Source organism: Stegodyphus dumicola, chromosome 2 (genome assembly GCF_044657685.1).
Source record: "Stegodyphus dumicola isolate Sdum_Otavi_A_Nest chromosome 2, ASM4465768v1".
Lineage (NCBI taxonomy): Eukaryota > Metazoa > Arthropoda > Arachnida > Araneae > Eresidae > Stegodyphus > Stegodyphus dumicola.
Genome location: NC_140769.1, coordinates 130,075,159 through 130,651,874, shown reverse-complemented (window position 1 = coordinate 130,651,874; position 576,716 = coordinate 130,075,159). Strand labels below are relative to the sequence as shown.

General features: G+C 33.6%; 1 protein-coding gene and 1 non-coding gene across 5 annotated transcripts; both read left to right on the top strand.

The window, feature by feature from the left end:
• The first annotated feature begins 79,439 nt into the window (after positions 1 to 79,439).
• On the top strand, positions 79,440 to 79,521 carry TRNAS-GCU (transfer RNA serine (anticodon GCU)). Its single transcript has one exon. It is a non-coding gene; the product is annotated as a tRNA-Ser (tRNA).
• Positions 79,522 to 128,351: 48,830 nt separating this feature from the next.
• tup (LIM1_Isl and LIM2_Isl domain-containing protein tup) lies at positions 128,352 to 419,607 on the top strand. Of its 4 annotated transcripts, none has more exons than XM_085811104.1 (7): positions 128,352 to 129,081; positions 199,888 to 200,077; positions 223,738 to 224,024; positions 266,612 to 266,904; positions 324,515 to 324,565; positions 363,452 to 363,649; positions 416,493 to 419,607. In XM_085811104.1, the coding sequence occupies exons 1-7, from the start codon at positions 129,060 to 129,062 to the stop codon at positions 416,670 to 416,672; spliced, it is 1,221 nt and encodes a 406-aa protein (XP_085667230.1). In that variant the 5' UTR covers positions 128,352 to 129,059; the 3' UTR covers positions 416,673 to 419,607. The 4 variants fall into 4 exon arrangements, with proteins under 4 accessions (XP_085667230.1, XP_085667231.1, XP_085667229.1 ...); XM_085811105.1 differs by having other exon boundaries at positions 223,738 to 224,033; positions 363,452 to 363,640; XM_085811103.1 differs by having other exon boundaries at positions 223,738 to 224,033.
• Positions 419,608 to 576,716: the final 157,109 nt, after the last annotated feature.

The following is a 576,716-nucleotide window of genomic DNA, read 5'->3' as shown; positions in this document are numbered from 1 at the left end:
GCTGATCACTAGGTGAGTGATAAGAAAGTGTGGCTGCATTTGCCAGATCGTGTTTGCATTGCACGAATGCTGCAGATGCAGATTCAGTCCAAGGGACAGCTCGTTGATCTTTTTTTTTTTTTTTTGCTATTCTTCAGAAACTCATGTAGGCAAGCTTGTATTTTTGCGGCATTTGGCAGAAAGCGTCGGTAGAAATTTAACATTGCTAGAAAACGCTTCAGTTCAGAGATGGTTTTGGGCTGAGGTAGGTCGTTAATTGCTTTGACTCTTTCCGGTAAAGGTTTGACTCCATTCTGGGTGATAAGACATCCAAGAAAGGAAACTGAGGGTTGACCAAGTACACATTTGGATGGATTTAGTTTTAATCCATGATCTTTAAGGCGAGTGAAAATCTGACGCAGATGTTGAAAATGTTCTTCCGCATCTGTAGATGCAACCAGGATATCATCAAAATATGGGATGCAGAAATCGAGGCCAGACAGTACTTGGTGTATGAAACGCCGAAATGTTTGGCCAGCATTGCGAAGGCCAAATGGCATATATAAGTACTCAAAGAGACCAAATGATGTAGTCACTGCGGTCTTGGGCACATCTTCAGCATGCACTGGTATCTGATGATATGCTCTGGCAAGATCGAGGGTAGAAAATATGTTTGTTCCATGAAAAAGATGGGTACAGTCTTGAATATGTGGGACTGGATATCTGTCAGGGACTGTGACGGCATTAAGTCGACGATAATCTCCACAAGGCTGCCAGTCACCATTAGACTTTTTAACCATATGAAGTGGACTGGCCCATGGACTTTTAGATGGGCGAATGGTTCCCTGTGCTAGCATGAGTTCAAATTCTTTGCGAGCAGCTTTTAGCATCTCTGGAGAAAGACGACGAGGCTTGGAAAATACAGCTGGGCCATGTGTTTCAATGTGATGATACACTTCTGGCTGATGAGTATGCTGCCCTGATTTGGATGGATTTAAAATGTCAGGGAATTCTGCTAATAACCGATGAAACCGTGTGCTGCCCGATACAACACTTATGTTGGTAGGTACGTTCGATATGTGAGAAGCTTGGCCCTGTGATGTCAGCTGAGTTGTAGCATCAATTAAGCAATTATTCTTGACATCCACTAGAAAGTGGAAATGTGTCAAGAAGTCGACACCAATAATTGCTTGAGTTACATCCGCAATAATAAAAGGCCAGTTGAAAGTCCGGCGCAAGTTTAAATCAAGTGTCAATAGTTTGGTGCCGTAGGTTGCAATTTGGGTACCATTGGCTGCATACAGTACAAGTTTATTAAGTTGGTGAGCATTTGTTTTAGTTCTCGGGAGCACTGATATGTTAGCTCCAGTATCTACTAGAAAACATAACTGAGTTGAACGATCAGCCAGTACTATTCTGTCGATGTGGCGGACATTCTGTTGGCCAGCAGAAGACCGCCCATTTAGTTTCCCGCTTGTTCAAAAGTGTATGGAGGGGCACACTTGCGAGCTTGAGCGCCAAAATTCATATGATAAAAAACATATGCCACTTGTGGGTTCTTTGTACTGCGTTCGAGTATTGTGACGAGATCGACTCCTGCTTCGGGCACGAAATTTATTACGTGGGCCCTCATTTGATCGATTGTATCTCCGTGAAGCATGAAGACTTGTAGAGAGTTCAGATACTTTTTTGGTCAATTCAGCCACTTGTTATTCGAGGGATGAACTGGAAGGTGCAGCATTAGCAGCACTGACATAAGCTGGAGTAACAAGTTCATTAATTTTGTCAGCTATTGCTGCTAAACGGGTTAGATCTTCATTGGAAGCAGCAAGAATTATTTGTATGTTATTAGGGAGACGCGAAAGCCATAGTGACTTCAACAAGTCGTCACTAAAATGGCTTCCTGCCAGATCACGCATTCGTGACAGCAAGTATGAAGATCGCTGATCTCCAAGTTCAAGTCCTTGTAGTAAAGTACGTATTTTTGAAGATTCACTTTCTGAATAGATTTCAATGAGCCGCTGTTTCAGTTTGGAGTATTTATCACAATCAGGTGGTTTGAGAATTAAGTCATGCACTGAATTCAGAATATCAGACTCAATTGCTGCAACTAGATGGTTGAATTTTGTAGAATCCTCACTAATGCGAGCGATAGAAAATTGTGCTTCGATCTGAGCGAACCACAATGAAGGAATATTTTTCCAGAAAGGCGGTGGCTTCACCGCAACGCGTGATTTGTGGCTCTGGTGGAATATCGTCGGGCATACTGATAGATAATTTTCACTTTAATTAATAAACACTTAACAGCACAAATATTGTAGCATGAGGATACACTATTGATATTTTACCATGATAACAATAAATATTTTAACCATGCAGAAAAAATTTACGTAACGATACACACACAAATAAGACAGGATCAGCAATTACACACACAAATAACATTTTACCGAAATGCATTTGAAAAGAAACCCTTATTTGAGGGAAAAAAAAAAAAAATGATGCGTTCATTTTGTATTGCGCACACACAAAATCACCACATCACACTGCTAAAGCACTTTCGAAGGAAAAAGGAAATCACTCCTGTAGCACATGGGAAAAAAAATCTCTACTTTCGAACACTGAGGGAAGAATTTTGCCGTAGCACATTGCAGAAAAATTACTGATGTAGCACATTTAGCGAAAATCACTATTGTATCACATTTGTCACAAAAGTTGAATAATCGAAGAATTATTGCACGACTGGCGAAGTCAGCGGAACGGAACAGATCACATTGGTGATTTGCTGAAGCTCCTTGCGATGATATGCACGACTTTGAAAAAAACACAAGCAATATATATCAATACTTCTAGAAATAATTGAAGGGGTACGTTGTAGCATACGTTTAATGTCCATATTCGTTGTTATTTTTAGTCAGTTCTTCAGAATGCCTTGCAGTGGCGTAGCGACAGGGGGGCAAAAAGGTGCATGATGCCCCGGGCGCCGCTCGTAGAGGGGCGCCAAACGGTCTCCAAACAAGATTTTCCCGAAATTTTCAGTTTTTATTTTGTTCGATTTCTGGAAAATATATTTAAAATTAATAACTATTGTAATATAATTAATTATTTATTTTCTTGATTTGTCTGATAAAATGTGTAATAAAATGTTTGCAGTACATCAACCAAAACGTCCTTTCTGACCATTTTATTTCTCCAAAGTAGAGATATATTTTTATTTTTTTAAACGAAATGCACGCATATCTCTCGCTTTTTATTTTAAAACGATAACACGACCTTCTCCCGAATTTTTCAAACATATCTAGTTTCCAAAATCCGATTCCATAATCTGGAAATAACATTTTGGGAAAATCCTAACGCTTCCGCTTCAATGGATTGCATTTGACTCTCCTGTAAACGACTGATGGCCTTCTAGTCTACTCATTCTACTAAGTCATCTTGCTGAGACATCGGACTGCAAACAGTCAACTCTTGTCAATTGTTTTTAATCTCCTACTACAAAAGGAATGCTGCAGGTCGCTTTTCATTCCTCATCTTAAACTCATAGTTTTCGACGTCACAGACTAAATTTGCATATTCCCAACTTTTTAAACGTTATAATTTCCCTTTATAATCTCTTCTATTTCCTTTTGTTCAAAAAGGTTATCGATTATATGGTTTTCATACCGAACCCACAATTTCCCCTAATTGTTTTGAGCAGTGAATGTTACTTCATGACGTTACTCCGCAGTAGAAAAGAAACGGAACCTAAAATTCCACTACAGATCTATAGAGAAAATGTTTTTCCAAACCTAAGAGTCGCACTTTAAATACTACTTACTATTTCGTTATCAAATGCTAGCTATGAACGTTCGTTCAGCAAATTAAAATAAATTTTCACATATTTACAATCAACGATGGGCCAAGATCCCCTAAGTCATCTAGCATTTTTAAGTGTGGAAAGAGAAAAATTTGAAAGGATCGACTTTGATGATGTAAATGATAAATCTGCTTCATCCAAGGTAAGAAAAATGTATACATAGTAATTAATTGTATTCATGTATTATACTATTATTAATAAATATAAGTGCTCGACCATGTCGAGGTGCACGTGATTGAAGCGAGATGAGAGCAAATTAAAATTTTTAAGTTGGCTGGTGGTGTGTCTGACAATTTTAGATCTTTGGCACTCCAAGCACAAACGTGTCCGGTTGGCTATGTCCTTTTGCGGGCTAGGCCATACGTTGCTGTATCAGTTTCCTCGAAGCCTTGATGCCAGGATGTGACAGACGATGTAACTGACTAAAAATGGCATGGCGAAACCTGGAGGGAACATAAAGTCGAAATCTTGAATCCTGAACATTACAATAAAGTGATTTTCCAGGTGACAGCTGCATAGGCTGCAAGTTGAGATTGGTGGAAGATTTGCTTTTCAAGAGGGTTTGTAGTTCTGAATCCCGGTGTTGTTCATCCGCAAGGGCAGCAAAGTTTATTGGCGAAGGAACGGCTAGTTGTTCAATACGAGACAAGGTGTCTGCAACAATATTCTGCGAACCCTCAATATAACGGATATCTTTTGATATATATTGCTCGTAGCATATATGTCGAAAATATTTGACAGCTTCATAGATTCCTAATAATTTGCGATCGTGAGTGCTGTATCTGGTTTGTGCTGGTAAGAGTATTTTAGAAAAATATGAAAGTGGTCTCCATAATTCTTGATCTTTCTGTTGTAAAACTGCTCCTATACCTGTTGTTGATGCATCATCGTATAGAGACATTAGGTTATTTTTTGTAAGCAGCAGATATGAAAAATATGCAACGGCCTTCGCCGGGGATCGAACCGCGGACCTCTGGAGTACTGGCCCAGCGTGCAGAACCACTACACCACAAAGGCACGCTAGGAAAGCGGGAGAAATACCTTATAAACGTAGAGTGAAATTGTTTAGATGCGGAAGGATACTGCAAATTTGGTGCCGAAATTAAATCATTTTTGCATTTTTGGAACGCTTCGCGAGATTCTGTGGTCCAGGTTATAACACGTTTATCGTTTTTCTTGCTTCCAACCGAAAAAGAATTTAAAGGTGCTTGTATGGTCGCTGCATGAGGTAAGAAACGTCGATAAAAATTGAGCATGGCAAGATTCTTAAGTCGTTCACTGAAGATGGTTCGGGTATATCGTGGATAGCGGTGACTCTATCTGGAAGGGGTCGAACGCCATCAGCGGAAACTTCATGACCAAGAAAGGATACTCTTGGTTGGCCAAAAACGCATTTGGAAGGATTAAGACTGACATCGTACCTTTGAAAACGTTCAAAAACTGTTCTCAAATGTGATAGGTGTTCTTGCTCTGAAGAGGTGATTAAGACGTCATCAAAATAAGGTACACAAAAGTCGAGGCAGATTAACACCTGATCTATGAAGCGTTGAAACGTTTGAGCAGCATTGCAGCAGTTTTTGGAATATGAGCTGGGTTAACGGGCACTTGGTGATACGCCCGCTCAAGATCAAGGGTTGTAAAAATAGCTTTTCCGTCTGAAACTTGCATACAGTCTTGAATGTGCGGGACTGGATAACGATCAGGAATTGTAGCTGCATTTAACCGACGATATTGGCCACACGGGCGCCAGTTACCATTTCGTTTCCGAACTAGATGGAGCGAACCGGCCCATTAACTTTCTGAATGACGGCAAATTCCCTGTTCCATCATGTATTGAAATTCCTCTTTGGCGGCTTTAAGCTTGTCCAGAGGTAAACGTCTTGGTTTAGCTGCAGTTGGAGGTCCGGTAGTTTCAATATAATGTAGTACATCGTGTTTGGATTCGGAACTACCCATAACTGGGCGCGTGTTTGTAGAGAATTCTCTGAGAAGTTGACGCCATGGGGAGTTACCCGAAATCAGTTTAATGCTCAAATCTTGACTATTGTGAATTACTCCCGGATAAGTTAAGTTGGTTGTGGAATCTATCAAACGGCGATTCTTAAGATCGACAAGCAAAGAAAATTTTTGAAAAACGTCAGCGCCTTGAAATGAATGGCCATTGGATGTTGCGGCGCAATCCTAAATCAACAGATATCAGGCGTTCACCAAAAATTTGAATAGGAGTTCCATTTTCTACATAAAGTTATAGCTTGGTAAGGCCCTTTTGTTCGTGAAAATGTGGTGGAACGACAGAAACATCAGTCCCGGTGTCTACAAGAAACCTTAAGCCCGAATTCTTTTCGACACAGTGGGTGGCATTTGTTTGCCTTGTTTCCAAATTTGTGGTGGTAAAAACAAATAGCCGTGTTACGAATACCCGGCTTTCATAACGTTTCCTCAGTGGGCTACGACGTGTATTTCGACCACGGGATGTGGAGCGGTTGCGCTGAAAAGGTTCAGCTTGGATGGCTACTAACTGAGCAACCTGTTTGGACAAATCATCAATTTGAGCCTGTAACGCCACAGTACCTGGACCAGGAACCTGCACTGCGTGTATTTGCGCTGGAATGGCCAACTTGTGAATTTTATCAGCGATTTCGGGAAGATTTTTAAGTGGCTCCCTGCTGGCCGCTAAAATGGTTTGCATGTTAGATGGGAGTCTATGTATCCATAATGTTTTAAGAATGTTATCCGTTAGCTTACCGGTGGCTAAGTCTGACATTTTAGACAGCAATTGAGAAGGCCTCCTATCACCCAATCGTAAATCGTGCAACAACTGCTTGATTCTGTCTATGATTCTTCACAAACAGAAATTAATATTTTTTAAAGATTTGTATTTGTCCGTCGCCGGTGAATTCAAAATTATTTCACGAGCTGATTGCAGTACCTCTGATTCTAACACGGAGATCGCTGTATAAAATTGAGTTTCGTCGGCAGTAATGTGACTTAACTGCGCATCCAATTGAATGAACCATAACGATGGGTCTCGGCGACAAAAAGGTGATGGCTTAACTGCCACTCGCGCCAATTGTGAAGCAGCATCGTTGTCGACCACTTTATATCAATCAAATACGCACAATAATAATATGTATAGAAAAATAATCAATATGTTTATAGTGACACAGTTTCTTGGTACTTGAAATCAGAGAAATTGACGGCTCAAATGCTGTAGACGATACATATGTATAACCACTGAAATTATGACAGAAATATGTTGACTCACCGGAATGCGGCACAACGCTTTAAATGACAGGTGAAATGTTACTTGCATCTCATCACACTGGATAACTTACTGCTGCTCAGAATTTTGACATATGAACTCCATATTCGTGCAACATTGAAGGTTGCTATTCGTAATAAGTATGTGTTACCAATTATGATAGTACAATTTTTTTGAGACAGATCATTAAATAATTATAACAATTGAATAGAATAAATATTATTTTGTTCTTTGTTGCTATGGGTTACCAGACTGGCAGCGTTGAGTTGTAGTAGGCAAGTTGCTACATATCTATTTATCTATAATGTATATTAAACTTTTAATTGTTTAAAACCTGCACTTTTTAAAAACACTTATAACACCTTTTGAACTAATTCTAGATCATCGTAAGTCTGATTTTTCCGCCGACACAGATGCATTTCCGAATCCAAGGATAGTGTAGTTAGGTAGTGTTTATTCTTAATATATTTTTGAGTATTTTATGGCAGATTCAGCATTTTATTATAATTTGCATTATTTTCTTATTACGAATATATTCTATACATTATATTACTGAAATTTTTTATTGTGGGGGGGGGGGGCGCCAAACAGGTATTTTGCCCCGGGCACCAGTCATGCTTGCTACGCCACTGATGCCTTGGATGCAAGTGGCTTAGGGTCGTTGAAAATCCATTGTCAGTAGCGTGCTCAGTCAAAAGGTCACCACTTTTGGTGGTCGTGTGTGCTTAATGCATGATATAATTAAAGAAAATAAGAGTAGACAATCTCCTATAACAAAAGAATATATTAAGTACTAAATTACAATTTAAATTACATTGCAGAGATCAACGCAGAGCTCGGAACACAATTCATGCTACCGTCGCGTACAGTTGTCTGACGAGAAGTCTGAGTGAGTAATGACGTTGCTTTGTTGCTCCGATTAAGAACTGGATTTTACACGTGGCGCCATCTCATGAATAGAAGTTGAAGTATCCGTCGGAACGTCACATATATAATCCCCACGTACAGTATTGTCATTGCTCGCTTTGAAATCGTTGAGTTTGTTAATCAAAAATTCGTTAAAATGTTACAAAATAAGAAATCGATAATAAAACAAATTTCGAATTCTAAAATAGGGCTTCTAGATGCACAACGCCACAATGACGTCTCTACATTGATAACATGTACTCTCTTTAACAACCATGTTTGCTCATGTTATTATTTTTTTATAAAAACCATAATAATGTTGACTATACTGTCATCTCATCCATTTGCCAAGATTTGGCCAGTGATAAATCTGCTCCGATGAATAGGTGATAGTCCCATGTGATCAATATTCTAGTCGGGAGCATACTCAGGGATGAGCAGTAGTAGCAATCTAGCCATTAATAGATTACCAAGCTATTTCAAAGATTCAAAATTCTCTCTTTGGCCAGCAGAAATAATTTAGCTTTTTTTTTTTAAAAAAATATTTATTAAGTTAACGTGTTACGAGGAGTCGAGTCTGCGGGACTCTACTGCAATTAATTTCGATAGTTACTGTTCAGGTTTTATCGAGTACCGTATATTCCAGGGTATAACGAGAACTTTTAATACAAAAATTAAGATCGACATTTACGATGCACATTATGCGCCGTATTTAAAAAACAATCCATTTAAAAATAAGGAAAAAAAAAAAAACATACAGAAATTAGATTTCTACGTGTAAACTAAATGCTGTTTATTTAAAAGAAATGACACCTTATGAACTTAAAAATTTTCCTCATCGAATAATTTTTCATATTGGATAATTTCATTTGCATAAAGTATATTTATTATGCTCTCACCCATTCAGAAAAATATTTGATTCCTGATTCCGCGAATTCATTTGGGTCGGAATTGCGTTATTACCCCCAAATTATGCGAACAAGTATTAATTTAGAAAGCACACAACAAAAATCAGCGTTATATTTGCAAATCTTCACAGGACTGTAAACCTTATAGTCAAACCGGAACACCTCGGCCCCCTTTGGACGATTGTCCAACATCATTTGGAAATGGGAGTGGACTGATATTGGAGACGGCTCGACGAAAGAGATTCATCAGCCTCAGCCGAACCATCAGCTTCAGCTGCCAAGGCACAAATAAATGGGATAAGATATAATAATAAGATAAGATAAGAATGACTGGGAAGGAGTTAAGCTACTGGCGCCGTCTATAGATGAAACAAGAACTAAAACATAATTTCCTTAAAAGCTGAAGGCAAAGAGGGATTGGATTTAGTGTCGTTAACTAGAACAGAATTTTTTTTTAATGTGAAATGTCTTTGGAAAATCTAATTTACCAATGGAAGATGTTTTTTGAATAATTTTGGCTGCAGAAAAATTGAAAGTGTAATTTTCGGAAAAACACTGCAAGAATTTTTGCTGCTGAAGAACTGCAAGAAGAATTTTGTGTTTCCTTTTTTCTAACATATGCTTCATGTTCCTTAAAGCGAAATTTTAAGGTTGTCTTAGTTTGACCAATGTAAATTAAACCACACTGGCAAGGAGTCCTGTAAATACCCCAAGAATTCATATTCGGAATGGTGTCCTTGAATATGGAACTCGGAATTTTATTGATAGGAGAATAAACGACCCGAAAGTTAAATTTCTGTAAAATACGTGCAAATTTAGAGATGATTGAAGGAAAGAAAATTCTTTCTTGTCCGGAGAGTCTCCATTGGATTTTTGATTACAACCATAACAACGTCAAGCACCCACAAAAAATATTGTCGGCGAAACAGTAAGAAATTGTGCGAACTTTGACTACAATTTATTGAAATTTTTTTAGAATACAAACAAAAATACCTAATGTGGAATCTGTATGCACCTCAGGTACGTAATATAACATTAATATACTAATATACACAATCATACTCTCGCAAGTAACCGTGAGCTTAATTCTTTAACATACACCTAAGTATCACTTTGCGTGCCCCCCCCCCCTTCCCGGCCTAGAGATACTTCACTTTGCGGACCACTTGATTCAGGAAAAACATTTTCTAGTTCCGGTTTCTTCATATCTGAAATAACCTCACTTTTGCTAGTGAAGTCGAGGTTGAAATAACTTTTACATTTGATGGTGATGCTCTAACACGTCTTAGCAAAGTCGAAATTTTATCAGTATTTATTTGCAGTTAAGTGTCACTTTTGCTACATTTTGCTTAGAATTCCCAGCTTCATGTTCAGCAAACAACACAGAAATATAATGAATTCTAGCTTTTCAATTACGTACCCTGCATTGAAAGCTCAAATGAAATATCGCTCGTATAGCAAGCTGCGAACCCCACTCCTAGAACGTCAAGTGTAGTTGTTTATGTAGTATAAAGGGAGGGAGAAAACCCTTTATAAAAATTGGGGGTAGAGATTTCCACTGGAGTGGAACCAGAGCACGCTTCATGACCGCTGTCCCTGAATCACTTGACCGCTCATTATGGTCAAGTGAACAGAATTCGACACTTTGCTTTCGCAGTCGTGGAGGAGAGAAAGGAAATTAGATCAACTCCCTCGCACACAAGCACGGAACTAGGGGTCTGATTAACTTCAGAAATTAAGAACTTTGGGGAGTTTTAGGGTTGCTTGATTAAGGGGCTGGAGGGTCTGATTGCTTGCGGACGAAGTGTGTGACATACAAATGTTAGTTTACTAGGAAATGTTGAACCACCACAGCAGATAAGAGTTTGTCCCGATGAGCTGATTAGTCTACAATTGAAAATAGTAACGTTAGTTGTTTACACTTTTACAGATAATATATTCTGGCAGAAATATGCTAGAGTAAAACAAATGTTGAATTACCACATTTACTGAAATCTTAGTTAGTAGAAAATTAACATATTTCTATTACATATTCAATGTAATGCTGAATTTTAGCCCACCTCAAAATTTTGAAGATAATTTATTAAATTATATTTTGAATAAAAGACACTCTTAGAATTTCATTTAGTGTCTTCTGTGTGATTTAATTCACATGGCTTCTGAGGGGAGAATCATGTATAAAAAATGTGAAGAGTTCCAGGCGGAGTTTTTTTTTTTCAAATTAAGAAAACAAATGAAAAATTCCTCTTATTCCTCGAAGTATTCCACGACGCTTACAGATCTAAGTAAATTACTAATAGTGCAAGTAGATACAGTTCAACAATAAAAATATAATATTTATATTCAGGAGACAGCAAAGAAAAAATATAAAATACAAATAATACTATAATAAAAATACTGAAACATATCTTTAATAATTAAACCATATTAATACTCCTATAAAACAAGTTATATATATAAAAAAAAATTAAAGTCAATTCCTGCTTAGGTCAACAAAAAAAAAAAAAAAAAAAAAAAAAAAAAAAAAAAAAAAAAAACATTAATTTTAGTTACTTTTTATTAACATTTTTTCGTTTCTAATTTATGAAGCTGATGGTGGTGTGTAGTTTCTCATTCTATCCGTCTCTTGTAATGCTTCATTATTGCAAGGAAACTTTCCAGTGAGTTTCGAGCAGTCCAGTTCTTCAATTAATATTCCATCTAATGATCTGCCACAACACAAAGTGACATATGCTTGATCTGCTGCGAAGAGGTTTCCTCCTACATATATTACTGCATAATCTACAGTGGTATTTATTTATTTTAATAAGCAAGGGACATTTTAAAGGGTTATATTTTAAACATATATTATTATCACGTTAACATAGAAATATGTGAAGAATTTTCGCTACATTAATGGGACATAACATCCGCTTCATCCAACTCTATAAAACTACAATTTAATAATTCCATACACTTAAAAATCTTTAGAACTCTGTCTTACTGTTGCCACTTATTTTTGTTAAATATTACAATCCCTTTGATCACAGTCCTGTACTATTATTTATAAGTTGTTATAAAATTAATTTTTACCGCACTTGAGAATTCTTAATAAACGATCGTTATTTGTAAGTCTTATAATATTGTTGCGGTTTTTTTTGGGGGGGGGGACATCAGTTGTTACGTTATTTTCTTCCTTCCCGTTCGTACGGGGTTCGTGTGGATTTGGAGTGAATAACAACGACACTTGACGGAATATCGAAACACACTTTATTTAGACAATATTAATCAGGACAGCTCCAAAGTCACGTTTCACAGTCGTGGAAGATCTACTATACACTCGCTGGAACAATCAGCGAAACAGCCTTCAGGTTATCAGGCTATAACGGTGAAGACAGCTTCACGGCAAAGCACCAGAGTACAGCTCTCGACTCTTCTTGGTTGTTCTCAGAACCCCACGTAATCTCGTGACTCTCCACGCTACATCTCGCGAAGCACTCGACGACACACAGAGCATAGCTCCCGACTCTTCGGTTCAGTCGTTCCCGGAGCTCAACACACTCTCTCGACGATGCACTAACCGCGATACAATAAGAGACTCTTCGATGCACTCGACGACCAACTCGGCGCTAGACTTCGAGACACTTGCTCAATGACTGACTATCAGCTCGCTAGACGAGGCACATTAACTGACTGCGGACCAGCAGGGTTTGTATAGCTTTCGGCTTGTGTTCGAGAACATTCTGGGCTAAACCTGTAAGAATCCGTCCATAGCATATCGCCAATTTTGTCGCCAAATGGGCGATTTCTCGCTAAATGTGGCAACCCTGCCTTGCCTTGTCATTTTATGGCAACCCTAAACCTACTTTGCAGGGAAGCTATCTCACCGGGCCTGTACATTTCGTAACAATATATTAAAAAAAACAGCTTATCTTTAGTTCCTATAAACAGGAATATATAAGTGGGAATTCACTTTAATATGTGAAAAAACTGTATTAACATCAAATGTCATCCACTGCAAGTTTCAAAAAAATGTATTTAAACTTGAACGAATGATTAAAAAGTACTTTATTAACGATTGAAAATTAGAACAAGATATAGGAAGAGTGTGAGCTAATAGTAGGAATTTAAAAAATAAACCAACGTAGACGGAGATCTGAACCAAAAAACTTCTGTTCTCGGAACTCAATGTACTCTCGAGACTCTCCACGCTAACTCTGTTGCTTCCGAAGAGCTATCTCCTATAATTTCTAAAGACGAGAAATGGAGATCTGATATTACTGAAAAAGACTGAGTTGTGTTAAGGTTTTTAATATGAATAATGGGTCCTTCGAAAATCAACTCCTTTTTACTTACAAATAGTTCATCGTAGTCCTAGCGATTAAGAATCTGAACAAAATGCTACTACTTCAGAAAGTAAATTTCTGATAATTTTTAACGGAAATTTTATATTAGTCATTCATCTATATTTTTATAATATTGCCGTCTCAAATTTCTACTGCAAAATTCCAACTATTCCTTTTATCATTTCAATTATTTATATACGAAATTATTTTAATTTAAAATAATTTTAAATTCATAAATTTTCTCTGACATATTTATTACTCGAATGAAGACCACTACAAGTTCTTTAACATCATGTGTGATATTTTTCTGTCTAAGATTAAATTTTATTTTTATGAACAACGTAACAAAAGACTGGGAATGAAAATTCTGTCTTGTTCCTTCTTTTTCAGCTAACGCTCGGATTCGGTGAAATTTTGTTCTTCTGTCATATTCTACTTGCAGCTAGAATTATACTGAGAGAAGATCGTGGTCAGAAAATGTTGGACATTTCTGTTTTTGTTTTTATACCTACAGGCCATACATTAAAATTTTCTTCATATTCTCTTACTGTTTATAACTTTATCTCCAGTTTAATTAATGAGGATGCAACAATTTTAACGTTTTTCACTGTTTTGTTGGAAAAGGAATGGTCTTCATTTCTATCATCCCTTGAAGTAGTACGTCATAAGCTTAAATTAAACCCGAGACCGGTTGAGCTATTTCTTAATTTTTGTGAGAAATTATAATTCCTGCCGCAACACTAAATAAGTTAAGGTCCAATACTTTATTTTAATATTTAATAACTTTTATATTTTTAATTATCTCTTTACATTTTGTTAAATCTTAATATTGATTGTTTAATTATTTTAATAATTAATTATTTAGTTTTAAAGATTAATTATCAGTCCAAAGGGGCTTTGTTCCTGAGGGACTGTTGTTTTCGTTTTGCGATTTTACGTCGAATCACTCTGAATGTCCGTTTCACTTTTCAAACTGTTGCCACCAAATAATATTTCCCTGTATTATATTTGAAGAAATTAATAATGAAGAATCTGCATAAATGTATGTATCTTTCTCGCATTGTGGTTTTCCCCGTGTGTAAAGCGTATACGAGCCATTTCCCTTATAAAGTCCTCCACTAAGGCTTCCCTCCCTTTAGGTACATAGCCCTCGAGACTTTGCCATAATCACACACGCACTTTCTCGCATTGTCATAAAACAACGGTTCCTAGAGCCATCAAATTTTTAATAACGTAATCCTCTTGCGTATATGGGCATCTGGAAGTCCCAATTTCAAATTTGGAATTTGTTTTATTATCGATTTCATGTTTTGTAAAACGAAAGTTTGATTAACAAACTTAACGATTTCAAAGCGAGCAATGGCAACGTTGTACAGAAAAAACATTTTTATCTCCAGCGCGTGAGACTGTGTATCTGAAATTCTAAAGATAGGCTCATTTTAAAATTATTTTGCAATATTGCTGTTGAAATGAATTTTATGGTTTAAGTGCGAAGAACATAATATTTAATAAATAAATGTAACACACAAAATTTTAAAAGAACGTTAATTTGGACGTAATTTAAAATCTGAAAGATTTCAGATTTTTACTTCCTTGTACGAAGTAAAAAGGAAGTATTGTAATCGCGAAAAGTTTCAGGCAGCATATTTCAACGAAAATATCCATTTTGATCGCTATCGAATGCAATTTAAGGATGTTTTTGCGTGAAATCTGTACGTAAATGCAGAATAAAAGACTCTTTTCCTTCAAAAAAATTATAAAACTGCTTTAAAATGAATTCGGAAGAGAATTTTTCGTGGTGTCTGTACGTACGTACGTATCTGGCATAACTCAAACACGAGTAGCCTCAGAACGTTGAAATTTTGTATATAGGACTGTTATAACATGCAAATGTGCACCTCGTATTTTGGTTGCAATCGGCCGCACCAAACGTATATAAGCAGAGCAGTGGAGCTACTAAAAAGGATTTATTCCAAAAGAATTTTTTCGGAAATACTAATATACTTTTGTATAAAGTTTTTTTCGCATTAAACAAGAGCTTCAATGGTCTGTTTCGGCGAAACGCGCAATGGTGTTTAGCCTATTTCGTAGATCAGTTTTTTTCCCTTGAAAAGCCAACTGAGAGTGCGAGTGGGCTAATATACCATTTTTCCGCTATTTAATTATTGTTTTTGTAGCTAGTTTTTTATGCTTTTAGTGTCTTTTTATTATTTTTTTAATTTTGATTTTAATTTTTATGTATTGGCATATTATATATTGGCAATTTTAATTTTAATTTTTTATGTATAGGCATTTTATATATTGACATTTATAATCCTTGTTTTTGTAACTTCCTGATATATATATATATATTTTCCGTCCATCTTTTTTCATGTGAGTTAACTTTTCACATTACACAACGGTCAGATTAATTAATTTTTTTCGTGCAATAGCAAGTCTTCCAGCACTAAAATTTGGCAATTTTATCTCGCTTATACAGTTTTTCCAGTTTACCAGGCAAATTTCTTATTGTCTATGTAGTACTATGTTACAATATTTCGGCTATATGTTACAATATATATAGCTACAGCTTATATATATAAAGTTGTATGATTTTAAATTCATTTAGTGCGAAAACAAGTTACTACTACTTGCGCAATTGCTGCAAAGTTAGTTAATAATAATTTATTTCCTAAATAATATTGATTAATTGATTATATTACCTCCTAAGTTTAATTAAAGTAGAATTATTTTAAAAGAGTGAATCCATACTGGTAAGTTGTATTTTGAAAGATGTTTTGAAGTAATTTGAAAACAAAATGTTAATAAAGTTTTAACGGCGACTGGAGTTAAATCATCATGAAGAACAAAATTTCAATTGTAAAAGGAAAAATGAAAAGCATGTAATCATTGTCATTGATCGGAAATTAGTTGACTTTTCAAAGGGAACAAACCAACTCCCGTTCAATGAACAATAATTGATAAAAATACGTAAATACGAAGGTGTTTCGCCTTTACTCGAGTTATAAGGTAAATCCAAGCCGGCAATTCTAGTCAGGCCAAATATTTCCGCGAATAGAAGGGATAACGAATCAATGCTGATACTCAACTTATTCTTATGAAGCATTTTAGTCAATTCAATTTGGAGTAAAAAGCAATTTCTGTAGAGAAATCCGAAAAAACTCGAGTAACCGTCCCCGACACCTTTATGTTTATGCATTTGAGTTCTATATTATTTGTAAAAACTAAACATTGGAAATTGTCGTTATGAAATAGAATTCAAAGTAAAGTTGAAATAAACATAGAAGATTACAAAATAAGATAAATAATGCAAACTTTGTAAAAACAAATAAAAAATAATATAAAAATAATATAAAAATAATATAAAAAATAATATAAAAATAATATAAAAAATAATATAAAAAATATAATAAGAATAGTGAATGTGCATGAAGATATAAAGGCCAGAAAAGGTATTAAGTAACTTACATTCTTTCTAGCGGGGAGTTGGCAAAGTGTTCTCTTCGTGTCTGACTCATAAGTGTAGGGTGTCCGAAAATTCTTAGCTGCAGTGGGGGCTTTGAAAAAAATCAGTCGGTAAGACTTGGGTGAAGTAATTTATGGTAGTGGGTGGGACTCTGAATTCTTGAGGTATGTATTATGTGGAGTTCTTATTTGAGTGAAACTGTCTGTTAAGATTTTTTTGTAAATACTAGTGAATGGAAATTAATTAATTTCTGGCTAATTATCGTGTCGCAATGATTAAGAATTTAAGAAAGAAAAAAGGAATTTTCACTGTCCAAGAGCTATTAGACAGACTAAAGTCATGAAATAGGCCCATTTTTTTAGTAACAGCATAAGTCTGAAGACAATTAGCTTTTTACAATATATACAACTGAGTAATTACGCTATATACAAATCCTTCAACTGATAGTCATCCAACTTATACCGCCTTCTCAGGTTTAGGAACAAATTATCATATCCCTATCAGTTAAATGATTTAGATTAAGTATTTAAAGCCTGCTCTTTTAAGGCAATGGTTGATAAATTGAATGGGGATTAGATTATTTTTGAGAATTTTAATAAGGAACAAAATTTCGCGTTGTAAATCTATTGTATCTGTGCATATAATTTTAATTCGTTGTATTTGATTAATTATTGTATTGTTAATTACTTTTTTGGATATGTTGGAGTTCCAATTTATTAATTTGTTAGTATTGAAATTGAAGTTTCTTGTTTTGTCAAAAAGTAAAATTTTTTTGTAGTTAATGATTTGAAGATCTAGAAAGTCTATGCTATTTTGTGAATTATTAATTTTATTAAGTGTAAGACAATTCGGATAAATCTCGGACCACTCTGTTACACTCAGTAACCTCAGTTTCGTTAGTCTTATATGCTTGTAAATTGTGCATTTTTTGCTTTAAAAATGATTGACTTCCCTGCTAAAAATGCCCTGTAGAAACCCATAAAATTTTTTTACGGGGAATTAGCCTACGGGTACCCGTACAGCTCTGCGGGTACTCGTAGACCAAATCCCCGTAAAAATCCACAGACAGAAACCCGTACAACTGTACGGGTACCCGTAGGCCAAATACCCGTAAAAACCCATAAAAGAAACCCGTACGGTTGTACGGGTACTCGTAGGCCAAATACCCGTAAAAACCCATAGAAAGAAACCTGCATGGCTGTACGGGTACCTGTAGGCCAAATACCAGTAAAAAACCTGCAAACAGAAACCCGTACAACTGTACGGATACGAGTAGGCCAAATCTCTGTAGAAACCTGTAGAACTGTAGGCACTATAAACAAAATCCCAGTAAAAACCCATAGCAAAAAATCAGAACTTTATATGCATATCCATTGGCCAAATTTCCATTAAAAAAATGGATATTCCGTAGGTCTATGCCTTGTAAAAACCAGCAGACAAAACATGTACACCTATACAGGCACCCATACGCCAAATCCTGTAAAAACCCCTACACAAAATTCCACAGACCAATAAAGGTACCTCTTGGAAAAATCGCTGCACAAAACAGTAAACAAAAACCCATAAACAGAACCAATAGCATTATACCATAGTGGAGTATCCATACATAGAATCGTACATAGAACGCGTATCCATATACAGAATCCCTATAAAAAACAATACACAAAAATAGAACTGTAAATCAAATTTCCATAAAAACATAAACTAGCAGAAGTACATAATTAGCACTGATGAAATGTACAGAACTAAATGGCGGAGAAAGCATGTAAAGTAATTTTAAATAAAATTCAATGCGAATAAATAAAAATTTTAAAATATCTAGAAGCCTTCGAACCCCTGTCCTTCTTAATGCACGTCAATATCTATAAACATATTACAAAATATTTGTATAAATTCTCTTTACAAAATTTTAAACTACCTTTATATAATTTTGAAAATAAAATGAATAGAAAGATAATAACCAAAGTCATGATTCACAACCATCGAATGATGTATGTACATATATACATGTAAGAAAAATAAGGAATAAGCAAAAGATTAAATTAGCAGCTTAAAATTAATTTTCCTTCTCTATTCTAAAAACAGTAATCTTTCTGCACTGCATCATTTCCAGATTAATTCATGTCATATGACTCTTACATAATATGATGTTGTAAAAGGAACTAAAACTCAAACAGCCAATAGTAATTTTACCGCAGTATTAACTATCAAATACGAGTAAAAATGCATCGAGAACCAAAATTAACTCGGTCTGAATTAAGATTTCACCCTTAACATAACGCATTTGCTTTTTACGCTTTGGCCTAGCTGGATTGCATTCTGTCTGCTCCTTGTGTCTTACTGCACATTTATCAAATATGTTAATTTTTGGAATAGGCATAAATAATGTGCCAACTTGTTTGTGGTTGCAACATATTTGCTGAAAGAAAAGTTGAATTAAATCTACCTCGACTGCCAAATTTCTTATTCATTGTGGATTGTGGATTCATTGTGGAATATACAAACACTGTGTCGACCCCTTATTACAATACTTTGAATGTTACCTGTATCTCTCAAAAGATAAATGAAACATGAAGATAACATATAATAAACTTAATAATACCCAAAATACAATAAATTATATTGTAACAAAACGAATTTTAAAAAATTTACAAGTCTCAACAAATACCAATTCTCAACGCACAGTTCGGGAATTAAGGAAATGTTTTATTCCGTATCTCACTTTTAGTGCTATATAATCTTCCACAGATTTTATATAAATAAAATCTATAACATAATGGGTATTTATACTGTATGTAGTTCTTGATGTAAAAAAGATCAACTTTCGTACTGTAAAAATTCCATTTATGTGAATAAGTATGAATATAGTCATATACACTTAATTATACTAAATAACTAATTTAATGAATAAAATTCCCATAGAAAAATGGGGAAAAGATAGAATCGCCCACTGCTTGGCGTGTTTTTAAGAATTGCACATACTCGGTATCCATGTACATATGACGTATTTTTACTTAAAAAACATCCCAGAATTGCAGAAAAGGGTCATTGCGCATTCCTTTGAATTTATCCATGTACACATCAACCTATTTTAAAAAACCTATATTAAAAAGTCAAAAGAAAATTGACAAAAATCTAATTCTTTTTACTTTAGTAAAAAGTGCCAAATAAATAAAAGGCGATTCTGCACTTTACCCGAAAAAATATATAAAAATACCATTTACCTATATATATTAATAATTTATTATTACACAAGGATTTTCATATATCATCTCAAAGGAACATAAATTAAATTAAAGTGATGCATTATTGGAATAAATTTAGTCGGTGTTTTAGGTGTAAGTTATTTAGATTTCTATTGTAGAAAGAATAGTTTAGAAAATGTATAGAAATACTATTTTGAACCATAAAAATTCTAAATAGTAAAATTTAAAGTACTGAAAAGGTAGCTATTGTTTTTGACAGTAGATTATATAATATAAAAATACCTCATGCTGAACGTTTTCTGAAATTACAATGCCAAATGAAATTTATATAGTGCAGTATTTAGCAATAATAACTTTTTGTAAACAAATGTAGCTATATTCGCTTAATTGTAATGACAGTAATTTTAACTGCATTTGTATAAAGCTGCGCAGAAGATTTATTTACATGGGTTTTCATCCGCAGAGAACAACCGGATTCTCTGTAGAAGTGCTTCCGAAAATAATGTTTAAATATTACTCTAACTATATTTGAAAGCAATGCTATAACAGTGCCCTTATAAGACTCATGAACCGAAAAGCTTTGGTTTTAATTGTCTCGTAAAACCTTTCAATTACTTCTGCAAAATTCCTACCCACGTAAAAATTACTACATCGAAGTCAATTGATTATACAGCAAAACGTTCCTAAAACAATCAACTCCGCAATTCAAGATAATGCCAGTTTCCTGTAGCCTGACAAAACTATGAGTAATTTTTTAAGTTCTGTTATTTAATTATTGTCCTGACAAATGTGCCATTATCAGAGGTGGTCGTTTAAGAAAATAACCACTATATGAGGCTATATACTTTATGTAATTTTTTTCAAATAAATAATTCAATTTTTATACTCCCAAGACTAGTACATTTAATATTACACAAATCTTATTCACAAATCTATTTCTATTTCAAAAGCAATTTATGAAAAACACATTTGAAATTTTCATCATCAAACTAATAATAATGAAAATTAAAGTATGCATAAAAATGATTATATGTGTTTTAACAAAATAGCACAAAATGTTGAATGTAAAAATGTGGTTCTAGTCTCATACTCGTAAAGAAAAATAGACCAAAAAGAAAAAACAATGTAAGCTACTATGATCATCTAAATTTTCACATAATTTTAGTAGTGGAAAAAAGATTCCTTAAGTTTGTATGTCTTGTCTACCCCATTCAATAAGTAATAAATACATTAAATATTTCAATGTTTATTTCATTAATAAAACGTACCTTTTTTGCTCGCGAAATATAATTAGTACATTTTTTAGAACTTAAAAAAACATTCTTTTTGCTCGGCCACATCACATTAGTCGAAAAATTGAAAATTGAATCATGCAAGATCATTTTTAAGTAAGTTTTTAAGTAAGATATACTCAAACTTATTAGTACATAATATTCAAATGATAAAGCATCTACACGAACAAGCTTTAAAAAAGTATTTCTAAACTGTAATCAAAAAAATAAATTTTCCAAAATCCAGTTTCACTAGAATGCAAAAACTATATTTCTGCATCTGATCACATCTGCATCTGCACACTGAACCAAATTATCAAGTCTGAAATTATCACTTTTCTGTCTTTAAGCACATTGTTTTTCAAGATAAAAGTAAAGATGGAAAATCAATTTCACGCTCAGAAACTCCATTTCACAACTAGTCAGTTATCAGCAACGTTCTCTCAAACATTAGATTACACGTGCATGCAGGACTTAAAAGAGAAGAGCTAGCTCATAGAGCTTTTTCCCCTGAAACAGGCAGCGGGGAGTGATGACGTAGCCATAATGACACTGAACGCGGAGATGCAATTGACAACATAGAAATTAGTGTTTTAAATTTGAAGAATCAGCGTTTAAAATGAGCTGTGTGTGAAAGACAGTTATCATTTAGAAGAGACAATGTTACTGTAGTATGCGTTTTACACTGAACATTAAAAAATTTAATTTAACAAATTTTAAAATAACAAATAAAATACGCTACTCTTAACATAAAGTTCCTTTTTTTTAATTTGCAGGGATTGTTTTTAAATGCCTGTTTATTTCTAATCATTTCTTTATCTGAGATTTAATTAAAAGAACTCTACTACTGCTTCTAAGATAACTATAATAACAGCTTTTTAAAATTAATCAAAAAGCAACCTTAAATTGGCATAGTTCTCAAAATTTCTGCTAATCTGAGTTTCAGCCTAATTGTAAATTTTACATTGGTATATTTCCCGATTCAATATAATAACATATATATTTTTTAATAATTTTGTAACTTAGGCTTACATCAATATTACATTTAAATAAATGCATGTAAGATTGTTATTTTAATTTAGACAAAACAACTTTACTCACAGTACCTAAAAAAAAAATTATTTAATTTTTCAAAAGTGGGGGTTAAGGAGGCAGGTCTTCTTATGTCAATTACTTTAATTTTATATTATTATATTTTATATAGAATGCTAAGCTAGCACAACATCGAATCAATAATAACACAGGATACAATAAAAATAGCTTTAACAATAACTTAACAAAATTAGTTCTCATTTGAAATATGCTTTACGCTATTAACTTTTAAAATGTCATCTATAAATACTTCAAATCAAAACATATTATATATGCTTTCTTGTACAGTCACAATGCAACTACCTCTGCAAAATAAGCGAATTGCTTCTCTGTTAACTTCAGGATAATGTTTCTCCAGTTTATTAATTAAAGAGCCAATTACATGCTTCCCTTTATAGTAACCTGTACCATGAACTGCACAAAATATATTTTCGAACTCGTAAACTGTATTCATCTATGAATGGGAAGGTGTAGTCAAACCTCCAATCTATTAATAAGTCCAATATTTTAATTAAGAATGAATAATTTAATCCATTCTGAATTAAAATATTGGTTCATCAGCACTATTTTTAGATATTGTTCCCAATGATGGGTCTTTGTTTCGCACACGGTAGGCAATATAACCTGCAACATATGTTAATGCTTCTTTTTCGGCGGTCGAAAATTGTCTGGCGGAATTCAATTCTAATTCCCAAGATATAGGAGAAGGTTCCATAGGAAAAAGTGGAAGCCATAAGAAAAAGCGGTTTCTCAGTAATTTGAAGCAGTGCGCTAAATCTGCAAAAACCCATATTTTTTTTTTCGTTTGCAATACTGTATTTGGAAACTGAGAACTATTAATCGAAATCTGTAACTCTTTACACAAAGTACTAGATCATCCTAAATCAGACACTATTGCTTTCCCTTCTACTCCAGATGATTGTGTTTGCGTGTGTGATTATGGCAAAGCCTCGAGGGCTATTTGCCTAAGGGATGCCCTCGTGGAGGACTTTCTAAGGGAAACTGGCTCGTATACACGTTACACATGGGGAAAAAACCACGAAAACGCCCATGCAGCCAGCCCGTTCGCGGGATTTGAACCTCGGACCGAACTACCAGTGTTCAGCGACTTTTCCGCCCAGCCGCTGGTGGGCCCAGATGATTGAATATGTCTTTTTCATTCGAGTGTTAAAATCAAAAAATTTTGGTTGTTTCCACTGCGAAATGAGACCTCTGATTAAACCAAACTGCACTTTTTGAAAAAGGACCGAGAATTTGGTCCAGTTTAGAGTCATAGCTAAGTTTAGAATCTATATGCATTTCGTCGAAACCGAGAACGCATATTTTTTCTACAGAGTTTAAATATTCGCATCGTTCCTTCATTACAGGAAGAACATCACTCTGAATTCTTGAACTACATGAAAATTTAGCGCACCATCTCCTTAATATGTTAGTGCTAGGTAAAGAAATTCCCAATTTTTTCTTACCAAAAACGTTCCTTATAGATGACAGAGCTCTTATGACAATGCAACGTGAAATATCTTCACTAGTCCACCTGATTTTTTCCTTCTCTTCTAGCAATGCGTTAATCTGCGTCTTTGTAAAAATATGCTTTAGACCGTTTTTCCTAATTCTCCGATCCGTGCTATTTTTTCCTAAATTTCGCTGTTTGGGATTTTAATTTCTAAATTTCCGATACAAATTTCTTTATAGATGTCGTCCACCTTCTTTGTCGCTGAGCAAACATTCTAAAATTTTTCTTTTCTCTATTTTTCAATATTTTATTACAATTTTCTAAGGATATTATTTTGTTCTTCAAATTATCAATACATTCTTGTTTATCTTTACACTTAGGGCATTCAGGGATATTTTCACTTAGGACATTGTCACTTGTGAATTTTATTTCAAAATCATTGACATTTGATTTATTATTGTCAGCTTCAATTTCGTTCTCAGCTTCAAAATAAATTTTCTTTGGTATTAATTCATGTAGTTTTTCAAAACCACTCTGCATTACTTTTCTTTTCAAATGTCTCCGATTTCTTGGTGTTGTTTCGTTTATTGCATACGATAAATTTACTTTCGGCACAGTATTGCATTTCAACAGTTTCTTTTGCGGCAATCCAAGCAAGCGATTTCTTATGTCATCTTCATAATCACTGCACAGAAAATGTTCGCCATAAATTCTTGCGTTTTTCACATTAATAGAATCCTGTCTTCGACATTCATGTATCCATTCTTTCGTCAAAAGCAAATTGTCCTTTGGGAAAGCATGAAATACAATATCTCTTCCTTTCGTATTTCTATAAGCGTTACGGCACGTTGCTACAGCACAAGAAGCCATATTACGTAAAGGATACTTTAAATATAGAATTTAAAAGGAAAGCTGACTAAAACTATATCTATATATATACAAATTATTAAATATTTGCATTATTAGAAAACAAATATGTATGATTAAAATTAATTTGGGATATGCGACCTCCAGAAAATAGTTTCGCAAGTGAATGAAAGTACAGTTTTAAACGCGCGAAATCAGAGCAGGTGCAACACAGACACGTCAGGTTACTTCCAATTCATCCCCTCCATGAGGCTCGCGTCGGCGAGGAGTCGAACAAAGAAATGACCTAGCCCTTCTATTTATCCCTGAGGTGCATGGCTTTAGTGGTATATTCATAGTCAGTGCTGGTATTTTATTATTTATTACTAATTTCTAAACAGTAAAACATAGTAAAATTTGTAATACAGTCAATCATAGTAAATAATGTATTGCATTACTACAACCACGAAGAAAATAACACCACCCTCGCACAACAATAACTAGATCGCCGCCATATTGCTTGTTTGGGAAACTTCTGAGTGTGGGGGAGGGAGCATGGGAAGGAGGGGGAATTTTTTTCCTCACGTCAGCGTTAACAGGGAGAAACGTTTTGCGATTGTGAATGAACTTGTTCGCGTTAAAGAGATGTTGGTTGATACCGGTGTTTATTTATAATATCAGAAATGTAAGTGCTTATGTGTGTGTATTCAGAGAACCAACTCGTAGCAGTGGCTGGTCGCCTTAGAGAGATTCATTTCGTAGATGCAATCTCCCTAAGACGACCACCTCTAAAAGATAAACGTATCTCTGAGAACGTAAGTATATATTGGTATTGAGCATCACCTCTCTAAGGCGACCACTTGCAAAGATGAATTTTTATTTGCGGCTGGTTGCCTTAGAGAGACCTCGTTGTGTGTGGTGTATACAATTACTGTTATTGTTTCCGAAAAAAAAATTTTAATCAAATAAATAAGCATATTTAGTAAAAACCCTCTCTAAAACGACCACCTGCGTTTCCAGGTTACTCTGATGGTCTTAAAGAGATCATATTTTCATTCTGTTAATTTTATTGTTTACAAGAAGTCTATTAACGTCAGATAAAAAAATAGCATAAACCCATATAAACCAACAGAAGTTTTATTAATATATTGATACCAGTAAGAACACCAGTAAAAGTCAATATAAACCTATACAAACCAGTACAAAGTTCTGCCATTGAAATGTTGGTTGTATGGGTGTCAAGTGATACCAGTAAGAAAAACCCACAGAGATCATTAGAAACCAGTAAAAGTCAGTAGAGACCATCAAAAATTCTATAGATACCAGTAGAAAGTTTTACTGGTTTCTATGGGTCATTTTGAAACCAGTAAGAAAAACCCACAGAGACCAACAGAAACCAGTAAAAGTCAATAGAAACCCATAAAATCTAATGGGTACCCATAAAAAGTTTTACTGGTTTCTATGGGGCATTTTTAGCAGGGTTATGTTGTTCTTATCTTCCGGTTAAGGTTTTTATGCCTTTAGGAAATCTGCAAGCAATATTTGTAGAATTATCAACAATTTAAATGCGGTTAAGCCTAATTTTTAAATTGCCTGGTGGACATCTTTGTTTACATTTGAAACACCATAATAGTGGATTTGTTGCCAATCTAGAAGGATTAAGCTTCGCAAAAGCAAAGATAACGCATTTATTTTTTTATTACTGCGAATTAAATCATGCTTAACCCTTTATGGGATTTTTTTCGAGGAAATAAGCGTTTAAGATTTACTTCGTAATTTTTAATATAGATATTTAGAGTTTTTATATGTTTTTGCCTTGTCGCGAAGTGAGAACTGAATTAATTGAATGAGAAATACTGAATCGTCTGTGAAAAACTGTCTCTTTTTTTGAATTTCTGTTATACATCGTTCTAAATTTATTATAATATTCGAATAGAACATGTGGCAACGATTTAATAATTCTTCAAATGATTTTGTGCATTCTGAGTTATAATAGGAACGAAATGTAACGCTGTTAAGTGAACCTAGCGCCAGAGTCTAGCTATGGTAAAAAGATATAGTGAATTTTAAAGAGTGCATTTATTGTATTGTGGTTTATGCGTTATGGACGATGTAGATTTAATTCAATCCAATAAGTTTAAATGAAATGCAAGAAAAAATGCGTTATAATTTAATATTCCGTACAAGAAAGTCATGTGGTGTACATATCAGATTTTTTTATTATTATTTTACTAGTTAATTAATTAATTAATTAATTTATTTTTGTTTTTCTTTCCCGAGAGTCTTCCATAGGGCTCCGCACTTGTAATTTTAGAAATTAAGCTATGTTATAAGTGTTAAAATAATTAGACTGATCTGGAAACCTGCCTTGTTGGCAAGGCGGCTTGAGGTAAGAAAATTAGAATGCACAAAATCATTTGAAGAATTATTAAATCGTTGCCACATGTTCTATTCAGCATAATTCTAAACATTCCAATCTAGCTGAAATAATGCTTATTAAGAAATTTGACTCAAACACTTGTAGGGATTTATTTTAAATAACCAGTTAAAGTTTAAGTTATATTATCTTTCTTATGAGCCTTCATCTCCCTAATTGTCAATGCCAGAATATTTAAATTTGGTACCGCGCGTGAAGTAATGTAAATTATACCTTGAGGAGAAAAAGTTTAAATACCTGGTTCTAGAAGGTAAAGTTAGAGATTGTTGGCAAGCGCTGTATCTCTGTAGCGTGAGCTTTTGATTCTGCATTTATTGCTGGTTAAAGTAGCGTACTAGCTATTACTTTGCTGCTACTAGATTTCGACGCGGTTTTAGGTGGCAAGATTATCTCATCCCTGTAGAATAATTCTACTGCTTGTTAATATGTTCGAATTTCTAATTTAGTTCTTGTTATTTGAGGTTCCGCTTGAGTGAGGCGTAGTGGTATAAGCATCAAGTCGACTTATTGTGAATTTTAAAGAGTGATAATAAAGCGTTCTCTTTACCCTTCTTCTGTGTAGTTCCTACACGTACTTCAGTTGTCACATTAGAAGATAAACAAGTAGATATTACACAATGGTTAAAAATTTAATATGTTAATTATCTTGTAGAGATATTAGGCTATTTTTTGAAGAAGAGAGACATGAAAAATGAGCAATGCCCTCGCCGGGATTCGAGTCATTGACCTCTCGATTACGCGCCGAGTGTACTGACCACTACACCACGAAGGCACCATAAGTATGCCGGAGAAATATTTTATAATCTTAATAAAAGATTGTCAGTATGCTTCTTAGTGTTATTTTATGTTAAAGAATGTCTGCAGAATTAAAGTTATTGAACTGAATTAGTTTTGAGTTTATATAGGGGTGGGTCAGTTAAGAGGCAAATCGACTAATTAATCGATTGAAATTTTATTTGTTTATTAAATTTCTCATTAAATAATCGAATTTGAATTGTTTTGAAAATATGTATAATATTTTCTAACTGCTGCAGAAGTATTTTATCAAACTTTATATTAATGCTGCGAAAACACAACCTGTATGTTATTTTAATTTTTATTATGAAGATTTCTTAATGTGGGATTTTATGAATTACATGTAGCTATAGCATTAGATGTAAGATTTAAATTCCCGCAATATAGGTATTACACAAAAGAAGTATGATGAAACCACGAGAAGAGATACAATGCAGTTAAAAATAGATCCAGAAAAGCTTTTAAGAAGTAGACGAACAAAAAAAGATAGCTGAAGGCGATGAGAACTCATCGTTGAAAATGACCTTTCTCCAGGCATTTTATAAGGTATTTCTCCCGCCTTTTTTAGCATGCCTTAGCGGTGTGATGGTCAGCACACTCGACGCGCTTCGAGTTCGACTCATGTTTCCTGCTTTCACAAAAAATATCTCTACAGTGGCGCGCGAACTAAAACAGGTGGTGGATAATGATTCTCCTTAACCAGGATTTGGCGATTGGGTCCCCTAATCCCCAGTTCCCTTTAAGAGCGTGAGTATATAAGGTATTTCTCCCGTCTTCTTAGCATGCCTTCGTGGTGTAGTAGTCAGCACGTTCTGCGCGTATTCGAAAGGTCCGTGTTTCGAGTTCCGAAGAGAGCATTGCTCATTTTTCGTTTCTTCTGCTTCGAAATAACCTAATGTCTCTACGGTCTAAGACTCACGAATAGTCGCGACTTCTTCAATACAAATGTACATCATTGGAGATGTATTTTATGATAAAAAAGGCAATATCTGTAAATTCTTAATCCATCTTTACTTGCTACTTTACCTTAAAATAGCGCGATAGATCTATATCTTTATGTTTGAGTCATCTTGAGTCAGAAAGGAAAATAGTGGATTTTTAGCCAAAAATTCTACCCCCCAATTTAAGGAACATGTGCAAGTAATCAGTCTCTGGCCTTGAATACAGCTGTGGCCTGATTCCCTGTATATCTTGAGACCTCTATTTAAGACACTAGAAACTGTCAACATTTTCATCTGAAAGCAACAAAAACTTCGCAAGACTAGTCTAATAAATTTAAGTAAGATGAAAATTAATCAGTAATATTTTTTTATAATTTATGCCTATAATTTTAATGTTGAAATCCTCAAGGTATGATACTATAAGGTATTTTCTCCCTCCTTTCTGTATGCCTTGGTGGCGTAACGGAAGCATACTCGGCCCGTATTCGAGAGACCCAAGTTCGAGTCTCGGTGAGGGCACTGCTGCTTTTTCATATCTCCAGCATCAAAATAGCCCACCAGCAGCCGAGCGGTAAAGTTGCTGAACACTGGTAGTTCGGTTCGAGGTTCGAATCCCGTGAACGGGCTGACTGCACGGGGCGTTTTCGTGGTTTTCCCCATGTGTAACGTGTATACGAGCCAGTTTCCCTTAGAAAATCCTCCACGAAGGCATCCCTACCCTTAGGCAGATAGCCCTCGTGTTCTTTGCCATAATTAAATACACCACACCAGCATAAAAAAACCTAATGACTCTAGAATATGAATTGCTTCAAGTGTTTTGCGCCATCTTATGCATGAGATTTTATTTATATTTTCCTGTAAATCCTCTCAGTCTGATCGTAAAAAACATTTTATCTGTTCAAACTTCAGAATATTATGGCTGACGTTCAAGATAAAGATCCTTCACGTTCTAAAGAAAACGAACATTATAAGAAATGGTCGTTATAACGAAAATACATCTAACATACGGTCATCAGTTTTGCTTTTTTTTGCCCCGCCATTCTAATGGAGCTGTCGCTATATAATATTTAACACAAAATTGAAATACTTTTATGAAACACCCCAAGAGCATTTATTTAACCAATAATTTGTTTGTAATTGCACATAACACTAGTTTACGAGCAGAACGTTGGAATTAGGAATTATCAATAGAAACCGCAAAATGTCGTCAAATTCCTCTGAAATTTGCTCTGCGAACACTAGATTGCAGAAATGACCTTCCCATATATGGCGACTTCCAAGAGAGCATTTTCTGAATCTTCGTGACGTCACAAAGGATGGAGGGTTGGACGAAGACATCCATTGATTGACCCATCAGTACGAACTTGCATCAATCAGATCGTTTGGTTTGGAAGAGTGAACTGAAGAATGGGGTTGAAAAGGGGGTAGAGCCGAAAGCACGTATTTAATCACCCTGACAAGCGACGCGCGACTACATTGAACCCTATCCCTTGCACCCCATCCGCTAGAATGTTACCCCGTCTCTCTTTATGCTCCGTTTGCTCTAGGCTGACCTTTAAACTCTAGACTTGCCAACAATATTTTCTTCAGAAAATTCATTCCGTAAAGAGTTTTCGTTCTCTGGCTCATGGTATTTCCACTGAAAACATGCATCGATAATTGCCTTAACTAAACCTTTTCTTAAAAAGTTTAACTAGGCAGTGACACATTTATTTTATTAAATAAAAAAAAAAAAAAAAAAAAAAAACGAAAAATTTCAGATTTTATATTACGCCCATAGGAGCTTTTTTTTTTAACGTTTTGTGTGTTACCTTTACTTACTAAATATCATGCTCTTCGCTTTTCAACCATAAAATTCAATTCAACAGCAATATCGCAAAATAATTTTTAAATGAGCATATCTTTAGAATATCCTATAAACAGCCTCGCGCTCACGCGCTGGAGATAATATTTTTTCGCACAGTGTTGCCATTGCTCGCTTTGAAATCGTTGTGTTTGTTAATAAAAATTTCGTTAATATTTTTAAAAGTATGAAATAGATAATAAAACCAATTCCAAATCTGGGCTTCTAAAAGCCCATATTCGACTGGAGGATTACGTTATTCAAAATTTAATATCTCTAGGTACCATTTTTTTTTTTTTTTTCCATAGTGCGAGAAACATACATACACTCATGCAGATTCTTTAGTATTTAATTTCTTTAAATATAACGCAGGGCTCTAATATTTGTTGGTAACAATTTAAAAACATGAGATGCTGTTGCTGTTTATAGTGAATTAACGCAAAATACCAAAAGGAAATTAATAGCCCTTCTGGGCAAATTGCTCCTTTGGGTTAAAAATTGGAAAGTAAATAAATTAAGAAATTTAGGTCTTTTCTCATTGTTTTTTTTGGTAAGTGTTTCAAGAGAAATAGTATAATATTAGTAAATTAATTTCATATTTTATTTAGAAGTGATATTTTGCTAAATTGGGATGATAAAGAAATATGAAGAGATACGTAATGTGTGTGATAAAAACAAACTTAGAAGTAATGACGAGCAGAATTTTGATGGCGTAGAAATGTTGATCCATTAATGAATAGGAAACTGGAAGCAAAGGCAGATTAAATCTTCATTTTTTAAAATTTTTGCATCATGTTGCGGACACAAACAAGTTGTCACATTAAATGTGCCTATTCCAAAAAATTTACATTTTAGATAAATTTGCAGTAAGAAAGAAGGGGCAGACAGACTGCAGTCCAACTAGGACAAAGCGTAGAGAGCAAGTGCGTTATGTTCAGGGTGAAATCTTTATTCAGACTGAGTTAGTTTGTGTTCTCAATGTATTTAAATCAGATAGTTATTACTACTGTAAAATTACTATTGAACGTATAGAACGTAGAATTTTGAAATGCTGATCCATAATGAATAAGAAACTGACAGCCGAGATTTTCAAGATGTTTACATTTTTATAGCTTTGCAGTAAGAAGAGACCAGCAGTCCAGCTAGGCCGAAGCGCAGAAAGCAAGTGCTTTGTGTTCAGGATATCTCAGCTCGGTTAGAAGGGAGATTAAGGTCCAGTCGCCAAGTGAAGTGAACTCACGCCAAATCTGGTAACCTCTTGGCTTAAATACGAATCAATACTTTTCGATCATTTAGTGCTCATTTACTGTTTATTACAATTTCTTAAATTTCGTGATAAAACGCTTTACTCCATTTTGCTACTGTCTTAAAAATGTTATATGATATTATGAAAACTTTTAATATTGTTGATCCTATAAAATAGATAGTTATTAACTTTCAAATACTTTAGGTAATGTGCAAAATTTCTGTCAATTTTTTTTTTTTTTTTGACTTTTTAAGTGAAAGTAGTTCCATGTGTACATGCATAAAGTCAAGGGAGTGCGCAATGCCATTTTTGTGCAATTCTGGGATGTTTTTTTAAGTGAAAAATTGGTCGATGTGTACATGGATACCGAGTTTGTGTAATTCTTAAAAACGCGCCAAGCAGTGTGTGATTCTGCACTTTCCCCCTTTTTCGTTGTTTTTCTTGAAGTCCTGTTTTAGATATTTTTGCATGTTTACAGAATTAATTCAAATTCGCAACCATCTAATATGGCGACATGATGAGTTAGCAATTTTCTAAAACGCGCGAAACAACCGTTTTGGCGACTTGGCAATTTTTTTAAAACGCGCCAAACTGGACCTCAATATCCAGTTTTACCCTTAATTCAGACTGAATTAGTTTAGTTCTTAATGCATTTTGATTGAATAATTAATAGTGTTGTAAAATTATTATTGCCTATGACTAGTTTTAGTTCCATTTACATCATCGGTGCTATGTAAGAGTCATATGACATAGATTAGTCCCGAAATCACGTAGTGCAGAAAAGATTACTATTTTTAGAATACAGAGGGGAAGTTAAATATTAAAGGCTATTGCTAATTTAAATTATAATTTTTCATTTATATGTTTTAAATTTTATTATACAGATATGTTTATATTATTTTACAACTAACTATCTTATTAATTTAACGGTTTTTATTTACGAAATATTAATTTTAAAAATTCTAAAAAATAAATGAATAAAACAATCAACGAAATTGATATTTACATACAAATTAATATTTCTGTAATAAAGTAGGGGATTTTCATCCCTTGTCTATTATTCTTTTAATAAAGTGTACAAGAGAAACAAAAAATCGTCATAAAATAGATTATTTCTTTACTTTTTCGAAAAAATACGTAAATGTTGCTCTACGTTTCTGTTACAGCACTGATTTCTGTAGCTTGAGAAGTAGTACTCATGTCCTTAAATAAAAATTTATGACACTATTGTTATGACTTATTTCACTTGTCTGATAGCAACATCAGAACAAGCCCACGAAATTCATCACGGTAAGAGTGGAAGACTGCCCTGTAGTTGACAAGAGCCTTGAGCACCATACAGTTGACAGTATAAATTTGCTCAGTTCCACCTCCAATTTTGATGGAGAACAACCCAGGGGATGAATCTCAGGGTCTCTCACCCTTCTTCCTCTACCACCAACCTCTTGACAGGACTTTCGGCTCGCCGCATATTTAGAGCGCCCCCATGCCGCACAAACACTATATATTTACAAATATCCATGCTTTCTCCGTTATTCGAACCAGGGCCATTCGGAACGGCAGTCAGCGTCTCTAATCACTATCTCTATCACTACCATTTATGACACAACGGTAGGAAGTACAAAGATTGTTAGGCAAAAACACTTCAACAAATTTTCTCTATCAAACAAGGGAAAGAAGATAAAAAGGAATAAATGAGTCCAGTATTGTCAATCTATTGCTATTATTTTGAAAATAAAAATCTCTAAACAAAAAGGGTTTTTAGAGCAGCATCGGGTGCTTTTCGCCTAGATGAAAGGTTTCTTTAGAATAAAACCTTCTCCCGCCTCCTTAGCATGCCTTCGTAGTGTGGTGGTCTGCACGTTGAACGCGTATTCCAGAGGTTCATGGTTCGATTTCTGGCAAAGGCGTAGCTCATTTCTCACTTCTTCCTGTTTCAGAAATAACTTAATGATATCTACAGTGGCGACCGAACTAAAAGGGTGGTGGATGATGACTCTTCACGGCGACTGGGTCCCCTAAAACCCCAGTATATAAAGGGGAAGTATATAAGGTATTTCTCCCGCCTGGAATTCTTTCAGGTTACTGGGAAGTACTGCTTTTATGTAGTAGAAACCCAGTATAACCCCACTAGTATCCAAGTATCTTAGTATGCCTTTATAGTGTGGTCGTTTGCACGCTGGGTGCGTATTCCAGAGGTCCGTGGTTCGATTCCCGGCGAAGGCGTTGCTTATTTTTCACTTCTTCCTAATGACTCTCCAAAGGAATTTCGTAATTATTTTTCGTTACTTTAGATTGTAACCTGAAATTTTTAGATAGTAAGTCATCTTTTATTTTTACTTTTCTTGAATGTATTCTATAAGATACTTTTTGTCTCAAAGTTAGGCGAAAATACTTTTCTTTGTTAAAAATGCTTATATTTTAATCTTTAATATTTTCTTAATATTTCCTTAATGTACATAATTAAAGAAAACTGCTTGAATCATTTAAATGTTTCATCTCGGAGATTTTACTCATCGTATCTATTTATAGTGAAAATTGCTAAACATCGAAAAACATTTTTGAAATACTGAAAACTGGTATAATACTGAAAAAATGATTTTTAGTATTAAACCATGTTTTTAATACTTTCCCATAAATGCAAAAATTTTTGTAGAGATGATACTTCTCGTCTGCTGCTGTTTAAATTTTATGCATAGTTCTTTCTATATATCAGTTCTTTTACGTAAAGTATCTACTATAGATTCAGAAACTGGCTACGTATGCAAAGATGGAAAAGCAATCTTTTTCTGCCTGCTATATATGGATATTATGTTCCAGAATAAGTCTAAAACTCCTATCCCGCACGGAAAAAAAGAATACCAAGCACAGACTAAACAAAAGGGTGAGAAGGAGGGAAAGAAATGAGCTCTCAAGACCAAACGGAAAGAGCGAAAAAAATTCGACCTTGCGGATTTCATTCGACAGCTTTAAATCCCTCCGCTTTTAGTCAAGAGGGTGAAAAACAAAACAAAACCAAAAAAAAAAAAAAAAAAAAAACCTTGCTGTTTATTTTACTAGAGATTTACTTTTACTTGCCGCCCTCAGAGGATGGGGGAGAATTATGGGGGAGGAAAGTGCTTGATAAGTCCCAGCCATGCATTGGTAGCAGAGCTTCGTTTCCCATGCTTCTTAGACGATGGTTTTCCACATACACTCAATCTGAATAACGAGCTAATTTGTGTTCCGGTTTTTGCGAAGTTTTGCCCATTAGACTTTGGTATTTCATATAAGAAAGATTCTGTAGTCTAAAGACGATGCTTCGGGGCCAATTCAATGGTAATTTCGATACAGTTACTCAAGGGCAGTCGTAAAACGGGCTTAAACTATTTAATGCACTGCTTTTAAATTGTTCAAGAATATTCAATTCGCTTTTAGCAAAATCAAAACCCTTATGATCATCTACTTAAATAAAAATGCAAAACTTCGAGTGAAACGATCTCAACAATATCAACTTTACTGTATTTACGTAATCTAATATTGTAAGGAGTATACTTAACAGTTTGTGGTATACTTATGTAACTTTGCCTCCAGTGTTACTTAGAAAAAGCATAGCGGTTCATTCCAGTTTCTCATATTTAGTTGGTTAGAGTATTGGGGCAATGACTGTTCAATTCTGTCGTGAAATCTTTGTTGCTCACGCACTTTTACCTGTTTATTTTATTATTATTATTATTATTATTTTTCCAATGCCAGATTTTGAACAATTACAAATGTAACCCAGTCCATTAATGTATACAAGGACAGATGTGGTGGTCTCTTTATTATGAAAGCACCAAATAGGTGGGCCACCATCGCCTTTCCTATGAAGGGACGGACAGTTACAACCATGCCTTCTCCGGGATTCGAACCCAGGCCCTTCGGCATCACAGTCAGCTTCCTTGACCACCTCCATTATACCTCTGCCGCTTTGGCTTGAGAGAGGATGGTAACTGTGAATGTGGGGAGGAGGGTCATCCACATCATTTTGTGTTCTCCTGCCCACACACAGAACTTAACAGCCTCAAGCAACAAGGAGCCAGATTTTGGCCAAATTGGTTCCAGAATCTACAAAGTAACAGAGTTTCCCAGCGGAAACTGAAAACAATAATTGACTACTGTACTAGCAATTACTCTTCTGACACTGGAAGATAGTAGTCATAAAAGTCTATATAAGCTAGTTCAATATGTCAGCAACAGAGTATGTGATATGTATGTTCAATATGTAATTTTGTATTTAAGCTGTGCCAGGTTCTCATACATAAAGTTCGTACTGTATCTGAATGCTGTAATGTATCTGTACATGTTTATGTCTTTTATTTATGGTACCTAATTTATACTAAGGATCACGCGTACCTCAATGGCATGCTTCTTGTAAACTTTAACTATCATGATAACGTATATATGGGTGTATATATCAATATGAGTTGAGAGTATGTATACTTTTATTTGTTTCGGATTATCTATGTATGTAAGTGTGTATATATCTGTATATGCGTTGTATTTATATGTATATACATACTCTTCTTCAAGTGCCTTGTATGCACATGTATATATTTCTTTGTACATTGTTGTACTCTTCTTCAAGTGCCTTGTATGCATATGTATATCTCTTTTGTGGATTTTGTAACTGTCGTCTGCTCAGCCGGAGCTGCCCAGGGCTGCGGCCTGGTAGCTAGTGGTTGAGTCCCGCCGAGTTGGTAACCAATTCTTCATGTATATATCTATACCTGGGTCGGAGCCAACTCAGCGGTTTACCTTACCTTATCTTCCCTGACCACCATACCGACTGGGAGGCTCTTTTACGTATTTATGGTGAGCAGAAAAAAATGTGGAGTATGTTTTTTGTTACCTAAGTAGAAAAATGATACTCAGCTGACTTGAATAGCAGAAAGATTCTGTCTGGTCTTGTTTTAACAGTGAGGGTCATTTCTAGATTTGCTGTTAACAAGGATTATTTCCAAGTTTTTTGCAGTTAGTATTGTTTCTGGTTGTGAATCTTTAGTGCACTGATGTTTTCACGAAGTCTCTTTCGTATGTTGCGGTTAACATAAAAATGCTGGTATCAATTAGCGCGTATAGAGAAAAAGATTAAATGTTTTAAGGTAGTTTTTTCTTAGCCTAAAAGGCGTTAGCTCAGAAAGGCTATTAATTTGTTTTCACCCGAATATGGGCATCTGCAAGCCGAAATTTGGAATTTCTTTTATCATTTATTTCAAATTTTGTAAAGCATTTATGAGGTTTTTTTTTTTTTTTTTTTTTTTTTTTTTTTTAATTAAGAAACTAAACGATTTTAAAGCGAGTAGTGGCAACACTGTACGGAAAAGAGAAAACATTTCTATTTTCCGCGCAAAGCTGTGTATCGTGAATTCTAAAGATAGGTTCATTTTAAAATTATTTTGCGATATTACTGTTGAATTCAGTTTTAAGTACGAAGAACATGTTATTTCATAAATAAAGGTAACACACAAACCGTTAAAAAAAATGCCTCTTTGAGCGTAATATAAAATCTGAAAGCTTTCAGATTTTATTTTTCGTTTAGCTGTTGTTTTTATCTTGATTGCATCTTGCTATGTTTTATTCTACGAATAAGTGTTGCAATAAAAAATTAATAAATAAATTAAACATTACTAAACTATCATAACTGGCCGTGCATATTATTGCATAGTAAGATAGTATTTTATGCTAGTTATTCATTTGCAATTTGCGAAAATTTGATAAGCAATGGCACTTAACTTTTGTTCGACACTCAAATGGCAGTCTCAAACAAAGAAAAATGCTCTTAAAAAGATGCGATGTTAACTCTTTCAGCAGGCTTTCAAATTAAATAAACTGTTTCAAGAGTAATCGGATACTTGCGTTGAAAAATCACCTTGGGACATATTATTAGTATGAATGAAAATTTTCAAGCAACAATATTTTGCATTCTTGCTTAAGAAAATTCTCGAATTTAAAAACAGAGCCATTTGTCTAAGAAATTCGATATTCATGAAAAACCCATACCTCAGTATTTCACTAGATAAATGGCATTATAGATATTGCTCACAAATCAGAAATATGAATGAAACTCGATACAGACGCACATGACATTAGACAACGAACAACTGCTGGAAGTAATGGGAATCTTTAGTTTGAAGATACCACTTACTGATCCTTACGTTTCAAGGAGTGGTATTGGAAAGTATTTAAACGTGAGTCGCCTAGACGGATAGGAGAGGTAAATCGCTGAGTTGGCTTTCGACCCAATTATAGATATATCCATGCAGAATTGGTTATCAACTCGGCGGGACTCAACCTCTAGCTACCAGGCCGCAGCCCTGGGCAGCCCGGCTGAGCGGACGGTTACGTGGTCAGAGCGGACGTGGTCGTGGCCTTCGAGATAACATGGCCTGGTTAGCTACTAGTGACGTCACGAAAGGCGTCCGATTCTTCCGTGACTTTCTTTGCTTCAGATTTGAATGCGAGCGTTTCGTTCGATGTTTAGAGTGTTTTGTTTTTAATAATGCATAATAATTAAATTTCCAGAGACTTGAAAACGTATATAAAAGGTCGTATATTCATTTGCAGTTAAAATTAATAACTTAATGAATATTATTTTTTTAAGAAATATTCACGAAATTTTCTATGCCATGTTTTAGGTTATCTTGTGCATTTTTTTTACACTGTATTGTAATAATTTGTTAGGATACACTCAAAAAAGAAAGTATTGAAATAAGTAAATAAAAAGGCTGTTATTTATTAACATAAAATTGTCTTTACAGTTTGAGAAGGAGAGGAATGAAAGGAATGAAAAGATTTAGAAATATCAATAATTCACTAACAAATGTAAATATAATTTAGCAAATTAAAAGACATAAGAAATAATTTTTCCTTAAAACTATAAATATTTCAGAGCTTCCAAACATTATGCAAATGTATTTTTAATTCATTTAAATTACTATCTAATAAAATGAACAGAAAAGCCACAGAAAAAATTTAAATCTCAAAACTTCGTAAATTAAGTAAATTACAATTTTGCTGCAACATTACAGAAAACGAATAATTTTTACATATTTATATGTTATATATAGCAATAATTATAAGAATATTTACATCATTTAATAATATTTACATTATTAGTTATATGTAGATGCATAATAAATAATACATTTACAAATAAAAACCATCCATATAATGTTTCACAAAAGCGTAAAATCGATAAATTTGCCAACGAAAACCTCAAAACAACTATACATAGAACAGACCATCATTTCTGTCTAATTAGGAAATACTGTGCAAGTTGTACTAGTATACTGAAGCAATAATTAATCGCAATTGATAATTTATTTTGAAAAATTATGAAGTATTATCAAATAATAAGGAAACAGCAAAAGGATTAATAAATTTAAATGTAAAAGATACATTATTGAAAATATATTTGAACTGCATCATATTTAGTACACTATTTTTAAAAAATAAAACAATGTCATTTACATACGCATATCTTTTCATCACGTATTCTTGATTTTTTAAAGTTTCCTTTCATCGATTTTTGTATGCATATTATTTTGAAGAACTTTAGTATAATTGTTTAAACAAATATTTGAAACGGTCCTCATTATTTTTTTAAATCTGCTAGAAAAGGGAATTCCACACATTAAACAAGTTTCATGAACATCTAACATGTTAATGTTTCGTACATATATCTCGGTAAGTTTGACCAGTAAAGAATGCTGTTCAACTTCTTTACTGGTTCTTCTTTACTTTCAACTGGAACAACTTTATCTCCTAGATAATCTGCTACATCTATATGAAGCGATACAAAGATACTTTTTTAATTTTAGGATATGGATGAAAACTGAGCAATAAAATATAAATACCAGCAACAGATTTGTGTAAAATAATATTTGAAGTATTTGAAATATTTAATTTATTTGGTAACGTAGAAGAAAAATCCTCAAATGATGCTATGTTGCCCTTTCTCAAAAATTCATTAAAAATATGCTTCTCCATCTTAGCTCTTTTTTCCTCCCTGCTCATCCTCTGAGGGGTTGGACTTTCAGATAAGTATTTTGGACAACCAGAAAAAAATGCATGGGTAAGCATCGTTATTTAATTTAGGATGCCCTCTACACATCTGAATAAAAGTACCTTCGTTTGTTGGTAAATAATCATAGCTAATAATATCTTCTTTTCGAAATGTTTTTCACATTGAATTCATCTGCGATCACTTGAAATAAAATTTTTCCTTGGAATTTTTTTGATCCATAAATCCCGTTTTACTGTATCTTTTGGAAATTTGAATACTGATACATATTCATTAGTGCCATCGTAATTAGATTTGCATGCTGGAACGCAATATCGTGCAGGCATGATGAAGACAGCTCTACGTAGACATCGATCGTTATTCTTGTTAACAAATAAGTTAACTAATAATCTCAATTTAAAAACGAAAATATCCTTAACACCATTACTTAAATTTAGCAATAAAAAAGACACGAATAATAAAAATATACAGCACGCAATCAACGTAATAAGAAGTCTTCGCTTGCAGTGTACACACAATGCAGTGCGAAGGGTGTAAGTTCAGACGCCTTACGTGACGTCAAATCACGTGATTCTGCAGCTGACCAGGCCATCTAATCTCGAAGGCCACGACGTGGTTGGAGCGGACAGTGGCTACAGCGGACACGTGAGGGTAACTGGGTGGGTTAGAGCGAACATTTTTGCACCTATTGTATTGTTTACCTAATTAGTCACATGTCACCTATTATGTACTTTCGAGCTTTGCACCTGCTGTAGAGATAAGCCGATATTTTAAGAGTAAAGATTTTTCAGTGGATGTTTTATCCTTATGAAGTGTGTATGTCATTTTATAGCCTCGAAAAAGTCTGTGATGAAACCCATAGCCATTTCAACAAAATTACTCTCTACAAATAAAGGAAAAGGATATTTAGTTGTAGATGATTAGCCACGCCGTTTACACCGAAAATATAAATTAGGAATGAGCTGGGTATGTAAGACAGATCGTTGTAAAGCAGGGATGTCAAACTCATAGGTACACTTGGGCCAAACAAACAAGGTTTAACTTTAGGCGGGCCGGAAAAAAAAAAAAAAAATCAATATTCATAGAAACGTAGATTTATTTCGAATAATACAATAATAAACTTATATATATATATTTATATAGAAAAGAACAAGAAAAATTTAATGTTTACGTCCTGATACTTGACATCTCTTCTCTGCTATTATCTTTCCTATTTCGGAAGAAATTTTGTTTGCAGTGATAACTTTCAACGCTGACCCAAGGTGAGCATCATTAATACGGTTTCTAATAGGAGACTTATTACCTTTCATGACCGAAAATAACTGCTCGCACCGATAAGTGCTACCAAACATGGAAATAATTTCATATGCGAATTTTCGAGTATTTTCAAACCTGGCTGGTAAATATTTGTAAAATTCAGGAACGCCCACTTCAATGAATTTTGCTTTCAAATTTGAGTTGCATTGAATCTCGATCACCTCCATTTGCATATGGCTGGGTACTGAATACTTATGGAGAAAATCGAAGAATTAATAGTATTATTAATAGTACATTAATAGTATTATTACATATCAAGCAGATTATTTTATCTTTTATTTCACAGCAAAAATATTCTAATTGCCATTTTACTTGGAATATTCTATGTTCGTCAGCGATTTTTCGTTTAATTTTACTACCACTTGGTTTTGATATAGACATACTGAATACAAAGTGCTGGAATAAACACGGTTAACGTTAAAAAGCTAACAAAAATTTATTCTTTCCACAAGAGATAAATCAAAATGCTGAAATATTTCTTCAAAAATATTCTTACAATATCACAAAATGTCAAACGTTTAGCAAAAATCAATTCAAAACAGAGAAACTAATTCTATCTCACAGCAAAATCGCTACAAATCAATCACAGTATTAAGTAAACAAACAGTTCGCTAGAACTACAGCTACTACTGAGATGAGTTGTTTGTTCTCGGCTTTTATAAGCTTTATAATTAATTTCTCGAATATACTGGAAACATCTATAAATATCTGCATTTTAACTATGAAATCCGTAACAATATTAATTAAGTAATAATTAATAATAAAGCAAAGTGCATGCACATGCATGCACCAATATATCGTACAAAACTATGATTGGAAAACTGAGACCATGAGTTCGGCCACATTCGGCTATCGGTGGATGCGTACAAGTTCTGAGTGCACGTGTCCCCCAAAAGCCGAAGGTAGCTGAACGCAAGCTACTCACACGCATTTGTAATTTAAGTAGTGTGTGTGTCAGCTCGCTGTGAGTAATCTAACAACACTGAATAAATTATCGTTAATTACTTAGCAGTAAACATTTCATTTTTTTCTTCGTCGATATGTTATTTTATTATTATATATTATTATTTGCCGATATATTGGCCGGACCGCAAAAATATTTGTTGTGGGCCGCATGTTTGACATCCTTGTTGTAAAGGAAATGTAAAGACAAATTTTCAGAACGATATACTGAAGAAAACTGAACATTCCTGCGTGCCCAACGTTACTGAGATGGAAGTTAAAAGGAAGTTAGAGACTTTCAGAAAAAGAGTACGAGAAGAAACGTCAGTTCCCGTTCCCAAGATATTTCAAGAACTTTCAGAATTATATCAGAAAGGTTATGATTTCGTCACTAAAACACCGACATACTACAGTGCCAAGAGTAATTCCAGTGCCTTGTAATTCGATAATCGAATGCGAAAACAGAAAACTTCGGTAAAAAAAAAAAGTTATCCCACTTGAAAGAGATTTGCAACTTAAATTACTGTTTAAATTATATTATGGATTTTTAAAAATATTTATTTACTTATTTATCTGCACCCTTTGTCTGTTCTTGGGGAAAAAATGTGTCCGCTCTAACCACGATGAGTTTCGTAGTGTCCGCTCTGACCACGAAATCGTTTGTGTCCGCTCTGACCACGTCCGCTGCAGCCACACCACCGAGCGGACGACATTTATAAAAATGCAAAAAAGAGGTATACATACGCATACAAGGAACTTGAAGAAGAGTACAACAATTTACAAAGAAATATATACATGTGCATACAAGGCACTAGAAGAAGAGTACAATCAAAGTACCGGGTGATCAAAAAGTCAGTATAAATTTGAAAACTTAATAAATCACGGAATAATGTAGATGGAGAGGTAAAAATTGACACACATACTTAGAATGACATGGGGTTTTATTAGAACCAAAAAAAGTTCAAAAAATGTCCGACAGATGGCGCTAGACAGCAAAACGTCAGTGACTGCGCATGAAAATCGTGTATAAAAGGAGCTGTAATGAGAGAGAGAATCAGATGCACCAGCAGTCGCAGCATGTTCACGTTATCTGAAAAGGCTCTTTTTGTGAAGCTCTGTTATCAGAATGGGGAATGTGCTAGTTGGTTCAGCGTTACGATCCTATCGCCATAGGAAGGGGATTCGAACGGGTAAACGTCCGTTGACAAATGCAGGTGTGGCGAGAATGATTTGGAAGTTCGAGGCCACGGGTTGTTTACAAGATAGACCCCGTAATGGCCGACCGAGCACAAGGCGTAATGCTGCTGAGACAGTTCAGGAAGAATGGAGACTGTAGCGGGTTCGTCTATGCACGGGGAAGTCAGCGCTCGTGCAGTCGTATGTCGCAACGGCATTCCATACACTACTGTTTGGTTGGCACTTAGGCGTACCCTCCGATGCTATCCTTACAAAATCCATCGGCATCATGAACTGTTACCTGGCGATTTAGTGAAGCGGATGGCATTTGCGGTGTGGGCGTTTCAAAAGATGGCGGAAGATGACGACTGGTTGAGTAACGTGTTGTGGACCGATGAAGCTCATTTCACGCTTCGAGGGTCTGTCAACGCCCACAACTGCAGAATTTGGGCTACCGAAAATCCTAGAACTGTCGTGGAAACTCCATTGCACGACGAGAAAGTCACGGTATGGGTTGGATTTACCACATCTACTGTTATCGGGTCTTTTTTCTTCGAGTAAATGCGTGATTCTGGTTTTGTAACTGCTACCATGACGGGTGAGAGGTACGCCGATATGTTACAGAATCGCATCGTCCCCAGCCTGGCTGATAAACACCTGCTGAAACGTACGATTTTATGCAGGATGGCGCTCCACCCCATATTGCTAGACGCATGAAAGATCTCTTGCGAGCGTCGTTTGGTGATAATCGTGTGCTCAGCCGCCACTTTCGTCATACTTGGCCTATCAGGTCCCCAGACCTCAGTCCGTGCGATTATAGGCTTTGGGGTTACCTGAAGTCGCTAGTGTATCGTGATTGACTGACATCTCTAGGGATGCTGAAAGACAACATCCGACGCCAATGCCTCACCATAATTCCGGACATGCTTTACAGTGCTGTTCACAACATTATTCCTCGACTACAGCTATTGCTGAGGAATGATGGTGAACATATTGACCATTTCCTGTAAAGAACATCATCTTTGCTTTGTCTTAATTTGTTATGCTAATTATTGCTTTTCTGATCAGATGATTGCTTTTCTAATAAAACCCTATGTCATTCTAAGTATGTGTGTCAATTTTTACCTCTCTATCTACATTATTCCGTGATTTATTAAGTTTTCAAATTTATACTGACTTTTTGATCACCCGGTATATGTATATACATAAAAATACAAACTCATATAAATACAAACTAGTATAAATACAAACGCATATACAGATATCTATTGAATTGGCAGTGGGACGGATACTCCGTGGAAGTGAGGTAGGCCTGAACACAGTATTCATCGAGATTTTGCAAGCACCCAGATGAGTGAAGGTCTTTGCGAAGCAGGCATGTGTGTTAGAATGCCTCTAATGCTGCTGACGATAGGACTGCGAGAACGAATTCCAGCTATCGCAGCGAGGTTGACTCAGCCTCAGGCTGAGTCTGTGTAGATGATATTGTGCACTGTGGGATTATTCTTCAGGTGGAGAACAGCTGCTCTGATTGCTATGAGCTCCGCCAGAAGCGGACGGATAGGGGAGCCTACTACGGTACCGAAGGGCCCGGGCTCGAATCGCTGAGAAGACATGGATGTTTGTAAATGTATAGTGTCAGTACGGCATGGCGGCACTCTAAATTTGCGGCGAACCGAAAGTCCTCTCCTGTGGATTGGTCGGAGTGAGAGGGATGGGAGTTCCTCGGATCCTTCCCCGGGGTACTCTTCCTCAAAACTGGGGATGGAAAATAGAAGTCCAACTTCTCTTCGGAGTAGGCTCTGGCAAACATTGTTCCTTGTAATATGGACACAACAACGTATCGTACCATATTGATATACTAGTGACACAAAGGCCAAAGAACGGGGTGAACCAATTCCAGATTTTCTTGAATTCGAATCTAAGCATTCAAAAATTCACTAATCTCTTGAATAAGTCAAATCCTTCAAACACAAGAAAAGGTGACAAAAAGGGGGAACAAATTTAATTAACATCAAAAAATCTTTAAGCAATGGAAAATTTGAAATCTGAGTTTGATGGGAAACAAATTTAAGAATATCATCTACAAAGACTGGGGATGTGTAGATGATATTGTGAATGATGATGTGTGTGATGAATTTTTTAAAAAACACTGATATTTATTAAGATACAAATAAAAGTAAGCTAAGTTAAAAGCAACTCTTCCTCAAAAGCAGCAGTTAAAAATTCGACAGCTGTGTTTAAGTAGTCCAACTAGTCCGCATAAACTGCAATTCCAGGTGTAGAGCTTCCTTTTTTGTCGCTCTTTTAAAAATTGTGGATTCTTATAGAAAACATAGGGGCTTGAATCTACTTGTGTTTTGTCATTATCAACAGCTTTCATGGTCTATATATTTTTACCGGTGGACATAATTTCACGTTTTTCCGTCATTTATATACACATAAGATGTTCTCATGAAAATTTTGTTTTTTAAGTGAAAACGGAACTTAACGAAACCGCAATCAGTTAAAAAAAAATTCTAACGAAAGAAATATTTATTATCATCCGGACAAATAATAATATGGGCATTATGTGAAATCCAGGAATCTGCAAAATTGTGGGTTTAAATGAAAAACGTCTTTAAGTATTGGGATGTACTTGGTTTCCAGAAATATTTTTCTAACAGAATATGCACGAATTCTTTCAGATATTATAAAACTTTTAAATAAATAAAAATACATTCTTAAAGGAATGATTTTAATAGATTTACAATAATAAGTAGTTCTCACCTAATGCATACAACTAAACTAATTTGTTTTCCTAATTTCATACTTATTGTTCCTCCAGAAGTGACGTGAAATTCCGAAAACTGCAATCTGCAATTTTGCAGTTTTCAGTTTTCAAGTAAATTCAAAATGCCAGAAGCTAGCAGGCAACCATGTGTCACAAAACATGGGAAAATGTGTAACGTCTATGGCATAACGTTAAGTAAAATTCCTCAGTTGTAAACGTCAAGTAAAATTCCTCAGTTGCTGACGGGAGATGTACTCGAAAAGCAAGGAGAGAGGGAGTCAAAAATATTGCTAATGTTATAAAGCATGTCTCCCGCCTTCCTAGCGTGCCTTCGTGGTGTAGTGGTTCTGCACGCTGGGCCGGTATTCAGAGGTCCGTGGTTTGATTCCCGGGGAAGGCGTTTGTTAATTTTTCATCTCTCCGGCTTTTCCAATTAACGAAAATTATTTTGCACTATTGCTGTTGAACTGAATTTTATGGTTTAAGTGCGAAAAACATGATATTCAATAAATAAAGGTAACACACAAAATGTTAAAAAAATGCCCCTTTGAACGTAATTTAAAATCTGAAACCCTTCAGATTTTCTTTTTTTTATTTTTTATTAATCTTAATTCCTTTCATGTTCTTGAAATATTTTTATAAACTTTAAACTTCGAGCTCACGTTGCTTAATTTCCTATCTACATCTTTTAATTAATGTTTAAAAGTGTAAAGAATATAAGAATTTTGAGTTTTACTACAATTTTGCGCAAAATTTGGTTGTTAAATTACTAATTACATTCTTCTTTACGAAGCAACGTTGCTATTGCATACTTTGACGGGTTCCAGCCGTTGCTTGCGGGCAAGATAAAAGCCCAGATATAAGTTTTCAGAAGCCTAAACACTCATAAAAAGTGACGTTAAGATAATTATTCTTGTAGGGGGGGAAGAGGTTCGATGTGTGGCACGAGCCGCGTTCCGATGATCGACGCGACGAGGCGACGACGTGATCCCCTCCGTGGGTGGTCCTATTTTTGCTGGCGACTTTTCCATTTTCTTTCTTTTTTAAAGAGTTCTGATATCATCATCAAAACATTTCCTCCGAACTCGCGACTCGAAGTACGGCGACTCCCCCAACTTTTTGGTAAATAACGAGGAACGGAATTTAGTCATAAGATAATGAAAGAGTAATATATAAACATTTTTTTTTATTTTTTATTTTGATTTTTTTAGGGCAGTCTTGTTCACAAGGGTTATTAAGATGCTTTGGAGTGCAATACTGTTTATGACATCATTAATTAATTAGATTGGCTGTGCAGTCTTTTGGCTCCTTTTAATTTAGATGCTTAGTTCCGAAAGATGGTGAAAAAATCTGTTCTTATCCCAAGAAATAAAACAAAATGCTGAAATTTCCTCAGAGTTATTCGTACAATTTCGCAGTAGTTATATTTCAAACTACTAAAACGTTAAATAGACCACAACTGAAACGCAGAGAAAGCTAATCCGATCTCACCGCGAATTCGCTACAATCAACAACAAGAACTAAGTAAACAACTGAAATGAGATATTTTCCTCCGGCTTTTATAAGCTTTTTAATCATGAACGAGAACATTCTGGTATTTTCTCGATTTTTCCGGAAAACAAAAGAGTGCAATTACGAGATATCTATTTATTAAATGTTAAATGCGTGTGCTTCTGTATTTTTACTTTTTCGGCGTAGCTTTCTCTTAAAACGCTTCGCGCGCAGCATTGCACGGGGGAATGACACAATTTAACTGCAATTCTACAAAAATACAAAAATTGTAAAAATATTAATAATTTACATCCTTACTTAAATTAATTGAGTGTTCGAAACAAAAAGAACACAGTGTAAATAACAAAGAATAAACACCATTAGGAATGAAAACGTTATGTTATAGTGTCATTAATGAGGAATACTTGAGTGTCATTTAGCTAAATTCGCGTAAGAAGTTTTTTTCCATTTTTAAATTTTTACCTTCCATCAACCAATGGAAATAGGTAAGGGAGGTAATAGTTTGGGTCTAAAAATTCGATCAGTGAGTAAGGGTGAAACAACATGTTTATTCCATTTTTAAAATGATGCCTGCCCGTATATGTGTACCGGAAGTGGTATTTTACTTAAAGCCCATAACACTTTTAATTAAAAAACTATACTAAATATAATCAAAAACTTTTAAATTTTAGTATTTACGATATATCATTGAGGACTGAATATTATATTTTGACTGAAATTGATAAATTGGAAGTGACACTTTACTCGAAGCTCGGAACAGACTTTTGTAAATAAATACAGTGAAATAAGTTTAACACGAAAACTCTTAAAACGAAATATCGGTTAACACGAAATAATACAGCTGTTCCGATAAACTACTATGTAATTTCATGCATTTTTACTTCCTTGTACGAAGTAAAAAGGAAGTATTGTAATCGCGAAAAGTTTCAGGCAGCATATTTCAACGAAAATATCCATTTTTACCGCTATCGAATGCAATTTAACGATGTTTTTGCGTGAAATCTGTACGTAAAGACAGAATAAAAGATTCTTTTCCTCCACAAAAAATTATAACTCGCAAAACTCAAAAACGAGTAGCCTAGAACGTTGAAATTTTGTATATAGGACTGCTGAACGCTGCTCAAGTGGACTGCCGCCCTTAACTATAGTAAGCCTTACGGTATTTGTTTCCACTTGGCAGATGCTGTCCAATGATGACTCGCTGATCCGACAGCATTTATTATTTCAAAATCTTAGGTTTCATAATCACTCATTATTTTACATAGGTTTTAGTTTCTATAACTGCCTGGTTGTTAACTCAAGTTCTATTTTAACTTCTACGCTGCTAACTATACTACACTACTTTAACATGGGCAATGTTGCTATAATTCCTTTACACTACAATATTACTTCAATGTTTTACACTAGACCACACTACATTTTACACTGAGTACTATACATTGTAACAATATCATATATAAATGCAAGACATAGAAGAATATATTAATGCAAGACATAGAATATCCTATATAAATGCAAGACATAGTAAACCTGGTTATAAATATAATACGATAATATTAGATCATTTTTCTATCGCACAATTTCGAGTACAATACAATGCCTACGAAACTTTACACTCTAGTACTATAAGCTACAAAAGTACAAACTCGGTTAGAATTGCATTTTACATTGGGTACATTACATTGTGATTCTATTATATATATGTACAAAATTTACAAAATATAAAAGCATTAAAGTCGCATAACCTCATACTACTACTTATACAGATATACTGAACAATTACTGTAAATACAGTAGCTCTATATCTTGATTACTATTCACACTGTACTAGTTAGCCATATTATTGCAAAATTAAGAAATAATATACAATGTTAATCAAACCATACACTGTTATTCATTATTGATGCAGGTACCCAAAGATAATAATATAAATGAAAAATTCTAAGGTTAGGTTACAATACACTTTTCAAAACCATTCCTAGTTAGCAAATACAGTGGAACTACCAACAACATGATAAACATTGATATTTCAAGCATAAAGCATAATCCATTTTATATTCTGTACTCTAGCTTTAAAAAAAAAAAAAAAAAAAAAAAAAAAAAAAAAAAAAAAAAAAAATTCTTTTTTTGGTAACAGTAGGTTATGCCTCCATCTATGCTGAGTAAATAAATAAATATAATTCTGCCAATGATGGGATAGAAACAGTTCAACAATGATACAGTTATATAACTAGTAATTTTTACAATACGTTTTAATGATTCTTTCAGTTATGGGACTTATTAATTGTAGGGTAATCTAAAAGTCACAAAGATGTGTACAATGAAAAATTAAGAATCTATACACCAATGTGGTTAAATCACACAAACATTGTACAGTTCAAGGTTCTGCAATGGTAATAAAGCTAATGTTATGTCATTCACAAGGAAGTCTTTACCCTAAGATGATCCTTTAATTGTGAGCGTACAAGGTACAGATGTGTGCAGTAATTGTCAATTATTCTGAAGTGTTCGCTCTGTTTATGCCTGCATGACTCTGTGCACAGTACTTTAAAACCTCATTCAATTTGCGTTTAGCAATACTATTCTTGCAGATTGTTTCTGCCCATTGTGGCCAAAATAAATCACTTGGTCTCCTCAGGTGATAAGGTTTGGTGGATGCACAATGGAAGAGATAGTGATCTGGATCACCTACCTCTCCACATTCACAGAATTCTGTTCCGCTTAAGTGGAACCTCTTTAAATAGGTAGGGAATGGTCCATGTCCAGAAAAAAAGTGGGTCTGTGCACCATTCGTGACTTTTGCTACAGTTCCCACTTTTGGAAAAAAAGAGTAGGTCCTTCTACCCGTGGGTGCTGAGTCCCACCTTTCCTGCCACTGGCATAATAAATTTTCAAGAGTACTTCTCTTGAGATAAGAGGTTGGGAGTTTCACAGGATATTCTCTCAGGCTTTTATCATTTGCTGCCGATTTGGCAAGCTCATCTGTCTTTTCATTGCCTGTGATGCCCACATGAGCTGGGACCCAGACCAAGTGTGGACGTAAGGAGGGAGGGCAATGCAGAATAATTTTTTTGAGCTCTTGTACATAAGAGCTCCTGCTTTTATTTCCTCTAATCGCTGCCAGGCTAGAGGCCGAGTCACTGAAGATTGTTGCTCTGAATCTAAGTGAGTAAACTGCAAATTTAATTGCTGCCTTTAGCGCTGCAACCTCTGTCTGAAAGACTGTATTTCTAATATCTAGTCTTCTTTTCCATGTTTTAATAATAGTCTCCCCTTGTAAAGCACAAAATGCACTACCGGCGCCTCGCTCTGTTTTGGATCCATCCGTGTAGAGGCTGAAGCTGTTCTTTTTTGAAGATGCGTACACAAGTTGGATGTTATCGGACAAGTCTATGTCTGCGGGGTTCCCTAAAAGAACTGGTTTGTGCTTTTCATAGTCTGTGTGATAATAGTTCTGATTCCATAATGTTGCATTCTCATCTAGTCTCAGCACTCTTGCCAATAGGGATTCCCGTTCTGCTTGTAAGTCTAATGGTGGTATACCAGCAAGCACTTGAAGTGCTGCTGTAGAAGTGGTTCTGTATCCTCTGCATATAAGTAATAATTGCATTCTTTGTATTGTGAGCAATAGTTTACTCATATGTGAGGAGATATTTTTCCCCCAAATTGCTGCACCATACAAGATAATCCTCTCGGATATAGTACGATACCAACTTCTCAGAATATTGGCTGGCGTTCCCCACTGTATTCTTGCTGTTTTGAGCATGTTATTTGTAAGGCTGTTTATTTTCTGTTTCACCTCCTTCAGGTGTGGAACCCAAGATAATTTATTATTAAAAGTCAGTCCCAAGTACTTCAGATTGGGCGCGCATTTGATCACTATACTGTTCATTTTAATGGACGGATTTCTTTTTGGAATACCTTTCCTACCTATGTAGAGCAATTGGGTCTTCGTTGCAGAGATGATCAGTTTGTGACTCTTGGCCCAGGCTGCAAAGTCGTCGACTGCCTTTTGCGCCTTCTGTACCAAGTCTTTCCTGCTAGTAATGACTAGAAGAAAATCATCTGCGAAGGCTTGTATATTCACATTTGGATTATTATCAAACAAAGTAAAGGCTGTGTTAGCCACCAAATTCCATAACGTGGGTTTCAAGCAGGAACCTTGGGGGCATCCTCTTTGCAGTTGGTAATTGATAACCCCTTTATTCGTAGTAACCTGTACTCCTCTATCTTGCAGATAACTTCGCAAGAGCTTGATTATTTCAATAGGGATTTGTGCATTATCCAGGCATTTAATTACGTCTGGCCACCATAACGAATCGAATGCCCCTTTGATATCTATTGCCACTACTATTGTGTATCTGTCATTGTTCCTGTTGGCTTCGATATTCTCCAGAAGGTTCTTAAGTGCCCCCTCCGTAGACTTCCTCTCACAGAAACCAAACTGACTTTTGTTGATGTAATTTTTAATCTTAAGAATGTAGTTGAGCCGCGCTAAGATGACCTTCTCTAGTACCTTGCTAATGGAAGGGAGAAGACTAACCGGTCTATATGCTCCCGGATCCGATGGATCTTTACCTTGCTTGTGGAACAATGCTACTTCTGCCCACTTCATGGCCCTAGGAAAGTGTCCTATTTTCCAACAAGCCCTACATAACGAAAGAAAAAGTTGAGGGAACTCATGATGAATATATTTGATCATAATATTATCGATGCCATCCGGTCCCGGAGCTTTCTTGTTTACGAGGCCTTTGACTATTCTAGTAATTTCCTGAATGGAAGGGAGCTGATGGTCATTCTTTTTGCTGGTTCAAAGAATGTTTCGAAACTTATATCTTGTTTGCCCATGCTCATCAAAGTCTTCCCTTACATCATCCTTGGGAAAGATAGTGGTGAGCACTGACAGGATGTCATCTGATATGCTTGGTGCCAGTTTTGCGACCAGCTGAGTTGGGCGAAAGACTGTATCTTTTGCGATTTTTTTCACTGGGCCATAAGTCTCTTTTAGATTGGAACAATATTTTTTCCAAGATTCAGTTTTCGCTTTCTGTATGCGCTTTTTGTAGAGAGCACGTTCTTTCCTGTACTTTAACATTTTTACGGATCTTACTTCTTCTTCTTGTTCTGCCTGTGCCAGCCTACTCAAGGCCCGTACTTTGCTTTTATGTGCTGTGAGACTGGGATTCCACCAGGACAATGGTTTGTCAACTTGAATGGCTTTCCTTTTGTAGGAAGTTCTGCGCATGTCAGCGGCCATATTGGTTGTGGTTTTGTGTGCTCCGTTAAAAGTGCTAAAATCTTGGTAATTATACCACTTGTGTTTGTGAAAATGTGATTCTTCCATGGATTACTAGTTCCGGTTGCGATATTTGTGGTGTTTCTCTGCGAAGAAGGGAAATCTCCGAGGATAGGAAGACTTTTAAAATTGTTGCTGTCCGCCGCCCTCATTTGCATATCCTGAGTAAGCATTGTCTCTCAAGGCTTTTATATACTGTGCTAATAACTTTTGAGTACAAAATAGGATTTTATATCTGTTTCTCTACCTATTTTTTGAAAATTGTGATTTTGGTACATGTATGAAAAATGTTATATGCATTTGTAATTCTGAGTAAGCGTTAGGCTTAGTGTGGCGGATATATGTTGACACAACGAATTTGGTGCATCATCCACAGAAGTCTTTCTGCCCGCCGAGAGAGTGAGATCGAAAACATTTTGGTGCACCGAAGTCTTCCTACCCGTTGGCCGATTTGTTTAATTTCCGTCAGATAATTCAAATTTCTGCTTAAAAAATTATTTTGGAACCATTTAAAACACAAAGCGAGATGGTTCGTCCAAAAAATAAAGAGCCTAATGGGCAACGCCCCGACAATGAGACGCAGTCGGCCAGTGCTCCAATAATAGATAAGACACAGAAACAGAGCAGTACACGACAGCTAGACGTTGATATAACTTTGGTAGATGCCAGTACAGAGTATCAAGAGGCTTCAGAGTGCTATACTAATCTAATTGGATATTTAAATAGAGACGACATTTCCACAAAAGCAAACAAAAAGATACGAGGTTTCTTTGACCATATGTTAAGAATAGTCTCGAAGCACAGTTACAAAATTGCCAATTTGGAAGGACAAATTGAACAAACTAAGAATATAGAGACATACATACAAGGAATAGTCGCCACTCAAAAGCTGTCTTTTGCAGAAGTTGCAAGATCTCGACGGCCATCCAGAAGTAGTTCTAGATCTAGACGATCACAATCAAGATCACGGCAAGAGACAGAGCATGTATTACTAGTCTATCCTAAGACTGAGGGTAGTACATCCGACGAGGTAAAGGAGAAGCTGGTGAAGTACATAGATCCAGGAAAACTCAAAGTAGGCGTCAAGAATATAAAGAGAGTCAACAAAGGAGGGCTCCTAGTAGAAGTTACGAAAAAGGAAGAACTGGCAATACTTGAAGAGGCCATAAATGAAAATCGGAAGCTGAAGGACGTAGTGGAGACGAAACATCCACAAAAAAGAAACCCCAGAATAATAGTCTACAATGTCAACGAGAACATTAATAAAGACGAGATAGTAAACTTCATTAAAATACAGAACACCGACCTAGCAGAAAGTGAAATAGAGATTCTGTTCGCCATGAAGGCCCGCTTTGGACAGCACTGGGTTCTATCTATAGACCCAGTAGCTTTCAAGATCCTTATGAAAACGAAGAAGTTGAACATACAATGGTCAAGATATAACGTAAGGGAGTTTATAAAGGTTTCGCAATGTGTCAAATGCCTTGGGTATAACCACCCAGCAAAATATTGCAAGGAAGATAAAGCCTGTGCCGGATGCGGCTCCACACACCACGAGAAGACCAACTGTGACCAAAAAGCAGTCAGCTGTGTCAACTGCACAAAGGTGAATAAACGATATAATACAGGCCTCGATGCCCAACATGATAGCCGAGATAAGAAATGCCCATGCTACCTAAAAGAGCTCGAAAGATTAAAACAACGAACAAATTATGGATAGTATCCAAATAATCCAGATTAATCTTAAGCACTCCAGGAGTGCAACAGAAAACTTAAAGATAAATTTTGAACAAAACGACAAACTCAAAGTAGCATGTATCCAGGAACCGTACACAGTACAGAACAAACTGTACGGATTCCCCACAAAATATAGGAAGTTCTACTCTCGAACAGACGCAATAACTGCAGTGATTATAGCGGACTCAAATCTCCCAGTTCTGGAACTTTTCAGCTCTCCGGAGATTATAGCGCTTGCAATAGGCAGTGACTCAAGATTTATACTAATCACGGTATACTGTCCTCCATCGCGAGATATTGCACCAATCCTGACAACCCTGGAAAGGTTTATGCAGGACAATAACAACATGACTACAATAATTACCGGAGATTTCAATGCCGAAAGTCCCCTATGGGGCTCACATAATACGGACACACGAGGCCTCAAAGTATGCGAATTCATTGCCAGCACTGGACTATCGATAGTTAATGAAATAGGGGATACGCCAACCTTCGCAAGAGTAAGTGGTAACAGCTGGATTGACCTCACACTTATCATAAGTAGAGACAGAATCCGGATCGATAATTGGAAGGTAACGGACGAAGCAAACAATAGCGATCATAATAATATCTATTTTGACGTCTCCAGCATTCATTACCCAACATGGAGAAGATCGAAAATCAATGTACGACATACCGACTGGCTAAGTTTCAAAAGGTATATCTCAAAATCTTTAGCAGACCCTAGAAATCTGACAACTATCGAAGAAATCGATAAATATGTAAGAGAAGTTACCACTAGTCTTCACGAGATCTATCAAAGAACAGTCCTCTCACATAACTCGAAACCAAGATCGCGTACCTGTCCATGGTGGACAAAAGATCTCACTATTCTCAGGAAAAAGGTCAGAGCAACAAGGAAAAGATTCCAAAAAACAACTGGAGAGGAAAGGACCCATAACAGGCTGCTTTACCAGAGGGTACGTGCACAGTACCGGCAAAAGATGTATAAAGAAAAGAAAAAAGCATGGGACATGACATGGAACAAAATCACTGTTAGCTCTCCGTTCGGAACATACTTCGATCTAGCTAAAGGGAAGAACATGGATCCATTACAGATAGGTTCAGTTCAAAAAGAAGATGGCACAATGACGAGCACAATTGAGGATACAATTAGAGAAATCATGAGGTTCCATTTTCCAGAAGACGACCCCAACGAGGACTCTACATACCATGCAGATATTCGTTCCCAATCAACCGAGATTCCAAACTCGGAAGACGATCAGCCGTTCACACTCGAAGAAATGCAACGTACGATAAACTCAACACGCCGAGGTAAAGCTCCTGGGCTGGATGGCCTCACGATTGAAACCATTGAAGAGCTTAGGCTCGCGGACGACAAACAAATTCTAGCACTCTTTAACAAGTGCCTTGAATTAGGTTATTTTCCAAAGGAATGGAAAAACGCAGAGCTAGTATTGTTCCAGAAAGAGGGAAAACCAAAGTCCATGCCCAGTTCTTACAGACCTATCTGCTTACTCTCAGCGTGGGGCAAGGTCCTTGACAAGATGCTTACGCAGAGATTAACGTATTACCTGGTCAAAAACAAACTACTAAACCCCGCCCAATTCGGGTTTACTAAAGGGCGGAGCACCACCGACGCCCTCAACCGTGTTCAAGACATCATCTTAAGTAACAGACAAAATAACCTCCATACGTGTATAATATCGCTTGACGTAGCTTCCGCATTCAATAAACTATGGTGGCCAGCGCTCAAAACAAAACTAAAAGACCTGCGATGTCCAAAGAATCTTTACCAACTGATCGCAAGCTACCTCACAGAACGTCAAGTGACCTACAAAAGAGACGGCTTAAATATCACGATGAATTACCACAAAGGAGTCCCACAGGGGTCTAATATCGGACCCATCTTGTGGAACATAATTGCAGACTCAGCGCTGAACATCAACTTTGGAGACAATGCCAAGATACAAGCTTACGCCGACGATATTATACTCATAATAGACGGAGGCAATAGGACAACAATAGAGCGTAAAGCAGACGCAGCACTCAAATTGCTTGCAAAATGGAGTCAAGACAACAAACTGTGTTTCAGTATTGAAAAGACACAGATGATAGTCTTTCCAAAAAGTTCAAAAATAGACGCGAATCCACCACGCATAAAGTGGGAAGGGCATCCATTGCGACGCCAGAATACCATTAAATACCTCGGATTCACGCTTGATAAGAAGCTCACGTGGGTATCACATCTTACGGAAGTCCGAGATAAGACGCATCGAATCATCAATAAACTAAACAGGATAATCACAGACAAGTGGAGCCAAAAGGGGCGCCTGTTAAAACATCTATACCTTAATGCAATTGAACGCATGATCCTCTACGGCTGCCCAGTCTGGATGAATGGCACAGCAAGAATATGTCAAAAACTACATCAAATACAGCGAGTAATCCTGTTAAAAATCACCAGTGCGTATAGCACCACATCAACCGCAGCACTTCAGGTCTTAGCTGGCATGCTCCCACTCGACCTAAAAGCAGAATTAGAAAGATCAATCTATCGACTTCTACATTACAAAGAGGACCTTCACACTAAAAAAGATTTACATCTATCATATGCCAGCATAGAAAGTTTCCAAGATTCCCCTAACTTACACCCAGGAGATCTACCCATCCTTTCCTGGTGCAAATCGCCACCCTCAGGACAACAAAGAGAGAATTTTTCTGACGGTTCAAAAATTTCAGGACGAGTAGGGGCAGCGTTCACGGTCTTTTCGAACAATGAAGAAATTTATCAAGCACAATTCCGTCTAAGCGATCATGCTTCAGTCTTCCAAGCCGAGTCCCTAGCACTCAAAGAAGCAGCACTATGGTTAGGTACACAACCAGCAGCTCACACTTCATTCTTCACAGATAGCATGAGCGTTCTGAATGCGCTGAATTCCTTTCCTCCAAAACATCCGCACACGGCAGCACTTAGAGAGATCTTCTTGACGTTAGGCTCTTCCATACCTTTAAAGATCAACTGGATAAAAGGACATACCGGGCAGAAAGGCAACGAACGAGCGGATGAACTAGCTAAGACTGCAGCTCTCAAACCAGAAATTGACAAGGAAGTTCCGCTTTCCGCAGAAGTTGCAAAAAGGCTCCTCAAGACAGCATTTCAAGAGACATGGGCATCACGATGGCAGGAAGAAGAGACAGGAAGATTTACTTACAACATCTTCCCAATACCTTCTCTCAAGAGGCTGAAATGCAACCGACTCTTCCTCCAAGCCTGTACCAACCACGGGAAATTCCCAGCGTATTACAGACGTTTCCTCAGACGGGACGTCAACTGTTCTTGCGGTTTTCGCGGGGAAGACGCGGACGCACTTCATTACCTGCTCTCCTGCCCTCTGACAGAGCACCTTCGACAGCAGTTCTTTCCTTCCGACTACATCACATATCCTGTGAATAGACTGTTCACGGACTATTACTGCAACAAGGGCATCTTAGAGATAATGAAGCAAGTGAATGAAAATAATTATATCCAAGAAACTACAGATTAAAGTAAAATGTAGAAAGGCGGCCTAACCGTCAGATTGCTAGCAATGAATAGGATAACTTCCTAACCCTGTAGTGCCATTAACTCAGTTTGGCGGAACAGGTTAAGTAAAGTGACCATATTTCCTTTTGTAGGAAGCACTTGCTGCCTGAGTGATATTCTTTACTAGAGTATCATACGCCTCATCTAGTTGGACTGGTGTGGTACAATTATTTAAATTTTCTTGGTTAATTACGACATACGGCCTGAGCTTTTCTAGAAATTTCTTGTGTCCCCCAAAGCAAGTCTTAAATCTTTGTTTTGTTTCGAAAGACACTGAATTTACCACTTCATACTGGATTATCTGATGGTCTGATGGATATATAGGACTGCTATAACATGTAGATGTGCACCTCGTATTTTGGTTGCAATCGGCTGCACCAAACGTATATAAATATATTTATATATATATCCACTCTGTTACCCGGCTCAGGGAGCTCAGTTTCTTTAGTCTTATATGTTTGTAAATTGTGCATCTTTTCCTTTAAAAATGATTGAATTATGTTGTTCTTAACTTCCGGTTAAGGGTTTTATGCCTTTAGTAAATCTGCAAGCAATATTTGTACAATTAATCAACAATTTAAAAGTTGTTTAAGTGCTGTTATGCCTCAAGTTTTAAATAATATGGCGGACATATTTGTTTACATTTGAAACAGCAGAATAGTAGATTTGTTGCCAATCTAGAGAGACTAAAATTCGCAACAGCAAAGATAACGCCTTCATTTATTATCGCGAATTAAATCATGCTTAATCCTTTCTGGAATTTTTTCGAGGAAATAAGTGTTTAAGATTTACTTCGTAATTTTTAATACAGATATTTTGAGTTTTTATGTATTAATCGCGAAGTGATCGCCTTATCGCGAAGTGAGAACTGAATAAATTGAATGAGAAATACTCAATCGTCTGTGAAAAACTGTTTCTTTTTTGTTTTGTTTGCTTAATTTCGTTTATACATCGTTCTAGATATATTAGAGTATTTGAATAGAACATGTGGCAATAATTAGATAATTCTTCAAATGATATAAATTTTGTGCATTCTGAGTTATAATATGAACGAAATATACTGTTAAGTGAACCCAGCGCCAGAGTGTCGCTAGAGTATACAAATATAGTGAATTTTAAAGACTGCATTTATTCTATTGTAGTTTTTTGCGCTGTCGACGAAGTAGATCAGTTAATTCAATCCAATAAGTTTAAATAAAATGCAAGAAAAAATGCGTATAATTTATATTCCGTACAAGGAAGTCATGTGGTGTACACATCAGATTTTTTTCTCTTAACACGAAACGGAAATTCTTTAACACGAAAAGATTTCCTTTTTGGAGATGAAGAAAATATGGAAAACACCGACCTCGCAGGCGAGATTTAAAATGGGTGTGAAATGAAGGAGAGGTGGTTTTCGTAGAATGTTTCGTAGAAAGGAGGCTAACCTGGCTTTGAAATACCCCCGGAATAGTTTGTGACACAAGCCAGTTTTATTTATATAAGCTACTTTCACCATCTACCTCTACAAATGGCACACAAACATCTCATCTCTCGTCAGTTGGGTTTGGAATTCGGTGACGAGTACATCGCAGTGTGAGTAAAGATCAATGAGTTTGGTTCATATCTTGCACTCTACATGTCTCTTTCTTTTCATATGTTACACTCTGCATGGAATTCAGTGACTCCAAGGACGACTGAAAATTGTTTTCTTCATGCACGATTCTCAAAAGTATCAGATTCTTTGACGTCAAAAGAAATGGCAAAAGAGGATATTGAACTGAGCCAACACTTAATGAAATGTTTGAGAAAGTTTCTGTATTATTGGACTGTACGACTGTATTATCGAGAGAATTCGTTGCAGTAGATGATGAATGGTGAAATGAATAACAAAATGGACGACATTGAGCAATTTGTGAACAATTTGATGCTAAAAAGACAATACAAAAACAATATTAAATTATTTTCCGAAAGCTCAATAAACGTTTTGCTTTTAAAAAACCTTGAAAATTTTGTATTAAATTAAGTTCTTGTGGATGTTTTTGTTTTATTGGTTTTTATTAAATACATGCATATATAAATATCTATGCATATAAAATGTACTCTAATAAACTTAATTTTGTGGTGTAGAGTTCCTCACTATGTAATGCTAAGTTACTGTTGGAAGTGAAGAATCTTAAGAACTGATAAGCGAATAATCACTTGAGTTCGTGTGACAGGAAACAACAAGAGGGAAGGGTAAACTAACCCTTTATTATTCCAACTAAGGTTTAACAAAACTCCGTCTTGGAGTGTACAATAAAGCCGACACTTCGGCTTAAACTTAAGAAACTAAGACTAATACTAAACTCACCTTAACGAAAGAGATTATTGCCGAAGCTATCAAAATTCTAACAGAGTTGGCTCCTTAACGTTAATAGACTGCTAAGCTATCAAGGGCCTAAAGTACGGCCAAGAGTGATAATAGCTTACGAGAGAGTAGCCTAAAAAGGCTGACGCGTGCAGACAGAATACCTGGTATCTATGTTCTTAAGAACGAAGAACTTGGCGGTTAAATGCAGCTCTTCCTTATTACGTGTTCAGACGTGATTCTAAAACTACGTTCTGGCCGGAAGTTGAAGTTAAGAATCGATAGTTGATAAAATAACATAATCCTTACAGTGGAATATAGTGTTACGGATTCGGTATTTAAATAGCTAATGTTAGTTGAATTATAAATTAAACTGTTTTATTCCCCGTCCAATGCAGCGCGTGATGAATATTAACATTTAATAAATAAATATCTCATTTTGATTTCGAGAAAGTTCCAGAAAATTCTCGCGCGCGATTTAAAATATTATAAAAGGAGGAAAATCTCTCAGTTTGTGTGATTTTAGTTAGTTTGTTGTTGTTTTAAGAGTTTGTTTAGAAAACTGCTCTTGTTGATTGTAGCGAATTAGCGGATCAGCTTTCTTTAGCTGTTTTGAATTAACTTCTGTTGAACGTTTGAGTAGTTAAAAGATAATTTCTGTGAGCTATTATAATACTGAAAGAATATCTGAGGAAATTTAAGCATTTCTGTTGTAATAATAATAAATTTTGTCCATTTTTCATCGGCATTCAATTCAAACGAACCCATACGCACGCAACAAGATTTCCCTCCCCCCCATATCCCTTAATGCGAAATTCTTTTAACACGAAAAAATATTTCAGTCCCATCAGTTTCGTGTTAAGCGATTTTTACTGTATATTAAGAGATAATTTAAAACTTCTGAAATTTGGTATTTGAAATAAGTACACTTTGCACACACACACACAAAACAAAACAACAACAACGAAACAAAAAAAAAGGGGAGGGACAGTTCTATATCTCTCTTTCTACTGGATCGATTGTCGAAATTTAGTTTACGTTTTCCATATCTCGAAAGCGCGATTTAAGGATGTAAGGTTTATGCTCAGTTTATTTTTAAGTTTATGCAGCTTTCCTATCTCTCCTAATTTGAGCTAACAATTCCTTACCATAATGTGTTTTTAGAATCGCGTTTACTGTAAATGAGAAGGTATTTAAGTCGAAGTTCCAATGACTTTGATAGAGAGAATCAGAGTTTCTGAATAGCACGCGCTTGCCTTTTGGCTACATCTCTCTAAACTGTTACTATCCTCGTCCGTATTACCTGCCCTTGATATCTTCGCTAGATAATTCGATATTTAGGGCCAACTAGTTTAGATGTGTGTTATCTTCTGCTAAATCTCTTTAGTTAGTCATAATTTAAGTTCTTATTTCTTATACTTTTGAGTTCAAGCCCAAGTGGAGGCTTTGCTGTACGCCCTGAGAAAGGTGCCAATTGTATATTTTTATTTCGAGCAATAAAGGGTAATTAACCCTTCTTGAGTTTACGTTTCTTTTTCTAAACTTAAGCGATTATTCGCTTTGCTTTTCACTAGGTTCCTCAACACTGAGTTTATAGTTAAAGGGAGGAACGAGATATATATTAGATTTATGTATAACATTGTTCTAATGCAGGTATTCCGGCACGAAATCGGACTTTTTCTGAAATAACATACCAATTTTTTCCCATATTTCGATTCTACGACTCAAATTTTGCCAAAGTGCCAAATTTCGTAAAAATCGCCCGAGTAGCTTTTAAAAATTAGGTCTCAAAAGTTTAGCTACTTCATGTTAATTCAGTTTGGTATATATTTATTAATATCTCTTTTTTGTTAAAGGTATTTGATTCTTCCTTTCACATTTCGAAATTTAGCTTCATTCCAAATTAAATTCGCCAATTTTTAATGATTCATTTTTAAAATGTGTATTTTAAAATAATTTTTATAAATTTTTTGAAAAAAATTTTGAATTATAACCTATAAAAGTTCGCCAAATGAATGGTTTAAAAATTTATTTTGGCGCATTTTCATCAGTTTGCGTCAAGATAAATTATAAAAATTTTCCCTAAATTTCTCACCAAAAAGTACAAAATTTAATATCTAGGGATAATTTGAGTCCTAGAATCGAAATATGGAAAAAAAATGGTATGTTATTTCAGAAAAAGTCAGATTTTGTGTCAAAATACGTATGTTAGAACAAAGCTATATATAAACCTAATATGTATCCTAAGTCGAGCTTTCGAGACATGGAAAAAGCAAGTTAAATTTCGACAATCGGTGCAGTAGAGTGAGAGATATAGAACTGTCCTTTTTTTTTTTTTTTTTTTTTTCCCTGCAATGTGTACATATTAAGAACAAAATTTTATATTTATAAGCATTAAATGTAGTCCTGGAATTATGCTAAAGGCGACGAGAATAAGCTCATTATGAAGACTTGCTCTTGTTATAAAGAAATTAAACGTAGTAGCTTCAGTCCTCAATTTTGGGTTCGCCTAACTGTGTCAAATGTTTTTTCGTATAAAAGGATGCTGCCACTGTCGCTATGCATTTTTTTTAAAGAAATAATATAGCGAATATAAAAAGGAATGAGTGGTAACACTTAATACGCTGTAGGGATTCTAACGATATGCTGCTTTTAAAGATTTTGCTGTAATTAAGTGTACTGATTTGTGAATACGAAACACTATATGACCAGATGAAGTACTACGATAGATGCGATATTTTCAAATGAAAGCATGAGAACTGATGTATATTTGAGCACATATAATTACCTTTTTCCATTGTACGGGAAAATAGTATAACAAAAAATAAGTAGCGGTAATAATTAACACTGAGTAATAAAATTTATAAACAAAATAAGATTTTATTTACAAATGATCAACTGGAAGAGATAACTTATAAGGTTTTTCTCCTGCCTTCTTAGCATGCCTTCGTGGTGTAGTGGTCAGCGCACTCGGCGCGTATTCGAGAGGTCCAAGGTTCGAGTCCTGAAGAGGGCATTGCTCATTTTTCCTCTTTCCTGCTTTCAAAAAATATCTAATGCCTCTACAAACTTACTTAAAGTTTGTTGCTGTTCTACCAATTCTATGTCTTAATATGGAATCTGCTGCCCATATCAGATCACGGGAAGTCATCTGCTGAACATATCAGAGTTTTGTTCATGTTTTCGGTACTTTTTTCATTACTTCAAATTTTTTCTTTCCTTTTTGTTTTTCTTTTTTGAATGGGCCCTGTTAATCTGCTTCTGTTTAAGCTGGAAGTTCATTGTATTACGCAGTTCTGAATAAATAGGCCGATTTATGAAGCAGAGATCCCACTCTCTTCAACTTTTTGTGGCCCCTCATTAAAAAAAAGGGGGACAGTTCTATATCCCCCGTTCTATTGGGCCGATCGACGAAATTCAAATCACGTTTTTCACGTTACGCTATATAATAGATTTATATATAGAATTGTTCTAATATAGGTATTTTGATACAAAATCGGATTTTTTATGAAGTAACATATAATTTTCTTTCCATATTTCGATTCTACGACACAACTTATGCCTAGATATTAAATTTTGTAATTTTTGCTGAGAAATTTATGGAGAAATTTAAAAATTTATCTTCACGCATTTCTTTCAGTTTACGCCAAGAATTCACTTGGCATAATTCTTAATTTACGGTAACCTACTTCCCCCCCCTTTTTTTTTGTTTCAGTGACTCACGAGAGGAATAAAGCTTCGTCGTTCCTTCTTCCAAATAATTTTAACAATGTGCGTAAACCACATTTTCGTTATTATCGTTTATATTAAATACACCAAATTTCAAAACACGCCAGAATGTAAATTGATGTAGTACATCTTAGGAAATTTTGAATAAAAATCTCTCATTTTTTGCACATACGTTTAGAAATACATCTATTTTAAAATGATGCTAAAAAATTCGTAGGCTATATTACAAAAAATTTTTCAACAAATTTATAAAAAAATATTTTAAAATACAAATCTAAATAAATATTTTGGAAGAAGGAACCAAATAAGTTTAATAAAAGAAGCGATATTAATAAATATATATAACTCAATTGGCATAGAGAAGCTAAAATTTTAAGAGCTAATTTTTAAAAAGTACTCGTAGGATTTTAACAAAACTTGGCACTTTGGCATAATTTGAGTCGTATAATCGAAATATGGAAAACAATTGACATGTCATTTCAGAAAAACTCCGATTTTTTTGTCAAAATACAATCGGGCCAGTAGTGAGAATGAAAAGTAGAACGGGAGATATAGAACTGTCCGATTTTTTTTTTTTTTTTTTTTTTTTTTTTTTTGTCAGTGTACTTTCTTTTTATGTAAATGTAATGATCACCGGTTTTTTACTTTTCCACTTAACAATGTTGCTTATTTTTCACTAATTTTAAAATTAGAACTTATTTTAAGAAATTTTAATATAAGAGCGGTTTTTAAACTAAGGAATAGGAATACTTTTGTATGGAAGGGAGTTAAAAGCATGTAACTCAGCTCCCCAGTTTGTTTTTTACGTGTGATATTTTGAAAAGACGTATTAAATTTCAAGATAGCATACAGTAGTTTTCATTTGCCACAAATTTTTACTCGACAGCATTTGCAATTTTTAAAAGTTCTTTGTTGAAATCGTTATAGAAATATGTCACTATAGTCTGCAATATTTAATAACTGCCAAAATTGCAGGTACAGAAGACTGAAACAGATCTTTCGTCTCTGGCTGATATGATTCAGCCGTAGTTATGCATCTTAAGTTCTTATATTCTGTGTTTAAGTATTCAGCAGAAATCCATCCCGGGTCAACCACGCTCATTATACGCAAGACAGAGTAAATGAATGAGGTAAAAAAAAATTAAGCAGCAGAAGGCACTGTGAAACGATTCTCCTTTTCTTCGACACAGAGGACTATACAAACGATTTTATTACCCATAGTCTAGTATAGAATCCCTTCTGAAGATGTCTTTGTTTCGATTGTTACCCTGCTCGAAGTACACGTGACAATCCTGTAATAGAATATGGTCCCCCGGTCAGCGGTGGCTCATAGGAAACGCAAGAGGCCATATACTAATGCAAGCCGACAGACGGCAGGTAATTTGTAGAAATCTGTCTCACTCTGTCGACACCCCTTACAGGGAGGAGAAGGTCACACATACAGAACACTGAAAAAGATACACCATTCTGTTCCGTTTTTCAACCGAAGATGATAGGATTAGGCTTAGCGTCTCGAATGAAAATTTGAGCGGCGTATTGTGTACAGAAAGGGGGGAAGGGGGTTTCGGAAGGATACTTTTTTTTTTTCCTTCTGTTTTCGATATTTCTTTTCCTACCAGACTACTCTAGAGTCTGCATTTGGGGAATTCTTTACTTTTACCTTCCCTCGAAGGCAAAGAAATGACGTTATCTTTCCTCTGCCTCTCGCTACCAGGTGTCGTTGGCGTACCTGTGTAGTTCTCAGTACATCCCTGACACAATAAATAATATTTGGAATTTATGTCTGTCTCACAAATACAATGAGACTTCGATTTATCGTTTTTCAGAGAAATGTAGGCACTCGAAAACAGACATGTTATACTCTGAGAAACTGATACATTGCAAATAAGAAATATATTATGACATAAATTATTTTCAGCATGATTATACTGCATTAAAAAAACTACATATTAGCTAAAGAAGCCGTACAACACTGCCTTCGATTCTTGGCTGAATTCTGCCTTACTTCAAAGTAAGACTTTTTGAGGTCCACGTCAGTTCCACATTGCACGTTGAAAAGAGCTGTAACTTCTTTAGCTTCGGTAAGTCTCGATGAAGCTCGACACCATTTCCTGTTCACTTTTATCTTCACATCTTTGTTGATGTTCCTGCGACTTATCTTGCTTGTCTGACAGTAACATTAGAACAAGCCCACGAAATTCATCATGGCGAGGAGAACAAGATTGCGCCTGTCGTTGGCAAGGGTCTTGAGTACCACACAGGTGACAGCCCGACTTCGCTCAGTTCCGCTCTCAATTTTGATGGAGAGCAACCTGGGGGGGGGACGGGGCAGAGTGTCTCCCATCTCTCTTCCCCTACCACCAGCCTCTCGAGAGGACTTTCGGTCCGTCATATATTTAGAAGGTCCTCCCATGCCGCAAAGACGTTATACATTTACAACCATCCATGCCTTCTCCGGGATTCAAAACCGGGCGCCTCGGTACCGCAGTAGGTTCCCTAGTCACTATACCATCTGGTATAGTGGTTAGGGGGTGTATAGTAGTTAGCTTGAAGTATAGTGTTAAGCCACTATATTTCAAGCTAAAAACCAATAGAAAATAAATTTTACTGCAATTTGTAACGAAATAGCATTCGAAAATCAGGGAAGTAAAGAGGATGCGGAATTGAGAGTCGTGTAAGAAGTTTTACTGTGTTGTCAGCTGTATAAAAAGAGGAGAAATAAACAAATAGAAGAAAAAACTAAATACATACTTTCCCTCACTATCCCACCATTAAATGTTCCCTACTGGAACTGTCACTTTTTTTGGAAAAATGATTTATAAATGATTAATATGGTAAACAATAGTTCAGGGAGCGGTGAATATGGAAATAAATAACGTAATTTAGGTAGAATGGTCGCGAGCGAATTATGGTTCTTTTGCCTTTAAATACGTGGTTCTGGAACGCATCTTAGACAACATTCTTGGTGATATGACGATTTAAGACGCACAAAGCTACTCCCGACAAATTGTTCCAGAATGAATGTCGGGCTATTAAAAAATGTAAATGAAGAATATCCAGGTTGAACATTTTACTACTACTTCTGAACTATAGAAGGCAATTTGTCACAACTGTGTAGAGATATTAGGTTATTTGGGAGCAGGAGAGGGGAAAAATGAGCAATGCCCTCGCCGGGTCTCGAATCATGGACCTCTCGAATACGAGCCGAGCGTACTGACCACTACACCACGAAGGCATGCTAATAAGGCGAGAGAAATATCTAACTACTTAGGGAAAATGCACAAAGGCTGTCTCCTAAGGGAGAGATGCCTTCGTGAAATGTTTTCTAAGTGAAAATGGCTCGTGGCACGAAGGGGCGACGAACCAACAGCTTAACTACCTAAACGCCCATGCGGCTAGCCCACTCGCGAAGATTTAAACTCGGTTGAAGTACTAGTCTGGAGAAAGAAAACGTGTTCGCCTTTTTGTCCTGCAATTTACATTGATATCACATAAAACAGTTATCCGACAGGGCTGAACCAAACCATGCGTTAGCCGCAGGTTAGAATTTAGGAAAAGTAAAGAACACCTAATAGATTGACTAAGAGCTGCAGCTTGATATTTATATTACGTATTATGCGACACGGTCAGGTAAACAGATAAGAGTGCACGAGCACCAAAAACTTCACTACAGACTCGAACATGTATTGCTCCAATACACAAACAAGCTAGAGTTTGAAAATTGGAATTGACCGAATGACTCTTCTTGTAAGGAACACTGGAGTTATACATCGGAGTTGTTACATTTAAACATGAGAGGATAATAGCATAAAATTAAGCAAAGTTATAGCACAACACAAACTGTTGAGTACAGTCATTACAATATTGATTACGTAAAAGTATGCCGCCCAACCGGTATAGTGGTTAGCGTTGCTGACTGCCGTGCCGAAGGACCCGGGTTCGAATTACGGAGAAGACATGGATATTGTAAATATACAGTGTCTTAGCGGCATGGGGACGCTCTAAATATGTGGCGAGTCGAGAGTCCTCTCCTGTGGTTTGGTGGTAGGGAACAGGTGTGGAAGACCCTCGGACCCCCGTCCCGGAGTGCTCTCTCTCAAAACTGAGGTCGAAGAAGAAGTCCATTTTCCTCGAGGCTCTGGAAACGATTCTTCTATGAAACATAAGGACAAAATAACAACAACAACAACTGAAATAAAAGTACTGAAAATGGAAGAATATGTCTAATAAAAGACTTTTATAAAATCCATTCTAAGTACTTAATCTCGGAGAAGGCATGGATGTTTGTAAATGTATAGTGTACGCGCGGAATGGGGGCACTCTAAATACGTGGCGAGCCGAAAGTCCCTTCGAGAAATTGTGGGTAGGGGAAGAGGGAAGAGACCCTCGGACCCGCCCCGCTTCGGGGTGCTGTCCATCAAAAGATGGAGCTGAGCTGAATCGCCCTTTCACCTGTAAGATGCCCAAGCGACAGGCGTAATCTTGCGCTTCTTACCACTGGGAACTTGGTGGGCTTGGGCTGACTAAAAGTCAGACAAGTGAGCATTAGTCAACAACAACAACGACGTATGAGTATACCGTAGCAAGATTTTACTTCAAATTGGAACTATATTTCAAAAGTAAAAGTATTGCTTGTATTGACGCTAGTTGCAGTCAAGGACCCAAAGAGTCACAGTGGTTGTTTGGCCCCAATGTGGGCATAACTGATATGTTATTTCATTTCAGAAGAAATATTCAATTATTATTATTTGAAATTTGTCTCCGTATATTTCAGAGATATTAATTTCCAAAGTACGTTAACGCCAATTCCTAATTATAAACTGTTTATTCTAAATGCTGCATCTTTCGCGAAGGGTTTCCCGAACAAATAAATAAATAAATGTTTCTCAAGCAAAACCAACATAATGCAAAATTTCTTCCGTATTCCCCTTGTCGCACAATGTTTGTAGAGCGTTATCTTTTCTGTCGCCCTCCAACGTTTGTCCTGATCCTTGATTTCTTATTCCCCAGGAACCGTATTGTAGCAGATTAGTTCACTTGAGCGAATTTAATCCTATAGGCTATCGATCTACGCAACAAAAGCTTTCCCAACTAATTCCCTGTTCCGAAAGAAATATTCGCTTTTGTGACGTTTGAATTCGAGCGATCATGCATCGGTACGCTTGAAGTGGCGTAGCAAAGCGTTAAAACTCAAGCAAGTACCCGGATGAATGTTGTTCTTTAACTCTGGCTGGGGTTCTCACCTTGCTTACTTTTTTCTCTTTTCCCTCTTGCTCATTGGTGAGATAGGTGTATCCGTTTGGCTTTGGAAATTTTGGTAAACTTCCTCGATTCGTGTGTTCAAGAGAGTTCGCGTTTTGTCAGTTGCTGTATTTAAGGTTCGGTTAATATTTGCTGCTTTTACAAACTTCAGTTTTATGATAAAAAATTAATCTTCATTGCATTTTCTATTTTGAAAAAATTCTGCAATGAATTCTGAAGTAGAAATGTTCCTGTTGACTGGCCGACCCACCAGCGGTCGAGAGGTAAAAACGCTGAATACTGGTAGTTTCAGTAGTTCTATCCTGATTTCGATTCTAGGCGAACGGGCTGTGTGCTTGGGCGTTTTCGTGGCTTTCCCCATTTATAACGTGTATGAGAGCCAGTTTCCCACAGAACGTTTTTTACAAAGACATCCCTTTCATTATAAGCAGATAATTCTAACGTGCTTTGCCGTAATATCAGTAAACCAAACCAAACTGCAACCACACTTACAGCAAAAGTACTTTCCCCTCTTTATGCAGAACATAGATCAAGTAATTATTAGGCATTTCATATATATTTTTTTAAATACAGATATACTAAATTTTAATTTTGCCATAATCTGATACATATTTTACCCCATAAAAACACAAAATTTCAATAAAAAATTCTCAACTTTGTTCTAATCATTTTAAATAACATGAAGATACCATCAAACAAATTTCGTAAAGACATACTGGGGGAGCCTTTTGAAATATCTCGCACAAAACAGGGGGAGGAGAAAGGACGCTTTTTAATAAGTTTTTCTCAATATAAAAATCATCATTAATAGGATTTTATGATTTATTTATGATCTATCTTGCTAGTCCAAAGGGCTAGGAGCTATTAATTTCGTTTTGGCATTTTGCGGCGCTTCACTATAAACGGCGTTTCACTTTTCATATTGTTGCCATCAAATATTATGGCCCTGTATTATATTTAAAGAAATTAATTAATGAAGAATCTGCATAAATGTGCGTAGACGTCACTGGAACTTTTTAACAGCTTGCAGTCTTAAACGGCTGAGGGGAATGGCAGGAAGAAAATGTTGGCACAAACCAAGTTTACTTCTACGGGCATTAGAATCATTCTTCGTAGACAATATACCTTTTTGAGCATAAGCAGTTACAATAATTTCATATACGCTGGGTTTCATAGGTATCACGTAGGCATTTTTAGCAAAGCAAGGCAGCGCGGTGATGGCAGAGCAGAATTTAGGAAAAGGAAGATGACGCAGTTACTAATGAGCGGTATTTATACCTAGTAGATGCAGAAAGTACTAATAGCCGTGATTGGTTAATTTTAGGTTGTTATGTAACTTAAAAAGATCTCGAATTTGGGAAGACAGAGGAATTTATGGGGAGAACATACAATTGAGAATAGTTAATTTTGAGGTGGCCAATTATTATTAAAGCAGCCATTGTATTTTGTTATATCTTACATGTATATACGTTTCTCGCATTGTGAAAAACAACGGTACCTAGAGACATCAAATTTTAAATAACTTAATCGTCCAATCAAATATGGGCATCTGGAAGCCCAAATATGGAATTTGTTTCATTATCAACTCCATATTTTGTAAAGCCTTTACGAGTTTTGATTAAGAAACTCAACGCTTTCAAAGCGAGCAATGGCAACACCGTACGAAAGAAAAAATTTTACCTCCAGCGAACGAGACTGTATCGGAAATTCTAAATATATACACTTTTTTAAAATTATTTTGTGATATTGTTGTTGAATTGAATTTAATGCGATGTAAGGGCGAAGAACATGATATTTAATAATAAGTTAAAAAAAAAGAACTCTTTGAAATTTTTATATTACGATGGACGTAATATAAAAATTTGAAAACTTTCATATTATTTTTATTTTTTAGACCAAAGAGGCTATTAATTTCGTTTTGGCATTTTGCGTCGACTAACTTTCTGCGTTGATTTATTTTTCAAAGTGTTGCCACCAACTATTACAGCTCTGTATTATATTTAAAGAAATTAAATGATGAAGAATCTACATAAATGTATGTGTGTTCTTGCATTGTAATAAAACAAAGGTACCTAGGGCATCAAGTTTTGAAGTCCTCCACTCGAATATGGGCATCTGGAAGCCCAAATTTGGAATTTGGAATTTGTTATGAAAATGAAATACAAAATATGAAATAGATTATTTTTTCATACATTAAATAATTTTTGATTATCAAACTCAACGATTTCAAAACGAGGAATGGCAACACTGTACGGGAAAAAAAAATTATCTCCAGCGTGCGAAACTGTTTTGGAAATTCTAAAGATATGTTCACTTTACAATTATTTTGCGATATTGCTGTTGAATTGAATTTCATGGTTTAAGTGAGAAACACGGGATATTTAATAAATAAAGGTAACAGACAAAACGTTAAAAAATGCCCTTTTGGACGTAATGTAAAAGAATCCGAAAGCTTTCAGATTTTTTTAAAAAGTTTTATTTATTTTTAATTTTTAATTTTTTATTTTTTATTTTTTTTTCATATAGTATTTTGAATGAAGTTGCTGAAACGCAAGCACATCTAGAAATAGGATGAAACTGATTAAGCAAAAATAGCTGGATATCACAAGGTTTTTTTAAATGCTTGTTATGAACGTGAGCTTTAAATATGGGAAATTTTCTCGTCTGTGATTTTTATAACTTTAGTGATATTTCTTGAACAATTTGGAATATTTTCATGCGTTTTTTTTAAATGCGCTTAAATATTATCAATGTTCAAACTATAAGACATATTTTTTTAAGAATATTCTTTTTTTTTCCTTCTGTTTAATGGTCTTGAGATTCCTTAAAACGTACCTAATTAAACATTTAGAAGTTCCATCTAAATTTATAAGACTTCAAGCGGATTGAAGAAACAATATCAACCATAAAAAATCGCATGAAACCTCATACTCTGAGACGTAGTTGCATTCCATATAACTTCGAATGAGATTCTTCGATCGAAGATAGGATACAAACCCACTATCTTCTCCTAAACCAAAAGCAATATTCCAACGCTATGAATACTTCAGTAGAGAAGATCCAGTATCTCATGTCTGGAAACGGAGATTTCATTCGCTTTTGCCCAACAGCAACTGCTTTACCTCATCTTCCGGTTGCCGGATAGTTATTTGCCGGATACCTGTAGGCCCCCGAGATTGAGGCACGAACCAGAACTACGCGGTGGCTTAAAGTACTCTTAAATTATGTAAGGGACTGGGAGTACATGTAGAACTCTAAAACGTCGTTCGGTCTGCGATTTGATCATCAACTTTGGACAATCGGAGAGTCGGATGCCGAGGATAAGGTTTTTCCTGTTTTTTCCTATTTTTCCCTTCTTTGTTTTTCACTTAGATGAGTGAACGTGATGTATAGTTTTAGTTTTTTTCTCCTGTCTTTATCGCTTTTATCGTCGATTATTTTCTCTCTACCACCTGAAGATTTTGTAAGGAATTCTACCGAAAAGTGACTTTGTTGTAAGTCTAATGCAGCAGATTTTCCCATATTCAGTTGATTTTAACCAAACGTGCAGTCAAATATCTTTCTCAGCACTCGTATTTTTTTTATTGAAAATCACTGGTTTTGTAACATTTTTCATTGCGAACTATATGCAAGTAGTATGCATTTTTTACAGTAATGTTTATTTCATGATACATGAAAAGCAAAGCTTTTATACATATGCCTGTAAAAAATGGCATAATAAAATAGTTCTATGTCAATAGTATAGTGTTGAAATCCAGCATAGAAATAAGACTAAACTTTCTCAAAGAATAAAATTAAATTACTTTAGAATAATAAAAAAAAAGAACTTTTTATTTGTTTTCTGTTAAAAAAAAAAAAAAAAAAAAAAAAAATTGTCACATTTCCTTCCTATGCAAGTGTAAGTATTCTTAAATAATCCCTTTTTGTTTTTGAAGTTTATATCGTTCTGTAATTTTTACATTAAATTTTTACGCAATAACTTTTACTTTTTTAGTATTGTATTATTGTTTATACATGGTGTAACTTTCTTACTCTAGAACTGCAGTATCAAATATGCTTTTAAGCTATAGCTTTTTAAAACTTTCCTCTTCTTTGTAAACATTTAAAAATTTTGCAGCTCAATGCACAAAATTCTTGACCACATAGGTCTCTCCTGTTCGTGTACTACTTTCTACCTTTGTATTCTTAAATAATAATATAACACTTCAAAAAAATCTGAAAGGTTTCAGATATTAAATTACGTCCAAAGAAGCGTATTTTAACGTTTAATGCGTGACTTTTATTTATTAAATATCTTGTTCTTCTCACTTAAACCATAAAATTCAGTTCAACAACAATATTGCAAAACAATTTTAAAATCAGCATATCTCTAGAATTTCCGACACACAGTTCCGCGGACTGGAGATAAAAAGTTTTTTTTTTTCTTTCTTGTAGAGTGTTGCCATCGCTCGCTTTTAAATCGTGCAATTTGTTCATCAAAAATTCATTAAAGTTTGACAAAATATGAAATAGGCAATAAAGCAAATTCCAAATTTGGGCTTCCAGATGCCCATATTCGGGTGGAAACGTACGCTACTCAAAATTGGATGTCTCTAGGTACCGTTGTTTTATCACAATGCGAGAAACATACATACATTTATGCTTCATTATTTAATTTCTTTAAATATAATACAGTGCGATAATATTTGGTGGCAACATTTTCAAAAGGGAATCGGACATTTATAGTGAACCAACACATAATGCCAAAACAAAAGTAACAGTCTTTCAGGGCATATTTCCCCTTTGGACTAATAATAGATCTTATTGTCTGTCTCGGACTTCCAAAAAACTTATTTGGAACACATTTGAAGTAATTCGAAGGTGAGATTCTTCGTTTTCACAGAAAGAAAGTTCGTTCATTTTTAAAATCAATTATTGAAAAGCACATGAGGGTTTCTCACCTAGAGAAAGAAATACTACTGTCAGGAAGGATTACCTAAAGAGAACTGGTTCGCTTTCCTTTTATGCGTTCAGAAAACAAAGAAAATATCCATCTAGGCATCCCAGGAGTCGAACCTGCGTCGACGTATAGCAATATTCATTGAGTTTACTCAGTCGATCACTGCTTAGTGAAAAAAATGAGAGAAAATTCACTCTATCACAAAAACAATATATGCACTCAGAAGGAAACGAAGTACAATCACGAAACCTAACCTCTATGTGGTGTATGAGGAGATAAACAAATGATTACAAATTCAGAACAAAAGATCGTTTTATTAAGAAGTTATGACAGGTAAAACATTACAAACAAGTAAGTAATATAGCCACCTTTGGCAGCTATACAAACCGAAACGTGGCATCGAATCAGGTAGGTCACCTACGACTACCTGCGGATGATCATGCCATAATCTTTGCAACTGGGAAGTTAATTAACCCATATTCCGGGACGGCTGCAGTTGCCTTCCAGTCACGTCCCAAACGTGCTCTATTGGCGAGAGGTCTCGTGACCTAACAGGCCAAGGGAATACGCCATATCCTTGATGAGATTGTTGAGAGAGTCGCGCAATATGTAGACGAGCGTTGCCTTGCTGGTAAATGGCACTGGGCACTTGATAGCATAGGCAGCAGTACAAAGGGCGTCAAAATGTCGTCCGCGTAACTACGAGCTCTCATAATGCCTTTAAGGAAGGCTAGATGTAATCTTGTGTCCCAACAAATCGCTCCCCCACATTGTCACACCTTGTTTAATCGCCGTATACCGCTCGACTATAAAACCCGGATCGGACCGCTGGCGTATCCACCTCCACACGCGTGTGCGTTGGTCATCAGCACTGAGACTGAATCGGGATTCAACGCTCAAGATCACACGCTTCCAGTCGGTCACACTCCAACTGTCCGAGTTCCATAGAAGCCTAATCGACACTGCTTATGATTTGGGGTCCGTGCTAGGCGTCTTAATAGAAGTCGGCCCATATACCAGCGTCTGCCAGCCGTCTTCGAATGATTTCCCTTGATAACATCAAATGTCTGGAAGGTGGTAAATGGCTTGAAATCAATACTAGCGACGTTGTTGTTGCGGAAATGGCCGCTCTTATGATTGCGCTATCCTTGCACTCATTTCCTAGGACGCGCTGACCATTCGTGACAGTAGACTATCCCTTGCGTGATCCATTGTCGCTAAAACAGAGTAACTACCATATCGCTTCGGCAGTGGTGGCGGCCGATACGCCTATTCGACCAACCTGCTTCTCTGAGGTCCACTGTATGCCCCTTCTCAAAATCCGACAACTGTTCGCACTACTACTTCGTTTGTTGTTGTTTGTCTGCTTTGGGTGTGCTGCGTTAACCATGAGGCCGATTAGTGTCGGCTAGGAAGTTTGCAGCATACTCGTAAACTAAACTAAACTAAACTGTTCGTACCCCCGCCGGTTACGTCTCAAAGGCATCTATAGTCACAGTACCGTCCATCCAAGTCGACAGATTCATTTGAATAACCCTACGGCACGAGCAATCACAATTTTAAACTCTCCCAGCTGCGCATCTCATATATGTAAAGCGCGCTTACCCTTGTTTCATTGAATTCAAAATTTAAATAATTTGCATACCTCTTACCAGAATAAATTCATGCCAAGTTTTTTGACAGTGGCTGACAGCTTTTTTTTTTTTTTTTTTTTTTTATTTGGGTACATATACTTTTTGTGACAAATTGTATTTTAACTCCCAGAAAATTTTGATTTTTTTAGTACAGTGTTAGAGATGTGATTTTAGTTTAATGCATGTAAATTTCTTTATTAGCAAAAACATTTATAGATAAAGAATTACATAAATCATAGCTGAAAGTCTTTGATATAAACGAATGTAGGGTATGCAAAGTATGATGGAAATAACAAAATTCTTTTATTATACGTATAAATTTCGAATTATTTACTATATTTTTAAAAATTTAGTATTATGTTAAATTACGCATTTCTAAAACTTTTGAATATATAGCAAGATATTACTAATATATAAGAGGCATGCCTAAACCAAGATGCTTTAAGTGTGGCTCGAATTTTAACAAACAGCAGTTTTATTCTCTAATCTTTAATGAAAGACAGAATGCATGAGTATAATTTTAACATCATTTGAGCACCATATTTACTTATTTAGGATTCCGATTCGTTGCGATAATCAATTACGAGCTACCCCAAGAACTGAGAAGTAGCTGAGCCGGGCCCTTGTGGGCTGGGCGCAATTTAAGCTCTGCGCGCTTCAAATTTTAATGAGAAGCAATAATGTACATAACTTTATTTGAGAAAAATAAGATTAAATGAGAAACTACTTGTGCGATTTTTTACAAAACTTGGTAGTTTGGCAAAATTTGAGTCATAGGATCGTAGTACGGAAAGAAATTGAAATGTCATTTAAGAAAAAGTTCGATTTTGTGTCGAAATACCTATATTAGTTTAATGCTATATATAAATCTAATATATATATTAAGTCGCGCTTTCGAGACAAGAAAAACGCAAGTTGAATTTTGTCATACGGCCCACTAGAACGCAAGATATAGAATTGTTCACCTATTTACCCCCCCCCTGCAGTGTACATTAAAAGATAATTTTTAAATGCTACCATGGGACTGTGTATTTATTTAACATTACCTATGCTGAAACAGCTACCAGGAAAAGAAATTTAGAAAACTGAAATTAATAAAGAATTAGTCTGAAGAACGTCTTTCTAATTTGTCAGTATCAACAAAAAATAATATTACAAATATTTTAGATACAGGAGATCGAAGTAAAAATTTTGTAGCTGCTCAAACTAGAATAAAAGTAGTAGAAGACAAATCCTATAAACTAATTTAATATATTTACACTATAATTTAAAATATTTAAAAATTTTTAGGTAGCTGGGGAAATTTTTTTTATTTAGATGATTTTATTTATGTATACATTGGTACATTTTGTATTTAATATGCTGATAGATAGTTATTTCTTAGAATTAATGACTTTTTAATTTGAAAATAACTAGTATTTTATGGGGGCGCTGAAATACAACCTTGCACAATTACACCTCCTACCGTTACCACGGAAACAACAAGACCTGCGTAATAGATATAACAAACCGTCACGGTTGTTTCCAGCTACACGTCGACGCCACGGAGAAAAGTTCAGCCGAAAATGTGTAAGGCGTCAACAAACTTTACAGGTGTAAAGACAGGCCTTGAAATTCATCTACTATTGCAATCGAAAATCACCAGCAACATCTGAGAACCTATCAGAACGCTATATTGAATGATTTAAAAATGTGAATTCTTTACGTAAAACTTTTAATTTTTTATTACTTTCATATTAGAAATACCTTTAAGTTGCCAGCTTAAGTTCGTTAAAAATCCATTTCGTGACATGAATAGGCTCCCCCCTCCCAAAAAGAATGTGCAAGCTTTCAGATTTTACATTACGCCCAAAGAGAACTATTCGGGTGAACTATAGTTCACGAATAGTTCACGCCCAAAGAGAATTTTTAACCCTTTTGTGTGTTACCTTTATTTATTACATGTTCTTTGCACTTAAATAATAAATTCAATTCAACAGCAATATCGCAAAATAATTTAAAAATGAGCATATTTTTAGAATTTCTGATACATAGTCTCGCGCGCTGGAGATTAAAATGTTTTTATTTTTTCATGCAGTGTTGCCATTGCTCGCTTTGAAATCGTTGAGTTTTTTAATGAGAAATTCATAAAGGCTTAACAAAATATGAAATAGATAATAAAACAAATTCCAAATTTGGGCTTCCAGATGCCCATATTCGGGTGGAGACGTACGTTATTCAAAATTGGATGGCACTTGGTACCGTTTTTTATAATAATGCGAGAAACATACATACATTTATGCAGATTCTTTATTATTTAATTTCTTTAAATATAACGCAAGACGATAATATTTGGTGACAACAATTTGAAAAGGGAATCGACATTTAAAGTTTTCAACGTAAAATGTCAAAATGAAATTAACAGTCCTTCTGGGTTAACGCCCTTTGAGCTAAAAAAATTTAACGAACAATTGAATGGAAACTCTTATTAGAACATTTTATTTTATAATGATAATCCAGACTATTAAGAAAATCAGAAATTTGTATGTCAGTATGAAGTGTTTTCATGCAGTGCATTACTTAACATTTTCATGCAGTGCATTACTTACATAAACAAATGTAGGGTATGCAAAGAATGATGGAAATAACAAAATTCTTTTATTATACGTATAAATTTCGAATTATTTACTATATTTTTAAAAATTTAGTATTATGTTAAATTACGCATTTGTAAAACTTTTGAATATATAGCAAGATATTACTAATATATAAGAGGCATGCCTAAACCAAGATGCTTTAAGTGTGGCTCGAATTTTAACAAACAGCAGTTTTATTCTCTAATCTTTAATGAAAGACAGAATGCATGAGTATAATTTTAACATCATTTGAGCACCATATTTAAGAACCGATGATTGCTCAAAATTTTTGAAAACTAAACCTCAGTTAATCCATCAGTTTCCGAAATAATAATAACGTTTGTCACAAACTTTAATAATCTTAAAAGCCTCCTTCTAAGAAAACCAAAATAACATCTGACAGAAGCAATTCCATATTTACTCCTATCTTAAAAACTAAATCCTATTCGAAAGCAGTTAAACACACTAACCTCAATAAAAATTTTATCGAATTCTTTTGCACAATGAGAAAGCTCAAAAAAATCTTCAGAAGCACTATATTATCCTTATAAGCATTTCTTATTAATAGACACTTACAACGGCGAAAAAGTGTTGTAATTCCGCCTGTTTTAATTTGACTTTCATATCGGAACTCGACCAGCTGAGAGCCGAAAAAAGCCGAAAGCCGATCGCTCGCTGTTTGCCTAAACCAAGCATTCAGTGACGCGTCAGGAAACGACGAAGTGGCCGAGTGGTTAAGGCGATGGACTGCTAATCCATTGGGCTTTGCCCGCGTGTGTTCGAATCCCATACTCGTCGGAGTTGTTAGCCCGGTAAAGCATTTTAACTTTTTGGCATCCATTGTTTCATGCGGTTATTAGTAACTTAAATTCGCATAACCACTGAATGTGTAAAGTATCCATTGTTGTGTTAAGTCCCAATCGCATATGTTTCCGCTACGAGGGACTTAGACGTCGAAATAGACATTCTTAGAACCCGTAGATTTCCACGAAACCTATGCAGCTAGGTTACCATTTTTACTTACTAAAGAGACTTGAACGCCAAGCACTAATCGATTATCGCTCAGATTGGGATCACGTCATACTTCAGAAGCAGAAATTTCGTCTGATTGGTTGAGCTCTACCCGGGACAGAGCTGCAGACCAAACATTTTCGGCAAGGTTTCAAAAAATCCCGCAAACCGGTACATAGTTTTCGTAGCTAAGCGGGACTTCGCTTCCAGCGGAGATGTTTTTCTAGGAATCGTCCTGTTTAAAACGGTGCTACGAGAATTTCCTTTCTGAGAAAAATCTCGTCTAGCAGGGACCGTAGCTAGATGTGATAACCTCTTTGCGCACGTCCAGTCTGTGCTTATTCTTGTCACACCAATGGAAAAACACTTCCAACCTGTCAAAATAATATTCTTAGACAAATTTCTAATGCACCGTGGTACGTAAGGAATAATAAAATACATGAAAAATTTATTTTATTATTTCTTAATACATGAATACTGTACAATTACGACACCATTACTACCACCTTGCAAAAAAATTTCAGGAAAGACAAAAAGCCATTAATAACTTGTAACGTTGCGCGCTTCCAACCTGCACGCAGCAATAGTGGTGACTGCTGAGAACTGGAAAGGAGACCAAAGTCTTGAGAAGAATTTAAATCCCATTTTATTCAACTTTAGAAATTACAAATGCGTGCTCTTGATGCTCACAAACTACGCCGACCTGGCGGTAAAATAAAAATAAGAAACTAAGAAAAGAATAGTAACAAGTGACTAACTACGAGGCTCTCTAAACGTAACTAACTCACCGCGTTCTAAAATACTGCTGATAATTCAGCAAACTCTGAATATTACGTTGAAATATTAACAAACTGCGGAGGCAAGCACACAGGCCGAAACGCGTGGTTCTTCAATTTCTAACTAGCCACCTCCACGCTCGTGAAGTAAGAAAGCACACATTCGAACTCGTTTCCCTTCTATTTAACTCAGATTACTTCCGCTGATAATTTGAATCCTTGCGCGTTCTACTAAAATTTACATACTCTGGCATTGGCAATTCTAGGGGAAAGTAAGGCTTGACAGGAAAGATAGTTTAAACTTAAAATAAATGTTAGTTAAAATAAATATAAACCCTACATTTGCCGGTGCCAGAATTTGGTAAACTTTTAAATTTAACGATTTTTCAACAGGTCCTAGAAACGACCTATTGAAAAGTTTCCACAATTCTGAACTAAATTTTAAGAGCCTCGTTTACATAGAAAAAATCTGTTATCTCACAAAAGGTAGAATAAATTTCAGTACCTACTTATTTAGTTCTCTCTTCTTACAGCAACCTTTCCTGGACTTCAGCAATCAATCTGTTTTCTTCCTTCCAGCATCTGGAAGGAATAAGTATCAGTATCTTTCTAAATACATTATAATTTACACTTTCCTGACACTGAATAAGTTTTTGTTTTTGAACGATTTATTTTCCTTAGTTACTGCTTAATTCACATTTATTCAAGTATTCAAACATGAATTTAACTTTACCCTGGCTCTCCACCATGCGTGGTGTCAAACGGGAATATTCGTGTTTTAGTATTGCAACACTTCCCCTAATCACAATGATTTGTTAGAATTCAACGACCAAATAGACACACCTTACTCGACATTCTACTTTCGATGAGCTACTTTAACATTCTTAAAATTCAAGTGTAGGTGGAGAACCCTACAAAACACATTCATTCTAGCTTCTCCCTCATTCATCTTTAGACATGCAGGCTTTCGCTCTAAAGCATGATTTTATCTACAGTTTAATACTTAAATTTGAATTCATTGCTTTTGAGCATTTACTTTTAGCATCTAAAATTTTATGCTTCTAGACAAAATTCTACTTTTACATAACTTTCAAGTATTTACGTATATTTACAAAATTCTAATACATATGATTTTTACAATTTACCATAAAATGGATAAGAGTAAAATAAATTTTTACTTTACTAATTCTTCGCCAAGCTGGCGGCACTGAAACTAAAGTTCTTATTAATACAAGAATACGAAGTTATTTTTATCTTCGGCCAAATTTTGGCTTTAACATAACAGAATTAGTCTTTCGACCAACAGAAACTGCTTATGCTTAGATTTTATACTTAAAGAAAATAATATTTTTGCCTTAGCTAAATAAAGTAAAACAAAACTAAGTCTCAACCGAGACACATTGACTTCCGTCAAAACATAGAACTTCGTATTTACTCATAACATTTCGGAACAAAAGGAAAAAAAAAATTATAGAAGATTTTAACTTATCTTTGAGTTTTCGATGATTGGAACTCCGACATTCTCTTCTGGCAGAACTGCTCCCACGTTATAGGTTTCATCGACGTCAGTCTTCTCCTTAGTGTCCTCCGAGTGTCGTCCACGTTGCTTTTTCTTTTTCGCCCTCTGCATGCTGGCCTCTTGGAGTGGTAGTCGTCGGGTTGCTGTCTTTTCCGTTTTCCCCCTGGACGGCTGGTCTTGGCATCCTCCGGTCTGGAGTCATGCTTGAATTTCTTCTGTTGGTGGTGGTCTTTTCGTTCCTCCTGCTGTCTTTTCGTTCTCTGGAATGGCGGCCTTGTTTGCACCTGACTCTCTGGCCCTGGAAGCGTTCTCCTCGATGTAGAATTTCTACTGCGATACGTTGTAAGTGGTGTTTTCCTCTTTACCAAGGTTTCTTTACGCGGCGGCTTTGCTTTCATGTATTTCCTAAATGCTGGGGTCTGAAAGTTTTCGTTTCTTCTTTTCGGTACCGTCGCATGGGTTGTAGAAGGGCGATGTTTCTCTTCAGTTCTCTGCTTCTTGGGTGGTGGAACGGGTGACGTTACTTCTGGACCTTCTACTTCTTTTACGCTTGAGTCCTGCAAGAAGCTTTTAAGGATTTCAAAATCATTTTGATTATAATATTTTTTCACCTGGTCGGGACTTGCTTTACAGATTTTCCCTCTCTCGTTCTTAAGGTACAATACGACTCCCTTGATTTCCTGAATTACATAGAGCCTTCAAATTTTGGAGCTAACTTTGCAGTAAAATTGTCTGGGGCTCTTGATAAAGAAAATTTCCGCTTCAACACTTTATCCCCAACTTTAAAATCTGCTTCAAGGCGTTTTCTATCATAATGTAACTTTTGTCTATTTCTTGCCATATCCAAGCTTTTAATCGCCTGGTCAATAAGTGTTTGCAGATCTTTCTGTTTAAATTCTTGCTAAAAAAATTGAAGAATCCATCTTGAACATAGTGCATGAATCACCTCAGACAAGTACAAGAGATATTGCACGTCGTCTGCAGCTGAGTCATTCCACCGTTTGGAGAGTATTGCATAAAAATGGTTTGCACCCATACCATTTGCAGAGAGTCCAAGCGTTGCAAGAGCCAGATTACCCTCTTCGAGTCCATTTCTGTCATTGGTTCTTGCAGTAGTGTGCGGCGCAGGCGGATTTCCCATCGAATGTGCTGTTTACGGACGAGGCAACTTTCTCACAGGACGGCATCTTCAATAGCCACAACATGCACGTGTGGGCAACTCATAATCCACACCGCACACTTCCACATGCATTCCAAATGCTTCTCCGTGAATGTGTGGGCGGGTATTGTTAACGACTACCTCATAGGCCCATACCTCTTACCTGCACGTACAAATGGCTTATGTTATCATATTTTTCTGCAAGAGGTGCTACCGGCATTGCTGCAGGATGTTCCGGCTGTCGTTCGTGATCACATGTGGTTCCAGCATGATGATGCACCAGCCCATAACCACGTGCGGGTCCGCAATTATTTAGATGGGACATTTCCAGTCCGATGGATTGGCCGTGGTGGACCCGTTCGATGGCCACCCCGTTCGCCATATTTATCCAGCTTAGAATTTTTTTATGGGGGCCATTTGAAGAGCATCATTTACGAGACTCCCGTTGACTCACTGGAGAACCTTGTTGCACGACTATCCATTGCGGCTGCAAGCGTGCGCGAAATGCCTGTCGTTTTTCAGAATGTTCGTCAATCCCTTCTGCGACGTTACCAACCATGTATTACTGCTGGTGGTCGCAATTTTGAACATTTATTGTGAATACTGTATTACTACAAATAAGCACTTTCCGTTGATTTTGTACATAAACACATTTTCCTCTCCTGTCTTTTTTTTTTTTTTTTTTTTTTTGTGCGTTCTTTCCTTAACTCTTCACTTTAGACCCTGCCTTCCTATAAAAAAATGCATGCTTTAGTACGCTCCACCACCCCTCCAAGTTTGTCTCATGATCTATGAAACACCCTGTATAATGTTAAAATAATAGTAATCATTTATCAAATATTTAAGTACGAAAAGGAAAATTGTGAAAAGAATTTTTTCGTGTAAAATAATAATTAAAAAAAAAAAAGGCTGAGGTGCACACCATATGGTTTCCTTGTACGAATATTAAATTATAGGCATTTTTTTCTGCATTTCATTTAAACTCATTTCCTCAAATTTCATTAGAAATATATTTCTCATTGAATTAATTCAGTTCTCACTTCGCGGCAAGGCAAAAATACATAAAATCTGAAAATATCTTCATTAAAAACCGAATATTGAAAAACATAAAACATCAAATACAGTTAAAGCAATTTTTACAGTTAAAATTAGTTTCTACGCAAAAACAAGCAATTCGACAGCAGGCAAGGAGGCACATTTTTCGGTGTACAAAACTAAAACTTTCCTTTTGGCCCACTCGGCAAAAAGACACTGACGGTGCAGAAATAATTAATTCACTATTCTGCTAAGTTTCAAATGGAAATATATATGGCTGCTATGGTAAAAAAAAAAAATTAGGCTTAGCCGCACTTAAACAACTTTTAAATTGCTGATAATGCTAAATCTAATTTAACTTAACACAGCTCGAAGCTTTGCTAATGAACATTTTATTTTAGCCTTTACTCCTTATAAATAGACAGTCCTTAATCCTCAGACCCTCGAAGTAGAAGACTGATGCACTACTTTTCAGCGAACACTTCCTTATAACGGACAAAACCTTGGTTTTATAAATTTCTGCTAACTGGAAGTTCGAGTGCATTGAGGCGTTATCTTTGAAAATTAAACTTTTTTTTTTTTTTTTTTTTTTTACAAAAAGGCTTTAAAAATAATAAAATATTGTTGCATGCGTTCGGGTTCGTCATAGATTGAATGCACAAGTCCGATAATGGGTTAATAAAATTTATTTTTATCAAAATTAATATTTCAGAACTCCGGAATTTTCCACAGAAATATTTTTACAGGTGCTCACAGTATCACACCCTACAATCAGTCCTTGCACTTCAAACTACTAAGAAGATTAAACACAACGCAATGCAAAGTGCATCTAAAGAGAAAGCTAATCTGATCTCACGCTGAACTCGCAACAATTAACAACAGCAGCTAACAAAACAACTGAGAACAGATGCTCTCTCTTCGGCCTTAAATAGTTTTGAACCGGCCGCGAGATATTTCTAGTACTTTCTGCTTCTCGAAATTACTGGAAAGCAGCATGAGGGTGGAATTACGATTACAGCTGACATAGTGATCAATTACATTTATTCAATTTAATACATGTTATGGTGATATAGGGACCGGACCAAAATGTCACCAAATGGTCGCCAAATTTGGCGACTTTTGGCGGTATCTTGCCAAATTACCAAGATATCCATTTAGTCAGTGTTAAATACACTTGCCCCTGTATTGTTACTTTTCCAGTATAGCTTTCTCTTAAAATTTGTCTCACGCTATATTACACAAAAAAATACAATAATTTTACTTATAATTGATCTAAAATTACCTATTTAAGTACAAAATTCGTAACAATAGTGATGAATTGCTTTGATGTCGTTCATCTTTACATTATGAAGTCCAACTGGGCTAAGTGTATAATAAAAATATAGCAAAAATTTCCTTACATAAAATACTAGAATACTACTACTAACGAAAAAAATTTGCAAAAGAATCGATACCTTGTCAGACACAACTAAAAGTTTATAATACGCCATTTGCGATTCAGATTCATTTGCAGTCAGAAGTTTCAAATCCGGAATCGAATAAATTTGAACACAATGGGCAGCATGAAGCGGCGCATGCGCGCTCAGGTTACGTAACGAGCTTTTCGCCGCTATTACCGTACTCGACTTGATATGTAATCACAATCATCCAGGCTGAAATCTAATTTTTTAGGTGATTCCACCTCTTCCGTCCTCATCCAGACACTGCCACCAGATCCTAACAAAAAGCAAATACGGAAAAGGAAAGAAAGAACTAGATTGGATTGCTAGAAAGTCAACCCAATTTCGAATTCCACCCTCCCGCATTGCACCCTCTCACTACCTTTTTTCACAAAGCACTAAATGTGCCTGAAATTGGTCTGACTGAAACCGCATTAACTTTAGCTATTAAGCCCCGGGGCTAGAATAAACAGGAGGCTCTTATTTGCACTTAGGATGTGGAGAGATTTCAAAAGCTGGAACAGAAATTTTTTTTTTTTTTTTTTTTTTTTGCTTTGTTTGTTCATTTGATTCTTTTCGGAGTCCGTCTGTGCCTGGGGCTTTACATACCCTCCCATCTCTTCAATTCCCCTTTCAGAACAGGAGGATATTGTCGGACCGCTGTTGTATAAATTTAAATGTTTACTATTATTTACATCAACGGTAGGAGGTTTGGTGTAGTTTTTTTATTCCTTCCCCTCCTCCACCCCTTATTTCTATTCCTATTTCGTTTATGGAGAGTTTTCTCCAAGTTGGTTCAAACGCGAGGTAAAAATTTATTTTCCTTTTGAATTTGGGGAAGATTTTGACTTTTATTTATGTATTAAAGCTTTAAAATGAATCGAACGAAAAGAATTTTCTAGCAAAAATGGCTTTCGATGGGTCGGAAATAGTCTAGTTGAGGATGCTGCTTAAAAAGTGATTTGCCTCTTCGATAACATACCTAAAGTAATTGATAGCCTCAAGCTATGATTTGCTATTGCTATCCAAGCTACTTATGAGACTTGAAGAAAAGCAGAGCATTGAAAGGATCCTACAGAACTGAATAAATCATTATCAATGAGTTGATAAAATATATGGTTCCAAATGTTATTTTTATATTATTAATGTTGGTTGTTTTGTTGAATTTTGAAATAGTTTGCAAATCGAAGAAGATCTAAGACTGGTAGCTGATATTTTGGATTTAGGCTTTTGAATAATTTATAACCTTTTATGAAATATGTAATTTAATCAAAACCGGAGCTAGACAATAATGCTTTCCTAAATTTGCGAGAATTTGCATTTTTAATATAAATTCGTTTTAAAATTTCTGAATTCGATTATGACAGAGGATGTACGCACATTTTTTAGACGATTTTCACTGTAATTACAGAAATATTTCACCAAAAATTTTTATCTTTTAAATATTCTATTTGATAGCCTTTATTCTTCATTATCTTTATCCACCGTAATTTCCAAGACAATAAAGTCTTTTGTAGTACGGAAGAGGTATTTTATCCCGTTGCTCTCGAACAGTTTTCCAAAGTTTAAGGAGGTTGTAGGTCGACGTTTGGACAACCCCTTTTTTAAAAGTACAGAAGCATTACATCCCTTTCACAATCAGAGCTCCACAGATATGCACTTGTAAGCTTACATATTCGACACTGAATATTTCCATAGTTATTAAACTTCTGAGGCGGCATAATTAGTACCTTGGTCCAATGATTTTCGTAAAAATAGATATAATTTGAAATTTTTCTTAATTTTGTAAATGAATGTATTTCTACCTCCATACTTAAGACGTAATTAATAGCAATTGGGGTTTAGATAATGGAAAATTATCTACGTATATCAGATTGGCTAGCCCCTTTCATATTCTCCTTATGGAATTTTTACCTTCAAAAGTTATTTACGCTTATCTGAACTCATCACAACAAATAAATGCTAACAATTAAGGGTAACAAATCAATTTTGCCAGGTTATAAGGTATTTATTCCGCTTTCCTAGCATGCCTTCGTAGTGTAATGGTCAGCATACTCGGCGCGTATTCGCGGTGTCCGAGTTAGAGTCCCGGCGAGAGCATTGATCAGTTTTCATGTCTCCTGCTAGTAAAGTAACCTAATGACTCTACAAGGTGATTATCAAAAATATTCAAATTATAAAATGTCGTCAAATAATTAAAAAACTGTAACAGCAAATTTTGTTTTTCTTGAATTTAAGAATTGAAATAACCCAAATAAAAACATGCAAAAGTTTCGTCAGTTTAGCATTTGTAGCAATTGAAACTGTTATTATTAAATGACTTAGAGAATGAAAATAATGGAAGACTTTACAAAAGCATTAGGGTAACAGAATGCTTTCGTACCATTTCTAGCTAAGTATTTTGGCAAGAAACAGAAAAATCTGGCATGTATCATTTTAAGTGAACTCGTCGACATGGCTTTACAAGCATGGCTCTTAGGCAAACAGAAAGGGAAAATTTGACCTTGAAAGATGGATAAAAGAATGATAAATTCCTGCGTGAGTTTTCTTGAAGTGCTATTAATTTTTTTCATTTTGGGATTATTTTATTACTTTCATTTGCAAGTTCGTCATAAGCATTATAAATAAGATAAGATAGCTGATCCAGTATTTGTATAAATTCTCTAATATTAAGTCGGAATTTAATCAAAACCATCTTAAACCTTTAATGCGCTCGCTGAGACCACTCGTATTCAAGACTCGTATTTCCCTTTCAGCCGAGTTAACGCGTTCCATATTAAATTTCCATGTACAAGTATCAACTGAATAACCTTGCTATGCGGTTCTATATGTGTTTACTTCCAGTCTGTCTAAATTTAAATATGCACACATTCGCTTTATCACCACTACAGACCACGTTCTCCGATCTGTTTGCATATGTTTTGTTCACGTTCGTATGATCTCAAGGTTTGTTTATAACAGGATAATTTTTGTCATACCTAAGATTGATATTTTCTTCATCCCTAAGCCTAAAACTCAATCACATTATGTTTCGGCTACGCGGAACTTGACGTCGAAAGGAACAATTCTCAGAACCCGCACAATTCCAGGAAACCCACGTAGCTAGGTTACCATTTTCACTTACTACCTAGACCTGAACGCCAAACTCTAATCGATTATTGCTCAGATTGAGATCACGTGATGCTTCAGAAGCAGAGCTTTCGTCTGATTGGTTGTCTCAACCCGGGACAGAGGTCCAGCCGAGACATTTTTGGAGGTTTGAAAAAATCCCGCCTGTTTCATGGTTGAAGGTGTTAACTCCAGCCATATAGTGAAAAGTATAATCTAAACAATGATAAAAATTTTGAAGTTATGAGTGCTGCTAGAAATTTAGAATAAACATTAAGTGTGCGTGAGACCAGTCGAGAGGTGAAAATGCTAAAGCATCTGGGAAATTGTTGGAGCTGGTGACTTGAAATGCTGTAAGAGAGTTTCTTAATACATGAGAGATAAGGCAGTACAGACAAAGAATATTTATTGTTAACAAGAAAAACTTCGCAGTAGCAGCAGTGGCTTCCTTCGAACGAAAAGGGAAACAGCTGCGCATGCCTGAAATATCTGTCGCCCCAAAGCACCAAAGCTCGAAGCTGATGTCGAAGTTCGAACAGGTTCGACAGTCACGTTTATCAAGAGTTTAAAGCTGTGTGACTCCATTTTTTCCTCCATATTGACGGATATAAAATCAGACATCAAACTGCGATATGAATAATGCAAGTTCAACAGCCAGTGAAAATGAAACTTTACCTAATTTTCCTATTCATCTTAACCCGTGTTCCTCAATTTCTTGATCACGTAACGGAGGAAGAAAATCTCGGCCAGGTCCGGTACATCACAGAGGGGGAAATTCTCGCCAACAGCTTCAGTCGCCAAATCCCTTGGCGAATTTTCCCTCTTCTTTCTAGCGGTGTAGAAGACTAACTGGTTTACATTACGTCTATGAAGCCTTTCCTTCTTTACATAGACGTTCTTTGGTACGGAAGCATTCGGGGAGATACAAATTGGGAATTAAATTAAGTTCATCAGTAAATACTGTAAATTAAGACACTGGTAATATAACTGTATTTTTAAGATGGACAAAAATTTACTGAAATAAGGGGAGTGAGAATCATAAGCTATGGCAATCTACAAGAGTGAAAACCAGTAACCAGCCGAGAATATAATAAGTTATTTGTCAAGGTACATACATAATAATGCTAACAAGATATAGAATATATATTTTTTAAAACCTTATATGTAAGAAATATTATACGCTGGCATTACTTTGCATAAATATTTCTTTAAATAGGTTAAATAATAGGAAAAGTTTGTCGGTTGGGTTTTCCGTTGATTGAATCTCTGGCATTTTGGCAGAAATTTTCATAATTATATTAGTTAGTGAGAGTCCCTTGAACAAATTAGTTATTTCTTTAAGAAGTTTGAAAACTTCACCCCAAAAATACCGCGTTTGCAGCAACATCGCTTACGTTGCTCGCTTCAGGTTGGGCTCTTTTTTTTTAGGAATCCTCCCTTTTAAACCAGTGCTACCAGAATCTCGTTTCTCAGGAAAGTCCTGTCTAGCAGGGACTGTAGCCATGTGTGATAACTTCTTAACATATTTTAGGAATGAGGATCCAGAATCAGCGGAATCAGAGTTAAACTGCATCGGGGTGGGCTGGCAGAAATGAGCCCTCTCCAAAGAAGTAAATGAAAAATGTCCTTTTTTAATACATGTGTAGTATATGTACCGTACATGCACCATTTTTATATTAATACAATACTGTATTCATAAATCACTTGTATGTTCCCAAAGTTAAATAATCACATAAAATTTATTGTTATAATTATTTGTCTCCGATCACCCACACAAGAAATGATAATTTATGCCAGCAGGACACTTCTACCTTCCTCTGAATAGTGTCCTGTAGCACTTTAACTCGCCATTTGGTTACACAAAGTACCTACCGCTTATTGGAATCACTTCCGTTCAAAACTATTTGAGGCTATTAAATAAACGGAGGTTGAGTTTAATAATTAAAAATTAATACTAAAATTTTACGCAAATTTTAATTAATTTTTAATTTTTTACCAAAATATTTTATAATTACTTTTCTTGATGAAATTTTATCTCTTACGAGCAACTATTACATCCGTGTTTGTTTCATATTGTTCAAAAACAGTTTTTCAATTGTATTCTCAGTTTCTTAAAACTGCTGACAGCATTTTCGATCAGAACCTTTCAGTTCAAGAACTTTTTTGAATTTTCACTGCTTTTCAAATTGGATTGATGATGGTATTTCATAAACTTTTTTTTCTGTATTGCTTTCGCTGTTTATTTCTGGAACCCTTTAACCATTTTCGTGGTTAATTTTTGTACAAGTAGTATTGTTTTAAATTGACACAACATACGAGATGCGACACGAAAAAACGAAACTAATTGTGTAGCTTGAAAACAGAGTGGAGTTGGCAACAACTATTTTGGTGACGTTATGCCGTATACCTACTCTATCCAAGCGTCCAGTTTCGACTTAACCGACCACGCCAGTGGGGAGTTCTGCGTCATTGAGTGAAAACGTGCAGCTGCATTCTGCCGGAAAAATGTCTAATATAAAAAACGAACAGAGAAGCAACATCAAGTTTCATGTGAAACTTAAGAAATCAGCCACGGAGGAAGCATTTCAAATGCTAATTGGGGCTTATGGAAATGAAACTTTGTCTCATGCACATGTGTTTGTTTGAATGGCATAAACGGTTTTCAGGGGAAAGGGGCAGTGTGGAAGATGACGAACGTGCTGGGCGCCTCCTTGGACGTTCATCATGATTAAATGGGTTCCCAGTGGTCAGACTGTAAATCAATACTACTACATTGAGGTAAAAAAATTAGGGAAAAAAGGCCACAACTATGGAGTGATGGATGGCTATTGCACCAGGACAATGCACCCGCTCAACACGGCCCTATCTGTCAAGCAGTATCTAACCAGCAAAAACATTACTGTGACGGGGCATCTTCCTTATTCATTTGATTTGGCTCCATGCGACTTCTTTTTATTTCCTGAAGTTAAATCTTACTTAAAGGAAACCCATTTTATTTACCTCAGCTGAAGAGGTTCAGGCAAAAACGGAGAATCTCCTGAAGGACCTTCCAAAAACCTCGTTCCAGAACTGTTGGCAGCAAATGCAGAAATGAGTGAATGTTGAAGAGAACTACTTTGAAGGTGAAGTTACGGAGAACTAACTGATTCCGTGATTTATTGGACCAGTCTCGTTTTTTTTGTGTCACACCCTGTATTGTTGCCAAAAACCCAGCTGCGGTAAGATACCTTTCCCACAAAGCGGGTTTAGGGTTGCCAGAAAATGGTATGGTTACCAGATTCGGTGCGAAATCGCCCATTTGGCGACAAAATCGGCGATATGCCATAGACGGAGCGAGAACATTCTAGAATAAATTCTTACCGGTTTTCCAGAGAATGTTCTCGAAGGCAGGTCAAAAGCTATAAAAACCTGCCTGTAGGCTGAATAGCAGTTTATCGTGAAGTGTATCGTGAGAGCATCTTGAGTATGTTGAGTTCAGTAGTTCAGAGATCAGCTTGAGAGCTATTGAACCTAGTCGGAAACTGTACTTTAGTGCTTTGCCGTTAAGCTGCTGTTTTTATGTTCTTATAGTTTGATAACCCGAAGGTTGTGTTGCTGATTGTTTCAGCGTGTTTATCGTAGCTTTTCCACAGCTGTAAACTTGTCTTTGAAACTCTCGTGTGCAATACTTACGAATAAATTGTGTTCTGATTCTTCATCAAATGTTGTCATCAATCACTCAAAATCCACGAACCCCTAGAGCGCAACGATATTCTATAAATGCATTTTCATAACTTCCGTCACTGATGCCTGAACATACAAGTATAGTTTGCAATTCTTCTGAAGCTTCTTCTGCATAGAAGCCGCATTAAAAAAAGTTTTAAGTTACGTTAACAGATTAATCCCCTGCATTGATTATAACATGCTTGGCCTCCAGCAAGCATGTTATAATCAATATATATCGGCTATCGGCTCACTTACCTCCATCAAAATATTTGTATTTTAACAAAATTCAATTCTGTGCATCGTTTACTGAACATCTTTCTGTAATGAGATTTGGAAGCCTTTTCAATATCCAAAAATTAAAGGCTGGTTTTTTGAAGATGTATTTACAGGAAGAGACGCCCAAAAGAGATCAGAGGCGTGCGTGCTGAGCAATTATCTCATTAGTAAAGTTACTTTTGTTTTTCATTTTTCAGTTCGCTTTTGCATTTAAAAAGAAAATCAGTAAATAAGTTTTCATCAATAAGTTTTTGTTACTGTTGTTGTTGCTGTCTTGTCCGTGAATTCCCTGTCAGAATGGTTGCCGGAGCTTCAAGGAGGTTGGACTTCTACTTCCCCCCACAGTTTTGAGGAAGAGCATCCCTGGGAGGGGGGGTCCGAGGGCCTTCCACACCTCTCCTCTACCACCAAAGCACACGAGAAAGGATTTTTTGCTCGCCATATATTTAAAGTGTCCCCATTCCGCAAAAACACTATACACAACACTAACACAAGTTTCTGTCTATTCTAACAGCGATTCTTAACAGTCCTTTGATTGCTTCTTTGTTTAATTTTAAGTAGTTCCTAACAGGATACTCTTACCTCGTACAACAACTTCCAAGCTTACATCTAGACTGTATGAGGCTCTTAGCTACGTCTACTCGGCTGCGTTCCCGGAGCAGGGAGGAGCAGAGAGCAGATGGTTTCTGCCAGGAAGATAACACATTGTGAGGCTGAGGCCAGGTCTATGGTCTACCTTGGTGGAGCTCCAGTGGCGTAGCAAGCATGACTGGCGCCCGGGGCAAAATACCTTTTCGGCGCCCCCCCCCCACAATAAAAAATTTCAGCAATATAATGTATAGAATATATTCGTAATAAGAAAATAATGCAAATAATAATAAAATGCTGAATCTGCCATAAAATACTCAAAAATATATTAAAAATAGTCACTACCTAACTACACTATCCTTGGATTAGGAAAAATCAGACATACGATGATCTAGAATTAGTTCAAAAGGTGTTATAAGTGTTTTTAAAAAGTGCAGGTTTTAAACAATTAAAAGTTTAATATACATTATAGATAAATAGATATGTAGCAACTTGCCTACTACAACTCAACTCTGCCAGTCTGGTAACCCATAGCAACAAAGAACAAAATAATATTTATTCTATTCAACTGTTATAATTATTTAATGATCTGTCTCAAAAAATTGTACTATCATAATTGGTGACACGTACTTATTACGAATAGCAACCTTCAATGTTGCACGAATATGGAGTTCATATGTCAAAATTCTGAGCAGCAGTAAGTTATCCAGTGTGATGAGATGCAAGTAAGACATTTCACCTGTCATTTAAAGAGTTGTGCAGCATTCCGGTGAGTCAACATATTTCTGTCATAATTTCAGTGGATATATGTATCGTGTACAGCATTTGAGCCGCCAATTTCTCTGATTTCAAGTACCAAGAAACTGTGTCACTATAAACATATTGATTATTTTTCTATACATATTATTATTGTGCGTATTTGATTGATATAAAGTGGTTGACAACGATGCTGCTTCACAATTGGCGCGAGTGGCAGTTAAGCCATCACCTTTTTGTCGCCGAGACCCATCCTTATGGTTCATTCAATTGGATGCGCAGTTAAGTCACATTACTGCCGACGAAACTCAATTTTATACAGCGATCTCCGTGTTAGAATCAGAGGTACTGTAATCAGCTCGTGAAATAATTTTGAATTCACCGGCGACGGACAAATACAAATCTTTAAAAAATATTAATTTCTGTTTGTGAAGAATCATAGACAGAATCAAGCAGTTGTTGCACGATTTACGATTGGGTGATAGGAGGCCTTCTCAATTGCTGTCTAAAATGTCAGACTTAACCACCGGTAAGCTAACGGATAACATTCTTAAAACATTATGGATACATAGACTCCCATCTAACATGCAAACCATTTTAGCGGCCAGCAGGGAGCCACTTAAAAATCTTCCCGAAATCGCTGATAAAATTCACAAGTTGGCCATTCCAGCGCAAATACACGCAGTGCAGGTTCCTGGTCCAGGTACTGTGGCGTTACAGGCTCAAATTGATGATTTGTCTAAACAGGTTGCTCAGTTAGTAGCCATCCAAGCTGAACCTTTTCAGCGCAACCGCTCCACATCCCGTGGTCGAAATACACGTCGTAGCCCACTGAGGAAACCTTATGAAAGCCGGGTATTCGTAACACGGCTGTTTGTTTTTACCACCACAAATTTGGAAACAAGTCAAACAAATGCCACCCACTGTGTCGAAAAGAATTCGGGCTTAAGGTTTCTTGTAGACACCGGGACTGATGTTTCTGTCGTTCCACCACATTTTCACGAACAAAAGGGCCTTACCAAGCTATAACTTTATGTAGAAAATGGAACTCCTATTCAAATTTTTGGTGAACGCCTGATATCTGTTGATTTAGGATTGCGCCGCAACATCCAATGGCCATTCATTTCAAGTCCTATTAGTGGCGCTGACGTTTTTCAAAAATTGTCTTTGCTTGTCGATCCTAAGAATCGCCGTTTGATATATTCCACAACCAACTTAACTTATCCGGGAGTAATTCACAATAGTCAAGATTTGAGCATTAAACTGATTTCGGGTAACTCCCCATGGCGTCAACTTCTCAGAGAATTCTCTACAAACACGCGCCCAGTTATGGGTAGTTCCGAATCCAAACACGATGTACTACATTATATTGAAACGACCGGACCTCCAATTGTAGCTAAACCAAGACGCTTACCTCCGGACAAGCTTAAAGCCGCCAAAGAGGAATTTCAATACATGATGGAACAGGGAATTTGCCGTCGTTCAGAAAGTTAATGGGCCAGTCCGCTCCATCTAGTTCGGAAACGAAATGGTAACTGGCGCACGTGTGGCCAATATCGTCGGTTAAATGCAGCTACAATTCCTGATCGTTACCCAGTCCCGCACATTCAAGACTGTATGCAAGTTTCAGACGGAAAAGCTATTTTTACAACCCTTGATCTTGAGCGGGCGTATCACCCAGCTGATATTCCAAAAACTGCTGCAATGCTGCTCAAACGTTTTAACGCTTCATGAATCAGGTGTTAATCTGCCTCGACTTTTGTGTACCTTATTTTGATGACGTCTTAATCACCTCCTCTTCAGAGCAAGAACACCTATCACATTTGAGAACAGTTTTTGAACGTTTTCAAAGGTACGATGTCAGTCTTAATCCTTCCAAATCCGTTTTTGGCCAACCAAGAGTATCCTTTCTTGGTCATGAAATTTCCGCTGATGGCGTTCGACTCCTTCCAGATAGAGTCACCGCTATCCACGATATACCCGAACCATCTTCAGTGAAGGACTTAAGAATCTTGCCATGCTCAATTTTTATCGACGTTTCTTACCTCATGCAGCGACCATACAATACAAGCACCTCTAAATTCTTTTTCGGTTGGAAGCAAGAAAAACGATAAACGTGTTATAACCTGGATCACAGAATCTCGCGAAGCGTTCCAAAAATGCAAAAATGATTTAATTTCAGCACCAAATTTGCAGTATCCTTCCGCATCTAAACAATTATCACTCTACGTTTATAAGGTATTTCTCCCGCTTTCCTAGCGTGCCTTTGTGGTGTAGTGGTTCTGCACGCTGGGCCGGTACTCCAGAGGTCCGCGGTTCGATTCCCGGCGAAGGCTGTTGCATGTTTTTCATATCTTCTGCTTCCAAACAAATAACCTAATGCCTCTACACGATGATGCATCAACAACAGGTATAGGAGCAGTTTTACAACAGAAATATCAAGAATTATGGAGACTACTTTCATATTTTTCTAAAAAACTCTCACCAGCACAAACCAGATACAGCACTAACGATCGCGAATTATTAGGAATTTATGAAGCTGTGAAATATTTTCGACAAATGCTACGAGCAATATATATCAAAAGATATCCGTTATATTGAGGGTTCGCAGAATATTGTTGCAGACACCTTGTCTCGTATTGAGCAACTAGCCGTTCCTTCGCCAATAAACTTTGCTGCCCTTGCGGATGAACAACACCGGGATTCAGAACTACAAACCCTCTTGAAAAGCAAATCTTCCACCAATCTCAACTTGCAGCCTATGCAGCTGTCACCTGGAAAATCATTTTATTGTGATGTTCAGGATTCAAGATTTCGACTTTATGTTCCCTCCAGGTTTCGCCATGACATTTTTAGTCAGTTACATCGTCTGTCACATCCTGGCATTAAGGCTTCGAGGAAACTGATACAGCAACGTTTCGTATGGCCTAGCACGCAAAAGGACATATCCAACCGGACACGTTTGTGCTTGGAGTGCCAAAGATCTAAAATTGTCAGACACACCACCAGCCAACTTAAAAATTTTAATTTGCTCTCATCTCGCTTCAATCACGTGCACCTCGACATGGTCGGGCACTTATATTTATTAATAATAATATAATACATGAATACAATTAATTACTATGTATACATTTTTCTTACCTTGGATGAAGCGAATTTATCATTTACTTCATCAAAGTCGATCCTTTCAAATTTTTCTCTTTCCACACTTAAAAATGCTAGATGACTTAGGGGATCTTGGCCCATCGTTGATTGTAAATATGTGAAAATTTATTTTAATTTGCTGAACGAACGTTCATATCTAGCATTTAATAACGAAATAGTAAGTAGTATTTAAAGTGCGACTCTTAGGTTTGGAAAAACATTTTCTCTATAGATCTGTAGTGGAATTTTAGGTTCCGTTTCTTTTCTACTGCGGAGTAACGTCATGAAGTAACATTCACTGCTCAAAACAATTAGGGGATATTGTGGGTTCGGTATGAAAACCATATAATCGATAACCTTTTTGAACAAAAGGCAATAGAAGAGATTATAAAGGGAAATTATAACGTTTAAAAAGTTGGGAATATGCAAATTTAGTCTGTGACGTCGAAAACTATGAGTTTAAGATAAGGAGTGAAAAGCGACCTGCAGCATTCCTTTTGTAGTAGGAGATTAAAAACAATTGACAAGAGTTGACTGTTTGCAGCAGTCAGTCCGATGTCTCAGCAAGATGACTTAGTAGAAACAGTAGACTAGAAGGCCATCAGTCGTTTACAGGAGAGTCAAATGCAATCCATTGTAGCGGAAGCGTTAGGATTTTCCCAAAATGTCATTTCCAGATTATGGAATCGGATTTTGGAAACTAGATATGTTTGAGAAATTCGGGAGAAGGTCGTATTATCGTTTTAAAATAAAAAGCGAGAGATATGCGTGCATTTCGTGTAAAAAAATAAAAATATGTCTCTACTTTGGAGAAATAAAATGGTCAGAAAGAACGTTTTGGTTGATGTACTGCAAACATTTTATTACACATTTTATCAGACAAATCAAGAAAATAAATAATTAATTATATTACAATAGTTATTAGTTTTAAATATATTTTCCAGAAATCGAACAAAATAAAAACTGAAATTTTCCGGAAAATCTTGTTTGGACACCATTTGGCGCCCCTCTACGAGCGGCGCCCGGGGCATCATGCACCCCTTTGCCCCCCTGCCGCTACGCCACTGATCGTTTTGCACATATTATGAATTATAATATATTAGCAAGATTATTAAATCACAATTTAAATTAATGTGCCCGACAAGCCTATTGGTCTCGCACCAATAGGCTTGAGGGAGACCGAGAGTCACTTGGATTGACTGAGAGTCACTTAGCGAGCCCATAAATCACTAGTGTCAGACAGCACAAATTTTAAAACATTTTAAAATTAAGATTAAATATAAACAACGGACTGTTGGTTAATAGTGAGCTGATACCATTTATTAAGTAATATCAATTTATTTATGAACGTTATTTTAAGCTTTATATTATACGCAAAAGAAATTAAAAAAAAAAAAAAAAATTCGAAGATAGAGCTACTTTTAATGAAAGAAGTACAAAATCAAAATGTATTTCAGAATTTTATAAATTAACTAAATAATTTAAAGTCACACAAATTTAACTATATTTTCTAATTCTAAAAGGAGGTAAGCACGGTTTCTAGTGACCTCTAGTTGAGTAAAAGGTCACCGCCTAAGAAATCTGCTTACCCCAAAATGCCTTATCTTTACAATCAATGAACTACACAGCTGCTTCTTTCTCATTTTCCTCTCCCCCGAAAATATTTCTACTTTTGTCTGTCATTTAACAAAGAATTTCACATTTGGGTGCGGATAAAGAGTCTGTTGCAGTAAATTCCGAGGAAATGAAGGCATAAACAGCTTTGCAAATGTCAAATCAAGGTCGTCATGCAAAGTTCGTCAAGAGACTATGTATTATACATCGCAGCATGGCAAGTGTACCTAGTAGTACCTAGTAGTGGTTTGATAATCACGAAGAACATCTCCAAAATGGCATTGCGCACTCCCTTGACTTTATCCAGGTACACGTCGACCTATTTTCACTTAAAAAAATCCAAGAATTGCACAAACTTACATTGTGCACTCCCTTCACTTTGTCCATGTGCACATCGATATATTTTCACTTAAAAAGTCAAAGGAGCACCCAATTCTACCATACAGGCAAACAAAAAATATACAATCTCAATAAACTACGTTTTAAACCGAACAATAAAATAATATAAAAAAGGAAAACCATGTTATACATTTAAGCACTATAAAAAGCAAATATCCACTTACCCTATTTAGAAGTTCCTTAGTCTTTAGTCTGTGGCACACAAAATTCCTTATCAGCATTCATAAACTTCCTAAAATTATCTGAACTCGAATCCGTATATCGGCGTCGCCACATCTGAACCTTTCTTCCTACAAACCCCTTCAAATCCATCTAAACGGTTTTTACCTTCGACTAGACGCATATCCTTCCTACATGCAGGACACTTATAATGGCTACTAAGTAAACCTTTATATACCACAAAAGTCAATTAACGCTCTCTTTCCCTTTCGTTCCAAATCGTACAGAAACTTCAAATTAATCTTACTACATTCAGTCATTCTACCGTCTAAACAATAAAACCAACATACATCACAAAAGCGCTTACAAAACATCCCATGATTCAAAATTTCCCAGAATCATGCACCCGATTACGTCACAATAGGGTTTCCATAACATTCAACTACTCAGGCTAGCATAAATAAAACCACAACTTGGCGATAAATCAAACAACAACTTAATACAAGAGGTACCTTACTATATACAAGAGGTACACTGCTCAAAAAAAAAAAAAAAAAAAAATGGGACAGTCCTATGTCTCCCGATCTACTGGGCCGATTGACAAAATTCAAATTGCGTTCTTCATGTCTCGAAAGCGCGACTTAGGATATATATTAGTTTTATATATAGCACTATTCTAACATAGGTATTTTGACCCAAAATCGGACTTTTTCTGAAATAGCATACCAATTTTTTTACATATTTCGATTCTACGACTCAAATTACGCCTAAATATGAAATTTTGTAAAATTTGGAGCGAAATTTACGGAGAAATTCACAAATTTATGTTGGCACTTTTTTGTCAGTTTGCGCCAAGAATACTTCACTTGGCGAACTTCTTAATATATGGCAACCTAGTTTCCTTTCCTGTGAGCGGAAAAAAAGTCACCATCGTTCCTTTTTTCCAAATAATATTCTTTATATTATATTTTTAATTATAACTTATTATTTTAAGTAATTTTTTCTTTTTCGAATTTCATTTTAATTGTTTAAGTTGCATGTTTTTTTTTTTTTTTTTTTTTTTTTTTTTTTTCGAATAACTATTTTAAAAATTTCTACTTACCTATTCGAACTGCGTAAATAAAGGTGCAGCATTTATTTTTTTTTCAAATAGTTTTCTTTATATATATATTTTTGTCATAGTTATTATTTTAGGTAATTTTTAAATTCTTACCTTTTATTTTAATTGTTTGTGTTGCATTGTCTCTTCAGATAATTGTTTTAAAATTTTCTATTTATTCCTTCGAATTGAGCATTTTAAATATATTTATTAATATAAATTTTCCAGAATTTGATTTTATTTATTTGAATTGCGTTTCTTTCGGAGGAATACTTCGTAACCCAGACTACGATGCGTTTGAAAACTGCATATATTAAAAGAGAAAATACAGTAAAGCACAGTTAACACGCCTTTCAATGTTCCGTTCAGAAAAGATATATATAAATAAGAGAGACATTTAACTTAGGATTGCGACATTTTAACTTAGGATGACTTGCATACACTGCTTTAAACAGTTTTATCATTGTGCCCATTGCTTTAGACAATTTTATCCTACATTTGGCTTCTTAAATGTTATTCATATTTTAGTCAAATATTTTATTTTTGAAATCGTAAAAATCAAATATCATAAGATTAAAAAGTTTTAAATTTAAAAAAAAAAAAAAAAAAAATACAAATACTAAATTTTACCGTAAAATGTATTTTTTCTTCTCTTTTTCTTCAGGCATTCTACTTTATTCTTGCTCTTTTTCTTCATTCTACTTTATTCTTGCTCTTTTTCTTTAGGCATTCCGCAAGTATATTAAAAAATATCCAATTTTCGAAATATCTTGATATTTATGACAATCATTTTAAATAAAGTTATCGCCTTCCATTTCATAAAGGCCCATAAACGGCCGAGCGGTAAAGTCGCTGAACACTGATAGTTCACTCCGGGGTTCGAATCCCGGTAAACAGGCTGGTTGCATGGGCGTTTTCGTGGATTTTCTCATGTGTATCGTGTATGCCAGCTGATTTCCCTTAGAAAGTTCTTCACAAAGGCATCCTTCCTTTTAGGCAGATAGCCCTGCTTTGACGTAACTTAATAATTCAATTCAATCCATTTCATCAATATTTGGTCAGAGCTTTTATCAGACTTTAGAGGCTAAACATTTTGAAGGTATGAGATGAAAGGAAAGACTGGTTTCATCAAGAGGTTTTGGTTTATTTAATTATGACAAAGCACACTAGGGCTATCTGCCTTAGGGAAGGGATGCCTTCGTGGAGGACTTTCTAAGGAGAACTGGCTGGCATACACGTTGCACATGGGAAAAACCACGAAAATGCCCAAGCAGCCAGCCCGTTCGCGGGATTTGGACCTCGGACAGAACTACCAGCGTTCAGTGACTTTATCGCTCGGCTGCTGTTTCATCAGAAGGAAAAAAAAACATCTTTAGGTGACATCCACATACATCACTGGATAAACTCCTGAATCTTCAAATAATTCGAATGAGAAAATCATGGGATTCTCCATTTATGATACGATATGATGTTCTATAACGTAATTTAAATTTATACAACCATATAGTCTAAACCATATTGTCTTTTCTGTTAACCACAAGCTCAACTAATGGTATTTGCTGGTGTACACGTCCAAGTGTTTTTTCTTTGAACACCTAAATTCATTGAAGTATCCTGAAAGTATCTTCAAAAGCGTCCAACTTTTTGAAACGTCTTGGTATGACCGAGAGCCAAATTTCCCTGCAAATTTTTGCTTACTTTTCTCCCTAATTTTCTTCTTTCCTTCTACAGTTATTTTCAGTGCACACACAAGAAAATTAAGATTTTTCGATTGCCAGACTTCCATAAATTTTGCTTTCTTGTCAATTTTTTAAAATATCAATTACATGAATTGCGTTTCAGCTGAAGACAGCTTTTCATTTTCTAGTCATTCTAACTATAAATAAAAAAAGCGAAGTCTAAAGGATAAATATTTTAATTAAAGGATTTTTGCTAAATGATAAAGAAATAAAACAGTCCAGCAGGGTTAATTCTGTACCACCGAGTAACCCGATTCTTATATCGGCTGAAACAATCTAAATCATATTAAAGATCATGTTTTTTTTTATACAATCTATAACGCGAGAGAAAAATTAGCTTCTTAAAACATTCTTTCTAAGAGGATTAATATAAAAGATTATATTTATATATATATTTTTAAAGCTGGGACTTGAACCAAACTGTAAAATTTTTAAAGTTTAATTTACATGGTGGTTATAATTAAAGTTCCAATTTGAAATGGTCATAAAAGGAAAACTACCGTACCAAATGTTATCAAACTTGGGAATCGTGTAAAGGAGGTTATGAGAATTTATTTTCAGCGAGGAAAAAAATAGTTAAAAAAACTCATCACCAGGGGGAAAATGACGCTGTATACAAGATTCTTAAATGAAATAAGACACGAAAACATCTGTTTAAAATGTGTTTAATATTTTCCGAAACGTGTTACAAAGCATGTTCAATGTAGCGTCTAGCATTTTCCGAAAGCAAGTTAAATCCTGTTACTGCATTCTCAACAGCAGCTCTTAGCATATCGGGAGGAATGTTACGGACATGTCAGTGTTTAACATTTTTCATTTCTACCAAATTGTTTAGATTATCACCATAAACAGTGCTTTTGAGAAAACCCCATAGCTAAAAGTCACAGAGGTTGAGGTCTGGTGAGGGGAAGTGTTGGCGTATAAGAGACGTTCATTCGTGAAATGTTGCCTAAGTAACTGTGCGACACACGTGAGGTGGGGCCCAGCCGTGCATAAAAATCGTAGTATCTAAAATGCCACGTTACTGCAGTTCATGTATCACGAAACATTTTAACATTGACTCTAAATGAGCTGCAATCACAGTAGTCCAGCTGTCGACTGTTCTTCAGAGAAAAATGGTTCAGTTATAAAACTAGCTGTCATTGCACACCAAACGGTGTGGAATGACTGCTATGCAATCGAATGCAGTAGGAGAATGCAATGGAACTAGATAGATAACATGAGGGATTTTTTTGGCCCAAATCGATTAAAAGCGTTTTGAATCAGTATCTTCATGTTTTAGGGCCGAATTCAGGCTTCAAAAATTACAAATTAGCGATCTGTAAGAAAACGATTTCCAGATTGTACGCACTTGTGCGAGTGATTTGCGATCTCACATTTTCTAATCGCTAATTCGTGGTTTTCACGGACGAAGTTCTCACTTACACGGATGGCGCACTCGACGTTTATCGAATTTAACGCCTTTAAATGGTAATTTTCTTACTTCAAAATTTCTTAAGGGTATGCAACATATTAAACCCGTGTAACAAAAGGTTAAGTTAGATTCCGACCCATATTTCGTTTAAAAATATTGCATACAGCGCCATTTTCCCCCTGGTGGTGAGGTTTGGAACTTCCCTTTTTTCGCGGAAAATAAATTCCTATGATCTCTTTTACACAATTACCAGGTTTGATAACATTTGATCCAGTAGTTTTTGTTTTATGACCGTTTCAATGTGGAACTTTAATTATAAACACCCTGTATATTATTAAATTTTAATTGAAGCTATGCGTTATATGTATACCATGCGTAAGATTTCCGATTTTATAGAAAAAATAAAGAATCGAAGCAAATATACTTAGGATAATGGAACAAAACTGAAAAAAATTCCCCTCCCTCCGAAAATAAAATATTGAAACTTCGACCTTCAATTTATTGGATTATCGAAATATTCAATATGACCTATCTTCTAAGTCCTAGTTCCGACAACAATTCCGTCAAAAATTCCGAATTACTTAAGCTGATGTAAAAGATTTAGTATATATTCACTGTATGTTAGTAAAGTAATCAGAGTGTAATAAAAATAGATTATAGAATTTACGCTGATGCAACTTTTTGTCTGACTGCACAACATGTAATGGAAGAGAAGGCTTGTAGAGATCTGTTTTTGATATGCCTCTAAAAGTAGATGTCATACTCCTCTTCAATATAAAAATTGTCTCTTCAATATAAAAAAAATTTTCCTTTGAGAGGCAACTTTAGTTTTTGGGAAAGAAAAAAAATCACAAGAAGACAAATTTGAAAAACATGCAGGACGATTGAGTACACATACTTATTTTCGGAACACAAGCGGTTCTCCGACTGGTTATTGAATAATGAAAAGATGCATTATCATGCAATACAAAACATTTGGAATACGTTGTCTGACTGAAAACGTAAGATTAAAAGTCATCTGCTTAATTCACAACCATTTACAAGTCAACTAATGGGGCAATTGCAGAATCGTTTTGATCCTGAGCTTTTAAGACAAACCTTATATCACTGGATTTAAACACTTCTTTAATCTCCCGAGAACGTTCCATCTTTAGCTCATATTCCAAGAATATTAAGTGAGTACAATTATTGCAAAAGAAAATGAATATTCATTTGCACTACGGCTTGGTAGTTCTGCTTTTTATGTCTAAGTATACAACAATATTTTAAATATTTACAAATAAAATATTAAATTGGAGATTTAATTGGAGCCTCACCAGTTACCTAGCACTTGAAGATTGTTAAATACTAACTGTTTGTTACGAAGTCTAACCCAGGGTTTTGCATGGTTGGTTTTTGTAGTTTTCTAGGTTCTCTTTACAAAGGTTCTCTATGAAAGCATCTTAACCAAATAGCTCCCACATTCTTTCTATGTTCAAATAACCAACTAACCTAGTTTAAGCCCGATTTCCAAATGAAGTTACTAGCAAAACCCGAATACTCATTAAAAATCATGTAGCTTGCCAATCAGGAGTAACATGAAAGATACGGCGCCAATAATTGAGTTACTGTTACAGTACGCTGTTTCTAAATTTAGATGGTCATTCCTTAATTAAATAGCCCACTAGCAGCCGAGCGGTAAAGACGCTGAGCACTGGTAGTTCGAATCCCGCGAACGGGCTGGCTGCATGGGCGTTTTAGTGGTTTTCCCCATGTGTAACGTGTATACGAGCCAGTTTACCTTAGAAAGTCCTCCACGAAGGCATCCTCCCTTTAGGCAGATAGCCCTTGTGTGCTTTGCCATAATTAAATAATCCAATCCAATCCTTAATTAAATATAATTGATTTGTAACTTCTACTAGAGCTGACGGTAAAAATTGAAGTGCAAATAAATAATATCGTGTGCAATCTTTATTAATATAAATTAAAAATTTTGCATAGAAAAATATTTGCATTCAGACAGAAGGTTTTTTGAAATATTTGCAATTACTTTATAAGAAGGATTTATTAATAACCGTAATAATTACATATTATATTACTGATGATTAGGATTCAGTTCTTGACAATTACATTCTAAATTAGAATTTTAAGGATATAATGAAAATAAGCTACGCACAAAAATACATTTTTACAGATTAAATTGACATTAAATACAAAAATACAGAATGTTGGGTGTCGTTTATATAATTATTCTTGCTTGTCCACAGAATCTGCTGACTTATCCAGCCATTAAGTAGCTGCAGATCATTTCTACATAACCATTGAACTTCCATTAATTCAGTCTCTACAGGGTTGTATGTTTATATCATAATTTGACTTTTATAAAAATGATTATTCAAAATCTTATATTTCTATAAAAATATACTATGCTTTAAAAATATGGATGATAGTATCTGCCGCTCTTTCAGCCACTTCAAAAGCAACAGTTTGTTTAGAAATAAATTGTGCAGTTAATGTCATAAAATATTTTCATTAAATTCAAATAAACATTAAACGAAAATTCTCAGTTTTAGACAATTCGATTTAAACGAAGCAAAGTAGCAGACGATAAAACGCCGAAGGTAAAAATTTACTCTTAGAAAAACGTACTCTTATTTTTTTAAAAAAAGGATGAAAGAGAGAAATTTAAAAAAATTGTTAAAAATTTGAATAATATCATCTATAATTTAAAAAATAGATTTTCATATAGTATTAATAAATATTTATTACGTCTTATTGTGGGAAAAAATTTCATATAATTAATTCTCCGTAAAATTTTACTTGAAATTTAAGGTTAAAAAATAGCTGTGGCAATTCAGTGTAACAAAAATCCATAGACCACATTTGGCGTTATTATCGCTCAAAAAAAAGATGCCAAATTTCAAAACGCGAAAATATGTAAATTCGTGTATATCTTAGAAAATTTTGAATAAAAAAGTCTAATTTTTTGCAGATATGCTTAGAAATACACCTACTTTATGATGATGGTAAAAATTTTATAGGTTATAATTCAAAATTTTTTTCGAAAAATTTATAAAAATTATTTAAAAATAGAAATTTAAAAAATAAAGCACAAAAAATGGGTAAATTTCATTTGGAATTAACCTAAATTTCGAAATGTGAGAGAAAAAATAAAAAAAGTTTAGTAAAAAAAAGAGATATTAATAAATATTTGCCGAATTCAATTAACATTGAGGAGCTAAAATTTTGAGAGCTAATATTTTAAAAACTACTCGTACGATTTTTACAAAACTTGGTATTCTGGCATGATTTGAGCCGTAGAATCGAAATATGTAAAAAAATTGGTATGTTATTTCAGAAAAAGTCCGATTTTGTGTCAAAATACCTATGTTAGAATAGTGCTATATATAAATCTAATATATATCCTAAGTCGCGCTTTCGAGACATGAAAAACGCAGTTTGAATTTTGTCAATCGGCCCAGTAGAACGGGAGATATAGCACTGTCTCATTTTTTTTTTTTTTTTTTTGAGCAGTGTACCTTACTATATACAAGAGGTACCTTACTATATACAAGCTATAATACAAGAGGTACCTTACTAAAGTCTACTCTAACCCAGCACACACATAGATCAGAGCTCTTATGAACACACATAAATCAGAGGGATTAGCTTTTATGACATTTAACAGAGAATGTTATTCATCTACATTAGGAGCCTCTTGTACGAGTCTTGATGATAGGGCTTCAGACATGATATGTCCAACTCTCGAGAAGGCCACCAGCGGCACAGCTGAACCAATCGCTGAACACTGGTCGAGGTATGAATCGGTCCCAGGTATGAATCCCGCGAACGGACTGACTGTAGGAGCGTTTTCGTGGTTATACCCATGTGTAATATGTTTACGACCCAGTTTGCCTTAGAAAGTTCTCCACAAAAACAACTTTTCCTTAAGTAGATAGCCCTCGAGTCTTTGCAATACTCATACAAACAAAAACAAAGCACCTCTCGTGTTCATAAAACTAGAGTGGGCCTCATTCTCAAACTCCTTAAAAAATCTGTTAGGTATATAAAGACATTAGGTTATTTCGAAGCATACGAGATGAAAAATGAGCAATGCCTTCGCCGGGAATCGAACCACGGACCTCTCGAATACGCTCCGAGCGTGCAGACCACTACACCACGAAGGCAAGCTAAGAAGGCCGGAGAAATACCTTATAGGTATATAAATAAAAAGAATGGAAAAAATTGTGAAAGCTTGATTTTCAGTTAATAAATAATCAAAAATTTTAAAATCTGAAAAAAAAAATTAATCAGAAATTTGTTAGAAGCAAATTAGCCAAAATTTACATCAATCTAATCTTATCTACGGTATAGGCCCACATGATATCCGGTTCTATTTATTTCCTCCCTTTATTTATTAGCTAGTTCATTTGCTTATTTACATCAAATCTTGACATTACTTTTTAATTCCCTTCTATTGCCCCTATTTTCTTGAACCGTTTTACACACACGTATTTTTGATAATAATATCATATTCCACAGGGCTTTGTTTTTTAAATTTCAAACACTATAAGGTATTTTCTTCCTCCTTTCTGCATACCTTCGTAGTGTAACGGTTAGCAAACTCGGCACGTATTCGAGAGGGCCAGGCTCGAGTCCCGGGATGGACATTGCTCATTTTTCATGTCTCCAGCTTAAAAATAGCCCGAAGTAAAGTGCCGCAGCTACAGTGGCGCCCGAACTAAAAAAAAAAGGTGTTGGATGATGATTCTTCACCATCAATATTCGGCGATTGGCTCCCCTAATACTGTCTGACTACAAGAAGAATAGCTCCAGCCACAGTGTCTGGTGAGTGGTGGTCTCTATAACAACAGGGCTAGTATATTTCAAATAGGGGGAAAACTAAGAGTCGGTAATTCATCTTTAAATGCGCCAAGATGGCAAACTGAAAAGTAAATCTTCAAGACACCCCTTCGGAAAATGGATCAAGGCTCGTTTCTACAGCAACAGACAGCTGCAGACTAACTGGCGAGAGCTTCTCTTATGATAGGCAGACTGTACCCAGTCGCCCTTTAAAAGGGGGTTATGTAAGGTAGTTTCTTCCTCCTTTCTGCATGCCATCGTTGTGTAACGGTTAACACCCTCTGCGCGTATTTGAGACGTCCAGGTTCGAGTCCCGGTGAGGGCATTGCTCATTTTTCATGTCTCCTTCAAAATAACCTAAGGACTCTACAACATATTATTTTTATTGATTTAAACGTGGACTTTTTTTATATATATTTCAGATTTTTGTTCAATAATCTAAACAGTATCTTTATATCATGGGAGAGATAAAAATATTCTTCCATGCAAAAATTTTTCAGAGCTTTTAAAATTATTTACAGTATTGCGAATTTTAATTTTTTCTTTCCAGAAATCGTAATCGTTTGTAACTTTTAATTGCTATTTTTTAACTGTTAATTTTAATGCTATTTAGTTATATACAAAGATGTATTAAATCAAAAGTTTTTGTTCTTCATTATTAGCAGTCGCATGTTTTAAAAGATAAATATATTATCGTATATCTAAATCAAGCACAAAGTTAAATAAATTGAATAGCAGTTTACACCAATAAATAAATTGATGAAGGGGAAGGAAATGTCACTGTAGAGTGATTAGGATATTTTAGAAGCATCAGACATGAAAAATAAGAAATGCCCGGACTCGAACTGTACCTTTCGAATACGCGCCGAGGTGTACTACCGTTACACCACGAAGGCATGCAGAAAGGAGGCAGAAAAGGCCTTATATCATCACATTTCATTGCTATGCTGATGATAAGAAACAATTTTCTTGCGGTCAAAGTCTACGATATTTTCTTCTTTCAGTAATTTACACTAACAATTTAAAAAAAAAAAAAAAAAAAAAAAAAAAAAACTCTGTAAGGTTTCAGATTTTAAATTATGTCCAAAGGGGCGCTTTTTTAACGTTTTGTGTGTTACCTTTATTTATTAAGTATAATGTTCTAAGTACTCAAACCATAAAATTAAGTTCAACAGCAAAATAATTTTAAAATGAGCATATCTTTAGAATTTCCGATACACAATCTCGCGCGCTGGTGATCTCTCTCTCTCTCTCTCTTTTTTTTTTTTTTTTTGTGTGTGTGTGTGTGTGTATGTGTGTACAGTGTTGCCATTGCTCGCTTTGAAATCGTTGAGTTTTTGAATCAAAAATTCGTTGAAGTGTTACAAAATATGAAATCGTTGATAAAACAAATTTCAAATTCAAATCCGGTCTCCCACATGCCCATATTCTATGGATGATCATGTTATTCAGATTTTGATGGCTCTAGGTACAGTTGTTTTATCGCAATGCGAGAAACATGGATACATTTATGCAGATTCTTCATTACTTAATTTCTTTAAATATAATACAGGGCTCTAATATTTCCTGGCAACAATTTGAAAAGTGATTCGCCGTTTATAGTTTTCAAAGCAAAATACCAAAACGAAATTAATACTCCCTCAGGGCAAATTGCCTCTTTGGAGTAACATGGTATGAAAAGAAAAAAAAGTTTTTTTCTAGCTGTTATAATGTTCTTCTCTAAAAATAAAATCGTGTCATACCTTATCTATGAATGTAAAAGGACATTAGCAGAAATTAAAGGAACGGAACAAGTAGTAAATACTAGAATGACGTACCATAAGAATAATTAATCCCGTTCCATTCATTTAAATTTCGGTTTGACAATTTTGAGTTAAAATCTGTGTATCTACCCTACAACTAACAATGACTAAAAATATGGCATCTGAAGGAATGCTATTTTACTTTTTAGAGCATTTAATTGAAACCATGTAATTTAAAGTATCCTTTTGTTTGTGTTGTGACTTATCTCACATGTCTGACAGTAACATCAGGGCAAGCCCACGAAATTCAAAGTGCAAGATTGCGCCTGTCGTTGACGCAATCTTGGCAAAAAGCCTTAAGCACCATACAGATAAAAGTGCGACTTCGTTCTTCGCGGTGCTTGCAGATGAACTTCCCATCTATAAGAACCATGTGCTTTTCACACACACATGAACAGAAAAAAAAAAAAAAAAAAAAAAAAAAAAAAATGGTGAAAGAACTTAGCTACAGTATTTATAATGCAGACGAAACTAGACTGCGTCACAGAATATTACCAAAACCCACATTAATCTTTATAAAAATGAAACAGCAGTTTTATTAAGAAATTGAACGAATAAATTATTGTATTATTAACGCTGACCGAACGATTAAGAAGACAGCACTTGTTATTAGCAGAAGCAGAAAACCTCGATGCGTGAAAGAAATCATGAATTTACTTTTATCTTACAACAGCAACAGGAACCGCTCGGACGGTATAGTGGTTTGGGAAGTCTACTCAAAGAATCTCTAAGGAGATCTCCTTAGACATTTTTTGGTCTACTGCAGTATCGAAGGGCCCGAGTTCGAATCCCTTTGAAGGCGTGGATGTTTGTAAATGCATAGTAAGTGAGTGAGCTCCACAGTGGCGTAGCGGCAGGGGGGCAAAGGGGTGCATGATGCCCCGGGCGCCGCTCGTAGAGGGGCGCCAAATGGTGTCCAAACAAGATTTTCCGGAAAATTTCAGTTTTTATTTTGTTCGATTTCTGGAAAATATATTTAAAACTAATAACTATTGTAATATAATTAATTATTTATTTTCTTGATTTGTCTGATAAAATGTGTAATAAAATGTTTGCAGTACATCAACCAAAACGTTCTTTCTGACCATTTTATTTCTCCAAAGTAGAGACATATTTTTATTTTTTTACACGAAATGCACGCATATCTCTCGCTTTTTATTTTAAAACGATAATACGACCTTCTCCCGAATTTCTCAAACATATCTAGTTTCCAAAATCCGATTCCATAATCTGGAAATGACATTTTGGGAAAATCCTAACGCTTCCGCTACAATGGATTGCATTTGACTCTCCTGTAAACGACTGATGGCCTTCTAGTCTACTGTTTCTACTAAGTCATCTTGCTGAGACATCGGACTGACTGCTGCAAACAGTCAACTCTTGTCAATTGTTTTTAATTTCCTACTACAAAAGGAATGCTGCAGGTCGCTTTTCACTCCTTATCTTAAACTCATAGTTTTCGACGTCACAGACTAAATTTGCATATTCCCAACTTTTTAAACGTTATAATTTCCCTTTGTAATCTCTTCTATTGCCTTTTGTTCAAAAAGGTTATCGATTATATGGTTTTCATTCCGAACCCACAATATCCCCTAATTGTTTTGAGCAGTGAATGTTACTTCATGACGTTACTCCGCAGTAGAAAGAAACGTAACCTAAAATTCCACTACAGATCTATAGAGAAAATGTTTTTCCAAACCTAAGAGTCGCACTTTAAATACTACTTACTATTTCGTTATTAAATGCTAGATATGAACGTTCGTTCAGCAAATTAAAATAAATTTTCACATATTTACAATCAACGATGGGCCAAGATCCCCTAAGTCATCTAGCATTTTTAAGTGTGGAAAGAGAAAAATTTGAAAGGATCGACTTTGATGAAGTAAATGATAAATTTGCTTCATCCAAGGTAAGAAAAATGTATACATAGTAATTAATTGTATTCATGTATTATATTATTATTAATAAATATAAGTGCCCATGTCGAGGTGCACGTGATTGAAGCGAGATGAGAGCAAATTAAAATTTTTAAGTTGGCTGGTGGTGTGTCTGACAATTTTAGATCTTTGGCACTCCAAGCACAAACGTGTCCGGTTGGATATGTCCTTTTGCGTGCTAGGCCATACGAAACGTTGCTGTATCAGTTTCCTCGAAGCCTTGATGCCAGGATGTGACAGACGATGTAACTGACTAAAAATGTCATGGCGAAACCTGGAGGGAACATAAAGTCGAAATCTTGAATCCTGAACATCACAATAAAGTGATTTTCCAGGTGACAGCTGCATAGGCTGCAAGTTGAGATTGGTGGAAGATTTGCTTTTCAAGAGGGTTTGTAGTTCTGAATCCCGGTGTTGTTCATCCGCAAGGGCAGCAAAGTTTATTGGCGAAGGAACGGCTAGTTGCTCAATACGAGACAAGGTGTCTGCAACAATATTCTGCGAACCCTCAATATAACGGATATCTTTTGATATATATTGCTCGTAGCATATGTCGAAAATATTTCACAGCTTCATAAATTCCTAATAATTCGCGATCGTTAGTGCTGTATCTGGTTTGTGCTGGTGAGAGTTTTTTAGAAAAATATGAAAGTAGTCTCCATAATTCTTGATATTTCTGTTGTAAAACTGCTCCTATACCTGTTGTTGATGCATCATCGTGTAGAGGCATTAGGTTATTTGTTTGGAAGCAGAAGATATGAAAAACATGCAACAGCCTTCGCCGGGAATCGAACCGCGGACCTCTGGAGTACCGGCCCAGCGTGCAGAACCACTACACCACAAAGGCACGCTAGGAAAGCGGGAGAAATACATTATAAACGTAGAGTGATAATTGTTTAGATGCGGAGGGATACTGCAAATTTGGTGCTGAAATTAAATCATTTTTGCATTTTTGGAACGCTTCGCGAGATTCTGTGATCCAGGTTATAACACGTTTATCGTTTTTCTTGCTTCCAACCGAAAAAGAATTTAGAGGTGCTTGTATTGTATGGTCGCTGCATGAGGTAAGAAACGTCGATAAAAATTGAGCATGGCGAGATTCTTAAGTCCTTCACTGAAGATGGTTCGGGTATATCGTGGATAGCGGTGACTCTATCTGGAAGGGGTCGAACGCCATCAGCGGAAATTTCATGACCAAGAAAGGATACTCTTGGTTGGCCAAAAACGCATTTGGAAGGATTAAGACTGACATCGTACCTTTGAAAACGTTCAAAAACTGTTCTCAAATGTGATAGGTGTTCTTGCTCTGAAGAGGAGGTGATTAAGACGTCATCAAAATAAGGTACACAAAAGTCGAGGCAGATTAACACCTGATTCATGAAGCGTTAAAACGTTTGAGCAGCATTGCAGCAGTTTTTGGAATATCAGCTGGGTGATACGCCCGCTCAAGATCAAGGGTTGTAAAAATAGCTTTTCCGTCTGAAACTTGCATACAGTCTTGAGTGTGCGGGACTGGGTAACGATCAGGAATTGTAGCTGCATTTAACCGACGATATTGGCCACACGTGCGCCAGTTACCATTTCGTTTCCGAACTAGATGGAGCGGACTGGCCCATTAACTTTCTGAACGACGGCAAATTCCCTGTTCCATCATGTATTGAAATTCCTCTTTGGCGGCTTTAAGCTTGTCCGGAGGTAAGCGTCTTGGTTTAGCTACAATTGGAGGTCCGGTCGTTTCAATATAATGTAGTACATCGTGTTTGGATTCGGAACTACCCATAACTGGGCGCGTGTTTGTAGAGAATTCTCTGAGAAGTTGACGCCATGGGGAGTTACCCGAAATCAGTTTAATGCTCAAATCTTGACTATTGTGAATTACTCCCGGATAAGTTAAGTTGGTTGTGGAATATATCAAACGGCGATTCTTAGGATCGACAAGCAAAGACAATTTTTGAAAAACGTCAGCGCCACTAATAGGACTTGAAATGAATGGCCATTGGATGTTGCGGCGCAATCCTAAATCAACAGATATCAGGCGTTCACCAAAAATTTGAATAGGAGTTCCATTTTCTACATAAAGTTATAGCTTGGTAAGGCCCTTTTGTTCGTGAAAATGTGGTGGAACGACAGAAACATCAGTCCCGGTGTCTACAAGAAACCTTAAGCCCGAATTCTTTTCGACACAGTGGGTGGCATTTGTTTGACTTGTTTCCAAATTTGTGGTGGTAAAAACAAACAGCCGTGTTACGAATACCCGGCTTTCATAAGGTTTCCTCAGTGGGCTACGACGTGTATTTCGACCACGGGATGTGGAGCGGTTGCGCTGAAAAGGTTCAGCTTGGATGGCTACTAACTGAGCAACCTGTTTAGACAAATCATCAATTTGAGCCTGTAACGCCACAGTACCTGGACCAGGAACCTGCACTGCGTGTATTTGCGCTGGAATGGCCAACTTGTGAATTTTATCAGCGATTTCGGGAAGATTTTTAAGTGGCTCCCTGCTGGCCGCTAAAATGGTTTGCATGTTAGATGGGAGTCTATGTATCCATAATGTTTTAAGAATGTTATCCGTTAGCTTACCGGTGGTTAAGTCTGACATTTTAGACAGCAATTGAGAAGGCCTCCTATCACCCAATCGTAAATCGTGCAACAACTGCTTGATTCTGTCTATGATTCTTCACAAACAGAAATTAATATTTTTTAAAGATTTGTATTTGTCCGTCGCCGGTGAATTCAAAATTATTTCACGAGCTGATTACAGTACCTCTGATTCTAACACGGAGATCGCTGTATAAAATTGAGTTTCGTCGGCAGTAATGTGACTTAACTGCGCATCCAATTGAATGAACCATAAGGATGGGTCTCGGCGACAAAAAGGTGATGGCTTAACTGCCACTCGCGCCAATTGTGAAGCAGCATCGTTGTCAACCACTTTATATCAATCAAATACGCACAATAATAATATGTATAGAAAAATAATCAATATGTTTATAGTGACACAGTTTCTTGGTACTTGAAATCAGAGAAATTGGCGGCTCAAATGCTGTACACGATACATATATCCACTGAAATTATGACAGAAATATGTTGACTCACCGGAATGCTGCACAACTCTTTAAATGACAGGTGAAATGTCTTACTTGCATCTCATCACACTGGATAACTTACTGCTGCTCAGAATTTTGACATATGAACTCCATATTCGTGCAACATTGAAGGTTGCTATTCGTAATAAGTACGTGTCACCAATTATGATAGTACAATTTTTTGAGACAGATCATTAAATAATTATAACAGTTGAATAGAATAAATATTATTTTGTTCTTTGTTGCTATGGGTTACCAGACTGGCAGAGTTGAGTTGTAGTAGGCAAGTTGCTACATATCTATTTATCTATAATGTATATTAAACTTTTAATTGTTTAAAACCTGCACTTTTTAAAAACACTTATAACACCTTTTGAACTAATTCTAGATCATCGTATGTCTGATTTTTCCTAATCCAAGGATAGTGTAGTTAGGTAGTGACTATTTTTAATATATTTTTGAGTATTTTATGGCAGATTCAGCATTTTATTATTATTTGCATTATTTTCTTATTACGAATATATTCTATACATTATATTGCTGAAATTTTTTATTGTGGGGGGGGGGCGCCGAAAAGGTATTTTGCCCCGGGCGCCAGTCATGCTTGCTACGCCACTGAAAACGAAAATTTTATTAGCACCTATAATTCATTTTTAATTAATAAATTATATTTCTAATGCCATATGTTTTGTAACTGGTATACAAATGTTTCGAGCTTTTAAAATAATGATTTGTGGTTAATCTTTGGATTATGGTAACTTGGCGATTTTTTGGCGAAAATTTGGAGCCCAACCCTGCTACTGCAACCTGCTAGTTTTTGTTTGGACGCCATTTTGTTTTCACGAAGTAAAGGCATGTTTTTTTTTTTTTTTTTTTTTTTTTTTTTTTTTTTTTTTTTTTTTCCTCCCTTTAACACTTTTTTACAACAATCTGTTAGCCGAATTACGCTTATGCTAGAACTTTTATGGAACAAAAGTGCTTAATCATGACGAAGATTAGGTGCGAAATTGGGAGAAAGTGCAGAATCGCAGACTGCTTGCCGCGTTTTTAAGAATTGCACATACACGGTATCCATGTACACGTCGACCTATTTTCACTTAAAAAAACATCCTAGAATTGCACACACTCTTGACTTTATCCATACACTGCTAAAGTCCTAGCTAATAACCTTTATTGCTTTACCAAAATGTCGCCAAACTACCTGTTACCATATTCCAAAGATAAGCCTGATTTGTTAGTGTTTTATTAATATCGAGTAATACATAACAATGCATGAAATGTTTTGATATTTGTGTTACTTGTATTTACATTTTAAATTAATTAAATTTTCCCAAAAAATTTTATTAAAAAATGTCTGTTTTATTGTTCCTGTTGTTTTGATCTTTTATAGTAAATTTACAATGCTATGCGTTTTGCGCATATTATAATGTGTCAAAATTTACCAAAAAACTTCCCTTTGATGAGCTTAGAAACATGTACCTGGAAAGGAAACTGGAAGGTGGCCCACCTACGGCCGAGCGGTAAAGGTACTGAGCACTGGTAGTTCAGCAAGTTTCGAATCCCAGCAAAAGACATGGACCTATCGCGGTTTTCCCCATATGTAACGTATATACGAGCCAGTTTTTCTCTGAAAGTTCTCAACGAATATATCCTCCCTGTCATATAATCGAATCCTTTGATCAATTCATCTTTGTCGGTTCGTTTCTATCCACTTATGAATGTTATTAGTCAACTCTATTTGCAGGAAATAAACTGGGACACTTATGCAGGTTTAACAATAACATGAACTATATTTTAATTTTGTAAATACAGTTTAACTTCACAAAGTATTGCTTTTATTCACATTTACATCAAACGCACAAGTAATACATTGCATCTCTCAGCTCTTAAAAAAAAAAACAAGAAAGACCAACTCTACTCTCGGAATACAGTTAAACTAATTTTCAAATTTCTTCTCACGAGCATGCTGTTCTTCTCGCATCAAGCACGTTTCTTCTTCTCGTTGCCAGATTTCCCCTCTCCTTTCAGATAAACTGTTTTTTCACACGAGCATGCCGTCCTTCTCGCATTAAGCACGCTTCTTCTTTTCGTTGCCAGATTTTCTCCTCCCTCCTTTCAGCTATAAGTCTTTGGCTTTCAGCTATAAGTCTGTTCTTCCTGCAGGTTTGGTCGGTAGCATAGAGTATGTGCATGACACGCCCCTGCCAAGAATGAAATTTGTCCTTTCTTTGGGACGTATTTCATTAATCAATATCCAAGCAAATTTTCTGTACATTACTTTTACACAATACCAACCTCGTACAGTATTAAATAAACAAAACAGAACAAGCAATAAATTATTACAATCATACAAATAAACAAAGAAAAAGAAAAAAAAACAATCAAATTATATTAATCAGATCATATTTGATCCAGACGTGAGAGTGCATCTGCACTTTGGTGCTGGATCCCTGGCCTATGAGTAATCCGTAAGTTCCATTTCTGCAATGCCAGAGCCCACCTCGTCAATTTGGGACTTCGAGGAGTAGTTTCATTCAAATATCTGAGAGGGTTGTGATCCGTTATAATTTCTACCTGAGCCCCATAGATCCATTTATCAAATTTATTTAGGCCAAATAAGACTGCCCAAGCTTCCTTCTCAATGCTTGCCCAATTTTTCTGAGTTTGAGAAAGCTTTTGACTTGCAAATGCAATAGAACAATAGTTACCACTCTCGTCTATCTGGGTTAAACAGCAACCTACCGACAAATTGGATGCATCACAATGGATCTGAAATGGCTTTCCTATATTTGGTGTGGCCAGAGATGTCACTTGGCACAAAGTATCCTTTAATTTGTTAAAAGAATTCTGTTCCAACTCCCCCCATAGAACAATATTGGCTTGCCTCTTCTTCGTCAACTCTGTCAATGGTGCCGATATTTCTGCGTAACTGGGAATATAAGATCGATAAAATCCCATTAATCCTAAAACCGATCTCACATCTTTTTTTGTGACTGGTCTGACGAGTTTTCTAATTGCTTTGACCCTTTCTTCATCAGGACCATGCTTGCCTCCCCAATTATATGCCCCAAATATTTGATTTTTTTAGCTGCAAAAGTACATTTGTCCAAACGTACAGAAAATCCTAATTTTTCTAAAGTTTCCAGAACCAGAGAAATGTGTTTCAAGTGTTCCTCAAATGTTTTCGAGAAAATCACCACATCATCTATATATGCCTGAGCATAATCACTATGACTCTGCAAAGCACAATTCATTTCCTTCTGGAATGTCCCTGAGGCTCCTGATAAGCCGAAAGGCATTGTTCTCTACTGGTACACTCCATTACATGTTGCAAATGCAGTCAAAAGTTTGCTCTTTTCATCCATTCGGATTTGCCAATACCCTTTTCGAAAGTCGATGCTTATCAGCCAGTTTGCTGCACCCGCCACAAAAATCAATTCTTGCATGTCTTTCATGGGAAATGTTGGAGTTTTCGTTACAGCATTCAGTGATCTAAGATCTATACACATTCTAACTGTAGCATCTTTTTTCGCCACACAAACTATAGGATGAGCAATTTCTGACTCAGAAAGTTCAATTAATCCTAATTCTAGCAACTCATGTATCTGCTCATCTACTGCTTTGCGGTATGCCATAGGTATTCCATAGCAGTTGGGTTTCTTCCTAATAGCAGTAGGAATAAGTTCGATCTTGTGTGTACCTACTCGTGCTGGTTGCACTGGACGTGTAAATAATGTTTGATATTTCCTCAGTAACCCTAAAAGTTTACTCCTTTGGACTGAATCTAAATTAGACATTTCTAATATTTCCAGAGATTCAGAAAAACTCTTTTCTCGCTTGTTGACAGGTATAGATTCAATTTCTCCAAACTCCTCTTCCCCCTCCAAGATAACATTTACTGCTTGGGATCTAACTACATAAGGTCTAATCTTATTCTGATGGACATGTCTTTTGGTCCCATCGGGCATTTGTACTACAAATGAATGAGAACTTCTCTGTTCCAATATATTTGCAGGACCCTGCCACCTAGCATAAAGCTTGTTATTAGAATCAGGAATCAAGACTATCACCTTATCTCCCACCTTAAATGTTTTTATGGTAGACCTTAAATTATGATAGTGTGCTGTCCTCTCTTGTTGAATTTTAGCTGTGAGCTTTGCCTGCTCCGCTGCCTTCTCAAACCTAGCCTTTAGATTTTGTAAATATGTATAAACAGGAGTTGCATCTAATTGTAAATTTTCATGTTTCCCTGTCCATGATGATTTTAATATCGACAGAGGTCCCTGAGGTGTCCTGCCGTACATGAGTTGAAATGGAGCCACCCCAGTTGTTGAGTTGGGTACTTCTCTATAGGCCCACAATACATAAGGAATTTGCAAATTCCACCCTCTACCTTCTTCTCTGATGACATGATGCAACATTCTTTTTAAAGTACCATTAAATCGTTCAACTAATTCATTAGCTTGAGGATATCCAGGGGTCGAAAACTTAGGACTGGCCCCTATTTGTCTCTCAAATTCTTGAGTCAAACCTGCTTTAAAATTTGTTCCATTGTCACATGCAATTACATTTGGAATACCCGTTCTTGAAAAATATGTAATAACTCCTCACAAGTCGACTTGGCGGAGAGGCTAGTTAGAGGTTTTGCTTCTGCCCATCTGGTATGCTGATCAACTAAGCATAATATATACTTATGACCCTTAGAACTGGGAGGATCAATCGGACCTATCACATCAATGTTTACAATTTGGAAGGGCAGATCTGGCCTCGTTACTGGGGTGATTGGTGTCCTATCAACACTTTTAATTGGTCTAGTCAACTGGCACTCTTTACATACCTCGCAAAATTTCTGAACGTCTAACCTCAGACCTTCCCAATAAAAAGAGTATCTAGTTCTCTCCACAGTTTTCTTTACCCCCATGTGGCCACTAAACACCGAGCAATGTGCTAACTGCAAGACTTCCTCCCTGCGACTCTTAGGTACAACTAATTGCCCCACACTTTCTCCAAGAATTTTGTCCTTATGAAAGAGAAAGTTATCCACTGTATAATAATTCCCCTTTCCTTTCTGAGCATTCTCCCATGCTCCTACCAGAGATTCACAAGTCTCCTGCTCTCTTCTAAATACATCCGCTGTACATAGTCTTCCTGGCTGAGGTACTTGGCTTTCACTTGATTCCATCTTCCCTTTCTCATTGAGATTCCTTCCCATACTAGCGTTTCCTTCTAGTTTCTCTATGTTTACCTTCACAGACTTTTCCTTTCTGCTAACCTCTGGGATGTTTGTGGTTTCTTCAGGTAAGTTTTCCACCCCTTCACCTGTGTCATATAACCGACCTCCTAACATGGTGAATACTTCCGGAGGAAGCAACACATCCTCTGCCAGCGATTCTGCAACTGCACACAAAATCTCTTGATGTGTAACATTGGCACCTTCTCCTACAGTAATACTCAGTGGAATGCTTACCAAAAGGCATTTAACAGCTGGACTAAATATGCCTTTCAAATATATACTCGATCCTTCCTTCAGTTGGAGACTTTTGGTTAACTCTTTCTTAACCACCGTAATTTCTGTTCCTGAATCAACTAGGGCCTTCCCTATTGTTCCATTCACACTAATAGGAACCCTTTTCAACTCACACAGCTTATACTCGTTTACATCCCCTGACTTCCTCAAAGGATAAACACGAGCTACCACAACTTTGTCCTGTAGGATATTATTATCCTGATCTTTCTTTACCCGGTTTACCCTGGCTTTATCCTTTTCCTCATTTCTGTTATACTGCCTAGAACCTTTAATCTGAGGACAGTACCTTTTAAAATGTGAAGCTGAACCACATACAAAGCATGTTAAACCTTTAACGTTCCCTGTAGTTTTCCCTACGGTTTCTGACCTATGTCGACTGCCTCGTCTTTCTTCGACCTTAGGTTTCTCACCTACTGCCTGATTTAAAATCTTAGTTTCACAAGCTTCCCTACGTACGTTGTAGGACTTCCCTTTAGCCGCAAAGAATATGTCACACTCCTTTCCAAGCTCTCTTGGCTTGAACCACGAGTCTCCCTGCCTTATACCTATGTGTACTGCAGTTTCCGTATCAAGGGTCTGGTAGATTTTGTCCGCTACCACCAACTGATTAAGACCTTCAAAGTCTGTCACCCCCCTTGATTTCACATAATTTTCCCACATGGCAGTAACTCTAGTAGAAAACTGGCCAAAGGTCTCTTCTGAACTTCTTCTTGCCTTTCTGAAATTCTCCAGGCATACCTGAGGTGAAGGTTTAAATTCTTTCAACACAGTTTCCTTTATTTCCTCATAATTCCCATACTTATCCTCGCTTATCAATGTTAATAAATTTGCCGCTTTATCTCCCAAAAGGTAAATCAAAATTTTGGCCTTATGCTCATCAGGAACACTTTCATTGACATAAGCTCTTTCTAAACTGAAGAAGAAATAGTCCCAGCCATCTGCGTTACTTGGAACCTTTACTGTCAATAATCTGATTGTCCTCGTTAACTCTTCTACTGATCTTTCCTTCCCATTCTCCCCACGTTCGGGTGTAGTACTCCTATTCGAGTAACGATGCTGGCAATCTACCTTATATTTCTCAATGGCAATCCGCTCCTCTGCCTCTAACTTTAGTTTATATTCCCTTTCCTGCCTTTCCTTCTCCTCCTTTGCCTCCCTATCTGTAATGATAACACTCAGAAGATCCTTTGCTACCTGCTCCTCATAGCTTTCACTAGCAAGAATCTTTTCCCTCAAGTCCAAAATCCTAAATGTAGGCAACACTTCAACACCAAACTCTTGTGCAAGGGCGACTAGATCAGCCTTTCTAGATTTGGCCAAAAATGACATTATGCGACTTTATGTTCAACTTAATTAAAATAACAGAAAATTAAAACTAAATTTCCTTACATAAAATTATACATTAAGTTAAATCCTTAACTTCTGTTGAATCATAAACACATGGTATCTGCATTAAATATGCACAACATCCAAATACTCAATAAATAAAAAAAACATGCATGTTTATATATAAGCATTTGAAAATTAATGTAATTATATCTCATAAATAAAACACAAGCATTACTTAAATTAATGATCATTCACTCATATAATAAAAGATAAATGCACTTGCAAGGTAATTCAAGTCTCATATGATAATCACACTGAAAATTTTTGTCTTATAAAATACTTGTTCAAGTGTACCTTTACATTAACAGCAAATTTTTCATAAACACAAAAACATAAATAAATCACTTAACGAGAGAACCTGGTAGAAGATAACTATTCCACTTAATAAGCTTCGCAGCATTCGTAAGGAATTCACTTGAGCTTTTTCCGAGTCGACAAATATACATCCCACCGCTGCCACCACTGTCATATAATCGAATCCTTTGATCAATTCATCTTTGTCGGTTCGTTTCTATCCACTTATGAATGTCAACTCTATTTGCAGGAAATAAACTGGGACACTTATGCAGGTTTAACAATAACATGAGCTATATTTTAATTTTGTAAATACAGTTTAACTTCAAAGTATTGCTTTTATTCACATTTACATCAAACGCACAAATAATACATTGCATCTCTCAGCTCTTAAAAAAAAAAAAAAAAAAAAAAAAAAAAACAAGAAAGACCAACTCTACTCTCGGAATACAGTCAAACTAATTTTCAAATTTCTTCTCACGAGCATGCCGTTCTTCTCGCATCAAGCACGTTTCTTCTTCTCGTTGCCAGATTTTCCCCTCTCCTTTCAGATAAACTGTTTTTTCACACGAGCATGCCGTCCTTCTCACATTAAGCACGCTTCTTCTTTTCGTTGCCAGATTTTCTCCTCTCTCCTTTCAGCTATAAGTCGTTGGCTTTCAGCTATAAGTCTGTTCTTCCGACAGGTTTGGTTGGTAGCATAGAATATGTGCATGACACTCCCCTTAGGCAGATAGAACTAGAAGGCTTTGCCTTAATCTAACAAACCAAGCCGAAACTAAAAGGTAAAAATGCAGCTCATGTTTGGAAACTCAACTGAGCTTAGGCTATACATATACACTCGTTTACTGCGCAACTAGCATCGTATTAAATAGGTAACATTTTCTGACGTTTTATTTCTCAGAAGAGAGCTTCGGCTATATGAGGCTGTCTGCAGGGCAGAGAGTTGTAAATTCTGAGCTGGTTAGCTCACTATATGAGTTGGCCGAAATAGTAGTGATTTTCGACTATTATGCCAATTTGTAATTGTCTAATATTTTTTCCCCTGCCATCCGATTTACTTATGGCTTTCATTTAGCGGATTCTGGCTGAACTCTTGAGAATTCATGCACTTAGCAATATTTTCACGATGTCCTCGGCCGACGCCCTGCCTTAGCTGAAAGTTGTACACAAGTAAGTCCTACTAGTACCGATTATTGTACTTACAGAATCAGTTCTCCGTGACATTATCACCTTCAGTTTAGTCCCCTTCAGCATTCACACACTTCTGCATTCCATGCTGGTAACAGTTCTGGAAGAAGGTTTTTGGAAGGCCTTTCAGAAGATTCTCCGTTTCTGCTTGAACCTCTGCAGCTGAGGTAAAATGGCTTCTCTTTAAGCAAGAGTTAACTTTAGGAAATAAAAAAAAGTCGCAGGGAGCCAAATCAGGTGAATAAGGAGGATACTCCATCACAGTAATGATTTTGCTAGTCAGAAACTGCTTGACAGATAAGCCGTGTGAGCGGGTGCATTGTCCTGGTGCCATCCATCACTCCACAACTGAGGCCTTTTTTCCTAACTTTTTTCCCGAAGTCTTTTTGGTACTTCAGTGTAGTAATGTTGATTAACAGTCTGACCACTGGGAACCCACTAAATTATTACAATTCCATTAATGTTGAAGAAGACAATTAATATTGCCTTGAATTATGGTTTTGATATGCGTGCTTTGTCCCTTCCCCCTGGAAACTGCTTATGCCATTCAAACACACTTGCACGAGACAAGTTTCATCTCCATAAGCTTCAGTTAACATTTGAAATGTTTCCGTGGCTGATTTCTTAACTTTCACAAGAAACTTGATGTTGATTCGCTGTTCGGTTGTCACATTAGACATTTTCTCTAGCAGAATGAAATTGCACATGTTCACTCAATGACACAGTACTCACAACTAGTGTGATCGGTTAAGTCGAAACTGACGCATGGATAGAGGAGGTGTGTGGGATGACGTCACCAAAACAGTTGTTGCCATTTCCACTCTCCAGGAGAGTGTTCGTTAACATCGAGAATTATTTAGCGAACGTTATTTATGTAACAAGAAAAAATTTTCTTCAAAATATTTACTTTTTGAGAATTTACCTAGAAATATATTTGAGAATGGAATGGAACTAAAATATTAGACAATTCATGTAGATTTCTTTCCCCTCTTTTTCTTTTCATTTCTTGCTTTGTTTTACTGACCAAATTTATACTAAATCTTTATTTTTAACATTTTGATATATACTACATAAAAGCATAAAATATCAATTTTAGTTAAAATTATTTGAAGGAGTGTGATGATACTATGCCATAAATTTGATAAACATATTTTGAAAAGCAATGCTTTTAAAACATCCCATGCGAAACATCGGAAGAGGAGAGGGATGAGAGAGCTACGCTTTTTGTGGTAAAAGAATTTAAAAATTTTTCTCACAGTAAAAATCATCAGCATTACGAATCTATGACATTAACTTATTATTTGCAACCTACATTATAGTACAACTTTTTTTTTTCAAACGTTATCAGTGATGTTATAAAAACATAATATATGTCAATAAACAAGGTGAAATTTTTAAATCCTGTCTGTTTAATGCATCAGCATCATATGTTTTGTTAAAGGTTTGTTTACGTACATAATCTATGAGCTTTAAACATAAGAATCATCTTGTTTACAAGTTTTATGTTTTTAATAAAATCTTATACGCTATACAGAAAATTCTCCTAGAATTCTCCCCAGCCCCTTTTAGCAGGCAGAAATTTTCGAATTGTAAAATGTATCTGCACCCTCCCCTCCCCCCCCCCCAAAAAAAACATGGAGTTTTATGAAGGCTTAAAGCTCGTGAGTCCTTTTGGATATAAAAAACAAATAAATAAATGAACTCAACATCTGTAATGCCATTTGTTGAGCAAGTCATTGGGGGGGGGAGGTGAGTATTTTTTTAAATAGGTACAGATAAACAAACAGACATCGTTCTGTGCTTCAAGGTAAGAAATCTTTGGACGATACAAAGGACTAAAGTACAATCTTTCCTTTTTTTTTTTTTTTTTTTTTTGATTGAGCTATGCAACCACAGCAGTAACTGTACATACGATTTTGAAATTTACCAGCTTTGAGAATTGTTGTAATTTTCTACCGCTTATCTTCAGCATAATTAGAAAACAGTATTAAATCTAAGCAATTTAAAATCAACAAGTGTACTTTTTAATGATTGCGATGGGTGAAATGTCTACAACACAAATCTGTAATTTTGGTCTGTTGTTTAGTTATGTTACATTATAGATATATTAGAATTTTTTTGGAAGCAGGAAACTTGAAAAATGAGCAATGCCCTCGTCGGGAGTCGAACCACGAAACTCTCGAACACGCGCCGAGTGTGCAGACTACTACACCATAAAGGTACGCTAAAAAGGCGGGAGAAATTCCTTATATACTCCCCCTTATTAAAGGCGACCGGGGATTAGGGCACGCCAAATCTTGGTGGTGGAGAATCGTACTCCACCATCTTTTTTAGTTCGGGTGCCGCTGTAGAGACATTAGGTTATTTCGAAGCAGAAGACATGAAAAATGAGCAATGCCCTCCCCTGGAATCGAACCACGGACTTCTCGAATATGCGCCGAGCGTGCCGATCGTTACACCACGAAGGCACGCTAGGAAGGCGGGAGAAAACCTTATAGCATTACACCTCGAAGTATTTATTTTCCACGCTATGTGGCAAGAGATGCTTTTCCAAAACATAGAAAATCCGGCTCTTGAATAAAGATCATTTAGAAACAGATTCTGAAACTGTAACTAGAGCCTTGAACAATGTTTCGAAAATGAGTTTCAAGAAGGAATCAAACAGCTGCATGTATGTTTGGGTCAAGCGTTATAAAGATTTATAATAAATGCATATCGAAAACTAAAAAATGAGATTATTGTTTTCTTCAATTTTCAAGGATTTTATAATCCTAAAATTTTTTTAATCCTAAAACTTTGTAGATGCCCTGCAGACTCATACGCACACCTTTCTAGAAACTAAACTATACTCTGCAGTTTTTTTTTTTTTTTGCAGAAACACAGCGACTGTGCATAGAGAATATATTCTGAGTAGATGAAATAAGTATTTCTGTCTCGGTGGGTAGAGAGGGGTGGACTAACATTCTAAAGAATTTAGATTGCAGTGTAATAATATTTCAAGAAGGATTTGTCATTAAAAAAAATCAAAAATACTAGATTAAAAAATCTAAAACATTCAAAGAAATGGTTATTTATAAGTTATGTTATATACAGCTTTGAAACATTTTAAAAGAATTGCGAAAATTTAATAAAAATTCATTTGGCTAAGTTATAAATTAAATGCACTTGAAGATATATCAATTGCATATATTGTTTAAAAAATAATGTAAAGCAAGTTAGGTGAGATTATTTGAACATGGCAAAGTGTTTGAGGGCTATCTATCAGAGGGAAAGTATGCCTTCGTGAAGGTTTTTCTGAGGGAAACTAGCTCGTATTAAAGTTAGAAGTAGGGAAAATATTTAGTGGGTTTAACCACTCGGCTACTACTGCGGGCCTGTTTGCTGCGTGTAAAGATAAATTAAGTATAAATATTTGCCGAACGGCAAATCATTTGTTTCGGACAATGGCAACGCTTGCCAAAGGGTACTTCTAGATTCTTTCTAATCGCTCGATCCACAATTTTGCCAGGACAGGATTTTTTATATTTAGTAAGGGGGGAAAAAACACCCACTTTTCACGAAACTTTCAGCTTATATTACACCCAAAAGGACTTTTTTTTAATTTTTTTTATTTTTATTTACACACACATACATGTTTCGAGAGCATTCGGGCTGTACCTTTGGGCTAAAAATATTTAAATGCAGCATATCGTTAGAATTTCTAATAGACAGTCACTCGCGCTTGAGGTAAAAATGTTTTTTTTTTTTTTTTTTTTTTTTTTCCGTGCACTGTTACCATTGCTCACTTTGAAATCATTCAGTGTGTTAATCAAAAATTCGTTTAAGTTTTGCATAATATGAAAGAGACAATAAAACAAATTCGGGTTTCCAGGTGGCTACATTCGGGTGGAGGACTACGTTATTCAAAATTTGATGGCTCTTAGTTACCGTTGTTTTTTTTTCAGAATACGGGAAACATAACACGTTCAGATTCTCCATGATTTAATTTCCTTAAATATAATACAGGGAGATAATATTTAGTGGCAGCAATTTGAGAAGTGAAACGGACATTATAGTGAACCTCCGCACCCTTTTGGGTTAAAAATACATCTCCTGCGAAGCTTGACATAATTAAATCAAAAATAAAACCTACCTTAAACTCTTTAAATTATTTCGATATTTATTTAAATATTAAATCGTAAATGACCTCATATATATATATATATATATTATATTGTATTTTATTTTATTCTTTTTTCGGGAGGGAGTGCTAAAAAGCGGTAAAAATATAAAATGCTTTATCTCCATCAGGGTGTGATGAAACAAAAATACAAGAAAAAATAAACTGGTCCGTAAAATAAGCGCTGTTAGTGATTGGAACGCTCGTTCATGTTGTTGATATCGGAGAACGCACGGCAGCCATTTAATGATCTATTCGCATTCACAGCAGAAGCAAAGTAATTCAGATTCAACTGAAAAACCGCTTCTAAAATCAGTCAATAGCCCGAAATGGTTCTCAACGTCTCGTCCAGGCGGCGTTACTGCCGTGGCAAAAAAATATTAATCTACGACTTGGCAACGCAATTCGGTACTTTCTAGGAAACAGCCAATCAGGGAGAAGGAAGGCGGAGCTTACGCCAAACAAGCATTGCTCGGAATTTCAGTTTACATGTCAGCCACGACAGCGGCTTATAGTCTGCCCGTCGCCCGTACGCTATTTCGCCGTCCGAAAAGTAGCCGAACGAAGCTGTTCAGTGTACTATAAATTGCCGCAGCACCTACAGATTTGTTTACATTTTCAAAGCATTTATTTTTCCTTTGTCGTTTAAAAAGAGGCTACTTTTTGAAAATCAGGGCATAAACGTTTTAATGAGAAGTGCCGCTGTCTGGTTTAAAATAAACCATTAGTAAATTTGTAAGGCTGTGTTTACATGAAATGCTTTGATGGTTTTTTCGAACCATGCTTGAATCTTATTTTTAAGCATGTCCATGGACTGTTTGCAGCATAATTTGCTGAAAATCGGAAATTATTTATAAAAATCCGTAAGCCACAGATTAGGCGATTTGTGTTAAAACGACAACATAAGCAATCGAATTACTGGGTCTTCAGGATTATACACCGATGTAGGTGTGAAGGGATTGCAAAATCCGCTTATTTTTTCGCTTCAAGCCAGATATTCTAAGATTCCGGTCACCCTGGCTTCTGGACAAATTAAAGACAATTACAGACGAGCGGCCCAGCGCTTTCTGGCTCATCTATCCAAAGAGACGGCTTACATAACTTTTTCCACCCTGAGGCCCAACGAAACCGTCAAAATTTCGCCTTCCAAGAGCGCGGAGAGTGCCGACATGGCGGAGACTCAGCCGCAAAGTAAGTACCTGAATTTTAGAGTATTCCTTTTCTGCCACTGTTTTATTCATGTGTGCTTTGACCATGCATGTGTGCTTGACAAAACCATTTATGGATAGTGTTACTAATTTTTTTCTTTAACTTACCTTGCTAAATATATACCAAATATAATTCTGCTTTTTGGAAAAGAACAGTGAATGATGTCATCTGTCAGTTCCCTTTCAATATTTACTGAGCGTATTGATTTGAACTGTTATTATTCATACATTAGAATGACAATTAAAAAAAAAAAAAAAAAAAAACTGTCAGTTCCAATTGCTGAAACTTCAAAATCTAATACTAATAGCCTAACATTAGCAAAATGGTCTTATTATTGCTTTTATCTTACGTCTGAATCCCACTATTTATAGCTTGCTGCCAGTGATTTTCTCTTCAGCAGTAAGATTCTGGTTTTAATTCTGAGGCACTCAACTGTGACCGTGTTTATAAATGCAATTTTAAAAAGTTAACATTTTTATTCTACAAATTTTGCCCAACCTTCTAATGTAAACTTATTCTGAAAATGATATTATTTGTCCAAAGGGGCAATTTGTTCAGGACTGTTAATTTCGTTTTGGCATTTTGCGTTGATTCACTATAAATGTCGGTTCGCTTTTCAAATCATTGCCATCCAATATTAGAGCCCTTTATTATATTTAAATAAACTAAATAATAAAGAATCTGCATAAATGTATCTATGTTTCTCGCATTGTAATAAAAAGACGGTACCTAGAGCCATCAAATTTTGAATGACGTAATCCTTCTACGAATATGGGCATCTGGAAGCCCAAATTTGAAATTTAGAATTTATTTTGTGATACTGCTGTGTGAATTTTGCATAAGTTTCCACTCAGAAATGGGCATCCAGAAGCCCAAATTTGGAATTTGTTTTATCATTGATTTCATATTTTGTAAAACTTTAAAACGAATTTTTGATTAATAAACGCAACGATCTCAGCGAGCAATGATAACACTGTACGGAAAAAAAAAGGGGGTACATTTTATCTCTAGCGTGCGAGACTGTGTATCGGATATTCTAAAGATGTTCTGATTTAAAAATTATTTTGCGATATTGCTGTTGAATTGAATTTTATGATTTAAGTGTGAAGAACATGATGTTTAATAAATAAGAGTAATACACAAAACGTTAAAAAATCGGCTGTTTGGGCGTAATGTAAAATTTAAAAGCTCTCAGATTTTATTTTATTATTATTATTTCCCAAATCAAACATTTAACATCTGGTTATCGTACAAGATCTGCGACCAAAAGTTTAAATGAAACTAGGCAGAATCTTCGCAGTGCTTCTATTTCATTTTACTTTTTTCTTACTATTCAGATCCCTGACATAAACGCTAAATTTCATAATACTCTTTTAACAAATTAAATTTCGATCATTACCTATGAATGCGTAAAGAATCTTAATATTCTATTTGTTGGCTAATGTGTGAAAAATGAGCACACATTTCGATGCATGTTTAAATTTGTACTAAGGTTGTTTTAATTTTGTAAATTTTACTTGTTTTGCTCTATTTTTTTAATCCGATGGTTAAATGAAGGTCTCTGGTAAAGTAATTTTACACTAATAAGTGGGCAAACAGTTTTTGCCTTAGCATTTTGCGCGAATTTTAACACTATTGCACTTTTTAAATTTTGTAAATTTTACTTGTTTTGCTCTATTTTTTTAATCCGATGGTTAAATGAAGGTCTCTGGTAAAGTAATTTTACACTAATAAGTGGGCAAACAGTTTTTGCCTTAGCATTTTGCGCGAATTTTAACACTATTGCACTTTTAAACTACTGTTATTGTTGTATTGTCCATGTATTTCACGGAAGAATCGTTGCCAGTGCTTCAAGGAAGTTGGACTTCTATTTCTACTCCAGTTTTGAGGGACAGCACCTCGGGGGTGGTCCGAGGACTTTTAAAATCTTCACAACATAAATAAGACTCGGAATTTCCCTAATGTTTCGACAGCTTGATAATCAAACCCCAGTACATTCCAATAAAGATGGTCCAATTAATGACTGGTATGTTAGACCTTTAAATTCTAAATGTAATTTCAAGTTCTTTTCTTGTAGTTTCAAATAAAGCTAGCGCACTAGATCGTAAATCTTTAAGTGGAAAACAGTATTATCATTATTGATTAGCTTACTTCCCTGTTTAAATGCTATAATTATTTATAATTTTTTTCTTTAAAATTTCCTTTATCTGTGATTGAGGAATGAACTAATATTTACAAAGTATCGAGGTAAATTAATCTGATTTGAAATTTCTTTTAGAGAAAATTACTTACTCGTCGAAATGATTCAACTGTCATGTTTAAAATTTTATTTCTATTACATAACTCGAAATAAAAGCCCTCAAAATAAACAAAACTTTTTTTTTTTTTTTTTTTAGTTTCTTGAGCAATTTTTTTAAAACTCTTTTTATTTCCCAACATGACTAGAAAGCCTAATAATGTTTACTATTTTGTTATAATTTTGTCTAATACACTGTATATCTAGTATAATATTACTAACAGCAAAATTAATAATGCAAGAAACTAGCAGAATATTTTTTATTTATATTTGAACTCTCCAGAAAACCTCCGCTCGTTTGATAGCTGGCAATGTAAAATGTGAGAATCTTTTAATATAAAAATCAGTGATAAGTGCAAATACGTGAACGTTAATAATAAAATTACTTTTTATGTCTATTATTTGACTGAAACGTATGAAAAAATGAAATTATGAATTTTTTATCTAAATTGCAATGAAAATCATTTGGAAAGTAGATAAACGTGATTAAAAAGTGAGATGCTATAAGTTAATACTTTTCTTGTGTACCGTGCATTAGCGAATTGCTTAAAAATAGAAAATAATTATATAAGATTTCCAATCTTCAATATATGGTTGATAATAAAATTAAATTGCTGGCTGCAGAAGCCCTTAAATATTCAAAATGTGCTCCTAAAAGCTTTGAAGTTTACAATTCAGCAAGCAGATAAAAAAAGTACTAAAAAATCACATTGTTTCTTGATTTTATTCCTTTACTCATTCTACCTTTTACTCTAACGCAAATGTGAATATAAGATTCAAAATCCTAAGTAATACGTATAAGAATGTTTAATTTTAGAATCTACAAAAGTGCAATAAATTTGCAGAGAACATCGATTTTATATCATTTAAAACACAAGCAAATGTGTTTGAAATGCACAAAAATAGCTTGATTTAAGAATCAATATTCTATGCTAATGCTCAGTCAAAGGCTATTCTAAAAATACTTCTTAGAATTTTGAAAAATATATAAAATTTGTGAATCAATATAAAGGCATTAAAACAATAAATATATGCTTACAGCTATCAGTCTAATATACAGCAATGTGTTAAGTGATGATTAAGCTAAAAATGTGAATATGAAAGAATGAGCGTTGATAAATTTTATGATTTTGTATGGTGTAAGACAACCAATAACGCAAAAATTTCTACGTATGTACTCTCGTATATTCCGTAGAACCAATATTATGTTTACACACATAAGTTAAAGACTAAATAATATAGTTAGATCTAAACCACCAGATAATTTAAGAAATCCTGTAAATGGCGAAAAAAACAGAGCAGTTAAACAGTATTCCAAAGAATGGTATTAAAATGTCCCTAAAATTTAACCCTACAATTAGTTCAAAGTATATTTCATGATTTTACAATTAACTAAAAGTTATTGTTAGAAATTAAGCGGGTTAAACTTCATATAAATTCCCATCTATTATATTTTACACTTCACATTTAATTAAAAGTCACCATTAGAAATTAAGCTGATAAAAATCCATACATCTAACTATTATAACGAATTAATAAGGAAAACTTAATATTTTTTTTATCTCTTACTTTAAAAGTTTTTCTCTTATTTCTCTCTCTACGGGCGTGTAAATATAAATTCAATGAAATGAAATACCGTTCGACATTGATATCGTTTTTGATTATATTGCCCTCCGTTTACTTAAAAGTAACATTCACAATCACTTAGCCTTTATCTTATTTTGTCCATGTCTATATATTATTCATTTTGTTAATTTTACTGAAAAAAGTTAATATATCCTTGTAATGCTTCCTTACAATATACTTACATGTCAAAACATTCTATTATCTAAGAGAAAAGTATAGGGTAACAAAATCAAATGGTTTAATCCTAGTAGCCGGTGCACACGGGATTTGGCTACTTTTGGCGATTTTATGATGAGTAGTAAAAACGGGACATATACGATGAGTAGTAAACGGGTCATTCAAAAAATATATATAGTTATATATAGTATATATTATGTATATACGCACATAGAATATAGTGTATAGTATATAGACGTTCTTTGGATCATTTTTGGAGTTGGCGATAATTTTCAAAATCGCGCCAAGGCTGCACCGTATACTAGGATTTTACCAATCAAATAAACACTTTTTAATGTTCTTAAAATCCCTGTATAGGATCTGTTATTTGATTTGCACTTAGCTAGATAATATAAGTGATATAACTTATCTTCTGATGTTGCAGGGTTAAAATTAATGACAAGCTTTTTAATTGAATTAATTAAAATAATTAATACCTGAAGCTAATTATTGCAAGATTCTTTTAATCTATACTTTTTTTGTTTAGGAAAAAGGGAAAATTGCTTGAAATATGTTATTTTATTTTTGTATTTTTCTGTATTAGTTATCATATAAGAAAACATACAAATGCAAAAGGGGATCATAATATTTTGTTTGTTTTTTTTTCTGTCGTAAGCAACGCTTGCATGAATGCGCAAAAATATCTGCAACAAGGAAACTGTCATTTCCATGTAGCAGGAACGAAAGTATTTATTTATTAAATAATTACTCTTGTTAGGGAATCATAATTCTTGTAATTAATAAACACATTTTAGCTCTTCCTCTGCAGTTATTATAGTTTCTATTTGAAGATGTTTTTTTAAGGATTACAACACTTATAATTTAGGTTAAAATAACACACCGAACAAATATTCATTTAGAAGTCAAACAACAAAAATCAGCGTAATATAGCGCTGATTTTTGTTCTTTAACTTCTAAATTAATACAACACTTATCTTTTCTTGGTGAAAAAAACTTGCCAAAATATTTTGCTGTTTCGCCTCTCTGAGTTCTCATACGTCTTGATGATTTGGCTTGCTCGTTCTTTCTTTTCAGTTACTGTACTAAAAATTAGTCTAATTTTTTAAATGCTAAGTTTTACTTAAAGTATTATAAGAAATAAGCATAATGCTCATAAGGACTGAACTTCTTTTGCTTATTTTTAGTTTTGTCAGTTACATAATTGAATTTTTCAAACAAAAATAGAAAATTCGAAAGTCCTTTAAAATACAGTGTTAATTTTTAGAAATGAAATTACAATGTAATTTTGTTTTCGCTATTGTAGTTCACGCTCTGTAGTTACCTTTCTTAGCAAACTTTGATTAACAAGAATTGCTGATTTGAACAATACATATATACTCAGGTACTTTAGTCCAGTTTTATTTCAAATGTTTTATATTTGCTGTGGAAATATAAAGCTGGTAGATAACATCTGGACCCATTTGCACTCTCATTTAAATCACTCCTTTACTCTGAAATGATTTTAAAGGAAACTGTTGATGTTTAGGGCTTTTAAAGCCTGTAAATTGTTTGAAAATTGCTAGACATAACTCTAATTTTGATTGCTGGCTTATATATAAAGTAACTTGAAGTAAATTGTTAAAAATGTTTAACGGGGACTTGAATTAAATCATGAATAACAAAATTCAGTTGTAAAAAGAAATTAAATTAAAAGCAAAATTTTTTACCTTTCTTACCTTTCTTACCTTTTTACCTTTTAAATCATGAATAACAAAATTTCAATTGTAAAAATTTTGCCTTTAATTTAATTTCTTTTTCCAACTGAAAGGTAAAAAGGTACAATTTTTACAATTGAAATTTTGTTATTCATGATTTAATTCAAGTCCCCGTTAAACATTTTTAACAATTTACTTCAAGTTACTTTAAAACAGTTTTCGGAATTATACTTACTAATTATGAATTTACTCTTTTTAGATAATTCTACTAAAATTAATCTTAGGAAATAATATAATCAATATTTCTTTAGTATATATATATATATATATATATATAGCCTGACAGGTAAGCTGTTGCAGTATTCATAAATAATCGTAGTTTGACATGTAAAACTCAACCTTTAGCTGACATTAAATTTCCAGTGACCTCAACTACAGTAAGTACGTATTTAAGAAGGGCATGTAATTACAGAAATATATCGTTAATATCTTCAAAGAAACTTCCTTGAGATGTTTGATTTCAGTTTATGGATTTTGCGCCCATTCAGAATAGGATGAGGGAAATATTAATTGCAGATCTCACGTGCGAGCAAACTAGCAAAATAAATGCATATAGTTATATCTTGAATAGTAAGTCTTTTCTTTATTAAATAAGTACAGAAATCTCTCCTGGCTTTAATTTTAGATGAAATCATGTCCTAGCATTTTTCTTCTCTACCATTCGAATTTGCTATTTTTAGGAATTCTTTTTAAATACAAGATTTTTGTGTTCTATTCCATTTAATTTTCGGAAAACTAGTTCTTAAACTAGTAAGCCTGTAAAGTTGTTATTTAAATTATCCAGTTATCTATAATTTCATCCTTTACTATAACTTTTCCTTTCCGTTTTTTCACCAGAATGTAAATGATGTTGCAGAGTATTCAAACTGAGGGTTGTAAGATAGAGCGCGTTTCTGGCCTGCGTATGCTACGTTTCGTTCCTGCTAGCTTTGATAAGTTTTAATTATTCGGCTTTGAGTTATATCCTTGCCGCATTTGAATTTAATATGCTTTTGTGGTTAGATTAACTAAGCCAGCTTAGATTAAAATTTCATTGTGTAGTCTTTGAATGCTATTCTACGTTTTAAATTGATTCTGTTTCGTTGCATCACCATGAGCTGTGGTTGGTTTTGTTAGCACAAGAATGTGCATTGATGGTAACAAGTTCTGTTTAAATAAAAAGGCTTATTTAAATCTTTTCCAGACTCCATCGTTTCTTTCAGACATTGCGATAGCTAGCTTTACATTTGTTAGGGGGTTTGGGGCAAGTTAAATTTTACCAGATCAAGTAAAAGCTGCAAAGCCTATCTTAATATTTCGGTTAAATTGTTTAATGTGCGAAACTGAAATCTGCATATCAAGAGTATAAATATTTTGGTATTTTTAGTTTTTTAAATATTTTTTTTTTAACTTTTAAAAGCTTCAAAGGCAAGTTCTTCGAAGCGTTAGACTGCAGTGCGAAGTTTTGTACTGAGTTTGTTTGAAACTTAAGAAGAAAACGCCAAATTTCAAATAATTAATCAGGTCTGAATGCTTTCGGGTTTTTTAATTTGGTGTTCTTGTGAATTCACCTGTTCTGGAATTTCTTCATGTAATAATGTAAAAAGTTTATTCGTAGAACTAATAGGCGAGTATATCTCATTTTCATCGTATTCTTTTATTTGTTCCTGAAGAATATTTTGTTTCTAAATTCCTCAATTAAGGTTTTAAATTAAGCCCATTGGATATTTCTCATTCACTATTCTGCAGAGAAAGATGAAAATAGTAAAGATACATAAATAAAAGTATGTAAATACTAATTTATATAATTACTAAGCGAAATAAAGTGCAAAATTTATACAATTAAATTTTCTTCTTAGTTTGCTTTTGTCTTGAACGAAAGGAGAAAATAAGAATTATAATCTAAGTTACTCATTACTAGAATGTTTGAAATACTGTTCATCCATTTTTGAATATGGTGAAGTTGCCTTGTTCTTTTGCAATAAAAGTATAATTGAGCAGATTTACATTTCCATAATATATGTTTCGAAACATTTTGATTACCTTGAGATATTTATTTATTGTTCCTTTCCACCCGTATACCCCTTGCTGATTCTGCAATATAATGTGTATTTCTGCATTACTTTCTTTCTGTGTATGCACATGCATTTACATGAAAAAAACAGATCTTTCGAACTATGTTTATATGTAATCATATGTATGAATTCTTGATAAATAGAGTGATATAAATCAAATCTCATTTCTTAAATTACCGATCAAATTTAAAGAAAAGGTAGAATCAATTGATTATGAAATGCAGAAACAGTTCTGGAAATAAAAATTTTTGATGAGCTTAAAATATTTTATATTTCACAAAAAATTTAATTTTTCATCAATTTTTACATAACATTTGTAGATTGAAAAATGGAATTTTTTTAAAAGAATATAAGGAAAGTTAAACATTACTGTACCAGGTACTTAATATTATATATCGCTAGAATCATCTTTAATGAATTACAATAATATTGCAGATGTTCCTAATAATTATTAGTTAGACGGAGCATAAATCAAATTCATTTTAATTTATGTAAATTAGGTATGTTTAAAACTAAAATGAAGACTTGAACTGTTAAGAAACTCCTTTAATGATTAATTATTCAGCTTGTTAAGGAATTACTAACTGAAAAGACAATTAAAGAGACATTAATTAAAGTCATTACATTCGATAAATGGCAAGTCTGTAAACTATTTACTGGCGCAGTTGTATGGAAAAGAAATTAAAAATTTTAACCTTTCGCGCAATGGCAAGTGCTACTATTGCACGAACGAGTGTATGATATAAGGATGGTTGAGTAACGTACGTATCCAAAAATGTTTGAAAAACATTTCTAAGGGTTTTTAAATTTAGTTTTGTAGATGCTCAGTTTTAACTTTAGTGAACTATAAACATGAGTTCATAAATTTTGAGATCATGTGAAAAGTAAAGGAATAAAAGTGAAACTGGGACGATTTCGCGTTCTGGTGCATGATACAGACTATATTCCGTGTATTCTTGAGTAAGTGATTAAATTTAAAGGTGAATTTACTTACACCTTTAAATCAACCTTTTATTTTCGCATCAGAAAGACAAGTAGCGTGTTCAAAGACACTAATCTAAATAGGTTATTTAAATGAATTAAAAGTATGATTTAAAAGGGAGTATGAATGATGAACTAGGCTCTTCAAGCAATAACTCTTTCATAATGTCGAAATACATATTTCTGTCTAGCCATTCAAGAAATAACTTAAATATCGCGTTAATTTAATCTTCAAACCATACAGAGTACGGTGATATCCAATTAGGAAATTTCAACATGAGAAAGCATGTTACTGTTATCATCAAAAATCTGACCAGGGGGAGGAGGGATTTCGAAGGAAAATTAGCCAGCATTCGTGTTACATATAGGAAAAGCCAACAGTGGAGTCAGCTCGTTCACCTGGGATCGAGCCCAAGTAGAACTTCCAGTAGTCTTACGGTCTTAACCATTCGGTCACTTGGGGAACAGGAGGGTGACATAGGACTAATAGGTATTCGTATAAAAATTAATGCTTCTGTTTAATGCGACTGAATTTAAAGAAAAGATTTCTTTCAAACTGCCTGTCTTATAGAACTCAAACAAAACAGTTATTTACATATTAGCAGTTCTAAGGAATTATAATATTAACACTTAAGTAAGACATTTCCCCTCTTAACATTTAAAAAAAATACGTTAAGTTGATTCATCCCTTATCTTTTTAGCCCAGAAGGGCTATTGGTCTCCAAACGGTACACTATAAATAGCGTATCACTTTATAAATTTCTGCCACGAAATATTATCGCCGTGTATTATAGTTTAAGAAATTAAATAATGAAAAATCTGCATACATGTATGTATATTTCTCGCACTGTGAAGAAAAGACGGCGCCTAGAGCCATCAAATTTTGAATAACGTAATCCTCCACCGAATATGGGTATACGGAAGCCCGATTTTTGAATTTCAGATTTGTTTTATTCTCTCTTTCATATTTTGCAAAACTATAACGAATTTTTGATTAACAAACTCAGTGATTTCAAAGCGAGCAATAGCAACACTATACGGGGGAAGGAAAAAAAAAAAAAGCATATTGGGAGTAGGTTCGTAATGGAAAAAAAATAACAATGCTGATTTTGCCTAATTTGCTAGGCAAATTCTGGCAGTGGCTTTCCTCCCTTCTGATCGATTACAAGTCCTCAAAGAAGATTTACAGCTTGTAATTTCTGTTTTAAGGAAGGCATAATTACTTAATTTTACTATATGCTACGGGACATTTAGAATATTTAATCACCTCTTTTGAAATCACGAATCTCTGAAATCATAACCTATTTAGAATAGTGTCTTGAAGTGCGCCAAGATCCGATATATGAAGCCATATTATATATAAGTAGTCCTCCTCTTCACTACTGAAACACATTCAAAAATGTAGTGTGTCATGGACTCATTCATTACGATATTAATTGGATTATTTAAGTTGCAGTGAAGCACATGAAGGCTATTTGCCTGAGGGATGAGATGGGATGTCTCGAAATCTTTTTATAGCGAAATGTCTCGCATTGATTTTATACGGAGAAAAACCCGAAAACTGCCGACTTCTTGCCAGGTTTTTACCCAGGTTAAGCTGTAACTATACCAGGTGATGTTCAAGGTACTGTTCTGTTATCACGACCGGATACAGAAATGCATGTATTTATGGATGCATGAATCTACGTGTGTGTATACATATTCGCATACACGCACATACATTCATATATTTCTGAATACGGTCCCGATAACCGAACAGAAGAAAACCTGTTGAACAATGCAGATAAATTTTATAAAATAAATTTGGAAAAATGTGATAAAAGTTTGAATTTTGACTTCGCTCTACATATTTGGATATTTTTCCCACAATAACTGTAAATTAACGATCAAAATATAGAGATTACTAAGGCATTAGTCTTTGTCAATGTAGAGATCCTTAAGTCTAAATTAAATAATTTAAAATAATACATAATTAATTATATTATTAACTAATATTTTGTATTAGAATTTTTAGAGTTGAAATGATAATTCTCATTTTAATAGAAAATTAAATTTCTTTTACCTCTCAACATGAGATGAAAACATAAAATTAATAACTTAAAAGATTCACCTGTATTTTCAAGAGCAATGGATGATACTATACAAAGCATTACTTAGGTTTTTAACATTCTAATGCAATTTTAACAAACCGCATATTCGAGCCTATAAGGCGCACTTATAATTTCAAACTACGTTTTTTTTAATTTTTAGGTATATTCACCGTATAACGCGCATCATTTTGTCAAATGCGTCAAAGCCAGTCTAGAAATATTGTATGAGTGGATAATAAAAGAACTGGATGAAATTAAACCCTACATAATTCAAAAGCCATTTAAAAAATGCAGTATATCTAACAACCTAGATGGAACGGAAGATAATTATTTATTTATGGATCAGAGGGATGAGATGGTGAAGAAGATATCGAATTGAAGATATAAAGAAAGGCAAATATCATTATCGGGTAACATGACTAAATGTTCATGTTACCCGATAATGAAAATTTTTAAGTTCATAAGATATGTCATTTCTTTTAAATAATACAGCATTTAGGTACATGTAGAAATCTAATTTTTATATCTTCATCTTTTCCATACTTCCAAATCTATAGTTTTTATATCCAACATACAACACTCACCCGTGAATTTCGACCTTATTTTTTGTATTAAAAATGCAAGTTATACCTTGGAATGTACGGTACTTAAAAAGTAATTGATTAATATGTTATTGCAAATATTAAATTAGGAAACAACTGAAACTTAATCTTTCTTCTTTAAATACATATAAGCATAATATGAATAAAGAATAAATTATATCAAACTTTCTGAGATTATAAAGTAGTCGAATGATGCTTGGAAACGAAAATAATACTTATAAACGAAATTCTAAATAACTTATTTTTGTGGGAAATTTTATTCCCATATAACACTGCATTTCTATTTTTCGTGATTTAAATTCAAGTTACTTTAAAAATATTATTTTCGGGATTAAATTTCGTACTTCTGGTTTACTTCATTCAGATACATTCTACTAACTTTATATTAGGAGATAATATAATCAATATTACTTTAGAAAATAAGTTATTATTATCTTGCCTTATAGTTATTGCGCAAGTGGTTAGTAAATTTATTTCGATTTCAATTAATCAATTCAGCACCGTTACAAAGGATGTACAAAATTTTGCAACTGTGCTATAAATAAAAATATTGTACTATTTGTTTTCTCAAAATACTGCAAGGCAACATCTAATTTGAATGCACTGTAAGTTGTAGAGTACGATATTTATCATATAGTTTGTTATTTTCGACAGATAACATTTGCTGGCAATAATTTGAAAAGTTATTTGGACAAAAATTGAGTTTTCAGACTAATAATAGCACCCCTGGTGCTAAAAAAAATACAAAATTTTAAATTTTATTCCTGATTATAAGAGATTATTATAGATTTTTAAAAACCAAAAATGAAAAAAAAAAGTGTCAAATGTTGCACATTTTAAATTCAGGGACAGGATTTCTCAACCTTTTTCACCCCTGCTACATCTTTATTCCCCACTCCCTTCTTTCCAAACCTGGAAAATAAATATATACAGAATTAGAAGATTTTTCAAAGTGTTTCATAATAAATTAAATAACAAAAAATGCAGAAAATGTTGATAAATACCAAAACTTGAATAAAAGTAGTTTTTTATATTTAGAAACTAAAACTAAACAATTAACAGATAAATAAAAGGTTGTCCGCATCATCTCCTGAAATAGTGAAATTTCCCAAGAGGGGTAATTCCTCCCTAGTTCCTAGAAACCCTGCCGTAGAAGGATTTTGAGCGTCGCTTGAAAGGCGAGGCCAGGGGCTCGTGCCTCTTTTGTCCTTGGGGTAACTATAGGACTTGGGTACACAACCAGCCCCTCAAAGGTAAAAATGTCATAAGTGTACCCATGCTTCATTGAGCAAGTAAAAGAACCAAAGAGACAATATCAGGTGTATCAAATACTTGTTCTGCGTACCCACAGGAATTTTCTGTGGTTTACCTACGTCACACTCCTTGAATTGTCCTATGCGTTCTGTTGTTAGTTTGAAGAGCTCTAGAATTGACTTGTATACACTTAAATAACGAAAGGGACCACTTGCTACATATTTGCAGTTTCCGAATGTGTTAATTAGAAATATCTGACCGTAAAAATATGAATAAAATTGAGGAGATTTACACTTCAAGTATTTGTAGCTGTCTTCAAACTAAAACGCCTTATTATTATTATTATTATTTAAAAATTATTCCTTAAATATTTCTTTATGTTGTTTAGAAACGAGGCATTCGAATCCATGAATCTCATTTAATTTTGAAAAAGATTCCCTATTCTAACATGAATTCGAAAACATGAAACATTTCGCTTTTTAGCCCAAAGGAGCGTTATCTCAGAAGAGCTGTTATTCTCGAAATGGCATTTTCCGTTAAATCAAAGTAAACGGCTGAATCCTTTTTCAAATTGTTTCCACCAAATATTAGCACCCTGTATTATTTTAAAAGAAATTAAGTAGAGGAGAATGCATATGAAAGTAGGTATGTTTCTTGCATTTGAAAAAACGATGGTACCTAGAACCATAAAATTTTGAACAACGTAAACCTCCACCCGAACATGGGCACCCGGAAGTCCGAAATTTGAATTTCGAATTTGTTTTATTATCTATTTCACATTTTGTAAAACTTTAACGAATTTTTGATTAACAAACTCAACGATTTCAAAGCGAGCAATGGCAACATTGTACAGAAAAAAGTGTATATGTATCTCCGGCACGCGAGACTGTCTATCAGATATTCTAAAGATATACTGTTTTTAAATATTTTTTGATGTGAGCAGAACATTAAATAAATAAAGGTAACACACAAAACGTTTAAAAAAATGTCCCTTTTGGCATAATGTAAAATCGGAAACCCTTTTTTTTTTAGTCTTTGGCATTCTAACCTAAAAAATAGCAAAAGCTTTAATACAGATTTTTGGAAGATAAGTTTTATTCATCTTCCGATGAAATCCTTAGGTGCAAAAAAAAAGGGATTTTTGCAATTTCAGTGCATGTGGATCAACCGTATCACCTTCGAAAAAATCTAAGTGCCTTACTGTGAATGTTCAAGAGTAAATTTAGAGCTCAATTTTTAATATTTATCTGCGTTAATTCTTGGAGTAACCCTCTGTTCTTTACACTTACTTTAAATTTAACACATTCTGGAAAAATATTAAAAAAACTGAGCTCTTACTCGAATATTTGTAGAATAACATTGCGAAAATAAACCTCAATCAATTTTAAATGTGCATAGCTACTAACTAACATTAATATTTTTCTTTATAAAATTGTCATGAACTTGAGTAGTAAATTTAAACTTTTATTGTCCACAAACAACAATTTTGAGCACGATCATTGGCTGGGAGTGATAGGAAATTATGTCTTTAACAAATAAAATTCTAATCTTCAGTCTCATAAATTTATGCTAGTAAAATTTGAGTAACCTATAAATGTGTTTCAAAATTTAATAATATTCTATCTTAAGTATCGAGAGAAAATACTATAATTCGCTGTAGTTCGTTTGTTATAGTTCTTTTCGAGGAATAATATGTGAAAAGGAAACAAAATCGACTTCACCTTGCTTACGCCATGTTAAAACGCAGATAATGAAATGCTGTAATATCAGATTTCACAATATTATAAATAGTTAAGATATCGTGCTAAGTTAAAATAAGACAACGTGTATAAAATAAAGTGACATTGGAAATGCCGGGACCCGATTTACATTTTGTATACGTTAATCAGAATGATTAATTTTACACCTCTATTTTATAACATTTTACGATTATCGATAAAACGATTGCAAATTTTATTGCAAATAAAATAAGATATATAAATTTGATATGATATATGATATGAAAGGTATTGTGACATCAGAGCTATTCTAAGAGTATCTTTTGTAAGGAGGATATAAAATATAATCATGCTTATTAAAATATTTGATTTGAGGATAAATCTATCGACTGGTCTTCTCTAAGCAATTTAAATGTTACAAAAGGAACTACAATATATATATATATCACGATTCAGATTTTATATTACGCACAAAAGGGCGTTTTTTAACGTATTGTGTGTTACCTTTATTTATTAAATATCATGTTATTCTCATTTAAACCATAAAATTCAATTCAACAGCAATATCACAAAACATTTAAAAGAGCATATCTTTAGACTTCCGATACACAGTCTCGCGTTGGAGGATTCTTTTTTTTTTTTTTTTTTTTTTTTTTGTCTCTGCTCTTGCTTGCTTAGAAATCGCTGAGTTTCTTAATCAAAAATTCAGAAATACTTTACAGACTACGAAATAGATAATAAAACAAATTCCAAATTTGAGCTTCCAGAGGCCTATATTCGTAGGAGGGTTAAGTTATTCAAAATTGGGTGGCTTTAGTTACTGTTGGTTTTATCACAATGTGAGAAACATACAAACATTTACGCAGGTTTTTTATTATTTAATTTCTTTAAATAATACAGATGATATTTGATGGCAACAGTTTGAAAATTGATACGAACATTTACAGTTAATCAACGCAAAATGCCAATTTGAAATTAATAGCCTTTCTGCCTAACGTCCTTTGGTCTGAAAAAAGAAAATCTGAAAGCTTTTCAGATTTTATATTAAGCCAAGAGGGCCTGTTTTTAACGTTTTGTGTATTACCTTTATTAAATATCATGTTCTTCGTACTAAAAATTAAAAACTTCGCACTAAACCACATTAAACTGAATTCAAGAGCAATATCACAAAATATTTAAAAACAGCATATCTTTAGAATTTCCGATGCTTAGTCTCACACGCTGGGGATAAATTCTTTTTTCTGTAAAATGTTGCCATTGCTCGCTTTGAAATCGTTGAGTCTTAATCAAAAATTCGTTAATTAAAATTGAAGTTGTACAAAATTTGAAATAGATAAATAAAACGAATTTGAAATTTAAAATTCGAGCTTCCAAAGTGCCCGTGTTCGATCGGAGGACTACGTTATTCAAACTTGGACGGCTCTAAATACCGTTGTTTTTTCACAAAGCGAGAAACATACATACGTTCATGCATATTCTTCATTATTTAATTTCTTTAAAAATAATGCAGGGCTCTAATGTTTAGTGGCAACAATATGAAAAGTAAAAAGCTCTTTATAGTGAACCAGCACAATATGCCAAAACGAAATTAATATCCCTTCTGGGCTAACGTCCTGTGGCCTAGAAACTAAGAATACTTTTAAATTGTGCTAATAATAGTGAATACTTCAAATTTGTATCAAATTAAAAGCATTTACAATGTTTTAACGTTTAGTTTTTATCCAAATGAATAAAATTAATTTCCAAACTACATTTTAAATGGCTTATTTATTTGAGGAATTATATTGACAGGCATTAATTTCTTTTTCAAACCTCTAGGCAAAAAAACAAATTCTTTTATTCAGTTACTTCTTTTTAACGTAAATTTTTTAAAATATTTTCTTACATCTTTAACATTTATGGGCATAATCCATAGCCTAATAAATAGCAAAATTGAGGCAGAAGCATATTTGATATTTTTGTTTATTTTAGTTAAACATAATTCTCCGTAGCAACTTTCATTCCTTCAGTTTTGGGTATTCCCTAAGCAAATGAAACCATTTGCATCTGCAATTTTTTCTTAGTGTATTTATTCCTTTCAAATGCTAACAACTTTTGCTACAAGACAATTGGTTTAGTGTTACGAATGAAAATGGATTAGAAATGCCATTGAAAAAAAAAAAAAAAAAAAAAAAAAAAAGAACAGACGACATTTTTTACATTATTATTTTAACTCCTACGCGGTCTTTTCGCGATCTCTGTAATTTCAGTTTTTTGCTTTTTCCCTTTTAAATAACTTCGACTGCGCATGAGTGTCTGATTTCTGAATGCTTCCGCATGAGCGGTTTATGCAATAGATGTTCAATTTCATTCCTGTTTGCATTTCGCTTTTATTGCTTACTAAGATTTGAGATGTTTTTCTTAAAATATTTTTATGTGATAGACTAATATTTAAATTACGTTAAAATAACTAATTTTTTAACGTTGGAAATTTGCGTTAAAATTTCTTACGTGTTACATTAGGTTACGTTGTAAATTTTACCTCTGTATGGTATTTAGCGTGTCAATTTCGTGTATGCGAAACCATCTTAATACTACATTCCTTTTTCCTTGTAAAGAGCCATAAGAATGCAGATTGACATTTATTAAACATAATTTTTGGCTACTAATTAGTGAACATTTCAGAAATAATCATATTGCTTCATAGTCTCAAATTGTTGATAAATAATTCATTTGGATTTTTCAGTTTCTAACTGTTACTAAAATTCGAAGTTATATAAAACTATTACTGCATCCTATTTTCTTTCAATCAGTTTTGTACTGAGTCGCCCAACCGGTATAGTGGTTAGCATCGCAGACTGCCGTACCAAAGGGCCCGGGTTCGAATCCTGTAGAAAACATAGATGTTTGCAAATGTATAGTATCCGTACGGCATGGGGGAACTCTAAATATGCGGCGAGCCCAAAGTTCTCTGGAGAGGTTGGTGGTAGGGAAGAGAGGTCAAAGATCCTTGGACGCATGTCCTCCGTAGTGCTCTCCTTGCAACTAGTAAATATTTTATACTATATTTAATTACTGGTGTTTATAGCTTCCTTGTGGATATTTGTTTCTACGTATCACTAGTGTAGCTGTTGTAAAAAAGTATGGGGAATATGTTGTAGTATTTTTCCCTGTATTTTTATTTTAAAGGAAGTAGAAAGTAAATGTTACCCTCTACAAGTCATATAGACATCTTTTATTATTCTCTATTCAACAATTATGTAGCTTTTAATGTATGTAGCTATAGTTTTACAATAAGTGCATTTACTTTTGTCATTTGAGTATATTAATTTTAATCGATTCTATTGTAACTATTTGCTTGTATGAAAATATGAATTTTATATTTAATTCATAACGGGATCTATTAACCTTGTGCAACTGTAAATTCTGTATTTAATTAGTAATGCGCTCTGTTAACCTTTTTGCAAAGTATTCTGTTGAAGCTGTTTAGTAAAATGAATCTTTAGTAATATCCTACAAATAAGAAATGTAACTTCTAAGCTACGTAAGTCATAACAAACAGCTGTATTTAAGATCCTAGCATCGGAAATTTATAGTATTATATGTAAAAAAGTCTATGTAAAACTGTATGTATATGTGGCACTGGCAACCTTTCGGAGAATTGGTAAAAATGTCATCCTACCTGCTAGCTATAACCACGAATAATAGGTATTGGATGGCATCAGCCAGCATGATAATTACATAGAGAATCGTTAAGTCGTAAGGTTGGTGGTCATTTTCGTAGTGTTTCGCGGGTGCTCTCCACCAAAATTGGGGGGAGGGAGGCGGAATTGAGCATACAGTCAAAGAACAGTGTTGTTCTCAAGGGTCTTGCCAACAATAGCCCCAATCTTGCATTTCTTGCCATGATGAATTTCGTGGGCTTGTTCTTGATGCTACTAACAGACAAGTGAGACAAGTCACAACAACAAATCTTTATTTGATGCGATAATATTTTTACATTTTTGCCCGTAATTTTATTCATTTCATCCGCTTTAATGATTGTGACTATATATATATTTTGGTTTTCAACAGTTTTGACAGGGGGAGAGGGTATTTCCTTCTTCAAGCATCTTTATTAATTGAGAAGGTTTATTAAGATTAGAATGGTAAAGTCCAACTTTCACCTGTAAAGTGCTCAAGGCCAGCGTAAACGTATGCTCCTTGCCATTTCTTAGGCTTGGGCTGACTATTGGCCAGACAGGTGAGCGTCAGTTAAAATGTTTTGTATTGAAATGTTAAAAGTCAATGAAAAATTTCCTTGCAAGCTCCGTTTTGGTTTCTCCAAACCCACAATAAAGTGATTATTCGTTCCCTAATCTTAATCTTCCACCCGAAGAAATGCGAAGAATAATATATAACAAAACATCCAAGCAAGAAGCTAGCCAGTTGCCGAACGGCTAGAAGCGCTGAAATCTAGTTCCTTGTCTTTTGGAAAAGAAGGTTCCTGATTTCTAACGCTAAAAAATCACCACAAGACACACAAAATAGTGAACAAATTAAGCAATTTCTATAACATGGATATTACTTAGGTGATCAAGTGAAAGCTGTCAGCCTGAAGTTCTACGCTTCCTTTGATAGTGACTAAACGAGCTGGTTACAAAATCCACTGCTACTTTCTATGCCCAAGCAAGTTGATAAAAAATTTCTTTCAAATATTATCGAAAATTTAGTGAGAAAACATCATGTATTTTTCATTGAATTATTTACAATATTTAAGTCATGCAAAAATTAAATGAAAAAGTATTGAATCATTGATTCAGGACAGTTTGTTGCTGTTGGCTTCATTGTTTTATGCATAATTACTTCCTTGTACGAAGTAGAGAAGTATTGTGATCGCGAAAAATTTATGGTATCATATTTCAACGAAAATATCCGTTTCAACCGCTCTAGAAACCACTTGAAAGATGTTTTCGAGTGACATCTATATGTATGAAAAGAAAGGACTGTTTTAACCAAAAAGGTCCATAAACTGGATTTAAAATGGTTTCAGAAGAAATTTTTTCATGTATGTATCTTGCATAACTCAAGAACGAGTAGCCTTAGAACGTTGAAATTTTGTATATGGTACTGATATAACATTTAGTTGTGTACCTCCCTTTTTCATTGCAATCGGCTGCAACAATCGTACATAAGTAAATAAATATATACGAAATATTTCGTATATATATACGAAATCTGTTACCTGGGTCTGCAGCCTTAATTTTTTTATTCTTATATGTTGGTAAATTGGGCATTTTTTGATTTAAAAGTAATTGAATTATGCGGTTTTTATGTTGCGGTTAAGGTTTTTATGCCTTTAGTTAATCTTCACCAATAATTGTAGAATTATCAACTATTTCCTTCCAAAGAAAGTAATGTTTGCATAACTATATGGACTGTTTACACATTTTTAGAACGACGTCGATAAAGAATTAAAAAAAAAAAAAAAAAAAAATGTTTTGGAATAAAAATTTTTGACAACAGCTGATTATTTGAAACTAGAAAGCCCGGCGGTCATACGATATGACTGCTTTTCTAGATATTATAAATTGTAATTAAAAGGATTTGTGCAAAGGTGTCTGCTAATTGAAACTGAATTAATCTGAATTAGTTTATTTACTGCACAAAATGAATTTTTGTTTAAAATGCAAGGGGTAAATACTTGATCCCACTCTGGCAAGAATACTAAATAACAAATATCCTCGTGAACAGATTCCATGGAATAAAGATATAATTACAGTTGTAAACCATTTCAAAAACAGATGATTGCCAATGCAAGCAGATGTTCACATTTGCCCTGACACACTTAATTTGCGTTCAGCTGAAAATTCAATTTAAAATACAAAAACAGATTTAATAATTTTAAAGCAAAATGCATTTATTGGCAACATTGTATTTCATATCAAGTTTTGGCAACAATAAAAGAAAATTCTGAACTTGGATTTGAAAACCAAATGCATGAGAAACCATTGGCTAGTACAGTTACGCAAGCAACCAATAAACTGTCGGCGACAAACACTTAAGCCGCATGTATATAAGATGAGAAACATTGTCTGCTACTTTTAAATTTATTCTTCTTTCAAAATGGAGCACGTAAACAAGCTGTGGATTGAAGGATATGTTTTTGCGCTTTCCGAAGCCTGTTACATAATTCAGAAATTTGTGAAATGCATACTAGTAAAATTTTTAAGTGCAAAGTAAATAACATTATCAATCGGAAAGGGAGAAACCGTCAATGAGTACTTCTGCATGGAAAGAGGATTCCAAGTGATTACCCGAAAATGTTAGATACTGTTTTCCAAAGTTAAATTGCTGGTAACAAGAAAAAAAATCCGCTACCATTGAAATTAATTGTAAAGTCTTTAAATTCGTCTGTAGCAACAATAAATAAAATAATAAACGAAAATTTACAACCAAAAACGAACTAAAAAACAAAATGTTCACCAGCTTTTATCGAGGCAGAACGCAGAACAACTTGTAGGATCCCATATGAAAACTATGTAGAAGGCAGTAAACGAAAATACACATGACCCTTGAAGCAACGGCTAACCTAAATAACTGCCACCAAAAAAAGTTCTACTTATTATCGAAAATGTACAAATCTGGTTCTGTCCGTGCAAAGAAATTAAGTAAGTTGTTTATGATGGCTACAGGATTTTCTTACAATGGGAAATTAAGAATAAGAATAGTGGGAAAAGGTATTAAAATTAACTGAAGGTGCTTTCAGGAGAAAGTTTTACGTCCGATATTTCCAGAAAATATTCCATTTCTTTATCGTAATAACTTTCCGCTGAGTGAAACTACATCAAAACATAGTAACAAGTCTCCCTTCTGGAAAAGTATGTCTGTATTCGTGGAAACGATGAAGATTAATAACAGATAATTGAATATATCCATATTCAATCCCCGAACATTTCACCTGTAGACGGTTGTGCTTTTGGTCTCTTGAAAAGCGCGAACTCACCACGACTGAAAAACTCTAAAAGTATTGGAACAGGAATGAAAATCAATACCCTGGATATTTTACGAAAAGCTCTGGTATTATGGAAATCATGATACAGACTTATGGTAACAGAAAAAGGACTATCAGACCGAACATTTAAAAAATAGTCTTTACATTTTAAACATTAATTTAATGTATTCTATATCGTTCTAAAAATATGTAAACATCCTCAGTATAACTGTGTGTAAGTATTATTAGGAATACTAATTCAGAAGACAAACAACAAAAATCAGCGTTATATTTTTGTAAATATAACGCTGATTTTTGTTGTTTGTCTTCTGAATTAGTATTTATTCGGCGCGTTATTGTGTCTTAATTATTATTAGGAATATATTTGATGACTTATGATACAGAGGACAACACGCTAACTAAACCTGACGACCAAGAATGTTCTTTGTGCTTGTATTTGTACCTTTTTAACAGACTGGATGATTTAAAAACAAAAATTGCATTTCCTTTTAATTTATATCTTTATTCTTTAATTATATTAATGGTATTCCAAGAGAAAAACTGAGATTTATTAATAATCATTTACCATTCGCAACCAGCATAACAATCATAGTTATTCGCATTTAACAGAGTACGAAAGCTATAGTTGGTCTCTGTATAGTTGGTCTTCGGTATAGTCTTGATCTTGCTATACAGAGCTATAGTACCGTAAACCCTATTTTGGATGCGCAGAGTTTATTATATAAAGTTCTGCATGAAATTCGTCTTCATATCTGTTACAATGACCTTGTTATTATATTGTGCATACCGTGCGGTACTTATTTGGAGAGGGTAGAGTTTATGATATAAAGTCTAAATTCGATTTCATATGTGTCACAATAATGGCCTTGTTGTAATACACCGTGTGCAAATTAAGGTACTTATATATGGTATTTTGATGCGCAAAAAATCCAGTGGGTTTGGTTTATTTAGTTGTACTCTTTGTTAGTTATACTCGAGTGCTATCCTCCTAAAATGAGGGCTGCGTTCGTGGAGGACTTTCTAAGGAAAACCGGCTCGCATCGACGTTACGCATGGGGAAAACTACGAGAAAGCCCATGCAGCCAACTCATTCGTCAGGATTCGAATCTCGGACCGAACTACCAGTGTTCAGCGAATTTACCGCTCAACCGCTGGTGGGCTTGGGAATGAATGCTATTGGAATGTTTGTTTCTATGCTTGGTTTAGTGGAAAATTTTGTAAAATCGGTTAACATGAATAGTTTTCTAGTCCCTTCCTATGGCTTCATTTTAAGTCTTGGTGTGTATTACTTTAACCCTGAGGAGCTTGTTATAGTTAGTTTTGTATGACTTCTGTTGGGGGATTGTCTGCAGTTATTGTATGAGACGTCCTCTGGAAGTGATTTAAAGAACTATTTTGAGAGTTTGAAAATGCGTTAGCAAAACTGCATTGATGTAGTTATGTAACTGAAGCAAATCTGATGTGAAACTATTCAGAAAAATTCAGCATAATTTTTCTGGTGGAGAAATTTGTTTTCCTTTTCTATTTATTTCTATGATCTTCTTTAGTTTGCTCTATTTTAGGATTGTATATTTGTAAAATATCATTTGTGTAGCTATTGTAATAACGTTTTGTATATAATCTTTCTTTAGAAATTATCATTATCTTGGTCACAGAGAAACTTCCTTATTTAGGCATTTTGACTTTCTAACGCGTGAAGAAAGGAAATTTTATATTTGACTGCCTGTATCTGTTTTCATTAGCTTGCGTTTGTTTGTTCTCATTATTTCTGTTTGCTCTTCTGCATGTATCTGAATGTTTAACATCTAGAATCCACGATGTACGATGTTTAGCAACATAGTATAAGCATGAATCTTGCACACTTCGGCAATATACCTTGCAAACTCCGAAGGAAAAGAGAAAAATTTAGCTTCATTCAGAAATCAAGAAAATGTTATATGTTTAAGTTTATTTAACAGCTAGAAATATTTGAATCTTTAGAATTTGATTATTAATCTAAAGGCCGTTAACCCAGAAGGGCTATTAATTTCGTTTTGGCATTGTGCTTTGATTCACTATAAATGTCGGATCACTTTTCAAATTGTTGCCACCAGATATTAGCGCTCCGCAATATATTTAAAGAAATTAAATAATAAAGAATCTGCATGGATATATGTATGTTTATCGCGTCTCAAAATTTGAGTAACTTAATTATCCATAGCCAAATTAGGGCATGTGGAAGCCCTAATTTGAATTTGGAATTTGTGTTATTATTGATTTCATATTTTGTAAAACTTTAACAAATTTGTGATTAACAAACTCAAAGATTTCAAAGCGAGCAGTGGCAACGTTGTACAGAAAAAACATTTTTATCTCCAGTGCGTATCAGAATTTCTAAAGATACGTTCAATTTAAAATTATTTCGCGATATTATAGTTGAAGTGAATTTTATGGTTTAAGTTCAAAAAACATGGTATTTAATAAATAAAGCTAACACACAAAACGTTAAAAAAAGCACCTTTAGGCTTAATATAAAATCTGAAAGCTTTCAGATATTTTTTGAATTATTATTATTACTTTTTTTTTTTTTTTTTTTTTTTTGTCATACTATTATAATTTTATAGTTGTAGATTCTGACTCAAGAGTTTGAAATATTTCTCATTTGAGCATGGAATTTTCTGGCCAAAAAGGTGCGGAAGTGCGAAGTTGTACAATATTCAGTTCTCGTGGATTTGCTCATGACGTTATTTCGTTCATACGAGAGTGCGTTGGTAATTTCACCCAAAACCAGAGTTCTGCTCCCTTTATTATACCTTTTTCAGTTTGTTCCACAAGAGTAAGCCAAGACTAGACAGGCATAACATAGCATGAAACGCAGAATGGATTTATAAATTGTTAACTTGTTATCTATTGATAGAACGTTGTTTCGAGTAGTTAAGGGGTAGAGTTGGTCAGATAGGGCAGTCCATATTGACAGCAGAAAATTTTAGATTGACAAGTTGAGGATTGACAAAGCAAAGCTCCAGGAGGTACGTGAATTGTCAAAAATGTTCGTTCAACTGCTGTTCCTGTTTGTAATTGTTTACTTTGTGGGGAATAAATACTTCAGGCGGATTCTCTTCAGTAACACCTGAGGCACTGAAAAAATTGCCGTTTAGCAGGAAATACCAATGCTTCGGGATAAGATAGAACATGCAATGCCAAACTTCTTAAGTTAGATTTCAAGGATGCGTACGAAAAAACTGAAAGCGTTAAAATAAATTTTCAAGACTTTATGAAAAGTGATTTACATACATGCTTTGGAAATATATCAACTGAAATCTGTTACCGTATTTTTTTCGATTCTAAGACACGCAGTTATTTAATTTCAGAACCTCGAACAGGAAGGGAGAAAAAATACTTCGGTTTCTTTGTGTCTATGAAATGAATGAACATGAAATGAAGCGTTCAAATAAATGTAGCAAATTCTTTAATGTCAGCATTTTAAATAAATAGTTGTTGTCGGCAAATTTTATCTTTCAAGTTAGGATCATTGAAACGCTAAGTTATTGCCGCGTTAATTCTTTTATTGATACTGATAAAAAAGTTGTTATAATATACTAAATTTAAGTCATGATACTGAAGTGTCAGAGGTTTTTGTTTCCTGGTTTGGCAACAAAAAAACTATTTACAAATTAATTGTTGCTTGGAAAGATTGAACTGATTTTATTCATGCTGAAATGTTTTTTTCATTTTCCTTTTCAGGTGTATATAGAACTTATAAATTGTATTTTGGCTGCAGCCGCTAGTTTTTAATTAAAAGCTGTAGCTTTTTGACTCACAAACATTGCAGTAATTTTTGTAATTGACTAATTTTTTTCATTTCTTGCGAGTGCCCGAAATTTTACTTGGAAAATCCTTCACTTTTGTCGTACTGTATAACTTAAGCGGCCGACTTAAAATTTTTGCAGTCTTCTACCATGCACTGAGAGCATTACATGCTGAAAGCACCGCATATAATTTTACGTGAAATTTTTTTAAGCTAGTGTAAACAATACTGATAAATTCCTATGAGTTCTTTTAAATTTAAGGTTAATTTTTTTTTAAACAGTGCCATTAGGTATAGTTAATAATAAAACAATGCATTGAGATCTGAAATGTTTATTCCACGTATTGCCTAGGAATTCAAAACTTAAAAAAAAAAAAAAAAAAAAAAAAAAAAAAAAAAAAAAAAACAAGTAATATATATAAAAAAAAATGTAAATTAATTCCTACTTAGGTCAATAAAACAAAATTTTACAAATAAAAAAAAAAAAAAAAAGTTTAATAAAAATTTTAATATGTGAAAAAACTGTATTAACATCAAGTGTACAAACTGTATTAACATCAAGTGTACATTCTACAAGTTTCAAAAAATGTATTTGAACCTGAGCGGATGAATAAAAAGTATTTTATTAACGAGTAAAAATTCGAGCAAGATATAGGGAGAGTGTGAGCTAAAAGTAGGAATTTAAAATGTGACTATCTAGGCTGATTTATGCAGTTAAGCAAAAATTACTGTTTTCGGCAAGTAATTAATTTTAGTTGAACTTAAAAGCAATGCTAATTATTTAATTATTTTTTACATACTTCGTGTTTAGTGGCTTAGTGGTTACGATTGTTGAATACTGATAGTTTGGATACAGGCGAGCGAGCTGGCTGCATATTTTGTTTTTCCTATGTGTAACGTGTATATGAACAAGTATCTCTTAAAAGTGCAACATGAAGACATCTTTTCCCCAAGGCAGATAACTTTGCCATATTCAAATAACCTAATCCTAATATTTTCACGTTTTTGAAATGATCAAAGATCAGAATCAGAGAATACTATATAATACGGATTATTATAGTTAGATTTTAATGTAAATTTAATGTGCATTTCCTTATTAAAAGTACATTTTAATTCATTTAATAATCAAAATACATTTATTATAAGTAAGTAACTGTAATAATTGTAATATGTATAGTTTGATACTTTCCTATATGGTGTCTTCAGTTATTGTTAATTACTTAACGCTTCGTTACTTAGTAACTATACTTTTTGAAAGTTTTTCTTATTGTAACTTATTGGCAACTTTTCAAATGTATGGATGTTTGCAATTATCACATTCTTTTAATCATATAATTAGTTGCTAATTAAACGTTTTTCGGGTTAAAATAATTAAGCCTCTAACGAAATATTATTAACTGAAATAAAGATGTTTTATAAATTAAATACCGCATTCATTCTATTCTTGTTATCGTTTTTGGGACGCATTTCTCAATTTCAATACAATCAGCAGAAAACAAACAAAAATCTAAGAAATTAAAGGAAATAAACCACTGAACTACGGTTTTACTAATCAACTTCGATATATTAACATAACAAACCTTCAATTATAGTTAGTATTTTTAGAATATTAAATTTTTCAGAATGATTAGCAATTTCGAAAACCTTCCGTTCTAAGATGCGCATCACTTAACTCGACGTTTGTACGAGAAAAAAAATGACGCGCTCTGGAAGCAAAAGGGCGTTTTCGTGGTTTCCCCCATGTGTAATGTGTATAAGAGCTATTTTCCTCAGAATGTCCTCCACGAAGGCAGGTAGCTCTAGTATGCTTTGCCATGATCAACTAACCAAACCAAATCTTTCTTCAAAAATAAATTGCTCGATGCAAAAGAAAAATTCGTTTGTCTTACATATTTATCCTAATATATGAAACGCATTTAGAAGAGAATTTACTTTTCCTATCACGTATCTTCTTAAGACCCTCCTAAGTTGCTATTTGTTTCTATTATTGTTATTATAATATGGTGTACATACCCTATTATATTAAACATGTGCAATTCATTTTGTGTTCGACCTTAAAGCAATATAAATGATCTCTTGTAATCCCTTATATTGCTGCTTTAAATTAAAACTTCAAAGAATAGAACTTTATATTTAATTAATTGGACTTTTATGTCTCAGTTTTTCTATAGCATTTTTAACTAATATCTCAAAACAACGAAAAGTTATGTTATTTTGAACTTCGTTGAAACACTGCTAATTCTCCGAGGAAATCTTTTTATTCTTTTGCGTGCTTTTGTTACAATACACATCATACGCACGTTCCAGGCTAAAAGACGAGAGAAAATTATCGCTTTTTTTTCCCCTTCTCTCAACACTACCACTAACATCAAAGGCTTCATTGTCAATAAAATAGGATGGGAACAAGCGCGTATGATAAGAGATTAAAACATTAAATATTTACAGAAGGGAAGATTATGTTTGATAATCGGACAATAGTCTTTATGGTTATGGTGGTAAAATGCCGCATGTCACTTCTTATCGGCGATTATCGTATTTGTCGTAATTTGTATCCAAGCAACATTAATCCAGATTTGACAGGAAAAGAAAGATAGCAAATAAAAAATATATTTGGGGGAACAGATTCTATAATTTAAAAAAAAAATTTCCCTTTGATTGCTTTAATTTTGATTCGTAAACATGCGTTCGTAAACATTCGTAAACGTTCCTCTTTTATGCGCGAAACTTAAAAATATGCATTTACTTCTGAAGGTAAACTATAATATTTTTTAGTAATACATAATTATCACATGGAAAGATTATGAATTTTTGTTTCACAACAATACATCTGAAAGCAATTGGATATTCATCACTTATATAATCGTTTTATAGCGAATGTCTGTTTTTCCTTATCTAGGTAATCCTCACGAATTTTACCGTTCCACATTTCCTGAAATTGGCAATTATTAAGAATTGTAATTTCAATAATGACTGCTAATTTGCTTTTCAGCATATTCATGAATTCTTGCCTCCGTAGATAGGAGTAAATATAGCTTCTATATTCAAAATAAAGTTGTTACGTAACTGACATTATTGACATTATGCAACAGGAATAGACGTTAAATGGGTACATTTGCAGAACTATTGTTTCATACATTAAATTGAGGGACGAAAAGTGTGTAATATCGTTACAATACCACACGACAAAATAAAAATAGAATCATAGCATATTAAATTTAAATGACAAAAATTTTATATATTCATTTTGATCGGTTATTTGGGTACAGTAAGGCAGCCGAAAGCTATTTGACTAAGCATGTATGCATGTTTTCGTATGGAAACTTGACTTGCATTCTTCATGTTGCACACAGAGAAAACGAAACATGCAGTCAGCCAGTTTATATGAGTTCAAACAAGGGTAGAACTACCAGTTTTAAACAGTCTTAAACACACCATTAATGGTAGTGTATGTTCTTTTTACTGGTCAATTACTGCGGCAGAATGCCAAATATTTGGCTCGCCGATCGTCCAGGTTTTAATACCATTAAAGATTTGTATTTTACAAAAAAAAAAAAAAAAAAAAGATATTTTCTGATTTTATACTCACACCTACACCGAAGAGGCGCCGGAAAATATTTGAGGCCAAGAAAATTTGTTGTCTTGTCCATATTACATGGAACAATGGCTGCCAGAGCCTACTCTAAAGAGAGGTTGGACTTCTATATTCTACCCCCACTTTTGAGAAAGAGCACCCCCGGGAGGAGGGGGATCCAGGGTCTCCCACCCCTCTCCCCTTCCAATCCACACGCGAGGACTTTCGGGTCGTTGCAAATTTAGATTGCCGCCATGCCGCACAGACGCTATACATTTACAAACATCCATGTCTTCTCCGGGATTCGAACCAAGGCCCTATGGTACCGTAGTAGGCTTTCGTAACCACTATACCGTCTGGGCGACAAGGATTTATGAGTGGGATATTTTTAAAAACCGTTTTATGTTTAATGTTACAAATCCAAAATATTGCTTAAAATATTTTTGTTGCAATTTAGGCATGCCCACAGGCGACCGAGCGGCTAAGTGGCTTAACCCTGATAGTTCGGTCCGAGATTTGGAGCTGACTAACGGGTTGACTGCATGGTTGTGTTCGTGGTTTCCCACATGTGGACGTGTATACGAGCCGGTTTCTCTAAAAACGTCCTTCTCGAAACATCCATTCCCTTAGGCGGTTGTAGGAAAAAATGTCACCCGGAAAAAAGGGAAACGGAAAGAATATCCCCGGAAAATAAGAAACGGAAAAAATGTCACCCTTCGTTTGCAATGGGAAATATAAGGCATGTTTAGAAAGATCGCCAAGCTGGGTGATAAAAGTTTTGTCTCAACAACCGTAACTTCGGATGACCGGAAACATGTGCGAGTAGAAGCAAGAAGATGGTGGTGTATTTAATTATGGCAAAGCACACTAGGGCTATCTGCCTAAGGGAAGGGATGCCTTCGTGGAGGACTTTCTAAGGGAAACTGGCTCGTATACACGTTACACATGGGGAAAACCACGAAAACGCCCATGCAGCCAGCCCGTTCGCGGGATTCGAACCTCGGACCGAACTACCAGTGTTCAGCGACTTTACCGCTCGGCCGCTGGTGGGCTCAGCAAGAAGATGTGTTGGCTGCTTGTTTCTTCCATGGAGCCTACCTCCATGGTTTCTTCGTTAAGGTTAAAAATAGAGGGTTGTTTAGAGAGGGAAGCTTTCGCGATGGAAGCCAGGGGGAAGGCGGGTTGTCCAGCGTCGGTCATTGTCAGGTCTTTAGTAATTACTCTCCTGGCACCGCATGTTGTTATAGCCTTAAGCTGCGGTTTAGTGAAACATTTATTGACGCACAACAGAAAACTAATTCATCCTGAGCTTTGGTATAAGAAACAGTTGAAGATGCAATTTCAAGTTACGGTTTGCGATAAGAATAGGACTAAATTTTTTACCTAATTAATTTTTGCATAATTTTTTTTTCTCATTTGATTTTAATTAAAAGTAACGCATCTGCACAGGAAACAATTGTTTAATTTTGCACTTAAGTTTGAAAACAAGAATACCACAGTTATTAAAATTAAGAGGTTTATTTCAAAGTTATTAGTCCCTGAGGGACTAATGTTTTCATTTTGCGATTTTGCGTCGAATCACTCTGAATGTCCGTTTCACTTTTCAAACTGTTGCCACCAAATATTGCGATAAAACAACGGTACCTAGAGCCATCGAGTTTCGAATGACGTAATCCTACTGCGAATATGGGCAACTGGAAGCCCAAATTTGAAATTTGGAATTTGTTTTATTATCGATTTTATATTTTGTAACGGATTTTTGATTAACAAACTCAAGAATTTCAAAGCGAGCCATGGCAATGTTGTACAGAAAAAACATTTTTATCTCCAGCGCGTGAGCCTGTGAATCGGAAATTCTAAAAATGTGCTCAATTTAAAATTATTTTGCGATACTGCTCTTGAACTGAATTTTATGGTTTAACCCGGCGGAAGGCGCACCAAGAAAAGTTACTAGAGTGGGCGCGTGGGGTATCACATACCCCGATATTTAAAATTCGATAAAAATAGTTTTATAAGCTGTTTTTCTTATTCTCGAGTATTATAAATACGAGAAAAATAATTGGGTTTCAAAAAATTAATTTCCAAAATAATCTTAGAATTAAAATTAAGATAAATGAAAATAATAAAAAATAAACATCATGCCTCTAAGTTTCATTGCATCTCTAATACAGAATGCTTATTTTATTTCTTCACACTTTGAAAAAAATAAGTTCACGTGTTCTTGGAACAGAATGTTTTCACATTTTAAAAATTGCATTCACGTTCTTCTGTCCTTGGCGCGAGGGCAAAGAATTTATCTTTCATACTTAGTTGTTTCGAATTTCATGTATTCGTTTTAATTCTTCGTCAAAACTTCTGCTTTTGTTTTGCATGCAGTACGTTAATTTCTCGGTAAAGTATTAATCTCTGATCTTTGTTCAATACTTTTTTCATTAATTGTAATGCTAAGTCCTTCAAAAACAGACTTCTGTTTCTGGTTGGTGGATTAGCAGTTGAATGTAATATAATTCAAGCATTTATTACAGCAACATTCAGTGCAGGAAAGAAAATTACAATTGGCCACCTCCTTGTTATTCTGGCAATTGAATAATTTTGCTGACATTTCATCCCCCATATCCACTGCTCCTTTAGTCATAATTATAAAAACATATAATTCCTGACGTTTTATTTTCTCCGATAGTATCATCTATAGTATGATCGTTATATAATGTTGAAAGCATAAGAACGGTTTTTGCTTTTTTAGGAACATCAGGAATTAATGTTTTATCTTTTCGAAACCAAAACACTGTAGAAAATATTCATAGTTTCATCTTCAGTTTCCGAAATGAAATCTTCATCGCTTTCAAATCTTTCTAATAAATCTTACAGGCGTTGCATCTCCAATTTATAGGAAGTCATTCTTTTCACCATAATGCATTAGAAAATTACCATTGGAAATTTTTAAGAATTTAATGTCAAGTACTTTAAAATCCTTGGGAGTAGAAATATTTACTGTTACACTCTAGGAATAAATTTCTGAACTAAATATTCAATCAGAAAAACGCTTACGCGGACAGGAGCGTGGTGTGTGTCATACCCCAGTTCCAACAAAATACCGATAAATCTTTTTCTGAAACACACAGGCAAAGAAAAAGTGGTTCTGAAAGTCAACCACAACTAGAAACTCAGCTACTGAAAGCAGCACAGAATTTCAGTTTCACAAGTTAGGAATATTCCACTTTTATGTAGGGTTGGGGTATGATACACCCCACGCGCCTTCCCGCGGGCTAAGTGCGAAGAATATGATATTTAATAAATAAAGGTAACACACAAAATGTTAAAAAAAGGCCCCTTCGGACGTAATTTAAAATCTGAAACCTTTCATATTTTTTATTTTACTAAAATTTTAAAATCTAAGTAAAATGGATCCTATAACCCCGCGATCTGGATTTAAACATTTAATATGCAATGAAACCTCTTATGGCAACCTCTTCCAAAATAATTTCTCACAGTAGAAATTAACACTTGTACCGAGCATTATCTCTTTAAGACGACCACTTCCACCAAAGACCAAAATAATTAGAAACGTGGATGATCGTATTAGAGAGGATTTAATGCATTTTACAATGCACCAATGCGTAACCTACTCAGAGCTGCACCATCTAGTAGCCCATAAAAGATTGGCGACCATCTCCTTAAGACGATCACTTTCAAAAGTGACAGGCATTTCTATGGGTATAAACAAACGCTTGCACTGAATATCATCTTTCTAGGGTGGTGATCTTCACAGAATACCAAAAATCAACTAGAAACATGGATGGATTAGGACTATTCAATTATGGCAAAGCGCACGAGGGCTATCTACCTAAAGGGAAGGAAGCCTTCGTGGAGAACTTTCTAAGGGAAACTGGCTCGTATACATATTACACATGGAAAAAACCACGAGAGTGCCCATGCAGCCAGCCCATTCGCGGTATTGGAATCTCGAACCAAACTACCAGTCAAAATCGTAAAAAACAACCTTATATTTAGCGTAGGTATAATGAAACACTCAATCGATTTCGAGGGCAGCTAAAGGTCCCTCCTTATCAGGAGAAAGAAATACATAGAAAGAAGAAAATAGGAATCACAGAAACACGTGGTGCTTATCAGCACTGCACGTGGTTATAACTAGATTTTTAATCAGAGTTGCACTGGCCGCCTACTTTTACTGAGCCAGGCTGTCTGATCAAGCATAAAGAAATATTAGCGAAGTTAAAATAGGGAGCGAGGGGCAAATGCACATTACGCTCAAAATCTGAACTTCAAATAATGGAAAGCCTAGTCTAGTCTAGTCTGCACGGTTATTGCCGAAGTGTCGCGCAGCACGCAACTTATCCGGCTCTTGAAAAATAAGCCCGGAGGGCGCAAGACTTTGAATTTTTCATGACAAGTTACAGGAGGTCAAAGGTGGCTACAGGGGGCGACCATGAGTCGCAAGGCCAATGAGTGGCGCGCGCATCAAGAAATATGCAAAGCAGGGGCCGTGAGGGTCTGTATCCTATGTTTGCGTTGTATTATATAAGAGATCATAGACATAATCCAGTAGATTCAGTCACTATATCTGAATACATATAGATCATAACAATTAAACATAATCATACACAAGTATATAAAACAAGTGAAAAGAAATACAGTAAGCATATAATATAATAAATGAGAAGTAAAATAAAATAAAATACACTATACACTAAATACAATATATATACAGGCACTGTGCATTCCCATCAAGATAATTTTATGTGGGAAAATTTAAGTCCCGGGCGAGGTGGGCCGCGAGCGGTCTAAGTGAAGCATCTTCTTCGAGAATAACATAGTCTAATACATTTAAATCTGACATATGATTGCATTCTTGCGCTTTATTGAAGAATTTATCATTCGCTTTGTGTAGATAAGTTTCTACCGTTTCCATTTTCAGGTCATTGTGCAATGTTTGATTTGAGACGTAGTAGTGCGCATTTGCTATCATTCTAAGTACTTTATTCTGGATGATTTGCAGCGTGTTCAACTCCTTTTTCTGAACTGTTGCCCAGGCCGGAGAAGCGTACGCAAAAATAGGGCGTATGATGGAGTTATAAATATGTCTTTTCCTCTTGATGTCTAATTTGGAGGTCGCAGACAGAAGCGGCTTTAGACTTTGAATTACTCCAATAGTCTTACCTCTGACACATTTTACATGCTCTTTCCAGAAGAAATTAGCACTGTATTTTAGACCTAAATAAGTAGCAGTTTTTACAACTGGAACTACCGTATTAAATAACAAAAGTTGTTCAGTTAAAGGGTGATTCATTTTGTTCTTTTTAAAAATCATAAGCTTAGATTTATCTGCATTAATTGCAATTTTCCAGTTGGTTTCAAGTTTTGGCATAAATTTTTGTAGTTTCTTAATCGCAAAATTAGGTGACCCAGACTTAACGGCAAAAGCTGTGTCGTCTGCGTAGCAGCCCATGAAGAAATTTGGATCTAGATGTTCTGCAGGTAGATCTGCTACATAGAATAAATAGAGCACGGGCCCTAAAATAGATCCTTGAGGGACCCCGGCCTGCACTTGCTTTTTATCTGAGGTGCTATCATCAATGTGAATGCTGAATGTTCTATGTGAGAGAAACGAGTGAATAGTTTTAATTAATTCGGTGCTGAACTGCAAACCGATTAATTTATAGATTAACCCTTCATGCCAGACGCGGTCGAACGCTTTCGCCACGTCTAGCATGAGTAAGGCAACATATCTTTTGTTGTGCAGTGCACTACCAATAAACTCATTGAGTCTAACCAGTTGCTTTGTCGTGGATAGGGCTTTCCGGAATCCAAACTGTTCAAGTGGTAATTTATCTAGATGTGGTTGAATTCTGCTGAGGATAATTCTTTCGAGTATTTTTCCCATACTGGGCAGTAGGCTAATGGGCCTGTACCCATCCGTTTTCGTCAGATTCTTACCCGGCTTTGGGATCACAATCATTTTAGCAGACTTCCATATATTTGGAAAATAACTATTGAACAGACAGGCATTCAGAATACCTGTAAGTCGATTAATCATATTTATTGGCAGCCATTTTAGCGCTACATTATTAACATTATCCTGCCCGGGGGCCTTTCTATTCCTGAGCTTTTTAATAATATTCATGATTTCATGTGGTGAGGTAAGTTCTAAGTGATTTTGTAATTTATTTTTGCAAAGCCATTCAGACACTGTGGAGTTCACATGAGTTGTAAAATCCTGATTACACGGATAAGAGTTTGTAATGAATTGCCTTTCAAAGTGCTCAGCGAGTGTATTGCATTTTTCAATATTTGTGAGCGCAATGCCATGCTCATGGTAAATCGGTCTATTAACTGTGGGTTTATTTTTGAGACGTTTTACAAACGACCAGAATGAGCTACTAGGCTCGTTAAAACTCTCAATTTTCTCATCCCAGAGCTCTTTACGGTGGGAGTTTATCTGTTTTTTAATCTCTTTACTAAGTCTATTCATCTCTTTTTTGGTATCAGGATTGCACGTGAGATGAAACCTTTTCCTGAGCTTATTTCGATCTCTGATGAGACTTTTAATCCTTTGTGGTAGTTTATTAGTAACTTGCCTTCTAGGAATTTTTCTAGTGGCCGCATGGTAGGCACTTTGTATGTCATTTGTAAGATGCTTGGTCGCAATCTCAATATCCTCCGGAGTGCGTAAAGTACTGTTCGTATTACATTTTGAGAGAATTTCATTGAAAATTTCCCAGTTAGTAGAATTAATTTGTTCTTCCATAATATCTTTGTTTGTACCTAGGGTCGCAATGACCGGGCAGTGGTCTGAGTCTAAATCTTGAATAACCTCTAGATTGAAAGAGGGAGATGGTTGAAATGAAAATATCCAAAATGTCCCCTGTGTTGGGATTGTTCGACAAATACGTGTACTCACTTGGTACATGAAAATAAATAGGATGATTATTAACAAATTCTGAAAGCTTTTTTCCGTTTTTATTTGTTCTCCTGCAATTCCATTCCTGGCTTTTAGCATTTAAATCCCCTGCAAGGATGATTTGTTTATTGATGTCAAGTATTTTTGCGAGATAATTTATATCAAGCATATTCTGTGGAGGATTGTACATAGAAGTGAAGTAAACGTTACCATAATGCGGCAGAAATACCGACACAGTCACAATTTCATGCCCATTATGTCGCTCTTCGCAGATCAGACAAGATTGGAGAGAGTTGCGTACAAAAATCGCGACCCCCCCACCTCGGTGACTTAGACGGTCGCATCGATAACATGAATAATTTGGAATCTTCATCGGGGTGCTTGGCGTAGCGAAGGTTTCCGTAATGAGCGCCACGTCAATATTATGACACGAGATGAAGTTTGACAGTTCAGTGAGCTTATAATGAATGCTACGGGCATTCCAAGTCATGATAGAAATGGGAACTTTTGTTGGTCTAGTTTGACCCATTATCTATAGTAGTAGAAGTATTTTTCTCTTGATTATTATCTTTTATTTCCTTGACTTGTTGCGAGATCTGAAATCCCGCATTTTTTATTACAGAAACTAGTTCCGCAAGGTCCGTGAAGACTTGTTTTGCTTCACTCAATATATCCGAGTAAAGGCCTGTGGAGAGCGCCTGCGAATAGGATTTATTTTCAATCACCCTACTGGGGAAATTGATTGGTTTCTCCGATTTTCTTTTGGGGAACTTCTCACACCCCCTGAAACTAGAAGTGTGAGAACTCCCGCAATTGGCACAGACAGGAGGCTTGTCATTGTTATCTTTATCAGGGCATTCCTTAACAAAATGTCCTTTGCCGCATCTGACACATTTGGGTGCATAATTGCAGCCCGCTTGTGTGTGATTAAACCCCTGGCAACGAAAACATTGCAGGGGTCCTTGTCGACCTAAATACTCTTTGATCTTAATTTTCATGTGACACAGAAATCTCTCATTATATATTTCCTTGAACTTGTCACTTTTAGGTAGTGAAATTAAAAACAGAGGAAGCTTGGTGACCTCTCCATTACGCCGTCTTGTCATCTGTTTAACATCTTTGATTTGATAATCAAGTTGTTCGAGTTCAGATTTGATGTCATCGATCAGAGTATGTTCCGTAAGTCCACGAAGGACAACTTTTAAATATCGGTCTTCCGGGAGGATGTACGAGTGGTGTTCAACCTGTTTTTCCTTAAGTATTTGGACTACAGTCCGGTAATCGTCCGGTGTTTCGGTAATGACTTTGATACTTCCCGAGGGAATATGTTCCCCGTGAAATTTGATTTTTCGCTCTAGGAATATGGATCGAATTTCACTCCATTTCAGTTTATTTTCTTTAAGAGTAATTGGCGGAATTTTTGAATTCCTATTATCTTGTTTTTGCTTATTTGTGGTCATGTCAGTGTGGTTTTCGTTACCTGGTGAAGTTGTATCCATTGTCTCATTAATTTGCGTATGAGTATTTTGATTAACTGCTACCTCAGTAGCTGGTGTAATTGGGATACTGTCCTGATTTTGTTGTTTTTGTGTAGTACTTTTAGGGAAACTACTAAGTTTAATTTTCTTAAAATTTTGTCTCTGAGATCTAACTCTGACTGTTTGATCACCTTTAGTCTTTGGTAAGTCATCATCTGAGCTCGTGGGCTGATCCAGTGGTATTTCACTCAGAGTATCAAAATTGTTGTGTAATTTAATTGGACTTCTGTCCCTATCATTATCTGGATTTTTATCATGTGAGGATTTATCCAGAGTTTTATCCTGTTGTGTTAACAGCAACTAGCATTTCAGTCATACTTTTTAGAAAATTGTACATCTTATTCTCAGTATCAGTGAGTGTACCATTCTGCAGGCGAATGGTATCGAGTTCACTAATCTGTACCCTCACGGCATCCAAAATCGTATCCATAATCGCAACACAGAATTAAGAAATCCTGCGCCCAATCAGCAGTCCAGAGTCCCGCGCCCCGGAACCGGACCCACTCGACGGTGTTCCGGCAGACGGATGAGCGGGCGAAAGTCTGCTAGGCCCCTATCTCACACCTGACAGCGTGAGCCTGGGGGTAACTAAGCAGACACACAACCAAAATCCGAAATTTAATTACGCGCACGCAATTAATTTAAAATCTGATAAATAATTTAATTTATAAAATTAATACGCAAAAATACGCGCAGAAAAATCAGTATCAATAGCGCGGTATCACTCGTACCAGCAATTAGGCATAATTCGCAAGAAAAGGCAAACTAGCATGAAAATTCTGAAAATAATACAAAATAATAAAATTATAAAAGCAACCAGGCTTTTAAAAATAAATACAGACCGAAGATTAGCATTTAAAAATGCTGATGCATGCAGATAAGCGTTTGCACGTGGTCACACACCGCAGCACACGCAGATCGGACAGGGCGTACACGTGATACAGGATCGGAGGCAGGCACAATATCGACGACGAACCTTCTCCTTTGGCGTCCACCCCTCGAATGGAATGAATGAATAATGGAAAGCAACCACTGAACGGATTTTTTATACCCTCTGGTAGTACCAAGTGCGAGGAGGTAACGCCATCTATCGGCAAAAATAATTGAATTAAGATAGTAGAATTTTAAAGGCATTAGGAAGGGCTGGATTGGACTTCAAATCATTAACTAAACTTTCTAAATCTTTGTGAATGTGAAAAGCCTCAAGAAAATCCAATTCGCTTATGGAAGAAACCTTTTGGATGATTTTTGCAGACCAAAAATCAAAATTATGGTTAAAAGTCCAGCTATGATACGCTATTGAAGACTTGTTAATTTCCCCTTTTTTGACATAAGATTCATGTTCCTTGATACGAAACTTCAACGCTCTTTTTGTTTGGCCAATATATCTTAAACCACACTGACATGATATACTATAAATTCCCCAAGAATTCAAGACAGAAACGCAATCTTTTAGAATCGAAGGGTGAATTTTATTAATAGGGGAGAAACCGACTTGAAAATTGAATTTCTGGAGAATCCGTGCAATTTTATAGCTAACTGAAGGATAAAATGGAAGCACGACAAGGTCATTGATATTATTTCTAACAGTGGAATGTCTTCTTTGATGGGAATCTGAAAATTTTTTGACGGCTTTATCAATAATCACGGGAGAAAATCCACGGTCAATCGCAACTGCTCTCAAATAATTAAGTTCATTGGTAAGCAAAGATTCAGAGGAACAAACTTTTAGCGCACGGAAAACATAATAGTAAAAAGAAGCCATTTTTTGCTTAACAGGGTGGCATGACTTGGCATGGGGTGGTAAACAAACTGCAAAGGGTTTACGGTACACAGTGGTGCTAAAATCGGTTTCATTGCAAATTATAAGAATATCGAGGAAGGGGAGGGAATTGTTGGATTCAATTTCAAGAGTGAATTGGATGGCTGGATCAACTGAATTCATAATAGATAGAATCTCGGATAAATCCTCTTTATAACCGTCAAAAAGTGCGAAAGTGTCGTCAACATACCGAATCCAAAGACGAAAAGATAATTTATCAAATAATTTCATCTCAAAATAGTGCATATAAATGTCAGCAAGTACCGGACTGAGAGGATTACCCATAGCCAATCCTTCAACTTGACGAAAATATGCATTTTGGAAAACAAAGTGGGTTTGACTTGGAGAAACTTTAGTAAGCGAAACCAACTCATTAATTTCAGTATGTGTGAAGCGAAATTCCCGAAGCCTAGTTTCAAGACAATTTAGTGCTCCTTCGACCGGAACATTAGTAAACAATGATTTGACATCAAATGAGACCATAATGGAACGAAGTGGGGAAATATTTTTAAGTTTATCAATGACTTCAACAGAATTTTTTACAGTGTGAATATTGTTATCAAGTAGAGGAGAAAATCTGGAAACTAAATATTTGGCCAAAGGATATGAAGCAGTACCTATGTTGGAAACAATTGGTCGAAAAGGAATACCGGTTTTGTGGACTTTTGGAAGAGCATAAAGTCTAGCGCAATTAGTAATAGGCGGAATAAGTGATTTCTTCAACTGAGTTGGCAGAATGTGGGAAGATTTAATAGCACTTTTTACTTTCATGAGGTCCGAAGTTGAAGAATCTTTAGGGATCGAGCAGTATGGGCCTTCATTTATCAATTTAGAGACTCCAGTAATATATGTGTGTTTGTCCATAACAACGATCTGTCCGCCCTTATCAGCTTTAGAGATAATGATATTAGTATCAGAATGAATTTCACGTAAGATCTCATTTTCCTTTTTGCTAAGATTAGAACCCAAAGATTTATTGTTAAAATTAACGTTATGAGTAATTAGGTGGCGAATTGTATCCTTCTGCGTTTCTGAAATTTTGGAAAATTTAAAGGCTTTCTCTATAGGGGCGATGATTTGAGGAATTGAAGGTTTAGATGTCTTTGAAAAGTTGAAATTATATTTTAATACTTTTAACTGATCCTCCGAAAGATTCCTATTGGAGATATTAACGATGGAGTTAACGTTTACAGTGGGAAGATCAGCTAAATAATTGGGACTATCCGACTGGTGTGTGAGTTTTTGGAATTTAGAAATGAGCACATTTTTATGCCGTTGACAAACGGTATCGGTTCTAGACCAGGATGTATGTTCAAATAAGGAAAAATTTTCAGTGGAATTAGCAATTTTTAAATGGAGGTAATATAATTCAAATTCAATTTTAGATAAACGTTTGCGTGTGTCCCTTATAATGTGACGAAGAAGTGCCAATTTGAATTTATGCAAAATTTTTGAAACGTGAACGGAAGCTTTAAGGCTACATTTCACATGTATAAATTTGGGAATGAAATTTTGATGTTTGCATTTAAGTAGAAACTGTAGATGATTCAAGAATTTCGTACGCTTAAGGCGTAACTTACAAAATCGGTTCCTGTCAGTGGACATATTGTGAAAAGGGCACAAGCAAGAAACAAGTGAACAAAAGAAATGTAATTCCGAAAGTCCAAACAAGTAATTACTCATAACATGAAAAAAACACCAATAAATAATGAAAACAATTTTCATCACCAAATGACAAAAACATTCCAAAAGGAGAGAAACATCCAATACTGAAAACCAATAGCCACGTGGAAAGAAGCAACGAAAGTCAAAATCGTGCACGTGGTAAACCGAAAAAATATAGAATTACCTCGAAAATGCCGGTTGATAGCATAAACCAAATCCGAAAAAATGATGGCCACGTGGAAAGAAGTAAATAAAATGGTGCACGTGGTAAAACAATAAACAGTAAAATATTCTCGAAAATGCCGGTTGATAGCACAAACTAGACTAGAAGACAAACACGCTAATGTGACAATCAAAATCGTAAAAAACAACCTTATATTTAGCGTAGGTATAATGAAACACTCAATCGATTTCGAGGGCAGCTAAAGGTCCCTCCTCATCAGGAGAAAGAAATACATAGAAAGAAGAAAATAGGAATCACAGAAACACGTGGTGCCTATCAGCACTGCACGTGGTTATAACTAGATTTTTAATCAGAGTTGCACTGGCCGCCTACTTTTACTGAGCCAGGCTGTCTGATCAAGCATAAAGAAATATTAGCGAAGTTAAAATAGGGAGCGAGGGGCAAATGCATATTACGCTCAAAATCCGAACTTCAAATAATGGAAAGGAACCACTGAACGGATTTTTTATACCCTCTGGTAGTACCAAGTGCTAGGAGGTAACGCCATCTATCGGCAAAAATAATTGAATTAAGATAGTAGAATTTTAAAGGCATTAGGAAGGACTGGATTGGACTTCAAATCATTAACTAAACTTTCTAAATCTTTGTGAATGTGAAAAGCCTCAAGAAAATCCAATTCGCCTATGGAAGAAGCCTTTTGGATGATTTTTGCAGACCCAAAATCAAAATTATGGTTAAAAGTCCAGCTATGATACGCTATTGAAGACTTGTTAACTTCCCCTTTTTTGACATAAGATTCATGTTCCTTGATACGAAACTTCAACGCTCTTTTTGTTTGGCCAATATATCTTAAACCACACTGACATGATATACTATAAATTCCCCAAGAATTCAAGACAGAAACGCAATCTTTTAGAATCGAAGGGTGAATTTTATTAATAGGGGAGAAACCGACTTGAAAATTGAATTTCTGGAGAATCCGTGCAATTTTATAGCTAACAGAAGGATAAAATGGAAGCACGACAAGGTCATTGATATTATTTCTAACAGTGGAATGTCTTCTTTGATGGGAATCTGAAAGATTTTTGACCGGCATTTTCGAGGTAATTCTATATTTTTTCGGTTTACCACGTGCACGATTTTGACTTTCGTTGCTTCTTTCCACGTGGCTATTGGTTTTCAGTATTGGATGTTTCTCTCTTTTTGGAATGTTTTTGTCATTTGGTGATGAAAATTGTTTTCATTATTTATTGGTGTTTTTTTCACGTTATAAGTAATTACTTGTTTGGACTTTCAGAATTACATTTCTTTTGTTCACTTGTTTCTTGCTTGTGCCCTTTTCACAATATGTCCACTGACAGGAACCGATTTTGTAAGTTACGCCTTAAGCGTACGAAATTCTTGAATCATCTACAGTTTCTACTTAAATGCAAACATCAAAATTTCATTCCCAAATTTATACTTGTGAAATGTAGCCTTAAAGCTTCCGTTCACGTTTCAAAAATTTTGCATAAATTCAAATTGGCACTTCTTCGTCACATTATAAGGGACACACGCAAACGTTTATCTAAAATTGAATTTGAATTATATTACCTCCATTTAAAAATTGCTAATTCCACTGAAAATTTTTCCTTATTTGAACATACATCCTGGTCTAGAACCGATACCGTTTGTCAACGGCATAAAAATGTGCTCATTTCTAAATTCCAAAAACTCACACACCAGTCGGATAGTCCCAATTATCTAGCTGATCTTCCCACTGTAAACGTTAACTCCATCGTTAATATCTCCAATAGGAATCTTTCGGAGGATCAGTTAAAAGTATTAAAATATAATTTCAACTTTTCAAAGACATCTAAACCTTCAATTCCTCAAATCATCGCCCCTATAGAGAAAGCCTTTAAATTCTCCAAAATTTCGGAAACGCAGAAGGATACAATTCGCCACCTAATTACTCATAACGTTAATTTTAACAATAAATCTTTGGGTTCTAATCTTAGCAAAAAGGAAAATGAGATCTTACGTGAAATTCATTCTGATACTAATATCATTATCTCTAAAGCTGATAAGGGCGGACAGATCGTTGTTATGGACAAACACACATATATTACTGGAGTCTCTAAATTGATAAATGAAGGCCCATACTGCTCGATCCCTAAAGATCCTTCAACTTCGGACCTCATGAAAGTAAAAAGTGCTATTAAATCTTCCCACATTCTGCCAACTCAGTTGAAGAAATCACTTATTCCGCCTATTACTAATTGCGCTAGACTTTATGCTTTTCCAAAAGTCCACAAAACCGGTATTCCTTTTCGACCAATTGTTTCCAACATAGGTACTGCTTCATATCCTTTGGCCAAATATTTAGTTTCCAGATTTTCTCCTCTACTTGATAACAATATTCACACTGTAAAAAATTCTGTTGAAGTCATTGATAAACTTAAAAATATTTCCCCACTTCGTTCCATTATGGTCTCATTTGATGTCAAATCATTGTTTACTAATGTTCCGGTCGAAGGAGCACTAAATTGTCTTGAAACTAGGCTTCGGGAATTTCGCTTCACACATACTGAAATTAATGAGTTGGTTTCGCTTACTAAAGTTTCTCCAAGTCAAACCCACTTTGTTTTCCAAAATGCATATTTTCGTCAAGTTGAAGGATTGGCTATGGGTAATCCTCTCAGTCCGGTACTTGCTGACATTTATATGCACTATTTTGAGATGAAATTATTTGATAAATTATCTTTTCGTCTTTGGATTCGGTATGTTGACGACACTTTCGCACTTTTTGACGGTTATAAAGAGGATTTATCCGAGATTCTATCTATTATGAATTCAGTTGATCCAGCCATCCAATTCACTCTTGAAATTGAATCCAACAATTCCCTCCCCTTCCTCGATATTCTTATAATCCGCAATGAAACCGATTTTAGCACCACTGTGTACCGTAAACCCTTTGCAGTTTGTTTACCACCCCATGCCAAGTCATGCCACCCTGTTAAGCAAAAAATGGCTTCTTTTTACTATTATGTTTTTACTATTATGTGCGCTAAAAGTTTGTTCCTCTGAATCTTTGCTTACCAATGAACTTAATTATTTGAGAGCAGTTGCGATTGACCGTGGATTTTCTCCCGTGATTATTGATAAAGCCGTCAAAAAATTTTCAGATTCCCATCAAAGAAGACATTCCACTGTTAGAAATAATATCAATGACCTTGTCGTGCTTCCATTTTATCCTTCTGTTAGCTATAAAATTGCACGGATTCTCCAGAAATTCAATTTTCAAGTCGGTTTCTCCCCTATTAATAAAATTCACCCTTCGATTCTAAAAGATTGCGTTTCTGTCTTGAATTCTTGGGGAATTTATAGTATATCATGTCAGTGTGGTTTAAGATATATTGGCCAAACAAAAAGAGCGTTGAAGTTTCGTATCAAGGAACATGAATCTTATGTCAAAAAAGGGGAAATTAACAAGTCTTCAATAGCGTATCATAGCTGGACTTTTAACCATAATTTTGATTTTTGGTCTGCAAAAATCATCCAAAAGGCTTCTTCCATAAGCGAATTGGATTTTCTTGAGGCTTTTCACATTCACAAAGATTTAGAAAGTTTAGTTAATGATTTGAAGTCCAATCCAGCCCTTCCTAATGCCTTTAAAATTCTACTATCTTAATTCAATTATTTTTGCCGATAGATGGCGTTACCTCCTCGCACTTGGTACTACCAGAGGGTATAAAAAATCCGTTCAGTGGTTGCTTTCCATTATTTGAAGTTCAGATTTTGAGCGTAATATGCATTTGCCCCTCGCTCCCTATTTTAACTTCGCTAATATTTCTTTATGCTTGATCAGACAGCCTGGCTCAGTAAAAGTAGGCGGCCAGTGCAACTCTGATTAAAAATCTAGTTATAACCACGTGCAGTGCTGATAAGCACCACGTGTTTCTGTGATTCCTATTTTCTTCTTTCTATGTATTTCTTTCTCCTGATGAGGAGGGACCTTTAGCTGCCCTCGAAATCGATTGAGTGTTTCATTATACCTACGCTAAATATAAGGTTGTTTTTTACGATTTTGATTGTCACATTAGCGTGTTTCTCTTCTAGTCTACCAAACTACCAGTGTTCAGCGTCTTTACCGCTCGGCCGCTGATAGGCTGAAATCTGATGGATGGCTGATGGATATCTTAGAAAGGATTTTTACTTATAGTAGTTATATTAATTACAATTACGTGTAAAGCTTATGGAAACTTAAAAGCGGCCGAGCGGTTAAGTTGCTGAATACCCTGGTTGTTAGATCTGTGTTCGATTCCTAGCAAAGCAGCTTTTCGTGGTTTTTCCCCTATATAACGTGGTTACGAGCTAGTTTTCCTTAGGAAGCCCTCCACGAAGGCAACCATTCTCTTAGGCAGATACCTTTCGTGCGCTTTGTTATAGTCAAGTAAATCAAACCAAATTAAAGAAGCTTATTCATTCTACTCTCCAAATTGAGCTCCAAATAAGTCATACGTGGGAGCTTTTCTTATTCATAACGTAAAACGTATCAAAACGGAAAATTAAATAAATTTAATTATTTAAATTGGTTATCTAGAATTCCAGTTTTTAATTTATCTCTTGTTTCCAAAAATCTGAGCATGAATAATTGTGTAATAAAGCATAAACTGATAACTTTGAAATTCAGAGAATAACTTAAATGGCCTTTGACCACTAGCAGCCGAGAGGTAAAAATCGTTGAATATTGGTAGTTCGACTGGCGCTCAAACCATGGCGGATGTGCTGCTTACCAGGAAATTTTCGTGTTTTTCTCCATGTGTAACATAAATACGAGTCAGTTTCTATCCGACGTATGAAATAATTTTTGTCAACTACCCGCTATAAACAGTCCTCCATGAAGGCATCCATATTCACTTCGGCAGATAATCTTATGGTACTTTGCCATAACCTAAATAGTCTGATTTGATTATCATGCTAATTTTTTCTCATACTGAAGCCTGTGATGCTTTAATTAATGTTTTATTTATCATAAACTGTGTTAACTGCTTTAAATTAACCAAATCAGGATTTTTTTGTGTTAGATTTCCTTTTTGAAATTTTTGACATCATTTTAGAAGCCTAAATATGTCAGATCATTTTAGTAAGACGTATTATTTGTAACTGTTTTACATATAAGTACAGATAATCTCATGACGGCGAACTCTAAAAGTGTTTCCTACAACATAAATAAACAGGCTTTTATACATTTGCCTCTCTAATGCAACCATCTATATAAGTGGCCTAAAAATCGCTTGAAGCGGCCTTTAGTGGTCGCATTAGAAAAGTCTCATTATATTTGCATTTTTGTGGCATTTAATAATTTCATTTACATGTCTGCCTTATAAATTATAATATTGATTTTTCAAGGTCGTGTAACAACTTTCAATATAAATTAGAATAGTAATAATCTTTTACATTCCATTCGGATTATTGTATTCGTATGAAAGCCTTGAATCAATTGTTGATCATTATTTTGTACGTATGCTATTGCAAAAATTTAAAAATTCTTAATTATGATATTTTCCAATATTCGGGCTTTAAATGCCCAAGTTATTTAATTTTATGCCAAGATTTAAACTTTGTGCATTTACAATAAGACGATCTTAATTCTGGAACTTTTTAACATCTGAAGCTGGTTAAAACTGGTTGAAATGTGTTGTAGTCACAGTTCGTATGCAAAACCATTCTCGCACTGATTTGTTTTATGCTCAATTTATAGCAATTTCCCTAAGTAATCAAATTTTAGATTTATATAATTTTTTTTTTTAAATTGTGAAAATAAACAAAAAGAAAGGAGAACATTTTTCTTTCTTACATTATAATTATTTTCAGTTCATCTTTTATGATAAATAGTGTATTTTCCAATTTTCCTCAACTGTCAAATCTTGTTGTATTTCTAAATATCTTTAGATTATTTACAGTCCCTGCAATTTTAGAGTTTTTATGTTAAACTCTAAAATAGTTATTAGAAGAATTATTAGAAGCATTTGATGTAATTAATGACGCACGTCGCCCATAGATTCGCAAATTTTGAATTTTCAATATTGTTGCAAGCACTTGAGCAGAAAATTCGTCTTTTCTAGCAAATTGCAAATTTTAAAATTAAAAAAATTCAACTCCATCAATCCAATTAAGGCACTGAAGTTATTTAACATTTAAGAACTCTCGGTGATTTAGAACTCCCCGGAATTGGTACTCAAGAAATGATTTCAAAAATGCTCTTCTACATCTATTAATAATTGTTCTATCCCTTTAATAGCTAGTATATACTGCATTTTCTCCTCATTTCTTCTTTGGTGGTTATTTGAATCATGGCAAAGCACGGGAACTGTATGTCTAAGAGAAGAGATGCCTTCGTGGAGGACTTAACGAAGTATGAGAAAGGGAAACTTGATTGTATTTACCTTATACATGAAGAAATAACTAAATTATCTTGCAACCAGCTTGTTTGCTGGGATTTGAGCCCCTGTCGAACTATCAGTGTTAAGCGACCGACAGAGTCGTAGCTAGGGTTTTCAGCGCCCAGGGACAACTGAAGATATCGCACCCCTTACTGCTTGCCAAGGATGGAAAACATTTAATTCTACAATGTCGTAATATCAGTTTGGCGCCCCGTGGATTCTGCGCCCAGGGAGAGATGCTCTCCTTGCCCCCTTCTAGCTACGGCCCTGGCGACCGCTGGAGCGCTGATGAGCTGCATTATGTATTCTGCTTAAGAATATAGAACACAAATTACTGTCAATTTTATTATATCATCAGTGTTTGGTAACTTTCCCTATGAAAATAAAATTGTTAGAAATATGAGTGAAAAGACATGTAAATATTTTGAATTTGGATTCAATTTAATCCCCTTCATGTAACATATAATTTACGTGATAGCATTTAAAATTTTTGAATATATTAACACAAAAGGATACGGCAATGCTGTTACGGCATTCGACAAAATAAGTCTCGTTTACGTATATACCAATCTTTGCAGAAGGAAGAAAATTATAGCCAATGCAGAAAATTTCTAAATTCAATTTCGCCAGATAAATTTTACATAAAATGAAAAAACAATTTTCAGTAAACATAAATAATTAATTGAATGAATGTAAATTTTTACTGCAGAATACATAAACTCATTTTCAGCTCAATGTAAAACTGTTCCCTCGCAAAATTTATATTATAAGAAAAAGTTAAATGTCTGTTATGTCGAATATTTCTTCACTTAGATTGCAGAGACATTCGATATTTTAGGGAAGCAGGAGACTTGAAAAATGAGCAACCCCCTCTCAGGGAATCGAACCGCGGATCTCTGGAATATGCGCCCAGCGTGCAGACCACTACACCACGAAAGCACGTCAAGAAGGCTCAAGTCTAAAATTTATGCATATTTAGTATTAATTCTATATTTTGCATATTAACATTTAAAAAAAATACCTGACTAAATTACTCCTGGACGGTTGTGTATAAGCCTATGGTTTGTTTGATCAAGTGCGACTCATTTGTAAAGTATTGAATGGTGTACTCGCTTGCAAAACCTTGTGAATTTTGTGTTTCTTGAAAAATCGGCAATACTAAGTATGATTGCTAAATATTACATTCTTTTTAAGGGAACAGTATAGTATAATAAGAAGAATATTTTCTCCTGGGATATACTTTTATCAATGATATGTTACTGCAGCGCAGTTTTGCTAAATTCCTATAAATCAGTTCTAACTAAGGCACAATAACACGACGAATAAATACGAATTCAGAAGTCAAACAACAAAAATCAGCGTAATATTTACAAAATTTTTCACAGGACTAGTTTCGATGGTTTTACCGAACCACCATCCTCAGCTGCAAAACCGCAATATTTCTTACCATTTGCGGTTTTGCAGCTGAGGATGGTGGTTCGGTAAAACCATCGAAACTAGTCGTGTGAAAAATTTTGTAAATATAACGCTGATTTTTGTTGTTTGACTTCTGAATCAGTTCTAATTATTCTAAGCTGATTTACTAAGACTTGGAATGATGCTCAAGGCCGGCGCTAGACGTTTTGCCGCACGGTGCCTGCTTTAAAACTTCAAAATTCTGCTGCCCAGCTCTTTCCAAAGTTCTAAAAATTTTGCGTTCTCTCAATTCTGCCTCCCGGTGCGGCCGCACCGATTGCATATGCTCTGGCACCGGCCCTGATGATACTAGGAATGACTAGGAAACGATAATACTTATTATCTGAATTGTCATTTCCTTATAAACATGATGCTTATTAAATTACAGACGTTTTAATTAATAACAACCTTTAAAACTGGTTGTTAGTAGCTTTAATTTTGACTCCATACACTTCAACAATTAAAAAAGCCAAAAGATAGGAAGTTTCCTTGTCAGCTCTTTTTGAGTCCTTTTCTAATACTGCTAAAATTCTGCATGATATTTGTTTTAGAACTGCTAAGAAACTGCTAACAAAATTTTAAATACAAAAGTTATACTGCAATTTTAAGTCTGAAAAGTAATTAATTCAGACTTGAAAGCTCTTGAAACATAGAACTTGAGCTCAAAACAATAAGAATAGAATTTTGCATTCATTTTTTTAATCATACGATTGTTGCTTCATTGATAACAATGTTATAAATAGTTCATTTAAAATTACACTACAATTGCTGCATTAGAATCCATATTTCTTACCAATTATTTAAACATGAAAAATGAGAACTATCAGTGCCGCCCTAACCACAGGGCTAAATGGGCTATAGCCCTAGGGCGCAAGCCTTTTGAGGCGGCAATTTTTTATTTGCGATATAGTAAAAATTTATTTTTCATTTTATTAGTTTTTACTTATTTTTAAATTAAAACACTTCTTAAAATATTAAACTGATTTTTATTTCTTCCAAATGTGCTGAAAAACGGTAGATAGAGAAGGGCAACCCGAAATAGGAGTAACACCCTACCGATCGTACTTTTGTTTCAGTCGCATTTGAACTGTCGGAGCTGTACTGGAGTTAATATAAGACCACCTACGTATACTCACCGCGTCGCCAGGGCATATTCATTTATCTAAACGTAAATTGTATTATTTAACAATCCTGATAAAAGATAGTGTTGCGTGCGTACGGGTTCGTTATGAAATGAATGCACAAGTCCGATGAAAAATGACAAAAATTTATTATTATCACAACAAAAATGCTTAAATTTTCTCAAATTATCATGCAGTATTACAATATGTCACAGTAGTTATCTTTTAACTACTCAAATATCCAATAGAACGTAATTCAAAGCAGCTAAAGAACGCTAATCCGCGAATTCGCTACAATCAACAAGAGCAGTTTTCTAAACAACAACAAACTAAGCAAGCAACTAACTACAAACTGAGATGTTTTCCTCCTTTTATAAGATTTTAAAATCACGCGCTAGAATTTTCCAGTACTTTCTCGAAATCAAAAAGAGATATTTATTTATTTAATGCACGCGCTCTTGTATTTTCAATTTTCCGGCTTAGCTTTCTTTTAATATTCGTCACGCGCTGCACTGCGCGAGAAATAAAACCATTTAATTTATAATTGAACTAACATTAGCTTTTTAAATACCAAATTCGTAACAAAAGGAACATAAAGGGGTTACTGATGCGTACCTTAATATAGATTGCACGACAAAAGTAAAATTGATATAATTTTAGTATTTGTCGACTGAATAAGGTGAATTAAAAGTTGAAAATTAAGTGGAAATTATTAAATTATATTATTATCTTCCTAAGTTCTTTTCCTTTTACATACACTAGTGGACAAAAAAAAAAAAAAAAAAAAAAAAAAAAAAAAAAAAAAACGCATAATAAAAAAAAAAAAATGACATTTAGCAAGATAATATTTATTAATTTTAAAAGGTTAAAAAATAAATTGGTTTTTTTTCTCATTTTATATGTAAAAATATATTTACTTTAAGGTATAAAGAAATTAGGTAGTATATTGAACGGTTTATAAAATTCAAAGTGGACAAAAAAAAAAAAAAAAAAAAAAGAAATGCATATTGAAAAAAATTGCCTTTTCCCGCCAAAAAACATAAAAAAATTCTATGATTCAGTGCATCCATGTCAAAGCAATTATCAATTGAATTATCATCTAAAGTGGTCTACAAATCACAGAGCAGGTATGCTACAAAAATATTTTATAGACGTTTACAAAACGGAAAACAACAAAAAAGAAACTGGCTTTTATACTCAAATACTTCAGGAAAAGTATATTGCATCCCTTGCAAACTGTTTGGTAGTGCCAATAATCCATTTAGTGCAGGTTTTAACGATTGGAAACACAGTGAAAAAATTTCGGACCATGAAAATTCAGCCCTTCATAAAGAAAACACCCGTATAATTGTGAACAGATCTACAGAAAAATGGGAATATTTCAAAAATTATTCTATTATATCAATGGAAAAAAATACGAATTACTGGAAAAATATTTTAGAACGTATCATCGAAGTCATAAAATTTTTAAGTTCAAGGGGTTTGGCTTTTAGGGGAGAAAATCAAACTATTGGTGATAAACACAATGGGAATTATTTAGGGTGCTTAGAACTTTTAGCAAAATTTGACCCTATTTTGCAACAACATATATTTAATTTTGCAAATAAAGGTACTGGGAATATTTCTTATTTATCTGCAAATATTTGTGATGAGTTTCTAAAAATATTGGGCAGAAATGTTAGATGTTTTATTATCACGGAACTAAAAGAGGCAAAATATTACTCTATTATAGTAGATTCGACGCCCGATATTTCCCATATGGATCAATTAACCATTGTCGTAAGATATGTCAATAAAAATGGAACACCCGTTGAAAGGTTTTTAAAATTTTTGGAGAACACTGGCCATAAGAGCTCAGGAATGCAAGACTGTATTTTAAAGCTATTATCTGATTTAGATATTAGTTTGGAAGATTGTAGAGGACAATCTTATGATAATGCCTCTAATATGTCGGGTATATATAACGGCCTCCAAGCACGCATTAAATCTAGAAATAATCTTGCCATTTACGTGCCCTGTGCGGCACATTCTTTAAATTTAATTGGACAATCGGCAGCTGAATGCTGCATACAAGCAACTAAATTATTTTTGTTTCTACAAAACTTATACAATTTCTTTGCCGCATCAACATCAAGATGGGAAATTTTAAAAAATACGCTAACAGCAAAAAATAAAGTTCCCAAAAAATTAAGCGACACTCGTTGGTCAGCAAGAGCTGATTAAGTGAAAGTAGTGGTTTCGGGCTATGAAAATTTTAAAAATGCCTTAACTAAACTTTACGAAGATAATTTTCAAAATAAAAAAAAAAAAAAAAAAAAAAAAAAATTAAAAAAATTTTCAAAAGCCTGCAACAAAAGTTGAAGCCCAGGGGTTGTTAAATGAGTTCAACTCATTGGAAACTGCTATTATGATAGCATTTTGGAGTGAAATATTGGAAACCATCGATAAAACTAATATATCGCTTCAAAAAGTTGATATTACAATTGAATGCATTGTTTCATTATATGCTTCTTTAGAAAAATTTGTACAATCGAAACGAAATATAGATTCGTTTAACCTTTACAAATCAGAAGGTATAAAATTATCTGGCTGTTATGAATACAAACGGTTACGGAAAAGAAAAAGACAGTTCGACGAAAATACGTCGGAAGAAGTGCAACTTGATGCAAATGACGAATTCCGCATAAAAACATATTATGCTATTATTGATAAAATTCTAGCAGAAGTACAAAAGAGAAAATGTGCATATATTGACATTTATTCAACATTTGGGTTTCTAGTTAATTTAAAAAATATAAATGAAGACATAATTAGAAATAATGCAGCAAAGTTGTGCGAAATATATCAGAATGATTTAGAAAACAACTTCATTGAAGAATGCCTACATTTTAAACATGTGAATTTATTGGAAAATACCGAAAATATATCTATCGCAGAACTAAGTTTAAAGACAATAATCGAGTTAAAAATTGAATTTACATTTCCAAACGTAACCACAGCACTGCGCATATTTTTAAGTATCGCCACAACAAACTGCAGTGGCGAAAGATCATTTTCAGCAATCAAAAGAATAAAAAATTACATACGATATTCTTTGGGACAGAGTAAACTCAATGATTTAAGTATTTTGTCTATTGAAAGAGATTTATTTGAAAATTTAATACTAGTGATATTATTGATCAGTTTGCCAAAGAAAAAGCTAGGAAAGTAAATATATAAGTTACATTTGTTTAGATTAAGGTGTGTTTTTGTTCTTAAATGGTTTTTTATTTAATTAAATTTTATTTTTGTTTATGTTATGCACTGATGGAGAATCGTATAATAGTTCCGATCAAGTTCTAAGGATTAGACTAAAAACTGATCGGAACTGTCATTATTGAGATAATCCCCTCAAATCTGGGTAAACATTTATACCCATCTTTTAAATAAGTTTAAAGAAAAGTTACAATAAAGATAACAGTTTAAATAACTAACATAAAAGTAATAAATAGTTTTTTTCTAGTTATGACACTTTTGTTTTGTATAACTTTTCCGACTCCCATTTGCCATTCTGTGTATTTTCTTAGGAAGAAGGGCGCATTATTTTTAGTAGCCCATGGGCGCCGAATTCCTTAAGACGGCCCTGAGAACTATAATGTTTATATGTACTTTTTAATCTCCAAAGTCATAATAAAGTTTTCTCATAAATAGGAAATTGACTGTTTTCAACAGTTTTCACCTCTTCGTCAAGAAACATTTCTTTTACGGTCCTAATTAAAAATTAGAGAACAGCAGAACATAATCTATCTCACGAAATTTGCTAAAACAAATTCTTTCGCATTAATTTTGAATTTTATTTAGCTCAAATTTATTCAATACTTCGAGTTCTGGATAATCAAATTAGCGGTATCATTCTAAAGCTGCAAAATGTAATTAAGAAGCTCAGCTTCGTTTTTAATGATTCATTTTACCACGCCACTGGGGAAAAAAAAATATCTGAGTTTTCAGATTTTCAATTACGTCCAAAGGGCGTTTTTTTAATGTTTTGTGTGTTACCTTTATTTATTAAATATCATGTTCTTTGCTCTTAAACCATAAAATTCAATTCAATAGCAATGCCGCAGCATATCTTTAGAATTTCCGATACACAATTCCGCGCGCTGGAGACAAAAAGGTTTTTCCCACCCGTAGAGTGTTGCCATTGCTCCCTTTTAAATCGCTGAGATTGTTACTCAAAAATTCGTTAAAGTTTTGCAAAATATAAAATCGATAATAAATTAAATTCCAAATTTCGTCTTCCACATGCCCATATTCGTAGGAGGATTACGTTATTCAAAATTCGATGGCTCTATGTACCGTTGTTTTATCACAATGCGAGAAATATACATACATTTATGCAGATTTTTCATTATTTAAAGGAAAATCTGAAAGCTTTCATATTTCATATTGCGCCCAAAAGGATTTTTTTTAACGTTTTGTGTGGTACCTTTATTTATTAAATACAATGTTCTTCGCACTTTACCATAAAATTTATTTCCACAGCAATATCACAAAATATTTAAAAAATCGCAAAATTTAAGAATTTCCAATACACAGTTTCGGGCGCTGGAGATACATTTCTTTTTTCGTACAGTGTTCCCGTTGCACGCTTTTAAATCGATGAGTTTGTTAATTAAAAAATTCGTTAAAGTTTTACAAAATTGGGAATAGCTAATAAAACAAATTCCAAATTCGGAATTTCAAGTGCTCATGTTTAGTTGGAGTACTACGTTATTCAAAATTGGATGGCTCTAGGTAGTGTTGTTTTTTGAAAATGCGAGAAACATTCATGCATTCATGCAGAATCTTCATTATTTAGTTTCTTTAAATATAATGCATGGCAATAATATTTTTAGCAACAGTTTGAAAAGTGAATCAACGCAGAAAGTGAAGCCACGCAAAATGTCGTTTTGAGACTATGTACCGTTGTTTTATCACAATGCGAGAAATATGCATATATTTATGCAGATTTTGCATTATTTAATTTCTTCGAATATAATGCAGGACTCTAACATTTGGTGGCAACAGTTTGAAAAGTGATTCGCCGTTTATAGTGATTCAACGCAAAATCGCAAAACGAAAAGAATAGTCCTCCAGGATCAAAGTCTCTTTGGACTTAATGATAAACCGTTAAAGTGGAAAAAAAAAAAAAAAAAAAAAAAAAAGACACTATAAAATATCTGTCGTTTTATAAATTAACTGATGAAAAACCATTAGTGTTTAGAAAATTATATTTCATATTACGGATAGATTAAATAATAACGGAATGCATAATATAATATTATTGCTAGATTCGTTAAACCGTAATAAAAAATAACAGACTATACTATGCCAATAGTTCTGTTTAGCAGCTTTCGTGTGCCGTCTTTACTAACAATTCGTCATTTATCAACACTTTAATGTGAACAAGCTGTTAGCTTCCAGTTAGGGATGGATGAAATTTAGTTTAAAGACCGGCAATCATTATTTAACAGAGGAGAAACATTTGCTCCCCGTGAATTCTTTCCTTCCGGGTGAGGTGGGTCGGTTTCTTTAAGGAAACGGGTGAAGCAAATCACGGGGGAGAACATACGATTTTCCCGCAGGCAAGTTGGAAAAACCTGCTGTCGAAATGACCTTGCTCAGCTGCAGCCAGCTCAACGTCTTACCCTTAAAACCTCCCTCAAGAGAGCCCGCTATAATCCTGCCCGTTTGGCAGGTTTCCCCATCTCCAATCGGCGACATTATTTGGCGAGATTTTAGAGTTCCTTTTTTTCCGTTCCTTATTTTCCGAGTGACATTTTTTCCGTTCCTTATTTTCCGGGGACATTCTTTCCTTTTCCCTTTTTTCCGGGTGACATTTTTTCCGCACACCCCCTTAGGCAGATAGCCCTCTAGGCTTTGCCGTAAACACATAAACCATACCAAACCAACCAATAGGGCGTCGAACGCAACATTCTGAGGAATATTTGCTCTAGAATTTTATGTAATTAAGTTCCATGAACAGTTTTTTTTTTTCAGATTAATTAAACAACGCGAAATACAGCATTAATTGGAACTTCCCCGTTATCGTAAAATGTTTGTATATTGAATACATCCGTTCAATCTAGCTGAAAGGCAGTATGTTTCTAGGATAAGCTTTTTATTGCGTTTCGAATTGGTGGGTTAGTTGGTATTCAATAAGTCGTGCAGACTATTAGATTTTTTAGAAGGGATAAAATAGGAATATTTTACTTCTACATCCTCATCAGAACAAACCCAAGATATTTCGGATTCTATTCTCGACGGGAGTGCTGAGTTAGTACAAACTTAACTTCGTTCTCGAACACAATAGTATTTCAACTGCTGGAGAGACGTGTTAACCGTAAGAAAACATGAGAGAAATATTTTTAACTATTTACACTCTTAAGTTCCAATATTTTGTAGCGCTTTGCTGTTGCAAGATGTTGTATTTAAAATCTGATGTGTACACCACATGACTTTCTTGTACAGAATATTAAATCATGCAAATTTTTTTAATGCACTTCATTTAAATTTATTTCCTCGAATAACATTAGATATATTTCTCATTCAATTAATTTAGATCTCCCTTCGCGGCAAGGCAAAAATAAGTAAAAACTCAAAATATATTCATTAAAAGATTGAAAGCTACATAAAACACCAAATACGGTTAAAACAATTACAAAACAATTTTTACAATTAAAATTACAGTTCCTACGCAAAAACAAGCATTTCGGACAAAGGGCAAGAAGCCAGAGTTTTCGGTGAACAAAACTAAACGTTTCCTTTTGGTCCCATTGGACAAAAAGAAACTGAAGGTGCAGAAAGACTTAATTCACCATTCTGCTAAGTTTCAAATGTAAACAAATATGGTTGCTAGGGTAAAAAAGAATTAGGCTTAGCCGCACTTAAACAACTTTTAAATTGTTGATAATTCTACAATTATTGCATGCAGATTTACTAAAATATAAAAACCTTAACCGAAAGATAAGATTAACATAATGCAATCATGTTTAAAGCAAAAAATGCACAATTTACCAACATATAAGAATAAAAAAGAACTCATCTTACAGAGCTGATTAACAGAGTGGGTATATATATATCTACTTTTGGCGCGGCCGATTGGAACCAAAAAGGGAGGTGCACAACTATATATTAAAGATCTGAGATACACGCATACTTATGTACGTATGTATAGAGGCAACGTAAAAATTTCTTTTGAATCCCTTTTAAATCAGTTTTAAAATTCGTTTAGGGGAAAATAGTTTATGCTGTCTTTACGTACAGATGTCAGCCAAAAACACCTTTAAAATGGCTTTCGATAGCGGTCAAAATGGATATTTTCGTTGAAATATGATACCAGGAATTTTTCGGGATTACAATTCTTTCTTTACTTCGTACAAGGAAGTAAAATAAGGCATTTTTTTAAATTAGACGCCATTAGTTAAAAAATAACGATATCTAACCTTCTGAAAATATTTGTACATTGTACAATACAATATCGTAAAATCTTATACAAATTTCCTAGTAAATATATTTTGTAGTAAATTGATATTCTATGTAGGAATAAGAACATGCAGCTACTTCTATGGCGACTTAACTTTTTAAAGGCCTGTTTCTATTCCTTACGACTCCTAAAATAAGACTGAGAAAAAGGCGTATAAAACATGTATTTTAAAAGCAAAAAAATTAAAAGCGAAATAGAATTATTATTTGCAGAAGCCAGAGGTTCAGTGTGTGTGTGTGTGTGTGTATTTAATTATGGCAAAGCACACTAGGGCTATCTGCCTAAGGGGAGGGATGCCTTCGTGGAGGACTTTCTAAGGAAAACTGGCTCGTATACACGTTACACATGGGGAAAACCACGAAAACACCCATGCAGCCAGCCCGTTCGCGGGATTCGAACCTCGGACCGAACTACCAGTGTTCAGCGATTTTACCGCTCGGCCGCTGGTGGGCGCCAGAGGTTCAGACTTTTCCTTTTAAAATAATGAAGTCAGGAAGGTGCTGGAGAGAATGTTTTCCCAATAATGTATGTTGGTAAATTTCTGTGTAGTTCACACAAAATCATAATTTAAAAACACAGGAAACTATAGCACGGATTTTGTTTTACCTTAAAGCAGTTTCTCTTATTTGCATATAGTTAGCATTCATTATTTTAATGTATCGATACATTCATAGCTATATTTAAATTAACACCTATAACTCCTATGCGAATCGCCATGATGAAAAAAAAAAATAAATAAATAAATAAAATAAAAAAAATAAAAATTTCCCCTCGTCCATTTACTTTTCTGTAGCTCATTCCTCTTGTCTATCTCCGCTATGAAAGAAAACAAATTCATTCTCGCTTATTCTATTATTAGACCATCAATCGACGTCTCAAAAGAAGCGAACGTCAGCTTCACGCCCAAGTCCGTCACACCATAATATAAACCTGAGGGCCCATGCGGAAGGAAAGAATCCCCCAGAATAAAAAGACGGCGTAGAGAAATAGTTCCCTTTCTAGTCATTCGATCCCTTTGTTTACCGAGACTCCATAAACGAATCCTATGATTACAGCTGGACACAGAGTCAACAAATCAAGCTCGGCACATAACGCTGACGGTTCTTCAACAAACAGCGCGTGCTTTCCAGACAAGGACGGACAGACGCTCAGACCGTGTATTGCGCCGACATCCTGGCACCAGCAGTGATTGGAATGAAACCCTCTTTTGTGTGTAATATTGGGTACGTTATCAACCGCAAAACCTGGGCGGGCAGTGAGAGAAAGAAGTCCCTTCCAGGCGTGTAAATGATTTCGTGTGCTGCAATCATAAGAGAAAAACTTTTTCGACACCCTCCCCAAACACTGGGAGATTTGAGAAACGCATGTCACATTTTAACATTGAAAATTTTATTCACTACTTTTGAACATATGATCATTTATATGCATATGAATGTTTATTTAACGTCCGTTTGTATCCGTATCTTGTACTCTGTGTTTGCTAATTCGTGTGTGCATATTTCACGTGATTAAAAAACTGCAAACAATTTATTTACTGTGTTTACAGGAAATAGTAACTTTTGGTATATCTTCTAAAACTCGACATGTAAGCTTTATAAACGACACGTAACTCTCCTAAATTAGTTTCAAATAACTTATTATGCTTTCACGTACACAGCGCCTTGGTATCGCAAGAAAATATTTATGCATAGGCTTTATAAGACTTTAACAATATACTTTGCTGGTTCGAATGAAAAAAACGACACTGTTTTAACCAGGATCACTAACGATACATTCATTCACATACATGAAAAGTCTGCTTTTTTTAACTGCTTAGAAAACATTACATAAAACTTCACATACTAATACACCGATGATACTCTGCAATAAAATAATTCAAAGTCAGGCAGGATAAACCAAGTAAATTTAAGAATTTAATGTAAAAAGTAAGGTAATTTACATTTTTTTTTTTTTTTTTAATGCTAGACTATGTGTATAAGACAGGCATAGTGTTCAAGAACATGTTAAATCTTAAACATCGTTTTATATTCGGATCCGTGGCCATATTTCAGATATGCGTTGAAATGAATTATAATTTTAAAGCGCTGAGCGGTAAAGTCGCAGAACACTAGTAATTCGGTTCGAGGTTCGAGTTCCGGCGGAGGCTAATATAAGTAAAAACATTTCCGAGTTTTCGTTTAGGTTTTGCTTTAATTATGTCATATTTTGCTTATGATGGAAATACATTAGTCATGGTAACAATGAAATTTTATTACTTAATTTGCGGAAGAATTATTTAGTTTCAGTGCTTCCCAAGGCCTACTGGCGGCCGAGCGGTAAAGTCGCTGAACAGTGGTAGTCCTGTCCGAGATTCGAATCCGGCGAACGGGCTGACTGCATGGGCATTTTCGTGGTTTTCCTATGTGTAACGTGTATACAAGTCAATTCTCCTTAGAAAGTCCTCCACGAAGGCATCCCTTCCCTTAGGCATATAGCCCTAGTGTGCTATCTCAATAAACCAAGCCAAACTTCTGCCTAAGGAGAGGGTTACCTTCGTAGATATCTTTCGAAGAGAAACTGTATTTTCACGTTACACATGGAGAAAGGCACAAAGGGTTATGGAGCAAGAATGTATATAACTATTTGAGACCGGGTCAAACTACCAACATTCAGTGATCTGATCCACTCGTGAATATGGGTTGGCAGATCGATTATTCTCTGTATTCTAAGCATTTTTGAAGTAATATTACCTACTGTATAAAATCAAACATATTAAGCAGCCTTTATATGTGATATATGGATATATTATGCTGCATTTACAAATTGCAACATCAGCGTGTTAGTAATGCATTTACGTTGTTAAATTTACGTTGCATTACGCATTTACGTTGTTAGCGTGTTAGTAATGCATTTACGTCGTTTATTAAATGCATCGTATACAGCATTTAATAAACGAGTTTAGATAGCTGAATCTCGTGTTCTGCATAGTTCTTTGTTATTTGTTGCTGGTATTAGATGATTCGAATCTCAGTAGCGTGTTCAAATTCTGTGCCTAGAAAAGCAACTTGCGATGAAATTAGGTTGTTTATAAAATCTTAGAAATAATGATGGAAAAAAATAGCGCGCGCATTAATAGAGAGAAGAAAATTAAGGTCTTGTCTTATTCACAGTGAAGAATGTATTGATAGATATATTGCTGCTCTCTTTCTGTATGTAGATATAATGCAAAATAAATTAAAAATACGTTTAAAATCCATTCCATATTCAATTCGAAATAAACCATATGGAAAAAAAAGGGGGTTAAGAAAAGAAAAAGTAGTGGCAAACTGTACGATAGGCGAAAAAAAAGTTGGCCAAAATCAAAAAGGTAAAAACAAACAAACAAACAAACAAACAAACAAAAATAAAATAAAATAAAATAAAATAAAATAAATAAATAAATAAAATATATCCTGCTCTCTATCGCCATCAAGGGGGAGGGTTGTAACGATGGACGTAAATAAATCAACCTATTTCTGAACCAACAAAGACACGAATTAAGGTTTAATAATTAAAATAATCCCAGAAAATTCATCAAAGCAATTTGTGTCTTTGTCAGTCCAACCCGTAACAACCCGTAGTAAGCAGCGCAAAAAAAATTGCAAAATTATAGCGTCAAAATCATAAACAAGCTTAAAAGAGCTTAATTTTTTTCAGCCCAAAGGAGTATTAGCCCAGAAGGGCCATTACTCTCGAAACGGCACTTTGTGGCGTTTCGAGAGGCGAAAATAAAAGGCGAAATTGTTGCCACGAAATCTCATCGCCCTGTATTCTGTATTATCTTTAAAGAAATTAAATAATGAATAATCTGCATGAATGTATGTATGTTTCGCGAATTGTAATAAAACAACGGTACCTAGAGTCATCAAAATTTGAATAACGTAGTCATCAACCCTCCTCCCGATTATGGGCACGTGAAAGCCCGAAATTTTAATTTGTTTTATTATCCATTTCACATTCTGCAAAACTTTAACGAATTTTTGATTAACAAACTCGGTGATTTCAAAGCAAGCAATAGCAACACTGTAAAAAATATATATATATATATATTTATTTATATATATTTGTAATAATAAAATTCCATAGTTAAGAATACCCTTAAATTTCTAACTGTATGTTCTTTTCATTTTTAATGGCGACGTTCTCTTATTTGAAAGTACGTGGAATTGAAAGTACGTAAATCCACAGCCCGTATTCAAGTTGTTTTTCCCGCCTTTTCTACACGTACAGTTATAAAATGTTATGGAAATATTTAAAGCGAACTGGATTGGCTGACGTCATTTCTTGGAAGCTCCGCCTTTCCAGAGGCTATAAAAGGACTTGCAAAAGGAATATCGGGGCTTTTCTTAAATGCCACGATGCAGTAAACTTCATACAAAAAGTTATTAGTAATTCTTTTTATTTACTCCGGATATCTGATTTTTGTAACTGCTTTTTCTCCTGAATAATAATAAATGGATCCTGTTTTTTTAAACTTATCGTCTGGTTATTTAAGCTACGACTAAAGCTGATACATCATATATATATATATATATATATATATATCTCAAGCGCGAGACTGTGTATCGGGAATTCTAAAGATATGATGTTTTTAAATACTTCGTAGTATTGCTATTGAATTTAATTTTATGTGGTTTAAGTGTGAAGTATACGTTACTTAATAAATAAAGGTAACACAGAAAATGTTAGAAAAACTCTCCTTTGAGCGTAATATAGAATCTGAAGGATTTTAAAGTAGACCGAGTCTAAAAGACAAACTATGTAAATAAATACAGGCTGTGCTAAAATGCAGTTCAAAACCTAATCCCGTTGCGCGGTGAAAGGAACAAAATGTGGTGATGATAATGTAAATTAAATTAAAAATACTTTTAAAATCCATCCCATATTCAATTCGGAACAACAATAGGCAAAGAACAGAAGCATAGTTGCAAACTGCATGACAGGTGTAATAAAATGCCAGAGTGAATCTCCTTCCAGTTGTTGCAGTTATCGTCAAATCTTAGTCTATAAGTTAAAGCAAAATCTGATAAGGTAAAGAAATAAATTTAAATATTAGATAAGTCTTGAACGCGCCTTTTTTTAAATATATTTACTTAATTAAAAGGGAAACATGTTATACGACAGACGTGACACGACAATATAAACAATGTTCATGTGTTCAGCTGATTCACTGAACCATGAAACATCGCGTGCAAGTGAGAAAAGAACTTAGGGGAGTGGTCAGTCCCAAACGACGATAATTCAGCCCCCTTTTCCTTCTGTTAAATAGGTGAGGAACATAAATATACAAGCTCGTTAAAATCAGTTAACCTTGACGAACACGAAATAATGTAATTTCTTGTTTAACATCAGCCATTACGGTGAATCAAGAACTTCCATATGTTGCATAGAAGAAATATGTTCTTTCATCAGGGATTCATCAGCCTATATTTTGAATTTACCGTTTTTTTGTTAGAGAAAATATAAGGTTTATAGAGTTCTAAATTTCATTAGTTAGTTTTAGAAGATACACGAGTCTTCTTTGACATTCTTGCAAAGATAATTCGTTGACGATATGTATCGTCCGTTATGGTAGAAAACCTATCGTTCTTGAAGTTCCTAATTTTCCGGATTACATTTTGAAAATCTGCATGTTTTATTCGATTATTTTTGCCCAAATGGATTTTTTTTTTTGTCACGTAAATCATATGTTGTAGAACTAAAAGAATAAAGTTATCGATAGGGTATTTTTGATTTCATGTCTTACTCTGTGAAGAGAAGCAAGTCTGATCCAGTTGCTTTTGCGAAGGTAATTTTTTTATATATTTTTATACAGGGTTTTAGATAAATCAATTTGTTAAGAATTATGAATGTTCTCGCGCTCTTTTGGTGTAAATGTCGGCACGAGGGCACAACGTATTGCTCCTATCTCTCGTTCGAAATGTCTCATCTTTCTCGTGCCAAAAATCTAAATAACTCTTTAGTGGCATGCAAATTAAAATATGGAGGACAATAGTTATTCACCATCTGAATTTGGTTGTCGTCTCGTGTCGACTTGTCTGAGTCTCGTGCCTTCCCCCAGTCCTTTTAAATGGGCCAGAGTGTAAAGAAGTATTGTGTTTCTCAACGTGCACTGACAAAATATGATGTTAGCACATCCAAATAAAAACTAGAAAATCCGGGCACCGGCGAGGACACAGTTGATTTTTCATGTTTCCTAGTAGGTAAAGTTAAGTGCTTTTCTACGACGTGATATAGATTAAAGTTTAGTATTTATGGCATTTTTAATATCATAAACACTTTGTAAAAAATCGATGGGTCTGTTATGATTAGTTTTGTAAACATTATTGTTTGATGACGGATAAGTTTACTGGAAAAAAAAAAATCACAAAAATCTGAAAGGTTTTAGATTTTAAATTACGTCCAGTTAATTAATAAATTACGTACATTTTTGTAAAGCATTTATGAATTTTTGATTAAGAAATTCGACGGTTTCAAAGCAAGCAATAGCAAACACTGTACGAATTTTTTTTTCAATTTAAGCGCGCGAGACTGTACCGGAAATTCTAAAAATATGCTTTTTTTAAAAAAAAATTATTTTGTGATATCGCTGTTGAGCTAAATTTTATGGTTTAAGAATTTTATGGAAGAACATGATATTTAATAAATAAAGGTAACCCACGAAAAGTTAAAACAAACGTCCTTTGGGCATAATATAAAATTCGAAAGCCTTCTGATTTTTTTTTAAATTCTTTCTTTAAATATTGCTGAAATTAAAAATAAACTGAGTTAAAATGTACTATGGAAATTTACACAACAGCCTCTTCTTGATTGAATAGATGACGAAAAGTAAAATATACAATTTCCATGTAGCTAATTTTTCTTCCCCCCCCCAAAAAAAATACAGCACATTTTTGTAAAATGACTTTATTAAATCATTATTATTAAAGTCACTTTATGTATTTACTCTATCTTTTTGAGTTACAAATGAAAAGGACAATAAGCTTTTCTCACATATCTACACGTAAACATTTCAAATACAAATGCATGTTAGATTAAGTTATGTGACTGAAAAAACAACATTAAGCAAATACATTGAGGAAAAGAAGCTCGTCGTGAAACCTAAGGTTACTGATAAAGACATAACAAGCCTAGTCAGCTGTCTTGCGAGTTTATCTTCTCAGAAAAACTGTCTAAGAGACATTGGCTCTTTTTTGCACTACATATGATAAGAACACGAAAATACTCAGGTAATCCGCCCATTTAGCCAGGAATCGAGCGCAAGGCGAAATTATTATCACTAGTTAAGGATTTCATTCATTCTGTCGTTGATGGACTTGTGACATGTTATGCTGTTTCTTATTAACTTCTGGTGTAAATGAGAACTGTTGAAAATTTATTTAATGTTATGTTTCTTTCTTATGAGCACTGTAAAATGTTACTAAAAGATTCAAAATTTAAGCAAAAATTAACGTGATTGATTATTTTTTTCCCGGCGCCTGTCTCGTTACCCTACTTCCATAAAAACCCCTGGAGCTAATGAGTGTATGTGCTTATAAGGGCCTTAAGTAAAATGATCGTGGGAAATTTCCTGTATCAAATTCTTGTTTTAGTTAGTCCGTTCGCGTCCGTGAAATTTCTTCCATGAAGAACCTTTTTTACTCATTTTTCGGAAAATTTCTTCATAAAATTTAAACTTTAAAAAAAAATTATTTAAATAAATCTTGCTGTATTTCTGCTGTTATATGTATGTATATTAAAAATTTCATATTTCAACCTGTTTATATTATAGCCAAAGTTAATAATAACTCCTGTCTCCTTTCATTATGCGATTATTTTCTCTTCACTTCTTTGCGCTAAGGAAGTTTTGTAACAGCAAAAAAATTCGGGTATTTTATTTCAAACAAAATGTCCGTTTTGACAGTTCTCGAATCCATTTAGACGATTATTTTTTTCGTGACATTTATACGTACGAATAAAAGAGACTGTTTTTGAAGAAACTAATTGAAACATGGATTTAAAGTGGATTCAGTTTTCTTTTTTCCTTTGATGTCTGTGCTTATGTATGTATCTGTCTTGCATAACTCAAAATTGACTAGTCGTACAGCTTTGAAATTTCGGATATGGGACTGCTAAAACATCTAATTGTGCACCTTCGTTTTTATTGTAATCGGCAGAACCAAGCGTGCCTGTGTATATATAAGATAATGTAAGATATAATATATATAAGATAATGTAAGATATAATATATATAAGATAAATATGTGCGCGTATGTAGATATAAAAAATAAAAATGATGTAAATCAAAATTAACCCTGGAATTCTGCCTCTCTGTTCTAAAAACCGTAACTTTTCTGGACCGCGTTACTCCTAGATCGATCCATCTTGCATGATTTGCGTTATGCTGACGACGTAGTTAACTCAAAACCTGACCTCAAAATTTTGAGAAGCGAAACCTCCCGAATCTAAACCAAAAATTTCTCTTGGTGAACCTTCATATTGGATAATTGCGCACTTTTAGCTTCAGCTTTCCTAAAGGTAAGATGTTACTTCCCTCCGTTTGTCGTGCTGCTAACTATACCATTATCTAAAATATGATACTTTGTATAAAATTATGGGCTGCGTATTGGCGTATTGTGCCCATGATCATGTGTGATGAAGAATATATTTTTGGTAATTCGTTCGTATCCACCAATAACAATTTTATTTAGTTGGGCCACGTCTATCTTCAAGTCTTTCTTTAGAGTATTATCTTTTTAACTATGCAGTAGTCTGCTCAGGATATAATGCAGAGAACCAACGTCAGTCTGTTGCAGCTTACTCCAAGTCATCCTACTACACATATATATATATATATATATATATATATATGCATCCACTTCTCTTTCCCGACTTAGGCCTTCCCCGGCCTTTATTTTCGCAGTTATTGGCCCTAATCATATATCCTAGTTACAGAAGTGTTTTAATGTCGAAAATATTCATATTTTTGCACTATCAAGTTTTAAAAATAAAAACTGAAGAGTGAAAAAAAAAAATAAAATCTGAATCTTTCAGATTTTACATTACTCCCAAAAGGGCTTTTTTTTAACGTTTTGAGTGTTACCTTTATTTATTAACTATCATGTTCTTCGCACTTAAGCCATAAAATTCAGTTCAACAGCATTATCACAAAATATTTAAAAAGAGCATATCTTTAGATTTTTCGGATAGAGTCTCCCGGGCTTGAGATTAAAAAAAAAAAAAAAAAAAAAAAAAAAAAAAAAAAAAAAATCGCAGTGTTGCCATTGCTTGCTTTGAAATCGTTGAGTTTGTTAATAAAAACTTCGTTAAACTGTTACAAATAGGAAATCGAAAATAAAACAAATTCCAAATTCGAGCTTCCAGATGCCCGCATTTGAGTGAAGGACTACGTTCTTCAAGGTTTGATGGCTCTAGGTACCGCTCTTTTACCACAGTGCGAGAAAAATACATACATTATGCAGATTCTTCAATATTTAATTTCTTTAAATATAAGATAGGGCTGTAATTTTTGGTGACAACAGTTTGAAAAGTGAATGAACGCAAAATGCCAAAACGAAATTAATAGCCCTTCTGGACTACCGACCTTTGGAATAATAGTTATCGGAAATTCGCGAAATCTAACTTTTAATGCGGTTTACCGGTTCCTATACCTATATTTGGGAGAGAAGTTTGACTCCCGTACGACAAAAATTGACGGGGCTATTTAATTGGAAAATTTGTAATTTTTGTGTTATTTTCAACTTATCTTGAGAGATCTCTTAATTAAGTTAAAATAATTCGAAGAAATAAATTTAAATGAAGTACAGGTAATACGTATAATTTAATATGTCGTACAAGGAGGTTATGTGGTGTCCACATATATTTTTTTTATTCTAAAAACAGTAAAATTATTGTCATAAAACATATTGAAATGTTTCATTCCAGGATTAATGGATATAATAATACCTGTATTTTACGCAATGCTGATAGCTGATATTTACTTACATAAAGGCAAAGTGAAAGTAAAATTTTTCTCCTATATTATACAAACCAAAACTTTTATTAAATAATAATAACAAAGCGATACTACGTTTCTCTCTACCAAAACAATTCTCCCATTTTCAGGTTTAGAAGGTATATATTGTCTACATTGTCTGTATTTTTGCCCATAACTGGTTATTATCAGATCTATAACTGTAATGTTAGCTTGATGTTTTGTTATCTTATCTATACACGAAACTTTGCTCTTGTGACACTGGATTGTGATTCTTAAGTGAAACATATCATTTTTAGAGTAGAAAAGTACTAAATGTATCATGTTCACTTATCACAGATTTGTGGTAAGTGAACATTTTACCATAAAACAATGAAATTATTCTTATCAAAAGAACTATATTGGCAAATTTTTACTACAAAATGAATGTCTTCGTATTTCATTGCTCATATCAGATAAATTTGGGCATCTTCGTTTCTCTGAAGAGTGCAATACATGTATTCATTTTATCAAAAACTATGTATTTAGTATTTTAAATATAATATATGAATGAGATGAAGGAAGGGAAATACTCCTCCTCGGTAGAAGGTTTCTAGAAAATTAGAATTCCAATTAAAAGTATCTGATGTTTTTACCGTATGACTTTGTTGTAAGAATATTAAAATATACGCATTTTATCCTACCTTACACTAAATATATATTTCTCATTCAATTAATTCAATACCCACTTCGCGACAAGGCAAAATTGCATAAAAACCTGAAAATAGTTTTATTAAAAAATATAGAAAAATATAAAACACCAAATGCAGTTAAAACAAGAAACAACTTTACAATTAAATTAGAGTTTCTACGTAAAAACAAGGAATTCGGAAGAGGCAAAAAGGCAGATTTTTCGGTGCATAAAACTGAAAGTTTATTATTGTTCTCACTCGGCAAAAAGACGCTGAATGTGCAGAAACTGACTTAATTCACTATTCTTCTAAGTTTCAAATGTAAACAAATATGGCTGCTATGGTAAAAAAAAATTAGCTTAGCTGCACTTGAACAACTTTTAAACATATGATCGACATATAGGCTATTTCACTTTCAAATGTCAGCAATTTTCGTATGTCATTGTTTAATTTCTATACTAAAGCTACCAGAAATGATGGGATTACTAACTTCGGTTGATGTGCAATTTTATTATTAATTTCCGACTATTAGCTCACACTCTCCCTATATCTTGTTCAAATTTTCAATCGTTAATAAAATACTTTTTATTCATCCACTCAAGTTCAAATACATTTTTTTAAACTTGTAGTGGATGACACTTGATGTTAATACAGTTTTTTCACATAATAAAATCAATTCCTACTTATTTATTCCTGTTTAGCCGAACTAAAGCTATATTATTTTTTTAAATATATTATATTACAAATAATGACCGTTTTTTAGGAATTCTTACATGCTGTAAAAATTAATTTTATAATAACTTATAAATAAAAGTACATGATTGTGATAAATGGGATTGTCATATTTAACAAAAATAAGTGGCAACAGTAAGACAGAGTTTTAAAGATTTTTAAAGTGTATGGAATTAAAGAATTATAGTTTTATAGAGTTAGATAAAACAGATGTAATGTCCCATTATGTAGCAAAAATTCTCCCGATATTTGTATGTTAACGTGATAAAAATATATGTTTAAAATATAACCCTTTAAAATGTCCCTTGCTTATTAAAATAAATAAATAGCACTGTAGATTATGCAGTAATATATGTAGGAGGAAACCTCTTCGCAGCAGGTTAAGCATATGTCACCTTGTGTGGTGGGAAATCATTAGATGGAATATTAATTGAAGAACTGGACTGCTCGAAACACGCTGGAAAGGTTTCTTGAAGCACTACACTTGAAGCCTGACTACCTTGAAGCACTTGAAGTTAATGAAGCGCTACAAGGGGGATAGAATAAGAAATTATAGACCACCATCAGCTTCATAAATTAGAAACGAAAAAATATTAATAATGTAATAAAAAGTAACTAAAATAAAATTTTTCTTTGTTGATTTAAGAAGAAATTGACTTGAAAAAAATTGTATTACTTGTTTCTTTGCATATCTAGTGTTCTGAGCTTAGGTTATCATGCGCATATACATTCTAAAAGTAGATGCGCACTCGTGCTGGGGATTTCTGGGATTTGCAAATAAAATTGGATAGGAAAGATGAAAATGCCGTTGCGCAGGATTTCATAACTGCCCGGATTAACCAATTAGAAAGGCCGGTTTTTGCCCACCCATGGACTAGAAGGATGAAGGTGCGTTATTAGGTCTTACATTTCTCTTGAGTCATTAAGCCTGCAGGGATATTAGATTATATTAGATTATTTCGAGACAGGAGACATGAAACTGGGCAATGCCCTCGCCGGGATTCGAACAAGGACCTCTCGAATATGCGTCGAGTTTGCTACCGTTACACCATGAAGGCATTCAGAAAGAAGGGAGAAAATACCTTAGGGAGAAGCATCCTTTCTTCGAATTCTGCATATAGAATGTGAAAGACAAAGTTATCCCTCCACCCAACTAATGATTGAAATCTCTAACTACATAGAGGATTCAGTCTCGTTTAAATAGAAATCCTGAAAATGTTCAACAGTAAGATGCTCGAATGTAAGCAGTAGTACATTTGAGAAACATTTCAAGGGAAAGAAAGCAATGCCAAAGGGAGTAAATATATTAAAAAGCAAGGGGAAAATGTAGTTCTTCAAATGCAAATTATGAATAATGTATTCTTAAGTTAAATAACCTCACATGCATATAAATTTAGGGTCATTTTTCTGAAGTATAATAATCTGCCATCTAATGGTGAATAAAAAATGTAGCCTGTCTGTCTAGCAGATACACCCATCGGGTAAACGAACTGTTGTGTATGGGAGGGACTTTATTACTGTTCGTTATTCTGTATGCCAATCCAATTAAACTGGCATTGTTATGCGTACATTTTAATCTTCTGGTAAACATGACGGCTCGGGTTTCTGAGATAATAATTGGACAGTAAAAATGCTGACACTCATATCATGTTTATGCATTTTAATTTGATATTTTTTTAAATTGTTATGTAATAGTTTTTATTGTATAGTTATATAAATTGAAATTATTTTAACAAATATTATTTAAGAGGCAATTATCCGCAGCACTGATGACTTATATCATACTAACAGTTTTTTTTGGGGGGGGGGGTTGTTGTCGTTTTTATGTTGCTTTGCAAGGTAGTAACATAATGCTTCTTTTTAATTCTTTTTCAGAAAAGCGGCGTTCCTCTACCTGTGTTGGCTGTAAAGCTCCAATAACTGACCAATATATTTTGAGGGTGTCTCCAGACCTAGAATGGCATGCAGCATGTCTCAAATGTGCAGACTGCCACCAATTCCTAGACGAAACTTGCACGTGTTTTGTAAGGGATGGCAAGACATACTGCAAGCGAGATTATTTTAGGTAAGTCAAATTAATCACTTACTTGACTCTGTTGTAATTTGCTCGGAATTAAAAAAATATATATCATAAGCATATAGTGCATTCAGATTGCATGTCAAGGACTGTTATGCAACCAATAAGTTTTACACACACACATTCAAAGGAAAAAAAAAAAAAAATCATCGTAAATCCTTCATACTGAAGCAAGATTATTTTCCAAGAAATCAACAATACTTCTTTTCTTGTTAAAACATCTGAAGGTCAATATTGACCTATGACTGAAAAATGTATTCAATAGAGTAGTGAAACATATTGCACAACTTTTTGCACCCTTTGTTATACAAACTCGTTTTGAATGCTTTGTTAAATTTTCTCACAGGTGTTGAAAAAACACATTTTGTTCAATATTTTAATATCAGAAGGCTAGTGTAGGTAAGTCTGGAAATAAAAAGAGAGAATAAATTTCAAAATTGTGCTGTTGAAATAATTTTCAGAAAATTTTTATCTGATTTCTATATATGTAAGGTTGAATTTAATTGAATCTTAAAACTAGCTCTCGTGTAACTTCTCTGTTTTCGGAAGACTTATCGTCCTCGCATTTAATTGGAAATCTAGAACTCTTAAGGATATAAACAAGAGGTAAAACTTAATTAACAGTTTATTATCACAGCATCTTTTAAATTTCCATTCTGACAGTGCTGACGAGAGAAGCAGAAAGTATAAGAAAGAATCAACATAAAAAAATGAGTTATCTAAAATAAAATAAACATGGTCCATCAGCGGCCGAGAGGTGAAACCGATATACACTGGTAGTTCGCTACGGGTTTGAATTTCGCTGAAGGAACTGGCTGCATGGTAATTTTTGTGGTTTTTCTCATGTGTAACATAAATACAAGCTAATTTCCCTTACAATTTCCTCCACGCGAAGGTTTCCTTTCCCTTAGTCAGTTAGCCTTCAGCGTTTTGCCCTAACTTAAGTAACCCAAAACACGAAAGAAACCTTACACAGTTGAGAAATAACAGTGAAACTTCAAAATAACAGAATCGACATAAAATTTAACAGAAATTTGAGGCTAGAAAGGAACGTTAAAAAAAGAATAATGCATTTGTAATGAATAGAACAGAGTGCATTTAAGAAATAATATAACAATTCAAACACTGAAATTGTACTGTGTCATAAACAGCTACATTATTGTTTCCTTATTCTATTATTGCTACTACATTAACTCTAAAATGTACCAATCGCAAATGGATTTCGCAGTTAATATATGTAACGAATGTCGCCCAACCGGGATAGTGATTTTGACTACCGTACCGTGACTACGGTAGTCATTATCCACTATCCCATACCAAAGGGCCCTTTTCCGAATCTCTGAGAAATAATGGATGTTGTAAATCTACAGTGTCTGTGTGGCATGAGGGCACTCTAAATATACGGCGATCCGAAAATACTCTGGAGAGTTTGGTGGTAGGGGAAGAGGGGGCTGGAGACCCACGGACCTGTCACCCTCTTTCTCAAAATCGGGGGCGTAACTGAGCTGCAGTCAGACTGTCACCTGTATGGCGAGCAAGGGGACAACTACTTAAAGCTATATTTTTCTTTGCTGTCCGAAAGCGTATCGATGAAAAATTTAAACTGTTGTGTAGTTTTGGTCAAATTCTATTGAGGAAATTATATCGTGATGTATGGCTTTTAATCATGAGTTAAATGGAGAAGGAGTATATGATTATGTGCTCCATTACTAAATTCCATCTGCATTGTCTTGATAAACATAGGTACATTTTTTAAAAACAGCATTCTTAAACTTTTCATTAAAATCAAACATTAAATTTTGCTTTAATTAATAATTTTTAATATTAAAGTTTTTCGTCATCCTTTCTCCTCCCTCCTTGTTCTTATATGGACCCACCACTGCCCTATCGGTAAATTGGCTGAACACTGGTAATTCAATCCGGGGCACGAAACCCGGCGAACGGACTGGCTGCGTGATCTTTTTTGTGTTTTTCCCCATATGACATGAGAAAGTTTCTCTTAAAAGTCCTCCACGAAGGCACCCCTTCCCTTAGGCAGATACCTCGCGCGTGCTTTGTCATAATTAAATAAACCAAACCCTATTTTTATATAAAATATTTCACATTTTTTAGAACCTTTTACAAATTTGATCCCAGCAAATTTAAGATGCGTCCTATCGCTAAGAAAAAGTAAGACTTTACGAAGAAAAGTTTGAAAATATTACCCGGCAAGATTATATCTTATTCAGTGGAGTACTAATTAACTTAAAGATCCAAAAAGATAAAAAAAAAAAAAAAAAAAAAAAAAAATACTAAGCTTTTTGACATTTTATAATATTTGTTACAAATATTTAACTTTTATTTTAAATGACAGAGAATTAGAAATATTTGGAGTGTGTTTACTACTTCAAGTCAGATTTGAGAATAAAAAATATTACTTAGATTTAAATGTTTCCGTTAAAAAATTACCCAAAACATTTTTACAAAATTCTTGATAAATGGCAGCATTACGACACTCTTTACATGATTTCTTCATTAATTAAATATTTTACTCTGCTTTGCAGAACATTTAATTAACATGAAGAAATCCATAATTAATCATTCATTGACTCTTTAAAAGCAATAATTATTGTAACAGAAAATGAATTAAAAAAGAGTATATTTCTTTATTTTCTTTTCTCTGAATTTTTGAAATCATCAAAATTAATTCTATAAAATTTATTTTTCTCAGATAAATATTTATATTTATCTGAGAAATTTATATTATCTGATATTTTATATTATTATCTGATATTCTATAAAATTTATTTCTTTTATGTATTCATTGTTCTTGAAATGTGAACAACATTTAGAATAAAAATATGAATTTTGTTATCTTTAATTGCATTATATATTATTTAAAACTATAAATGAATTTAAAAAAGGAAATTTTTGTAAACACGGTATATATCATATTTTTAAACTCGAAAGTAAAATATAAAGTTCTTAAAAATTAGACAAATAGGAGTACAAGGGATTGATTCAGAGAACAAACACTCTATGTCATGACTTGGTTTTGTGTGTATGATTATGGCAAAGCCTCGAGGGCCATCTGCCTAAGGGGAGGGATGCCTTCGTAGATGTCTTTCTAAGGGAAACTGGCTCGTATACACGTTACACATGGGGAAAACCACGAAAACGCCCATGCAGCCAGTCCGTTCGCGGGATTCGAACCTCGGACCGAACTACCTGTGTTCAGCGACTTTACCGCTCGGCCGCTGGTGAGCGAATTGGTTTTGACACAGCATTTAACTCATGTAATATATACAGTAAACCTGTAAGATATACAGCTCATGTAATATATACAGTAAAATCGTAATATATGCAGCCCATGTAACAGTATATGCCCATTATTAACAGCGTATTTATTTAAAATCTGAAAATAATTAAAAGAAAAAAATCTGATGTGTACACCACATGACTTCCGTGTACGGAATATTAAATAATACGCATTTACTAATTCAGAAGTCAATCTTAATTATACGCATTTTTTCCTGCATTTCATTTAACCTTATTGGATTGAATTAAATCTACTTCGCCGATAGCGCATAAACCACAATAGAATAAATGCATTCTTTAAAATTCACTCTAGTATTTGTTTACCATAGTGACACTCTGGCGCTAGATTCACTTAACAGTATTATATTTCGTTCATATTATAACTCATAATGCACAAAATTTATATCATTTAAAGAATTATCTTCTTAAAGAATTATCAGAATTATCTAATCGTTGCCACATGTTCTATTCAAAAAGCTAGAATGATGTATAAAAGAAATTAAGCAAACAAAACAAAAAAGGAACAGTTTTTCACAGACGATTGAGTATTTCTCATTCAATTATTTCAGTTCTCACTTCGCGAGAAGGCAAAAATACATAAAAAATCAAAATATCTATATTAAAAATTACGAAGTAAATCTCAAACACTTATTTCCTCGAAAAAATTCCAGAAAGGATTAAGCATGATTTAATTGGCAATAATAAATGAAGGCGTTATCTTTGTTGTTGCGAAGCTAAGTTTCTCTAGATTGGCAACAAATCCACTAGTCTGCTGTTTCAAATGTAAACAATCAATGGCCGCCATAAAAAAAAAAAAAAAAAAAAAAAAAGGCTTAGCGGCACTTAAGCAACTTTAAAATCGTTGATAATTCTAAAAATATTGCACACAGTTTTACTAAAGGCATAAAAACCTTAACCGGAAGATAAGAACAACAAAATTCAATCATTTTTAAAGCAAAAAATGCACAATTTACAAACATATAAGAGTAAAGAAACTGAGCTCACTGAGCCGAACAGAGTGGATATATACATAAATATATTTATGTACGTTTGGTGCGGCGGATGGCAACCAAAATACGAGGTGCACATCTACATGTTATAGCAGCCCTATATACAAAATTTCAACGTTCTGAGGCTGCTCGTTTTTGGGTTATGCGAGATACGTACGTACAGACGCCTCCAAAAATTCTCTTCAGAATTCATTTTAAAGCAGTTTTATGATTTTTTGGGAGGAAAAGAGTCTTTTATTTTGTGATTACGTACAGATGTTACTCAAAAACATCGTTAAATTGCATTCGATAGGGATCAAAATGGATATTTTCATTGAAATAGGCTGCCTGAAACTTTTCGCGATAGCCATACTTCCTTTTTACTTCGTACAAAGAAGTAATAAAGACAGTAGAGAAAAATCTTCAGATCAATTCCACATATAATCAAGAATATATCTGATACCCAATTTTCAAATGTGAAATACTTTCTGTTTAGCAACAGGGCCATCAATCAGTAGAACTGCGTCAAGAAGGATCAAGCAGCCACACGTCAAATTCCATTGTTAATTTCCTGGAAAAAATGTAAGGGTATCAAGCCCCTACTCTTCGCTCATGTCCGTAATAAATATTCTGTTGTATTACCTATGGATTTTTGCGCTTTTGAACTTTTCAAAAGCGGATTGTCCGAAAGTCGACCTACAACCCTCCTGGAACACTGGAAAGTTTTTCAAGAGGAATAAAATAAAATACCTCTTTTAATACTAAAAAAGGACTTGGAAATTACGGTGTAGAAAGATAGTAAAAAATAAGTGTATGAAATGGAACATATAAAATGCAAAAATATTGTGTAAATACAACGAAAGTCGTCTAAAAAGTGTGCGAACCAGAAATTATCTCTCAAATCCTTGGATTATTCTTGTAATGTGAAAGCCATGTTTTCCATCAACTGCTTTCCTAATAGACGCATGAAGTTAAAATAATTTTTTTAAAATTCTTATTATTAGTTTATTATTAATGGAAATCGATGCAAGGCTATATACATAAACACTAAAACTATCCTGAGATCGTATGCAGAAGTGCCCAGCATGAAAAGGAGGGAAACGATCAATATTTTCACAGTCAAGTTTCTAGCAAGTGGAATCTCCTACAACACGATAGCTCATTCATGGCAAAACTCGACGACTTAAATCACTAAGGATATAGAATACCTCTTCTAAACGACTCCCGATGACGTTATTTGGAAGAGAGGAGTGAGCGAGAAAGAAAAGGAAGAGAGGTAGCGCGCCCTATCGTATCCCGACCGTGAGGTCCCCGAGCTAATTTCGTGATTGGTCGGCCTCGGTCGTACTCTCCCTGTCATTTGCTTCCAGACATTATGCTTTTCGCTTTAATAGAAACCTCCCGACTGATGCTCATGCGCCTCCAGAATCAACTGTTGAATAATTCAAAAAGCTGGGATGGCTCAGCGCGGTTAGGAGCTCTAGCAGGCGAGGCGTCGGGGATTCCTCCTTGCTTGCAAGTCTTCTTCCTGAAGCCACGACTTACCCGGGCATAGCTTAAGATTTACCTGGAACAGTGACATAAGGCCACCTGTAATTCCTATCTCAGGTGCAGCATTTGGGATTCATTTGGCATCAACTGCGATTAGTTTGTGTTTCTAAACTTCATTCTGGTCTGTTTTTGAGTCGCTAAACTTCAGAAGATGTTTCATTGATCAAATATGATTGTATCATTTCGTAATTTTTCAGTTTTCCTTGATTTTTTTTTACTTGAAAGATGGTTGTGACAGCAAAAAGATATTCCACCTTTTTTGTTGGGAGCAATACATTATTGTTGGTGATAATCTTCATATTCAGGATATAGCAAAAATCTAAGGCCTCCATGAATAATCATCCGTACATCTATTGCTGGCTTGAATTTTGGACACTTTTGGGTAATAGGTCCATCCACTAGGAATATTGATTGGCTATATATTCACCTATCCCTTACAACCAAGTTTGATCAAAGGTACTCATCCCCCCCTACCAGGTGACTGATTTGTGAGTCTAGTGTCCTTTTTGCCCAGCTTTCCGATCTCCCCAATCCCTTCAGAAAACTTTCATAAACTGCTTTGATTCCATTCCGTAAAAATCTTGGCACATTTACAATTACCATGTCGTATCCGAGATATTAAATTAAGCACAATAGTCGTAACAGCAGAATTTCTAACTATCGTACCATTGAGGGGTACGAAAGTAGCATGTGATACTAAAATGCAAAATTAATTTTAAGTGTAAATTTTTAATACATCAGTTGACCTGTTTGTTTTTTAATCATATGAGAAATCATTTTGCTATTGCATGTTCCCGCCAGTGCTCTGTGGTGGATACGACAGAGCTCCCAACCCGTCGAATAAAACAGACACATTTTGGAGTTTTCATTTGATGCCTTTATCGGCCTTTACGGTAAATCAACAATCTGAATTAGTATTATTTCTTTCAAATGTAGTTATAGAAAAACTTTTGATCTGTAAGAGGTGAAGAAAATGCTGCGAAGAAACTTTTAAAGACAACGTTGAAAAGGAGGAAAAGCAAAGACTTTGTCATCTTTCAATGAAATTTCAGTTTAGTAAATTCAGTCGTCCTGGTGATTTTCAGCCTAGTTTTTTTTGGGGGGGAGGAGAGGAGGGGGATGAAATTTGGTTTGATTTTAAATGTTTTAACCCATTTTGAAGATATGTTGAACTTTCTATGAAAAATATGTCCTCATGTGTGAGTAATGCACAATAGTGGTCGAGCGGTAAAAACCACTTAACACTGGTATTTCAGTCTGGGGCTCTAGTCTAGCCGAATGGGCTAACCACATGGGCATTTTCGTGACTTTTCCCCATGTGTAATGTGGATACAAGCCAGTTTCCTTTAAAAAGTCCTCCACGGGGCATCCCTCCCTTTCCATGTACTGCTAAATAACAGAGCAAGTAATAAATAATGAAAAGATGTTGGAGTAATTGTGTTTAATTTTGCGTTCAGTTTATAAATGGCATATTTCTGTTAACCTGCACAATTATATGCACATTATTTATTAATTTCACTTTCATTATGTAGCCGCTCAACCGGTATAGGGTTAGCCACACTGACTGCCGTACCGAAGGGCTTGGGTTCGAATCTCGGAGAGGGCATTAATGTTTGTAAATGTAGGTGAGGCATGAGGGCACTCTGTATGCGGCGAGCCGAAAGCCCTCTCTAGAGGTTGGGGTAAGGGAAGAGGGGGGACCCTCGTACCCGCCCCCACCCTGAGTTGCTCTCCAATAGAATTGCATGGTGCTCAAGGGTTTTACCAAAGACAGGCGCAATCATGCACTCCTTGCCACGATGAATTTCGTGGGCTTGTTCTGATGTTATTGTCAGAAAACTGAGATAAATCACAACAACAGCACTTTCATTATGATTTAAAATATTTTGAAAAATAAAACTCCTTTCTTTTAAGCATTCCGAGGATTTCATCAATATTAATTTTAAAAAAAATTTAAATAACTAGAGCATTAGGTAATTAAACATAACCATAAGTATATCAACTTAATACAAAGAGCAATATTTCACCCAACTTCCTAGCGTGCCTTCGTAGTGTAGTGGTCTGCACACTGGGCGCGTATTCCAACGGTTCGATTCCCGGCGAAGGCGTTGCTCATTTTTCATCTTTTCTGCTTCCAAAAAAATCCGTAATGTCTCTGCAGTAGCTCCCGAACTAAAAGGGTGGTGGATGATGAGTCTCCACACCCAGGATTTGGCGATCGTGTTCCCTACCCTAGTCGCCCTTTAAAAAGGGGGAGTATATAAGGTATTTCTCTCGCCTTCCTAGCGTGCCTTCGTGGTGTAGTGGTTCTGCACGCTGGGCCGGTGTTCCAATGGTCCGAGGTTCGATTCCCGGCGAAGGCGGTTGCTAAATGTTCATCTTGCCTGCTTCCAAAAATCCTAATGTCTCTACACAATGAATTATATTAAGTTTGTTTTGTATCAATATCATGTTGTATCTAACTTAATAACTTGAATAATGCATTATGAACTAACTGATCAAAATTTTTAATTTGGAGTACTTTGTGAATTCCATCGGCGAGCAAAGAGGAAGCTCTACTTTGTTCCTTCTTAGTGACGGAAAGGATGTGATAAGCAGTTGTTTCACTGACTTTCATTATCCATGGCAATCATATGTGCCAAGTTTTTCATGGATGCATTTTTTCATAACAAAAAAATCTGTGTATACTTATCCAAATCTGAATTCCGCTTTTACGATGAAAATTACTGTATCAATTTGCTATTAAAACAGGAAATAGCTTTTATAAATCTTCGTTTTAGATAAACAAACTTCTTTCACTTAAAGGTAATACATTTTACACGTTTATTCGTACACTCGCTTCATCAATATGTCATGAATCGTATATTTGCTTAAAATTGCTCAAGCAAATCAAGCTTAAAACGTATCATGTGACTTCTTAGGGCTGCTTGCTTGAGTAATTTTAAGCAAATGTGTAGATACAGTCGTACTGATGGTGTGAATTAGTGTGAAGTAATATTTGTTTAGAGTTAAAGCAGTTGTGAAGGCACGCAGGTAGACGAACATTTAAGTAGATATTAGGAAATACATTCGAGCTACCTTTTGTAGCTTTAGAGGTGGCTGTAGATTGATGAAGCACTGCGGTCTATCCCAATCTGAGGAGAGATTTTAGCACAGTTATTTAAAGATCTGAATATTATCGTAGTAGAGAAGAATTTTGAGCCAAATAGGAAAGAGGAGCTGCTATTCCATTTGCTCGTCACAATTTCATTCGACTCTTGAAAGAACACAAGCGATAATTTTTTGCGGCAAAATACGAACGCTGAAATTATAAATACCATGAAATGTCGTTTAACCTTCCAGCACGCGTGCCTGGCAATTTTACATGAGCACGCACGCGTCGTATTTTTTACGACATCCGTTATTTTACGGTTTTTTTGGCACGAAAAACGACAGAAATGAGTGAATACTGATAATAAATTTGTTAAGAAATAAAATATTAATCTTATTACTGCAAAATACAAATGCTTTCACATTCAAATATAAGTAAGTTATTTTTTCATTCTTATATTACTGAGATAGAAATGCAATGATGTATTTCCTTAAAGAAAATTTTAAATTTATTATTTAATAATTATATTTTACAATCGAAGCTAGTTTTAATATTCATCAAAGGCAAGTGTAGACAATAAAAAAGGAAAACACCTTGATAGGAAAAAAAAGTAAGTTTAGCTTTACTTACTTCTGCAAGGAAATTTACTTCTTACTGGTTACAAAAACGCACTTTGAACTAACTTTAATGTTTTTATTTATTTCTAAAAAATAGAAATAAAAGAAAATAAGGAATGGAAATCGCTATTGTTCTCCCATCCAAAGGTTTCCTTTACTTCATCAGATAATTCTTGAAGAATCCGAGCAAAATCAGCTGGTTGCACATATTTTTTTGCCATGAAAACCGATACATAATTTACATAGCCAAATGTATTCAAATTAAAATAATACACGGCAATTAATAACACAAAATTACAAAATATTTGAGAAAAAATATTTTCCGAATTTTAAAACACGACCAGGCGCGTGTCGTAACTTTTACGAAAAAGCTGCCACGTAGCACAAAAGCCCAGTTAAAAAAAAGAGTCAAATGACTTCCTGTTGGCACATTCCATGATAAGGGGAAGGTTAGAAAGGGGGGAAAAGGAATGACCTTCAGACGTTTCAGCTTCGATATGCGAAAAATGTGCACTAAAAACTGAATTTGTCGTAAATTTTGCGCATAAGCGCGTGCTGAAAGGTTAATGCTTTTATTACGTAAAATAGTAGAAAAAAGAAGGCAAACATTTATACAGCATTTCTTATACGAAATTAAATTCCGCTATGGGTAAAAATAAATGCAACAAAAAATCATATTAGGATTTTCTGCCCAAAGGGGCGTTAGACCAAAAGAGCTATTAGTCTCAAAACGACATTTTGCATTGTTTCACTTTTCAAACTGTTGCCACCAGATATTATCGCTATGCAATATATTCATAAAATAATGATGAATCTGCATGAATGTTTCGCGCACTGTGAAAAAACAACGGTACCTAGAGCCATCAAATTTTGAATAGCATAGTCCTACAAGCGAACATGAGCACTTAGAAGCCCGGATTTTGAATTTGTTTTATTATTATCTATTTCAAATTTTGTAAAAGTGTAACTAATTTTTGAGTCAAAAAACTCGACGATTTCAAAGCGAGAAATGGCAACACTGTACGGAAAAAAACATTTTTATCCCCAACGCGCGAGAATGTCTATCGGAAATTTTAAAGATATGTTGTTTTGCTAATTTTAAATATTTTGTGATATTGCTGTTGAAAGGAATTTTAGTGATTCAAGTGTGAAGAGCATGATATTTAATAAACAAAGGTAACATACAAAACATTATATATATATATATATAAAAGCGCTTTTGGGCGTAATATAAAATGTGAAAGCTTACACATTTTTCTAAAAATTTTAAATGATTATAAGTATTTATATCTACAAGTATAAATTTCCGTGATTAAATATCTAATTTACCGACAATAAGTTAAATAATAATACAATTCAAATTCAATTTTTTCCAAATTTTCATTTATCAATCAGAAATATATTTATTAATATGAAAGAGGAAAGAATCTATATGTAAATAAATCAGAAAATAAACATATTTGAGTAAAATTTGATTCGAATAATTATTAATGCATGAAGAAGAGCACTTTACAGGTGACAGTGCACCCCCAATTTTGATGGAAAACTCCCGGGAAAAGGGTCCGAGGGTCGCTTAGTCCTCTTTCCCCATCATCCACCTCTCGAGAGGACTTTCAGATCGCCGCATATTTAGAGTGCCCCCATGCCTCACGGACAATAAATATCCATGCCTTCTCTGGGATTCGAACCCGGGCTCTTCGGCATGGCAGTCAGCGACGCTAATCGCTGACCGGTTGGACGGGATTAGGTTTTATTGTTCGATTTACTTTCGAAAGGTGTTTAATTTATATAAGCACCTTTACACAATGAGACATTAGGTATTTTTTGAAAGCAGAAGAGATGAAAAATGTGCAACGCCTTTGCCGGGAATCGAACCATGGACCTCTGGAATACGCGCCCAGCGTGCAGACTACCACACCACGAAGGCTTGCTAGGACGGCGGGAGAAATACCGTATATACTCCCGCTTTTAAAGGGCGACTGGAGCTTTTAGAGGACCCAGTCGCCAAATTCTGGGCGTGGGGAATCATTATCCACCCCCTTTTAGTTTGGGGGCCACTGTAGAGACATTAGGTTATTTTTGAAGCAAGAGTCATGAAAAATGAGCAACGCCTTCGCCGGGAATCGAACCGAGGACCTCTAGCATGCAGACCACCACACCACGAAGGCGTGCCAAGAAGGCGGGAGACATACCTTATAATTGTAAAACTTCATAAACCCATATTTATTGTTAATTCACTACAGTCAGTTTTTTTTATTCTATTCTCCAAGAGTATATAAACAGTATCATATTCCAAGAGTATGTTTGTTATGATTTAATTAGAGTGCATGATGTTGCGATGATTTAATTAATTTTTGATCACTTATTTTATAATTATATTATCTCACTTTAATTAATTTTTGGCATAATGCTTATTTAGTTGAATATGGAAAAGCACAGAATAACTGTTTAAAGGAAAAGATGTTTCCTTGGAGGATTTTGCAAGGAAAAACTGAATCATATTTTATATACATGTGACAGAACAAAATAATTTACTATAGCTACTGTAGATTTGATAGAGCTGTTTGGTCCGAAATATTTTTATGCAATAGAGTTTTCTTTTTTCATTTTTAATATTTTTTAGCTATAGCCTTTTAGTTCAAGATTTAGTGGTCTGCTATCTTTAATTATGCATGCATTAAAAAAATGCTACTTTTCATGTGGGATTTAGATGCAATTAAAGAAGAGAGTCATATTATTTATTCTTTAAAGTGTTAAACAAATTATCTTTGGCTGACAGTTTATTTTAAGCATTGTAATTAATTTATAAAATCCTACGTATGTAATCATTTGAAGAAATATTGCTATGCAAATATTTAATTAAAAATTAAAAAGGTTACGATATTTAGAGACAAATTTTTAATTAATAATGTAGATATGCATTATTAATTAAAAATTTGTCTCACTGGAAGTCAGGAAACTGAAGAAATCCGCATAATCCTCACCTGGATTTGAACTCCGGACCTCCCGGATACTTGTCGAGCGTACTTCCAATTACACCACGAAGGTATACGTAAAGGTACGAGAAAATATCTCATACCGTGTGGTGTCTTGGAAGCTGAGTGTCTTGGATTCCAATCTTAAATAAGTAAGCTCATTTGAATGTATTGTCATTTTCAAATGCAGACTCTTAAAATTCGTGCATATGTTTAATGTCCACTATTTTTAAATGGATTTATTGCTTTCTGTAAAAATTCCTGATTTTCACTTTATCTAATTAGTAATTTCATTTGCCACTAGCCGGGCTGGCTGCATGGGCGTTTTCGTGGTTTTCCCCATGTGTAACGTGTATACGAGCCAGTTTCCCTTAGCAAGTCCTCCACGAAGGCATCCCTCCCCTTAGGCAGATAGCCCTAGTGTGCTTTGCCGTAATTAAATAAACCAAACCAAACCATTTGCCACTAGCCCGGTGCAGTGGTTAATGAAAGCTGAAAGGCTCGGATTCGAACCCTAAGTAAGGAAAGTAAGTTTACTTGACTGTACTGTCATTACGAAATGCAGACCTTTAAAATTTTTCTAATTAGTAATTTCATTCAAAACCAGTTTTATCTAATTAGTAATTTCCTTTGCCGCCAGCTTTATCGAATTAGTAATTTCATTTGCCGCTGGCTTTATCTAATTAGTAATTTCATTTGCCACCAGCTCGGTGTGGTTGTTAATGGAAGCTGAAAGGCTTGGAATCGAAACCTAGGTAAGTAAAGTAAACTTACTTGACTATACTGTCATTAGCAAATGCAGACCCTTAAAATTTAACTAATTAGTAATTTCTTTTGCCACCAGCTCGGTAAGGGGGTAAATGGAAGCTGAAACGCTTGGATCCGAACCTTAGGTAAGGAAAGTAAGCTTACTTGAGTGTACTGTCAGTAGGAAATGCAGATCCTTTAAAATTTATATAATTAGTAATTTCATTTGCTATCAGCTCAGCGTAGTGTTTAATGGAAGTTGGAACGATTGGATTAGAAGTCTAGGTAAAAAAATAAGCTGCTTACTTTACTGTCCTTAGGAAATGCAGACCTTAAAATTTATTTTATTAGCAATTTCATTTGCTACCAGCTCGGTAAGGAGGTTAATGGAACTGAAACGCTTGAATTCGAACCCTAGGTAAGGAAAGTAAGCTTGCTTGACAGTACTGTCAATCAAGAAATGCAGACTCCTAAAATTTATCTAATTTGTAATTTCAATTGCTCCAGTCCGAGAATTTTTCGGAGTCAGGAAACTGAAGAAATCCGCATAACCCTCACCGGGATTCGAACTCTGGACCTCCCGAATACTTGTGGAGCGTACTTCCAGTTATGCCACGAAGGTCTACGTAAGGTATGAGAAAATTCCTCATACTGTGTGGTGGTTAATGGAAGCTGAATGTCTTGGATTCGAATCCTATGTAAGGAAAGTAAGCTTATTTGAATGTATTGTCATTTTCAAATGCAGACTCTTAAAATTCGTAAGTTCCCAAATCCTGGAAAGGTTAGTGGGAGGGAAGAATAAAACAAACATTAAAAGGGGGGAGGTACAAACTCTCTGAATCTATCTTGACTCTTTAAAATTAGCAAAATAATAACCTTGTGTTTGACGCAGATTTTAGTCAAGACTCACAACAAACACAAGATTGCGGCTTTGCTAATTTTATGTTTTACTAATTATATTAGGATGGAGCTGAGTAAATATATATAACATTATTGCTTTAAGCTTTGCTAAACATACCTACCCACCAGCTGCCGAGCGGTAAAGTCACTGAAAACTGGTAGTTCTGTGCGGGGTTTGAATCTCAGCGAACGGCTGCATAGGGCTTTTAGTGGCTTTCCCATGTTGTATACAAGCTGTTTTTCCTTAGAAAGTCTTCCACGAAGGCATCCTTCTCCTTAGACGGATTAGCCCTCATGTGCTTTGCCATAATCAACTAAACCAAACAAAACCTTGACCAAACTTACGGGCAAATGCATCCTCGCGTAGTTGTTTATAATGTCCATGTACCTAATGCCGTATCCTAAAATAAGCAGCAAAGGCGATAAACTTAATTCAACAGTGACATGGTTTGTTTGTGTAAATAAAAACATCTACGGTCTTTTTCTTATTAAGTGTTAAAATTTTTGCTTAAAAGAATAGCTCTGTCGTATTCACCCACACGACAAATTTCTTCGTTGCCTCATCTTTGATTTCGACTTTATTGGAAAAGAGGAAAGCTTTGCTATATTACTTTCCTAAAAAATTAGTTGAAAATGAAATTAGAATTCACAATAAATGTTTAATCTTGTGATGTATTTTTTAAGAGCGTATTTGTCATAACCATTAATGTCAAGTTTTGAATTTTTAAATTAGATTTCAGAATTTCCTATATTGTAATATATAACACTGCAATAATTGTAACTTAAATTCATTTATTGAGTAAATATAATAAATGATGTTTTTTTTTTTTTTTTGCAAAATTATTGGATATTTTTACCTAGAATAAATGACTGGACATAAAACTCCAACATTACAATGCGATTTCATTGTTATTTATTAATCCAATTATCACAAGACCCATGCCTTAAAACATTGTAAAATCTGAAGTTTAAGAGAATGTAAATGAAAAAAACACATGAAAGTAAAACCTGTTCTGTCAAGAGGAAATTATGAAACCATTTATTTATCATCACATTAAAAAAAAAAGAATGATCGATTAGTTGGTTGCGAACGGGAAAAATTCCAAAATTCTAAATCATTTTGCCTTTCGGTTTATAATTATCACAGTGTAACTGAACTGTATTAAATACAGATTTCAGAGTGTCTAAAATGTTCCAAATCTCTAAAATAAGATAAGATGATATACAGAGCCTTTTCACTTCTAGGTTATTGTAAGCCATTTTTGAGTAACGTATAGCTTTAGAGCTTTATGCTTTTGCTTAAAGAAAGTAAAATCATAAGAAAATTGCTGTAAGGTGTATATATATATATATATATAACTCCGTACTTATAAAATAAAATTAAAAAATATATGTATTTAAAGGACAAAATAAGTAATAAATATAAAATAGAAAGGAAATAAAATACTGAATTAATAAGTAATTACAATTTTTTCAATTACAACTTTTTAATTACATTTTTTTCCAATAGTTACCAAAAGAATGCATAATGTAAACATTAGCTAATTTTCCTTACAATGTCCTTTACAAAGGCATTCTTTCCTTTAACCATTTAACTATTAACGAGGTATATATGTCCGACTAAAAGTTTAAAAATAACTATTGGGTTAAAAAGTACTTGGAATCTTTTGAATGTTAGAGATCATCTTCCAATAGTTAGAAAAGCAAGACGCCGCTGTGTTCGTTATACACAAAGTAACCTAAGAAAAACTATGAGTTGTCCAATGTGTAATGTTGGGTTATGTAAAGAAAGCTTTATCCTGTACCATACGATGTAAATCTATTTCATGCAATAAAGTTTTCCAGAATAATAGGTCTGCTTATAGTAAGTCGATCGATACGTGTGGGACATATGTATCCCACAATTAACTACGGCTGGGACACATGTGTACCAGCTTTTGGCTTAAAAACCGTTTGTCAAAAGAAAAAAAAAAAAAAAAAAAATCAAATGCTAAATTTACTTTAATTATAACATATTTTGTTCACTTTCCTAGTCAAACGGTTAAGCTTCTTCAGCCCACCACGAGTGGTAAATTCGATGAACACTGGTAGTTCGGTCCGAGGTTGAATCCCTCGAACGGCTAGCTGATGCAAGCATGAAATCATTATTCATTTACTCAGTTCTGCAGTGATCGAGTGAAAATAAATGTGTAAAATGGATCGTGTAGAAAACCAAACTTGCATTAGAACATCAAAATACCTTCAAAATAAACTTTAATTTTTGCATTTCAGATATTAAGCGAGAATTTCAAATAATCTCTTCAAATTATTTCCTACTTTTCTTTCTAAAATTCAACAAACATTCAAGAAATTATAAATATATATTAATACAGACAGGACCATTCAAGAATAATAACAATAATCTCAAACGAATGCATTCAACAAATTATGAACATAAAACTTTAAATTATTTTAAGTTATTAATAGAGATTGGACCAATTAAGAACAATAATAAAGATCTCAAAGGAACGCATTCCATAAATTATAAAGTTATAAATCAGTCCAAAGACGCAATTTGCCCAAAAGTGTTATTAAGTTCGTTTTGGCATTTTCCATCGTCCTTTATAACACGGCGTATCACTTTTCAAATTGTTGCCACCAAATATTAGAGCTGAGCGTTATATCTAATGAAATTAGACAATGAAGAATCTGCATGAATATATGCTTGTTTCTCGCATTGTAAAAAACTACGGTACCTAGAGGCATCAAATTTTTAATAAACGTAATTCTCCTCCAGAACATGAGCATCCGGAAGTCCAAATTTGGGGTTTGAAATTTGTTTTACTACATATTTCATATTTTGTAAAACTTTCCTATTTTGTAAAAGAAATTTTTGATTAACAAACTCAACGATTTCAAGCAATACTATGAGAAAAAAAATCTCCAGCCCGCGAGACTGTGTATCGGAAATTTTTATCTGCAGCGCGCGACACTACCTATCGGAAATTTTAAAGATATGCTCTTTTTAAATATGCTGTGAAATTGCTGTTGAATTGAATTTTATGGTTTAAGTGCGAAGAACATGATACGTAAATTGAATTTTATGGTTTAAGTGCGAAGAACATGATACGTAAATTGAATTTTATGGTTTAAGTGCGAAGAACATGATACATAAATTGAATTTTATGGTTTAAGTGCGAAGAACGTGATACTTAATAAAAAAAAGAAGTAACACAAAATTGTTAAATGCTCCTTTGGGCTCAATATAAAATATGAAAGCTTCCAGATTTTATTTTACTTTTTTATTATATTTATTTAAAATTATTTTCAGTATTAATAGAGACATGATCAATTAAGAACAATATATTAATCTGAAGAAAATGCGAGAAAATTTTGAATTAATTAAAAGTATGTATTACGAATCTGTATTATGGAAGTATTAAAATCTCATTTTGGGAGGAGGGTGAGGAAGCTTTGAAATAAAAGTGAACAGATAGAGCTATACTAATTCCTTGAGTACTGAATCAGTGTTTCATTGAAGTTATTAAATAGGCTACTGATGCTGGATTATAAAATTTATCTGCAGTAATTAAACAGGGAAAAAATCGAAGCTGATATATCTTGAACTAAAATAGTGGTTGTAAGCAATATCGACAATAAATATCAAAACCGTAGCGTCTCTTTAACGAACCTTTTTTTTTATTTTTTTCTTGGGGAGGGGGCTTTTTACTGAAACAATGCACAACTATTGTAGAGAAGAAGTTTTTCGAAATTTAGTGCCAGTTCTAGTAGAAGTATTACAAATTCTAAACTTAAGTGAGATTAAATATATGCAATAAATAAGGAAATAAAATTCTAATTTCAATTTGCAATGAAATTCACACATTCTATTTGCTTATCTCCCCTTTTTGTTATAAAAATAGTAACATATTTATAACAACTCCCTCTGAACAGCGACATTTAAAAATTAAATCCTATCACATGATTCTCGAGTAATTGTAATCTACGCGTTTCTTCTCAGCTTCTCCGTTCTGCTGGTACACTTTCCTCTGTTTCTTATTTCAAATTAAATTAAAATTGAAAAATTAATTAGCTTATTAAAATTAATTAGCTTATTATTTGAAAATTTAATTAGCTTATTAAAATGAGAAAGCTACAAATGTCTGATAACAGACGGCTGATGCCTTGCGCCCACTTAGCTGCGTACATCCACTTCGAAAATGTTTTGTCAATAATAAAGAAGTGGTAGCCGCCCACGTAATATAGCGGTTAGGGAAGCCTACTGTAGTACCAAAGGGCCCGGGTTTGAATCCCGAAGAAGGCATGAATGTTTGTAAATGTATAATATCCTTGCGGCATGGGACATTCTAAATACATGGCGAGGTGAAAGTCCTCTCGTGTGGTTTGATGGTAGGAGAGAGGAGTGGGAGACCCTCGGAACTATACCCCCCCCCGGGATGCTCTCCCTCAAAATTGGGGTGGAAGAAGCAGTCCAACCTCTTTGAAGCTCTGGCAAACATTCTTTCATGAAATACATGGAGAAAACAATAACAACAACAACAACAACAACAACAACAAAAAAAAAAAAAAAAAAAAAAAAAAAAAAAAACTGAAGGTTTTAAATTATGTCCAAAGGGGCGTTTTGTTAACGTTTTGTGTGTTACCTTTATTTATTAAATATCATGTTATTTCCACTTAAACCATAAAATTCAATTCAATAGCAATGTCGCAAAATAATTTTAAAATGAGCCTATCTTTAGAATTTCCGATACGCAGTTCCGCGCGCTGGAGATAAAAAGGTTTTTTCCTCGGTAGAGTGCTGCCATTGCTCGCTTTTAAATCGTTGAGTTTGTTACTCAAAAATTCGTTAAAGTTTTAAAAAATATGAAATCGATCATAAAACAAATTCCAAATTTCAAATTGGGTCTTTCACATGCCCATATTCGTAGGAGGATGACGTCATTCAAAATTCGATGGCTTTATGTACCGTTGTTTTATCACAATGCAAAAAATATACATACATTTATGCAGATTTTCAATTATTTAATTTCTTCAAATATAATGCAGGAGTCTAGCATTTTCTGGCAACAGTTTGAAAAGTGATTCGCCGTTTATAGTGATTCAACGCGAAATCGCAAAAGGAAAACAATAGTCCTTCAGGAACAAAGCGTCTTTGCACTAACAATAAGGCAGTGATGAAGGAGCTATGATTGCAACCACAATTTATGCACCAGGTACATAAGACTCTACGTCATGTGTATCAAAATATTCATCACATATATGCTTAATATAGTTTAGGAAATAAAAAAAGGGGAATAAATATTTCAACATACTTAGCTGCTGACTCTGGACAACCCTCCTTTACCTCGATCTCCAAATCTTTTCTGTGTTGGAAGAGAAAAATCATAACCAACGTCAGTAATTTTGACAGTGGTACAAAACAAAATTATCATTAATATCACTCTAGTTTCACCTCGGTAATTAATATTCCCTGCCTCCCAAGGAACAAATTGCTCTATCATCACGAGCCGTCTGGAAATATTAAAAGAACATTTAGAGAGGGATGTTTTTTACAGCTTCTCTTCAACCTGCCTCACATAATTAGCCAATGTTTTAATGTCGTTTAATGAACATTCATTACGAAAATCCTAATTCTTGCTCCAGAAGGGAATAATTATTTCTGAGTATCTTCCTCCTTCCACTTGATTCATCAGTTATCCATCATCATTCAAAGGGAGATGATCTGAGCATGCGTGGAGGAAGAATTTTAATGATTATCCTCTTCGCTCTGTGGAGTTTCTTATCTTTCAAATCTTCGGAAATATTTGCGTTTTGAACTAAAACACGACCTGCTAAAGGAAAAAAAAAAAAAAAAAAATAGGTAAAATGTATCGTTAAGTTCCGCTGTTGGGATTAAGATCATTAGCATTAGGAATAAGATCTTTGCTTTGGAGTCCAGGATTTAGATGTGAAGGAAACTTCTTTTTTATAACTTTGCTTAATCCGCAGAGCTTTTCGCGAATGTCTCTCATTTTATATCTCGAAGATTAAAAAAAAAAAAATAAGGACTGGTGACTCCTTGATAAAGCTGGACTAAGTTACAACGAAACTGTAGTCAGTATAAAGCTTTTATTTTTAATAAACATTTTGATAAAAATCTCTTTGGAGGGTTTATAGTATTTCAGTCTTGATGGAAATATTTGTTGCAAGTTTCGCGCTTAAGCGATTCAATGATATTAATTCACCACCACATTTTCATAAATTAAGACTATTCTTTTTTTAATAGATTCATTAGGCCCGTCGTGACATTCATTTACAATGAAATTATAAAACTAAGTGGCGCAACAGCCTTAGTGGGCCACGGTCTGCAGTGCCCCTTTTTCTGCTTTCTTGACCTTTGGCAAGGTGTTGACCTTGCCCAGCCTGGGGAACAAATCCCGGATCTGTGGTGCAGCTGCGCGACGTGCTAGCCACTTCGCCTTCGGGCGTTCAAAATGAAATGATATCATAGTAATTTTTTCCTAACCTTTGCTATTTTGGAAAGCTCCTTTTAAATATAAAAATTTATGCTGTATGCCCTTTGTAGAGATATTAGGTTACTTTGAATCGGAGGACATGAAAAATGAGCAATGCCCTCGCCGGGACTCGAACCTGGACTCTCGAAGTGTGCTAATCGTTACACCCGAAAGCATGCTAAAAGGAGGGAGAAAATCCCTTTTAAAGGACGACTGGAATTAGCGAATCCAATCGCCCAAACCTGATGGGGAAGAATCATTCATCTACCACCTACCTTTTTTTTTTTTTTTTTTTTTTTTTTTTTTTTTAAATTCCGATGCCTTGAAGCAGAAGACATGAAAAGTGAGCGATGCTTTTCCCTGGACAAATAGAACTAAAGACTTCGTATATTAGGTGTCCTAAATCAAAGTATGCCCAGATCGAATTTCTGTACAAAGAAGTCCCACATAGAAAGGCATTGTATTCAAATTGTGTATTGTATTTTAATTTCAAATGGTCTCTGCTTAGAAATGAAAAATACAGTAAATTTTAATTTATATTTTAAGGTTCTAGAAAATTATTACAATGAATATATTGCCTTTCTTAATTTCTTGTAGTGTTGCACTTCGATTCAGCCTCGGTTTTTTGATAAACTCCAAGTAAAATTTCCGGGTTTTTGCTAACAGACATTTAAGTATTAAACTAAAGGATTCCGGATAAATATCATACATTACTCTTTTAATCTTTTGCAAATCGAGTCATGTAAATGAAAATTCCATCTCAAAGATAGCCCTGGTTAATTGAATTAGTTGCCCATCTAGTAAAATTTTAATTAATATATGAATCATTATTATTTCTTCAATCGTGTAATTTTATCCTCGGATTTAAAATCTACGACTGGTATCGAAAGAAATGATTTTTGAAAGCTAAAGATATAAATCATGTGCTTTATATCGTTGCATTCTACGGGTTGTTGGATTTAGAGTAATTGACGATAACACTTGATGAAGAATCAAAACAGAATTTATTCGCCAGTATTACACAGGACAGTTTTAAAAACGCTTTTACAGTTGGTAAAAAACTACGATAAAAACGCTGAAGCAATCAGCAACACATCCTTCGGAATATAACGGTGAAGACAAGCTTCACGGCAAAGCAGCTCCCAGTCGATCGCTCTCAAGCTCATATTTGAACTAAAGACACTCTACTACACTACTGCTAAACTCAAGATACTCTATTCTATACTACTTTCCAGGCAAGGTTATATATAGATTTAACCTACCTTCGAGAATATTCTCGTGAAAATTGCTAAGAATGCGCTTTAGAATGTTCTCTCTCCGCCTGTCAATTTTGCCATTAAATGGCTCCAAATGGGCGATTTGGGGCCAAATGTGGCACCCATGCCACTTTCTGGCAATCCTAGTCTCGCTTTGCGGGGAAGCTATCTCACCGCAGCTGGGCATTTCGTAACAATATCTTGCCAAACAAGAAGAAACTGTAAGGCTGCTATCACACGTCGGTTTGTTTCGGAAGAACAGCTGTTTGGAACAATTTTTCTGCTTTGTCACAACAGCCAATCACCATAGATCGCTTTGGGGTTAACACAGGAGAAACTGGTTTCCCAATTAGAAACAAGCTGATTGCTCATTGGTTGAAAACGAACAACCTGCAACTTTTTTGGAAAGGAAGGAAAAAGTCGCACGTCTTTCTTTCAATAGTAAATCAGGCAGAAAAATTGTCCGAAACAGTTGTTCGTGTGAAACAAACGCTGTGTGATATGGGCCTTTTAAGGATAAACACAAACAACCGAACGGCTCCGCATTAAGTTTCTATGAAAATTCAGAGCTCGATCCTTTATACACATATGTGATTCAAATTGAAATTTCATTGCTTATAAAATGCTTTGAGAGAAATGCATAGATGTATTGCTTTGTCATCCTTTCATAGTATGCATGCTGATATTCAGCACACACACAGTTTTTCTCCAATGTTTTATCATCCATCATCTTATGCTTGAGTTAAAATGATATAATCCTTTGTTTAAACATATATAAAAAGAAGGACATTGTAAATATGAATTGCAGTATACTTCGAAAAATCATTGTTTAATATATTGTTACGAATTTGGTATTTAAAAAGCAAAACGTTAGTTCAATTATAAATTAAATGATTTTATTTCTCGCGCAGTGCAGCGCGTGACGAATATTAAAAGAAAGCTAAGCCGGAAAATTGAAAATACAAGAGCGCGTGCATTAAATAAATAAATATCTCTTTTTGATTTCGAGAAAGTACTGGAAAATTCTAGCGCGGGATTTTAAAACCTTATAAAAGGAGGAAAACATCTCAGTTTGTTGTAGTTGCTTAGTTTGTTGTTGTTTAGAAAACTGCTCTTGTTGATTGTAGCGAATTCGCGGATTAGCTTTCTTTAGCTGTTTTGAATTACGTTCTATTGGACATTGGAGTAGTTAAAAGATAACTACTGTGAGATATTGTAAAACTGCATGATAATTTGAGAAAATTTAAGCATTTTTGTTGTGATAATAATAAATTTTTGTTCTTTTTTTCATCGGACTTGTGCATTCATTTCATAACGAACCCGTACGCACGCAACAATATCTTTTCACGGGAATAATTTATCGGTTAAAGGTTACCGTATTTATATATTTCAGATGAATGAATGTCACTACACTAATATATATAAAAGAGCGTAATAATATGTAGTCTCGTATGACTCTAGTGTGCAGAGAAGGCTACTTACTGTACTTACAAGTTTTTTGTCAATTAATTTAACATCAACATAAATGTGTTATATATATTTAATTTGTTTGGCTATTTTATACTTGAATAACATCAAGTAATTTATCTTAAGTCTTGTTTCAGTCCCAATTTTGAATTTTATGGCTTTGTTTTACTGCTTTTTTGCATGCATCTTTAATGTTCTTTTGACTGTTTTACTTATTATCAGCTAAGAGCTTACACAAGTGCAGAATTTACTCTCTTTCCGCAGGTTATTCGGCATCAAGTGCGCCAGATGCAATGTGAACTTCAGTAAGAGTGATTTTGTAATGCGTGCCAGGAACAAAATCTACCACATCGAGTGCTTTCGTTGCGTCACTTGTACGCGACAATTGCTACCGGGCGACGAATTCGCCCTAAGGGACGATGGACTTTTCTGCAAAGCTGACAACGACTGTACGATTGTCGAGAAGAAAATCACACCCAACGGTCACACGACTAACGGCCAGCATTCCCCGCACAATGGTACCACAAACGGAACGTCCCTACAGATGGCAGGTAAGCCAGGTAAAAAACCACTTTTAATTAGGGTTGGATAAAAAGTAACGTGGAATCATGCTGCAATTACTATTCTACTCTCTTGGTTAATGATGAATCAGGAAAAACAAAAAGTATAAGATTATCCACTTTATGTGTTAAAAAATGCAAAGGTATTCTGGAGGTAATAAATACCAGATTTCTTGCAGAGAGACTTATAAATTTGTATTTGGATGCATAAAACATCGCACAAAAAACCTAAAAAGCCTATACTGAAAGAAGTTTTTAATAATAAAGTAAACATTAAATTGATGATCTAATATCTAGAAAAATCTCAAATCCGGAAACGCCGAAGTCCCTACAAGTCTGGATCTCGGACTTTGTACTGTACTATGACCTACTAAAGCTCTATCTATATATCCTTATAACCATAAAAACTTCCCATTCTGAAAGTGGAAACAAGTCCAGAATCATCCATTGTTGTCTATCATTTCATATACCCAATGACAAACAAAAACAATGCCGTAGAGAAGCCATGTTTTCATGTATTCTCCATAGGCTTTCACCACAGGCACCGTTCATGGGTCGCTTTTACGGAAATACCAATCCTGACTATGTTGCAGCAGAGGTTAAGCCAGATTTGGTCTAATATAGCATTTCTCATCTCCGGAATATTGGCAAGGAGATGAGAGGAAACTACTTCTCCAAGTCCTCTACAGCGTGTAATACTAACTCAATGCTTTGTGATTATTATTTGGTGGGCCATTAAAAGGCGCATAACTGCCTTTCCGTATTTTGCAGTCTGTGCCTCAAAAGTGCTTAAGTATGAATGACAGTCACTTTACATGTGATTTTGAATACCCACACAGTCATCTTGCAGTTTTAATTTCTCTGAAATCCTGTATTACGTTAACCTATTATCCTGAGGTATTTTTATTTGCACCACCCTATACTTTGATCTACTCCTGTCTCTACAAACTGTGCTGCTCAGTAATTTTCTGAACACTTTGCTGATTTCCTAGCTTATCTTGATTCGGTTTTCATTTGATTTAAAATTTATTTCGACATATAGGCAACAGATTATTTTACTTAGTATTTGGGATGATTAGTTTACTCGTAGGTTGATATCAGTAGTTTTACTAACAAAATGAATTCTGGATATAAATCTAATAGCAAAATCTGGATATAAATCAAAATTCTGGATGTAAATCTAATGCAAGACCTGAGTAAATCTAATAAAGGAAAATAATCTAATAAAATCTAACATATTTTACCTATGTAAAGTAAAATAGGGTGTATAGCAATGAGATTTGCTGTATGCATGCATAATTTTAACTTTAAATTCGAATTCATCGCTAAGAACTTCTAAATAATAACTCCAAGATCGACGAAATATCAAATCGCTAGTGGCTGAAACATTTACTCTCCGATTCAATTGCAATAATAACTTCAGCATTTAGTAGGCATTAAAGTCATCCAAACGGTATAATTGTTAGGGGAGTAAATCGCTGAGTTGGCTTCCGACCCAGGTATAGATATATCCACGTGCAGAATTGGTTACCAACTCAGCGGGAGTTAACCACTAGCTGAATGGTTAGGGGAGCCTACTGCGGTACGAATTTCGGTTTTCGGAGCAGGCATGGATATTTGTAAATGTATACTGACTTGGCGACATGGGGACTAAATATATGCCGAGGCGAAAGTCCTCTCGAGAGGTTGTGGGTAGGGGAAGACGCGTGGGACTCGGACGCGTCTTCCCGAGGGGATCTGCATGAAAATTGGGGGCGGAACTGGGGTCATACCATGGAGGTAGGAAAGGGAGGAAGGGCCATTCCGCGCTAGAAGTGAAGCACTGCTTTGAAGCTTGGGTCACCAGACGGGGTGTTTTTTGTTTACATTCAGAAGCTCCCTTGACAAAATTCTGATAGTATTTCGACACACGACAGTTTCATAGAAATCGAAAAAGGGACACTCTCGCATGAAAGAAACATTCATAGTGTGATGGATAATAGCAATTTGTATAGTTTACTGACATTTACGCAAAAATCACATCTTGGTTATTTTTCGATAACTAACAACAGCGATTTTGATTATGAATTTGTTTTATAAAATTCTAAGCTGTTGCACTACAAAAATATAGATTTTAAGAAAATTGCTAAAAGAGATCTGCCAAAATTTAATTTCTAGGAGATTTGAAAAGTTTGAAACTTGATGGCTAAATGTAAATATAAAATTATGTATGTTAAAATATTTGTAATTAGGCACATAGGTCAGATTAAGTTTTTATTAAATAGAGTAACGCATATGCAAGGGCTATCTGCCTAAAGAGAGAGATGCCATCGTGGGGGAATTTTGAAGAAAAACTGACCTTTGAGTGGGTATTAAAAATAATACTTATAATTTTCATTCAAATTATATTCATATATATTTTTTATGTAAAACTTTCAGGTGTATGCTAAATTAATGTAAATTACTTTACACGAAAAATATAGTGAATGCACAGAAATTAAAGATTTGCACATGCCGGAAATGATAAATAGGAAATATGTATGGGTATTTATGCATGTGCTTGCAAAAAGTATGTATCTACCTTTGACAAAATACTTAAATATTCATTAAATTATTTATAAATGTATTTGAAATGAAGAATTTATTCACTTATAAACAACTGTGATAGTACTGTGAAGAAATCTAGTGATTAAATGCATCTAATTTATAATGATTATAAATGTTATCTAAATATATAATAACCTTAATATTGAATTGTAAACATAAATTGAAATCCTGTTGACAAATACGTTATAAAACTATTTAAGCAAGAATTGTTCGTATTGGAAAGCAATCTGTTAAAAGGTACTGTAAAGCAAATGCTATGAGATGCGCACTTAAGAACGTAATAAAGAGTTTTGGAATATGTATTGTTGAAATGAAGGGTAAAAAAAAAAAAATCTGATAAGTATAATTAAAAGAATTATTCCCTTTACATTTTATAATAACTCAGTTACAAGTTTTAAATAATACTTAAAAAAATTATTTTATTCCCTTTCAGAAATGTTCAGAGAAAGTCAAATACTATTTTCCTAATAATTGTCTAATTTAAAATGAACCGAACAGAGCATTAATTATAAATTGACTTACATTTTTCGATTTAAAAGAAGCCAAAAAATCATGTCATATTTAAGAAAGTATTTTAGGAAGAAGCTCTATAAATAGAAAAGAAATAATGCATAATTTTAATATTAATAATACAATAAACTTTGATCTTAATTTTTGTACCTTAACCGAATAAAATCGAATTACCTTAATTTTTTTTCTAATGTAATTAACGAAAACTTGTGAAAATATTTCATTCAAATTAAACCATTCTGAGAAAAGTATAGCATTTAATTCCGTTCAGAATGAAATGTTGTTTAAAAATATGTTGTTTTCACATACTTAGGACTCTGAAGTGTTGTAGAAAAAGAAAATATATACATTTATATGTATATTTGCGACGTAATTACAAAATATGTACACCCGAACGCGTCAAATCCCATAGAATTCAATGGTAAATGACCCAATGTTTTGGTCACCACGTAGGGATCGCCGGTGCTTCAGAGCAGGGTACGGAGAAACTTGTTTAGGGCGACTCCTTCTTACTTCCTACCTCCATGGGTCATACTGTCACCTGTATAGTGCTCAAGGCCAACGACAGACACAATCTCACTCTCTTGCCACGATGAATTTCGTGGTCTTGTTCTGATGTAACTGTCAGACAAATGACATTAGTCACAACACGCACTTCAAGCATTATGACAATCAGGCGAAGGCCAATAACACCACCATTTCCGGTTGCATCATTTCTTTGCAGGATTGGCAGAATTAGAAGACTTCAAAGTTCTTGATATGAGAGCTTAGAGGGTTGAAGTAAGGGATGTTGTGAGACGACCACCGGTTTTCATGTCCTGAAGAGCGACGAGAGCGGTAAAATCGCTGAACACTGGTAGTTCCAACTTGGGTTCAGCCTACCTTCATGGGCTTTTTCGCGGTTTTCCCCAAGTGTAACGTATATACGAGCCAGTTTCCCTTAGAAAGTCCTTCCCGAAGGCATCCTCTCTCAAGCAATCAACCCTAGTGTACTATGCCGTAAACCAAATTTAAGTAGAAGTAAGTGACTATGTCTAGATAAACAAACAGAACGTAAAAAGGATGAAAAAGACCCTTTTATTAAGAACTGAAATTCTTGAACAGTGGGTACATTTTATGCTTACAAAATCAACCAACATTTATACGCAAACTCAAAAAGTCTTAAATTAGGCAAAGGCTAACCAGAAATATTTAACGCGCAAGTTGGCTTTAACCTAGCTAACCTACACCGACGTGACCGCACTATTTGAAAATTAAAGCAACGCTGTGAACAGGAATGTTGTCGTCGAATATCAACTAAATAACGTGGCCTTCAACAGGCGGAATACGCTCTGACTAAGGAAATCTCATACTCTCGCTTAAATACACACGAGCTAAAATTTCTTTTCTCGCAGGAAGACGGAAAGCGTAATGCGACAATCAAGTTTCTGAACAGAAAACAACTGGTTATTTAACAACTGGTAACTGGCTTTTTACTTCGTACAAGGAAGTAACAACAAGAAATATTTTCTGACATTTTCGAATAAAATTTACTCTTCCGAAAATAAAGCCATCTCTTTCAAAATTATTTTCAAATGTACTGGTTTGTCAAAGCATCCAAACTAAACACAGATTAAAACAAATCTACGCATTACCAGGTAGAAAGCTTTAAGTAAATAATGTTACTCAGGTGTGGAACTGCCTTCGGATATGAACTCATTACGGATTCTCAAGAAAGTCTTTATTACACATGAGAAAATTACTAAAGTTCTCACGAAAAGAAGTTTATTTAGTTTGTAATTAGAACTTATGGCAATTGTTCAAGTGCTTAATAATTTTGCGTCTTGCAGAATTCTACTCAGAGGAACTATTAACCATATAAACTGTTTAGAAGTCCTTTATTTAAATCCATTAAAAGCGCCATCACAAACTGTTAGTTTCAAATCGTTAGGCATACATGCTGAAAACAAATTTGCTCTTAAGCATTTTTACCATTATAATGGATCAATGAATTTTTGATTTATACTAGCGAAATATTTTGCAGAACACACAGAACTATAGAATCTACAACTGTTTTTACTTCTTCGTACTAAGAAAGGAAGTATTGTAATTACGAAAAATTTCGTGTATCATATTTCAACGAAAATATCCAGAGTAACAACTAACCGTACGTACGAGCACAATAAAAGATTATTTTTCCCCAAACGAATTGCAAATGGATTTCAAATGGATTCAGAAGAGATTTTTTTCATGACGTCTGTACGTACGTATATATGTAGCATAACTCAAAAACGAGTTTCCGTTAAACGTTGAGGTTTCGTATATAGGAGTGCTATAACATTTAGTTGTGCACCTCCCTTTTTCGTATCAGTCGGGCGTCTATTGCATTTGGGTTGACATTTGAAATTGCAGAATGAAGCGTCATTAAATTTTTTGCTCTAAGAGTAAAATGCGACTTGCCTAGTTAAAATAATTGCTTGGTTATAAGATGCAATAAGTGTTTTTTACTCCTCCTCCCTATAGCGCAAATGATCCACTATCATTCTTGTCTTGTTGTTTCTATCCTCTAATTGTTCCGAAATATTTTATTGTAGGCAATTAATAATCAATCAATGGAAAATTAATTGAACTTTCTACAAGTGTATTTACTAAGCTCTAAATCATAATTGTACTTAAAATTTGGTTGGTAGAGATTATCTCCTAAGGAAACCATGCCATTCTGTAAGGTATGGTTCCCTTAGGAGATAATTTGAGAAATTCTGAGAAAAACAGAACCATGTTCACGTTAGACGTTGGGAAAATCACATACCAAAGCGAAAAGAGGTCTTCGACTGGATACAAGAAAAGAACAGTTACCAAAAAAACTGTACAAAGTAGCTAAACATAATGAAAATTTAAATAAGGAAGGGGAAACGTATGGTGCAGGAAGTTTTTAAAGTGATTCTTAGTTAAATTTACTGAAAATGTTCGAGAAAATTTCTAAAATAATTAAGTATTTCTTACCATTCTACAATTTTATTAGTAGGAAAAATACTTATACATAAGTAAAATTATATTAAAATATTTTATATTAAATAAAATCACGTATTAGGACATACTGAGACGTAAGTTTTAAATGTAAGTGCAAAAATATTCTTAAGATGTATTTTTTTTCATTAGGAAATTTTCGTGCAAAATGTTCCATGCGTGTTTTAGTTTACGTTCAAAATGATTGTAAATTGTAATTTAGATTTCTGTTTATATAGATGTAACAAAACTTGACATACATTTTTGAATGCAGATTCATAAAGAGGATAAAATTCCAATTAAATTGTATAAAAGTGCGAAATTTTGTCCAAAATTTAGGCATATGTAAAAGAAATATTAATTAAAAATTAACAATTAATGCAATTCTAACTGATACTGAATTGTGTTTGTAGTTAGTTTTTTTTTTTTTTTTTTTTCAATAAAATAAAGCAAAAGTAACGAGAAATTAAAAAAATTAAGACACATCGAGCATTTTGAAAAAATATCTTAAAAATAAAAAGAAATTTAAAAAAATTTAAACGGCAATGATTCAGAAATATTTTCAAAGATATTTGATATAATTATGGTAAAATATATATGCATGCAAAATTTCATATCTCTATGACAATAATTAAAAAAAATTGAATGTTCACTGTCGCCTTAAGATATTTAAACATCTTGCATTTGTTACGCTACTTCAAACTGGGTTCCACGTACGAATTCACCGCACCCTTTAAATAAAGCTTGTTATGTCAATAAATTATAAAACCTATTGCATTAAAGAATGATAACGGCTTTACGTTAAGCCTCAAGTGTTTGCCTATTTATATTCTTGTTTATTTTTGCAATTTCAAAGTTGTGCTAATTTATTGAATGCTTTAACGTCCTGACCTTATTATAAAAAGTACCAAACAGTATAAAAAGTAAATATCCAAATAATGAAATAATTCTTAAATTTCTTCTTTGTTCATCTGTGCAAATTTAATGGATAATGTAATTCTCCTGCTAACCAAATTTATTGATGTTTATTAATTTACGTTATAAAGTATTTCTCTCGCTTTCGTAGTGTAGTGGTCAACACTCTCGGCGCGTATTCAAGAGGTCCGAGGTTCGATTCCCGGGGAGGGCACTGCATATTTTTCAAATATCCTGCTTTCAAAAAAGCCCTAATATCTCTACAGTAGCGCCCGAACTGAAAAAAAGGCTGTGGATGATGATTCTCCACCACCAGGATTTGGCGAATGGGTCCCCCCCGTCGCCTTTTAAAAAGCGGAGTATTTAAAGGTGTTTCTTCCGTCTTCTTAGCATGCCTTCGTGATGTAGTTGTCAGCACACTTGGCGCGTATTCTAGAGGTCCGTGGTTCGAGTCCCGGCGAGGGTATTGTTCATTTTTCATGTCTCCTGCTTCGAAATAACCTAATGTCTCTACAACGTCATGGTCATCGGTATTTTGAAAAGAGATTAAAAATAACACTTATTATTTTATTTATTTATTTTTAATTGATAAACACTGGTACTTTGATCTTTTTCCGAATATAGACTAAAGAACTACCTGAGTGGACGTTTTCGTGGTTTTCCCCATATATGACGTGAATACGAGTCAGTTTCACTCAGGAAATCCTTCATAACTTCTTTCCTCTTTTGGAAGAAACCTTGGTGTTCTTAGTCGTAATTAAAAACCAACCAATTAAGTGATATTTTCCAGAGTACATTTTACAGAAGGAACTAATTTAAGTTAAATATTTGCCAGCTAATTCAGTGTAACCAACGTATATATCTAATACAATCACCCTGTAAAATGGTATAAAATACTTCTTCTTCTTAGGTATTTTTATCTAAGTTTTCTTGATTGTCATATTAAATGGAGAAGAAATCAGTATGTATAAGCATAAGCTTAAGGATATAGTCTGTGTAGAGATTACATTGATGACAAGAATTTGATACACGACAAATAATGGCTTATGTTATGTTGGCACAGGGGAAAAAAAGTAGCTAACAAAAACCGTGAGAATTACCATGACCTCTACAACATTTCTGATTTCATCCAGTGTCTATTGAAGGGTTCATGAAAACCCAATTAATCTTCATTCTTCTCCAAGAATGGCACCTCGGTTTGGTCTCCTGGCTAAACGCACCCCCAAATTAGCGACGGTGAGGGACCAACATTACTCTGAATGGCCCCTCATTTGACATGGAATGGGGAAATGACGGGAAAAAAAACAGTACCTTAAAAGGGCATCATCGATTATTAACGGACAATTATTATCCTTTTGCGCTTTTCGAACTTCGGGGGGTCTGCTGTTTGGGACGTCTTTTGACAGGCAGCGTTTGTAGTGGGCGGGAGATATTCTCACGAGCGTGGCAGGCGTGGCGCGCTCCTTCACGCGTGCCCTGTGACACATTCCCATGATCGCCGTGAGTGGGAGGGGAAGTAGCATACAGCGGGGCGGCAGCGTGAGCTATTCAAGTGGGTTACATGTTTCTCTTCTATAGGTGTATTCAAAAATCTATTTTCACAATAGCCTAATAATGGTACTGTGATAGATACGGCAAGCAAGTTTTCAATGTCTTTCAAGGTATCTAGATAGTGGGTAAAGTTGATTTTAACTGTATCTGCTAAGTTGAGAAAATAAATATTTTGTAAAGCAGTTAAAAACATAGGCATACATGGATTTCGAAACAATTGAATCAATCTGTTTCAGCTGAGATTCAATATACACAGTGTTTTCACGCCATCTCTTTTTCTAGTGCAAGTGAATAAATCCAAAAAGCACAAGGAAATTTCGGCTCACAATGATGCAACGTTTTATGTCTTTCAAAGGACCGCTTAGAAAAGACGTATGAATAAAAAAAATGACGTCCGGAATGGCTATTAGGTTCGAAACGGCATTTTGCGTTGGTTCATTATAAATGTCCGTTTCACTTTTCAAATTGTTCCCACCAAATATTGTTGCCCTGTATTATATTTAAAGAAATTAAATAATGCAGAATCTGCATGGATGTTTGTATGTTTCTCGCATTGTGAAAAAAAAAAAAAAAAACGAAGTAATCTAGAGCCGTCAAATGCTGAATAACGTAATCCTCCAACCCAACATAGGCACCTGGAAGCCGAAATTTCGAATTTGTTTTATTATCTATTTCATATTTTGTAATACTTTAAGGAATTTTTAATTAACTCAACGATTTCAAAGCGAGCAGTGGCAAAACTGAACGAAAAATAACATTTTTATCTCCTGCGCGCGACACTATCTATCGGAAGTTCTAAAGACGTGCTCATTTTAAAATTATTTTCCGATGTTGCTGTTAAACTGAATTTTATGGTTTGAACGCAAAGAACATGTTATATGTAATAAGTAAAGGTAACACAGAAAACATTAAAAAGAAGGCCCCTTTTGGACGTAATATAAAATCTAAACCCTTTCAGTATTTCTTTTATTTAGTTTTTTTAATCATCTATGTTTGTAAATAATAAATATTTCATTTTTTGAAGCAGGGCGGCTATTTGTCTCGAAATGGGATTATTTTGCGTTGAATTACTATAAATGCGTCGTTTCCACACTTTCTGTTTTAGTCTGTTGGCATTCGACAAAATGTAAGGTAATTTTCTTTAAAACTGAATCGAAGAGATAGGACTGTTGAACGGGGAAAGTGAAAGTTCTATCTGTTGCATGATCGTGAAAATATTTGTTTTACACACTTTTAAGCATGGAGAGGATGAAAACACTTATCTCGCTGCTAACAAATAAAGCAAAAAATTTTTGCTTTAGTTAAACCAAGAATGGGGAGGGGGAGGAATCTTAATGTTCTTCCTATTGGCAAGTTGGATTTTCTACCTCGCTGGCAAGTTAGCCTGTGTAGTTTGTTTTCTCATCTGCTTCTTTCTCATTTCCATCCGCTCAATCCAGAAGAAAGAGAATCTGAAATGTTTCAGATTTTAAATTACATCCAAAGGAGCGTTTTTTTTTAACGCTTTGTGTGTTACCTTTATTTATTAAATATCATGTTCGTTGCACTTAAACTATAAAATTCATTTCGATAGCAATGTCGAAAAATAATTTTAGAATGAGCATATCTTTACAATTTCCGATACACAGTTCCGCGGCGCTGGAGATAAAAAAAAGGTTTTTTTTTTTTTCCCCCGTTGACTGTTGCCATTGCTCGCTTTGAAATCCTTGAGTTTGTTAATCAAATATTCGTTAAAGTGTTACAAAATATAAATCGATCATAAAACAAATTCCAAATTTCAAATTTGGTCTTCCACATGCCCATATTCTTAGGATTACGTCATTCAAATTTCGATGGCTCTATCTACCGTTGTTTTATCACAATGCGAGAAATATACATACATTTATGTATATTTTTCATTACTTAATTTCTTCAAATATAATGCAGGACTCTATCATTTGGTGGCAACAGTTTGAAAAGTGTTTCGCCGTTTATAGTGATTCAACGCAAAATCGCAAAAGGAAAACAATGGTCCTTCAGGGACAAACCCTTTTTGGACTAAAAAGATTTAAGAAGGCTGAATATGCTTAATTTCCACTGAGCTTAGCCTAAGAGAACTTAACTTTACCTTAATGCATTACAGCGGACTATCCAGTACCTACAGCCAGTATGTAGGAGGTACTGCTTTAGTCCAACCGGTATAATGGTTTGCGTCGCCGACTGCCATGCCAAAAAAGAGTGCGGATTCGAATCCCGGAGAAGACATGATGAATATAGTGTCCGTAGGGCATGGGGATAGTGGTTAGCGACGCTGACTGTCGTAACGAAGGGCCCGGTTTCGAATTCCAGGGAAGGTGGTGTCCGTGCGACATGAAGGCCTTCTAAATATGTGGCGAGCTGAAAGTCCTCTCGAGATGTTGGTTGTAGGGGAAGAATTTTGAAAGCGGCGGGGTGCTTCCCTTCAAAATTGGGGTGCGGAAATGAGCTAAATCATACTGTCACATGTAAGGTGCTCAAGGCTGTTGCCAACGGCAGGCGTAATTTTGCGCTCCTTACCACGAAGAATTTTGTGGGCTTGGGCTTACTATAGGTCAGACAAGTAAGCGTTAGTCAACAACAGCAACCATCCCCCTCTTGAGTCTCTGCCCAAGCCAATGAACAGTAAATATTTAAATTATGGTGGCTGCTAAAGAAAAAGAATCACTCAATAGAACATTCACGAATTAATAGAATGTGAGCAGAGAGGGCATGCCATTAATAAATTGTTATGTTGTTATTGTAAATAATAATGATAAAGAAAAGTTTTCTATTACATTCATGAACAAACTGCTACATTCAGTGGTTTCCTGTTTATTTCAAATTTGTCAGATCTAAGATGGCGTTATAATCTGCCTAAGTTTCTAGTTTTAAATTTATATGCTTATTGATATTGTCCATAAACTGTCTCTAAATTGCGACTCTCTAAGAGCTGGAAAATGTTAAGTAATAATTAGAAAAAGCAAAGAAGATTTTATAAACTGACGTATTAAAAATCAGTTGTGTCCATTTTTTAGGATTTTGAATAAGATGACACCTTTATTTCTGATGAAAACTATATATGGTATATTCCGGCGCATAATGCCCGTTTATCATTTCAAACTACATTGTTTTTGATTTTTAGGTATATTCGCCGTATAACGCGCACCCTTTTTTTACCTAAGAAACCTGAAAGATGACATAGGCAGTGCTCTTACTTTTGAAATCATTCATTCGAATATTTTTCCCAGGCTTTTGAACAATAGCATGCTGAAATGACAAGCGATAAGGGGCAAGCAATATGAGAGAGAGGGCATAATGCTTGAGGGAGTAAATATTCTGCAAAGAATATTATTTTAGGATTTCGACAAAAAGAGAGCACAATTTGGGATACCAATGTACTTCCGACCCGAATGTATTCACTGAATTAGGAATCAGATCTTTGCTCTGCCTGTAATCATTTGAAGACATGATTCTGAAGGGAATATTAAAGGTAAATTATGTTTGTTTTAGAGGAAATACAATTGATTTCCTTTTAATATTAATAACCGTATTTTTTGGCATATAACGCGCATCTATAATTTCGAGATATATATATATATATATATTACTTTAAGTATATTCGTCGTATAACGCTCACCCATTCTTTACGAAGAAACCTAAAAGATACATCTACAGTGCTCTGAACTTTCGTCCTAGCCTTTCGAGCAATGGTATACCAAATTGACAAGTGATAAGTGAAACAAATCAGTGTGTGTTAAGTGCTTAAGGGAGTAAATATACCTGGAAAAGAGGGTGCACTCTTTTTGTGGTTATTTGAAGCCGTGATTTTGAAGTGAACATCAAGATTTTAGTTAAAATACAGTTGATCTAACGTTCCTTTTAGTAGTGAATAAGGCTCCCGCCAAACGAAACAAACGTAGTACTGGTATCAAATGCAAAGTAACTCAGTTTGTGAAAGGAAATGGAAATTCTGCTGCTGCAAGGAATGTTTGGGTCTGGTGAAATTTTCCATGCGGGAGTGGAAGAGAAACAAAATCACGATATTTAATGCGCTAAAGAATAAATGCGTAAAGGAGTAACGAAATGGTCTATCCTAGAAAATGGCGTTGCGAACTTGGTCCTGCAAAATCGCCAAAAACATCATTTAGGTGCATATAGAAATATAATTTTTGTATGCTCATCTTTTCCTTTTTTTAAAAAACGTATCATTTTTATATCCAACGTATAACGCACACCCGTAAATTTTGATCTCATTTTTTGTATCAAAAGTGCGCGTTATGCGTCGGAATGTATGTTAATTTTAAAATTTTGTATTGTAAGAATCTATTTTTCATCTACAATATTGAAACAATGAATTTATAGGAGAAAAATGCTGAAGAAAGAATATTTCATACTGACATTCTACAGAAACAATATATTCATCTATATCTGAAAAAGTCAATTTGCGGATTTAACTAAAAAGAGTATTACATATTGTCATCCTCGCGAAACAATTTTTTTAACATTTTTAGCGATACTTACATATTAACGCCACCGAAGCTGCAGATTTGGCGGTTTTTAAGTGCCGTCAATCTAAACCTAAAATTTGTGCGACAAATCATAAATTAAAACACTTTATTTAAAATCAAAACACTTTCAAAAATCAAAACACTTTATTTAAAATCAAAGTAGTCAATCGGATTTCGGTGGCCGATATAGAGTTTAACATAGATTCAAAAAAGTCTCTATTTTCTTTGACCTGATGCTGTCGCCATGTGAACTCTGCTAAATAAGATTCTAAATGATGTATCGCTGTCCCCCCATGTCTCTTGTTCCTCCATTTAGCACTGCCCCACATTCTCTCAACTGTTTATGTTGAAAGTAAGTGCGGTGGCGTTAATACGTAAGTACCTTTTTAGCACAAAGCGCGTTAGTCCAGAAGGGCTATTAATTTCGTTTTGGCATTTTGAGTCGAAAATTTTAAATGTTCGTTTCACTTTTTACATTGTTGCCACCAAATACTATCGCTGTGTGTTGTAGTTAAAGAAATTAAATAATGAAGAATCTGCATGAATGTATGTATGTTTCTTACATTGTGATAAAACAGCGGTACATAAAGCCATCAATTTTTGAATAACGTAATCTTCCACCGAATATGGACATCTGGAAGCACTAGTTTGGAATTTGAAATTTGTTTTATTATAGATTTCATATTTTGTAACAATCTTAACGAATTTTTGATTCACAAACTCAAGGATTTCAAAGCGAGCAATGGCAACACTGTACGAAAAAAAAAAAAAAAATATTTCCAGCGCGCAAGACTGTGTATCGGAAATTATAAAAATATTCTTATTTTAAAATTATTTTGAGATATTGCTGTTGAACTTAATTTCACGATTTAAATGCGAAGAACATGATACTTATTAAACGTAACACACAGAATGTTATAAAAACGCCTCTTTGGGAGTAATGTAAAATCTGAATGCTTTCAGATTTTTAAATTTTTATTAAACCTAAGTTGGGATTAATCAATTGATAATGTGCTACAACTTTAGTTCATTTGCGGATTTCTAGCATTTTCCCACCTCAAATCGTATACTGGATTAAATTATTTAATTAGCCAAAGTACACCAGAACTATCTGACTTAAGTTCTAAGCCAGTTTTGATGGTAAACACTACAGAAAACGAAATCCAAAAATTTCAAGTTCCTTTCCTCGACCAGCAAACCTCTCGAGGAAAAGTGTAACTCGAAAGATTTCAAGTTCCTCTGACTATATTTTCAACTTTTTTGCATTATCAGAGACTACAACTCATACCCAATAAAACTGCACTGAATTTCTTATAATATCTAAGGCGCCTGTCTGATCGGGTTAATAATGTTATAAAAAATGACTGCAACTCACATAAAATTTAATTATTTTGTTTAGGGCTTTTAAATCGGACAAAATTGTTAATTTATATCGTGCAATAAAAAGTGTTGCCAGTTAGTGGTTGAAAACTTTGCCGTCACAATATATTTTTAGAAGGTTATTTTTTTACAGTGTTGTATTTGTTAAAAGTGAGTTACGAACTGACAAACTGTGCCTTTCACAAGCAGCTCTTCCAAGATTTAATTTGACTCGTTTGGATTTTTTTAAACCTTTTTAGCTCATTTCCTTACTGAGTGATTTAAGAAAGCAGTTATTTAAAGGATTTCAGAAAGCGGTTCGTTGAACTAGTGTACCTAATAATAACAAAAAACATTTAAGACCACCTCATGATTTGTAATGAGGGTGGTGTGTTGGTTCGCTGATCCAATTACTCAAAGTTAACACGCAACAAGCACCTTTACAAGAACACCGCAGGAGGGAAGGTTTGAGCTAAATACATAAGTGGTGAAGAACCAGAATGAATAATCTTAATAAGGTAACTGGAATTATTTTATACTAAAATTCAAAACGAATATAAAACACAATTTCATGCATTAAAAATTTATTGTAAATAAATTAGAAGTAAAAAAGAATTTCATATGTTTTTTAGGGGATTACTACTGTTTATATTTCGGATTTAATTGAAGAATTAATCTGTTAATTACTTCAAAAGTTTTTAAGTGATTAAACTGCATCCATAAAATATGCTAAAAAATATTTCTTTAATACTTTTTTAACAGCTCCGACTTGTAGAACGAATTAACTCTTATTTCTACGCGTTTTAATAAATCTTCTCAATCAGTAAAGATTCTTGAAAAAGGAAATACCCTCTCCCCCGGTTAAATTTGTTGAAAACCAAAGAAAATTTTCACAGTCATTAAAGTATTAACCAGGTGAAATGAATAAAATGACGCACAAAAATGTAAAAATATGATCGCATCAAATCAAGACTTATTGTTGTGACTTATCTCATTTGTCTGACAGTAACATCAAAACAAGCACACGAAATTCATTGTGGCAAAGAGTTTAAGATTGCTCCTGTCGTTGGCAAGAGTCTTGAGTACCACACAGGTGACGGTACGACTTTCCTCAGTTCCGCCGACAATTTTGATGAAGAGCATGGAGGTAGGAAAGGGAGGAGGGGCCATTCCGCGCTAGAAGTGAAGCACTGCTTTGAAGCTTGGGTCACCAGACTGGGTGTTATTTGTTTACATTCAGAAGCTCGCTTGACAAGATTCTGATAGTATTTCGACACACGACAGTTCCATAGAAATCGAAAAAGGGACACTCTCGAATGAAAGAAACATTCATAGTGTGATGGATAATAGCAATTTGTATAGTTTACTGACATTTACGCAAAAATCACATCTTGGTTATTTTTCGATAACTAACAACAGCGATTTTGATTATGAATTTGTTTTATAAAATTCTAAGCTGTTGCACTACAAAAATATAGATTTTAAGAAAATTGCTAAAAGAGATCTGCCAAAATTTATTTTCTAGAAGATTTGAAAAGTTTGAAACTTGATGGCTAAATGTAAATATAAAATTATGTATGTTAAAATATTTGTAATTAGGCACATAGGTCAGATTAAGTTTTTATTAAATAGAGTAACGCATGCAAGGGCTATCTGCCTAAAGAGAGAGATGCCATCGTGGAGGAATTTTGAAGAAAAACTGACCTTTGAGTGGGTATTAAAAATAATACTTATAATTTTCATTCAAATTATATTCATATATATTTTTTATCTAAAACTTTCGGGTGTATGCTAAATTAATGTAAATTACTTTACACGAAAAATATAGTGAATGCACAGAAATTAAAGATTTGCACATGCCGGAAATGATAAATAGGAAATATGTATGGGTGTTTATGCATGTGCTTGCAAAAAGCATGTATCTGCCTTTGACAAAATACTTAAATATTCATTAAATTATTTATAAATGCATTTGAAATGAAGAATTTATTCACTTATAAACAACTGTGAAAGTACTGTGAAGAAATCTAATGATTAAATGTATCTAATTTGTAATGATTATAAATGTTATCTAAATATATAATAACCTTAATATTGAATTGTAAACATAAATTGAAATCCTGTTGACAAATACGTTATAAAACTATTTAAGCAAGAATTTTTCGTATTGGAAAGCAATCTCTTAAAAGGTATTGTAAAGCAAATGCTATGAGATGCGCACTTAAGAACGTAATAAAGAGTTTTGGAATATGTATTGTTGAAATGAAGGATAAAAAAAAAATCTGATACGTATAATTAAAAGAATTATTCCCTTTACATTTTATAATAACTCCGTTACAAGTTTTAAATAATACTTAAAAAAAAAAAAAAAAAAAAAAAAAAAAAAAACTTATTTTATTCCCTTTCAGAAATGTTCAGAGAAAGTCAAATACTATTTAATACCTATTTAATTATTAGGAATTAGCGAAATACTTATTTAAAGTATTTCGCTAATTCCTAATAATTCTCTAATTTAAAATGAACCGAATAGAGCATTAATTATAAATTGACTTACATTTTTCGATTTAAAAGAAGCCAAAAAATCATGTCATATTTAAGAAAGTATTTTAGGAAGAAGCTCTATAAATAGAAAAGAAATAATGCATAATTTTAATATTAATAATACAACAAACTTTGATCTTAATTTTTGTACCTTAACCGAAAAAAATCGAATTACCTTAATTTTTTTTCCTAATGTAATTAACGAAAACTTGTGAAAATATTTCATTCAAATTAAACCATTCTGAGAAAACTGTCCTGTGAAAAGTATAGCATTTAATTCCGTTCAGAAGGAAATGTTGTTTAAAAATATGTTATTTTCACATACTTAGGACTCTGAAGTGTTGTAGAAAAAGAAAATATATACATTTATATGTATATTTGCGACGTAATTACAAAATATTTACACCCGAACGCGTCAAATCCCATAGAACTCAATGGTAAATGACCCAATGTTTTGGTCACCACGTAGGGATCGCCGGTGCTTCAGAGCAGGGTAGGGAGAAACTTGTTTAGGGCGACTCCTTCTTACTTCCTACCTTCATGATGAAGAGCACTCCGGAGGGAAGGGGGGACGGGTCGGAAGCTCTCCCACCTCCTTTTTCCCTACCACCAAACCTCTAGAGAGAATTTCGCCTCGCTACATTTAGAGTGCTCCCATGCCTCACAAACACTATACATTTTCAAACATCCATGTCGTCTCCGGGATTCAAACCCGGGACCTTAGGTACGGCAGTCAGACTCACTAACTCCTGTCCCGGTTGTACGGCGTAAACAAGATTTTGAACGCATTAAAGATATTCGAAAAATTTCAGATGATAATATTTCACTTTTTTTTTACGTACAATAAGCTTACCTTATAGTCTACATCTTTCAACCAAGTTTGATATCAATGTTATCCAGTAGGGGTCATAGTTCTGAGTCGGCAGGGGTTGAGAAATTAGAGATAATGTAGGAGTTTGCAAATAAGATTTTAGTTATTTTTGCAGTACTTACATAGCATTTTCAACAAAGAGCAAAAAGCTTAGTTTTTGCAAGTAATGTCTAGTTAGGATTTATTCATAATTCGTTTGTATAACACTACTTGTATATTGATTAACTTGAGTGTTAGGATTTGTATAGAATTTTGCTTAATTATTTATATCCGTCAGTGACATTTTAAGTGCTTATTTGAACTATTTTATTTTATTTATTTATTTATTTATTTATTTATTTTTTGGTGGGTTAGAGGCACTTTTCTTTTTAATCCTTAATTCTAAACATTAGAGCTTTACCAATGAGGTATTTGTAATGTGCAACTTTTTTCTTTTCCGTTTAATTTAAAAAAAAAAAAAAAAAAAAAAAAAAACATTAAGCCCTTAAACAAACTATTCTTACGATATTAATTTTACCACTTTTTGGATAGATACATTTGAAAGATCTCATTTTTAGTCACAATCATGGATGATGTCCAAATAAAATTTTTCTCGGAAATGGGTAAAGGGAAAACAAAGACTGGAAACAAATAATTACGTTAATAAACATTTGATTTACCTAATTTGGCAGGGTTCACAAATAGTCTATAGCAGAGTTTCTTAAACAATAGGATTTTTAAACAATTTTCTTGCACAATCCTCCCCCCCCCCGTACGGTGTTGCCATTGCACGCTTTGAAATCATTTAGTTTGTTAATCAAAAACTCGTTGAACTGCTACAAAATATGAAATCGATAATAAAACAAATTTCAAATTCTAATTAGGGCTTCCACATGCCCATATTCTATGGAAGATTACGTTATTCAAATTTTGTCGGCTCTAGGTGCCGTTGTTTTATCACAATGCGAGAAACATGCATACATTCATGCAGATTCTACATTATTTAATTTCTTTAAATATAATACAGGGCGATAATATTTGGCAGCAACAATTGAAGTGATTCGCTGTTTATAGTTTTCAACGCAAAATTCCAAAATGAAATGGCAGTCCTTCAGGGCAAATTGCTCCTTTGGACTAGAAAGAAAGAGATAATTGTTAATATACCCGTGTAAAAATTAAGTTTTTCTCTCTGATTCTTCAAATTATATTCATTGATTATGCTTTTTAAAAAAGCAGTTTACTATACATACTCTTTACAAGAATAAAGAAATGAGATGAAAATATGTTATTCCCCTGTTTTGGCTTTTTTTTTTTTTACTTATGGCTTCTCCTTTAGAAGTATATTTATTATACATGCAGTCTAATTATAATGGAAAACAATTTTTGCGGAGAAAAATTAAATGTATGTTTTCCACTTTTAAATAGAAAACCAGACCGTGAAGGATCTACCCAAAGCTGAATTCTTAATGAGGCATTTTTTTCACATTAAAATATGGCTGTTTCACCATGAAGGTTTAAAAGCATTATTTCTGCACAGTGCTTTAGTCGACCTTTTCACCAGTATGGCACCTCCGCACTCAATACGTGGTCTTGTCATGCATATTCATGTGGAAGAGGAATCTCTAGAACGGCCCATTGAACAAATGCCTTTCCTCCTCACCTGAGCATTGGGGAGGTGATTTAGAAACTGGCTTTTTCAATGCTTTACCATCAAAGAAACTTATTGCCCTCTCACACAAAACGTGCAAAAAGGAGCAGAGAAGCAAGTGGAAGACATTGCAGATGATGCCACACTGGTCATTACATCTTAAAAGCAAGAACTGAGCGTATGGAGGGCGGTATTTTTCAATGGAAGAAAAGATGTGAAAACGCAATAAGCGGTGAAGACTATTTCGTCAAGCATACTTACCCCAAATGGATTTCAATTCTTCATCGATTTTTGCAGGATTTTTTCTTCTTTCGGCTGCTATTTGTGAAAGCTGTACGAGCCTGGCACTTGCAAACGGAATGCGGAATATTTATTTCTATTTTTACTTTAACTAGTCTGCCACCATCACCGAGTATAATTGAATGTCAAGTACTTATTCGGAGATCTTGACATGAAGTATAGCATCTGGCTATCATTTCTTACGAATTTGGGTTTCAACCGATTCATCCTCGGGGTATTATTTATATCGGTAATGCGTTCTGAATCATGTACATCTATTATGCAGTTTTAAGTGAGTATAAAATGTGTCTCATAAAGAAAATAACTCTCCAGTTTCTGTGGAAGAGTCTCGTGCCTAATCGATGGCAAAAGAGCGGAAGGCCTTTTCTTTTTATTCTTTATTGTGGTTTCTCCATGTCGCCTAAGCGCACGGATGAGTGAACGAACTCAATACTGAAAAGGAAGAAAGATGCAAAACGTATCAGATAAGAACGGAGAAATCTTCATTCATTTTTTTATGAATCTGACAGCAGTTTGAGTTTATATAGTATGATCTCTTTTATTGCATGCTTTTATATACAAAAGTAGTAGTAGCATGCAAGAATTGGTATAAAATGTATCCACTTCGAATATTTAATGTACTCGCGCTTAGCATGCTGTTATAAATCTAAATGGACATACTATAAAGTAGGGTGTATGATGTATTTGATTATGGCAAAGCAATCAAGGGGTATCTGCCTAAGGGCAGGGTTGCCTTCGTGGAGGACATTCTAAGGAAAACTGGCTCGTATACACGTTTCACATGGCAAAAACCACGAAAACGTCCATGCAGCCATCCCGTTCACGAGTTTCGAACCTCGGACCGAACTACCAGTGTTTAGCAACTTTACCGCTCGGCCGCTGGTTGGCCCTTTAAAGTAGGGAAAAAAATTGTAATATAAATCTTACGGAATATAAAAATATCGTGCAATAAATTGATCAATAGATAAAAAAAGATAAATTACAGTCTGAAAACTTCAGGTTCTACTCTGACAGCTCGAAGATCTGTTTTTGACAAAATTTCACAAAATTAAAAACAAAAAAAGTATTTAAAATATATGAATAATAACATATTAATATTTTTCATTTTTTAAATCTGGGATGTATCCGAGGGGAGTTTCCTAGCTTTTTTTCCCTACCACTAACCTCTCGAAAAGCTTTTCGTCCGGACAGTTTTTTAAGTGCACCTCCTTTTTCAATACTGCAGTGACACTTTACATTTACAAATATCAATACCTCCTTCGATATTTGAATGCAATAACAACCAACTGTCTTACCATCATGCAATCAGGATGGCGGCTTACTAATTTAAGAATTAATTCCTCAAGAGGTAGAACACGAAATGGAATATTTAAAAGGAGCTGCTCAAAATGGCAAAGTCAAATGTCGGTAGAAAAATAGCTATAACATTATTTTATCGTAAATTCACGTCCTGAGAAAATACTTAGAAATAATTAAAAAAAAGAAAACATTAAATCATTCAAGATGTAACTGAGCAATTATTTTTCCAGATACCTTGCGTATGAGGCCCTTAGCTAATTAAAAATAAATGAATGAAATTATGCAAAAGTGACTTAGTCAGCACTGTACTTCATTGCATTTGCACATATATTAAAAAATAATATTTTAATTTAAACTGACTGTTCCACATAGATGAAAAACTTAAACTGTATGCATTTAACGCATCGATTAAGAAACAAATTGTAGAGCTTGCTTACAAGTAATAAACTGTATAATTACAGGGAAGCGTTTCTTAGATTTCTTTCTAAAAATCCAAAAAAAAAAAAAAAAAAAAAAAAAAAAAAAAAAAAAAAAAAGCTCAGCTACCAAGTGAATAAATTCACTAAATACTGGGGATTCGCTCGAATCTCAAGTCTCGGTGAATGGGCTGCCGTTTGGACATTTTCTCTGTTTTGTTTACGTGTAATGTAAACGAGAGCCGGTTTCCTTTAGAAAATCTTCCACGAAAGCTTTCTTCTTTTAAGCAGATTGTTCTGATGTGCTTTGCTATAATATATTATATCCAGACAAATCCAATACAGAATTCTGAAATACAAATCTCGTACATCTTTGCACACAGTTCTAATATTTATCATTTATAATTTTTAAGGCGCAATGCTACTTCTCTTTTTTTCTTAATAAATAAAAATGCTTAACATGGAAATTATTTTTGCAAAACACTCACTCTTTTAAGTTTGTAGACCAATGATTTTTCCTATGCTAGAGTTTTAATGAAGATACGTGGGCTGATTTTTCTTGCTATAACAGATCTCTCCCCCCAACCCTTAAATGCGTATGATTGTAAGATACCTTGCTAATGGTAAATAATTAAATCATACAAAATATTGATTACGTGTGTAATTCTACATAATACCTATTTTTTATGAGCCCAAAGACCTAAAGGACTATAATTTCGAAACAGCATTTTGCGTCTGTTTCATTTTCTGCGTTAGTTCATTTTTCACTGGATTAGTTCACGATAAAATGTGTTGCCATCAAATATTATCTCCACGTATTGTATTTCAAGAAACAAAATAATGAAGAATCTGCCTGAATGCATGAATGTTTCTCGCACTGTGAAAAAACAGCGGTACCTAGAACCATAAAATTTTGAACAATGTAGTCCTCCAACCGAACATGGACATCTGAAAGCCCGAATTTTGAATTTGTTTTTTAACCTGTTTCGAATTTTGTAAAACTTTAACGAATTTTTATTAAAAACTCAACAATTTCAAAGTGAGCAATGGCAACACTGTATGAAAAAAAAATCATTTTTGCCTCCAGCGAGGGAGACTGTGCATCGGAAATTATTCTAAGGATATGATCTTTTTAACTTTGTGATATTGCTGTTGAACTGAATTTTATCGTTTAAGTGCGAAGAACAGGATATTGAATAAATAAAGGTAACACACAAAGCGTTGAAGAAAGACCCTGTTTGGGCGTAATATAAAATCTGAAAGCTTTCAGATTTTCTTTTTTATTTTGTTCGTTTATTTAATTTATTACTTTAATATTTGTTTTTTAATAGCGTAAAAAACAACTCCGTTTCCTATGCATACTCATTTAAACATTGATATTGAAAGTATTAATTTTATTAGTAATTATTAAGTGGAAGTCATGTATTACTTAGAATTGCTTTAGAAACAACGTTATTAAGCTAATGTATAAAACCCTGCAAATATTATAATTTCCCTGCAAATATTATAATTTCCGCAAAATTTTGATAAAGTTTTAAATTAAAACTCTGCTTATTAATTGCAATTAGCAATAAACTCAGCTAAGTGTATGTGATTTAAATTAATTAACAATCATAGGATGCATGTTTCTTGAATTCGGTTTACTAAGACAGAACAAAAATGTTCAAATATAAATTTTCCTATTGATTCTAATAAGGAGTTTTATAAAGAAACTTATTTAACTACTCAGTATTGAAGAAGGATGTGTAATTGTTGACTTTATGGATGTAAATTTAATGCGAATACAAATATTGCAGGATTATTACAAAAGTTAAAATATTATAAGCAATGAAATGACTCAATGTGGAACTGAAAGAGAGTTTTAATTCACCGTTGGTTATTATTCTAAATTTATGATCTTTTACTCCCAATCAAACGGGAAAATATATTTGTTGCATTCAAACAAAAAGGTAAATAACTCTTGCGAGGATTTGTTCTGTAGCTTTTAAGACTAAATTAAATATTTAATTATACATTCGTAAAATTTCTAAAATTTTATCTGTTTTAACGCTTTAATTAATTATTTTGCGTGTTAATATTATTTGCATATTAACATAACTTAGTATTGCAATTCGCACAGAATATTAAATTAAATTCAAGGCAAATAACTGTAATATGAATTAACTGAAAACAGTTAAATTTTGAGAGGACATTTTTACTTTGATAATAGAAAAAAATTTAATTTTGTTTCTAATTTTTAGTTTACGAGTTTCTTCACCTATTCAAAATCTTACATCGATCTAGCTGCACAATAATGAACCCCCTTGCACAAAAGAGGAATCGAATATCATTAAGAGTTTACATTTTGCATATTTAAGCCTTTTATTGTATTTAAATCCTTAAAACTGAGTAAGGTAAGTATTTAAACACCTTATTCCGTTCTTCTAACTATTCTGATATAACAATATTTAGATTACAAGACATTTTTCCTATCGCTGATTTCTTTTGGGCTGACAGGTTCTAATAAATTTGACACTTTTAAAAATCCTTTAGTGCATTAAAGATCTTAAAAACTTAATTACACGTTTAAAGTTAATTTTGAAAAAAAAAGTCTGAAACTTTTAAGATTATATATTTTTACAGACGTATACACGTTTCGAGGGCATTTGGGCTAACGCCACTTTGAAATAAAAATATTTAAAACAGCATATCTTTAGAATTTTCGATAGAGAGTCTCGAGCCTTGGAGATAAATATGTTTTATTCTCTACAGTGCTGCTAATGTTCGCTTTGAAAATGTTGTGTTTTTCAATCAAAAATTCGTTAAAGTTTTGCAAAATATGAAATAGACAATAAAGCCACTTCGAAATTTCAAATTCGGGCTTCCCAAGTGCCCATGTTCGGGTGGTAGACATGTTATTTAAAATTTGATGACTCTAGGTATCGTCGTTTTTTCACAATGCGAGAAACATTCACATATTCTTGCAGATTCTTTATTATTTAGTTTCTTTAAATATAATACGTGGCGATAATATTTGGGAACCCTCCCCCCCAAAAAAAAAAAATCTGAAATGTTTCAGATTTTAAATTACGTCCAAAGGGGCGTTTTTTAACATTTTGTGTGTTACCTTTCTTTATTAAATATCATGTTCCTCGCACTTAAACCATAAGATCCAGTGCAACAGCAATATCGCAAAATAGTTTTAAAACGAGCATATCTTTAGAATTTCCGATGGAGAGACTCACGCGCTGGAGATAAAAATGTTTTTTCTGCACAACGTTGCCATTGCTCTCTTTGAAATCCTTGAGATTGTTAATCAAAAATTCGTCAAAGTTTTAAAAAATAGGAAATCGATCGTAAAACAAATTTCAAATTTGGTCTTCCACATGCTCATATTCGTTGGAGGATTACGTTATTCAAAATTCGATGACTCTATGTACCGTTATTTTATGACAATGTGAGAAATATACATACATTTACGCAGATTTTCATTATTTAATTTCTTCAAATATAATGCAGGACTCTAACATTTTATGGCAACAGTTTGAAAAGTGAACCGACATTTATCCGTCCGACGCAAAATGCCAAAACGAAATTAATAGTCCTTCGTTCAAATCCCTTTGGACTAAAAAAAAAAAAAAAAAAAAAAAAAAAAATGCTTCTAATTAACATTTATAGTTCAAATTACCTTTTATGGTCATTTTTTATTTTTTGAAGTAGTTCTGACTACGAAATTGTGCCAGATTTACACTAACGTTAGCTCTTTCTATTTTACTTCGTAAATTAATGAAAATGTTCATTAATAATGAAACATTATAAGGTATTTCTCCCGCCTTCTTAGCGTGCCTTCGTGGTATAGTGGCCTGCACGCTGGTCGCGTATTGCAGAGATCCGTGGTTCGATTTCCGGCAAAGGCGTTGCTCCATTTTTCATCTTTCCTGCTTCTAAAATACCTAATGTCTCTACACTGGCGCCTGAACTAAAAATTGACTTTGTGAATGATGATTCTCCGCACCCAGGATTTGGCGATTGGGTCCCATAAAAATCCAAGTCGCTCTTTAAAAGGGTTAGTATATAAGGTATTTCTCCCGCCTTCGTGGTGTAGTGGTCTGCACGCTGCGCGCGCATTCCAGAGGTCCGTGATTCGATTCCCTGCGAAGGTGATGCTTTGTTTATTGTTACTTACTTGTTTACTATTACTTTGTTATTATTTACTTGTTTATTATTATTTATATTTGAACTTTATTTTAATATAGCAGATCAGGCGTATTTAGATATTCGTCTATGCTGATGACGAATTTTATAACATATTATCTTAGTAATTTCTGAAATGGAATATTATGGTAATAAATAAAATATAAATTTTCTACAGTTTACAGCTAATTAATAAGAATAAATTTTTGTAACTTTACATTTCTTCTAATATATTTCACTTTATATTATACGCTTTATTAAGGCTTATGGCTAATTTTTTCTCTAAAAAAATTTAGTAAAAATTTGAAGTTAGTACAAGTCTGTTAAATATATCGCTATTAAAAAAAATTCTTGGAAAAACTATGCAGCACTTAATTTGGAATGCTGTAATAACAATGTATTACCTGGAGAATTCCTTTCAGTATTATTTTAGTAAGTATTGTCTTAAATAAATTAATACTTTCTTTAATTAATTCCTCTCTGTTATTTTATGCTTAAATTTAGATGATTAATGAAATAAACGGGGAAAGGAGATTTTTTTCTATAAATTTCGTTTTTAGAAATTTAGAAAATCTGTACTCTATAAACGAAACTAAATGTTAAATATAATCATACAGAAGATATTATAACAGTAAAAATGATTTAAAAAAATCTCTTGATAAAAATAGTATTGAAATTGTGCTAGTTATATAAGCTAAGTAACATAAATTTCTTATAGGTGCAATTACATGCTTTATAATATAAATATATAAAAAAATAAATAAAATTTGCTTCTGCGAATAAGTTTGTTAAAGAGTAACATAAAAAATATTAAAAATTTAAGGAAAAAAAAAGATCTGAAAGCTTTCAGATTTTATATTAGGAGTTTTTTTAAGGTTTTGAGTGTTACTTTTATTTACTAAATATCATATTCTTTGTACTTAAACTTTTAATTCATCATTACAAAATTTTTAATTCAACATTAATATTATGGAATATTTAAAAAGGGCATATCTTTAGAATTTTCGATATAAAGTCTCGCGCTCTGGAGATATTTTTCCCCCGTACTGTGTTGCCATTGCTCTCTTATAAATCTTTGAGTTTGTTAATTAAAAATTCTTTAAAATTTTACAAAATATTCAATAGATAATAAAAGAAGTTCCAGATTCCACATTTGGGCTTCCAGATGCCCATATTGAGTGGAGGGCTACGTTATTCAAAATTTGATGTTTCTAGGTACCGCTGTTTCTTCATAATGCGAGAAACATACATACCTTCATGCAGATTATTCATTATTTAATTTCTTTAAATATAATGCAGGGGTGTAATATAATTTGGTGGCAACAGTTTGAAAAGTGAATCGACATAAAATGCCAAAACGAAATTAACAGCCCTTCTGGGCAAATTCCCCTTTGGAACTGAATAGTAATGTATCTATTACTATTCAGTTCGGAAGAGAATGGAAGATAATTGCTGCATAAAACCGCATTATTGAATTTAAAACAGCAAAGGATTGGATGATGTTTCTATTTTGTAGCAATGACTCAAAAGCTCTTAAGTTAAAACAGCTGCTCATTAGTTGCTCTCTTCGACCAATCAGTAAAAGTTTTATTCCAGAAGACAACACCGTTTAAAAGCGGAACGAAAGACTCTGTACTGAGTGTCGCTGATTATGAATAGTACACCTGGCTTTCCCGTTATCATCATTTTTGCACATGTTGATGAAAAAGGATTCTATGATTTATCATTTGGAGATATCGATTAATTGCTAGTCGACAGTTCTTTTTGTCTTGTTAACTAGTCATTAGTGTGAAATAATAGTTGTCCTTAAGGTTCCTGATATAGGAAAAGAGTGATGATAATGAAAAGGCTCCGCTCATAGCAGGATTAATCAAAGAAGTTCAGTAAACCGAAAATTAATTTCTTTGCACGTGATCCTATTGTCAAACGAGTTGTACAGCTTAGACGTGAAGTGAAGTGTAATTTACCTAGAAGCGAATAAAAATCTATTCAAAGCAGGATCGCAGAGATTAATTGCAAAGTTTTGTTGACGAAGCCAATCGAAATCAGTAGTAATAAATGGCATATTTTCTCACGATGCTACAGAGAAATTTAATAATGGTCAAATGTTTCAAGCAACAATTGTCAAATGTTCGCAGAGATTAATATATAATGGTAAAATCTTTAAAACAACATAAATTAATTCTATGGAAACACGCTGTTAGTGTGCTTGCTACACATTTAGGTTTAATAACTAGAAAAAAGGGGAATTTGAAAGATTTCAGATTTTATATTAGGCCCAAAAGTGCGTTTTTCTTAAAGTTTTGTATGTTACTTTATTTATTAAATATGATGCTCTTCGCATTTAAACCATAAAATTCAGTTCAACAGGAATATCACAAAACATTTAAAAACAGCATAGCTTTAGAATTTCCGATACAGTCTCGAGCGCTGGAAATAACTTTTTTTTTTTTTTTTTTTTTAATTGTTATCATTACTCGTTGTGAAATGGTTCAGTTTGTTAATCAAAAATTCGCTAAAGTTTTACAAAATTTGAAATAGGTAATAAAACAAACTCAAACTTCGGGCTTCCAAGCGTCCATGTTCGGTTGGAGGACTACGTTATTCAGAATTTGGCTCTAGGTACTGTTGTTTCTTCAAAATTCGATAAACATTCATGCATATTCTTCATCATTTACTTTCTTTAAACATGGCGATAATATTTCTTGGCAACAGTCTGAAAAGTGAATCAATGCTGAAAGGAGAACGACGCAAAATCGAGTCTAATAACGTTTTGGGTCTAACGTCCTTTTGGGGCTTAAATATATTGTGCACTTTTGCCAGCTTTTACACTTTGAGTTATTTACATGCATATACTATTTTATAAGCTATTAACATAAAAATCCCTAAATGAATGACTACTATAAGAGTTAATTAAACATTTTTCCAAGATTATTATTTATACCGCATATTCAGATTTGAAATCTATATTCTGTTTTTTCTTATGCATTGTAATTTCTTCGCTCATTTCTCTCGGCAACCTATCCAATTGTATATTTTATTCTACTTTTGTAAAATGCAGCTCAAATAATGTTCTTAATAGTATGAATATAAAATATTTGGGAAAATCTCTAAAATATGAAGAATGTGAAGAAGAATGCGATTAGCAGCATAACGATGAACCTCATGAAATTATTTATTTCATGCGTTTTATGAATCATTTGATTAACACAAATCAATGCATGCATATATATTAAAAATTTTACTGTTCAGAATACTATTTTTATAGAATTTTTACTAGAATAGAATCTAAACAACTTTAAACACTGCTTAAACTACTGACCTAAATTTATTCCAATAATTTATCGCCTAAAAATACTGACTAAAATTGATTCCAATAGTTCATCGTTTTAATTAAATTTCTGTTCCTTGGAGATGATATATTAAAAACTTTTTCTAATAATAATAATAATAATATACAAATGTATATATATATACATATGTATAAGTTAATGCTTTTTCTGGCCTTTTATATCTTCATGTATATTCATTTTTTTCTTATTATATATCTATATTAATATTTCATTTTTTATTTTTTATTATTTGCTTTGTTTTTGCAAAGATAGCATTATATTTATTAATTTGTGTATATTTCAATTACTTTGAGTTCTATTTCATTATTCCACTTAAGATTACCAATGTTCAATTTTATACAAATAGTTTTGAATTAACATGCATAAAAACGAGGGTGTCAGGAGACAATTACTCAAGTATTTTATCAATTTTACCACATAAATTGCTTTTCACTCAAAATTTGTATTAGCGAAAATGCTTAATTCAGAATGAGTTCTTTCGTACTCTACTTTGGTTCTAAATTCCTTCACTTCACGGAACTATTGGGCCTAACTTAATTTTCCAGTTTGGCATTACCATTTTTACTTGAGTAAAAGACGAAACACCTTCATATTTATTAATTATTGTTCATTGAAGGGGGAGTGGTTTGTTCCCCTTGAAAAGTCAACTAATTTCCGATCAATAGCAATGATTACTTGCTTTTAATTTAATTTCTTTTTCAAAGTTTGAAATTTTGTTATTCATGATTTAATTCAAGTCCCCGTAAAACATTTTTAACAATTTACATTTAAGTTACTTTAAAACAATTTTCAGAATTAAACTTCCTTACCTCTGAGTTCACTCTTTTTAGATACTTCTACTAAAGTTAATATTAGGAGATATATAATCAATATTTCTTTAGTAAATAAATTATTATTTCTTACTTTGCAGCTAATGCGCAAGTATTAGAATAACTTCTTTTCGAACTAAGTGAATTTTAAGATCATACAACATTTTATATATATCAATATTTCTTTAGTAAATAAATAATTATTATAATGCAATATATATATTACATTCAAGTTACTATAAAACACAATTTTCGGAATTAAACTACCTACATATGGGTTCCTTCTTTTTTTATACTTCTACTAAATTTATATTAGAGATAATATAGTCAATATTTCTTTAGTAAATAAATTATATATATATATATATATATATATATATATTATAGTTCCTAACTATTAAGGGAGTGAAAATTGTTGTCGAAATCTGAGAAACTAGAAGTTTGCAAATATTTTTAACCCAAAATAGCAATTTGCTTAGAAGGGCTATTAATTTCCTTTTGGCATTTTGCGTCGTCCACTATAAAACGGCGTTTCACTTTCAGTTTGTTGCCATCAAATATTATCGCCCTGTATTATATTTAAAGGGATTAAATAATGAAGAATCTTTATGAATGTAATTATGTTTCTTAGATTGTGAAAAAGAACGTTACCTAGAGACATCAAAGTTTTAATAACGTAGTCCTCCACTCCAATATGGTCATCAGAAAGCCCAAATTTGGAATTTGTTTGATTACCTATTTCATATTTTGTAAAAGTTACTGAATTTTTGTTTAACAAACTCAACAATTTCAAAGAGAGCAATGGCAACACTGTAACGAAGGAGGGGGGAACATTTCTATCTCCAGCGCGTCACACTGTGTATCGGAAATTCTAAATGTACGCTCTTTTTAAATACTATTGCTCTTAAGTTGCATTTTAAAGTGCGAAGAACGTGATATTTAATAATTAAAGGCAACGCCGCCCAGTCGGTATAGTCGTCAGGGAAGCTGACTGCGATGCCGAAGGGTCTGTGTTCGAATCCCGGAGAAGGCATTATAACTGTCTGTCCCTTCATAGGAAAGGCGATAATGGCCCACCTATTAGCTGCCTCCATAATAAAGAGACCACCACATCTGGCCTTGTATAGATTAATGGACTGGGTTATATTTGTAATTGTTCATAATCTGCCATTGGGAAAAAAAATAATAAATAAATAACTAAAGGCAACACACAAAACGTTAAAGAAAAGCCCCTTTGGGTGTAATATCAAATCTGAAAAACCTCCAGATTTTCTACTTTTTTGGGGAATTTTAATTTTCTAACTAAAATAATTTATTAAGTAGTTAGATCTCTCTCTACTGTTTTGTATTCATAAATTTCAGCTAACATCTTAAGCAAATTTATTAGGCATTTTTGTAGACGTTCTTCAAGTATTACACCAGTTTCGATACTGTAATGACAAAGTGCATGTCATTTTCCTTGAAAAAATACGTAAATGAGTAAAGCAAAAGAGCACACATTTTAGAGGGAGGTTAAGCACAGCAAACTAAATGCATCTTTGATCATTTTATACTGTGAATTTAAAACTCTTTGCTGTCTAAAATTAATTAGAACTATGCAGTACTCGTGTTTTGAATCGATTGCCAGTTCTATGTTAAAACTGCTAAACACAAGGGTTGCGGTTTTTCTTTGTCAATGAAGCAGAAATAAAATGTTTGCATTTGTCATGAGTTTACAATGAAGGTGGTAACGAAAGCAATCCACATAATTATCCCTGAAAATAACTAGTGCATCATGGTAGCTTCTTTGCGAAATTTCAACAATGAACTGCGGTAATGCTTTTTAGGGATCGATTCCCAACTTTCCAGCAGGAGAGGTGGATGACCTAACTGCTCAACAGCATGGTGTCATGAATTTTAGCAAATATTTGTAAATGCAGTATCGTAGCAGGTTTTACTTTATAGTTTTATGCTATGGTTTTATACGGTTCATAAAGTTGTTATCCACATATTCATGCCAAGTTATTTACTAGCATTATCAGTTGTTTCTGATAATGCTGTTACGGATTTAGTTATTTTTGGTAGAATTGTAATCAAAATTGTTTTATTTCTCAGTGTAATGCAGCGCGTGACGAATTTTAGGGAAAAGCTACGCCGGAAAATTAAAAATACAGGACCACGCGCATTTAATAAATAGATGTCTCGAAATTTATATTTAAATTGAAATAGTGCAATTGTGCGTTAGCTGTAACAGTAATTCTACTCTTTTGCTTTCCAGAAACCTCGAGAAATTACGAGAAGCTTCTAAAAAGCTTATAAAAGCCGGAGAGAAACATCTCAGTTCAATTGTTTACTAAGTTTTCGTTGTTGATTATAGCGAATTCGCGGTGAAATCGGATTAGGTTTCTCTGAGCTTCGGATTGAGTTCTACTTAACGTTTTAGGAATTTAAAATATAGCTACTGTGTGATATTGTACGGATATCTGTGTGGAAAAATTTCAGCATTTTCATTTATTTCTTGTGGTCAGAATAAATTTTATTGACTTTTTATCGGACTTGGTGTATATGTGTTATTTGTGTATATATGTTATATGTGTATATGTGTTATATGTATCCAACTGTTATATGTGTATATGAGTGATATGTTATATGAATCCAAGTGTTATATGTGTATACTAATATGGATCGCAGAGTGTTATGTGGAGATATAGCACTCTCCATGTAACATATCCAAGTGTTATATGTGTATGTGTTAGATGGATCCAAGTGTTATACAGCAGTTATATCCAAGTGTTATATGGATTCTCATCCGCATAACACTTGGATTACGTCATTCCTAGATTTCTGGGTTCGAATCCTGTCGAACGAGTTAATTGTTCGCGGAAATTCGTGGTTTCCTCATATGCAACCTGTATACGAGCCAGTTTCCCTTTTAAAAGTCGTCCTCAAAGGTATCCTTCCGCTTAGGCAGATTGCCCTCGAGTGCCTTGCCATAATCAAACAATCTTGATAAATTTTGTAAAAAAAAAAAAAAAAAAAAAAAGATAACCTAGTTTTTATGTCAAAAACTGGAAAGTCTGTACTTGAAAAAGGAAGTGCGATATCAATAAGTTTGAAAAGACTGGATTTTTTAAAAAAAAGGCAGCGTTCTGGGAAACTATCGAAATTAAACAAGGCAGAAGAACTATTCATTCTGAAGAAAATTAAATTAAATGCTTTTGGAAATTCTTCCCCTTTTGCATCAGAATTTCGGGCAGCTAATTGGAAAAGAAAAAAGCGAAAAAAGAAAAATTATTTTAAAAGGAATGTGCAAATGTCCTGCTGGTATAGCTGCATGAAAACTAGACATAAGTAAAGCCAACAAAGGACGAGATAAGAATTACAAAAATAATAAAAAAAAAAAGTACTTCAGTAGGGAAAGCTTAGTTACGGGTGTCTACAAAAGTTCTTCCTCAGCCATTATTTTCGGAACCTTTGGTCGTAGACGTACACTTCCCGTTCCAAAAATGTTTAAAATGACTCGAAGACTGATGTTTTCGTATAATAGTGTCGAATTCAGTTAGTTTTGTAATCAAAATATTTTCTCTCCAGATTTCTCAATGCGTACAGAGATACGAGACTGAGTAGAATGTATTTTGTGTAGATGTTGAAACATTTTTCAGTTTTAAATGCTATCAGGAAAGGTAATTTTTTGCGTTTAATTTAAAGAACTTTTTACGATGTAGGCAAGCAATTTCGGTTCTTTTTGTAGATCACATACTTCTACACTCTGTCCTTAAATTTTAAAACTTATAAAAGAATCAAAAATTACTTCTGAGGAAATTTTCAATTTTCCTTCACAAACTGTTTGCAGAATAATCTTCACCCCTCAAATCTTTAGTTTTGCATTCAAGATAATTTAATTTCGTCGGCTCTTGGATAAAAATTTTTAGGAAATGTTTCCTACTGTATTTTTTTTTTCCTGTTGCAAAAATTACAGCTTTTTTATAAAAGAAAAGATAAAGCTAGGAAAGGAATATCTGAAAGCTTTCAGATTTAACATTACGCCCAAAGAGGTTTTTTTTTAGCGTTTTGCGTGTTACCTTTATTTGTTAAATATCATGTTCTTCGCCCTTAAACCATAAAACTGAACAGCAATATCGAAAGTTAATCTTAAAATGAGCCTGTCTTAAGATTTTCCGATACGCAGTCTCGCGCGCTGAAGATAGAAAAAATTTTCCCTAGTACAGTGTTGCCATTTAACGCTTTGAAATCTTTGAGTTTGTTAATCAAAAGTTTTTAAGCGTTTTTTAACGTTTTGTGCGTGACCTTTATTTATTAAATATCATGTTCTTCTCACTTAAACTATAAAATTCAGTTCAACAACAACATCGCAAAACAATTTTAAAATGAACATTTCTTTAGAATTTCCGATACACAGTTCCACGCGCTGGTGATAAAAAGGTTTTTTCACCTTGTAGAATGTTGCCATTACTCGCTTTAAAATCGTTGAGTTTGTTTATCAAAAATTCATTAAAGTGTTACAAAATATGAAATCGATAATAAAAAAAAAAATCCAAACTTGGACTTCCAGATGCCTATGTTCGGTGAAGGATTACGTTATTCAAAATCGGATAGCTCTAGGTACCGTTGTTTTATCACAATACGAGAAATATCCATACATTTATGCAGATTCTTCGTTCTTTAATTACTTTAAATATGACACGGGGCTCTAATATTTGGTGGCAACAATTGAAAAAGTGACTCGCCGTTTATAGTGTATCAACGCAAAATGCGGAAATGAAATTAATAGTCCGAAATGAAATTAATAGTCCTTCTGGGCTGACGTCTTTGGGCTAAAAAAAAGTTCACTTTGTATCAGTTTACGTTTTTTAGCGTTTAAGTAAGTGGTTTAAAGACTGAGGTCGAAATGTTCAAGTCTTTCGTCAGCTTCTAAGAATTCACCGCGTAAATACTTTCTACTACTTTTTTCCTCGAAATGAGGAAAAATAGGAAGTTCTGTCTATGTAGACATATAAATTTCGCCATAATGAGAGTGAGTTCTTTACTTTAAGCATCTAAGCGGCAAGGCCATATATATACGGCCTAGAAAATGTATTATGATATTTGTATGAAAGTATATATACGTGCATATTAAAATACGTCAACGAAATTAAGGCAATATATCAAAAGAAAACAAATCCAGGTATGAAATACCAGGACAGTTTTTGCATTAAAATTAAAAAAAATAACTTGTTCTCATAGTAGTTTTGGGAAATTTGTGCTTTCTTAGCGAAAACCCTGGCCTTCCAGAGGGTTAAATTAGAATTTTACTGCACCGGTGTTTCAAAATCTGAAAGCTGATTATATATTATTCATTGCTTTGTACAAATTTCCTAACATTTTTATTCCTGAAATCCCAAAAAATAATCGTTTCCTCCCATTTCTATAAGCTCCTTATCTCTTCTCCCTTTGCCCTGCAGGCCCCCTTGCCTCTTGAATCCCAGAGAGCTCACTTTGGCGGCCGGTATTTGCGCACCCGACCGGTTCTCACGATGCGCCCCTCTTCGAAGTGGGTGCTTCAGAAATCTGATCTAGAGTTCCCTTAACTGTTACCCGCCAACGTCACTGCCTTCCCCTCCATTGAGTTAATTAAAATGAGACACTTCAAGAGGTAAGTTTTGAACCAGAAAATATATATTGAATGAAAACACTCACTTTATAATGGTGAAGGGAACGGGAACAGCCAATTCCTGGCTTTATCTGGCTACAGTGATATTAAAGGCAGCCAACATGAATTATTATTATTTTTATTATGCTAAAATAAAAAGTATTAGAAATCGATATTCTTTTATGTATTTGATATATTGGTATCGACCTCATCGCATTTCTTAATTAATATCAGAATATTTCCAAGATGCAGTTGTAAAAGTTAGAAACAAGAAATGTTTATTATCATTAAAAGAATTGATAATTATTATAAGGAAGAAACGACTCTCCGATGCATAGGGGTTACTGAATCAAATTATAAATTCTGTTTTTTCCTGATATAATCTTGCAATTTACCGTTTATGCTTTTTTATATTTTCGTCTTATTGGCTTTAATAAATCTGAATCTGCTTCACTGGATTGCATCTTTTGTCTATGATTAATGATTAATTTTTCTTTTTCTGTATTTCTTCCATTCTAAAGAGCCCTCTTTTCTCAAATAAACATCAGCCCCCTATTAAGCGCCTCCACAATAAAGGACCCCCAAAGGCCGAGCGGTAAAGTCACTGAACACTAGTAGCTCAGTCCGAGCCTCGAATCCCACGAATGGGCTGGATGCATAGGCGTTTCCGTGGTTTTCTCATGTGTAACGTGTACACGGGCCAATTTTCCTTACGAAGTCCTCCAAGAAGGCATCCCTTTCCTTAGGCAGATAGCCTTCGAGGCTTTGCCATAATCACATAAACCAAGCCAACACTCCATAATAAAATGTCCGCCTCTTCTGGCCTTAGGAGTGGTCAATGGGAATCTGATTATGCAAACCCTCAAGGGCTATCTGCCTAAGGAGAGGGATGCCTTCGTGGAGGACTTTATAAGGGAACTGGCTCGTATACTTGTTGCACATGAGGAAAACCACGAAAACGCCCATGCAGCCGGTTCGTGGAATTCGAACCTTGGGCCGAATTACCAGTGTTCAACGAGTTTACCGATCGGCCGCTAGTGGGCGCGATATTTAGGTATCAGTAAACAATGCTCTGCAGTTTTTGGATTGACAGCAAAAGAGTAATTACCGTAAGCTCTGGGATCAATAAACAGTAAAGCAATAAGTGTTTTCGAATTTGATATTTGCTTTTGGGTTTCGTTATCATTAACAGTAAAAGAGAGTAGCAAGTTAAATTTTTGTTAGCATGCCTGCTTTACAAGTGCTTTTAAGTTCTGCATATCAAACGCTGTCATAAAAATCATTTTCTTCTATGGCTTGATATGAATAAATATAACGTATAGATATAGTAGAAATAGCTTTGATATGTGCTGCATTATTTTAGATTAAACTCTTATAACAGCGATTCTATATTTTTCTACAAAAATCTGATAAAAGTTCCAAGTAAAGGATTTCTAGCTTATCATAAATAGGCAAAATTTAACATGTTGTATATACATATACGAGTGCTAACTATCAAATTTAAGTTCTCGATTTTTATCATTATAGATTTTTTCACGAAAATCTGTTCAGAGCTTAAAGTAAAATATCGTTTTATCAGTTTTAACCAAAATTTAATATATTGTTCTCATTGATATAAAAGTATTAAATACTAAAATTTAAAAGTTTTGGATTATATTTTAATAGAGCTTTTCATTAAAAAGTGTCAAGGGCTTAAACAAAGAACCACTTCCGGTTGTCCAATTTTACCCAAAATCTAGTCCGCTCTTAATGTGAATGCAGAAACCTAAAACATATAATACAGAAATTTTTGGCAGTTTGACATCAGAGTTATCGTGGACGAAAAAATCGCCAAGCACATACACACAGGCAGACAGGCATCGTTCTAAAAACGAAGAAAAGGAGTTGTGAAAAGAATGTTAATGTGTGCTTGTTCAATGAAAACTCGCAATTGAATTTTTGGACCGAAAATATTACCTCTCCTAGTTTCGTATTATTGGCTGGTGGGAGGTAAAAAAGCAATTTTGATAAATTACCAATGTAATGAGCATTTCATAAAGTAATGGGCAGCTTTATACATTTACTGCTATACACGTAAAATTTTCATTTACTTTGCTAATCAGTGTGTAGAGACAGTACGATATTTTGGAAGCATGAAAGATAAAAAATTAGCAACGTCCGGGAATCGAACCGAAGACCTCTGGAATACGCGCCTGGCGTGCAGACCACTACACCACAAAGGCGTGCCAAGAAGGCGGTAGAAACACCTTATATATTCCCCCTTTTAAAGGGCGGCTGGCGTTTTTAGGCGGCACCCAGGAGAATCATCATTCAACACCTTTTTAGTTCGGGCACCAATATAGAGACATTAGGATTTTTTGGAAGTATGAAAGATGAAAAATGAGCAACACCTTCGCCGGAAATCGAACCGCGGGGCTCTGGGATACGCACCCAGCGTGCAGACCACCACGCCACGAAGGCTTGCCAAGAAGGCGGGAAGGAACACCTTATAAGTGTATCAAACTGAAATTCTACTTGAATATCTTTGCCCTACCATAACGATGCCTTCATTCTTACACTTTTCCAAGATAGAAATTGAACCTCTCAAGGGTGAAGGTACTTTTATGCTGTGCACCCTTACGAAAGTCTGTTTTTCCAAACACAGGATGGCTTGTAGAAAGGTGCCGGCGCCATTATGATGCGGTACGCGTTATGGTCACAACTCTCCTTGCTATATAAAGCTCTTCATTTAATTTGAGTAAATTATGACTATATAGATTATTAATTATGACTATGTAGATGATTAAATGGTTCTGAATTAAATAGTTAAATGCTGGAAAGAGATTTAAAGATGTTAGTTGGAAAACAGATTTGTACTTCAGCGCCCTTAACATAAGAATGATTTAAATCTTTTTATAAAGCGAAAGGGGTTTAAGCTTTTATGACTACAGGCCCTTATCTCTAAGTCATCTCCACCTTGCCACGGGGTATCCGAGCCAGTTTCCCTTAGAAAGTCCTCCACCAGAGGCGTAGCTATAGGGGGCAAGGGGGGCATCTGTCCCCGGGCGCAGAATGGAAGGGGCGCCAAACTCATGTTACGACATTTTAGAATTAAATGCTTTCCATCCTTGGCAAGCAGTAGGGGGCGCGAAATCTTCAGTTGTCCCTGGGCGCTGAAAACCCTAGCTACGACTCTGTCCTCCACGAAGGCATCCCTCCCATTTTGCAGATAGCCTTCGTGTGCTTTACCGTAACCAAATAAACCAAAGTCAACCAACTACCTTACCACGATTTCGTACTGCAGATGATAGCCAGACTTTGCTTATTTAAAAAAGAAAAAAGAGCCGTTAATAATAGAATTTACGAAAAGAGTATACCAGAATAGTAACACGACTTCATTTTATTTTTGTAATATTATTATTACCTGTAATAAGAATACTTAGTCTTTCTTGTCTTATATTAGAAAGATGAAGAGAGGAAAACAAAATTTTGGCATGGAAGCACTATGAGCTGATCAATGTTTATTAACATTTAATAATGTTTTTACCCAAACATTACATACAGTGAAGTTTTTCATTCCTCAGCCAGGTTCAGAACAGACGGATAAGAAAACAGCCCCCCCCCGAGACACTGGCCATGCTTATTCTTATACGAAGTATTCCAAGCTACTTTCGCCCCCCCCCATTACTCAAAAACTATTATACCTACAATCTTACAATTTTGTATGTCTAATAGAGCTCCTTTGAACACTTGTACTGCAAAATTTCATTAATCTTTCTCTTATGTTTATGGAATTATTTAGGTCTAAAAAGTCTCATTTTTATCGCTCACTGACTAACTCGCTAATCAAAAACCTTGTAGGATTCTCCGCTGTGTAATTCTAAGTTACCGTTGAAAGTAAAGAATCTTAAGAACTGATAAACGAATAATCGCTTGAGTTCGTGTGACAGGAAACAACAAGATGGAAGGGTAAAATAACTCTTTATTATTAAAGTCAAGATTTAACGGAACTTCGTCTTGGAGTTGTACAATAAAGCCGACACTTGGGCTTCAACTTAAGAAACTAAGAATTAAACTAAACTAATCTTTAGAATTTTCATAACTCTGTTAGATAGCCGAAGCTATCGAAATTCTAACAGAGTTGGCCTCTTAATGCTAATTGACTGCGAAGTTATCAAGGGCCTAAATAGGCGGACGCGTACAGCCAGAATATTTGAACTATAGGATTGTACATATAAGAATGTAGAACTTCGCGGTTATGTACCGCTCTTCCTCATTAGCATTCGGACGTGATTCTAAAATTACGTTCTGGCCCGAAGTGGTAAGTTGAAATTAAGAATCGATAGGAAAGGAAGTTTAACTAAAAATTTAACTGTTAATAAAATTAACATAATCATTACAACCTAGACCACTTCTCAATAACCTAAATACTTGAAACTTGGCATCAAGGTAGAGCATTAGATATTTACAAAGAATAAAATTCTAAAAATTCCAAAAAACTACATTATTATCGAGGTTAAACTTAAATTTCTAATTACCAAAGTCAACGTTTTTGAACGCAATTTATTGATAATGAAAACTTGCTAAGTTAGAAATCCAACATCAAAGAAAGTAATAAATTGTTTTTTAAGTGAATTTAAGAATGTTGTACTTTCCTACAGCTATGATTAAAAAAACTTCTATTGAACTTGCCATCCGTTAGTTCTCGACTCTTTTGTCGGTGAGAACGTCGTTCCTCCCGAACTTAACCCCTTTTCCATATTTATGCTGTTGGTATGATTTTAATTTCATAAGTGTTCATTTAGTTTGTTGACTTTGTTGCCCATTGTTGCGCAAAATTGAGTTATGTTATAAAATAAAGCATCAAAAAATTATCCATTTTTGCTTGACATTTATTTAATATTTAATTTCGTTTAGTCTTAGTTTAGTTTTATCCTAAAGTCTCGAAATGTATATGTTACCGTGAAAGACAGAAATTGGAGAATGTCGACTTTCACCGGAGAATATCAACATTCACCAAATACGTCGGTGGAAGACCGAATGTTTCACTACATTCTTGTATATTCGGACCCTCATCGGTGTATGTCGACAATCACAGATATGCTCTGGTGAAAGTCGAAAAGAGAGGTCATAAAGTGCCATAATAGTTTGAGTTGTTGCAATAGATAAGATTTGAATCACATAAGTTAGTAAGTTTTTTATTACTGTTATTTTATTTTCTCATTTAGAACGTACTGTATAATTAAGTTTTTAACTTCTATTATTTTCCTTTCTCATTTTGAATGCATTGTGTGTTTTAGGTTCTCATGTTCTTAAGTTTTTATTTCAAGTCTCAAGTGCGTTTATTCGCGACTGAATTACGGAGAAGAAAATATAATATTATTATATGTTCAACATTCACCATTAGTACATGGTGAATGTCGACATTGACCGGTGTAAGTCAGAAATAAGAGTATTTGGAAAATATTTCGGGCATACAACAAGAGACTATGTGAATGTTGACATTCATCAGTGAAAGTCCACATTTTCCAGATTTCGGTGTTTCACCGTAACATATGTACAGAGTAAAGATGTATTTATTTTTGTTTTTTAATTTTCTCGGAACGTTCTTATACAATTCTTAGCGTGGTGACTTTCAAGCGTTCCGTTACTAGATTCGTTAAAGAACTGTTGATGTTTTAAACCAAGACATAATTCCTGCGTTAGTTTAGTATTGTCTATCTCGAAAGTAGGACTCCTGGTTTCCAAATATGATATGCATGAAGTATTTAAATTACAGAATTATACGAATCTCAATGAATTTATTTCCTAATCGTCTTTCTATCTTCGTATTTTTTAATAATTTATCGAAAGTGATGACCTAAGAAAATTTAAATAAAGCGCTCGTACTTTATCTTATAAAATAAAATATCAGTTATTTTATAAAATTATATTAAATCAAATAACTTGAGCTTATAAAAACATATTCTAATTAATTTTTTCTACTTTTTATAAAAACAGGAAATACATATAGTGCATGAAATAAAACATTTTAAAGTAAAGTACAAAATATTTAAAATTTAAAAACACTTAAAAAATATAAAAGAACACAAAATTACATAAAATATAGGTTAATTTTTGTTTTTCTTCTTTCACCTCAGTTGATGTTTTAGGAGTATCTAAGCTGAAGCGAATATTTTTTTAAGTATTTTCATAAGATTTAGGAATAAGTTCGCTTAAAGGTCTCATATTTATGTTAAAATAAACAACAGGATTTCATCTCATCATCTCGGTGTTAAACAGTTTGATACAATAATTTTATTAAACAAAGAGGATAATTTCCAGCGCCTGTTAAAATTTTAGGTTACCTAAAACGCGTCTGACTGAATTTCAATAAAACGAGACGAGACTCTAATTCTCAGTAAGCGGGAGATTAAGTATGATTATTGTACAGAAGACATATGCTTTCTCAGAAAAAATAAACAGGCAAACAAAAAAAGAACAAGAGGCTAGCAAAACTGAATAATATTTTTACAATGGTCTCGCTCGAGCTTCCTGTAGTTCATTTTTGCTTCTGTAGATAATTAATTAAAGTTTTTGATATAAAGTTTTCGACTTGCCTTTTCGTTCCCAAAATTAGAACCTAAAATGAGACCACATTTAATAACTGCAATTTCCGTAAAAGCAGCTGTACGACATAAACTATCTTTCTGGTAGATAGGCCAACTTACGATTACTGGAAAATAATCTATACTTTGCTTATTTTCCTACCAGTCGCCCCGGTATGGGATATGGAACAAAGCAACATTTTATGTCTTACCGGTTCTCGCCATGTTTACATAGAGATTAAGTTGTTCATTCGTGCGAATCGGACTACTTTGGCTATCGACCAGTAATTTTGCCTTATGCGGTCTATTTTCTTGATGCGTTTTCGAGAAGTTCTTTTTTGAAGTATGCGGCTCCCCTCTGCAAAGGCTTCTTTCAAACAAAATACTCAGCGGGAAATGCAGGTAATAAGGACTTCTGTAGACCTTCTATGTTTGTCTTCGCGGGCAATGTGGTACTTGAAGTGTTTGCACCTAGTAAAGAAACTTTTACCACCCTCCCCTCAGTTTTTATGATTAAATAGAGTTTTTTGAACTCTGCGATGCCGACTACATTTGTGTTTTTTCTTTTTGTTATTCCCTCCAGCGAATGCAGAGTCTATGCAGACGAATAGGAATCGGGACTCGGTGAGGCCGCAGGTGCACAAGCAGAGCTCGGACCACAAACCGACACGGGTTCGGACCGTCCTGAACGAGAAGCAGCTGCATACGTTGCGCACTTGCTATGCTGCCAACCCCCGACCAGACGCCCTCATGAAAGAACAGTTAGTGGAAATGACGGGACTTAGTCCGCGTGTGATCAGGGTGTGGTTTCAGAACAAGAGGTGCAAAGACAAAAAGAAAAGCATCATGATGAAACAGATGCAACAGCAAGAAAAAGTGAGTACCTATTTTTTGTTTTATTTCCTTATTGGTAGATACGACTTACTAAATTCAAAATTTCAATTGTAGAATTCTTATAATTTAGTTAAAAATGTATGTGTGGGGTTCACAAACATTCATCTTTGACAGACACAAGTTTTTCTGATACTACATCAATTTGTAATACTAAAAAGCTTTCAAGAAAATTATAAATAGAAAATAAATTACTTATGTACAAGTCCATTTTGCGTCCCATGTTGTGCTATGCTTGCTCGGTATGGGCATTTGCTTCTAAAACCCATCGTAAGGAACTTCAAACTGCACAGAATGCAGTACTTCGGCAAATTACTAACTCCCCATGGTATGTTAGAAACAACAGAATTCGTGAGGAATTGAAAATTGTCCAACTAAGATCCTTCTTCATAAAATTGCCAAGAATTTTCACGAGATGCAAAATAACATTGATAATCTTGCAATCAAAATCTGTACCTATAACTACAAGGATCTTGATAATTTAAATCGACCACTTGCCATTTTAGATGTATGGAATATGTAACGTGTACTTTTTTGTTTTTTATGTTAACTTGCAATTTTATTTATGTAAATGTAATTGTACGTATACATTCAATCTCACTTGCACTGAGACACTGGCACTGACCCCTTCTATTGCAGAAATTTGTACTAGTACTTATTCATGCATTTATTGCTCTCAGTGAATTCTGTCACTCTATTTATGTATATATATATATATATATATATATATATATTAATTATATAAAAAATTATTAAGCCTTTATATACAGCTTTTATATATGTCATTTCTCTTCTCTTACGATTCGAAGTTACTTTCACGTTCCACAAAGGGTAGGGTTTCTAAACCCAGAAACCCTGGTGTTTTGACACCATTCTACTGGATCGAACTAAAAAGCTTTTAAGAAAATCATTTTTCTGCAATTGTCAGAACCCAGGTTATTTCAAAGATATGATGTCAAATGAAATATATATATTTTGAAAAATCATTTATGTATTAAATGTGAGTTGGTAGACAGGATTTTGTAAAAATGCATAACAGTTTTTGTGAATATTGTACCTAGTTTCTATGTTTACTATTTAGCATGATTAAAATTAAATTTCCTTTTTAACACTTAATATAATTAAAAGTCCCAATTTTTTTCAAAGCCTTTCTGCTTGATCATTTATAAATGCAATTTTAATGCCTGTGATTAAATATATTCAACATATTTAAATCAGTTACACCATGTTCTTTACATTAAAGTTGAACTTTTAGTGGGAATCATGGAAATATATATCCTTTCTGATTTAATATATCTGTTAACTAAAAGTACATACAATTTGTTTATTTTTGTATTTTTTGTAATTGTTATTATAAAGAGGTTTATTTATTATTAAAGAAGTGATCTGAAACTCCAAATCATCTCCTTAATAGTAAAGAAAAGCTTTTTGTTGATGAAAAGTTTATAATTCGATATATCATTTGCCATTTTTAATATATTCTGAAGGGATCAAAATGCAAGGTGTTATGTTACTAAGTTCCTATAAAAGCAAAAACATTCAAGTACCTAATAAAATTCTTTATATATAAATAAAATAGTTTACCTTAGATTATAGATTAATCTTTATTATTTACGTATATCGGCTGATTGAAGTATGGGAATGGTCGAAATGTCTTCGCACGAATTTTTGGAATCGGGAATAATATATTTAATGTTTGGCAATGCTGTTTTTTTTTTTTTTTTTTTTTTTTTTTTTTTCCATTGTAAAACCTAGAAATTTTTTATTAACAAACTCTAGGATTTGAAAGCGAGCAGTGGCAACAATTCTCAAAATAAATCAGATTTTTATCTCCAGCTTGCGAGACTGTTGCCACTCGGATAAACGAGGGTGAAATTTATCGTTTTTCCGAGTTTTTTATTAATATCTGTGATTTTAGCTGCCTTTTTTGGGAAAAAATGGACGTCAACCTTTCCGAGGACCCAGAAAAGAATTGCAGAAAATTTGGTGACAGTAGCTATGGCAGAGAGTTATTGGCAAACAAACAAACAGACTTTCTTCTTTATACTATATATAGATTATTTCGTATTTATTATATATTATAACATTCACAATAAAAGAAAGACTACATATTTATAAGGCGAAGACAAGGGTTAAAAATGACAAAGATTATGCTTAATAGATTAGATTTAAAAAGCGTTTCTTTACTTTCCAGTAGAGGGACTCAGTAATACTTATTATTATTGTTGTCGTCGCATTTATTATTGTTAACACTTATTGTCATTAATTACTTATTTTTAACACTTATCGCCACTATCACACTTATTATTATTGTACACTTAGCGTTTAAACCAAAACTTTCAAAAACAAATGCTATTGGATGATTGATTTTACTTTCATTTTGCAGTTATGTAAATATATGCGGAAAGATTTATTAGAATCATTTTACTATTTTTTAAATAGAAAGGCAAAATAAAAAGGAGACTTAGATTACTAAAAGTTAAATTTAAATTTTATCTTTTATATGTGTATTATATATATAGAGAGAGTAATTGGCGAATGTTCCCCCAAAATATGTGCCGATGCTTGTGTCAACCATTTCTAATTTTATGTATATCGTTCTTTCGAGAATGGATCTAACTTGAAGTACAATAGTGTAAATACCTTGGCCATTTCTTTCTTTAACAGCCTTAATTTTGATATTCATAAAGAAAAGCAAGCATATTTTCAAATTCGCACATTTGGAGTAGTAGCTTTTTCCGAGGGGGAAGGAATAGACATGTAAAAATCTGCGACTTATCATTATGCAAAAGTAGTGTAACATTCTCCCATGTGCAACTAGGACGCTCATCAGGGATGATCTCAATTTCATTACCGTGTTTCGAATGCTCATCTCAGCAGCCAACCTCATTAACGTATCATCATTTTTTCAGAGGGGTGGAGTGGAGCTTTTCCTAAAGGGGTGCATTTCTTCCCTTTCAGAAAAATATAAAGATAATATATCACGTGACCCAGATGTTTGGTAAACCAAGGCACGTGCGATTGGCGGTTCCCCTAAACGAGTTCTTTGAGCGGCCACAAAGTCGTCTGCTGGGAAAGGAAAATTTAGTTTGCCCCCTCTCTTCCTCTAGGGAGATCTATCTCGTCCCGCCCATGGATATTTTTTTCTCAACCGCCCCCCTTCCGTCCAGTTTTATTTCTTTATGGGCAACCAATGCAAAGGTATACGCAACGGTCTGATGTTCGTAAGTCAGTAGCCAGCTAGACAAATTTCATCGTCTCTAATCTACTTATGGGCCGCTCCATAAGCTGATCCCATGAGATTTAGAAACGTTAATCATTGGCATGCGCTAGTGTTTCGGAGATCTAGGGGAGCTATCTTTCCCGACCACATAGGTTTGGGCTCATCGTCGTTCACTCCTGTTGTCTTTCCCTTCGACGGTTAAATTCTACTCCTTTAGTCATCGTACATTGTTGCGCCTCTTCATAAGCTGTGGATATTACTCCTATATTTAACTATTAATGAAATTTCTGCTTGGAAGCATTGAAGCAACTTGTTAACATCTATTATTTGGTTTCTAAATGTGGTAAAGCACTAGTAAGATGTCACACAATAAAGCATGTTTCATATATTTATACATTTCTGATAGAAGATTTAGATCAATTTGCATCAGTTTGTGGAAATATTCAAAGAGTTTTTTGGTAAAAGCCAAACATTCTGCTATAATATTTAACTTCATATATTATTTAAAATTTAATATTTGTTAAATTATATATGAGCAGACAGAAATTGCATAAAAATATATATGTATTATCCATACGTATATGTAATAGATTCTGTAGTAGAACGCAGGTGGTTGTATCCACAATGAACAGTTAAAATTTTGATGCCGTAGAATGCTGAAACGCCGATCCACAAGGAATAAGAAATTTGGTAATCAAGGTATATTTAACTTAACTTTTATTTCAGTAATTATGTTGTGGCCACAAACAAGTTGGCACATTTATTGTGCCTATTCCAAAAAGCTTACATTTTTTTATAGATTTGTAGTAAAAAAGAAGGAGCAGACAGACAGCAATCTAGCTAAGCCAAAGCGTTGAAAACAAGTGCGTTATGTTCAGAGTGAAATCTTAATTCAGACTGAGTTAGTTTTGGTTCTGAATGCATTTTGATTGGATGGTTAATATTGCTGTAATATTACTATTGGCTGTTTGAGTTTTAATTTCATTTACATCATCGGAATTATGTAAGAGTCATATGACACAGATTTTTCTCGAAATGAGGCAATGCAAATAGAGGTTACTATTTTTAGAATACAAAAGGGAATTAATTTTCTCTGCTAATTTAATCTTTTAACATATTCTTTATTTTTCTTACATATATCTATTCATATTATATGGATGAAAGCTTTTTTTTTTAAGATGCTGTGACGTTCTTGTTTTATCTTGGTCACTTTTGTCCGCTTAAATTTTTGCGTACAGTTATATGTATAGGAAATATTTTATAAGTACTGTATTAAATGTATTTATGTGTTTTCGTTTATAAGCGAAATGATGGCAAACATCCTTTTTTTTATTATTGTTTCCCCGAATGGAGGGCACTGTTTTGCGTTTCTTCGACACTGGCCACTCTTACGGCCGGAAGATGTAGCACCTAATAGGCGGCCACCATTACTTCCTATGAAGGACGACTATGGGTTCGAGCCCGGGCTCTTCGGTATCGAAGCCGGCTTCTCTAACCACTGTACCATCTGGGAGGCATGTGAAATATCCTAAAAAAAAAAAAAAAAAAAAAAAAAACTCTTTCAAAAGGCTCTATAAAACTATTTTCAGTGATGCCAAAAAAATTCAATTGAAATCGAAAGATTTATTTTAATAAAATGAAACTGAATAATTCACTTTAAGAAACATTTTGTGATTTTGTGCAACATGTCTCTTTATCTTATATTCAGAAACTAGAAATAACTTTCAGTGCGAGATGCAACGTGAATCCAGTCATTGATATAGTGATGAGGGATAGATAAATTGAGAATTAAAAAAATTTGAATAATATTTGAATAAAGTTTTTAAGATAAATATTTTCCTTTCAAATTTAAGTTTGTATTGGTTGGAATACCGAATGATTTCGGGAAAATTTATGGAAAAGCAACACGAATGGTTTTTAGGAAACAAGAGCATAAGCATGAAAAACAACTTTTAAAAAGGTTTCGCTGTTCAATTTAAAGCTAAAAACAAAAATTTTCTTGAACTCGAGCATAATCAACATGTGATAACATGTGTGTTTGTTACATATGGCTTTATTGGAAAGATCAATCCAAACATACTGTTGCGTTCTTCTTTTCTTCTGACACCAGTTATTACGTTATTTTCTTCCTTCACGTTCGTACGGAGTGAATAATGACGACACTTGATGAAGCATCGAAACATGCGTTATTTGCTAGTATTGTCAGGACAGCTCCAAAGTCACGTTTTACAGTCGTCGGAGATCTACTATATACACTCTCTGGAATAATCAGCGACTCAGCCTTCAGTTTATCAGGCTATCACGGTGGAGACAGCTTCACTGCAAAGCACACGAGTACAGCTCCCAACTCTGCTTAGTCGTTCTCGGAACTCCACGTACTCTCGAGACTCTCCACGCGATGCACTCGATGATACACAAGAGTATAGCTCTCTACTCAGCACAGTCTAAGACAAAACTCGACGATGCACTAATTCGCGATGCACTAAAAGACTCTCTCGATGCACTCGACGACCAACTCGGCTCTAGACTTCGAGACACTCGCTCAATGACTGACTATCAGCTCGCTATACGAGGCACACACTAACTCGTCACTAACTCTCCGCGTACCAGCAGGGTTTATATAGCTTTTGACTGGTGTTGGAGAACATTCTGGGCTAAACCGGTAAGAATTCGTTCCAGAAGGTTCTCCATCCGTCCATGGCATATCGTCAATTTTGTTGCCAAATGGGCGATTTCTCGCCAAATGTGGCAACCCTGCATTCCTTTGCCATTTTATTGCAACCCTAAAACTGCTTTGCGGGGAAGCCATCTTACCGCGCCTGTACATTTCTTAACAATATAAAACAGCTCAAGAATCACACAAGAGCAATGATAATTAATAAAAAAGAATAAGCATTTATAAAGTAAGAATGAGAACAAATGAACATGGGAACAAAAGTAAAAAGTTTAAACAACAAGGAAAGGAACATAGGAGATGTAGTCTTTACAAGAAGTTCATGAAAGCTCTGGCATTCCGGTATAGTCTACTTATCTCTCCACATTTCTGAGACTCTTTATCTAGTTCTGGGCATACAATAAGATGTTCTGCCATCATGATGCCCGAATTGCAAATTTAGCATATATTACATGTAAGGATGCCAATTTTATGCAGATAACGTGCCATGCAATCAAAGCCTGTTTGGAGTCTGAAGTTTGCCGCAAACTCTTTACGGGGTTTTCGACAAAACGTTTCCCATGTGTCTTGAATGTTAGCCCAGGATTTGCCTGTTGATTTTACTGCCTGGTCAGATTTAAGAGTATCCATTAATTTTCCAGAAATATGCTTTTTGAGTGACTCTGGAGGAAGTGATTTGCTGTCAAGTGTTCCTCTCTTGGCTAGTGAGTCTGCCTTTTCGTTACTGCCCATACCTACATGTGAAAGGATCCATTGAAAAACGATTGTTTTGTTGTGTTTATAAAGAAAGTTCAAGGTTTGTCTTATTTCTGAAATCATCTGGGCATCTGTGTCATACTTTATAACTACAGCCAGCATGGCTGCTTTGGAATCGACTAGAATAACTACTTTAGAGAAACAATCGATCTTTTATCTTACGTGTGATAATATGTCCAGTGATAAAACACATGTTATCTAATTAATGACATAGAAAGTAGAAATTCTAGGATCAACATGTGGGATCTAACTCTCTTTGCTATTATAAATCTTAGTAGATCTCATTAAACTGGCGACTTCTCACACAGGCGTGAAAGAATACCAGCACAGAAGAAGGGTAAAAGAACCCCTTTATTGTTCTTCAATTTTTAACACAAATGCACATACTCGTGCTCCCAAAATAACACCGACGACTTGTGGTGAAAATTAAGAAGAATTTAACAACAAATTCATTCATAAAGAGTAGTGTTGGACTAAAAATTTAATTTAAGGCTAACTAGGCTGACTAAACAACCTACCCAACGATATACTTATTAAATGGCCACGTATCAGAGGCTCAGCATAACAGCAAGGACAAACTAGTAACGTACGCTGGCTAACGAAATCACGCTCTGAATAAACTACAAGAATTGTCTTTTTAAGCACTCTTTTCACCTAACTTTAAATTTGCATCCTGGCGAGGAAATGCGAGGGGAAAATGATAGGTTCAGGAAAGGTACCAATTTTGAAATAATTTGTTATATAAAAAAAAGGAAGCCTTACATCCAACCCGTAAATTATGTGATTGATTGATAATGCTAGAATGCTTTAAAACAAAATTTTCGTTCTGATGTTCACACTCGTAATCATGTGCTGCAGAGGTTTATTATGATTTAATTTGCTGTTTAAGAGGAAGTTTTCTTAATTACAAATACCAGTCTTTCCAGAAACGAAAAGTGTATAATTGTAATAATCCCTAAAAGTTGTAAAAAATTATAATTACTACAGTAAAATCTGTTTTAGGATTCCATTCTTTATTCTTCCCCATTTTGTACAGTAATTGTGAAATTTCGAAATTCGCTTCTTGAAGTGAGGTGAAGGTCTTCTCGCTCTTGGCTCTTTAACTAATGAAATTTCCCCGTTTGCGTGTTTTTTAAACCATTGAATATTTATATAACTTCATAAGCTTTCTTTACTTATGCGCGTAATCCAGCCAGTCTTAGTAAAGGTGACATCACCTTTCCTATAACCTCAAATGGGATTTTATGGTATGTGACATTAGATAAAAATCACTCATTACACTCCCACTTTCCTAGCGTGTCCCCATTTCTCCCACTTTCCTAGCGTGCCCTCGTGGTGTAGTGGCTCTGCACGCTCGGCCGGTATTCCAGTGGTCCGTGGTTCGATTCCCGGCGAAGGCGGTTGCTAATTTTTCATCTCTCCGGCCTCAAAAAAAAAAATCCTAATGTCTCTAAAACAGTAATACGTTAGTTTATGTTTCTTCCTAGGTTTTTCTTCCATATTTCTAGACTAAAATTAGTTTCAATATCCCTTATCTTCTTTTCTTAAACTATTCGACATTGAAGCTTTTTGTTTGCATCTTTAGATTAGCATAAGTAAAGAATACATTTAACATTTGAAGAAAACAAAAGGTAAATCCTTTTAAAGCAGGTAAACCTTTTCAAACACCTTTTTCAGCTCAAAACGCTTAGTTTTTAGAATTTTAATTAAATATCTACGCCAAACGCAAGATTGCTGTTTCTGCCCAATTGTAACTTTTACTTTGGCGTGTTTCTCATTTCTCTTGAACCCAGCCATTCCTTATAAAACCATTACTGCAGCGATTTATATATTTTAGCATACTTTAATGTGATCGGTTATAAAAATCCTTGATTAAAATTAAGTAATTTCCAGATTATAAAAATCCTAACATTTCCTTATTAGTCCAAAGGGGCAATTTGCCCAAAAGGAGTATTAATTTCGTTTTGCCATTTTGCGTTGGTTCACTATAAGTGTCTTTTCACTTTTCACATTGTTGCAACCAAATATTAGAGTCCTGCAATATGTTTAAAGAAATTAAATAATCAAGAATCCGCATAAATGTATGTAAGTTTTTCGCATTGTGATAAAACAACGGTACGCAGAGTCATCAAATTTTGAATAACTTACGTTTTAACTCGAATATGTGCATTTGGAAGCCCAAATTTGTTTTATCTATTTCATATTTTGTAGAACTTTAACGAATTTTTGATTAAGAAACTCAAGGATCTCAAAGCAAGCAAACGGCAAAACTGTACGAAAAAAAAAAAAAAAAAAAAAAAAAAATTGTATCCAGCGTGCCAGACTGTGTATCGGAAATTCTAAACATATGCTTATTTTAAAATTATTTTGCAATATTGCTGTTGAATTGAATTTTATAGTTTAAGTGCGAAGAACATGATATTTAATAAGTAAAGGTAAGACACAAAACGTTAAAACAGTAAGTCCCAAAGGGATAAAATATGATATAAAATGTAATATAAAATGTGAAAGCTTCCAGCTTTGTTTTTTTTATTTATTTATTTATTTTTTTTTAATTTTTTTTTTTTTTATTTATTGAATTTCATTTTTTAACCAACTTAGCCAAATCCTTAGACAGTTTCATTCAGTTATTTGAATAAATTCGAGATCTTCCTTTAAAGAAACTTTAAAAAAATATTCTTTTAAAATTTCAAAATACAAATTCGATCATATGTGCTTTAGAAATTTAGCTTTGATTGACTCTTTGGAAGAAATCCGAAAAATCACAATTTGTTTAATAAGTATTTTGCTTAGAAATGCATTTTTAGGTAACGCTGTTCAAAATTGACTATATAATATTCTTTGGCCGTTTCTTTCTAATTAAAAAAAAAAAAAATAAATAAATAAATAAACCAACCATTGCGAGATCTGTAATAAAATCTTCCTGTACTGAAGTCCTCTACCTTAACCTATGTATGATAAAAGTCTTTTTGAGCACCCATCTTTTTCTAAACAGACAGAGAGACCGTAACCGTCCCGCTTCCCTGTCCATCATGGCAGGGCGTGACGCTCCAGTTGCATAAGCGTACCAGCTGCCTAGGGTACGCGTTACCCTAGGGGCGCATTATATCCTCGTTACTCATCAGCATAACTTGGGTTATTACTTTATTAATTTTTGAACGTGTATGGGGAGGGGCGTGTTTTGACTCTCGACTAACGGGGATTGACACCTGCATGTCATGCTTTAGTGCTATGTTGCACATACACACACGCAACTGAAGACAAACCGATCACGTTTGTTTCTTCTTCTGTCTTGTTTGTTTGTTATAGATGTTGGGAAGTTATGAAAGTAATGCTGGAACGTTCTCATATGAAATAATTCGAATCATAAATTCATGATAATTTTATTTACTAACAAAGGAAACGGAAAAATTGAAGCATTATATATAGAATATTAAATCTGAGTTATAGAGATTTTTTATTTTATTTACTTATTTATTTTATTTCATTACTTTGTTTTGTTATTGCTTTATATTTTAAGACTTCGTTTTGATGATCAAGAGCAGCTGATCATGTTTGATTCTTCTTTTGTCGCCCACGAGGGGCTGAGTGGTATATAAGAATAAAATACTGAGCTCATTGAATCGAGTAAAAGAGTGGGCATATATATATATATATATTAATTGAAAAAGAAAAAGTAAAGCTAACAAGTAATTAGACGTAAGACCTATTTGGTCTTAAAAATTTTTTGCGCATAATGCTGCAAAAAAAATAAATAAATAAATAAATAAAAAATAAAAAAAAAAATAATAGTAGTAGGTAGAAACATTGCAGCGATCTTGCTAAAAAGTTACCAGGAGCTGTAGCTCCACGGAAAATTTTAACGCTGTATTACAAAAATAAACTAGGAAGAAATTTGTCTGGAAAACTGGAAAAAAAACTGTAAACACGCGAAAAAACTGCAAAAATTAATGCCGGAAGACATGCTAATGCACGGAAAAATTAATCTGATCGTTGTGATATGTGAAAAGTTAACTCACATGAAAAATAGATTGACGGAAAAAAATACAAGAAAAGTAAATACATATAAAAAATATAGATTGAAAAAATGCCAATACCAGTTTTGCAATAAAACAAAATACAATAATTACATAGCGGTAAAATGGTAAATTAACCCACTCATACTCTCAATTGGCTTTTCAAGGGGAAAAAACTGATTGTCAAACTAGGTTAAATACCATTACGCGTTTCGCCGAAACAGACCATTGAAGCTCTTGTTTATTGCGAAAAAAATTTTTTAAATATATATATATATATGCTTTTGGTGAGGTCGAATGCAACCGAGCCCACCAGTGGCTGAGTGGTAAAGTCGCTGAACACTGGTAGTTCGGTCCGGAGTTCAAATCTCAACGAACAGGCTGGTTGCATGAGCGTTTTCGTGGTTTTCCCCATGTATGACAGGTACACGAGCCGGTTTCCCTTAGAGAATCCTCCACGAAGCCATCCCTTCCCTTAGACAGATAGCTGTAGTGTACTGTGCTATAACGAAATAAAACACCTTTTTTATCTGGTTTGTTTCTAGCTGTTAGGTAGCAATAAAGTGATACGGGAAAGGGTATCGAATTTTATAACAATTTTATGAACTAACAAACAACAATAGCAACCAAAGTTACATATAGCAGATTAAAATATCATATTCGAATTTTCAAATTCTTAGATTTTTTTTTTTTTTTTTTTTTTTTTTTGTTTGTTTTCTATTTTACGATTTCATATTGAGCATTTTCCACCTTTTGGGTCAATTTGCTACAGAGCTTTAGAGTATGAAGATATTTAAATTTTATCCTTGCGATTTTCAGCATGTTTATAAGGTTTAAGAAACATACATACGTTCATGCAGATTCTTCATTATTTAATTTATTTAAATATTTGCTGGGGTCTAATATTTGGTGGCAACAGTTTGAAAATTTAAACGCCGTTTTTAGTGGACGATGCAAAATGCCAAAACGAGATTAATAGCCCTTCTGGGCAAAATTCCCCTTTGGACTAATAATAAGTAAAAGTGAAATAAGTCTTCAATTCTTCTACCCATCAGAAGACTAGGAGAATAACGAATCAGTTTCTATTACAATAAGAGGCATATACAAGAAGACTTCACTAACATTAACGGCTACTCTCTAGAAATCAAAAAGAAATTATAAACACAATATAAGTTATAATGATAAAACTTTTATAACCTAAGCAGGAGGAGAACGATTAGATTTCCATTTGCGATACAATGATTTTGTTGGTATAATAGAGCTGCCACTATTTCGGTTTACGGCTACTAATGAGAAAGAGACGAAAATGAATAACGAATATTGATATAATACTTTTATGGAAAGTATGGGTGCATTTTAATAGGATCGGCAGAATTGTTTTCTCTTTATTAACAACAAACGACTTCCCTGCAATTAGTTTTACCTTCGCTGTAGTTCAGATATTCCATATAACTATTCCTTTATCACCCTTTTATTTAATGTAGTTCGACAGACTCTAATGTAACGAATGCCCAAGGATTGCAAAAACTGTGTTCAAAATGAGGATATGTGAAGGACTGTTTAGAGTACGTAAGCAAAAATGGAGGAAAAATATATTTAAAATATATTTTTCCTTTTAAATTAATATAGATATTTTAACCATATCTTTTTCCGTCATTGTTTATTTTCTTCAACATAATGGTTCACGTTACAGCTTTTCAGCTGACTGTAGTTATCTTCTGTTCACAGGCAAATTGATAAATCCTCGAAAAATTTATGTACACTAATTAAAAATAGAATTTTGCGTTTCTGAAGAAGTTTTTTAAATCTTCTTTTCCTTCCGCAGAGAGTAGACCCTGGAGCTCATTTCCTTACGTTCTAATTTTTTCTTGTGCAACTTAAAGATATATGAACAGTTACAGTAACAAACCCCACCTGTCAAAAAGCCGACTTGAAATAGAAAAAATGAAGCTATCTCTGGTAAAGGCAATGATTATCAAATCATTTCAATGATTACCGCTCGGCCACCAGTGGCCGAGCAGTAAAGTCGCGGAACACTGGTAGTTCGGTCCGAGGTTCGAATCCCACGAATGGGCTGGCTGCATGTGCGTTTTCGTGGTTTTCGCCATGCGTAAAGTATATACGAGCCAGTTTCTCTTAGAAAATCCTCCGCGAAGGCATCCCTTCCTTTAGGGATAGATAGCCCCACGAGGCTTTGCCGTAATAATATAAACCAAACCAAACTTTCAAAATCGTTTATCGTTTCATCAAGTTTTTGAAACCTTTCTAAAATTTATGTCTCGGTGAGAACGTGTTTCCATTTATGGTGTATCTTGTACAAGATTAATAAAGTACAAGATTATAAGTATAAGATGAAGTTTAAACTAAGTCTTGTACTATTATCTCTTATTTTCCACTTCCGGCCAGAATAAACGCGTTATATTGTTTATGCAAATTGTACTTGCTAATGCTTAAGTATTTAAGTTGTGGCTTTTTGCCAAGAGCAGAGTTAGATAGGGAAAGAGAGTGAGCCTTCTTGCCACTATATTTCACGCAAGCTTGCAATCAGTTGCTGTCCGCCTTTAAGGCCAGAGGTTTTAGTCCTCTTGAAAGCTAAAGATGTATTGTAGTTCTCCGCAGTTTGCGTACTATATACGTAATAATTTAAAAGGCCATTCTTATTGTTAGTCATTTGTGTAAAGTTTTCTCTTCTTTTTAGTTAGTTAGTTTAAAGAAAGTTAACTCTTCTTTTTAGTTAGTTAGTTTAAAGAAAGTTAACTTTTCTTTTTAGTTAGTTAGTTTAAAGAAAGTTAACTCTTCTTTTTAGTTAGTTAGTAGTTCGCATATTTTTACGTTGAGATCACAAGTGATTGGTCTTTGTATCCCGAAGTGAGGGAGCGCCTGTAATATCCTGGGAAATAAAGGGTAATTAAACCCTTCTTATCTTGTCGTCTCCCATGCACTCCATAGGACATAATTTGTAGTCAAACTCACTGTATAGTCACGATACGTTATGTTTGCCAAGCAGATTACGAGAAATAAAAGTCCTGACAAGGTAATATTTCTCCTTTAAAAACCATGGTTAATTTCTAAAAAAAACTGTGGCAGCTAGCATGTAGGAGAATGACAAAATACTTTATTTCTAATTTTAATATTTACCCTAAAAGAAACTGAATTCCCTTAACTTTTGATTCGTTTACTTGTAAGGATTATGTTAATTTTATTAACAGTTAAATTTTGAGTTAAAGTTCCTTTCCTGTCGATTCTTAACTTCTACTTGCTACTTCCGACCAGAACGTAGTTTTAGAATCACGTCTGAATACATAATGAGGAAGAGCGGTATTTAACCGCGAAGTTCTTCGGTCTTAGGGAGAGAGATAACAGGGTATTATCGCTCGTAATCTATAACAGCTTACGAGAGATTGCAAAGCTATCAATTCGCCCTTGACTGAGAAGCTATCAAGGGCCTTATGTACTTTAGGCCCTTGATAGCTTCGCAGTCTATTAACGTTAAGGGGCTAACTCGGTTAGAATCTTGATTGCTTCGGTTATATCTCTTTAGTTAAGGTTAGTTTAGTATTATTCTTAGTTTCTTAAGTTCAAAGCCAAAGTGTCGGCTTTATTGTACACTCCAAGACGGAGTTTGTTAAATCTTATTTTTAATAGTAAAGGGTTAGTTTACTATTCCATCTTGTTGTTTCCTGTCACACAAACTCAAGCGATTATTTGACTAAGATTCTTGACTTCCAACAGTAACTCAGCATTACACTGTGAGGAATTCTACATACTTTATTATTTAATCATCTGTTTTACAGAACAGTTTTAGCATAACAGACTCTAGTATATGAAGTTGCCTTGTATGCCAGGCATTTTTAGATCCTACACAGTATTTTCAAAACTGCAAGATCATTTTACATGTGAGGTTATCTTATATTCGGCCTAGTATGAATGGCCATAGTTGCAAGCGGTATGATCGATTTGCTTCTATCAAACCAATCTATATTCTTTCGAGATTCTTTAGAAGATTTTATTGCTTAGACGAATCGTGCAATTTTACGCCTTGTCCTTACTCTCTTCAGAATTGGCCTAGATGGGGAAGGCGGAAGCCTGAAATCCTTTTACACTTTAACCGCCACACGATTTTCAGTTAGTCGCTTTGAAGAAAACAAAAAGAATTCAAACTCGTTCTAATTCTATATGGAGTTCTGCAAGCATATAGTAGGAAATCAACAAGCGAAAAAAAAAAATGTACTGAAATTCATTGAGATGCCCACACCGCGGTCTTTGAAAGCGCTTTTCTTCTTCTGATTTAATGACGCAAAAGCGAAATCGAATTATTGATTCAGTGTTTTGTTCGAGATGCGACGAATCGAGCCGCTTTCGTTTTTATTTAACTTAAGTTTATACGCGCACGTGGGATTTTTATTTATTTTTTTTTAACCTTCTTCGTCTTTACTATATAGGAAGAGCATTTTCGGAAGAGTTTGAATTCGAGTCTTTGGTTGGGGCCGATCGATATTTCACCACTGCGTCCTTACTGTGAGAAATCGTTGGAAACTTTTATGGAAGAGTCTATTCCTGTGATATTGCAGGGGTTTAAGGTCTTTCTGCTTTTCAGTGCTCAAACCCGAATTATTTGAAATATCTGCAATGTACGAGTAAAATTACACGAATACTATGTTAATATATCTAAACTTTACCAAATGCAAGAAATCTCGTGGACTTTGAAAAAATGTAATCGCATCCTTTAACTCAAATACGCTTGCACTTTTTAACTGGAAAATGTTTCAGGCGAAAATGTCTTTCAAAGAGAAATTATTATGTTTATGCATAAAAGGGAAGTTATAATATTATATTAAGCTCGCAATTAGTGTTAACTTACCCAACTTCTCTGACAAATACTGGTTAGCAAAACATTTAAATGTTTTCTTTACTAAAAATTATTTGCAGTTTAATCAAAATGCTGATTTTTAGCCCAAAGGGATGTTAGACTCAGAGAGCTATTAGTCTTAAAACGGCATTTTGCGCCGTTTTGCGTTGATTCATTTTTCAAACTATTGCCACCAAATATTATGGACATGTATTATATTTAAAGAAACTAAATAACGAAGAATGCATGAATGTTTCTCGCATTGTGAAAAAACAACAGTACCTAAAGATATGAAATTTTGAATAACGTAGTCCTCCATTCAAATATGGGCGTCTGGAATTCATATTTGGAATATGGAATTTGTTTTATTATATATTTTAACGAAAAGCTTTAAAACTTTAACGAATTTTTGATTAATAAACTCAAAGATTTCAAAGCGAGCAATGGCAACACTGTACGAAAAAAAAAAAAAAAAAAAGAAAAAAAAAATTATCTCCAGCGCCTGAGAATCTCCAGCGTATAGGAAATTCTAAAGACATGCTCTTTTAAAAATATTTAGTGATATTGCTGTTGAATTGAATTTTATGATTTAAGTGAGAAGAACATGATATTTAATAAATAAAGGTAACACACAAAACGTTAAAAAAAAAACGCCCCTTGAGCGTAATATAAAATCTGAAAGCTTTCAGATTTATTTATTTATATATTTTAAGTGGCTAATTTATTTCTTATGAATAGTTCGCCATAGAAATCGATAATATTTTATTTTTTTATTTTAGATACTTTGCTAAAAATTCATTATTTATCTAAAAAAAAAAATCATAAAATTGAACTTTCCCCTAAGTACACGCAAATCCCCCTTCAAATGAGTAATATAATACTATAATAAAATTTTAATAATGCTTATAGATCTAAAGGAATGAAAATATTTACAGCAGTTATTGTTAAATCATTTACATATTATAGAATATTTTGACCATTAGCTAATATAAAAATATCATTGTAAATAGCCTATAAAATTGATTTTTTAAAGTTTTATATATTCTGTATTTATATCTTATTTCTTTGAAACGTAGACTATGCATTATTTTTATCCGAAAATAGCATTTTAGAAGAAATGTAATGAAAATAAATGTAATGATCTAGGCGATTCATTTGAAAAATAGATGCGAAAGTAACTTGGAGGTAGGAATTTTCTCAATAATATTTGTTTTCCATAACATTATGAAAATACTTAATTATAAGCTGTGTATGAGAACATTAAGTATTTAACTCTGTTATTCTAATCGAATAAAAACGGTTATAAGGTTTCCCTTAATTCTTCGACGTTAAATGATAATTTATTGTTATTAATATTTTAAATAATCTCTAACCATTTTGTTTATTCCATTTTAAGATAAATATTCAGGAGTTTTGATTTCTGAGAGAGAAAATTTTCCCTGAGCAAATTATTTTTCAGGAGAGTCTATTTAGTTAATAAAATCAATAAAGCTGATTCTTAGTTTATGTATATTCATTGCCAAATTCACACAAGAGGCAACAAATAAAAGATTTAAATACAAAAATAAAGCTCTGCGTAGGAAGTGAAAATCAACAGCAACTTTAAATACAACAGCAGCTTTAAACGCATTAGCACTTATAAATTTTCTCAAAATAATTAATTACCAAGAAGTTTTACGAAATGAGTATTAAATATATGTTTGGTTTTAAATGTTTGCTTTAATTATTAATTGATTTATTTAAAAGAAATGGCAAATATGTTAAATGGGATTACACGAAAATGTATCGTTATGGATTTTGTATACTTAGATAGGTAATTTTAGTAGAATTATAAGTAAAATTGTTGTATTTTTCCATGTAATACAGCGCGAGACAAATTTTAAGAAAAAAATATGCCGGAAAAGGAAGGTAATGCATTGCTACGGAAAAGGCATAGCATATAGTGGCAAATGCATTTACCATTGACTAAATGGATATCGCGGTAATTTGGCGAGATATCTTCAAGCTCACAATGGGTTTGGATTTTGGCTAACAGCGATTTTGTCGTTAAATTTGGCAAGAAATCGCAAAAAGTCGCCAAGTCTGGCGAGCATTTGCCGAGATTTTAGTCCGGTCCCTGTATCACCGTAATAAGTATTGTAATTAAATAAATGTAATTGATCGCTGTGTCAGCTTTAACCGTAGTCCAACTCTTGTATTGCTTTCCGGTAAATTCGAGAAGCAGAAAGTACTGGAAAAATCTCGGTGGCCGGCTGAAAACTATAAAGGGTCGGAGAGAGCGCATCTGAGTTCAGCTGCTCAGTTATTGTTGTTGCGAGTTTTATAGTTCTGCGTGACCTGAGATATATATTCAATTAGCTTTCTCTTTAGATGCAATTTGCATTGCGTTGTGTTTAACGTTTTTAGTAGTTTCAAGCGTAACAATTGATTATACTGTGTGATACTGTGAACACTTGTACGAATATTTCTGTGGAAAATTCCAGACTTCTGAAATATTTCTTTTGATAAAAATAAATTTTTATAAACCTATTATCGTACTTGTACATTCAGTTTATTACGAACCCGTACACACGCAACAGTATTGAATTCTCAAATCGCAGTACTCGAAATATTTGTAATTTGAAGCAATATTTGTATGCCATAATCAACTTGAAATATACTATTACTTGAAATATACTTGAAATATACCATGAAGAATTAGTAATTTGATCCGAGTTCGAATACTGGCAAATGTACTGGCTGTACGGGTGATTTCATTTTTTCTACGTAAATTGTAATCAGTTTTCTTAAAAAGTTTTCCACGAAAACCTCCCTCTTTTTATGCAGGTAGCCAACGTATGCATTGTCTCAATTAGTCAATCATTAGTCATTCATTAGTCAACCATTAAATACGCTGTTATCATTAAAAATTCTTAAACGGCATTTTTCAGTCAATAAGGTATATCATTTTCATAAGGAGAAAATGCAGAGTTTTTATCATTGTGATTTGAAAAGCAACATTTAAGCTTTAACCTTTTATATCTATGATTAAGAAAATAAGTTATGGCCAATTTAATTATCAGGTGCTGATATTTCAGAAACCTAAACAGGCATATAAAAGACTAGCTGAAAGCTAAGCAATGCATTACCTTCCTTTAGTTTTCGTATTTATTTGCCTTAAAATAATAAAGCTTTTTAATTTTTTTATAAATTTCTTTTACTTACTTGGCAACAATTAAGTCCGTTCACTTTATGTATTGAGAAAAATCAACAAAAGCAGAAACAGTTTCGTCACTTTTCTCTTTCCTTTCTCTCTCTCTTTTTTTTTTTTTTCTTTTTTCTTTCTTTTTAGTCGACTAAGACCTAAAAGACCTATGCTGTTTTGAGACTGATAGACCTAAAAGACTATCAGTCTCAAAACAGCATTTTGCGTCGTTTCACTTTCTGCGTTAATTCACTTTTCAAACTGTTGCCGCCATTCATTCATTATATTTAAAGAAACTAAATAATGAATCTATGAATTTTTCTCACATTGTGAAAAGACGATACCTAGAGCCATCAAATTTTGAATAACGTAGTCCTTCAGTCGAACATGGGCACTTAGAAGCCCGAATTTTGAATTTCGAATTTTGTAAAACTTTAACGAATTCTTTAGTAACAAACTCAACGAGCTCAAAGCGAGCAATGAAAACACTCTGCAGAAAAACTATTTTTATTTCTAGCGCGTGAGACTGTATATCGGAAATTTTAGAGTTATAATGTTTTTAAATATTTTGTGATATTGCTGTTGAATTGCATTTTATGTAGTTTAAGTGCGAAGAACATGATATTTATTAAATAATGGTAACGCACAAAACTTAAAAAAAAAAAAAAAAAAAAAAAAACGCCCTTTTGGGGGCAATAGCTTTCTTTTTCTTTTTTTTTTCTTGCAAAAATTTTTTTGTTGAAACAAAATGTATTAAAGCTATTTTAATGATATTCTATAATAATGTTTTATGCGTTATTGACTGCGTTTTTAACTAAAAGCTAATTTTAGTGCATTAATTTGATTTATTTAAAGGTAAGTGTAAAAAAATTTGGAAATTCTGCAGAAAAATCCTGCATTTCCATAATAAATTTGACATATTTCAGTTAAATCTGCGAAATATCATAAAACGTTTAATCGCTGCACGGGCAAGCGAATAAAAGAGATATACGGTGTCAAAGAGGTTAAAATGCGTTTTGTTGAATACCATCTAGAACGTTAATATTAAATTTAACTAAATGTATTTGTGGAAATCAGACTTTTTCATAAGTTTATGAAAACTTCATTACAATTATACTTGCTGCACTATCATTTTCATTGCATTTTAACTGGAAAAAACATGTATTTAGGAAATATCCTATACTTTGAACAAATATATGTATATAAATCTAAAAGTTTCAGATTTTACATTACGCCCAAAGAGGCGTTTTTTAACGTTTTGTGTGTTGCCTTTATTTATTAAATTTCATGTTCTTAGCACTTAAACCATGAAATTTAGTTCAAAAGCAGTATCGCAAAAGAATTTTAAAATAAGCATGTCTTTAGATTTTCCGACAAAGTCTCGCCTCGCTGGAGATAATTTTTTTTATCCCGTACAGTATTGCCATTGCTCGCTTTGAAATCGTTGAGTTTGTTAATCAAAAATTCGTTAAAGTGTTACAAAGTATGAAATCGATAATAAAACAAATTCCAAATTTGGGTTTCCAGATGCCCATATTGGATTGAAACGCACGTTATTCATAACGTGATGGCTCTAGGTACAGAGGTTTTATTACAGAGGGAGAAACATACATGCTACATTTATGCAGCTTCTTCATTATTTAATTTCTTTAAGTATAACGCAGGGCTCTAATATTTGGTGGCAACAATTTGAATAGTGAACTAACGCAAAAGGCCAAGACCATTGTGTAGGCATCGATCATTACACAGAGGAATTTAATGAAATGTTAAAAAAATGCTACCTTTTTTTAATTATAATCATAAAAATATGAATCCAAATTCTTTTGAAATTTAATACTACTCGTACATTTCCCGTGTTTTGGTTCATTGTAACCAATGACAGCTTTTAGCTTGCTTTATCTTGCTTACAGGCGCGAAATTTATAAAAATGTGCCCTCGAGTCTATCCAAATGAAAAGCCAATGAAAGAATATTCTTATTTGTCTGAAAAATAAAAATCTGAAAAGAACCTTCTAGAAATCGGGCACCGTATCGTGTTTCTATGTGAAAGAGTCGGCTAGTTCGTTTTGGTGTTAGTCTAACAGATGGCTTCCCCCTCTGAGCGATGTTATCTGCTTTTATCTGCGAAACATCTTTTTCCAGAGCCGGGTTTTGCTACACATCGCCCTTGTGCCTCGACTGTGATTAAGCATAAGATCACGCTTGAATGAACCGCTTTCCCTTTTTTGTTATATTTCACGCGCGATCAGCCGAAATGTGGAAAGAAAGAAGTACGATTGTTATGATCGTTGGACTGAAAACCGAAAGTGCTTGCAGGATGTAATAAAACTAAATCTTATGCAGGATATGATTTTCTGTTCAACAATCAATTATAATGAATATTTCTAGCAGATAATTTAATGAAACTGATGGACTGGCAAAGGTAACAGTTCTAAAATTTAATAAGCAGTAATTGACTCTTTGATCTGATCTTCGATAGGTGAACGAGTGCATAAAGCCATTGAAAACTGAACGAGTTGGCGAACGGACTATCTGTCTGAACATGCTATTTCTCTATTTTTTTAGCCCAAATGGCATTAGTCCAGAAGGGCTATTAATTTCGTTTTGGCATTTTGCGTCGAAAACTTTAAAAGTCTAAATCACTTTTTTAAGGTGTTGCCACCCAATATTATCGATCTGTATTATATTTGAAGAAATTAAATAATTAGGAATCTGCATAAATATATGTAGTATGTTTCTTGCATTGTGATAAAACAACGGTACCTAGAACCATCCAATTTTGAATGACGTAAATCCTACTGCGAATATGGGCATCTGGAAGCCCAAATTTGCAATTTGTTTTATTATCTATTTCATATTTTGTAAAGAATTTATGAGATTTTGATTAATTAAACTCGACGATTTCAAAGCGAGCAATGGCAACACTATGCGAGGAAAAAAATTATCTCCAGCTCTCGAGACTGTGTATCGGAAATTTTAAAGATATGCTCTTTTTAAATTATTTTGCGATGTTGCTGTTGAATTTTATGATTTAAGTGAGAGGAATATGATATTTAATAAATAAAGGTAACACAAAACGTTTAAAAAAACCGCTCCTTTAAGCGTAATATAAAATCTGAAAGCTTTCAGATTTTTTCATTTTCATTTTTTTTTTTTTTTTTTTTTCCAACATAAAAGCGAGCCTGATTTCATTCGAAAATCCTCTATGAAAGCCTTCTACGTCTTAGGCAAATAATCCTCGTCTGCTGATCATATTCAGTTAATAAAACTAACAAGAATATTTTTAAAAAAATTAAATTCTTCAGCTCCTAGTGACAAAAAAACTTGACTATATAAAATTTTATAGGTCAAGCTTATTATAATAAATTATAATTAAAGTTTTATAGGTATACCCTCTTCCCTATAAAGCTTAAGTATTTAAACCATTTTTCCCTAGAAATTTCATTATGAAAGTAACGCTTTTAAGGCAGAGAACTTTCGTGTGTTGGCATCTATAAGGAAATACTTATCCTAACCTCGTTCGAATCCTACGAACGGGCTGTCTGCGTGGGCGTTTTCGTGGTTTTCCCATGTATAACTTGTTTAAATATGAGTCAGTTTCACTTAGAAAGCCCTCCACGAAGGCATCCATTCCTTTCGTGTACTGTCTAATGGCGGAGTACGTAAATAATAATAACAACCTAACCAATGCATAGTATATCTCTGTTTTGCGATGGTTTAGCTTACAGAAATTCAAGTTTAGGCCCGCCTTAGAATATAGGGCAGAATAAGAAACTGAAAAACATTAAAATAGGGGGGGGGGATTTAACTGAATTGTTTAGAAAAATCAGGCTAAGTAAATCTTAAATATAACAGCCATAGTTCGAAAGAAATAGCATTTTTGTATGGAATTTAAATAACCCATCAGCTCCTTACCGTAAAAATTCTTAATGGTTGGAAGGAGGAAAGGAAAAAAATTATCGGGATTGAAGCTTTTGATTATTTTTCAGTAAGATATCCAGATATCCATGTCTCATTATATCTCGTGATAATAATTGATAGCCTTTTTGCTTACTCCTTCATGACCGATGATCCTTACCCATGCGCTTCTTAGTGCAAGCGAAATCACAATCCATGACACAGTTGAATAAAACCTACGCAGTGATTCTATATGAATTTTAGTTCGTCTTTGGATAAAGATATGCAAATAACTATATTTATTATTTATTACTTTGTGACAATTTAATATGAAGGTAATATTTTATGTTCATTTTAATAGTTAAAGTTTTGGTTTATTTAAGTGAAAGCAGTCTATGTGTATATATTGTATATGCGGAATATAGCATCAATAACTCGTATATTCCGATTCGATTTACAATTAATTCGATTCACCGCCAAAACGCGATTGCATAAAATAAGAACTGATTCTATTAAAAATATATCTCAACAATGATTTCGTTTGGGGGGAAGAATTAGTTTTTTTAGCCTCCTTTGTTTAAAATTTATTTTTAAGATAGTGGAAAGATATGGAAAAAATAGCCATTTGTGATTTTAGTTTTTCGTGAATTTCCTTTTAAAACCTAGAGATTTTCAGAAATAATCATATCCTGGTAAGATTAGCAGGTTAAAATGAACGACATGTACACAGAAAAGCGAAACTTTCTCATTTATATAAAAACAAAAGCCTTAAAGCAATGTTTTTTCAAAACTTAATTTATATTATTGTTTACAGAGCATTATCTGCTGAGTCTTTTTTTTATTTAACATTAATATTCGTATTACGACTTAACTTCATTATAATGCATTCACTAGGAGAAAAGTGGATGTACCTGCTGTATGCTGGCAGTTCCACCCAGGTTCAAATGCCTGGGAACCACTTTGCTGCATGGACATATTTGTAGATTTTATCTTGATTAAGACTGAATATTAGCTACATTTTTTTTTAAAAATTCTTCACGAAGGCTTAGAAGAATAATCTTCGAATGCTTTCCCATGCTCGATCAAACAATGAATAACAATATTTGCCACAGATCTAATGGAATCTTAGTTCTTTGCATTACATTATAATATTTTATTTAGTTAGCATGTAAGCAAAATATTGTTACTTTTTAGCTTACACTGTAAGCTGCATGCTTCGTAATAATAATGAGTATGGCGTATATTACATTTAGTTACAGTCAAAGAAAAAAAGTATTTTATTTGTTCTGTTATACGTAACTTATTGTATGTTCATATATTAATGCCTATTTATTGTTCATATTACATATAGCTTATTGTAGTGTTCCAGTATAAGAATAAAAATAAAATAAAATATAGGAAGTTAAATATCGATAAAACTGTTTTATCACTCTTCGACTCAAACGTTGTCAAGACGTTATAAGGTACTTTCTCACTCCTTTCTACACGCATTCGTGGTGTAACGGTAGCACTCTCGAAGCGTATTCGAGAGGTCCAAGTTCGAGTCCCGGCGAGAGCTTTGCTCATTTTTTTTGTGTTTCCTACTTTAAAAATCCTAATGACTCTACAGTGGCGCCCGAACTAAAAGGTGGTGGATGATGATTCTTCACCACCAGGATTTGGCGATTGGGTCCTCTTATCCCCAGTCAGCCTTTAATAGTATTATTGTATTTTCTTCCTCTTTTCTGCATGCCTTCATAGTATAACGATAGTACTGTCTGTCTACGAGAAGAATAGCACACGCCACAGTGTCTGGCGGTCGCTATTGCAACTGGCTAGTATATTTCAAATAGAAGCGAATCAAGGACTGTTTTATTGTTATTTTGTTTTTGGGGACTGTTGGCTGAGGGGAAAGCAGTTTATCATTCGTCTTCAAGACACCCCTACGGACAATGGGTCAAGGCTCGTTTCTACGGCAATAGACAGCTGCAGATTAACTGGCGAGAGCTTTTCTTGTGATAGACAGACTTTACACTCGGCGTGTATTCGAGAGGTCCAGGTTCGAGTCCCGGCGAGGGTATTGCTCATTTGTGTTTCCTATTTCAGAATTTCTAATGACTCTACAAGGTGATGGAATCTGACACCGAAACCTACTGCTTTATCTGGCGTATTAGATATGCTTCTGTTCGTCTGATATTAGTAGACGTATCGAAATTAAATATTTTAAAGTTATTTATTTATTATTAATTTCAAAATTAATTATATTAATTCAGATTTAAATTATTAATTATATTAATATCAGATTCTAAAACCTCATGATAAAATCTGAGTCTGACAGTAATAAAACAATTTTATCAGTGTTGTGTCTACTGTATTTTATTTTATTTTTATACTGATTAATTATAACTAGTAGATTATTAATTTTAACTTGTCAATCTCAGCCAAAATTTATTCACTTATACACAAAATTTACATTTATTGTTTTATTAATGATTTTTTATTTTTGCTTAAGTTTTAAATTTATTAAATTGCCTTGTAGCCACATTAAGTTATTTTAAAGCAGGAGAAATGAAAAATGAGCAATGCTCTCGCCGGAGCTCAAACCACGGACCTCTCGAATACGTGTCGAGCATGCTAACAACTACACCACAAAAACAATGCTAAGAAGGCGGGAGAAATTCCTTACAGCCTGTTTTGTTCTAATGTAACGTAATAAATTTATATATATATAAACCTTTTAAAAATATTCCTAAGTTTACTCTAATACTTTTTTTATGCTCTAGCTTATGCTTTAAATATTTTTACCTCACTAGCATTAAAGACTTTTCTCCATATGCCTAGGAGATAATTTAATTCTTGTTCTATTAAATAAATTATTATTTCTTATCAAGCAAGTTCAATGCAAGTGTTAGGCCTTTTAAGTACTTAAAAATTACCATCACTTTAATTAATATACATTAGTTAATATATATATAAATTCAATTCAATAGAATTCTATCTACTTTTTTCAAAGGAGACAATATACTCCATAACCTGCTAGAAAATAAATTATATATATATATATATAACATTTATTAATAGCATATAAGAGAGAAAATGTCACCGCATTTCAGTGTAAAGAACCAAGCCGAGCAAAGAAATCTCATTATGAGAAATGGCAATGCCACTCAAACAAAGCTAACTTCACTCACGGGTGTAAGAACTCAATTTTTGCTAGGAGAAGCTCTTTAATGACCAGCAACTGTCAGAGGAACAGTGGTTTATGGTTGCTTTAATTTTATGTAAGGTGTTGAAGAAGATGCTATTTTTGGATGAAAAAATATTATATGAGAATTAAGAAAATTAATTTTTAGATTCGATTGCGTAAAATGCATAAAAATACATTGCTGAAAGATCAGAAGATTTCGTATGGATATGAGTGGAAGGGTATGGTTTTTGATACCCGTTTCTTGTTCCACTTTTACTTCCTTGTACGAAGTAAAAAGGAAGTATTGTAATCGCGAAAGGTTTCAGGCAGCATATTTCAAGGAAAATATCCATTTTGACCGCTATCGAATGCAATTTAACGATGTTTTTGCGTGATATCTGTACGTAAGGACAGAATAAAAGACTCGTTTCCTCCAAAAAAATTATAAAACTTCTTTAAAATGAAAACTGAAGAGAATTTTTCGTGGCGTCTGTACGAACGTATGTACGTCCGTATCTCACATAACTCAAAAACGAGTAGCCTCAGAACGTTGAAATTTTGTATATAGGACTGCTATAGCATGTAGATGTGCACCTCGTAGTTTGGTTTTTGATACCCGTTTCTTGTTCCACTTTTACTTCCTTGTACGAAGTAAAAAGGAAGTATTGTAATCGCGAAAGGTTTCAGGCAGCATATTTCAAGGAAAATATCCATTTTGACCGCTATCGAATGCAATTTAACGATGTTTTTGCGTGATATCTGTACGTAAGGACAGAATAAAAGACTCGTTTCCTCCAAAAAAATTATAAAACTTCTTTAAAATGAAAACTGAAGAGAATTTTTCGTGGCGTCTGTACGAACGTATGTACGTCCGTATCTCACATAACTCAAAAACGAGTAGCCTCAGAACGTTGAAATTTTGTATATAGGACTACTATAGCATGTAGATGTGCACCTCGTAGTTTGGTTTTTGATACCCGTTTCTTGTTCCACTTTTACTTCCTTGTACGAAGTAAAAAGGAAGTATTGTAATCGCGAAAGGTTTCAGGCAGCATATTTCAAGGAAAATATCCATTTTGACCGCTATCGAATGCAATTTAACGATGTTTTTGCGTGATATCTGTACGTAAGGACAGAATAAAAGACTCGTTTCCTCCAAAAAAAATTATAAAACTTCTTTAAAATGAAAACTGAACAGAATTTTTCGTGGCGTCTGTACGAACGTATGTACGTCCGTATCTCACATAACTCAAAAACGAGTAGCCTCAGAACGTTGAAATTTTGTATATAGGACTGCTATAGCATGTAGATGTGCACCTCGTAGTTTGGTTACAATCGGCCGCACCAAACGTATATAAATATATTTATATATATATCCACTCTGTTACCCGGCCCAGTGATCTCAGTTTCTTTACTCTTATATGTTTGTAAATTGTACATTTTTTGCTTTAAAAATGATTGAATTATATTGTTTTTATCTTCCCGTTAAGGTTTTTATGCCTTTAGTAAATCTGTTTGCAATATTTTTAGAATTATCAACAATTTTAAAGTTGTTTAAGTGCCGCTAAGCCATTTTTTTTATGGTGGCCATTGATTGCTTACATTTGAAACAGCAGACTAGTGGATTTGTTGCCGATCTAGAGAAACTTAGTTTCGCAACAACAAAGATAACGCCTTCATTTATTATTGCCAATTAAATCATGCTTAATTCTTTCTGGAATTTTTTCGAGGAAATAAGTGTTTAAGATTTACTTCGTAATTTTTAATATAGATATTTTGAGTTTTTATGTATTTTTGCCTTCTCGGAAGTGAGAACTGAATCAATTGAATGAGAAATACTCAATCGTCTGTGAAAAACTGTTCCTTTTTTGTTTTGTTTGCTTAATTTCTTTTATACATCATTCTAACTTTATTATAGTATTTGAATAGAACATGTGGCAATGATTAGATAATTATATTCTTTAAATGATATAAATTTTGTGCATTATGAGTTATAATATGAACGAAATATAATACTGTTAAGTGAATCTAGCGCCAGAGTGTCGCTATGGTAAACAAATAGTAGAGTGAATATTAAAGAATGCATTTATTCTATTGTGGTTTATGCGCTGTCGGCGGAGTTGATTTAATTCAATCCAATAAGTTTAGATGAAATGCAAGAAAAAATGCGTATAATTTAATATTCCGTACAAGGAAGTCATGTGGTGTACACATCAGATTTTTTCCAGGAAATTAAAAATTAACAGTAGATTTTGACGTTTCGCTGCCTGCTTTGTCTTGATGCAGTTTTACTGATTGATCTCTGTTTGTGTAAAGAGAAGGTACTTCATATCAGAAAATTGGGTATAAAATATGTTGTTGATAGAATATAGAGTTGATCATAATATTTTTTCTCCACTCTCTTTATTTCTTAATTTGCCATTTTATGAAAAACCAGCAACAATCATAAATCCCTTAGAAAAACTTTAGATTCCTTGAACCATGTTTTAAGATTTTTTTCTCCTCTTTAATGATATTAAATGGGTTTCTTTTTATTGCAGTCATTTAAGTACATTCAAGATTCGTCTATTGTGAAAAAATTTTTCCATTTCTGCACGGACAAATGTTCCTCATAAAGAATTCTGCTGCCCGTTTTGCGTTCGGCGATATGTCATGGAAAAAGACGATGCACATTATGTTTTTCTCTTTTTTGAGATTCAAGTCAGCATCAATTACTTTGTTTACTGTTAATACTGAGTATTTTAACGATTTTGAAACGGTCCTTTGAATTGCCGAATTTTCTTTTAAGATTGAAGATTTTATTTTTGCACCATTCGAAGCATTTCGTTTTTTCCTTGGATACGTATTTGGAACAATTTCGTACCTTTCGATATCGAAAAACAATGGCTTTCACAAAATTTTATAATAACTAGGCGCGAATAATTTTCCTCGGAAAGAACACTTACGTAGCCTTCTATCCATTGCTTCTTTAAAAGCGACATTTTGCGTGAAACCAAACCTGACAAGTAGCAGACGATAATTTACACTTTCAAAAATATAGCTACAGCTAAAAGAACAAATTCCAAGCAGGAGATTTTTTTTTACAGCAAAACAAAATTGCAAATACAGCAAAACAAAACTGTTTATAGGTGTAACATAAATTACTTAATTATGGAGTCCTAAGTTCAATAGCAAAATGCATTAATGCCTCATCAACAGGGGGATAAAAATGTTCTCCCTTTAATTTGTCACAATGGATGATATAAAGAATTATGTTTTTATAAAAGGTCGCTACGTCACGATTGAGCATTAAAATTCTTACAAAATGCCAGTTCTAAGCGAAATCAAATCTTCAAAAAGAGTATTTTACATTTAAAAAAATAAAAACTCACCTCCTCCTATTTAGTTAATATAACGAAATCAGATGCTTATTAAATTAAGCCAAAAATTATACATTCCCAAATATGTATTTTCCTTCTTTTTTTCTTTTCTCCCTTTCTCTATCTCTTCTTTCTTTTCTTTTGTATGTGGTTTTCTTTTCCCCGAGCAGACATAACTTAGGAAACCAAAGTTTCAAATTACACGAGTTTCTTTATTTCAGAGCCTCGTTCCTTTGAAAGCTTTTGATAATGCACGTCAGACGTTTATTTCTAGCCTAATATTTGGCCGATTCGTAGTTAAAATCCGACGGTGGTTTTGTGTTGGGTTAGTGTCAAGGGAGATTAAAACACCACTCGTTACACAATCACATTAAATATTGATTAACAATGCATAAAGTTAAACACTCGGTGACATATTCTGTCATGCGAGAGTCGTTGCGGTTGTTTCAGAAGCTGTAAATGCTTAAATTATGTTTTATTTTATTGCTTTTGTTTCTTGAGTTTGTATCTCTCATCTTTTTCTAAATAGAAGTTGCTAAATGTAGATTACATTTTGCTGCCTTACATCTAGTGAAACGCTAATGCAAGGAAATTTGATTCCTCACTCAAAGTGCTTTTCAATTATTGTCGGCAAACTCGATAATTGTACACGTCTGAATAATTTTGATTTAGCATTTTGAGTTAATTTGTTATTCAGAAGTAGGCATCTTTTTCCCGTGAAGCATCTTTACTCAAAAATTATGATCAAATCTTTAGACTGAAGATGATCACTTTTTATATTTGTTGTTATTATTTCGAAACTCGTCCAGTGCGAATGTATTAATGTAAATTAAATTAGTCATTAACATTATTGGGAAAGACGTTAATGTCATCATTCTATGACTCAAATTATTTGTTGCACGCAGAAATTTTTAGTAATTGACACTTCGAAATATCGTCAAAGCTTTGATGCAGAGTTTTAACCGTATGCTTTTGTTATTTGTTTTTCATAAAATAGAAGAATGTAAAATTAAAATAGAATGTAACATTTCTGTAATTAAACAAGGGCTAGAAAGCAAATTTTGTAACAGCAGCTTTGTGAAACAATTATTAAATATTCATATACAAGAGTGCATTAAATTGCTGAAGATTTAAAATTTTTTTCCGGTTTATGGTTAAATTATTATTTGTTATGAATCAAATAAAAGTGAAATAAAACCGTATGCAATTGTGCAGAATAAAATACCCCATCTCTGCCATGAACTTTGCCACAACTCGAGTCTCTAACACTGACACCAAGCGTATTTTGTAACAGTATTGTTTGATATAAGGTTGTCCAGAAAGGTTCGCTTTATTAGTAAGTCAAACGTGTGCAATATTTTAAGCCTGACTGAGATTTATGTGCGATCTAATTTGATCTAACCTTCCTCTTGCTTTCCGCAAACTGAGTAATGCAATCTTTCCAAAATGTTCATTATTTGTCAGCAAAATTCTGCTTCAAATGCATTTTTATTTTATTTCATACAGTAATTTTTAATGAAAGAAATAAGTAATAATCATATGGGATATCCGGAGAATACGCAGGATGAAGTACGACATCTCAATCAAATGTTTGTTTCTTGTAGCTCAAAACATATTAGCCTAGCGGTATTATGATGGTAAAAGACATGTGATCTATTCATTAATGCTAATGATTTTTATCGTCCTGAAGACAATTCTAGATCAGAAATTTCGAATGTTCGCCTTATTTTCTTATCCGTGAACTGTTTTAACTCAAGATTTTGCAAAGATTAGTTGCAATGATGTCTAGTAAGAGAGTTCAAGAAGACGAAAGCAGTTGTTGCAGTTTCTATGAATTTAGATTATAGGAATGGCATCTTGGTGAATCTGCATATGAGAATTTTCTGGAAAAAATTTAGTGTTGCATATTTTATGTTTATTTTAATTGTGCTAAATTTTAACCTCTTGTCTCCTGCATTTACTTTGCCTCTTAGCCCTAAGCTGCAATTTGCCCAGAAGGCATTTTGGCATTTTGCGTTGCTTCGGTACTTTCAAATTGTTGCCACCAAATATGAAAGCCCTGCATTATATTTAAATAAATTAATTTGAGGAATCTGCATGGATGTATATATATGTTTCTCGCATTGTGATAAAACAACGGTAATTCGAGGCATCAAATTTTGAATAACGTAGTGCTCCACTCGAATATGTGCACCTGGTTGGATATATGCATCAAATGCCGATTTCAAGTTTTGCTAACTATATAGTTCATTTTCTACATTTCATTTGCTTTTAATAAATATAGCTATATTTTTTAAAACTGTATGTTTTAAAATCTGTTTCCATTACACTCTGACTCAAAATATTGCTTTAACTAAAGATATTTGTTAAAAGATATAAATGTTTGCTAAAAGTTTCCTTCACCCCGCTTATTATTTTTTTTATATGAATGATACGAAAAATTCAGAATTCGTCCAGTATTTAATTTTTAAAAATCTGACATGGACAGCGCATGGCTTCCTTGTATGGCCTATTAAATTATATGAAGTAAACACAGTTAACTGATTTTAAATATTCACTGCATTTCATTTAAACTTATTTCCTTGAATTTCAATTAGAGATATAGTTCTTATTCAATTACTTCAGCTTTTACTCGCGGCAAAGCAGAAATACATAAAAACTCAAAACATCTTCGTTAACAATTGTAAAACTCAGGAAAATGTAAAACACCAAATACAATTAAAAAAAAAAAAACAATTTTTACAGTTAAGATTAGAGTTTTTACGCAAGAACAAGCAATTCGGGCAGCGGGCCAGAAGGCAGATTTTTCGGTGCATGAAACTGTTACAAAGTTAGCTTTTGCACTCGGCGAAAAGACACTGAAGGTGCAGAAACTGACTTAATTCACTATTCTACTTACTTTCAAATGCAAACAAATGATTATCCTACGATGTCCAAAAGGCATTTGACATTTTAAACGGAATATAAAAACTACATAATGCAATCAATAAGCAAAAAATGCACAATTTACAAAAGTATAAAAATGTTAAAAAAAAAAAAAAACTCTCCGAACGATGTAAAAGAGTGAGAAAATATATACGTATATAAGATTGTTGCAGCCGATTGCAATGACAAATGGAGGTGCATAACTGCATGTTATAGTACTCCCATATACAAAAATTTAACATTCTACGGATACGCTCTTGAGTTATGTGAGATACATATATACGTCCGTATGTACGTACAAGACGTCAAGAAAAAAATCTATTGCATCCATTTTAAATCCATTTTACAATCCGTTTCGTCAAAAACAATCCTTTATTCTGTCCGTACGAACAGATGTCACGCAATAACATCGTTCAAATAAATGAAATAAAGGATTTCGAGAGCGGTTGAAATATGATACCCGAAATTTTTAGCAGTTACAATATTTCCTTTATTTCGCAGGAAGTAAAAAAGCAGCAAAAAACTTAATCTCTACAAATATGCTATGAAAAATTCCTTTGCTTTTACTTCTTTAATTGCTCATTTCCTGAGTATGTAACAAGTATGTATGCATTACACATTGTGCTGGTAGCTTATGCACGTTTTAAGCGTTTTTGAATTAATTTATTACTTTAACTAATAAGAAATAATTTATTAGTTTCAGTAAATGTAGAACAGCGTTAAGTCCATTTTCCTGCTTTGCTGTGTTGTTTTTTTCCTGCTTTTTTTGCTGTATAAATTTTCTTTTCAAGTATTCTTACTAAGAATTTTCATTTCGTGTTTTTCACCGTTTATCGGGTTTTCCCTTTCTGAGTCACATGGCTGCATAGAAGGCGAAAGCTATTTTTAGACCAGGGAAGGAAGACGTCGTAAAAAATGTTTGCATTTTATCATTCATTTATCTCAGAGACATTCGCTGTAACTTTGAGATAATTGAATTGCCATATCCAAATCGTATCATTTGTCATAATCATTCATAACCAATTCTAGATGAAAAGAGAGTTACAGTTACTCTTTTGCAATTTTATTATGTTTGAGTGTTGAGTTAAACGTGATTTGGCTTTTTTAAACTCTTGTATTCATAAATACTTCATTCTGATGCAAATTATGACTCAAAAATAGCATACAGAGCTTTCAACTCTCTCTGTGAATGTCTACAAGTGGAATCTGTCACTATGCATCTACCTTAATTTCTTCTGATCTTGCGTACATATGAAATATATCTCTCCATTTTAATGTTTGAAACTCCTTAAACCTTTGATTACAAATTTATATATATATATATATATATATATATATATATATATATATATATAAAATTACTCCGTTTTCTATTGAAGAGAACAAACTATGTCATAAATAAAGTAAATTTAACATTTGGGATTTTTTGGACAAACAGTTTTCATGCCAAAGGCTGGGACATATATGTTAAAGCCGTAGTTAATGGTGAGATACGGATGTCCCACACATAGTGATCGACTTACTATAAGCGCGCCTATTAATCTGGAAAACTTTACTATATGAATTAGATTTTACATCGTATGGTACAGGGTAAAGCATTCTTTGCATAATCCAACATTATGCATTTGCAGCTCATATTTGCTCTCTTCTCTTTGTTCATTTGTGTACAACAAACACAGCGGCGTTTGGATTTTTCCATCTATTGGAACATGATCCTCACCATTTGGGAGATTCTTAACAATCCTCGACCCAGCAGTAATTTTTAAACTTCTAGTGGGACATTTATGTCCTGGTAGTAGTCAAAGGGTTAAATCTGTTAGGAAGATTCTTGCCTTTCGCGAACTCTGTATGGCCATTATATGAATTAGAGGAACTGATTCAAAATCACCGCAAATAGCCTTGATACAAAACTTTAAAGCCACTCTTTCAATAAATTCATAAGTTACCCAAATGAAAATTCTAGAAGTCTGAATGTTATCTAATGATTAAAAATTGGTACATTTTGTTAATTATGTAGAATACCCAGCTTAGAAAAAATATCTGTTATTTGAAAAATAAGTCAAATGGAAATCAATCTGGTCTTGTTCTGCTTTCAACTGAAGTGGCTCTAATAGGAATGACATAGGGTAAAATCGATACTGCAAAGAATCGACACTGCATAACATCGAAACAGCGTAGAATGGTAGCAAAATAAGATCCTCAAATGCGTAGGACTAATATTAACTGTATGCAATCGAAACGATAAAAAGGAAATTTTATAATGATGTGATAATGAGGATTAATACACGTTTGTCAGAGTCTGTGCAAAGGCATTCTCAGGCGTACGATCGACACTTTGCAAAATCGATACACTCATATCATCAAAATGGCGTAAGATCGATACAGGCATGGAGCCCATATTGTGTAGAATCGACAATGGTATATGATCGACATCATACGTTAGGTTACATGGATATGGCAAAACACACAAGGGCCATCTGCCTAATCGGAGGGATCCATTCGTAAAGGATTTTCTAACGCAGACTGGCTTGCATTCCAGTAACACATGAGGAAAACCACAAAAACACAAAACCACCTACGCAGCCAGCCCATTTAAAAACTTGGGTTCGAACCCAAGTCTAACTACGTAATCAATGGTTTCAACCGATGTGGCGACGCTGGTGTAGGGTAGACTGCGACAAATAGACGATAATGGTGTATAGCGTAGGCAGGGTTTATTAAAAAGCTACGCCATGTAATCAAGAGGGAAAGAATTAATTTTTTAACTTTTAGGTGTACCCGAATTCGAGCTGTCGTGTCGCTCTTGTTCATTTGGACAGATCTTAGCCAACATTATTGCCTATTGGTCAAATTAAATTAAGTGTTATTTCTTATATATAACAGGGTATTTGGTTTTAAAGTAAATATTGTTAACAAAAAGCTTTTTTAAATGCAATCTTCTCTTTTTAATTGTTGTAGCAATTGTGCAGTGACTTTAAATATCAGAAAAATGTATCAAAATAAAAAATAATACAAAGATGATATTAATTTACAGCATAGCACGTGTTGAGTTGCAGTTTATAAAAACGTTTATTTTATATTAAAATACCCGCTACCCGACTTTCTCATAATTCATTTGCAAGGTTTCAAATTGTTAGATATTTCGAATTCCCTATTTTTGATTTTGTAAATCCTTATTCGACGGAAACAGCAGAATTTTTGGTCATCTGTATATATTGTAACATGCGCTTGGCATTGGGATTTTCTGCAAAGCTCCTGGGTTTCGAGAGACTCGAGATTAATTTTTCTGCAGTACACATCAGACATCGTAGGATACGTATAAACAGCTGAGAAAAAGAAGTAAAAGATGTTTTAAATGTTGAAATGACTGCTCATGTTCCATTTCCTTCCGATAACATAAGAAATCCGCATGTGATTCAGCTAGTCCAAGACAAGCCGCTACGAAAATTCCTTAATTGAAAAAAAAAACAGCAGGATCTTTCAGTGACTGTGTATGCTTGATTTCCTAATTTAAATTGAAAAAATTGAGAAAAAAATCTGAAATGTTTCAGATTTTAAATTACGTCCAAAGGGGCGCTTTTTTAACATTTTGTGTGTTACCTTTATTTATTAAATATCATATTCTTTGCACTTAAGACATAAAATTCAGTTCAGTAGCAACGTCGAAAAATAATTTTAAAATGAGCATAGACTTAAAATTTCCGATACACAGTTCCGCGCCCGCTAGAGATAAAAAGGTTTCTTTCCCCCTTCCGTAGAGTGTTGCCATGGCTCGCTTTTAAATCATTGAGTTTGTTACTCAGAAATTCGTTAAAGTTTTACAAAATATGAAATCGATCATAAACAAATTCCAAATTTCAAATTTTTTCTTCCAAATGCCCATATTCGTAGGAGGATTAAGTCATTCAAAATTCGATGGCTCTATGTACCCTTGTTTTATTACAATACGAGAAATATACAAACATTTATGCAGATTTTTTATTATTTAATTTCTTCAAATATAATACAAGGCTCTAATATTTCCTGGCAACAATTTGAAAAGTGATTCGCCGTTTTTAGTGATTCAACGCAAAATCGCAAAACGAAAACAATAGTCCTTCAGGGACAAAGCCCCTTTGGACTAATAATTATTCTTAAATATTATTAATTTTAAATGAAGTTAATAGTATTAAGTGTTATTCACTATTTTACTGCAAATGTAGCTTGATATCTCTCTCTATATATACAAATAATCACACATAGATGTATAGGTAAAATAATAGATTTTCGAAGTTTCTTGGCTTTTCTTGGGTATGCTTTATTTAATTTTAAAAATTATTTGATTTTATTTAACTTTTATTGACAACTATTTTTTTCGTAGCAAATATGTATAGATATGGTATTTGTTTTTATTTCATATATGGAATTATTGTTTTAAAACTTGTATTTAAACGCATTTGTGTTATAACACTAATTGGAATAATACATTTATTTATAATAAAGTTTAATAATAATTTTATGAACATTTGTAGAATCATTATGACTAATAAAAGATGTTTCTAACGCTATATCTTACTCACCACAGAAAAAAATTATATTTATGTGTGTGAACTCCATTTTTACTCCTCGTGTTCAGCAAAATATACCCCGACGCATACGCAAGTAAATTTATCACTAACAAAAACAAAAACAAAAAAAAAAAAAAGTACTATAACACTACAAATGGGTAAAAATTATCGTATAGTTTGTGGACCAATACAACCATTATGTTTCATTACACTATCATGTTATTTATCATTCCATTTCACTTGCCAAGAGCACTTCCACTTGCCATTGCTAGACACATCATGTTTACTTCAACTTTTTTACTAACAAGAACTTAAAAGCAAATAAATGGATTTTTTAATAATTAATTTTTAATAACAAACTAATGTAATTGTTATAAATTAAACTATTTTATTTATAATTCAGCTCAATGGCATTTATGAGTATTTGCATTAATACTGTAATTAATAAAAGAAGTTTTTGACGTCATATTTTACGTGTTTCAGTAGGGGGAAAATTAAATTCCCATAATTAATATATCTGCTTTATATAATTAAAAGAGTATTTAACTTGTAGTGTATGTAGCTGATAAGTATTATGCCCATGCTCATAAAAAGCATGCACATTTATTTACAACATCGCTATAAATAAATAAAAAAGAGGTTTGTGAAATCGCGTCTGTATAGAATTTTCCAATTTTTCCTTCATTTTTATTTTTGAATAGTAAAATTTTCTTTGAGATTTTAGGGTACTTTGGTATTATCGCAGCCACCTATGTAGAAGTTGCCAAATTTCCAGAAGTTGCCAAACTGTTGCAACCATGCACATCGCAATTCGTCTGGTAACCATATTGATAACTGTTAAGTTTGAATAAGCAACATCGCCATTTTCGCACATGCTGTTTTGTTTCTATTAAAAGTTCTAAGAATAAATTGTGATATTTTTGGTCTTCAGCTGAATTTTGAAATATGCATTTGTTGGATTTGCCTACAAACGAAGAAAGCTCTGTCAAATTTTTGTAGGAATACAATATTTTGATACTAAACATTTCACAATGGCTGGAATGTTTAGATTCGCATTTGATGATGATGTATTTTGGCAAACAAACTTTTTGAAAGTGCAACGTGGAAAACGAACACTTCGGTAACAAAAACCTATTTGTTTGTAGTTTAATAAATTGTTTCCCAGAATAAATATCGAACTAAAATTAAAAAATGTACCTAATAATATGTGTACTATATAATAAATAACTTTCTCCGATTTGTAATTACCATTCTTTTTCTGCTTCAAAAAATCGCCAAATTACGCCAAGGTAGTTGCGATAACACCAAAGTACCGATTTTAGATTCTAATCTGAAGTTTCTTAATCTCTCTTTCCTTTTTTATCCCCCTTTCCCATATTTGTTAATCCTGCTTTAGGTAAATTACTCTTAGAAATATTAGGTTATTTATTCGTCAAATGATGAATGCGATAAAATGTTGTCGTTATACGTAACATAACCAAACTCTTGTACAGGAATAGTTAGTATAGATTTTCAGCATTATTCCTTATATAGTATATAAATAGAAACATATTATGTAACATTTGTTATACATATCATTTAATGAATACTTTAAATAAAACTTTATACATATTTTAAGTACTATTTTAAAAGTTAAAAAAGATTTCAGCTGGATAATGATTTACCTTCATTTTTTTCTGCTTATGTTCAATGTAACACACTTATTTAAATGAAGGAATTATCTTTCGTCTCTTCTTCATCTCCTCCTCCTTCTTATTAGATAATAAAAAATTGTTGTTTTCATTACGTATTTCCTTTAATCTTTTCTTCGAAACAATTTTAAAGATACTTTGATTGGGGAGGGGAGCATGCGCGGTTGTTGCTGCAACTTTTCGTTAAGGTTTTTAATTTTGTATGATTTTTTTTTTCCCCTCCCGATGCAGATTTTTGCCGAAAACATCACCACAATTTTTCGGTTCAGGAATCATTTTACTTTTTATCAATGAAAGAATGCAAATATAATGTTCTAAATTAAGGTTATTTTTCGTGGAGTATTTGCGCAGAATCAAATCATTTTACTTATATACATAAATTGTATGACTCAGCACCAGGCCATGCCACTGAAATAATTACATTCTCCACTTTTACTTTTGTTTACACTGTTTCTAATATCCGCCACTGTATTTAAGCGTGTAACAATGGTTTAAGAAGTACGTATCCAACGCTTTCAGGCCAATGCTTACGATTTAGTTATCACGATAAAAAATAATTATGAATAATGAAATCTACGTAAACGTACAGTCCGAAACTAATGATTCATGGAACATCATATAAATTCGATACGAAACCAAACAGGTGGTCGGATAAGTCCCGCCCTCTCCGTCTCTTCAACAAACCCCAGGAAAGCCTAAATATTTCCTGTACGACCGCCCGCCGTATTCGACCGGCCGTGCGCCGCCGTAACCTATACGGCGAGTCGGCAACCACCAGTAGGGCGGAAAATACCCTACAGCTCACCGTGGTTCTCGGCACGCGCCGCTTGTCCGACCGTCGCTTCGATGACTGTGCCGCGGAAACGCCGGCTTTTGTTGCAGCGAGCGGCGGCGGTTCATTTTCGGCTTTTGTTGTGCATAACACGTGTACGTCGCCGTGTTTTTAACGTTGGCCAGGAATGGGTCCGTAAAGGGAGCCCATAATAATTGGAGGGTCCTTCAGTAAAACTAGAGCGAGAGCCAATCTCGAGTTTTAGGGGCCCCCTTCTTTTTTCTCACGGTCGGGGGTCCTCTTGCTGAGTGTTACTTTTTGAGGGAGGGTGTAGAATTGCGTAAGCTAATCTGTAACTGGAAAACTTACGGTTGGTTGCAGTAAAAGGGATTAAATTCTTCAATCATTTGCTTTTTTAAAAGCTAGTTTTGAAGTTGTCACTTAAATTTGTTTTCCCTTAAGATGTATTTCTTTTAGCCCAAAAGGATAATTAGCCCAGAAGTTAGAATTTGCTATTAATTTCGTTTTGGGATTTTGCGTCGAATTACTATAAACGATGACTCACTTTTTAAATTGTCCTGTGTTATATTTAAAGAAATTAAATAATGAAGAATCTGCATAAATGTAGGTATGTTTCTTGCATTGTGATAAAACAGCGGTACCTAGAGCCATCAAATTTTGAATAACGTAACGTACGTCTCCACCCGAATATGGACATCTGGAAGCCCAAATTTGAAATTTGTTTTATCATGTACTTCATATTTTGTAAAGCATATTATGAGTTTTTGATTAAGAAACTCAACGATTTCAAGGCTAGCCATGTAGGAGGAAAGGAAAAAAAAAAAAAAAAAAAAAAAAAAAGAAATCATTTTTATCTCAGACTGTGTATTGGAAATTCTAAAGGATATGCTCATTTTAAAATTATTTTGAGATACTGCTGTTACAACTGAACTTTATGGTTTAAATGTGAAGAAGATGATATTTAATAAATAAAGGTAACACACAAAACGTTAACAAAACGCACCTTTGGGCGTAATGTAAAATTTCAGATTTGTTTTTTATAATCAAATCTATGCAGCAAATATATATATATATATATATGTTGTATGATTTTAAATTCATTTAGTTCGAAATCAAGTTATTCTAATACTTGCACAATAGTTTCAAAATAAGATAATAATAAATTATTTATTAAAGAAATATTGATTATATTATCTTCTAATATTAATTTTAGTAGAAGTATCTAAAAAGAGGGAACCCATAGGTAGTAAGTTTAATAGGTTTTCCCCCCCTCTTTTTCATCTAAAATGTTAGTTAGATGAAGATACAACAAAAGATTATTAAAAAAAAGTTATTTACTTTTACATGTTAGTGCTGTATTTAGATATGTAATGGAAGAGTAAATCAAAGAAAAACTATGTTTCGTCAGAAACATATCTCTCCAAATAATCAGAATAACTAATGCAAGAGCCGATGTGATTAATCAGAGTATATAGATAAATATGCTTGCTTTTTCTTATGTGTCAAAAATAAATTTATTGCAATACAAATAAGAATTTTATTTTTTCACGTAACCTCTTTTATTTTAAGGATTCTGTGCAATTGAAAAATAAATATTTTTATTTCTATAAAGCAAGTACATAAATTTCTAGCAATATAGTTACTTTTAATTTGCTAAAAACTGGCCACTACATTTATTTCAACTAAAATTAAATGATAAAATTACTTTTATAAGCATAAAATGCACAACTATTATAATTCAATTAAAATTAAACTAAGCTATTATAATTCAATTAAAATTAAACTAAGTTATCATTCAGTTTTAAATTTACGCAAAACAGCAAAATTAAAACTGTAACTAATTTACAATTAAAAAACACACTTCTTCATGTACAACGTAATCAAAGATCAGTAAGTCTGTGTGCAGAACAGTAGGCTTGTATGCGTTATATACACATATTTTTTCCTAAATTTTTATTGGCTGAATATATTTGCTGAATATTGCAGACTAATCTTTTCAAATGCATTTGTCTTAATTGATTTTAAAGTTTCTAAAAATTTTTGTGATGTACTTTATTATTTTTATATTAATTAAAGTAAAAAATTAAAACTGAATAAATAAATTTTAAAAATTTTAATTTTGCTTAATTTGAAAAGAAAATTATAAAGATGTCCAGAATTTAGATAACTCAAAGTCTCATGTCCAGAATTTAGATAACTCAAAGTCTCATGTCCAGATTTTAATGATATACCAAAATTAAATGTCTTTATTGAAATTATATAATAAACTGGCTTCAGTATGCAAAAAAATTTCAAGTATTTTTGAAATGTTGTTATTGTTTTACTGCCGATTGTTTCACTTCGTTAACCATTTTTCTTTATTAATTTTTACCCCATTAGAAAGAAATGTCTCAAGTATTTAGTATCATGTACCGTTATTCGGTATTATGCAATTAATTCTCGTACAACATCTCATATAAGTCACCTCTGACAGTAACTATTCTAATGACAGTCAGCAGTATAACTATTTCCTAATGATTTCAAAAACTGTATTCTTTTTTAAGGTATTTTTCTAGAGTTTGGAGAGATAGCAAGTATCAAATTCTTAGTGTCGTATATTTTGGCATTAATACATACATCATACTCTTCTTAGAACTCCTTAATTTTTTTCTAAAACATGCAAAAATTATTTAATTTTGCTATTTCAGTTTTGGTTTCTAGTTCATTTTTGGGATGTTTTCTATAACTGCTATTTTTAAAAAAGTCATAATTTTGGATAAATATGGAATTAGATGACATTCTCATTCAAATGAAAAGTGTCATTTGTTTGTGTTCACTTTAAAAGATGATGCATTCAGTATTAAAAAAAAAATAAGATTTTTTGCAATTGTGAATTGTATATTTTGCAAAATAATTAAATAATGTATCCTTTCTTTTCAAACTGTTAAAATTTTTGTCTTTCCTTTCATGAAACTTTTTCATATTTTTACAGTAACCTTTCCTTCTTTTGAACTGATCATAAATGCCCATACTTTTCTTCTGAATACCTTTTCTAAATGAAAATGTCTACCTAACAAAGGCATATGTTGTGCTATCAGTTATTTTTTTATTTGACATTGATTTATTAAATGTACTGTTGGCTAAAATTCGTGTTTTTTCAACATTTGAAATTATTATTTGTTGCTAAAAAACCACTGTATTTAAAGAGAAATTTGTTTTTGTATTATTTTTTATTGATTTTTTAGAAAGAATGTAACAATTTTCATTAATAAATGCAATGCTTTTTACTTTTTTATGATGATGCAAATATTGCATTTTGTGTATACAATATCTCACTTTAAAATCGAAAGTCTTTTGTTTTTAAAAGCACAAGTTTTATTATTACAGTCTACATTTTGCAATCAGCTAATTTGTCTATGCTAAAAAAATCCAATTATCCTTAGTTATTTAGTTGGAGCAAAAATCTCATTGAAACACGAATGCTAACAATTACAGGTTTCTGTTTTGTTTCAAGTTAATTTTAAATTTAAATAGTGTGTTTGAAGGAATTAATTCTTGTCCTCTTGAGCGTATTTCGAGTATGTTGATAATTTATTTTAAGTTACTTATAAGCAAAGAGTTAATAGCCTCAGTTTTTAATTTTAACTTTATATGCCTTCCATACTAATAGACCTTCTGAAATTCAAAATTGTTTAAAAAGATATTTTTATATCATTAATTAAATATTTGCTAAAAGCATCCCCCCCAAAGAAAGTCTTTCTCATTATTTATTAAAAAGACTGAATAAATAAAAATGGTTTTATAATTTAACCAACTGAAATTAGCTAAAAATTATTGAAATAATAATTCAAATGAAATTTTATTGTCTTAAAACATTTTAGGGTTTAGGGAAAAATAATTCATTTGCATTTTAATTTTGCAAAACATTTTACGTTTACTGAAAACTGCACCTCTAATTTCACTGTTAATGATTCGCAATATATCTGCATTAGAAACAATAATCATGTGATATTTAAATAAAGAGAATAAAGTGCCTTATTACCACTCAGTGCCAATTAAAAATTATCCCGATTGTTCTAATTAAGAGAATTCAAAGCTTTTGGAATATGTTTGATAACTTAATTATCAGTGGTTCTAATTAAGATAAAATTTCTGCCCTTTGTAATGAATTTTAAATCGCAAATTGTGTGCAAAGTTAAATTAACAGTGTCAATTAAAGTATTAAGTGTACGCAAAGGAGATAATAAAACTGAAGAATTTCAGCTCATTTCCAGCAATTTGGTTTCAAACAAAATAGAAATATGTGTAAATTATATTAAATTTTGAAACCGAAAATAATTGTTTTAGGTATCCATAACTTCATCCATAACTTCTGCTCATGTCGATTTTTAAAAAGATGAAGTTAAACTTTTAAAAAGTTATACAATCTTTATTGACTTTTTGCATTCATGAATAAAATCGCTCTTGCAATTTTCTAAATGATTTTGATATATATTGTAAGTTTCTATAAAGTCTGATTTTAATTGAATATTCGATTCTGATGTTTCTATTTAATCAAAAATATAATCAAAGAAGGGAAAAGGTGATCTGATTTTAAACAGCTTTACTAGGAAAACCACTTGAGGTAGTTTGACATAGTTGCTGTTGTTGCTGTGTTGCGACTTATCTCACTTGTCTGACAGTAACTTCAAGCCCACGAAATTCACTCTTTGGCAAGGAATGCAAGATTGTGCCTGTCATTGGCAAGATTCTTGAGCACCATACAGGTGACATTAAGACTTTGCCCAGTTCCGCCTCCCAATTTTTATGGAGAGCATCTCGGGGAGGAGAAGGGTCAGAGGGTCTCCTACCCCCTTCCTTTACCACAACCACTCCAGAGGACTTTCGGCTCACCGCACATTTAGAGTGCCCCATGCCGCATAGATACTACCTATTTACTAACCTCCATGCCTTCTCCGAGATTCGAACACAAGCCCTTAGGTTTTGCAGTAAGCTCCCTTAACCACTATACCGTGTGAGTGGCATCTGTATTTATAAATGGAAGAAATTTTGTGGTAGGAAGAAAGTGAAAATCACGGATGTTTCTTTTAAGCTTCAAATTCTGTGAACAAGTTAAAACTGTCAAGTCTTAATCTAGAAAGTACTTAGATAGTTGATTTATTTTATGAAATTTAGACTGGTTCTAGCACAAAAAAGATGATTAAAAAAAATAAAAATCTGAAAGGTTTCGGATTTTAAATTACGTCCAAAGGGGCTTTTTTAACATTCTGTCTGTTAGCTTATTAAATATCACGTTCTTCGCACTTAAACCATAAAATTCAGCTCAAATGCAGTATCGAAAGATAGTTTTAAATGGAGCATATCTTTAGAATTTCCGGTACAGAGTCTCGCGCGTTGGAGATAAAAATGTTTTTTTCTGTACAACGTTGCCATTGCTCGCTTTGAAATCCTCGAGTTTGTTAATAAAAAATTCCTTAATGTTTTACAAAATATTAAATCGATAATAAAACAAATTCCAAATTTCAAATTTGGGCTTTCACATGTCCATATTCGCAGTAGGATTACGTCATTCAAAATTCGATGGCTCTATGTACCGCTGTTTTATCACAATGCGAGAAATATACATATATTTATGCAGATTTTTCATTATTTAATTTCTTTAAATGTAATACAGAACTCTAACATTTGGTGGCAACAGTTTGAAAAGTGAAACGGACATTTATAGTTAACCAATGCGAAATCGCAAAACGAAAACAATAGTCCTTCAGGGACAAACGAAAAAAAGTCAAGTAGACTGACTGCAACGGATGATTACTTTTATAAGAATTAAGTATTGCTTTGATAAATAAACAGAATTTAAAATGCAACGTAGCAAAATGCAATTTTTTTTCTTAACTTAGTCCACAAGACCTGTTTTCCATCATTTAAAACGATTATTCACTGGTGATATTTTAGAAAATTAATTATACTCGCAAGATTAGATTTCCTTAAGTTTTATTTTATTGCAACGTTATTCACTATTATGTTTGTCATTAGTTCTCAGTTTTATAAATCAACGCATACAGCACACTTCAATTTCTGTGCTCTCTTTAAATGACGCCAGAAGCGTTGAATGAGATAAAACTCTTAAACCAACTGATAATCACTATACTGTCATTATAGTTATTTTCTCATGTCCTCTACAAAGGACCAAAATTGTTTTGAACCGCTGCTGGTCTTCCACGGAGAATTTATTGTATATATATTTAATGATGTTTAGGACATGATGATAGACATAGAACATGATAATGGGGCTGATGCGAAAGGATACAGGTACAGTCACAGCTGGATGATCAGTTTTCTATTCTTGATAATAAAAAGTACACAGTTAAATTAGCATAAAACCCGCAAGTATTCTTAAATATTTATATTTCGTACTTTTCACATATTAATAGCAATTTAATTTATCTCACTTTGAAGTAAGAAAGAGAAGCGCTAGATAATTAACTTGTAGAGACATTAGGTTATTTCGAAGCAGGAGAGATGAAAAATGAGCAATGCCCTCACCGGGATTCGAACCACGGATCTGTCGAATATGCGCCGAGTGTGCTGACCACTACACCACGAAGACATGCTAAGAATGTGGGAGAAATACCTTATAAACTTATTAAAAATTGTAAAAGGAAAAAGAGAAAAATACAGTATGTAACTTTAGAGCAAGAGTCGGTAAACAATGAATTTTTGAAGCATTTTTACTGGTTGATTCTGACAAAATTTCTTCTAAAGCATTTTGTATGAATTTTTGATTTAAAAAATAGAAATTCAAAAAAATTATTTTATACTGCTATTTAAAATAAATGTTACATAGTGCATAAAATTTATTTTTAAAAGCATTATGACAACTCGCCAAAAGAAATCCTCCATTATATCTGTAGTCAGCATGCTGCGTATTTCGATCTAACATATAATGAGATGAGCACGTGGCAGTTGAAAGCACGGAACAATAGAAAAGAGCATTTATAGAGTCCAGTTGTCAAATTGTTCCATAAAATGGAATAACCACTCCATTTTTTTTTTTTTTTTCGATGAATGAGTCTGTAGAATTGGTATAATCTGTGGGGAAAAATCGAACTGCAGACCTATTCCCACGCACCTTGCAATCGCAACGAAGGTCAGAGGTATTCATTGTCTGACCGCGGTTACCTGAGCTGTATCGATTTTTGGTTATGCATTGCCCAAAACTCGACAGATGCATTATTTGACATAGGGACTTACCATACTGCCATATGTTGTTAAGTTCATTGGCTTGTTTTCTTTAGGATCAAAGGGCGTTAGCCCAAAAGGGCTATTAATTTCGTTTCGGCATTCTGCGTCGAAAAGTTTAGAAGTCTGAATTACTTTTCAAATTGTTGACACCAAATATTATCCCCCTGTATTATGTTTAAAGAATTAAGTAATGTAGAATCTGCATAAAATGCACGTTCCTCGCATTGTGATAAAACAACGGTACCTAGAGCCATCAGATTTTGAATAACGTACGTCTCCAATCGAATGTGGGCATCTGGAAGCCCAAATTTGGAATTTGTTTTATTAATTTTTCATATTTTGTAAAGCATTTATGAGTTTTTGATTAAGAAACTCAACGATTTCAAAGCGAGCAATAGCAACACTGTAAGTGGGAAAAAGAAATACATTTTTATCTCCAGCGTGCGAGACTGTGTATCGGAAATTCTAAAGATATCCTCTTTTTAAATTAATTTGCGATATTGCTGCTACATTGAATTTTATGGTTTAAGTTCGAAGAACATGATATTTAATAAACAAAGCTAGCACACGAAACGTTAAAAAAACGCCCTTTTCGGCGTAATATAAAATCTGAAAACCTGCATATTTTTTTAAATTATTATTCTTTTTTTCCCCTGTACTATGAATTTGGTTACCATTATTATGAATTTAGTAAACGTTATTATGAATTTGGCTAAGATTATTATGAATTTGGTTAACATTATTATGAATTTAGTAAACATTATTATGAATCTGGTTAACATTATTATGAATTTTGTTACCATTACTATAAATTTGGTTAACATTATTATGAATTTAGTAAACGTTACTATGAATTTGGTTAACATTGTGATGAATTTAGTAAACATTATTATAAATTTGGTTAACTTTATTATGAATTTAGTAAACACTATTATTTTGTGGTTAACATTATTATGAATTTGGTTACCATTATTATGAATTTAGTAAACGTTATTATGAATTTGGTTAACATTATTATGAATTTAGTAAACATTATTATGAATCTGATTAACATTATTATGAATTTGGTTACCATTATTATAAATTTAGTTAATATTGTTATGAATTTGGTTACCATTATTATGAATTTGGTTACCATTATTATAAACTTGGTTAACATTATTATGAATTTAGTAAACGTTACTATGAATTTTGTTAACATTATGATGAATTTAATAAACATTATTAGGAATTTGTCTAACATTATGATAAATTTGGTTAACATTATTATGAGTTTGGTGACCATTTTTTTTTACATTAAATTAATTTTGATTTCTGTTTTCCCGCTTCGGGTTGTGACACTCCTTATGCAAGTAAACTAAATTTTAAGGATTTCATTTCAAGTGTATTCAAAATGAAGACCGATATTCTCTTTTCCCAATTTTGATCATGCCTCGTATAAAAAATGAGTAAACAAGCCATCATATTCTTTTCTGAAATTGCATTTGCAGTGATACTACCAACACTAGGTGCTGAGCGATGAAATCGCTAAACAACTTCCAATCCAAGTTCAAATCCCGCAGGGAACAGACTTATTGCAAGGAAGTTCTTGTTTTCTTTTCCATGGTAGTGTGAATTACGAGCCAGTTGTTCAATGAAATTATCCCTCTTCTCAAGTACATAACGCTCTTGTGCTTTATCGTAACCTAAATAATCCCTTTGTGTAAATTTTTCCTTTAAAACAGCTTCCATGAAAGCACCTCTTCAGTAGGCAGACATTCTCGCGTGTTTTCCTACGATCTAGATTATTCATTTCATTCCAATACTGTGATATTTACGCAAATTTTGCATATGAAGACCTAGAAACTTCATTTAACTCAGATTTAAAATGAAAATTTGTTTCGTTTGAAATTTGTTTTCAAATGATGATTATATTAAAGCAATAAACATGATGTGTTCCTATGTGTAATTTAACAATATTAAAGATAATATTGTTACAGTTCTAAACTATGTAATTTAAGGAAATTAACTAATTTCTAAAAGCATAATTGGCGAATTTTAGAAATATCTTGTTATCAGTTAGAGTTGTTATCAATTAGACTAGACAGATATTCTTTTATATATTGATTACTCAAATGTTCTTTTCAGGCTTCTTTACTTTTATGATTAAAATGCAGATTTCAATGGAATGAAGATGCTTGTATTATAAATGTTAGTTAATTTTTATCTTTTACTTCTAGCTTCAAAAATCCTAGGCAAACGTAATGTAGTTTCCGAAGTGCTATTCTTCACATTTTGATGTCTTCTAGTAAAATTTCCAATATTAAGAATGGGGTTAAAGTAATGAACTAACTGAAAAACATTATTTCTCAATTTTTTAATAATTTTAGTTCCTAAATAGACGAAAGAATTAAAATTTCCTACTGGTCTCACTGTTTTAATTATGAACCTTTTTTTAATGGGCGGGCGCTTTATTTAATAGTCATTAGCCTTGCTCCACTATAAGGGCCGAAAGTGGTGGCCAATTTCATTATGGAAGCTCCTAATAAGGAGACACCGTCGCCTCCTATGAAAGGACAGACAGTTACAACCATGTCTTCTTCGGGATTCGAACCCGGGAGATCGCTACGACAATCAGGGTCACTAACCATGTAAGGTCATTAAGTTTTATGAAGCAGAAAAACGTGAAAAATGTGCAGTGCCCTCGCCGGGACTCGAACCTGGACCACTCGAATACGCGTCGAGTGTGCTAACCGTTACAAAGGCAAGCTGGAAGGAGGGAGAAAATACTCCCCCTTTTAAAGGGCGACTGGAGATTAGAAACCCAGTCACCAAATCCTAATGGTGAAAAATCATCATCCATAACCTTTTAGTTCGGGCGCCTCTGTATATTTATTAGGTATTTTTGAAGCAGAAGAAGACACTATCTTATAACCACTCTACCTGCTGGGCGGCAATTATGAAACTTAGAATAACTTATTTTGCAAAATTTGAAATTCTCAGTTGACATGAATTTTTTCTTTTTGATAACAAAACAATTTTCTCATGATTTATTTTTATCTTACTGTATGTAAAAGAAAGTTAAAAGATTTAATGGAATCCCCCCTACAGGAGTAGTTAATTCTTTTTTTTATGCAGAAAATAAAATATATTTTCCCCGTAATGAAAAATGATCTTGTATTTACTTGCAAAGTTGAGGTATTATGGCTGAGGAACTGATTCGAAAAGAAAATGGTAAACCTTACAACGTGTTTGGTCAGAATAGAAGTACAGTAATTGTTTTCAAAAATGCCATACGGGAATCTCACATATTGTTAAGACGATGGAAATCTTCACAAATTTCTGAGTTTCAGTACCAGATTTGATCTTTGCAAAGGCATGCATACGAATTTATAAGTTAGAATAACAATAAAGTAATGGAATCTAAATTGCATTTTGGCTCGAAAGTATTGAAAATTCTAAAGTATTGGCAATGATGATACTTTCAAAAGGTTTCAAACTCTTATTGTGGTAACTTGGTGATTCACTCTCTACATTGATAATGCTCTACCAATATCAGTAAGCTATTTAACTGACATTTATTGAACACTAAATTTTGATTTATCAAAATATATATTTGATACTTGATTTGAATGCTTCATACTCTAAGAACTAAAACGTGGATGTTATGATGCTGTTATTTTCGTTTGTATAAGACATCTAGATTAGTGAATGCAATTTTGACTACTACTGCAAACACTACGATAAATTACTTTAACAAATTTAACATTAACGTATGACGTCCTCTTCTTTATTCATGAAATTCTTTTCACGCAACCCTCATGAAATGATTACAGCAATTATTTTATAACTACCTAATGCGTATTCAAAGGAAAGACATTTAGACTATGTAGCTGGCCTAGAATAATATAGATATAATCTATCTATATATGATTACTCTCCTTGTTTATTCATTAGCTTCTATAAATAATTTAAAAATTTTTCTTCAAAACATATTTGCATGAAAATTTAATTATTACAGTATTGTAAGAGAAAGAGGTGCAAGGTTAGTATAATTTGGCAACGAAAGAAAGGGAAATATTGAGAAATTAGTTATTGCAGAAAGGAGAAAATTCGACAATATTGTTGAAAAAATATTTCCCTACCTTGTATCAAAAGTAACTTTTATAGTAATGTTGGTAATTAAAAATTTGTCTTAAGCTACTGTGCGATACGCGAATATGACTCTCAGTTTGTAGCTGATTATGAAATATTGGATATAGATAATGTTGAATCACTAGTGAATGTGTTCTGATTTTGCATAGCTTAATTTTATTTGATCCATGTAATCAATAACGTATAAATGATGGTGTGAATGAGATGAAACTCCGAAACTTAGCGTTTTATTATATTATTACTAGCGGAAGTACCCGATGCCAGTTAAGTTAGATTAAAAGTAATGTATCTAGCAACAGAGAGAACGATACCGCTGTAATTCTTCTCTAATAACGATGCAGAAATTACGATTCATAGTCGTACATTTTTCAGACTGATGCGATAGGGACCCCACATAAAAAATTTTGATAGAAAAATGAGCTAATTCTCTCTAATTATATACAATGGCACGCAGTTTGTAATGATTTTCGTCTTTCTAATCAAATGGTCGTAAAAGCTCAAATTCCATCCAATATTTCACTTATATTCAATTTTAGTCAATTAACTGTGGCAAAAAATTGATTATAATTGATCAGAAATCAATAACGCGAACAAACACACAAACAGAAGTTCTGTTAAATTAAAAAAATTTTGATTAACAAACTCTACGATTTGAAAGCGGCAACACTTTTCGAAATGAAGCATTTTTACCTCCAACTCGCGAGATTGTTGCCACTCGGAAAAAATGAGTGCAAAAATGAATGTTTTCGGAGTTTTTAATTTATATCTCAGCTGATTAAAGTCGTACGCAGTCGAAATGGCTTCCCACGAATTTTTGGAATCGGGAATAACATATTTAATGTTTGGCAATGCTATTTTTATTTTATTGTAAAACTTAGAAATTTTTTATTAACAGACGATTTGAAAGCGAGCAGCGGCAAAAACTTTAGAAATAAAGCAGATTTTCATCTCCAACTTGCGAGACTGTTGCCACTCGGAAAAATGAGGGCGAAAATTATCGTTTTTCCGAGTTCTTAATTAATATCTCTCATTTTAGCTATTTTTTTTCGCTTGTTTTTTTGCAAAAAAAGGTGGACATCGACCTTTTCCAGGACCCAGAAAAGAATTGTAGGAAGTCTGGGGACTGAGTTATTTTCAAACAAAGACTTCTTCTTTATATATATATAGATACTGTTTAATATCCTATGATTATATTTAAGTTCTATTTATTGTTGGTATTTTTAAATAATGGTGTCATGACGCCAAATATGTATCTGTAAAATTAAATTATAATTTATCGTTCATTTTAGGTCAAGATGCGTTAAAAATTACGTAGCTCGTTAAATTTGGTAAACTTTTCATCCTCCCAGCAATCCAGAGCATCAGCTTTTATCAGTGTCATGTCTTGGTCGACTGCATTTGCAAATCTGTTGCGAATTTCTTGTTCCATTTCATCCATTTTACTAATATGCTTTAGCAATATTCGAATCCCGCGTTTTTATTGGCTTAGTGTTGTTAATCCTCAAAGTGAATATTCGGATTTCAAAACTGTCTGGAGGAATCGGTATCATGTTAAACTTCGTGGGGGTTGCTCTAAACCCAAGTAGCTTTTAAGTTCAAAGGTAATCTGGCTTTAACTGCCTTAATTTACCATAAAGTAATATAACTGTAAAGCGCCGAATCTGGAGGTTTATACACACATAGCTCTCAGATTCGCTCATGGCTTTTGAAGTTCCACCCTCGTTTTGTAGCGGAGCACCAGGGCGTACAGCAGCATCCAGGCGCTCTTAAAATCCTTCTCCTTGAATGGTGATGTAGGAGGGGAGGCAGGTCACCATGGTAACCGTTCCGAGGAAGGAAGATGGAAAGAGGTGGGGACAACTTCCACCGTCTCCACATAAATCATTCCTTCGAAAGTTAGGAGTTGAAAAGCTTCGCCAATGATTCACTGTGGGGTTGGAATCATGATCATTCGTTAAAAGCGTGTTGTTGTACTCTGTGGGAATTAGATGTTGTTCCATGTTGTGTGCTTTGTGATTTTTTCCCCCCCTTAACCTCTTATACTGGGTTGCATTTCAGTTGTAGGTGGTCTCTCTCCTTATGTCCAAGATTAAGCGGTATCGATTCAATTATCGAAGAGTAAACCAGAGTTGAATCGAGTTTAAAGAAACAATCTGACAATTTCTTCATTTAATAGCTGAGAAATTTCAGCAAATTTAATCGAGTGGCATCGAGACATGCATCAGTTAGTACAAAATCTTTCAATGAAATTGGATTAAATGCGTGAGAGCTGAAGAGTTTTAGTTCACTGTATTCAATTATAGTAAATTCTTACTTCATTTTGCCTCATTTAAATCTTACAGCATCAAACTGAGTTGCTCAGCAACAGCGAACAAATAAATAGATTTTTACCTATTATTATCCCATCAAGTTCTTTTGGCATTCAGCAATAAACGTTAGGGAGTATAATAAAAGCTTTTATTACACAGCGGTTTAAATTTTGTCTTCAATTTTAAGAATGTGTGATAAGAAATGTACGTTATTTCCAAAACTATTTTCAGTTGAGGGCATTTTCCGAGACTGAAGAATCATTTCAGATTTAGTTTCAACTATTCAACTCTCTCTACATATATATACACACAAAATGAATTAAATGCATAAAGTAATGAATCTTTAATGTACATTCAGAAGATGTTCCTCTTTTCATTCTTATTGCCTTACTGAAACTGCCCAAGCAGTGTTGATACATTCCGTGGGAGAGAGAAAAATACGTATATAAATTTTTAGTAATAAAAGGTATTTACAGAATTGGGCATTTTGAAAGATTTTTGAGATTCTTCTATCTCCGAATAATTTCTTAAAATAATGATTCCAAGATTAAACTTGAGTTTTCATATTACTAACTTCTACTACTAATAATACTACTACTACTAACCACCACCACTACTAGTACTACCACCATCACCACAAAAAAACTTTATTCATTTATTAACAAATTAGATGAATAAGAAAGAATTATTAGTTACACTAATTCAAGAAAACAAAATACACTAAAAATCACAAGACCGAAATTAAATTCTGATAAACACTTCATACTGCAATTATTAACAATAAACAAACATGATCCTAGTCGGATACGTATGGAAAAACCCAAATGAGGACCAAAGCAGGCAGTAGGTATGTAACAACTTTAAAAATTCATAGATGCTTAGAAAGTGCTTTATGAATTCTTGGTCAAAAAAATTAGGGAACCTTTTCCTCAACAATACATAATAAAATGAGGCAGTTGTAAAATTCTTGGGTAATGCAGCTGCATACCCAAGAGGACTGAACTGGGGTCGGCCAGAGAGGCTTACTCGCTTCCAGATGATAGGAGCACAAAGTTGCGTGATACCATAACGCTCTTGTTAGACGTCACGCGATGAAGCGATTTGTCGGCTACTTTGATGATACCTCGGCCATCTTTCCTACTGACTTCCTGATGCCTCTGCGCGACGCTTAATGGCCCAGAGATGTAATTACGAAGATTTATAGTTATTTGGAGAACTACCGGGTCCAAACACAGAGTTAATCCAGCCCCAAATACCACCCCTCGCATAATGGATCATGGATTATACCATCAAACCAAGCAGGAGATTTGAGATTTTTTCGCTGATGGGACATTCCTTGAACTGCTGGGCAAAGTGTTTAAAGAATAATTGGTGGATATATTCATTGTTAAACCTAACATTTGAAGAATTTCCATATAGTGTGTTTTATTTCGCATCGTTTTGAAGTTTGTAATCTGTTGAGTCATTAGGTTATTTTGACGGGGAAGGTGAACAATACCCTCGCCGAGACTCGAACCTGGACCTCTCGAATACGCCGAGTGTGTTGACCGTTACACCACGAAGGCATGCTGGAAGGAAGGAGAAAATGCCTTATATACTCCCCTTTTAAAGGGCGACTGGGGATAAGGGGATCCAATCGCCAGATTCTGGTGGTGAAGACTTATCACCCACCACCTTTTAGTTTGGGCGCCACTGTAGAGTCATTCGGTTTTCTGAAGTAGGAAATAGGAAAAATAAGCAATGCCGTCGCCAGGACTCGAGCCTGAAGCGCTCGCATACGCGCCAAGTGTGCTACCGTTACACCTCGTAGACATGCTGGAAGGAAAGATAAAGCACCTTATATATATTTAGAAAGAGTATCAGAAGAAAATTCAAGTGCTGAGGGGCAAGAAGCCGAATTCTGGTTATAGATGCAAAACATAAATATGGAAAGAAATGGTAGCCTTAAAGTGTCTTTTAAGATGGACGGAGTTCAATTTGTCAACAATGTAAATACGTATGAGAAAAATACTGTTAAGTTTTAAATTTTGTTATTATCTACCGAAGAGCAATTTAGGGAAAGCTGAGGTTCAAAAGAGATCGATACCACAATTCAAAAGATCTACTGTCAAGAGCTTAAAATTTACTATAAAATATAAAAATTGTGTACCTTTTTGGCAATAATTCAGGCAAATCAGTTGCTAGTAAAAGGAGGGAAACATGATGTTCAAACTAAAACTCTCCACAGTAGTAGAATGCCATCTAATAGTGAAAAATATACTTTTAAATCAGAGTAATAGTTTTAAGATTTAAGAAATGTATCCATGCAACGAATACGTGTAATTATATTAGTTTATAGTTGTAATGCGTTTATAGCTGTAAAACATTTCTAATATGTTTTTCGTATAAAATACGAATGGCACTTATCTTAAACTTTTCCTGCAATATATTGTTTTTTAGTTTGTTTCTTCTTTTTCATTTATAACAAAAGAAGGATAATAGTACTGTTAAGAGAGAGGTATCAGCAACCCCTATACCGACAATGTTAAATTAGCCAGTTTCGATGTACCTTTTCTCAAAATCTGCTGTAAATACATGCTTCAAATTTTTTGTGTAATTAAAGTATACCTATCTGATTATACCGAAATGAGCTTTTGAAACATTTTGAATTTTAGAGTAATTTACAGACTATTTTGTTAGACATAGTAAAATTTAGCACTTTTCTCACACAAAATTTTTTTCTTAGTTTATCACAAAAATCTCATTTCAGTAAATATTAGGAAACCTAATAAATAAGCCATAAAAATTTTAGATACCTGTGAGCAGTAGTTCCTGAGATAAGGTACATCGTTTGTCAAAGTCACGTTTGGAGAAAAACGCGTTTTTATGTAAAAGTCCTCACTGATCAAAGCATTCGATGACAAATTAAAGCTAGATTTTTTTACAATTCTAATTTTCATAGAGATTAAAGAATGGTATTTTTAGAAAGATAAAAGTGTAGAGAATTTGAAAATGCAAAAATACAAAATCACCATTTTTTTAAGACTTTTCGATTTCAACACCCCTTAAAAGGGCTAAAATTAAAGTTTTGGAACAATGCATGTGTCTTGTATATTCTACAGCATTTTACTGACTGTATGGACGCACCAGTGTGGCCGAGTACAGAGTCTGTTTACACACTTTTTAGACGATTTTCATAGATTTTCATAGAAATTCTGGTGCAGTTTAATGAGATGCATGTTCTTCAACCTGTTAGATGTAAATTAAGAAGCAATCATTAACATATTAAATAAAAAATGTCTTCTTATTAATGGAGTAGAAATCAATATCAAAGGTGAAACTAAATTTACTTCACATCGACACCTTATTAAGTGATGATTTCACGTATTCAAGTTCCTGGGCATCGCCCTACCTTGTGTGTATCACGTCGATGTTGTACATAGCTTTTGATAAGCATAGCATAAAATTGGCAATTGGCATATGAATAGTTCGAAGATTTGCATGTGATAACAGAATTGGCATGAAGATGTTACGAATTCCGATAGCAATTATATATCTTGTGGGTTAAGGAGAGACATTTAGCTGCGAATATTTGCTATGATGAAAAATTCAATTCGCGTCAATAGAGAGCTAGTTAGATACAGCATTACTTCATCTAGAATATCTCCGACTAGATATCAGGTGTCTTACAGTAATAAATACAGGAGTACTTTTAGTTATATTTTAAGAGTTCCTAACGAAATATGAGAATAGCTAGTAATTAACATTGAGTTGTTTATCTGTGCTTTAAAAGGGGAACAGGAACTCCCTATACAGACAATGTTAAAATGGCCGTTTTCGATGTACCCTCAAAATATGCTGTTGATATATTGAAAATTTTTGTGTCATTTAAGTACACGTGTTTGAGTATACTGAAATGAGCTTTTGAAACATTATGAGTTTTAGAGTAATTTATAGAATATTGTGTTAGGCATAATGAAATTTAGCACTTTTCTCACAAAAAAAAAAAAAAAAAAAAAAAAAAAAAGTCGGGTTTTTAGTTAAAATATTTATTTTTTAAATTTTAGTTTATCACAAAAAGCTCATTTCAGTAAATAATAGGAAAGGTAATAAATAAGCTATAAAAATTTACATACCCGTGAAGAGTAGTGCCTAAGAAAGTTTCATCGAGTATAAAAAAATCACATTTGGAGAAAAACGCATTTTTATGTAAAAATCCTCATTTAGCGAAGCATTCAATGATAATTTGAAACTAAATTTTTTACAGTTCTGATTTTTGTATGGTATTTTTAGAAAGCTAAAAGTGTAGAAATTTTAAAATGCAAAAATCCCAAATCACCATTTTTTTAAAGATTTTTAGCTTCCAACAATCTCAGCTATACCTGCTGGAAAACGGATGGTACGGAAAGGCTTTATTCGTGCTAAAACTTAAGAAAGCCACTGTTGTATTTGGAATTTATATGAAGTAAATCATATTGCATTTTACTTTACGTATAAACTGTTAATAAATTAGGTAGTTCCATAATTATTGCCTTTGAGTTATCAGTTTCATTTGTACACAATTCAAAATTTGTTTCTGTAATTTTTAAAAAGATTTTTCAGAGAAACATTTAAAGAAAGCTTTAAAAGATATGTCTAACTAATGCTACTACAAAATTGTTTTTTTTTATTATTTTGCATAATATTTATATTAAAATTTTATGAAAGCATAATCTTAATAAATTTATAAATGAATTTTTTTGATTGATTATTGAAATTTTAATCAAAAATCGCAATTTATTTAATTCATCTAGAAATTGATTATTATAATATTATGCAGTCTTCCTCTCCAACCACAGTTCTGATTTCTTTTTAATTTTGTCCTTCACAGTTTATGATCGTCTCCATGTCAGAATCAGACTCCTCTTCTCAGGCTTCCCCGGTAGGGTCCTTGTTTATTATTATTTTAGTTAATAATCTTAGAAATAACTTCCAATAGATTTTTCAAAATTATAGTTTAGATTTAAGTCACATGTATCCTGTTTATTCAGTTTACATTAGCTGTACAGATCATACCAATTATAGTAATTATTTGATTGGTACTTGATCTCATACATCTGATTATTCACAGCACTGTAGAACATTTTCTACAAATCGTTTAAAATTTTCCATTTATAACTGATTGACGTAAAGTATTTCATAAAAGCAGCACAGGTACATTGCTGCAATAAAAAAAAAAAAAAACCTGTTTAGATTATCATATTCTACATATGAGATATTCCAAGTGTGTAAAAATATGACTAATATATATATAAGTGAGTAAAAAATAAGTTGGAGTTATCGAATACTGCAAATATCTCAATTAAGTTCTGTAAATATATATATTTTTTAATTTGTGTAATGTTGCAGCAGATAATATATTAACATATTTCAGTAATTTGAAAATAGCTCGTTTAGAATTGACTTTTTAGGAGTTCGACAATGGTGATAGCGTTTGAATTTTTCGGAAAGATGTAATTATTGTCTTTGTTCTCCATTAACAGACAAATCTCATCATATGATTTAGTGCACAAGATTTGCTCTACCTTTAATTCGACTCGTCTTACAGTCTCGGTCAAGTCGCTGAACACTGGTAGTTCGTCCGAGGTTCGAATCCCGCGAACGGGCTGGCTGCGTGGGTGTTTTCGTGGTTTTTCCCATGTGTAACGTGTATACGAACCAGTTCCCCTTAGAAAGTCCTACACGAAGGCATCCCTCCCTTTAGGCAGATAGCCCTCGAGGCTTTGCCATAATCACACACACTTACAGTCTCAAAGAATGGGTTAGTTGCATGGTGTTTCCTGTAATTTACAATGTGCATTCTGCATACTGGAATCCAGTTATCCTAATATAATTCTTTATAAAAACTGCCTCCTAAGGCAGTTTACCTTGAGTGATTTATTATTAATTTATCAACTATTACAAGACAAGTTTCATCTCAAGAAAGGTGCATTTCTTTTATTTTCACAGTACACAAATTACATGTGCTGTGACAATTTACTCGCATCAATAAATGGTACTTGAAGTAGTAATAATGCGAAGTCAGTAACATTAAGCTGAAAGGTTATAATGTATTTCCCCCCTCTTTAAGTATGCCATCGTGCTGTAACGGTAGCACACTCGCCTCATATTCGAGAGTTCTAGGTTCGAGTCCCAGTGAGAGTATTTCACATTTTTCTGGTCTCATGCTTCATAATAACCTCATAGACTCTACAGTGGCGCCCGAACTAAAAACAGAGTGGTGGATGATGATTCTTCACCACCAGGATTTGGCGACTGGTCCCCAGTCGCCCTTTAAAAGGGGGGGAGTATCTATGGTATTTTCTCCCTCCTTTCTGCATGCTTTCGTGGTGTAATTGGAAGCATACTCGATGCGTATTCTAGAGGTGCAGATTCGAGTCCCGGCGAGGACATGACACATTTTTTCACGTTTCTTGCTTCGTAATAACCTAACAGCTCTACAAAATTACTGTCACTTTTCTACCGCTAATCTAGTAAGTTACGATTTACAGCCATAAATTACTGATCTGACGGGGGAAAATCTAGCTTTTCCTGTTAATTCAACTGGAAATTCGAAAGAAGCTAAACATGTAAAATTTCTTATAATAATTTTAGTTGGGAATTGATACTATAAGGTATTACTCCCGCTTTCTTAGCGTGCCTTCGCGGTGTAGTGATCTGCACGCTCGAGGCGTATCCGAGAGGTCCGTAGTTCGATTCCCGGAGAGGGCATTGCTCATTTTCCATCTCTCCTTCTTCCAAATAACCTAAGAGCTCCACAATACAAAGAACTACTATTTTTTTTAATCTGTAGGGATTATTTTTATTTCTTAATAGTTATTTTTAATTTTTAAACCCTTTCCTTTAAATTCTTGTTTTTCACCTACAACTCCTGGCAGAATGAAATTTCAGTATCTCGTTTTGAGTAAATTGAAGTAGAACCAATATTTACTGGGAAGTTCAGTCACTTCCGAATAAGAGTTCAGAAGCTCTCAGTAGAGCGTGTTCTGCTTTCAGGCCACGTCGTTGCTTGAAGCCTACCTTACTACGTTCGGCTACCTTTCTACGTGCCTATTAATACTCGCCGGTGAGGTTTAATTACAGACCAACTCGGTTAGTTATCTTTGTACAGCTTCGGCTAAAAATTAGCTAGCTAGAATTAATTTAGTTTCTTATTTTTTGTCTTATATACGTATCTATTATTTAACTCGATCTGCTACTTAATCTGTCTTTAATTTGAATGCATTACTTTTACAAACTCAGTGAATCATTACATGATTTTCAATAATTTAGCATTTTTTCCCTTCTGGTTAACTATTTGTCTTTACACAAATAAATGATACATGAATTATTTTTAGATGATTTAAATTTGACAATGAATACTGTTTTGAAAATCAATGTTTTGCGCACTGTTCGAGTGCAAGTTTCATTGTCTAAATTATTTGTGTAATTTGTTAAATCATTGGGCACTTTAAAAAAAGGTAGAAATTGTAATAAAGCCAAAAAAAAAAAAAATCCTAAAATCATTTCGATGTAGGATAAGGCTGGGCAAATCATAGCGCCACTTAAGTAGTACTTTTTAAATATTACTCATGATATCACGTCAATTGCGCCCTCTGCTGGCAAAACGAGTTACCCCTTTGTAAATAACATTGTTTCACACTGTGTTCTTTTCACTGTAATATTTGTGAGGAAGACCACGAAGAAAATAAGATTCACTTGTAGAGACATAAGGTATTTAAGAAGCAAGAGAGATTGAAAAATGAACAATCGCCTTCACAGGGAATCGAACCACGGACCTCTGGAATACCGGCCCAGCGTGCAGAACCATTACACCACGAAGGCACGCTAGGAAGGCGGGAGAAATATCTTATATACTTTTTAAAGGGCGACTGGGGTGTTTAGGGGACCCAATCGTCAAATCCTGGGTGTGGAGATTCATCATCCACGACCCTTTTAGTTCGGGCGCCACTGTAGAGACATCAGATATTTTTTGGAAGCAGACGAGATGAAAAATTACAACCGCCTTCGCCGGGAATCGAACCACGGACCTCTGGATTACCGGCCCAGCGTGCAGAACCACTACACCAAGAAGGCACGCTAACAAGGTGGGAGAAATACCTTATACAGTGTCTAAAATTCACAGGATAAGTCCCGACTGCATATTTCACAAGTGCACATCAGCGTAGCCACTGAGGGAGGGGTTTCGAAAATGGACCAATGAGCTGCTATTGCTCTTGTGACGCTAAATCTTCCTGCATGTGAGCGTACGTTGTTTAAGCTTTAATTTGCATTTGTTTCGCAGTTATAAATATGTGGCGTAATAGTAGAAATCTTGTAGTGCTCTCGTTTTCTGAATTTAATTAATCGCTGAGATTTCACTTTCGCGATTTTTATTCCGCATTAATATTTGGATTGATGTTCACGGCATATTATGTGGATTAAGAGAATTCAAGAGTATATTTTTTTAATCGAACTGAGAGTGACTGAAAGTGTTACAATTTAGCTAGTATTTTCTTATTTCAGTGCTTGCATTCTTTTGATTTTTAAAGTGTAAGATTCAGAATACATATAATTAATTTAGTTTCTTATTTTTTGTCTTATATACGTGATTATATCCATTGTTAATATTAAAAGTTATATGCGAATAAATTGCATATACTCTTTGTGAATAAGATAAATTCATTCTGTTTGATGAGTATTTCTTGTGTAGACAGTACATTTAAGAGTGAGCAGTTATTAAATGTGAAATTTAACACACTAAATGTATACGAATGCAAATTAGTAAAGTTCACTTTGAATAAAATTCTGCATTGGTTATTATTATAGAACATCTTTTTCATATAGACTGCAATAAAAAGTGCTGACTTCTATTTACTATATATAATTGGTGTAAATATTTTTCTCATACGCATAGTTTTATGTAAAGATTGCATTTGGGCTCAGATGTTTATCACGTATTTCTTTCTTCGTCTTATTTACCACTTATTAAGTAATATTTCACATCGATATTTTTGCAAAGTCTCCAACAAGTGTTTGTATTTATTTCAACCAGGTAGTGAAATCTTCATAATTGCCTATATTTGATCTAACTTCCCAATGAAAAGTTTCAGAAGCAATCGACGATGCTTTAATTTTGTACAGAAAAACTGCGTAGCAGAATATTTTCAACCATTTTGCTTAAATCTTAAAGCACGCGAAAGGTCATGTGACATGACAGAAATATTACTGGATGCTCATTGGTCCATCCTAGAAGCCGCTCCCTCGGTGGCTACACAGATGTGCACTTGTGAAATATGCGTCCCGACTTATGTGCTGGAGTTAACTAGAAAATGAAAAAAGTATCTTTGAGATCATTATTGTAATTAATTGTAGAAATAAATTAATAGATGAAGAGAAAGTTTTATTACATTTGTCTAATTTTGAACGCAATACGACTTAAGCTCTAGATGTTTGACTTAGAATAATGTTTTTCTAAGTCGTATTAAATTCGTGTTCATTAATTTTATTAATTTTACCCAAGAAAGTAGACTGTATGGGATTTTATTGTAATTATTATCAGCAACGACAACACAAAACATTATTAGCACATATAATTTTTATTTCTCTTTCATAGAGCCTAAGATTTCTACATATTTTTTCTTAGGAGGTACGACTTACGCAGACTTATCCTATAAGTTATACGCATAATTTATAGATATAGTTAAAACCTCTGCATTAATTTCCTTTTACTTTAAATTGCAAATGGTTTTCCATGTTCCTCGCTCTATTTAATTCTAATGCAAAAGTTTTAAAAAAATGTGTAAATAAGCTAGTAATTTGTTTATGTATATTTTCTCTTAAAATCAATTCAATAAGTTAAAAAATAATGTGAATAAACGAGTAATTTTATTAATATATATTCCCCCCAATAATCAATTTAGTAATTGCATAAGCATTTAGCATACTTTCTGTTTGAAAACATTGAATGAAATACAGAACATTAAACATTCTTTTACATCGTGGTAGAAGCGATTTTTTTTAAATTTTAAAATAACAATATTTTTTAATTTCTAAATTAAATTACTTAAAACTTAAAATTCTGGAATAAACAACTAAATTTCTGAGTTTTAATATCTAAATTTATGCAAGATAAAATTTTATAGTTATCTAGCATTACGATAGAGGGTTTGTATATAAAATTTATTTTCGACATTTGATTTTAATATGGAGGAGCAAGGTTTGTGAATAATAAGCGTATCAGCTTTAAGAATAAAGGAAATGTGCTTTGAATATATCAGAATTTCTAATTAACAATTTCCCATTCTTTTTTGCCTTCTTTCTGCTTTGCTGATTGAAGAAATCATTACATTATTTTGCAACTTCGCAGTGTTTTAGACCAGTGAAATATGCTTTAGAACTCGAAGGGCGTATTCTCATATAAACACACAAGATAAATATTTTAAGGAATTCCTTTATATCTTACCGCAGTATAAATCCAATACTTTGTTGCCCAAAACTTTGTTTTAATTCTTGCATCTTTTGCGGTCTCATTTTCACTCCGTATTTTATAAACGACAATCAATGCTTTTATTCCTTGTTAAGTTACCGCATGAGGTTTTCAGCATATTTGACTGCATTGTAATAAATAACGCCAACCGAAAAGGGGCAAATGCCCCACGTGGTTACTTAACAGAAATCAATGCTAGGTACGCGCTTCAGTGACTCGCGTATAGTAACTTCCATTTAGAGCGTTCAAAGACATGAGAAATGTTGCTATGGAGGCATTAAGCTCTGCCGTCTATTGATCGCTAATAGGTCTATAAGCTTATTTAACGGTGGCTTTAGGGGCGTCAAGCTTTAATATTGGATCAGCGGAGGTTTCTGTTCTAACAATGGAAAAAGAGTTCGCAGGCGTGGGTGGAGGAGTTTCCTTTATTTTAGAACGATTTCTTAAACATTGCTTCTATATGGGTATTGTTGTATAAGGATGAGTATAGACTAATACGAAACGAACGGGCCAGTTATCATGAGGATTTTTAGATGAAGAACTAAATTCAATTGCAATTACTATTTAGTTATGTATAGGTAACAAAATATATTCTATACAACAATATTTTTTTGAAGATCAAATTTTGATAAAACGTAAACTTTCGTTCCGTTCTCTTTTAATAATTTTGTGTTCTCCGAGTTAAACGATTTCACTTCTTAATCACATACAAGTGAACAGTAATTAAATAATATAAATAAATATTTTATTCATGACTTAAAATATATTTGTATGTAATAATTTTCGTTTATGAATAAATCTATATATATAAAGAAGAAAGTCTGTGTGTTTGTTTGTTCGCTAATAACTCAGTCAGGCCTATAGCTATCGTTGTAGAGTCATTAGATTAATTGGAAGCAGGAAAGGTGAAAAATGAGCAAACGTCCTTTTTCAGGACGAAGGACGACGTCCACTTTTTCCCAAACAAACAAACAAACAAAATAAAAAAATCTGAGAGGTATCAGATTTTAAATTACGTTCAAAGGGGCGTTTTCTTAACATTTTGCGTGTTACCTTTATTTATTAAATATCACGTTCTTCGCACTTAAACCGTAAAGTTCACTTCAACAGCAGTATCGCAAAATAGTTTTAAAATGAGCCTATCTTTAGAATTTTCCGATACAGAGACTCACGCGCTGGAGATAAAAATGTTTTTTCTGTACAACGTTGCCATGCCTCGCTTTGAAATCCTTGAGTTTGTTAATCAAAAATTCGTTAAAATTTTACAAAATATGAAATCGATCATAAAACAAATTCCAAATTTCAAATTTGGGCTTCCACATGCCTATATTCACAGTAGAATTACGTCATTCAAAATTCGATGGCTCTATATACCGTTGTTTTATCACAATCCGAGAAATATACATACATTTGTGAAGATTTTTCATTATTTAATTTCTTCAAATATAATGCAGGACTCTAACATTAATTGGCAACAGTTTGAAATGTGAAAGGGACATTTATAATGAACCAACTCAAAATCGCAAAAGAAAAACAATAGTCCTTCATGGACAAAGCACCTTCTGACTAATAATAATAGCTAAAATCCGAGATATTAATTAAAAACGCTAATTTTTGCCCTCATTTTTCCAAGTGGCAACAGTGCTGATATCAGCAACAATGGCAAACAGTTGGTACATGTATTGGATATTACTTTGTTTCTTTCGCATTTTTTATGCATTACAATGACGCATCATATTCCTAAAGGTGTAATACGTTATTATACGAATTTTCAAATGATGTCGTGATTAAAACTACGCAAAAGAAGATGTATTCATACCACGACTCACCATAGTTCCTTAGGATCTGCCGTTTGAATTCAAATGTCTTCAGTTTGAAGTGCGTCTTGCTTTTGCAGTGTCTATCAATAAAGCTCAAGTTCAATCGCTTGAAGTTTCTGGTATTCATCTGGGAACTCCTTGCTTTTCACATGTCCGTACGTAGCATGCTCAAGAGTAGGAACTGGAAAGAATTTGTACATATTTCGCTCCTGGCGATAAAACTAGAAATATTGTATATCGCACAGCTTTACAATAAAAATGCATTTAAATGAATTGTCTTCTTTTAATAGCATAATTTCAACAACGGTAGTTTATTATGTTTGTAGAAGTAATCATAAAATCATAATACGAAAAAAAGGACTTTCTTTGTCTTCTTCTCCCCCTTCTTCCCATTTAGTTTCTGCAGGTTTATCTATAATTTCATTATGATCTATTCTTTTTAATGCAGCGTATTCTATACAGATAGAATACTTGCTAGTTTGAATTATCCTTATGATCTCAAATAATTTCTGATTTTTTTTTTTTCAAAACAGAAGAAAGTCTTTCCCTTCCCTAATTGTATGTAATACTTGAATATAATGCTTAAAATGAAAATATTTTTCAGCTTATCGAATGATTGCTCGGAATTAGATATTCCTTTCCGTCTGAAACATCTTTCACTGTTTATAAAATGACATAATATGGACTTGTGCATTTGGAAAATCTGATTGCGGTTATCGAACTTCCTCGAATTCTAATATGCAGTGGCTTTTACTGACACAAAGTTTGTTCACCCTTAGCATAAATGATCACATGCAGATTTCTGCTAAATGCATACCGATAATTAAGCAGGAAATCGGTACAGAAATCTGCTTTCGTAACAAGTTGTGTGTACGTTAATATTTCTTCGTCAACCGATCTTTTTCCTTTTCTCAGTTCTTGCAGTTTTAATTTAGACCGTCCCAACTGCGTTTTCTCCTCGTTTCCTGTAACATTAAACTGATTTCATTGTTAACCTTATAATCTATTTTCTCCCTCCTTTCCGCCTGCCTACGTGGTCTAAAGGCGCGTAGTCGAGAGGTCCAGGTTCGAGTCCCGGTTAGAGCACTGCTTATTATTCGCGTTTCCTGCTTTAAAAAAAAATGCTTTTGACTCCAGATTGGTGCCCGAACTAAAAAGGTGGTGGATGATGATTCTTCACCACTAGGATTTGGCGATTGCGTGCCCTAATCCACAGTCGCCCTTTAAAAGGGGGAGTATATATGGTATTTGCTCCCTCCTTTCTGCATGTCTTAGTGCTGTAAAGGTAGTGCACTCGGCGCGTATTCGAGAGGTCCCGGCTAGGTCATTACTAATTTATTCACGTCTCTCGCATCAAAGAAATCAAAATGACTCTACAATCTTAATGTAATATCACTGTCTTTATAAATCCTGTACAGCTCGTTATTCAATCTTTTTCTGCTGGTGTTATGGAATTCCATTGCACCAAAGAATTTTTCTAAAACGATGAGGTAGTATAATATCATATTTTTGGAAGTTTTCGTCACTTAGGTTATTCGTTCAGATTACTTGCATTACTTTTCTACGAAATCTCAAACAGTTTGGACTACACGATAAAACCTGTTTCTTGTTTTTTTTTTTTTTTTTCATTCATTATTAGAAAACATAAACCGTAACCAGGAAAATAAAAAAGAAACACTGAGTGAGAGGAACCAAAAAAAGCAGAAAACGGGAGGAGTGGTGTAGAGTGGAAATAAAAAGCTTTAAGCAACTTCTGCAAACTAACGCGGAAGTAGTGAAATTTTAATAAAACCTAATCTCTCAAAATCTCAAAAAATATGCGGTTAATCAAGCCACATTAAAAATTATTTCCACCTCCACTTCTTCCCTACTCTCTGTTCATACGTAACTCAGTTGCTACTCGCTGCAGGTGAGCGGTAACAAGATGTTTTTAATTTACTTTAAATAAAAATGTTTAAAAATCTTATTTTGGTATCCTGTTTGGGGAAAAATTAATTAATAAGCTAAGTAAAGCAAATGCACTTATGTATCCCGGGAGTAATCGCTTCCTTGGAGCTCAAGCAGTCCGCATTAAAAACCCCTAAGGTACAAGTGAAGTGTATGGTTACAGGTGAGCGCAGGTTCTGGTAGCAACCAGCATAAAAAAAAAATTGATTAGTGTCCGCAAAACTAAAAGCTCCGAAAATCCCCGTCGTTCAATTAAACAAGTATTGCATATCGCTGATTTAATCCTTTGCTCTAAGTATTATTTTTCTCCAAGCGCTGGAATAATAATTAACAAAATGGTCTCCGAGGCTTATATTTGAAAGCAGTGGGAGCTTTGAGAAAAGGAATTTTTTTTTAAAAAATTCTTTTCACAAATGTGCTTTGGTTCTTAAGTTTTAAGCTCTTTTAGTTGAAGCAAAGTAAACTAATAAAAGAAAACTTTTTCGACCTTTAGTTGCTTTCACATTTTCTTCCGCAGAAAGAGGTAGTTAATTTTTAGAGTGAGAATTTTCGGCGTGAATCTTTCCTCTCCGCTAAGCTATAAATTTGCGGATTTGAAAAATCTTGGTTTTCATATTAAGATTGCTTATAGCTGCCCTTGATTAATCATTTTCTTGATATGTGTGTATATATATATATAATGAGAGAAATTAACGAAAGCGATATATTAAATTCAAAATAAGCTGATGCCTTTGCAGGCTCGCTTCTGCAGCTGATGCCTCTGCAGACTGATGCCTCTGCTCTTTAAAAGGGGGGTATACCCCCCTTTTAAAGAGCGACTGGGGTTTTTAGAGGACTTAAGCGCCAAATCCTGGGTGTGAAGAATCATCATCTACCACCCTTTTAATTAGGGCGCCCCTGCAGAGGCATTAGCTTATTTTGAAAGCAAGAGTAATGAAAAATGAGCAACGCCTTCGCCGCGATTTGAACCACGGACCTCTCAAATACGCGTCCAGTGAGCAGACCACCACACTGCGAAGGTATGCTAAGAAGGACGGAGAAATGCCTTATAATTTAAATGCACACTCTGGTGATAAAACCTTCATATAGAGACACTGATCTGAAAATTTGTTTTGAAATGTTTTTCTGATATCTTTTGTTTTACAAGCCGGGTTAATATTCTTCCGGATACATTAATTTTTTAATCAGTGCATTCAAATACCACGCAAAGCAAGTGACTTTTGTACAATGGTGTGACGGTTTTATCCTGTCAGATACTTCATTAGATAAAAACAAACACCTTATTTGCATAATGTTGTCCGGTATAAAGGTGTAGAGTCATTAAGATTTTTGAAGTAGGAAACACGAAAAATGAGCGATGCCCTCGCCAGGACTCGAACTTGGACCTCTCGAATACGCGCCAAGTGTACCTTTACACTACTAAAGCACGCAGAAAGGAATGAGAAAATACGTTTAAAGGTACGAGTACTTTACCGATGAAATATTTTATATGGCTATTCCTATGCTTTTATTCTTAAAAAAAAAAAAAAAAAAAAAAAAAAAAAAAAAAAAAAAAAATCTGAAATATTTTAGATTTTAAATTACGTACAAAGGGGCGTTTTTTTAACAATTTGGTGTGTTACTTTTATTTATTAAATATCACGTTCTTGGCACTTAAACCATAAAATTCACTTCAACAGCAATATCGCAAAATAATTTCAAAATGAGCATATCTTTAGAATTTACCGATACACAATCTCACCCGCTGGAGATAAAATGTTTTTTCTGTACAAAGTTGCCATGGCTCGCTTTGAAATCCTCGAGTTTGTTGATCAAAAATTCGTTAAAATTTTACAAAATAGGAAATCGATAATAAAACAAATTCCAAATTTCAAATCTGGTCTTCCACATGCCCATATTCGTAGGAGGATTACGTTATTCAAAATTCGATGGCTGTATTTTTTTTTTTTTTTTTTTTTTCTGAGTTGTCCTTTACTTTCCAAAAATTTTCCGAATATTTTCTATACAGGTTTCTTATTACATAGATGCATTACTTCAAACCAGATTATGTACTGGTGATATAGATTCGGTTTTGGTTTGTTTGGTTACGCAGGGTACACTAGGGGTAACTGCCCAAAAGGAGGGATGCCTTATTGGAAGATTTTCAAAGGTAAACTGGATCGTATACACGTTATAACTTGCGGTGAACACGTGGTAAATCCACGAAAACTCCCATGCGGAGAAACCGTTCCCCTGGAATCGAACCTAAGTCGAAACTAGCAGTGTTCAGCGACTTTACCGCTCGAGTGCTTGTGTGCCGATATATAGATCAGGGAAAAAAATCTAATGATATAATTATTTGACACTAGAAAGGAAAAATATTTTAATTCTGAATACTTCAAAGGAATTATATTTTCTCTTATACCATTAGTTTAATGATGTGGTTATTTTCTGATGAGCATGTAGAAATAGAGTCCGAATCTCCATCATAAAGCATAGATAAAGATCATCAGGACAAAAAAAAGTGCTAATGGTAATCAAACTATAAGATGCTTATGTTAAAGAACAATGAGGATTTTATAAAAGTTTTTCTTTTTTCTATTCAAAATTTAATCTTTAATTATTTGACGTACAAAATCAGAGCAGTAAGTCACGAGCTAATAGAACAGCTTAAACCCGTAATTGATTTTAAGGAATCAAAGAAAATTAATAGTTAAGACAAATGTAAAATTTAAATAAGATTTCAGAAAATTTCCTTATGGTAATGCAATTTAAAAGTTGAGCATAAATCAGGAATTGACGAATGTAAACTCTTATATATGGGATCTTAAAAATTTTTTTATAATATCGAAATATTAAAAAAAATTATTTAAATATTTACATTAAAATTTGGGTAGAAACAAAACTATCACGCATGAATGCAATTAACCATTTCGTTTGACGTTGGAGATCTTTTAAAAGCATTTCGCCTGAGAACAATATTTATTTGATACACTTGGGCAAACCCTCCAGATGAGCGGGCTGCGGCCAAAGTAAAACTTATATATTCTATATACACCTGAAAAGAAAATGGAAAAAAAAAAAAAAAAAAGAAAAACATTTATATATAAATGAAGTGAAATCATTCTTTTCAAGCAACATCCAATTCGTAAATAATTTTCTGTGTTACCAAACTAGGAAACAGAAATATTTCACACTCCAAGTTAATACGTATGACGCCATTATTTAAATTTATGCAATGTAACAACTATAAAAAAATATAAAATAAAATAAAAATGTGGACGTTTTCAGATTTTATATTACGTCCTGAGGGACTTCTTTTAAAGTTTTGTGTGTTACCTTTATTTATTAAGTATCGTGTTCTTTGCACTTAAACCACAAAATTCAGTTCAACAGCAATATTGCAAAATAATTTTAAAATAAGCATATCTTTAGAATTTCTGATACACAGTCTCGTGCGCTGGATACAATTCCCCCCCCGTACAGTGTTGCCATTGCTCGCTTTGAGATCGTTGAGTTTCTTAATAAAAAATTCATTAAATGTGTTACAAACTATGAGATCGATAATAAAACAAATTCCAAATTTGTGCTTCCAGATGCCAATAATTCAAAATTTGATGGCTCTAGATACCGTTGTTTTATCACAATGAAAGAAACATACATACATTTATGCAGATTCTTCATCATTTAATTCTTTGAATATAATACAGGGCTGCAATATTTGGTGGCAACAGTTTGAAAAGTGAATCAACGCAGAAAGTGAATGGAGGCAAAAAGCCAAAACGAAATTAACATTAAAAATTCGACAAATAAGTCTAGTTTTGAATCCAGTCTGCCGGTTCCTATACTAATATTTGGGAAAGTTTTACACTCGTTATTAAAAAATAAAATTCTGACAAGTTTGACAAAAAAATTGACCGGGATACTTAATTTCAAAATTTTCTATTTTTGATGTCATTTTCGACTTACCTTGGGGATCCGTTAATTAAATTGAAATGCTTGCAGGAAGTAAAGTTTAAATGAAGAGCAGCAAAAACTGCGTATACTTTAATAGGCATTGCAAACTTTAATAGGAACTCACATCAGATTTTTTAAATTCCTACTGTTAGCTCACTCTCTTTCTTTCTTGTTCAAATTTTCAGTCGTTCTTAAAATGCTTTTTAGTCACCCACTCAAATTTAAATGCATTTTTTAAAACTTGGATTAGATGATACTTGATGTTATACATTTTTTTCACATATTAAAGTCGATTCTAACTTATTGATTCCTGTTTATCGGAACTAAAGATATGCTGTTTTTATTAAATATATTATAAGACTTACAAATAACGACCGTTTATTAGGAATTCTCACTTGCTGTAAAAAATTATTTTGGAACAACTTATAAATAATAGTGCATGACTGTGATCGATGGGACTGTAATATTTAACAAAAATAAGTGGCAACAGCAAGACAGAGTTCTGCAGATTTTTAAAGTGTATGGAATTAAAGAACTGTAGTTTTTATAGAGTGGGATGAAGCGGATATAATGTTCCATTATGTAGCGTAAATTCTCCCCATATTTCTATGTTAACGTGATAATAATATATGTTTAAAATATAACTCTTTAAAATGTCCCTTGCTGAATAAATAAATAGCAAAGTAGATTATGCAGTAATCTATCTAGGATGAAAACTCTTCACAGCAGGTCAAGCAAATGTCCCTTGTGTCGTGTGAAATCATTAGACGGAATATTAATTGAAGAACTGGACTCTTCGAAACTCATTGGAAAGGTTACTTGCAATAATGAAGCATTACAAGAGATAGATAGAATGATAAATTATAGATCACCATCAGCATCATAAATTAGAAACGAAAAGATGTTAATAGAAAGTAACTAAAATTTTTTCCTTATTGGCCTAAGTAGAAATTGACTTTATTTTATTTTATTTTATTTATTTATTTTTATATTATTTATTTTAACTTTTACTTTAATGCGAGTACAAGCTGTTCCATTAGTTAAAATCCCTCTACTTGACATAATATGAAGACTACTTGCTGGCTTAATCTAGAAATAAAATTATATTTATTTACATTTATTAAAGCTTAAATTTAAAATTGTCGCTGATTAGACAAAAAAGGAAAATGCTCAGCTCGAACAGTACTCATAAACGATAAAATGGTAGTTCTGCTGATTATGTGGATAATCACTACAGTGCAGTTAAACATGTGCAATGATGCTCATCATTACAGTGCTTCACCTGACGACTGAGACTCGACTCTGTGACTCTACACTACTCTGGCAATAAAGAGAGAGATCCTAAAGCATTACTCGAATAGAAAGCTACTCTCCGATGCTTCCCCACCGAAATTATCCCCTTACCCTAGCTAAAGACCTTTACCTGTCTTCCATTAGGCCTCGATCCATTAGACAAAGCTCAGGCGTATGGGGAGAGGGGGATTCTCCTCCACTTCCCCTTTTCTCTGTCTCCCCGCATGGGTTTTCCATGCACTCTCGTATGCTGTGATAGACTTCATCGCCCCAATACACTAATGTCTATTAGCGCGCAGTCTTACTGCGCAGATAATTAAATAGTCCATGCCAGCTGTAAGAATCGTTACAATGAAATCTTTTGTTATGTGTTTACTGAAAACTGTCGTGATTGAAAGGAACACGTCAAAGGGAGTTTTTTTTTTCTTTTTGTATTTTTTATAAATTAAATAAATAAATAAAGTTAAATGTAAGATATAATTTCGCTTAGTGGATTTTCAAGCTTTTGGGAAATTTAATTTTGTGTTAATTTGTAAGACGATATCACCTTTTTCTGCTAACTGAAATTGTGGAAAATTCAATGAAGGGCTGGGCAGTTAGGAATGAGATTCAAATTATTATTAGTTTGGAATTAAGTTAATCAATTTATAAGGTATCTCTCGAATTCTTAGCATGCCTTCATAGTGTAGTGGTCAGAAAGCTCGGCTCGTATTCGAAAGGCCCGTGGTTCGAGTGCCGGTGAAGGTGTTGCTCATTTTTCCTCTCCTGCTTCACCCCCCCCCCAAAAAAAACTCCTAATGTCTCTACGGTGGCGCCCGACCTAAAAGGGTGGCGGATGATGATTCTCCACACCCAGGATTTGGCGATTGGGTTCCTTAAACCCCAATCGCCCTTTAAAAGCGGTATATAAGGTATTTCTCCCGCCTTCTTAGCATGTCTTCGTAGTGTAGTGGTCAACACGCTGGGCGCATATTCCAGATGTCCGTGGTTCTATTCCCGGGAAAAGCGTTGCTCATTATTCATGACTCCTTCTTCCAAAAAATAGCTAATGTCTCTACATTTAGTAAAATTAAAATATATATATATATATATATATATTAACCTGTTAAGAATTCAAATCTGTCAAGAGTGTATAGCATTGTATATTCACTACTCCACTTTAGTTTCTTAATAATATACCATTTTCTGATACGAAGAACAACAATTTTATTAAGTCGAATTGTTTCGAAGAATTTGATGTTATTTTCTCCTGTTTTATTATTTATTATTATCATATTATGTAAAATAATTTTTAAATCCTGTTAATGTAGAATTTCAAACATTACATATATTCTAACCTAATTAGCCCTAATTAGTCCACATAGCTATGGACTAACTAGGGCTAACTAGGTTATTTTGAATAATCTGGATAAGTGATTTTTTTTAAATCTAAGTCAAATATGTATTTGTTGAGATGCACGTGATCGGTGCTTACATTTTAATTAATTTTACTTTCCTCCAAAAAAGGATTATGCAGTTAAAAAGAGTAAAATAATTTATTTACTTTGAAAAGAATGTAAAATTTAATTATATTATCCAAATTAAATGATGAAACTATTTTTTCGGTAAAGAAATAAATGGAAACATGAAAATCAATGGATAAATAAAAAAATGCAATATAATTATTTCAGATTCTAGTCTGACGCTTCAAAGAACAGTTTACTATAAAAAATTTTAAAAAACTAAAATTATTTTAATAAATTAAAATTCTAAAACATGACAAAAATTTGAAGGAAAAAACTCATTTATGTAATAACTGAACTGATTAAAAGAAGCTGCTATTTTCAGGAACAAATTATAGAGTTTAAGCTATCGGGAAATACTTTCATTGCTTTCAAACTGCTCAATTTGTCAAGCAGTTCTAGTCTCATTAAACTTTTAATATAAATAGTCGTAGATGAAAATAGATGGTTTCGGGAAACGACCTGTGTTTAAAAGTGAAGCCACTCTTCACTTTTTGGCAAAGTTAATCGCCGTATTTTACGATTTTGAGGCGCGAAGAGTCCATACTGTGAAATGGAACATGAGTGTGATTTGTCAAAGATGAAGATTTTTTTTTTTTTTTTGTGCCATTTCCAGCAGTTGTGGCCTTGATCTTTTTTGCTTTGTAGAAATATCGATTAATGGATACATTTGCCAAGATATGGTATCAGAGTGGTTGTTCCCTCAGTGTCGTCCCCAGCTTCCTTTCGCAGCAAGACTATGTTCCGACACATTGGTATAGAAACGTACGTTAGTACCATGAACAATAGTCTGCCTCATCGCTGGTCTGCCCAAGCTAGGTCGGTCAAATGATATGCCATTGCATTTTTGGCCACCGAGATGCCCAGATCTAACCCCGTGTGATTTTTTCCTGTGGGGTTTTATTAAAGACAAAGTGTTCGTGCCTCCATTTTCCCAGGACTTACATCAGCAGCTGAAACAGCGGCTAACTAAAGGGCTCGTAAAACTAACAAGGGATATTTCCATTACGAGTGTGGCAGGAATTGGCATAGAAAATCTATAGAAACTTGGATAACTACAGTTTAACTGTAAATTTGATTTATCAAAATAAAGTAATTACAGAGTTTACAGGAATGCTTTCTTTTTGTCCCATTTAATATTAAACACTCTGTAGTATCAAAAATGTAAATGTTGGATTTGCAACTGGCACGATTAATGTGCCAAATTTTTGTGGGTAACAACTCATTTGGCACTCTAATTGTATTTTAATTTACGCTAATTGTGCTTATTTCACAGTTCACTTGGCACATTATTCTAATTTTCTTGCAGAATCTTGGCACATTATTCTAAGTCTGGTATCACACATTCATTTATTTCAGACGAACAACTGTTTCAGAAATTTTTTCTATCCGCTTTACGTTTGAAAGAAAAGAGAGAGATTCTTTCGCAAAATATTATAAGTTCTTCGTTTACAACAGCCAATCAGTTATCAGCGTTGAGTCTCTCGTCATCAACTATCATATTTATTAGAGAACTATACAACAGGTCAAGCTAAGTTGAGAATACTGGATATAGTAGAAAGTGTATGCATCCGCCGTAGAATATAGTTCTATTATTTCGAGAAGTTATGTTGTCAGAACTATGCTGTGAAATATGAATACTCTTGAGCAAAGAGAGCGGAAGGAAAATAGTGCGTGAACCGATAGATCACGTCCAGCTTTTTAGTTAAAAATGTGCTAAATCGTGTCAATCATTGGATGACCAACAGGAATACATGACATTTTTTTGGCATTATTGGCAAAGCTGCAAATTTCAGCAGCCCGGACCTCACTCCACTCTTGATGAGAAAAGCAATTAAAGCATTCATTCACTGGACGGGAGAAGAAAAAAGCAGTTGCTATGGTGTGTGCTTCATCTTCGATATATGTGTATAATTTTCAACCTCATAAAGCTAGAAAACCGTTGCGCAGTTTCGCTTTCATTTAAACTTATTTTTTCGAATTTCGTTAGAGATTTCCCATTCAACTAATTCACTTCTCACTTCGCGACAAGGCAAAAATACATAAAACCTCAAAATATCTTTATTAAAAATTGAAAAATATAGAAAAATATAAACCATCAGATACAGTTGAAACAATTAAAAAAACAAGTTTTAGAGTTAAAATTACAGTTTCTAGGCCAAAAACAAACAATTAGCCGTACTTAAACAACTTTTAGATTGTTGATAATTCAACAACTGTAGCATGCAGATTAACTAAAGGCACAGAAACTTTAACTGGAAAATAAGAACAACACAATTCAATCATTTTTAAAGCAAAAAGTTTACCAACATATAAGAATAAAAAAACTGAGCTCAGTGAGCCGAGTAACAGAGTAAGTGTATATAATAGTATATATATATATATACACTTCTGGAGCGGTTGATTGCAACAAAATTGCACAACTATATGTTATAGTAGTCCTATATACAATATTTCAGCATTCTGAAGCTAATCGTTTTTGAGTTATGCGAGATACGTACGTACGTACGTAAGTACAGATGTCACGAAAAAAAAAAAAAAAAAAATTCTTTTAAATCCTCTTTGAAACCCGTTTTAGGAAAAAGAATCCTTTTATTCGGTGCTTACCTACAGATGTCACTCCAAAACGTCTTTGAATTGCATTCGATAGCGGTCAAAATGGATATTTTCGTTGAAATATGATACCCGAAAATTTTCACGATTACAATACTTCCTTTACTTTGTACTAGGAAGTAAAAAACCTGCACAAAAAATTTAATATTATGCAACTGAATTTACATTATACTAAAAATTATAATTAATACCAGCAAACAATGCGTAAAATGCAAAATTTAGTATTGTACTGTTTTATAAATTAGTAAAAGAGAAACATATATACCAAAATTACTTTTAGGAAATGAATAAGTTTAAAAATGTTTGATATACTACTCATATTATAATCAAAATTGTACGAAAATTCTATTAAATGATTAGAAGCGTTATTAAATAAATACTAATAATTTTTCTTCGGTTGTGAATAATAATCCCGCGGTGATTACAAAGTATCCATTTGTAAATTATTATAATGGCATGACTAATATATGCATATTCTAATAGTTCTTCGATTTTTAAAATTATTGTGAATATAATCATTAATTAATCATTTTCGATATTTTAATAACGTCATCGTCATCATTCATCAAAGCGAAATAATGTATATCATTTGAAATATTCTTCGCTAGACTAAAGGAGCTATTTTAAATCTTCTTATTAAACTTTAATGCAGAAACACTTACGCATTAACTTTGTCAGCGACTCTTACACTATGAGCGTCTTCTCTTGCAGAATGCATATACATCATTTTCCAGCTTCTATATTCGGCGACAAGGTCCATTTCCAGCTAGATCTACTTAAAATTTTTATCACTTCAAAGAGGCTCTGGAACTCTTAATTGAAGTTGCAGTTTGCTGAGTTTCCAACTTCTCAAGCTTTTATTCCTTATAAGCATATCGCAGTACTCTTTGATTCATAGTATTTATCCAAATTCACAAATGAAATGTTTATTATTTAAAGAAAGAGATTCGTAAGCCTTGGGTCTTTTTCACAGATGCAGTGAGCATTTGTTCTAGAAGCATTAAGGAAATACAGAAATATGCATTTATAGTCGCTTTGATGTTGGAAAGTAATTGACGTGTCGATCACATGACTTGGTTCTTGGTCGGGGTCGCAGCGGCCTATTTTGCAGTACAACATATGTGAGTCTTTTCATTAACATGTCCTGTAAGTGCTATTTCGGAAATGAATTTCGGTATCCATTACGGCATTGATTGAAAAGATAATGTATGCAAGTTTGGTACAAGATCATGTTTCTTTGAACTTCGTCTCGATAAAAAAGACACCGTCTGTTCTTTTCGAGTTAATTAACTAAGCAAAAAAAAAAAAAAAAAAAAAAAAAAAAAAAAAAGCAAGTTCTGCTATTCAAGAATGGAAAAGGGACACTCACTGTGATTAAACATCAATCTACATAACACATGACCCAGCTAACTTTCAATTTTAGTGTCATACGAACAAGCCTCCAAAAAAGGAAGGTGAATTCGAAAGGAATTCTGCATGGGTCTACTTTAGCTCTCTTACTAGAATACCTTTTCGTATTTTGATTACTTCACTTCAGTTATATCAAATACGTGTCTGTCTATTAACATACATCTACCTATTTTTTTCTTTGTTTTTTAGATTTAACGGATTTACTCTTACTTAATGGTCAATCTCTTCTTATATGACATTCGGAAAAATCGGCTATAGGCATCCTTTTCTGAATAAACATTATCTTAAAGGAACTCCATACATTCGGACACTTTTTTTTTAAATTTTTAAGTTTGTGCATTTAATTTTGGTTTTAAAGTAATTAATGATGAAAAAATGAAGAAGCTGAGTTATTTAATGAAAATTAATTTTGTATTTTTGGAATTAAGTAAGAAAACAAGCTCTTCCCAAAAAGAGCAATATTTACAATAAATTAGAAACACTGTGTTAAGAAAAGTATAATATATTTTCATATTTTGTAAAATGCAAACCCATCATAATGATATTCTCGAGGAGGTAGACTATTATTTTAAAGCTATGAAGTTATTTAAAAAAATTTTAAGCTTGAATGTGTAATATAACAAAGAAAAAGCATATTTTCTCATTAAAATTCATGTTTAACACATAATAAGTTTATAAAAATGCATTTATCGATTAGTAAGTATGTCCCCTTGCATGAAGTGTTCTAAACATCTATACCAAATTGCATAAGATTTTAATCATAATTTTTAAAGATATTTTGTTTCTTGTTAGATATAAAACACGAAAAATGAAAAACGAGATAAACGCATTTAAAGAATTCAAACACTCTATTACCTACTTTTAATCAGTTTGCAAACTTAAAATTCCCCTGATTTATAACTAATGCCCTCTTGGTTTTCAGAATTTACATTCTTTTGCTTTCTGGGAGCTTTTAAAATTTTTCTCTGCTTTTTAAAACCAAATCAGGAAATATCGTTTTGCATTGACGATACGGTTAACCTCAAAATTTACGTACTCGTTTGCAGTGTAGTAACCAATACCTATACCTAATTTACCATATCTTTACCTAATCTATACCAACATTTATCTATACGTATAAAAATTAATGAATATTACTCACTAATAAATAAAAAAACGCTTATCAGCAATGTAAACACAGAATCAAAACACGAGCGAAAATGCGTTAGTGAATTCATAACACACAGCTTGAAAATAGGCTAGAACTTTGTTTTGTTGCCATTTTAAAAGTACTTTTTGGTCTTTAAAATGCAATTAAATAAAGTTTTAAGCTCCGAAAATAAAAGTAAACAACTTTGTCACACCCACTTCTGTCTTTTAAGTATTTACACCTTGTTCACTTCCGGTATGCTTTTCGAGGGCAAGGTGTCAAATAAAGTATCATAACTCCGGTTTTAATAGAACGTAGGAACAAAATTCAAACAGTTTTGGAAACATAGAAATAAGACTTTCATCAAGCGTAAGAAAAAGGAGTTTTTTAAGCAAAATCTCGGTTTCTAAGGTATACAGCCCCCTTAAATGAATACGGAACCTTTTGCTTGAATGAAGAAGATTGAATATCAAGATTAAATATTATACTTCTAAAACAGGTACTTTTTACTGTAAAGTTTCTTAAAATAAGGCAAAGAATTTTAGACATAATTTCTCCGTTATGTGGGTAGGAAGGTTCTGGTGTAAGATCAGTTAAGATCTGTTTTCTTATATAATCTCAGCTATTACAGATGAAGAACCTGACTAGGAAATAGGACATGTATTGTGAAAACTGTGGAGTCTCCTTTTTGTGGCTTATCAGTGCTCATTCTGAAAAGAAGGATTTTTACAATCAAGGTCTAACAGAAAAATGATTTAATTTCATCATTGTTATATTATCAGCTTTTTTAGAGATTGCCCGAACTCTCATCAGCGATCAGTGAGCAGCTCTACATTCTGAAAAATGTCTAAAAATGTGTACTGAAAATTGTATTTAAAAGCAATCTGTAATAAAAAAAAATAACGGCATGCTCTCACTTTTAGTTTAAACAGCCGCTGGTTTTTAATGTATAGGATTACTAAAGGAAATATGAGGATGTTCTAGAACAGCGGAACCGTCAATTCTAGAACCGTCAACCCTTAGAACTTCACGAACCATTACATACATAATTTTATATTTGGTGGACCACTAATATGAATTAAAAAACCCTTTATTAGACCTTGAAAACAACATATTAATACGAAAAACAATATTCGACTTTCCAATACATGTAATTTTAATTTTTATTTGTTAATAGAATTTTCGAAACATTTGGTGTTCAGCAGCATTGCCATTATGGAAATTCAGGCTAAGCATCTAATTATGAATAACAAATAAAACACTAGTAAAATCTCATTTATATTTCGTTCACATTGAAAAATTATATGAAAAATACAAAAAACTTACCTTTTTGTATAGAAAGCTTCATATTTTCATATCATTAAAAAGAAAACTTCACGAAAAGCAAGAACAAACTGGCAAACGCAAAGCAATATCAATAAACTGCAAGCGTTTTGCCGCCAGTTTTTAATTATTGTAAGCATAATAATCATTGCTTACTCATCAATGACGTCATCGATCAACAGTTAGACAAACAAAAACGGAAACTTCCAGTGATGCAATTATAAACGAGAATGCAGATGGTTCTCATAAAATTCCATCAAGTTGCCTATTGACACGGAGAAAAACTGTGTTATTAAGGACGGCAATAGTATATGTTTGTAAATTCAAAAGGAAAGAGAATTCCAGTTCGCTCTATTATTGATAACAGCAGCATATCCATGGATGTCATCTCTCACTTTCAAATGTCGCTAGATACACCTGCAAAAGTAGCTAAAATGTCGCTAAATGAGAATGAAATTTCGCTAAAAATAGTAGCTAAAATTTAGGAAAAGTGTGTAATCCATAGTCCATAATAGGCTTTTTTACTCGTCATTTTTTAAACTGAAACTTCATAAAAATGTAAACAATGTCCCAATTTTTCTGCGGAACATCAAAAAGTTTTCACGGGCCACCGGTTGGTGACCGCTGTTCTAGAACAAATAAAACCAATCAGAGTGATTGTGTCTCCGCAAACTATTTGGCTTTTGGAATTTATTGAGGCTGTTGCGCAGGTGCTACTGCGAGTTCTTTCAGAGGATTTTCATTTCTAGATAGTTCAAGATCTCGGGGATCATTTTATCTGCTTTAAAATCACGTCTCTAGTCTCACGGCGTCACCATCATTCACTATTTTTTATTAGCCAAATCACTACCTATAATAATAAGTTTGGCAATAGTCAGACCCAGCAAGGAGATCGCAAACGTCTGTGTTGCATGTATAATATGCTGCTGCATATTCAGCACTTTCTTGGATAATACACTGGAAGCAATGACTTTTATTTGAAAGGAATTATGAAGCTTCAATCTTAATATACTATTCACGATTTCTTTCTGTTGTAATGTTGATTGTTGTTTTTGACTAATTGTTGATTGATGTTGCAAGGAGTTCAAGATACGACTGTCGGTCGCAACAACCTTTAGCAACTTACAGGTGACAGTGCGATTTAGCTCAGTTCCGCCCCCCATTTTGGAGAGCACCCTGGGGGACGGGTCCGTGGGTCTCCCGTCCCTCTTCCCCTACCACAACCTTTCGAGAGGACTTTCGGCTCTCCGCATTTTTAGAGATGCACCCACGTTGCACAGACACTATACATTTACAAACATCCGTGCCTTCCCTGGGATTCAAACCTGGACACTTCGGCACGGCAGTCAGCGACCCTAACCACTATACCGGTTGAGTAACATATTGTAGTTATTTCAAACCTGTACTTATATTTATGACTCTTTTTGTACTTGGCTGAATTTATATTATTACTTTTCCAGAAACATTAAAAACATTCTCTCCTATTCATTTTCTTTCGTTAAATAAATTTTATGAAGGATTTTAGAAAAGTTAAACAAACGAAATTCAATTTATCAAAACTTTAACTTGATGAAGAAAGATTTCCACCTCTTTCATCTCTCGCGCAGAACGATTTAGTGTAGTGTTTCGAATAAATTAATCTCATTACCGAATAACTTCTTTTCTTAATACTTATTTCATTACTGTCTTTCTTAAGCTGTTTGTTGCTCACTAAGCCATAGTTGCGTACTCTGTGATTAATTTTTTCTTTCGCCTTTGTAACGTTTCCGCTTTCAATATTATTTCCTTAGAAATTTTTCATTTTTCGCCTTTGATGTAGACTCATCTACAACGTAAATAATATTGTTATTCATTTAAACTAAATTGCTGTTTTGTTAACTCTTTGATCCTTTATACCCGTATGTTGTTTAGTTCAGTGTTTGCCTGTTGTATATTTATTTTTCCAGAACGACTAAGGGTTTATATTTCATTAAAATGTTTTCCAAAAATTTTTTAATAATGGACATTGGCCTGAATAAAAATGATGTTCTGCTGAGAAGCTTAGAATTTTTTTCCTTTTTCGCAGAATAATTTCAGTATAGCAAACTTATATTATCATTACCACACTAAATCACGAATTTTCATTTTTACTGCATGCATTTAGTTCTATTTTCCAGGTTATTTTCAGTGTTTTACGGTAGAAAAAGAACAAAAGAGTCATGTTCTCCGAAATGCATTTAAAAGATTATTATTTAGTGAACGTTATAACTTGATCTTTCTTTTTAATGTCAGATAGCGTTTTTCTCGCACATTGATTTTGTAGAAACATGATTTTATCGTAATGCTGATGATCTCTACATATAATAAAAGAAAGAGTCTGTCTGTCTGTGTGTGTGTCGTTCGTTCGCGCTGCGCGTAAGCTAATAGACCCACCGCTACGAAATTTGGTGCATAGGTGCATCTAGACAAGAGCCAGTGCACCTCGAAGCGGATTTTTTCGAAATTCGAATTCGAATTTTTTTTATTTTATGTTTTGTGACGAAATCGCGTCATTTTGAGACATAATGGGCTATAGGAAAGAGAGACTTTATTCTGCACACTCCATTTTCATATCGTCATGAAACGTAGGCACTTAGCTATTTTACGAACTTAAAATAAATTTCGTATTTCAATAAATCGATTAAATACGAATTTATTTAACAAAGTGAGCTTAACACCTTTTCAAAGGGATTTTTTCTAAAAAAGTTTATTTTTAAAAATGTACAGTTTATTTTTATTTTATTTGGACACTTTAAATTTTCATCCTTGCGACTGGACTGCTTTTACAAAAAGAATTTTGGAAAAATTATAATATTTCGTATTTTTTAAAACAAATTTTAAATGAAGCTTCCGAGCACACTTCTCACATCTCATATCTTTAAAATTGTGATTTTGGCAACAATTTTCCTTTCTTATTGTTGTTGATAGATTTTTGATGAAATCGCATCATTTTGAATAGTTTCATTCCTTTAGAAATAGGATTTTGGCAACAAATTTTCATGTATTTCTTATGTCACTGCTTTTAAGAGGTTGGCATATTTCATTGTTATTATATATATATATATATATATAATAAATTTCTATTGATTTTTTTTTTATTCATAAAGTTGTTCTGCAGAGTAAAATTCTGCGCTGAATTTTTTGTTTTTTTAATTTCTTTCATGTTATTTTTTGCTACTAAAAATTCAAGATGGGTATGTTTCTCTGGAGATACATCAGGGCCGTATGCAAGGGAGGGTTGGAATTTTAACAAAGAGAAAAAAGTTGGAAGAACTTACGCGGACGTCGGTCCCAGGTGGGTCTTTTAGGCATTTTTCCGGCACGTTTAAAAGTCAGACGAAGGCTGGCCGCATGGCGGCTAGTATACATATAAAAAATGCGATCTTCTGGAGCACAAATTATGTAGTTGGAATGAATTGAAAGTCATATAAAAATTTAAAATGTTTTCATGAATTATTTGTGAATGGAAATGAGCAACATATAAGCAGAAACAAAAAACTAGAAGAAAAGATGCATATTCTCTTAATTTTATTAAATTTGCAATTTTCTTAAATATTTGTATTCTAAACCTCGAAAGAATTTTCTTGGAAGTGGTAACCTTGAATACCTTGATGAAATAAATGCTGCCGCTTGAGAGAAATATTTGTTACACACCTAGATTTTTAAAAAATTACTCAATTACGTCTTGAATAATTAAAACTTTCTTTTAATGAAATCAGGACTATCTCGATAAAGCTATTTTTAGTCCAAAGGGGCAGTTTGCCCGGAAGGACTATTAATATCGTTTTGGCATTTTACGTTAATTCACTGCAACTGTTGTTTCACTTTTCAAATTATTTCCACCAAATATTATCGCCCTGTATTATATTTAAAGAAATTAAATAATGAAGAATCTGCATAAATGTATGCATATTTCTCGCACTGTAATAAGACAACGGTACCTAGAGCCACCAAGTTTTGAGTATTGAACGTTTCCCCTCGAATATGGGCATCTGAAAGCCCAAATTTGAAATTTGGAATTCGCTTTATTATCGATTTCATATTTTGTAATCGACGAATTATTGATTAAAGTAACTAAATGATTTTGAAGCGAGCAATGGCAACACTGTACGAAAATAAAACATTTTTATTTCCAGCGCACGAGACTCTGTATCAGAAATTCTAAAGATAGGCTCATTTTAAAATTATTTTGCGATATTACTGTTGAACTGAATTTTATGGTTTAAGTGCGAAGAACATGATATTTAATAAAGGTAACGAAATTATTGCCACCAAATATTATCGCCCTGTATTATATCTAAAGAAATTAAATAGAGTAGGTGCTCATAGTGCTTTGGCTCTTCAGTATACACTGGTGTGCAAAAATTAAGAACGAAGTCGAAAAATTAGCATATCAGCTGAACGAAGAGGCAGAGCGGACAGAAAGACCAATCAGGAGATTAAGTAAGGTGATGTACGGTAGCACATGCGCAGATATGCAGGTAGACGTAATGGGGGAGTGTCTGAGTAGTATAAAGCATGTTGTCGGTGTAAGATCAGTATTTCTGGCAAAGAGATTGCACGCCGTATAGCAGTTAAAATCACACCGAGTTGCTGCCTCAGCGAGAAATGGCGAATAATCAATCTGTTAGACGACATCTGGATGCTTTTACCCGAGGTCGAATCATTGGGAAGTTGGAGGAAGGCCGCAGTGTGACAAGTGTGGCTGCAGAGTTCGGAATTGCTCACAGCATCGTTTCACGACTTTGGAGACAATTTCAAACTACAGGAACAGCTATCCGGGGGTTTAGTAGTGGTTGTCCACGAGGAATTACACCCGCAGATGACCGGTATATTGCCTTACAGGCCAGAAGAAACAGGCGGCAGACAGCGGGTGAAATCGCTAGACACACGACACAGGCGACTTGACGACCGATATCGCGTTTTAACGTGACCAGAAGACTGTACGGTGGTGGTCTGTTTGCCCGACGCCCTGTACGGTGTGTACCTCTAACGCCTGCCCATCGGAGAAGGCGTTCTCTGTGGTGCCGGGAACACCGGAATTGGAGAGACAATGAATGGGGACGAGTACTCTTTACAGATGAGAGCAGATTCAGTCTGAGTAGCGATTCTCATCGCATACTCATCTTTAGAGAGCGGGGAAGCCGCAATCATCCCTCGAACATCATTGAAAGGGACAGGTATGGAGGTGGCGGTGTTCTCGTTTGGGAAGGCATCATGCTTGGTAGTCACACAGACCTTCACATCTTCGACGCAGGTTCAGTCAACGGGACCCGTTATTGTAACGAGATTCTTCTTCCATATGTGCGTCTTTTTAGAGGCGCTATGGGTCCGCAGTTCCTTTTAATGGACGACAATGCACCATGTCATCGCACAGTAGCTGCCGAACAGCTCTTAGAGAGTGAGGATATTGAACGTATGGATTGGCCGGCACGATCTCCGGATCTCAATCCCATCGAGCATGTATGGGATTTTCTAGGCAGGCGCTTGGCAGCTCGTACCTTACCACCATTAACGATTCCGGAGCTTCGATTGGCGCTGCAAGACGAATGGGCAACAATGCCTCAACAACTCATTGACACCCACATTCTCAGCATGGGCAGACGCTGTGAAACCTGCCTAGCAGTCAGGGGAGGTCATATCCCCTATTAAAGACCGGATGTTTCTTGCTGGACACCCATCACAGTTTAACAGCTTTAATATCGTTATTAATCTCTCGTGCATTTGAAATAGTTGAATAATAAATAATGTACAGATTACTGGCAATATTGAAATGCAGACTCGAGTGCCTCGTGCGACTCTCGCACGAAGAATGTAATTTATTTTTAAATGTTAGAATATGTTTTCTCTTCTTGTTTGTATGTCGCCATTTTTTTGAGTGTTAAATAAAAGTTATTGCTGTGTTCCATCATTAGAGTTGCTTCATTTCGCCAAAGAAGTATCACAGTCTTAATTATTTTGGAGGCACCGACTCAGATCGAATAATCGTGTGTATTTTTATTTTATTAGTTCATCACTGAACATAATATTAGTTACCTCAGAGGCTAAATCGCAGAATAGGCTGCATCAGTCGATGCTGTGTTTACTTCTCTTATGCTTGGACACGCCTTTTTATGACGTAATATTGGTTACGCCTCTTCTTCAAAACAAGTTATAAGTATGCTATAGCTTCGTATTTAAAGAAAACTTATATTATATTTTAACTGAGTTGAAATAGTAGGTTTATAATGTTCTGTGCGAGATTTTTTAAATTGTAAATCTACTTTTGTGTGTTGTGTGGTATTGTTAGCATTTAGCGCAACGAATTATCTCTCACAAATTTTTTATTAAGATACCAAACGATTGAAAACGATCATTAGCAAACGATTGAAAATATTGAATGCATGAATTAAAAATTATAACCGTAACTTCTGAAAATACAGAAAAGAATTCTTTTGCTTAAAGAATGTTTTGATTATTCATGAGTGTGTTTAATTCGGTGCTTACTGCAGAATGGATGAGTATTTGAATCTGGATTTCTTTTATCAGTTGGAGCGAAGAGATAAAAAATGTGTTATTGAGTGGTGTATGGAGAAAGGTTTGATTGCAATATCGTATAAGTGCCCGATTTGTGGAACAAATATGAAACTAGTAGAGCGAAAAAACCGTATAGACGGTTTTGAGTGGATGTGCAGAGTTACTGGAGGCGAATGTAGGCATCGAATTTCAAGACCAATTCGAAAGAACTCCTGGTTTGCGAAGAGTAAATTGAGCATGTGTGATGTTTTGCGAGTTACCTATATGTGGTTGGGTAAGTGCGGGAATGATTTTATACGAACGGAATTACGTATTGCTAAAAATACGGTGACAGATCGGAAAAGTTTTTGTAGAGAAGTATGCATGGAGTTATGTTTGAAGGAGAATGTTAAGTTGGGTGGGGAAGGTGTCATTGTCGAAATCGACGAAAGCAAGTTTGGCAAGCAAAAGTATCATAGAGGTAAAAGAGTCGAAGGAAAATGGGTTTTTGGTTTGGTTGAGAGAGGAACAGATAAATGCGTCTTTAGAGTTGTTGAAAACAGAGGTGCCGAAACATTGCTAGAAATCATTAAAGAGAATGTTCTACCAGGATCGATTATTATATCCGATTGTTGGAAAGCGTACGACTGTCTCGAGTTCGAAGGGTATACGCACCTGAAAGTCAATCATAGCTTGAGTTTTAAAGATCCAGAAATGTGGTGCGCAATGCCGAGTTTGTGCAATTCTGGGATGTTATTTTAAGTGAAAATAGGTTGATGTGCACATGGGCAAAGCCAATGTGGTGCGCTATGCCAAATTTGTGCAATTCTGGGATGTTTTTTAAGTGAAAATAGATCGATGTGCACATGGGCAAAGCCATGTGGTGCGCAATGCAGAGTTTGTGCAACTCTGGGATGTTTTTTTAAGTGAAAATAGATCGATGTGCACATGGGCAAAGCCAATGTGGTGCGCAATGCCGAGTTTGTGCAATTCTGGGATGTTTTTTAAGTGAAAATAGGTCGATGTGCACATGAGCAAATCCAATGTGGTGCGAAATGCCGAGTTTGTGCAACTCTGGGATGTTTTTTTAAGTGAAAATAGATCGATGTGCACATGGGAAAAGCCAATGTGGTGCGCAATGCCGAGTTTGTGCGCGATGCCGAGTTTGTGCAATTCTGGGATGTTTTTTTAAGTGAAAATAGATCGATGTGCACATGGGCAAAGCCAATGTGGTGCACGATGCCGAGTTTGTGCAATTCTGGGATTTTTTTTTAAGTGAAAATAGGTCGATGTGCACATGGGCAAATCCAATGTGGTGCGCAATGCCGAGTTTGTGCAACTCTGGGATGTTTTTTTAAGTGAAAATAGATCGATGTGCACATGGGAAAAGCCAATGTGGTGCGCAATGCCGAGTTTGTGCAACTCTGGGATGTTTTTTTAAGTGAAAATAGATGGATGTGCACATGGGAAAAGCCAATGTGGTGCGCAATGCCGAGTTTGTGCAATTCTGGGATGTTTTTTTAAGTGAAAATAGATCGATGTGCACATGGGCAAAGCCAATGTGGTGCGCAATGCCGAGTTTGTGCGCGATGCCGAGTTTGTGCAATTCTGGGATGTTTTTTAAGTGAAAATAGGTCGATGTGCACATGAGCAAATCCAATGTGGTGCGAAATGCCGAGTTTGTGCAACTCTGGGATGTTTTTTTATGTGAAAATAGATCGATGTGCACATGGGAAAAGCCAATGTGGTGCGCAATGCCTAGTTTGTGCAATTCTGGGATGTTTTTTTAAGTGAAAATAGATCGATGTGCACATGGGCAAAGCCAATGTGGTGCGCGATGCCGAGTTTGTGCAATTCTGGGATTTTTTTTTAAGTGAAAATAGGTCGATGTGCACATGGGCAAATCCAATGTGGTGCGCAATGCCGAGTTTGTGCAACTCTGGGATGTTTTTTTAAGTGAAAATAGATCGATGTGCACATGGGCAAAGCCAATGTGGTGCGCGATGCCGAGTTTGTGCAATTCTGGGATGTTTTTTTAAGTGAAAATAGGTCGATGTGCACATGGGCAAATCCAATGTGGTGCGCAATGCCGAGTTTGTGCAACTCTGGGATGTTTTTTTAAGTGAAAATAGATCGATGTGCACATGGGAAAAGCCAATGTGGTGCGCAATGCCGAGTTTGTGCAACTCTGGGATGTTTTTTGAAGTGAAAATAGATCGATGTGCACATGGGAAAAGCCAATGTGGTGCGCAATGCCGAGTTTGTGCAACTCTGGGATGTTTTTTTAAGTGAAAATAGATCGATGTGCACATGGGAAAAGCCAATGTGGTGCGCAATGCCGAGTTTGTGAGCGATGCCGAGTTTGTGCAATTCTGGGATGTTTTTTTAAGTGAAAATAGGTCGATGTGCACATGGGCAAATCAAATGTGATGCGCAATGCCGAGTTTGTGCTACTCTGGGATGTTTTTTTAAGTGAAAATAGATCGATGTGCACATGGGAAAAGCCAATGTGTTGCGCAATGCCGAGTTTGTGCGCGATGCCGAGTTTGTGCGCGATGCCGAGTTTGTGCAATTCTGGGATGTTTTTTTAAGTGAAAATAGGTCGATGTGCACATGGGCAAATCCAATGTGGTGCGCAATGCCGAGTTTGTGCAACTCTGGAATGTTTTTTTATGTGAAAATAGATCGATGTGCACATGGGCAAAGCCAATGTGGTGCGCAATGCCGAGTTTGAGCAATTGTCTGATTTTTCTTTAAGTGAAAATAGATAAATGAGCACAAGGACACCGAGTTTGTGGAATTCTTTAATGTTTTTCGAGCGAATACTGATCGTTGTGTAAAAGGGAAAACGAGGTTGTGCGTGATGTCGAGGAGTAATGTAACTTTATTTATGTGCAATGTTTAACATATCGTTTGTGTATTTTAAATTTGTATTGTTGTTTTAATTGTGAATTATATTTAAGACATAATTTTTAATTTAAATTGTATTTTTAATTTTTTGTTTTTTGATATGTTTATAACGCTTTCCGATTTACGATATATATGGATAGTCCGACGATCGACTCAACAGTAGCAAAATTGTAAACTTTAACGCTTGAAGTAACGTTTACCTCATATTTTAATACGTAGTGTTTGGTATCGTAATTGCAAATAATATGTGTGTGTGTGCGTATGTGAAGCATTGCTTAGTGTTCCAAGTTTGTAGTATTTATTTTATTATATTATTTTCTTTCATTCTGAGAAATTAGATTTTTTTATTTATTAATGCGTAGAATTCTAGCATGCCTGCACAGAATATAGCGTGATTTAGGAATTTTAGAAACTGTTATGAAAGCTGTGTAATGATGTTCATATGCAATAAAAAATATTCTTTTTTTATTAACGTAAAGTTTAAAATTTTTAGAAATAATGAAAATTGTCTAATTATTGGTATGTAAGGAATTATGTCGTTACGTAGCAAGAAGGTAATTTGTGAAAATGATAAAATTGAAATGTTCCACAATATGAATTTAAATTTAAAAAAAAATAGTTTATTTGTATAAATAAAAAAAATTAATAAAAAAATAATAATTTAATATTGAAGCTCTACAACTATTAGAGACTGCGACGTTGTTTATCGTTTTAATAATTGGTAGAATTCGCTCACTGTATCATGGTAATTTTATAAACGATTTATTATACTTATTATCAGTAACGCCTAAATTTAAATGTTATAAATGTAAATTAAAAGTAAGGAATTTGATATTAATTTACAATAATAAACAATTTATTATTGTTATTTTTAAGAGAAAATAGAAAGTACACGTAGTGTAAATGCGAGACTACATTGTGACGTCATAAGCTTAGTCCCACCCATTTAATGACGTCACGCAGCTCCTCATACTGAACTTTGTTGATGCAGCCTATTCTGCGCTTTTACCATATCAGATTATTACTTCCTGTTAATATTGAATTGCTTTATATTATTAGTTCATCACTGAACGCAATATTAGCGATACCAAATTATTACTTCCTTTTAATATTGAATTGTCTTATTTTATTATCGTATTGGATATTATTTTTAATATTCATTTTAGTTGTCCAGACGGTAGATACTCGTATATATATTGCTCTATGTTATTATTCTTATTTTAATCACAATTAATGTGGTAAAGAGAATGAACTTCATATAATTTAAATATTTCATTTTTGAGGTATACGTACTTAACAAAGTGCATTTAATTTCGTGATTCCTGACTGCATTAATTAACTAAAGTAATTGAATTGAGCTATTTTGAGGAAATATAAAGAACACACTGTTCGTTAATTTTAAACATAAAAAAATGTCCTCCTTGGGAAGAGCTCGTAAGGAAGATTTGCAAAATCTCGCGGCTGAACTGGGAGTTCATGTGACTGCAGATATGAAAATAGTCGATTTAAAACAGAAAATTGTTAAAAGTAGTGATTATGATGAAGTATTCGTCAAAGGAGTCTTAGACACAATAATAGAAGAACGGAAAGAGAGGGATGAAAGGGAAAGAGAGGGAGGAAAGAGAAGAACGTAGGAGACAGGAAGAAGCAGAAGAGCGGAGAAGGAACGAACAGTATGAATTAGAGAGATTAAGACTTGAAGCAGAGACAAAGTCTCAAAATACCGGACAGATCCGGCCGAAAACGGAGCTGCGTCACCTTATGCAGAAATTCGATGACAAGAAAGGAGATATCAGTCTATATTTGCTATTGTTTGAAAGGCAAGCAGAATGGGCTAAAATTGATAAAGAAGAATTTGTATCTCATTTACTACGACTACTTCCTTACGAAGTAACCCAGTTAATAGCTAGAGAACCCTCCGATAAAGCTAAAGACTATGAACACGTGAAAAATTTATTGTTAAGACGGTTTAAACTAAGCCCGGAAAAGTTTAGGCAGAAATTTATGAAACATCAAAAAAGTACCGAATCCACATGGGTGGATTTCAATTATGAAATAGAAAATTATTGCAAGGAATGGGTGACTGGTCTAGGAGTTAAGACTTTTGATCAGTTGCTAGATTTGATGGTGCTTGACCAACTTAAACGTCGAGTTCCTCCTGAAATTCGAGATCATTTTCTTGATGAGTGGGTAGAGATGATTCTAAAAAATTAGCTGAAAAACTTGATGCCTACGAAAACGTTTGCGGAAACTTTCAAAAAAAGCCTGTAGTGGATAGGCAGAAAGAAAGATACAATGCACTAACTCAAGGTAAATTGAGTTCAGATAATAAAAATAAAACTGAAAAAAAAAATTGTCATCAGGATTTAATACGCAAAGCTTGTTTCATAGACCTAGAAGTCCACGTCCAGATGATAAATATGAAAAACGAAAGACGCCACAATGCTATCAGTGTGGGTCCTATCAACATTTAAGACCCCAGTGTCCAAAACTTAAGAATAGTACTGAATCTCCTGCTAATCTTAACAGAATTAGTGCAAAACCAGAGGATAAATTTCTATTACCTTATACTAGTATGGGTTACGTAAATGGTCATAAAATTCCTATATTAAGGGATTCAGGTGCTAGTATTGATATAGTTTGTCGCAAATACATCACGCCGGAAATGCTGACAGGTGAAAATGTGTGGGTGCAACAGCCATTAGACTTGAATCCAACCTGTTTACCATTGGCTGAGATCGAACTAAACTGCGATCTTGGGCGAGTAATAACTAAGGCTGCCATTATTAGAAATGAACTCGACAAAGGAAGGTATTTATTAGGCAATCGAACTTTTGCACTGTTGAATAAACAAGGAAAGGAGCCTGATAGTTGTCCTCACCAGGTTAATGCTGTCTCTACTAGAGCTCAAAGGAAAAGAGAAATAGCCGAAGAGAAGCTCTTGGAACCGATGAAGGAAGAAAATAAAGCATCCAGAGATGTTTTTGAAGAAGAAGATAATTTACCGGAACTAAATACGGAAGATGAAGCTCTCATGAAACTGGTAAAAATTGACTCAGAAGAAGTTGCACGACTTCAGCTTTACTGATAAGGAACTGTCTAAAATCATCCAAGAAGTTAAAGAAGGTACATGCAAAAATGAAAACTATAGTCTGACAAGAAAAGAGCGTAAGAACCTGCGATGCTTGTCAGCGCGCTGGAAAAGGAAATGACAAGAAGAAGGCTCCAATGACATTAGTACCAGTAATTTCCGAAATATTCACTAAAATAAATGTCGATGCCGTTGGTCCGCTACCTATTTCAAAGACTGGGAAAAAATATATTATTACAGCTCTGTGTATGTCGTCCAAATATCCAGATGCTGTTGCGGTGACAGACATTTCTTCGTCATCTGTGATTGATGCTTTCTTACAGATTTTCAGTCGTATGGGTTTCCCAGAAGTGATCCAAACAGATCAGGGGACCTCTTTCGTCAGTACTTTGACAGAGGAATTTTTGGAGCGTTTCGGCATTAAACATGTAAGAAGCTCTGTGTATCATCTGCAGAGTAATCCCGTTGAGCGATTCCATAGAACGCTAAAAAGGGTGTTAAGAGTCGTATGTATAGGAGCGACTTCGGATTGGGAGAATTATCTACCATCAGTTCATTTTGCTCTCAGAACAGTCACACACGAAAGCACTGGTTTTACACTAGCAGAATTAGTTCATGGCAAAAACCTACGAACACCAGTCACTTTACTTTATGAGCAGTGGCTAGAACCGATTGAAGAAAGTAATAATGTTGTCAGTTACGTTTTCGAACTTATTAATCGAATGAAGAAATGCCAAGAACTTGCCGTGGAAAACATGAAAGAAGCTCAACAACGGAGGAAAACATGATACGATCGAAACGCAATGAAAAGAGAATTTTCTAGAGGAGATTTAGTTCTTGTTTTATCAACGAATCGTCAAAATAGACTAGAAGTACAGTGGAAAGGACCTGGAAAAATAGAGCAGAAAATTTCAGAAACCAATTATATTTTAAGTTTCGAGGAACAAAATGAGCCAAATCAAGTATATCACATTAACATGCTTAAACCATATTACAAAAGACCAGAAATGATTAATATGATAACTGAAGTGGAAGGAGACTTAGAAATGGACATTCCTCGTTTACCTTCCAATCCAAGTATATTAAATTTTTCGGACATCATAGAGGAGAATGAACTCGAGAAAAGGTTGAAATCCGAGCAAATAGAAGATTTACGAAAGATTTTATGGAAATATTCTGGTTGTTTTTCAAATAATCCTGGACTAACAAACTTAGTTTGTCACGATATTGAGCTATTAAATAACGAACCAATACAAATAAAGCCATACAGACTGTCACCCCGACAGACTGAAATTCTCAAAAAGGAAATACAGAAAATGCTCGATCTTAAAATTATAGAGCCGGGAGAATCGGACTATACATCTCCCATGATTTTGATAGAATCTTCATCAAAGAATCCTCGGCCTTGTATTGATTATCGTAAACTCAATGCTGTTACTAAAACTGAATACTATCCTTTGCCTAATATTGAAGAACGTATCGAAACTGTAGCAAAAGCAAAATATATTACCCTATTAGATTTATCTAGAGGCTACTGGCAAATTCCGTTAACAGAAAGAGCCCAAAGATATGCAAAATTTGTAACTAGTTTTGGAAGTTTCAGGCCTCTACGTTTACCCTTTGGATTAAAAAATGCCCCATATCTTTTTAGCAAAGTTATGACTAAAGTCCTGGCTGGATGCGAAGGTTTCGCTGTACCATACCTGGATGACATTGCCATTTACTCAGAAAACTGGGAAGAGCACCTTAAAAACTTAACTTCTGTTCTAGAGAGAATACAGAAAGCAAATTTACGACTAAAACCATCAAAATGTAAATTTGCACAAGATCAAGTGAGATACCTAGGCCATGTTGTGGGACAAGGACAACGAACCCTGGATGAAGTAAAGATCCTGGCTGTAAAGGAGTATCCTACACCTAAAACTAAAACAGAAGTACGTGCTTTCTTAGGACTGGTAGGGTATTATCGCCAGTACTTACCGAGATTTTCGGAAATTGCTTCACCCCTCACGGACGCTTTGAAGGGGGTAACAAAAAAAGGAAATATACAATGGTCTGAAATATGTGACAAAGCTTTTAAAAATTTAAAAGAGTTGCTATGCAAGATACCAATTCTGTATGCTCCCGACTTTGATAAAAGGTTTATTATACAAACCGATGCCTCAGACAATGGCATGGGTATAGTACTATGCCAATTAGATGATGAACAACGGGAACATCCTATCTTGTATATAAGCAAAAAATTTACTAAGTTTGAAAAGGATTATTGTACTACTGAAAAGGAGTGCGCTGCTATCATCTACGCTATCAAGAAACTGCATTTTTATCTGGATGGTCAGCATGAATTCTTGATTCAAACTGATCATAATCCTTTGGTCTGGCTACAATCCAACGCCAAATGTAACTCTAGATTGATGCGCTGGGCACTTTCATTACAACCTTATAATTTTAAGGTCATTCATCGCAAAGGATCTTTGCACAAGAACGTAGATGTTCTGAGTAGAATTAAGTAATGTAATAACTCTTAGTGTATGTAACCACGTTCAGGATTTATTTATTTAATGTATACTCAAGTGATGTATTTGAACGTTCTCCATTTTTTTCTTTCTTTTTAAATGTGGTGTAAAAGTATTGTTTAAAACTTAAAATTTTTTGGCCTGAAGTTTGGAAATTTATCAGAGAAGTTACCTTTTCTCTTTAAGCAAATGAGCAAACCGAGCGTATTAAACTGTCAAATTTTACAGAACTTTTCCCTTCGGAAAAAGTCTCTCCGTTGGGGGAGAGGTTGTAACAGCTTTAATATCGTTATTAATCTCTCGTGCATTTGAAATAGTTGAATAATAAATAATGTACAGATTACTGGCAATATTGAAATGCAGACTCGAGTGCCTCGTGCGACTCTCGCACGAAGAATGTAATTTATTTTTAAATGTTAGAATATGTTTTCTCTTCTTGTTTGTATGTCGCCATTTTTTTTGAGTGTTAAATAAAAGTTATTGCTGTGTTCCATCATTGGAGTTGCTTCATTTCGCCAAAGAAGTATCACAACAGGGATGTTTCGGCCTTCAGTCGCATTGCGCTCCATGCTACTTTTTCAATAAAGCTTCTTTTTATCCCTCTGATTTCTCTTTTAGTAAGTGTTGCTTACATTACTCATGTCCTTACGTAGTGGGGATCTTACGGTATTAAATGTGTTGATTTGGAAAGCTTTTGTACAAAGTTATATTGAAAAAACCGTCTCGTCCTTAATTTTTGCACACCAGTGTATATTCTATATGTTTAATTTTTGGCAGGCTAATCTTTTAACTAATAGGCCTATAGTGATTGCTTAACCTAAATTATTTTAGGTGCTAAACTGAAACTGATATGCAAAGATTAGGCTGTGATTTCATTTTAATTCCGTAACTTTTTAATTTTTGGAATATTTTGAAAAAAGTTAAAGGCTTAAAAAGTATATTTTTTGAAGACTTTCTGCCGCTTTAATTGAAAAAAAGATATTTAATTAAATAGTACATATCAAAATTTTGTACTTTGAATTAAAAAAGCAGTTAATTTTTCATCTAATGAGTAATGTAGCTTTGTAGTAATTCCTACTAAAATGGCATCTAATTATTCTCATTGTATGAGGATGCTTTACACTATAAATGAAAAACCATTAATTTTCTTTTAATTTAATTAGATCGAATTTAAAATTTTTCTCAAAAAAAGTTAATTGTTTACTTTGGATACGATTTTTAAACTTAATAAATGCAAACAGTACATATTCTTTGTATAGTAAATTGGCTTTTTTTTCTTTTTTCGTCTTCTCTTTAGGATGGGAGGCAACTAAGCCTGGGCTCTTTGAGGGGTGTGCCCATGGTTGCTACAAGCCCCGTGAGGCATGAAAGCCCCATCCAAATGAATCCCATCGAAGTCCAGACGTATCAACCGCCCTGGAAAGCCCTCCAAGATTACGCCCTGCAACCGGAGATTGATCCAACCGCACCTCATTTCCAGCAGATAGTAAGTCAGGTGAGCATTCTAGAACAACTAGCTGAGATGAATCGACAGTATTTTCCAGAAAATATAGAATAAATTGGCATTTTCTTCCTTTCTAAAAATGGCACTGAAAGGATAAATGATAAATTTTGGGCATTCTCTAAAGTCCTGAGATTTTACGGAAAAGACGGATATTATAATAAAAAATTGTTATGATTTAAAAAGAAAACGTGATAGAAACTTTGATAATATTGTGATAGAAATTAAAAGTTCTCGATTTCTCTGTGTCGGTTTTTTAATTTTCTTTTTAAAAAAAGCGTGTTGTTTAATTTTACTATTATGAGGTTATTATTATTATTTTAGTATTCAGTATTTATGGGGGGAATAGTTTAATTTCTGTGTTTTACAAGTATAAATTATTAATTAGAAAATATAGTTTCTTATTTCTAAAGAAAAATTCAACGTGTCCGTCTCTTTTAATATTAAAATGAAGGTATCTGTTCATTTGTTCACTTTAATAAAGCATTCACAATGAGCACTTGTAATATTCGGCACAAATTTTCCAAGATGCAAAGGTATGTTAACCATACTTTTCTTTTCCGCTTTAAAAACGAATTCTAGTTCCTCTGAATTAATCAGTTATTAAATGCATTTCTAGGGATCTTTTTCTTTAAGGGGTGTTGGAACCCCAAAATCTTCAAAAAAATTGTGATTTCGGATTTTTACATTTTCAAATTCTCTATACTTTTATCTTTCTAAAAATACCATTCTTTAATCTCTATGAAAATTATAACTGTAAAAAAAAATCTAGTTTTAATTTGTCATCTACTGCTTTGATCAATGAGGATTTTTACATAAAAACGCGTTTTTCTCCAAACGTGATTTTTTTATACTCGATGTACCTTTTCTCAGTTCTCAGGAACTACTGCTCACAGGTATCTAAACATTTTATGACTTATTTATTAGGTTCCCTAATATTTACTGAAATGAGCTTTTTGTAATAAACTTAGAATTTTTTTTTTTTTTTTTTGGTGTGTGTGTGTGTGTGCGAGAGAGAGAGAGAGAAAACTGCTAAATTTTACTATGCCTAACAAAATATTCTGTAATTTACTCTAAAATTCAAAATGCTTCAAAAGCTCATTTCAGTCTAATCAGTTAGGTATACTTTAATTACAGAAAAAATTTCAAGCTTGTATCTAGAGCAGAGTTTGAGAAAAGGTACATCGAAAATGGCCAATTTAACATTGTCGGTATAGGGGTTTCTGAGTCAATAAAAAGACACCATATAAACATTATTATGAACGAGTTCTCGTTTCTTTGAAATGTAAGTGCACCTTATGAGATGTTAAGTGTCATTAAAAAGACATAATGTAAGCATTACTTATTCATAAAAGCAGGCTTAGTAAATATTAGAGAAAAACGATGTAAATTATCGATATTCAATAGCTTATTAATACTTATAAAAATTCAAAGTGGGATTACTGACATTTCTAATGCTCAATAAATTATGTTTAAATGAAATATGTTTAACAATCTGGATCTTCCAATGTAAGGCAGCAAGGCATAAAATAAACAACATAAATATGCCTTTTAGGTGAGTTATTTCATTAAACAAAGAATTAAAACAGAAGGATAAAGGTAACCGACCTCGTTCAAAGGGTTTTTTTGTTTTTCGAAATGTTTGTTATATTTCGGAATTTATGAGATTTTTTATTAGATTACACCCACACTTAAATATAATTTCTACCAAAAGTGATAAAAAACTCATTATTTTGTGAAATTTGTGTGAAAAACTGAAAATTTTATATCGAATTATAAAAATCAACCATCACTGACGAGAAAATAAAGATAATAAAAACATATTTTTGAATTCATTTTATGTACGTTAATCATAAGCATATAGTGAAATAGAATAACTGAAAAATATTCATTCGCTAGTAATGTATGGCTGAATAAGTTAGTCAACACACACTATTGCAGGAAAAGAGATATAATTTAACTTCTATAAGGCTAATTTTTTAACTGTTAGTCTACATCATGCATAATAATATACAAACTATGTGTGCAAAATTTCAAGTAATTCTCTAAGGACTTTATTTTTATGATTTATGTTCACAACAGCCATTATGAAAAATATCATGGCTGTTGTGAAAATAAATCATAAAAAAATTATCAAAATCGCCTTTAAAGTTAATTTAAATTATTAAAATCGCCTTTAAAGTTTTTAGATTAATAATGCATGACATATATACCCAACTATTCACGTTCCCAAACGAAATTGAGAGAATACATAATGAAGATACTTTGCCAGATTCTCCAGCCTAACAGAAATGCTTAAAATTATTATGTTAACAAGTAGCATCCCTCCACTTAGGCAGATAGCCCTAGTGTGCTTTGCCATAATTAAATACACCACACTACTAACAAATAACATAAAAAAGGAAGAAAATTGCATTTTTAATTTGTTCTTTAAGCTTTCATTTCCGTTGTGGAAACAATGGCTTTCGGTTTGTCGCCTCTCAGAAAAACCAGTATAACTGCACTTCTAATTAAAGTTATCAAGAAAAGAAAAAAAAAAAAAAATGTGTTTGATAGCTAAGAATGTGATCTTTAAAAATACAAAATAAAAAAAAAAAAAAAAATCGAGATTTTGAGTCAAAATCTTCCTTTTGAACGAAGTCGGTTACCAAAGCAATATTGAATAATTAATTTAGAAACAAGAATACAATTATAAGAGATATGAACAATAAGCACATGTAATGTAAAGTTGGCAATAAGCAACAACATTGGTTGTTGATAAAACTGTTCTAAAACGTTCCTTCAGAGGGATGGATGTACGAGAACATTTTTATAACAGGTAAGAACGAATTTAATTCAAAAAAAAAAAAAAAAAAAAAGCCAATAGGAAACAAAGTTGTCTAACAACCTGATCAAATAGGTAAAAAACACTTTTATGAGATATAAGAAAACACATTTAACTTAAAAGTGCCCAATAGGCAACAATATTGGCTAAAATTTATTCAAAACGATATTAGAACATAAGTGATAATAAAAGGGCATTTCATTTAAAAGTGGCCAGTAGCCAATAAAGTTTCCCGAGATCTATCGAATGAATTTTTGTCTTAATTTCAGAATCTCCATATGAATTTACAAAAATAAGAAACAAATACAAGACGACGTTCCAGAAGTATCAAGTTGGCTCTTATATCTTTCTATAAAAGATTGTTTGCCACTTGTTTCCTTATAATGGGGGAAGATCCAATAATTTTGTTGTTCTCCATTTTAATATTGATTAACTTGGTATATGAAAGCGTTTAGGAAAATACAAGTGAATCTGAACAAAATGGTAAAACTTTACGGGGTGATAGAAGGCAGCTATACCAGCAATATTCGTCATAGAAATGTATGGTAGGAAAGCAAGCTGTGAGAAGTTACAGAGTAATTTTCCACTGTCATAGTTAAAGAATTAATACAAGAATGAGAGGAGATACTTCAGAAAACATTTTTTTTTAACAGAAAATGCTCATAGAAATTGCTCAAAAGACCTTCCGCTAGCTGTAATATAGGCTTCACACTGTGGGATAGAGATTGGCGCGCATTTGCTAAGACACCAGACATTTCTCGAATATCGCTGGCAACAACGGCGATTCTGGCAACTAGATCCATATTGCTTTTAGTGGGCACTCGTAGACTAAGTTTTTCATATTGCCCCACCGGAAAAGTCCGAACACGAGAGATCCGGTGATCTGAGTGGCCAAGCTATTTGGCCACCTCGACTAATCCATCGCCCTTGAAATCTTGTGATTCGTATAAACAACAATCCTCTTGGCAATCCACGAGAGAAAATGCCGTTTGGTGGGGGGACTGACCCTTTTTATACCATTTATTTACAATGCCGCCTAGCAGCTCGCCACTTGAGTTCCGAGAATACATTCTATGACGAATATTGCACGTGCAGTTGCCTTCTCCCACCCACCAAAATTTTGCCCTCTTGTTCAGATACATCCTGTATATTTTCTTTCAAAATAAAGCAATGTATTAGTTGACTAGAAAATTATTCGTTTAGATATTATTTGAAGCATTAATATTTTCTGTTTGGGCATTTCGCAAGCGGTACTGTAAGCAGCACATAAATTCGCATATTGAAATATTAATTTCTGATGGGCATTAAATTAAACTATGAATTTCATTTTAATGACATAAATCTCCTCTGGAGTTTTTTCTCTCTTTATCAAAATAGCATTTCAGGGTTTGTCTTCATAAATAAACTGTGATAACGCACATCGCTGTGTTATTAACAGCAACAGTTGAAGCGTATTACAATTAACATCATGGAATATGTCGTTTACAAACTGAAGGATAAAATCCACATGAATTTAATTAATTCGTGTGATGTTACATGCATGGGGGTACATATATAAGTTGCCACACAAATAAAAAAATCGAATCTACCCATTTAACCTAAAATCGGAGTGGAAAGAAAATAAAAAAGTAGCTTCTGAATCGAGTTCAAAATTCGTAAAATCATCGATGTTAATTTTTGAAAGTGAATATAATGATAACAAATTTTTGAGAGCGAATGTAATGATAACAATCTGTCTTTTACTTGTTATCAAATAAATAACTCATTATTATATCAAAAGAGATGTTAATTCCGAATGGGCTATTTGTCTCAAAACTGCACTACATTGAATTACTATTAACGGTGTATCACTTTTCCAATTGTTGGGACAAAATATTATCGTCCTGTATCATATTTCAAAACATGAAATAATGAAAAATTAGCGTGAATGTATGCATGTTTCTCGCACTGTGAAAAATTGACGGTACCTAGAGCCATCAAATTTTGAATAGCGTAGTCCTCCTTCCAAACATGGGCAACTGGAAGACGGAATTTTGAATTTCGAGTTTGTTTTATTATTATTTCGTATTTTGTAAAACTTCAACGCCTTTCTGACTAACAAAAACAAAAATATTAAAGCCAACAGGGGCAACACTGTAGGAAATTCTAAAGATATGCTGTTTTCAAATATCTTGTGATTTTGCTGTTGAATAGAATTTTATGTGGCGTAAACGCCAAGAACATGATATTTAATAAATAAAGTAGTAACCACAGAAAACATTTATAATAAAAAGACAAAATTTTGTAAAGCAGTCTTAGTAAGAAAACTGGATAGTGATACGATAAACTGAGAAAAGACCGGAAAAAAAAAAAAAAAAAAAAAAAAAAAAAAAAAAAAAAAAAAGCAGAAAAATGTATGCAAACACATAACACTTCATCGGGAATTCTAGACGTACACTGTTATGCTGCTTTTAAAAATATGTAATTTTGCTTTGAATTGTAGATGCCGTAAGTGCGAAGAAAATGATGGTTAATAATAAAGCTAAAAAGGCAAAATGAAAGGGAGAGTTAGCAGAAGTGAATATAACAGCAGATGGAGAGACTGCGAGCTCAGTCAGAGCGTCAGAAAACGTAACAAGCCCTTTTGTGCGACCATTGAAATTTGAAACCTTTCAAAGTAAACACCATCTCCTTAAATACTATTTCTTCATGAACAGTTCTCAAAAAGGTAACATATGTAACAACGCCATGATAGTTCTGAAAATATATATCGACGGTTGATAGGATACAAACTTTCTGCGGTAAATTGCTGCTATCGTCAGAAAGCTGGACCTGCTTTATTACTATTCCCATTCTTGATATTGCGTTACTTAGAGCATGTCCCTCAGATATTAATTTGTTTTAGTCGCAGACGGGGCTTATAAACAAGCTTCGTTTCAGAAAATCACTAATTGTTAATTAATGCTATACATGCACATCAAAATTAAGTAACTCTTAGCTGAGATATACTGAAATGCTACGTAAAGTAGAGATCACTTGATGGATATCATTAATATAACATTTGCTTTTGTTATTGAAAAGTATTTTCCCACGACTTCAGAAGTTAACTATACCATAAAATGGCTGGATTTTAGTTACAATATTGGCAAAGACGGCTTATCTAAACGTAATCTAGCTCAGTAATAGCTAAAAGCGATTTCTTCAGTATCTTAACGGTAAACCTAGAAAAAAGTTAAGGGAAAAAATAATTCTGTCACCTACACCTGTACATATCCTTCATTCCTAAAAGCGAGGCGCCGGACCGCAATAATTGCACAATAAAAGATTCCATGACCCGGGGGATGGTTCGATTCGGACCACCAGAGTGCTACGGGTCCAGACTCGGGGCGACTGCGGCAAAAGATAGCCCTGGCGCCAAACTAGTCGTAGAGATTTCTCGTGCTCTTGGCGCTATCTCAGCAACCTGCTTTATTTTTCTGCACATGGTAGTTCTCAAGATTATCACAGGAGTGCATCCCCAGCCGGCGTCAACCTACAGTCTGCCTCATTCCGATATTTTTCAGAAATTCCAATAGATTAGTAATGGGATCGGGGTTCCAGCTTCCGTTGCACAGTCTTCGAAGGTCAATTACTGTAATAGAAACAGATAGTTTGAATTTTAATATGTATTTTATAACTACAAGCCCCCTAATTGATTAGGAATTGGAAAAGGAAGTTCTTATTTTAAGACACCACATACAATTGAAAGGGCTTTAAATCGAGTACAATTTTGCATCTGCCTTGGTGAAATTAACTTTGCTCAAGTGTTAAAGAAAATCAGAATATTATTGGATATGTCAAACAATAACAATCATCGTAATACTGGAGCTGCTATAATTTAGGTTAAAATAACACGCTGAATAATGATTATTGGAGAAGTCAAACAACAAGAATCAGCGTAATATTGAAGCTGCTATAATTTAGGTTAAATAATGGTTATTAAAGAAGTCAAATAACAACAATCAGTGTAATATTGGAGCTGCTAATAATTTAGGTTAAAATAACACGCTGAATAATAATTATTGGAGAATTCAAACAACAAGAATCAGCGTAATATTGGAGCTGCTACAATTTAGGTTAAAGCAATGCGCTGAATAATGCCTATTTGAGAAGTCATACAGCAAGAATCAGCGTAATACTGGAGCTGCTATAATTTGGTTTAAAGAAACACGCTGAATAATGATTATTGGAGAAATCAAACAACAAGAATTAGTTGACCTCTCCAAAAAAACATTATTTAGCTTGTTATTTTAACCTAAAAATCAGAATATGTTGGGGAAAAAAAAAAAGTGAAGTTCAGTCATAAGAAATATTTATCTCTCTTTCGGTCTGTCTCAAAGAATGCAGAAAGAATATAAAATACTGTTCCTTATAATTTTCTTTTAATATTTTGCCAGCTTTAAAATGTATAGCAGTATTATTTTGTGTAGACAAGAAAGATGCCCTGACGCCAAAACAACCTTTGTAAAAACTAACAAACTTCTCCTTTGTAAAACTAACAAAACTCCAGTATCTTTTGGGTATCATGCAAATAAAATAAAGTGCCTTAATAATCCAAAAGACTCACTTAATCAAACTTTCAAAAACTGTAGCAATTGCAGAATGGATATTAATGGAAATTGTTTTAATGGCTGACACCATTATACTGTTACAAGTAACATAAAACTTGAAATTTCACTTGAAGTTTATGTAGTTAACTTTAGAAATCGTTTGTTTGATGCAAAACTGAAATGAGATGTCCCGAGCAGAAAGAATTTGAATGAGTGTATATTATGTCGCTATGCATAAATTCGAACGCGATGCCATCTTTTCCACGCGCTTTCTTCATGATTGCATTATTTCATATCTAACTTCGTCCATTTTTGTCCGAATTCAGAAAAAACCGCCATTCCATTTCTTATGGTAAACGTTTCTAGTTTCTCGAAATGAGATTACTAAGAGAAAAATCGGTGTCTTATTAAGTTCGTGAACATTTGTGAAGGTCTATTTAAATATGTTAACATGTTTATCGTAAGAATGCTATAGAAAGTAATGTTCAGGCCTCAAAATTCACTCTGCTTGGGAAAAACTCGTGTGAATAATGCACAAAACAAGCGATTTTTAAAGCTAACATCATAAATTAGAATTGAAATTTCAAATAACAGGTTACATGTGATAGATAGTATATATGTGCCATCCATTCAAGCAATTTGCTATTAATATCTGTTTTGGAACTTTCACAATTTTTATAAGTTAATGGGGGTGACTTTGGGATCACTCTATATTTATAGCGATTGAACCTATTGCAGTTCTTGTAAAATAATTAACTTTTGCAGGCGAAGACTAATTTTACCGCTTGAAGTGTGCTCTGGGCAGTTTTATTTTAATTATGTTAGGCATTTACTGAGTTAATTGTGTTAGGTATTACATACCAGTGTTAGGCATTATTGACTACTGAATTGAAACTTCTGTGAATTTTTAAAAGAAAATGTATTTTTTTTTACATCTTTTTAATACAAAAATGTGTAATAAAATAAATTCGTCACATAAAGTACATCTGATTTTAGAGGGAAGGGATGTAAAAAATACAATAAAAAAGATAATTTTTCAAAAATGTTTACGGCTGTTGCAAAAATTTAATTTTATTATCAGCAAAAAATCTGAATGCAACCCGTAATTGATTATTAATATTTTTATAACTCGTACCTAAGTTTTAAATGTAATTGATGAAATAAATTTATTTTTTAATTTTGTTTTTAAATTCAGTATAAGAGGGAATAGTAATTCCTTGAATCAAATAAGAGGAACTCTTTAATTTCAAATGAAAAACAACAGGAATAATATATTTATGAAAACTATGAATTACAATTTCAGTACTGAAATAAATAAAATTATTATGCTATTCATAGAAAAAAAAAACGAATTTAAATGCTAAAAAGGCGATAAAGAATGTTAACATATTAAAACTCGCAATGCTTCACTCACTGGTGCAATAGGTAGCATACAATCAGATTTTCATACATTTAAGAGGAGTATTATTTTATGCCAGCCAGTGATTGTGGTAATACCAGTGAAAATTTTATACAAAGAATATTATTAGCGTTATATCATACGTTATTTTGTTTCAACTCACCTTTCTTCACGCTGCATTTCATGTACCGAAAGACGTTGTTAATCTACGTCCAGTACATTTCGACTACATTCCTATTTCTAATGAATAAACATTTATATGATTCCTGAAGTGGTATGACTGTCCACGTTTTAGTTATAAAACTATCCACGACATTATTCAGGTTAGTCTTAGTTTTTATTTGGTATTGATCACAAATAGATTCCATATACTTTTAGAAAATGAGAGTCAGTCGTTTTTCTCAATTTTTCATTCTGTTTTCAGTTGGGCCTCCCTTATTTGTTAAGGCGGTTTCGGTGCGCCCACTGCCGAAGATTTGAGACCGAGTTCGAATCCCGCAAAATACATGAATGGATATAACGGTCTATGGCCAGGCGTTATTGGCCAGGCGCGTTATTTTATAGCCTTCAGCCTTTCGCCACTACAAGGGCCAGAAGTGGTGGCCATTTCATTATGGAAGCACCTAATAGGTGGCCACCCTTGCCTCCTGTGAAGGGACGGTCAGTTTCAACCATGGAGGTAGGAAGTAAGACCTTTCTTACCTCCATGGTTACAACCATGGCCTTCTCTGGTATTCGAACCCGTACGGCCGTCAGGTCACTAACCATTGTGCCGGTTGGGTGGCCTATTCCCGTTTCTTGCTGGTGTAAAATTGTTCGCCTTCTGTGATGAGCCTTAGTCAGTATCTCGATGATGCGATAGCTAAGTGAACGATGGTTTCAGACTTCATAGAATGCTTTAGAAGGCAGAAACTTCAAGCAATATACAGTTACCTCAATATACAGATGCTTAGAATACAATCATTAGAACAAAGATCTTAATGTAATAGGTTTCGAGGGTCTTTCGGAAGTCGAGAATTTTATGTGCAAGAGAAAAAAATTTCGGAAAGAAAGTCACGCGCGCTGCGTTATAATGGAAAGAAACCGGATTGAAGTATTCTAGCATTCTGTGGACTGCACTGGTGATTCTAGCGTTATATTCAGTGCTCCAAAATTATTCTAAATTTTTCACTTAAGTCTGAAGTTTGTGGCTTTAATAACTTTTTTATAAATTTTATTAATAATATGATTTTATGAATGCCTCTGATCGCTTGATACTCACTTCGAAAATATTAACTCAATTTTATCGGAATTTCGTTCATCTTTCGGTAAATGATTCTCAACTGTTGTGTTTTACGAGTCTCCTCAAAATGTGAATGGTCTTTGTGTATTCTTTGAAAATTTAGATAAAAATGTAGCTAAAGCAGACTTGTAGGAATAAAATAAAGTATGTACATACAGACGCACCTATCTGCAGGGGGTCAAAAAAAAACTTTTCCAATATATGAACCCCTAAAGATCTATCCTCTCAACCTAAAAGGTCTATTCTCTCAACCAATCGAAATGAATTTCAGATATTATTATTTGAAGATATGCGCTAGAAGATTGTGATGATTTAAAACAATACAGCTCTCACGGTTATGGTTACAGTGAAAAAGATTCCGAGTAGAAATACCAATAATTTTCCTGCGCAAATTGATCAGCGCATTGGAAAAACCATAAATGGCGTTAGAGCGATACACCTATGATGAAAATCGCCGGCGTAACACATTTGCAAAGAAAAGTATTACAAAGGACCAATGACAACACAAGAGGAAAGGGGAGGAAACTTCTATTAGAATTACAAGTTTACAACAAGCCCCCTTTGCAGAAGATAACGCACTGCATGCGGGAGGTTGTTCACAACCATAACAAACGTAACATCGCAGAAGCAATCTGTATAACTTAATGTTCAATGGCATCTTTCAATTCCGGCCAAACTCATGGATTTCATCTGTACATCTCAAATTTCAAATAACCCCAGAACCAGAAATCCATCGGAGAGAGAGATCTGGGAATCCGGTGGCCACAAAACTTCAAAGTAACAGGAGATGACTGTATCCTAAAACCTTATACGCGTTAAACGCTGTTGCTGCAAAGTTAGTTAATAATAATTTATTTCCTAAACCGTATTGATTAATTGATTATATTATCTCCTAAGTTTAATTAAAGTAGAATTATTTTAAAAGTGTGCATCCATACTGGTAAGTTATATTTTGAAAGATGTTTTGAAGTAATTTGAAAGCAAAATGTTAATAATGTTTTAACGGGGACTGGAGTTAAATCATCACGAAGAATAATATTATATATATATATATATATATATATATATATATATATATATATAATAATTTATTTCCTAAACCGTATTGATTAATTGATTATATTATCTCCTAAGTTTAATTAAAGTAGAATTATTTTAAAAGTGTGCATCCATACTGGTAAGTTATATTTTGAAAGATGTTTTGAAGTAATTTGAAAGCAAAATGTTAATAATGTTTTAACGGGGACTGGAGTTAAATCATCACGAAGAATAATATTACAATTGCAAAAGTAAAAATTAAAACATGTAATTATTGTCATTGATCGGAAATTAGTTGACTTTTCAAGGGGAACAAACCAACTCCCGTTCAATGATCAATAATTGATAGAAATACGTAAATATAAAAGTGTTTCGTCTTTACTCGAGTTATAAATTAAAGCCAAACCGGCAATTCTAGTCAGGCCAAATATTTCCGTGAATAGTTGTTACTCAAAGAACTGATTCTCATGAAGCATTTTAGTCAATTCAATTTGGAGTAAAAATCAATTACTGTAGAGAAATCTTGTAAAACTCGAGTAATTATATATATATATATATATATATATATAATATTATATATATATAATATTATATATATATATATATATATATATATGCAGATTAAGGTTTGCTTTCATAAACAAGTATATTACATTACTTTAGTGAATAATATGGTGAAATGGTTGGTTTTATTTACAACTGAATAGTATTAGGGCTAATTTAAGGTAGCGTTGTAATTCATCTTAATATACTGCATCCTCCTGTTTTTTATTTTTAAAATTGTTTTATCATTGTTGCGACTTTATTGCTAGATCTGGGAAGTCCTGATTTTCATAGTGTACTTGTTAATTATAAGCAAAGGGTACGATTACCTTATAAGGTATTTCTTCCGCCTTCCTAGCGTGCCTTCGTGGTGTAGTGATTCTGCACGTTGGGCCGGTATTCCAGAGGTCCGTGGTTCGATTCCCGGCGAAGGCGATTGCTTATTTTTCATCTTGCCTTCTTCCAAAAAATACCTAATATCTCTACAACCTCACACTGAGAATCACTGTCTTGCCCTATGAGAAACTTTCGGAATACATTATATAATTATTTTAAGACTTTTTAAAACATTAGTGTTTAAAAACACTAATTTGAAGTAGTATACACGAAAATATATTCAACAAATTTAATCTTACAAACTTGTCAATTTCTGAAGTTGCTTCGAATGAAACGACTCGGTCATGGAAGATAATTCAAAGCCTTTTTATAGAGCTATCTTTGTATGCATACTGTAGAAAATTATAGAATAAGAATCTGTTAATAATTTATAGGGAATTCTTATGAATTATTGTCTACGATGAATAGGAATAGCGGAATTGTTCATGCGATGTCTTAACTAACTTTCACGGTAATATTTCTTACAACTGAGCGGTGCAGAATTCATTGAGCAAAGATTTCTCAGGCAAGAATGCAAGGAGATGCAATTACATCGCCAAATGCTTTAGACACATATCCATCGCCTACCAATTGATTATGTTCGTGGAAAGTAAAGTAAAATGTAGAACTTTTCAAAAATCAGTACACTGCCTTACATTTTCAGTGTAATTTGTGGTTCTAATACTTTTTAGCCCAAAGGCGCAATTTGGCCAGAAGGTCTATTAATTTCGTTTTGCATTTTGCGAGTATTCACTATAAACGCCATTTCACTTTTCAGATTGTTGCCACCAAATATTAGGACCTGCATTATATTAAAAGAAATTAAATAATGAAGAATCTGCATGAATGTATGTATGTTTCTTGCACTGTAAAAAAACAACGGCACCTAGAGACGTCAAATTTTGAATAACGTAGTCCTCCACTTAAATATGGGCATTTGGATGCCCGAATTTCGAAATTTTTTTATTATCCATTTAATATTTTGTAAAACTTTAACGAATTTTTGGTTAACAAACTCAACGATTTCAAAGCGATCAATGGCAACACTCTACCGAAAAAAAATAGCATTTTTATCTGCAGCGCGCAAGACTGTGTATCGGAAATTCTAAAGATATGCTCTTTTTAAGTTATTTTGGGATAGTGCTATTGAAATGAATTTTACGGTTTAAGAACGAAGAACATGATATTTAATAAATAAAGGTAAAACATAAAACATTTAAAAAAACGCCCCTTTGGGCATAATATAAAATCTGAAAGCTTTCAGATTTTATATTATGCCCAAAGGGGCATTTAAAATCTGAAAGCTTTCAGATTTTATTTTATTTTTAGAAAGCACTTTCTTCGAACAAATTTTAAAAAATAGCTTTGTTTCTTCCAGATTCAGTATCATGGCATTTTAACGAATTATACTGTATGAAAAAATAATATCTATACTGTCCGTCTTTATCCGAGAGTCCTCATGCAACTCTTAGTAATTTCATGCAGTTATTTTGGAATGCAAAATACAACCATTTTATTTGCACAAATGTGTTGAACCCAGAGAAGGATTCTCTGTGAATGAGTTGCAGAAGTAACTTATGAATTTATTATCTGCATAAATGCAACAGAATTTAACCTAGCTTTTAATATCCGTGGATAAAATCCCTGAAACGTATAAACAGATGGACAGAGAGTGAGAGAAACATCCTTTCCCCCACGTCTCTCTGCAAGCGATAGTTATCGTGATCATCGGTGCATGAACTGCTTGAACAATGGCCGTAGCTGGAAGGCGTGTGCACTGGGAGAAAGGGGAATATAGAGAGATGAAAATAATGCATTGTATGACGAGGACACATTCGGGGGTCGTTCGAAGTTAATGTCACGTGGCCGACTCATCGTATGCAATCCTACCTGAATCCACCCCACGGCAGTGCTTTGGAGGATTGCTGTTTGCGAATGTGACGCAAGTTCGATGAGACAGATCCCAGCAGGAGAAGGGCAGAACTATCTGATGTGACTGTAACAACGAGTGATAATTTATTTGTTACAAGAAGCAATTTTTGTGACTTCTGAATGTACAGTTTTAGCTAAATATTTTGCTGTGATATTTATTCCCCATTTGCTAGATATCGTAGATGGTAGAAGACGGGACACCAAGTGCTGGGCAGACACTATCTCGGCAGAATATAACATTTTACGCATTATGAGGCTGGACGAATAAGCCACCAAATACCCAATTTAACTTGCGAAATAACCAGTACAATAAATACTTTTGAGTGTTCTCGAGAGAAATTCAGATTTGCTTGACAATAAGGAGAATTATAAGCTGTCGAATTGATAAACAAGTGAGATTGCCTGGTATTATTACTAAAAGAATATACATAAGTGGGCAAGAGGAAAGATCAACTCGTATTAATAATAATTGGCCGGGGCATTTGACATTAAATTATTGGGATCATAATCCCAAGAAGACGTGTAATTATTACTGATTAGCAACTACTTAGTATGAAATTTGTTATTTAAGCGATAATAAGATGTTTTAACACGGAGATAATAAACTATCTTTGTGGATATGATTGTTTCTTATGTACCGCAGCGCATTTCAAACTTGCCATAGTACATAGTTTTGCATTGCTTGGGTTTTTTTCCTTACATGAGTCTTTTAAGGCCGAGCAAGCATAACACAGGATATGTTAGTAAATGTCTTACTCAGTATCTGTGGATTAAATGCGTTTTAGTAAGTAAGAGATGTAGTTGTGCTTTACTTATTCGAGTCCATATGAAAATATTATTTTGAGATGGGGAGCAAACGGATGTCGAATTTTACTTTGATCAGAATTTCTTTGTTAGATGTTTCAAACAATTTTATTTTCTAGCTAGTCCCCAGAAAGTGAAAAATACTAAGTATACTATGGTTTTACAATCTTAAGTTTAATGGATCCTCAAAACGAAAAGGCCACTATATACTGTCGTCTCGGTTGGTATTTGAGTACCGGTGAGTAGGCGGCTGTCGGGCCATTTTTTTTTTTTTTTTTTTTCCCCTCATGTGTATGCATCACGTGAATGCTAATCAGTTTCAATTACAAATTTTTCTAACAGAGAAAACCATCCCTTTGGCAGGTAGCTCTCCCATGGATTGGCAACCCTCCCCTCCCTCCTCCCGGATTTCAAATATTCGACCATTCTCATCTTCGTACGTCTTTAATCAGCCGAGATATTAATTAAAAACTCTGAAAACGCTAATTTTTGCATTCATTTTTCCGAGTGGCAACAGTCTCGCGCGCTGGAAATAAAAATCTGCTTTATTTAGAAAAGTGTTGCCACGGCTCGCTTTCGAATCGTAGACTCTGTTAATCAAAAATTTGTAAGTTTTACAAAATCTTAAATAAAAATGGAATTGCCAAACATTAAACATATTACTATTATACAAGTTTTTGTTATGACGTCACGGAGAAAGCGCGTGATTCCATGTGACGTCATTGTATGTCGAAAATTTTTCGTTAATGTCAGCATTTTTGAATAAATAGCTGTTGTTGGCAAATTTTTTGTGTCAGAGTAGGATAAGTGGCACGATATATTGTTGCCACGTTTATTCTTTTATTAATACTGAGAAAAAAATATTACACTGCATTAAATTTAAATCATGACGTTATACGTATATATATTGACCTGAAATGTCAAATGTTTTCCTTTCCTGGTTTGGCAACAAAACATTATTTCCGAATTGGTTGTTGCTTGGAAAGAATGAACTGATTTCGTTCATACTGAAATGTTTTTGTACATTTTCTTTTCAGGTGTTCATAGAACGTTACTTATAAATTTTGCTTTGGCTGCAGCTAACAAGTTTCAGTGCAATATATTAAATTAGTAGTTAATTTTGCAATCAAATTTTCAGTACCTAGAACTTATCAGTATTGCTTTGGCCGCAGTCCGCTAGTGATAAAAGTAATACACATTCCAATCATACGGAAGTTTCGCGTAAAAAAATTTTAATTTCTTGGGCTTACTTTCTGATGAATAATTTCAATATTCAAAATATACTTTCGGGAATCCCTGGCTTCAATTTTCCCGCAGCGATTTTTCATATTTAAGGTTATTATGTTTAACTTTTATGCAGTGATCCTACAAGTTTTAAATTTATTCTATTTCATATCCTCTTTGAAAATGTGCATGAGTTCAGTTATTCTAAATTGAAAATTGAGGGATGAATTTCGCAGTTAAATTAAGAATCACGTAACATCTTACAAGCTACGTATTTTTTTTTTTTTTTCATATTGTGTGCATTTGTACAAGCTTTCTTATTTTATTGTATTTATTTTTAGATAATCTTTTTAACCTAACCTTTAGAAGAGTTCGGATCTGAGTATCTTTCCTTTGAATAAGTACAAGAAATCAAAAATTTGTCTTCAGGATTTACTTTTATTACTTGTGCAAGCTTGTAATTTTATCCGTCACATTTTCCTAAAATGATCAATATACACTTTGGTTTTTAACAATAAACACTTCGCACTCTCGAGTTTCGGGTAATTCAATATTTCATAAAATTTTGTTTGATTTAATGCGTTTTGTTACGAACCGGAAAAATCTATAAATCGGAACTCAGTTGGAATAATTTCCTCCCTTTTCCAACAAAATAATCTCTACCATGCATTTTCAAAAAGAGAAAATGGCTCATAATAATTTAGAAAATGAAAATTTAAATATTATCTGACAACGATAATGTTTTTGTAGTTATAGAGCGTAATGAGCAAAGACGGGTTTAACCTCACAAATATACAGACACTTCTGATGATGAAGAAAGGTTAAAAGAACTTAGCATTCTAAAAAAGCACAGATTTGAAAAGAAAGATTCTATTTTGAAAAGAAGCACAGAAGATTAAGTTAATATTAAAGATGAAGGTGACATAAAGAAGCTGTGTGAACTCAAGAAACAATTCTTGAATTCTCCGAGTTCAAGGTATCGCAGAAAATATTTTAAAACCCTTACGCAGTTGTGAAATTTGACAAAACAAAACAAACTACTATTAAGGAACGTTTTTTAAACATCTTTTTAGCGAAATTCAAAACATCTGTGATTTGAAAGATATGCTCTTTCAATACAAAGCAAACGTTAATATAAATAATACAATATAAATTAACAGAGACCTTTTTTTTAATGGTCGACGCTTACTCCTTAAGCGTCAGAATCGAGAATGGCTGATCACCGAGAATATCGAGAATCGCTGATCACCCAGAACATTGGCCACAGTGCGATGTTCTCAGTGATCAGCGAGATGAAATTATCGAAAATGGCTTATTTATTAAGCGAGAATTGCTGATCATCCAGACGGAATTATCGAGAATGGCTCATTAATTAAGCGAGAATGGTTGATCGAGATTTATTAAGCGAGAATGGCTGATCGAGAGTTACTAACCGAGAATGGCTGATCACCGAGAACATTGCCCATGGTGCACCTTAGAGGTAGACCTAATGTTAACGTCCACGAGAATAAAGATAGAGAAATAGGCCCAACAAAAGTTGAAGAATTCAAATATAGGCCCAACTCTCAACCGGCAGTGCTAACCACCATACTAAACTCATTGGAAGTTAACATAGAACTTAAAAAAAGTATATAAAAAGCTTCTTGGAATTTCTATTATTAAGAATATAGATATTTAAAAATCTGAATTGTTTCAGATTTTAAATTACATCCAAAGGGGCGTTTTTTAAAAATTTTTTGTGTTACCTTTATTTATTAAACATCATGTCGAGAAGTTTTACTCACTTAAACTATAAAATTCAGTTCAAGAGCAATATCCCAAAATAATTTTAAATTGAGCATATCTTTAGAATTTCCGATACACAGTCTCAAGAGCTGGAGATAAAAATAATTTCCTGTACAACGTTGCCATTGCTCGCTTTCAAATCCTTGAGTTTGTTAATCAAAAATTAGTCAAAGTTTTACAAAATATGAAATAGATGATAAAACAAATTCCAAATTTCAAATTTGGGCTTTCAGATACCAATATTCGCAGGAGGATCACATCATTCAAAAGTGGATGGCTCTAGGTACCGTTGTTTTATCACAATGCGAGAAACATACATACAGTTATGCAGATTTTTCATTATTTAATTTCTGTAAATATAACACAAGGCGATAATATTTGGTTTCAACAGTTTGAAACTGGACATTCAGAGTGATTCGACGCAAAATCGCAAAACGAAAACAATAGTCCCTCAGGGACAAAGCCCCTTTGGACTAATAATTTATTCAGATTAAAGCAAAAAATGTTTGGATTCTTATTCTTAAAACTTTAAATAACTTGTTAAAAATTAAAATTTATTTTAAATTTCCGTCTATATTGATAGCTTGACTTAGAAGGCTTTATAGTATAACGATACAAAAATTAAAAGGCCTTCGCTGGATGTTATTTAACTAGCTTTCTTATTTCATTTTTACATTATCCATGTAGCCTGGAATATTTTTATCAAAATAACGGAATAAAATTTCATGGCAGATACGATCTATGATTGCTCAGAAGCTGCTTGAACGAAGCGTAAAAAATTGTGGTAGTAGATGTAGTAATAACAACAAACCGTGGGCCTCCCAGGGCGCAGGAGGGCGCAAACTTGGAACTGCGCCAAAGTTCGTGATGAAATACGGAGCTCTCTTGGTGACAGATATGGTGATGGGCTTCGCTGAGAGAGACGGAGGGGGTTTTAAAACATCGGAACACGAATTTATGGCTTTACCGAGGAAGTCATAAAGTGCCTTGGGAAAAACACATACAAACTCTCTTGCCTGTCTCATGTGTTCCGAAACGTACGGAACACTAGGCGAGGCGTTTTGGAAGATAATCTTATTCTTTTTAGTCCTTACATTTCGTCTTTGCGCACGGCAATTATTTTTACTCTGATTAAAAGGAAGACGTCTTTGTTTTACCATGAAGAAACAAATGCGACGGGCTTGGTATTCAAGTTTTTATGTTGATCTTCCTCTTTCAGTTCAGATTTATGATCCTTTCTGCTGGGGAGAGAGAAATGGCTTTGAAATGCCATGCTGATAGCTTGAGGTACCGCTCTTAATTCTTCATCTGCGTTGAATATTCCAGTAATTGGAATAGCTTCGCAACAACTTGTATTTTTAAATCTAACATTTCGTAAAGGAGTAGAAACAAGAATTATGGTGTGTTCAAGTCGTTGAGTGATAAATAGGACATGATTGTTATTCTAGTATTACATGCTGTTAAGATAAAAAGAGGAAGGCAATATGTTGTTTATTTTTCATACTATGAACGAAAATAGGATTCCGGATAAAATGCAGTTATATTTATTTATACAGTCTGAGAAATAAATACAAAAGCAGACGTTTGTGTCAGCATATTCGTATATATAAAAGCATAGCAAATCGAAGTTCTTTTTAATTTTATAGCTGCATGTGCATAAACAGAACTATACTGTTTGAACCATCATAAAGATTTTGCATTTTGCTGCTTCTTGACTGTGCACGGGTAAGGACAATACTTGGTGAACTTCACAAAAATTATTGCTAACGTACGCAATTTAGAGGATATTTTCATGTAATGATAGGATTAATAATATTTACTTAGATGGTGTTGTGACTTATCTCACTTGTCTGACAGTAACCTCACAATAAGCTGGCAAAACTCATCATGGCAAAAACATTGAGCACCATACAGGTGAGAGTACGACTTTCCTCAATTCCCACCCCCCCAATTTTGATCAATAACATCCCGGGGTGGGAGCGGGTTCGAGAGTCTCCCACCCCTCCTCCCTTACTAGGAACCTTTCGCGAGGACTTTCCGCTCGTCGCATATTTAGAGTGCCCGAATGCCGCACAGCACAGACACTATATATTTACAAACATCCATGCCTTCTGCGGGATTCGAACCTCTCTTTGGTATAGCAGTCAGCGTCGCTAACCACCATCCGTTTGGTATAATGATGCAACACTTGCATGCTGCTTTATGTGATATTTGCATTTGATGCGATTAATAATGTAGAAAGAATTAGATATTTTCCTCTGTGAAAACGCAAAAGAACATTAACTGTCTTTCACCTGGTTTCGAAATAAGGATCTTCCATTTGCTAATTATCAATACCAAGTGAACAAGCCCCCCCCGGGAGGAATGCCATAATTCCTTACATATTATATTTTCAGACTTTAAGAAAAATAAATCTTGCACACAGTCACATGATTAAATATTCGAACTGTCAGAAAAACAAGTCAAGTAGTCACCATCAATTTTTTTTTTCTTTTAGGCATTTTGACTGAAAGGGCTATTAATTTCGTTTTGGCGTTTTACGTAGTCCACTATAAAACGACGTTTCACTTTTCAAATTGTTGCCACCAAACATTACAGCCCTGATTTGTATTTAAAGAAATTAAATAATGAAGAATCTGCATGAATGTATACATATTTCTCGTATTGTGCAAAAACAATAGCACCTAGAGGCATCTAATTTTGAATAATGTAATCCTCCACCGAATATGGACAACTAAAAGCCCAAATTCGGAATTTATTATATTACCTATTTCATATTTTGTAAAACTTTAAAGAATTTTTGATTAATAAACCCAACGATTTCAAAGCGAGCAGTGGCAACACTGTACGGAAAAAAAAAAAAAAAAAAAAAATCCAGCGTGTAAGACTGTGTATCGGAAATTCTAAAGATATATTTCCTATTTTTATCACTATTTTAACGCTTAAAATATTCCCCCTCCCCATTCACATACTTAGATTTAAAAAGTCTAAGAAAAATGTAATAATATGAACAGTAATTCAAATATTTTTTATCAGATTGTGAAGAAATGAAATTCTCAAGATTTATGAGTTTTAATTTCATGTTTTTGAGTGTATAGTTTCAATTGCATAGTGTTTTAATTGTGTACTACTAAATTTCTTTTGGGTTTTCTAAATAGACGTTGTTTCATTTTTAACTGTATTCTTAAATTTGCTTACTATTAAATGCGGAACAAAAACTTTGCTTTTATTAAAAATTTCACTAAAAAGTAATTTTTTCCCTTTACTTTTATTCTTATATGAAGGATGTCAGATTCAAAGGATTTAAAAGATTCGACGATCTTTTAAAATTTCGATTTGAGAAACTTCTTACCGCTGTTTTAATTAATTGATTTTGGTATTCAATCATTTGAAAACTCTTCAGCATTTTAGTGGGTCTCTCATTTTGAAGAAATATTCGAAAGGTTCAGAAGACCAACATACTTTTTAGGAATTTTATTATCTTGTATTATTTTTACTACGTTTACATTGCAATATATTACATTTATTCCTCTGCGCACTTTTGCGTGCAGCTGTCAACATATCCATCTAGTAATTAGATAGTTTGGGGTTAGATTCTGGGTGAATTTATAGTTGATTTCGTAAGGTGCTTGCAAAAGCCCTAAAGACTGCAATTTATGCCTTTGTACGTATTTCTGATTATCTACGTATAGTATAATTTTCTTTCACCTTGCTTTTTAGTTATAAGGCCCCCAAATTGAATTACCTTAACTCTTTCGCATCGAAGTCGCCCCAAACGCCCGAGCATTCAGACATCGGCTGGACGCCCGAAACGCCTGAATAATTTCCTACCCAGTGCTTTCCCCCATCACGTTACTGCATTACTCATTGCTTTCAGGTGTTCTTAAATCACATGTCAATCATTCTTTCCTTGTTTCCTTTGTTCCTTCCTTTTTCCTTTGTCTACTGTCAGTGTTTAGCTTTTGATGCCCGAAGTTGCAATTCCGTCCCAAGGGGGAGCTTCACACAGTGCCAAAGCATCGAAGAAAGAAGTTCTCACTTTTCTTAAGTAAGGCTATTGTTAGCGCTGTAGTATTCAACTTGTCATGGGGGAAGGAAAAGCATTCTAGGAGAAATTCTTAGATACGGGCGTTTTCGATGTTTGGGGAATTGAGATTTTGCCCTCTCTCGATGCGAAAGAGTTAAAACGTACATTCCTTGCTCGCTATATTTTAAATAAATTACTTAATTTTTTTTTTTTTTTTTTTTTTTTTTGAAGCCCAAAGGGGGCAGTTTGCCCAGAAGGACAATTAATTTCGTTTTGGCACTTTGCGTCCATTCACTTCAAGCGCTGTTTCACTTTTCAAATTTTTGCTACCAAATATTATCGCCCTGTACTATATTTGAAGAAATTAAATAATGAAGAATCTGTATAAATGTATTTGTGTTTCTCGTATTGTGATATAACAACGGTACCTAGAGCCATCCAATTTTGAATAACGTAATCCTCCTGCGAATATGGGCATCTGAAAGCCAAATTTGAAATTTGTTTTATTATCGATTTCATATTTTGCAACACTTCAACGAATTTTTGATTAACATTCTCAACGATTTTAAAGCGAGCAATGGAAACACTGTACGGAAATAAAGAATATTTTTATCTCCAGCGTGCGAGACTGTGTATCGGAAATTGTGAAGATATGCTCAATTTAAAATTATTTTGCGGTGTTGCTGTTGAACTGAATTTTAGGGTTTAAGTGCGAAGAATGTGATATTTAATAAATAAAGGTAACACACAAAATGTTAAAAAAAAGTGTCCCTTTGGAGGTAATTTAAAAATCTGAAGATTTGATTTTTTTTTAAGCCCGCAGCGCAGTGGCTATTGCGTCGCTCTGCAACACCGCACGTCCAAGGTTCGATCCAAGGGCTGGGCAAGGTTGACTCAGCCTTTCATCCCTTGAGTGGGTCGATAAAATGAGTACCAAGTTCGCTTGGGGACTAAGTACCGGGGGTTCTGCGACAAACCGACCACTTGTTCAGGGCATATGCTCAAGCACCCCGGGGACCACGGTCAAGAAAGCAGATTTCAGGGCACTGCAGGCCTTGGCCCACTAGGGCTGTTGAGCCACTGGGTTTAGTTTTTTCTTTTTTTAGCTTTCGCCTTTAGATATTTTATCTTTTTTTTTAAATTTTCTCTTTCCCACGTGATAAATGTAATATATGACATTAATATGGCTACGCGGAAAAAAAGAAAAGAAAAAAAAAAAAAAAAAAAAATGGTGTCGCAACCAAATACAAAATTCATTTTACGAGTGTCTTCTTCTTGTGGCTTAGATTTATGATCCTTTCTATTGCTGAGAGAAAATATAGCTTTGAAATATCACGCTGATAACTGAGAGACACTGGTCTTAATTCTTCATCTAAATAAGAAGTTTTTCTCTGTAATTGGGATTATTGCGTAACGTCTTATAACTCGAGTTTGGTATTTAGTATGCCACTGAGCGAACAAAAAAAAAAGTGCATGGCGTGCTGAAACCGAATTTATAGAGATGTCTAAGGAACAGAACACAGTCGGTAGAAGATTATTACAAGCTATTAAGATAAAAAGAATGGCAAGATCTTTTCATTATCCGTTCTTTTCTTGATCCTATCACTTTCATTTAAATGCAAGAAAGGGATGTTTCAAGGATGGAAAATAAAATATTCTTGCTTGATTAAAAAGTAAGAATTTCTCTATACTTTTCTTTCCTTGTTTTAAATAAGATAACATTTTAAATAAAATCTCAAAAGGGAAGTGGGGATATATTGAGTTGTGTAAGATGTATATCTCTGTGGTCCTATTTCTCATGGCTGTCTAATGAACGTGTTGAAGGCTGGCTCTTGGATGTAAAAATTCCGTTCCGTCTGGACTTGCATTTGCGCTTCTTAATTGCCATTTGATTGACTGGTAATGGAGTATATTATTCATTCTTTTCATATCGCAACCAGAAGGACATCTGTAATCATGAAATTTTTTTAAAATTAAGTTTCATAAATTTTTATTTTGTGCAATTTTGATTCCGCTAGATGATGTTTCTGTAATAATTTTCTAAGGTATAATCTTCTGAAAAAAAATTTCCACAATCTGTAAACTTTTGCGGCCCCTATCGAAATCAACTAATCAAAATATTTTTAAGTTTAATTTTTGAAAAATATTCTAGTAATAGCGCATTATTGAAAGTTAAAAACAAAACTTGTCCAGTCATTTTAATAAGTTTAAAATATCCGTTTTGCTTTTGCGTCGAAAAATTTAAATGTCCGTGACACTTTTCAAATTGTTGTCACCAAATATTATAGCCCTGTGTTATATTTAAAGAAGTTAAATAATGAAGAATCTGCATAAATGCATGTATGTTTCTCTCATTTTGATAAAACTACGGTACCTAGAGCCATACAATATTGAATAACGTAATTTGCCAATCTGGAAGCCCTAATTTGAAATTTAGAATTTTTTTTTTTTTTTATCTATTTTACATTTGTCTGACATTAAATAATTTTTAATTAACAAACACAAGATTTCAAAGCGAGAATGGCAACACTGTGTAGGAAGAAAAGAAAAACATTTGTATCTCTAGCACGCGAAACTGTGTATCAAAAATTCTAACGATATGCTCTTTTTAAATATTTTGTGATATTCCTGCTGAATCGAGTTTTGTTGTTTAAATGCAAAGAACATGATAGTTGACTCCTTTTTGGGCGTAATATAAAATCTGAAAGCTTTCGGATTTTTTTTTTTTTTTTTTTTAGTCAAAATTTTTACTCACATTCCTATTCTCAAAAAAGGCCCTTTTAGTGCCATATAAATGGGGGACGAGAGAGACAGAAAAAACTTATTATATCTATTATGCACAAAAGAGCGATTTGTGAATATTAAAACTATGGCTTATATTTCCTTAATATGGTGATAACATGTAATATTTCACTAACAATGCATCCGACATTCGTCTTATAGGTTAGCAATTTAGACTTTTTATTCAGTAATATTTTGGTAATAATTTAGCTTCAATGTCTAAAAATTTCAGATTGTAATGATTAGAAATATGCGATGATTTGCAGTGTTAGTAAATGTTACTAATAAAAAATTTATGTTTTGTGTTTACATTTTAGAATCTTAATACATTTTGATTCAATTAAAAAGACATCTAATTATTATATGTGCTTAGTTCTGCTAAACAGATTTCATAGTTATTGATTCATGCCGAAACCGGACCACTGCTATTTGGTATCTGCGGAATTAACAAAGTGAAAAGCCGGAGCAAAAGTTAAATTCACGTAGGATTTTTAATAGCCACACTTTTACAATTTTCATTTGGAATTGCTGATACGTTTCTGCCTTCAGGATTTCTGCTTAAATTTGAATGTAATCTGAAGATTGAATTGCTTTAATAACGAAAATTTGAAAACTAATAGAATTAATAGATAGTGTATTAGATTTATCAGTAATGCTATAGTTGGTTTTCATGTGCCATATTCGCGATTCAAGATATTTAAATGGAGAAGAATTGTAACAATAAAAATTCCTTCAGGACTTATGCATTAGACGTAGTTACTAATTACAGCACTGTTCAACAGATTAGGAAGAGTTGAAGCTATCGTATATATAAAGCGGTTGAACGCTTTTGATTCAGTAAATAGTTGAAACTAATGCAGTATAAAATCTTAACTAACAACGGCTTTTATGTTTTATATTTCTCTTTGCTGCAGTCAAAATTTTTAAATGCTCAAAACGACTCATGTAAAGAGATTTTCCTTAAGAATTTTGTAGTTTGTAGTGTCCGAAGAAAAGTATTCCCATCTTTCAATTCAAAAGCAATGTAGGAATCTTGAAATTGAAACAATGATTCTAAAAGAGAGCCTATTTACTCAGCGGGCAATATCAACATTTAAAATGTCTATATCTATTGTAAATTAAATAATAAACAATGCAATAATAATCAAAAGAATGAAAAGGGAATACTCCGTTAAAAATTTCAGTAATTCCAATAAAGCAAAAATTAAGAAAGACAATAAAGAAAGCTAAAAATCACAATTTGAAGGCTACATAAATTCCATTCTATAAAGTCGTAATAGGAAAGGGAAGAAAGAAAAATTAAAATCAAAGGTAAGAAAAAATATTACATTAAAAGAACAATTGCTCTATAGGCACTAGCTATTATAGTAGTGGAAATGCATATAAATTGAAGTGCAAAAAATTGCAAATAAAATTAGAGCCATACCAGAGAAAATTACCTTGTAGAGACATTAGGTATTTTTTGGAAGCTGAAGATATGAGAAATGAGTAATCGCGTTCGCCGGGAATCGAACCACGGACCTCTGGAATACCGGCCCAGAATGCAGAACCACTACACCACGAAGGCACGCTAGGAAGGTGGGAGGAATACCTTATATACTCCCCCTTTTAAAGGGCGACTAGGGTTTTTTTTTAGGGGATCCAATCGCCAAATCCTGGGTGAGGAGAATCATCATCCAACATCCTTTTAGCTCGGGCGCTACTGTAAGGACATTAGGATTTTTTTGGAAGCAAGAGAGATTGAAAAATATGCAACCGCCTTCGCCGGGAATCGAACCACGGTCCTCTGGAATACCGGCAGAGTGTGCAAACCACTACACTAGGAAGGAATGCTAGGAAGGCGGGAGAAATACCTTATATATACCCCCTTTTAAAGGGCAACTGTTTTTTTTTTTTTTTTTTTTTTTTTTTTTAAGGGACCAGTCGCCAAATCCTGGGTGAAGAGAATCATCATCTAACACCCTTTTAGTTCGGGCGCCACTGTAGAGATATTAGGTTAATGGGAAAAGCCGGAGAAATGAAAAATGAGCAAACGCCTTCGCCGGGAATCGAACCACGGACCTCTGCAACACCGGCCCAGCGTGCAGAACCACTACACAACGAAGGCATGCGAAGAAGGTGGGAGAAATACCTTATAACCTAAAAATGAAAGGTTGAAAACATAGCGAAACAATATCGACTCTTCAGTTCTGACTTAGTTTACACTCTTTTCAACAGTTCGGATATCGTGTTTCGTCCTTGCCATGCATATATAAATTAAAAATTATAATTGTACTTAAATATTCATTTACCCAAATTTAGCTAAATCATATGCAGTTCAAGCATTTTCCTACACTTTGTAAATCAATTATAAAAATTATTTGGAATATCCTATAAAAGGAAAAAATATTATTTAAGGATGAAAAAATAAACAGTTAGAGTAATACGCAAGTATCGAATCAATGATGCGATTAAAACATGTAAAAATGTTTGACACAGCGGCCGAGCGATTAAAGTCCCTGAACACTGGTAGTTCGGTACCAGGTTCGAATCCCGTGAACGGACTAGCTGCATGAGCATTTTCGTAGTTTTCCCTATGTATATACGAACCAGTTTCGCTTAGAAAGTTCTCCACAGAGGCTTTCTCGAAAACTGTTAAGCGAAAAATCGCTTTAGTTCAGGAACAGGGACTTAAACTCAAGAAGGGTTAATTACTTTTTTATTTCTCAAAATGAGAATTAAACAGATGGCCCCTTTCTCAGCAAAGCCTCCGCCTTTACGGCAAAGCCCCCACTTGGGCTTGAACTCAATGTAATAAAAAATAAGACTTAACTAAAAAGATATAGCCGAAGCAATCAAAATTCTAAGTAGTTCGTCCCTAAATATTGAATAATCTAGCGAAGCTATTAAGGGTGTGTAATACGACCGAGGTTGAAGAGACTAACAACAGCTTACGTAGTAACGTTAGAGTTAGAGAGACTAACGTAGTAACAGCTTAGAGAGAGCCAAAAGGCGAACGCGCGCTAGTCAGAAACTCTTGAGACTCTCTATTTCAGTCAGTGGAACTTCGACTTAAACACCACTCTTACTCATTTGCATTAAACGCGATTCTAAAAACACATTCTGGTAGGAAATTGTAAGCTGAAATTAGGAGCGATAGGAAAGTAGCTTTAACTAAAGATAACTGTTAAAAACGTAGGATAAACCTTACATCAGCGAAGAACACGAAGACTTAATGCCTAAGTAAAGTCCAGCTTTCTTGCAAGATTTTTTAATGAGTATATATCTCATATATCCTTTGCACCTTGAATACCAATGAATTATGCTAATCTAAGTGACTTCGGAAATAATAATTAAGCAGCAGGTTTTAAGAGTTTGCAATAGGAGAGTTAGTTCTGAATTTATGCTGCGTGGTTGATTTAGCAACCTTGCAGATGAATAGTTGGTGCCAGTCACTTTCTTTAAGATATTCTAGGCTTGGCTTTGCTGTGTGCAGCCGATCTAGCGGCTCAGATAAAGTAAGAACCAGTCGTGTAGCTAATCTTTACTTTATTGTGATTGTATATCTTATTTTCTGTTCAAGTTAAGTAGCCATGAGTGGTGGTTAAATTGCGAGCACCATGTGAGTGGGTTTTTTTTTTCAGTTTGGTTAAAATAACAAAGATTACTCAAACCTTTTCTCAGCTCATTGTCTACCTAGCAACAATGAGCTGCCTCGTTATTCAGTAGAGTCTATTCTACAATATACAAGTCGATATCTCTGCTAGAAACCTTACATATTATAGTCAGTGCGAGAACTAGTTTCTCAAAACGAAGTTAAAAATTGCTTTCGAAAATATGGTATATACGTAAAAGCCTCAGAGCAATTAAAAGCTACAGTTAATGTTTCAGATATCACTTGTGAAGGTTCCTTTTTAGACGATTTGTCATTTGACCATTAAGACACAATAACACGCCGAATAAATACTAATTCAGAAGTCAAACAACAAAAATCAGCGTTAATTTACAAGATTTTCACAGGACTAGTTTCGATGGTTTTACCGAACCATCATCTTCAGCTGCAAAACCGCAAATGAACAAGATAGGAAATAATGTTTAGATAAGATAAGAAAGCCTGGACAAGAATAAGCAAGTGGCGCCATCTGTTGGCGAAACCAGAACTAAAACATAATTTCTCTAAAAGCCGAAGGCAAATTTGGATTGGAATTAGGATCGTTAACTAGAACAGAAAGATTTTTATGAATGTGAAATGCCTCTAGAAAATCCAGTTCTCCAATGGAAGATGTTTTTTGAATAATTTTGGCAGCAGAAAAATTGAAAGTGTGATTTTCGGACCAACAATTTTGAGCAACAGAAGACTTCTGTGTTTCCTTTTTTCTAACATATGCCTCATGTTCTTTGACGCGAAAAAAAGTGGTATTCCTTTCCGCCCTATTGTATCAAATTTAGGTACTGCCTCGTATCCATTAGCTAAATATTTAGTTTCTAGATTTTCCACTCTATTAGACAATAACATTTACACCATAAAAAATTCAATAGAGTTTGTAAAAAAGGTTAAAAACATTTCTGCTCGTAATTTACTCATGGTTTCTTTTGATGTAAAATCATTATTCACCAATGTCCCAGTGGAGGGTGCATTAAGATGTCTAGAAACCAGACTTCGCGAATTTCATTTCTCTTGCATCGAAATTGATGAGCTAATTTCTCTCACTCAACTCTGTTTGAAACAAACACATTTTGTTTTCCAAAATAAATATTACAAGCAAACTGAGGGATTAGCCATGGGAAGCCCCCTCAGTCCCATCCTGGCTGATATCTACATGCATTATTATGAATCAAAATTGTTTGAAACTTTAAACTTCCCGGCATGGTTCCGCTACGTAGACGATACTTTTACCCTGTTTGAAGGTAATAAAGATGATTTAAATAGAGTTCTTTCAACAATGAATTCTATTGATCCTGCTATTCAGTTCACTTTTGAACTTGAGACTTGCAATTCTCTTCCGTTTCTCGACATTCTGGTCACACGTAACACATCCAACTTCAGTACTACAGTTTACCGTAAACCTTCATCAGTTTGCCTTCCACCACACTTTAAATCATGTCATCCGACTAAACAAAAGTTAGCTTCATTTTATTCCTATGTTTTCCGTGCTCTTCAAGTTTGCTCCTCCAAACCAGCCCTTGATGAAGAACTAAATTATTTAAAAGCAATAGCTATTGACAGGGGCTTTTCACCCAACATTATTAATCAAGCAGTTAAAAAATTCTCATCTCAACACACTAAAAGCCACACTCTTATTTTAGGAGATTATAAAAATTCTGTTGTCATTCCCTTCTTTCCATCAATTAGCTATAAAGTTGCACATATTTTGCAGAAATTTAACTTTCGGGTTGTTTACTCTCCCATCAATAAAATTCCAACTTCTATACTCAAGGACCCCATTCCGGATATGAATTCCTGGGGTATTTATAGGATTCCTTGCCAGTGCGGTTTAATTTACATTGGCCAAACTAAGAGAGCCTTAAAATTTCGCGTCAAAGAACATGAGGCATATGTTAGAAAAAAGGAAACACAGAAGTCTTCTGTTGCTCAACATTGTTGGTCCGAAAATCACACTTTCAATTTTTCTGCTGCCAAAATTATTCAAAAAACATCTTCCATTGGAGAACTGGATTTTCTAGAGGCATTTCACATTCATAAAAATCTTTCTGTTCTAGTTAACGATCCTAATTCCAATCCAAATTTGCCTTCGGCTTTTAGAGAAATTATGTTTTAGTTCTGGTTTCGCCAACAGATGGCGCCACTCTCTTATTCTTGTCCAGGCTTTCTTATCTTATCTAAACATTATTTCCTATCTTGTTCATTTGCGGTTTTGCAGCTGAAGATGATGGTTCGGTAAAACCATCGAAACTAGTCCTGTGAAAATCTTGTAAATTAACGCTGATTTTTGTTGTTTGACTTCTGAATTAGCATTTGACCATTGTTCGAAATTCTGAAAAACAAATCTTCGAATGAATGACTTTGAATGATAAAAATCAAAAAGATAAACGTATCGCATGTGTACCTTTCAGGTTTCTTCTTGAAGAAAAGGGTGCACATTATACGGCGAATATACCTAAAAATTAAAATATGTACTTTGAAATTTTAAGTTCGCGTTATACGCAGTAATACAAGATAACTATTTGTTGCATCAAAATCGTTTAAAAATTGTGGGAACACAGTCCGTATATTGACTGAAACATAATTAAAGAGCATTTCATTCACAGAAAAAGCTAGCTTGTACTATTTTGCGTATGTCCACGTGAAGTGCCTAATGACATCAATTATCAAGTAAGTTACAAATTTAAAAATTAATCGTATGCTTTAATCTCATTTACACATTTACTTGAACCTAGTTACTTGTAACTAGAAACCGACATAATAGGCTCATGAAGTTTACGCTGCAAAACACGCTGTATCCTTTTTAATGCGTGTTGGGCACATTTTCTTTCGCATCAGAACTTAAGTTTTCGTGTTTTAAATCTTCGTGGGCTGAGTATGATCATTGCTTAGCTTTTGAAAAAAAAATTAAAGATAACACGATAAGCTTAAATTGACATCCTCCGTTATTAGATAAGACTTCGCCTACCCATAAAATTAAAAAAGGATGAAGTCTTTGACAAAGCAGCATTTTGTCTACGCCTTCTGCTTGACGTTTCGTGAGAAAATGAGTGGGGGTAGACAGAAGATAATGTTCTTACTACTTCCCTCCCCGCAGCTTCGAACTACAAGCATGTTTGTTAACATCTTGCTATTTCAAGAATTAATGTTGGATTACTCAAATTTATATACAGAGTTAATAGTTAGTTCAATAGTAATCGAAAATGAGTTTGTTCTTAATTATAAAATGTTAATATGTAATTCAAGCAGTTTTTAATTTTTCCCAAACTAAATCTTCAGTTATTAAATAGTGTTTTATTTACGTCATTTAGAAGTATTAATTCGTCTTTGTCATTGAGGCAATATCATAAAAGCTGGATTCTTATAAGAAATTTCTAAATTGACATAAAATTTTTTTAAAAAAGTATTTAAAAATTCTGAAAAGTTTCAGATTTTAAATTACGTCTAAAGGGGCCTTTATTTTAACATTTTGTGTGTTACTTTTATTTATTAAATATCACGTCCTTCGCATTTAAACCATAAAATTCAGTTCAAGAGCAATATCGCAAAATAATTTTAAAATGAGCATATCTCTAGAATTTCCGATACACAGTCTCGCGCCCTAATGTAAATTTAATGACGTATATGTTAATCTAAGTGACTTCGGAAATAATATTTAAGTAGCAGGTTTTAAGAGTTCGCAATAGGAGAGTTAGTTCTGAATTTATGCTTCGTGGTTGATTTAGCAACCTTGCAGATGAATAGTTGGTGCTAGTCACTTTCTTTATGATATTCTAGGCTTGGCTTTGCTGTGTGCAGCCGATCTAGCGGCTCAGATAAAGTAAGAACCAGTCGTGTAGCTAATCTTTACTTTATTGTGATTGTATATCTTATTTTCTGTTCAAGTTAAGTAGCCATGAGTGGTGGTTAAATTGCGAGCACCATGTGAGTGGGTTTTTTTTTTCAGTTTGGTTAAAATAAAAAAGGTTACTCAAACCTTTTCTCAGCTCATTGTCTACCTAGCAACAATGAGCTGCCTCGTTATTCAGTAGAGTCTATTCTACAATATACAAGTCGATATCTCTGCTAGAAACCTTACATATTATAGTCAGTGCGAGAACTAGTTTCTCAAAACGAAGTTAAAAATTGCTTTCGAAAATATGGTATATACGTAAAAGCCTCAGAGCAATTACAAGCTACAGTTAATGTTTCAGATATCACTTGTGAAGGTTCCTTTTTAGACGACAATATTGAGACAATGTGTGTAAAAATTGACTATGGTGTTATAGAAAGTGTTAAAATAACTGCAGAAACTGACATGGAAAGAGGTACAGAAAAAAAGTGTTGACATACCAGCACTAATAAAAATCTGGACAAGTACTGCGTGTTATTAGAAAAACTCATAAACTGATCAATAAAGCAAATAGCAGGCGTGAAATTCAATTAAAAAAACTCTTGAACAACAATACGAAATCCTGTGGAACAAGTGTTTGTAAATGATGAAATTTCATCAAGATCGTAATTAGACAAATATTTTTATAAAAAGTAAAAAATAAATTTAAGAATTGCGTAAACAGTTTAATTTTAGTATTAACTTTTATTTATCATTTTAGGATGAAATATTGAATTATCTATCATTGCATTATTAGATAAGTTTAAAACTTATGTCATAAATTTTCAATACTCAAATCGCCATCTATAATAAACTTAGCATTTAATAAAATCATACATATTCGAAATTACTGAGTGCTATTAATAAACGGCGGTTATTCTATTTTGACTTTTTTTTTTTTTTTTTTTTTTACTTTTGCTTTCTTCATTATTTTTTTCTTTTCACTCGATCTGAACATTACATTAATTGTCTGAAGTTGTTTTCCTTCGTCAACCGCAAACAGCTTCAAATTATTGTACAGCTGAATTGTTACTTAAATTCTTCACGAGTTAGTAAAATTCTTCCCTCAAGATTACAAAGCTAGCACTAAATTTACATCACTGCAATTAACAGTTGAGGTAAGCTTTACATTAAGTTATTATCTATTTTTGTGGTTAGCGTCACGTAAAAACCACTTTTTTCCCTTTTCTCGTTAATGAAATTAATTCTTTTGATCTCAGCCTGAAGTATCACGTCCATGAACTTGTGGTTGCAAAGAGTAACATCTGTCGTTGGTCTGAACTTAGGCACTTGACAGGCGACAATAAGAGAAAGAGCCCTCCTCCTCAGGGAGGGATCCAAGGGTCTACTACTCCTTTTCTATGATAGTAAGGAAAGAGGATCTTTTCGGATAGACCGTATTTTAAGTGCCTTCACGCCGCAAAGAGAAGTTCAGTTACCAACATTCATGCATTTCCCGGAATTTGAACTCAGGCCATTGGATGGAATAACCCATGGAGGTAAGAAAGGACTTCCTATCTCCATGGGATAACCGGTCGTCTACTACCATATCAACAAATTTCTGATGTTTGTTTTTATCATATGTTATATGAATTTACAGTACAAACACGATTCTGTTTGAGAAGTAAGCTTCAGTTTCTTTTGAATTATTTAAAATTGCAAAGAAGAAATTAAACTGAAGTTTTAATTATAGTAAATATTTAACGTGCTTAGTTTCACGATTCTTCCCCCAATTTACGTAGTTTTTCTTAACTAACATCCAACGAAAGTTAGAATCCAAAATTTTTTGTCCTATTATTATATCAACTTACATTTCACGATTGCAAATCCATTAGGCAATTGAAAGAATTAAGTAATAAGCAAAACATGTACACTAATATTTTTGCATAATAGCGTAAATACAAGGGTTCTCAACCGGTAGTACCGAAGAGAAAAAATAGGTGGTACGCAAAGAAGCAAAGTATTTTTAACTATTAAATTCAAAAATTAAAACCCCCAAATCCTGATTGAATTTTTTCTCTAACAATCGTAAATTTATGCGAACTGAGCTTTGTTCAAGAGTGGTGGCTGTAGTAGTACTTGTTCAAGAGTGGTGGTGGTGGTAATAGTAATTGTTCAAGAGTAGTGGTGGTAGAACATCAAGAGTGGTGATGGTAGTAGTGATGGTACTACAGGTTTTCAATTTTTGTTTAGATTGTACGCTTTAGTCAAAAGGTTGAGCACCACTGGAAATATATCATAACGTAGTTCACTATAGTAAATTATTTACTATAACATCCTGATTGAATTTTTTCTCTAACAATCGTAAATTTATGCGATCTGAGCTTTGTTCAAGAGTGGTGGCGGTAGTAGTACTTGTTCAAGATTGGTGGTGGTAGTAGTAATTGTTCAAGACTAGTGGTGGTAGTACATCAAGAGTGGTGGTGGTAGTAGTGGTGGTACTACAGGTTTTCAATTTTTGTTTAGATAGTACGCTTTAGTCAAAACATTGAGCACCACTGGTAATATATCATAACGTAGCTCACTATAGTAAATTATTCACTATATGTATGGTGAATACATTGGAAAAACTCTAAGGACGTAACTAGTTTTTTTAGTTTTTTGGCATTTTGTAATGATTCACTACAAGCGTTGTTTCGCTTTTCAGATTGTTGCCAATAAATATTAGAGCCCTGTATAATATTTAAAGAAATTAAACAATGAAGAATCTGCATGAATGTGTGTATGTTTCTCGCGCTGTGATAAAACAACAGTACCTACAGCTATCCAATTTTGAATATTGAATGTTTCCACCCGAATATAATCATCTGGAGGCCCAAATTTAAAATTTTGTTTTATTATCTAATTTATATTTTGTAAAACTTTAACGGTTTTTCGATTAACAAACTGAACGATTTCTAAACGAGCAATTGCAGCACTGAACACACACACAAAAAAAAAAAAAAAAAAAATCTCCAGCGCACGAGACTGTGTATCGAAAATTCTAAAGATATGCTCTTTTTAAATTATTTAGTGATATTGTTGTTGAATTGAATTTTATGAGGTTTAAGTGCGAAAACAAGATATTTGATAAACAAAGGTAACACGCAAAACGTTGGAAAACCGTCGCTTTGGATGTAATCTAAAATCTAAAAGCTTTCAGAATTATTTTTTTCCCTTTTACATTTCTTAAAGGAGCCATGAATGAAACTAAATAAAGGAAATATAAATATGAAAGAAATATGAATTACATGAAAGAATATTACACGTAATATATATATTTGACTAATTTCTAATTATAATGACTAACTAATTTGTTTTATTATTGATTTCACCGTCGTTTTATCCCAATGCGAGAAACATACATGCATTTATGCACATTCTTCATTATTTAATTTTTTTTAAATATAACACAGGGCCTTAATATTTGGTGGCAACAATTTGAAACGTGGTGGCAACATTTATAGTCAACCAACGCAAAATGCCAAAACGAAATCAATAGCTCTTCTAAGCTAAAAATAGGGCCTAAAAAAATCTAGGATCTATTTTAATTGTTAATGGGAAGTCAAAACTTTTAAATATCACCTTACATTCAACGAAAACGGATGCTGTGTCCTTAAAAGTCGTTGTTATGTTTAAATTTACAACCAAAAAAAGATGTTGCGTCTTTTGAATCCACGAGGAGAAGCAATCCAATCTATCCTATCCCCAAAAGGTTTACTTAATTTATACAGCAACACACTTTTGGCGATGTTGTATCACATAAACCAGCTTATTTATGTATCTTATTTTCAAAAATATAACTCAAATGCAAAGCATAAAAAGTACTACTAATGTGAAGGAGGATGAGTAAATCAACAAATTCGTTTTGAGATTAGGCAGCAGGGTCTTCAGACGACATCCCTTGTGCAAGGAACTAGTCTTTTCGGTGTGAAAGAGTAATTTTTCACAAACCGTCGCTGGGGGATGCAGTTATCGGAGGCTTGTCACGTGACATATCAGGTGACCATTGGCTTGATTTATAGTTGTCTGGCTTCACTGGAGACTTCTTTGGCCGGCTTCTGCACCCTTGGGCGGGCCGCTTGCTGCAAAAGATAAAAAGGCGATCTGCCGTCAATCCGATCCCTAACTGAAGACGTCAGTTTTAATTTATCCCGAATCGTGTCCGCTTTTGAAGACTTTGTATTTTTTGTTTTACGGAATATCGAGAGTTGTCGTCATTATTTAGCCGGTGTTAGATTGTAATTACCTGAGTTTTGTGCTCGTGTTATTTCAGTTTTACTGCTCAAAATAAATGCAACAAGCAACAGAAAACGAACGATGGCATCTCTGCGAGATAGTACACACGTGTGCTTCAACTTAAAAATTACTCACTCTGCTACTGCATTCATCAAGACTGTTATATTCATTACTGATTAAAAGAATTCTATAGTTTAGTAGCTATACTACTATAGAACACTATAGTTAACCCATTGTTGAATACAAATAATCTAGAGAAGTTAAACGAAAATGTTTGTATTTTTTCTACTTAAAACAATCTTAATAATAATAAAAAAAAATTAATTTCAAGAAATAATCAGACGTCAAGAAATAATACCTTTTGAATCCATTTTACAATCCGTCTTTAAAAAAAAAAATCCTTTACTCTGTGCTTACGTACAGACGTCAATCAAAAAAAAAAAAAAAAAACTCTTTAGAAGTAATTTAAAATCTAAACCCCTCCTTTTTTTTAATGCTCAAGCTAGCTATTAACTACTTTACAAAAAGGGGAGAATTCTAATTCGTACAAGTATCTATCTAGAAAGTTCTAAAGAAACATTTTAGGTAAGGGGGAGAAAAACTTCCATACTTTGGAAATATGAAATATTAAACAGATTTTGTGTGTGTGCTGCACATCAATCAAATAAAAAAGTTTTTTTTTCTAGTAAAAATACAAAGACTACGCGAAAAAAAGTTAGACTAAAAAGATTAACAGAGATTTTTAACTTGCATTTTGTTTGGCTATGATCTCTTTATTGGGAACTCAGTGTTGATGATATAAAATATCTTTCCTTTGTTATCGTTTCATTACATTTTTTGGAATGTAAAGTGTGAAATCTAAGGTATATACTGACATTTCAGAAAGGAATAAATAAACTGAAGTGAAAATATTAGATTTAATTAACAACGAAATAAGGATTACTAAATTAAATTGACTGCAAAAGAAAAAACAACGTTAACTGACTTAGATTTTGTTTCAACAGGAAGCTCTTTCAACGAACAATCGCTATTGCCTTTTATTTGAACTTGATCAGACAACAGCGTTCAAATGCAAAATGGGCTTCTGTTCTTTTTTTGGGAAGAAAAAAGAGAGAGAGATAATAATTAAAAAAACTAAAAAGTTTTAGATTTTAACAGTCGCCTAAAAGGATTTTGTTAAGGTTTTTTATGCTCTCGTTGACTTGGCACTCTACCAGTATGATGTAACACTTACTCCTACTAAGATCCCCCCTCCCCCAAACACAACTTTTTTTTTTTTTTTTTTTTTTTGTCTTTCTAACTTTAACATTAAGCATAATTTCCTTCTCACTTACGTGATGTAAAAATTAAACAACGAAATTACAAAAATTTTAAAAACAAAAGAGTAGTATACATTCATAATTCCCGATGCAACGTTGGCATATATTTTTCTTTTTTTTTTTTCCCCCTAGTCTTTTCTCAGTTCATCATATCGATGTTCAGTTTTCTTATTAAGATGGCTTTACAAAACGTTTTTGTCTCTTTATTATTAAAGTTTTGCGGTTACCGCAGTTTATAAATTAATGTTTGTCATTAACGTTTTGTGTGTGTGTATTCATTAAATATCACGTTTTTGGACTTACGCAGCATACATTTCGATTCAACAGCGAAATCAAAAGATATTTAAAAACAACCTATCTTTAGAATTTCAGATATACAGTCTCGCGCGCTAAAGATATATTTTTTTTCCTGTGCAGTGTTGCCATTGCTAGCTTTGAAATCGTTGAGTTGGCTAACCAAAAATCGTTCAAGTTTTCCCAAATATAAAATTATAAAATAGATAATAAATCTAAATTCGGGCTTGCAAGTACCCTTGTTCGGATGGAGGATTACGTAATTCAAAATTTGATGGCTCTAGATAGCATTTTTTTTTTTTTTTTTTTTTTTCCACAACGCGAGAAACATACATGCATTCATGCAGATTCTTCGTTATTTAATTTCTTAATATAATACAAGGCGATAATATATGGCGGCTACAATTTAAAAAGTGTTTCGCCGTTTATAGTGAAACACCATAAAATGTTTTGAGACTAACAGCTTTTCTGGCTACATCTCCTTTTCGCTTTAAAGACTGTTTTTCTTGCATCTCATCTTTTGAAACATCGAATTTATTTGTCGACATAAAGAAAACTGCAAATTTTTATCTAGGATCGAGGAATTAATTTAATTTATAATGCTGTACCATCTCTGACTTAATTACCCCAGTTTTCGGACGTGCGTAATATTTCTTGCATTTTTATTATTGCTCCAACAATGAAAGGAACAAAATTCACCTACTAAATTTTGCTTTTCCTTTTAAATTTTTTGCTGGTTGGTTAGTTTTCTGGTACAATTTTTCAACCTTTATCTTGTGTGACACTTGTTTCTCTGAAATTCATTACCTCTCAATATATTACCTGTACTTTTCCTCTGACCAAGCGAATTTTAAAGGAAGAAATAACCTTGACCTCTGCCAGCGAAAAGTGCTGTTAAAGGTGGAGGTTTTTTAAGCTGTAATAACAGGAGTCACTGGTGAAGAATATAAAATAAATCTAGAATAATAATAGAAACAATTAAAATCTTGCGTTTTTTATCATCTTGTGTTTTTCATTAGAAATAAGCATCTCTTATTTCTAATGAAGGAAAACTAGAATATGTTTTTTACATGCAAGGAATAATAAGTGGTAACATCTGTATTTGTTAATCCAAATAACGTATTATTAACCTTGGATTCAAATTTTCTCCAGGAAAGATTCTGGGTATTTTCAAGCAGGGTTGTATTCGAAAGATCCATAAAGTAACAAAGGCACTATAAGTTAAAGAAGTATTGAAAATTTACAATTGAAGATACTAAACGCTTGGATTTGTTAAGTTATGGCAATTAGTTCAATTACTAGAGAATTAAAACTGAAGACCTGAGAATTTAAATGTTTATTAGTTATTTAACTAAACACAGGGTTTCCCAAAAATGCATACACAATTTGAATGTTGATGAAGTGAGTGTTTATTAACAGATGATTTATTCTCAAAATTTGTTGTTGTTGTTGTTGTTGTGACTTATCTCACTTGTCTGAGACAAAACAAGTCCAATATCAAATAATATCAAAACAAGTCCACGAAATTCATTGTGGAAAGGAATGCAAGATTGCGCCTGTCGTTGGAAAGAGCCTTCAGAACCATATATGTGGCAGTACGACTTTGCTCATTTCCGCCCTCAGTTTTGAAGGACTGCACCCCAGGGAGGGAAACGAGTCCAAGTGTCTCCCACCTTTCTTCCCCTACCACTAACTTCTCGAGATTACTTTCAGCTCACTCCATATTTGGGTGCCCCATTACCGCACAGACACTGTACATTTACAAACATCCATGCCTTTTCCGGGGCTCGAACCCAGGTTCTTCGGTACGGCAGTCAGCATTGCTAACTACTGTACCTGTCAGACGGCATTCTGAAAATCAAAATAATCCATAGAAATGAATAATGTTTTTCAACTATTTTAAATAATGTAGCCTCATTTCTCCAAATATCTTGTCTTGAAAAATGTCTATTCGATTCGGATATTTTTTCGCTAAATACATGCATTATCGAGCATTATTTTGGGTATACAATGTTTTCATTGACGGCGTAAAATTGCTATGGACATGTTCTTTATTATTTAATGTTTTTAAAGATAATTCAGGGCAATAGTATTTGGTGTCAACAATTTGAAAAGTGATTAGCTTTCAGTCTAATAGCTCATTCGAGATAACGCCCTTTTGAGCTAAAAGGAAATTAATCTAATTTTATGACTTAAAATGCATTAAATATATTAAATAACTTTAAAATACAATTATTTTTTAATAGTAAGCTTTTAAAAGCGGATATGATAATTAATGCAATCAAAGGTGTAAAAAAAAAAAAAAAATATTGTATAGTTTAATTGGAATAGTAAATTAAATCCTATTTACAGGATTCTTCTACAATTTTCTCTTAAGCATTAGAAGTTCCGCTTTCCCTAAATTTTGCTGCTCAGTGCTTCTGTAAATTTTAAAATTTCTGGCGCCCGGTGCAACTGCACTAGTTGTATTGGCGATGGTTCTGCACTTCTGACACTCCTGGAAGCGTACGTGAATGCCTCTTTTGGCGTCATTCATGGACTAAATTTGGCTCTTGTCTGGCGACGGTCCTGCACATGTGACACTTCTGGAAATACGGGTGAATCCCTCTTTTGGTGTCATTCGTATGGCCGTTGTATTGGCGACTGTCCTGCCCTTGTGACACTCCTGGAAACGTAGGTGAATGCCTCTTTTGGTGTCATTCATGCCCTAAACGTCACACTTGTATTGGCGATGGTTCTGTACTTGTCACACTCCTGGAAGCGCAGGTGAATTCATGACCTGCGAGATTGGTGTCATTCATGACCTAAATGTCACATTTGTATTGGCGACGGTCGTGTTCTTGTGACACTCCTGGAAGTATGGGTGAGTGCCTCTTTTGGTTTCATTTATGGACTAAACGTCACATCATTTTGAAAATGTAGAATCATACTGATTTGAGAGAATAAAGAAATAACGGGGGAGGGGAGAAGTCTGATAAATAAGTTTATTGTGGCATGGCAGAGATATGTTGCTGGTTAAAGCTACTCTAGATTCTAGATTTCTTGTTTAAACGAACTTATTTCAAAATGTGACTTCTTGCCGATTGGCCAATGCTTGAACCTGTTTTCATTTCAATACGAGCTATATTGTCCCAAATGATGTCACTTCATATATTTTTATAGAAAGTACGCTAACTAATTCTCAAACCAAGATCACATATTGCAAGCTTCACGCATGTGATATGTCTTTTCCCAAAAATTGTTGAGCAAATGGATTATTACTACTGTATATAAAACATTGACTGAAAGAAAGAATTAAGTTGTATTTTAGCTTTCAGATCTAAAAACATATTTTACTCTGATATTTAGCAAAGATTTATCTAGCAAGGTAACGGTTCTCCCTTCGTTAACAAAGATTACACGTAACGGAATTTCTATCGAGTGAAATAAACTTAGATGAAACTACACACAACGTTCAAGAAAATAGGTAAATAAATATTTATTATTTACTTTTTTTCTAAAAAGGACTTTTTTGGTGAGCATCATAAGGATACAGAGACATAGAGGGTTAGTATTTACCCAAGAAATATGCACAAGAAGAATAAAACACTCAGCGTGTTTTCTTCGGCAGGCAAAGACGAAAGTTATAATCTGACAATCTACTTAAGTGTTTTACGTATACATATATGAAACACATAATTATTTGTTTGAATCGCAGCAAAAGCATTAAATTAAAGGTTGATTAAAAAAAAAAGAATAAAATTCTGTAACTAAATTTTGGGTAATTGTTTGACAATTTAATGAAAACATAAATGTTATCTCGAGCCTTCGTAATGTTTATGAATACACGTATAAATGCGTGTAAATTCAATAAAATTTTTTAAGAAAATTTTCTTGATGTTTCTTTATAAAAATTAAAAAACTATGTCATTAATATATGAGAAGATTATTTAAAATTCCTAAAATTAGAATTCTTGAAGCCTTAGTTGATTGAAAATCTGAAAAAAAAAAAAAAAAAAAAATCTGAAATTTTTCAGATTTTAAATTACGTCCAAAGGGGCGTTTTTTTAACGTTTTGAGTGTTACCTTTATTTATTAAATATCATGTTCTTTGTACTTAAACCATAAAATTCAGTTCAAGAGCAATATCGCAAAATAATGTTAAATTAAGCATATCTTTAGAATTTCCGATATACACAGTCTCGCGAGCTGGAGATAAAAGAATTTTTTTTTTTATATATAACGTTGCCATTTCTCGCTTTTAAAGCATTGAGTTTGTAAATCAAAAATTCGTTAAAGTTTTACAAAATATAAAATCTATAATAAAACAAATTCCAAATTTGGGATTTCAGATGCCCATATTCGCAGTAGGATTTCGTCATTCAAAATTCGATGGCTCTATGTACCATTGTTTTATCACAATGCGAGAAATAGACAATCATTTATGCAGATTTTTCATTATTTAATTTCTTCAAATATAATGCAGGACTCTAACATTTTGTGGCAACAGTTTGAAAAGTGAACCGACGTTTATGAGTCCGACGCAAAATGCCAAAACGAAAGCAATAGTCCTTCGGGACTGAAATCCCTTTGGACTAAAAAAGAAAAAAAAAAAAAAAAAAAAGAATAATCACTTGAGATCGGAACAAATGCAATGCTTTATAAGCTGAATTTTTTTTTCTCACTGAAGAGTGTTTTATGCCTGTAAATAATAATAATAATAATAATATCTAGCTTGGAAACAGAATACTGTACAGTAAGGACGAATTATTTTAGAAATTGCGCATAAAATCATCTTGAAAAAAAAAAAAAAAAAAGTTATTTAGAGGGAAAGAAATGTATAAAAAGTCGAGGTGCGGTGTAGGCTTGGATGCATATGGAATCCCCCTCCCCCTCTGTTTCAAAAACACCCGGCTTTTCAGCGAAACGACATTTTTTCCTCTTCTTTTCTTTCTGCAGAGTATATATTAAAAAAATAAATAAATGAAAAAAAAGGATTCACTGAAAAAAATTAACTATGAGGAAATATATATATATATTCGAAGAATAGAACGTTTTTCTTTTCTTCATCTGATTTAAAAGAAAAATTCTTCAGAACACCACGCCCGTGGAAGCAGTAAAATAAAAGAGGCTAAAAAGAAGAAAAAAAGTATGGAAAAAAAAAAAGACTAGCAAGAGACTAGGAGGAAGCTTTTTGGCATCAAGAGAAGAACGTGGCGTTCTACCTTCATCGATTCGATTCTGACATATTCCAGGCAATTCCTCTCCCCTACCTTCTTTCTTTCTTTTTTTTTTTTTTCCTTTCTCTTTTCCCTTAGCTTTTTCTGTCTTTCCTCTCTTAGATGCTAGCATCTATGTGGCTCTCCTATCTTTTCGTCTCTAACGTTGCTGCTCTCCTTTTTTATGTAGCAGACATCTTTGCTGCCATGTTGTCTGCAATGAATGTAAAAGCGAAATAACTTTATTGCTTCGCTTTTACGCACCGCCTTTTTTTTTTTTTTTTCCCTCTCTTCTACTCGTTTGTTGATATTTGTCGTTGGTTATTGATGCACAGTGGAATGGGGAAAATATTTTTTCCCCCTCGAGTTTTTTAGAAACAGGAGAAAAAATTTGCGAGTATTCAAAAAGTAATATTCTTTTTTTTTTTTTTTTTTTTTTTTTTTTTTTTTTTTTCTTAAATTTTAGCAACACAAACACGAGATTTTTCTGAATTTAAATACTCAACTTAATCTTGCAGATCATTCTGAAATTTTAAGAAGAGTTATAAAAAACTGTTATCTCATTAAAAAAGTATAATTGAACATTTGGCCAACAACAACAATATTTATAAAAATATTGCTTACCTGTGTGCAGTCTTTCAGAGAAATGATTGTTGGTTACCCGATATTCAAAAAGATGTTTTATTTTTAATAAAATTAACTTTAAAAAGAGCTTTAAAAAGAGAAGATAATATCTTTCATGTGTTTAAAAGAAATTTACTTTTAGACGCTTTAGTTCATCAGCTTTAGATAACTAGTGCTGGGGTGCATCAAGCCATTTAATTATCTGACGAGCGGGCTACAACCAAAGCAAAATTTCTAAGTTCCATATATCCCTGAAAAGCAAACGTATGAAAACATTCATACGTTTGCTTTTCAGGACATAAAATCAGTTCACTCTTTCTGGGCAACAATCAATTTTAATATAATAGTTTTTTAAGTAATAATAATAATTTTAAAAAAACAATATTGTAAAATCTGAAAGGATTCAGATTTTAAATTACGTCGAATGGGGCGTTTTTTTAGCATTTTGTCTGTTACTTTTATTTACTAAATATTATGTTCTTCGCCCTTAAACCGTAAAATTCAGTTCAAGAGCAATAAGGAGATAAAAGTGTTTTTCCTGTACAACGTTGCCATCGCTCACTTTGAAATCCTCTAGTTTGTTAATCAAAAATTCGTTAACGTTTTACAAAATATAAAATCTATAATAAAACAAATTCCAAATTTGGGATTTCAGATGCCCATATTCGCAGTAGGATTTCGTCATTCAAAATTCGATGGCTCTATGTACCATTGTTTTATCACAATGCGAGAAATAGACAATCATTTATGCAGATTTTTCATTATTTAATTTCTTCAAATATAATGCAGGACTCTAACATTTTGTGGCAACAGTTTGAAAAGTGAAACGAGCATTTATAATGAACCAACCCCAAATTGCAAAACGAAAACAATAGTCCTTCAGGGACAAAGCCCCTTTGGACTAATATTTTTATAATAAATAATTAAATTTAATTTAATAGTACAAAAAATTAAATCATAAAAAATATAAATAATAAATAATTTTAATAATAACTACGAATAATTTTTAACTAAATAATAAAATAAATTTTATAATTTTTTATAATAATTAATTTAATACGTATACTTTTTTTTTATTGCCGAACCAGGAAACAGAAACTTTTGATACTTCAGGTTAATACGTATGAAGTCCAGTTTTAAATTTAATGTAATATAACAATATTTTCTCAATATTAATAAAAGGATTAACGTGGCACTAACATATCGTGTCTGTTATACTAACCTTAAACAAAAACGTTCCAACAGCAGCTATTTATTTAAAATGCTGACATTAACAAGCAATTTTTGACATACAGTGACGTCACATGCAATCGCGTGCTTTCTTCAACGTCAGAATACGACTTTATTTAATAATAATATATTTACTGTGTGGCAATCTTATTTTAATTTCATATTTTGTAAAACTTACAAATTTTTGACTAACAAACTCTACGATATGAAAGCGAGCAGTAACAACACTTTTCAAAATAAAGTATTTTTATCTCGAACGCGCGAGACTGTTGCCACTCGGAAAAATGAGTGCGAAAATGAGTGTTTTCAGAGTTTTTAATTAATATCTCGGCTAATTAAAGTCGTGCGAAAATGGGAACAGCCGAAATGTCTTCCCACGAATTTTTTAAATCAGAAATAATATATTTAATGTTTGGCAATGCTATTTTTTATCCCATATTTTGTAAAACTTAGAAATGTTTTATTAATAAACTGTGATTTGAAAGCGAGCAGTGGCAACATTTTTAGAAATAAAGCAGATTTTTATCTCCAGCGTGCGAAACTGTTGCCACTCGGAAAAATGAGGGCGAAAATTAGCGTTTTCAGATTTTTTAATTAATATCTCCGCTAATGAATGTTGTAAGAAGTTGAGAATAGTCGAAATGATTTCTCACGAATTTTTGGAATCTGGGAGGGGAATTACCTCTCTCGAAAGTCAACTCCCCGCCGTACCGGAGGAGATAATACCACAAGCAAACAGACACACGTGCACAGAATTTAATAGTACATATTAAAACTAATATTTTATTATTGTTAAATGATTTTAGCTGTTGTAATTGCAAAATCAATTTGATTAGTGAAAACTAGTTAGCCAAAGTACTTTTCATACGTCAGATTTTGGTGTTAGATTAAATGATATTCTTTTTCTTTCTGTGTTCATTAGCAACAAAGATGGTTACTAGTGTCATTGAAAATTCCACACAACAGTTAAAGGTACATTTAACTAATATTTTTCTGCAGTTAAAAGGAAAGTACACTCATATAAAATTTCTTACCAAATGTCGAAAAGATATGATCAAGTGAATTTCTTGCCACGAAATACACACTCAAATGAAACTTAAAGATACACTTAATTGAAATTGAAAGATTCATTAATGTTGAATTTCTCTCCGTGAAAGATGAACGTTTTTAACTAAGAAAATGTTCATTAGTGTTAATTCAATCATTCATTTTGCTTTAAAAATAAATAAATAAATGTGGATTTTTTATTTATATTTTCAAATACCTCTTTAACAGTTTTATTTGTTACTTGCACGCTTTCAACTGTTTATAACCAATGTTTTAAAAATAATTTTTATAAGTACTAGTTACCTTTTATCTTCTACTAACCTATTTCTTTTTGTCTTTTTAGTTTTATTATTGAACATCATTTTCTTTACACTTACGTCACATACAAATTAACAGCAAAGTTGCACAAAATTTAAAAGCTGCATAGCATTATATGTTTAGAATTCGTGATGCAGCGTTTAGAGTTGGCATACCTTTATCTGTTTTTCTCAATTTATCATATAAATGAGCAGTTTTCTAAAGATAAAAATGCTTTTCAATGTTTCCTTATATGCCACTGCTTGCTTTGAAATCGTTGAGTTTGTTAATCAAAAATTCGTTAAAGTTTTACAAAATTTTAAACAGATAATAAAACAAATTCGAACTTCAAAATTCGTGCTTTCCAGGTCCCATGTTCGGGTGCAGCACTACGTTATTCAAAATCTGATGGCTCTAAATACCGTTGTTTTTTTACAATGCGAAAAACATGCATACATTCATGCAGATTCTTTATTGTTTGATTTCTTTAAGTGATAATATTTGGTGGCAGCAATTTGAAAAGTGATTCAACTACTATATTTAGTGCTTCGACACAAATTGTCGTTTCGAAACTAATAGCCCTTCTGAGCTAAAAAAAATTGCCGTAGAAGTAGTTGCCTGTTTATTTGTAAATTGTAGTTATACTATATATAGTTTTTTATAATTTTAAATTTCTTTGAAAAAATTATAAATAATATTCATTGTTTAGAAAAGAACTAAATGAGAGTTGCTTTTGTCGGAAAGATTAAAAGATTAACTTTGTAAGATCTATATTTTGTTATGTAAAATCCTAGGTTTATTTCATGTCAATTTTAAAATGATCCCAAGTATATGTTCTGTTTCCCTTTTCTAATATTTAAAATTCTAAAAATGTCTTAAAAAGTAGATCGTCTGTCTCAAAACATCCCAGAGGATTAGACAATACAATTAAAATTTTGAGGATTTTGGGTTTTTCCGCAGATTCGGGTGGTATTGGCATAACTGATGAATACATTCGCTTGGCAGAGGAAATGGTAGATATAAAAAGACTAAACAAGCGCTTTAGCAGAAACTCATTTACTTTAGCAAAGAATTTTTACAATTCTCTCGAAGCAGAACTTACGTAAAATAATTTTCCATAATTAAAATTAATAATGTAACAACGTTACACATCGTCGTTATTAATTTTCTATATATATTAAGCTAACATTCTTTGGAGGAAGAACATGTCAGAAAACTTTAAAGGCATTTAATAGATTTCAATTTTTTGCTGTTTTTGAAAAGATGTAAAGATAAAAAATAATAATATAAACATGAGTCTTAGATATGCATATCTTTATTATCAGCTTGAGACGTGTATAACGTATATATAAATCTTACTTTTAAGCCCAAAGGGCGTTAGCCCAGAATGGCTATTAGTTTTGTTTTGGCATTTTGTGGTACTTCACTTTTCAAATGTTGCCACCAAATATTATCGCCCTCTATTTTATTTGAAGAAATTAAATAATGAAGAATCTGCATAAATGTATATATGTTTTTCGCATTGTGATAAATCAACGGTTCCTGGAGCCATCAACTTTTGATTACCGTACGTCTCCACCCGAATATGGGCAGCTGGAAGCCAAATTTGGAATCTGGAATTTGTTTTATTATCCATTTTATACTTTGAAAAGCATTTATAAGTTTTTGATTGAGAAACTCAACGATTTCAAAGCGAGCAATAGCAACACTGTACGAAAAAGAAAAAGAAACATTTTTATCGCCAGCGCGATACACACATTCATGAAGATTCTTCATGTTTAGTTTTTTTAAATATAATGCAGGGCTCTAATATTTGGTGGCAACAATTTGAAAAGTGAATCGCCGTTTGTAGTGAGCAAGTGCAAAATGCCAAAACGAAATTAATAGCCATTCTGGGCAAATTGTACCTTTGGGTTTAAAAGATGAAATTCATTCAGAAGTTTAGTAAGTATTCCAAATTCTGTCTTCCAGACGCCCATATTCGAGTGCAAGACTACGTCATTCAAAATTTGATATTTCTGGGTACCGTTGTTTTTTCACAGTGCGACAAATATGCGCACATTCATGTGTGTATATTTAAGATGAAATAAATATTTTTGTTATTGTAGCGTTTGAACTTGCTTACATTCGAAAATGCGGAAAGCAGTTTTAATTTGTAATTAAAATTAAGTGCTATTTTCTCATTAATTTATCTGAGCCTATACAGAAAACGTATTCCGAATGTAAATATTACTTCATCAACCTTCCGTCTCCATAAGTCAAACTGAGATTTCATGCTTTGTAGCACTGATAAAAGTGTAAACTTATATATGTCAAAAACAAGTAAATGCGTTATATGTCGATCCGCTGTTCAATCCACTTCGCCCCCTCTATAAGTCAAGCTTCGATTTCACGCTTTTTAATAGCAATGACAGAACAAAATTCTTTGTCAAGAGCAAATAAATATATTACATGCATTTTAAGGAAACTAATAGCATTCACTTTTTAATATATCGGTTCTAATCCACAGTAATATTTAGTGTTTTTTTTCAGGGATAACTGTATGAACTTACTATTTGTAAAAAAAGGGGGGATGTATAATTTAAGGAATGTAGAAGCGCAAAATGCATCGTTCAAATACACGTTTATTATCTCCTCTCCCCCCCCCAATACAAAATATTTAGTCTTTATTATTCATTATCATTCAGAGGAGTGCGAAACTGTGTTGTTGACGACCCTTAATCCATCCTGTAGCAGCTGTTTTTATTGAGACATCAGTCTCTAAAACATCTCATCCACATAACAATAGTAGGGATTCGCAGCTCTGGCCAACAAGTCAACCAAAAAAAAAAGGAGTCGGGGAAGATGATTTTTTGACTTCCATTTCTTTTATAACTAGTAGCTTCCTCCCCCAACGACTAAAACGAAGAAATCCTCAGCAAAAATATTTTTGTTGAACGTCTCCAGCATTTTCGTAGGATGTTGAAGTGGCCAGAGAATCCTTTGCGTTCCCTGGCACACACGGTCAACTACGATTGCGCCCCTAGCGGAATTCTACAAAGTGAATTGAAATCCTGACAACATGAGCTCAGTTCCGAGTCAAAAACCAACAAAAGCGCAAACACCAGATCCTGGAGGGAGGCAGAACGTTTAACCAACCCCCCCCTTAGAACTCAAAAAAGAAAAGAGAGGGGGGAACCGGTATTTATTTATTTGTTACATTTGCCGTCAGGGAAGAACATCAGTCCCAAATGGCTAGAGTAAGCTCTTCCGAAATTTGCCTGACATATTGACAAGCGAACTTTTGTTCACGTCTTGCGGTTTGCGGGAAGGGTGTTTAGCAGAGGACCTCCCTTGTACTTAGTAGGAACTGTGAAGGATGGGTAATAATAACAGTGTGAGGCAAATCGGCCGTGAGCAAATTGTGGCGCGCGCAGATTATGATGGCCTCCAGAGTTACTTAGAGGGAACCTTCCGAATTCGAAGGAAGGTTTTTGTCCAAATCCCAAATCCTTGAATTATTTTTATGCTTGACAAGAAGGATGTGAGTGAAGTAAACAGAGGGTTTTTTCCTGCTTTCTCTCGACACTTCTATAACGTAATTGCTACTGCGGTAAGTGGTTGATTTGGGGCATTAAGTATTGTTTGGGATAAAAGCGCAATTATCTTCTCATTTTGTTTTAGTTTTGAAATAGAGTCGTTGAACTTGGGCAGGATAAGCTAGAGAAAGATTTCTCGCTTGAAGTTGCACGGTTCAACTAAACGGAAGTCTGGGGCAAGTTGTAAGAGGTTTGACACATTGCCTCGTACGAGTTTCCTCACTGATGTCATCCACCTATTCAGGAGATGAGTTTCTTCTATGTATTTTACATTTAACACTTTTCCATCTCTTTCTCTTTTTTTAATATAAAATAAGGATATGTGAACTTTTAGCTTTGTGCTGTCTATACGTACAAACCAAAAATACATTCAGCAACTTTATTCCTCCTTCGTTTTTAATATCTTCCAGGAATTACTCAAGACACATAAATTATTATACAATTATCATTTGCTACTTAAAAGGAAATAATTATTCGTAAATCACTTAACTATATAAAAATTTTTGTTTGGTCCATATTTAAGTAATTAGATGTTTGATTTTATTTGACTTCTGACTATCAAAAGTCAAATTATCTTAACATAAATAATTAAATTGACTAATAAACTAAATGGCGCAACAGCCCTAGTGGGCCAAGGCCTGCAGTGCCCCGAAATCTGCTTTCTTGACCTTGGGCCCGGAGTGCATCAGCATATGCCTTGGGCAAGTGGTTAACCTGTCGCAGAACACCGGTGTTTAGTCCCCAAGCGAACTTGGTACTCATTTTATCGACCCATAGAAGGGATGAAAGGCTGAGTCAACCTTGCCCAGCCCGGGGATCGAGCCCCGGACCTGTGGTGCAGCTGCGCGACGCGCTAACCAATTTGAATAATAATAATATAAAATATATTTATTTACATGGATATGGAAACTGTAGTGAAGTTATAAAGTATTTCTCCCGCCTTTTTAGAATGCCTTCGTGGTGTGTTGGTCCGCACGCTGGGCGCATATGCCAGAGGTCCACGGTTCGATTCCCCGCGAATGCGTTGGTCATTTTTCATTTCTTCTGCTTCAAGGGTGGTGGATGATGATTTTCCACACTCAGGATTTGGCGATTGAGTCCTCTAAAAAACCCAGTCGCTCTTTAAAAGGGGGAGTATATAAGGTATTTCTCCCGCCTTCTTAGCATGTCTTCCTGGTGTGGTGGTCTGCACCCTAGGCGCGTATTCCAGAGGTCCGTGGTTCGATTCCCGGGGAGAGCGTTGCTCATTTTTCATCAGTCCTGCTATAAAAATATCCTGATGTCTCTACAAAGTTTTCTTATGAACTTTCTATGTGGTTAGCTCCCAAGGTAACCCTATTCTAACGCAGAGGAAATAACAAAAAACATCCTTTTAATATTTGCCCAAATGTTGATGATATAAAAGTCAAACATATGATTGATAAAATAGCTTTGTTTAGAAATACCATCATGCGTCATTTAGATGCCATGAGCCTGGATGTTGGCACACAAATTGACGCTAGACTTTGATTTTTGACTGTCAAAAGTCTAATTATCTTTACATAAAAAATTAAATTGACTAATAATAATCTAAAATTTGTTCATTTACATGGTTAATTTTAAAGAAAATTGTCTGCATCATATGTGATACGTGTACATTGTACTGTTATTCAAAAACATATATTATAAGCATCTAAAAGGTCTAATGGCCATTAATATCAATACATCTTAAAACAGTGGCGTAACTAAGATGGGGCAAGGGAGGACATCTGTCCCCGGGCGCAGCATCCAAGGGGCGCAAAATCCTTATGTTTACCCGGGCGCTTAAAACCTTAGCTTACGCCTCTGTCTTAAAAAGCATCATTAGCAAAATGTTTCTCCGAAGAGAAATTAGGTTGAAATTGCAAATATATCCCCTTGCGTGCACGGAGAAATTTTCTTAATCAGTTTTCTCAACAACAATGATCATATTTATTGCTTGATTCATAGATGACATAACTTTTGCCATTCAGAATCAGACATGCAATTTTTCTTTCAACTCTGTCACTTTTTAAAATTTAATTTTCAAATTTTTCTTTTTTCGTTTTATTTGTTATACTTTTCTGGTTAATATATTGATAAAACGTTTCAAAGTTGAAAAAAAAAAAAAAAAAATTAAGATTCATTGACAGGTATCAAGTACGGAATAGTTTCCGTGCTCTGACATAATTATTGAATCAATTCATTTTCACAAACAACTTTGCATAAATATAGTACTTGTTCATATCCTTCATACTTAGTATTACTTTTATCGAGTTATATATTGTTGTTTTATACTGTTACAAAATGGTTATTCTGCATTTAGTAACCATAAAATTCATTTTTAACCCAAAGGGGAAATTTGAAATTTGTTCAGAAGGGCTATTAATTTCGTTTTGCCATTTTGCGTCGTCCACTATAAAACGGCGTTTCACTTTTCAAATTGTTGCCGCCAAATATTAGATCCTTGCATTATATTTAAAGAAATTAAATAATGAAAAATCTGCATGAATGCAAGAATGTTTCTCTGACAGTGAAAAACAACGGTACCTAGAGACATTTAATTTTGAATAACGTAGTCGTCCGCTCGAATATGGGCATTTGGAAGCCCAAATCTGGAATTTGTTTAAAAATCTATTTCATTTCTATAACCATAAAAATGTAATTCACAGATTCTTTATTGACAAATTATTAATGTGTTGATGTGTTGCAGTCGTTATTTTGTGTGCAAATAGTCTTTGGTAGAAATACTGTTTATCTTTGAATCCATTGTCAGATGCATAGAAAGTTTACGTGAACTTTATTGGTTTTCAATAATAGTGTTTTGTATGCAAATATAGCCAAAGTCATATTTGTAGATAGAATGTTAATGTGTTGCATACTAAACATAAGAGGCACAATTATAAAATATTATAATTCTGTTTCTTTTTCTCATTTAGATGCATGGATATGGAGATCCCGGTCCTGATCACCACGTGATGCCACCTGGTGTCCATGGTCCACCACACCAATTACCTCCTTACCTCACGGACGATCACTCCCTTCACCAGCCGCCGAGTAATTTGTCCTCGCATATCCCCGGGACGCCCTCGGAACTTTCGAGTCCTACTAGCGAATGATGTCCGCCGACCCCCGGTCGAGATCCCCGACCGAGGAGGGGTCGGCCACCTCGGAACAGAACGTCCGACTCTCGCGGTTCATCGTCGCTCGGATGAAAGCTCCGCATCTCGAAGTTTGATCGCACACTTCATAGGATGATGGCACGGATTCTCTAAGACCATCAGTTTACGCATTTGGAAGTGAGACCGGAAATGACGAACTTCAAAGCTATGACATCATAGCCTGAAAGGAGTGAAGTGATTACCGGTGGATCTTAGGTTTTAAAAGCGTTGTGGAAAACGCTTCAATATCTGCCGCGGAGAAACGATAGAAAAGAGATAATGTTATATATTGTCAATCATTTTATTTATAGCTTAAAGTATAAAATATGTTGCTTATTTGTTTTAAACAATACTTCTACGATAAGCAAGCTGTTTTAACATACCATTATTTTAAACGAAGAGCTTACATTTCCCCCCCCCTTGAATATAACATTAGTAACGAAATTTAAAATGCATACCTTTAAAATATTTTAGTCACCCATTCGGTTTTCGTATGTTTAAACAAGATTAATATGCATGTATACGTATGGCGATTATTATTAAAGATTTAAATCTCAGCTGTGGGTTTAACGAGGACTTTTCAATATGTGACTAAGACATGGTGACGTAAAATATTTTAGTAGTGCTTTCGTATAGTAAGAGTGTCTAAGAGCATGCCAGTTGGTCTATTAGCCTACCAATCAGTTGAAGATTCCATATGGTTGATCAGTCCACCAACTGGAATCCGCAAAGATACCTTAAAGAAGATACCTGATTAGTTGAGCTATCTAAAACAATTGACCAGGCTCGGATAAATTCTACTTAAGATTGACCTTTATCAATTTATGTAATCATTTGCATAGTGAGACTAATGAATTAAAGGCGGAATAATTTAGATCAGCGGCTCTCAACCTTTTGACTAACGCGTACCATCTAAACAAAAATTGAAAACCTTTAGTACCACCACTATAAAGTACTACTGCCACCACCACTCTTGAATAAAGCTCAGATTGCATAAATTTGCGTGTTAGAGAATTCAAAACGCAATCAGGATGTTGGGGTTTTAATTTTTGAATTTCATAGTTAAAAATACTTTGCTTCTTGCGTACCACCTATTTTTCTCTTGCGTACCACCAGTGGTACGTGTACCACTGGTGGTACGCAAACAGAACAGAACCCCTCGTTTAGATCATTTATTAAATATTATTTTCACACTGTCTGAAATGATTTTAATTTAAATTTAAATACAACCCAGGCCTTCAAAAATGTGTGAAGGAATTTCATCATCATGGTTTCTTTTTTCTTTTTTCTTTTTTTTTTTTTTTTTTCTTTTTTTTTTTTTTCCTATTGCTCATTTTTGAGGGGGAAGGAGACATGTACGAAGCTTTATTTTAAAATTTTATTCTTACTAGTTTTACATAAATAATAACAGAACTTTATTGGTAAGTATACTTACCAATAAAGTTCTGTTACTTTTTCCGAAAAAATTCTATTTTGCATTTTTTATTACTTCTTTTTTAAAGTTTAGGAACTAAATATTTTATTTAATCTTAAAAGTCGCTTTTATTTAAAATGTCCTTTGCTAAATATTAAATTTTATTACTTTTAAATTTCGTTTTGAAGATTCTTCGGAAATCACTATCACTCAACTCCCTTGTGCACATTTAATGTCAGCAAGTGAGCTCATCGTCATCATCAAACTGACCGCCCGAAGTTTGTCACAGTCACAGTTACATTACTTCTCGTGGTGCATCATATGAACAATCGTTACATAGATATAATATGAGTTCCGTGAGTGACTCACGATCATCAGTGATACGATAATGAATGCTGGAAATAACGTATATGAAAATGCAGTCAAATGTTTCCTCATGTTTGAGAGTAATTTCTGAAAATTTACATCCGTACGTTTACTTATAGTTAGAAGCAATTTATGAATAACTTCAGTGCATTGAAATTTTCTGAAAATTAAACCCTTGCAACATAAAATTTTAAAAAGATGAAACTCAAATATTTTGGATCAACTTTTAACATCACTGCAAATATAGTTTCGCTAATTAAATTGATAATTCGATACTGACTCATTTATATTTTAGAGTTCTGGACTTTTCTTAATATCAGACGTTAAAGAGTTCTTTTCTCCTTTCAAATAATAAAGCATGCTAAATTTTTATGTCAATTTATTCCTAATTACTGCTCAGAGACACCTTTTTAGCCCTTCATACATAATTTAATTCATAACCCAATTTATTTTCAGTAAAGTAATATAATTATATTCATATGAGGTGATATAAACTTTAAAAATTCATATAATAAACTGTTCAGAGGAACTTGAATTTTCATTTTACTGCATATTCATACATGAGGATCCATTGCTGAGTTTGAAAGAAATATGCTGATACTGATCTTCATGCAAAGTTGAATGAAATGCAAAAAACTATGAGCTGAAAGCTACACAAGGCCTGCTTTCAGCCTCGAAGTTTAAATGTGTACGTGAGTGCTTAATATACCTTCGTGTTTAAGAAGTCGTTTGCTTTTGCAAATAGAGACCTTCCGCATTTCCATCAGAGACGAAGGTACTATGAAACAAAGTAATCTCCGTCATCACCATTGCACATACGCTGTGACTGTAACCTAAAGACAATTTTTTCAAATATTCTAAGTCATAAGAAATCTTTATATAAATGTTTCAGATTTTTGTTTCTCAACAGATTTCTATTTGCTTCACCTCTCCTGCGTACTGACGTTTGGGATTGTGACTTCTAGAAGAATATATGAAGTATTATGAGTAAAAAAACAAAGTAATCTGGAACTTTTTTTGTAGATTGCAGATTCATGTGTGCATAAATATATCTGCGAAACTCATGATGCAGTTTGAATAAATTATATGAATAAAATATGTGTACATATGGAAGATCTGTTTGCTCATTTTTGTATTGTGTCGGATGTTTCGTACAAACAACACTATTATTTTTTAAAGTTTTTAAAGTAATTTAGTTAATAAACAATAAATATTTTATTAACTATAAAACTACATCACAATTATACTGCAAAATATTGGTACTGGGGGGTGTATAATTTTTTCGTTTACTCAGATTGTTCAATAAGAATTCAATAGTAAATGAAAATACAATCGCACACATATAGGCTTAAGATAAACATGTTTTAAGTTTTCCTTGGTTTTGAAATTCAGGAATCACATGCTTAAAGATTAAGGAACAAACGTATTACTAAAAAGAAGTTCTATTAATAATATTTATTAATATAAAATGTTATAAAATTAGCATTATTTAAGAATAAATTTGATCATAGTGTTATTGTAGTCATTTTTTTATATGTTGAACTATACCGTTAAGTTCATGGATCATACTAATGAAAAAAATTTAGAAACAAGAAATTCAGTTTTTTGACAACATGTTACTACATTATGACACGCGCTACAAAATTCTGAAATTGCATTCTTAATGATATATCATTGATCAAAATGCAAAAGAAAGGGTATGGTTTCCTAAGAATAGCTTATATTTACATGAGTTTCAAAACAGAACATATTTTTTTTTTTTTTTTCATTTCTAATGGCTAGGCAAAAAGTTACAAAAAACTAAAATCTTATAAACAGAGGTTACAAACAATAGAACTAAGAACAAAAGGACCAAAGTCTTTTCCTAAAAGAGCTTTCTTGCCTCCCAGTGTCTCGACTCTTCTGTTAGACCACGAAGAACCCCACATCGGAGCAGGTGGTCCCTGTCCATTTCTTCTCCAGGAAAAAAAAAAAAAAAAAAAAAAAAAATAAATAAATGGGCTTGTAGAACTGTAGACATAAATAAAATTCTTCAAATTTTACCAAGAAATTTAGACAGTATGGATGCAATGCAGGTGAAACAAAAGAGACCTAGGTGCAAGAGATCTAAAGATGTTATTTATTGATATGGAGAAGTTCCTGCTATTAATGCTAATTAATAAACAATATTAACTGCTTGTTAAACTGAATTGGGTGGTAGATTAATTATTAAGATAAACATTTTGACAAAACTATATACTAAACTCTTTTTACAGTAATTCTATTTTTCACAAAGATCAATAAGGAATTGCAAGTAAAATACCACTCCCTGTTTACCATATATAGTCAAAATCTAATATGTTGTTCTCAATCACATATCAGTTTTAGATACCAAGTTTGAGAAGTTTTCGTTTGTATCATAATTTTTTTTTAAAACGACAATCTATTTCGAGCTTCAAGTAAAGTGTCACTTCCGGTTTATCAGTTTTAGCCAAAATCTAATATGTTGTTCCTATTTGTTAAATTGTAAAAAAGGAAAAAAAAAAATATAAAATATCTTACAAAACTTTACAATTCAACCAGTTATTACAATTTAATTTTGTAAAAAATTGAATTAAAAAACTAAAACCGTGTTTAAAACAGATTTTCATTAAAAATTGTTATGGGCTGAAAGTAAAATTCAACCTTCGGTTTTCCATTAAAACTGTTATGGGCTTAGTATCAATTCCATTGGTCCATTAAAAACTGTTATGAGCTTCAAACAAAGTGCCACATCTGGCTGTCCATTAAAAATGATTACGGACATCAATTAAAGTAGTTACACCCAAAAACATCGCGGACGAAAACATCACAGAGAAAACAACGCAAGGCGAAAACGTCGTGGTACAAAACAACGTGGGAGAAAAGAAAGCAAAGAGAAAACATCGTGGTACAAAATATAGTGGTCGAAAATGACGCGATTCAAAAACTTCGCAATTTAAAAACATCGTCGTCGAAAATAAAGTACCTGCAAATCATCGCATGACGATAACATCGCACACATGAGTTTTTTAGGTTTTAAAAGGTGTGAATGCATTTTCGTATAATGATTTTAGAGCGGAAGAAGGAAAAAGGGTGAAAACATTTACGACACCTTAAGAATAAACGGAAACAACACAAGATATAATATCCACTAAGACAATAACAGATTAACAAACGTGAATAAAAATAATTTGATAATTAACTAAGCGATTTTTATAGAGGTATCCTCGTGCAGTTATTTATCTTCCTTTTTCTAAACATTTTTAGACTGTATTTTTCATGAAAATTTATTGGTAAAACTTTATAAAGAAAGATTAATTTATTAATTAAACTATGTAAATTTAAAATTATATTATTAACTGCTATAGAGTTGCATTAATTGTCTACTCCTTTTCGATTTTTAAATGCTTAAGTTTATTCCTTAGGTTTTCAGCAAAAATTCTTAGTTCATTCAAAAGTACGATACATAGCAACTAAATTATCCTTCCTTTTTGTGCTCCCAGATCATTATTCGATAATGCACTTACAACTTTTAAAACCTTAAAAATGCATATCTGTGATGTTATCGTCTAGCAATGATTTGTAGGTACTTTATTTTTTACCGCGATATTTTCAACAACGATGTTTTCAAACTGCAAAGTTTGAACTGCTATACTGCGAAGTTTGAGCCGCTCTATTTTCGATCACTATATTTTGTACCACGATATTTTAAAACTGCGATGTTTTCTCTTTGCTTTCTTTTCTCCCACGATTTATTTATTAATTAATTTATTAATTGCAAGATTAATTTATTAATTAAACTATGTAAATTTAAAATTATATTATTAACTGCTATAGAGTTGCATTAATTGTCTACTCCTTTTCGATTTTTAAATGCTTAAGTTTATTCCTTAGGTTTTCAGCAAAAATTCTTAGTTCATTCAAAAGTACGATACATAGCAACTAAATTATCCTTCCTTTTTGTGCTCCCAGATCATTATTCGATAATGCACTTACAACTTTTAAAACCTTAAAAATGCATATCTGTGATGTTATCGTCTAGCAATGATTTGTAGGTACTTTATTTTTTACCGCGATATTTTCAACAACGATGTTTTCAAACTGCAAAGTTTGAACTGCTATACTGCGAAGTTTGAACCGCTCTATTTTCGATCACTATATTTTGTACCACGATATTTTAAAACTGCGATGTTTTCTCTTTGCTTTCTTTTCTCCCACGATGTTTTGTACCAAGACATTTTCGCCTTGCCTTGTTTTCTCCGCGATGTTTTCGGCGGACGTCAAGTAAAGTAGCAATCCCGGTTGTTCAGATTTATTCAAAATTTAATCAACTCTTTAAATGAATGCTAAAAGCTTAAATACTGAAAAAAGAAATTTTTGGAAGTTTGAGATCTGACTTATTTTGCACGAAAAACGTCACACATGTACACACATTATTGTATTAAAAAAAAAAAAAAAAAAAAAAAAAAAAAAAAAAAAAAAAAAAGAAGGAAAAGAAAATTCGAAAGGTTTCAGATTTTAAATTACTTCTAAAGGGGCGTTTTTTTTTTAACATTTTGTGTATTACTTTTATTTATTAAATATTATGTTCTTCGCGCTTAAACCATATAACTCAGTTTAAGAGCAATATTGCAAAATAATTTTATATTGAGCATATTTTTAGAATTTCTGATACAAAATCTCGCGCGCTGGAGATGAAAATGTTTTTTCTCTACAACGTTGCCATTTCTCGCTTTGAAATCCTTGAGTTTGTTAAACAAAAATTCGTTAAAGTTTTACAAAATATGAAATTGATAATAAAACAAATTCCAAATTTGGGCTTCCTCATGCCCATATTCGCAGTAGGATGCTATAATGAAGGACTCTAACAATTGGTGGCAACAATTTGAAAAGTGATACGCCGTTTATAGTGATTCGACGCAAAACGAAAACAATAGTCCTTCAGGGATAAATTCCCTTTGGACTAAAAAACATGTTGTAAGGACAATAATTTGTGCTTTCCACTGAAAGTTCATTATCGAATTTTTGACCTAAAAACATTACCTCTCTTATATATGTATGGAGGTTGCCAGGAAGTTAAAAGAATATATTAGAAATATAAAGTTTTATACAGATTTTTATATTAAAACAATTCATACGTATGCTATATTATTGTTTACGTCAAAGCCATTCTTTTTGTCATACGTTTAACAGTAGCTCTTATTTTCCAGTTGCTCACCTTCCTACGAAGTACCAGTTTGTCCTTTCCACTAGATTGACTTTTTTACTGTAAATTATCTTTAGTTCTATCTGTTGCATTTGAGGTGCTCGTTACTTTAAAACTTTCCAACTATGGTGCAATTCACCACTTTAATAATATCTGCGAATTAAACCGAAACAACAAGAAGATTGTGGTCCATCCATTCTTTTTCCTGTACTTGTACAGAAATTAACTGCACGTAGTAATTTTTCCTTCACAAAGCTAATAGTGCGAAATTACGCTATTCTGCATAATTTTTTTCTATTCTTTACAGTAAAAATCAACGTATACACAAGCGTATGCGGTATATCTGGTAATATGTAAGAATATAATGCAAAGGTGATAGTGCTGAAATCATGCAGTTCAGTGTGTTTTTTCTCTTGTTTACAGTGAAATCAATTTATGCACAAAAGTATGTGGTATATTTCTCGTAAAGTATAGAAATGTAACACGACGTTATCATATGAGACATAGAAATTATCTCAGACTTGATATTACTACACGCTTTAATATAACTGTGGTACGGTGCATTAATTTTACGATACATAGAGACATTTAAAACAATATACTTTAGTACGATTATGTTAGCAACTAGAATGAAATAAAGAAAAATACTTTAAATATAGTGGAGTCTCGGATCACGAACGCCTTAAGTAACGAACTATTCAGGTCTCGAACAAGTTACTGAACAAAAAAGTCCCGGATCATGAACCGTGTCTCGAGTTATGACCACTTAGGTCATCAAATATGATTTTCAGAGGTGTTTTGAGGTAACTTGTGCTGTAGAATTAGCACTTATAGACATCCTGAAACATTATTTTTTAATAATGCTTTGCTTAACGTCATTTATAAAGCCTGGAAACAAGCTATTTGCAGGGCAATGAATGCGGCCTGTCTTCAGGGAAATTGAAAGTAAGAGGTAATCGTGGTCCTTCGACCAGCAAAATGGGAAAGATACAAAATTTTTCTTTAACAATATCACCCAGTAACAAATCTTACCGGGCAAATTTTTGCTGAAATGGAGGACGACTGAGTCTCAAATATTCGAAAGGCGCTAAGAAACAAAGAAAAAGAAAAAAGAAGTGGAGACAGTTTACCTGAATTTTTCATGGGTAGGGATTCTTCATCCAAGTAACAATATCCCATTTATAATGGTTCTGCCGTGTGGCCGAGGCCACTGAATGCTGTTAGTTTGTCTGGTTTCGAACTCAGGTGAAAGGGGGGCTACCTACATGTTTGTTTTTTGTGGTTTATCCCATGCGTAATGTGAATACTAGCCAGTTTTTCTTAGAAGTCCACCCCATAAGGCATCTTTCCTCATAGACAGATCGCTCTCGTGAGCTTTGTTAATTCCTTTAATCTAAACATCCACCCTCCATCCTCCTCGTTCACCCTCCTTCTTGCAGGTACGGAGAAATCGTTTCTTTTACAAATTTTTCGATGACGAACGGCCTTAAGAAGGCAAATTAAATTCATGAACTTGTAGAGACATAGGTATTTTTTGAAAGCAGGAGACACGAAAAATGTGCAATGCCCTCGCCGGGACTCGAACCACGGACCCCTCGAATACCCGTCGAGCGTGCTGACCACTACACCACGAAGGCATGCTAATCAGGTGGGAGAAATACCTTATAAACTTGTTAAAAATCAAGCATTAGATTTCCCAGTCGAATTTAGAGTCTATGTTAAATTGAAATAATAATGACAGTAAAAAAGTATCTCAAAGTGCTGAATAAGATGTAGCAAATTGTTTGACCATTTATCTCTTCAAAAGCCACAGAATATTTCGATTAAAAATAGAAGTGAACGGAAACAATGTATGCGTCGGATTTCGGCCAGGTGTTTCAACTCCCTTCGAGTACGCCACCAGATGGTTAGTTATACCTTAGGGAAAACTGGTAAATGCAGCCAACTGTTCCACAAAATAGTAAAAAATAAATAAATAAATAAAAAAAAAAAAAAAAAAAAAAAGCAGGGGTTTAGGACAAAATACAAAAATAAACAAACTAAAATAGCAAGCCGGACAGGTGTGGCCATAAGGGGGTGGTACGGTAGTCATGACAGCGTGGTAACCAACACACGGTTACGGGTTCGATCGTCACTGTCATTCCGCGAGTACATAGAAATACCGTTATCCGAGAAGGTACCATTGCTGGAGAAGCAACTTCCAGGGATGCATTATAAACAGTTAAACAATATTTAGGTTTGATGATTAAGTTCTGAATTTGTTTTTTACGAGGTCCGTAATTCCCTCAATTTCTACCTGCAAAACTTCTTTGAAATGAAATTTATAAGAACTGGAAAGTAAGTAATACAGAATCATGATTCTCTTTTGAAAAACCAGAGAAACGGTCAGTCGATGCCCCGTGCCAACCAATAGTGACCTTGGCAATTGGAATAAATTCGATTTGTTTTTATTATTTACACCTATAGGAGCTTTATTGGCTTGACGTTTTCCCACGATCTGTGATTTTCGCTGTCTATGTGGGAATAAACATATTGTGAGAAACCTGTTTTGAAGCATTCACTTCGCAATTTCTCCATTATGCTAGAGTAATAGGAAGATATAGTTAATATTGATAAAATATGCAAGATTCTACATTAACCTCTAATAAGCTGATGTTTTTATTAACTTGTTGCAGATTCAAAAGAAACTAAATGACAGAGGAAATGTACTATTTATGATAAGTTGGAGTAATTGGTATTTGGCTATGTCCGTCAGATGACAGGGAAACTGACGCGAGATTTACTATTTGAATTTAACTAGATATAGATACAATTGTTATGTAATACAAATGCTGTAAAGCTGGAAAATCAAATTGAAAGTGCAAGTAGGGAAAATAAACCAACTCGTTTCACTTTTCAAATTCTTGCCACCAAATATTATAGCCCTGCATTATATTTAACGATGTTAAATATAATGCAGGGCTATAATATCATTAATTATATTTACGATGTTAAATATAATGCAGGGCTATAATATCATTAATTATATTTAACGATGTTAAATAATAGAGAATCTGCATGAATGTATGTATGTTTCTCGCACTGAGAAATAACGAGGGTATACCTAAAGACATTCAATTTTGAATAACGTAGTCCTGCACTAGAATTTTGAAGAGCAAATTTGGAATTTGCTTTATCATCTATTTCATATTTTGTAAAGCTTTAACGAATTTTTGATTAACAAACTGAATGATTTCAAAGCGAGCAATAGCAACACTGTACCAGGGAAAAAAAAAAGAAAAAAAAAAAAAAATATTTCCTTCCGAAATTGTGTAGCGAAAATTCTAAAGATTCTTTTTAAATATTTTGTGATATTGCAGTTGACTTGAATTTTATGGTTTAAGGGGAAAGAAAATGATATTTAATAAATAAATGTAGCACACAAAATATCAAAAAATCGCCCCTTGGGACATAATATAAAATCTGAAAGCTTTCAGACTTTTTTTTTTTTTTTTCTAATAATGGATGATAGTTTTAAGACAACATTTTTAGATGACCCAATTTCAATGCTTGTAAAACGTAACAATCCGAACAAATTTCACTATTATTTTCAGGCGTTGATAATTAAACTTTAGTTACAGCTATGGCCAAAAAATATAAGTGGTTTTCACCTATTTATTTATTTATTTTCGCACGAGGGTCTCCTGGTATTCATAACACATCTCCAGGTCTTCTGGTAGATCACCGTATCTGCCGTTTATGAACTTTTTAGCTTTTACAAAGCAAGGTGTTTTCCTGCATATTCGTATAATGAAACTTAGTACATTAATGAAACGTACATTAATTATTAATTTTATTTTCATAATTTTAAAAGTACTTTGATAAATTAAAGCTTTCCTTCTGCATTTGGGATTACCTCAGTATAAAAAAGAAAGAATATTAAAAAAGTAAATTAATTAAAGAATATAAATTCAGAATATTTTATCAATTATTAATAAATTTTATAATAAGAATCACATAGTAAATAATTCAGTAACTTACATTATAAAACGAATTTACGTCAGTTTGGAGTTTCTTTGAAATGGCATTACCTCGCAGCCCCGGTTTTTTAGTAGTTTTGGCAACTATGACATAATGTATTGTTTGAACCCTAGAGATATAGTTAATTGTTTCCGTAAGCACCATCATTTATTCTAGGGGTCGTATCATTTTATGATGTTTTCTACTGAACCGACCCAAAATTTTTATTGGACACCTACCAAAAAAAAAAAAAAAGTTTAAATGGACCTTTTTTTTAGCATTTTGTGTGTTACCTTTATTTATTAAATATCATGCTCTTCGCACTCAAAACATAAAATTAAATTCAACTGCAATATTGCATAATAATTTTAAATTGAGCATATCTTTACAATTTCCGATACACAGTCTCACGAGCTGGAGATAAAAATGAATTTTCTGTACAGTGTTGCTCGCTTTGAAATCCTTGAGTTTGTTAATCAAAAATTCGTTAAAGATTTACAAAATATGAAATCCATAATAAAACAAATTCCAAATTTGGTCTTCTAGATGCCCATATTCCCAGTAGAATAACGTCATTCAAAACTCGAGGGCTCTAGGTACCGTTGTTTTATCACAATGCAAGAAATATACATGCAATTATGCAGATTTTTCGTTATTTAATTTCTTCAAATATAATGCAGAAGTTTAACATTTGGTGGCAACAGTTTGAAAAGTGAAACAGACATTTATAGTGAACCAACGCAAAATCGAAAAACGAAAAGACAAACCCATTTAAACTTTAAAAAAAAAAAAAAAAAAAAAAAAAAAAAAAAAAAAAAAATGTTAACACAGATATATATATGTATATATATAATAAATGTTACTTCTTTTTACAGTATATATATATATATATATACTGTAGAAAGAAGTAACATTTATTCCATTACAGTAAGACCCCGCTTAACGCGGGGGATACATTCCATCAAAGTAGAGCGTAATGCGAAACAGCGCTAAACGAGGCTATCTTTACATGTAAATATTGGGGTTAGGGGAAGATGGCTAGGAAATTGGTTAGGTATTAAATTTAAAAAGTATGTTTTTTTAATAAAAATAAAAGCAAACATTTATTTCTTAAAGCCCAAATTAATACCACATTATTATTTCTTGCAAAAATAAAAACAAAATATAAATAACAAAACGAATATTCTTAAAAAAAACAAATAAAATTCTAAGTCAGTCATATTTAGTTAGCCTTCCGCGTTTTCAGTGTTCTGCCTTTTTGTGACAAAAGCATCTAATGTTGTTTGCCTTTTTCTTTTGCGTTGTTCTCTTAAAAGTTCTTCATAAACGGATAGAGCATCTCTAACACCACGCTTACTTTGAGCTCCTGTCAAAATTCGGATCATTTTCAATGAATTGATCCATTATTTCAGTTATGGTAGACACACTCCTTTTTACAAACGCCATCGAAAGTTCTTTTTGCTCTTCTTCTGAATCACTGCTGTCAACATTTTTGTTTTCTTCTTGTTCAGTTAATTCCTTTAGCTCATCATTAGAAAGACTAGCCGCTGCTTCTTGAATTATTTCTTCGACATCTTCCACATTTACCCCTTCAAAATATGTCTGTACAATACCGCACCAAACAAGAAATACAAGTACACTCTTTCGGATATGTATTTGAAACCTATCGCTGCATAATATTTTGGGGAATCCCCGTATGCTGCGAGCGATTTCGTGGAATCCCCGGGTTGAAATAAAAGAGCGCTAAACCTAAACAGCGCTAAACGAAACAGTGTTAACCGGGGTCTTACTGTATTAAAAAAACGATTTCATAAAATTCTTTTTTCTGTTCAATTCATTATTCAATTTTTCTTCACTAACTGATTGATTTTCTTACTTGAATTATGTATGGAGGACTTCAAAATTTTCAGATGAACTGTTGCAATTAAATACTTTACAATAGTTCATCAGCTGATTTTGGATGTAGAAACGCAGTTGGTTTTTCAAGTGTAAAGGGGATTACAATTGAGTCTCATGTGTGCATCCTCCTCTTGATAACGTTATATCAGATTTGATTTAACTCCTCTACTTTTATATGCTTTTTCTGGCTTTGGTATTTTTTTCAGGTTTTTATAGTTTTCAGGTTTTAGTTTCACATTTCTTTAATTCTTAATTTGCATATTTATATGCTACTTGGAGATTTCGTGGTACTGAATTTCACTTCTCTTGGGTCTTTGTGTAAAATTAGTTCTAATTTTTTTTTTTTTTTTTTTTTTTGTCTATAGTGAGCAATATATAATCCATCTGAGTCACAAGCAAACGACCAGAGTAATACCATTCGTTATGCATAATTAATCTACTTGCAATTTATACAAACTGAAAACCATTAAAAGGCATATACTTGATTCAAAAAAAATTTAAATCTTCATGTGAAACGAAATGGAAAGAAACCACGACACTGCGATAAAGCATTTATTTGTGAACAAAGTATCTTATCAAGAAAATAACCACAATACAGCTATTTCCAGGTCGCATAAAGGTACAAAATCTTCAACTGAAAGATTTAAAAATCTGATACAAGGAGAGGACCTCTAACAACAAAGGTAAAAAAAAAAAAAAAATATATATATATATATATATATATAACTATTAATGAAATTACAGTAAATGAACATTTACACAGCTTTGACGGTCACATTGACCGTTCAAAATGATGTATGTAAGTAAGAGTCGAAATTTCTGTTTAAGAATGTGTTTTTTTTTTAGCCGAAGAGTTAATTTTGATACCATTATTGTTTAAGAATTTAATTTTATAATTTTCGTTTCAGAATGTTTAAAAAGGCATCTATACTTTAGAAAAGTAAAAACATAAAAACATTTAATTTTTAATAATAATTCAAACTACATAATATTTAATATAAAAATAGAGAACGACCATACTTCTATTCCCATAACACATTTTCCTAGAATCATATTTTTAACATTTTCAACGGCAAAAAAAAAATCTTTAAATGTAGTTTCTGCTATTCAATTTTTTTTTTCTCTTTTATGTAATGCTAACTTTAATAATAACTAAATGAAATTTTTTCCCCTACTTTCTCCTTCATAAGTAGTTTTGTATAACTAGTTTCGTATATGCATGTGTATAATTCAAAAATTTTTACTTTAACATTTAAATTTTTACTACTTATTAAAACAGGATATTAGGGTGAAGGAAGGTATGTTATGCACAGATCAAGTGTACAAGTAGCTTTAGATCAAGTGTACAGTAAGCTGGGGTACTTACAAACTATTGCCTTAACTCCAAAAGCCCACCAGCGGCTGAGCAGTAAAGTCGCTGAACACTGATAGTTCGGTCCGAGGTCCGAGGCCCGCGAACGGGCTGGCTGTATGGGTGTTTTCGTGGTTTTCCCCATGTATAACGTGTATACGAACCAGTTTCCCTTAAAAAGTTCTCCACGAAGGCATCCTTCCCCTTAGGCAGATAGCCCTAGTGTGCTTTGCCATAATTAAATACACCAACACCTTAACTCCAAAGTACACGATCCAGTAGAATGGTTTCAAAACACCAGGGTATCTGGGTTCCGAGACCCTACCCTTTGTAGAACGAAAAGTAACTTCGAAACTTGAGAAAAGGCATATGTATATATAAAAGCTGTACAAAAGGCTTATAATTTTTTTTATCTAGTATATATGTATATAATTTATTTACTAAAGAAACATTGATTATATAATCTCCTAATATAAATTTAGTAGAAGTATAAAAAAAATAGCTTTGTGTTTTAAAGTAATTTGAATACATTCAAGTTAATTTATTTTCGGAATTAAATTTCCTACAAATGGGTTCCCTCATTTTTTTTTATTATACTTCTACTAAATTTACATTAGGAGATAATAAAATTAATGTTTCTTTAATAAATAAATTATTATTATCTTACACTGCAGCTATTGCGCGAGTACTAGAAAAACTTGTTTTCGAACTAAGTAAATTTTAGATCATTCAACATTTGATATATATTATATATATTATATTTTTATAGAGTGATAGAATTCACTGAGAGCAATACATACAATTACATTTACATAAATAAAATTGCACAGTCAACACCAAAAATAGAAAAGTACACGTTACATATTCCATACATTTAGAATGGCAAGTGGTCGATTTAAATTATCAAGATCATTGTAGTTATAGGTACAGATTTTGATTGCAGGATTGTCAATGTTATTTTGCATCTCGTGAAAACTCTTGGCAATTTTATAATAGAAAGAACCAAAGAATTCGTGTTATTATCTTTTTAATTAAAGTTCTCGCCTACCTAGCCGTTTGACACGAACTTCCGATTTCGCAAAATTATTTCTATCGGTTTTTCAAACGCCAAAATCGTCTGATCTTCCCTTTTTAGCATCGCATATTTGTTCACAGAAGAAAATAAAAGTAGAATACTATCAGCTCTATTGCAGAGCGATTTTATACAATACAACTGGAAATTATGTTGAAATCTTTCCACAGACTGTGAAAATCAGGTACACAAAAGTAATCGGAAGGTGAAAGAAACCCCTGGCTTTGACAATTACACTCCCCCGCTGCATGCCCTCCTATTTTCTTGTATGGATACTTATCTTCTCTAAACAAGCCATCATTTGGACCTTCACCTGCCCTACGACCCCAGGTGGACCTTTGAATATCTATAGTGAATGTGGTCAGTCTTCATTCTGGTGGCCAATCTGTGACCGTTGGAAAAGATAAAAATGACCTTTCTACGCCTTTTATGGGTCTGGGAAAGGCACGTGGCAGGCCAAGGGGGAAGCAAGTGAGGGAGATACTTCAGGACTTATTATCCCTGGAGACACTTCCTTTAGAAGTACGAAGTGTTGTCTAACTGCACAAAAAATAAGTATTAATTAAAAAGAAATTAATTTTCAAAAACGAAAAACAAAATCAATATAAATCAATGAATTAATGTCCTGCCTTCATACATATTTTGATAGATGAAGTCAGCCTTTTACTTCCTTGTACGAAGTAAAGGAAGTACTGTAACCGCGAAAATTTCAGGGTATCATATTTCAAAAAATATATCCATTTTTGACCGCTATCGAATGAAATTTAACGATGTTTGTGCGTGACATCTGTACGTAAGGACAGAATAAAGGACTCTTTTCCCCAAAACGAGTTTGGAAAAAGTATTTTAAATAGACTCAGAAGAGACTTTTTTGTGACGTCTGTACGTATGTTTCTCAAATAACTAAAAAACGAGTAGCCTCAGAACGTTGGAATTTTGTGTATAGGACTACTGTAACATGTAGTTGTGCACCTCCTTTTTCGGTTGCCATTGGCCACACCAAATACATATGCTACCGTGAAAGACCGAAATTGGAGAATGTCGACTTGGACACGGGAGAATGCCAACATTCACCAAATACGTCGACGAAAGATCGAATATTGCACTATATTCTTGTACATTCGAACCCTCACCGGTGTATGTCGACAATCACAGATATGCTCTGGTGTAGGTCGAAAAGAGAGGTCATAATAGTTTAAGTTGTTGCAATAAATAAGATTTGAATCACATAATTTAGTAAGTTTTTTATTAGTATTATTTTATTTTCTCATTTTGAATGTACTGTGTGTTTTAAGTTCTTAAGTTCTTATTTTAAGTCTCAAGTGCGTTTTTTCGCGACTGAATTACGGAGAAGAAAATATAATATTCTTATATGTTCAACATTAACCATTAGTACATGGTGAATGTCGACATTTACCGGTGTAAGTCAGAAATAAGAGTATTTGGAAAATATTTCGGACATACACCAAGTGACTATAATGAATGTTGACATTCACCGGTGAAAGTCTACATTCTCCATATTTCGGTGTTTCACCGTAACATATACATACATCCATGTCTTTATTGTTGGGAAAAAAAGTAATAGAACACGCCATTAAATTACTGTAAATTTCAGTAAGAGGTAAGGTGGAGTGTAAATTATCAAATATTGTAAATCTGTTGTTTCTTAATGGTTTTAATAACTTTCTGACTAATTCAGAAGCCATGCGCTTTTGCAGCTGAGGATGAGGGTTCGGTAAAACCATCGAAACTAGTTCTGTGAAAATTTGAAAATATAACGCTGATTTTTGTTGTTTGACTTCTGAATTAGTATTTGTTAGGCGTGTTATTGTGTCTTAACTTTCTGACTATTCGTGATAATACAATTGTCATATAATTCAATCGTAGTTCTTTTCTGGACCTCAGTATAAACTTTTTCGAGAATGTCGGTGTAATTAATATTAGTTCCTTTTATGTAATTTTTATTCCTCTTAGCTATATACCTGAAATCAATTGGATTATTATGAAATTTTGGTAGTACATTGAAGCTTAATGGTAATTTAAATATTTTCTGAGATGTTTTAAATCTATTAATCAGTGTCTTTTTTTTGAATTTTGGAGATCAGGTAAGGTAAGTAATCTTATTATTTAGTTCATTTTTAATTATTTCTTGACAGAATGTATTACAATAAACACTGAATTTGTTGTTAGCTTTGCCAATAGTGGTAATAATAAACTGGTTTTTAAGCTGTTCTCTATTTTTCAGAAATCTCTTCTAACTCTTGGCGAAACTGAAAACAAAATACGCCAAGATAAATTTTTGAATTTCTCAATAAATTTCCGAGCCAAATTTTACAAAATTTAATATTTAAGCATAATTTCAGTCGTAGAATCGAAATATTGGCATGTCATTTCAGAAAAGGTTAGATTTTGTGTCAAATTACTTACGTTAGAATGATCGCTGTATATAAATCTAAATTATATCCTGAGCCGCGCTTTCGAGACGTGAAAAATGCAATTTGAATTTCGTCGATTAGCCCAGTAGAACGGGAGATATAGAACTGTCCATTTTTTTCTTCTCTTTGCGCAGTGTACAGTTATGTGCAACATATGAAAGATATACACGTTCAAATCTACAAATATACACGCATTACTTAATAGAATACGGCTATAAATATGAAAACACATACCTGTAATACAAATGAGATGCTGTATAGTATACATAACATATCACATAACATACATTTTTTTAAAAAAATATCAGTAACAACTTTCGGTTTCATTGCGCTGCTTCATTATTTGCCTTAGCTATCGTTACATCATAATGTCGGCTGGTGACATATCGTCTTGCTGTTCAGCGTTAGAGCAGTACCTTTTCGATCGCATTCAGCTTGTTTGTGTGACTGATATTTGAAAAAATCTCATGTCTTTGTCATCAGAACTTTCGTTTGCGTGACTAAATTTACAATGGCCTGATCAGACAGTTCAAATGTTCATCATCTTGCATCCTTGCCAGTAGCCTAAAACAACCTGTTTTAGGCTTTCAGTGACTGTTTTGTTATTTTCCAGACCTTCTAAACGTTTCAAAAGCCTCCGTCGGTAGTTTCGTTTTAGGTTTAGGTTAGAACTATTGCTAAATAATTCTAATCTAAACCTAAAACAAAGTCTACAAATTGCTTATCTTTTGAGAGAGGATACTCGTATCTTAATGATAATTTTTTTATTTGATTTATTCTAACCTAAACCTAAACCCAAGTCTACAATTGCTTATCTTTTGAGTGAGGATACTCGTATTTTAATGATAATTTTTTAAATTTAATTTATTCTAACCTAAACCTAAACCTAAGCCAACAAATTGCTTATCTTTTGAGGGAGAATACTCGTATCTTAATGATAATTCTTTTCATTTAATTTATTCTAACCTAAACCTAAACCCAAATCTACAAATTGCTTATCTTTTGAGGGAGGATAATGATAATTTTTTTTTATTGCATTGAGCCTGCATAACAGGAAATCTGAGTTAATCAAAACTCGGATAAACAGGGTTCTACGATATTTTATATTTAGGATGCGGAGATGCGTGGTTCACTTGTCACTTGTTTCTAGGCATTAAAAAATCTGATGCGGACACTACATGACTTTCTTGGCCTATTAAATTATACACATTTTTTGCTACATTTCATTTAAACTTATTTCCTCGAATGCCTTTAGAGATATATTTCACATTCAGTTAATTCAGTTTTCATTTCACTGCAAAGAATAAAATAATAATTAATAAAATAATAGTTTTTTTAATAAAAATTAAAAAAACTTCAATAAAAATTGTAAAATACAGAAAAACATAAAACACCAAATGCAATTGAAACATTAATAAAAACATTTTTTACGATTAAAACGAGAGTTTCTGCGCAAAAACAAGTAATGCGGCCAGCGGGCAAGAAGGCAGATATTTTGGTGCACAAAACTGAATGTTTACTTTTGGTCTCCACTCGGCAAAAAGACATTGAAGGGGCAGAAACTGAATTCGCTGTTCTAATCAGTTTCAAATTTAAACAAATGGCGGTTCGTTAGGCTTAACTCTCCACTTAAAGTTTTAAACTGCTTATAATTCTACAACAGTTGCATGCAGATTAACTAAAGGCGTAAAAACCTTAAACGGAACATAAAAATTACATAATTCTATAACTATTAAAGCAAAAAATGGACGGTATACTAACATATAAGAATAAAAACTAAGTTTACCAAGCCAGGTAACAGAGTGGGAATATATATATGTATGTATATAATAGGAAGAAAAATTGTAGTGAGCTCGCCAAAAAGTTACCAGGAGCTGTGGCTCCAAAAAATATTTCGACGCAGTATTTTTTAAAATAATGACATTGAAGGGTGAAAAAATTAGCCTATACGCGAAATAAAATGCAGTATATAAAAAACTGTTAAAATCTTATACATGATTGATACAGCCGAATGCAATGAAAAAGGGAGGTGCACAACTAGATGTTATAGCAGTCCCATATACAAAATTTCAACGCTCCAGGTCTATTCGTTCTTGAGTTATGCGAGACACATACATACTTACGTACGTACGTAGACATCAAGAAAGAAAAATCTCTTCTGGATCCATTTGAAATCCATTTCAAACTCCTTTTTGGCAAAAACTGTCCTTTATTCTCTCCGCACGTACACTAAACCAGAGAGAAAGGGCACTGAGACCTAGCTTAGACTGGAGGGGATCCGAGGAGACCATCCCCTCCGATCAACACGGGGGGGAGCAGAGATGGCCGTACATGAGGATGTTAAAAAAACATTGTTGAAATAGTTTCGAGAGGGGCTGAAAAGGAAATTTTCGCTGAATTATGATACCCAAAATTTTTCGCAATACTCCCTTTACTTCGTACAAGGAAGTAAAAAACGAAATACAAAAAATTGCAATAAATATGCAAATATCTCGTCTAGATTTGATAGATGCACAGAAGAACGTCAATAAATTACTGATTACCTTTCTCTAATACATACTAGTAACCCTAAGTTACTCTTGTGTGCTTTCTGCTTCGTGAAGCTGTTGACAGCAAATTCTACTTCATGAGATGCATTAAGAGCGACTTCCTTGCATGGCCTATTAAATTATTTACATTTTTTACTGCACTTCATTGAAACTTATTTCCTCCAAGTATTCTATCTTAAAAAATTGCACATTTTGAAACTGAGCATCCCGGTCAATTTTTATTGCACGGGAGTCAAGCTTTCTAATTTCTAACATGTATTAGGAGTGACTTCCTTGCATGGTCTACTAAATTATATACATGTTTTTGCTGCACTTCATTTAAAATCATTTTCTCGAATTATTCTACCTTAATTAACCGATCGCTGAATTCAAGGTGAAAATGACATAAAAATTGCAAATTTTGAAACTGAGCAACCCAGTTAATTTTTATTTCACGGGAGTCAACCTTTATAATTTCAGTTTTCAAATTTCCTCCAATATAAGGAACCGGGAAACCACATTAAAAGTTAGATTTCGTTGGCTGCCAAAAATAACTTCTTTTTTTAAAATTTGACGTTTCTAAAACATGATATTTTTGTCATTTATAATATTTTGTTATTGAAAGAATATGGCTATGACCAATGCATGCCAAAATAAAGACGGGGTAAGGTCTTTTTAAGCCGAGTAAAAGCGTGGATATGTGTATATAATGTAAGATATTGTAAAGACATCAGGTAATTTTGGAAGCAGACAAGATGAAAAATTAGCAATGCTTTCGCAGGGAACCGAATCGCGAACATCTGGAATACGCGCCCAGCGTGCAGGCCACCACACCATGAAGGCATGCGAAGAAGGTGGGAGAGATACCTTATAATATAACAAAACACGATGGCTGCTTTAAGAAATAACTGATGACCTCAAAATTAAATGTTCTAGATTTTATTTTCTCCCCCTAAATTCATCTGGTCTCCCAAATTCGAGATCTTTCTATGTTACATAACAACATAAATTAGCCAATAACAGATTAGGTGCTCTTAGGCATCATACTTAGTATAAACACTCTTGGCAAAATAACTACGTCATTCCTTTCTTAGCTCCCGCCACTGCAAACATCTACGTGCTTTAATTCTTTTCTGTCTAAAATGCTTACGTTGTACTGTTAAAATCCATGTACATAAAATTTATGGTATTTAACTATGATTGAATAAATGTCTTGTCTACCAAAAGTGAGTTGATGGGAATTATTATTAAACAAAGTTGTGTTTAGAAATGGCCACGTCTGGAAGTTACTGGTTTTTACATCTCTCTAAGTACGCACCTAATATATTACATGTATACACACACACACACACACACACACACACACACACACACACACCTTTGGTACTGCTGATTGCAGTGAAAAAGGAGCTGCACAAACAGCTATTAGAGAAGTGTCATTATGCAAAATTTCAACGTTCTGCGGCCAATTGTTTTTGAGTTACGTAAGATATGTGCATATGCACATGCGTACGTACAGACGTCACAAAAAATTTTTCTTTTATTACATTTTAAATCTCTATTACAATCCGTTTTGGAAAACAGAGTCTTTATTCTGTCGTCCAAATGGATCCAGGAACTATCAGAATGGACATTTCCGTTGAAATATGATACCCGAATTTTTTGCTGTTTTACTGCTTCCTTTATACTTCGTACAAGAAAGTGAAAACTTATTAAAAGATTATGAATTCGCTCCGAAATTTTATTCTATTAATGTAAATTTTAGGGATATATTTAAATTTTATATAAGAATATTTTCTTTGCGCTCATTTGGATTGCTCTTAGTACGCAGCTTTGAGAAGAAAAATTAATTAAATTTTCTAAGATTTAGTCAAATTTTTTTAAGGGGTTATATGAAGTGCTAATGTGCAGTGGATTAGTCGCAAAAACGTCCACACCATTGTGGAATATACTCTATTATCCCACATTGTTAAGTTATTATCCCACGTACTTAAAGCTGTATGTTTACTTCTTTGTCATTGTTCTGTCGCTGGAATGAATAGTGTTCGTCTCTTTTCTTCAAATCCTGGCCCACAAAAGAGTACTTCATACCAAATACAATTTACGTGGTGTGTTTAAAAGGCTTCAGAGCGTAGTAATCATTTTAAGCAAAGAGAAGCTAAACACTTGGTATCTCTTCTATTCTTCTTAGAAAAGACGTTTCAAATAAATACAATAGGCTGAACGAAATAAAATTATTATTATATTTTCAAATTAAACGTAATTGTTTAGGTCCTTAATGCTTAGCAATAAGCTAGTCTTTCTTAAAAGCTAAACGGAAGTTGAAGCAAAATGTGCTTGGAAAAGTTTTTATCTACTAGAATGTTTTTGTTCATGTTCAAGTATATTTTTAATGTTGCACATTCACTCAGACGCACAAAAGAAATTGGGACATGTACAATCATTTATTTCCTTTTACAAATGAAAAATTATTACTGTGTGCTTTAATACTATCGTACACTTTTTTTTTTCAATGCTTGAATGATTTTCATCATTTTTCATACGCCTGCATTTCACTCTGATTTACAAAAATTTGCCGTTTAGCATACTGAAATATTATATACATTTAATTAATTATTTTAATAACTTAAATGAGTTTATTTAACATTAGATATTCACCCCCTTTTCTTGTATTGTTATGAATGCTACTAAATGTCACTAGATTTCATATTTATATGCATACTTTTGTTGCTGTTTTCTTACTTCCTTCTACAAAGTAAAGGAAGTATTAAAATTCCGAAAATTTTCAAGTACCATATTTTAACGAAATTTTCCATTTTGACCTCTATCGAATGTAATTTAAGGATGGTTTTTCGTGACATCTGTACATAGGGATAGAATAAAGAACTCTTTTTAACAAAACGAATTGTAAAATATATTTAAAATGGATTGAGGAGATTTTTTTTCCCCCTGACGTACGTACGTATGTATGCGTCTCGCATAACTCAAAAATTAGTAGCCTCAGAACATTGAAATTTTGTATATAGGATTGCTATAACAAGTAGTTGTGCAACTCCCTTTTTGGTCTCAAGCTATGGTATTCTGCGAATTTTAGTGAAAGTATATCAGCTTGTGTAATGTTGCTTTAATTTTAATTAAATGAAATTCTTTAAAATTGCAATATGTGTATTTCCAAAGTCTTAACAAGTTTAACAGTTAGTGGTTTCAACACTATACTGTAAATAGCGAATTAAAAAATCTGATGTGTACACCACATGACTTCCTTGTACGGAATATTAAATTACGCGCATTTTTTCTTGCATTTCATTTAAACTTATTGGATTGAATTAAATCTACTTCGCCGACAGCGCATGAACCACAATACATAAATGCATTCTTTAAAATTCACTCTATTTGTTTACCATAGCAACACTCTGGCGCTCGGTTCACTTAACAGTATTATATTTCATTCATATTATAACTGAGAATGCACAAAATTTATATCATTTAAAGAATTATCTAATCGTTGCGACATCTTCTATTCAAATACTATAAATAAAGCTAGAACGACGTATAAAAGAAATTAAGCAAACAAAAAAAAAAAAAAAAAAAGGAACAGTTTTTCACAGACGATTGAGTATTTCTCATTCAATTAATTCAGTTCTCACTTCGCAACAAGGCAAAATACATAAAAACTCAAAATATCTGTATTAAAAATTACGAAGTAAATCTTAAACACTTATTTCCTGGAAAACATCCCAGAAAGAATTAAGCATGATTTAATTCGCAATAATAAATGAAGGCGTTATCTTTGTTGTTACGAAGCTAAGTTTCTCTAGATTGGCAACAAATCCACTATCCTGCTGTTTCAAATATAAACGAGCAATGGCCACCATCAAAAAATTATTAGGCTTAGCGGCACTTAAACTACTTTAAAATTGTTGACAATTCTAAAAATATTGCATACAGATTTGCTAAAGGCATAAAAACCTTAACCGGAAGGTAAGAACAACATAATCATTTTTAAAGCAAAAACTGTACAATTTACAAACATATAAGAGTAAAGAAACTGAGATCACTGAGCCGGATAACAGAGTGGATACATATATAAATATATTTATATATTTTTGGTGCGGCTGATTTCAACCAAAATACGAGGTGCACATCTACATGGTATAGCAGTCCTATATATAAAATTTCAACGTTCTCAAGCTACTCGTTTTCGAGTTATGCGAGATACCTACGTACATACGTTCGTACAGACGCCACGAAAAATTCGCTTCAGAATTCATTTAGAGCTGTTTTATGATTTTTTTTTTGGAGGAAAAGAGTATTTTATTCTGTCCTTACGTACAGGTATCACGCAAAAACATCATTAAATTGCATTCGATAGAGGTCAAAACGGATATTTTCGTTGAAATATGCTGCCTGAAACTTTTCGCGATTACAATACTTCCTTTTTACTTCATACAAAGAAGTAAAAAGGGGTATGTATTTTTAATTGCATCATTGGGGAGCTTGAGCAAACATATTAAAATACCCTCTAAGCTATTTTTTTTTGTTTTGTTTTTGTTTTTGTTTGTTTTTTTTTTTTTTTCTGTAGAGCACTTGGAACAAATACATAGCGCTTTGTCCCAGCGCTTTTAGGTGCAGGTTTGATGCAACTATTCTTTACCATAAATATTCATAATACATGTATTACTAGATATTTAACTAAAAGAGTGTTAGAGACTTTCAGTCAAATTTTATTTAAGTATTTTTCACGATCTTATATTAACATTTGCTTACAAATCATACCAAACTACGAAAACTACAAATAATAAACCGAAAAAAAAAAAAAAAAAAAAAAAAAAATGAAAAGGTTTTTAATTTTAAATTTGGTCTAAAGGGTGTTTTTCTTTTCTTTTCTTTTCTTTTTTTTTAGTGTTACCATTGCTTGCTTTGAAATCGTTTAGTTTTTTTAATCAAGAATTCGTTGAAGTGTTACAAAATATTAAATAGATAATAAAACAAATTTCAAATTTAGGCTTGCAAATGCTTTTATTCGAGTGGAGGATTACGTTATTCAAATTTTGATGGCTCTAGGTACCGTCGTTTTATCCCAATGCGAGAAACATACATGCATTTATGCAGATTCTTCATTATTTAATTTCTTTAAATATAATACAGGGCTCTAATATTGGGTTCAACAATTTGTAAAGTGATTCGCCATTTATAGTTTTCAACGTAAAATGCCGAAACGAAATTAATAGTCCTTCAGAGCAAATTGGCCTTTTGGACTAAAAATTTCTGGTACTATTCCGTTTTGAGGACCGTAAAAAAAGTGCAACGGAAATGTGTGCCCCAAAGCGTAAAAATCTAGCAAACGCGACCATTTAAATAGCGCGCCAAATTTCAAATTGAGTAAGTTTAGATAGTTCTATAATTCATAAGACACCATTGAAATCCTAGTTTAATTTTTAAATCCTTTTTTGATAGCGCTGTGAATTTAGCAATTCGGGAATAGCCCAGTGTCGGAAAGTCTGCAATAGAATTTTTTCAAAGAAAAGGCTTCATTCATTATAGAAAATTATGTTTGAACAACCAACGAGATGAAATAATGCTTTAGCGATAACTCGGTAGCGAAAATAGCGATGCAGGAATCCACTCAGTTATGTTTAGCCTTTTTTTATATAAATTATAATAATAAAAAAGCATTACATGAAATTAACCTTTTATCTAAATTAAAACAAAATTAATTTTAGACAGTTATTTACTATTATACTTCCTTTCTTGCCGCAATTATTTTTAGCAGCACTGGCATCAACAAAATTTGGCGATTTTTTACGGTCCGCAAAACGGAATAGTACGAAATTTCTTTAAAAAATATGTTAGATAAAAAATAGGAAAAGAAAAAGGCAGAAAAAATTTCATGTCACTTTGTGCTCCGTTAATAAATATAAAAATTATTTTTTAGCAAATTTCAGAAATCACTGCAAAGTATATTGTTTGCAACTTAACTTCAAGTCCGAAGCTGAAATGTTTGGATTGAAGCTACGAAGCTTTTAACAGATAACACCCGAAGGTATCTAAACTTTCTCAGCAGGAACTTATGCTTATTGCTCCTCTGACTGAATTCCTACCAGCAAGAAAATATGAGTTTCCTGTCTATTTATTCACATTTCAACGAGCTGTCCTCTCGGTTTAATTTGACATTTCGCATTCGCCATTTCGTTCCGGATAACAAACATTCTTCTATCGAAGTTACTCAGCGCCCTCAAACATCATTTGAAAAGGAAAGCAGGGAGAAGAAAATCCTAAATTTATCACAGCCATCTAGAAACTTTTCTTCAGCGGTGTATTTCACTCCTGTCGACACCTTATTTACCTCTCAACCTCCTAAAATCAAATCAAAAAGTAAACCGTTTCTCCGAGTCTTTTTCATTCGTTTCACTCGCTCCCAAACTGTTAAGAGCAAAAGTGGATTAAGAGAAAAACTGTGCGTTATGACTGAATACCTTTTGATATATAAAAGCATACGATTAAAAGGGAAATATTTTTGGTGAGTTTAGGTTTGTAATCATAGTTTGTAGCCATTTAAACTTAAATTTTGAACTTATGATTTAAAATATTATATATCGTTTTATTTTGTTTTCCTTTTCAATCAGTTTTAAATTAAAAAAAAACACACATACAAACAAAAACAATAAACAAATAAATACATAAATAAAAATAAATGAAAAGCTGAAAAATAAAATAAAAATAGTCTGGCAATGATAGTAACCTTGCTTAAATTGGATACTGCTATTGGGCTACATCATTTCACACTACACCATTACACTTCATTTAAATGTGTTAAAGTTATTTCTCCAGCCTTCTTAGCATGCCTTTGAAGTGTAGTGGTCAGCACGCCGGCTGCGTATTTCAGAGGTCCGTGGCTCGATAACCGGAGAAGGCATTGCTCATTTTTCATCTTACCTGCTTCCAAAAAAAAAAAAAAAAAAAAAAAAAAAAAAAAAAAAAAAAAAAAAAAATACCTAAGTGGAACCCTTGTATGGACATACTATACAGTGGAACCCCTGTATGGACATTAGGTAGTAGTGGTCAGCATGCTCGGCGCGTATTCCAGAGGTTCGTGGTTGGATAACCGGCGAAGTCGTCGCTCCATTTTCGTCTTACCCACTTCCAAAAAAATACCTAATGTTCTACAACACTCTCTGCAATGTCTCTACATACTTTTACAGATATACAAGATTCAAGAAAAAAGACCATTGTTGAAATGCAAAACTGGATTTATACAGAATGGAATTTTTGCTGGGAGTCGTCTAATAAGAAAAAAAGAGTTAATGAAAAATATAAAATTAAACAAGAAGATGAATATTATAAATAATGTTGATATAAATGAGGTACGTAACTAATCATGGGCGCTTCTCGGCTTATTTTAATCAGTTCCATCTGCAGAATAATGATAAATGCTTAATATGTGATAAGTTTGGGGACGCCAGGCACTTCGTCGATGAATGTACGATTACCCGGAGTTCAAAAGAGAAATACAGAAAGAATTCTAAGGAAGGTTTTAAAAGGAACTATTCAAATTTGAAAGATTTTGCAGAGTCAGTAATGAAGGTTATAAATACGAACAAAGAAAGAGTTGGAATTCGACACTGAGACTCAGATTTTGGACCTTATATGTTTTTTTCTTATATTTGTTTTTTCCGGCCAGTCCCATTCTTTGATCATACGGCCGGCTTCTGCCGGCTAGGAGGTTCGGGGCTGTGAACTTATAATAATATAATAATAATAATAATGCTACATTACTACACTTAGTGGGCTACATCTCTAGACATTTCCTTTATATGAAAGATTAATCTATTTATCTTACCGTCTTAAATGCTAATTTGCAAGGAAGTAAAGTTTTAATTTAAAGAACCAGTTCGGGTCTTAAGCTTTGATAGAAGATGCAGAGGGCTGGTACTTTGAGAAAGTCTCTTGCGTTAAGTTTGTAGAGACATTACGTATTTTTTGGAAGCAGGCAAGATGAAAAATGAGCAATCGCCTTCTCCGGAATTCGAACCACGGGCCTCTGGAATACCGGCCCAGGGTGCAGAACCACTACACCACGAAGGCACGCTAGGAAGGCGGGAGAAATACCTTATATACTTTTCCTTTTAAAGGGTGACTGGGGTTTTTAGGGAAACCAATCGCCAAATCCTGGCTGTGGAGAATTCTCATTCAACACCCTTTTAGTTCGGGCACCACTGTAGAGGTGATTAGGTATACTTTTGGAAGAAGTAAAGATGAAAAAGAGCAACCGCCTTCGGCGAGAATCGAACCACTGACCTCTGGAATACCGGCCCAGCGTGCAGAACCACTACACCACGAAGGCACTCTAGGAAGGCGGGAGAAATACCTTATAAGTTTACCATAAGCTAATTTCTTTTTGATTAAGAAAACAAATACAAAACTCCTCGTATTCCATGAGGCTTAAAAGGCTCTTGTCCACGAGGCTTAAAATTATTCCAGGAGGCTTCCTTGTACTGCGAGTAATACAAGGAAATCAATAATAAAAACATAAAATCTAGACTTGGAACGAACAAAGAAAAAAATATAAAATACAAATACTGTTATAATAAAAATACTAAAATGTACCGTAAATAATTAAACTACGCACTAATACTCCTATAAAAGAAAATAAACCAACTTAAAATAATACAATAATAAAAAAAATGAAATAATACTTAAAAAATATTGATACAAAGATAAAATGATATCAACACTACAAAACATCAATACATAACTTAATCATACATAGTCGATAGACAAAATAATACAATGAGACAAAAAAGATAAAAATCCAATCATATGAATAATAATACTAAAGATTCAAAGAACAAATAAGGTAGCGCAACACTGTAAAGGCCTCGAAACTCCTAACAAAATCATATAAAACAAGAGGCCAGCAAAGAGAGAGCTGCCCTGAACTGACTTAAACACTTCTGGCAGTCGCATGCAACCTACAGTGCAATAAAATATGTTCCACATCTTCCACAGCAACACCGCAAGCACTGAGTCGACTAGTGACAATATTGGAGCGAAGTAAGTAAGTTCCAATAGTCCGGTTGAAAATACCTACACTTAAGTCGTTGAGAGCTGCCCTGAACTGTGCAATAAAATATGTTCCACACATACATATTTTATTGCACAGTTCAGGGCAATTCACAGGCTTTTCCAATACTACAGTGCAATAAAATATGTTCCACATCTTCCACAGCAACACCGCAAGCACTGAGTCCACTAGTGACAATATTGGAACGAAGTAAGTAAGTTCCAATAGTCCGGTTGAAAATACCTACACTTAAGTCGTTGAGAGCTGCCCTGAACTGACTTAAGCACTTCTGGCAGTCGCATGTAACTTGCAGTGCAATAAAATATGTTCCACATCTTCCACAGCAACACCGCAAGCACTGAGTCCACTAGTGACAATATTGGAACGAAGTAAGTAAGTTCCAATAGTCCGGTTGAAAATACCTACACTTAAGTCGTTGAAGAACACTTGGGAAAAATCTCTTTGTTCACTGGACCTCCGAAGAAGCAAGATGTTCAGCATTCCGATCAATCACATTTTTCTTCGAAGCCACATGCTTCCAATAAGACTTGGCAACAAGCAGACAACATTAAATCAATATCACAATAAGTCGCTTCTTTAGCCAACCATTGGCTAGTTGATTTTTTTTCTTTCGTAATTGCGTGTGTTAGAAAATTCTTATGATAGACTGCAAATGAATTATGTGGTTATTGAAATAGTTTGACACCACACCTGTAAGCGTCAAATGGGTTTTATTTTATTAATTATAAAAAAGTTTACTTAGAATATCTGTTCTTCGTATTTTAAATCTGCGTTTTGTTACAAGTTTCAATTGGCTTTTAAATTGTGATTTTAGTTCTGATTTTCAAGCATCGACAAAATGTAATTTGTTATACACTGACTACCAATAAGTATTTTGCACCTGTGATAGAAAAGAAAAACTAACTTTATTCAAAATGAATAATTGGTAGAGCCTCTACGAGAGGTAATTACAGCGTGGACCCTCCGGGGCATACTTTCCACAAGTCTTTGTATGGCAGCTAGTGGTATTTTCTTCCACTCGGCATGGAGAAGACATAGAAGTTCTTTCACCGATTTTGCACGGGTGGTGCACCCCTGAATTCGGCGATGCAACTCGTCCCAGAGGTTCTTGATAGGGTTCAGGTCTGGACTCTGGGCAGGCCAGTCCATTCAATGAACTCCATTGGCACCATACCAAGCCTTGGTTAACGTGGAAACATGACAACTGGCATTGTCGTCCTGAAAGTAACAGGGGTCCAACCCGTAAAACTGCCACAACGTAGGAAACACATTGTCATCAAAAACAGTGTAGTAGGCATCGGAGTTGAGTTTACCATGAATGGGGAACAAAGGTCCCAGCCCATACCAGGAGAAACACCTCAGACCATAATTCCACCTCCGCCGAACTTGACTGTTGGCACAATGCATTCTGGCAGGAGACGTTCTCCAGTTAGACGCCAGACCCAGACCCTGCCATCCGAACGGTAAAGGGTGAATCTTGATTCGTCACTCCATTGAACGCGTTTTCACTGATCTATGGTACAATTTCGATGTGCTTTGCACCACATTAACCGAGCAGCGCGGTTGGACTTGTGATCAAAGGCTTATGGGCAGCAGCACGACCATGAAAACCAAGCAGATGTGCTTCCTTACGGATGGTATTCATTGAAACAATACTCCCGGATGCCTGTTGAAACTCCTCGCGGATGAGGGCCATCGGTTGGGTACGGTTCTTCCGAATTTCTCTGGACAGCACTCGTCGGTCTCTATCGCCCAGTTTCTTTGGTCTGCCGACTCCGGGCACATTCCGACAATCACCGCTCACCTTCCACTTCTTAATCACATAGGCCACTGTCGATTTTGGGTACTTCAGATCGCTAGATATGTCCCTTACGGATCGGCCACATTTGTGATACCCGATAATTATACCTTTCTGGAAATCAGAGAGCTCCGAACTGCGAGGCATCTTGCATGCGACTAAAGCCGATGCTGTTTCCTACACGATATATACCGGCGGATTCCGTGTCGTACCTTAGGACCGCAGATATCGTCATTTTCATAGGTGTCCAAATACTTATTGGTAGTCATCTAGTCATGTATACTATCTAGTCAGTATCTATCATGTATACTATCTAGTCAGTTAATTTCTGCTTAAACAACTAACAACAAAACAAGGCCGAAAGCCCAATTATACTTCCTAGGCTTGCAATGACAAGACCTAGGGCCTCAGCCTTTAAGGAGCTCAAATCATTCTTATAATTACTCACAAACTTGCATTTTTTTCCCCACTCAACTGGACACCAGAAAGATCAGTTTGTTTAGTTTATCAAGGCACAGATATAAATGTAATAATAAAGCTCCCGTATTACATAAGTAATTTGCTCTGTTATGTAAAAACTAAAAAACAGAGCCAGTGGTATCGATAATTAAAAGACACAATAAGCATCTATGAGGTGCCCCGTTGTTAAAAGAAAGTTTTTCCTTTAATATTTGAATAAAGCAGAATTTTTGGGTAATCGAGACTCTTACCTGCGTTATGTATAGTGCAGAAGAACTCATTAGCTGCAAAGAAACAACAGGACGTATTAGGATATTCGTTCTGCTTAAAACATAATAGAATAAAAAAAAAAAAAAAAAAAAAAAAAAAAAAAAAAAAAAAAAAGCAAATGGAGACCTTAAATCTTCACAATACTCGTTACTCGTTATACAAATAGTGGATTCCGGGTTCCGTCCAGGTTAGGAGAGCCTACTGCGATACCGAGAGGGCGGGGGTTTGAATCCAGATTTCATGCACGTTTGTAAATGTATAGTGTCTGTGCGGTATGGGAGCACTCTAAATATGCGTTGAGCCAAAAGTGCTCTTGAGAGGTTGATGGTAGGAAAACAGGGGTGGGAGATCCTCGGAACCGTCCCCTCGTGGTGCTCTCTTTCAAAATTGGGGGGGGGGTTGTAGAAACGAGAGAAGTCGCACTATTATTGTTATGGTGCTCAAAGCTTTGCCAACAACAGGTGCTATCTTTTTCTTCTTGCTACGATGAATTTCATAGACTTGTTCTGATGTCACTATCAAGCAAGTGAGATAAGTCGCAACACAACAAAAATGTCTAAAAGAGTTTATTAAAAAATTTCACTTAATTTCTAAACTATTGAAAATTTGCAAGAAACGTAAAGCAACTTTAAGAGCTGCTAATAAACAAGAATTAAACTGCTAATAACAAGAATTTGCGTAGCTTAAGTAAATTTGTAGCATTACACTTTCGAAGGTATGGAACCTCCTTTTTCAGCTACACCACGAAGGCACGCCAAGAAAGTGGGAGATATACCTTATAGCCTCATACAGTTACTTTACTATAATGTTCTTCAAATTCTTTTTACTACAGTTTTCACACATTCATACTTTCACACTTTTTTCTCATTTTAGTATCCACAGCTGAAAAAAAAAAAAAGCTCTATTTAACCATGTTATACCGGTCGATACCTGTTTCCTATTAAATATTTTAGCACTTAGTTCTTTGGCGTTTTAACGGCGTATAGCTGACGCTACCAAAATTATAACCAGCGAGAGATGTGAAAGACCTCGCGATTGAAACATGTTTGCTTAAAAAATCTGCAAAAGATTCGCACGCTAAAAGGAGTTAGTTATCTGTAATTTTTTTAACAAAACGACAGCTGTTGTTGCTTAAAAATGATGTATTTTCTTTAATAACTGCGTAACATCGCGTTCTTATTACATCTATCAGAGATTTAAGGAATGAATCTTCGAACAATGGTTTGCCTTGAAAATTAAGCAAAGGATTAATGTTAAAACTTAAAATAAGTGAGTGTTCCTTATATTAAACCTGTTAGTGCTAAAAGTTTCAAAAATCAGAAAGAATTATGATGAAAAGACGAGAGATAAAGACACCAGAAGTGCACTAATTTCCTGCAGAAAAAAAATCCGCAACTTTTTTAAGGTACATAGGTCTCGTTCGTGATTTCCAGTCTGTTTACTTGACTATCTGCCTATTTAATTTTTGATGCTGGCATTATATCACATGACAAATTTGTTAAAATTTTGTCTTCTCCTAAGTAAGAAAAAAAAATTATACTTTTTTATTTTTACAGGTAACTGATTCGCTTCAACATACTACTAAAATCTATGTGAAGTTACTATTAGTTTGTACCTGTTTAACATTTTTACTAGGTTCCTTAAAAGTTAAATATACTCCTCGTGAGTGGTGTAACTGGTAGTACGTCTGGATAGCAAATCGGAAGATCAGTAGTTCGAATCTGGCAAGGGTTTCAACTTTCTCACATTTCTAGAAAATTCCAGATTAAAAAAAATTTCCAAATTCATAAAATTCCAAATGGCTTTTCAGTGGCTTCCAACTGAAATGTAGTTGAGGTTTCATTATTATTTGGATTTGGCCAAACGGATCTCGTTCGTCTCTCTCCCGAGTCACCGTTTAAGTGAAGGATATATATGGGATTGTAATCTTCCGCTGGACGTGCTGTTGTATGTTGTAAGTAAAAGCACACATCCAGCTGCCAATCTGATGATACGTAATTCGAAAACTGGCGAAGTCGTAACTGGTTTTTTGCCTTTTCTTCTCCAGACCTTTTCTTCTCGAAAAGCCTGTTCTGTCTAATTTAATTAAAGCAAAATTTTCTTTTTGCTGATAGGCTTACAGTTATTTAATTTCTATAATTCAGCTACAAGCAGACCTACTGAAGGTATGTGAAAAAACGCAAAATTATAATATACGATTTCATGTCTAGGATCTAAATATAACATATCTTGTGGGAGGTACTAAAGCAATAAAAATCAGCATAATACTCATAAATTTGCTGAAATAGTTTCGAAAGCTGAAATATAGACCTACTTCTTCAGCTGCAGAAGTGCAAATGACGGAAGAAAAGTCTGCTGTCAAGCGATAACGACGAAAGGAAGGAAGTAAAGCTCCTGGCCCCCTCTATTGATAAAAAGTGAAAACAACGATGAAATAATTTCCTTAAAAGCTAAGAGTAAAGACGGATTGATGATGGGATCATGAATCAGGATTGAAAGCTTTTTATGAATGTGAAACCCCTCTAGAAAATTTAATCCATCAATAGAAGATGTTTTTTGAAACATTTTGGCTGCTAGAATGGAAAATCGGATTTTTTTTTTTTTTTTGTTGTTGTTGTTGATAATGTTGGGCAATGTGCTTCTTTTTTTACTAACATATGCCTCATGTTCCTTAGCTAGAAAATTTTATGGTTCTCTTAGTTTGACCAGTGTAAACTAAACTATATTCACAAGGAATTATGCGTATGATCCAGAAACTGATATCCGGAATATAGTATTCCCCAGGGGTCGACGTAAAGAACTCTGCAAAGCTACTGGCTAGTATCTGTACCTAGGCACTCTCGGTCACGGGAGTATACAAATAACGAACCTAGTGGTTCTAAAGGCCCCAGAAACAGCGCTTATCAGTCGCCCATGGTTATGGCAGGTCCTAGAGTTTAAGATTCTAGTAGCCCGGTCGGCGTCCCAGGTAGCTGCCTGAGGGTGGCTACTTGCGTTTGCTGGGTTATGTTCTTGGGCGACGGGCAGCCCGTGTTACTGGTCGACGGGCGGCCCGTGTTACAAATCGACGACAAACGTTGTCAAGTGGCGATAGCGTCAATCGTCTCCAAGGTGGGAGGACTGGGGTTGAACCCCTGGGCCTGGTTCGGCAGTTGGATCGGCAGAAGTCTGACAGAACGTGGAATGCCCAGAATTTTATCCGGAAGGTAGTTAATCAATGAGAAAAAAGGACTGATAAATAAATTCTTACTATCTCCTAAAAGAAGAGAATGCTTTTTGATATGCTGAAATGAGGATTTCTTCAATCGCTTGGTCAAAAATGTTACTTTAAAAGCCTCTGTCAATTCCAGCTGCTTTTAAGTAATTTAATTCTTGATCAAGAGCAGTTTTGGGGAAACCAACTTGAAGTGCTTGAAAAACGAAGAAATAAAATGAAGCTAACTTCTGTTTAGTAGAATGATAGGGTTTGAAGTGTGGTAAAGGCACACAGTTGGAGGTTTACGATATATTTGTAGTGCTGAATTTCGATACTTTGCGTGGGACCAAGATGTAAAGGAACAGAAGGGAATTGAATGTGTCATGCTCAAAAATGAGCTGGATAGCAGGATCAATGAAAGTTCTTATTGAAAGAAAGCTTACGGCATATAGTAGTACGCAAAGTTCGATACTGCGTGTGACCAAAATGACAAGGAACAAGGAAATGAATGTGTCAAGCTCAAAAATGAGCTGAATAGCACGATCAATGGAATTTATTATTGAAAGAACTTTATTTAAATCATCTTTATTATCGTCAAACAGGGTAAAAGTATCGTCAATGTAGCGCAACCACATACGAAATTAAAAATTTCAAACAATTTAAATTCATAATGTATGTAGATATAAACAAGGATAGGACTAAGAGGGTTTCTCGCGGCCAATCCTTAAGGTTGGTTGTAATACTTACATTCAAAAATAAAATGCTTTTATTTCAGACAAATTTGAAATTTTTACACATGAGAAATGAAATTCTCGGAGTTTGGTTTCTATACATTTAAGTGCATCTTCCACAGGAATATTGGTGAATAATGATTTTACATCAAAAACAGCCATGATGAAATTTCTACTAGAATTATTTTAAAATTTATTTATAAACTCTGTTGGATTTTTTGTGGTGTAAGAGTTTTAACGAACAAGGCCGAAAATCTAGAAACTAAATAGCTAACGGGTACGAGGCAATGCCTAAATTTGTTACAATAGGACGGAATGGAATACCACTTTTTTTATGTATTTTGGTTAGAGCAATATAATCTGGCACAGCTCGCAGCAGATGGGATAAATGATTTTTGTGAGTTTATCGAAAGGCTTTGTGAAGATTTGATCGCAGCTTTTATTTCGGAGAGGTCCTAAAATGAAGGAATTTTAGGGATCAGATTTTAGGGTCCTTGGTTTAAGAGGTGGACAGCTAGTCGACATGGACGAAAACGTTTACACTGATGGTTCGTTAAGCTCTTCAGACTCTAGATTTTCGGTCTTGTTAGTTAATAACACGTACACTATAAAAATAAATAGAGTTTATAAATAAATTCAGTAAACCTTGCAGAGCTAATTTAACTCCATGGTATTAGGCTTATGACTTTGTAGGGTATTTCTCCCGCCTTCTTAGCATGCCTTCGTGGTGTAGTGGTCAGCACACTCGGCGCGTGTTCGAGAGGTTCGTGGTTCGAGTCCCGGCAAGGCCATTGCTCATTTTTTATCTCTCCTGCTTTCTAAAGTCTCTACAGTGGCGCCCGAACAAAAAAAGGTTGTGGATAATGATTCTCCACCACCAGGATTTGGCGATTGGGTCCCCTAATTAACAATCACCATTTAAAAGGGGGATTATATAAGGTATTTCTCCCGCCTTCTTAGCATGCCTTCGTGGGGTAAAGACACCACACTCGGCGCATATTCGAGAGGTTCGTGGTTCGAATCCCGGCGAGGGCAGTGCTCTTTTTTCGCGTCTCCTGCTTCCTAAAAATTCTAATGTCTCTACAACTTGATTTTGAATGTTTGTGTTGCGTACAAAAAAATGACATGTAGAAGGTGATGAAAAAATGACATGTCCAACAGCTAAGTATATCCGTTAATCATAATCTGCTGAAATTGAAGCACACAGACAATTCTATACGAATAGAATGTGGGATCGTTTTTCAAAATTCTCCTAACAGACTGCCGTTCCAAGCATATTTCTAATGAATGGCGCCGAAATGCTATGCAGAAATACTGTTTTCACTCTCAGCATAGTCTCTGGTGCTTTTAACGTACCTTGACACAGGGTGTTTTTGGAGTTACAGGGCCAGTGGCTCAAAATTGTTTACCCGATTTTAAAGATGATTTCACATGTTGAAAATGCATTATGCAGTTCTAAGTGTTGTCGATATAACCCCTGAGATCCATTCACTGTGTTTTCCTTTCTGATATAGGCTATCATATTTACTGCTAGATCTGAGAGAACTTGGATTATTGTAACCTCTACAGCTAGCTTTGTTTGTTCAAATTATTAAGTTCCACTGATTTCTTTTCAGGAGTTATTGTGATGGAAGTAATATGTATAGGTTCATGCAAACAGGAACTCAAATTAAACTATAATTTGAGTCTCTACTTGAGAAATAAACTTAAAAAGTGGAGATAACAATCGACTTGACTATGCTAAAATTCCTACTTCAGTTTTACTCTAAGATGAAGCTCAATGCCACTTAATTTTAACGTGCTAAGCTTTCAACTGTAGATTACCGTTTTGGACAGGATTTCTTCTGAATCTCCTACAGCGGCCAGAATTAGATATAACTTCTTTTCATCACCTAGCTGCTCTCCATTCCATTATTCAGTTTGCTTCGCCAAACCTAGATCAAGACTCGCACTGACGTTCTTCAGACAGCAGACAACTTAAGACAGAGTCAGACAGACTCAGATCACCAACCTTCCATGATTCCAATTAACCTACTTATACTCCTACACTCGTCTCAGAAACTTACATTACCATCTGGAGGGAACGAGCAGCGTGACTAGTCAGAAGGGATAGAAAAGATGCAAATTAAGAACCCAACTTGCTAGTTAAAAATAAACTAAATTAATATAAGATATCATACGTGAATAAGCCATGTTCCACCGACTGCGACTTCCGTGATAACTGAAGTAAATGCAAACTAAAGAGCATTAGCTCACACAGATTTTGCAATAAAGTTAATGCAATTTGGTGTCCTATTAACTACGTAATTTTCATTCAAAAATGAGAAAACCCTGTAAAAGAAGTACTGTTGCACTAGGCTGATGTTGTAATATGGAGAAGAGAAGATAAGACATTGGGCATACCCTTTGTTCCGTTAGACTTAACAACACTACGAGTCCAACCCAATCGCCGAGCCAGGCCCAGAGGTTCAACCTCTGTCCTTGCATCTTGGAGAGGTCTGGCACCACCGCCCTTCGGCGGCATTTATTGACAATTTGCTACCTACCAGTCACACGGGCTCCCCGTGGCCCAAGGACATTACCCAGAAATCCCGAGATGCCACCCCAGACAGAACCAGGGACGCTACCACGGGCTACTAGAGTCCTGAGCTCTAGAATGTGCCAGACCCAAGGGTCGACCGATAAGCGATGTTTCTAGGGCCTTTAGAACCACTAGATTCGATATTTGTATACCCCTGTGGCCGAGACTACCTAGGTACAGATCCTAGCCAGTAGCTTCGCAGAGTTCTCTACGTCGACCGCCGGGCGGGGCTAAATCTGCAGAAGTATTTCTAAATTCATCTCAAGGGAATTACCTCAAAATATTGGAAAACAAAATTTTATATGATTTAAAATGTTCATCAGAATTCTTCAAGACGGTACACATTCTTACTGCGGGGATTGCTGTTCGAGAATTCCTCGATGAAATGTTTTATACACGGCTTGAAAGAAGATGAACTGTTGAGTGGTTACCAAGATTACCAGACTTAATCCCATGCAGTTTTGAAATTTGGGGAATAGTAAAAATAAATGTTTACGAGGGAAAAAAAAAAAAAAAAAAGCGATGAATTGAAGGGTAGAATTATTCTAGATTTTGAGGATTTGAAAGTTGTTATAAAATGAGAAGACAAATTTCTCCCTCGATTTCAATGAGATGAGAGCTTTGTTTGAATGAGGAAAGAAGGGATAACACTTTAACTCCTTATTCAGTAAATTTTGAAAGTATACGTATTAGGTAATCTTTAGACCACTTTTATATATTAACATTTAAGCAGATGAAGCAGCACACTGTTGAGTATTTGGACTGCACTCTATGTACGAGTTTACTAAAATTTCTTATTTAGTGTTAGCGCATTCTCAGATCTTTAACCAGCTTAAAGCCCTTCACCAAAAACTCAATTAGAATTACTTTCTAAAAAATTTGCTCTTTTGTGCCTTTAATTATAATAATTTGTGCCTCTTTTGTGCTTATCTGTGAACCAACCATTTTCACTGCATTAAGCCATTTTATGACAAAGAGAGATTTCGCCGCAATGGCTGTGAGACCTAAATTTTACTTTCAAGCACATTCCTAAACTCTAAAAATTTTTTCGCCACTAAATTCTGCTGCCCGGTGCGACCTCACCAGTTGCCCTGTCTATGGAACCAACCTCGATGGCAAAAGAATATTTTTTTGTATGAAAAGAGACCTAGGGTATTATGAATTGAAAAGCGATAAAAATATTGTGAATTTTCGTATGAAATCAAGAGTTTTGAGCGTTAATAGACATCAAATGGAAATTTATCAATAGAAAGCATCCTCAGTATCAACAGGGCATGAAATGCCATTCTTTGTAATATAACTCAGAACAAAGTAAAAGCTTATCAGAATTTTAAAAAAAAAAAAAAAAAAAAAAAAAAAAAAAAAAAAAAAAATTCCAGGTGATATGGCTCAAGCTTCATTCCGGACAATTAGATGTTGCTCCCAGTGACGTTTGGCTGTATGGGCTCCACCAGTTGGGACTGAGGGAAGCAAAAGTATCAAAAGAACATGACATCCGTTTAGCCCAATCAGTTGATGAATAGCTGTTTTTGGATTCGAAGAGTTGCTCCTATAGCCTTTGAAGTCCTAAATGCAAATATAGAATTATTCATTTAAAGATGATAACCGTAAAATAACCTTCCCTGCAGATTTGTGTAATAATTAGGAAAGTTATCTATACAGGCGTTAATAAGAATAATCAGATATGTCAAGACAAAAATTGTCTCATTTCATTGTGTCATTGTCATTAAACAGTCTTCTAGAATGAAGAAAAGTTTGCGAAAAGCATGGATGATGGATCTCTACAGATGATGATATATTAATAAATAAATAAATAAATAAAATCTGAAAGCTTTCAAATTTTATATTACGCCCAAAAGGGCGTTTTTTTAAGGATTTTGTGTGTTACCTTTATTGAAAGTCACGTTCTTCGTACTTCAGCCATAAATTCAATTCTACATTAATGTCACAAAAAAAGAAATATGAAAGGTTTCAGATTTTAAATAACGTTCAAAGGGGCGTTTTTTTAAGGCTTTGTCTGTTATCTTTATTTATTAAATATCATGTTCTACGTACTCAAACCATAAAATTAAGTTCAACAGCAATATCGCTAAATAATTTTAAAATGAGCATATCTTTAGAATTTCCAATACACAGTCTTGCTCGCTGGAGATTAAAAATGATTTTTTTTTTTTTTCCCCGCACAGTGCTGCCATTGCTCACTTTGAAATAATTTAGTTTTTTAATAAAAAATTTGTTGAGGTGTTACAAAATATGAAATCGATAATAAAAAAAAATTCCAAGTCAAATTAGAGCTTCCCATGTCCATATTCTATGAACGATTACGTTATTCAAATTTTGATGGCTCCAGGTACTGTTGTTTTATCACATTGCGAGAAACATACATTCATTCATGCAGATTCTTCATTACTTAATTTCTTTAAATATAATACAGGGTGATAATATTAGGTGGCAACAATTTTAAAAGAGATTCGCCGTTTATAGTTTTCAACGCAAAATGGCAAAATGAAATTAATAGTCTTTCAGGGCAAATTGTCCCTTTGGACTAAAAAGTAACCTTGCGCATAAAATATCCGTGCTTCAAGATGCACACGACATTAATGTTAATGAAATGCTTTGAAATCATTGAGTTTGTTAATAAAAAATTCGGTCCATTTTTACAAAATATGAAATACGTAATAAAGCAAATTCCAAATTTGGGCTTCCAGATGCCCACATTCGTGTGGAGGACTTGCGTTATTCAAAATCTGATGTCTCTATGTAACGTTGTTTTTTTCGCAATGCATGAAACATACGTACATTTATGCAGATTCTTCACTATCTATACAGGCGTTAATAAGAATAATTACATTAAGAATAATATTAATAATAAGAGGTATTAATATAATATTAATAATAAGGTTAATAAGAATAATTATTTAACTTCTTTAAATATAACAGAGAGCGATAAAGTTTGGTGGCAACAATTTGAAAAATTAAAATTCCGTTTATAGAGTTAACCAAAGCAAAATTAATCTCTTCTAGCTAACGCTCCTTTAGGTTAAAAAATTTAATAAATACAGTTTCAAATCACACTTGCAAGTTGTTATTAAATAAGGAAATATAAGATTGAATTTCGAAAATATATATCTTATTAATTTTAACGATGCTTAAACACTAATTCATTATCGTAATTAAAAAAAATTGTTTAGATTACTCAACACTGACAATAACATTTAGTGAGGAATAAAAAATAAAATGAAATAAATAAAAATAGATATTTTGCATAGTTTACTTCATTTGCATGAAGCAGCGTCCTGACTCACTTTCATTTACTAATGCATGTTGTTAACATTATGTTTTTTTGTTTTGTTTTGCTTGTCAAGTAAATATTTTAAATGGATTGGAGAACATATTAAAAAACTGTTGCTGAATACAAAAGAATGACAATTTTAGATGATTATGTAATGCCAAATTAAAATTAAAACTGGCTACGAATAAGAAAAACTTTAGTTAATTGATTCTTAATCATTTAATTGCTTCGCTTGAAAAAGGCTAAGTCTAAGCGATTTAAATTTCTAAGTGAAGCAATCTACAATGAATCTAGAAGCAAAAACTGCTGTAAGATCAATATTGTACACTTAATATTCAAAAGAATGTAATAAAAAATTTATATATACAGAATTTGAAAAATGAAGTTTAAAAATGTTAAAACAAAGCTACACTAATAGCGAACATTTTAATTAAAAGTAAGAATTATTCTTAATTTCTTAATCTATTACTTTTTGGAAGATAAAAAAGTGTTATGTAAATATGAATCCAATCATCTTTAACATATTTAATTGAAATTGCATAAGAGTTTAAATCTGCATGCTTCTTCCGTTTCTTGTAGTTTTATATTTTAAGATCCTGATTGTGAATATTTGAAATGGAAAATCTGTTGTTAAATTTTAACGGAAAATCTGTTATGTCTTAAGAAGTTGATTAAAGAAATTGATGAACCTGAATGTCAAAAATAAATTATTTATTCTGAAAGCAATTAGAGCTTGACTACTATAAGAAATAAATGATTTCCGTAAAGTTAAATGTAAACCCTTAGAATAAATCTCAACAAAACTCGAAAAAAACATAGTTCACTCTTGCTCCTAGCACTTCAAGAAGAGAGCTATCAGTTTTGTATCTATCTATTTTCGGAAAAAAAAAAAATAAAATAAAAATAAAATAAATAAATAAATAAAAGTTCACCATTACTGGAATTGGCAGCTAAGAGAAACTGTTGTCATGGCAACAGCCTATCATCCAATCATACGCTTAAAGTTATGTTTCTGCGGAGACTTTTATTGGGAATGACTCAGACAGTCTAAATCCTTTCCTGCCAATCACAGATCAACACTTTGTAAACAGAAAGCCAAGAGAACAATGAAAATGAACGGACAGGTAAGCCTGGATCAACGCTACCATAAATGTTTAGAGTGTAAGATTGAGTAAAGTTTACTGAAAGAACAAATCCTGATTACATTGTACGTCAAATAAATTTATTTCGTGTTTCTAAAATAGACCAAATACTTTCACGATTGGAAATAAACGTGGGAATCTCAAAATGGAAGTAAAATAAATTCTTGTTGAAAACGTATTGATCTTCTCCGGAATAGCTTATTGTAAAATTATTTCTGAATATTGAATAATTTTACGTGTCAATAATAACATTGTGAAGCTAGGATGAATTCCGAATTTAATATAAAATTAGAATTTTTAATTTTTATGTTGCATTTCTACGTTGTATATAACTAAATAACTAATTTTTTCCTTTAATATAATGGATAAAAAATGTCTAATAGTTTCAATGTATCGGTTTTACTACTAGTAATTTAAGAGTAATATTTATGTTTTATAAAATTACTTTTGTAAAAAAATAAAATACAATTAAAATTTTTAATCGTAGCTGTAATTCCAAACAACAGTATTCTAGCACACTTAAATTGACCCCTAATTTATCTTTTTTATATGCATCAAAATCTAATCTTCTCTTTAAAGAAAACTGCAAAACGATTTTTGTCCATAATTTTATGCAGAGGCGTAGCTAGAGTTTCCAGCGCCCGGGGACAACTGAAGAAATTGCGCCCCTTTCTGTGTGCCAAGAGTGGAAAACATTCCATTAAAAAATTTCGTAGCATCAATTTGGCGCCCCTTGGATGCTGCCCCCGGGGACAGATGTCCCCTCTTGCCCCACCCTAGCTAAGCCACTGATTTTATGAAAAGCATTCTAACGAGCAATAAACTTTAAATCTCAATTTTCAGATTAAAAATTTTCCACTTTTACTTTCTCTCTCTCTCTCTTTAGCCCCCCCCCCCAAAAAAAAAAAAAAAAAACAGAGAAAAGTGCATAACTTCACTGCAGAATTGAACAGGTATTGCCCCAATACACTGACTAGCTAGAGCAGTGTGGTCCAACCTTTAGTTACCCGAGGGTCAATCAAACATTAGTATAGGAGAGTGAGGGCCAGAGGTATTAAAAAAAAGAAAATGAATTATATATAAATCACTACTTTAATATATCACTTTATTTTACAGTCTAGAAATCAATGTGATGATTGGCACTGCTTTTTTGAAACACGTTTATCAATATCCACTGTAATTTCAGTAAGGCAAAGTTTCAGGCTAGATTCCAGTGAAGCACTTTCAATGCGATTTCTCGTTTTTGATTTAATTTGTTTGACAGCAGAAAAAACACTCTCACACACATATATACTGCCAACCAGCGATAACATTTTCAAAGAGAATTTTTGCAATTATGAAGATCACAAATTTCCATTTGAAGTTCGCGAGGCATACCTCACTTATTTCAATCTCCACGGGGTTGTTTAACAATGAAAGTTTTGTTTTTAGGGAGTCAAAATTCTGGAATCTGTCCTGGAACTCTTTCTTGATATCAGTAATAATATATACTAAAATATTTTTCTTTCATATAATATACTAAAATAATAAATATACTAAATATTTTTATTATATATATACTAAAATATTTTTCTTTTTTGCGAAATATACTAAAATATTTTTCTTTCAGCTGCTGACAAAATGGGAAGTGTGCCGTATTATTTGCCTTCAGTGCAATTTGCATTACATTAAGTTTTTTGCAAAAACCTTCAATGTGTCCATAAAGCTGAGCTATATTTTGCTTTCTGCCTTGTAGTTTCAAGTTTAAAGCATTTAAATGGGTTGTTAATTCTGTCAGAAAAGCAGGATTATTTAAAGAAAAGGATTTCTTCCAACTTTTCTTGATACTCATGCCTAGTGTTTTCCCTTTTGAGGAAAGCAAGAATTTTATTCCTCAACCCAAAAAACTATTGCAGACGATTTCCAGCACGTTGCCAGCGCACTTGACACTGCAATAAATGTCACCATACTCAGCATCCAAATTGTTCACAAATGCAATAAATGCTCTGTGTAACTGGGTTTTGCCTCATTAAATTTACAATATTTACAATAGCTTTCATTGTCTGAGCCTCATAACGTTTAGTATTTAATTATTATATTTAATATAATTATTTATATTTATTATTTATTATTTAAAGTAGTAAGAAGGGTCTTTTGTTTCTCCAAATGTTTAACTACCTTTTTTTTTTTTTTTTTTTTTTTTTTTTTCCCCAGTAAAGAAGAGCAAGTGCCAACGAAAGGAATAAGAGGGTCGCAAGCGGCCCGCAGGTGTGAGCTTGCTAGAGTTTCATACTCTAGCAAGCTCACGCTAAGCTAGAGTATGAAAAACTTGAATTGACTATATGCTAAGTAACACTGGAGTTAAACATCGGAGCTGTTACATTTAAACATAAGAGAATAATAACATAAAATTAGGCTAAGTTACATGAATAACAGAAAGTGTTTAGTACACGCATTACACGGATTACGTATATACAGTACAGTTGATATTTTCGAGATCATTGCACTGGAAATTTTGCACTTTTATGTAAGTAGATAAACATATGTAATTTGATTTTTATAGTATATTGGGAGTCTGATTCTTGTTATGTGAGGATATTTGTTACAGGTAAGAAAGACCGTACTGAGCTTAGATCTTTCAGTCCAAAGTTCATAAATAATGGCTCATAGCCTCGGCAGAGTTTGGTGTTTTGGAGCATTATTAAAACTGTTAATGTTGCGCGGAGTCAATTATTGGGGTGTAACCTGAACATAGCTTTTTCCGGTTTTTTTCCTTCTTTTTTTTTTCCGATCCTAAGGTGTGACTTGGCATAGATCCAGTCCTAAAGCACTAAGCTTTTGGTGTATTTTCATGATTTGTGGATATAAGTGGCGTTATTTAATAAATAAAGTTTTCACACAAAATATTAATAATAAAAGGACAAAAAGTTTTGTAAGCCCTTTTATTAAGAAAACTGAACACTGATAGAATAAACTGAGAAAAAACTGGAAAAAATAGAGAAACATTTAGGCCAACACTTATTGCTAATCGGGAATTCTAAAGGTATGCTGCTTTTAATTATTTTTGTAATTCTGATGTTGAATTGCATATGGTGTAAGTGAGAAGAAAATTATGCTTAATAATAAAGCTAAAAAGACAAAAAGAAATGGGTTAGCAGGAGCAAGTGCAACAGCAGACTAGTAGACTGAGAGCTCAACAAGAGCGGATAAAACATTAGCAATTTTCTTTTGGTCAATCGTTAAAATCTGAAACCTTTCAGATTATATTTTTCTCTCTTATTAAATCATAAGCAAGGAAGACTTGTAAGAATCCAAACATTAAGCCTCGTTTTTGCTTTAAAACAGCTCCGAGCAGACACTTAATATTCAGTATTCTCGTGTGATAAGATCGCATAAAGGTTCCTTGTCTAGGATGAATGATTTCAGAATGCAATGTACCTTTTTCAGTTCAGAGGAGAAATTCGGATGCAACAAGTTGTCTTTGTTAATGATTTCGGTTGACGCTCGAAGGTGGCTCCAAGGTACAAAGGGATAAAAGTAGTCTTTTCATCAGGTCAGAAGATGGACACCTTTGTTATGCACGAGTGAAGGAATCTTCCCTCTTCCCGGGGGTTCAGTGAACTTAATGAAACCGTGAGTTAGTAAGGTTTTGAGCAGCGAGTAAGGATGCTGGTTTTGCTTAGAAGAGGCAGGACATCCCTGCTGGAGCTATGGGCGCACTGGCCCGCTAGAACTATCACTCCTCGTGTATAATGTGAATAGAGATAGCCCATTCTTCCTGTTAACAATTTTCTGAAATTACGGGACTGAATGTATCCAAGTTCCTCATCGTCATGATTTACAAGTGCTAATGTTTTTATTTTATTAAAATTCATTTTATTGTTAGAACTTGAATTAGAATTTCATTTCAACCCTGTGGTTCTTTATATATATTAGTCTCTGTCTAAAGGATTTTTTACCTTCAGATTTTTTTCATTTTAAGTAAAGAAATATTCAGTTACTTAAGTATCTACACTATTAAAAATCTGTGCCCGTCTGTTTGTTTGTTTATTTCGAGTATTATCACCTCCAGAACGGCAGGGAGTTGAGTTTCGAGTAGGAAGCCCAGAATTCCAAAAATTCTTGGGAACCGATTTCGATCATTCTCGTCTTCGTAAGACTTTAATCAGCTGAGATATTAATTAAAAACTCTGAAAACGCTAATTTTTCGAGTTTCCCCCTTTTTTCGAATGGCAACAGTCTCGCACGCCGGGGATAAAAATCTGCTTTATTCCGAAAAGTGTTGCCACTGAATTGTAAAGTTGTTAATAAAAAAATTTTAAGTTTTACGAAATATGAAACATTAAAAATAGAATTGCCAACATTATTCTTATATAGAGTCATATTCTGACTTTGAAGAAAGCGCGCAATTACGTGTGACGTCAATGTATGTCAAAAATATTTCGTTAATGTCAGTATTTTAAATATATAACTGCTGTTGGCAACTTTGTTTCAGGTTAAGATAGTTGACACGGTATATTGCTGCCACGTTAATTCTTTTATTGATATTGAGAAAAATTTGTTACATTACTTTAAAGTTTAATCTTGACATCATACGTATACGTAGGAACCTGAAGTGTCCAAAGATTTTGTTTCCTGGTTTGGCAACAAAGTAATTATTTACAAATTGGTTGTCGCTTGGTAAAATTCAACTGACTTCATTCACACTTAAACGTTTTTATGCACTTTCTTTTCAAGTGTACAGAGAACTCATATATGTCGCTTTGATTTCAACTAGCAACTTTGTATTACATTAAATTGCATTAATAGTACATTAAATTAATAGTGTATTTTATTTTCAGTTTCACAGTGCATAGAATATATATTGCTTTGGGCATAGCCTGCTCATCTGGCAAGCTTGCCTGCTGGTTTACTTTATTTTCTAAGAAATAATTCACCTTTAGGTCACCAGCCTTTAAACAGGAAAATTAGATTAGGTACCAAACCCGAAAATCCAACTGGATGGCTAAAACTTAAATCTGGTGTTCAGATACGGCAGCATTTCTTCAATATAGGATACGAGCACAGTGCACTCAAATGATTAAACTATAAATTGCAACAAGCAGAAATGTGTACACTTTTATGTGATGCTCTTTTCACTGCAATGCAGAATTCTCTAAGGTTAGAGAAATTTATGTCTGTTGCCACATGAAATATTTCCACCTAACAACGTATCGTTGTTCCTTTTTGGTGCGATTCTATTTAAAATCTGAAGACGCTGCCTTAAGCCTTAGATTCATGCCAAAAACTGAGAGACTTAAGGTAATTGTAAGCAAACTGTGTAATGAAAGTCATTAAGCAGTGCCATAACTTATGTAAGTACTGTATGTGAATTGTCGAAGCCGCCAGCCTTAGTTTTACCATAATATGATAAAAAGGCTCAATAGGAATCTGATGATCATTGTGAGATAACCAATGATTGCTGCGACACGTTTGTTTAGCAAAGGGTGAAAATGAAAATACCGGGTTCAGTATTATGTTTCGCTCAGTATTGAAGCATCTCTGCGTGTTTTCTAAAGGAGCACGCACTGAGCGACAATGAATCGGTTGGCTTTCCCTACAGAAAGTTCACGAAATTTTTGAGAGATGGCAAAATTTCTAAAGCAAAAGATCCGTGCTAATGATAATTTATTTTGTCATGTCTTAGATAGTCATGAAGTCTTAGATAATTTTAGCCAAATTTCTAAAACTCTTAACTCTCAAAATAGCCAAAATTTGATTTCTGAAGTGGTGCAGTTGGATTCTGAGAAATTGTTACGAAACTGCGCGTGTAAAGCAGTGATTCAGATATAATTACATCCTAATCTGGAATCCACGGTGGGGGTACCATGGTGAAGCTTTTACCTGTAATATGGCATGTTGCTCTATGGACGTTGGTGGTATTTTAGATATAAGCGCTATTGCGCAACTCGGAAAAAATCCAAGTTATACAATCATGCGGGCATAAGAACTGAAATATGGTATATCAAATTCATTGGTGGTAAAGAATTAGAAGAAAAACAGCTGAGTTCGTGAGAAAAGACTTGAAACTGGCTTCGTTGAAAGATACAGTTACATAATACATTTAAAGGGCAACAAGAAATAAAGACGTGCTCCAGTAATAAATTAAACATTACCTTTCAGTCTTAATGACACTAAAAGATTATTCTAATCCCAAAATTCTTTACTAATTTGAGTTTAGAAACAATTAGCTTACATTTTTAATCTAGCAAAGGATTTTTAGACCAGAATTTTCTATTACTGCAGTTTTAGACAAGTAAAAGATCAGGAATAATCCAGGTTCTATGTGTTGTGTTAAGTTTTAATTTCTGCTGTTTTATTGAAATACATAGACATTTTGATATTACTTGAAATTAATGGATATTAACTTTCACAATTAAAATAATCAAATAAAAACGAATATTTAAAAAGCATTTATCTAAACATTTATGAAGATTATCAGTCTTGAATATTAAATTAAAATTATGAAATGGCAATAATGAATCAACAATCCACATGCAACGTGCAAGATTTAAGAAATTTTTAAAGTATTCTTCCTTTAAATTTTAAGAGTTTCCTCTTGCTTTCAATCTTTACTGTAAAATTTTTTAAGCTTCGGTTTAAGAGAAACCAAGAAATGCTTTTAAATACTAAAATAGATTATCTGATCATTTAGAACGGAGTCTGTAGTTAATCGGAAGTTATCGATTATGATTGAATTTACCTCGCTTTCTCTGAAAATAAAGGAGAGCTATGAAGGAGGATTTTGAGATATTTATTTTAGATCAAATACTTTTTTCGGGGACGGGGAAGGAATGTTAATAATCAAATATATCCGTTCGAAAAAATTCATCGATATTTGTTGTTCCTGTGTGAGAAGTGTTTGACATTTAATTTAAAGATTGCAAAGAACTTAGGAAACTGGGGTAACAGTGTATAGTTCAAGTAATACACTTTTTTTTTAAAAACAAAATATTTTTTCTATGCACATCTTTTATACAAAATGCTCTTTTCGGTAGTCAAATCAGTGAGTCAAATCTTTCAAGCAGTATATACTGGCCGTAAAATACCTACGGTAATAAGCAGGCGGAAAGTAAGATAGAGAATGTGATCGAACTATGTCAGCAAGGTATTAAGAATTACTGTCAATAACTGTCATAATTATCCCTAAGTATTATGTATAACTAAGTATCATTCTATCTAAGTGTTAGGTTAATTACATCTAAGTATAGTAGCGTAATTGTTATTACATCTAAGTATTATGTGTATAAGTATTACTATATCTAATTTGTTATGTATATATAAGTATTATTATTGATGCTACTTTGGTAGACGGTTGCACGGATTTTGTCGATTTTTTTTGGCGAGCAATACGACTTACGGTAAACCCATTGTTAGACAAGTTATTTATGGTAACCGATATTTTGCTGTCATTTTATTAAAAAAATAATGCGTTTTATTATGCATAAATTCCGTGTTTTAAATATTATTTATGGCTTCTAAATATTTTATTGTTTATGATATTTTGTATAATTTATGTAGTGGATGATGTAATCAATGACGTCACCTTGTTTTAAAAGTAATTGGTTTTAATATCTATAAATTTTATCTAATGTTTTAAACATTATTTATGACTGTCAAATATTAAAATACAATTTAATTTTGCATTTTTGTTTTGAAAAATGATTTTATTATATATGATTATTTAAATAATTTTAATTCTAGGCGTGATGTAATCAGCTCCCTGATTGGGTACAGAATATTTATGCATTGCCGCGCCATTTTAAAATTTTATTTTAAATATGTCCCTTTCAAAGATTAATGTTGTTATTGGTAAGTACCAAAAATTATTGGTATCGGAATAAAAAAATTGTCCTTTGAGACCTTATTTTGGCCAACCTGGTTTTCCTAATCAAAGATTTATTTATAAATTGCTACAAGGGTCAGAGGAAATTTATTTTTAATTTTTGGAGGAAACCTCGCTAATTGCTTCTTCAATGAAGTGCGAGGAGTGTGGATCACAGATGAAGATCGTTAGAAGAGCCTATTTTGAGGACGGCCGTATATGGTATTACGGTCACGGTGGAAGAAATAACCGCTGTAACGGAAAAAATTATTAGACATTCCTCCTTTTTTACTGGCAATAAACTAATTGCTGTCATTTTAGCTCTAGTGTACGAAGCGTTCTTATTTACTTATTTTAAAGTATTTGAATTTAAGTAATATTTTAATTCTTTTAAACATTGGTATGATGGTTTTTAATGCGATATTCAATTTACGTAATATTTTAATCCAATTAAACGTTGGCGCAATGTTTTTATAGTGTTTTTATTCTATTTCTTAACTATATGAAAGTAATAATTTAACCTTACTTTAGTATTTTATACTCGTAGTAAATGTATTTATTTACATTTGCCTGCCATCTTAAAAAAAAACCTTTCCAACCAAAAATTAATCCATTATTTTTAACGATATTTATTTTTTCAAAGTTTCGAATACTTTACTATGCGCAAAATACGTAAAAACAGCGTTTTTCAAGATGGTTGACGATTGTAAAAACCACGCCAACAATTCGGCCAAAGTAAATCGCCAAAAATCCGTGCAACCGTCTACCAAAGTAGCACCTTATATCTAAGTATTATGTGCTTTAAAATTCATTTTTAAAATTTAGCAGCACTAGGCGCTGGTTTTGAAATTGTTATTTCTTTTGTAATTATTGCAACTTTGGCTACTTTATACTAATTTCTTAAGTCTGTGTATTATATCTAAGTATTATAATTCTCATGTAACTTATACAAGACAATGTTTGTAATATATTTGTAATTTATATATGGAAGACCCTTCTTGTCATGATTATATCTAAGTATTATGTGTATCATATCTAAGCATCTTTATATCTATGCTGAGCAAGGTACTACAAGGAACAAACTATGGTCAGCGAGGCATTAAGAATTACTGTCAATAACTGTTATGATTATGTCTAAGTATTATGTATAGCTAAGCATTATTATATCTAAGTGTTAGGTATAGCTAAGTATTATTATATCTAAGTGTTAGGTATATATAAGTGTTATTATATCTAAGTATTATGTATAGAAGTATTATTATATCTAAGTGTTATTGTATATGTAAATATTATTATATTATATCTAAGCATTGGGTACTTTTCCGTTTCGCCGGCGCAAATCTCGCCAAGCAGACTTTATTAGCGACGACATAGATTATACACATAAAAAATTTTAACAAATGTTAGTTCTAAGAATTTTTTATTTCGAAGGCATAAACATTTTAATATCGTTAAAATTTTGTAAAAAGCCAATAAATAAAGACAATAAATTTGTAAAAAGACATTAATTTAAGAATTTATTATGCTTTCATGGTTCAACAAGCTGATTCGCCGATTAATATCACTTGACCCCAAGTGATCTCATCTCACGTAAACTATGCTACAAAAATCTAATTCTCTCAGAATTATCTACATTAATTTCAAGTTAAATTTTAATTTGGAATGCAAGTTTAAATGCAAGAATATATATAAGCTTACTCAGAAATTACGTAAAACCGTAGTGCTTTACTTCGCTAGTGTATTCTCATTAGAACTGATGAATTTAACCCTTGACATTGCCTTTTCTATATTTTTGCCTTCGGGTGAGCGGTGTGATTGCATTCTAATTGACTTAATTACCACGAATGGCCTTAGGGCATAAAATTGTACTATCTGGTAAAAAGGTAAAAATTGTATGTAATTGTATGCCAGTATTGAGAGAACCAAGCAATCTGATAAGAAATGGCTGCGATTTGTTTTGAAAATGAGGCGTAAAACGTTACCAGCGAGGATATTCCGTTTGGCATCAGCTGTACCATTATTGGCGATTTTATCGCCTGCACTGGCAAAACGGAAAAGTACCAAGTATTGCAAGTCTGATGTAACTTATATAATACAATGTTTGTAAATATGTTTGGGATATCTATGCTTATACACAGGCCATCTGTATTTATATGTGGAAGCCATTTCTTGTCATGATTATATCTAGTATTATGCATATCTAAGCATTATTATATCTAAATATTATGTGTATTATATGAAAGTATTATAAGACTCATGTAACTTATACAAGACAATGTTTGTAATATGTTTGTAATGTTTGTAATTTATATATGGAAGACCCTCCTTGTCATGATTATATCTAAGTATTATGTATAGCTAAGTATCATTATAGCTAAGTATAATTATATCTAAGTGTTAGGTATAAATAAGTGTTATTTTATCCAAGTATTATGTATATAAGTATTATTATATCTAAATGTTATGTACATATACGCGTATTATTATATCTAAGTGTTATGTACATAATATGAAAGCATTATAAGTCTCATGTAACTTATACAAGACAATATTTGTATTATGTTTGTAATCTTTGTAATTTATATATGGAAGACCCTCCTTACCATGATTATATCTAAGTATTATGTGTTTCATATCTAAGCATTTTTATATCTAAGTAATATAAGTCTCATGTAACTTATACAAGACAATTTTAATATTTGCAATATCTATGCTTATACACAGGCACTGTAAGCCTACATAATATTTATATATGGAATCTCTTCCGCCAGGATGAATATTAGCACTGTAAGACTTTTACAACAATGTCAGGCCGTCATCAAAGGCGGCGTTCAGGAATATTTCTTAAGATTTCTGTGAACATTCCTCATTTCCTCTGATTTTCATTTTTGACTAAGTGCTTGATTTAAAAATATTATATCCAGCCCTAATTACTTTTCATTACGTAATCTTCTTGTTTAAATTCTGCTTAATTGTATTGCGATAAAATTAAGTTTGGAAGTCTACCAAAAAACAAGTTTCAGGTTCTTGAGGTACTGAACTAAAAACGTGGCACTTCAGAAGCACTTAAGAGAAGCTTCTGAATGTAAAAAGCAGTCTTCTAATCTTAGAGGAAAAAAGAGCGAGAGGGGGATAACTTAAATGAGCGATTTCGCCAGAGCTATTATTCACTCTCTTTCCTTGGTAACAAAAATATTTATGAGTTTTCTAAGATATTTTAAAAGTTGTCAGGCTCATTTAAATATTCTCTAAGGGAGATATGAAAAGGGTCTGAGGATAAAATATAGCTACATATATCTGAAATATTAGTTTAAGAAAACGGATACGTCAATTTGAGATACGAAACTCGGAAAAACAGATTTTGTGTTAATTTAAATTAAAAGATACGGTATTAGCCTAAAAATCTCTAAATTTCGTAATCTTCATCCTTTTTTCGACCTGTACTTTTCTTTATTTTTGTTTTGTCTTCCTTTATTTTCGTTTCTGTTTTATTTGTTTGTACGAAGTATTGTAATGACCCGAAAACTTTCGGGTATCATATTTCAAAGAAAATATTCATTTTGACCGCTATCGAATACAACTTAACGATATTTTTGCGTAACATCTGTACTTAAGGATAGAGTAAAAGACGCTTTTTCCCAAAAAACGGGTTGCAAAAAGAATTTAAAATGGATTCAGAAGAGATTTTCTCGTGACATCTGTACATACTCTATATATGTATGTACGTATGTATATCGCATAACTCAAAAACGAGTAGTCTCAGAACGTTGAAACTTTGTATCTAGGAGTCCTATAATATGTAGTTGTGCACCTCCCATTTTGTTGGCAACCGGCCGTCTCAAACGTACATATTTAATTTCTTTTGATATAATGCAGGATTCTAACATTTGGTGGCAACAGTTTGAAAAGTGAAACGGACATTTATAGTGAACCAACGCAAAATCGCAAAATGAAAGGAATAGTCATTCAGCGATAAAGCTCTTATGGACTAACAAATAATAGTAAAGAAAAAAAATAAAAATTTAAAAAAAAAATCTGAAAGCTTTCAGATTCTGTATTACGCCCAAAGGGGCGTTATTAACGTTTTGTATGTTGCCTTTACTTATTAAATGTTATGTTCTTCGCACTTAAACCATAAAATTCAATTCAACAGCAATATCGTATAATATTTAAAAGAGCATATCTTTAGAATTTCCGACGCACAGTCTGGCGCCCTGGAGATAAAAATGTTTTTTTTTTTTTTGGGGGGGGGGGGTTCATACAGTGTTGCCATTGCTCACTTTGAAAACGTTGTGTTTCTTAATCAAAAACATAAATGCTTTACAAAAATATAAAACAGATAATAAAAAAAATTCCAAATTTGGGCTTCCAAATGCCCATATTCGGGCAAAGGACTACGTTATTCAAAATTGGATGGCTCTAGAAACCGTTTTTTAATCACAGTGCGAGAAACATACATATATTTGTGCAGATTTTTCATTATTTAACTTCTTTAAATATAATACAGGGCTCTAATATTTGGTGGCAACAATTTGAAAAGTGAAACAACGCTTGTAGTGAATCAACGCAAAATGCCAAAACGAAATTAATAGCCCTTCTGGGCAAATTGCCTCTTTGGACTAAAAATAAAAAATAAAATAAAATAAATAAAGAAAAAATAAACAAAAATGAAGACAAGACATTGCTTGTTAAAACTGAACTGCTATCCGCAGCAATTACTTTAAGACTAAAATAATATACTGCGCATGGCTGACAATGTTTAGAGTATTGTAAGGTCGTTGCTCTAATACATAAGTACCTACTACTTATTAATCTAATGTTATTCATTTAATTTTGCTTTCCTAATCGATAAAGCTACAAATTTCGATGAATTTTTATTTCGCTTTCAGAATTAAAAGTATCGTAAGAAAAATCGGATAAAAAGAACTAGAAAAGTATCTTACTTAAATTTCTCAACCTAGTTTAGAATACTCTTACTCAGATTTCTTAACCTAAGTTAGTTATATCTCTCAGTTTATGACTCCATTTAACGTTATAATATCAGCATTCAGAATTAGTGTTACATTCGAAAATGGAGCGTTGTAGGACACATTTAAATGTAATTTGTTGTGACATTCAGTGTTGTTGCTACGCATCAGATGTTCAACTTGAAGATAAAAAATTTGATCTGATTAGTAAATTTTACAATTTGAATATTCGTATAAATTTCTTTTAAGTTTTATAAAAGCTAAATGTTTTGCAAATCGAAATGAAGAACCATTAATTTATGTAAGAGTAATCTTTAAGAGCACTCGGAACTCTAAATCTAACATACTAAACGCAGGTATCATCAGCAAATTTCCCACTGGGAGGGGCAGAGATTGGAGATAGAAGGCACGCATCAAAACAGAAGCATACTTTAATCGATGCTAGAAAGTGGGAAGGTGAATGCCACTTTTGTTCCAAGTCAAATAACACATAAAAACATAAAATAATACTAGAGAATGGTATTAATATTGTTACGTTATTTTCTTCCTTCGCTTTCGTACGGGTTTCGTAGATTTGGAGTGAATAACGACGATATAGTATCGAAACACACTTTATTAACCTATAATTAATCAGATAGCTCCAAAGTCACTTTTACAGTCGTCGAACTGTTATAAACACGCTGACACGTTCAGCGACACAGCCTTCACACTGTCAGGCAATAACGGTGGAGACAGCCTCACTACAAAGCACCCGAGTACAGCTCCCAACTCTGCTTGGTCGTTCTCGGAACTCCACGTACTCTCGAGACTCTCCACGCGATGCTCTCGACGATACACAAGAGTATAGCTCTCGACTCAGCACAGTCTAAGCCAAAACTCGACGATCCACTAATTCGCGACGCACTAACAGACTCTCTCGATGCACTCGATGACCAACTCGGCGCTAGACTTCGAGACACTCGCTCAGTGACTGACTATCAACTCGCTAGACTAGGCACACACACTAACTGACTGCGGGCCAGCAGGGTTTATATAGTTTTCGGCTTGTGTTGAAGAACATTCTGGGCTAAACCGGTAAGAATTCGTTCCAGAAAGTTCTCCATCCGTCCATGGCATATCGCCGATTTTGTTGCCAAATGGGCGATTTCTAGCCAAATGTGCCAATCCTGCATTGCCTTGCCATTTTATGGCAACCCTAAACCTACTTTGCGGGGAAACTATCTTTCCGTGCCTGTACATTTCGTAACAATATATCTCTTACGGTGAAACACTGAAAACTGGAGAATGTCGGTTTTCACCGGTGAATGTCAACATTCACATAGTCGCTTGGTGTATGTCCGAAATATTTTCCAAATACTCTTATTTCTGACTTACACTGGTAAAGTCGACATTCACCATGTACTAATGGTGAATGTTGAACATATAAGAATATTATATTTTCTTCTCCGTAATTCAGTCGCGAAAAAACGCACTTGAGACTTAAAATAAGAACATAAGAACTTAAAGCACACAGTACATTCAAAATGAGAAAGGAAAACAATAGAAGTTAAAAACTTACTATATTATGTGATTCAAATATTATTTATTGCAACAACTTAAATTATTATAACACTTTGAATTGCACAAGAGGCCCTTGCTTTTACAACTGCATTTATTTGTGGAACACTTCCTTTTGCAATGACAGCGTGTACATATACTCCTCTCTTTTCAACCTACACGAGAGCATATCTGTGATTGTCGACATACACCGGTGAGGGTTCGAATGTACAAGAATGTGATGCAATATTCGATCTTTCACCGACGTATTTGGTGAATGCTGACATTCTCCGGTGAAATTCTCCAATTTCGGTCTTTCACGGTAACATATTTACAATCCTGTTAAACAGAAATGATCTGCCTAATACATTTTCACGTCCTAAAATTAAAGGGCCCACCAGCGGTCGAGCGTTAAAGTCGCTAAACACTGGTAGTTAGATTCGAATCCTGCGAACGAGCTGGCTGCATGGGCGTTTTCTGCTGTAATTAAATAAACCAAACCTACAATTAGAACCCAGTGAGCACACCAGCAAAACTTAAAAGCAGTGGTAATGATAAGGTTGAATAGTCGGGTAGTTTTGTAGGTGGAATGTGTTGGAGATTAGGGTGTATGAAGGAGAATAATTTTTTTATATGCGTCATACTACTACCACAGCTATATTTTCTCTGTTCATCTACGCCTGTTACGAAAATTGAAATTAATTAAGTTCTGTTTCTGATGCAAAACTCTTTATCACTTAGAATGACACTTAATTACGAAATCATATTCTGTAGTTATCATTACAAATATGATTGTCTGACACTTCAATAAAATCTCTGGATGTAATACAATTTTTAAGCGGACTCATATAATTTTGATTTATTCTTTCATAAATAGCCTAATAACAGAGTATTTGTATAATAATGCTTCTGTTTGTATAATAATGTTAAGTGGATTAGTTAGGAAAGTCTTTATTCATGCGGCCTACCAAGCCTGAGAAGATGGCAAGTGTTTTGTCGCATATCTTATTTACACCGAATTCAAAGTCATGTTATTCATCAATTCAGCACTTTTTTATACATTTAATTCTTATGATATATAATTTTTTTTTTTTTTTTTTTTAAATTTTAATTTTTTTTCACATCGTCCTACAGAATGGCTACGCACGCGTGAGAGAGAAAAAAATTTGTTGGAAACGGTAATTTTATTTTATGTTCTGGTAACGTTCTTAATATAATAGTAAACCAGTTTTTTTAAAATTTTTTTTTACTACATTTATTCAACTGCAAGTCATGTATTTTCCCCACAGTAATTTATTTTATTAAATGAGATATATAAAGAGGAAACTCCACTTCAAAAAGTAGTAATGTTAAGTAAATGGTTGGTAAATTCTAGTATTTTTACTCAAGTTATTATTAATCTAAAAAAACGAATGAAATTTAAATATCTTTTCCGAAATTTTTAGAGAACTTACGAGAATAAAATATTCAGTTGGGAATATGCTTCAAGTCAATCTTACTTTTATTTTTTAAAATGTATTTAATTTTTAATTTTATTAATTCGTCATATGATACCACATTTCCTAGCATATTTTTTCTGTAACTTTTTATCGCCAGGTTCTGAAAGTTGTAAGGATTATGTTAATTTTATTAACAGTTAAATTTTAAGTTAAAGTTCTTTTCCTGTCAAATTCTTAACTTCAACTTACTACTTCCGGCCAGAACGTAGTTTTGGAATCTTGCTGAATATTTAATGAGGAGGAGCGGTATTTAAACCACGAAGTTACTGAGTCAGAGAGAATCAGAGTTTCTGATTTACGCACGTCGCCTTTTTGGCCACTCTCTCTCAAAGCTGTTACTACGCTCGGCCGTACTCAGGCCCTTGCTAAGCTTCGTAGTCAAATAAGTTAGGGGCCAACTCGATTTGAACCTTGATAGCTTTGGCTATACTTCTTTAGTCAATCTTAGTTTTAGTTTAATTCTTAGTCTTTTAAGTTCAAGTCTAAGTGCGGGCTTTGCTTGTACACTCCCAGGCGGAGTTTTCTTAAATCTTATTGAAATAATAAAGGGTTAGTTACTCTTGCATCTTGTTGTTTCTTGTCACCGAACTCAAGCGATTATTCGCTTATCAGTTCTTAGATTCTTCACTTCCAACATTAACTTAGAATTCCAAAGTGAGAAACTCTACAAAGTTTAAAAAACATTCGCATAATTTTCCCCTTTTTTAGTGCATCTGTAGAACGAGCTTCCCTAAATTTTAAAATGGATTCGTCCAAGCAGTGATTATTGCCATCTTACTAAGAAAGACAACCTTCTCAAACTACCTACGAAGGTCACGCCAAACTTTTCCTTCTAACCTTTGAACTTTATGCCAGTCTAATACAAGAACCAACCAATCACAGCTTAGCAAACATAAACCGAAATTCAGTTTACTATTTCGCTCAGTCAGCTGCACATTCACAACAGAGACAACAATAAGAACGATTGAGATTGAAGTTACGGGGAAGTAGAAATGAAGATATCTTATTAAATATTGTAATGCCAATATTACTTTGTATTCTTATTAGAAAATTGTTTAAAAAAATAATATTGTGATAGTAACCTGTAGTTTGTCTATAACTATTTTTCATTTTTTATGTTTTTCTTGTAACTACGTCCTTCGGAAATTAAATTATTCTCATAATTTTCGCCTTTCCATTTTCAGAAGATAAAAATTAATAAAGAAAAAGGAAGGAGAAAGTAAGCCAGGAAGCATGGTATTCTTATAAGGCTGTTCCTTATTTTTGATTATATTATTTTTTTCATTTCTCAGAAACAAAGGAAGTGCAAATGATTTCTTAGACTACTTACTTTAAATTACTTCGCAATTTCACCACTTAATTACTTTTAATCGACGAAAACTCGCTTTATATGATTGTATGTTATTAGAATCTAAAAGTATTTAGTTCAATCTAATGCTGTTTTATTTAATTTCACAGTATTACTTTTAGCTTTAAACTATTACTATTATTTTATTTTTAATATAGTTTTCATTTTAACTAACGGTTATTCAAATAATCAGCAGTCTAATACAGTTTTATTTTATTTAACAGTATAACTTTTGACTTTAAACTATTAATATTATTTTACTTTTAATATTGCTTTAATTTTAACTAACTGTTATTCGAATGATCAGCGCTCTAATGCTGCTTTATTTAATTTAACTTTAATACTTTTAGCTTTGAACCATTACTATTATTTTATTTTTAATATTGCTTTAATTTTAATTGAATGTTAGTCAAATGATCAGCAACCTAGAAATGTTTCATTTAATTTAACAGTATTACTTTTAGCTTTACTATTATTTTGCTTTAACCAACTGTTATTTAAATAATCAGCAATCTAACTCAATTTTATTTTATTTAACAGTATGACTTTTGGCTTTAAACTATTACTATTATTTTACTTTTAATATTGCTTTAACTGACTGTTATTCAAATGAACAACGGTCTAGAAATGTTTTATTTAATTTCACAGTATTACTTTTAGCTTTAAACTATTGTTATTATTTTACTTTTAATATTGCTTCAATTTTAACTAACGGTTATTCAAATAATCAGCAATCTAATACTGTTTTATATTTTTAAACGTGTGATTTTTAGCTTTAAACTATTACTATTGTTTTATTTTTAATATTGCTTTAATTTTAACTAACTGTTATTGATCAGCAATCTAGAAATGTTTCATTTAATTTAACAGTATTACTTTTAGCTTTACTATTATTTTGCTTTTAATATTGCTTTAATTTTAACTAACGGTTATTCAAATGATCAGCAAGGTAATGCTTAAAAAATTGATGTACGTTTCTATGTAGGGATAGTCTTGCCCCGTCTGTTCACTGGTAATATAAATGGTTAACATGTCCAGGCGGACACTGGAAGTTCAGTATTTCGAATTCTGGAGAGGACACAATTGACTCTCAATATATTGTGCTTGGAGGAACTAATTTCAACTTAGATGTCATTGTATTTCATATGAAGCTCTTGCATATTATTATACTTTTCCTAATTTCTGTGCTCCTATATATGTAAAGAGTTTATGGAAATGAAAATAAACTTAAGATTTAGAATTTAAGAATCATTTTATATTAATTTTTACATTCTTGAAAGACTACCATAAATTTTAAAGATGTTTTTCTTTATAATAATAATAAAAAAAATGTTACCTAACTGCTCAAATGAGCATTTTTCTGAATACCTCAAAATTATATATTCAATTAGCCGAATTTAAATTTATTATTAGCATACTTTTTTTTATTATTCTGTAGTACCTTTAATTCTTTTTCTGGAACTAAAATTATTTAAACTATCACTTGAATTTCCCAGAAAATAATTTGATTAAACAAACGCACGATGTACTGTAAGTTTTTAGTTATATTTTCAGTTGCTTCAAGCTTCAAATTTCTAACAACATTATTATTTATCTGGTAGAATCCTAGTTTTTAATAGTAGCAGCCAAAAATGTTTGTATCTTTCCCAGTTTACAGCTTTTTGATCTTTCAAACAAGCAAGCTTATAAAAGCTTCAGATATTCCTACTCAAAAGTTTATTATTAAATCTTAAAATACCATATAAAAAGGCAGATATCCCGGAAAGCTTCAAAATTAACCCGTATTAAACGCAAAGAGCAATAGTAAAGTTATGCCTTACAGCGTTAAAAGTATACAATTCAATGGAAACAGGGCAGGAAACAAACTAAGACTACGCGAGTATATTCTCACTGTCGAATTTCCGAACATCTTGGTAGCGTTTCGGCGGTGGTGGCTCCCTCTGTACGCCTCCGTGTTCCAATCTCAGCCAATAGGAACCTTCCATTTCTCTCAATTGGGTGTGGCAGAGCTTTTACGGTAGCTAGAACGTGTCTGCTCCACCCCTGCCAAGAAAATGAAGGCGGCCTTTGCGTAGCGGCATGATAAATCGCACCATCCCCTTGGGCTACGTAAGGGGTGCGCCTAGACAAAAAGATGCCGCACTCGAGATTTGAAGAGTTGTTTCTTTTTTCTTCTTTTTTACCCCCTTTCTCAAAGAAGATAGCGAAGAAGTTTATTCTCGTTTAATATTATTACGGTTAGAAGGTTAAAAAATAAAAAGCGTAACCCGTTTCGCACGTAAATGAGGACACAAGATAACCTTCAGAATTTAGAATCACATGAAATGGATCGTGAATCACATGGAATGGAAGTATTCATGAAGCACGTGCTCGAAAAAAATTCAAAAATCAAATGTATAATTGAGAAACACAACAGCGAGGAGTTCTAAATGTCTATGTCACTTAATCGCTTTAAGAATTATGACTGGAATCAAGGCACAGAAATCATAAAAGGGAAAACAATACATTAATCATGATGGTGGCTGAAATGATAGTAGAAAATGCGATTTTAGAATATTTCAACGTTAACTTCAGCGCTTGTGCTGAGTCTTCATTACTTATTCAAACAAAGCAAATATTCCTTACAAATAATATTAAGGCGTTCGCTAAAATTTTTCTGTAAGTGTAAACATTGGAGACAAATAATTACATCAATAAATTTTTATTTAATTATGGACTGGAATCTCAGAAATAGATTAGAGTATCGCATCAATACAAAGACTATATGTATACTATACGTGTACCTTATTATACAATGATATAAAAACATATTTAAGAAAAAGAAAAAATTCCGTACGCTTTCAGATTTTATATTACGCCCAAAGAGGAGCTTTTTGAGCTTTTTTAACCTCTAGTGTGTTACCTTTGTTTACTAAATAGCATGTTCTTCGTAATTCAATTCAACAAAAATATCACAGAATAATTTAAAAAAGAGCATATCTTTAGAATTTCCGATGCACAGTCTTGCGTGTTGGAGATAAAAATGTTTTTAGTCCTAAAGGGCTTTGTCCCTGAGGGACTATTGTTTTCGTTTTGCGATTTTGCGTCGAATCACTCTGAATATCAGTTTCACTTTCCAGACTGTTGCCACCAAATATTATCGCCCTGTATTATATTTGAAGAAATTAAATAATGAAGAATCTTCATAAATGTATGTATGTTTCTCGCATTGTGATAAAGCAACGGTACCTAGACCCATCCAATTTTGAATGACATAATCCTACTGCAAATATCGGCATGTGGAAGCCAAAATTTGAAATTTGGAATTTTTTTATTATCGATTTTATATTTTGTAAAACTTTAACAAATTTTTCATTAACTAACTCAAAGATTTCAAAGCGAGCAATGGCAACGTTGTACGGAAAAGAATTTTTTATCTCCAACGCTTGAGACTGTTTATCATAAATTCTAAAGATATGCTCAACTTTAAATTATTTTGCGATATTGCTCTTGAACTGATTTTTATGGTTTAAAAGTGCGAAGGATATGACATTTAATAAATAAAGGTAACGCCCAAAATGTTAAAAAAACGCCCTTTTGGGCATAATTTAAAATTAATTTGGGCTTAATTTTCTTTTTCCTTTCATTTCATTTATTTCTTTTAGTTATTTTATTTATTTATTTATTTATTTTTTCTGTACAATGTTGCCACTGTTCCCTTTGAAATCGTTTAGTTTGTTAATAAAAAATTTGGTAAAGTTTCACAAAATGCGAAACAGATAATGAAACTAATTTCCAAGTTCCACATTTGGGCCTCCAGATGCCCATATTCGAGTGGAGAATAACGTTATTCAAAATTTGATGTCTCTAGGTACTGTTGTTTTTTCAGTGCGAGAAACATACATATTTCATGCAGATTTTTCATTATTTAATTTCTTTAAACATGATCCAGGGTTTAATATTTGGTGGCAACAATTTGAAAAGTGAAACACCGTTTATAGTGAACCAAAGCAAAATGCCGAAAAATGAAATTAATAACCCTTCTCGGAAAACTGGGAAACATACATACATTCATGCAGATTTTCCATTATTTAATTTCTTTAAATATAATACAGGTCTCTAATATTTGGTGGCAACAGAGACGCCGTTTATAGTGAACCAACGAAACTGATAACCCTTCTGGGAAAACTGTCAAATTGGGCTAATAATATAAAACAGCAATATAAAAACATTTTTTTTTAATTACAAAGGGAGGGGGGGAACAAGTGTCCATTTACCTTTTCTTGCGGAGATCACTGACTAGATATTTGTTTACCATTATGAGCCTATGATATTTTTCATATCTAAAAATTCTGATAAAGTGAGAGGCTTCAGTAATTTGGGTTTAAACGTTGAGGGTTAAAACAATTAATTGCAAGTATAAATGGTATGGTACCATTTTTATACAACTTTGCAGATTTAAATAACTTCCTTGTTGTATGAAAGCAAATTTAAAACTGCATCTTTAAGCTCATTTTTGTGTTGCATCATTAGTTACATGGAAAAATTCTGGAACTAAAAAAACATGTTGTTTTAGTTATACTTTGATACTAAGAATAGTTTGATTTAGTTACAGTATGCGAATCGGTTTACTGACATATTGAAACTGACATTAGTTTAGCCTCATACTGAAGATCAGAAAAATAAAAAACCTAAAGGAAATCAATTAAAGATTTTTCAGATTCTTGAGGTTTTTGAAAAAATATCTTCTTGAAGTGCCTACTTTACTGCGACTTTTTGTACCTTTGCTGCAGCTTTTCACAGCTGTCTCAGAGTCAGATGTAAAAGTATCTCTGATATCTTCCTTCGTTGTTACAGATGAGTTTCTTCATTACATAAATACAAGAAGTTTCCAAAATAATTTCCAACTAATGTTAATTCCTAGATTATTATGAAGGTGATAATTTAATTTAATTATCAATTTTCTTTCATAGCATTTCAAAATGACCAATATATTTTCATGGAGTAAAATCACACGATTCATAAAGAAATAAAATGCATTTTCGTTAACTATTTTTTTCCGTTGGCTAAAACTCTGTTACAGCTTCTCCTTCTCGCCGTTTCTGTTGGGTGATATTTAAATCACCATTATTATCATGTTTTTGTGCAAGAAAGATTATCTTCAACTAAAAGTATAAAAATTAAGGGAAATTTTTAATACCTCTACCTTATGGAAATATGAATAATATTTACATATATTTATAATAATCTCTAACAACGAAAATAAGATTATGGATGTTTGTTAGCCCAAAAAGACAATTTTCCGATGAGGGCTATTAATTTCGTTTTGCCATTTTGCGTTAGCTCACTATAAATGGCGTTTTCTTTTCAAATTGTTGCCACCAAAGATTAGAGCTCTGTATTAAAGAAATTAAATAATGAAGAATCTGTATGAATGCTTGTATGCAACTTTTCACAGCAGCATACACGCACTGTGATAAAACTGCTTACCTAGAGGCATAAAATTTTGAATAACGTACTCCTCCACTCGAATAAATTGTTATGTAATATTGCTTTTAAAATTATTTTGTAATATTGCTGTTGAATTTTTGTTTTGAGTGCTTGTGATGCCTACGTTTTTATGGTTTAAGTGCGAAAAACATGATACATTATAAAATAAGGGTAGCACACGAAACGTTAAAAACGCCCCTCTGAGTGTAATATAAAATCTGAAAGCCTTCCGATTTTAAAATTTTTTTTCGTATTATTATTATTATTACTGTGACTTTAATTATAAGGTTTTCAGATGACATTGACTTGAATGCCACCTTTATTACGTTTAAGAAGTCTGGATCTCGAGGCGAGCAGGCCATGATTATTAAAAGGATGATAACTAGATAAAATTATCACCTTCATAATAATCTATGAAGAAACCTCAGTTAGAATTAATCTAATTACAATGGAAATGAGTGTATTTGTTTCAGTTCTAAGTGCTAAAGTACTGGAGGTTGAAATCGTACAGCAAGATTTTAAGCTACCACGATAATAACTGCATTATATTAAATTCATAAAAATGTTTTTATCTAAACTATTTTTCTGTAGGTTTGATTCATCTTTTATTTTAAAATCTCCAGATAAAATTTAATTCAATGTCCGTTTCCAGTTTTCATCAGAATAGCCAAAGTGCACCAAAAGTTGAAATCTTTCTTCAGATTTCAACTTGATAGCAATGAAATGCAATTATTTCATAAAAGTAGTTTTGTTTGAACTAGTTTTATAAACATTAGGTTCACTTACTATTTAAAAAACTCCAGATCAAATTTTAATTCAACATGTGGTATTTTGAATTTTCAACACAGTAGTCAAAGTACCCTAGTGTGAAATCTTGCCAAATTTCAAACTGTCATGATATTCAGTGCACTGTATAAACTTCCTTAGAATAGCCCTAATTCTAAATTGTTGTTATGAAGGAAATATAAATACTTCATATTTATATTTAAACTTCATATTTATATATATATATAAACGAATTTATATTAAACATTTTATATTTAAGGGGGTGGAAACTAAAAGATTTTAGACTTAAATGATCGTCCAGAATGATTTGTTAAGGTTTATTATGCTCTCTCTGAGCCTGCAGTCTACCACTCTGCTGTTGTACTCAGTCCTGCTATATTAATCAAGCACCTATTTCTTCTCACTTACGCCGTCTACGATTCAAATGCAAAATTGTAAACATTTTAAAAGCAGCATAGCAGCATATGTTTAGAATTCACAATGCAGTGTTAAATGCTGGCATACGTTTTTAGAATTTTTTTTTTTGTTTGTTTTTTTGTATTTTCTCAGTTTATCATATCGATGTTTAATTTTTTTAGTAAGATGGCTTACAAAACTTTTTTTGTGTCTTTTTATTATTAGTGTTTCGTGTATTAACTTTATTTATTAGATATGACGTTCTTCGCGCTTTCGTGACATAAACTTCAATTAAACAGGAAAATCACAAAATATTTAAAAACAGCATATCTTTAGAATTTTGGACAGATAGTCTCGCGCGCTTTATTCCTTTCAGTGTTGTTCTTTCTCGCTTTCAAATCGTTGAGTTTGCTAATAAAAATTTTATTATTGTTTTGAAAAATATGAAATATAGAATTTGAAATTCAAAATTGGAGCTTCCAGGTGCATATGTTCGGGTGGAGGACTACTTTATTCAAAGTTTATAGGCTCTAGGTACCGTCGTTTTTTTCACAATGCGAGAAACATACAGATATGTGCAGATTCTTGATTACTTAATTTCTTTAAAAATATTACAGGGCGATAGTATTTGGTGGCAACAATTTGAAAAGTGATTCTCCGTTTATAGGGGCGGGGCGAAAAATACTCTTTCGAGACTAATAGTCCACTCGGGCTATCGTCCTTTTGGGCTAAAAATTCTAGAGAAAATTTCAATTTTCTGTTTCAAAAGTTTCAGTGTCAAATAGGTAGTCAAAGCTTCCTGAAGGGAGATGCAAACTTTTGAGGTACATCCCTAACAAATGAAAAGTTCTTTTGTTCCAGCATTAAAATAGGTAAAGCAATTCAATTACAATTTCCTCACCAAGCTATAAACACTGGCCTACACAAACAACAGATGAAATCAGAAAGTCTCTGCGAACTTCTGCATAAAACTATGTCTTGTGCTTTCCAACAGCTCAACAGTTACGACTTGCTGCAGCCCACAATCCCCGGCGAACGATTATTCAAGAAAAAAGGGCTGAAAAATATCCTCGGAAGTTTCCAAGGGTTGGGTTAATCGAAAATCGCTTCGCAACTACCGGAATCGAGAAATGTTCATTAAAAATTAATGTTCTGCAGTCAACGGCAGGATAATTTGTCCTCTGGAAGATGAACATTAGCCTCTTGCTGAAGCAGGAAGAACAGTGCCAGGGAAAACTTCCCTCCCCTTCTTCCACGTTTTCTCTCTGGATTTTATGGATTAATCAAGTGGGTCTACCTTTTGAGGCTAGCTGTTTTGTTTTGATACTTTTTTATCCTTCCAAGAAGTTTTGAAAAAATATGTTTCGCGAGAAACTAAAAAGGTAAAAATGTATTAGAAAGAAAAAGCATTAAAATATGGGACTTGTAGTATGAATTACAAAACTTAAATACATGAAGAATTGATTTTAGATGGATGAAGATACAAAGAAGATTAAAATGAGGCTTCGAATTCAGGTATTTACAATAAAGCTGTTATATTTTTCCTTTTAAAGAATTCATTTTATTCATTTAAAAGCGCAGATATAGATATTCTAAAAAAATACACACCTCTGACACGCAGGTGCTTAATGAGGAGAACTTCCTGTTTTTGTTCACAGACTAATCGTCAGTTAGAACTTTGAGGAAAGGTGTTGCGAAAATTCCCTGGTGCAGTTGCCGGACATAAGGAACTTAGTAATTACCTCATTCCAGGTATTTCCGATAAGACTTTTAACAAAACGAAAGAAAGGGGCTTTGTGTGTGAGCTTTTTATGTAGTGAAAGACTCGGAAGAAGACGCAATCCAGCGTCGTGGTTGCATCCAGCGGCCTTTGTGTGAATTACGGTTGTAATAATTGATTATGTTATTTATAGTTATTAGGAAATTCTTATTAAGTTTTTAAAATAAATATTTAAAAGACAACTTTTATTTTCTTTCACTCAACACGGGTATTCAGACGTTACAGCACATGTATTTTTGGGTTATAGTTGAAATGGGCTCGTTTCAAACAATTTATGAAAAAATGAAATATATAAACAAGAAAATCGGAAGAGTGCTTGAGAAAAGATCCATGTTATTAGTCATAGGTAGGAAGACTTCGCATCTTTCACTTTCTCATGTAACTATACTTTGAAGATTTTCACGATATTACTCATATATGCTATAATAAATAATACTACAGTTTCTCTACGGGTAAATGATAATTATTTTAATTTTTAGCCCAAAGGGGCAATTTGAACAGAAGGGCTATTAATTTCGTTTTGGCACTTTGCGTTGATTCACTATAAAACTGAGTTTCACTTTTCAAATTTTTGCCACCAAATATTAGAGCCTTACATTGTACATAAAGAAATGAAATAATGAAGAATCTTCCTAAATATATGTATATTTCTCGCACTGGGAAAAAACGGCGGTACCTAAAGACACCAAATTTCCAATAACATACTCCTCCACTCGAATATGCACATCTGGAATTTGTTTTATCATCTATTTCATATTTCGTAAAACATTTATGAGTTTTTGATTAAGAAACTCAATGATTTCAAAGCGAACAACGGCAACACTGTTAGGGGGATATAGTATCTCCAGGGCGCGAGACTCTTTATCGGATATTCTGAAGATATGCTCTTTTAAACATTTTGTCATATTGCTGCTGAATTGGATTTTTATGGTTTAAGTTCGAAGAACATGATATTTAATTAATAAAGGTAACACACAAAACATTAAGAAAGCGGTCCTGTGGGTGTAATATAAAATCTGAAAGCTTTCAGACTTTTTTTTTTTTTTTTTTTTTTTTTAATCTTTTGAATTGCTTTTATGTTAAAATGAACTAAAATTTAGCTCCGAATTTCCAGAGTGCTTGAATGAGTAGCACATGTATGCCATTATAGGATGTATTATGAAGGAGTTTTTTTTTTTTTTTTTTTTTTTTTTTTTTTTTTTTTTTTGTCTCAAAATGACATTTCGTGTCGTTTCACTATAAACGGCGAAGCCTTTTTAAGTTGTTGCCACCGAATATTATCGCCCTGTATTATATTTTAAGGAATTAAGTAATGAAGAATCTTCATGAATGTACGTATGTTTCTCGCATTATAAAAAAACGACTGTACCTAGAGCCCTCAAAATTTTTATAACGCAATCCTCCATCCGAACATGGGCACTTGGATGCCCAAATTTTGAATTCCGAATTTGTTTTATTATCTATTTCATATTTTGTAACACTTTAATGAATTTTTGATAAACAAACTCAAAGATATCAAAGCGAGCAATAGCAACACTGTACGAAAAAAAAAAAAAAAAAAAAAAAAAAAAAAAAAAAAAAAAAAATCTACTCTCGAGACTGTGTATTGGAAATTCTAAAGATACGCTTTTTTAAATATTTTGTGATATTGCAGTTGATTTAAATTTTATGGTTTATTATATTTAATAAATAAAGGTAATACACGAAACGTTAAAAATCGCTCCTTTGGGGGGTAATATAAAATCTTAAGCTTTCAAAGTTTTTTTTTTTTTTTTTTTCGGCGATATTTTTTGCAAACTAGTTGATTCTTACAGATATTTATTGGAAGTAAAATAAAAGATTTTAATATATTTAAATTCATATTTTGATTTATCTTACATAGAATTTGAGGAATTATTCACTGCAATCTGTATTATAATTTTTAAAAATGGGATTCAAAGGGCATATCAAGACGAAATATTGATCCTTTTATAGTTATAAAATGTCATAATTATCAGGTAATATATTTATTCACTGTCATATTTTAATGCTTCTTCTTTATAATAATGTTCTTTAAACAATTTTTCAATTTTTACTGTATAGTTTAAAATGTGATGAAGAGTTTAATTGCAAGCAAATATAACTGACACTGAATATGCTTTACTGCTTTTTTCATTATTAGAAGCATGAAGTAAATATGCAAATGTTTGCCAACATACATATAATTACAAAACAATACGTTTGAAAATAAAATATAAACATGCCTAGTATTTTCGCATATTAAGCTTCAGGAAAATTATCATTACAGACAAAAAGTAAGAAATTTAGAACTAATATTTCACGAAGACCAAAAATTGAGATTCATAATTAATAAATTTCAAATAATCTTATAAATGCAACAAAGAATTTAAAAAAGGTTAAAAACAAAACTTCTGAAATAAGCAAAAACCCATTTAAAAAAGCAATGAAATTTAAAGAAAAACGAACAAAAACAGAAGAGGAATTCAATTAACTTCGATGCTACTTCGTCAGGGAGGGGGGGAGAAACACTGAAATCAATTGAAGGATTTTTGTAGAAAAGAGATTTCAGTTGTGAAATATTAGTTCTAAATTTCTTACTTTTTGTCTTAATATATGTATATATATTTGGAACAGAGAATTAAGAGTAAAATTATTTTTGGCCGGTTTATGTAATTAATTAAAAAATTTGTAACGCAAAGTTTCAATTGTCTGTTTTGGCGAAACGCGTAATGGAGTTAGCTTGTTTCGATGTTCACCCAGAAATTTCCCTTGAAAAGCCAGGTTGGACCTCGAATTGAGCTAATTTACCATTTTCCGCTTTTAATTTTTATTTTTTATATGTTTTTAACTTGTTCCATCGATTGGTTTTTTACTGTGTTTTATTTTTTGGCCTATAACTTGTTTCCAACGATTAGTATTTTACTGTGTTTTATAATTTACATTTTATTTGGCAAGTTGCCTAATATTTCACCTCATTCAATGTCATTGTTTTTTTTTTTTTCATACTGTGTTGAACCTTTCTTGGAGCCACAGCTTTTGGTAACTTTTTGGCGAGCTAACTACAATTTCTCTTCTCATTTCCTTAATTTTGCAGCATATTGCGCAAAAAATTTTGACCAAAATTGGCCTTTTTAGCATTGTACTTACAACTTTGCTTATAATATATATATATAAACGCAGAACATAACATTTCTGGAACGCAGTGATAAGAGTTCGAAGACACAAACTCAAGAAACAGTACATATAGGAAAGTGGATCACAGAAAACTCGATAAAAATTAATTCAGTATTTTCTTCAGATTCTTTCAGTTCATCTGTCGAAATATAAGCATAACATTAAATAAGTTTATCCTTAAAAAGTATGCAAGAATTAAAAGTTTCAGCAAATCAAGCAGTCTTCACCAAAACTTAACAGTTTTTAGTTCTTACTCTGCCGTTGACAAGAAACTTTGATGATAATATGACCAATTACTTCACACATATATTGTATGCTATTATTTATTAAATCATATTAAATCAGATTTATCATATTAAATCATATTTATCATATTAAATCATATTTATCATATTAAATACACATTAGATATGCATCTGTTTTTTTTTTTTTTTTTTTTTTTTTTTTTTTCACAGGTTTATACCGAATTGAATGTGAGATGAATTTAAATGTATTATTTATCTGAATTTATTTGTATTATTACCGCCACCTATTGCTGCTTTTAGTACGCAATTGGATTAGCTTTTAAACTATTTTTCTTTGGATAGGCACAATATATCTTTATTACTTGATATATTGTGCTTATCCAAAGAAGGATAAGCATGCTTATTCTGTTCACATTTCATACTGTGTAGCACAGGATAATGGGGAAATCTGCTCCCCAAAATTTTTAAATACGCACTCACACAGTTTGAAACAATCGAGAAAGAAGGTGAAGTGGTTTAATTCAAGCAGCAGCAGACGAGAAAAAGTGATGCGTACTCATTGCGTCATATTTAGCCGTAAAATTTTTGCTTCAATCCTGAGCAGCGATTGGGCTAAAGATTTCTCATTGCAAAGAAATTGCTGGCAAATAGTGACGTAACATGCTGTGAAACATGGTGCCGAAAATGGTGGAATTATTGCTGAAGTCGGGATATTTTTAATTAAAATTTATGAATTTGAAGGTCTATTGCCATTTGGTTCCGGTTAAGTTTTGTTTTTCATAATAAAAATTTATTATGAAAAACATTTATATTATGTTTTTGATAATTTTGTTTCATATTTTATATTTTACATTCGCCTTCCTGATAGCAACATGTCGCTGAGCCTCTTTTAGCTATTCTCCGCTGTTTGATATGTTATTACATATTGTTGCGAAATGCCTAGCTGTGGTAAGATGGTTACTCTGCAAAGCGGGATTAGGGTTGCTAGAAAGGCAGGGTTGCGAGATTTGGAGGGAAATCGCCCGTTTGGCAAAATTTGACGACAAAATTGACGATAGGCCATAGACGAAGAGAGAACATTCTAGAACTCATTCTTCGCGGTTTTCCTAGGAAATGTTTTCGAAAAAAGCTATATATATCCTGAGATTAAGCTCAGGAACAGTGTTTTGAGTTCAGAGATTAGCAAGCGACCGAACCGACTCGGGAACTGTACTTTAGTGCTTTGCCGTAAAGCTCTCTTCGCAGTTATAGCCTGAAGGTTGTGTTGCTGATTGTTTCAGCGTATTCATTGTAGTTTTTCCAAGACTGTAAATTGGTCCTTGGAACTGTCCTGTCTAAGATTGAAGAATAAATTGTGTTTTGATTCTTTATCAATTACTATTGTCAATTACCCCAAATCTACGAACCCGTAAAACTTGACAACATTTAAATTTATGTGGCGCATTCAGCAAACCTAGAGTTCTGTGAGTAAGAAAGGTAATGCGCCAAGAAATTCGTCATCCAGAAAGAAATGACTTAGAAAATTGCATCCGGTCATCCACCACATCGCAATTTCCAGACATCTACACATCAGTTTTCTCGGACATGATTAGAAAGTGAATTGGTGCATTCCCTTATCGAGCTGTCGTCTAATATCAAGTTATCTGCAACAAAATAAATCATATCACTTATATATATGCATTAAAAAAATCAAAGATAGAAAGAAAACGCTTTTTTTAAACTAAATATCTTCGCCAATGCTATTTTATTGTACAAAGAGACTACATAATATTTATTAAAAAAAAATAGTTGATCAAAAAGAAGTTTCAGCAATTGATGACCCCAGATTAAAAAAAAATAAGCAATATCTTGCTTCAACTGGTTTTCACAAGCTTGCACTTTAACCTCTGTCACAACAGAACATGGAACCTGTATCTCCGGCAGGTTGCGATAGTAATCAGCTGTCAAGTTCAAAAAATAAAACACTGCTGCTGTTTCAAAAGTGCCGCGAAACGGAAGCAAGACCTCTGACAGTTCGAGAAGAGGAGGAAGGAATTAAAATTTGACACTCTCTGTAGTTGAATTAATTTTCTATATCTAAGGATTTATATTTGGTACGTAGCATGATTCCGCGAGGATAACAATGGTGTTCGCCAGGATGCGATGAGGAATGCAATTAAAGAGGAAAATAAGTTATAATAATTTTTAATAATATAAGTACAGGATGGTTATAATTAATATCTTACTCTATTTACACCTACGTAAAGCCCATTCTAGTAGACCTGTTTCTTTGAAACTTGGTACGTACATTATATGGACTATGGGGTAAAGGAAACTGCAATAAGAAACAATAGCTCAAATCTTGACCACAAGGAGAGAAAGAAGCACATAAAGGGGGGGAACAGAAATTTGAGTCAATCACAATCACACGTTCAGAGTATATTATATCATGCATATAAGCAAAGCGATGGATTTTCCGATCAGTTGCAACAACATGGCATGTCATGCTTGTTTTCAATTCAGGTATAATCCGTATGCTTCCTCCATAAACACGATCTTTCAGGAATTTCCACAACCGGAAGCTCAGACATTCAAATCTAGAGCCAGGCAGCCAGAAAATTTTTCGAAATTGCCTCTCTAAAGTGGACACGAACAAGTGCCTTCATTGGTCCGGCAATGTGAGATGGTGCAACATCTTGCATGGTGACAGTAGTCTCTAAACATTCTAGGTCTTGTAAAGCAGGAATGACTTGCTTCTGGTGAAGTTCATAATGAAGGGCAGTTGTGATGAAACACCTATGAGTTCCTTGAGAAGTGTTCTGATCAAAGAAAAAGGCACCAAGAGTGAAATCAACAGTAAAACCACACCATACAATAATGTAATCAGGACGTAGAAACATTTCATGCACAACATTAGCACTTGCAGTGTCCCATATGCGAACGTTTTGAGTGTTAACTGCTCCGTCTAAGGTAAAATGAGACTCATTAGACCATAAAACAGTCTAAGTCCATGCATTCTCAACAGTTATTCTGGGCTTTAGAAGGGCTTGTCCGGGTCTGTAGGATGCAGATCTTGTAAAATTTGGGTCTTTAGAGACCACTTTACAATGGATCGAAGAACGTTTCCTATAGGGAACATTCCTATCTTTTAAGGAAGAGACAAATCACCTGACACCACTGAAACACTTGTCGAAGAATATTGGGAACTAGATGCTCTTTCGACCACGGTAGGAGTGACCGACTTCTCCATTTTGAAATCCATTTGCGTCCTCTTCCTTACAGCAGACACAAATTCTAAATCTCTTCAAATTTAGCCTCTACACAGGCGCTTTCTGTAAGCCTTCCGAGCTTCGATATTCTCGCAGTGCATTTGAAAAATTACCGCCGTTCTGATAGAACAACTTGATCAGTAAAGTTGGATCTTTCTTCTCTAAAGGCGTGGTAAAGAAAGATTTTACGGCTCCACGTTCCACTTTTGCCGTGATTATCAAGCATAATGCTCGACTTGTTCCGGCTGCCATCACATATGATTGCTCGAAAGGCGCTGAAGGTAGACTGAATTCAAACCGTAAGTCCAAGGGGGAAGGAGCTGATGGCGAAAGGGGCGTGACCGCTTGCCATTTGAGCATTAAACAGACATGGCATTGGCTGCGAGTTCCCAGGAAAATTCTGCTAAAATAACATACTTACAATATTCAAAGCAAGTGATATACAAATAATAATTAAAATAGGTGTAATTAACAATCTTGAATACTATTTACAAATAGACAAAAGGTAAATTTAGCACCAGAAAAGTTTAGCGAGAGCGTAATAATTGAGAGTCCGTGGGTCACGTGGTTGGTCAACCAGCCAAAGGCTCAAACGTATGCTGCTTAAGTTTAAGTTTTGTAACTTCACATGAAAGTTACTGCAGTAAATTAGTAAATAAAATAATCTAAGTGAGAACATCATAATTTTCCTTTAATAAATATGCAGTGTAGGGAGGTAGAAATCTGTCCTCATCTAAAATTTCATAATGGAACAGTTATGAGTGTTTGAGATGATCGCAGTTCACTGCTCCGTTAAAGAAGTTGGTATTGATATTTTAGATAAACGTATCCAGAGGATCACTTTTTAAATCATTATGCAACTCTTGATTGCGAACAAAACGGTGTGCATTCGTGATGATTCCGAGGAATTTATTTTGCACTGTCTGAAGCTTTTGTAGGTCTTTCGTTGTTGCAGCGGCTCAGGCAGGTGCAGCGTATGTCATCATCGGTCTTACTGTTGAAAGATATACCAATCTCTTCTTTTCGAGGTTCAGTTCGGAGTACTTCTCAGTGATTGCATATAAACACTTCATAACACGCCATGCCTGGTTTCGGACGTTTTGGATATGGGTATTCCAAGTTAGCCGACTGTTTAGTTGTAACACCAAGCTTTACTGATGATCGGCATAGGTATAAGTGCAAGTATAAGTAAAAAAGTATAAGTGCTTCTTTTAGGAAGGCATTTCCCTTTTTCTTTCTCACAGTAAGGAGCTGTGATTTTTGTGTGTTAATTCGTATTTCCCAGCGCTTGCAGCAATCTTCAATGATAGGAACATTGTCTTGCAACTTTTTGATCGCTTAACTCCTCTTTAAAATGCTCCCAGTCTGCATAACTTCCTTTCTACATTGTATGAGAAACGCCATCTGTCGTTCGAAATTTGAGCTATTATTTCTTATTTCAGTTTTATTTTCACCCATTGTCCATATAATGTATATAGAAAGTTTGAAAAAGAAAAGTCTACTTTTTTCAGATTTCTTTAATTCAGTCCACTTTCATTCCTGAATAAAATTACATTAATAATTAAATAATAATAATAATAAAATTTATTTTTATAATTTAATTATTAATATAATTAATCCCTTATTTACAATATTAATAATTAGTTTAATTAGACAGTTATTTACATAATAATAATTATGTTTATTAAACAGTTATTTACAGTCAGTTTATTTAAAATTCATTTAAAATGTTTAGACATGGCCTTATTCATAATAATAATTAAATTTATTAAACGGTAACTTACAATTAAATTTATTAAACAGTTACAGTGTTTATTATTAGTTCAAAGGGACTTTATTCTTGAAGGACTATTGTTTTCGTTTTGCGATTTTGCGTTGAATCACTATTAATGTCCGTTTCACTTTTCAAATTGTTGCCACCCAATGTTAGAGTCCTACATTATATTTGAAAAAATTAAATAATTGAAAATCTACATAAATGTATGTCTATTTCTCGCATTATGATAAAACAACGATCCATAGAGCCATCGAATTTTGAATGACATAATCCTCCTACGAATTTTGGGCATGTGGAAGATCAAATTTGAAATTTGGAATTTATTTTATTATCGATTTCATATTTTGTAAAACTTTAACGAATTTTTGATTAACAAACTCAAGGATTTCAAAGCGAGCAACGGCAACACTCTACGGGGGGGGGAACCTTTTTAACTCTAGAGCGCGGAACTGTGTATCTGAAATTCTAAAGATAGGCTCATTTTAAAATTATTTTGCGGCATTGCTATTGAGCTGAATTTTCTGGTTTAAGTGCAAAGAACATGATATTTAATAAATAAATGTAATACAAAAAACGTTAAAATAACGCCCCTTTGGACGTAATTTAAAATCTGAAACCTTTCAGATTTTTTTTTTTTTAAATTTTAATTATATCATTTATTTTAATTGTTAAAGTAAAATAGTAATTCGATGAACATCATTCTGTGTTCCCGATAACTTTTGCATGAAGTGAACATGCAATACGGTTTATGCTATAAGCCTCTTTTGAAAGAAATTTCAAGTGGAAGAAATGAGTTTATTTTTTTGATTAAAAAAGAAAAAAAAAAAAAAAAAAAAGGCTGTTTCTTTAATCGTGTAGAAGCCATCTTGCTATTCCCGCATTTGAATTTTGGTATGATATATATATTTTACACATACCTTTCCTTTATGCATTCTGTCTAAAATTAAGTAAAAATGAACAATTAGATTGATATAGCTATTAAATACAAATGTATCGATTTTGACAGCAACTAACATAGATTTTTCTTCTTCGAGGTAGGGGGAAGGAATTTTGAGCAAATTCTTTAATACAGAAGACGTTGCTTATTTCTTTTATAATTAAAACTAATTTAATAGTTTATTTTAATAAAAAGTCAGGTTCTATATTACAGTCTCCATCACATTTTATTTTCAAAAGCACTCTTTTCTGAATAAATCACTCAATTCTTACATTCTCAAAATGGAAAATAAACTTTTAAGCAGAACACATTAATTGACTGTTGGTTGTAAAAGGAATTTGTCTCAAAGGTATCTGACCAATTTTCGTTTCATTGTCTAAAGTTTGTTACTTTAATTGTAATTTTTAAAGAGTTCTTATTTTGAGGCATTAAAATAACAATGTGGGAAAAATATTTCAAATTTAATTGGAATTTTTATTACTAATTTTCAAGTAATCAATAACAAACTTCGTGACTCTTACTGCCCTGATGCGTTCAATCACGTGCAAATGAACTTGAAGTTTTGGAGCTCGCTTAGTTGGGTCCTGCTATTTGTATGTCTAGACCTGTCGTTCAAAAGCATTCTGCGCAGTGAAACGTCAAACATTTCCGGCATGAAATTACCATTTCCACTAATTAGATGCCGCCATTGTTTACCCATCTGACAGATAATAATTATAGATTTTGAAGCTTGGCTTGTCAGGCCTCAAAGTGAAGCTCCAAGGGACAAGTTGTATTAAAACTTTTTTTTTTCTTGAGCATGACAGTCAACTTATTTAAAATGCATTTAAAACGTTTAGATATGGCCTTATTCATTCAAGTGAACCCGGAACCTATTAAATATGTAATAACTAACAACGAAAAAATTTGGTATTTTTTAAAATTTAAGGATTTCCTTTTTCTGTCTAAATTATGCCAATTAAAGCAAGTAAAACCAAATATTTTAGGATTGCTAACCAATATTTTGCGAAATATTTTTATGGCCCCTTCTAATGCGTAACATAATAAAATAGTTTTACGAAAACTATAAATAAAAGTTCTGAAGGATTCAGATTTTAACATCCATCCGAAGGGGTTTGTTAAGTTTCTCTACGCTATCTTTGAGTTCGTAGCCTTGGCTGTCTTCCCCAACTCAGACTGGTGATATTATTTGGCAAGATTTTAGAGTTCCTTATTTTCTGGGGACATTCTTTCCGTTTCCCTTTTTCCGGGTGAAATTTTTCCCGCATACCCACAACAAAGCCATGCTGGAAGGAGGGCGAAAATACCTTTTAAGTGACAAAAATGTAATTTATAAAGTTAATAGCGATTTTCCCCTTCCTTCCAGGATGCTTTCGGGGTGTAACGGGAGCACCCCGAAGTAGTTCTGTTAACCAATTTCTTTTTGTCTTTTTAGCTTTAGAAATCTGCATTTTCTTCGCACTCATCCCGTATTCAATTGTTAAGCATTATACAGTCATATTTATTAAGTATTATACAGTCACATTTATTAAGCATTATACAGGCATCGGTAGAAGCTAGGCCAGCACCTCCGTAGTACCACAGGTAATTGAGGTATTGCAGAAAGTAGCTAACTGTTAAACTTTCCATCCCAATTTTGAGGGAGAACACCCCGGGGGGGGGTCCGAGGTTCTGCCGCTCCTCTTTTTTTAACCATCAACCACTTGAGAGGACTTTCTGTGATAACTGAGTTCTGGTATTACTAGTGTACACAAATCATATTGAGAAAAGACTGTCCTTGAAAAGTTCAACAACTGATGCTTTCAAAAGCCTACATGTAAAGAACAAATGTCTTTTTTAAGGCGGAAGGTGTAATAAGCAAGTCTTTGAAGCTCCCGTCCGTCAGCATCGCGTAGATAAATGAAATTGTTGGAACATTAAAATGAAATAAAAAAAAAAAAAAAAAAGGCAAATATAGTTTAGTAACATATGAAGATGAATAAGTATTAGATATGACAAATATCCAGTCCGAGTCTTTGGATATGTATAAGAACGTCTCTGATATTGGCCCTAAGGTGTCTGTTCTTTATTGCATATTTCTTAAATGGTATTAGATTGTTGTTAGGCTTAATCAGATGTTTGCCGTCTGTTAGATTACAGTCAAAAATGTAATGATCAGGGTCACCCCTTTCGCACATATGCAGAGATCCGTGGGGCACATGCCTCTGTCATGGAAGTAGTTAAGCATTATACAGTCACATTTATTAAGCATTATACAATCACATAATTTTTAAGGTGGTGGTAGTAGATTTTATGGCGTACAACCTGTGGAGATTATAAGCTCCAAACACATGCCAATTTGTTATTTGAGGCTGCTATATAAGCTCAAGATAAACGGTATATTGTATCCATTTAATGCTTTTTATCAAAATGATATATTTTATAACATATCTTAGCATGACGTCACCCTTTGCTCTTCGAGAGAGCATTCTGCTTCTAGGTGTGGTCAAACACGATGGAGAAGAATAATCACACGACAGTTTGGCGCGACTGCAACGACCCTAGGGTCGAAGCAATGGGGATCGTCTGTCGCCGGACACTTGACTTCGTGACCCCCGGGAACGACAGCCCGCAACCTCGTCGGCCGTCAGTCTGTCAACTTCTCCGAATGCTTCTGTTATCCTACACGAACTTATCTTGCCGTTGATCCGACTGCGGCATGTTTTCACTCTCGCTGATTTATCAGCTGTTGCTACATTCTCTTCTTCAGACGCTTACGAGTTTTGAATCGTTCCAGGTGCAATCTGAAGTCACTGGAGAAGCAAGAACTAGATACTTTAAGCCTTTAAATTCACTTGCGCAATATTAAGGTTATTAAAAAATTAACCATTTTAAATGGTACTTATGTCTTTTTAGTCCAAAGGGGCCTTGTCCCTGAAGGACTATTGTTTTCGTTTTGCGATTTTGCGTTGAATCACTATAAATGTCCGTTTCACTTTTCAAATTGTTGCCACCTAATGTGTCCTGCATTATATTTGAAGAAATTAAATAATGAAAAATCTGCATAAATATATGTATATTTCTCGCATTGTGATTAAACAACGGTACATAGAACCATCGAATTTTGAATGACGTAATCCTACTGCTAATATGGGCATGTGGAAGCCCACATTTGAAATTTGGAATTTGTTTATGATCGATTTCATATTTTCTAAAACTTTAACGAATTTTGCACACCCACAACAAAGCCATGCTGGAAGGAGGGCGAAAATACCTTTTAAGTGGCAAAAATATAATTTATAAAGCTAATAGAGATATTCTCCTTCTTTCCAGGATGCTTTCGGGGTGTAACGAGAGCACACTCGGAGCGTATTCGAGAGGTCAAGGTGCAGCGAGGGCACTGCACATTTTTTACATCTACTGCTTGAAAAAAAGGGAAAAAAAGACTAATGACTCTAGGAATGGCTCCCAAAATTAAAGGTGGTGGTCCATAATCCATCGCCACCAGGATTTGGGACAGAATTCCCTAATCCCTAGTAGCCCTTTAAAATGGGGCTGTATATAAGGTATTTTCTGCTTCCTTCCAGCATGTCTTCGTGGTGTAACAGTATACACATTCGGAGCGGATTCGAGGGGTCCAGGTTCGAGTCCCGGTTATGGCATTGCACATTTTCCACTTCCGTTTTTTTTTTTTTTTTTTTTTTTTTTTTTTTTTTTATAAGAAAGAAAAATAAAGTAACGCTTCCATAAAGTAAATAAACTGAAAAAAAAAATGAAACCGTGTTTCCAAGAATATATGTTATAAATCACCACAAAGGATAGTAATAAAGCAATTAGCACAAAGAGTACAAAAATATTTAAAAGCAGCATATCTCTGAAATTTCCGATAGACAATCTCGCGTGCTTGAGGTATTTTTTGGGGGGGGGGCAGTGTAGCCGCTGCTCCCTTTGAAATCGTTCAGTTTCTTAATCAAAAATTTGCTAAAGTTTAAAAAGTATGAAATAGATAATGGAACTTATTCAAAATTCAATATTAGGACTTCCAGGTGTCTATATTTGGGATACGTTATTCAAAATTTGATGGCTCTATGTATCGTCGTGTTTTTCGCAGTGCGAGAAACATACATACATTCACGCAGATCTTCATTATTTAGATTCTCTAAATATAATACAGGGCAATAATATTTGGTGGCAACAATTTGAAAAGTGGTACAGCCGTTTATAGTGATTCGAAGCAAAATGTCGTTTTGAGACTAGACGCTGTTTTGAACTAGCCTCTCTTTGGGGCGTTTAAAAAAAAAAAAAAAAAAGAAAAAAAAAAGAACAGTGATTATGCACAGGAACGTAAGTTAGTAAAATTGCAAGATACGAAAAAATAAAGAATGAAATTTTATGTAATTAAAAGACTAGAATTTTTAAAAAGTGGCCAATAATAATAACATAAATTACTGTGATTTATTTTTAAAGAAATAATGATTACCAAATTTGCCAGAGAACCTTTTCTCCTGAGGAATATAAGTTAATGGTCAGAAACCAATGAATTCTTTTTCAATTATCAGTGCTAATTAATAGTAAGTTATAAAAATTCATTTGGCAAAAAGAAGTAGCGTTAGGTTGGTGTAGACTTAAAATAAATCTTTACCGATTTCGAGTGCGATCAGACACAGGTCTTTCGCATTCAGGAGTAATTTTTTTTGTATTTTGCTGTCCCTTTTCCGATCTGATCAAAATTCATACTGAGCTATTGATACCACTATCAGTTATTAATGCTAACAGTATTCAGTTAGCAAAATCCCCATTTAGTTATCAAAATTCGTAATCAATTACTAATATCAGTTTCAGTTATTAATACTAATCAGTATTCAGTTACAGATTCATTTATTAAAGACACCACTTCTTTTAGAAATTTTAAGTTTTGTTAATTTTCTAAACTGAGATTAAAGCCAAGTGCTTATAATACTTTCTTATATATAAATAAAATTGCTTCGGATAGTTTATACAGTAAATTATGATAATTAATAAATAAATAAATAATATGAGAAAAAATAACTGAAAAAAAATCTGAAAGCTTTCAGATTTTATATTACGTCCAAAGGAGCGTCTTTTTAACGTTTCGTGTGTTACCTTTATTTATTTTTCGTACTTAAACCATAAAATTCAGTTCAACAGCAATAATTTTAAAATAATTTTAAAAGACCATTTTTTTAGAATTCCGATACACAGTCTCGCGCGCTGGAGATAATTTTTTTTTTTTTCTTTTCGTACAGTATTGCCATTGCTCGTTTAAAATCGTTGAGTTTGTTAATCAAAAATTAGTCAAAATTTTACAAAATATGAAATAGACATAAAACCAAATTCCGAATTCGGGCTTCCAGGGGCCCACGTTCCGGTGGGAGGACTATGTTATTCAAAATTTGATGTTTCTATGTACCGTTGTTTTTTCACAGTGAGAGAAAAATACGTACATTCACGCAGATTCTTCATTACTTAATTTCTTTAAATATAATACGAGGCTCTCACATTTGGTAGCAACAATTTGAAAAGTGAATCACCGTTTATAGTGAACCATCGCAAACTGTCGTTTTCTTGGGTGATCAGCATCAGACATTAATTCCTCTTCTCCAGGAGCAAAAAAAATTAGCAAATTCTTTTTGAATAAATATTATTTTGAAAAAAACTAATATAATTTCACAAAAATACTGCATGAACAGAAATCTTATAATTAAGGGACATATGCCTGACCGTCTTCGAAATCAGTAGATTTTCATTCAAAGCCTAGCCTGGTTTTAAACCTGAGGGAAAAGATCTGTAAATTTTAGCACTGGATTTCAAAAACATTAAGCATTAGTTTTAAAGCTATCTCCATTCTATAAGCCATATATATAATGTCCAATTTTAAATGCTACCTCACAATAACCATTAAAGGATTGTTTTCATAATGATGCATGGTGTGTAGTAGTAGTTAAAACAGCTCATTTACATTATTTTTACTGCTAATCATTATCGATTCAGGGCAAATATCTGCCATACGGCATTTCTCCAGATGAAAGTAAAGTGTAAAATAAAATTATGGATGTAAAGCATTCCCCCACTTTCCTGATACTTCGAAATTTCTTCTGATGAGGTGTATTAGATAATACGCACCAGAGTTTAAATCTAACGTGTATTTTAAAATGCTTTCAGTCAAACTACGAGGTATATTAAAAAAATGTATTAAAACTATAAAACAAGTTTAAAAACTATTTGAATATTTAAAAGCCCGAACATCATTTTCACTTCCACGGTAAAGTTTTTCGGAAGTTATCCGTCGAGAAGTCATTATTTTCATCGCAAAGTCTTTTCGTAGGCGTGCTTATATTTATTAGGCTATGAATCATTAGGCGGTACTGAAAATCAACTAAGAAAGCATCAAAGTCCTGTCTCGGATGCGTCTAGGGTTACCACAGTTTAAGAATATCTCGGTATACTTTATAATGCTTGTTGTATTTAATCAAAACTCGCCAAGGTTTAAAAGAACTGGCGCCAAGACAACGACATGTTATTCTTGGGAGATAAATAAGTTACTAAGTTTTTAAGCATTCGGGGGACATTTAAAAAGTTTAGCTGCAACAACATGCGCTGATTAATTTAAAAAAAAATAATGTAGTAAAACACAAGATTTTGCAGATGGTCGTCTAATAACCATTTCAGTTCTCTCTCTAATAATAAAATATTCACATTTAGAAAAATTATAAAACCTAGCAAACAATTGTAACAATAATTCCGAGTCCTTTGAAAAATTAAGTAATATATAAAAAAAAGTTAAAGTAATTCCTACTTAGGTGAACAAAGAAAAATTTTATTTTAGTTACTTTTTATTAACATTACTAAAATTTTTTCGTTTCTAAATTTATGAAGCTGATGGTGGTCTATTATTTCTGATTCTATCCGTCTCTTCATTATTGCAAGGAAACTTTCCAGTGAGTTTCGAGCAGTCCAGTTCTTCAATTAATATTCCATCTAATGATTTCCCACGACACAGGTGACATATGCTTGACCTGCTGCGAAGAGGTTTCCTCCTACATATATTACTGCATAATCTACAGTGCTATTTATTTATTTTAATAAGCAAGGGACATTTTAAAGGGTTATATTTTTAACATATATTATGATCACGTTAACATAGAAATATGGGGAGAATTTTCGCTACATAATGGGATATTACATCCTCTTCATCCAACTCTATAAAAGCTACAATTCTTTAATTCCATACACTTTAAAAATCTTTAGAACTCTGTCTAACTGTTGCCACTTATTTTTGTTAAATATTACAATCCCATTTATCACAGCCATATACTATTATTTATAAGTTGTTATCAAAATTAATCTTTGCAGCACTCGAGAATTCCTAATAAACTGCCATTATTTGTAAGTCTTATACTATTTAAAGAAAAACAGCATATCTTTAGTTCCGATAAATAGGAATAAATAAGGAGGAATCGACTTTAATGTGTGAAAAAGCTGTATTAACATCAAGTTCAAAAAATGTATTTGAGCATTTGAGCTTGAGTGGATGAGTAAAAAGTATTTTATTACCGACTGAAAATTTGAAAAAGATATAGGGAGAGTGTAAGCTAACAATAGGATTTTTTTTTTTTTTTTTTTTTTTTTTTTTTTTTTTTTTTTTTTAAGGCTGAGGAAGGCATAAACCCCTTTTCAAGCCTCCTAAATTTTAACTTGCTTGAGCTAAACAATATATATATATATATATATATATTTTAAGTAAGGGATTTTAGCCATTGTATAGTAGAACTTAAAACAAAATTATATATATATATAACAATTTAATGCAAGTATTATCAAAAACACACACAAAAAAAAAATGCATCATGTGCTTTTATTACAGCCTGTTTCCCTTGGTGGTCCCTCCAGAGAAGCAATTAGGCTTTTGTCTCCTCACCTAGGATTAATTTTTAAAAAAGTATCAGAATACTATTCAAGGATGGTAAGCAAAAATAAACTAATAAAACAGTCAATAATTAAAATTATAATTATAAAAGATAAAAAATTACCATTTAATTATTATTAAAAATCTAATAAATTTAGTTAATAATAGTTGGATAATTTTACAGTGAACTGTCAGAAATTAAATGAAACTAGCGGGCTGTTGCCAAAACAAAGTTTCTAAATTCTATGTACCCCTAAAAAGAAAATGCGTACAAACATTTCAACATGAATGAAATGTGTTCATTCTTTCCAAGCAAACACCAATTTGTAAAAATTTTTTTTTGTTGCCAAACCAGTAAACAAAACCTTTTGACACTTCAGGTTAATACGTATACGTGTGACGTCATGATTTAAATTTAATGTAATAACAGTTTTTTGTCAATATCAATAAAAGAACTGACGGGACAATAACATACCGTTTCAATTATTTTAACTTGAAAAAACAAAAAAGTTGCCAAAAGTAGTCATTTATTTAAAATGCTGACATTAACGAAACAGTTTCACAATAACGTCACATGCAATCGCATGCTTTCTGCAACGTCAGAATATGACATTATATAATAATAACATATTTAATGCTTGACAATGCTATTTTTATTTCATATTTTGTAAAACATAACAGCTGTTTCCTTAATAATCTCTACGACTTGAAAGCGAGCAGTGGCAACACTTTCCAAATAAAGCAGATTTTTATCTCCAGCACTCGAGACTGCTGCAGTCTGAAAAATGAATGCCAAAATGAGCGTTTTCAGAGTTTTTAATTTATATCGCGACTGTTGTGGACGCTATGCTGAGTCAATAAAAGGTATAATTTAATAACTTACACAAAGTTATTGTTTTCGGTTGGAAATTAATATGTAAAGAAAGAATCAAAAATCTAAATACAATTCTTATTTGCATCCTTTTTATTTTTTCTTTTCGTTTTCCTTGCGTTCAAAGAAAAGTTTCTTCTTGTTAAAGATGCAAATGATGTCATTTTATATTTATATTCTTATGCTTAATTAACTATTTTTTTTTTTTTTTTTTGTAAATAAATTAAAGAATTATTTTCCTTAGAAGACTTAAGTTGTACAAATTTTACATGAAATATTTTGCTTTATTACGGTTTTAATTGCATTGCTATCTAGATGTTAATAATCACTGACTCTGATGAGAATTAGTAAATTATTATTTTTTAGAGTCTTTCTTAGAGTCTTTAGGATTTCTTTCATTTTTCTTTTCTTTTTTATTTTTGATACAGGAGACGAGAAAAATGAGCAATGCCCTCATATTGGGTCTCAAACCTGGACCTCTCGAATACACGCCGAGTCTGGTATCATTACAGGTATGCAGAAAGGAGAGAGAACATACCTTATACCCTAACGATCAGCATTTGAAACTGCCCTTCTTTATTTATCAATCTCTCTTTTGACCTAAGAGTTATAAACAATGTTTTAAACGATATCAAATAAGTTTTTTGTCTTTTATAGAAGTACTAGAATATAAGTGTTTTATAGAAGTACTAGAATATAAGTCATTAGGTTATTTTGAAGCAGGAGTACAGGAAAAATGAGTAATGCCCTAGCCGGGACTCGAACCTGGATCTCTCGAATACGCGACAAATCTGCTACCGTACGAAATCATGTTGGAAGGAGGGAGAAAATACCTTAGTACTCCCCTTTTAAAGAACGACTAGGGATTAGGGGATCCATTTTCCAAATCCTGGTGCTGAAGAATCGTCATACACCATCTTTTAGCTCGGGCGCCACTGTAGAAACATTAGATAATTTTAAAGCAGGAGGCATGTAAAATGTGCAAGGCCTTCGCCGGGACTTGAATCTGGACCTCTGGATTACTAGCTGAGTGTGATACGGTTATACCACGGAGACATGCTCGAAGAAGGGAGAAAATATTATTGTATACCTGCACATACATACCTTTACATAATTCGTGGAACTGCATTTACAGACTAGCACTAAGTATGCAAATAATAATTTGTATTTTTTACTGAGGTGAAATGCTGACAAACTATAGTATAAGTGAGAAAGTTTTATTTTCTCTTTTATCGTACTTTTTTTTTATCAGATTTCATGAATAAAATTAGTTTTATATCTGTAAAAATAAAAAAAGAATACACATCTTTTTTTAGACAAAATTGAATGATAAAATTACCGTTTTATTTGCTTAAACTAAAAATCCAATTACGTTTCAACACAAATAAAACAATTGAATTAATTTTGATTAAATTAAAGACTGTAAATAAGAACATAATATTTTTTTACACTGTATTATTTAAGTTGGTACCTCTCTTTGCTTAGGTCAAATTTTAAAATTAGTTTTTAACTCATTTCTAGTAAATTGATTAACTTGAAATTGTAGAATGCTGTCATTGCGAATATACATGAGTACAAATGTATATTGGCGATGACATACAAGTACAAATGCTTATCCCACAATGACAGTATTGTGTTCTACTGCAGTTTTTTTAAACTTAATGTAGCTATTTTTAAAATGTATTGATGATGTGATTTTTCATGGATTTTTATTGCATATTCTTATTTAATAGTGAAAATAATTATTGTAGCTAGATTAGAAACAATCTAAAATATTTTTGCTTCACATGCTGCATATTTTAAAAAACCGTTCATTGCCTACTTAATATTTTCTGTAATTTTTTAAAATTCTTATTTTGAACAAAGGTGTAATGATGAAATGAAATTTTTCCTAAAGCACTGGAAATTGATCTTATAATTTTAATAAGGAATTTGAACTAATTAGTATCGTGTTTAGATATCTAAGAAATTGAACTTCATCTAAAACTCAAAAATTTCTTTTTGACTAATACTGGAAAAAAAAAGGGGGGGGGAAGTTTTGAGAAATTTTTAGCGTTTGATATTGTACATGGATTTTTAAATGAATGAATTAATTTATTTTTAAATGTTCAAAGTAGTGCTAGAGCGTTCATATTAGTTTTCCCAGGTTTTTTTAACAGTTTATTTATTTTATAGCTTACCAGATAATATTAACGCAAGAAAATGTTCAGTGATTATGAATAACTCTTGAGAAATGTAATGCGTTTTTGTTAATGCAATAAAATATGGGTGTAAAAAACAATCTTGGCGAGTAATCACATCGTAAAATCGCCAAATATGGAGAACCTCAACAGCGCATTTTCTTAAAGGTTTTGAATAAGGTGACGTTCCTGCCTTAAGATCACGTCATTTTAAACGATGATAAATGACGAAGAGATATTGACTTATTCTCTACGCGGGGGAAATAATTATAATGCTTTTGTTATTACTCAAAGGGAAAAAGACATTTTCTTTTCTTTCTCTTTTTTTACGACTGATGATAAGGGACATACATCAAGTAATAAGGAACAAAAACAATATCTGTCAATGTACTTACAAATCTTTAAAATAAACGACCAGGAACTTTTAGGAGTTTAGATTTCGATGAAAACGCGCTACATATATATATATATATATATATGTACATTATATATTTTCGGTATGTACGTCAAGTTTCGATTCAGAATGACGTCGGTAATTCAAACCGGACAGGGATATTTTTAAAGAAATATTTCCGATGCCAGTAAGTTTTTTAACTCAAAATTTTATTAGATAAAGAAGAAAAGTGGTGCATATCAAACCCCTTACAGAAGCTATTCGCATATTTTTTTTGACGATTTTCTTTGTATTTACAGAAATATTTTACCTAAAATTTTTATGTTTTAAACATTCTGTTTGATAATACTTATTCTTCCCTATCTTTCTACATCGTAATTTCAAAAACAATAATAGCTTTTGTCGTGTCGGAAGTGGTAATTTATCTCATTCCTCTTGAACTGTTTTCCAAAGTCCAAGAATGGTTGTAGGTCGACGTTTGGACAATTCGCTTTTTAAAACTCGAAAAGGCAACGAGGGGGGGACATGAGACTATTTAGTAGGGATATGAGTGGTTTGATACCCGTTTCTTGTTCCATTTTTTTCCAGGAAATTTAATGTGGATTTTGACGTATGTCTCTTGCTTTCTCTTGATGCATTTTAACTGGCCACTGTGGCTAAAGAGAAGATATTTCATATTTGAAAATTCGGTATCAGATATGATCCTGTATAATATGTGGAACTGATCTTAACATTTTTCTCCACTCTCTTTATTTTTATTTTGTAGTTTTAGGAAAAACCAGCAACAATCATAAATCCCTTTGAAAAACTTTCTTTAGATTCTTTGAAATATGTTTTAAGAATTTTGTCTCCTCTTTGATGATAATACTGGATCTATTTTTATTCTAGTCATTTAAATATATCCAAGATTTATCTATTATGACAACATTTTTCCATTTTTGTCCGGATAAATGTTTCTCATAAAGAATTCTGCAGCGCATTCTATATTCGACGATATGTCATGGAGAAAAACAACGCACGTGATACTTTTACCACCTTTTAAAGCTTCAAAACAGCATTAATCACGTTGTTTATAGTTGATAGTGATCGTTTTAATAATTCTGTTACTATGATTTGACTTGATAGAATTTTTTTCCAACATTAAAGATCTTACCTTTGTAAAATTCGAAACATACCATTTTTTCCCTTGCAACAATTTAATTTGGAACAATTTCTCCACTTTTATTAGATGAAGAAGCATTAATTGAATTCGCCAACTTCGGCGAATTCAATTAACTGACGCTTTTACCTTTCTTGTTTATTATCTATCGTAGCTTTGGATATAGAAAAACCATGGCTTTCAGGGTGCATTGTAATAACTAGATACGAATAATTTTTTTCAGAAAGAGCACAATCATATCCTTCCATCCTTTGCTTTTTTAAAACTGCCATTTTGCATGTAAACAAAACTGTCAAGTAACAGATAACTTCTAAAAATAATACTTTCGAAAATATAGCTGCAGTTAAAATAAATTACGAAGCTGACGAATTTTCTTTTTATAGAAATTCTAAAAATATACAATAAAGCCTAATAATTGTTCGTCGAGTAAAATAATTCTAGAATTCTAACATTTTATACCTAAATTTCAGTGAATGCAAATTCGATAAATGCTTTTCTTAAACTTTTAATATTTGTGGAAAAGACTTAATAGTGGAAACACAATGGAGCGAAAAGACGGTGAAAATTTTTTTAAAATAGGTGAATAAAATGGATGTTAAGTGCTACCGTTGCAATCAAGCATACGTATTTTTGGACATGACGTATCTTTGGATAAAATGTGCAAGTTTTGAGAACGTTTTAATAATCAGAACTAGTTAAAATATTTATATGTTTTATACATTTTTACTAGTTTTTCTTACGTAAATTATAAACAATAATGATTAGTTGAAAACTGTGTAGAAGGGAAGAATATTTACAAAATTATGTAGAGAATTATTTTAACAAATTGAGTAAAATACTTAATATTGATCTTCTATATCCCTTAAAATATTAACCGCTTTTACTAAATCGCAAATAATTTACTAAATATATAACTGTAATTGCTTTTTATATTATTATTATTGCTATATTGTTATTATTAATTTTATCTTGAAAAGACAGATTATTATCTTCTTTTTTTTATTTAGTTTCTATTTTAATAAAAACGTTAGTAAACAAAATTTTATATTCTTTTTTTGTGTGTTATTATTACCTTTAAAACACTGTTTATATTTTACTACTGGTAATAACAAAGGCTGAATGGTAGCTGATATAGATATAATGAAGTACCGATGTTGTTAATTATTGATCATCTTGATAACGTTAATTATTATCGCTGATGTTGTTAATTATTGTTGTCTCTCCTATTGTTGTCGCTGACATTGTTAATCATTCATTTACTGGTATTATTATCGGTGCATTATTACATAAAAACTAATAATAATAATAATTATTATTTGTTACCAGTAATATAAATAAATGAATAACTAATAATAATTATTATTATTCAATGGTATTATTAGTTCGACCTGGATTCAAATCTCGGCGAAATGGATTTCCCCATGTGTAATGTGAATACGAATCAGTTTCCCTTAAAAAGGTCCTTTGCGAAGAGCTTTTCTTCCTATAGGCATAGATCAAGGCATAGCAACTCAAGATAGTTCTTGAGTTGCTGTGCCTTGATCAATTAATATAAACTTAAAACTATTAGCTTAATTTCGGTATTATCAGTATTGGAAAAAATCTCTTTTTTTCCAATAAAATTTTCAGTAGTTCTGTAGCTTTCAGTAAAATTATTTAACATTGATTTTTTATATAGTAATATGCCTAAAAACATGGCTGCAGATATTTTTATTTATAATGAATATTTTAAGAAAAATATACTATTTTTTTAATATTACAGTTTAAAATCTTAAATTAGTCTTATATAAATTTACTTTAATAAAACTTAAATTAAAGCATAATTTCTTAAATTAGCCGAGAGAAATAGATAAATAGATTAATAAATGTAAACTTTGAAACAGAGATTTATGTTTATTATTATGGTAAGCATAACTCTTTTCATCAACGATTTAAAATTTTTATAAATAAACTCCTAGTTTTCATATACGTTCGCATTTTTCAACATCTCAAACTAAAATATGGATTTATCAGTCTTCAAATCCTTCTTTTCATCAATATATAGGCTTTTCACTCTAGATAAATAATGCATGACAAAAGCTGGAAATAGATTATAAATGGTAGAGTGGAAGAAATTCCATTTCAAAGCACAAAAATGATAAATCATGCCTTAGGTTATATTCACTTAATATGCACTGCGAATGCAGGCATACATAAACAACAAAAGATCTTTAAAGTTTTAAGCTTGTACTGAAATAAGAGATTCAGAGTAGTTGCCAAAGCATGCGCAGCGTAGCCGTTTTGCGCACTACTTAAAATTGTTTACACAATAGAAACGTTGTGAAATGGTAAATAGGAACTAGAAATCCGTAAATGTGTAGAATCCAGTTAGGAAAACAAAGGAAAAACTTTACACTTGGGAACGGTTCTTCATTTGCACAACTGATCTCGTTATTCGAGAAGTGTGATTTCCTGCTGAGAAATTTTCAAATTCCAGGAGCGTTCTTAATACCAAAGGATGCGTCTTGAAAGTAAATGAATGTTTATCTCATTGTGAAGAAAGGTGACAGGGCGGCAAAAGTATTGATCTTTTTGGAAGACGATTCGAGTGCATTTACTTGCATTTGCACGACTATAAATATTAAGAAAGCTCCTACGATTTGACTTTGGTAAGATATTTTAGAATAAGAAATCTTCTCAGAAGAGGAGGTCTGTCTTTGAAAATAAAAAATATGACATTTCCAGAATCGTTTAGGCATCTTCTAATTAGCATATTTCAATGCAAATATCCATTTTGATTGCTATCGAATGCAATTTAAAGATGTATTTGCGTGACCTCTGTACGTAAGGACAGAATAAAGACCTCTTTTTTCCCCAAAAAATTGTTAAACTAATTTTAAATGAATTCTAAAGAGAAATTTTCGTGGCGTCCATGCTACGTATATATCTCGCATAACTCAAAAACGAGTAGCCTCAGAACGTTGAAATTTTGTATATAGGACTGCTATAACATGTAGATGTGCATCTCGTATTTTGGTTGCGATCGGCCGTACCAAAGTATATAAATATATGTATATATATATATATCCACTCTGTTACTCGGCTCAATGATCTCATCTTTACCTTCTTTATCTTCTTTATTCTTATATGTTTGTAAATTGTGCATTTTTTGCTTTAAAAATGATTGGATTATTTTTTTATCTTCCGGTTCAGGTTTTTATGTCTTTAGTAAATCTGTATGCAATATTTTGAGAATTATCAACAATTTAAAAGTTGTTTAAGTGTCGCTAAGTCTAACAATATTTTCCATTGCGGCCATCTCTTCTTTACATTTGAAACAGCAGAATAGTAGAGTTGCTGCTAATCTAGAGAAAGTAAGCTTCGCAATAACAAAGATAACACCTTCTTTTATTATTGCGAATTAAATCATGCTTAATCTATTCTGGAATTTATTCGAGGAAATAAGTGTTTAAGATTTACTTCATAGTTTTCAATACAAACATATTGAGTTTTAATGTATTTTTGCCTTAGCGCGAAGTGAGAATTGAATAAGAAATACTCAATCGTCTGTGAAAAACTGTTTGTTTTTTGTTTTGTTTGCTTAATTTCTTTTATACATCGTTTTAGATTTATTATAGTATTTGAATAGAACATGTGGCAAAGATTAGATAATTCTTAAGATGATATAAATTTTGTGCAATCTGAGTTAAAAAATGAACGAAATGTAACGCTGCTAAGTGAACCTAGGGCCAGAGTGTCGCTGTGGTAAACAAATAAAGTGAATTTTAAAGAGTGCATTTATTCTATTGCGGTTTATGCACTATCGGCGAAGTAGATTTAATTCAACCCAATAAGAGTAAATGAAATGCAAGAAAAAATTGGTGTAATTTAATATACCGTACGAGGAAGTCATGCGGTGCACACATCAGATTGTTTCAAATTGCTGACACTTTTATTTAATAGCCGTTAGCAATCTCGGAGAAGGCATGGTTGTAACTCCTAGGAACGGAAGGAAGTTACGAGTACAATAATGTTTTCTCCGGAATTCGAGCACTAGTCCATCGCTACGGTAGTCAGGGTCGAGTGGATGTCTTAATTTTTTTTTAAAGAAAAGTTCTTTAAATAATTTAAAAAAGAATAGTTTCAAAGCGACTCTTTAGGATGAGCCGCTTTGCATTTCTATTTATTTTTCATTCTTGCAGCCTAACCGCTACAGTAGTTTGCCTCGCTGACTGTCGTGAAGAAGGGCCTGTGTTCGAGTCCCATAAAAGAGATAGATGTTTGTAAATGTATGGTGTCCGTGCGGTATGGGGCCACTCTAAATATGCGGTGAGCTGAAAGCCCTCTCGAGAGGTCAATGGTAGGGAAAGATGGGTGGGATACCCTCGCACCCGTCCCCCTTCCGGAGTGTTCTCCATCAAAATTGCGGGCGAACTGAGTTAAATCGCATTGTCACCTGTAAGGCGCTTAAGGTTGTTGCCAACGGCAAACCTGCGCTCCTTTCCACGAGATATTTCGTGGGCTTTCCCTCTGATGAGTAAGTGATTTCTTACTCACCCTTGCAGTTCCCGCTCCACCCCCTCTCTCATCCATGGAGGTAGGAAAGGAAGGAGGCGCCAGTCGGCACTAAAAGTGAAGCACTACTTTAATTATTCGTTACAATTATTCTTATAAACTTTGTAACTAGTATTTTCAACAAAGCGTTTTAACACTTTATGCTCCTGGAATCTTACAACATTTCAGTTTTTTTTAGAAGCATTTCTACAATGCAATTACCCTAATCAGTCTCATAATCTTTTGGTGGATTGTGCATTAGCACTGAAGGCGTAATGAGTACGTTTCCACAAGCACAGTTTTCATTAAAGAATCAAGTCAAAAAATTAACTACGAAATCTTTATTTAATAAAATAGGATAATTTTGCTTAACTTAAGCATAACAAGAGGTAATAATCTTCACAGACATTAAAACTTGAAGTATTAAAAAGGAGATAACTTACATAGAATCATCACCAGTCCTAAATATCAGGCTTACCTATTTTAGGCAATAAGAAAAAAGAAACAGGAACATACTTCGACATAGTACCTGAAAAGAGAAAGTACACTACACGTAGCTAAGGTGAAAGTCAAATATACTGCATTGCTAACGAACTTTACTTTCTCTCGCCAATATATATCTTGGCGCACGTTCGTTTCGTATGCCTTTCGAGTTTCATTATACAAAATATCTAAATTTATGCTAACAGGTTTTACCTTTGATGAGCTAGACACAGCATTGACAGAGTGGTTAGCTGAAGTTCAAAAAGAGGGTACTCCTATAAATGGTCCTATCAATTGCGGAGAAGGCAAAAACCTTTTTTGAGTTGTTAGGCCTGAAAGGAAATTTTGATGCGTCTTCTGGCTGGTTGACTCGTTTTAAGCAGAGACATGGAATTCGAGAAATTGGACTCCATGGGGAGAAACTTATTGGTGACCAACAAGCAGCCGACGATTTCCACCATGGATTTGAAGAATTTGTTTTAAAAGAAGAGCTATCTTTTGAACAAATTTACAATGCCGACGAATTGGGACTTTTGTGGAAATGTCTTCCCACTAGCACTTTAGCATTTGAAAATGAAAGTAAAGCGGCGGGTCATAAAAACAGCAAGGAAAGGATCACTATCATGTGTTGCAGTAACGCTACCGGTGGATATAAACTTAGACTTGTTGTTATTGAAAAGTAAAAAAAAAAAAAAAAAAAAAAAAAAAAAAAAAAAAAACGAGATTTTTCAAAGGATAGAAAATTTGCCCTTTGATTACTTTAATAATAAAAAAAAAAGAATGGATGAACCGAAACATTTTTCAAGAATGGTTCGAAAAAATCTTTGTTCTTCAAGTACGTAAACATCTTAAATCGAAAAACCTGCCTGAAAAAGCTGTGCTATTGATCGACAACGCACCTTCTCACCCAGCAACAAGCGTGCTAAAGTCTTCTGATGGACAAATTTTTGCAAAGTTTCTCCCCCCTAAACGTTACTGCGCTAATACAACCCATGGACCAAGGAGTCATTGCAACAATGAAGAGAACATACCGAACCAAGCTGCTAATGACCAAAATTGAAGAAAGTTATGATCTGAAAGAGTTTTGGAAACACTACATAATCTTGGACAGCATCTACGATATTGCATCTGCATGGGATTCAGTGAAACCGTCAACCCTCATAAAATCATGGAGAAAACTCATGCCTAATGTTGAAGCCAGCAACAACCTAACCCCTTTGAGCTGTGAGGAAGAGAATGAAGATGTAGACACGCCTAAATGCGCAAAATGCGCGTTATCCCACAAAGGCTATTATTCTCGAAACTGCATTTTACGTCTAATCACTATAAACGGCGGTATCACTTTTCAAACTTTTGCCAAGAAATATTATTGCCCTGTATTATATTTAGAGAAACTAAGTAATGAAGAATCTGCAGGTAATGCATGTACGTTTCGCGGTGAAAAATTAACGTTATCTAGTGATGTCATATTTTGAATAACGTAGTCTTCCAACCAAATATGGGGACTTGGAAGTCTGAATTTTGAATTTCGAATTTGTTTCATTGTCTGTTTCATATTTTGTAAGAATTTAACGAATTTTTGTACAAGAAACTCTGCAATTTTAAAGCGAGCAGTGGTAACACTGTGGGGAATGAAACAGTTTTACCTTCAGCGCGCGACACTGTCTATAGGAAATTCTAAAGATATGCAGTTTTTTAATATTTTTAGCCCAATGTGGCATTAGCGCAAATGCTCTCGAAACGTGTATGTGTGTGTAGATGAAGAAACGCCCATCTGCTCATAATTTCATAGAGATTTACTATTAAATCCCTTTAAAGCTTCCAAGTCCACAAAGAATTTATAAAGAATTTATTTTAAGTGTTAGTATTCAACTTATTGAGTAGCATTTATGTTGTTTATGCAGCAAGAAAGTTGGACCACAAAGCATAAAATCTGAGTTTATCATTTTTTATTAGTATTGTGTTTAATTAAGTCAGACACGAAAGATTTTATGTAATCAAACATTAATTTTAGAGGATTTGCAAAATTATTTAGGTTGCTCCTTGAAACGTAAATAAATAAATAAAAAAGCTTTGCATTACATCGCATATAATATAACTTTTTGTCGCATTTATCTTTACGTATAACAAAAGGAAGAGCCTGTCTGTGTGTGTGTGTGTATTTCGTTTGTGCTTTTTTTTGCGCGTAAGCTAATAGACCGAGAGCTACGAAATTTGGTACATAGGTGCATCTAGACAACAGCTAGTGCACCTCAAAGCGATTCTTTCACAATTCAAATCAGATTTTTTTTAAAATCTTTTTTAATGAAATTGCATCATTTTGAATAGTTTCATTCTTTTAGAAATGTGGTTTTGGCAACAGTTTTTCATTCAATGCTTAGTATACTGGACTGCTAACTGTTGAAAGTATTAAATAAAATATTTATTGCTTATTTCATTGTTTTTAAAATAATGAAAAGTGTAGCATAATTTTTTTTTTCAACGGGAAGTGGGTTAATTTATTTATTAGAATAATTAATATTTGTATTAAGGGATATTGCTTATTTCATGCTGCTTATTTTTTTTTATTATTATTTTTTGACACGCACATCGCAATCTTCTTATTATGACGCACATGTGTCTCGCGAGGCACAACAGAAAGAATTTCCTTCCCCCTCTCTCGATTAGCTATTGGCAACGAGGTTTGTATATTTTCAATTATGTCATCCACAAAACATAATTTTGATTGGTTATTGCTTTCTGATGACAGTTTCATTCTTTTAGAAATGTGGTTTTGGGCAACAGTTTTTTATTCATTGCTATGGATACTGGATTGCTGATTGTTTTCTCTTGAAAATATGGGATTTATTCCTTAATTTCATCGGAATTTTTTTATATTATGTTTTGATTATATAAAAAGATTTGCATGATTTTTTTTAAGAAACAAAGTTCTTAACTCCTATATGCCATTTGAATTCTTAAGATTTTGCAATGGCAAGGTGGTTAATTGATTTATTAAGATAATTAATATTTGTATTGAAGGATATTGTTCATTTCGTTGTATTTTTTTAATATGTGATACATTTTTATTGAATTTTTTTATGAAGTTGTTCTGCAAACTAAAATTCTGTGCAGGTTTTAAATTTAATGTTTGGTGTTCCCTTTAGGCATTTTTACGGTACATTAAAAAGCCAGGCGAAGGCAGTGATTAAATAAAAACCCTAGACCTCGAAAACATAGCTGCATTTTTCCATGTTAGATCTCTTTCCAAAAATTCCAGGTTAAAAAAAAAAAAAAAAAAAAAAAAAAAAAAAAAAAAAATGCTATTGAAACATATTTTCGATCTCTACACTGAGCGAAAAACAGCCCATTTTATTCATAACAATTGCCATTCTTGAGAACTAATATCCAAAAATATACCTTATTTCTCAAATTGGTCGGCACATGACAGAGCATATTCTCCCTTACATGGCACCTCTAAAAATAGGTACATTAGATCGAAAATACCAGTCGGAAACGGAATGTCTTTATTATTATTACTATTATTCGTGCCTAACTGGTGGCTGTCGGTAGCGATTTCATGGTTCTTTTACCAGCGAGTGCTAGGGGTACAAGAAGTCCATGCTTGTGCGAACTGTCATTGTTGTTATTAGGTCCCCTTCATGCTTTTCACCTCTGTCCTGTCTTACGGGCCATTACACGCACCGGCTCCATTACAAACTGAGCGGCGAATCTTACACCGTCCAAAAGAAATCTTTACAAGCACACCAAGTGGGGAGGAGGAATATTTCTAACCCCGCGCCATTAAATATGAACAGTATGGAAACAGACTATCTGCGTTTGTACTTAAAAGCATTTCTGCTCCTGTGGAAATACAGAATAGGCAGATGTTTTTTGAACGCTATGAATATGATGCCCACATGCTTTTAAAAATCTCCTCTATCTGCGTTATCTAATAACAAATGAATTTTCTGGAGCTTCCTCTTTTTCTTTTTTTTCTTTCATTTCTCATTCATTATCTTCGTTTCCCTCTTTAGCCTGGGTTTTACGTGGCAGAAGGTAACACTTTGAAAAAGTTAAGAGTACTTTTTAAAGGAATGAAAGGAAATGTTAAACATTTCGTTTTTATTGTTATTAATATGTATGCATTTAGTGCTCAACTATTTCTTTTGCTTTTGTATCTTGGTACTCTTCATGTTATTCAATACAATGATTTTTTGTTATTTCGATCCATAAAGGAGCTTTAAAAATAGTTTACTTTTTCTTGTGATAGCACTAACAGCAGAAGAAAAAGTCTATGAAGTCTATACTAAGTTACATGTAAGCCCGATGAGGAGGAAAATATCATGTTTCCTGAGGAGGAAATCGAAAATGATTGGGGATGATTTTTAACAAAACTTAAGAGGGTTACACTTGATCCCGGAATGCTATCTTAGTTAAATAACCCTAACACATGAGATGCTCATTATCGCTATTAACAAAGTCGTGAGAAGGTAATAATAATCTTTTTATTTAAGCAGAATTTAGAACACAAAGACGCTCTCTTGTGCTGCAATTTCCACAACTCGTGGTGATGCAAAATAAAGCAGAACAGACAAATTTAAGTTAAACGTGGATACTATACAATTCATTACTATACCAGAAGCTGGCTCACTACTCTATCGGAGCATCAGAATTAAAATGTCAGCAGCGAGAGAATGAAAGTCGAATAATTGCAACTATCAGAGCTGACAGGAAACTAACACGTAAGGTGAATGAGAAACAGACTCTGTTTTAAAATCCAAATACTTCAGTTTAAATACTGTTTATTAATTTGCACTGTGGCGAGGAACACGGAAAGGAAAAGTTAAAGTTAAGGCTGAAATTATAAATAACTGGCGGATTAACATAAATTCCCTACAACTCAGCATTTTATTTAAAAGCTACGCTAATTAAAAAAATTTTTGGGCTTAATTTTACAGGCTCTAGAATATTTATGAAAGGGAATTTTCTTCAACTTCTAAAGTTGCGTTGTTCAGTCTGAATATATAATTAAAGGAAAGAGAACAAACGATAAAAGACCTATATGGTCAAAAACTTTGCGCATTGAGCTGCAAAATTTAGAAAAAAGTTAAAAGAAAATTTCTAGTTCGTACGCTAAAAAGTTGCTTAGGTACTGTGGTTACGTGAAAATATTAACATAAGTAAAATAAAGTGCAATGAAATGTGTAATAAAGATTAAATAAACAATATAAACACTTTAATATTTACAAATAAAATTCAATACTAATTGTAAGCAATATGCTGATCAAAGAAAGGCATATTTTAAACATTAGAATTAAAGTACGACAAATGACTTAAACAAAAATACAAAAACAAAGAAGCGGTAAATGGTAGATTAGCCCAATTCGAATCTCATTAAGGCTCTTCAGGGGAAATTATTTTTAATGATATTCGAATCCAGCTAACACCATATTGCGTTTCGCCGAAACAGACAATTGAAACTCTGTACGAAACACTTTTTATAAATTAATTGAAAAACTTCGCCATAACCTTTAAACTCAATTCTCTCTCTATATATACACAAAAATAAACACATATATACAAAAATAAACATAGTAATAGGCCAAGTTAAAAACAAAAATTTTTTAACCAGTCCTGAGCTATAGCTGCAGGATTGAAGTAAATTAAACTTAAATAATCTAAAGTTAAAATTAAATTGGAATCAAAGCAAAATAATGAATAAGTAATGAATGAAAAAAAATATATATATAAATTCTTTATTTTAATGTAAAAATTCTCCTGTTATTTTATACCTGGATTTGTGTACTTTTAACATATTGCCTTAAATTTTTGACACATTCTAATACGCACGTATATATACGTTTTTACAGATATCATAACAATTATTCTAGGCCGCATATATACGGCTTTGCCGGGTTAGACGGAAGGCACTTTTTTTCCCCTCAAACAAAACAATTAAAGTAGATATTATTATGAAGTACAATGTGCTCTTATAAAGTAACCAGAAATTATTTTATAACTAAGAAAATATTAGTAACCTTCAAATAAATTTATCTCCTTCAAAATAATCGCTAGAGAAGTCTATAAATTTCCCTTCTATATCTTACTCTCGTTATATAGTGATCACTATATCTTATCTCGTTCATTTGCGCTTTAGCAGCTGAGGATAATAGTTCGGTAAAATCATCGAAACTAGTTCTGTGAAAATTAGCAAATATAACGCTGATTTTTGTTATTTAATATCTAAATTTAATTTTCTCATACATTTCCAGATCTCTGTCCTTTCATGGCTATTGTACCCTTCGGAAAAGGAAAAAATCAGCTAGCTAAATCGTGAGTATTTGGTGAGAGATTTATCACTGCAAATGAAAGCTTAGCAAGATGTTGTTGTACACAGAATGCTGTATTGTCAGTTGTTACACGTCTATCAGCTTTTGCCCGAAGAATAAACTTTCTTCACGAAGTTGAAAGGCCTCCTCTTCAAAACTTTTGTGACACCACTTAAGACAGTTGTACCACTCGTATACTTGTGTGTTGTGCTGTTGTTGTGACTCATCTTACTTATCTTACAGTAACATCAGAACAAGCCCACGAAATTTATCCTGGTTAGGACTGCAAAATTGCGCCTGTTGTTGGCAACAGGCGCAATTTTGCAGCCTGCATGCATTTCTGCATCATGCAGGTGACAGTATGATTTTGCGCAGTTCCGCCCCCAATTTTGCTGGAGAGCACCCCGAGAGGGAATGTGTCTGAGGGTCTCCACCCCTCTTCCTCTACCAGCAATCTCACGAGAAGACATTCGGCTCGCCGCATATTTAGAGTGCCCTCATGCCTCACAGACACTATACATTTGTAAACATCCATGCCTTCTCCGGGATTCGGAGATACGGCAGTCAGCCTCGTTAACCACGACACCGGTTAGGCGGCGTGTACTTGATAAGATGCTACACAATATACTGATCGAATCCTCTCTAATGTTTCAGGGGCAGATTTACCTGCATAATGAAATTTAAGGTTAAAACGCTGTTCCAACTCGAAAAAAATTTTTTTTTACAATATGTGCTTAGTAAATGAAAATAACTTCTGCGTTTTTATATATACACGACAAAACATACATTCTTTCTAAACATACATTTATTCTTTCATTTTTTAAAAATTTTATTGTTCAGTCTTTTAATTTGTAGGCTCACTCTAGGGGCTCACCTTGTATATAGATTAATGAGTACATGAAAATTGCTATTGCTGAAAATAGTAAGGTTTTCCTAAAGTGTCGAAATTCGAGATTTCGAAAATAACAAAGTACCCCAAATGTACCCTCATAGTCTCCCCCTTCCCAAAAGGCAGCGAAGTAAGTACGGCCTATTTTAAAACTAATATATTCCCCCCCTCCCTTATGCTTCTTTGCCTTTAAAAGTTCGGTATATCAGTTACAAAAGTCTGAAGCTTGTTTTCTACCTCGATAAATCTCAATCGGATTCCATGTCAGTTCGAGTTCCCTTCTTCTCTCCCTATATAGCTATTTTATCACCCACCCCTCTTTTTTTCAACGGTAGATTGCCTTCCTATTCTAGGATTACTTCAACCAAAGTATTTATGGTAAAGTGGCCTATAGATAGAGTTTTAAGATATGTTATAGTCAATATCTCCTGTTTAAAACTATTTACTTCTACAATTTTTAAATCATGCTCAATAAAGCAGTTGCTTTTACTTTAGATAGTTATTTATGGTTATATAGTGAGCAAATGAGTAAGAACGCCATTATGATAAGAAATTTGTGCAGTTTTTATTTTTATGAACATCAGAAATATTTGTAAGATATTGCATTTTAAACTGAAGTTTGTACTAGAGTACTGGTTATCATTAATTTAAAAAAAATCACAACAACGATTATTCAAAACGTTATATATGGAATTTAATGAAACTGATCCACAATATACAACAAATAGTAAGGTGTAAAATAGTGCGAGAAGAAATTTCCAGACAATTATGGTGTTGTGGAAATTAACATATGTATAAAAGTAATGAATCGGATGTGTCAGTTTGGCACAAAAAATTACTTCAACATGGAGCATGATCTCCCCTAGAAGCAATGCAACACGTACAAAATGTGAGATGCTGTCAGTTATGCAGTCTAGACTGAGGACTAAGAGCAGCCATACGTCTTTCTAAAGCATCTCAGACATGCTCGATAGAATTCTGGTCCTGTTATCTAGCTGGCTACTTCATGTACTGAATTGTTTGTTGCTGAATATAATCATCGACTAGGTGAGCCCTATGCTGTCTAGCGTTGTCATCCTGTATCAGGATCTGATTGGTTTCACCTTAGGACGGAAGCCTGGTCGGCGGCGAACGAACCCAAAGACATACCACCACAAACACAGACACTGCCTCATCCGTATGCATCTCTTTCATAGATGTTTGATGGATGATAGTGGGTTCCAGGGTTCTCCCAAATCAAATAACGCCTACTATCGCTTTGGCGGCTAAACCTGGACTCATCCGTAACGAAAACAATATGTTGACGTGCACACCTCAAACGCTCCCTTCTATGACATGACGTGAGCTGCACGCAAATGGCTGGTCGCTTCGTATACAGAGCTCCTTCGTGAAGCCATCTACGTACAGTTGACGTTGACACCACACTTACGGTAGCTGCGCCAAGGAAGGATCTTAGTTGAGGATCTATTCCTTCGTGCACATAACAACAAATATCGGTCATCAGCGCTCATCGTCGCGGTGGGTCGTCCTCGGCTGAACTTCCTGAATATCGAATCTGTGGTTAGAAATTATTGCCAAGGTCTACGTACCAGGGAAGGACTAACATTTAGCGATCCGGCCACTTGTATCTGATTTTGTCCTCCTTTCGTCTCCTAATAGCTCTACATTGCAGTTCTTAGAGCAAATGATGCCATGAGGTCATTGTTACAAACTGGTTATTTCAGGTTTCTTATCTTAGTATCACAGCGAAATTTACAGGCTTGCTCTGAAACACTCAATTTTATGCTCCTCGCAGATGATGTGTTTCGATCGCAGCGTCACTAATTTGAATACTACAGTTTTACTCAGCAATTCTTATTTGACAACATATTCAAATTTATACGAATTAGCTTATTTTTGAACGAGTTATCGCTATTTTGTGATATTTCTTTAATTTTTGGAAACCAGTGTGTTACCAACAGAATAAAAAATTATTCCTTCAGAGTTAATGCTACTTTAATCAATGTCTTTACGAAATTAGAAAAAAAAGAAAAACTCAACAAACTTGACACTGAATTTTACTTTATTTTCAATAATGAGAGAGAAAAAGCACTTGCAATCAGGCAACTTCACTTCTAAAAGATGATGTTAATCTCTATCTTTATAGTCCAAATACAAGTCGATGTAATATATGACGCATTTAGTTATGTAATATATTTGCTCTTATATGTTAAACACTGGTCTCTCTACAGCTGGAGGACACTAATTTTTAAATTTTATACCTTGGTTACACCCTTGCGTTTTTCATTTTTATACTATTTTCGTTGAACAATATTTAAAACACATTCGAAAAAGAGAATTAATTATAAAAATATTGTTGTAAAATGCCCAGCTACAGTAAGATAGCTTAACCACAAAAGCGGGGTTAAGTGTGCCAGAAAGTGGGAAGGAAAGCCAGGGTTGCCAGATTTGTTGCGAAATCGCCAATTTGGGGACAAAACTAGCGATATGCCCTAGACTGAGCGAGAACATTCTAGAACACATTCATAGCGTTTTTCCCGAGAATATTCTCGGAGGTAGGATAAAGCTTTATATATGTCCTGCCTGTATGCGGAGTAAAAGGATCTTAAATTCAGTAGTGTAGTAGTAGTGTCTTGAGTTCAGAGATTAGCTTGAGAGCGATCGACCGAGTCGGGAGCTGCACTTTAGTGCTTTGCCGTGAAGCTGTCTTCACTGTTATGGCCTGAAGGCTGTGTTGCTGATTGTTTTTCGACCATTGTACCACGTTTCTGGAACTGTCCTGTGTAATCCTGGCGGATAAATTGTGTTTTGATTATGTATCAAGTGTTATCACCAATTACTCCAAATCCACGAACCCGTAGAACGATAGAATGCAAGAATATTATTCCAATATAATCTCAGTTCACACAGACAATCATGCACCCCCCCCCAAAAAAAAAGACGCAAATAATCATGCTATGTGTAATAGATAAGTGAAACTTGAATGGTTGCTCCTCTTTTTCTCTGTTTTTAATCTATTTTTCTTCTAGAAACTAACATTTTAACGAAATTTTTGACATTAAAATTGGTATGTTCCTTCTGACAGAATATGATACTATTTTAATCAATGAGAAGTAAGCATGGTTTAATAAGTTTAAAAGTTTATTCCTTTAAAAACGAGATCATGTGTCACTATTAAGAGATATTGATCCTTTACTTCAAAATATTTGTTCCCAGGCAGGAATTCGGGGAGGGGGGGGGGAAAGGCGAAAGGCAATTATCCCTTCCTCAAAAATAAACTTTCGTACTTCCTTACGTTTATCATTGCAATCGAATGAACATATTTGAAAAAAAAAAAAAAAAAAAAAAAAAAATTATTGTAATTTTTTTCTCCTTATTCATAACTTTGGTAGTATTGTAAGCATCATTCTCTTTTGCTCTAATCTTTGAAAATTTGCACAAAATAAAAATAAGAAGCATACTGTCTCACTAATAAATATAATGAGAGAAACTTTAATAAAAATAATGTTGACAATACATGCTCACGGGTAGTTTCATCGCCATTTTATTCATACCTGATACAGTTTCATTCGCATTTCATATCAGAAAATTCTGCCTTTCATTCTGTTTTATCCGCATAACGCAAATAATTTATTATTTGAGATACGACTTAACCGAATGAAATCAAATTTTGCCAAATTATTGATAAATTTACTATTAAAAAAATTGTTAATTTCGGCCACAACTGTGTTCTTCCATCATAGCTCTGCTTATTTGACCATTGCTACCTTCAAACTTCCGCTGCATGTTTATGTTGTGTGACTGCGTAAGTTAGAAAGGCTCAATAAATTTTTCTAAATCCTAAACTTCAAAGGAAGAATGCCCGAGTGAGTCTCGTAGACAACGAGAAAAGCATATTCTCGGCTATCTTTTGCTTTCAGAACACAACATTCCCTCATCCTAAAGAGAATCTAACAATTCAGAGACTTCAAAATTAATTTATGCCACGAAAGGCGAATTTCTTTTAATCAAAAGCTTGTGGCGGAACCGTTTCCACTTCCACGTACCCATTCCCAGTCTTGTTAAAGCCATCGAAATAAAAGTTTCCTTTCAACCTTAGCCAAACAGTGAAATCGCTGACTTCGGTTGCCTTAACCCTATCCTTGCTTCGGGGGCAATAGTGTTTACCCATATACAGACAAAAGCTAAGACGTGCACGGGGATCCGAGTTGTATTTACATATATTCCTTTGTGTAAAGCCGCCTCAGCAGGGAAATAATCAAATTGGAAGCTCTTTTCGGGAGTCCTTTCGGTATGTGTCTGGGGCGGCGAACGGAGAAAGACAAGGGGGGCAGGGACAGGGATGGCCCCTTAGGGTTGGATCCGGTGACATCGCTCGGCGATTTCGATTCGCTGGAAAGGAAGCTGCGGTATCACTTTTCCGGGTTGCTGTAAAAGCGTTTAGATATACAAGATACAAAAGCCTTGGCGGAAGAGATTTCGCCAATAAATTGAGAACATAGGCAGTGTGGGATTTTTGTACCTGCAGAGTACAAATATATGGTGTATTTTTTCTCCCTTGTGAAATCGTTCTCGTAAATAAGATTTAACTCTCTTTTATGTTGCATGGTTGTCTTCTCATGTGAAGCATTAGGCATCATGTTAACCATAAAAAATTGCTGATTTTTTAAAAATCTTTTTATATTTACATATATTAGCAACTCTCGATTGGGCAATGCCGAGGATGACATCCGTGGTTAAATCAAAATTATGGTTAATAAGAAAGCAGTTAAAAATATACAGGAAAGATGAGTAATTCATAATTAAATGAAAATTGCTAGTCACAGTGCCAGATTCGAACTTCGGACCAAGCTACCAGCGTTAAGCGATTTTACCGCTCAGCCACTGGCTGGCTGTACGTAAATTGAATCGGTGTTAAAAAAAAAAAGTGTGCATTGCAAGTAGTGAAAGGACAAATATGGATAGAATTAAAATGGTTACAAATAGCATTAAAAAAATAAAATTTGCAAAAGCAGTTGAGACATATTATTCATTTGAAATCAGCGTAAAATAGAGGTCAGAATATTTTGCTTTTTATTACGCAAAGATTTCTTATCCTACACCTCGAGCAATTTCAGCATAGTTTAATTATGTACTATACTGTAGATAAAAAGAACCCCACAACATACTATGGTATCATTACTATCACTGCTGTTAACCCACGTACTCTCCCCCGCTTTTTGTACTTTCCACAGACAGTTTTGTTTTATGCTGATGTTTTGCGAAATTCATTTTATCGCTATTCGGCAAAAATAAATTTAACGCTGTAGAGTCATTAGGTAATTTGGAAGTAGGCAAGATGAAAAATTAGCAATCGCCTTCTCCGGGAATCGAACCACGGACCTCTGGAATCCGGGCCCAGCGTGCAGAACCACTACACCACGAAGACACGCCAAGAAGGTGAGAGAAATGCGTTATATACCCCCTTTTAGAGGGCGACTGGGGTTTTTAGAGGACCCATTCGCCAAATCCTAGTTGTGGAGAGTCATCATCCATAACCCTTTCAGTTCGGACGCCATTTGTAGAGACATTAGGTAAATTGGAAGCACGATGAAAAATGAGCAATCGCCTTCGCCATGAATCGAACCACGGACGTCTGGAATACCAACCCAGCGTGCAGAACCCCTACACCACGAAGACACGCCAAGAAGGTGGGAGGAATACATTATAACGCTTTAACGTAGGATTACATTTCTCCATAATTGTCTGACGGGAAGCAAAAATTAAGACGCTATTTGAGGTGTACACGAAAGTTTATATCTTCAAAACCACAAATGTTAGGGAAAAAAAAAAAAAAAAAGACTGGACAAAGGATATATGCATCCGTGTTTGAGTGGCAAGGCAGTCTGGTTGATAGTCGCGTATAGACAGTCAGTGTCTTTGTCTTCTTTTTTTTAAATTTTTTTAAATTTTTTTATGTACTTTATAGCGTCAAGTTACTGGTGTTGCGATTTATAAGAATTTCTCGAGTGCAGCAGATTGTGTAGCAATATAATTTACTGTTACATAACGTAAGAAAATACAGAACTCAGATGCAGGAGGTATTTGTATGGTCAATGTAATTGTTCACAAACAGTCAAGATTTATTCTAGCATCCATGTATATTAATCCAACTATTAATTTAGGAGATTCGAAGATGTTCTTGTTCAGTGCATTGATGTAATAAAAATTGGATCTAAAAGGGATTCAGAAGAAATATTTTCGTGACATTTGTACCTACGTACATACCTATGTATATATATCGCATAACTAAAAAAGGAGTACCCTCAGAATATTGAAATTTTGTATATGGGACTGTTATAACATGTAGTTATGCACCTCCCCTTTTTGGTTGTAGTCGGCAGAACCAAAAGTATGTAAACATACAGTAAATATATATATATTGTTACAAATTTTGTATTTAGTTAGATATACTTAGTAGAATTATAAAATTATAAAATTTTTTTATTTTCCCGTGCAATGCAGCGCGAAATGAGTTTTAAGAGAATGCTATGCTGGAAATGTAAAAATACAGGAGCATGTGTGCATTTAACATTGAATAAAAGTTTATCTCGGTAATTTATGTTTAATTTCAATAAATGTAATTGACTACTATGTTAGCTGTGACCATAATTCTACTCTTTTGCTTTCCTGAAATCTCAAGAAGCAAAAAAATTACCAGAAATTTCTCGCGACTCATTAAAAGCTATAAAAAGCCAGAGCGAGAACATCTTAGTTCTTGTGTTTAGTTACTTTTTTGCGAGTAATTGTTTAGTTAGATGCTGTTGTGATTTTTTAGAGGTCAGCGACAAATCGGATTAGCTTTCTCTTTCCATTGTGTTGTATTTTAACGTTTTTAGTTGTTTAAAGTATAGCTACTGATTATATTACGTGATATTGTACGAATATCTCTGAGGAAAAATCCAGCGTTTTGTTATATTTCTTGTGATACGAATAGATTTTATTAACCTTTTATCGGATTTGTGTATTCAATTTGTTACGAACCCGTACGCACGCAACAATCTATACCCTTTTAGCCACATCGGTGAGCTCAGGTTTCTATTCTTATATGTTTGTATATTGTATATTGTGCATGTTTGTTTCAAAAGCGATTAAATTATGTTGTTCTTATGTTTTGGTTAAGGTTTTTATGCCATTAGTTAATCTGCATGCAATAGTTATAGAATCATTAACGATTTAAGTTGTTTCAATCCTCTAAGACTAACGAAACTGCCGTTTGTTTACATTTGAAAACTCTTAGTAAAGCAGTGAAGTAAATCAGTTTATCAGTTTCTGTATATTGTATATTCAGCGTCTTTTTTCTGAGTGGATTCAAAAATAAAGTTTTAGTTTCATGCACAGAAAAATATGCTTTCTTGTGCGCTTGCCGTATTGCTTGTTTTTGGGTGCCAACTCTAATTTTAATTGTAAAAAATGTTTTTTAGCTTTTTTAACTGCATTTGGTGGTTTATTTTTTCTGCATTTTCAATTTTTAATGAAGATGCTTTGAGTTTTGTATGTTTTTGCCTTGCCGCGAAGTGAGAACTGAATTAATTGAATGAGAAATATATTTATAATATAATATATCGGGAACTATATCCAAACTATATCGAGGAAATGAGCTTAAATGCAATGCAACAAAAATTGTGTAATTAAATAGGCCGTACAAGGAAGTCATGTGGTGTCCACATGAGTTTTTTTTTTATTTTTTATATATATATATTAGCTTTCTAATCATCCACGTTTAAAAAATACATTTCTGGGCAACTCATCAGGATTTTTGGCTGAGTTCTTTATTTTGACAACATAATTTAATGTCGCAATTGGATTAAAATTCTAAGAAGTCCCATAAGATATATCTGGATAGTTCTGCCACAATAGTGTTTAGTACTATGGTTAGGGAGGTGGAAACTTTAAGACGAATGGTGACTAAATATCAATAAACTGCTCTTGTTCTGTATTTAGAAATCATTGAAGAGATTATGTGGTTATTCTCTTTGCAATGTTCGGCGTCTTTTGATAGACCTTAATGGAGTATAATAAATTGACAACGAACATAGTAGTTTTTGAGTTTAATATTGCAAAAATTTGCTTTCAAAACTGTGTGCAATAGTTTTCAAAGCAATAGTTTTAGATTCTTCTCGTCCATTTTTTCATTTCCTTTAAATGAATAATTTTTTTCCTAAAACGTAAAATTTCTTTTAATAGCTAGAAAATGTGTTTTATATTTAAATTTTCAGACACACTTTCTGATCTGAGCTTAAAAAAATATTAGATCTTTATGCAGTCTTCTAAAGAAAGTCATTTCCTTTCCGTGGTGAAAAACACCCTGAAGCAGAACATGGACCTTATAAGAAAGTGGTCCATGAAGTCTCTTATAAGGTCTCTAAGGTAAAGTGGTCTCTTATAGGGTACATGGAGCAGAAGCGATGGCGTCCCAAGGAATTGCGATGCACAGTTTGGAAACCTTAGCTCTGTGAGCTCCTAAATTTGTTCAACAACATTTAGAATTGCGATATGCATAAATATTAGTTTAAGAAAGAGTTAAATTCCTGAGATTTCTAGAATAAACTGTGTCAGAGTAAACTCAAACGAAATACAAGTGTATTTGTAAAATATGTCAAAAACACTAGGTTCCGTTTTGGTATTTTCCGTAATCAACACAAAGTAAAATATGGTAAAGTTTATCCGGTAAAATCTGTACAATTACGATTGTTTAATATTTAATAAGAAATAATGTTTTAATGCATTTAATGCTTTAATAATAAAAGAAAAAGTATTTGATTACTTTTTGATAATAAGTATGACTACAGATCAGTTTTGTCTGTGTGGCTGCATTCTGATCCTAGCTTGGGTTTTGTTAATTGAAGTCAAAATCTACAGATTTCGCTCTACAGACAGGTGAATTGATTCCTGTTGTACTTTCATTATGATATCTGATGCTCTGTTAGTATGATGGTAGCGAGACCATCTATCCTAGTTTTGTGCCCGGGTTCTATATTAGAAAACATATAGATTTTTATAGTGCCCCACCTTGCTGCACTGTGGTGCTTAATTACTGTCGAACCCAATGTCTTCTTGAGAGGCTGCTTAATGGGGATTAGGATGGTAATCCCGCGAAATTCCATTTCAAAATTTCAACGGAACTGACCAAATTCGTGCTGTCATCCATAAGGTGCCTACGACCTAGGCCAACGATTAAGCCCAACCTCTACCTCTTAACCACCATAATTTCCACAGGCTTGATCTGATGCTACTGTCAGACAAGAAGATAAGTCACGCAACTAAGTTTCCTTTAAGTAGACCTTAACAGGCTGTTTTAAGTCTTTCTTAACTATGCATTTCAAGGAGTTCACTTGGGGGATTGTGCCCTCCTTGCTATCATACAAAGATTCCACTAAGGAAACCTGGCGACTTCTCACATAGGCGTAAAATTATACCAGCACAAAAGAAGGGTAAAATAACCCTTTATTTTTCTTCAAACTCTGAACACAAATGCCGTACTTTGTGCTTACAATAACACCAACAACCAGGGGCGTAGCTAGAGTTTTCAGCGCCTGGGGACAACTGAATAATTTGCTCCCCTTTCTGTGTGTCAAGAATGGAAAACATTTCATAAAAAAATTTCGTAGCTCAATTTGGCGCCCCTCGGATGTTGCGTCCGGGGACAAATGCCCCCTCTTGCCCCACCCTAGTTACGCCACTACTGGTTTTGGTTGGCTTATTAGATTACGGCAAAGTACTCGAGGGCTATCTGCCATAAGGGGGAATGCCTTCGGGGAGGACTTTTTAAGGGAAACTGGCTCGTATACACGTTGCACATGGGGAAAACCACGAAAACACCCATGCAGCCAGCCCGTTCGCGGGATTCGAACCTCGGACCGAACTACCAGTGTTCAGCGACGTTACCGCTCGGCCGATGGTGGGCCCCGACTTGCGGTGGAAATTGAGAATAGTTTCACAATAAATTCAAAGATAAAGAGAACTGCTGGACTAACAATTTAATTGCTGACCAACTAGGCTGACTCAACAACTTATCCGGCGATATACTTATTACGCCAAGGCAATACTTATACGCGAAAAGGCGTATCAGCTACTCAGCGTAACAGCAAGGACAAACTAGTAACGTGCGCTGGCTAACAAAATCACGCTCTTAATTAAACTACAAGTTTCGTCAGTTTAAATACTCATTTTCACCTGACTTTAAATTTGCATCCTGGCGAAGAAATGCAAGGAGAAAATGAGATGTTCAGGAAAGGTACTAAACTTAAAATAATTTGTCATGTAAAATAAGGGAAACCCTACACACTTACGTCAGTAGCTTTTGTATTACTTAATCATGTTTATTTTGATATCGTAGTCACGATCTCTGTTATTGGTGCACAAGTAATCTATAGCTAAGGCGAATACTAAGTGCAGTCAAAATAAGGGAAATAACGAATGCGTAAACACAACGATAAATAAAAAGCAACTTGAGAAGAAATAAGTCATTTTAATAGGGCACAGTAAAATTCTTTTCTAACTCATTTATTTAGTTGAACTGTTACATTTTATTGCGGTATTTAGTTTCTGATTTATTTTAAGAATTGCTTTTGTATTTTTCTCTTTTAATATATTTCTATTTGTTGATTTTAATTTTCATTAAATTTTACGTTTTTAATTTGCTCAATCCATGTATCTTTATACCCGTAGTTTAATTTCCACTTTGTTTGTAATAGAAAGATTATTAGTGATAATAGGATTAAAAAAAGCTTTCGTTAATGCTTTTGGAATAATTGAACGTGTTTTAATCCTCATGTTTGTGAGTGTTCTTACGCAAAATCCTAAAAGTAGTTCCTTCTTTTGGTTTGAGATTCCTTATCCCCTATGTCTCTTTCTACAATTTTTTAATATACGAGTTTCTTAAACGCATCATATACTGAACACGTAATAAACCATTTGCGCATTCATATCTGAAAGCGACGTACTGCTTTTACTTAGCACACAAAATCCTGTCTTAGTACAACTATCGGATGAGAAGAACAGGAAGAATCTACCAATAGAAGCATTCTTTAGTCTGGCTTATCACTGCTCAAAATATAAGGCATACTATTATACTATATATCATGCTCTGTTCCTCTTATAAGGTATTTCTCTCGCCTTCTTAGCGTGCCTTCGTGGTGCGGTGGTCTGCACGCTGGGCGCGTATTCCAGCTCTCTTGCTTTCAAAAATATCTAATGTCTCTACAGTGGCACCCGCACTAAAAGGGTGTTGGATAATGGTTCTCTACACCCAGGATTTGGCGATTGGGTCCCCTAAAAACCCCAGTCGCCCTTTATAAAAGGGGAGTATATATGATATTTCTCCCACCTTCATGGCATGCCTTCGTGGTGTGGTGGTCTGCACGCTGGGCGCGTATTCCAGAAGTCCGCGGTTCAATTCCCTGAGAAGGCGTTGCTAATTTTTCAAAATAATCTAATATCTCTACACTCTTAACGTATTTTTAGAGTGTTGACACTCGGAGATAAATGAGACCTTTAACTTCCAGATTTAAACAGTTTGCCATTTATTAATAAATGACAGTTGCAAAGCCCATGCGCCCATGTATCGCCCATGCGCGAATTAAAAAAAAAAAAAAAAAAAACTTTAATTTGTTTTTCACGTGATTTCACTAGTAGTCGCTTCTCAACATGTCACCTGATGTCGAGGGTTTAAAAACAACTGAAACATTAATTATAATTGAAAATTGGTATAACAAGAGCAATAATGTCATTAGATGAGAAACATTTAACGATGCTCCAAACTAGATTTAATTCTTTTCTGCGTAGCTAAGAGCGAGAAACTTTCACGTTTCGCCACTCTGACGGTTTCATAACGATGCCATTATCTTCGTACAAGTCGGCGATTAATGCTTTAATAAAGATCTTCGCATAGACATCACAGAATCCTGACAAAGAATGCATTTTTATGGTATAAATTGACTTGCATTAAGGATGCCAGCATCTTTATTTAAGTCTGTGATTATTTGCCATACAAAGATTTTCACTTGGGTGTCCGCAATGTTGATAGAAACTGCATTTTTCACGGTTTAAATTGACTGTATAGAGCTGCCACTTCTGTGACCCACTCGAAAATGTACTGTCATGTTTATGGGAACTGTTCACGCTGATCAGACTAGTCCTTTGATGGCACATTTTGTATCTATCACGTTGAGTTGTTAGCTCTGCCAGAATGCACGTGCTTTGTGGCATACCTACATCCAATGAGATATTCTTCTTAATATATTATATTAGTATTTCTTCTTTGTGGCATATTTCAGTGGATCATATTATGTCATATATTTATCCATTGAAATACGTTTATTTGTGGCATACTTATATCCATTGAGGAGATACTTATTTGTGGCATATCTCATATGGATTATACCATATCATATTCATTCATTGAGATACGCTAATTTGTGGTATACATATTGAGTCAAATAATTAGTATACCATGGACTGTTGCTCGATGAAATATTGGATTGTGTCCGTGGAAGCCTTCATTCAAACAGGTTCGGTTTGTATTATGGCGAAATATTGTGATCTTAAGAACTGTGGATAAGATTCTTGGTGGATACAATTTTGCTCGAACAGAACAGCTCAAAGAAAAACACAAGTATAGCTATATTTCGATGGGCATTTCCAAATAGTCTGAATACTCGTTTTAAATATTTGATTTGATAATCCCGCTTCCAAGTTTTTACAGTTACAGACTATTTCCTCTGGTGTTATTTGGAAGACAGACCTTTTTACCTGAAAGACAGAGATTTTATCTATTGTTTGCGGTTAAGTGAGGAGTGAAAATAAAGACAAAGCAATAGTAGTCAGACAGTAGCTTTTTAATTACATGGCTAATTTATGTTTTCATAATGCAATAAATCAGAAATGCAATTGTAATTTTTGTATGAATCTTATGATTGTAATTTTCCCTCTTTGATAGAATTGTTAGCCAAAAAAAGCGTTAGCTCAAAAGGGCTATTAGTCTCGAAACAGGATTTTGCGTTGAATCAATGCAAAAGGCTGAATAACTTTGCAAATTGTTGCCTCCAAGTATTATCGTCCTATATTATTTTAAAAGAAATTAAATAGAGGAAGAATGTGCTTGAATGTAGGTATGCTTTTTGCACTGTGAAAAAATGACGGTACCTAGAGCCATCAAATTTTGAATATGGCAATCCTCCACCCGCACCTGGGCACCTGGAAGCCCAAATTTTTAATTTCGAGTTTATATTATTATCTATTTCAGATTTAGTAAACATTTAACGAATTTTTGATTAACATATAAACTATTTCTCCCTCCTTCTTAGCATTCCTTCGTAGTGCAGTCGTTAGTACGCTGGGCGCGTATTCCAGAGGTCCGTGGTTCAATTCCCGGTGAAGGCGTTGCTCAATTTTCAAGTCCCTTGCTCTCAAAAAAAATACCTAATGTCTCTTCAGTGGCGCCCGAACTAAAAGGGTGGTAGATGATGATGCTCCACACCCAGGATTTGGCAATTGGGTCCCCTAAACCACAGTCGTCCTTTAAAAGGGGGAGTATATAAGGTACTTCTCCCGCCTTCTTAGCATGAATTCGTAGAAGAGTGGTCAGCACGCTGGGTGCGTATTCCAGAGGTACGTGGTTCGATTCCCGACGAAGGCGTTGCTCATTTTTCGTCTCTCCAGCTCTCAAAAAACATCTAACGTCTCTACAAACAAGTGAGCAATGGCAACTCTGTACAAAGTGAGCAATGGCAACTCTGTACAAAAAATAAATAAATAAAGTATAATCTTAAATGTTTCAGACTTTAAATTACGTCCAAAAGGGCTTTTTTTTAACATTTTGGGTGTTACATTTATTTATTAAATATCACGTTCTTCGCACTTAAACCATAAAACAACAATATCGCAAAATAGTTTTAAAATGAGCCTATCTTTAGGATTTCCAATACAGAGTCTCGCGCGCTGGAGATAAAAATACTTTTTTTGTACAACGTTGCCATTGCTGGCTTTGCAATCCTTGAGTTTGTTAATCAAAAATTCGTTAAAGTTTTACACAAAATAGGAAATCGATAATAAAACAAATTCCAAATTTGGTCTTCCACATGCCCATATTCGTAGGAGGGATTATGTCATTCAAAATTCGATGGCTCTATGTACCGTTGTTTTATCACAATGCGAGAAATAGACATGCATTTATGCAGATTTTTCATTATTTAAATTTCTTTAAATATAACACAGGGCGATAATACTTTGTGGCAGCAGTTTGAAAAGTGATTCGCCGTTTGTAGTGAATCGATGCAAAATCGCAAAAGGGAAACAATAGTCCTTCAGGGACAAAGCCCCTTTGGACTAAAAGAATATTTTTATCTCCAGTGGGCGAGGATGTTTATTAGAAATTATAAAGGTATACCTTTTCTAAATATTTTTTGATATTGCTGCTGAATTTAATTTTATGTTTTTTAAGTGCGGGGAACATAACATTTAATAAATAAAGGCAACACACAAAACGTTAAAAAGCGCACCTTTGGGCATAATATAAAATCTAAAACTTTCAGAATTTTTTCCTCTTATTTATTTGAGGTTTACATCTCTAATGGTTGTAAGTATATTTAGTTTATTTCTGCTGTAATTTTTTTTTTCGCATTTTAATCCTTTACATTTCATTCTCATGTTTAATGTTTACACAATCAACGAGAGGAACAAATTTATCTTCTCTAGTTGCTTAATGTCTCCTTGTTGAAAATGTCATTAATTATTAGCTTTACAAAGAGAAAACTCATATTTAAGATTTAACGAATTTTCTTCAAATTTTTTACCTATTGCCAACCACTGCATTATCTCTATTTCCAGAACTTTAAAAATTTATTCTTGGAGATAAATCGCCAGTTACAGTACAGAGAGGAATTCACTGCCAATATGTCGTCGAGCCCGACGCGGTTTTGTCCCCGTGGAAAGATGCACCGTGGGGAGAAGAGAAGGGGCTCCGAGAGTAAGAGACCTGTCCCCAGGGGCCCCTCCAGAGGATGCCCCTCGATCGCCGTAAGAGCGAATCCGAAGTTACAGGACCGATTGATGCGAGTTCCATGTTCTGTGATCCCATGACGACGTAAGCGGTCTCTGTTTTCACACGCAGTTCTCCTTTACCCCCCCCCATACCAACACCCAACTTAAATTCTAAAACGTAAGAGGCTGCTTCTCCTCTTTTCCCCATCACAGATGGCTTACTGGTAGGTTATCATTACGTCACGGGCTGGTTTGTATCCTCTGGGAATGGAAATTCAAGCATTCAATATTTGTGAAAACTTTCATAGACAATCTGGTGGGACAATGGTTTGATTAACTAATCAGTTTAATCTTTAGTGAAAATGTTACAGTTTATAATTAGATGAAAATTTTGAAACTTCAAAATTTTAAAATTTTAACTTCAGATTTAAATTTTTTAAAAATCAAACTGTTTGCCATTTTTATTTATGAATTGATAGTTATGTGATTTCTCTCCCTTATAGAGAGAGAGAGTATTGCAACATTTTTCTTATTTAAAAATATAATTCGTTCCAAGTATTTCCTCGCAATACGCTGCTAAAAATTAATAAGTATAGGCCAAAATGTAAGAAATTTAGAACTAATTTTGCACAAAGACCCAAAAGAAGTGAAATTCAATACTAATAAATTTCAAAATATGTAAATAATAAATTAAATAATAAATATGCAAAATAATAAATATTCAAAATCATATATATACAAAGTAAGAGTTGAAGAAATATGAAACATAAAACCTAAAAATTCTAAAAAACCTGAAAAAATACATCAAAATCAGAAAAAAAAAATAATAAAATGAAAACAAACAAATAAAAAATAAATAAAAGAAGAGGATTTCAATCAAATCTGATATAACTTTATCAAGAGGAGAATGTATTATCAGACTAAATTATAATACTCTTTCCATTTGAAAACCACAGCTGTCCAATTCCGTCTCCAAAATTAACTGATGAATTTTTCTAAAGCATTTAATTATAACAGTTCATCTAAAAATTTTGAGACTTCGAAATTAAACAAAAAACTTTTGAATGTTTGTCATAATAGCAACGATTTTACAAAAGAGCTTAGTCTAGTGATTAGAATGCTAAAAGATTACTAAATTCCACAACTACAATTGTCAATCTAATAATTAATGTCAATACAATAATAGGTTAATAAAATTTATACTTCTCGAAAGAGCTCTATCAGAACGCTGGAATTTTCCTCAGAGAATTCTTATAAATGTTCACAATATCACGCAGTATAATCAGTAGTTATACTTCAAACTACTAAAATTGTTAAAATACAACGCAATGCAAAGCGTATCTAAAGAGAAAACTAATTCAGATATCGCAGTTCCCGCGGGACTAAACAACTCGAAATAACAATAACTAAGCAACTGAACTCAGACTCTGTCTCTCCGGGCTTCCATAGTTTTCAACCGGTCGAGAGAAATTTCTGGACTTTTCTGCTTCTCTAGATTTCTGGAAAGCAATAAGAGGATGGAATTACGGATACAGTTAACATAGTGGTCAATTACATTTATTCAGTTTCAATACAAATTACCGAGATAACCATTTACTCAATGTTAAATGCCCCTGTACTCTTACTTTTCCGGCACAGCTTTCTCTCACGCTGCATTGTACAAGGAAATAAAACAATTTTAATTAGGATTCTACTAAAATTAACTATCTAAATACAAGATTCTTAACAGTATATTATCGAATTGAAGTTTATTAATGTTATTTTATGATGTTTCCATTCTTTACAGGATTTGAGTGATTAGGTGTATTTGCAGCTGGGGATAATGATAAATTGTTTAAGGTTGCGTTTTATCATTTTAAGACACATATATTCTTACTAAGATACTTAATTCTGAACTTGGTGCCTAAATTTATGAATTCCTCGAGTTGTCAGTTATTAATAATATTAAGATCTCCGGTAATAATGTGTTTACGGTGCTTGTCAATATATTTCTATAAGCTCGATTCATGGCAGAAGCAAGGTGGCCCAGTAACTGGTTCACCGTTGTGGTTGGTTATGATACTATTCAATTTTTTGTTGTATTTAAATCAGATTTAGACACTAGAGTCACCAACTGGGGCTGTTATTTTTTGAATATTTTGCTAAATCCAGTAACGTTAGGATGTGTAAAATCTGTTTTACTGTAGTTAATATTATTAGTTTTTTGTTTACGGATTCTGTATTTAATGAGATCTTTAGCTAGGTTAGTGAAAATTTTATAAACAGAGGAGTTGTTAGTTAAGTACTGTCAAGAGCTAGTAGTTGATTGCTTCTTGATGCGAAGATAAATTTTGTGATTTTTTAAATTAAGTAATTTATTAGTAATTTTATTGGATATGTTAGAAAGATAATTCATGTTATTAAGTAATTAACCAGAAATTATTATTATTTAACTAATAAAAATAATAACAGTCATAATAATAGTAATATTTAGTAAGTCAGAAAGATAATTAATGTTATTAGTTATACTATTTATATTTTCCCAATGCCTCGACGCCCTCTATTGATTTTGATTCTGAAAAACTGCAGCTTTTTATAACGGTATTGTTGGTAAATTTATGCTGTAAATGAACCTTAGTATTTAGCCCACGTGGATTAAATTGTTTTGAATCATAGCTTATCATAAGTTTTTTGATTAAGTCTTTCTTTTGTTTTGGGAATAAATTTCAAGATTTCAGTTTTAATATTATTAAAATTATACTGCTTAAAATACTACAATTCTACGACGTAGTACGCATTTTCTCTATTAATTTTATTTGAGTTAATCTTTTTCATTAAGGATCTATGGTTATTGATTCTGAGATAGAGAAAATATTTCGTTTGTTTAATAAACATGATGCTTTAATTTACAGATATTGCATGTGATAGCATAAATGCAAAGTTTTTCAAAGAAATTATATAGTATTTGAAGAAAAATGTACTGCATGCATATATATATATAAATGTATGTATATAATAATTTATTTCCTAAACAGTATTGATTAATTGATTATATTATCTCCTAAGTTTAATTAAAGTAGAATTATTTTAAAAGTGTGCATCCATACTGGTAAGTTATATTTTGAAAGATGTTTTGAAGTAATTTGAAAGCAAAACGTTAATAATGTTTTAACGGGGACTGGAGTTAAATCATCACGAAAAATAATATTTCAATTGTAAAAGGAAAATTAAAACATGTAATTATTGTCATTGATCGGAAATTAGTTGACTTTTCAAGGGGAACAAACCAACTCCCGTTCAACGAACAATAATTTATAAAAATGCGTAAATATGAAAGTGTTTCGTCTTTACTCGAGTTATAAGTTAAAGCCAAACCGGCAATTCTAGTCAGGCCAAATATTTCCGCGAATAGTTGCTACTCAAAGAACTTATTCTCATGAAGCATTTTAGTCAATTCAATTTGGAGTAAAAATCAATTACTGTAGAGAAATCCTGTAAAACTCGAGTAACCGTCCCCGACACTATCATCTTTATGCATTTGAGTACTATATTATTTGTAGAAATTAAACATTGGAAATTGTCATTATGAAATCGAAATCAAAGTAAAGTTGAAATAAACATAGAAGATTATAAAAAAGATAAATAATGCAAACTTTGTAAAAACAAATCAAAGATAACATAAAAATAATATAAAAATAATATAGAAAATAATATAAATAAGATCAGTGAATGTATATGAAGATATAAAGGCCAGAAAGGTATTAAGTAACTTACATTATTTCTAGTGGGGGAGTTGGCAAAGTGTTCTCTTCGTGTCTAACTCAGAAGTGTAGGGTGTCCGAAAATTCTTAGCGGCAGTAGGGGCTTTGAATAATATCAGTCGGTAAGACTTGGGTGAAGTAATTTATGGTAGTGGGTGGAACTTGGAATTCTTGAGGGATGTATTTTGTGATGCATGTAGTACATGTTCCTTGCACTGCATGCATATACGTGTGTGTGCATATATATGTGTATGCATACATTGATAATGAAGTTAAAAGTCAGAATGTAAATTTGGTAACAAATTAAAAACTAAAGTGCTTAAAGAAAATCTTAAAAATAAAACTTGAGATTGTAAAAATACAAATTACCAAAATTGCCCAAAATTAATATCCTCTGTTTAACGCTTCAAACACAACTTGTCAAGAGAAATATTTTTAAACCTTAAACCAAATCGATTAATGAGTACTGAATACAGGTTTCGCTCCTCTGACCAATTTGAGACTTTAAACCGCTTTTCAAAACTTTAATTATATATTTTAAAAAGAAAGTTTCGAATGAGTCTCAGATGCTCAAATCTTTCCCCTACACGCATTCGCACCCAAAGCAGATAAAAAATATATAAAAATAAACACACACACACAAAAAACAATATACAAATGCTTGAAAGTAGCACAAACTACTTAAAAATAGCGAACGCAAACGAAATACACTAATGGTATGACTATTGTTTAGAGTATATATATATATATATTCATAAAGGGCTGCTTAAAATTTATTTTTTACTCTTTATAAATACAAATGATGAAATTTTTGAGACTATTGTAAAATATAATTTGGCTCTTTCAGATGTACCCTTTTATTTAAGCATAATTCTTTCTGAATACAATGAACAAATCTAAGCCACGAGACATGTGGGCTCGCTGTTTAATAACCCCAAACACAGTGTTCATATATTTACAGATTGCAATTGGCAATAAAGAGAAAAAGGAAACTGCATTTTAATTGAGGAAAACCAGCCATGAGAATACCGAATATTTTGTTATTAATGTTAGATTAAGAATGGTCTGCTTACTTGAATTTTGATAGACAAGCTCAGATATCACTTTTTTACTATTGGTTATTCAATATTTTGCTTTGATTATTATTGCATAATAACATTTATTATTTGCAAATCGTTTACTTCATGTCTTAACGCAAACATTTTGGCAAAACTTCCATTAAGTTTAGCTTGAAATTTTAGCAAATACTATTATAACGCAATTTATGGTTCAAAATATTCCATTCTTCTTCTTTAGATTTTCAGATGTGGGTATTTTACCGGTCGTGCAGTGCTTGAAATATTTGAATTATTTCTCTTACTTTGATTTCATATCGCCAAGAAATTTTACGCTGATTTAAGAAGTGAAAAGTCCTTTTCAAAAACAGAAACACCATGCCCGTTCCCGGGGATTTAATTTCTGGAAGAGAGCTCCTGAAATAGGTATCACCTCACGGCACCTAAGGCGTAAGAAAAGGAACTCTGCTTATTTTTCGTTTCTAGTCTTCTCACGCAAAGCGTACGTAAAAGCAGCAAAAAGTAAAAGCAAAATAGGAAAAACCAGAAGAGGACCTTATGAAGCAAAAGGGAATCTACGGACGTGCTTTAAACGTGAGACCAGGACTTTATTGGAAGCACGTGCGGAGCTTTGTTGTGTCTTGTCTAGCCTAAATCCATTACTGTAATCAGGGATCTTCATGTTTATACGGAGAGAACCTAGAATAAGGGATTTGCAACCACGTTGCATTTTCTCCCCCTTTTTCTCCCTTCGTCGCTTTGGCCTCGCGATATTTAAAGGTTGTGTTTTCCCTCAAATAGTACTTTCGCCTTTTTCTGTCCTTTTCTCTCTTCTGCTTCATAGTATTTGGATTCAGGACCGAATCACCATAGCCGTGTAATTTTTTCTTTCTTTCTTTTTTTTTTTTTTTTTTTTTTTTGCACCCTCTTCCCCCCTTTTTTTTTGTTTTGTTTTTAACGGGGAGATTTTGTGCAAGATTACTTCTTTTCTTGTATTTCCTCCACAAAAACAAAACAATACAACAACAACAAAAAGCAACATCGGCTTAGGAAAGAGGCGCCAACAGAGCATAATGAGATGTCTGTTGACTAAAGAAATTCTAACTTTCAAAGTTTTACAAAAGGACTCATTCTCTGGAGCTGGTACTAAATCCCACTTACTTCCTTCTCTTTTAAAATATTAACCATTCATCCTGTGTAGTGAGGTATAGTGGTTAGTGACGCTGACTGCCATTCCGGTGGACACAGGCTCGAATCTCTCAGAAGGCATGGATGCTTGTAAGTGTGTAGTGTCTGTGTGACAAGGGGGCACTCAAAATACACGGCGAGCCAAAAGTTCTCTCCTGAGACTGGTGGTAGGGAAGCAGGGTGGGTGCTTCGGACCGTCCTCAAGGGTGTTATTCCTTAAAATGTGGCGCAACTGTACAATTAGTGCAGTGAAACTATACCTGTATAGCCAAAGATGAATTTATTTAATTATTTTAGTATTCTGCCTACTTCGGCTAGTACCTGTTTCAAAATATTTCAAGGAAAACAAATTTGATTCTGAGTTCAAACCTTTATTATGACACGGTGGTTTTGAAGCATTTAGAATGTACATGCGCATATATCAATAAATTCTGAAACGCCATAATAAATGGAATCAACTAGCAAAATTCCAATTAAATAAAACAACACGATAAAAGCTTCAGTCAACCCTGGGGTAATAGCATTAAACGCAAAATGTTTTAAAATTTTATTTTATTATTATTATTACTATTTACTAAACCTGATTGTAGTTTTCAGCGCGTTGTTTAGTTAATTTTTTAGCTTATTTAATTTATTACGGCATATTGCTTTACAGCCATACAGAGGTTTGGTTACAGTAATAAGAATTTTTATGCAAAAATATATCGTGTTTTGTCTTAATTGGGGAAAAATATGAAAACGATTTTACTATTTAATGTTACATGTATTATTCACGAAATTATTTACATTTATTTATAATCATATATGTCATAATCATATATGTTTATAATCATATGAATCATATTATTGTTATTGTTTTAGTATTTTATTGACATGTTTATAAAGCTAAAACTATATTATTTATTTTTCATGGAATAATACAGGATATTGAATTTATTACAAAATTGCTCTGTGGGTTCAAAATTCTGGTGTTTATTAACAAACCTTCAGTTTATAAAAGAGATCTTTAGTTATCAAGCATTCTAAAAGTTATGCTCTTAAGGAATTGATTACGTAATGAATTTAAAAGAATAGTTTAAAATTTTTCCATTGCATAAAACAATACAACACTTATTTTCCATAAATGTTTTTCCATATAAAAAAGTGCATAATAATGCACATTTTACTCTTTATTGGAGCACAAAATTTAAAATTAGGCAAAAGGAAGCAACCTTAATTTGGAGTAGATTTTAAACGAAACTCTCTGATTTTCAAGGTCGATCAGACACAAATCTCTCTTCTTATCACTTTCTTTTTTTTTTTTTTTATCTCAAAGGGGGCGTAATCCCAGAGTCATTTTGCATCGAACCATTATAAAGGGCTGTACCACTTTTTAAACTGTTGTCACCAAATATTATCAAGTAATGAAGAATATGCATGAATGTTAACATGTTTCTCGCACTGTGAAAAATCAAGGCCATCAAATTTTGAATAACGTAGTCCCCCACTTACGTATGCGCATCTGAAAGACTGAATCTTGAATTTCGAATTTGTTTTATCGTATGTTTCATATTTTTTAAACTTTAACGAACTTTAAGAAACTGAATGATTTCAAAGCGAACAGTGGCAACACACTGTACAGAATCAAATACTTTTATCTCCAGGGCACGACACTGTTTGAATATTTTTAACAAGGCTGCGTTAGGCAAAATGCTCTCGAAGTGTGTATGTATGTGTAAATAAAAGAAAGTCCCTTTGGTCACAATATAAAACCTGAAATGTTAAAATTTTTTTAGCCCAAAGAGGCGTTAGCCCAGAAGGGAGGGCTATTAGTCTCGAAAAAGCAATTTGTTTCAGTTCACTATTAATGGCAGTTTCACTTTTCAAATTGTTTTTACCAAATATTATATTTTAAAAAAATTAAGCGAGCAGTGGCAACACTGTACGTAGAAAAAAAAATATCTTCAGCCATGAAACTGCGTATCGTAAATTCTAAAAATATGCTGTTCTTAGATATTTTTAGCCCAGAGGGACATTATCCCAAATGATCGAAACGTGTATGTGTGTGGGAATGAAAGAAAAAAATTCTTTTCGACGTAATACAAAATCTAAAAGCTTCATAATTTTTTTTTTTCAAATTCCAAAAGAGACTTTAACACAGAAGCGCTATTAGTCACAAAACTGCGTTTTACGTTGAATCACTTTTCAAATTGTTGCCACCAAATATTATCGTCCTGTATTATAGTTAAAGAAATAAAATAATGAAGAATCTGCATGTTTCTCGCGTCGTGAAAACACAACGGTACCTAGAGCATCAAATTTCGACAGTTTCCAAAAATATGAGGACGAAAGCTCAAATTTTGAATTTAGAGTGTGTTTTATTATCTGTTTCATATTTTGTAAAATTTGGACGAATTTTTTATTAACAAAATGAACGATTTCAAAGCGAGCAATGGCAACACTGTAAGGGAAAAATATTTTTATCTTCAGCTCCTGCTTATTGGGATTTCTAAAAATATGCAGTTCTTAAATATTTTTTGCTCGAAGGGACGTTTACCGAAATGCTCGAAACGTGTATATGTGTGTGCAAATGAAAAAACAGGGCCCTTTTAGATTAATATAAATCACTAAAAGCTTTCAGATATTTTTTCTTGTTCTGGAGATGTATTTAAATTAAGCACGATACATATTTCATTTGAATATGCATTAAAGCAAAGTAACAAAATTTACGAATACAAAATCACCTGAAATGGACAAAAGTCGCCTTCAAGACGTGCAAAATCTGTCGAAAGGAGTTCAAAGATCAGATTTGGCATTCGAATATATAAGTTACATCTATAAATTAAATGACTGAAAGAGCATAACATTGAAAAGGGAAGTCACTTTGTGCCGACATATATTACCAACAAGTTGTTGTTGCAACTTATCCTTCCGATCTTGGGCTATTTTATTCAGATCAGGTCTATGAATTAATGGACCCCTGATAGGTTACCCTACGTCTTCGTTTTGCTCCTGCCATATTTTAATTGATAACGCACCAAGAGACGGAATCTCCTCCTACATTCAATCTCTGTAGAGAATATTCGGATGAAAGGTATTTAAAAGCCCTATCCCGCGAAAACGCTGTTTATTTACGTTCGTAAATGCCTTTTGTAGAATTCGCTAATTATTTGGTGAGAGTTTCCTATTGAAGTAAACTGTACTTTATACGTACCCTTTTGCTTTTCTATTAGCGAATATTCTGCTTAAATATGAATATTCTGCGAAAGCTTTATTGATCAAGTGATCAATTTTAAAGCGATTTTTTCGTATTATTAACTTATATCTTGGCTCTTAGGTCACATTTCATGTAGACATGACCTTTTCAATATACCAAACTTTTGTCGTTTCACAGAATTTTCTTCTTTTTTCATTTTCTTCTTTCTTTTTTTCTTTCGCTTTTTCCCACCTCGAAAACAATACTTTAAAAAAATATTTCAATTTTTTATTATAAAAGTAAATGCAATTAGTGCCATTTTTTCTCCTTGTAAAAATGGCTAAAATGGCATAACCACTTAACCTTTGAAGCTGAAATCCTACCACCGTGAATTAATTTGGAGAAAGGGAAAAAATAATGGCTTTATCACTATAAGAGGGAGGCGAGCAGAGAGTAGCTGACGATATAGATTTGACCCTTCCCCCACGTGACAAGAAAATTACAACTATCCCTACAGTAGCAGCTACCGATTTTGCTGTCACACACTTTCTTCCACTCTGGGAGAAAAAATCCTCTGCAAAAAATGTAATTATAGACATAGCATAGAGATCCTTTGGGGGTAGAGGTTACCAGTAAAAAGATCAAAATGCTGGATACTGTATGAGATGTATAGAGGAAAAAACTGTAGAGTACTTTTTTATTACCCACATTTGATGTTAATGCATTTGAAGGGCTTCAATATCTCCTGGTATTACGCTGCGCAATAGTCCCTTTCGTGTGACAAAGGTCTAAGTCAGATTCAAGTTATGAGCGTTGACTTTTTAATAATTGTGATTTGAATTAAATAAGTATGAAATAGTGGGTCTGGGTAACTTTATAAACGACCGTTGGCAATTGACATGCTTCTTTCCTGTCAACAAGAGCATTATTAGTGAAATTACTTTCACGAAGAGAAGGTGAAATTATACTTTATATCGAATCTCTTTTAATTACTTCTTAGAAAGCAATATGTTCAGTGCTATGTAAATGTAAAATTTTATTTTTCCTTTTAATGCTTTAAACCAAATTTATTTATCTTCTGCAGGTTAAAAAATCTAATGTGACAATCATATGACTTCATAGCATGGCCTATTAAATTATACACAATTTTTGCTCCATTTCATTTAAACTTATTTCTTCGAATTTACTTAGGGATATATTTCTCTTTCAAATAATTCAGTTCTCACTTCCTGGCAAAGCTAAGACACGTGAAAACTTAAAGCATCATTATTAAAAATTGTAGAATACAGAGAAACATAAAACATCTAATACAATTAAAATAGCTAAAAAATTTTTTTACAATTAAAATATAGGGTTTCTACACAAAACAAGCAATTTGGCCAACGTGCAAGAAGGAAGATTTGTCGGTGCACAAAACTGAACGTTTACTTTTGGTCGCACTCTGCAATAAACGCTGAAAGAGCAGAAAAGGACCTGATTCATTATTCTACTGAGTTTCAAATGTAAACAAATGACGGGTCGTTAGGCTTAACTTGTTACTTAAATTTTTAAATTGTTAATAATTCTACAACTATTGCATGCAGATTAACTAAAGTCATAAAAACCACATAATTCAATCACTTTAAATAAAAAAAATGCACAATTTAGCAACATATAAGAATGAAAAACTAAGCTCATCGAGCCAGGTAACAGAAAGAGATTATATTTGCAGCCGATTGCAATGAAGAAGGGATGTGTACAACTGCATGTTATAGCAGTCCCATATACAAAATTTCAACGATCTACGACTACTCGTTCTTGGGTTGTGCGAGATACATACACACATGCATACGTAGAGACGTCAAGAAAAAAGTCTTCTGAATTCATTAGATGTCAAGCAGAAACATCATTCAAATGGTTTTGAGAGCGGTCAAAATGGATATCTTCGTTGAAAATATGATACCAGAAATTTTTCGTATATGCAATACTTCCTTTACTTCGTACAAGTAAGTAAAAACCGTTCACGTGTAAAATAAACAATATATAGGAGTTCTTACGAGAGGAATTTAATTTTGTTTTTTCTCTTTTCGCTAGAATTTTAATTTTGTAATTCTTTTAATTAATTTTTGAAAATAGTAGGTTAGAGGAAATAAAAGAGTATAAAAATCTTGTATAATTTAGTTCAAGTCCTTCAAAGTTCCTTGACGGGAAATAATAAGTTATGAAAAATATGATTATTTACCTGTGCTCTTTTATTAGCCTACAGGAAGTTCAAATGAATCTTAGGCAACAGTATTTCATACAGCTCACTGTAAGACGGAACGTGATGTAAAGACGTGAGTAAATGTTTACATTTGTGTCATGACTTTGTTTAAAAGCAATTCAATTTCTCCCTTCCTTCAATTTAGAACACTTTGAAATACGCCTTACAATTACTTCCGTTATGTAATAGTAAAGATTTTTTTAAACAAGAAATACATTTAGTCGTTTATTTAATACGGATAATAAATTTCTAAATTTCAGAACAAAGGTTTTTGTTACGCAAAATATTTTTGCAAATTATGCACTCTGTTTAAAAATGTTCGAATCTATTTTGAATGATTCTGCACATGAATGCATACTGCGGCGAAGTATATGTAATAAAAAGGCAAATGGACAATGATAAAAAAATGAATATCACAGCACTTTGAAACTTATAACCCACTTTGAAACACAATTTTTGCTTTGAATCACAGCACTTTGAAAACTTATAAACCGTATTTTCTGAAATACAAATACGGTTTATAAGTTTTTGTAATACAGAAATAGAAATTGAATCTTCAATTTTGGTTCATTTTCTCTTGCATGTTGCATGAGCTTCTGTAACTAACTGAATTGATTAATAGTAATAAAAAAAATGTAAGCAAATATCATAATAAAATAAGAAATAAAAGTTTAAAAAAATGAAAATAACAAATAAAATAAACTTATTATAATTAATAAATATATATAAACACATATATGTATACACAGGGTGATCGAAAAGCAAAGGTCTCATATAAACTGAGTTGCAATTGCAGTAATTAAATCCTCTGTCTTTAGATGTCAGAGTTGAAGTGCTATCAACAAGCATACATGAAATCCGTCGTCTAGAGGCCACATGACATCTGCGTAAGAAATCTGTTTATATTGCTAGGCAAGAGTAATAGCTTAAGGACCCAAAATCAAGCAATTTCAAATAAACCAATGTTTTACTTGACAGACATGTTGTTTTCCAAGGAGAAAGAAAACTTAATTGTGTAAGTTTTTGTAATTTTTTTCTGTTTTTCAATACTTTGTTTCTTTTTAAATAAGAGCTTCAAAGGCATTGCCAGCGCTCACCATTTACGATCATAGTACGTGTATAGTCGCTCGCGTATGTATGTAATAGACTGAGAAAACGAGTAAGATAATAAAGTACATCAAAAATTTTTCCGGTACTTCAATGCAGCACATTAAATAATTTTCTGATTATTTAATGAAAATTATTTTCTGAGATTTTCTGAGATAAACTAAAGAACACTCTATCGATTTCAACATCAAACTTCTGCCTCCACGATCCATTGACATGAATCCATTGAAGCATTTGATGTATACAATGGAAAAAAGACGACTGAAAAATTGTCATCACCAACTAATGCAACACATATCTGCATCAAGATATCTATAGTAAATGTCGTGTGTCTTACTGTTAAGGACATGAAGTAGAGCTATAGAGACGTTAGGCATTTTTTTTAGGAGCAGAGGAAACGAAAAATTAGCAACCTTCGCCGGGAATCGAACCGCGGACCTCTGGAATACCGGCGCAGCTTACAGAACCACTGCACCATGAAGGCACGCCAGGAAGGCGGGAAAAATACCTTATATACTCCCCCTTTTAAAGGGCGACTGGAGAATTTTGGGGACCCAATCGCCAAATCCTTGGTGAAGAGAATAATCATCCAACACTCTTTTAATTCGGGCGGCACTATAGAGACTTTAGATTAATTTTGGAAGACGGATAAAGGAAAAATTAGCAATGTCTTCGTCGGGAGTCGAACCACGGATATCTGGAAATACCGGCCCAGCGTGCAGAACCACTACACCACGAAGGCACGCTAGAAAAGCGGGAGAAATACCTTATATACTCCCCATTTTAAAGGGAGACTGGGGTTTTTAGGGCACCCAATCGCTAAATCCTGGGTGTGCAGAGTCATCATCCACAACCCTTTTAGTTCGGACGCCACTGTAGAGACATTAGGTAATTTTTTGGAGGCCGGAGAGATGAAAAATTAGCAACCGCCCTCGCCGGGAATCGAACCACGGATCTCAAGAATACCGGCCCAGCGAGCAGAACCACTACACAACGAAGGCACGCTAGGAAAGTGGGAGAAATACCTTACAGAGCAACCTATTATTTAAGTACCTAAATCTTTGGATTTTAAAAAAAATATATAAACTAGTCTATGAACCTTTAACCCAATGCCTTTCAAAGTAATACAATTATAATCTACACTGAAGAATTTGTGAAAATTGTACTTATGTAGCGATACTGACAAGATGGCTGAAAATAAACAACCCTTTTTTATGCGATTAATCTACGAAATTTTGCCTCTCAGAATAAATAGAAATAAACTAATGTATGCAAATTAATTAGAACAAAATGCTTTTTTCACAGTTGGACAGCAGATCTGTCAAAGCTTTATCTGCTTTAACGTTGTCTGAATGTGTGCTTTCCATTATGTAGAACTAGTTTAGCCAATAAATTAGGATTATTGCATCATTTTAAGCTTGTTTTTGTTAAAAGAGGAAATTGCTTTTGAATATTTTTTTTAATATGATTTATGTTCTTTCATTTTAGTGTACTAAAAGCGGTTACAACACCTAGAAAGACAGCAAGGGCACAGTAACACTTAACAGTCACAAATACATGACTGTAAGAATACCGCTTCCTTGACCGATGTTGATAAATCGAATATTTCTGAAACACTGAAGAGACACAATGAAACTGGATCCTTTTCTCCAGAGAGGAAAGGCAAATGTGGAAGGAAAAGGAATAGGACTCCAATATCTGATCAATTTCTACCATGAAATAGCATTATTGATCCAATTAAAACTAACAGTTTCCTTAAAAAAGCTATCCATTGTCTACTGGTATTGATGTTGACTCTTCAAATGTGTGGCGTAGACTTCTCAAAGCTAAAACACAAATCTTAAACTTTAAATAACTGCGAAAGGTAATTTTCAGCTATGATATGCATTCTGTGTTCGTGGTTATACATCTAATGTTGTTAGGTGAAGCAAAGGTGAATCAATAAAATCTCAACATATACAAGAAACCGTAAAATACCTTGAAGAAACACAAATGTTAAATCATAAATAATTGGAAAAAGGTAATTTTCAGCGAAGATATTCATTTATATGTTCATGGTTCTACATCTAATATTGTTAGATGAAGCAAGGGTGAATCAATAAGACCTCATCATATCCGACAAACTGTAAAACAAATGTTTTGGTGTTTTACATGATGATGAAATTTGAAATCTATTTCCTGTTGATGGTATGATGTAATGTCGAAGTATATCAGATATCGAAGTATGTATATAGAATCTTTTCGTCAAAATATATAGAAATTTTAAAACGTAAGATTGTGCAATTTTTAAAAATCTCTGCAGGGACCATGATTTGTTTCCATGCCACAATTCGAAATCTGTCAGCGCTAAAAATCTCTTTTCTATGAAAATTTGCAAACATAGCGCTGATTTTTTTGTTTGACTTCCAAATTAATATCTATTTATCTGTCTGTGTATCTGTGTATCTGTTTGTCTGACTATCTATCTATATATATGTAATAATAAAGGCACAAGGAAAAGCCGGACCAGTGCCGATGCATGCTTAGATCCATATTGAAGGAGAATTTTGATTGCGTAGTATGCTAATAATGTTAACTTCGTAATATATAAAGAACTTGGCAGTCGAGGCAGTTTTAATTCCACTTTTATTTGCAATTGATATTTGTGGTCACAATCACTTGGCACTGTAGTCGTGTCTTTCCACAGAAGATTTCCATTTTTGATATTGTTGAGATAGAAAGCAAGCCAGCGAAATTACATCTTAGCAGAGTAGAGAGCAAAGCTGAAGTGCGTAATTATGCAAGATGGAAGCACGCGAAGAGAAAAGTTTTGGTTTGCAATTTGGGTAATTGGTCAAAAAGCATCTGCATTAACGGTTACGTAAGATTGCATGATTAATTTGAATGTCGCAGTTTAGACTTAAGCGCTATTTTTAGGGCAGATAGATGAAGTTCCCAAACGAAATAAAAAATAAAAGAGGTTATTAATGAATTAAATTTAAAAGTTTGCTTTCATATTTTTTATCTTACACATTCCCTCCTTTCAAAAGAAGAAGGCGGAGCGATAGAGAAGCCTTTTTGAGAGAAAAAGCATTAGAGTAGCAAAAACATGAGAAATATAATTTTGAAACATACAAAAAATATTAGATTTCAAACAATAAAATTACAATATGTAAAATTTTGAGTTCAATAATGATTTTTAAAGTCCTATGATGATTTGAGTCCAATCTGTAGAAAGTTCTTTTCTCTGTAACGTTCACATCCCAGTTTTGATACTTCAAGGAAACATTTCCAAAAAATCTTTACACACAAGATCACGATTATAAAAATTTTATATACCCACAATTTTTTTACGAATAATCATAAATCTTAAAATTTACACCAATTTTCACATTTATAAGTAACACTTTATCATTTGTAATAGCATGATTGAAATTATGGATTTCACTTTTATTAGTACCCGCATAAGCTGCTAAAGCTCCAGTGCCTTCATCTATGCATATTTTCTTATGGAAAAAGCAGTAAAAATTTATGCAATCATTCTATTCTATTTCATGGAATCGAATCCAAACGAACTGCTGATGCTTTGCAACTTTACATGCTATGTAGCCTATGTGTGCTCTTTAAATGCTATGTAGGCTTAAGCATTAGAAATTCCACTGCATTTTAAGATTTTACTTCTCGTGAATGTTAATTATAATTTCTAATAACTTTCTAAACTGTCTTTTTGACTTACTGTACTTTTCTTCTGAGCATTTCCAAACGTTCTGTGTGAAGAAGTGAGATATTTTAATATGACACTTTAAAAGGATCTGTGTGACAAAATATGATACAGAATTCTATCATTTTTTCTCCCACTGTCAACTTGTTTATGGCAGTGGGTAACAAAAAATTCAACATATATTACTTACATTCACTTTTTTTTTCCTTTCCACAGATATTACTTCTCATATTAAGATAAAGTTCAAACGACCTCTGCTCCTTAAGCGTCACTCTACTAAACATGAATTCTTTTCAAAATTTATTAAATATGTTTCGCTTACTGACTAGAGCAAGATTAACATGCTAAAATACTAAAACAACAGTTTAAGAGTAGTTGTAAATTTTAGTTATCAAAACAATTTTGTTCTTTTAAGATTATAAATTTTTTTTTTTTAAATTTCGGAACTAAGAAATCTCAGCCAAATTTCATATATTAATTTTACGTAACCATGTTTCAAGCATCGAAACAATTTCATTAAACAACCCGAAATAAATATTTCGAAATGTTTATTTTCTTCTAATTCACGGATTTCAGATCCTCGGATTAAAAAGAGAAAAAAATAGTATAAAGTATTGCGATATGAATAAGTATTTCCCGCAAGTCTTGCTCATAAGTGCTAGGAAATAGATGCACAGCTATGTGGTAAGAAATTTAATACTTTATTTCCTTGTACTGTGAGATTCTCACTTGTGTAATTTTCAGTTACTGTAGAAAGTGAAGAATCTTAAGAACTCCTAAGCGAATAATCGCTTAAGTTCGTATGACAAGAAACAACAAGATGGAAGGGTAATCAACCCTTTATTATTCAAATAAGATTTAACAGAACTCCGTCTTGGAGTGTATAATAAAAGGCGACACTTGGGCTTGAACTTAAGAAACTAAGAAATAAACTGAAACTAATTTTAAACTAAAGAGATCTAGCCGAAGCTATCAAGATTATAACCGAGTTGGCCCCTTAACCCTAATGACTGCGAAGCTATCAAGGGCCTGAGTACGGCCGAGCGTGATAACAACTTTGAGAGAGAGTAGCCCAAAAAGCAAACAAGCGCTAATCAGAAACTCTGATTCTCTCTAACTCAGCAAGCAGAACTTCTCGGTTAAATGCCGCTCTTCCTCATTGTGTATTCAGAGTGATTCTAAAACTACGTTCTGGCCTGAAGTAGTAAGTTGAAGTTAAGAATTTGACAGGAAACGAACTTAAAATTTAACTGTTAATAAAATTAACATAATTCTTACAGTACAAAATAAGAAAGAAGTACTGTATTCGCGAAAAATTTCGGGTATCATGTTTCAAAAATATCCCTTTTGACTGTTCCCGAACCCATTTGAACGAATTTTACATAATAACTGTATGCACTAATAGAATAAATTACTCTTTCTTCCACATTACACGGAATAGTGGTTGCCAGAGCCCACTCTAAAGAGAAGTTCGACTTCTACTTTCCAACCCAATTTTTAAGGGAAAGCATCTTGGGATGGTGATCCGAGGGTCTCCCAGGACATTCGGCTTCCCATATATTTAGAGTGCCTCCATGCCGCAGAGACACTATACATACAACATCTATGCCTTCTCCGGGATTCGAACCCTGACATCGCAGCAGGCTCCCCTAACCACTATGCCGTCTGGGCCACTTTTAACACAGTAAAATTCCCTAAATAAAATACAGATACAATTATAAGATGTCTACGACATTTTACCTCGTTTATGTTGAGAAATCATTCATGTTCAGCTTTATGATTAAGAAAACGTTAGCTGTTTTAGGAATTCTCATTGACAGTGGTGAAGACTATATGAGTATTTTAGTGTGTTGAATTTGCATTCTAAATAAATACATTCTACAACATTAAGTTTACCTAAACAGGAGTTGGAATATCACGGAGTTATCTCTGCATTCTTACTAAACTGTGGCATCACCTATCTGACGTCATAAAAGGAAAATTCTTCATATGAGGGTGAAGGATAGGAGGTGGAGTAGGTAACAACGAAAAAGAAACTGAATGATTGAATCACCCCAACAGCCACCCTCGAATCTTCACCAAAGGCGGCTGCAAACTCCCATCCCCCAATTCTGCTTTTCGTTTCAGAACACCTGACGTTTTTTCCACACTCTGTGCCATTTTATCGCTTGTCCTCCACACCCACTTCACAGCGCCATGGCTGTCAATCAAAAGACGGGGACAACTGATAATCGACCAGCTTGTTCGGAACTGAGCTTTTTGCTTCTCTTAGCTCAGAAGTAGTTACTTTTTGGAAAGATTTCTCGCCGTCGCACTGCAAAACTGAGTTCTTTTTTCTTTTCCTTTTCTTTCTATTTCTTTATCGAAAATTTTCCATGTTTTCTATATGTACACGTCCGTTTAAAACGTCATTTATGATTCTTGAGGTCATTAAGAGCTATTAATCATTTTCCTGCCACATAAAAATTTTTTCTGTAATGTAAATATTTTGTTTGAAAAATCATTTGGTTTTCCAGTTTATATACCTATATTCTCTTTTTATATAAAAATAGTTACTTTTCTTTCACTCTTTTTTTTTGGGGGGGGGGATAATGCTATGGGAATATAACTTGTAACAAAAGTATTTTTGGATGTCATAGAAATTTCTTCCTTTTGGTATGATTTTGAATGTCGTAGAATATTTAAACCATTGATAATTTCTAAAATCCCTGACAGTTTAAATTTCTTTTATGGTTTATTAAAGTTAAGTTTTTGGAAAAATTTTTTTCAAAATATTCCAAAGTTTTATAAGTATGTATAAATTATCATTTTTTTCATCAGAAATGATAATAAAAAATTTTGATACAAACATAAAATAACTTCTTTTTAACTGTCTTTGAAATAGTTAAAAATTCCATGAAGTTGATTTTAAATTCTTATTTTATAAGAATGCTTAAATTGTTATGTAGTTGTAAATTAATCATTCTCATGAAGTAAATAATTAAATTTTAAATTATAGAGACACTTTTTTGTTTTTATTTCTATTGTTTGTAACCTCTGTTTATAAGATTTTAGTTCTTTGTAACATTTTGCCTAGCCATCGGAGGGAAGAAAAGATACCTAATTATTTTATTAGATTTAGATATTTGATTACTTTTACTTAGAAATAAGAGTAATTAGAAATAATTTAGCTGAAAATGCTACAAAACACATAAAATACGATTTTTCGATATGACAGTTTGTATAAAAAAAAAAAAAAAAAAAAAAAAAAAAAAAAAATACAAAATTTAAAACCAAACGCTTAATGGAAGAACGAAGCATGGTGTTTTCTATGACGTTTGTACGTTCTGCCGGAGTGTGTCTTTTTTAAATTCTTTTCAAATGGTACTAGACAGACTTCTGAACAGAATGAACAGTTAGTACTTAGCTTGAAATCCTAAACTCCGATTGACATCTTAAGGACGCCAACTAGCTCTGAATTTGGCGTAATCATAAAACATCGTTAACTTAGAATAATAACAAAAGTAAAAATTAAATTCCTGCTCCCTTTTTAATCGGTTTTTAATTCGGTTCTGTTTTACATTTTTACATTATTTTCGGTTGATGATTTCGTCCACAATAGCACACATGAAGCAGAACTCAGCTATAAAGCTGCCATGAGCATTGCGTCAATAAAAAATTTCTCCAAAATATTCGTTAACTGAGAAAGCCATGCTCTTCATCCGAAATCCAGACAACCGTTCTCACCTCACCCATAAAATAAATCCATTACCTAAAGATCTTGATGCTGGAATAACCATAACTTGGATCAAATGGCGCAACGGCAATCTGACACCGCCGACCGTCGACACCGCTAACAATCTGACATCGCCGACAATCAAAAATAGCTGCTCTTTCCAAAGAAGGCGAGTTTTTTCCCACTTCCCTAGCGTGCCTTCGTGGTGTAACGGTAGCACGCTGGGCCGGTATTCCAGAGGTCCGTGGTTTGATTCCCGGCGAAGGCGTTTGCTATTTTTAATCTTGTCTGCTTTCAAAAAAACTACCTAATGTCTCTACAATCAAGCTTCCGAAATCGCAACTACGAAGAATCCTAAATAAACACCTAAGCCACAAAAAGCAAGAAGAGTGGAATAATGACACAATAGGTCGGTGCACTCACCAGTTCTTTCCCAAAATAGGCACAGAAATCAGTAGCTCCGAAATCCTTCCTAACTTATCTCACCCGTTAAGGCCTATATATTCTGCTGCTCTTTTACAAATGACCCGCACATCTGAAAATTGGTGATATCTCAAAGCCACCTATATCCCAAAATCATGAACATGCCCATAAAGTTGAGTGCTCTAGAGCATGGACTGGACCTATGCCAACCCTGCTAAAAATACCCCGTAGAAACCCATAAAATTTTTTTACGGGGAATTGGCCTACGGGTACCCATACAGCTCTGCGGGTACCCGTAGGCCAAATCCCCGTAAAAACCCACAGACAGAAACCCGTACAGCTGTACGGGTACCCGTAGGCCAAATCCCCGTAAAAACCCATAGAAAGAAACCCGTACGGTTGTACGGGTACCCGTAAAAACCCATAAAAAGAAACCCGTACGGTTGTACGGGTACCCGTAGGCCAAATACCCGTAAAAACCCATAAAAAGAAACCCTACGGTTGTACGGGTACCCATAGGCCAAAAACCCGTAAAAACCCATAGAAAGAAATCTGCACGGCCGTACGGGTACCTGTGGGCCAAATACCCGTAAAAATCCTGTAAACAGAAACCCGTACGACTGTACGGATACGAGTATGCCAAATCTCTGTAGAAACCTGTAGAACTGTAGGCACTATAAACAAAATCCGAGTAAAAAACAATAGCCAAAAATCAGAACTTTATATGCATATCCATTGGCCAAATTTCCATTAAAAAATGGATATTCCATAGGTCTATGCCTTGTAAAAACCAGTAGACAAAAGCATGTACACCTATACAGGCACCCATACGCCAAATCCTGTAAAAACCACTACACAAAAATCCACAGACCAATAAAGGTGCCTCTTGGAAAAATCGCTGCACAAAACAGTAAACAAAAACCCATAAACAGAACCAATAGCATTATACCACAGTGGAGTATCCATACATGGAATCGTACATAGAACGGGTATCCATATACAGAATCCCTATAAAAAACAATACATAAAAATAGAACTGTAAATCAAATTTCCATAAAAACATAAACCAGCAGAAGTACATAATTAGCACTGATGAAATGTACAGAACTAAATGGCGGAGAAAGCATGTAAAGTAATTTTAAATAAAATTCAATGCGAATAAATAAAAATTTTAAAATATCTAGAACCCTAGGAGCCCTTGTCCTTCTTAATGCACGTCAATATCTATAAACATATTCCAAAATATTTGTATAAATTCTCTACAAAATTTTAAAATACTTTTATATAATTTTGAAAATAAAATGAACAGAAAGATAATAACCAAAGTCATGATTCACAACCATTGAATGATATATGTACATATATATATATGTAAGAAAAATAAGGAACATGCAAAAGATTAAATTAGCAGTGTAAAATTAATTTTCCTTCTCTATTCTAAAAACAGTAATCTTTCTGCACGCATCATTTCGAGATTAATTCATGTCATATGACTCTTACATAATTTGATGTTGTAGAAGGAACTAAAACTCAAACAGGCAATAGTAATTTTACAGCAGTATTAACTATCAAATACGAGTAAAAAATGCATCGAGAACCAAAATTAACTCGGTCTAAATTAAGATTTCACCCTTAACATACCCTTTTTACGCTTTGGACTAGCTGGATTGCAGTCTGTCTGCTCCTTGTTTCTTACAACACATTTATCAAAAAATGTTAATTTTTGGAATAGGCATAAATAATGTGCCAACTTGTTTGTGGCTGCAACATATTTGCTGAAAGAAAAGTTGAATTAAATGTACCTCGACTGCCAACTTTCTTATTCATTGTGGACCGGAGTTTCATATCTCTAAGCCATCAAAATTCTTGCTGTTCATTACGGATTCAGCTGCTTATATATATATATATATAAATATATATATATAATGTTGTATGAACTTAAATCCATTTAGTGCGAATACAAGTTATTATTACTTGCGCAATTGCTGCAAAGTTAGTTAATAATAATTTATTTCCTAAACAGTATTGATTAATTGATTATATTATCTCCTAAGTTTAATTAAAGTAGAATCCATACTGGTAAGTTATATTTTGAAAGATGTTTTGAAGTAATTTGAAAGCAAAATGTTAATAATGTTTTAACGGGGACTGGAGTTAAATCATCACGAAGAATAATATTTCAATTGTAAAAGGAAAAATTAAAACATGTAATTATTGTCATTGATCGGAAATTAGTTGACTTTTCAAGGGGAACAAACCAATTCCCGTTCAATGAACAATAATTGATAAAAATACGTAAATATGAAAGTGTTTCGTCTTTACTCGAGTTATAACTTAAAGCCAAACCGGCAATTCTAGTCAGGCCAAATATTTCCGCGAATAGTTGCTACTCAAAGAACTTATTCTCATGAAGCATTTTAGTCAATTCAATTTGGAGTAAAATCAATTACTGTAGAGAAATCCTGTAAAACTCGAGTAACCGTCCCCGACACTATCATCTTTATGTATTTGAGTACTATATTATTTGTAGAAATTAAACATTGGAAATTGTCATTATAAAATCGAATTCAAAGTAAAGTTGAAATAAACATAGAAGATTATAAAAAAGATAAATAATGCAAACTTTGTAAAAACAAATCAAAGAAAACATAAAAATAATATAAAAATAATATAGAAAATAATATAAATAAGATCAGTGCATGTACATGAAGATATAAAGGCCAGAAAGGTATTAAGTAACTTACATTCTTTCTAGTGGGGGTGTTGGCAAAGTGTTCTCTTCGTGTCTGACTCAGAAGTGTAGGGTGTCCGAAAATTCTTAGCGGCAGTAGGGGCTTTGAATAATATCAGTCGGTAAGACTTGGGTGAAGTAATTTATGGTAGTGGGTCGGACTTGGAATTCTTGAGGGATGTATTTTGTGGAGTTCTTATCTGAGAGAGACCGTCTGTTAAGATTTTTTTTTGAAAATATTAGTGAATGGAAATTAATTAATTTCTGGCTAATTGTCGTGTCGCAATGATTAGGAATTTAAGAAAGGAAAATGGCATTTTCGCTGTCCAAGAGCTAATAGACAGTCTAAAGGCAGGAAATAGGCCCATTTTTTAGTAACAGTATAGTAATAGTATATGTCTGAAGACAATTAGCTTTTTACAATATATACAATTGAGTAATTACACTATATACAAATCTTTCAACTGACAGTCATCCAACTTATACCGCCTTCTCAGGTTTAGGAATAAATTATCATATCCCTATCAGTTAAATGATTTAGAGTGAGTATCTAACGCCTGCTCTTTTAAGGCAATGGTTGATAAATTGAAAGGGAATTAGATTATTTTTGAGAATTTTGATAAGGATCAAAATTTCGCGTTGTAAATCTATTGTATCTGTGCATATAGTTTTAATTCGTTGTATTTGATTAATTATAGTATTGTTAATTACTTTTTTGGATATGTTGGAGTTCCAATTTATTAATTTGTTAGTATTGAAATTGAAGTTTCTTGTTTTGTCAAAAAGTAAAATTTTTTTGTAGTTAATGATTTGAAGATCTAGAAAGTCTATGCTATTTTGTGAATTATTAGTTTTATTAAGTTTAAGACAATTCGGATAAATGTCGGAGTTTTCAATTTTACCAAAATTATTAATTGTAATAAGGTCATCAATATATCTGTAGGTGTGTTTGTAGTAATTTAACTCTTGTGGTTGTAGATTTTTTTGGAAGTTAAATTCTTTGACAAATAAAAAGATATTACAGATCCGCAGTTTGACAATATTCATTTCTCAAGAACCATCAGAGATTGTAAAGATTACTTCCCCGCAGTTGACACAATACCAATGATTGCATTTAAATATCAAAGGACCTTAAGCAACTTGCTTACTAACCACCATGAAATAGATGAAACTGCAGAATGACATTGTAAGACACCAATTTACAGCAATTACGTAGTTTCTCATCACCAGCACATAATTACTGGCAACCTGAATATTATACAAAACCATCAACTAAAAACACTAATGAGTTATGGTACAAAATTTAGACCAGTCAGAAACATTACTACAAATTACTGTTACAAGACTTTGGAAAACAACATCAACGAATTTATAGTTAAAGCAAGCTATCAACTGAATTTACCCATAGATACCTTCTTAAAATGGAAAGCTAAAATTCTTCAACGCATATCCACAGAAATCAGTCACCTCAAATTTAAAAGTACACTGAATTGGTCGCAACTTACATCAGATATTAGTAAATTAAAACAGCTTTTTACTATTACAAAAATAGATAAAGCAACTAATAACTTTAGCATTATATGAAAACAATTCTACACTGAGATTATTCATAAAGAACTTTATGAATACTTTATTTATGAATATTTTATTTTAAACTTTATTTATCAATCAGCCAACCTTACAGAAACATCTATAATAAACAGGATTAAAACTTTTCATAAGAAACTCAATATTACTTTCAATGCAAACTACAACTACAGATTTACTAATCTTTATGCGATTCCCAAATTCCATAAAACACCATTAAAATTTAGATTTATAGCTAATGGAACTAATAATTACAAGAAAAATATAGACTATTATTTTTCAATTAAATCTGTAAATTTATTTTCAATGATTGTTAAACTAATCATAACTATTGCTGGATCATTCATAATAACACTCCTGTCATTAATACCATTCATACCATTAACATCCAAAACATTAACTGCTATGATTTTGAAAACTTATATACCTCACTTCCTCTAGAAGAAATCTATACCAGTCTACTTGATCTACCAAAACTTTTCCCTAATATACTCAATATCATGACTCTTGACAAATGGAAAACCTACCTAAAATGCACACTATTTCATAACTCCATCAAGTTTCAAAATAAACTTTTTAAACAAGTCAGAGGATTACCAATGGGCTTACATTCCAGCACCTCGATCTGTAATATCTTTTTATTTGTCAAAGAATTTAACTTCCAAAAAAATCTACAACCACAAGAGTTAAATTACTACAAACACACCTACAGATATATTGATGACCTTATTACAATTAATAATTTTGGTAAAATTGAAAACTCCGACATTTATCCGAATTGTCTTAAACTTAATAAAACTAATAATTCACAAAATAGCATAGACTTTCTAGATCTTCAAATCATTAACTACAAAAAAATTTTACTTTTTGACAAAACAAGAAACTTCAATTTCAATACTAACAAATTAATAAATTGGAACTCCAACATATCCAAAAAAGTAATTAACAATACTATAATTAATCAAATACAACGAATTAAAACTATATGCACAGATACAATAGATTTACAACGCGAAATTTTGATCCTTATCAAAATTCTCAAAAATAATCTAATTCCCTTTCAATTTATCAACCATTGCCTTAAAAGAGCAGGCGTTAAATACTCACTCTAAATCATTTAACTGATAGGGATATGATAATTTATTCCTAAACCTGAGAAGGCGGTATAAGTTGGATGACTGTCAGTTGAAAGATTTGTATATAGTGTAATTACTCAATTGTATATATTGTAAAAAGCTAATTGTCTTCAGACATATACTATTACTATACTGTTACTAAAAAAATGGGCCTATTTCCTGCCTTTAGACTGTCTTTTAGCTCTTGGACAGCGGAAATGCCTTTTTCCTTTCTTAAATTCCTAATCATTGCGACACGACAATTAGCCAGAAATTAATTAATTTCCATTCACTAGTATTTTCAAAAAAAATCTTAACAGACGGTCTCTCTCAGATAAGAACTCCACAAAATACATCCCTCAAGAATTCCAAGTCCGACCCACTACCATAAATTACTTCACCCAAGTCTTACCGACTGATATTATTCAAAGCCCCTACTGCCGCTAAGAATTTTCGGACACCCTACACTTCTGAGTCAGACACGAAGAGAACACTTTGCCAACTCCCCCACTAGAAAGAATGTAAGTTACTTAATACCTTTCTGGCCTTTATATCTTCATGTACATGCACTGATCTTATTTATATTATTTTCTATATTATGTTTATATTATTTTTATGTTTTCTTTGATTTGTTTTTACAAAGTTTGCATTATTTATCTTTTTTATAATCTTCTATGTTTATTTCAACTTTACTTTGAATTCGATTTCATAATGACAATTTCCAATGTTTAATTTCTACAAATACTATAGTACTCAAATACATAAAGATGATAGTGTCGGGGACGGTTACTCGAGTTTTACAGGATTTCTCTACAGTAATTGATTTTACTCCAAATTGAATTGACTAAAATGCTTCATGAGAATAAGTTCTTTGAGTAGCAACTATTCGCGGAAATATTTGGCCTGACTAGAATTGCCGGTTTGGCTTTAACTTATAACTCGAGTAAAGACGAAACACTTTCATATTTACGTATTTTTATCAATTATTGTTCATTGAACGGGAGTTGGTTTGTTCCCCTTGAAAAGTCAACTAATTTCCGATCAATGACAATAATTACATGTTTTAATTTTTCTTTTTACAATTGAAATATTATTCTTCGTGATGATTTAACTCTAGTCCCCGTTAAAACATTATTAACATTTTGCTTTCAAATTACTTCAAAACATCTTTCAAAATATAACTTACCAGTATGGATTCTACTTTAATTAAACTTAGGAGATAATATAATCAATTAATCAATACTGTTTAGGAAGTAAATTATTATGTATATATATATATATATATATATATATATATATATATATACATACCATTTCATTTGATGGTTGCGAATCATTACTTTGACTGTATATATATTATTGATTTCATTATAAATATATACATATAGTACTGTATCTCACTGCATATATTTTGTATTTCAGTTCTTTAATTGGGAAATTAAACAATTGTATTTAATAACATCAACTTGTTTAACAAGTTGATACCTAATGAGAAATGTATTGCCAAAGGATGGTACTTTCTAGCATCTGCTTAAATTTTAAGTTACCTACAATGCACTAAACCAAATTAAAAAACAAAACTAGAAGAAACCCAAATTGGTTAATCTTTGGATTATAGTAACTTGGCGATTTTTTGGCGATCAACCCTGCTACAGCAACCTGCTAGTTTTTGTTTGTACACCATTTTCTTTTCACGAAGTAAAGGCATTTTTTTTTTTTTTTTTTTTTTTTTTTTTTTAACTCAACATTTTTTTCCAACGATCTGCTAGCCGAATTACGCTTATGCTAGAACTTTTATGGAACAAAAGTGTTTGATCATGACAAAGATTAGGTGTGAAATTGGAAGAAAGTGCAGAATCGCAAACTGCTTACCGCGTTGTTAAGAACTGCACATACACGGTATCCATGTACACGTCGACCTATTTTCACTTAAAAAAACATCCCAGAATTGCACAAAAATGGCATTGCGCACACTTTGACTTTATCCATGTACACTGCTAAAGTCCTAGCTAGTAACCTTTATCGCCTTACCAAAATGTCGCCAAACTACCTGTTACCATATTCCAAAGATTAGCCCCCAAACTTTCAGGAAGAGAAACATTATTAACAAGCAAGCAAAAAGAATATGGGACTCCCAAATTAGAAACTTAACATAGAGTTCAAATTTAGCATTCTTGCTATCCCCTTAAAGCTCGCTTACCGCTGATAGTAACAACCTGCAGCTTATTGTGACACGCATACACATAGATGTTTTGCGTGGAAGAAAGGATGAATCCTAGAATATAATGTAGTGAAGAAATAATAATATACAAACACTGTGTGGGCCCCTTATTAAAATACTTTGAATGTTACCTGTATCTCTCAAAAGATAAATGAAACATGAAGATAACATATAATAAACTTAATAATATCCAAAATACAAAAAATTATATTGTAACAAAACGAATTTAAAAAAATTTACAGGTCTCAACAAATACCAATTCTCAACGCACAGTTCGGGAATTAAGGAAATATCTCATAGCGTATACTGTTTTATTCCGTATCTCCCTTTTAGTGCTATATAATCTTCCACAGATTTTATATGAATAAAATCTATAACATCATGGGTATTTATACTATATGTAGTTCTTGATGTAAAAAAGATCAACTTTCGTACTGTAAAAATTCCATCTATGTGAATAAGTATGAATATACTCATATACACATAATTATACTAAATAACTAATTTAATGAAACTAAATTCGTATAGAAAAATGGGGAAAGTGTAGAATCGTCCACTGCTTGGCGTGTTTTTAAGAATTGCACATACTCGGTATCCATGTACACATCGACCTATTTTCACTTAAAAAAACATCCCAGAATTCCACAAAAATGTCATTGCGCACTCCTTTGACTTTATCCATGTACACATCGACCTATTTTTACTCAAAAAGTCAAAAGAAAATTGACAAAAATCCAATTCTTTTTACTTTTGTAAAAAGTGCCAAATAAATAAGTGGACGATTCTGCACTTTACCCGAAAAAAATATAAAAATACCATTTACCTATGTATATTAATAATTTATTATTACACAAAGTTTTTAATATATCATCTCAAAGGAACATAAATTTAATTAAAGCGATGCATTATTGGAATAAATTTGAGTCAGTGTTTTAGGTGTAAGTTATTTAGATTTCTATTGTAGAAAGAATACTTTAGAAAATGTATAGAAATATTATTTTGAAAAATAAAAATTCTAAATAGTATAATTTAAAGTACTGAAAAGATAGCTATTGTTTTTGACAGTAGATTATATAATATAAAAATACCTCATGCTGAGCATTTTCTGAAATTACAATGCCAAATGAAATTTATATAGTGCAGTATTTAGCAATAACTTTTTGTAAACAAATGTAGCTATATTCGCTTAATCGTAATGACAGTAATTTTAACTGCATTTGTGTAAGGCTGTACAGAAGATTTATTTATATGGGTTTTCATCTGCAGAGAACAACCGGATTCTCTGTGGAAGTGCTTCTGAAAATAATGTTTAAATATTACTCTAACTATATTTGAAAGCAATGCTGTATCAGTGCCCTTATAAGACTCATTATCCGAAAAGCTTTGGTTTTAATTGTCTCGTAAAAACTTTCAATTACTTTTGCAAAATTCTTACCCAAGTAAAAATTACTACACCGAAGTCAATTGATTATACAGCAAATTGTTCCTAAAACAATCAACTCCACAATTCGAGATAATGCCAGTCTCCTGTAGCCTGACAAAACTATGAGTGATTTTTTAAGTTCTGTTATTTAATTATTGTCCTGACAAATGTGCCATTATCAGAGGTGGTCATTTAAAAAAATAACCACTATATGAGGTTTCAACTTAATGTAATTTTTTTCAAATAAATAATTCACTTTTTATACTCCCAAGACTAGTACATTTAATATTTCATAAATTTTATTCACAAATCTGTTTCAATTTCAAAAGCAATTTATGAAAAACACATTTGAAATTTTCTTCATCAAACTAATAATAATGAAAATTAAAGTATGCATAAAAATGATTATATGTGTTTTAGCAAAATAGCACAAAATATTTAATGTCAAAATGTGGTTCTAGTCTCATACTTGTAAAGAAAAATAGACCAAAAAGAAAAAAAACAATGTAAGCTACTATGATCATCTAAATTTTCACATAATTTTAGTAGTGGAAAAAAGATTCCTTAAGCTTGTATGTCTTGTCTACCCCATTGAATAAGTAATAAACACATTAAATATTTCAATGTTTATTTCATTAATAAAACTTACCTTTTTTGCTCGCGAAATATAATTAGTACATTTTTTAAAACGTAAAAAAGTATTTTTTTTGGCTCGGCCACATCACATTAGTCGAAAAATTGAAAATTGAATCATGCAAGATCATTTTTAAGTAAGGTATGCTCAAATTTATTAGTACATAATATTCAAATGATAAAGCATCTACATGAATAAGCTTTAAAAAAGTATTTCTAAACTGTAATCAAAAAAATAAATTTTCCAAAATATAATTTCAGTAGAATGCAAAAACTGTATTTCTGCATCTGATCACTGAACCAAATTATCAAGTCTGAAATTATCACTTTTCAGTCTTTAAGCACATTGTTTTTCAGGATAAAAGTAAATATGGAAAATCAATTTCACGCTCAGAAACTCCATTTCACAACTAGTCAGTTATCAGCAACGTTCTCTCAAACATCAGACACGATTACACGTGCATGGCTTTAGTGGTATATTCATATTCAGTGCTGGTATTTTATTATTTATTACTAATTTCTAAACAGTAAAACATAGTAAAATTTGTAATACAGTAAATCATAGTAAACAATATATTGCATTACTACAACCACGAAGAAACTAACACCACCATTGCACAGCAATAAATACAGCGGTGCCATATTGCTTTTTTAAGAAACATCTGAGAGTGGGGGAGGGAGGGGCAATTTTTTTCCTCACGTCAGCGTTAACAGGCAGAAAAGTTTTGCGATTGTGAATGAACTTGTTCGCGTTAAAGAGATGTTATTTGATACTGGTGTTTATTTGTAATATCAGAAATGTTAAGTGCTTATGTGTGTGTATTCGGAGAACCAACTCGTAGCAAACCCCCCTCCCTAAGACGACCGCCTCTGAAAGAAACCAGTATTTCTGAAAACATAAGTATACTTTGGTATTGAGTAATCCCTCTGTAAGGCAACCCTTCGCAAAGAAAATTCTGCAAGTGTGGCAGGTCGCCTTAGAGAGATTCATTCCGTAGATGCAATCTCCGTAAGACGACCACCTCTAAAAGATAAACGTATCTCTGGGAACGTGAGTATATATTGGTATTGAGCATCACTTTCTAAGGCGACGACTTGCAAAGATGAATTTTTATTTGCGGTTGGTCGCCTTAGAGAGACCTCGTTGTGTGTGGTGTATATGATTACTGTTATTGTTTTCGAAAAAAAATTAAATCAAATAAATAAGCATATTTAGTAAAAACCCTCTCTAAAACGACCACCTGCGTTTCCAGGTTACTCTGATGGTCTTAAAGAGATCATATTTTCATTCTGTTAATTTTATTGTTTACAAGAAGTCTATTAACGTCAGATAAAAAAAATAACATAAACCCATATAAACCAACAGAAGATTTATTATTATATTGATACCAGTAAGAAAACCAGTAAAAGTCAATATAAACCTATACAAACGAGTACAAAGTTCTGCCATTGATGTTGGTTGTATGGGTGTCAATTGATATCAGTAAGAAAAACCCACAGAGATCAATAGAGACCAGTAAAAGTCAGTAGAGACCATCAAAAATTCTACAGGTACCAGTAGAAAGTTTTACTGGTTTCTATGGGACATTTTGAAACCAGTAAAAAAAACCCACAGAGACCAACAGAAACCAGTAAAAGTCAATAAAAACCCATAAAATCTTATGTGTACCCATACAAAGTTTTACTGGTTTCTGTGGAGCATTTTTAGCAGGGAAGTCACACCTTAGGACCTAAAACGGAAAAGCGGAAAGCGCAATGACTAGGAATGATCATTCCAATAATTAATTCCAAACAGCATGAACGATTTCCATAACACCAAACATGCTGAGCTGACCCCGTAAACTTTATTTATGAACTTTGGACTTCGGATTGAAAGATATGAGCTCAAAGCAGTCTTACCTGTAACAAATACTCTCACACAAAAGAACCAGACTGCCAGTATATTAGCAAAATTTAATCCCATATGTTTATCTACTTACATAAAAATGCAAAGATCTCCAAAATATTTATTAACTCTAATCCCAATATTGTATTTATGTAATCCAATATCATAATGAGTATACTCAACAGTTTGCGTTATGTAATTTTGCCTAATTTTGTTATTATCCCCTTATGCTTAAATGTAATAACTCCGATGTATAACTCCAGTGTTACTTAAGAGCAAAAGCATACAGTCAATTCCAGTTTATCATACTCTGGCTGGTTAGTATATTGGGGCAATACTTGTTCGATTCTGTAGTAAAATCCCTGATGCTCCATGCACTTTTCCCTGTTTTGTGGATGATCTGCTTTTAATTCTTCAATGCAAAAGTTTCGTTGATGCTTGTTCTTTGTCTCAAGATTTACTTGATACTGCTTTTCAGTGGTCTAATCTTCATAAACTGGAATTCAGTCTGCTTAAGAGCAAATTTATGATGGTAAATAAAAAGATGAATACTGCCCGTAGAATAAGTTTATTGCTTGGGAGCGTTCTGATACAAGAAGTAACTCAATACAAGAAGTATTTAGGAGTTATCTTGGGTAACAAATTTAATGTAAGTATCATATTTCCCACTATCAGGTTCAATGTTCCGTCTTACTTTCTTCGGGAACATGCAAGGACCTGACTCGGAACAGAGAGCTTACTAAAGCTATGTTCAACTGTGGGAAGTAGACAGGATACACAAGAAGGGTATACAAAACCCTTTATTTTTCTCTATTTACAATAACTTCCGTACTTCGGAATACAAAGACCCACTACTTGTGGTCTAAACGTAAAAATATAAAAATAAAACTAAACTCTAATTTAACTTTAAAATAATAAACGTGGAAGATTGGCCTTATATTAACAGGAAGCCGTATGTAGTACAGAGAACTGCTAACACTACAATACGTTTAAAGTTATCAAGAGGATTAAACCTCTGGCCTGGAAGGCAACCAGCAACTGAGTAAAACTTCTAAGGTAAGCGGCATGCTTCGACTAACTGCTTCCTCTCTCTCGCTTGGCAAAAAGCCACAACTTAAATACTTGGCGTTCGCCAGAAAAACTTTGCATAAATACTTTAACGCATATAATTCTGGCCTGAAGTAGAAAATAAGAAGTGATAGTAAAGATTTAAAATAAAATAAACGTTAGTAAAACTTAAGATCCTTACATACTTCCCGCCAGAATTAATTAGTTTGAAACTGAGGTCTAAAACGACCTTGTTGAAAACTTTTAGCTCTAGAATCTAACGCGAGGCCAATCTTTTACAAACATTTTTCGCTAGAAACTAGAAATTTAAAAGAAAAAAAAATTTGTTTTTACAATAGCAGCTCCCAGGACACGCAATTTTTTCATCTGTACTGCATCTAAACAGGAGCTTTTATTCAAATCTGGTTCCTTCCAGAGATCTGGAAGGAAAACTAGTTTAATAAAATGTTACACAATGAAATGGCAAGTAACATGTATAATTATATTTCTCTTAACATTCTTATTTCATTCATGACTATTTTAATTATCTCTCCCCATGCTCTCTGACATGTGTTGTAAAAGAACACCAAACACGAATGTGTTTATGTCTATGTGTTCAACACTTCCTCCTACAATCAAAGCACTGACGTGTTAAAAATTCAACATACCAAGACCTCGTAACACACCCTAACTTCAACTCTAAACCCTCAGGTACTATTCTGAAAGTGGCTAACTCTGAAGTGTAGCGTCAGAGAGCCTAACTACATTCATTCAACCTTTAACACATATTCACCATGATTTAGTCTTTTTACAGTCACACGAATAAAAAAATTTTTAACATTACTTTCACTTTTACCATATCACGGTATTTCTTAACATTTAAAATAACAGTTCACATTGTATATAAGAACATATTAACATGCCGTTAATTTTACGCATTTTAAAACATACATTAGTAGTACATTGTTAACTTCTATTCTTTTCAAAGCAAGTGCCAATTCTTTCTACATTGAAATACTACATTTCAAAAAGTCTTTCAGACTAAAACTTCTTTCTTGCCAGAATGTTTTAATTAAAATTTATACAATACTTTTTACAATATTTAAGTATTTACACATCGTTATTATACATCAACTTTAGTTTTACGCGCGAGTAATTGAAAAACATAATACCCAAATCGGTAACAACTCATTTCTCGCCCTGTTGGCGATAAAGGTAGACCTCGCATGAGGTAAAACTTCTTGAAATCTGCCACTTGCAGTAAGAATGAAAGATTAACTTAAGTTTGCAAAGTAACATAAAATTTTACTTATCTTTGTGATATTCGGACATTCTTTTCTGGGCCCAGTCCTGGAAGGTAGCGTAGATTGTTGTTTGATTTATCCTCCTTCTTGTACGGCTCGCCCTTCAGTGCCTTCCTCTAGATGCTTTCTTTTTTCTCCAGTTCGGTCACCCTTGAATACCTTCTTTTTCGCCTCTGCTTGTGGTCTTAGCCGTTTGATGGCAGCTGGTCTTGGCGGAACCGGGAAACTTCTTTCGTGTTCCTGCTTGGACCTCGTTGCTGGCCGTTCAAATTTTCCTTGTAACTTTTCCTCCGCCGCTGGTGGCCCTTCCGCAGTTCGGCGACATTTGCTGCGGAGAGTCCTGTCGGATGAGTAGATCTTCCGTTTTAGAGCTGGGTTATAGCTGCCGTCATTTCTTCTGGCTCTCTTTGCATACGTCGTCCTTCTCCCTTCTTCATTCTGGGGGTGTTCGTGAGCTCTCTTTTCTGGACGGTGGAACGGCTTCTTTTTCTTGCTACCTTCAATTTTTCCGCGGGGAAACTTTCTTTTCACTTGCTCCTGCCTCTTAATGGCTTGCCCTTGTACTTGTCGTTGTTCCACCTCTGCAGCTTGTGCCTGCGGTGTCTGCCGTGCCGGATCCTGCAAAAGATCTTTGAAAATTTGCATTTTATTACGATCATAGTAGGGTTTGATTTGATCAATGTTTGCGGAGCAGGTTTCACCATTTCTATCTTTTAACACTAGTACAGCGTGAGTTATTTTTTCTGTGACATATGGTCCTTCAAATCGTGGAAAAAATTTGGCAGTTTTATCTTCTGGTGCTGAAGAAAGTGAATGCTTAATTTTTAAAACTTCATCCCCTACTTTATAAGTTACTCCCCGTCGTTTCAAGTCATAATACAGTTTTTGTTTTCTCTGTGCTACTTCAGTATTCTTCTTTGCTTCCTTAATTAGTTTTTCTATATCACCCATTTTAAATTCTGGAGCTCTTTGTTGCACATAAAATAATTTATCTAACGGCGTTATAATCTTTCTGCCTAAAAATAACTCAGCAGGAGTTTTGCCCGTTGTATCATGTTTTGCGGTCCTAAGGGCGAAAGCAAATTCATTGACATAGTTATCCCAGCTTTTATGAAAATTTTTAACATAACTACGGATAATTTTCACTATATTTCTATTAACCCGTTCCGCTATTTTTGACTGCGGCCGATACGGGACATTTTTAAATGACGTATGCCCAGTTTTTGGCACATGTCTTCAAATACATTACTTACAAATTGCGGACCATTATCCGATATAAGTTTTAGGGGCGCCCCGTATTTTAAAATATATTTATTTAAAATAGAATCAGTAACTAATTTCGCGGAGGCTCGTTTTAAGGGAACAATTTCGGTTAACTTACTAAAATGATCAACCATAACAAGGAGATAGCGACTTTTATTTAACTGACTTTTTGGGAAAGGGCCCAATAAATCGATGCCAATTATTTCATTTGGAAATTCGGATTTAATACTATTTAGAAACTCGGCCGGGCGGAAATTAATATAATTAACTGCTTGACATGTTGGGCAGGACTGGACATACGCCCTTGTTAACTTTTGCAGTTCAGGAAAATAGACTGCCTCGCGTACGCGTTGGATAGTTTTTCGAATACCAGCATGAGAAGCTAAAGGGCTGTCATGGAGCTCCTGCAGGATATTTAATCTAAGACTAGCTGGGATAACAGGTCGAAATTCGTTGTTGGATTTCGTAGTTTTTGTATAGAATAATAGACCATCTATTAGTTCGTAATGGGCCGCCCTATTTCTTATCGCGACAATATCTTGGTGGCTAAAATTTTCAGGATCCTTTAAATACTCATAAATGCTTCCAAACTCAGGATCCTTACCCAGTTCGGTTATTACAGTTTCTCGGGAATTTATTGTACAGGCTGTGAGCATTGCCACCTTTACGGTATTACCTTCTTCATCTATTTTAATTCTGGATAGGGCATCTGCTACGATATTTTCCTTTCCGGGGGTATGCTTGATTACCAGATTATATTCTTGTAGCTTGAGTGCCCATCTTATTAACCTTGGGGATAAGTTTTCCCCTGAGTACAATCTAGTTACCGCCGCATGATCAGAGTACACTGTTATTGGCGCCTTTCCAAAATAGACTCGGAACTTTTGCACTGCTAACAGAACTGCAAGTGCCTCTCTCTCGGTTGCGGAATAGTTTCTTTGTGTTTGATTTAAAGTTCGGCTAAAAAATGCCAGGGGCTGTTGATTTTGCGAAAGTACCGCTCCTACCGCATAATCCGAAGCATCCGCTGAAATTTCTAAATTATCATCCTTTTCAGGAAATTTCAACACAGGGGCTTGCGTTAATGCTTGTTTTAATTTTTCGAAAGCACTATTGGCTTCGGCCGTCCACGAGAATCTTGCCTTTTCCCATTTTAATTTTAACAATGGCTCGGCAATAGCTGCAAAATTTTTTATAAGGACCTATAATATGAATAAAGTCCTAGAAAAGAGGAGAGCTTCTTCGTCGTGTTTGGAGTCGGATACTTTTGTACAGCAATTATTTTTGATTCGTCTGTCTCTATTCCTTTCTGAGATATTTTGTAACCTAAATATTTTAATTCAGGGGCTGCAAATTTGCACTTTTCGACATTAACTTTTAGACCGGCCTCATTTAATAAAGAAAACACCTGTCTTAAATCCTGCACATGTTGGTCGAGATTATCACTAGTAATAATGATATCGTCTAAATAGATAAATGTGGACTTTCCAAGAGCAGGTCTTAACACAATGTCCATACATCGCTGAAATGTTGCCGGCGCCCCTGAAAGGCCAAACGGCATACGCAAAAATGCATAAGTGCCAGACTTGGTTATAAAAGCAGTCTTAGGCACGTCCTCAGGCCTAACCCCTATTTGAAAATAACCAGTCGTTAAGTCCAAAGTCGTCATATATTTAGTGGATGTTATGTTCCTTAGAATTTCTTCAATAATAGGTAACGGATATACCAGATATTTAGTTATGGAGTTTAATTTACGGTAGTCAATTGCGAATCTCCACCTTTTTGGATGTGTCAAAGGATAGTCATTATTTTTCTTACATAAAACCACCGGGCTAGCATAACTACTTGAGATGGGCGTTATGATCTTTTTACGTAGCATATCGGTGATATGCCATTCTATAATTTTTTCCTTATTCTTATCATACCGGTATGCTTTGTGGCGAACGGGCATTGAATCTCCGGTGTCAATACTATGGTTAGTAACCTGAGTAAATCCTGGAATATCACTAAATAACGAAGCAAATTCACTTACCACTTGTCGGATTCTTCCTTGCTCGTCATTAGGCAGGTGGTCAAGATTTAACATCGGCGGTTCAGCCTTTTCTCCACGAACTGGTTTTATTGTCAGCTTAAGGGACGCTTTATTAAAATCCAGCGTTGCTTGTGCCTCTGAAAGAAAATCTATTCCTAAAATAATATGTGCTTGCAGATTCTTTACTATGAAACACATAACCTTTACTTGTTCGTCCTTAATACGGACATACAGCGGTAATTTACCTATACACTTACATTTTTCTCCTTGCGCCGCTAACACTGTCGTATTATCCGAATTATATATGCGGTATTTCCGAAAATACTTCCTAAAAGAATCTTCTGCCACACAGGAACACTGCGCGCCTGTATCCAGGAGTGCGGTGGCTGGGATATTATTCACCGACACTTCAATCTTTGGAAGAGTCAAATTTTTCACCATTACTGTATTTAACTTGAAGGAAGAGGGGTTTTCGTGGCCTTCGGATTTCCGCACCCTCCCGTCAGCAGAAATCCGTTTTAGTTTAAATTATTTTTCATTTCCGTGCTTTCCTTCTTTTTCCACTGGCCTTGAGACTTTTTTCCTGGATTGCTATTGAACTGTCGACGTTCGCCGGCTGTTTTTGAATGCTCGGGTTTCCTTGCCCACTGATTCACTTTGCTTCCTTAGCCGTGTGCTTCAGTTTGCTGTAGTCTTGGCGCACCAAATTGGTTTCGCTGTTGATATTGGAGTCTTCTTTCAATGTCCGACGTTCTTCTACTTTCAAACTGGATTGCTAGCTCAAATAACTTTTCCAGTGTAGTCGGATTTCTTAATTCAATAAAATCTTGCACTTGGGGTAGTAACCTTGGGGCAAAATCAGTTGAATTATCTCAGGATCCGGACGGTTTCCATACAAGAGTTTGAAGACGTGAATTTTTCTTAAAATAAAGCTTGAGAGATTTTCGATTCTTTGCTGATATATACTAAAAAGTTCCGTTTCTAATTTCGCACGATCCCTTACGACAGGGAAGGCTTTTACCAGGGCAGTCTTGAAATTCTCGTAACTATAGGTGGGACTTCCTGCTTGACCCAAGAGACTTCTGCCTATACACTTGAACCAGTTAAGCGCTTGGCCCCTCAAAGCGCTGGTAGCTAAGGTAACTTTTTGAAATTCGTGCACGGAGTAGAGCATGAAGTGGTCATCCAATTTTTCCAAAAAACTGATTACCGGTGAGTTTCCATTAAATGTTGCTTCTGGTTTCATCGAAGCGCATATGGTCTGGACGATGTAACCAAATCCTTCCAGGGCGGCAGCTGGCATTTCTGGATTCTGAGCCGCTTCTGCAGGCAGCACAGGTTCTTCTTGAAACTCGGCCATGGTTATTCTTCTTCGTTGGGCGCCACTATCAGGTTCAATGTTCCGTCTTACTTTCTTCGGGAACATGCAAGGACCTGACTCGGAACAGAGAGCTTACTAAAGCTATGTTCAACTGTGGGAAGTAGACAGGATACACAAGAAGGGTATACAAAACCCTTTATTTTTCTCTATTTACAATAACTTCCGTACTTCGGAATACAAAGACCCACTACTTGTGGTCTAAACGTAAAAGTATAAAAAATAAAACTAAACTCTAATTTAACTTTAAAATAATAAACGTGGAAGATTGGCCTTATATTAACAGGAAGCCGTATGTAGTACAGAGAACTGCAAACACTAGAATACGTTTAAAGTTATTAAGAGGATTAAATCTCTGGCCTGGAAGGCATCCAGCAACTGAGTAAAACTTCTAAGGTAAGCGGCCTGCTTCGACTAACTGCTTCCTCTCTCTCGCTTGGCAAAAAGCCACAACTTAAATACTTGGCGTTCGCCAGACAAACTTTGCATAAATACTTTAACGCTTATAATTCTGGCCGGAAGTAGAAAATAAGAAGTGATAGTAAAGATTTAAAATAAAATAAACGTTAGTAAAACTTAAGATCCTTACACCACTTCTCAGGGAAACGCGAAAAGGTATTCTCATGATTATTTAAAATTTCTAAAAACACATATCTAGTCAAAACAGATATTCTTAAATAGATATATACCTAAGGAATTGTGCTGGTAATTTTCTATGCTTCAAGGGCTTGGGGCACTAGTTTAATGAAAAAAGTGGACTACAAGCTTCTAAGGAAAATTCAAAGAAGATTTCTTTTTAAGAATCGTTCGTGGCTACAGATCTGTTATTTACGAGTCACTTTTTACTGAACATGATATTCCACCTATAGATATAAGATTAAGACTTTAAGCAACATTGCGACGAAGGAAAGCATTTGCAATCTTCTTCAAGTTTTCTTGACAGTAGTCTTCAAGTTTCTTTTTTGCCACATCCTTCTAACAGGAAATACCAGCTGTTGGCTATTCCGATGATTCTTGAAGAGTACAATAAAGAAGAGATCTTCAGCACAGAATTAATGATAAGTGTTCTGTTCATCAGGCTGAGTTACCATGTTTAAACCTTACTGTGAAATGGATTCAAAATTCTTGTAGTGGTTTGAGTTCAGTGCGTATTTTAATATATAGGATTCTCTTTCTCCGCTACAGCTACTACGGAAAGTTAGAGTTTAGAAAAAACTTGCTGCTTAAATTCAGGTTATTATAAAGATCCTGCAAGACCTTGATATTGGCATTCATTTTGCTTATGCTCGTGGACCTAGGAATTTTGGAAATGAGAGAGCTGATGCTCTAACGATCAGTTTTCAACAGATTTTAAATTAACTCAATATTTGATTGGACATGGCAATTTTGAAAGCTATTTAAAGTGATCTGGACTTGCTTCAAGTGCTTTGTGCAGCTATTGTATTGGCGGTGAGGATGTCAAACTTATTGTTCTTGAGTACATTATCAAATGAAGATACTTCAGGCAATTTTGAAGCATTTGTCTTATCTTGGCCTCCAATTTTTTCGGCTAAAGAGACAATTTCTGCATTTCGAAATTTCACTCTCAATTTAAAGATTATTGAGTTATCATTATTTTATTACTTTTTATTTGATTTTTCTTTTATTTATTTTCTTTTTTATTATTTTAATTTATTTATTGTGTTTTAATAATTTTTTCCCATTTGCATTCCTACTATACATTTGTTTATTTTATTAGTGGTATAACTTACTTGTGTAAGAACACACATGTATGTTTCAGTTTGAAGTAGATGGAGGAAAATTTTCTTCTTTGCTATGACTTGGAAACATGTTTTCGACGTTATGATGCTATTACGTCACAGGATTCTATAAAGGGTGCTTACAAATTTTTAGAACTAAAGAATTTAAAAAAAAATAGCAAACGGTTTGGAAAAAAAATTTCTGGCAGTAGCTTATTATTTGAAAAGAGAAATATCGTCTGCTGCGTTTAAATTTATTAATCTTCCAAAAAGTGGCATGTAAACCAGCCGTGGATCGAAAGATATCTATTTTGTGCTTTCGGAAGAGAAATATTCCTACACTGTTAAAAATTTGTTTTAAGGTTTTCCTAAATTATGGCACTAAAATAATGTTGCAACCAAAAGATGGCGAAACATCTATCCATCACTGGATGCTTAGGTTGAACCATTGTTTGATAATTTGTCCAACCATGAATTCGCAATACGTGAACCTTCATAAAATTTAGAGATAGAATAAAGGTATTCTTTATGTAAACATAAAGAATAAAGGTATTCTTTATGTTTCTTACATATATCATGCATTGTAAATATATATTAGTCCAAAGGGTTTTGTCCCAGAGGGACTATTGTTTTCGTTTTGCGATTTTGGGCCGAATCACTCTGAATGTCTGTTTCACTTTTGAAACTGTTGCCGCCAAATATTATCGCCCTGTTATTATATTTGAAGAAATTAAATAACGAAAAATCTGCATAAATGTATGTATGTTCCTCGCATTGTGATAAAACAACGGTACCTAGAGCCATCCAATTTTGAATGACGTAATCCTACTGCGAATATTGGCATCTAGAAGCCCAAATTTGAAATTTGGAATGTGTTTTATTACCGTTTTCATATTTTGTAAAACTTTAAAAATACAATTTTAAATATAAATTTTTATTTACTTTGAATGTGAAATATTATAACATCATTTTCAATTAAGCATTATTTGCAACAGATCAAATATATCAACAGGCAATTCGCACCTTTTTATCGTACGCCATCTACTGTTAATGCAATTCCAAACGACTTTTAATCTCAGTGTAGTTGCAGTGACGGTATACTTGAATATAATCTTCGGGACGATTGGTTCTTTAAATTGAATCACGATCTAACAAGCATCATCACCTTTTAATTTTGAAGACATATTTAGAGATAAATCAAGCTATAACACTCAAAAGAAAAGAGGAAAAAAAAAAAAAAAAAAAAAAAAAAAAAAAAAAAAGAAAGAAAACATCAAACCTCGGGGCACACATATCTGAAAACTACCACGGGAATAGCCGTAAAAGACAGCATCTGATTGCGTAAAAGCAGGGGCCTTCCCCTCCAACCCTCTCAACTAAAGCCCCTAGGCGCCCTGAAAGCGAACTTAATGGACGTAATCAGGGGCATACGAGCTTTTAGGACTCTGTTACCTCCCCCACTTTTTTCAGGGGGAGTCGAGAAGGGAATGAGTAGATTCGCATGTGTTTTCTTAAAGTTCTAGGTTAATTTCATAATGCAGTGAGAGTATTTTAATAGCAACCAGGGGATCAGGCGGGATGAAAGGGTTTATTCCTTTCAAAAAGACCGAAAAGGCATTTGATAGCGGCAGTTGGGAGAGAGTGGTGGTATCTCTTTATATATCCTCTCAGTGGGAAAGCAAATAATGTTAAGTTTTTTAATTAATACATTTTTTAGTATAGT

Coding starts and splice junctions, on each gene's coding strand:
- tup (XM_085811103.1), top strand. CDS start 129,060: ATGGCGGAGACTCAGCCGCAAA. Junction 200,078..223,737: donor TGCAAGCGAGATTATTTTAG/GTAAGTCAAATT, acceptor CTCTTTCCGCAG/GTTATTCGGCATCAAGTGCG. Junction 363,650..416,492: donor TCCAGCAGATAGTAAGTCAG/GTGAGCATTCTA, acceptor TTTCTCATTTAG/ATGCATGGATATGGAGATCC.